Source organism: Leptodactylus fuscus, chromosome 4, assembly GCF_031893055.1.
Source record: "Leptodactylus fuscus isolate aLepFus1 chromosome 4, aLepFus1.hap2, whole genome shotgun sequence".
NCBI classification, from domain to species: Eukaryota; Metazoa; Chordata; class Amphibia; order Anura; family Leptodactylidae; genus Leptodactylus; species Leptodactylus fuscus.
In genome coordinates, this window is record NC_134268.1 from 208,118,788 (window position 1) to 208,666,432 (window position 547,645).

The following is a 547,645-nucleotide window of genomic DNA, read 5'->3' on the forward strand; positions in this document are numbered from 1 at the left end:
ATTGGATATGTTATATGGTTGAATTAATAAACCCATCACCAGTCATGTGTCACTGAATGTGACTGTCATATTGCAGAGCATCTGCCTGAGAAAGCTATCCGTGATACATGTAGATCTCACTGTACCCAGCCACACACACCTAGCCACCCGATTATTGGATGTGAGTGTTATTATTGGACTGTTCTCATTGCTTTCTATGTACAGATCTATCTGCTCTTCACTCAGCTCAGATCTCATTAAGGAAACAAAATCAATATAATATTGCAACATTGTAGCAAAACCCTTGTCAGGCTGCAGTTCACAACACAAGCACTAGGCGGCCACACAAGTCGGCACATATTGCATAGCTCTTTGTCTTGAAAAGCTGGTCATCTTGTGACACAGATAAGATAAGATAATCCTTTATACAGTATTGTCCAAAGGTAGGTAGGTATAGAAAAAATACTGCACAGCAAGAATGCTTCCAGAACTAGAAGGGTTAAAAGTGAATGAAGAAGTAAGCTATATAAATTATAGATACATCATATATCAGATCTATATGTTAGACGTGGATACACATTATATATCAGATCTATATGTGAAACCCGGACATACATTATATATCAGATCTATATGTTAGACCCAGACAAGCTCCATTTAGGATTCCTGCCCAGCTTCTGCTCCGAGTTCTCGGATACCATGCCGCCATTGCTCCGAGGGGACGCCGGGGTTTCTTGACGGATCACAAGCAGTTCTGTAATGTCACATCATTGATTTAAGTGTCAGCAAGTGTTAGGGCCAGAGTCCACTAAATGTAGTGAGCGCGGACACGAATGGGCATGTCGGCTCGCTCTTTGACAAAGATTGACCAGATGGATTTCGGCCTGTGATTGATTTCCCTCATAATTTCCTCTTCATACAAGAGAAATAGACGTTGGAGGGAAGAAGGTTCGAGACGGGAAGCGGTGAAATCCCTCCTGACGTCCGATAGATTAAAGATGTCTGGATTTACTGCACTCAGAGGCCATGGCTGAGCAGAAGTCATCCATTACTACTAATGTCAGTGCTGCTGTGTTTGATGACATCACACAATTCAGCAATGACATCACCTCTATCAAAATGGAGTTTTCTGTTATATGATGAGACATCTCCAATGCAAACCTTCTGCAAGTAACCTAATATGATATAGCAAACCCTGACGGTGACACTGAACACACCAGGGATAGGAACTGTACCTTCATATTTTAATGGCTCTTGTTATTTTTGTAAAAAGATGTCACATAAAAGCTGGTGACCTCAGAGCTGGTGACATCAGAGCTGGTGACCTCAGAGCTGTGACCTCAGAGCTGCGACCTCAGAGCTGGTGACCTCAGAGCTGTGACCTCAGAGCTGCGACCTCAGAGCTGGTGACCTCAGAGCTGTGACCTCAGTGCTGGCGACCTCAGAGCTGTGACCTCAGAGCTGCGACCTCAGAGCTGGTGACCTCAAAGCTGGTGACCTCAGAGCTGGTGACCTCAGAGCTGTGACCTCAGTGCTGGTGACCTCAGAGCTGTTACATCAAAGCTTGTGACCTCAGCGCTGATGACCTCAGAGCTTGTGACCTCAGAGCTGGTGACCTCAGAGCTGGTGACCTCACAGCTGTGACCTCAGAACTGGTGACCTCAGAGCTGGTGACCTCAGAGCTGTGACCTCGGTGCTGGTGACCTCAGTGCTGGTGACCTCAGAGCTGGTGACCTCAGAGCTGGTGACCTCAGAGCTGTGACCTCAGAGCTGGTGACCTCAGAGCTGGTGACCTCAGAGCTGTGACCTTGGAGCTGGTGACCTCAGTGCTGGTGACCTCAGAGCTGGTGACCTCAGAGCTGTGACCTCAGAGCTGGTGACCTCAGAGCTGGTGACCTCAGAGCTGTGACCTCGGAGGCTACTGACCTCAGAGCTGGTGACCTCAGACATACCTCCCAACTTTTGAAGAACCGAAAGAGGGATAAATTTAACCCCGCCCACTTTTGTGTTGACCCCGCCCACTCGTTAATTTTTCATGTGCCCACACACAGTATAATCCTCCTACAGTCACCCGTAAATTATATGTCCCCCCTCTATCTCTCCCCCAGTTTCATATACACCCTTCATCTGCCCCCAGTTTCATGCCCCTCTTCCATCTCTGCCCCCAGATTCATGTCCCCACATCTCTGCCCCCAGATTCATGTCCCACATCTCTGCCTCCAGATTCATGTCCCTCCATCTCTGCCCCCAGATTCATGTCCCCCATCTCTGCCCCCAGATTCATGTCCCTCCATCTCTGCCCCCAGATTCATGTCCCTCCATCTCTGCCCCCAGATTCATGTCCCTCCATCTCTGCCCCCAGATTCATGTCCCTCCATCTCTGCCCCCAGATTCATGTCCCCCATCTCTGCCCCCAGATTCATGTCCCCTCCATCTCTGCCCCCAGATTCATGTCCCCCATCTCTGCCCCCAGATTCATGTCCCTCCATCTCTGCCCCCAGATTCATGTCCCCACATCTCTGCCCCCAGTTTCATGTCCACTCCATCTCTGCCCCCAGATTCATGTCCCTCCATATCTGCCCCCAGATGCATGTCCCCTCCATCTCTGCCCCAGATTCATGTCCCACATCTCTGCCCCCAGATTCCTGTCCCTCCATCTCTGCCCCCAGATTCATGTCCCCCATCTCTGCCCCCACATTCATGTCCTCTCCATCTCTGCCCCGTGTCATGCCGTCCTCTCCTTCATCTGCCCCCAGATTCACGTTCCACCTCTACATTAAACTTATCTTCTCCTCCGCTCCCTCGCCGCTCTCTGCCCGCTTCTCTCCCTGACACATGCGGCTGAAGCTGCTCGCGTGCTCACTTCGCCGCTGCGTCTCTCTCTCGCTGACACATGCGGCTGAAGCGAGGAGCTGACCTGTGTCAGCTCCTCGCTTCGCTGCTGCCGCCGGCTCCTGGCTTGTACATCGCGTCTACAAGCCAGGAGCCGGCGGCAGCGGCTAAGCGAGGCGCTGACACAGGTCAGCGCCTCGCTTCAGCCGCATGTGTCAGCGAGAGAGAGAGACGCAGCGGAGAAGCGAGCACGCGAGCAGCTTCAGCCGCGTGTGTCAGGGAGAGAGGCGGGCAGCGGCGAAGCGAGGAGCTGACCTGTGTCAGCTCCTTGCTTCAGCCGCATATGTGTTCAACTCAGATCTGCGTCCTTTGGACGCAGATCTGAGTTGAAATCGGGACATACCTCCCTCCAACCGGGACCGCGGGACATGTCACCCAAATCGTGACTGTCCCGCGGAAATCGGGACGGTTGGGAGGTATGCCTATCTGACAGCTGGCCCCCGCACCGATCCGCTGTACAGAACTGCTTCTGACACCCTTACTATACACAACATGGGGCTGGGCCCACAGGTTCAGCAGGTACACGATGCCACACAGACGCACACAGTGTTTTAATCCCCAGGACAAAGTTTACTGAATAAGTCACAGAATAGCAATCTGGGAAAACATGTAACACGGTATAAACAGAGAAGAAATACAAACTAATATGAAACGGAATATTACAGCAAACTAACACTATACTCCTAGTCCCCACAGTCAGGGTCGGACTGGGATGTCTAGGGCCCACCAGTGGAATTGTTTCTAGGGGCCCACCGCCAGGACCCTGCAGATCAGCAGTACCGAGACAGGGTGGTTAAAGGTTATAACATGTTGGGAGCCATGCTACTCACGCACTATACCTCTATGGGCCTCATCCTTAATATCTCAATATACTGAGCATCATATTATAAGGCTGAGTTCACACAGAGTTTTCTGGTCAGGAATTTGGTTCTATCCGGAGACTTTTTTGGAGGCTGATTTTGAGGTGGATTCCTGACCAAATAACTCCGTGTGAACTCAGCCTTAGGCTAAAGCCCCATGTAGCAAGACAAAGCAAAAAGCGCTGCGGGAAAAACCCCGGCGGCAACACATCAGTTTTTCCTGCAGCGCTTATTGCAGAAACTCCGCAGAGGTTTCCTCTGAAGACTTTGTTTCCTTTAATTAGGGTAAGTTCACATGGGGTTTTGTGGTCAGGATTTTGAGGCCGTATCCGCCTCAAAATCCTGACCAAAAAGACGGCTCCCATTGAAATCAATGGGAACCAGTCAGTTCTTTTTTCCGGGAGCCGGTTTGTTCCAGCTCCCGGAAAAAGAAGCGAGGTGCTCATTCTTCAGGTCGTTTCGCCTCACGATTCGGCCTGAAGACACTCCCTCCTCCCATCTAGGCCCATTTATTGGGCCTAATCTGGAGCGGAGTGCGTGACTGGAGGCAGTGCACCGGCATTCAGTCGCGGCTACCTGGTTTTTGGTCCGGAACCTGAGGCAGCCTCCGCCTCAGGTTCCGGAGCATAAAACCCCGTGTGAACTTAGACTTATACCTATAGGGAAACTGCAGGTGTTTCTGCAGATATAAGTGACATGCTGCGCTTTCCAAAACCGCAACAGTTTTGGAAATTGCAGTGTGTCCGCCATGTATGTTTTTCTGCCATGTGTGGATGGGATTGCACTCACTATATACCTACACACTTAGGCCTGGTTCACATCTGCGTTCAGTAATCCATTCGGGGAGTCTGCATGGGGACCCTCCCAAACAGACTACGGAACGCATTAGCAGACGGTGTGCAGTGAAAGCACACATAGACTATAATGGGGTCCATGTGCTTTCCGTGCAGTGTCCGCATAGAACATGTGGACAGAAAAGTACTTCACAATCTACTTTCCTGTCCACATGACTCGTGCGGACACCGCGCGATAAGCACACGGACCCTATTATAGTCTATGGGGTCCGCATACTTTCACTGCACACCGCTTGCTAATGCGTTTGATAATCCGTTCGGGGGAGGAGGGGGTTCCAATGCAGACTCCCCAAACAGATCACTGAATGCAGATGTGAACCAGGCCTTATACATACACAATATATACTCACATATATACAATACTATAGCACATATACATTTATATACATTCATATACCATATATGTCATATATATACTTGTATGAATACTATATATACACACATATATACATACACATTATTATAGCATACTATATATACTCACACATACCAGTATAAAAACATACAGTACTCACACAGTATACAGGACACATACTTTACACAAATGTACACATATATACATATTAAACATACAGATTTTACCAAAAGAATTTACTCACCTATTCCAGCAGTAGTAAACTCAGCAGACGACTCCTGTCTTCCCCACACGCTGCGATGTAAGAGGACTCAGTGTGAGGGGGAGGGGGAGGAAGTGCATGCGGGCAGCAGGGGAGACCTCACAGGAGAGCAGCTGCAGGTAAGTGAAGGGAGCGACCGTTAGCTGATGCTGAAGAAGTGAAGATATGTACAGCTTCAGCATCAGCTAATGGGGGCCCCTGTGTGTGGAGACAGATGCATTGGCCAGGTACCCGGTTGGGGGCCCCTGGCCATCCCGATCGGGCCCCGACCAATGCATCTGCATTGGTAAAATGAAAACTTTAAGTCGGGGTCCACCGGGGGATTCCCCGGTTACCCGGCGGGCCAGTCCAACCCTGTGTAGCAATACCCATGGTAGGTATGGAAGAATCATCCAGCAACGAAACCAAGAAATGAAATCTATTCCTTCTTTATTTCATGTTCGCATTAAAATATAACAAAAATAAATAAAATACGCAGTCTACAAGGAAAAGAAAGCTTGCGTCAGACTGACGCGTTTCGGATATCTCTATCCTTTCTCAAAGTCTGAACGTTACTGAGACACAAACCTCCATTTGTAGTTTGCTCAGGTCGGTCCATCACCTGATGTTAATCCGAGCCAAATCAACAAAACTTTGTTTAAATGCAAACCACAAATGGTACAGCAAAAGCAATACAAACACACAAAAATACAAAAATACATAAAGTACAAAACCAATATAAAAACTTTTACTATATCAATATTAAAAACACATGATAAACAACTTGAGATTAAACTATCTATGAGTATAAGCCTGTGTATTACCAATAATAGGATTTGATACTCTACATCGACGATCCGAAATACATACTAGGCAGGACAACCAACTACAATATCTGAATAATTGCTTAAAGTCAATGTGACCATGTGGCCATATGTGCCCATACGGGGTTGATGGATTTTAATATTAAAAGACTGTGCATTACCTGTCTAGAATTACCTATCTAAGATTCCATTACTTGCATTGTTCGCCAAAAGACATTTCGTATGACAGACAAAGAAGAAAAAGACATTACAAGTATTCACATGAATACATGACCCAGTCCTTATGAAATTCACAATAAATTACATTGTAACAACAAAATCATATGTTTTCGTTTATTGCTGTTGATAGGTCCACTGTATGGGTTCTTGCCCTCAATAAAGATGGAACCCCGATCCTCATGTGTTCATCTGCGCATGCTCTAAATTCATGAGGGACTCGGTTTACTGCCCTTAACAAATGTGGAGCTCCAATATTTGAACACTGCTACGCATGCTCCAAAAAAAAAAAAAAAAAAAAGCTTTCACAAGTTGGCAGATCTTTAGCCAGGAGCGCACACATCGTTGTATCAGTTGGAAAGACAAATTCATATGTTTCCTTTCATTGCTGTTGGTTAGTATGCTGTATGGGTTCTTGCCCTCAATAAAGATGATGCTCCGGTTATCATGTATTCATTTGCGCATGCTCTAATGTTCACAAGGGACTCTTCTTCCTGCCCTTGACAAGTGTGGAGCTCCGATAGTTCTAAACTCTACTGCGCATGCTCCAAAAACCTTCACGATTTAGCGGATCATTGGCCAGGAGCGCATATATATCGTTTTGTCACTAAAAGGTAAGTGAAACATACCTGAATCAATATTAAATATGTAAATATATATATGAGAAACAATAATTCACATGTGACATTAAATTCCCTAAAGAACTGTACTCCACGTGATACCCGCAGTGTATATATATATTATAATACATATGACAATTAAAGATGTTCTGAATTGATACATATGCTATTAACTACCCTTTAGTTGTTACAGAATCACCATTATTGTATGTACACTTATATGTGCTGAGAGAGAGACATACCAGAAACCACAGTTTTTATATCAACCAATTCTATGCATACAGCTTATGTACCTTTACGGTGCTGAAAAAATGTGTAACAGACATTGTTGTTGATATCCAACACCTAACGATACTTAAAAGACAAAATATTTTCTGGATAAAGTATATAATTTCTATAGGTACAAGACAGCACCAATAAAACAATATGCCATCAAGATGGACTGATCTGATCTCTGTAATATATGACAGCACGAGTGAAACAACACCAGAAGTATACACCATATTATATGCTTATAGTTGATAGATGTATGATACATCGTTCCTTTGATTAAGGCCTTTAGGGAAACGGGTACCCACCTTCCATATCCAATATACTTCCCTAATCCTTAATTGGTGTTCCCAATTCCCTCCTCTAAGAGGTTTTTTAACTTCCTCTATGCCTCTAAAACTAAAACCTAAGATGTCCCCAGCATGTTTGGTTTTAAAATGCTGGGATACACCTGTACTTCTGAAGTTGCCCTCACTCGTGATGTCCTGCATATGTTCAGAAATTCGTACTTTTAACGTCCTTACAGTACTGCCTATATAATGTAGGCTACATAGCTTGCAAGTAATCATGTAAACTACATGGCTACTCATGCAATTGATGAAAGATTTGATGCTAAATTCTTGAGTCAGCTCTACATTTGTAAAATTGTTGGACTTGCTTGCCCATTTACAAACACCACATCTATTTGAACCACATCTATGAAATCCCACTAAAGGACCCCAAGTTCTAGTTCCAGTTATGTTCTCATTTTTAATCAAACTGGGTGAGATATGATTCCCTATGGTTAAACCTCGCGATGGAGCAAAGTTACAACCTCCTTTGATTACATTTTTCAAAATGGGATCCTGATATAAAATCGGTAAATTGTTTCTTATTATGTCAACAATTTTGTCATACTCCAAACTGTATTTGGTAGTAAAATAAACTCCTCTATTCTCATTTGATTCATTCTTTTTTACTTCATAGAGTAGTTTGTTCCTATCGGTACCCTCCACTATTTTCTGCGCTCTTTTTATGGACCAATTTGGGTAATTCCTTTGTTTTAATCTTTGTGTTACCACTGCCGCTTCTCTATTGTATGCCGCCTCAGTAGTGCAATTCCTTTTTATTCTTAAGTATTCGCCTACTGGCAGAGATTTTTTGGTATGTTTAGAATGCATGCTGTCTGCATGCAATAAAGTATTACCGGCCTGCGGTTTTCTATAGTTTTCACAAAAAACTTTACCTACACTACTGTCTCCTCTCAGGGTGATGTCCAAAAGGTTTATGTTACTGTTACCAATATTGAATGTAAATTTCAAATTGTACTCATTGTTATTAATGTAATCAATAAACTTTTGGACATCGATGACCTCTCCAATCCAAACGAGGAGACAGTCATCTATATATCGACCGTACCAATAAATTCTCTCTCTAAATGGGTTTTCAATGCTATACAGATGTTTTTCTTCCCACCATGCCATGGTGATATTAGCTAATGATGGGGAGAAACATGCCCCCATTGGTGCTCCTTTTACCTGTAGGTAGTAATTGTCTAGGAACATAAAAAAGTTGTGGCTTAATAAGTATTGCACCACCGAAATGACATACTCATTAAAGTCAGGATTGAAATCTGAGTAAGTGTACAGAAAATATGCCAAGGCATTTAATGCCACATCATGGGGGATTGAGGAGTAAAGGGCAGTTACATCGCAACTAACCCAGGAGAAGTCCCCCCTCCACTGAAACCCATCGAAAGTTTTTAGGACTTCTTTAGTGTCTTTAAGGTAGCTTGATGTATTAACTACCATGGGTTGCAAAAGCTGACCCAGATAAACAATCTTTCATTCAATGAGTTAACCCCTGAGATAATGGGTCTCAGTGGAGGGGGAACAACCCCTTTGTGCACCTTCGGCAGTCCGTAAAAAACAGGGACAACTGGATGTTGCACCTTAAGATATTTATATTCTTTTTCAGAAAAAATCCCCTGATTCAAACCCTCAGTCAAAATATCATCTAATTTTTTGGAAAAAACATTAGTAGGGTCTTCCTTTAATAATCTATATGTTTCTGTATCATTTAAGATGGACAGAACAGAATCCACATAATCTTTTTTATCCAGAACCACTACACTCCCACCTTTATCTGCTGATTTTATTATTAGATTTTTGTTCTCCTTTAGTTCTTTTAACATATTTCTTTCTTCTTTGCTTAAATTATCAACAGATCTTTCACAACTATGTGTTTGATGTAACTCTACAATATCATTCTCTACCGCAGTTTGAAATGCATCTATAACCGGAACTCTAGATTTTAATGGGTAAAACTGTGGGTTTTTAATTTTTATTGTGGTGTTTAAGTTCTCTAATTTCAGATCTTCATTATCATTTAAACTTGCTAGTTCTAAAACACTACATTGCTCTCTAAACAAAAAATCTTTGAATTTGTTACATGTTGTAAATGGTTTCTCCTTATCTTCTGTTTGATCCAATACTCTGAACCTGAAAAATGACGTTTCAAAGTCAATGATCGAACAAATTTATTTACGTTTAGCAGTGTATCAAACACATTAAAATGTTCCACTGGGACATAATTTAACCCTCTAGATAGCAATTTTAAACAGGGTTCTGACAGAGTATGGGAAGATAAGTTTATGACACTATAAGAATTAGAAATATTCCCATTACAAGATATGGGACTTTGGTTAATACTAGCCCCATTTAAGTTTGGTTCCGTCGTGATTGATATCTGGTTTGTCGTTTTTCTATGCTTTCATCCCGCTCTCCGGGTTTTTTTTCTTTGTTGCATGTTTCTGTTCTTTTCCCTCAATTTGTATCTGTTTCCACTCGTTTCTCCTAAAAAACTGTTACGTGAAATAGATAAATCTAATTCCAAGCACTCCGAGTCTCTATCTGAGGAGCTAAAGGACACCTTTCTCTTCAGATGCCTACGAGCTCTAAAGCCAGAATTCTTCTTAAGAATGGATTTAGGTGTTGAATGATTATCTGACTGCCACCTATACTCTATGAAGTAAAAAAGAATGAATCAAATGAGAATAGAGGAGTTTATTTTACTACCAAATACAGTTTGGAGTATGACAAAATTGTTGACATAATAAGAAACAATTTACCGATTTTATATCAGGATCCCATTTTGAAAAATGTAATCAAAGGAGGTTGTAACTTTGCTCCATCGCGAGGTTTAACCATAGGGAATCATATCTCACCCAGTCTGATTAAAAATGAGAACATAACTGGAACTAGAACTTGGGGTCCTTTAGTGGGATTTCATAGATGTGGTTCAAATAGATGTGGTGTTTGTAAATGGGCAAGCAAGTCCAACAATTTGACAAATGTAGAGCTGACTCAAGAATTTAGCATCAAATCTTTCATCAATTGCATGAGTAGCCATGTAGTTTACATGATTACTTGCAAGCTATGTAGCCTACATTATATAGGCAGTACTGTAAGGACGTTAAAAGTACGAATTTCTGAACATATGCAGGACATCACGAGTGAGGGCAACTTCAGAAGTACAGGTGTATCCCAGCATTTTAAAACCAAACATGCTGGGGACATCTTAGGTTTTAGTTTTAGAGGCATAGAGGAAGTTAAAAAACCTCTTAGAGGAGGGAATTGGGAACACCAATTAAGGATTAGGGAAGTATATTGGATATGGAAGGTGGGTACCCGTTTCCCTAAAGGCCTTAATCAAAGGAACAATGTATCATACATCTATCAACTATAAGCATATAATATGGTGTATACTTCTGGTGTTGTTTCACTCGTGCTGTCATATATTACAGAGATCAGATCAGTCCATCTTGATGGCATATTGTTTTATTGGTGCTGTCTTGTACCTATAGAAATTATATACTTTATCCAGAAAATATTTTGTCTTTTAAGTATCGTTAGGTGTTGGATATCAACAACAATGTCTGTTACACATTTTTTCAGCACCGTAAAGGTACATAAGCTGTATGCATAGAATTGGTTGATATAAAAACTGTGGTTTCTGGTATGTCTCTCTCTCAGCACATATAAGTGTACATACAATAATGGTGATTCTGTAACAACTAAAGGGTAGTTAATAGCATATGTATCAATTCAGAACATCTTTAATTGTCATATGTATTATAATATATATATACACTGCGGGTATCACGTGGAGTACAGTTCTTTAGGGAATTTAATGTCACATGTGAATTATTGTTTCTCATATATATATTTACATATTTAATATTGATTCAGGTATGTTTCACTTACCTTTTAGTGACAAAACGATATATGCGCTCCTGGCCAATGATCCGCTAAATCGTGAAGGTTTTTGGAGCATGCGCAGTAGAGTTTAGAACTATCGGAGCTCCACACTTGTCAAGGGCAGGAAGAAGAGTCCCTTGTGAACATTAGAGCATGCGCAAATGAATACATGATAACCGGAGCATCATCTTTATTGAGGGCAAGAACCCATACAGCATACTAACCAACAGCAATGAAAGGAAACATATGAATTTGTCTTTCCAACTGATACAACGATGTGTGCGCTCCTGGCTAAAGATCTGCCAACTTGTGAAAGCTTTTTTTTTTTTTTTTTTTTGAGCATGCGTAGCAGTGTTCAAATATTGGAGCTCCACATTTGTTAAGGGCAGTAAACCGAGTCCCTCATGAATTTAGAGCATGCGCAGATGAACACATGAGGATCGGGGTTCCATCTTTATTGAGGGCAAGAACCCATACAGTGGACCTATCAACAGCAATAAACGAAAACATATGATTTTGTTGTTACAATGTAATTTATTGTGAATTTCATAAGGACTGGGTCATGTATTCATGTGAATACTTGTAATGTCTTTTTCTTCTTTGTCTGTCATACGAAATGTCTTTTGGCGAACAATACAAGTAATGGAATCTTAGATTGGTAATTCTAGTCAGGTAATGCACAGTCTTTTAATATTAAAATCCATCAACCCCGTATGGGCACATATGGCCACATGGTCACATTGACTTTAAGCAATTATTCAGATATTGTAGTTGGTTGTCCTGCCTAGTATGTATTTCGGATCGTCGATGTAGAGTATCAAATCCTATTATTGGTAATACACAGGCTTATACTCATAGATAGTTTAATCTCAAGTTGTTTATCATGTGTTTTTAATATTGATATAGTAAAAGTTTTTATATTGGTTTTGTACTTTATGTATTTTTGTATTTTGGTGTGTTTGTATTGCTTTTGCTGTACCATTTGTGGTTTGCATTTAAACAAAGTTTTGTTGATTTGGCTCGGATTAACATCAGGTGATGGGCCGACCTGAGCAAACTACAAATGGAGGTTTGTGTCTCAGTAACGTTCAGACTTTGAGAAAGGATAGAGATATCCGAAAAGCGTCAGTCTGACGCAAGCTTTCTTTTCCTTGTAGACTGCGTATTTTATTTATTTTTGTTATATTTTAATGCGAACATGAAATAAAGAAGGAATAGATTTCATTTCTTGGTTTCGTTGCTGGATGATTCTTCCATACCTACCTTGTTATCCAACTCCGCACCGAGGGAGTTTTTCATCCGGGCAAGTTCGCAGATGTGTGGTGGACATTGGACTCAAAGGAATCACTGAAAGGCTACTGCAGGAGGGCTGAGTATAATTTTCCCATTTTTTCCCTTTTTCCTATTTATGATATAGCAATACCCATGTCTAATACCTGTACCTATATCTAACACTTGCACCAATGTCTAATATTTGTACTCATGTCTATTACTTGCGCCCATATCTACGGTAGTATCTGTACTAATGTCTACTGCCTAACCCATATCTAGTACCTGTACCATTGTCTAGTACCTATACCCATATCTATAGTATCTGTACACATGTGTATTATTTATACCCATATCTATAGTACCTGTAACCAAGTGTAGCACCTGTACCTATGTCTAGTATCTATACCCATATGTAGCACCTGTACCCATGTCTAGTATTCATACCCATATCTATAGTACCTGTAACCAGGTGTAACACCTGTACCCATGTCTAGTATTTATACCCATATGTAGTACCTGTACCCATGTCTAGCAGATGCACCTGTGTCTTTTATCTGTACCCATATCTAGTGGTGGTTCTAGGGCATTGCAGCGACACTCCTGTTACTTGAACAGGACCAGCCTGCATGTACTCCTTCTCCACTGCAGCAGCTTCAGTGCCTGGAGACCTGATGTTCAATTGTATCATTGCTCCTAAAAAAAAATCCAAGTACAGAATACATTAAAAAAGATTACTTTGTTGCCACCACTTCTGCTGTGCTCCAGCTGTTATACTTATGAGGTCTATTGGGTAATATTAGGTATGAAAGTCTCTTCCTCTAGTTGTGTCCTGCACCAGGTGGGAAAGGTAATGTGTAGTGTTTGATAAAAACCTGTTTACTTCATGTCAGGATAGACATTGGTGGTATTACTGTATCTCTAGGAAATGCCCCAATGTCCCAATAACAGGATCCAACTAATGCAAACTAGCACTGCATGGGTTAGTCCAGTAAATGCCTAACAATCAGACAGTGGTGGCATACCCTAGAGACCTGTGCCATCTATCAACCCCAAAATGATCATATGGGTCATCTATATAAGCTGCCTATAAGTCCAAACATATCTATAACCCGCACCCTAGGACATGTAAGTACAGTGTAACTTACCCAGCAGACCAGGCGGCCACATAAGGTATAGAAGTGTGAGTAATATGGAGGCAGTCATTGTATATATCGCATTATTCTGTCCAGATCCTAAGAAAGTCCAACCACAGTTCACTATGAGTGTAATATGACATACAGAAATGTGATCTGTATATAATAAAGGACCTAACAGGACATCCCAGTCCTATGAGCCACATAATCTACAGTAACTTCTCTTCACTATTATTACATAATATCATCAGAAAGCCACAATCCTGCCAGTATAGGATACACCTCATAATTCCTAATTTCTTTAGAATTGGTTTTGAAAATTGATTTCTGGGATACTTTTAAAATGTCAAAAATTGCTAGCTTCACATATTCTTATCTATAGTGCTATAGTAGGGACCTAAATAGGTAGAAATTCAAATTGTGTAGATGCTGTGACCTATGAACTCAAGTGGCTGCAGAAAACGGAGGATCATGGTCACCAAGTTAGGAGGGATTTATCATTTTTTTGTAGAAGTGTAATATACTCTTAGGGCTCCTAGGAACCTATCTATAAACATAGTACTGTATTTGGTGGGGTAACTGGACTCATTGTTGGAAAACTGAAAAAGGCAACTGGTGGAGACAAATCACTTGAACCAAGGAAGTTAGGAATGGCTGAGTAAAACGCCTAATATTTTATTGTTGGGGATCCCGACAACAAGAAGCCCTGTGATCAGATTACCATCCAGGGTCACTTCTACTCATAAAACTGGTTCTCTTGTACCGCCACACAAGGGTGATGTTGCCAAATAAGTATATAATGACGTGCCATGATTCCATGGGTTAGATCTTCTTGTTTAGGACTAGATAGTCCAAGTGACTGCAGTATTGTAATCCTACATATGTGGAATGGCTTTACTTGTCCTGGACAGAATAATGTGAGATCACTAGTAATATTGTACATGGATCAGTTGAAGAGTTTTGCAGTCCTTTATCTGACCTAACATTAGTATGACCTTATAAACACATCTCCGCACTCCTCCTTCTTCTCCATTCTAGATAACCTCTCTACCAGCCACATGGACTCTGTTTCCTTCCAGTTTCTCGGCTTCCCATTTTTTAGACTTCCCTAAACTGACTTTAAAATAGACAGCCCAGCACAGATGTAAATGTAACCTTACTAGAGATGAGCGAACAGTAAAATGTTCGAGGTTCGATAGTCGTTTCAAGTAGCCCCTCAATATTTGACTACTCAAATCGAATATCGAATCCTATTATAGTCTATGGGGGGAAGATGCTCATTTCAGGGGTAGGCCACGTTCGATCAAATTATACTTACCAAGTCCATGAGTGAGGGACGGGTTGGATCCTCCGAGAAGTCTTCTCCGTGCAGCGTCCCCGCGGCATCTTCCGGCTCTGAATTCACTCTGCCAGGCATCGGGTCTGGGCAGAGCCGACTGCGCATGTCTGCACTACAAGCGGGCATGCGCAGTCAGCTCTGCCCAGGCCCGATGCCTGGCAGAGTGAATTCAGAGCCGGAAGATGCCGCGGAGAAGCTGCACGGAGAAGACTTCTAAAGGTAGGAGAAGAACCAGCGTTGATTGGCCGACTGTATAGAAAGTGGTACTCAATCAAATACTACTCGCTCATTTGTAAACCTTACACATTGTCTCATATTTTAAATTGCCATTATTTTAGGAATGAAAATGACATTTTATTCCCATTCCCTAAACCGAGGAGCACAAGCTATAGAGCCTATCAATGTGCTGATGAACCCGAGAATGTGTCCTGTCATTTTAAAGGGAGTGTATTGTATAAAAATAACTTTAAAGTGTTTTCTTATTATGCATATGTGCTGTTTTTGTCCGATGTATAAAAAAGGAAAAATAACTGATTCATCTTTTTTTCTATAAATGCAACATTTTGTGTCCTTTGTAGAACAGACAAATTTCATCATCAGTTTCTGTCACATGAAAGCAATGAGAGGTTTCACAATAGTCAGAAAATACCGTACCATATGTAGTCACTCCCAGTCATGACATGATGATATCTCTGGAAATAAAACAGGTAGATCTGTGATAGTATCACATGAAAGGGGAGAATCACAAAAAGCAATGTTCTATATTTTATAGTGGAAAAGATATAACTGTGTAAAATAAACCCCCAGTTCGAGCTTTCTTACAACATCATGTATTCCAAGGGAATGATGTAAGAACAAGTGACAGAATTAGATTTCAGAGGAAAGGAGGCAAGAATACATTCAGATGACCCCGATCTAACTGATATTGCTGAACAATCAAAGAGCTGTGAGGTTAAAAGGAACTTCACATGAAAATCACATGAAATCCAGATAAGATAAGACATGACACCAACAGAACTTACTTAAGTATTTCAGGTTTACATCAAATCCATAGTAATAGCATGGCAATTGTTATCTACCAACTACAATGTGAAGGAACGACCGGCCATTCACTACGTACAGTATATAATACTGTCAGGACTCCTAGGAACCTATCTATAAAACATAATGTATAACACTGTCAGGGCTCCTAGGAACCTATCTATAAAACATAATGTATAACACTGTCAGGGCTCCTAGGAACCTATCTATAAAACATAGCTTAGAACACTGTCAGGGCTCCTAGGAACCTATCTATAATACATAATGTATAACACTGTCAGGGCTCCTAGGAACCTATCTATAAAACATAGTGTATGACACTGTCAGGACTCCTAGAAACCTATCTATAATACATAGTGTATAACACTGTCAGGGCTCCTAGGAACCTATCTATAAAACATAGTGCATAACACTGTCAGGGCTCCTAGGAACCTATCTATAAAACATAGTGTATGACACTGTCAGGGCCCCTAGGAACCCATCTATACAACATAGTGTATAACACTGTCAGGACTCCTGGGAAACTATCTATAAAACATAGTGTAGAACACTGTCAGGGCTCCTAGGAACCTATCTATAAAACATAGTGTATAACACTGCCAGGGCTCCTAGGAACCTATCTATAAAACATAGTGTATAATACTGTCAGGGCTCCTAGGAACCTATCTATAAAACATAGTGTAGAACACTGTCAGGGCTCCTAGGAACCTATCTATAATACATAGTGTAGAACACTGTCAGGGCTCCTAGGAACCTGTCTATAAAACATAGTGTATAATACTGTCAGGGCTCCTAGGAACCTATCTATAAAACATAGTGTATAACACTGTCAGGGCTCCTAGGAACCTATCTATAATACATAGTGTAGAATACTGTCAGGGCTCCTAGGAACCTATCTATAATACATAGTGTATAACACTGTCAGGGCTCCTAGGAACCTATCTATAAAACATAGTGTATAACACTGCCAGGGCTCCTAGGAACCTATCTATAATACATAGTGTATAACACTGTCAGGGCTCCTAGGAACCTATCTATAAAACATAGTGTATAACACTGTCAGGGCTCCTAGGAACCTATCTATAAAACATAGTGTATAACACTGTCAGGACTCCTAGAAACCTATCTATCCCATGTCTAGCTCTCTAAGGCATACACAGCCAAAGTTATGTCAAATTGAAAGTGACATTAATAGAGCTAGTTCACACGGGGCAAGTTGGCAGCGGATTTTGACATACCTATATTGTGTAGATAATGTTCTATCTGACATACATAGTGAATGGCCAGTCGTTCCTACATATTGTAGGTGGTAGATAACAATTGCCATGCTATTACTATGGATTTGATGTAAACATAGTGTATAACACTGTCAGGGCTCCTAGGAACCTATCTATAAAACATAGTGCATAACACTGTCAGGGCTCCTAGGAACCTATCTATAAAACATAGTGTATGACACTGTCAGGGCTCCTAGGAACCTATCTATAAAACATAGTGTATAACACTGTCAGGGCCCCTAGGAACCCATCTATACAACATAGTGTATAACACTGTCAGGACTCCTGGGAACCTATCTATAAAACATAGTGTAGAACACTGTCAGGGCTCCTAGGAACCTATCTATAAAACATAGTGTATAACACTGCCAGGGCTCCTAGGAACCTATCTATAAAACATAGTGTATAACACTGCCAGGGCTCCTAGGAACCTATCTATAAAACATAGTGTATAACACTGTCAGGGCTCCTAGGAACCTATCTATAAAACATAGTGTAGAACACTGTCAGGGCTCCTAGGAACCTATCTATAAAACATAGTGTAGAACACTGTCAGGGCTCCTAGGAACCTATCTATAAAACATAGTGTATAACACTGTCAGGGCTCCTAGGAACCTATCTATAATACATAGTGTATAACACTGTCAGGGCTCCTAGGAACCTATCTATAAAACATAGTGTATAACACTGCCAGGGCTCCTAGGAACCTATCTATAATACATAGTGTATAACACTGTCAGGGCTCCTAGGAACCTATCTATAAAACATAGTGTATAACACTGCCAGGGCTCCTAGGAACCTATCTATAAAACATAGTGTATAACACTGTCAGGGCTCCTAGGAACCTATCTATAAAACATAGTGTATAACACTGTCAGGGATCCTAGGAACCTATCTATAAAACACAGTGTATAATACTGTCAGGGCTCCTAGGAACCTATCTATAATACATAGTGTAGAACACTGTCAGGGCTCCTAGGAACCTATCTATAAAACATAGTGTATAACACTGTCAGGGCTCCTAGGAACCTATCTATAAAACATAGTGTATAACACTGCCAGGGCTCCTAGGAACCTATCTATAAAACACAGTGTATAATACTGTCAGGGCTCCTAGGAACCTATCTATAATACATAGTGTAGAACACTGTCAGGGCTCCTAGGAACCTATCTATAAAACATAGTGTAGAACACTGTCAGGGCTCCTAGGAACCTATCTATAAAACATAGTGTATAACACTGTCAGGGCTCCTAGGAACCTATCTATAAAACATAGTGTATAACACTGCCAGGGCTCCTAGGAACCTATCTATAAAACACAGTGTATAATACTGTCAGGGCTCCTAGGAACCTATCTATAATACATAGTGTATAATACTGTCAGGGCTCCTAGGAACCTATCTATAAAACATAGTGTATAACACTGCCAGGGCTCCTAGGAACCTATCTATAAAACATAGTGTATAACACTGTCAGGGCTCCTAGGAACCTATCTATAAAACATAGTGTATAACACTGTCAGGGATCCTAGGAACCTATCTATAAAACACAGTGTATAATACTGTCAGGACTCCTAGGAACCTATCTATAATACATAGTGTATAACACTGTCAGGGCTCCTAGGAACCTTTCTATCCCATGTCTAGCTCTCTAAGGCATACACAGCCAAAGTTATGTCAAATTGAAAGTGACATTAATAGAGCTAGTTCACACGGGGCAAGTTGGCAGCAGATTTTGACATACCTATATTGTGTAGATAATGTTCTAGCTGACATACAGTAGGTGCTGCTTCTGGTCACTGGCTTCAGAGTCTGTTATTTCATATTTCATAGAGATGTTGGCCCTGTGGTGATGCCTTTCCCACCTACCACACATGACTGATAAGCCCAATGATTGACTGCAGTTGTCAAATGAGGAGGTCACTGGCCCCCACTAGAACAGATGGATGAGTAACACTACATTGTATCTTACACACCAGTTCCTTCCCATGAATACTATTTTTATTTGGCCTGGAAAAATGCAATGAAATATTACATGGCTGCCATTACACCCAACAGGTTGCACAGAAGTCATAGGTCCTCCAGACCAACTCTTTGTAGCTGCTCTCAAGCTTGGTTAGTAAATAGGGGGTCTTATCATGCGGTATACCCTCCTCTATTATTTTAATATTTTTAATAACATTTGTAATACAATATCAGAAAATAGCTTTTCTACATCAGACAATCCTTGTAATGACGAGATGACTTGGTGCTAGAAGGTCTAACATAGACTGCAAAGAACCTTTCTCCATAATTTTATCCATAGACTGTACAGACAGCTCTTTAAAGTAAGATGGGTGTGGATGCTTACGATTTTTAGCAATGACAATTTGATTCAGATGATCCTAACATTTCGGTCTGTGGGGCTGAGTTGATATGCTGGATTTTGGTGCTACGCTCCTTTAAAGGGGTTCAGATAAACACTTTTCGGAGCTGACAATTGAAGTTTAATGGAATATGTACCATTAAAAGTTGAAGGGGTTAATTTGCAGGATTGTACAGGATAGGCCATAAACATCTGATCAGTGGTGGCCGATAGCTGGCCCCGCACTGATCAGCAGTGCAGGGCCCCTTCCAGCATCCATACTATACACACAATGGCGCACTCCCTGCCACCATCTTCAATGTTGGACCAAACCTCACATGAGCCAGGCTGGAGTCGTGACGCATAATGAAGCTGGCCTGGCCCATGCGCCAAAAATTAAAAATACATGAGATCATATCATATTTATTAATTATTATTTAAAGTTTAATTCAGCAGAGTGTCTGAGACGCAGCCAACATAGAAGACAAATGACACCAGGAGACCAAAAAGATAACAAGTGTAATAAATAGCTCAGAATATATAGAGAAATACACAAAACCAGATAACAATACTAGATGGAACTGGAAACAAAGTAACCCTCAAAAATGACTCAGAATGATGCTAAGTAGGAATATGGATATCTCTCAATAATAAAAAGACCAAAAATCAGCCATAAATAGTGAAAAGTGAGTAATAAATGCTGCACATATAAGCTGAAGGTCCAGACAATGAATCATCATATGTCACATTATTCCTACTAGAGGGGACATCATTATGTGAAAAAAAGACTTTTTCCACAATACCTTTCTTGCAAAAAGTTCCAGGTCTTTGATCATAACAAAACGATCAAAATGTCCTGTGGGTGCAATCTGAGCTGAGGACAAAGAGTATAAGGATAAATTAACTACCTTGAGTATTTCATCTAGCGTTTCCTTCTGTTGTCCCTCGTGCTGTCGTGTAATTTTTCTTTTTGCTGGTGGGGTCCTGGGGTCGTAGGAGGAATCTCCTGTATGATTGGATTCTCCTAGCCCCAACCACCCCCCATCCTAAAAAAGATGCCCCACATTCTGAGTCAGACTGCAGTGAGATAATAGAATTTGACCTGGAAATAGAACGTGAGACGGAGTCCAATCTAGATTCCCTCTGATATTATTAGTGCAGTAATCCTCCAAATCTCTTGAGAATTTCTTAATCTTGACCTCCTGAACTTCCTTTTCACATTTCTCAATGTCAATTTCTAGTTGTTTTTCAAAAGCATCAACTTCAACACTTTACATCCTTCAATATCCTTTTCAAGAGTTTCAATAATCTTGCGATCAGCACCAATCAATAGCTCGATCAGAGTCTCCCATTTATTGACAAATGCGGTGTCTTCACTGTTTAAAGTGGGGAACACTTGGATACGAAGCCCCCTTGGTATGATGTTCTTTTGCAAATAATTTTCAAGAGCAGCTTTGTTCCACCAAATCTTAGTTCTTCTAATCATAAGGTTGCGTATCTTGGATTTTAGTTCCCTAATGTCTTGTGTCTCACATTCACCTGCTGATACATCACCAAAGATCCCAATTGGGAAACTCACTTCTTATCACGTTTTTTGTAATCTATAAACCAGGATATTTCTGAAAATCAGAAAGAATTGTTTAACAAAACAAACACCAAAATTTCTTCGCATGACCGAAGGCCAATAACAATAGAACAAACACCACAACCTGCAACAAAATTGGCCCCAAAAAAGACTCATCTACAGATCTTACTAAAATATTATCATATTTATTAATTATTCATTAAAATTTAATTCGTCAGAGTGGCTGATCAGATCTGCGGCCACTAGCACTGATTTTGAGAGGCTTCAGCCTGTTCCCAAGCATTTTAGGGAGTTTCATAACTGTAACCCCAATGGCCTGAAAGTTCGGGGCATTGATCATGTCCAATTGGGCTCTAGAGGGGGTGATGTTAGGAAAATCTTACTCTTAACACAGTGTCTCCACATGGTCTCAATGAGGCGGTAAATTTTGGACCCTTTTTGTAAGGGATGTCCCTGGTAATTTATTTTAACACTTTCTATTAAATGTTCATTTTATTTCTTTTCAGCCGTGATTCAGTGATTGTTCTGTGTTTTTGTGTATATATATATATATATATATATATATATATATATATATATATATATATATTTGTCTCTGTATACTTTTTCAGCCTTCGAGGGGGATGTATATTTGATAACATGTTGCATTGAAGAATCTAGTGCCTCTTCTTTCGGAGAAAAGCTGGCAAAGAATATTTGTTTTGGAATTTAGCACTTGAGAAATTCTATGTATATAAAAAAAATTATATATTTTTATTTTTGTAACTAAAATCATGGATACTATATTTTTAATGTGTGCACTAGTATTTCACTTCTCATTACAGTTTTATTTTTATTATTAATTATATATTTTTGATGTTATTTTCCTTTTTATTTTTATTATTTACTATTTATTATTTATTTTGTATTTTTTCACTTTCTATTGTTGTCACTTTCACTCATTGTAATTGTCTCATTATTGATGCTTGTTTTATGCAATTATTTATTCTTCTCACTTTTTGATCACTTTTCATTTCTTATTCTTTTTGTCATCGCCTGTCTTAATCAGATTAATATCAGTTTTAATTTCACTGTTTTTTCAATTTGTCTTGGTCACATGTTAATTAGGCTATTTTTATGTATCCATGGTTGTTTGTTATATACTATTTTCTTTTCTGCCACTTGCTCTGTTTACAAAAATCGTCATGCGACTATGGTCGCCATGGCATTCCATACTCACGCGAGAGACTTGCGGCGCTCACGCGCTGCCCTCGCGAGACCCGGTCATGTGCCTCTGCGTTCACATGACCGGCATGTCTATGACGCTGCCGGCTGTGTGCACATGCGCGGGCTGGCTCTCGTGCCGGCATCGCAGAGTTTTGCGCGCTCTATGATGCTGACTCACCAATGTATTAAGTGAGTATATAAGGGTAGTATTGTGTGTGTGTATTTCATGCCTCCTGAGGAAGCCTAATTACCAGCGAAATACATTGAGGCGGCTCCGGGACCCCTGGTTTGTGATTGATCAATCTTGGTTTACATACATCATGGTTACAGGTATAGGATTTAGGCTTGTTATGTGACTGATCTTGTCCCCTCTAGTAGGAATAATGTGACATGTGACGATTCATTGTCTGGACCTTCCGCTTATATGTGCAGCATTTATTACTCACTTTCCAATATTTATGGCTGATTTTTGGTCTTTTTATTATTGAGAGATAGACATATTCCTACTTAGCATCATTCTGAGCCATTCTTGAGAGTTACTTTATTTCCAGTTCCATCTAGTACTGTTATCTGGTTTTGTGTATTTCTCTATATATTCTGAGCTATTTATTACACTTGTTACCTTTTTGTTCTCCTGGTGTCATTTGTCTTCTATGTTGGCTGTGTATCAGCCTCTCTGCTGAATTACATTTTAATAATTAATAAATATGATAATATTTTATTAAGATCTGTATATGAGTCTTTTTTAGGCCAATTTTGTTGTAGGTTTTGGTGTTTGTTCCATCTTATTCATAGCTATAATGTCAGCAGTGTTTGAAGGGTTTGCAGGCCATAGTGAAGACCACTATGAGCATAAGGGAGGATCAGTGAGTAAATACGGCCCGTTATCTGCTGGGGTTACTCCAAAAAATAAAAATCATGGCCCATTGAACCCCTAATGTCCTGGGCCCTGTGGCAGTGGCTGCTGATACCCCGTATTTATACCACTGTATACACAACTGGAGACTGGAAGCAGTTGGCTCCATGCCGTGTATAGTGGCCAGATGCCATTAATGGGTGCTGAGCTACAGTGATGACACCCAGTCATTGTACAGGGCACAGCCCCATGTTGTGTATAGTAAGGGTGTCAGAAGCAGTCCTGTACAGCTGATCGGTGCGGGGGCCAGCTGTCAGATAGGGTAGGCCATAAAATCCAAAACCCTGGAAACCCCTTTATCTCAACTATCTCTGATGTTTATTTAGTAACAGTTGTGAAGTGAAGAGAGGTATAGTGTGGGAGAACCACTATTTTTCCCCAAGACTGTTGCAGTATGCACAGGTGTTTAGCTTGTAGGTCCCGGACTGGAGTAAAGTTCGGGCTAGTCCTGCAGGACAATCCATTCCAGGCTTGGAAACAGACCAGCAGAGCCCTGTATGTAGCACAGGTGTGCTGGTTAGTGAGAGAGAGGAGCGAGACTGAAAGACTGACACAGTCAACCAGCCTGAGAAAGCTCTGCCAAAAAGGACGCTGTTAAAGTGCCGGGTATGTGTACCCCTTGTTTACTTGTAAAAACTGTTTTGTTAGGAGGTCAGCAGTAGGCTGACCCCCTGGTTAGTGAGGGAAGAACTCGTTTAGTAAGCCGCCGGACAGGTGTAGGTCTTTATTTTCATTTGTTTGTTTTGACATGCTGAGCTACTGAGCAGCACTACCTGTACCTGTGAGCTTGTCTGCTGCAATAAAGACTGCTTTTGGGAAAGAAACCAGAGCTTCTGAATCCCCCGTACATCACATAGTGCACCAGTGTTATTTAACCCTTGTAGATGGAAATTGTCCATGATCTTGTTACAGACCAGACATTATTGTACAGATATGGCTGGTTTTATTATAAATCCATCATTTCAGAGATCATTTTGGCCAATGTTGTCCACTAAGATGGCTTCATCATGTGTGATATCTGCACAGCTCCTGTCCATGTATATTCTGTTGGTGACATCACTTTCTGGTTGTGACATGTTCCGTTTTCTCCTATATATGAAGACGACTCCAGCGGCGACTCCAGCAATGACCAGAATACTAAGAACAACTACAGCAGTGGTCAGGCCATGTGAGGACCTTTCTTCTGTAAAGGCAAATATGGATTAGAAAGTCATTACAGTGACAAATCCTACAGACAGAGGTGACAGTAAATGAGTAATAATCACTGTCAGTAGTCGGTCACTTCTGGTCACTTCTGGTCACTACTGTCATCACATCCCTCTATTACATCACATACTGAGGCTACAGTCAGACGACCGAGGTGCAAAACCTTCATTTTCTAAAGTCTTGCACCCAAGGGGCCCCCATACTTATGGATATCTCATACATTGCAGTGTATGAAGGATCTATATTTTGACGTCCTGACTGGCAAAGTAATTTAATTCTGTTGTGTGACATCTTTAAAAAAAAAAAAAAAAAAAAAAAAACAGCCATGAATTACTGTCATGTGATTGTAGCTTTAGGCCATGCTCACATATCTATAGAAAATCCACCATTTATACATTACTGGCTATATGGCAGAATTCCATGGCTTACGCTCTGATTTCTGACATGGATTTGCAGTATTATTATCCCCATTCAATCCAGACCGAGCTAATCTGTAGGTATAAAAATCCCACCGAAGCCCAGAAACCCCTTATAATGTTCTTTATAATATCCCAGATATTAGCGGGGGATAAGTTATACTGTACCTGGGGTCTCTAGTAGCTTCTCTGGGGGCAGCGGAGCTGAAAACACATCAGACAACAGGTTAGAAATCAGATTTTTATGTATTTTATATGTAGAAATGAGATGGTTTTGTATTTCATTGTGTTTCATCATTTGTATGATTGTATGTTAGTGACGGTATCATGGCTCTCAGCAGGGAGGTTGTTCCCTCCGCCATCTTGGAGAACTAAGCACTGGGGTTGAGCCGATCTTGAGATTTCAGGATCGATTTTAAAATCGGATTTCCAATGATTTTCCAGCCGATCCCGATCGTGAAATTTGCTCGCTTGCCGATCGGGATCTGATATTTCCAGATCCCGATTGCTCAACCCAGGGGTGAACCGACCTTTTCTGCCGCCCGAGGCGGACGATAGAAAGCGCCCCCCCTCCCCCCGGAGGAGGGGGCGGAGCGAAGGGGGCGGAGCGAAGGGGGCGTGGCGGAGCGGCGTTAGCAGGCAGAGAGCAGGCATGGAGAAGACCTGCTCTCTGCCTGAGCGTGAGGCGAGGCCGCTGGAGCAGCGCTGCGTCCACGGGGCCTCCCCAATCCACCGCTCGGTGACGCTAAGCCAGTCCAGGACAGCTTGTCCTGGACTGGCTTAGGTAAGCAAAAATGCCGCCCTCCCCGAGGCCCTGGCATAGCGCCGCCTGAAGCGGTTGCTTCAGGTCGCCTCATGGGAGGTGCGGCGCTGGCTCAACCCTAGTCAATGCTTCTCTATTGGAAAAGTCACTTTTAGGGTTGAGACGATCTTGAAATTTCAAAATCCGATTTCCGATAGTTTTCCAGCCAATCCCTATCGCGATCGTGAAATTTGCTCGATCACCTATCGGGATTTGATCTTTTCAGATCCTGATCACTCAACCCTACTAAGCACAAATCTTCTGTGGATGTAGGCTTGCTCCAGTCTGTCTGTCTCTTCATATAACCCTAGACAGACTGGATGATGTTGAGATCAGGGCTATATCTGTGGGGGCCGTATCATCACTTCCAGGTCTCCTCTTCCAGGGACAATGGTCACACCAAATATTGATGGGATTTTGATTGCTCCTTTTTCATTCACTTAATTTTGTCTTATTACAAAACTAGAATATTAACACTGAAATACTATGATACTACTGAATACTACGCATCTCTATGGGTTTACGTCCTGAATATAACTCACAGGGGCAGAGGCTTTATGCAAATGGCAATTTTGTGGAGCCAGACTTAAAATATCTGAAAATGGACATTCAAATGGAGTGAGACTTGTCTATGAATGTGGTATACATATAGCAATACTTGCTAGTAGACGGCGGCATTATTCTCATGGCTGAGTTTACCCCTTCTCTGCCCTGGTACACAGTGGATGGGGTGACACTTGCTGCTTGGTCTGCTGTCTCTTCTTCTGGGGTCTTCAGGTAGCTGTACGCGCTATGTGAGTGATGACATGACACCACACTTACATCTCCTAGAGCCAGAGCACACAAGGAGCACAGACTGGTGAGGCAGCAGATGTCTGCAGATCTCTCCTCCTTCACCAATGTATTCAACTCATCTGCATCCTCCAGAAGCAGATGAGTTGAGACCGGGACATACCTCTCACTGACTGGGACATCAGGACAGGACCCAGAATCCAGGACTGCCCGACTGAATCTGGGATGGTTGGGAGGTATGTACCTTTTTTACCATATCTACATCCTGTTGACCAATAAATAGTTAGACTATGGAAGAACAGTCTGTCTATTTGGAATTCAGAGAAGTTTTATGTTGTATCTCAGACAGCACACTAAGAGAACATGTAAGAGGACAGAACATGTAACTTTAGCCATACTTGTTTGCTTTGCATATATTACTGGAGGATACTAGGGGGGAGATTTTCAGTCAATTTCAGAACTAGAAAGTTGCCATTTGAAGCCTGTTGTTATATCCACACACGTTTGAACTTCTACGCCATCCTCTGTACAGTGAAGGAGGTTTTTCCGCTCATGAATACTGCTCCTGGACTGTGGTCATTTTGTGTTGGCACTGTTAGGGTAACTGTTGTGTGCTTTGTGATTGATAGCCTCTCTCTCTACCAATCAAGTCTATAAACAGGTCCTTAGCCCACACATGTTTGCTGGCTATTGTGACTCTGTCCTTGCTAAGTGTTTCTCTTTGCTATTGTATTATATTGTATTTACTGACTTCTGACCTTTGTCTTTTCCTGTGACTTCTCTTTTGGATTTCGATTTGGTACTGTTTGTCTCTCTGGTTTGACCTCGGCTTGCTGACTCTTTTGTGTTGTATTGTCTTTTCCTGTTCTGTGTACACTTATCTAAAGAAGGGACTGTTGTCCAGTTGTCCCTGACATTAGGACAGTGAGGCAAGTAGTTAAGGACAGGTGCTGAGTCGAGTTTAGGACTCAAAGTCTCTGTCTTTCTCTGCCTCTCAGGTTTCAGCAGTAGCACTGGGGAATTTCTCAACTGGAAATTCCGTAACACCCAATCACAGGCCACAGCAGTGAGGGCCTCCCCGCACCTACGTTGGCCTGGCATCTAATGTAAATGGGCCCAAGTGATCACTAGATCCCTCTCCATTAACAGTAACATATGTATGTATGTCAGGGAACTAGTTTTTCCCCAACCGCTATCCTGGTGGTCCAGGGCCCTAGCCATCTCCATCTGGCCATGGGCCCCATACCCTACACCATAGAAAATAATATTTTTATGTAAAGTCTTATTTAATTTGCATGCACAAAATGAGTTGGTGCATTTCTGCGACTTTGGCATTGCTTTAACACCCACCCATGTAAATATATACATGTGTGGTATGTATGAACTCCTCACATATTGCAGTTTTTTGGGAAGTACATTTTGTTTGCAGAAAGGGATTGCTTGAGCCGGCACTTTGGTGGCAAATTTGAATTTTTGCTTGCAATCTCTGTTTGCTGCAAAGTTGCTTGAAGGTAGTTGTATATATGAAACATTAAGTTGTGTTTTTATATATGGTATGCTGTGCAATATCAAAAAAGTTATTAGTGAATAACAGCAAAATCCTGCCTATCTTCTGTATTAGTGTTTTTGAGAGTCTGAGCTCTTGTTGTAGTTGATGATATATATATATATATATATATATATATATATACACACACACACACACACACACACACACATATACACACACACATTGTCTACACCATAAGCTATTATTTTAAATGTATTTTGTACTAGCTTTTACCCGCGACTTCGTCTGCGGTGAGTTGAGTATTGGGCGGACACAGACGTGTGAAACTGTAAAAGTGCTTTAAAAAGTTTGGTGGGCTAGCAAATGTGATTTGATGTGTTATATTGTGTATGTTGTGATACAGACAATGTGATATGTTATACAGCCTGTGTACAGGAGTATATATGTATCAGGTACTGTATATAGCAGTGATAGGAGATACATGTAATATATAGTATATACAGCCTGTGTACAGGAGTATATATGTATCAGGTACTGTATATAGCAGTGATAGGTGATACATGTAATATATAGTATATACAGCCTGTGTACAGGAGTATATATGTATCAGGCACTGTATATAGCAGTGATAGGTGATACATGTAATATATAGTATATACAGCCTGTGTACAGGAGTATATATGTATCAGGTACTGTATATAGCAGTGATAGGAGATACATGTAATTACAATGTGATGTGTTGTATTGTGTATGTATAGTGGAAAGCTATATGTAAATGTGAGTGAGTAGAGTGAGGGCTACTCCTGAGGTGACAGTAAGGAGTGTGCAGGCAGGTTGAGGCAGGAAATGCCAGGCAGTGTGTGTGAGTCTATAGCTGGGGCTAGGAGTCCTGCTTTTGTGAGTCTCCTGCTAGGAAGCCATGTTGTTTAGTGGCACCAAAAGTAGCCTGTGACTCAATCCTGAGGGAAAACTATGTTTGTGGAAAATTGCACGCAACTCCGTCCAGGCGTTTTAGCGTGATTGAGGAACAAACATCCAAACTCACAAACATCCAAACATCCAAACACACAAACTTTCACATTTATAATATTAGTAGGATATGAATCTGAGATTGAACATGAGTTTTAGGTGAAAATATGTGTTTTAGTGCGTTTTTTCAAAAAATGTTTTGCGTTTGTCACAAAGTTGCATGAAGGTGGATGTGGCTGTTGATGACCCATTAAACATATGTAATCTTCAGGTTGTCTACTTTCAAAAAATATATAGGGTTTAGGGGTTCACTTGCTTTTCACGGTGTGTAATCCCTACATTTTATACTATGATCATTTTTAACATTTCCAGCTTCAAAGCAGATTTTTGTTCCTTCCAGTTCTGGTGATTTTCTGAAGACACGTGCATGCGGGTGTAGGCCATAGTGATATGTATGAACAGTGCACATGTTGAACTCTTATTTTTAGGAGGTTTGGTGCATATAATTTATTGTTTAGTTTCCTCTTTTAACAACTAATATACATTTATTTGCATTTTTTCATAAAACATTCACTTTAAATCAAAATTGCATGAAGGTGCTTGTTTGCATACAGTACCAAGTGGCATTCTGACAATACTGCAGGTGTCTACTTTAAGAAAATATATAAGTATGGGGGGGTTGGATGATTTTTTAATGTTGCAATTTAGGTTTGATTTGTCCATCTCAAAACTGTGAAAATTGCTCTGGCTACTGGAGGTGCAAAATTTCCAGAGACCCTTGACAGTGAAAGGGTTAAAATATCAGCAACCACAACTTTTTAATCAAGTTTTCATCCAGACTGCTTGTAGAAATACAGTTATATCATTAGAGATCATTTTTCCCCACCTCCACCAACCCATCTCTTTGCATCCATTAATTCACTCATTCCAACACATCTGGAATCTTTGCCATTCCAGCTAGGAACCTATTCCCATATCCCAACAATAACAATGATCCAAATGCCGGTGATAATCCTGTGTGATTTTTGATTATTTTTACCTTAACAAATAATAGACACAGGTTTATGATGACTTACTTTTTACGGCCTTACATATGTACCCTCTGCTTACACTGCACAGTACAGTTCTCCACACTCCATTCTTGGCATCCATCGTCACACACTTAGAAGATTCTTCTTCAGAGAATTTGAAAAAGTTCCGTTGTATACGCCTATCCTCATAACTCGTTCTTTCTTCTCTGTCTTCCTTATTGTTCCAGTTTACAAAGTCCACGGGCGTTTTGTCTAACCAAAGCCAATTGTCTACAAACACAAAGATTTCCTTCGTAAGAAAGTAAAATGTTTTGCACAATACGTTATAATATGCAATGTATTGTTAACCGCAGGGATTTTTTTATTTTCATTTTTGTCTTCCCGACTTCCAAAAGCCATAACTCTATGTTTTTTCATGCTCAGAGCTATAGGAGGGCTTAAGGTTTGCTGGACAAATCGTACTTGTAATGGTGCTATTTATTATACTGTACCATTGACTGGGAAGCTGGAAAAAAATTCAAAATGGGGGAATTGGAGAAAAACTGCAACACTGTTACAGATTTATTTTTACAGGGTCATTGTGCAGCCAAAATGACGCGTCACTTCTATTTAGAGATGAGTGAACACTAAAATGTTCGAAGTTCGAAATCCGATTCGAACAGCCGCACACTGTTCGAACGGGTTTCGAACCCCATTATAGTCTATGGGGGGAAATGCTCGTTTCAGGGGTAGGCAACATTCAATCAAATTCTACTTGCCAAGTCCATGAGTGAGGGTCGGGCTGGATTCTTCTCCCTGCGCAGCGTCCCCGCGTCCTCTTCCGGCCTTGAATTCACTCTGCTAGGCATCGGGCCTTACAGTGTAAGCGGCCATTTTCTTGTAGCGCAGACATGTGCAGTCGGCTCTGCCCAGGCCCGATGCCTAAGCAGAGTGAATGAAGAGCCGGAAGACGCCGCGGGGAAGCTGCGCAGGGAGAAGACTTCTAAAGGTAAGAGAAGAACTAGCATTGATTGGCAGAATGTATAGCATTCTGACAATCAACGCTGGTTCTGCATCGAATCTTAACTTCAAACAGCTAGTAGTACTCGATCGAGTACGAGTATTTCGAATATCGTAGTATTCGAGCGAATACCTACTCGATCGAATACTACTCGCTCAGCTCTACTTCTATTCCATGGGTCGGTACAATTAAAAAATAAACATATTCTTGGAGTCGCCGTATTCTCACTCCCATAACTTTTTTATATTTCTGTATATGGGGATACATGAGGCCTCTTCTCTCTTCTTTTGCAAAGCCATTTGTGCTTTTTAGTTATACTATTTGAGATTTGTCTATTTCTTTGATCACTTTACAATCACATTGTTTATGCAGGCAAAACAGCCGAAAAATGGTGGCTCGGTTCTTGAGATAGTTGAGTTGATTTGCAACTAATCGGATTCAAACTTAATATTCCAAATTGTTCAATTTTTAATGAACATAAACATTTGGAATTTAGTTCTCATAATATAATAATTTGACATTCAGGGGAGGTAGCAAAAATAAAAAAAAAACATTTGCACTCACCTTGCATTACTTCATCTGGGCCTCCTCGTGGCATCTGCTATTTTTGTCATTGATATATTATGGTTTTAGGTTTTTTTTTCTGTATGCTTGCAGGATTATTCTAGGTTTATTATTAATTTATTTATTTATTTATATAGCACCATTAATTCCATGGTGCTTTACATTATTATATTAATTCCATGGTGCTTTACACTTGGGGGTTACATACAATACACAGAATATACAAGTAGATATAATACTAACAATGACTGACTGGCACAGTGGGGTAGAGGACCCTGCCCGTGAGGGCTTACAATCTATGAGGGAAGGGGGTAGAGACAGAAGGAGAGGGGGAGACTGTACAGATGGCAGTGCGGTGATAGTGTTATTGGAGGTTGTAGGCCTTCCTGAATAGGGGAGTCTTCAAGGCCTTCTTGAATCCTGTGATTGTGGGGGTCAGTCTTATGTTCACACTAGTGTTGGGGTTTCCGTTCTCAGGTCCGCTTGGGGACATGAAAAACCGAAACCAAATCCGATTAAAAAACAGCTACCCGCAGAAACCCTCGAATGTCATAGATTATAATAAGGTCCGCCTGGTTTCCGCTCAAATGGTCACACAGTTGCTAGCATGACCGTTGCCTTAGTTGCATTTGTCACTGGCACCATTTTGGGTTACATGTAACTTTTTTTTTTATACATTACAAATTTCACACCTCTCATTGCTGAGCAGTATGAAAAGCATGTTAAGCACTTCCCATTGGGTTTTTATTAGAGATGAGCAAACGGTAAAATGTTCGAGGTTCGATATTAGTTTCGAGTAGCCCCTCAATATTAGACTACTCGAATCGAATATCGAACCCTATTATAGTCTATGGGGGGAAAATGCTCGTTTCAGGGGTAGGCAACGTTCGATCAAATTATACTTACCAAGTCCACGAGTGAGGGTCGGGCTGGATCCTCCGAGAAGTCTTCTCCGTGCAGCGTCCCCGTAGCATCTTCCCGCTCTGAATTCACTCTGCCAGACATCGGGCCTGGGCAGAGCCGACTGTGCATGTCCGCACTACAAGCAGACATGCACAGTCAGCTCTGCCCAGGCCCGATGCCTGGCAGAGTGAATGAAGAGCCGGAAGACGCCGCGGGGAAGCTACACAGAGAAGACTTCTAAAGGCAGGAGAAGAACCAGCGTTGATTGGCCGACTGTATAGCATTCGGCCAATCAATGTTGGTTCTGCATCGAACTTTTACATTCGAATAGCGAGTGGTACTCGATCGAGTACGAGTATTTCAAATACCGTAGTATTCGATCGAATAACTACTCGATCGCATACTACTCGCTCATCTCTAGTTTTTATGTCTTCAGAGTGGTTGTCTAGATCTTCAAGGATGTACTGGTATGTCCAATCAACATGGAGCCGGCTGTAACCACCAGAGCTAACCTAGAGAAGGCAGGTAAGGTTTGTTACTGTCCCTGCCTTCCCAATCGCAGTGTACGCAGTGCTGAATGAGTTCTGTATACACAGCTATGGGCGCTGCCATAATGTGGCTGCACTCTGACTCAGTGGTCACATGATCTGCTGAGATCAGAGTCTGTTAGATCTGCTGGGTCTTATACGACCCAGATCAGCTTTGTAGTTATGGGCACAAGGCTGTATTCCTTCTGTAACTGGGGCTAAATGTACCAGCCCCAGTTGCAGGGGAAATCAGCATCCCCCACAAAAAAGTGATCAGATGTCCCCGAAGGTCAACTATGACCTCATGGGGACACAATGACACCATGAAAATTAAAAATTATCGTAACGTAGAGAAAAAATTGTTTTGTAAAGATTTTTAGTAGCACTTTGTGCTATTAAATAAAAAAAAATGAAAAAAGTGAAAAAATGGCATAAAAATAAAGCCCTATGTGTCACCGAAAAAAAAAAAAAGACGCAGAAATTTGTTGAATAACAAAAATGATAACATTGTTATAGCCCTCAAAACTGCACATACAAAAAACCTGAAAATATGTCTGGTCCTGAACCACAAATTGGTCTGGTACTGAAGAGGTTAATTTTATAATATTTTGGCATAGCAGGTAATATTTTATATCATCCACCATGTGGGTTAAATAAGGTGATTCAGGCTAAGGCCCCACGGGACGTCTCGCAGCAATAAAGTGCTGCCGGAATAACCCCAGCAGCAAGTGCAGTTAGTCTCTTCAGGCACAAAGTAAAGATGGCCGACAGAGCATGAGCTATATGCCCGGCCTGATGTGGCCAAAGAAGGGTAATTTATGGAGCCTTTTAAAGTTTTTTATAGTCTGAGTTTGGATTCTCTTCTTCTCATTCATTTTTCCATGGACCTACATGTCACATTCACTTTGATATAACTTTGGCTATGTTTGCCTTAGAGAGTTAGAAATTGTCCGGGCTTCCAGAACCTAACCAATATTATACACTATTTTTTATCAGTTTAAGGTTCATACTGAAATTTTTTGATCCAAAAAATCTGAGCCACCCAACCCCCATACTAAACGAATTAAGAAGTTCTTTCATCTTTACTCATGTTGTGAGAAGACGACAGGCAGAGTGCTGGAGTCCAAATATATCAGCCCCAGGTTTCTGACATATGTGTGGTGCAGGGAGATCTGGAGATCTCCAGGTCTAGATCCTTGGCTCATTGTTGGACCAGAGAAAGGCTGCGGTTCCTGCATTGTGTGCAGTTCCATGAGGTGAAAGGAGGTGTGTGGTTCTGTCCTGCAATCCTGAGTCCGGTGAGACAATATTGCTCCTGTTTTGTTCATGTGGATGGAAGTAAGCCACATGTGTAGTTAGGTTAACCTTCTGTCTAGTTAGTGACTCAGACGAGCAGGTTTTAATTTTTTTTATGTCTGAAGTTAAAGCTGTATTTTGTTTTGTTCATTTTGTGCCTGAAGTCAAGGTTTATTTATTTTCCTGTTTTTTTCTAAATAAATCAGTTTGCTGTATATTTTGTGTCCCCGTCTTTACTGTTTGGGTCCACACCACTGCTGCTACCGAGCTAACTTTCCCACAATGCAAAACGGCGGTGAAAAATATGGACTGTTTATCCATTTTTCACAGCCATGTTTTTCAGTGGTCATGTGAATGTATCCCAGAGTTCTGATACTATACCGTTCTCATTCTTGTAAAGTCCGATCCAAAATGTTTTTTGCTGGTCGCTGAGTAGCTCAGTATGTCGGAGGAGGAAATCCAATTCAGTGGAATCTTCAATGGAAGTTAAACTGCCACCTAGAAAATTGTCATAGTGAATAATTCTGTTAGCTTGGAATTAGGGTTGAGCGATTGGGATCGGATTCTGATCGGCAATCGAGTAAATTTCACGATCGCGATCGGAATTCCAATCCCGATCTTTTTAAGTGAGATCGAGGTTGGAGGTTATTTCCCACAATGCTTTGCTACTGGCCAAGGATTGTGGGAAAAGCTAACAATGTTAGTTACTAGAGATGAGCGAGTACTATTCAAAACTGCCGTTTCGAATAGCACGCTCCCATAGGAATGAATGGATGCAGTCGGCACACAGCCTATGCTGGCGTCCGGCCGCTTAACCTCCTGCGCGCCGACTGCATCCATCCATTCCTATGGCATAGCATGGGAGGAAACAGAAGAGTATACTGGACTCTGCTACATCTGCATTACTGTGCATTGACTTGTTTATCTACTCTTCTGCTTCGTCCCTGCTTTACCATATACTCAGCTCTGCTACATCTGAGATCTACATCTCAGATGTAGATCTCAGATGTAACAGAGCTGTGAATACAGGGACGAAGCAGAAGAGTAGATAGACAAGTCAATGTACAGTAATGCAGATGTAGCAGAGTCCAGTATATGGCACAGCAGAGAGGAAAAAGAATTGTCCACTTACCTACACAGATCAGCTATCACTCCCCGTTCTTCTCAGTCCGTGCGCGCCCCTAGCTCCCAGGTTAGTGTTACAGACCTAGGAAGAAGGCTTGTGACTTAGGAAAGTGTGGGCGGGTACTGGGAGGGGAGACATGAGTGATGCACTCACGTCTCCCCGCCCTGTACCCGCCTACACTCTCCTTAGCCACAACAAGCCCCACCTTCTCCCAGCATCAGTTACACCAGCCTAGGGAGGCGGGGGCGCCTGGAGCCCCGGGAGGGAGTGGCGTACACACCGGGAGAGGAGGCGGCAGTGGTTCTGTGCAGGTAAGTGGGGGGGGCACTAAGTTGTCAGCGGATTTTTTTAATCACCACACAGCGTGGAGTACAACATTTTTGGACTCTACGCTGAGTAGTGAACAGGATCATTTTTTAAAATCTGATTTTCGATCAATAAAAAAATCCCAATGACTTACATTAGGATCGGAATTGGGATTGGGATCGGGTTCGAACGGAAAATGATCAGAAATTGGATTTTAAAATCGATCCTGAAATCTCAAGATCGGCTCAACCCTACTTGAAATCCATTCCTCTAGGTAACGGCACAACATAGTCAATGATCTGATGCTTTTTTATAAACAATAAATGTCTAACCCTTTCAGGGCCAATGCCTTCAGAATGCCCAACACCATAATCCACCTTTGAGAATACTTTATTTTATGGTAGATTATTTAGATAAAAATCAAACCAAAATCATCAATTTTAATTCTTCTCTCTTCATTGATCAAAATGCCCACCATATAGTTATAGTCAGTGCGCCAGTCACAGATCCTAAAAATTAAATTTTTACTATAATGTATTCGTGAAACTTACCATACTCAAGACATCTTAAGGTTGCCTTGTGCCACCAAGTGGAGGAAGATGATTCAAAAATATAACAATGGTTACGGAAGGAAATCCAGGCCTTTGAAGTTACGTTTGGGCAGGTTCCGGGTGTTTCAGGTGGGTCAGTGGGAGGGAGAACTTTAAGACCAAAAGTTAGAAGACAAAATAGCTGTACAGTCAGATATAATAGATTAGGTATAACAGATACCCATATATCCATATGCTTAATCATCCCAACGCATTTAAAATGAAACTGTGAAAATAATTTTCCTATTGTCTATAGATTGTTTATATACAGCTCCTATACAGGCCGATGTGTCTTCGTGGTAACAGACTACAAGTAAATGTGTATAATCTAATCTTGCTATTATACTGTCTATACTAGAGATGAGCAAACAGTGAAATATTCGATATTTGTTGTTCGTTTCTAATAGCCCCTCAATATTCGACTATTCGAAAGAATATCGAACCCATTATAGTCTATGGGGAAAAAACGTTCATTTCAGGGGAACCCAAAATTTGACTCAGGAGGGTCACCAAGTCCACTATGACACCTCAGGAAATGATGACAACACCTCTTCAATGCAACTGGGACAGCAGGGGAAACATGTCTGGGGGCATCTAACATGCCCAAGTCCCTGTATTACCCCACCATCACAGCCTAACAACTACACACTTTCCACACTCAAAAATCCCTATATGAAAGTGGAAAAATACCTGGAAACCTTCTTTCCTCCCCAATTGGATGGACAGAAACCCAAATTTTAAGCTAAAGAAACATTACCAAACACCCCTTTAAATCACGTTGCCCATGACAACCACAGATGGAATAGACAATGGGAAATCCAACAGTCCCCACCCTGAACTGTCATTGTGTGTGTGTGTGTGTGTGTGTGTGTGTGATGTGGTAAGACCTTCAAAAATTCACTTTTCTGGCCCTTAACGTGAGCCCTTCCAAATTACTGTATAGCTATACTACTGAACAGTCTACCGGTTATAGGTTATACCTCTAGCTATGTAGCTGAGCATCCTACTGGATATATCTCTAACTATACAGCAGAGTAGTCTACTGATTATAGCCCTAGCTATACAGCTGAGCATCCTATTGAATATACCTCTAGCTATTCCACCTAGTATCCACCTGGCTATACCTCTAACTATACAGCTGAGTAGCCTACTGATTATAGCCCTAGCTAAACAGTCGAGTATCCTACTGGTTATACTTCTAGCTATACTGTTGAGCATTCTACTGGTTCTAATTCTAGCTATACAGCTGAGCATCCTGCTTGTTTTCTCTGCTGCCTGGCTGCACTGTACAATCATATTATAGAAGTCTGATATCAGAACCCCTAGATCCTTCTTCTGAAGTCTTGGCTAACACATCTTTGTTAGCTAACATATATTAATGTCTTTTGTAGGTGGTGTCTCCAGATCTAGACAAAATTTTTCAGATGTGGTCTCAGTAGGGCTCTATAGCAGAATTACAATTTCTCTCCCTTCTCATAATATCTCTATACAGATGAACATGGTACTGGTTATATCTCTAGCTATACAGCTGAGCATCCTACTGGTTATACCTCTAATAATACTGCTGAGAAGTATACTGGTTATACCTCTGACTTTGCAGTTGAGCATCCTACTGGTTATATCTCTAGCTATACAGTTGAGCACCCTGCTAGTTATACCTCTAGCTATACATCCCAGTATCCTATACCCTTAGCTATAAAGTCGCACATCCTACTGATTATACCTCTAGCTATACTGCTGAGCATCCTACTGGTTATTCCTTTAGCTATACAGCCCTGCATCCTATTGGTTATACCTTTAGCTATACAGCCCTGCATCCTACTGCTTATACTTCTAGTTATACAGCCCTGCATCCTACTGGTTATACCTCTAGCTATACAGCCGATAATCCTACTGGTTATATCTCTAGCTATACAGCTGAGCAACCTACTAATTTTACCACTAGCTATGCAACTGAAAATCCTACTTGCTGTCTCTGCTGCCTGGCTGTACTGTGTATTCAATTAGAGGCTGTAAGATATCAGAAACCCTAGATCCTTTTCTTTTGAAGTCCTAGCTGTCACAGAACTGACAAAAAGGTACTTGGGGAGGATTCCTTTCTTGGCTTTGTCTCAAAAAACCACAGCAATATCTGCAACAAAAAAAAAAAAAAAAACTGTTTCTACAACATTGGGTCTCAGCCTTAAGCAGCACTAGTGGTGGCCGCAGTGAACTAGAATAAAACATAGCTCCAACCTCTATGAAGATATATTGGAAAAATGATCAGGTCAGAATGTTTGACCTATATATGATACATGAAATGATACCTAGACTTCATTTAGACAGTGATCATCTTACCACTTGTGTGTTTGCAGATAGAAGAATACCTCTCATTACAGGACGATGTCTTCCATTTTCCATCCGTATCCACATATATGCAGGAGGTGCCCGTTCTTGGCTCCCCAGCGGCCCATCTATTGTATTGAACTCTCCAGTTATCAATCCACTTGTATGTATTTCCAGTCTGAAAGAATTATAATTTTATACATCCTTTCCAAATCATTACAATGTGTAAAAATTATATCCAGAATACAAAATCACTGTAACTCATTGCAAATCTCATACCAGGAAAATTAGTTCTATCATCTTGTATGTGGCTCAGTCATGGGAATGTGCTGCTTTATTTATAGGGAACCCATCACATTGACAATGTCATCTAATCTGCAGTCAGCATGTTATATAGCAGGAGGAGCCCAATAATTTATGACAAGTTACACTTAATCCTTTCTCACAAAACTACACATTGATCTGCTCAGCTCCTCCTGCTCTATAACATGATGCCTGCCCACCGAAAAGCATTTTCAGCAAGATTCCCTTTAAAGAACTTATTTAGCCATCTAAAACAAAATTAAACATGGCCAAGAGTGACATAAAATGCAATTTTAAGAAAGTCGGGCATGATGTTCAGGGTGCTTCCCATAGAGGGCAGCATAACAGAGGCATTGTCTCCCTGTTTACATCTTGGGAGACAGATTTGCATATTCCTCCCATGTTCCCTTGCAGTGGAGCTGTTGCAGAGTGCAGTCGCAGAAGAAAGCTTCAGAGTAGATTATATGGGTTAATCTTCAGTTTACTTTTCAGAACATGAGGTAACATCATCAGCATGTCTACATAGCAATGCAACAAGGAACACACTGGAAAGAACTAACCATAGAAAGATGCAGCAATGTGACATACAGACAAGTCTCCATAGCATATCATTACATGTATTCAGCACATAACAATAATAACATCGCCATCTAATGTCCGGAAGCTGTAAGTTCCTCCAACACAGTATAACACAATAAGTCTATATCTGTTGCATATATGTATATACCAACAGGAGCAACTATGGCTGTATAAGTCTCCACACACCTAATAGGTTGTCTCTCTTTAAGGAGTGACATTATCCCCATAATCTGGTCTCTCAGCCTCTCACTTCTAACAAATCAGAGAAACTGATTTGGTTATAACCCCGCATTATGCAGTGAAGACTTCTGGGAAAGTCGGGCATGATGTTCAGGGTGCTTCCCATAGAGGGCAGCATAACAGAGGTACTGTCTCCCTGTTTACATCTTGGGAGACAGATTTGCATATTCTTCCAATTTTAAGAAACTGTAATAGTAAACTAGGCCAAACTCCTCTTGCCAATCAGCTGCTTTCAGGGTCATCCTCCAGTCTCTTTATTCTGACCTTCAGTGATCAAGTCCTATCACAGACATGCAGATCACGGCTGCAGCCAATCACTGTCCCCCAAACTCAATGCTGGCTTATACTATGGTGTTTATGGACGCCTGCCCTGAGTCTGACTCTCCTGGGACCCGTGGCTTCTCAAATTTATCACTGGTTTTAACAAGTGTATGCCATAGAGAGGCCTGTGAATCTTATATTTCATTGTAAATATATGCATAGCTGCCGGTAGTTTTAAGCAGGGGGCAACATCATAGTGTGGGTGGTGATTACCTACACCAGGCATACCGAGAGAGAATACTGATCATGCACAGTGAAGTTCTCCGTCCTATACTTGGTGACTTTTGACCATAAAATTATGTTGAGCTACAGTTATCTGATCCCTGGATTCGGCAGTGTTTTGGCGCATGCGCAATGTATAAACCCAACCTAACACTGGGAATTGATTGAGAATGAGAAATCCTATGAATGATCATTCACCTTATAATCAGAACATTCAAAAGTCCCTGAAAACTGCAGTCTGGTGGGGGCCACAATCTTCATACAGGCAGGGGCCCATGGTGTTGACTGGTCACCACTACAGCTAGTGACTGACTGCAGAGGTCATATGTTGACCTGTTGGCACTGGAGGTCAGTATACAGAAATCGGTAAGGGCCCAGGAAACAGAAGCATAGGACCAATGGGGAGTCAGTAAGATATTACATTACGTCTTTAATAATATTATACAATTCTCAGCTATTTTTACATTTTTGAGGAATGGACAACCCCTTTAATGACTAGCTTTGATACCAATTGGCACAATATCTAGTAACAGTGTGCCTTATGTACGAGAGCTAAGAAGAAAATGACAATGGACTCCTGATTATGGGTTAGCTGTATGTATGAGCCTTTCAGATGGGGGTAGCCGGAGTCATCCAGAGCGGGAACCTTCTCTCAGTTATTGTCCTCATATATGGTCTGTAGAGTTTGGCGTTGCGCCATATTGCTTGTTTACACATCTCCACATTTCTAATTCTAATTTTATTAAAAATTGATAGTAAATCAAAAATATTCCCACCTCGTTCCTACTATACAGGCCAATCCAAAATGGCTCCTTATGTTTAGCCAGGTGGAGTTTTAGAAAATAGGTGGTGTACTTGTCCGAGATGCTGGCTAGCTGTGAATTACCCTTCAGACACTCCTGACGGGCCTCATCCCACGTCCTTTTGGTTGTAACAAACTTGTAGGTGGCGTCTCCATATGTATAGTGGTCTGAGGGACTGGTGGGGATAACTGGTAGACTCGGATCTAAAGAAGAAATGACGATAAAAGAGTTACTGTACATGTAGTGGAAGACGACAGACTATTACCTGGAGGGGAGTTTCACACACGGCATTTTTTGGAAAACACCACTGCAGTTTTTTATTCAGTTCCTTGAACCTAAGACAGAGATAGATACCGCAGGAAGGAGAAATGTAAGATCTTCCTCTGCATTTCCCATTCTCTTTTGGCTTTGGCTAAAAAACTGTGATGTCACTTTTGAAAAAATGTGTGAATATGGCGAGGTTCACACCTGCGCTGTTGACCCTACTGCAGATTCCATCTAAAATCAACGGAGAGAAAAATCCAGCAAAGAGTATCAGTACGTTTCAGTATAAAACCACTGCAAACCTGATGGACATCCAGCAGATCCCATTACCGTCTATGGGGTCCACGGGTAACCATTAGGGTTGAGCCGATCTTGAGATTTCAGGACCGATTTGAAAATCTGATTTCCGATCATTTTCCAGCTGATCCCAATCATGAAATTTGCTCTATCGCTGATTGGTATCCAATCTTTCCCGACCCCATTGCTCAACCCTAGTAACCGTTTTTTAAATAGATAAAAGAAATGTCTCCGCCATAACTGATCTTACCCTTATATCTCTGGCAGATGTATCCTCTCTCCAGACTACAATCCAGCACAATCCAGGTACCGGCATTCAGTAAATTTCCACGCAAAGCTACACAATCATCCTTAAAAAAAAAAAATTAAAAAAAATTTTTTTAAAAAAATTATAAAAATGACACAATTTCATGAACAGTGCTGTACTAAAGTTTTAATGAGGACCTTTCATGGTTTGGGGCACAGGCAGTTTTATATACTGCTGGAAAGCCGACAGTGTGCTGAATTCAGCGCACTGTCGGCTTTCCCGATCTGTGCCCCGGGTAAAGAGCCATCGGTCCCGGTACCGTAGATCTTTACAGTTTGTCAGGAACGTCCTTCTCCACAGCAGCGCTTATCGCGCTGTACAGTGTGAGCGGGGAGGAACGCTCCCTCCCCTCCTGATAATATTCGTCTATGGGCGAGCACTGTGAGCAGAGGGAGGAGGCGTTCCTCCCCGCTCACTCTGTACAGCGCGATAGGCGCTGCTGTGGAGAAGGACGTTCCTGACAGACTGTCAGGAACGCTCTTCTGGCTGTAAAGAGCTACGGTACTGGGACCGAAAACTGTTTACCCGGGGAACAGATCGTGAAAGACGACAGTACGCTGAATTCAGCACACTGTCAGCTTTCCAGTAGTATATAGAACTGTCTGTGCCCCAAACCATGAAAAAGGAAGAATGCTTTCAGGAATAAAATCCCAACTATTTGGGGTTATCAGACACATTGATATATTTGGGGTAGTCTAAGACTATCTAGTCCCAGTTTGCACTGTCTATCTTTTACACAGTATTAGTAAACCTGCCCCAGTGTTCAGTGTTGTCACATGTAAAGGTTTCCATTCCGCAGATCCCCTTCCTCCAGTCTATAGGCACAGGCTTACTCTGCCCACAGGTATATTCCACCTGTTCAGCCACAAATAGTCCCCTCCATTGTTAATATATAGTGTTATATATAAAGACAATAAATTACTTACAGATGAACCTCTAGACCACCGTGGATACCCTTGGGCCCAGTTTGAATAATACAATCCAACTTCATCCGTCCAGACAAACCTATGTTGTCTATTCTTGTCGTGTAATCCGATCCAGACATCAACCGTAATGTTGAATAACTGAGACATCACAAAAGCTGTAATGAAACATATGATATGTATGTATTATATATGTATCGCCATGTAGTGAAATGCAATGCAGTTTAGTCGAGCGGCAGAAGGGGCAAAATGGTTGTAATTGATCGCACCCTCTAAAGGAATGTATCGGCGATCTTTTATTTATTCAACCAGATAGTGAAGTCTATCACCATATGATTCAGGCGACCCTAACCCATCTATCTGTGGGACGGGGGTGATATCCTGGGTCTGGCGATGTTCCCTTTACAAAATACAGTTAAAAAAAAAAAGTCTATCCATTACTTACTTTGTAACAAATCATCATTTATAGTGGCCAGATTTCCTCCCAAGGACTGACAGGCACGTCTGGCATTATCCCAGTGAACCCCTTCATCTTCTCCTGTGCCAAATATCCCGTAACACTTAAATAGAGAATATCAGAATACGATTATGGCAAAGACGATGATACTAATAAATATCACAACAAATCCATAAGGTAACATTTCAGAAATAAGTCTTTGGTTATATTGTATGACATATACAAACATTCCCCAGTATACCCATCATCTATCAGACATTCGGAATCATACTGTTTATGGGCTAATATCCTCTGCCCACAACTTCGTCTCCATGTTGTTGGCATTGATGATGCGCCTACATTTAGCAAATTGCTGCCGTCAATGGTTTGCCTGCTCCAGCGTTTCGACAGCTCTCAAGCTGGCCTGCTGCTGAACTTGCTCCTCGCACTGTGCCTGTGATTGTTTTCCGGCATCTCAGCAGCTCTCTGGGATGCCATATAATGAGTGTGTTGTTGGCATCGATAATCCCCCTTCATCTCCACTTGATGAGAAGTCTGTTGACTCCTGGCTACCTTCATAGTCCTTGTTGTTTTAGAATTTTGAAACAAATTAGATTTTGTTTTTCCTGGCATGTTTAAAATTGACAAACTTCCAATTTGGATTAAAGGGGTTTTCCCATTTCAGTGTCTTAGCACTTTAGCAGATGAGATCATATGCAAATGATGCACACAATGGACTCAGTGTTATCTGTGTGTTTACATAGAGAGATAACAGACCAGGCTTTATCAGCAAACTCCAAATAACTGAGATAGTGCTGCTGGCAACAGCAGTGTAATATAGTATATGAACATAAATTCATAACAGTCATGAAGCTATGTCATTTACCGGGATAAAAAGTAGCCTATGTGTTAATTGAGGTTACAAACTATGTGCCAAATTTCATCCAAATCTGCTCAGCCATTTTTGCATGATTAACAAACATCCAAACTTTCACATTTATAATATTAGTAGGATTCCTATTGTGAACATAAATGTCTGATAGTTGGGGATCCCATTCTGAGACCTTCACCTATACCAAGACCTGGTGTTCCCTGGTGTCTCACACTTGTTGTACCTGGAGAGGAGGGTGCACACTTCTATGGGAATTTAGTAAAATAAATGAGAAACATGTTTGGAGGTTTCTGCGTGGTTTCTGCAGGTCTATGTATAGGCTTGAGCATCTCTCCAGTCACAGCAGCCACAAGACGTGGCATTCTCAGTACAGGTGTTCTAGAGGTGGGATCTATCAAGCATGATAGAGTTAATCCTCCATTATATAATCCTTCATTTGGTATCTGTCATCCATTTTGTATCGTACTATATACAATTATGTTATTCTATATGGTAGAGTCTGTTTCCAAGGGTTAAGAAATGTGGACATGGAAATGTTTGTGATTCTTATATCGGAGGCCTCATTGTGAGCCGATGCATCTGGTATTCTGTGTATTTTCTTATCTTTTTGTGTGAATGAATCCTATACCTATTAATCTTGTAATGTCTGGACATGTTGCAAAGCACTATCAGAATTGGAGATATTGGCACAATAAACAGAATTCATTGATACACTAAGCAGTGTGCTTGTCTTCTCCAGGCCTGCGATAAGAACATCAATTAGAAGCCCTACAACATACTTCGAGGGATCCATTTTGTCCTTAACAAGCATCCTGTGGATATGCCATGAGCTTGAAGATGGGAAGACCCTTTAACATTAGCAATTTAATAATAAAAATGAGCAGGTAGAACTACAGGGATAGGCCCACATGACTGGGGTTTGGAGGAAGGGTCATATGGCTACAAGTGAGCAAACGAAGAGAGGACGTTAAAGGACATGTAAGATCTCCTGGGAATAGTCAAGAGTTAAGTGTCACCAATACCACCTAGATACAGGGGCATTGTCATAGGGGGTGCAATGGCTACGGGCTCACCTGTGTCCTTTCAGCTAAGGAGGATAAAAGGTGGGAGGCTTTCCCTTAGGGCTCGGTATTTGGCCTCTGCCTATAATGTTCCATATCTAAGCCAACAGAACAGAGTCCGACCGCACATGACAATTCACTGTAGCTTATATTTAGGGCTGGATATACAAGTTACTATTGTAGTTCTGCATGTTCTATATTCTATATCCTGCAGTAATATTAATATTGATGAAATTACCTTCTGTCCAAATGGCATCCAGTCTTCTGGACATCCACCTTCTGGGGCAGGAAGAGTTGGGGCAAACGTGGCATTAATGGTACTGTTTGTTCTTTCACAGATAAATGCATTATAAACGCCACAATTTAGGTCATTCCAATACCCTATAAAAACAGAGCAATGGAAAGTAACAGCATATTAGTGATGGCCAAGAAAATGGACCCCTGACTACCCCTAACTACAGCGCAGTGCAAAATTATAGAAATGTCATTATAATCTCAATCCATACCCAATGGTGGTCGCATCTCGGTGCAAGACTCATCATTATTGGCAAAATCCGGCTGATTTGACTCCCAGGCGACAAAGTCAACTGGAGAACCGTCCATCCATCTAATAATAAAGACATGGCGTCATCAAAATTAAAATGTAATACACATGCTTAAAGGAGAATGATCAGACTAAATACAAAATGGGTGGGCACCCGGGGCACATGACATCACCAGGAGTCTGACAGATGCTGCGAGGATGTGCGGAAAGATGAGTATAAATGTTTTTGTTTTATTTTTTTTACCTCCCCTGTGTTACTATCTATTATATTCTATGGACTGAAGAGACCTCAGATTATAATAATTTACTACAATGTATGTCATGGGGGTCATTTAAATTTGTTCACGATGAATCCCCAATTGTTCAGTTTCGTTAAAAAAAACCCAAAAACTATTTTGGATATTAGGGTCAAAACCCAACTTGTGACAAAGCGGATCGCCCATCTCTTGTACTGATATGTCAGTAAAAACTGGCCAGTCTAGTCGTTTATTGGTCAGGTGTGGTCTTTTGTGCTTTTGGTTTCAAGTACTTGTAGCCATGACCATATGGGGCTGTAATGTATGGCAAAACATGGCAGCAACACAAAAATTTCCCCACCATTAGACTGGATGCCACTTTGGTCCTCACACTTCTCAATGTACGTCAAGTATACAGACAACAGCTATAATCAGTTTACTGTCACTTTCTCCATCAAGCACCTACTTAAATTCTTTATCCGGTCCCAAACGTAGGCCGATGAAATAAGTTTTCATTGTTCCTATGGAAGATATCTAAAAATGGAAAATAAAAGATTAAAGGGATTAAGACTCTGTTCACATTAGAATCATGGATATTTTTAATTCACCTTTTAATGACTGGCCTATTTTGGACCAAGAAATTATTTATTCTCATTTTCAAAAACACATTCTAAGAGTCACAGTGTTTTTACTTTTACATTTAGTGAGGTGTAGTTTTTATTGGCATCATTTTAGGGTACATATAATTCATTAAGATAAGATAAAGATAATACTTTAATAACCCCACCATAGGGAAATTCAGTGTGTTACAGCAGCATGGATAATACAGTAATATTTTACAATAAATAATACATACAAGTTCATAGCAGATAGAAAAGATACCAGTCATAGCAACTAAAAAGAAAAGAAAGACTTCAGGATCATTTAGTTCTCTGTGTGGAGTGATCTTCGCTTTGCCTGATGTTGATTATACAGCCTGACCATGGTTGGGAGGAAGGATCTTTGATAACACTCCTTTTCACACTTGGGGTGAAGCAGTCGGTCACTGACAGTACTGCCCAGTGCTGACACTGTTTCATACATGAGATGTTCTCACCTCATGAGAACTCACCACAGACAGTGTCCTTCTGTCACCCACCACCTGTAATGTGTCCAGGGGGCTCCCCAGGACAGAGCTGATCCTTCTGATCAGCCTGTCAAGTCTATTTCTGTCTGTGGCTGGTATGCTACTCCCCCAGCAGGCCACTCTGAAGAAGATGGCTGATGTTACCACAGAGTTGAAAAAGCCCCTAAGAAGTGCCCCCTGGGCTCCAAAGCCCCTCAGCCTCCTGAGCAGGTGGAGCCTGCTGTGACCCTTTCTGTGCAGCGCCTCCAGGTGATCAGCCCAGTCCAGATTATTATTGAGGAGCACACTCAGATACTTATAGGTCCTGGCTATCTCAATGCCTATCTCCTGGATGGCCCTCAGATTCGGGGAACTCCTCCAATTACTAAAGTCCACCACCATCTCCTTGGTGTTCCCGACATTAGTCCTGAAATGGTTCCACTGACACCATTCCACAAAGTCCCAGTTTAAGTCTCTGTATTCCAGGTCGTCTCCATCTGTGATGAGGCCTACTACTGCAGAGTCATCGGAGTACTTCTGTAAGTAACAGCTGGATGAGTTGCACCTAAAGTCAGCAGTATATAGTATGAATAGGAAAGGGGCAAGAACTGTACCTAGTGATGCCCCTGTACTACATATCACAGTGTCCGACACACAGCCCCGGGCTCTCACATACTGAGGTCGGTTTGTGAGGTAGTCTATGATCCAGTTGGATACGTGATGTTCCACTCCAACCAGGTCCAGCTTGTCTCTCAGTAGCCCTGGCTGAATGGTGTTAAAATCACTGGTGAAATCAAAGATTATTATTATTATACAGTGTTCCGTGGTTTCTCCAGGTGAGAAAGATTTCTGTGAAGGTGAATGATGGCATCATCTACCCCAATGCCCGGCTACCTGGAGGAGGTCCATAACAGATGTGTCAAGATGTGTCAAGATCAGTCCCTCTAGAACCTTCATCAACTGGGATGTCAGTGCTAAAGGTCTGTAGCCATTGAGGTCCGTCGGATGAGGTGTCTTTGGAACTGGTACCACACAAGATGTTTTCCATAGTTGTGGTACCACTTCCAGCTTCAGGCTCATATTGTACATGTGTGTAACAACACCACAACTCTCGCGCTTATCCCATCGGGTCCTCTGACCTTGCCTGCTTTTATCTTCCTGATTTCCCTACACACTTGAGACTCAGTGAAGATCAGATTGTAACCAGGTGGGCAGTTGAGTAAAAGCAGGTGGCGCTGGGGCCGTGGTGGTGGTGGTGGTGGTGGTGGTGGGGGTTGAATGACATGGGAGGAGGTGGTATGTGAGGTGGTATGTGATCAAATCTGTTGTAGAATAGATTTAGTTCATTAAGCCATTTTGTGTCTCCTGCTGCATGGAGGATGGGGTGTCTGTGACCAGATATTGCCTTAAGACTATTCCAAACTTTACTGACACATCCCTCAGCCATTTGCTGCTCCATCGTCCTCCTGTAATTGGCTTTCCCCTCCCTAATCTGTCGCCTCAGCTCCTTTTGCACAACCCCCAGGCATACATTATCTCCAGACCTGAAGGCTCTATTTTTCTCCTTGAGAAGAGCTTTTATATCAGAGTTGATCCATAGCTTGTTATAAGAGAAACACCTCACTGCTTTTGTGGGTACCGTGTTATCTGCACCGAAATTAATGTACTGTAGTCCGTTATGCAGTATGTAAGCCCCTCAATGTCATTCCGATGGGAATCCTGCAACACTTCCCATGTAGTTGTCTCATAACAATCCCTCAGAGCCCCCACACTCTTCTGACCAGATCCTCACTGTACGAATAACAGCTGGTTCTCTAACGTTCATTAGTTTTGGGGGTGGGGCAGTGCAAAAACACTTCATTTTGTCATTTTCATGATTTTCTTTAAATGTCATGCGGAATAAATAATATAATAATTTTATTGAGTCGGTACCATATTTGTGATACCCATGCTTGACAACAATTTTCTAGGAATGGCATACAAAGTGCACCACCATTTATTTGTTTGAACAGAGTCTAACTCCATATGGGTGCACCCTGACCCCCCATGAACATGGCTATGCTACTTTTGGGCATCACCACTCCCTCTGTTACGTGATATTGGCACAAAATTTGTCGAACATTTCCCCATTTCAGTCATGACCATCATATAAAGTACCTAAAGCCTCGTTGACATCAGCGTTGGTATTCCGTCCGGTGGAGTCTGCATGAAGAACCCCTTCCCCCCGGAATATCGAACACAAATTCAAGCACTGTGCAGTAAAAGCACACGGACCCCATAGACTATAATGGAACTACTTTCCTGTCCGCATGATCCCTGCAGAGATCGGGCGGCAAGCACATGGACTCCATTATAGTCTATGGAGTCCGTGTGCTTTCACTGGCACACCGCTTGTAGTTGCGTTTGGTATTCTGTTCGGTGTGGGGGGGGGGTCCTCATGCAGACTCCCCCAGATAGAATACCAACACAGATGTGAACGAGGCTTAAGTCACAAATAAAAAGATTCCTAACCCGGCAGTTGCTGGTGCATTCTGCAGTGCCAGCTCTTCTGCAAATCCGGGAGATCACTACTTTTTTTTTTGGGAGCCCCCTGGTATTTCTGGGAGAGTTGGAAGTATAGCTACACCTAATTTATATACAGTGTTTATGTACAGTGTAGCCTGTATATTTTATATATAGTATATACATTTCCCCAGACTCTGCTGATACAGTCTACATAGCAAAAGTTCAAGTTAAGCTGCATGAAACACAAGGGGGAAACACTGTGATTTAGATAACCCTAACCTATCTATCTGCAGGACTGGGGTGATATGCTGGGTCTGGTGACAGTAACCTATCTATCTGCAGGGCTGGGGTGATATGCTGGGTCTGGTGACAGTAACCTATCTGCAGGGCTGGGGTGATATGCTGGGTCTGGTGACAGTAACCTATCTATCTGCAGGACTGGGGTGATATGCTGGTTCTGGTGACACTAACCTATCTATCTGCAGGGCTGGGGTGATATGCTGGGTCTGGTGACAGTAACCTATCTATCTGCAGGGCTGGGGTGATATGCTGGGATCTGGTGACAGACTCTCTTTAAAATATTATGCAATTAAAAATTTCTGTGGACCCCGTAGCATAAAATAAGAATAATATTTGTATTCACACTTACGTAGCTCCAGACGTAATTCCTCTCAGATTCACTGTCAATAGTGGCAAGATGAGAAAAACTGTGTTTGCAAAATTCTTGAGCTTTCTCTATCGGTTTTTCCTCCGTGATAATATAGTATTGGCTGTCATTGTAGATCAGCCAGCCGTCACTTGTAACTTCATATTCTATGATATAAATAGGACACAAATATATTATTATAATATACAAGTGGGAAGGATTGACACAAATAACACACAAATGTAACAGGGATCATGGCGGCACAGGGAGCAATGTATTGTGGTACGTGTTGTGTATTCTGCCATTTTTCAATGCATCTTTTTCTTACTAGCCATGGGCAAAGGCCAAAGTGTCAGCCGTAGACAGAAGGACTGATTAAGGGTATAAGAATATTTGCCCCTCAAACATATTGCCCTAACCCAAGGTCAGAAGGAGAAAGATACATTGTGGAATTTCATATAAATCATTGAAGTTTCCATTTTTAATTACTTCTCATGGTCTTGTAGAAACGTCCCCACTGCACTTCCTCTCCTTTTTACAGGGTATCTGGGCTGCTGGGGTCTGCATTTATCTAGGGGGTCAACTATGAGCACTGGCATTTATCATTGGTTCTGTAGAGGGTTTGCACTTACTTAAATGTTATATTTAAATGTATCTGTAATAAATTTAGAGATCTAGTGTTGAAATGAGTTTGGAGGATCTGGGCTGGGATCTGTATTAGTTTAGGAGGTCTAGTCTGGGGTCTGTATTAGTTTAGGAGGTCTAGTCTGGGGTCTGTATTAGTTTAGGAGGTTTAGTCTGGGTCTGTATTAGTTTAGGAGGTCTAGTCTGGGGTCTGTATTAGTTTAGGAGGTCTAGTCTGGAGCCTGTATTAGTTTAGAGGTCTAGTCTGGAGTCTGTATTAGTTTAGGAGGTCTAGTCTGGGGTCTGTATTAGTTTAGAGGTCTAGTCTGGGGTCTGTATTAGTTTAGGAGGTCTAGTCTGGGGTCTGTATTAGTTTAGAGGTCTAGTCTGGGATCTGTATTAGTTTAGGAGGTCTAGTCTGGAGCCTGTATTAGTTTAGAGGTCTAGTCTGGAGTCTGTATTAGTTTAGGAGGTCTAGTCTGGGGTCTGTATTAGTTTAGGAGGTCTAGTCTGGGGTCTGTATTAGTTTAGAGGTCTAGTCTGGGATCTGTATTAGTTTAGGAGGTCTAGTCTGGAGCCTGTATTAGTTTAGGAGGTCTAGTCTGGGGTCTGTATTAGTTTAGGAGGTCTAGTCTGGGATCTGTATTAGTTTAGGAGGTCTAGTCTGGGGTCTGTATTAGTTTAGGAGGTCTAGTCTGGAGCCTGTATTAGTTTAGGAGGTCTAGTCTGGGGTCTGTATTAGTTTAGGAGGTCTAGTCTGGGATCTGTATTAGTTTAGGAGGTCTAGTCTGGGGTCTGTATTAGTTTAGGAGGTCTAGTCTGGGGTCTGTATTAGTTTAGGAGGTCTAGTCTGGGTCTGTATTATTCCAGGGGTCTAGGTTGTTTTTGTGTCTTACACATTGTTGCAGTGATTCGCTGAACAGGTTACGGATCGCTTATACATGACAGTGTTTGGAGGGATTAATGAAAATTGAACAATAGAAAAGAAGACAAAAATAAAACATGGCCTATATTTTGACAGTTCATTACAACAGACCATCAAAATAATGGTCATGTGAATAACCTCCAGTCACTGACATTGCATTTAATGTGAATGGCGCCTTAGTCTGCAGAACTCTAGAAATAAATGCTGCAAAACTCAATGAAGGACAGTGTAGAAAAATGTAATGTGACTTTCAAAATCACAGCTGCAAAATAACGCGGCGTATACGATCCAGGCTCCCATTGAAATCAATGGGAGCTTTTACGGCGCGCAAAGTCTCACACGCCATATACGTGCCAGATCACGCGGCACATTATTCCGTGAGAATGGACCCTTAGGGTTGTTTCACACAACGTCTTTTTTGGAAAACTGACAGTTTTTGTGGAAGTTTGCCATTGGGGATGGGAAATATAGATGAAGAACATACATTTCTCCTTCCTACTGCATCTACTGCTGGCTTTGTTAAAAAAAAAAAAAAAAAAAAAAAAAAAAAAAAACCTGCATCAAAAACAATAGTTGTGTTATCCAAAAAAAATTGCTTTGTGTAAAACTCCCCTTACAGAATGAGAAATAAGTAACTTACCAGGAAGTTTTGGTTCTTCCTTTAATTCTGCTCCTAGAAATAAGAAAATGTAAATTTTAGTACTGGCCCTGTGACTTTCATGTTAGTCTCACAGCTCATTCCCTTGTTGTTTGCTCGTTCTAAGTCAGTCATGAGGAATTTTGTGAATAGATAGATAGATAGAATTATATTTTCCTTCATTTATTGTTTCTTTTTTACGCTTGTATAAAACATGAAGTTCAGGCATTTTTTAAAGTGTAAAAGCAACAAAAATTAACTCTTATTATTAATCAATTAAGGAGGATTATCAGAGGGGTAGATATATTAGAGAAGCTCTATAATAAAAAAAAAAAAGTATCCCTTTGTTTGAAAATAAGCCTGTGTGTAAGGTAATGCTATTGAATATGTACTGACAGCTTCATTATGAAGTTATGTGATCTCCTCTGGTGCACACAATTCCTGTATGAACCGGAAGTCAGACTGTAAATATAATAAGATAAGATAAGATAATCCTTTAATAGTCCCACCTTGGGGAAATTTCAGCGTGTTACAGCAGCATAGTAATACAGATACAGGATAATACAGAGTAATATGTTACAGACGTAGACACAGATAAGCTGAGAAGAGAAGATATACTAGGAGTCCATGGCAGCTAAGGAAAAACAGAAGAGAAAGAGGAAGACCTCATGGTCATCCTCATAATCATTAGTTCTCTGTGCGGAGAGCTCTTCGTTTGGTCTGATGTAGATTATACAGCCTGGTCGCGGTTGGAAGGAAGGACCTGCGATAGCGCTCCTTCTCACACTTGGGGTGAAGCAGACGGTCGCTTACAGTGCTGCCAAGTCCCATCAGGGTCCCATACATGGGGTGGGATTTGTTCCCCCGCATGGAGGTCACCACAGACAGTATCCTTCTGTCACCCACCACCTGTACTGGGTCCAAGGGGCTCCCCAGGACAGAGCTGGCCCTCCTGATCAGCCTGTCAAGTCTATTTCTGTCCCTGGTTGATATACTGCTTCCCCAGCAGGCCACACCGAAAAAGATGGCTGAGGCAACCACAGAGTTGAAGAAGGCCCTAAGAAGTGTCCCCTGGACTCCGAAGGCCCTCAGCCTCCTGAGCAGGTAGAGTCTGCTGTGGCCCTTTCTGTGCAGCGCCTCCAGGTGATCAGCCCAGTCTAGTTTATTATTGAGGAGCACGCCCAGGTACTTATAGGTCCTGACTATCTCAATACATGTTCCTTGGATCTCCACCGGGGTCGGAGCACCTCTCCGTTTACTAAAGTCCACCACCATCTCCTTGGTCTTCCCAGCATTAATCCTGAGCTGGTTCTGCTGGCACCATTCAACAAAATCCCGGTTTAAGTCTCTGTATTCCCTATCATCGCCATCAGTGATAAGGCCGACTATAGCAGAGTCATCGGAGTACTTCTGTAAGTAACAGCTGGATGAGTTGTGCCTGAAGTCAGCAGTGTACAGTGTGAAGAGGAATGGGGCAAGAACTGTACCTTGTGGTGCCCCCGTACTACAGATCACAGTGTCAGACACACAGTCCTGGGCTCTCACATACTGAGGGCGGTTTGTCAGGTAGTCTAGGATCCAGTTGGACAGGTGATGGTCCACACCACCAAGGTTCAGCTTCTCCCTCAGTAGCCCTGGCTGAATGGTGTTGAACGCACTGGAGAAATCAAAGAACATTATTCTCACAGTGTTCCCGGGTTTCTCCAGGTGAGAGAGAGCTCTGTGAAGAAGGTGGATGATGGCGTCATCTACCCCAATGCCTGGCCGGTAAGCAAACTGGAGGGGGTCCAGAGCGGAGCTCACTAGGGGGCGTAGGTGTGTCAGGACCAGTCTCTCTAGGACCTTCATTAGGTGTGATGTCAGTGCTACAGGTCGGTAGTCATTGTAGCCCATCGGGTTGGGTTTCTTTGGGACTGGTACCACGCAAGATGTTTTCCACAGTTGAGGTACCACCCCCAACTTCAGGCTCATATTGTACATGTGCGTTATAATACCACACAGCTGGTCACTGCACATTTTAAGAACTCTTGCGCTTATACCATCAGGTCCCCCCGCTTTGTTCGCTCTAATATTCTTCATTTCCTTACACACCTGAGACTCCTGCAGGATCAGATAGTCAGATTGCAGTTGACCGCAGGTCGGTGGGGGTTGGGTCTTGGTGTGTGAGGGGAGGGCGGTTAGCTGACATGCTGGTGGAGGGAGCATTTGCTTGGAGTCGAATCTATTGAAGAATAGATTAAGCTCGTTAAGCCACTTCCTGTCCCCTACTGTTCGGTGCCTTGTCTTTTCCTTGTGTCCTGAAATTGCCTTAAGGCTGTCCCACACCTCAGAGATTCTACCCTCCCCCATCTGTAGCTCCATCTTCCGTCTGTAGTTGGCTTTCCCTTCCCTGATCAATTGTCTCAGCTGTTTCTGAACCGCCCCCAGGCCATCTTTGTCCCCAGACCTAAAAATTCTCTTTTTTTGCTTGAGGAGAGTTTTAATCTCAGAGTTAATCCATGGTTTGTTATTGGAGAAACACCTCACCTTCCTAGTTGGTACCGTGCTGTCCACACAGAAATTAATGTAGTCCGTTATGCAATGTGTGAGTCCCTCAATGTCCTCTGGAAATGAGTCTTGAAACACTTCCCATAAAGTTATATCAAAGCAGTCCCTTAGAGACTCGACACTTCCCTCTGACCAAATCTTCACGGTACGGGTAACCGCCGGTTCTCTGCGCACCAGTGGAATGTATGTGGGTCGCAGATGTACCAGGTTGTGATCTGATCTGCCTAGGGGTGGTAGGGCAGATGAGTTATATGCATCCCTTACATTGGCAAAGAGCAAGTCCAGCGTCTTGTTGTCTCTTGTATGGCAGGTTACATACTGTGTGAAGCCTGGTAGAGTGGATGCTGAGACATGGTTGAAGTCTCCAGACACTAGGAGCAGGGCATGGGGGTGAGATGATTGCAGCTCACTCACAACAGCATGGAGGACTTCACAGGCAGCGTCAGCTTTAGCAGAGGGGGGGACATAGGCAGCTAGTACAATAACATGTGATAGTTCCCTTGGCAGGTAAAAAGGTCTCATGCCCACGGCTAGCAGTTCAATATCCTTTCCACACAATTGTTTCTTAACCACAATATGTCCTGGATTACACCATCTCTCATTGACAAATATTGCAATTCCTCCGCCTATTCGCTTACCGCTCTCCAGTGTTCTGTCCGCCCGAAGAAGTTTGAAGCCCTCCACGGAGGCAAGTATGTCCGGAGTGATTTCAGTAAGCCAAGTCTCTGTAAACAGCATCATACTGCACTCACGAAACTCCTGTTGATGTCTGGTCAGTGCTGTCAGTTCATCCATCTTATTCACAATTGATCTCACATTCCCCATAATGATGGACGGGATCACATGCTTTTTGCGTTTTCTTCCTTCGCGTCTCAGTATGCCGGCTCGTTTTCCGCGTTTTCTAAGTCTCCTTATTAGTTCGTGGGGGATGGTAAGAGCATGCTTGCCCTGTAGCTTGTCCTGCAGCATGCTTCTAAGGTGTAATAGTGTCTCCTTAGTGTAAACCAGTCTTCCTTGTCTGTGTGGAGGCATGCTTCAGACAAAAAGGCTCAAAAAGGATTTCTTTATAAGAGTTTCTGCATCAAATTCCAGCCCATGGTAAGTTCTTATACTAATACTCCTTATAGTAATAGAAAAAAGTGAACAAAAAAGGACGGGATAGAGAAAGATCAGTTTAGTTTCAGCAGCTGTAAACACATGCAGCCACACACTAGGCAGGCGCAGGGTAATAGCTCTATCACAACCTTGATAGACTTACATTGTGAGTTTTATCTCCTGGTAATAAGGGAATTGTGCACATCAGAGCAGCAGAGAGGAGGTCGGTGCTCCAGAGGGAAGCAAAAAAAAAAAAAAAAAAAAAAAAAAAGTCAACAAGCTATTCAGTAAATGGTACCACAATTCTGTCACTGAGCTCCTTGGGCAGTTCCTTTGACCCCATGATTCTCATTTGCTCTGACATGCACTGTGAGCTGTGAGGTCTTATATAGACAGGTGTGCGCCTTTCCTAATCAAGACCAATAAGTTTAATTAGACACAGCTGGACCCCAATGAAGGAGCAGAAGCATCTCAAGGAGGATCAGAAGGAAATGGACAGCATGTGAGTTAAATATGAGTGTCACAGCAAAGGGTCTGAGTACTTATCACCATGTGATATTTCTTTTTTTTTTAAATAAATTTTCAAAAATATCTACATTTCAGTTTTTTTTCTGTCAAGAGTGTACATTAATGAGAAATAAAATGACCTTTTTTATTTTAGCAAATGGCTGCAATGAAGCAAAGAGTGAAAAATTTAAAGGGGTCTGAATACTTTCCGTACCCACTGTATCTATCGGAGGATATTATCTTTTTTTTTATATATATGTTTGTACCTTTTTTTAGCATACAAATCCAGTCCATTAAACTGTAACAATACGCATCATTCCACCATATTGAACCAAGTATCATCCCACAAGACTCCTCTCCGTTGTAGTTGTCAGGTTGCCCATAGGCCCAGTTTTCATAACTCAACTAATTTAAAAAAAAAAAAGAAAAAAGGAAAATATCAGTAATCGGTTACTTAAAAAATATATATTTTAAAAAATATTTTAAAAATTCGAAATAAACTTACTTCAACTCATCATATGTGAAAATGCCCAAACTGTTAAATTTTAGAAAAAAAAAAAATCCCATACAGCGAATTCCATAATTGGAAGAAATCATCAAAATAGGCAAATCTTAGGTTTTTTCCACTGTTTTGTCTCCCCAAAAAAATTAATAAGAAATGTAATTAAAAGGTCAGATATTCCCCAACATGGTCTTAATCAAAACTATAGTTTGCCCTGCTAAAAAAAATACTAGAAAAAAAAAAAAAAAAAAAACACACCTTACCTTTTCTAAACACAGAAATACACAAGTTAAGGGTGTCACATTATGGCAAGAGACTGGGTTTTTTTCCAAAAAGTTTTAGAACTATATACACCCATGAACAATTATTATACTCTGGGGTATTTCAGACCCCAGAATATAATAATCGGAGACTGAGGGGAGATACAGACATAAAAAAAAAAGTTACTTACCTGTCTCTGGCTCCGCTGCAGTCTTAGGTGGTGTTGGCTATCTTTATTAACGCACGGATGTCACATGACATTTCATGCCCTCCCTCCATCTGCCCCCAGTTTCATGTCCTCCCTCCATCTGTCCCCAGTTTCATGTCCTCCCTCCATCTGTCCCCATTTTCATGTCCTCCCCTCCATCTTTGCCCCCAGGTTACTGTAGCTCCTAAATTTCTCCACACCACACATACACACACACACACACACACACACACACACACACAGAGACAAACACCATACCTCCCAACCGTCCCGATTTCCACGGGACATTCACGATTCCAGTGACGTGTCCCGTGGTCCCGGTTGGAGGGAGGTATGTCCCAATTTCAACTCAGATCTGCGTCCAGAGACGTGTTTTGTTTAATATTGGTCAACTAATGATAATTGTTCCAACAAGACATGAGACATTACTTACAGGTGAGCCATCTGACCATACAAAGCCTTTACCCGGACCACTCCTCACTAGGCCAATCCAGATTTTTCTACTGTACACGCCATAAGATCTAATATAAAAATAAATATACAAATAAAAATTGAATATACTGCAATGTACCTAGATATATCCTGACATTTCTTGGTCTGTACCAACAATTCAAACATATTATATTACTGTTTTAGTTTAAATTTTTACATGTATAACTTTTTATATATAGGTATTTATTTTAGTCCCATTTGGCTGTACAATCCTCTGATCGCTCATATAATACACTACAATACTGATGTAGTTTATTACTCGCCGTCAGTGTTTTATTGACAGGCAACCTATGAGGTCCTGCCTCTGTAAGAATCCGTTCTCACGATGTAACGCGGCGCTGATTCTGACACCTACACTCGTGTCAGAGTCAGTGCTGCAAAACAGAATCTCATTGACTTCAGTGGGTTCCGTTTAGCATGCGTAACACATTGAATTCAATGGGAGCCAATTCAACTCATGGATTTCAATGTGTTACGCGCACTAAACGGAAGCCATTGAAGTCAATGGGATTCTATTTTGCAGCGCTGTCAGCTCTAACAGGGTCTCGCTGCCAGAGCCGACTGCGTATGCGTCACCCATGACGACGAAAGAAGAGGACACAGAAGGGGAGGAGGCAGATCAGGAAGAAGGCGTGGCTGGATTGCCCAGTTCCGGCAGCAGTGGGGACGCCTCCATCGGCGTATGAGCGCTGGGGCCCACCCTCATTGCTGCCGGACACTCATTAGCATACCGGGAAAAAACGGTATTTCTGATGACTGGCGCGGTGGAGACCACATCAAAAGGTAGGAGACGAATAGCCTTTAAGGCTATTCCGACGTGGTCATTAGAAAAAAAAACATGTTTTAATGGTAGAATCCCTTTAAGGAAAGAGGTGATTACAAAGCCCCATACTCCATGCAGTAAGAGGCAGGAATACCTCTCAATACAGAAGCAAAGGGAAGAATAAAGAAGGGTAGGATTTCAAAGAAAGGAGACAAAATGTATTAATAAAGTATATTAAAGAATGTGTTAATGATATAAATAATGCCAGAAAATTAAAAGTTGTCTGAAAGTTTAGTTACACTTTAAAGATTCTCCACAGACGTGATGATGAGATGCTGTAGTAATACTGTATACACACTGACAGACATGGGGAGGTGATCCTATAGTAGTATTGTATATACACTGATATACATGGTAAGGTGATGCTATAGTAGTACTGTATACACAATGACAGTCACGGTGAGGTGATGCTATAGTGATACTGTATATACACTGACAGACATGGTGAGGTGATGCTATAGTGATACTGTATATACACTGACAGACATGGTGAGGTGATGCTATAGTAATGCTGTATTATACTGTACACTGATAGACATGACGAGGTGATGCTATAGTAATACTGTATACTTGACAGACATGGTGAGATGATATAGGAATACTGTATATACAATGACAGACATGGTGAGATAAAGCTATAGTAATACTGTATATATACTGACAGACATGGAGAGAAAGCTATAGTAATACTGTATATATACTGACAGACATGGAGAGAAAGCTATAGTAATACTGTATATATACTGACAGACATGGTGAGATGATGCTATAGTAATACTGTATATATACTGACAGACATGGTAAGATGATGCTATAGTAATACTGTATATACAATGACAGACATGGTGAGATAAAGCTATAGTAATACTGTATATATACTGACAGACATGGTGAGATGATAGTATAGTAATACTGTATATACACTGTCAGACATGATGAGATGATGCTATAGTAATACTGTATATACAGTACACTGACAGACATGGAGAGATAAAGCTAAAGTAATACTGTATATACACTGACAGACATGGTGAGATGATGCTATAGTAATACTGTATATACAATGACAGACATGATGAAATGTTGTATATAAACCATAAAAATGGGAAAAAAATCTAAAGATTTGTTTCATCCTTTGCTCGAACATAGTGAACCTCTGTTTCAGTTCAGACCAAAATTGTTCGGATAGAGCTGGATGTAAAATTATAATCTGGGGTCTCTTCAGACCTTACTCTTCAGACTACTTACCCCTTCATTCTGTTCACTGCGTCTGCTTCATTCTTACTGGTGAGACTGGCTAAGTCACCTCCTATAGCTCTGCAAAAATCTTTTGATTCAAACCAAGTCTTTTTACCAAACTTTTCCATAGAGTAAAACTGTTGGAAAACCAAATAAAGTTTGTAAATTTTTTTGACCGATTCAATTGGCTCATATGGATTTGTTGTAAAATCTACCAAATTAAGCTTGCTTGGTCCCTTGCTGGTTCCTGCATCCTGATTTATATGTTAATACATATGATGGCTGCAGCTTGTCATGTGTAGACAGGACTAGTTTCCATTAGTGTATGTATCTGATTTTGAGATGAATTCCATTGAAAACTACAGGGGGCATCAAAGCAGGCCAATTCATCTTGGTCTCATTAGTTGTGGCATTGTGCCATGGGGAGGGCTCCAAAATGAAGAAGAACCTTTTCATTTTCTGCCATGTGAACAACCCGTTAAAGAGGACCTTGTTTTTCCCACATCAAAAAATGACATGCTGCAGATTAATAATAATGTTTCTGCAGGTCAATTTCTTTGCATTTTGCAAGTTTTTTGCAGTGTTGCATGGAAAGTCTTTGGAGTTTCCATTATTTGCAAACATTCCTTTTGGGTAAAAGCTGTTCCCTCTACACAGCTTTGTATCTTCTGCTCCTTTCTGGGCAGTGTGAAATACACTATTTTCATTGGCACTATCTTCTAGAGATGAGCAAATCGAAGCTGCAGAAGTGGAATTCGATCCAAATTTCAGGAAATCTTCAATTCACCAAGAATCTGGATTTCCTTACACTTCGATGCACTGAATCGCATTTTTTAATATAATGGCTGCTGCACATGTTAGGACAAGGGCTAGAGAACTCTGGGAACGTGGGATCATCCACAATGCCAAGCGTTCAGCTAATCAGCAGCCAGTCGGCCCCGTGATGTCACATCCCTATAAAAACCAGCAGCCTTTTTAGGTACAGTCATTTCACATCGCTCTTACTGCAGGGAAAGACTGCAGCAGGAGCTAGGGATGGTGTAAGAAAACGGATGTTCAGGGATAAAGGATCACAAGTGCAGGGAACGTATAGGGAAAAAAATTAAAGAAAAATTTGGTGTGGCGTCATAAACAGCAAGAATCTTAATATACATTGCAGCGCTCACTGCCGTTATACTGCTGCTCATTACTCATAACTGTGTGTTCAAGGTGGAACACAACAAGCCTTTTACAGTGCAGTACAGCAAAAAAAAAAAAAAAAAAAAAAAAAAAACAACACTGAATTCTCATCCACTAATATCTGAAGTTATCTGTTCTAACACCTTTTTCCAGGTGTTTGTTAGTGGGGAAAGACATAAGGGGCATATTATCCATTCTGTTCGGAGTTTTCGGAGTACTCGCCTGTCCACCCAAAATTTGGAGAGACTGACCTATGTGAAGATAAATCAGGTGTGGATCAGCCAGGATTTCCACCCACCAATGCCTAATGCAGCAGATCAAATGATGCTGCAACCTCTACACTCTGCCACTGGTTGACTTTATGGCCTCCTTACGCTGCTGCCACCTGCTCACGCTGCCACTGGATCGCTGTATGGACTCTTTATGCTGCTGCGGCCTCCACATTTTATCACCTTGCCGCTCTTTGGCTCCTCATGCTGCTGCTACCTCAGCACTATGTCTCTATGTCACTATGACGCTCTCTCGACTCTGTCAAGGGGGCTCTACTTATATAAGCATTTACTACAACAGGTTCTGTAGACATTTGTGTGGAATCAGCAGACGAGTGTAAAAGGAGTGCGCTCTTTCACACAATAGTAGAATCTTAAAGAGATTCTACCACTAAAACACATTTTTTTCTAGTTAACACGTCGGAATAGCCTTTAGAAAGGCTATTCGTCTCCTACCTTTAGAAGTGCTCTCCGCCGCGCCGTTCGTTCAAAATACCGGTTTGTACTGGTATGCTAATGAGTTCTCTCACAGCGATGGGGGGCGTCCCCATAGCAGGAGCAGCGATGGGGGCGTCCCCATTGCAGCTCGAAAACCGACCACAGTGCCGCCTCTATGGTCTTCTGTATCCTCCCCTTGCTTCTTCAGCGTCCTGTCGGAGGCCTGCGCAGTACGCTCTGTTCGGCGAAGATTGCCGAACGTATTGCGCATGCGCGAAATTGCGGTCCCAGCCATAGTGCGGGCACTGCAATTTCGCGCATGTGCAGTATGTTCGGCAATCTTCGCCGAACAGAGCGTACTGCGCAGGCCTCCGACAGGACGCTGAAGAAGCAAGGGGAGGATACAGAAGACCATAGAGGCGGCGCTGCGGTCGGTTTTCGAGCTGCAATGGGGACGCCCCCATCGCTGCTCCTGCTATGGGGACGCCCCCCATCGCTGTGAGAGAACTCATTAGCATACCAGTACAAACCGGTATTTTGAACGAACGGCGCAGCGGAGAGCCCATCCAAAGGTAGGAGACGAATAGCCTTTCTAAAGGCTATTCCGACGTGTTAACTAGAAAAAAAATGTGTTTTAGTGGTAGAATCCCTTTAATCCTCTGCACAGTTGTTTATACCTGGCACTAGCATCGACGTATAAAGCTCAGTTCACACTTCAGTTATTTGGTCAGTTTTGGCCCCGTAAGTGAGGTGCACAGCAGTTCTAAAAACGAAACCTGTCATGTGCGTGTCATACTGACTCACTGTATTGTTTGACTACCACAGCAGAATCCCTATGCATGTTATTTCAAGGCACAGTGTTCTACACCACTATAAAGCCTCACAGCACCCAGGAAATAGCTGTTGTTTTAATGCTGTTTGCCGAGAATTAATTCAAATAGAATCAAATCTTTTTGGGAAATCCAGAGGAGCGGCCAAATCAAATTTTTCAAAACTTTGCTCATATTTACTAATTACCACTAGAAGAAACAAGCTGATTCACACACTTATGAGTCCCTTTGAGCTACCTGGGTACTGCAAGGAACATGTGATTTGGAGCTCCAAATATGTCTGCCATTATTGCCCATTGGGGATTATGGGATCTACTTGACCTGCATTGACTTCCATAGTTAAAGGGGTTGACCAGAAATTACAGTTCTGGTCCAGTAGGCCGAAGATGAGACATAAAAACCCACAAAACATAATCACCTGTCCCTGGCACTTAGATGTGGACTTTATTATGCAATAATCCTCATTGCACGTGAGCGCTAAGGCCAATGAGTGGCCTCTGTAGTCACAGGAAAGGACCCGGGACGTCACTCACATATGCCCAAAAGACTTTTTTTGATGTACAAGGTGGGTAATAAAGTTTATGAGCACATTGTCATGTATGATCAGAAGTCAAATTTTAAAGTATCTCCAACTAAAACTACAACATAGGGTTTTATATTGTAATTGTCACATGGAGAGATTTCTTTACCTTGAAACACGAATGGTCTGATGGAGTCCAACCACTTGGACATGGTATTTCTGGTGTTGTTGTTGGGACGGGCGGCGTTGTCACTCCATGAGCCCACTTCTTGCACACATACTTAGCTTTCTCTTCACAGTTTATAACATCCCATAATCCAGCTTTGTTTCCAGTTGCCATAGCAACACAGCCCTGTGTTCTGCCTTTAAAATGTAATTAAAGGGATTGTCCAGAGGAATAATTTAGTATTTAATACTGAGCAGCATAGCATAAGAAAATAAATAATAGTGATTCCTACCTCACCAATGCCCTGGTGCTCCAGTTCCAATGATGTCTGATCCCCGCTGGTCTCTACTTCCTGGTCCAGTCTTTACAAACAGGAAATGTCCTCTCAGCCAATCAGTGGTCACAGCAGTGAGGAGCATTTCCTGTGTCTCCAGATGGGACCAGGAAGTAGAGACCAGCCGGGAAAATGTGATCCTGTATGCTAAAAATGTAACTAATTCACATAGAAGGTTCCAAGATAAACTAATATCTATTATACGTTTGAATATACCTAAAGTATATGTCCAGATAGTTATTACACAGTCCTATGAAAAAGTTTGGGCACCCCTATTAATCTTAACCATTTTTAGTTCTAAATATTTTGGTGTTTGCAGCAGCCATTTCAGTTTGATACATCTAATAACTGATGGACACAGTAATATTTCAGGATTGAAATGAGGTTTATTGTACTAACAGAAAATGTGCAATATGCATTAAACCAAAATTTGACCGGTGCAAAAGTATGGGCACCTCAACAGAAAAGTGACATTAATATTTAGTAGCAAAAACAAAAAGGGACACCGAGCAAACCGTGGTGTGGTAACTTCTAGATAAATAGATGCTCAAATGAAAAAAAGGCTCACCTTGGAGGGTTGTGGATGGAAGCCACAACACTATTGCACATGCATACGCAAAATTGCTTCTCCTAGGTCGAGGCAGCAAAGTTCCTGACACCTCGCAGGTGTAATGTTGTGGGGTAAAAGGACCAATGACTCAGATTAGTTCTGAATCCGGAAATGAGGAACTGCGCTCTCTTATTTGGTAGTTATAAACACACGGTTTTATTGACTTCAGACAAACTTTCACACAACGCGTTTCGAGCGTTACACTACGCCCTTCCTCAGGTGTATTAGTCTCCGTAACCGCTGGGCTCGGTTACGGAGACTAATACACCTGAGGAAAGGCGTAGTGTAACACCCGAAACGCGTTGTGTGAAAGTTTGTCTGAAGTCAATAAAACCGTGTGTTTATAACTACCAAATAAGAGAGCGCAGTTCCTCATTTCCGGATTCAGAACGAATCTGAGTCATTGGTCCTTTTACCCCACATTAATATTTAGTAGCTCCTCCATTTGCCTCTAGTCGCTTCCTGTAGCTTGTAAATCAGTTCCTGGATCCTGGATGAAGGGATTTTGGACCATTCCTCTTTACAAAACAATTCAAGTTCAGTTAAGTTTGATGGTGGCCGAGCATGGACAGCCCGCTTCCAATCATCCCACAGATGTTCAATGATATTCAGGTCTGGGGACTGGGATGGCCATTCCAGAACATTGTAATTGTTCCTCTGCATGAATGCCTGAGGATTTGGAGCGGTGTTTTGGATCATTGTCTTGCTGAAATATCTATCCCCGGCGTAACTTCAACTTCGTCACTGATTCTTGAACATTATTCTCAAGAATCTGCTGATACTGAGTGGAATCCTTGCGACCCTCAACTTTAACAAGATTCCTGGTGCCAGCATTGGCCACACAGCCCCAAAGAATGATGGAACCTCCACCTAATCTTACAGTGGGTAGCATGTGTTTTTCTTGGAATGCTGTTTTTTTTGGACGCCATGCATAACGCCTTTTTGTATGACCAAACAACTCAATCTTTGTTTCATCAGTCCACATGACCTTCTTCCAAAATGAAGCTGGCTTGTCCAAATGTGCTTTTTCATACCTCAGGCAACTCTATTTGTGGCGTACGTGCAGAAACGGCTTCTTTCTCATCACTCTCCCATACAGCTTCTCCTTGTGCAAAGTGCGCTGTATTGTTGACCGATGCACAGTGACACCATCTGCAGCAAGATGATGCTGCAGCTCTTTGGAGGTGGTCTGTGGATTGTCCTTGACTGTTCTCACCATTCTTCTTCTCTGCCTTTCTGATATTTTTCTTGGCCTGCCACTTCTGGCCTTAACAAGAACTGTCCCTGTGGTCTTCCATTTCCTTACTATGTTCCTCATAGTGGAAACTGACAGGTTAAATCTCTAAAACAATTTTTTGTATCCTTCCCCTGAACAACTATGTTGAACAATCTTTGTTTTCAGATCATTTGAGAGCGGGCTGTCCATGCTCGGCGACCATCAAACTGAACTGAACTTGAATTGTTTTGTAAAGAGGAATGGTCCAAAATCCCTTCATCCAGGATCCAGGAACTGATTAAAAGCTACAGGAAGCGACTAGAGGCAAAAGGAGGATCTACTAAATATTAATGTCACTTTTCTGTTGAGGTGCCCAGACTTTTGCACCGGTCACATTTTGGTTTAATGCATATTGCACATTTTCTGTTAGTATAATAAACCTCATTTCAATCCTGAAATATTACTGTGTCCATCAGTTGTTAGATATATCAGACTGAAATGGCTGCTGCAAACACCAAAATATTTAGAACTAAAAAATGATTAAGATTAATAGGGGGGCACAAACTTTTTCATAGGACTGTACTTCAGTCTACAAAAATAAGATAATACCAGTGGCCTAACTGGCATAGATTGGGCCCCCCAGCAAACTTTTTGCTTGGGGCCACCCCCATGGCATAGCCCCTTTCCTGGCTCACACACAGTGCCCTGTGGCAGCTGCTACTTCTGCTACCCCGGTACTTACACCATTGGATACTACATTGTGGTTAGTGAAATAAGAGCCATCTTGACAATGGTTGTGATCTGTCTCTATTAAGGGAAGAACTTTAATAACCAGCTCAACCACCAATTTACCGGGACCTTTTATATTGACTCAAATATCCCATCTTAGGGTGATCATACACACTAGACTTGTCTGAAATGGATAATTTTGGCCATTTCACCTGGTGATTGTTTAAGAAACTACCTTGACTGGTGATGGTAGACTTTTGTAAACCAAAAATATTAAGGAAATTTTTGGCCGTGGGTCAGCCAAAATAAAGGTGTTTGGATGATTAGTAGCCAATTTGCACAAACAAATATTTTTCTTACTGTCCCTCTGATTGGGTAGTTTAGTTGTCCGTGAACAATCCCACCATCAATCTATTGGTTCCATGCTGGACAGTTTATATCTAATGTGTATGACTTGCTAGTTGAAGTCTCAGCAATCTACTTAGATGGGCGTCTATCTCTACACAGACATTTGTTCTATTTGACTTTCATTTCACTGAAATCTACTTTTGTAATCTAATTACATCCAAAAATTAATTCTGACCCATGAAACCAAGATCCAGATGTACTGGAAACCCATGATTGAGGATTCAACATAAAAAGTATTTTGGTTAACGGTCCTTTGGTTGTCAGAACAGCTATAGAAGTGTCATGCTACATGTGTGTGAAAACTGACCATCATAATGGAGATAAAGTCTGGAGAATGGACTTACCTGGCATGTCTTCATTCCAGTTAGTGTACAATACTTGCTGCCCATTGGCCCACGTAAAAGTGTTCCTGTCCCTGGTATCTGAGAGCCCTGTCCAGAAATATTTCTCTGGTCTAAACCCGATCAAACTTGTTAGAAAGGCCTGTTCAAACCTACAAGAAGTCATCATTACATGTCACATTTACATTTATCACAAAGGACTTATTTATTACAGGATGAGTTACATTGCCACCATTTTGTGGCACATATAATTAACTCACTAGCCTTTATTGCATTTATTTTTTTGGGAGTGACAAGTTTGCGAAAAAAAATTTCTAGAACCAAATGAAGTGAAATTAAAAAAAAAAAAAAATCTAAATCCCAGGAAAATTTGGTGTACGTGCCCTTTGGAGGAGGAGACCTGGAAGTGATGATATGGGCCCCATAGATATAGCCCTGGTCTCTTCATCATCCAGTCTGTCTGGGGTTACATGAAGAGCCTATAAATGTCTTAGGGGACTTGAAGCAATGAATATTTATATTTTCCAAATTTCACGTAGCATTACAAAGCAGTATTACAATGACAAGCAATCTAAATTCATGACCTAATACTGCACCTCCTTATTTACATTCCCCAACCAAGGAATAAATTTCTTATAGCAATATAACTCCCATAACAAGCCCCTGTTAACCACATGGCCATAACTCGCCTGTACTATGTATAAGTAATAATCACCTGTCTTCTACAGTCAGCAGGAAGGCTCCATTATTATTACATGTGCTGCTCGCTTCTGTAAATGTACCAGGAGATTCCCCTATTACATAGCAGTAGTAGCCGTGTCTCTTCCAGCCCTGGTTACAGAGAGATCAATAAGAAATCCATTTAATGCAATTGGATGACATCATTACTTATTTCTATTGACTCCCCCATAAACTTAAATGGCCAATAAATATTCAAGAAACTTAGTACAGGCAATTATAAGAAACTTTGTAGTATATATTATCATAGAAAAATACTTCTTTGTGCTCTTCATTAGACATTTTCCCTCCTTCTCCTCTTCCTCTGCTAAATGAAGTTTCACTCTAAAAATCCCTGCTATATCAGTCATATGAAAGACTGCACTCACATGATCCAGATTACATATGTCTATAGAAGTCTATGGAGCGGGAAGGAGGAGAAGTGAACAGGGAGTACAGGAGATAAGAGTAAAAAAGGAACAGTTTAGTTTGATGCTGAGGCTAAATAGGAGCTTTCTATCGCAACCAAAGCACTTTACACATATCAGTACAGTAAGTACTTCTCTATATATGTCCAGCATCATTTTTGGAATGTTGGTTATGGAACAGATTCTCTTCTACTAACTGTGTGCAGTATATGGCAGCCAGTTTTCACCCACCAGCTCAAGGACAAGTGCAAGTTTAAGCATATTTACAGTGGGGGGAAAAGTATTTAGTCAGCCACCAAGAGGCTCCTCTGTCCTCCCTTCCTCACCTGTAGTAAAGTCTCCTGTTTATAAAAGACCCCTGTCCACAACCTCAAACAGTCAGACTCCAAACTCCACTATGGTAAAGACCAAAGAGCTGGCGAAAGACACCAGAAACAAAAGTGTAGCCCTGCACCAGGCTGGAAAGAACAAATCTGCAATAGGCAAGCACCTTGGTGTGAAGAAATCAACTGTGGGAGCAATAATTAGAAAATGGAAGACATACAAGACCACTGATAATCTCCCTTGATCTGCGGCTCCACGCAAAATCTCACCCCGGGGGGCTCAAAATAATTACAAGAAGATGGAGCAAAAATGCCAGACCTAGTGGGACCTAGTGATTGACCTGCAGAGAGCTGGGACCAATGTAACAAAGCCTACCATCAGTAACACACTACGCCGCCAGGGACTCAGATCCTGCAGTGCCAGACGTGTCCCACTGCTTAAGCCAGTACATGTCCGGGCCCGTCTGAAGTTTGCTAGAGAGCATTTGGATGATCCAGAAGAGTATTGGGAGAATGTCCTATGGTCTGATGAAACCAAACTGGAACTGTTTGGTAGAAACACAACTTTTCGTGTTTGGAGGAAAAAGAATACTGAGTTGCATCCGTCAAACACCATATCTACTGTAAAGCATGGGGGTGGAAACATCATGCTTTGGGGCTGTTTCTCTGCAAAGGGAACGGGACAACTGATCCAGGTACATGAAAGAATGAATGGGGCCATGTATCGTGAGATTTTGAGTGCAAACCTCCTTCCATCAGCAAGGGCATTGAAGATGAAACGTGGCTGGGTCTTTCAACATGACAATGATCCAAAGCACACCGCCAGGGCAATGAAGGAGTGGCTTTGTAAGAAGCATTTCAAGGTCCTGGAGTGGCCTAGCCAGTCTCCAGATCTCAACCCTATAGAAAACCTTTGGAGGGAGTTGAAAGTCCGTGTTGCCAAGCGACAGCCCCAAAACATCACTGCTCTAGAGGAGATCTGCATGGAGGAATGGGCCGACATACCAACAACAGTGTGTGCCAACCTTGTGAAGACTTACAGAAAACGTTTGACCTCTGTCATTGCCAATGAAGGCTATATAACAAAGTATTGAGATGAAATTTTGTTATTGACCAAATACTTATTTTCCATCATAATTTGCAAATAAATTCTTTCCAAATCAGGCAATGTGATTTTCTGGATTTCTTTCTCATTTTGTCTCTCATAGTTGAGGTCTAGCTATGTTGTCAATTACAGGCCGACCTCATCTTTTTAAGTGGAAGAACTTGCACTATTGGTGACTGACTAAATACTTTTTTTTCCCTAGTGTATTTTAATTTTTGCACATTCTGAGATTAGGAGTCCAGTGCAGTCCTACTAAGCAAGCCACAGCTACGTCTTTCAATGTCTTTCTATGTGTATCAATCACTAAGTACTACCCAATGGGCTCCTAAACCCAGAGTGCTGCCTGCATGTTCAGTAAGACCCTTTCAGTATCTATGATTTTTTTTTTTAACCCCTTCGAGACTGCTGAAACCCAGTATTAATAGTTAGTCCTGGTTAATGTTTTTGCTGGAAGAAGTTCCATCAGGTCATATATATATAAAACTAATGAGGGTTGTCTATATAATAAATGAATGGTGCCAAGTCTACCAAGGACAGACATGATCTCTTATGATCCCCCTATACTCTAATAGGCCATATGGATGGGGCAGTCCTGATATTATAACCCCACATATAATGATCTTTACCTTATCACATCCAGGGTTGACATTGATATCTTGCTCTGGACCATTTCGCAATGACTTTCTTTTGCAAATATATGGAAACTTTTTCTCACATATCTGGTCTGACCATTGTCCGTCCTGTGTAAGAATGTATTACAAGGTGAGAACGTTACCATCATCTTCATCTTCATGGTCTCCAGGTGCACAATGTCCTACCTTAGTGGATAAGGCCACACAATCCTCTTGTCTAGCACTGAGGTGAGATGGTTCTCCTCTCTGCCATGTTGTATATGTCACCGGGGATCCATCACTCCACTCAAAATATAGCTGTGTCTTCAAGTCATTCAGTCCAAGCCAAACATACTCTGCATCACCTAGAAGAAATATCATATATGTGTAATAGTTATTTGTGTTCATGTGACCTCCACCAGATGGCCATACTAGTATACAAGGCTGCACTTATAGGGAGTCTGTCACTAGGAGCCAACACATCAACCCAGCCCTGCAGATAGATAGGATAGGGTCACGTTTGATACAGGTAACCCTAACGTATCTGCGGGGCTGGGTTGATATGTCGGGTTCTGTTGACAGACTCCGTTTAAGGCAAAGCCATGGGTTAGGCCTGTATGATGTGTTTGTTTGAGATAGGGTATGCCATAAACATTTGAGATTGACCATCTAATGTGTATGATGGAAGATAACCCACCAGTATAAGTGTACGGCTTCACCTTATTCCCCTATCCCTATGGAAAACACATTTAGGGCCAAGATGAATATGTATGGAGGGTCGGGAGGAATAGCTGTCGGCCAAACATTGCCACCTTTAGATACTCACCAAATGTAAGCTGTGAGGCGATAGCACTCGCTTCTTCAATATTATGCAAACTTGCAAGATCTCCCTCTTCCCTTCTGCAGGATAACATGGCCTCCTCCCAAGTCCTAGCGTCCCTATCCAAGTAATAGCAGTGTCCATTATAAGGAATCCATGATGAAGGACAAAAGATGGGGTCACTGGTGCCTGTAATGGGAGAGAAGAACTTCATGACCATCATATGTAAGTGACATGTTTATTGGAATTCTAGGGTTATTCTGGTCATTACGATTAATCATAAAATTTACCCCATTCAATAAGACTAAAAGACAAATCCTAAATCAGGCTGAGGCCCCATGTTGTAGAAATGCAGCTTTTTTTGTTGCAGATTTTGCTGTGGTTTTTTGAGCCAAAGCCATGAATGGATAAAAAAGAAATGGAAAATATATAAGAAGCATTTATAATTTTCCCATCTCCTCTATCCACTTCTGACTTTGACTAAAAAAAATGTAGTAATATCTGCAACAAAAATAATCTACATTTCCCCAACATAAAGCATAAGTCTAACAGTGTATTGTACAGTACAGTGCAAAAATTTTAGGCATGTGACCTTATTATTATTGCACAATTAACTCCTTTGGGCTTTACAGTATTATATGAATTCCATGGTGCTATTGGTAATATACATTATAATATCAATTTCATGATGCCCTGAACATTATTACATAGTGCTCTCTGCATAATTATATTAATTCCATGTTCTACACATTATTATATGAATTTGATAGTGCTCTACAGTATTGTATTAATTCCATAGTGTTGAACAGTTGTATATTATTTCCATGGTGCTCTGCACATTATATTATTTCCATGGTGCTGTACATTATTATATTAATCCCATGTTGCTGTATAGTATTATATTAATATAAAGGGGTTGTCACATCTCATGGATCCTATCTATACTGGTAGCTTATGTAAATTGGAGATTTTTCCTAAATATATTGCTTCAGAAATGCTGCTTTGTTTGCCTGCTATATGAACTTATTCCTCCTATTGTTTACACATTGTTGCTATAACCATGGATATGTATGACAAGTGACATCACTCACTCACTGCTCTTGCAGGACAATCAGTTCAGCTAATTGCAGTTTGTCTGTTACCTCTCTATGTAAACACACAGATAACACTGAGTCCATTCTCTACAAGCATCTGCATATTATCTGATCTGCATAAGTATGTTATCCTTCTCAGGCCCATTCAGCAAGCTGGGGGGGGGGGGAATTAATTCCATGGTGCTATAGTGTACAGTAATATATTAATTCCCTGTGCTGTATGTTATTATTTTAATTCCATGCTGCTCTGTAGATTATTATATTAATTCTATGTGATGTACATTGTTATATCTGTGTTTTGTTCTCCAAGATGACGTCCATTATTTGCTTCTTTATCACACATATCTCTGTTTCCTACCTGGAGAGGGGACATCTCGGGACTTCTTGTCGCCTTTCTCACAGATATAGCCCAGTTTTTGCTCGCACTCTTTGCTTTCCCACTTTGTGTTTTCTCCAGGATTTACCGCTACACAGTTTACACCGGGGGCATCTGATGGATTTCCTAAAGAAAGAAAAAAAATATTAGATAAAAATGTCTAAAGGCTAAGGTCACATCTGCGCCGGGCTTTCCATTGTTCTGGTCCATTGGAGAACCAGAACAATGGACACACAGACCATTAAAATAGCGGGTGCATTCAGCGCCGCAACAGATCCCATTGACTATAATGGTGTCCTTCATGTGTCCGTTGCTTTTGAACTGAAATAGAGAGTGAAAAAGTTGTTTGTGCAGGAATTCTTTTCATCCACCAATTTCAGGCCGACACTGCAACAGAGACCCCACAGAAATTCTGATGCAGATGTGAACTTGGCCTAAGCTGTTTTGCAGTTACTATTATAATATTACTAATAGTAATACATTTTATTTATATAGCGCCAACATATTCGGCAGAGCTGTACAATTTGTAGGGTTCAAATACAGATCGAAAGATACATTACAAAGAAAGTCACTTCACACACTGGGACTGAGGGCCCTGCTCGCAAGAGCTTACAATCTATGAGGTAGAGGGGGTGACACAAGAGGTAGCAGGGGCAGTATTGCTTATACAGAGGTCAGACAATTTAGTAATAGAGGTGACTGTCATTACACAAACATAAAACTGTATGAGCCGTCACTAGTCGTGTCCTTTAACATGTGGATGGAGCTTGGACATAGAAAGTTATCCTGAGATGGCCTCATATCATGTGGGGTAATGTGGGAGCGGGGACAGAGGAGGGTTTGTTTTAGGGATTCCAATTATGGTACGGAAGGGTTTGCGTTAGAAATTGTGATAGGCCTGTCTGAAAAGATGTGTCTTTAGTTTGCGTTTGAAACTGTAGAAATTGGGAGTTAATCTGATTGTCCGGGGTAGAGCATTCCAGAGAAGTGGTGCAGCTCGGGAGAAGTCTTGTATACGAGCGGGGGAGGTTCTGATTATAGAGGATGCTAGTCTTAGGTCATTATGGTTATTTATTTTCTTCATACACAGCATGTTATAAATTGAGAATATTAGTCCAACATGTTTAAGATAAGATAGTGTGCACATTTTTTTTTTATTACATGGTCAGCAGGTGACTGTTTTTATAAAATTTTATTTTTTTTTTAGATGATATTTTTTAGTTATACTTTATCTTCCGCACTCAAGTTAATTTTACTTTTCATTATAGTCTTCTAATTTTTACCTACCATATTTTTCAGACTATAAGACGCTCCTAGGTTTTAGAGAAGGAAAATACTGAACAAAAATTTTGAAGCAATGTGTTGTTGTTTTTTTAATATACAGAAGTTGTAGTTTTGTAAAAGCTGCAAAGCCCCTTGACAGGTGTCCCTGCAGTTGTACAGGGATACATAGGGCATCTTTTTTGTGGGGCTGGATGTATTTTTTAGTTATAGCATTTTGGGGAATGTCGATCGCTTAGATCACTTTGTATTCAAATCAGAGGCGAAACAGCAAAAAAAAAACAAAAAAACCTGCAGTTCGTCACTATGACGTTCACCCTATGGGAAAAATACTTTTATAAGTAGACAGAGCATTTTCGAGCACAGGAATGTATATGTGTTTCACAGTAGTATTCTACCTTTTATTACTTATTTTTTCATATTTTTTGTATTTACAATTTTATTAGCCCCACCTAGGGGACTTGAACCTGCAATCATTTGATTTCAAGTCACATAGATTGTGATACAAGTGTATTGCAGTCTATGGGATATTCTGTACATTACTACTGAGGCTGGTTATAGACCAGCCACAATAGTAATATCACTATGACAGGCCTGGGAGCCTTCATTAGGCTCCCAGCTGCCACAGAAGTAGGTCGGCTCCTGCGATCTCGCTGCGCAGGAGCCAGCCTACAACTAAAAAGGTAGCCGCAAGACAGGGGGGCAATTTTATTGCATTTGGGGGCTTATAGGTACTAATGTTGCGATCAGAGTGGACTATGATTGAGAGCACCAGTACCGGTTATCTGCAGAGCAGCGCGTCCGCCATCATCTTTAAAGACCTAGCATCCGCCTTAATAGCACAGTGGATGCCAGAATGGGTTCGTACCGCCGACACACTCTCCTCCAAGCTGAGGGCCCGCTGCAGAATGCCGGTGGCGGCAGGAGTGGTGTGATGCTGCGCCCAGGCTCCTCCGCCCCATCATGCCAAAACACCACACATTCGTACTATAAGACGCACCCCCCCATTTTTCTCCCTACATTTGGGGAGGAAAAGTGTGTCTTGTAGTTTGAAAAATACAGTATTCATAATTTTAATATTATATTTTTAACTAAGCACTATCTGTAACCATTCCTAAGAATAGGTCATTAGTGCTGTTTCACATCTGGCACCCCAACCGATCAGCAGCTGATACACAGAGAATGGAGCAGAGAGTACACAGGTCTGTTCTCTAGTAGTGACTGAACTGCAGCTTAGCTCCCATTCCAGTGAATGGAAATTGACCTGCAGTACCTGGTCTGACCACTACACAGAGAACAGCACTGTCTGCTTCCTGCTCCATTCTCTGTGTATCAGCTGCTGAGAACAGGTAATAGATGGAGTGCCAGGTGTCGGGCCCCCACCAGTCTGATATTGATGACCTATGGTAAGGATAGGTCATCAATATTTTTAACCCATTAATCCCCTTTAAGTGCAGGCTATAGACCTCAGCCTCAAAATTTACCTGGAAGCCAGTTGAGATATCTAAAAGGGTCTCCACTGTCCCAACTCCAGCCACCATTGAAGTCCAGACTATTCAGCCCAATCCATATGGCTGTGGTGAGGGTGTTTGTTAATCCTATAAAATATAGATAAATAACATAATGGATTACATACAGTTTAGCCCTAGAAGACAAATTATCAGGAGAGTCACAAATGTGGTGTGAACAGAAGAAGAAACAACGGCTCATGGAAAGCGCTTGTTAGGGAATAGCAGATGATAATTCCCCAGAAGCTGCTGGTGAACCCTGGAGGGAGGGGCACAAGCGACAGTGAGCCCTAAACTGAAGCCCCCCGCTTTCCCTTCCTATTGCCAGACCCTATCCTAGGTGATAGGCGACAACCACGAGGACAAACCCTCCCTGAATACGTGAAACACAAAACGCAGACAAGACGCACAACAACAAAGGGAGGTCAGGTAGCCAGGGTTCGGTAACAAGAGAGCGATGCAGTGCCAAATCGGAGTCAAGAGAATAGTCAGTAGGAAAGCCAGAGGTCAAGGATCAGCATACAAGTAAATAAACGCAAGAGATACCAGAAAGCTAGAGGCAATAACCGGCCCCAGTGTGACTGTGAGCCAAGACTAAATAGGGAAGGAAGAACCCGCCCAGAACCTGACAGGAAGAAAAGCTGTCAATCACAGGCAAGACAGATTAACCACTTAATGAACAGAGGTAACCTTGGCAGAAGACGGGTGTGGTGCAAATCCAATTAAGGACTAGAGCCGTGTTCACACAGTGCAACTAAAAAGCTTAAGCAAATTGTCAAACTGCACACGCCTCCGGCGCCGCAGCATGCGAGCAGAGGGTGGCGCAGAGGCCCGAACAGGCAGAGATGTTACAGCGCTATTCTATCAAAGGGATTCATTACAACAATATATATATATATATATATATATATATATATATATATTTAATTATATAGGAGCCATAAGTGGGCTCTGGTGAGTGGGTATAAGGGTGGTCTGTCACATATGAGAACAGCAGTATTATACATGGCACATGGTAGGTGATGGTCCTGTATAGAATTCACATTAGGTCCAAGAGCCTTAGAAGGAGTCCATGTGTGTAATCGCACAGACTGTAATAAGACGAGGGGACATTTTATCCCAATGGAAAATCAGACAATTGTTGGATGAAAATGAAAAATGTCTCCGGTGTATGGGAATAATGGAAGCTTCTATAGAGAACGGGATTAGATAATCTGTGACTCCACATTCATCATACATATCATACTATTGTCCTAATTCCTGTAGATCTCTGCCGTGTCCCTTCTGTTTCTTCTCTACCTCGGCTCTTACCTGCAATGAATGATTGTTCGTGTAGTTCGGTTATACTCAGCAGTTCTGCGTCTTGTTGCTGGCAGCTTCTTCTGGCTTGGTACCAAGTGAGGGCTGAATCAGAGTTAATCTGATAGTTGTCGCCAGTAACAGGATCTATTGTCCACAAGTCCTTAGATGTAGCTGAGAAGAGAAATGTGTAATGTATTAAAGAGACGATAATGCGAAAATGGAGAATTATAGAAATCTGGTTATTTTTTTCATTACACTTAATTTTCTAGCATCCATAGTAAGATCACCATCATAGGCTGACACTTCCTGATTTCTGCAGCTCAGCTGTCAGTTTTAGGGTAAGTTAAGGTGGCGAACTAGGCTAAGGAGCATATCCGCCTCCGATTCCTCGTCATTCCCTCCTCTTGACTTACAACTTTTGGCTTTCCACCAGCCTCCCACCAATCAGTGCCAGAATCAGGGTAGAATCTGTGGCTGAATTTGGGGTGGAATCTGCCTTAGGCTAAGGCCCCACCGACCGTAAACGCAGTGATAAAGCACTGCGGGAAGAACCACTGCGTGATCGAATTGGCTCTGCAAATCACAGCGTTTCTGCACTGCGTTTTTTTCTGCAAAGAGGGCATGGGATTCACATGAATCCCATCCCCTTTGCTTGCACTGTAAAATGCCGCAATTTTTCCCGCAGCGATTCCACCGTGGGCAAATTGCGGTGTTTACGTCCCATGGGGTCCCGGCCTTAAAGCCAGTGACAGATTCTGCCATGTGAATGAGTCCTTACTGTGCAGGCTGGGAGATATTATAACTGTTCTGCAGGGCCGCCATCAGGAATTTTGGGGCCCCATACAGCCTAAGTGTCTGCCCCCCCCATTTTAAAGCTACTTTATTTTGTGACATACCAATTCTGTATTACATTTCCCTTTATTAAGCAGCATTACAAGTCTTAATCAGATTCTATTTGCAGGTATAATCTGCTACGTGTGACAGCGCCTATAGAGAGCCAACACCATCTATAAGAGCCCTCTTAATAAATCCTCAGGGCTTTTTCACATTGCGTTTTTGGCCTCCCTTGCTCTGTGCGCCACGTCAAATTTAGCCCCGCCCACTTTTATGTTGACTCCGCCCGTTCTCATTAATTTTTCATGTGCCCGCACACAGTATAATCCTCCTACAGTCACCCGCAAATTATATTTCCCCCCTCTATCTCTCCCCCAGCTTCATATACACCCTTCATCTGCCCCCAGTTTCATGTCCCCCCCTCCATCTCTGCCCCCAGATTCATGTCCCCCATCTCTACCCCCAGATTCATGTCCCTCCATCTCTGCCCCCAGATTCATGTCCTCTCCATCTCTTCCCCCAGATTCATGTCCCCTCCATCTCTGCCCCCAGATTCATGTCCCCTCCATCTCTGCCCCCAGATTCATGTCCCCTCCATCTCTGCCCCCAGATTCATGTCCCCTCCATCTCTGCCCCCAGATTCATGTCCCCCCATCTCTGCCCCAGATTCATGTCCCCTCCATCTCTGCCCCCAGATTCATGTCCCCTCCATCTCTGCCCCCAGATTCATGTCCCCTCCATCTCTGCCCCCAGATTCATGTCTCCACATCTCTGCCCCCAGATTCATGTCCCCTCCATCTCTGCCCCCAGATTCATGTCTCCACATCTCTGCCCCCAGATTCATGTCTCCACATCTCTGCCCCCAGATTCATGTCTTCACATCTCTGCCCCCAGATTCATGTCTCCACATCTCTGCCCCCAGATTCATGTCCCCACATCTCTGCCCCCAAATTCATGTCCCCACATCTCTGCCCCCAGTGTCATGCCGTCCTCTCCTTCATCTGCCCCCAGTTTCACGTTCCACCTCAGTGTACACATTAAACTTACGTTCTCCACGTTCCCTCGCTGCTCTTTGTGTGCCTCTCTCTCTCACTCGCGCAGTTGTAGACGCGATGTGACGTCATCACATTGCATCTACACAGCCAGTAGGCGGCGTGCAGCGGCGAAGCAAGGAGCTGAACTGTGACAGCTCCTTGCTGTAGCCACGTATGTGTTCAACTCAGATCTGCGTCCTCTGGATGCAGATCTGAGTTGAAATTGGACATACAATGACTTCTGCGGGTGCCAGTGGGCCGGCACACGATGGCGGGCCAAAACCGCCCCCCCCCCCCATTTTTCAATTTGACGCCAGTAGCAGTAAAACTGGCCTATCGGCGGCCCTGCTGTTCTGTATTGCTGGAGACCTAGATAAGGCAGAATAGTAACTGTGTAGCTCCCAAATCACTTTCTGGGACAAGGGACTGAACTTCATTACTTCTTGGAGACTGTAATAATCTTAGATATTTTACTTTAAATAAATTCTGATTAATTTAATGTCTGCCTCCAATAAAAAAAACAAAAAAAAAAAACAACACCTTTTCATAAATGAATAGTACAGGTGAATATATGTCGTCCGCCACAGGCGGCAAAAAGGCTAGGTTCACCCCTGTGAAGAGATCTCAGGAGCTGAACTCTCTCATCCTAAAGAACATCATCGGAGGACGGCAATCAGTTGCCCTGACAGCCGGAAGCCTATTAAAGGCTCCCAGGCTTGTCAATGCATTAGATCTATTACATGCTGTCAGACACAGCGTGTAATATATGTGTAGGTATTGCTATTCACTGCATTACAGTAGTATTGCAGTGTATAATGATGTAAGTGATGATGTATGAGTGATCAGACCCCCTAGGTTTCAAGGTCCTTAGGGGGTCTGATCATAGAAATAAAAGAAGAAAAAAAGTTTTTTAAAGTATAAAAAAAAAATTAAAAAAAAACCCCACAAAAGTTCAAAACGCTGTGTCATCACTGGGCAGTAAGGAAACCCCCTCACAGTATGGGGCTACGGACAGACTGTCAAGAAGGGCGTTCCCAGCTAGACTGTCAGGAACGCCCTTCTGACAGTGAAGAGCTACGGAAACGGCACCCGGGGGCACATAACGGGAAAGCCGACAGTGCACTGAATTCAGCGCACTATCGGCTTTCTAGCGGTATATAAAACTGCATGGGCCCGAGGACATGAAAGGTCCTCTTTAAGTATAGGTCATCTCAACAATATCACAATCCCCAAATACCCTTTATAGACTACATGTAATTCCCAGTCTTCTCGGGAAGCAAATATTTCACATATAAAGCTAAGGGACAATATAGGGAAGGAGACATCTGTAATAGGCAACTCCATCAACGTAAATGACTATTACACTTACATTTAGATGGACAAAATCCATACAGCTGGTCTGTGTCATAATCTGAGGTTGTAGAGCACCAGGGTCTTCCATCAGATTGTCCATCACTTGTACAGTCTACATAAACCTTGTTATTGAACTTGAAAGGGAACTTGCAGGGCCGACCATTACTATTCCCCCTCAGAGTGTATATTTCTGTGGAAAAGCAAATTATATCATTGTCCTTATGGTAGAATCAACATCTAGTTTAATTGATTGACAATACAAGGGCAGACTAGATTGGCCACATGGTCTTTGTCCATCTTCTTCTTACCTTCATAAGAATTACTACATAAATCCTCCTTTGTAGAATAGATTCTCCATTGGCTCCCGTCTCCTGTGCTATTGGAGATGATGATTTTCTTTCTATCTCTGCGGGTCATGTATAGATCACCATTGGTGACTCCAAACAAAGTCTCATTTTTACATTGCCATTTCTGGAGGTGACTGTTGGCGTCACATGTATGCAGCCCCACTGCTGACCCTTCTGTTATAGACGCTACAGACAGGCAGTGTGATGTCCCTACATTTATAAGCTGCTCCTCAGAAATCCATTGAAATTTCTGCAGAATAGACTTCTCATTACATTCAGCCATGACGAGGGCAGAATCCTCTGCTTGTAGACATCGCTTGTCAGGGACATTGTAGATTAATAATGTTTTGGCGCCTGAAAAATAAGATACATTTTATTAAAGGGGTTTTCCAGCCCCTTATTCAGTTTTTCATGCTGCTGAGATCTGAGTACTGGACCCCACACAGATCAGCTGTTCTAGCAGTCTTTGCGCTGGAAGCTGCTAGTGGATGGGGAGGGCATACAGCATTCCTCCTGTTCAAGTAACAGGTGCGGCGGTGCAATTCCCCCAAACCATCGTTATGATGTGGGCGGGGCTTCTGTGCCACACCCATTACTTGAATAAGAGAAGTGCTGCACCTGCTCACGGTTCACTAACAGGTTCCAGTACACAGAGACTGCTAGCTACAATACACTTATTGGAGCTGTTTCCTGTGACGAGTCCTGCACCTGTATGTCCATCACATGATCAGTAAACTATGAAGGTTCCTACTGAATGGAAGCAAGCAGAGATTTCTAAACCCTGAGGAACTTATACAGAAAGGATGATAGAAAACTGTGTAATATTACATTATGAAAAGACTAACTTTTATTTGTTAAAACTAAAATATTCCTTTAAGGACCCGTGCACACGGAGTTAATGCGCACATTTTAGCATAATACACGTGTATAGAATACACGTGTAAAAATAACACTCCCATAGACTTTAATGAAATTTTTTACATGTGTAAAAAACATGTCAAAAAATGCACCACGTGTAAAAAATTTCATTAAAGTCAATGGGAGTTTTATTTTTACATGTGCATTCTATACACGTGTATTATGCTAAAATGCGCGCACGTTAACTACGTGTGCACGGGCCCTAAAGGTGCTGGAAACTGTTGCAGTGTTCGGGGAGTACACGCAGGCTGCTGCTATTCAAGTAATAGGAGCGGGGCTGCAACCTGTCAGCAGAATAGTAGTGGTATCAGGACTGCAGCAATGCTCCTATTTCGTACATGCGCTCCCTGTCTACTGCAGCCTTTATGGACAATTTTTTTTATTTTTATGTAGATTGTGAGCCCCATATAGGAATTACAATATACTTTTTTTTCCCTATCAGTATGTCTTTGTAGAATGGGAGGAAATCCACGCAAACATGAGGAGAACATACAAACTCCTTGCAGATGTTGTTCCTGATGGGATTTGAACCCAGGACTCCAGCGCTGCAATGCTAACCACTGAGCCACCGTCTTGCCCCTATTTGAGGATATACATTTCAGTTTTTTATGACTCCTAAAAAACATCCTATTGAAAGACACATGAAAAACATAATAAATTTTGGTTCCTTCCTATGTGCCCTCAATCTTTAGGCTGAGGCCCTATGTTGCGGAAATGCAGCTTTTTTGTTGAGTTTTCAGATTTTTTTGCTTTTTTTGAGTCAAAGTCAGGCGTGGATTGAGCAAAAGACAGAAATATAAAGGTCCATTCACACTGAGGAAAATGGTGAGGAATTTGGTGTGGAATTTCAGCGCTGGAATTCCACACCAAATTTCTCACCATTTTCCTTCGTGTGAACGAACCCTCAGGGGGCGGAGTAAACGCGCGAGTATTTTGGCAAAATACACATGTAAAAATAAGACTCCCATTGACTTACACGTGTAAAAAACACGTCAAATTACACGTGTAAAATGTCATTGAAGTCAATGGGGGTTTTATTACACGTGTATTTTGCCAACACAAATAAAATTGTGTTTCCACAACATGGAGCTTCAGGCTGGGGACCCATGTGATGTAAATGTTGCAGTTTGGCTGCAGCAGAAACTCTGTGCCTAAAAACATGTCGTTTTAGGCCAGGGCCCCCTGGGACGTAAACGCCGCGATTTGCCCGCAGTGGAGAAGCTGCAGGAAAAATCGTGGCATTTTACAGTGCAAGCAAAGGGGATGGGATTCATGCGAATCCCATGCCCACTTTGTGAAAAAAAAAGCAGTGCGGACATGCTGCGATATGCAAAGCCGTTGCGGCTTTGCAAATTGCAGCAAGTCAATTATATCTACGGAAACGCCAGTGGCTTTCCCATAGATGTAATTGTAACAGAAAGTCCGCAGAGGAAAACTCCGCGAACTTTCTGTTGAAAGCGCTGCGGGAAGAACCGCAGTGTGATCACGCCTGTGGGACCTTAGCCTTACAGTCTCTGCAAAGTGGATGGGATTCTAGCGAAAAATATTCACAGCGGCTATGCTGTGATTTCCAAAATCATTGCGGTTTTGGAAAACGTAGCATGTCAATTATACCTATGGGAACTTGGTTGGTTTCCCCATAGGTATAATGGAAGCAGAAAGCCCGCAGAGGAAACTTCTAGGGACTTTCTGTTAAATACACTGTGGGAAAAAAAACAAAATGCATTTCTGCCGCGATTTTTCCCAAAGCACTTCTACATGGGGCTTACACTGCATTTTGTCAGGTGCAAAAGTACCTTCCTATAATTGTGTCTTGCACCAGGTGGAAAAGGTAATGTGTAGTTTTTGATAAAGAAAAATAAAAACCCTTTCCTGAATTAGATTGTCTCAGGATAGACATTGGTGGTATTATGGTATCTCCAGGAAATGCCCCAATGTCCCCAATTATAGGAGGGTACCAATATCCCTACAATAGGGGTTTTATTACTGTGAAATATTCAAATATTAAAGTAAAATAGCACATGGCAACTGGTCACCTACCTATCAGGTGGTATACCTTAGTGACCTACACGCCCAATCAACTCCTAAATCATCATATGGATCATATAGATAGACCTATATTCCTAAATATATCCAAATATATAACCACCACCCTATGACATGTAAGTATATTACAACTTACCCAGCAGACCAGGCGGCCACATAAGGTATAGAAGTGTGAGTAATATGGAGGCAGTCATTGTATATATCGCATTATTCTGTCCAGGAACGTCGTGTGGATATCTCTACACCAAGCAAGTCCTATCACAGTGGAAAGATTGTGACATCCAGAAATGTTATCTGTATATAATAAAGGACTATATGGTCACATGGGACCTAACAGGACCTCCCAGTCCTAAGAGCCACATATTCTGCAGTAACTCCCCTTCACTAGTTCATGATTTCTGATTTTTTTGGAATTCACTTACAATTTGATGTCTCAGTCACTTTTCAAAGTTACGATAAAAAATGTCAAAATTGGCTGACTTCACATATTCTTCTATACAGTGGAATTTAGGAGTCTAAATTAGACAGAAATTCAGTTTGACCTGAAGACCCAACTAGCTATGGATATCCCTGAGCTCAAATGCATCTGGTCATCTCTTCTGGGCAAACATGGAGTGACCCCCACTATCGGATGTTTATGACGAGTCCCTTTGGATTCTAATCTGACTATTGTCAATTATATCTATGGAAATGCCGGCGGTTATCCCGTAGATATAATGGGAAGAGAAAGTCTGCAGAGGAAACTCTGTGAACGTTCTCTTCAAAGCGCTGCGGAAAGAACCGCAATGCGATCACACAGCGGTTCTTTCGGCAGCGTTTTAGCGCTGGGATTACGACCCGTGGGGCCTTAGCCTTAATGTCTTGGTGGTCAGGATATAATGATACGTCCTTGCAGAGTGAGCAGCTGTACAAGATCATGGAGGAGTGGGGAGCCAACTGGTAGTGACAGCTGAATTCTCCAAAGAGAGGGCAGGGATTGTTTATTACATAAGCGCTGTGTATACAGCTCTGGACGCCACCATCTTGTGACTACCCCGTGGCAAGATAGTCATATGATTGACAGGTGCTGGTGAACAGCATGAGGTGCTGGGTCCTAGAGGGCCCATGCCAACACTGCAGTGTATACCAGGAGACTGTATTCCTCCTGTAACTGGGATTAATATACCGTATATACTCGAGTATAAGCCGAATTTTTCAGCACAGTTTTTGTGCTGAAAAAGCCCCCCTCGGCTTATACTCGAGTCAAGCAAGGGGGAGGGGGGGGTCTATGACCAGCCGCAAAAGTAATGTATAGAATCTCCCATAAAATAGTGAAAAAAAAAAAGCTTTAAAAAAAATCTAATAAAAAAATAAAGTAAATGCAAGTTGTAAATCCCTCCTTTCCCTAGAATACATATAAATGTAGGAAATGGCTGTGACACACAAACACATTAGGTCTCCCTGTGTCTGACAGTGCCCGGTCTACTGAATATAGGGGATCTGCAGTGCTCCTATTCCATCGGGAAGGGGTTAATAGGAGCACTGCAGATCCCCTATATTCAGCCAGGCTGAGTTCCATGTGAGGGAAGAAAAATCCCAGTCCTCAAGCTCAGGGAAGGGGCAGACAGACAACCAAAACACCCCCTCCCCTGCAGGGGTGAACCTACCCCTTTCGCCGCCCAAGGCGAACTACAGAAAGCCTCCCCCCCCCCCCCGGAGGAGGGAGCGGAGCTAAGGGGCGTGGCTGCGTGAAGGGGGCATGGCGGAGCGAAGGGGCGGGGCTTAGCGCCATTCGCAGGCAGAGAGCAGGCATGGGGAAAACCTGCTCTCTGCCTGAGCTTGAGAGGAAGCTGATGGAGCAGCGCTGCTCCAGTGGCCTCCCCAAACCACCGCTCGGTGCTAAGCTGGCTTAGGTAATCAAAAATGCCGCCCTCCCTGGAGTCCTGACATAGAGCCGCCTGAAGCACTCGCTTCAGGTCGCCTCATGGGAGGTGCGGCGCTGCTCCCCTGTCCCTGCATCTACTGCACCCAAAAACTCCGACCATTTTAATTTTTGACATTTTCCAGTAGCTGCTGCATTTCCCCCCCTCGGCTTATACTCGAGTCAATAAGTTTTCCCAGTTTTTTGTGGTAAAATTAGGGGCCTCGGCTTATATTCGGGTTGGCTTATACTCGAGTATATACAGTATCAGTTATAGGGAAAACCAACAAAAAAAAAAAATAATAATGTTCAACTATTCCATTACTGGGGCACAATATGTAAAAAAAAAAATAAAAAAAAAATAGTTAAGACAAAGAATATAAAACTGAATTGAGAAAAGAAATGTAAAAAACAGACATGGTTTCCTTCCATTATATCTTTCCCCAGATATATAAACAAAAAATGGGTGAAAAATAAAAATGGCAAAATAAAACCCCAAGGTTAAGAATTATTTGAATGATTTCAATGACTAAATATTATAGCCTTCTAAACCTCATATACCCCCCCCCCCCCACACACACACACACACACACACACACACACACACAAAAAAAACCCACAATGTGTCGGGTCATGAGCAGGGCAAATGCCGTAATCATGAAATTTAAAAATACACCAGTTCTCTTTTCTATAAAATGAATGTTGTGTGAACAAACGTTTCCTTAGTCCTTCTGCAGATCTTCTGGGGAACTTGTGCACGACTGCTGATAACAGCTCTGCTCCTGTCAGCACACGGGTCAAGAAAGGATACATGTCTATGGTCTGTGACTGAACAACAACATCCATGCTGCCTCCATACACCCAATATCTTTCAGTGAGCCCAATACGCAAAACACACAGCTGTAGGACCTGTTCTGAGTTTTGCTCCAGGCTCATGTGTTTGTGATAATGACTTGTAGTAGAATTAAAAAAAGCAGAACTTGAGGATATCCAGTAATATGTTGTCAGAGTTCCAGTGGGTGCAGCTGCAGCTATATATATAAGAAAAGTATTATGAAACCTTCCATTCATTTCATATGATAGAATCTGATGATGAAATTGGTCTATTCTACATGGGACACAAAAACGTTCCATCTATAGAAAAAGCTGAATCTATCATTTTTCTTAGGGTTCGACAAAAAAACATCACTACAAAATATTTATTTAAAAAATATGATTTTATATAAAGTTATTTTTGAGCTATACACTCCCTTTAAAATGATAGGACTACCAGGACAATGATTTCCTTTATCTGCAAAGGGATAAGCTAAATAACCTGCGCTTCTTGGTCTAGAAACATGCTTGGGCTCCATCAGTAGAGGGATAGGCTGGTGGTTCTCGATCTAAGGACATATTTGGACCTCATAAGTACAGCGATATTACTGTTGCTTCCCAGTCTAGCAATATCCTTGGACTTCATTTATAGGGGGAAAAGCTGAATAACTTGTGCTACTCAATCTAGAGACATTTATGGGTCTCAAAACTACAGGGACAGGCTGAATTTCTAGTATTTCTCCGTCTAAAGATTTCCTTGAGCTTCATCAGTAGAGGGATAGGCTGCATAACCTGCTTCTTGATTTAGAGACATGCTTGGGTCTCATCAGCATAGGGAAAGACTACCATATATACTCGAGTATAAGACGACCCGAATATAAGCCGAGGCCCCTAATTTTACCACAAAAAACTGGGAAAACTTATTGACTCGAGTATAAGTCGAGGGGGGGGGGGGGGAATGCAGCAGCTACTGGAAAATTTCAAAAATTAAAATGGTCGGAGTTTTTGGGTGCAGTAGTTACTGGGGAAGGGGAGGGGGTGTTTTGGTTGTCTGTCTGCCCCTTCCCTGAGCTTGAGGACTGGGGTTTTTCCCCCCACTTGGAATGGCTGAATATAGGGGTATCTGCAGTGCTCCTATTAACCCCTTCCCGACGGAACAGGAGCACCGCAGATCCCCCTATATTCAGTAGACCGGGCACTGTCAGACACAGGGATACCTAATGTGTTTGTGTCTCACAGTCATTTTTTACTTTTATATGTATTCTAGGGAAAGGAGGGATTTACAATTTTTACTTATTTTATTTTTATAATATTTTTTTTAAAGCTTTTTTTTCACTATTTTATGGGAGATTCTATACATTGCTATTGCGGCTGGTCATAGACCCCCCCCCCCCCTCCCAAAGAAAAAAATAATAATAATAATAATTTTTTTTTTTTTTTTTGCTTGACTCAAGTATAAGCCAAGGGAGGCTTTTTCAGCACAAAAACGGTGCTGAAAAACTAGGCTTATACTCGAGTATATACGGTAACTTGTGCTCCTCAGTCTAGGCACATGCTTGGGTCTCATTATTATAGCAGACAGACTGAATTTCTAGTCTTCCTCATTCTAGATATAGCCTTCATCAATAGAGGGATAGGCTGCATAACACGTCCTTCTCAGTCTAAGAAACATGCTTGGGTTCCATCACTGCAGGGATATACTGAATTACTATTGCTCCTCAGCCTAGAAATATCCTTCATCAGTAGAAATCAGGAAAAAATCTTTACAAAAAAATAAAAAAGTTGTTACAAAAAAAGCCTAAATAAATAAGACAAAATTCCCATATAAGAAAAAATATTCTAATCATTCCAGTAACTTCAACCCATTGAAGTCAATATAAACCATTGACTTCAATGGGTTGCTTTTTGTGTCATGTGAATAATGGGATTCTCCTCTTTCATGTGATACTATCGCAGACCTACCTGTTTTATTTCCAGAGATATCATCATGTCATAACAGGGAGCGACTACATATAAATATGTCATTTATGTTATTACATTTTTCTGACTATTGTGAAACCCGCCATTACTTTCATGGGATAGAAACCGATGATGAAATTTCTCTATTCTACAAAAAAAACACTAAAATTATGTATTTATAGAAAAAGATTAATCAGATGTTTTTTTTCGTATACTGGATGGTTTGATAAAACCAGCAAATATCTACAATAAAATATACACAATAAATTATTACTTTTAAGTAAAGTTATTTTAGTACAATACACTCCCATTATAATGACAGGACTACCGACAAAGTGATTTGTCCATTGAAATATTTGCTATTTATCTTTGAATAAGTATGCTGAGATATTTGACTCTCTAAAGATATTGTTGGGTCTCAGCAGTACCAGGATCGGCTGAATTACTTGTACTCCTCAGTCTAATGATATGCGCGGGTTTCATTACTACAGGGATATACTGAGTCTGGGAATATGCTTGGCTCTCATTATTACAAGACCAGGCTGAATTTCTAGTGTTCCTCAGTCTAGATTTAGTCTTGGGCTTCATCAGTAGAGGGATAAGCTACATCACGTGTCATTACCAGTGAAACATACGTGGGTCTCATCAGCACAGGGATAGGCTTAGATAATGTGCTTCTTGGTCTAAAGACAGTCATGGGTCCCATCAGTACAAGGACCTATACTGATCCTAAGTCTTCATCAGCATAGGATAGGCTAAATTACTTGAACTCTTCATTCTAGACATGCTTGGGCTTCACCAGTATAGGTGGGGTGCAGTATTGATCTCTCAGGGTCACAATTTCATTTTGGTTGTCCAGGTACACATTATATTCCATATTAAGCTGTTTTACTTGTGCGCATTGGTCACTTTATTGATCTTGACTAGAGATGAGCGAACGGCGTTCGATCGAATTGATGTTCGATCGAATATCAGGCCGTTCGAGATGTTCGATTCCAATCTAACACCAGGTGGCAAACTCACTAAAAATTCAATTCCCCTCCCCTGGCGTGTTTCTTGCACCAATAACAGCGCAGGGGAGGTGGGACAAGAAATACGACAATGGAGGCAGTAAAAAAAAATTGAAAAAACCCATTGGCTGCCGAAAACATGTGACCTCCAATTTAGACGAATGGTGAATTCACCATTTGTTTAATTTGGAGGAGTGAACTATATGAATGTGATACAGGGACAGATGTATAGGCAGGGTTAGCTAGGGATTACCTTTATTTAGGGGGGAATGTCACTCACCCAGCTCTTTGGGGCTCTATCTGGTCGGGATCCCTGTCAGCTTGCGATATGCGCAAGCTGACTTTTTCCCATAGAAATGCATTGACCAGCGTTGATTGACTGAATGCCCGTACAGTGGCCAATCAACGCTGGTCAATGCATTCCTATGGCTCGGAACTACTAAAGGAATAGCTGAGCTGAGCGTGTTAGTACTACTAAGGAATAGCAAGCTGAGTGTGCAGTGTGGGAGATTATCCTATTCACTACACAGCATGTACCCCACACTGTGTAGTGATTAACCCCCTCCCCCCACCCTCCTCCGGTGTCCACTTACCTGCAGCTCTTTGCTCTTGGTCCACTTCGGTCCATGGTCCCGGTTTCAGAGCGCCCTGCCCCACTCTCCCCGACTATTATTATAGAGAAGGCGGGGCTTAGGAGAGTGTGGGTGTGTACTGGGCGTCATGATTCCCCACCCACACTCTCCTAAGCCCCGCCTTCTCTATAATAATAGTCGGGGAGAGGGGGGCAGGGCGCTCTGAAACCGGGACCATGGATCGAAGTGGACCAAGAGCAAAGAGCTGCAGGTAAGCAGACACTGGTGGGGGTGGGGGGTTAATCACTACACAGCGTGGGGTACATGCTGTGTAGTGAATAGGATAGTCATTACAATCCCAGCTCTGCTTAATCAATAAACAGTAGTGTCCGATACTACAAACTCAGCTCGGCTATACCGATAAACTGAGCATGTAGTGTCCGATTTTGGTTGATCTGAGTGTGTAGGAGATGTAGATGTAGGAGAGCTGGCAGATATGCAGCAGACTAACACACTCAGCTCTGCTAACATTGGCTAGCTCTGCTACATCTCTTTTGTAGCAGCTCTGCACTACACCCAACCAACCCTCCATCTTCTCCTCCTGTCACACACATCTCGTGTGTAGCAGAGCTCAGCGCACACTCAGCTCTGCTACATCTCTACAACAGAGTGTAGAGATGTAGCAGAGCTGAATGTGTGCTGAGCTATGTTACACCAGTGATGTGTGTGACAGGAGGAATAGCCAAGCTGAGCGCACGGCTGGCTCTGCTTCATTTCGCCATAGGAATGCATTGACCAGCGTTGATTGGCCAGTCTTACAGCATTCGGTCAATTAACGCTGGTTCTGCCGGAGGAGGCGGAGTCTAAAATCAGACCAGAATGGAAACTGCTGTGGTCGGCTCTTAGATTCCGTGTCCTCAGGCAGAACCAGCGTTGATTGGCCGAATATCGTAGACTGGCCAATCAACGCTGGTCAATGCATTCCTATGGGAAAAAGTTAGTTCCGGCATATCGCAAGCTGACGGGGATCCCGACATAATAAAGGTACTTGATGCCCCCAGACATGCTTCCCCTGCTGTCCCAGTTGCTTTCCAGGGTGTTGGCATCATTTCTTGGGGTGTCATAGTGGACTTGGTGACCCCTCCTGAGTTGAATGGTGGCATCCCCTGTAGTGAAGCATTTTCTCCCATAGACTATATTGGGGTTCGATATTCATTAGAATAGTCGAATATTGAGATGCTATTCGTAACGAATATCGAATCTCGAACATTTTACTGTTAGCTCATCTCTAATCTTGGCACTATATTACTCTTTGGTTTACCACTTGGTGCCTGACTTCTATTCTGTTCCATTTGCTTGTATGATGTATGCTATTTTTTGTGGTTATTTTTTCTCCATATATGTGTCAATTTTACTTGACAAAATATTTAAATAGAAATGATAACTTTTTATATCATTCTTTAGGTGTCTATGATTTACGGTAAGTATAAATACTTCACCAGTATAGGGATAAGCTGAATTAGTACTAAGTTCCTCAGTTGTAAAGTATAAATTTGGTATAGTATAACTTCACTATGTAACATCTCTGCCTGTTCGGGTCTCTGCGCCACCCTCTGCTCGCGTGCTGCGGCGCAGGAGGCACGTGCAGTTTGATAATTTGCTTACAGTTTTTAGTTGCACTGTGTGAACATGGCTCTAGTTCTGTAATTGGATTTACACCACACCCGTCTTCTGCCCTTGTTGCCTCTATCCATGAATTAGTTAAATTTGGTCTTGCCCTGTGATTGCGAGCCTGCCTTCCTATCAGGTTCAGGGCGGGTTCATCCTCCCCTATTTAGTCTTGGCTCACATTCACACTGGTGCCTGTTATTGCCTCGTGCTTGCTGGCTTCTCTCACTGTTATTACTTGTATTCTAATCCTTGACCTTTGGCTTTTCCTACTGACTGTTCTTTTGGACTCTGATTTTGCACTGCATTGCTCGACTGTTACCGAACCCTGGCTAGCTGATCTCCTTTGTTGTTGTTCGTCTTGTCTGCGTTTTGTGTATCACATATATAGGAAGGGATCGTCTTTGAGTTGCCGCCTATTACGTAGGATAGGGCCTGGCAATAGGAAGGGACAGTGGGGGGCTTCAGCTTAGGGCTCAATGTCCCTTGTGCCCCTTCCTCCAGGGTTCTCCAGCAACTTCTGGGGAATTGTCATCTAGCAATTCCCTAACACAATATTTATATAATAGCCCTAACCAAGCTCTGTCTATTGCCATATGAGGGGGCCATGTAAGTGTAACGCTGTTTTGTTATGGTGGACAGTGTTACAATAGGGATATCTGGAACACTAAACCACTGGTCCATAAGGATCTGTAGGTGGTTCAGTATCAGACAGACCTGTGCAGTTCCCTATCAATTAAATAATAAAATAAATAAACTTAGTCTCATTTAATAGGCCGTATTATGGGGATAACGTCCATCCTTAGGGAGAGACCACCTTTTCAGGTGTGCGGAGACTTATACAGCCATAGTTGCTCCACTGCACGGGAACATGCACAATTTTCCCATGAATAGGCCGTGTGATTCTGGACCAATGAACTATATTTAAAAATAGAGAAGAACTTACAGAGAAATTTAAAAGTCAATTTAGGGAAGTCTGAAAAATGGAAAGTAGAGAAACTGGAAGGAAACAGAGTCCATGTGGCTGGTAGAGAGGTTATCTAGAATGGAGAAGAAGGGGAAGTGTGGAGATGTGTTTATAAGGTCATACTAATGTTAGGTCAGATAAAGGACTGCAAAATTCTTCAACGGAAATCATGTAGAATATTACTAGAGATCTCACATTATTCTGTCCAGGACAAGTAAAGCCATTCCACATATGTAGGCAGTGGCGTAACTAGGAATGGCGGGCCCCATGGCAAACTTTTGACATGGGCCCCCCCCCCCCCCATCCCAACTGACGCCGAAGACCTCGACCGACCCCCTCCTCCGCACTCTATTATGTCCCTTACTGGCCCCTGCACACAGTATTAACCCCAATAGTGGCCCCTGCACACAGTATTAAACCCAATAGTGTCCCCTGCACACAGTATTAACCCCAATAGTGGCCCCTGCACACAGTATTAACCCCAATAGTGTCCCTCTGTGGACACCCATAAACAATTATTATACTCTGGGGTCTTTTCAGACCCCAGAGTATAATAATCGGAGACCCGGGGAATAAAAACATTTTTTTAAAAAAACCACTGTTGCTTCTTACCTGTTCCCCGGCTCCTGTGCTGTGCTGTCCTCCTGTGCTGACCACCGCTCGCGTCCTTCGTTAATGACGTCGGACGTCACATGACCCGGGAAGCATGCCGGGTTCATGTGACGTCAGAGACGTCAGACAACAGTAGGACGGAGGCCTGGTAGGATCGCGGAGAGGTAAGTAACAGTTTTTTATGTTCCTTACCTCTCCCGATCCGCCGGTCATTATACTCGGGGGTCTGCAAAGACCCCCGAGTATAATGATAGCCCCTGTGGGGCCCACGGTGTCACTTGCCGATCCCGGCCCAGCCAGGATCGGCAAGTGAATAGGGCCCGTAACAGCCTATTTAAAAAAAAAAACGCAGCAGTAGCGGCTGTCACCGGGCCCCCTAATGGCCCGGGCCCTGTGGCAGCTGCTACTGCTGCTACCACGGTAGTTACGCCACTGTATGTAGGATTACAATACTGCAGTCACTTGGACTATCTAGTCCTAAACAAGAAGATCTAACCCATGGAATCATGGCACGTCATTACTTACTTATTTGGCAACATCACCCTTGTGTGGCTGTACAAGAGATCCAGTTTTAGGAGTAGAAGGGTCCCTGGATGGTAATCTGATCACAGGGCTTCTTGTTGTCATGAGTAACACTCCATTTTATCTTATACACCAGTTCTCGCCCATGACTATTATTTGTGTTTGGCCTGGAAACCCAATATAATATTACATGGCTGCCATTACACCCAACAGGTTGCACAGAAGTCATAGGTCCTCCAAAGTAACTCTTTGTAGCTGCTCTCAGCTTAGTCTAGTAAATAGGGGGTCTTATTATGGGGCATACCCTCCTCTATTAATATAACATTTTGTGATATAATATTAGAAAATAGTTTTCTATACCAGACAATCCCTGTAACGGTGAGATGACTTGGTCCTAGAAGGCCTAAAATAGATTACAAAGAAGCTGTATACATTTCTCTGTAATTTTGTCCATAGACTGTACAGACAGATTACATGAGATTATGAGCAGCAGATACACTACTTGTATACCAGGCAGAATTATACACAGAAGAGGTTGTGGGTTTGTGTCCTAGAAAATGTCTCCAATCTGAGACGTAGATCTGCAGCCATTCCCAAGCCATGATCTTCAGAGACTGTACTGACATCCGTGTCTGTATGTCCATGGATAAGCTGTGTTCATAGACAACCAATAAGGAATCAGATTATATATTTCCTATAGATGACTAAATATTGAACCCTGGAATCCAATTGGTCACTAAACACAACTCCCTTGGCCTTCCATAGCACAAGTTTTGATACAGCTCCTTCACTGACATGTAGAAGGACAAGCAAACAAGTCTGAGATCTTGCCTCAGGAACCATGAAAGGTGCATGACAAGGTGGGATGACTATGCGGAACACAATGAAGTATAATCTTCAGACCTTCAAACCTCTCTTAAAGGGAGTGTGTCACTGGAACTCAGTATATAAACCCAGCCCCTCATATAGATAGGTTAGGGTCACTTGAATTAATCGGTGTTTTCTCTTATTTATTTATTTATTATTTATGTCTCTGTTGCTGAGATATTGTTTTTATCAATATGCAAATGAGCTCTTTGGAGCAACAAAGGTGTGGATGCTTATGATTTTGGAGCAATGACAATTTGATTCAGGTGATCCTTACCTTTCTATCCTCGGGGCTTAGTTGATACGCTAGGTACCGGTGCTACACTCCCTTTAACCCCTTCCCGACATTCGCCGTAATAGTACGGCGCTGCTGGGAAGGGCTTCCCGCAAACCGCAGTACTATTACGGCGGATGCATGGTGCGCACACAGAAACTGTGTGCGCACCATGCGCTGTGGGTGACAGCCGTATGTTACGGCTGACATTGCCCTGTAACACCCGCGGTCGGAACCGGGTCCGATCGCGGGTGTTAACCCCTGATATACCGGCGGTCAACATGACCGCTGGCACCTCCGGGGTTTCGTTTGAAAATGGCGGCGATCGGCACCCCCCGCGCCGGTTTCGGGGGGTGCCGGTGTTCGTAGGGGGCAGCCCGGGGTCTGATCAGTGACCCCGGGTCTGCCCCATCACTTACCCCCTTCACTACCTGGTTGATCCTGCCTAAAAAGGAAGCTGTCAGCCTGTGCGTCCACACAGGCTGACAGCTTCCTATACAATGCAATACACGTGTAACACGTGTATTGCAGCGTATATGTAGTGAAGCAGTGATCAGCCGATCACTGCTTCAATCCCCCATGGGGACAGAAAAAAAAAGTTTGAAAAAAGTAAAAATAAAAAAGTTTAAGTTTAAAATAAAATAGAAATAAATAAAGACCCAAAAATCCCTTTTTCCCCATATAAAATGTTTTATTATGTAAAATAAAGAAAAATAGAAAAAAACATTACATATTTGGTATCACTGCGTCCGTAATAACCGGAACAATAAAATTAAAACATTATTTAACCCGAACGGCGTAAAAAAAAAACGTAGAAAACCGCACAAAATAATGATTATTCACCACGTTTCCCTTACAAAATGTTCAATAAAAAGTAATCAAATGGTCAGATGAAAACCAAAATGGTACCAATAAAAAGAAGAGGTCTTCCCGCAAAAAATAAGCCCTCAACCAGCTCTATCTAGTGAAAAATAAAAACGTTATGCCTTTCAGAAGATGGCGATGCAAAAATAATTGATTTTTTTCCCCTAAATTGAATTTTATTCTGCACAAATAGCAACGCATTAAAAAATCATATTAATGAGGTATCGCCGTAATCGCACCAACCCGCAGAATAAAGGCAACATGTTACTTATGCTGTACGCTGCACGGGAAAAAAAAAAAATGCTAAAAAGCAATGTCAGAATTGATGTTTTCTTTTACATCCCACCCAGAAAGAGTTAATAAAATGTAGTCAATAAGTTACAGGCCCCAAAATGGTGGCATTGAGAAGCTCATCTAATACCGCAAACACCAAGCCCTCATATGGCCACATTGCCAGAAGATAAAAATAAAAATCTACCTTGTACAATGTGAAGACAAAACCCCCAAAAGTCGCCAAATCATTAGGACATAAGTGGCTGCTACTAGAAGGATATGTATAAGATGTGCGAGTGTTTTCAAGGGACCCCCCATATTTAGAGCTTATGAGAGATAATACACCAGCGCTGACCCCCCAGAATGCCCCTCTTCCCCGTCCGTGTCATAGGAGCTAGTGGGAAACTATAATGGGATTTGGTGTACCCAATTTACTCCGCACAGCTTACACATTCACGTCGGGGTTACTAATGCTCACTACATCACTTGATAAATTCTTTGAGGGGTGCGGTTTTCAAGACAGGGTCACTTTCTAGAGGTTTCCACTGTTTTGACACCTCAAGGGCTTTGTAAATGCGACATGGTTCCTGAAACTGATCACAGCCAGATCTGCCCTCTAAAAGCTCCTTGGCGCGCCTTCCCTCCTGCGTCTCGCTGAGCGTCCATATATTAGTTTACACCCACAAGTGGGGTACTATGGTAGTCGGGAGAACTTGCCTAACAAATTGTGGGATGCGTTTTCTCCTTTAACCCCTTGTGAATGTGCAAATTCTAGGGCTAAATGAAAATATTAGTAAAATAAAATCAAATTTGAAAATTTCACCTCCATTTTGTATTAATTCCTGTTAAGCACTTATAGGGTTAAATTACTAGGTATATGTTGTTTTGGCTTATTTAAGGGGTGCAGTTTTGAAAATGGGGTGACTTATGGGGGTTTCTAATACAAGGGTCTTTCAAAACCCCTTCATAACTGGATTAGTCCCTTAAAAAATGGGTTTTGGAAATTTCTTGAAAATTTTGAATATTGTTGTTTCACTTGTAAACCTTATAATGTCCGTAAAAATTAAAAGGGCGCCTAAAGTTTGATGCCGACATAAAGCAGAGATCTGGGACATGAGATTTATTATATAATTTTGGCGGTCTGACTATCTGTATGTAATGTACATCATTTCAAACTTTATAAAATGCATATTTTTCAAAATTTCCACCAAATTTCCTATTTTTTCAGAATTAAACACAAAACATATCAACCAAAATTTACCACTAACATGAAGTACAATGTGTTATGAAAAAACAATCTCAAAATCACTTTGGTAAGTTAAAGCGTTCCAAAGTTATTGCCACATAAAGTGACACATGTCGGTTTTGAAAAATCGAGCTTGGTCAGGAAGTCAAAAAGTGCCATCGGCGGGAAGGGGTTAAAGAGGTTCTCATAAACACTTTTCTGGGCTGACCAAATAGGGTTCTTCTCAAAAATTTAAGTTGGGTGGAATATGTATCATTGAAAATTGAAGGGGTTAGGATTGAAAATTGAAGGGGTTAGGGGCACAGGATAGGCCATAAATATCTGATCAGCGGGGCTGAAAGTTGGCCCCAACACCGATTGGCTGTACAAGGTCCCTTCCAGCAACCATACTATACACAACATGAGGCTGGAAGCATTTCTCTCCCTGTCCTGTATAGTGATTGGACGCCGTTAATGGGTGCTGAGCTGCAGTGATGACACCCGTCATTGTACAGGGCACAGCCCCATGTTGTGTATAGTAAGGGTGTCAGAAGCAGTCCTGTACAGCTGATCAGTGCGGGGGCCAGCTGTCAGATAGGGTAGGTGATAAAATCCAATACCCTGTAGACCCCTTTTGACTCCGCTATCTCTTATATTTAGTAACAGTGCACCGGTGTTATTTAACCCTTGTAGATGGAAATTGTCCATGAGCTTGTTACAGACCAGACATTATTGTACAGATGTGGTTGGTTTTATTATAAATCCATCATTTTAGAGATCATTTTGGCCAAAGTTGTCCACTAAGATGGCTTCATCATGTGTGATATCTGCTTGGCTTCTGTCCATGTGTATTCTATTGGAGAAATCACTTTCTGGTTGCGACGTGTTCCGTTTTCTCTTATATAAGAAGACGACTCCAGCGGCGACTCCAGCAACGACCAGAATGACAAAAAGAACTGCACCAGTGGTCAGGCCATGTGAGGACCTTTCTTCTGTAAAGGCAAATATGGATTAGAAAGTTATTACAGTGACAAATCCTACAGACAGAGGTGACAGTAAATGAGTAATAAGCCATCGCTGTCAGTAGTCGGTCACTACTGTCATTACATCCCTCTATTACATCACACACTTAGGCTATGTTCACACTGCAAATCCACCATTTATACATTAATTGGCTATATGGCAGAATTCCATGGCTAACGCTCTGATTTCTGACATGGATTTGCAGTATTATTAGCCCCATTCAAGCTAATCTTTAGGTATAAATATCCCACCGAAGCCCAGAAACCCCTTATAATGTCCTTTATAATATCCCAGATAATAGCGGGAGATAAGTTATACTGTACCTGGGGTCTCTAGTAGCTTCTCTGGGGGCAGCGGAGCTGAAAACACATCAGACAACAGGTTAGAAATCAGATTTTTATGTATTTTATAGGCTTCCAAAAATAGAATGGTCAATAGTTTATTTTCATCAGTTAATAAAATTAAGTGAAAGAAGAAAAGAGGAATGTCAATATTTGATGTTAGTTTTGAACTTTACAATCCACCAATTCTTGCAGACATTTTTTTGCAGAACCCGGCAGGGAGGTTGTTCCCGCCGCCATCTTGGAGAACTAAGCACAGATCTTCTGTGGATGTAGACTTGCTCCAATCCATCTGTCTCTTCATGTACCCCTAGACAGACTGGACGGTGTTGAGATCAGGGCTATACAATATTTAGGTTTGAATTTGGTTCATGACAAAGTGGTTCGCCCACTTCTAGTGATAATCCTATGAGGTTCTTGTTTTTTTTTTTTTTTTTTAATTGAAACACATCTTTATAACAATGCTTCAAAAATAAAAAGATGGTTTATGACAACTTACTTTTTATTGCCTTACATATGTAGCCTCTGTATCTAGCGCACGCTTTGGCGCGCCAAGTTCCTTTTTTGGCATCCATCATTACACACGTTGCAGTTGTATCTGTATCAAATTCCTGAAAGGGCCACAATATAAAATCTCTAAGACTATCGTCTTCATTGGATTCCTCATTGTTCCAGTTTACAAAGTCCGTGGGTGTGTTGTCTAACCAAAGCCAATTGTCTGGAAGTACAAATATTTCCTTTTTAAGAAAGTTGAGAAAACATTTACACAGTATATATAATTTGTAATGTATTGCTAAAGAAACACTCCACCCCAGTATTACCTTATTCAGTTTATTTTTTTTTTAGTTTAGTTATCTACTGTATATACTTCACTTTAATTACAACTCTTGGACAAGCTCTTTAATAATGGACACTTGATTTATGACCAAGGTGCAGCGCTGAACGTTATACTGTATCATGAGACTTTATGAACTATTTGGCTGCCATCACTGCTCCAATACTATCCAATCACTGTCTAATTTGTGAATTTTATGAACATGTTTAAATTTGTAAACTAATGGGGCTACATGGTGGCTCAGTGGTTAGCACTGCAGCCTTGCAGCACTGGAGCCCTGGGTTTGATGCAAAATGGCCATGAAAAAAGACTGTGGACCGTTTGTTTTTTGTTTTTTTTTGATGGTCGTGTGCATATAGCCCAGTGTTCTGATACTATACCTTCCACATTCTTGTAAAGTCCGATCCAACATGTTTCTTCCAGGTCGCTGAGTAACTCAGTATGACGGAGGAGGAAATCCAATTCAGTGGAATCTTCAATGGAAGTTAAACTTCCACCTAGAAAATTGTCATAGTGAGTAATTCTGTTTGCTTGGAATCCTCTAGGGAATGGCACAACATAGTCAATGATCTGATGTTATTTTACAATTTATATTTAACTCTGTCAGGGCCAATCTCTTCACAATGCCCACCACCAAAATTCACCTTTGAGAATACTACATTCAATGGCTGAATATGATTTTAATTTAAAAAAATTTAATATTTCTACAATGTATCAATTAAAATACCCACTATAGTTATATCAGCACTTGTTATAGCTCTTAAAGGGATCCTATCATTGGATACCCTTTTTTTCTGACTAGCATGTAGAAATAGACTAAAGAAAGACTATTCTTCTCCTACCTTTAGATGTCTTCTCCGTGCCGCTGTTCGGTAGAAACCCGGGTTTTCTTTGGTATGCAAATGAATTTTCCCGCAGCACTGGGGGCGTCCCCAATGCTGCAAGAGAAATCTCCAGCGACGCCTCTATCTTCTTCTGGAACACCAACTCCCTGTGTCTTCTTCCGGCCACAGGAAAATGGCCACATACACCAGCTTACTGTGTAAGCGGCCATTTTCTTGTGGCCTGGGCATGCGCCGTTGGCTCTGCCCGAGGCCTAGAAGATTGAAACCCAGGACAGAAGACGACGCAGGGAGAGGCCATTCCAGAAGAAGATGGAGGCGTGGCTGGAGAGTTCTCTCACAGAATTGGGGCAGAATTGAGTGCTGAGGACCGCCCCCAGCTCTGTGTGAGAATTCATTTGCATACCGAAGAAACCCCGGATTTCTACCGAACGGTGGCGCAGAGAAGACATCTAAAGGTAGGAGAAGAATAGCCTTTCTTAAGGCTATTCCTACGTGTTAGGGAGAAAAAAGGTATTCAATGATAGGATCCCTTTAAAAATTCTATAAAAGTTATTTATAGAACTTACCATACTGAAGACATTTTAAGGATGCCTTGTACCATGAAGCAGAGGAAGATGATTCAAAAATATAACAATGGTTACGAAAGGAAATCCAGGCCTTTGAAGTTACATTTGGGCAGGTTCCAGGTGTTTCAGGAGGGTCAGTGGGAGGGATGACTTTAACACAAAAAGTTAGAAGAAGACATCAAACTTGATTGTCTCAATGCATTTAAAATTATAAAAATGTGTCTCCATAATAGATTAGAGGTAACTATTAGAGATGAGCGAGTAGTGTTCGATCGGTTAGGTGTTCGATCGAATACTACGGTATTTAAAATACTCGTACTCGATCGAACACTACTAGCTGTTCGAAGTTTAATGTTCAATGCAGAAACAGCGTTGATTGGCAGAATGCTATACATTCTGCCAATCAACCTTGGTTCTTCTCTTACCTTTCCGAAGTCTTCTCCGCGCTGCATCCCCGCGTCTTCTTCCGGGTGGAATTCACTCTGCCTAGGCATCTGGCCTAGGCAGAGCCGACTGCGCATGCGCGGGCATGCACGCGCATACTCGCGCATGCGCAGTCGGCTCTGCTCAGGCGTCGGGCCTGGGCAGAGCCGCACACGCATGCGCAGTCGGCTCTGCCTAGGCCGAATGCCTAGGCAGAGTGAATTCCACCCGGAAGAGGACGCGGGGCCCTGCGCCGGGAGAAGACTTCAAGCAGAATCCAGCCCGACCGTCACTCGTGGACTTGGTAAGTATGATTTTATCAAATGTTGCCTACCCCTGAAACGAGCATTTCCCCCATAGACTATAATGGGGTTCAAAATCTGTTCGAACAGCCGAACAGTGTGTGGCTGTTCGAATCGGATTTCGAACCTTGGACACTTTAGTGTTCGCTCATCTCTAGTAACTATGTGTAACCTAATCTGGCAGTTATACTCTTATTTCTCTGTTCCCAACATTTTGCCAATAAACTGAATGGAGATTGTCTTGTTGCCCAGGCTAGAGGATGTTTGTAGAGCAAAGGAAGATAACATAGGATTGAGTGGTGTGTTTTCAGGCTTCAATTTTGACTCCCCGTCAATATTTCTGATATCAGGATTCCTTAACCCTTTTCTTCTGAAGAGCTGTCCATGCTATCAATAATTTATGTAGGATATGGAGAAAGATGTCCCTTAATAAAATATAGATAAATGTAAATCTTTTCTTTTGAACAGACTGATCATTCTAACCCTTCTCCACCACTAAAAACCCCACCCCAAACCCGTTCCTCCATCAGGCAACAGGAAAATTGTCTTGCAGGAAAGTGGTCTTTGGTACAAAAATTTTTAGGAACCACTGAGTTAACATTCATCTATGTCTTTTGTAGGTGGATACTGCATAGCTGGACATAATGAGAGAGATTTATCACGTAAAATACTCCAGAATTTTGGTAGAATTTGTGGCAAGAAACTGTTGAACATCTTTAGTGCCACATTCTGAGCTCTGACACTGGCTGCCTTTGATTGGAGCTCGGAGTCACGCCCCCTGTGTGACATTGCTCTTCTGACATTACAGAGCTTATTTAGCACATTGGGCACCAACACTACCTGCACTTATTACTCAAACGGTTGGAGCTAGAGAAAAAGTTCCAAGTGAGGCTACAATTAGTGGAGAAGCAGCTATTAATAGATGCTAAGAACTAGAATCGGTGGAGGTGGTAACATGTCCTCTTTAAGCAGCACTAGTGGTGGACTAAAAAATGTCCAATGTCTATGAAGATGTATTAGGACAAATATCAGATTAGAATTTTTGACCTATATATGCAGGGTCGGACTGGCCCGCCGGGGAACCGGTGAATCCCCCGGTGGGCCCAAGCCTTGACTATCAGTTCGGGGCCCCAGGCTGCGGGCAGCACTGTAATGATTAAAATTGCCCGGCTGCCGGCAGTTTCCCAGGGCCCCGACACTTGCACAGAGGGGCCTCCTGCCAGTGCTATACTTTCCCTATTATTATGGGGAAAGTATACATCTGGAGGACGGAGCACACCAGGGGCAGCAGCTGCATCTATCCCTGCCATCCTAGAAGAGCTCTCTCTGCAGCTCTCTCTGCAGCCCGGACTTCCTTCCCCTCCCCCTCCCAGCAGTAAGCATCTCTTACATCGGACCGTGTGGGAACAGAGGAGTCTGCTGCTGCGATGATCTGCTTCACAAATGTGAGTATATATTTTTCTTTTTTTGGTAAAATGTAATATTTAATATGTATTTGTGTACATTTGTTTAACCCTTAAGTCCTATCATGGTGTCTATCATACACATATCACTATGATAGACACCATGATAGTACTTAAGGGTTAAAGTATGTGTCTTGTATACTGTGTGAGGACTGTATTTTTGTATACAGGTATTTGTGATTGTATACAGTATGCTATAATAATGTGTATATGTATATATAGTATTCATACATTCATATAAGTGTATATATGGTTTATATATGGTATATGAATGTATATCTATGAGTGTGTAGGTATATAGTATGTGCAATCCCATCCACACATTGCAGAAAAATACAAAAAGCGGAAATGCTGCAATTTCCAAAACTGTTGCGGTTTTGGAAATCGCAGCATCTCACTTATACCTACAGAATCACTTACAGTGTCCCTATAGGTATAATGGAAGCAGAAAGTCCTCAGAGGAAACCTCTGTGGAGTTTCTGCAAAAAGCGCTGCAGGAAAAACTGATGTGTTGCCGCTGGGGGTTTTCCTGCAGCGCTTTTTTGCTACGGCTTGCTACATGGGGCCTTAGCCTTATAGTGTAGAACACAATGTATTGAGATAATAAGGATGAGGCCCAACAGCAAAACGCAGCTAAAAAGCACTGCTGAAAAAAATAGCGGTGAAGCACAACGTATTTTTTCCACAGTGTATTTCAATGAGCTTTTGATGCATTTTCCCGGCACTTTCTCCTGATTGTGCAGCTGAAAGTAACCGGCCATGTTTTTAGAAGCGCACGCATTTTAGAGTTTTCAGCATCTTCCACGTCTTTTTTTCCTGCAATGTGTGGATGAGGTAAATTTGATTAAATTTCATTCACTTTGCTTGTTTTGTAAAACACATAATTTTTTTTCTGCCGGAGCCAAAAACGCTGTGTTTCTGCAGTGTGAGGCTTTAGCTTAAAGAGCTTGTCCACAAACTGGAGCGATCGCTGTGGCGGCCGCCAGGTGGGTGTAAAAATTACAAAAAAAAAAAAAAAAACCCTTCTCACCTGTCCCCAGCACCCCATTGTTTCCCGCCTGTGTCTGTTCAGTCTCATGGTAGCGCCTTATTTCTGGAAATCCTGTACCTAATTGTTCTTAGCAGTCACATGAGGTGCAGGACTCCCAGCAAGGAGGCGGCAGCACGAGACTGAGTGGACACTGGCAGCAGACAACGGAGCGCCAAGGACAGATGAGTGTGCGTCTTATTTATTTTTTATTTTACTCCTCCCGCCCGGCACATGGGTTGTTCCAATTCCTGGACAAATCTTTAAAGGACTTATCCACCTTTTGAATATTGATGGCCTGTCCTTAGGATAGACCATCAATATTACATCTGCGGTGATGCAACAGCCAGGACCTCTGCAGATCAGCTCTTCCAGGACAGTGTGGCTGCAGGTAATGGTAACATTTCTAGGAGCCGAGCTGTTCATTTGCCATACAGGGTGTAGCAGTGGGTTTAGGTAGTGAAGTGGTGCACAGTGTATGGCGGGTGAGCAGCAAGTCTCCTGACATGTTATTACCTTTAGCCGACCTGTCTCAGTATCACTGGTCTGCAGGGTCCTGATGGTGGGCCCCTAGAAATAATTCCACTGGTGGGCCCTAGACACCCCAGTCCGACACTGTATATATGATACATAGACTTAATTTAGACAGTGATCATCTTACCACTTGTATGTTTGCAGATGGAGGAATAACTCTCATTACAGGACGACGTCTTCCATTTTCCATCTGTATCCACATATACACAGGAGGTGCCCATTCTTGGCTCTCCAGCAGCCCATCTAGTGTACCGTACTCTCCAGTTATCAACCCACTTGTATGTATTTCCAGTCTAAAAGAATTACCATTTTTTTATTCATATTTTCAAAAGCATCACAAATGGGTTCATGAAAATGTACTGCTCTGGGCTAGGTTCACACTAGCATTCAAACTATGTTCGGGCTTTCCGTCCCCAAATCTGCTTCAAAAATGCGGAGAGAAAAGGCCTGCAAGCAGCACTTCTCTCTCAGCATTTTTCAGGTAGAAACCCATTATACTCTATAGGGTCCTCTGGTAACTGTGTAAGGGTGTGATGTAGTAAACTGTCAGTAACTAACTTTGGTCAGTAGGTGGCAGCAAATTAATAAATGCCCATAGGGAATTAATGCAATTAATTCTTCAGAATGTAAATATTGTTCGAGGTTGCAAACTCTGATTACAGATAATTACTGGGACATTTTGGACTCCTACAAGCCTGGCAGTGTGCTGGGATTGCAGTTTTGATACCTTGCACTGGAGATAGTCATTTGCATCATCCATTACCAGGAAACAGGAAGTAGAGTTCTGTGGAGAGAAGGGTCCTGGCTGGAGGTGATGTGCTGAGGGGACAGTGGAGACCTGACATGCTGGAAGGCAGCCTGTGCTCTGCTGGATGGAAGAACTGCCATGCTGGCTGTGGACTGAGTCTGGAGACACAGAGTCTGTGGTGCTACTTTTGGGACTGAGTCTGGAAAGCTCTGAAGCTCAGAAGGTAAAGGAGACCACATGAGAGGAAGGCCTCAAGGACTTGTAAGTACGGCTTGGCCGCGTCCACGTGTTCCACGTGGTGAAATATAAGGGACTCTTACGCTGACACCTTATCATCTGGGAAATTGGCCTGTCTGTTAAGTGGAGAGCTGGAGCATAGGATATAACTGTACTTTTATGTGAAGACCCCATTTCACTGTGGATTACAAATAGTATTGCGCAATACTTAGGGTGCACCCCAACGAGGGACCGATCCAGGAGAACCGTGTTCTTAAAGGACTTGTATCTGGTACCTGTTAAGTAACTGTGGGAACTAGGAGTATAGTGTTAGTTTGCTGCAATATTCTGTTGCATATTAGTTTGTATTTCTTCTCTGTTTATACCGTGTTACATGTTTTCCCAGATCGCTATTCTGTGACTTATTCAGTAAACTTTGTCTTGGGGATTAAAACACTGTGTGCGTCTGTGTGGCATCGTGTACCTGCTGAACCTGTGGGCCCAGCCCTTGGTTCTCTTTCATTTGGCGCTGCGAGCAGGGTACATTGATCGCCATGCAGAACGCTTCAGAGTCCGGGGAAGCTCCACCTGAGGCCCCAGTCAACCCTCCTGCCATGGCAGCAGCTCCGATTATGTGTCTGCCTGCAGGGGCGATCTTGAGTCAATTAGTACGATATGATGGTCAGAATAGGCCACTAGAAGACTGGGTTGCACATCTTAAAAGCACCCTCCGGTTATATAATTTGGCTCCTGATCTGCAATCAGATGTGGCGCTGAATGCCTTGGAAGGAGATGCCCGACGCACTGTAATGCTGCGCCCTGAGGAAGAAAGGAAGACACTGGAATCTATAATCTCGATCCTCGAGTCCATTTATGGAGAAACATCCAGTACTGGTAGCCTTAGATCCCGCTTCTTCACTCGCTTCCAGCATGAAGATGAGACCATCCCCCAATTTGCCAATGCCCTCCAGGAGATTTGGTCACATGTACGAAAGAGAGAGGCCAGGGGTGCTAATGACCTTGGAAATGGAGATGAAATCCTCCGGGATCAGTTCATCCTCGGTTTGCGAAGCCCTCCTCTGCGCCAGGTGCTCAAGGACCGTATCCGGGTGGATGCTACTTTACAGTTCCAGAGGATACAAGCAGAAGCGGTGGCTCGAGATAAAGAAGAAGAGTATGGAGTGTACAACGTGAGAATGCAGTCTGCAGCAAGTCAGAGAACTCCTTCCAATGAAGAAGATTTGCGAGAGTTGGTGAAGGTACTTAGCACATCGGTGGGAGAAATTCAGAGACAGTTGGAACGGTTACAGGCCCCAGTTCCGCCTGAACACTGGGAAAGGGGTGCTGCTCTGATGGCTACTGCACCATGTCAAGCTCCTCTGGAGGAGGGAACAAGAAACTTCACCATGCATCACCCCAGTCCGTATCCACCTACACCTGGACAGACTTGGGGTTCTGCAAGTTATTCGAGGGCAAGGGGCCCCCAGTGTTGGATATGCCAAGAAAGAGGACATATCGCCCGGCAATGCCCGAGGAACCACGCAAACCCAGAATGTCTTCCGTTAAACGGGAACTCCCTGTGGCAGCGGGGCATGCCGCGGGGGAAGTAAAGTGCCAGGACGCCCCTGAAGACCCTCGGGACCTTGTGGCCGAAAGCCCTTACTTGGAAGTGCTGATTGAAGGACAATGGGTGAGATGTCTTATAGACACAGGATCAGAAGTAACCACGATGCCTTTGAAATTCTTTGAGAGAAACTTCGGCCATCTGATGAAACCTGAGAAGGACACTTTGATTAAGTTGACGGCTGTGAACCAGACTGCTATACCTGTGTTCGGAGTAGCTTGGATGAGAATAGAGCTATGCGGACAAGACGTTGGCAAGAAGGGAGTGGTGCTGGTGGAGAAGCCAGCTCGAGATGAAGCCCCAGTCGTATTGGGAATGAATATCCTGCGAGAACTAGATCAAGTCATGTTTTCAAAAGAGGGCCCTGGTTATTGGAAGAAAGCAACTTCCCATAAGCCCACCCGGAGAGCATTCCAGCGCTTGATCAGAGCATGCGGTATCTGTAAAAGCACCCCTGTGGGTAAACCCATTGGAACAGTATATGCTCCATATGGGACTACTTGCACCGTACCCCCACGTCAGGAGAAGATAATACGTATGCCGATTGGAGGAAACCGGAAGCTGAATGGCATAGATGTGCTAATTGAACCCCTGGGCTTGTCAGAAGCTAGCCGAAGTCCAGTGGTCGCCAGAACAATTGTATCAGTTGCAGATGGACAAGTGCTAGTCCGGTGTATCAACGTACATGATTATGAAGTTACATTTCATGCAGGAGAGAAAGTGGCTGAATTGCATGTGCTCCAAGCAGAGACACTCACAGGTAGACAGTTAGCCCTACGGGTAGTGAAAGGTGATGCTTGGACTTTGGTAGTGGACCAGAATTTTGAAGAGGAGCCCACACCTGAGTGGAATGGCCAGCGAATTTTGGAGCAAATGGAAATTGATGCAAGCCAATTCACCTCTGATCAAATGGAAAGAATTGAAGCCGTACTGTGGGAGTTTCAATCTGCTTTCTCTCGGAGTGAGGAAGACTTTGGGTGCACAACGGCCATTGAGCACGAAATATCCACTGGGGATACTCCCCCAATACGAGAAAGATACCGGCAGATCCCACCTACTCTCTACCAAGAGGTGAAGACCATGCTGTCTCAGATGATAGACAGTGGGATAGTGAAGGAAAGCCAAAGCCCATGGGCTGCGCCGGTGGTTTTGGTGCGGAAAAAAGATGGGTCCTTGAGGTTCTGTGTGGACTATCGAAAATTGAATGCAGCCACAGTAAAGGATGCCTTTCCCCTGCCAAGGATAGAAGAGTCATTGACGGCTTTGCAGCGAGCCAAGTATTTCTCAACCCTAGATCTGGCAAGCGGCTACTGGCAGGTACCTGTTGCAGAAAAGGATAGGCAGAAAACTGCCTTTATTCTACCGATGGGGCTGTATGAATTCAACAGAATGCCATTTGGGCTGACGAATGCTCCGGGTACCTTCCAACGTCTGATGGAACACTGCCTGGGTGAATTGAACTTCGAGTCGATACTGATATACCTGGATGACGTGATAGTCCATGCACCCACATTTGAAGAACATTTGAGGAGATTGCGGCAAGTGCTCAGTAGGCTCCGCGCTCATGGCCTTAAAATCAAACCAAGAAAGTGCCATCTCTTTCAAACCAGCATAGAGTATCTGGGACATGAGGTATCTGCTGAAGGAGTTCGTCCTGCAGATAGTAAGGTGGAGGCCGTGAGCAAGTGGCCTCAGCCCAAGACACTTCGGGAAGTGAGAGCGTTTTTGGGACTGGCCGGTTACTACCGAAGATTTATAAAAGGGTTTGCGAAAATCGCTGGTCCACTACATGAACTCTTGAGAGGGACTTCCCAGGGTCCGAAGACACGCCCTATCTCATGGGGGCCGCCTCAGCAACAAGCATTTGATGAACTAAAGAAGGCCCTGACTAGCGCTCCCATCCTGGCATTTGCTCAATTTGACAGGCCATTCATCCTGTATACCGATGGAAGCCTGCACGGATTAGGAGCAGTGTTAGCTCAAGAACAGGAAGGCCAAGAACGAGTCATCGCATATGCTAGTCGATCCCTACGGGACTCTGAGCGGAATCCGGATAACTACAGCTCCTTCAGGCTCGAGTTGTTGGCGTTGGTTTGGGCGATGACCGAGAAATTCTCAGGGTACCTGACCGGGGCCCATGTACTAGTACGAACAGACAATAATCCATTGGCCCACCTGCAGAATGCAAAGCTTGGTGCTCTAGAACAGAGGTGGATGGCTAGACTAGCGAAGTATAACTATACCATCAAATATCGTGCTGGCAAAGACAATACCAATGCTGATGCACTATCTAGAGTCACCTGGGAGGTGCCAGTCAGAGAGGTCGATGAAGGAACTGAAATACCTGATCTCAGTCGAGTGCCCCGACGGTCACCCTTGGCAAGCTCAAGTGGGGTGGCTACTGGTGGCACGGTGCTATTAGGGAAGACTGAAGAAGAATGGGCACAGGTGCAGGATGATGATTCGGACTTACGGAAAATAAAATACTGGGTTAAAATGGAAACCTGGCCTAATCTTGACATGCGAAGTCATTTGTCTTCAGACGGATGGAAACTGTTACAACAATGGGACCGGCTAATAATTCAAAATGAGGTCATGTATCGGAGAGTGTTCCTGCCGACAGATCTTGAAGAGAGGTGGCAAATAGTGATCCCAGGTGTCTTGGCCCGAAGAGTAGCCCTTGAGGGACATGAGAAGGGTGCCCACTTTGGAGCAGAGAAAACGTACAGGTGGGTGCAGAGATTCGTATACTGTCCCCGGCTGGAGCAAATTGTCAGGGAAGTGTGCCAAAAATGCCGAGTTTGTGAGCTGGCGAAACCTCCAGAGCAGCGGGCCCCCATTCAAGTGATTCATACATCCGCACCACTAGAAATTCTGATGATTGACTACATCTTAATCGGACAATCAGTGAGTGGGCATCAGTATTGCCTTGTGATGACAGATCACTTCACAAAGTTCTCTGTGGCAGTACCAACCCGTGACCAGACGGCAGAGTCAGCCGCCCGTGCAGTGTGCAGACACTTCATCCAGGTGTATGGATGCCCGAAACGAATTCATTCTGACCAAGGAGCTTGCTTTCAAGGGAAACTGATGGAAGAGCTATGTCGACTGTATGGGATGGAGAAGTCAAGAACAACTCCGTACCACCCGCAGGGCAATGGAGCCTGTGAGAGGTTCAACAAAACACTTCTACAGATGCTCCGTACTCTGGAAACAGATCGTAAAAGGCGCTGGCCTGAATATTTGCCCGAGCTGCTCTGGGCATACAATAATCGTGTTCATAACACTACTGGCTATACCCCGTACATGCTGCTGTTTGGTCGTCCTGGACAGGAAATCACGGAAATGAATCTCAACCCACCTTCTGAAGAGATAACTAGAACCGCTGACTCTTGGGTGCAGGAACACCGAGACAAACTGAGAACCATCCAACGGGTGGTCAATGAGAGATTGCAAAAACAAGTCCCTAGAGATCATCAACCGGTGCAAACAGTACCATTGTTACCAGGTGAAAGAGTACTGGTTCGTGAAAAGCGGCCCACTAACAAATTGGATCACCGCTGGGAATCACAGCCCTACATTGTGAAACGACAAGTGTTTTCAGAAGGTCCAGTCTATGATGTCCAAGCAGAAAACTCTGATGGGCCAACTCGGAGGTTACACCGTAACATGCTGAGACCATGTCTTTCTGAGGGACGGTCCTTGCTTGAAAATACTGGAGAAGTTGAGCAAAGACGTCCAGACCCAGTGCGTTCAAGAGACACCGAGTGGTGGCTGGTCACTATGCCGCCTGTACAGACGAATGAAGTGCCTACTCCTGAATGTCCTGTGACAAATGATACCCCAGAAACTGCAGTACTACCCCGAGAGGAGTTGAATACAGTTCCTACACCAGTGACACCAAACCCAGGCATTCGCAGGTCGGAGCGCTCCATGGCAGGTATCCCCCCTCAGCGCTATGCAGCTGATGATTTTATTTGGTAGAGTTGTCGGGACGCCAACATTTTAGTGGGGTGGCATGTAAGGGTGTGATGTAGTAAACTGTCAGTAACTAACTTTGGTCAGTAGGTGGCAGCAAATTAATAAATGCCCATAGGGAATTAATGCAATTAATTCTTCAGAATGTAAATATTGTTCGAGGTTGCAAACTCTGATTACAGATAATTACTGGGACATTTTGGACTCCTACAAGCCTGGCAGTGTGCTGGGATTGCAGTTTTGATACCTTGCACTGGAGATAGTCATTTGCATCATCCATTACCAGGAAACAGGAAGTAGAGTTCTGTGGGGAGAAGGGTCCTGGCTGGAGGTGATGTGCTGAGGGGACAGTGGAGACCTGACATGCTGGAAGGCAGCCTGTGCTCTGCTGGATGGAAGAACTGCCATGCTGGCTGTGGACTGAGTCTGGAGACACAGAGTCTGTGGTGCTACTTTTGGGACTGAGTCTGGAAAGCTCTGAAGCTCAGAAGGTAAAGGAGACCACATGAGAGGAAGGCCTCAAGGACTTGTAAGTACGGCTTGGCCGCGTCCACGTGTTCCACGTGGTGAAATATAAGGGACTCTTACGCTGACACCTTATCATCTGGGAAATTGGCCTGTCTGTTAAGTGGAGAGCTGGAGCATAGGATATAACTGTACTTTTATGTGAAGACCCCATTTCACTGTGGATTACAAATAGTATTGCGCAATACTTAGGGTGCACCCCAACGAGGGACCGATCCAGGAGAACCGTGTTCTTAAAGGACTTGTATCTGGTACCTGTTAAGTAACTGTGGGAACTAGGAGTATAGTGTTAGTTTGCTGCAATATTCTGTTGCATATTAGTTTGTATTTCTTCTCTGTTTATACCGTGTTACATGTTTTCCCAGATCGCTATTCTGTGACTTATTCAGTAAACTTTGTCTTGGGGATTAAAACACTGTGTGCGTCTGTGTGGCATCGTGTACCTGCTGAACCTGTGGGCCCAGCCCTTGGTTCTCTTTCAACTGCTTTTTAAGCTAACTTCATGGCAAACCACCAATCTCTTTATCATGGCCTTCAGTGATCAAGTCGTATCCACAGACATGTAGTTTACCCAACATTGAGGTTTTTGGTTGGCTGCCAGGGAGCTCCTAGGCCCCCAAATCTCTCACCAATTTTAACAAGTATGTGCATTTAGAGATGGCCTGAAGTGGCACTAGAATTTTAGATGTACCTGGAAATATAATCAGGGCTGCAGCTAGTGTTCCCATAAGAAATGGGGCAGCATTATTGTGTATGCAGTGCGTGTCCAATCCTGGAATAATGAGGGAGCCTTCTCTCTGAGGTCCTCCCTCCTGTACCTCATGGCCAATAAATATAAGAATTCAGTTACGGTCATCTGATCCCTGAGTACATGTTGTTCTCAATGTATACATCCAAATTGACTGAGACCGACTTGTAATCTGTCATCATTATGAGTTAGCCATTAAAAAAGGTATCACCTACTGAAGACTCTCAAGTTTTTTGTTTTTTATATTTCCTACCCACTGGCTAACACGGTACAAAAACAAACATTTTCCTTATGGGAATGATCATTCAGCTGATATAATCTGCCCATATTAAAGGCCTTGAAAACTGTAGACTTGTGGAGGCCACAATCTTCATACAGCCTGGGACTCAAGGCGTCGACTGGTCACCATTACAGCTAGTGAGTGACTGCAGAGGTCATATATTGATCACCTGATACATGATCACTGGAGACCAGTATACAGAATTCAATTAGGAGCTCTGAAAGCAGAAGAAGGGCACCAGACGGGAGTCAGTAAGGTTTTCTAGTTCTTCTTTAATCATATTATACAATTCTAAGTGATTTTTTTTTGTGTGTGTCTGGACAACCCCTTTGATAACAAATGGCACAATATCTAGTAACAGAGTAAATTTTTGTAGGAGACTGTCAGGATTCGGGGACGCCATGGCCTTCTTGCTATGCAGTGCATGCCCCTCTGGCTGTGTTTAGTACACTAAGGGGTTAAGTTGCCTCCTTGGTGTCGGTTTGACTGCAGGTCTTCTGACCAGTCATTCCTATCTTTTTTTTTTTTTAATGTAGATTGTGAGCCCCATATAGGGATCACAATGTACTTTTTTTTTTTTTTTTTTTTTTTAATCTTATCAGTATGTCTTTGTAGAATGGGAGGAAATCCACACAATCATGGGGAGAACATACAAACTCCTTGCAGATGTTATTCCTGGCAGGATTCGAACCCAGGACTCCAGGCTGCAGTGCCAACCACTGAGCCACCGTGTTGCCCCCCAGTCATTCCTATCTGTGATGGGTGGGGTTTTATCTCTGTTCCTATTTAGATCCTCTTCTCCACCTTCATTTGCCTGCTATAGTTTCAAAATAGATTGTTACTTCCAGGTTCTATATACTTTATTTGTACACTTGCTACAGCACTTAAGCTTTGTTTTTCCGTCCTGGTCCTTGCCTGTTTAGTTTCCTTGTTTATTTCAGTATTCTATTGCTTACCTATATCTACCACTGGTCTAGCCCTGACTACTCTTCATAGCTATTGCTCTCTGTTACCTGCCACTACTAGTAATACTCTGTTAGTTTCTTTTTCCATGTCAGCCCACTGTTAGGGTAACTATAGGGAATCCATTTTAGCTTTCTGTGAGGGGTGTCCTTGTAAGGATGCTACTCTGAGGTTAGGCAGGTTCAGTCAGGGGTTCTGTTAGGGAAAGTTGCCCAATCTGTTTCCTCCCACGTTCCTGGATTTGCACCCAGCCGTAACCAATCCAGATCCGTGTCTTACAGAGACCCAAGAAGAATATTACAATGGACTCCTGATTATGGGTTAAAGCAGAATCTTCACTCGTTTGTATTGTCCTTATGTATGATCTGTAGACATTAGCATTGCTGAATCTTGCTTGATTACACATCTCCGCATTTCGATCCGTTTAAATAAAAATTAAAAATAAATAATAAAAATATTCCCACCTCATTACCACTATACAGGCCAATCCAAAAAGGCTCCTTATGTGTAGCCAGGTGGAGTTTTAGGAAAGCTGTGGTGTACCCGTCCAAGATGCTGGCTAGGTGTGAATTATCCTTCAGACACTCCTGACCGGCCTCATCCCAGGTCCTTTTGGTTGTGTCAAACTTGTAGGTGGCGTCTCCATATGTATAGTGGTCTGAGGGACTGGTGGGGATAACTGGTAGACTCGGATCTAAAGAAGAATTGAAAATAAATGAGTTACTGTACATGTAGTGGAAGACAGCAGTTTCTGATTCAATTTTCGTAGCTAAAGACAGGAAGGGAGTAGAAACATCAGGGGAACCATGTGTGTGTCATTAGTGAATGGGACTGTGGAAGCGTGGGCCTGAGTTTTTCCCTGATCCATACACTGGACCATGACAATATACGGTTGTGTGTACTGACTATAGAAATAAACGGCTCAGTGTACTAGCCATAAAAAACATGGCTACCACACTAACACCATACACGGTTGTATGAATTCTCTTTTGGTTTTGGCTCAAAAACTTATTTTTGAGGCCCCATGTTAAAGAAAAACCTCCTTTTTTATTGCAGATTTTGCTCCGTTTTTTGAGCCAAAGCCAGGAGTGGATTTAACAGATGAGAAAAGTATAAGAGCTTTCTTTATATTTCTCATTCCTTTTCAAGCCTCTCTTGACTTTGGCTCCAAAAATCACAGCAACATCTGCAGCCTTTTCAATACGTGGGACCTTAAGCCTAAATGCACTTTTCCACTAGATTTTTCATTTTTGCCTATAAGTAAGTCTATGTGGAAAATTCAGAAACTCTGTAAGCAAAATTTGTTTTTGAAATTGTCACTTTTTGCAGCATGTTATTTTCTTGTACTGTACTTGTCTTGTGTTCCCCAGTGTGACCTCCCCTAATAGATGACGTCTCTCTGATGGAATTCCTCACTGCTGATCTCTGACTATGGGGAAAAGTCTCCCGGATTAGAGCCCCAGATAAAAGAAATGTCTCCGCCATAACTGATCTTACCCTTATATCTCTGGCAGATGTATCCTCTTTCTAGACTACAATCCTGTGTAATCCAGGTACCGGCGCTCAGTATAGTCCCACGTTGCAAAGCCACGCAATCAACCTTAAAAAGATTAAATAAAAAAAAATGCATGCAAACACAGGAAGAACATGCAAACTCCATGCAGATGTTGCCATTACACCAGCTTTCTAGCATAGATGGGTGATATTGTAGTACACCTTTGTCACAAGGGTCTTTCTTTACTGCGAGGAGAACCATGATGCGTTGCCGCTGCTGTTTTTCCCGCAGTGCTTTTTACCTGCGAGACACCACGTGGGGCTTTAGCAGGGGTGAACCTAGGGTTTGTGCCGCCTGAGGTGGACGTCATAAAGCCGCGCCCCCGGAGGAGGGGGTGGAGCGAGCATCCTTAGCAGGCAGAGAGCAGGCAGGGAGAGGACCTGCTCCCTGCTAAGCGTGAGGGGCGGGCGCTGGAGCAGCGCTGCGTCCACAGGGCCGCCCCAATCCACTGCTCGCTTCCGGGCTGCCGAGACAGTGACGCTAAGCCAGTCCAGGACAGCTTGTCCTGGACTGGCTTAGGTCAGAAAAAATGCCGCCCTCCCCCGGGGCCCCGGCATAGCGCCGCCTGAAGCGGTCGCTTCAGGTCGCCTTATGGTAGGTGGGGCGCTGGGCTTTAGCCTTAAAATGGACTGAAATCGATTTATCAGACAGCAGTTTGATAAATCTGGGGCAGTGTAAGACTGCCTAGTCTATCTTTTACATAGTATTAGTAAATCTGCCCCAGTGTTGTCATATATAAAGGTTTCCATTCCGCAGATTCCCTTCCCCCAGTCTATAGGCACAGGCTTACTCTGCCCACAGGTATATTCCACCTGTTCAGCCACAAATAGTCCCCTCCATTGTTAATAAATAGTGCTATATATAAAAACAACAAATTACTTACAGATGAACCTCTAGACCACCGTGGATATCCTTTGGCCCAGTTTGAATAATACAATCCACTCTGATCTGTCCAAACAAATTTGTTTTCCTTATTCTTGTCGTGTAATCCGATCCAGACATCGACCGTAATGTTTATTAAATGAGACATCAGAAAAGCTGTAATAAGACATATGATATGTATGTATTATATATGTATCGCCATGTAGTAAATACAATGTACTGTAGTATAGCCACTGCAGAGGGGAAAGAGGTTGTGACTGAGCCACCGACTATTTTCATTCAATCTATGGCGATTGTCATATACTATTTTTGGTAATGGAGGTATGGGGTTATAAATGTTGTGAGAGAGGACTAGGCAGAATGATGGGAAGTGTAGGATCATTATGTGTTTTTGATTTTCTATGCATTCCCACATTATAGACACAATTGATACAGGGTGTGGTTTATGGCTATAGCGTTGGTCCATAGGGTCATTAAGGTACTTGTAGTGTCGCTTGTCCTCATACTCTCCAGTATGTACATTTCATCTGCCCTAATTATCCTAATGATAAACGGAGGAGGCATTCGGCATATCATACATTATTTTCTAATGCTATCTAACCCATACAAGGCGTTTTATCTGTTGCCTCTATATGCTTTGGTTGTTGTGTGTGCCATTAGTGCTGATTTCTATTATGCAGTAACTTGTCTAGCCGGCGAAACACTGTGGTGGGTCTTGGTTACCATAATCACTTGCCTCTCTCTCGTGGACCAATCGTGACAAGGGGGCAGAGTTGATGGACACGCCACCAGTCCAGGTGAAACAAGCGCGCTGCTGTTGGGTGAGTAGCACCCTTGGTCCTGGGTATAATAGGACCCGCTGTGACATTTTTCCTTTGGCTGAAATTTTAGTACCCACGTCCACCATCAGGGTGTGGGGAACGGTGGATTTTACCACCACTATCGTTTTTATCGCTGCTTTATTATTCTAACAAGCACATTGTTCCATTGTGATTTTGAGCATATCGCTGTTCTGTGTATCTGATGACTTATAGGTTATAGTCTCCTGAGGAACTCTCTTTATTGGGAGGGAAATGCGTAGAGACATATAAGATGGAGAGAAAAGATACAACTTTTTTGTTATATAGCATTAGTCAGATAAAGCGTTGCTATCTAGTGGGTAATTACCTTCTGCTAGGATATTAATGAGTTAAAGGGATTCAATCATTTGAATACCATTTTTTATCCTTAACACGTAGGAATAGCCTTAAGAAAGACTATTCTTCTCCTACCTTTAGATGTCTTCTCCGCGCCACCATTCGGTAGAAATCCCGTTTTTTGCTAGTGTGCAAATGAGATCTCTCGCAGCACTGGGGGCGGTCCACAGCGCTCAAACAGCACTGAGGGCGTCCCCAATGCTGCGAGAGAACTCTCCAGCGCCACCTCCATCTTCTTCAGGAACGGGTCTTCTTTGTGTCTTCTTCCGAAAGTTGGCGTCAAACTTGGGCCTAAGGCAAAGTCTACTGTGCATGCCCACCAGCTACAAGAAAATGGCCGGTTACACAGTATTGTAAGCGGCCACTCTCTTGTGGCTGGCAGGCATGCACAAGGCCTAGAAGTTTGAAGCCACCGCTGGAAGAAGATGTGAAGAGAGCCCGTTCCTGATGAAGATGGAGGTGACACTGGAGAGTTCTCTCGCAGCATTGGGGATGCCCCCAGTGCTGTTTGAGCGCTGAGGGGGCGTCCCCAGTGCTGCAAGAAAACTCTCCAGCATCGGCCTCTATCTTCTTCTGGCACGCCTCCCTGCGATGTCTTCTTCTGTCGGCTTCTTCTGAATTTAAAATTCACAGTACACCCGTGTAAGTGGCCACAAGAAAATGGCCGTACACATGCGCAGTCAGCTCTGCCCAATGGCAGCGCCGACTACGCATGTGCGAACTTTTAAATCCAGAAGAAACAGACATTTGATTTAGGTAATCCTAACCTATCTATCTGTAGGACTGAGTTGATATACTAGGTTTTGGTGATAGACTCCCTTTAAGAAAACAGTAGATAAGTACAGAAAAGCAAGTCTGTCCATTACTTACATTGTACCAAATCATCATTTATAGTGGCCAGATTTCCTCCCAAGGACTGACAGGCACGTCTGGCATTATCCCAGTGAACCCCTTCATCTTCTCCTGTGCCAAATATCCCGTAACACTTAAATAGAGAATATCAGAATTTGGTTATGACATAAAAACCATAAAACAAATACATTTTACAACAAAGCCATGAGATTTAAAAATTCACTACTATGCTGTATATCTGTTATCAGACGTTCAGAATTGTTGCCTTTATAACTAGATATGAGCGAACACTAAAATGTTCGGGGTTCAAAATCCGATTCGAACAGCTGCACACTGTTTGAACGGGTTTCGAACCCCATTATAGTCTATGGGGGGAAATGCTCGTTTCAGCGGTAGGCAACATTCGATCAAATTCTACTTACCAAGTCCACGAGTGAGGGTCGGGCTGGATTCTTCTCCCTGCGCAGCGTCCCCGCGTCCTCTTCCGGCCTTGAATTCACTCTGCTAGGCATCGGGCCTGGGCAGAGCCGACTGCGCATGCCCACACTACAAGCAGACATGCGCAGTCGGCTCTGCCCAGGCCCGATGCCTGGCAGAGTGAATTCAAGGCCGGAAGAGGACGCGGGGGTGCTGCACAGGGAGAAGACTTCTAAAGGTAACAGAAGAACCAGCGTTGATTGGCAATGTATAGCATTCTGCCAATCAACGCTGGTTCTGCATCGAATCTTAACTTCGAACAGCTAGTAGTACTCGATCGAGTATGAGTATTTCGAATACTACTCGCTCATTTCTATTTATAAGGTATTCCTATTGTGAACATAAAAGTCTGATAAACTTACAAATACTCAACACTAGGGTTAATGGTTAACAAATACTTCAAAAACACATTGATATTCCTACCTAGTATCAAGGCTAGTAAAATAATGAATAATGTCCACAAAAATATAAGCTGTACAAAAATATACTTTAAAGTATATTTTTGTACAGCTTATATTTTTGTGGACATTATTCATTATTTCACTAGCCTTGATACTAGGTAGGTATATAAATGTCTGATAGTTGGGGATCCTATTTCTGAGACCTTCACCTATACCAAGGCCTGGTGTTCCCTGATGTCTCACGCTTGTTGTGACTGGAGAGGTGGGCGCACACTTCTATGGGAATTTACTAAAATAAATGGGTAAACATGTTTTGCTGTTTTCAGGGGTCCCCACATACAGTATGTTCCAGCAGAGACAAGACAGTCATTGGGAATCTACATTCTCAATACGGCTGTCCTAGAGTTGGGTGCCACATCTATAAAAGTCAAAGATGGGAATACCCCTTTAAGAATAATAGCAGTGTGATAATATAGACAGGCAGATAGAGCTACTGGGATAGGCCGGCATAACTGGGGTTTGGAGGAAAGATCATATGGGTATAGATGGGGAAAATGAAGAGAGATGAAGTTAGAGGACATGTTAGGTTTCCTGGGAAGAGTCAAAAGTTAAGCCTCACTAATACCACCTAGTTACAGGGGTATTGTCATAGGGGGTGTAATGGCTGCGGGCTCACCTATGCCCCTGACACTAAGGATAAAAGGGGGAGGATGTACTAAGTACTGGGGGGGGGGGGGGAAGCACCCCCTTGGACAAATTAAGTAACCGCTATTGTGGTGCTAAGAGTATTACAATATCTGTACATCTTGTTTCAATCAACTCATGGTCCATTCAAATAAACCACTAGGCCATAAAAATAGTGCAGGATATGGTTGAAGGAGGAATCGTCAACCCAAAGGAAGAACAATGAGCACTAATGAGCAGGTAGAGGTATCGATCACACCATATAATGCCTTGATATATAGGAGAGTAAGAGGTCATCTATAAACACCCTGAAGGTAATCCCTTAATGTTAATTACCGCTCCCCCTGGGCAGGCAATTCCACCTTCAGCTGCATCCTGTACTTTTGGTATGACCTAGGGGAGACTGGTTTAGGGGTTTATTTTAATGGTCCATGTGGGCGGGTAGTTTCTTTTCTTTTCTTTTTTTTAATGTAGATTGTAAATGTAAAGCACCATGGAATTAATGGTGCTATATAAATAAATAATAATAATAATAATAATTGTGAGCCCCATATAGGGATCAATTCACAATGTACATTTTATTTCTTCCTATCAGTAAGTCTTTTGAGAATGGGAGGAAATCCACGCAAACACGGGGAGAACATATAGACTCCTTACAGATGAGTTCCTGGCGAGATTCAAACCCAGGACTCCAGCACTGTAAGGCTGCAATGCTAACCACTGAACCACCGTGTAGCCCCCGATCCATGAGGCCAGGTAGTTTCTTTGCTGTGACTTTATTGAGATGAAATGTACAGATATTGTAATACTCTTATCATGGTTGTTATTATGGTTGTGCAATTTGTTCCAGGGGGTTACTACCACCCCTTTTTCACCCCAAGTTTTTTTCACAGATGTATGTGTAGGACTGGCAATCTAACTTTCATTTATGTTTTATTTTTTCCTTTGACTATTTCCTTTCTGATTACTTTTTGTTATGGAAATTGGTTTCAGTCACCCTCTGTGAAATAAGTTACTATTGTAGTCCTGTATGTTCTATATTCTATATCCTGCAGTAATATTAATATTGATGAAATTACCTTTGGTCCAAATGGCATCCAGTCTTCTGGACATCCACCTTCTGGGGCAGGAAGAGTTGGGGCAAATGTGGCATTAATGGAACTATTTGTTCTTTCACAGATAAATCCATAAGGAACACCACAATTTATGTCATTCCATAACCCTAAAAATATGAAGCAATAAAAAGAAATAGCATATTAGTGATGGGCAGCCAATCATTAAGGAGATGCGACCTCTGACTGCTAAGAACAGTTGGGGCATAACAACTAAGGGAATCAGACACCTCTGCAGGTCCTGGAGGCTTATTGTCCAGCACTTTTTGGTAACTACTTTTAATTTTTGTTTTTCATTTTTGACTCCCCCCCCCCCCCCCTTCCCTTCCAAGTTCCATAACTTTTATTAATTTTTCTTCTCTGAGCCACATGAGGACTTAATGTTTGTGGGAAATATTTTCTTCATGATGCCACCATTAATTATTCTATACAATGTACTGGGAAGCTGGAAAAAAATTCTGAATGGGGGGATTTGAAGAAAAAAATGCATTTTCTTACAGGCTTCGTTTTTATGGCGTTCACTGGGCAGCCAAAATGACATGTCACCTGTATTCTATGTTTTGGTACGATTCCGGGGATACCAAATTTATATGGTTTTATTTACATTTTAACCACTTAACAAAAATCCAAAACTGTGCCATTTTTTTTTTTTTTCTAAAAGTTGCCATATTCTGACACCCGTAACTTGCATGCATAGGGCGTCTTTATTTGCGTGGCCAGGTGTACTTTTTAAGTTATACCATTTTGGGGAATTACTATTGCTTTGGTCAGTTTTTATTCAAAAACAGTGAAAAAACGGTGGTTTGGCATTTTTCACCTTTTTTCCCACTACGGCGTTTACCGTACGGGAAAAATATTTTTATAGATATGTAGAGCAGGCATTTTCGGACACAGGGATTTATCTGTGTTCTAGGGAAAGGTTGGGTGATTGGAATTTTTATTATTTTTTATATTTTTTTAACTTTTTTTTTAAATTATGCATTTATTAGACGCCCCTAGGGTTCTTGAACCCCATGGGGGTCTGATCCCTAATGCAATGCACTACAATGTTAATGCATTGCAATGCATTGCAAAATAACGGCACTTCTATTGCTGGCTACATAGATTAGCGCTGGGTGTCTACTGTATAAAACAGTAGACACCCAGCGGATATGGCAGCCGCCCGGCGGATGTCGGGAAGGGGTTAACTAAATGAAATAAATGAAGAAAAGAGAACTGTAAGTCCCATCAATATTTGGTGTGACCTTTGCCATTTGCCTTTCATCAGTTCTTCTTGGCACTTGAAACAGTTTTTGGAAGAACTCGGCAGGGAGGTTGTTCCCGCCGCCATCTTGGAGAACTAAGCACAGATCTTCTGTGGATGTAGGTTTGCTCCAATCCTTCTGTCTCTTTATGTCATCCCAGACAGACTGGAGGATGATGAAGAGACCAGGGCTATATCTGTGGGGGCCGTATCATCACTTCCAGGACTCCGCCTCCAGTGGCAAAGGTCACACCAAATATTGATGGAATTTACATTTCGCTTTTCTTCATTCCCTTCATTTTGCAGCTAGACAAAGAAACTTTAACTTCCTGGGATGCTGTGAGCAGACTTTTTTACAGTAAGTCATTTTTATATACATTTTGGAAAAACATCCCACTTTCTACATCTGTCTAATTTTTAGGTACAGTTCCAGCTAATTCAACTTGTCCTGGCCAGAAAAGGAGATGTGGCATACAAAACCCTGCCCCAAATTGGGCAACCCTGGTTGGTTTAGGCAGGTGTGGCTGGAGCCCAACAAACTTGTCCCTATTTTACAAAGCTACTTTAAATTATATGTTTTGCTGCTGTATTTGGTGTTACATGGTGTAGGGGAAATGAATATGCAAATAGGTTTCCCTTGCTAAGAAGAGGAAAACTTGCTCTAGAGCCACCTTCTAGAAGGTAGCTCTTTATACATCAAGTCTCTGTACATTGAAGGGTGACCTGAAAAAGAAACATATCACCTCTTCTGACCCACATCTATGACCTCTCACTCAGCCAGCTAGTACCCAGCAATCATCCAAAAACTGCTGTATGTATATGGATTCCTCTTCTTTTGGGGGGTAATATAGATAATTGTCTTTAATCAGATCACACAACTAAATTCCTTCCAAACCGTGACAATAGGGCACGGTTTCCTTTTTCATCAAGAAGGATTTATTTGTATATTATTTTCCCAGGATCCAGAATATGCATGGTCATACCCAATCTCACTCCTCATTATTGTCAAAGTCCGGCTGATTTGACTTCCAGGCAACAAAGTTAACTGGAGAACTGTCCTTGTACATCAAAGGGTGAACTGAAATGATGATGTCTTCAAGGAGACATAATATCCCTTCTAGGTTGGAGTGCTAGGGCTAGTTCACACTGGGATTCCGCTTGTGCACATTCCGTCGTGGCTGCACTGCACCGGCATCCCGTCGCGGCTTTCCGCTCTAGATTCGGCCCAAAAGAATGGGCCTAGTCTGGAGGGTGCTGTCACGAGGGCAGCTTGCTCGCTGAAGAAAGGGCAACTCGCTGCTTTTTTTCTGCTAGTGCAAAGAAGAACGCTAGCGGTCTACATAGACTTCTATTGTGAGGGGGCGGATTTTGAGGCTGATTCTGCGCCAAAATCTGCCCCCTCTTGCCCCGTTTGAACTAGCCCTTACACCCTAGCAATGAAATCAGCCCCATAGTGAGATTTAAATTGGGCTCTTTTCTAGTGCTGAATAACACCTCTAACCACTTAAGATATGTGGACTTGATGCTTGTTTTCTCCATCTTCCTTCCATGATCCTTGTGTTCATTTTTTACACACATACATTATTTAAAAGGAATTTTTGGAGGCATAAACAAACTTCCCTTTCTCCCATACCCTACAAAATTTGTACTCATTTCTATACAAATAAATATCATGTCATTATAAGTTTAAGTCATACCAAATGGTGGTCGCATCTCCGTGCAAAACTCATCATTATTGGCAAAGTCCGGCTGATGTGACTCCCAGGCGACAAAGTCAACTGGAGAACCGTCCATCCATCTAATAATAAAGAAATGGCGCCATCAAGATTATAGTGTAATACACATGCTTAAAGGAGAATAATTGGACTAAATACTTAAAGGTGTCTGGCATTAGTATAAAGGGTGTGTTTGTTTTTCAGAAACTGCTCCACATTATCCATGAGCTACTGAACTATGCAAAGGTTTTAGGCAGGTGCTTGAAAAAATACTGCAAAGTAAGAACGCTTTCAGAAATAGAAGGGTTAATAGTTTATTTCCGTAAATTAACAAAATTAAGTGAATAAAAAAAAGAGAAATGGAAATCCCATCAATATTTGGTGCGACCTTTGCCACCAGAGGAGGAGTCCTGGAAGTGATGATATGGCCCCTACAGATAAAGCCCTGATCTCATCATCCTCCAGTCTGGGATGACATGAAGAGACAGAAGGATTGGAGCAAGCAACATCTACAGAAGATCTGTGCTTGTTTCTCCAAGATGGCGGCGGGAACAACCTCCCTGCGAGTTCTGCCAAAAACTGTCTGCAAGTACCGAGAAGAACTGATGGAAGGCAAAGAGCAAAGGTCACACCGAATATTGACAAGTTTCTGGTCAGGTGATGGCCTATTTGGTTTAAAGTACTTGTATAAGCCATGATCATATGATGCTGCAATGTATGGCAAAACCTTAAGACAAAAAACAAATATCTTGCCATTAGATTGGAGGTCACTTTGGTCCTCATGCTTCCCAATGTACGTCAAGTATACAGACAACAGCTATAATTAGGTTACTGTCACTTTCTTCATCGAGCACTTACTTAAATTCTTTATCCAGTCCCAAACGTAGGCCGATATAATAAGATTTAATTGCTCTTTTGGTTGAAATCTAAAAAGAAAAAAAGAAATAGCTATTATTAACTTTTGGGGGGCAAAAACATTGCAATTTTTCCACTTTTATTATTTTTATTTAATACTATGGTGAATAAATAGGTTTACTTTAATGGATCAGTATGATAATCACAATACCCATATTTAACCACCAGGGGTGAACCATGGCTTTCTGCCGCCTGAAGCGGACGTCAGAAAGCCGCCCCCACATCCCGAGGAGGGGGCGGGGCGGGGGCCTAGCGGAAGGGGGCGGGGTGGGCCGAGCGGAGGGGGCAGGGCCAAGCAGAGCGACCATTTTTAGCAGGCAGAGAGCAGGCAGGGAGAGGACCTGCTCTCTGCCTAAGCGTGAGAGGCGGCCGCTGGAGCAGCGCTGCTCCAGCAACCTCCCCAATCCACCGCTCAGTGACGGTGACCCTAAGCCAGTCCGGGACAGCTTGTCCTGGACTGGCTTAGGTCAGCAAAAATGCCGCCCTCCCTGTGGCCCTGGCATAGCACCGCCTGAAGCGGTCTCTTCAGGTCGCCTCATGGGAGGTGCGGCACTGTTAACCACGTTAGGCAAGGAACATGAGGAAGAGCAGTGTGCAAAGTGCACCATGATTTTGAGGAGCGCAGACAGTACCTTTTGGGTGTTTCACGCCCTACCTCTCCATGTGCAGGAATAGGACCTGTCCTGAGTTTTACAGCCCGGACTGTCAGCCCACACATGGGACCGTGTAATCCACGGTCGTGTGTATGGGCCTACAACTGAATGGGTCAGTATGATATCCAGGAAAAACCCGGGAGCCCAGGGTCTTCCAATTCTGAAAAATTTAGCACAACAATTGCAATTCCATCATTTACTTAAAGGGAGTCTGTCACTAGATCCCAGCATATAAACACAGCCCAGCAGATAGATAGGTTAGCGTCACCTGAATCAAACCGCTTTCCCCTTGGGTTACCACTTAATTCTTTAGAGCATTGGAGCTCATTTACATATTGAAATAAACAGTGATATCCCTTATTCAAGTGACCCTAACCTACTGATCTGTTATGCAAGGATGATCTGACAGACTCCCTTTTAAAATGTTCTACGTTGTAATCACACTTACGTATATCCAGAGGAAACTTCTTTCAGATTCACTGTTAATGGTGACAAGATGGGAAAAATTGTGTTTACAAAATCCTTGAGCTTTCTCCATCGGCACTCGATTCTTACTAACATAGTATTGGCTGCCATTGTAGATCAGCCAACCATCACTTGTAAATTCATATTCTATGATATAAAGGGGATACAAAAATATTATTATAATATACAAGTGGGAAGGAATGACACAAATACCTCATATATGTAACAGGGATCATGGTGGCACAGGCATGTATTGTGGTACAATCCTAAATTGTGTATTCTAAATAGTATTTTTCAATGCATCTTTTTCTCTCTGGCAATGAGGAAAGGCCACAGACAGAAGTTTAACAGTATTTTACCTCAAGCATATTACTCAGGTCTAGCCAGGGATCTGAATTAGTTTAGGACAGGGGTGCCCAATACGTCGATCGCGATCTACTGGTAGATCGCAAAGGATGTATGGGTCGATCACGGGATGCAGGGATCCCTGGTGTCTGCTTGTTCACAGCGCAGGCTGAGAGTCATCTACGGACACTGGCAGTCGGGGCTGCCGCAGCCCCAGCCTGCCAGTGTCCAGAGATAACTCTCAGCCTGCGCTGTGAACAAGCAGACACCAGGGATCCCTGGGCAGCCACAGAACGCCGCTGTCTCCTGCTGTCACAATCCGCCTGGCCCCGCTCATATACCTGGCCCCGCCCACAGACATGCCCACCCTGCCCACAAGCATACCCCGGCCCCGCCCATAGGCCCACCCCGGCCCCACCCTCGCCCATAGGCCCGGCCCCGCCCTAGTAGATCTTTTACCTTCGTCAGCTAATAAAGTAGCTCACACGCTGAAAAAGTGTGAGCACCCCTGGTTTAGGAGGTCTAGTCTGGGGTCTGTATTAGATTAGGAGGTCTAGTCTGGGGTCTGTATTAGTTTAGGAGGTCTAGTCTGGGGTCTGTATTAGTTTAGGAGGTCTAGTCTGGGGTCTGTATTAGTTTAGGAGGTCTAGTCTGGGGTCTGTATTAGTTTAGGAGGTCTAGTCTGGGGGTCTGTATTAGTTTAGGAGGTCTAGTCTGGGGTCTGTATTAGTTTAGGAGGTCTAGTCTGGGGTCTGTATTAGTTTAGGAGGTCTAGTCTGGGGTCTGTATTAGTTTAGGAGGTCTAGTCTGGGGTCTGTATTAGTTTAGGAGGTCTAGTCTGGGGTCTGTATTAGTTTAGGAGGTCTAGTCTGGAGTCTGTATTAGTGTAGGAGGTCTAATCTGGGGTCTGTATTAGTGTAGGAGGTCTAGTGTGGGGTCTGTATTAGTTTAGGAGGTCTAGTCTGGGGTCTGTATTAGTTTAGGAGGTCTAGTCTGGGGTCTGTATTAGTGTAGGAGGTCTAGTCTGGTGTCTGTATTAGTTTAGGAGGTCTAGTCTGGGGTCTGTATTAGTTTAGGAGGTCTAGTCTGGGGTCTGTATTAGTTTAGGAGGTCTAGTCTGGGGTCTGTATTAGTTTAGGAGGTCTAGTCTGGGGTCTGTATTAGATTAGGAGGTCTAGTCTGGGGTCTGTATTAGTGTAGGAGGTCTAGTCTGGTGTCTGTATTAGTTTAGGAGGTCTAGTCTGGGGTCTGTATTAGTGTAGGAGGTCTAGTGTGGGGTCTGTATTAGTTTAGGAGGTCTAGTCTGGGGTCTGTATTAGTTTAGGAGGTCTAGTGTGGGGTCTGTATTAGTGTAGGAGGTCTAATCTGGGGTCTGTATTAGTGTAGGAGGTCTAGTGTGGGGTCTGTATTAGTTTAGGAGGTCTAGTCTGGGGTCTGTATTAGTTTAGGAGGTCTAGTCTGGGGTCTGTATTAGTGTAGGAGGTCTAGTCTGGTGTCTGTATTAGTTTAGGAGGTCTAGTCTGGGGTCTGTATTAGTTTAGGAGGTCTAGTCTGGGTTCTGTATTAGTTTAGGAGGTCTAGTCTGGGGTCTGTATTAGTTTAGGAGGTCTAGTCTGGGGTCTGTATTAGTTTAGGAGGTCTAGTCTGGGGTCTGTATTAGTTTAGGAGGTCTAGTCTGGGGTCTGTATTAGTTTAGGAGGTCTAGTCTGGAGTCTGTATTAGTGTAGGAGGTCTAGTCTGGGGTCTGTATTAGTGTAGGAGGTCTAGTGTGGGGTCTGTATTAGTTTAGGAGGTCTAGCCTGGGGTCTGTATTAGTTTAGGAGGTCTAGTCTGGTGTCTGTATTAGTTTAGGAGGTCTAGTCTGGGATCTGCATTAGTTTAGTGTTTAGGCTGGGATGTGTATTAGTTGGTCAGGCCAAAGTGATCAGACTCTTATCCTCTGTCCTGTGGATAAGGAATAAGTGTCCATAACAGAACAACACCTTTAAGAACTTACATCCTTCTTGCTGCACCCATTGCTGCTGGCTTTGGCTCAGAATGCTGAATGAAAAACTAAATAGACTAAAGATAAAAATAAATTACTTGCCAGTAAGTTTTGGTTCTTCCTTTAATTCTGCTCCTAGAAACAAGAAGAAAGAGTAAATTATTAAAGATAAGGTAATTGGTTAGCAACAAACCAGATTTCACCTGATTATTCCAAATAGTTTTTAACAAAACCAAACAATTTTAAATTTGTCACGAACAAACTAAAATGATCAATTCTGGTAAATTATAACAACATTTTCAATATAATAATAATAATAATAATAATAATAATAATTATTATTATTATTATTATTATTATTATTATTATTATTATTATTATTATTATTATAATAGTAGTAGCCAAATGCAAAAGAGGAAAGCAATACGTTATGTTTTTTTTTAATACAAAATGTTTTTATTTTCCATAGAGAAAGACATATACATGTGAAACAAGTAGTACAGTAAAAGGTACAAAAAATAATAGATGCAAACAGCTCACAATTCCAGATAAATGCATTAAATACACAATACAAGGTCAGTCTCCTACTTATGGAGGTACAATCTGTTATTAGTCAAAGGAGAAAAAGCATAAATATGAGTTTTGCAGGAACTCTATAAGTAATGAAAGGGATGATTAGTAAGTGTGAGCCACAGGGATATATTCATCAAACCAGAACAAATCCTCATCAAAGTTCACAATAAACAGCCAACAGTATGATGAGACAAGACAAATACATCACAAGACAATGACAAAACAAAGGGAGGAGTGGGAGGGGGGATGTAATGAGTGTAGGAAGGAAAAAAGAAAGAGAAAGTAAGGAGTAAGAGAAAAATTAGTAGTTTAAGGGCAGTAGTCAACTCTTCTGGAGAGAGAGATATTCAGTTCTCTTTCCCAGGTGGCAAGGAAGTTTGGCTTGACAACTGCTAACTTATCTATGAACTAGCTGTTACCCGCGACTTCGTCTGCGGTGATTGTAGCAGTGGGTATATACAGGCGCGGGTAAGGTTTTCGTACTGTGTATAAGGGATGGGATATGAAATGTAACTTTGTATCTTGTTGTTGCTGTAATTCAGAGAATACGTGAGACTTTTGTGTTGAAATTACTTTGTATTTGAGTTGCTATATATACGGTGTTGTGAGAAACTTTACATAGTGATTTTGGGACAGAAGTATTTGAAGTTAACCCTTTCCCGCCGATGGCATTTTTTTGATTTTCGTTTTTGACTCCCCTCCTTCTAAACCCCATAACTTTTTTTATTTCTCCGCTCCCAGAGCCATATGAGGTCTTAATTTTTCCTGGGTCAAATTTGTCTTCATGATACCACCATTATTTATTCTATATCATGTACTGGGAAGCAGGGAAAAAATTCTGAATGGGGTGGATTTGAAGAAAAAATGCAGTTCTGTGACTTTCTTACGGGCTTTGGTTTTACGGCGTTCACTGTGCAACCAAAATGACATGTCCCCTGTATTCTGTGTTTCGTTACGATGCTGGGGATACCAAATTTATATGGTTTTATTTACATTTTGACCCCTTAAAAAAATCCCAAACTGTGTTAAAAAATTATTTTTTGAAAAGGCGCCATATTCTGACAGCCGTAACTTTTTTATACGTGCGTGTACGGGGATGTATAGGGCGTCTTTTTTTGCGGGACCGGGTGTACTTTGTAGTTCTACCATTTTCGGGAAATGTTATTGCTTTGATCACTTTTTATTCAATTTTTTATCAGAATCAAAACAGTGAAAAAATGGCGGTTTGGCACTTTTGACCATTTTTCCCACTACGGCGTTTACCGAACAGGAAAAATATTTGTATATCTTTGTAGAGCGGGCGATTTCGGACGTGGGGATACCTAACGTGTATGTGTTTCACAGTATATAACTACTTTTATATGTGTTCTAGGGAAAGGGGGGTGATTTGAATTTTTAATCCTTTTTATTTATTTTTTTTATATTTTTTTTACTTTTTGTAAACTTTTTTTTTTTGCAATTATTAGACCTCCTAGGGGTATTGACATGGGTGGGCGGTGTCGCGGATTGTCAGAGTGGTGGGGGTCGGCAAACATGGCTGCTCCGGAGCGTTAAAGAGAGCCTCCTGGAGTATCGGTAAGGTGAGGGGCAAAGTGGTAAAGTATATGTATATGAGATTGTGTGGGGTTAGGGGCGAGGCTGAAGAGGGCAATATGAATTTTGTGGCTTGCTATGGTCCAAAGTGTGTGAGATTGCAGAGATGGTGATGTGAGTTTGGGTTTTGTGGGGGTCCTGGCACAAACGTATGTGTGCTATTGTGACAAAAAGTAGCCTATTGCGCAATCGGGTGTATTAACTATGTTTGTGGAAAATTTCAGCCAAATCGGTCGAGCGGTTTTTGCGTGATTGAGGAACAAACATCCGAACATGCAAACTCACAAACCCACAAACTTTCACATTTATAATATTAATAGGATTGATGTGGGAGGTGGGAGGTCTGGAATAGCAATCTAGGGTTGGCAGTGGACAGATGTTGTTCAAAATCTGGAAGGTTGGTCCTCATAACAGTATTTTTTCCAGAAGGTGATAATACAATGTTTTAGATGCTGAAAGTGCAATGGAGAAGGCTTGAAATTTGGCATAAGTCAAAGAATCTCTTCTACTGACATAGAAGAACCATTGTTACATAAGTCGCTTAACTGCAGTCCCTCCAAGGGGGCCTATAGGAATCTGCTGGGAGGTTGAGAGAGGTTAAAGGGATCCTATCATTCAAACACATTTTTTTCTCACTAATACGTCAGAATAACCTTAAGAAAGACTATTCTTCTCCAACCTTTCTTGTCTTCTCCGCGCTGGCGTTCGCTTGAAATTCCGGTTGTTTTCGGTATGCAAATGAGTTCTCTCGCAGCACTTAGGACGGGCCCCAGCGGTCAAACAGCACCGGGGGCGTCCCCAATGCTGCAAGAGAACTCTCTCCAGTGCCGCCTCAATCTTCTTCAGCAACGTCCTCTTCACGCATCTTCTTCTGGTGCAGGCTTCAGACTTCTAGGCCTCGGGCAAAGCCAACTGCGCATGCCCGCTGGCCACAAGAAAATGTCCGCTTACAATACTGTGTAAGTGGCCATTTTCTTGTGGCCGGTGGGCATGCGCAGTCAGCTTTGCCCTAGGCCTAGAAATCTGAAGCCTGCGCCAGAAGAGCGCTGGGGCCCACCCCCAGTGCTGCGAGAGAACTTATTTGCATACCGACAAAAAAAGGAATTTCAAGCAAATGGCGGCACGGAGAAGACAGCGAAAGGAAGGAGAAGAATAGCCTTAAGAAGGGTATGTTACTGAGAAAAAAATGTGTTTGAATCATAGGATCCTTTAATGAGATGTGGTATGAGGCTCGCGGGCATGAGTGGAAAAGGAATCAAAGCTAGGTCTTCAGAGAGGCTCTTCCATACCTCAGCACAACCTTTCAAAATTGGATCACGTAGTAAAGGCTTGCAGGTAAGTAGGTGGGGCATCCACAGCACAGAGCGAGAGGATGAAGGTAGGAAGTCTGCCGGCCAAGAGCAATTTAGAGTCAGCTTCACCCACCAGCCCAGCTGGACAGCCTTAGGCTGTATTCACACTGAGTAACGCTGGCGTTTTTTGTGCTTATTTTTGCACATAGCGCCGCGTTAACGCCGCGTTAACGCCGGTCAACGCCACCACAAAATAGCGCGGCGTATACGCGGTGTTAACGCGGTGCTACGCGGCGCTATGTGCAAAAATAAGCACAAAAAACGCCAGCGTTACTCAGTGTGAATACAGCCTTAAAGTATTTTTGGATGTCAGGTAAGCAGATACACACTAAGATCTTTGTGTTGTCACAAGTGAAACTTGCAGCAATAATTGATGTACTGTAGGTCTAAAACCTGCAGCACAAGTCCTTGTTTAAGCAGGTATTGGTCACAGTATGTAGATGAGATTTGATCAAATCTTATCCACAATGCTGCTGTTGTACATCATTTTGTAATCCTGCATTCACACAATTGCGTTTTAGCCATGAAACTCAGTGCTTTTGTTAGCTGGATATATTGACCTGAACAGTATGTCGGGAGAGGAACTCCTAGCAGCAATGTTATGTAACGGCGGAGGAGCGGAATAACAGCATCGTTTCTGCCGCTGCTGGCTTCATGCAGGGCAGGAGCATAGCGATGTTGCAGGCATCTGTGCATCTGTGCCGGCGTCTACACTCCCCGGCATCCACCTCTCTATTACAGCGGGTGCCGGGTCTGTATTCACATATGCAAAGCCAAGCGCGAGATGCTGCTGGCCCTGCGTGCACGCTCATAGACCAGTCTAGCCTTCACAATGCGAATACAGACCCGGCATCCCCTGTAACAGAGAGAGGCGGATGCCGAGTCTGTATTCGCATTGTTAAGGCTAGACTGGTCTATGAGCGTGCACGCAGGGCCAGCAGCATCTCGCTTTGCATATGTAACCCCGCCCACCAATGACGCAACAAAGCCGCAAGAAAGAAGAATTTACAGCAATTTACCCCTTTAAGGGTTCTATGTATAAATGGACATTCTCTTTATTTTTGATATGTTTGTACCTTTTTGTAGTTTACAAATCCATTCCATTAAATAATCACAGTGCAGATCATTCCACTGTAATGAGTCCTTATACATCATCCCACAAAACTCTTCTCCTCTGTAGTTGTCAGGTTGTAGATAGGACCAGTTTTCATAACTCAACTAATTTAAAAGAATGAAAAATATCAGTATTCAGTTATTTAAAGACATAAAGAAGACCCTTCATGTCCTACACATGCAGTTTTATATACCGCTAGAAAGCAGACAGTACGTGGGATTCAGCACAATATCGGCTTTCCCGTTATTTGCGCCAGGACTGGAGATAACGGTGCCAATCTCTGCCCACTCTCAGAAGGGAGTTCCTTACAGTCTAGCTGGGCTGTGAAGAGCTCCACGACCCTCCCCCCTACTGATAGTACTTGTCCATAGCCCTGTATGGTCAGAGGGGGCATTCCTTACCACCCAGCGATCACACTAAGCTGTGAGGAATGCCCCCCCCCCCCCCTCCCGACTATATTCATCCATACACTAGTACTTGGGGGGGTGTTCTTCATAGCTTAGTATCATCGCTGGGCAACAAGGAACGTCACCCCTGACCGTACAAGTCCATGGACAAAGTACAGTGTGTGTGTGTGTGGGGGGGGGTCGTTCCTCACAGCCCAGTTTGACTTTCAGTAATGCCCTTCTGCCCTTCTGACAGTGGGCAGAGATCTCCAGCCCCAGAGCACATAACGGGAAAGACGACAGTGCGCTGAATTCACTGTCAAACGGATCCCATTGACTTGAATGGGTGCCGGCATATGTGCGTTCCCCATTGAAATGAATGGGAGGCTTTTTTACCTATTGCATTCAATGTGATACGCGCGTATGCTGGCACCCATAGAAATCAATGGGATCTGTTTTAACGCCGCTCACTCTGAACGAGTTTATGTTCAGAATGAGCAGAGCGTTTACTCCATGTGAAGGCTCCCTTAGTTTGTTATCAGAGTGTAACACAGCCCACACCTGCCATATGACTTGGGCAAAGAATATGAACCTGGGGCAACATGGTGGCTCAGTGGTTAGCACTGCATTCTTGAGTTCTGGGTTCGAATCCTACCAAGGGCAACACGTGCAAGGAATTTGTATGTTCTCCCCATATTTGCATTGCTTTCCTCCCCTACTCCAAAGACATACTGATAGGAAAAAATGTGCATTGTGATCCCTTTATATGTTGCTCACAATCTACATTTAAAAAGCATATGAGCCTGTGCTATAATTTTCCTTCTTCATTCCACCATACATGTACAGCAGATATCAGGGTGTGCTTAAAGAAACTTTCCCAGAATCAAAATTTAACTCCTGTCCACAGCATAGGTGATAAGTATCTGACCGCAAAGGATCTGACCTCTGGTACAACTACCAATCACTAGAATATTCCAGGGTCGGGATAATCGTACACATCAGGGAGAGTGTTTGCCTACATAGGCAGTACGGAGACTTACAAGTCATTCCTGCTCCGCTAGGGATTCTGGGTAAAAAAATATGGAAATCTATTCTCCAGGATGTAATTAGGAGAACAGTGCACTCTGTATGCTGCCCTCTAGAGGGCAGCATCCTTAACACCATGCATGACTCTAGTCATGAAGTCTATTTAATCATGATGCGGATTTAATTGCCAAATTAGTATTGCTATTCCAAAAGGAACAGATTCCCAGCTATGGACAGCGCTGTTTCGGCCTATTGGGCCTCCTCAGCATAGCGCAGGGATACTGATTTGGCAGAGTGTGAGACTATAGACCAGGGTCAGGAGATAATCATACACATTAAGGAGAGTATGTGCCTACATAGGCAGTACGGAGACTTACAAGTCATTCCTGCTCCGCTAGGTCAGAGACATACTGGAGAATAGATTTGCATATTTTTTACCTAGAATATTCCAGAAAGCTCTGCTCAGTGTTCCCAGAAGTATATAGGCATACAGTAGTATATATCTCATGGTGACTATGGCACTGTCAGTCCAGCATTCCCCCTCACCTAACCACAACCTTTAATCTTACCAGATCCACTAATCTGACTATTTCATGGGGAGCAGGTTTTAAAACTGATGCCCGCTGTGTAGCTGAGCTTGTTCCGTAGCTGCCAGATCTTTACTGTTTTACACAGCAGGGACCTGGCAGCAGTGCCTTTTATGAGAGCATTGCACTGGTAGGCACAGACCACCAGTAGAACAATTATTCTTCATGACAGGTTTCTTTTATCGGAAACATGTTATCATTAGTAAGGCAATGGGAAAACACACAAGACATTACTTACAGGTGAGCCATCTGTCCATATGAAGCCTTCACCCAGACCATTCTTCACTAGACCAATCCAGATATGTGTACAGTGGATGAGATTAGATCTGATATAAAAATAAATAGATATATAGATGAATATACTGCAATGTACCTAGCTACATCCTGTATGTTTTTCTAAATTAAAAAAAAAAAAAAAATTACATTTCTTGGTCTGTACCAACTATTCCAATATACTTTAAACTTCTACACATATAAGTTTTAATATCAAGGTATTTATTTTAGTCCTATTTGGCTGTACAATCCTCTGATCGCTCATATAATACACTACAATACTGATGCAGATTATTACCCGCTGTCAGTGTTTTATTGACAGGCAACCTATGAGGTTCTGCCTTTGTAAGGTTCCTGGCTGCCATAACAAGCCATCAACCATATACAGGACCTATTAGACATGGCAGGGGCCTCCTGGGCCGGGACACTGACAGTACCTGGACTGGGTAGTGGGGTAGTGACTGTGAAAAGTCTGTGCATCAGGGGATTGAAGGCAGGGGTTTTTTTTTTTTTTGGTTGGGGGGGCAGGGGAGTAGATTAATATTAGGGGGCAATAACAATATAAGGGGGTATTAGTAATATATGGGGTTATTAGGCCAAACAAGGGGGTTGTCCAGATGTCAGGGAGGAGGATACTTGTCTCCAGGGTCCACTGCTATCCGCCATGTTCTAGTCCAGTGCACATTTTGCCTTTGCCAGGTGGAAGTCTTGTGCTCACATGACTGCTGAGGCCAATCAGCCACAGGAAAGGAACCAGTGATGTCACTCACATATGTCACCTGTTCCTTTCTTGTGGCCACTGATTGCCCTCAGTAGTCACATATGGTGCAAGACTTCTGCCGGCAAAGGCATGGCGCGCTGGAACAGAGCACTGGAGACAGGTGAGTATGTGGGGATATACAGGATAAGCCATTTTTGGAAAGGTGAAAAAAAAAAAATCATACTCCTTGACTTTTGGATATGGGATGTCCCTCACTCCTTAATAAAACCACCCAAACTACAGTAAATATTGACTTTGGAATAAATGTACAAAACACTTTATTTTGGGTGTCAAAATGGCCACAGCTTTACTAAACTCACAGAAGTAAAATAATGACAGAAGGAGTCAGGTGAAGTGCTAGACAATTACGAATACCGTGAGATCCCCAGCTGTCTGACATACAGCAGCCGGCCAGATAGCAATAAAGGGGCGGCTCATAATTCTAGCAGAGCCGGTACACTTTAAGGGCACCAATGACCCTGTGCTTAACCACTGTGCCTGCCCCTGGGTGATGTTACTATTACGACATCCTTCAGGCTGGCCATTCCCAAAGCTCAGCCTATTCACCACCATGAGGTTTAACCTCCTCTATTAGTTAACCACTTCCGGACCGCCCATAGACTATATACGTCCGGGAAGTGGTTGCCTTGTTCTGACAGGATGTACCTGTACGTCCACCAGAACACAGCAGCTGCACGGAGATCGTGTAGCTGCTTTCACTAGGAGCCGGCTGTAACTTCAGCCGAAGCTCCCAGAGAGAAGACAGGGCAGATTTATTACCTCCCCTGCCTTCTCGATCGCTGTGTATACAGAGACAGAGACGACAGAGACGCTGAAGAAGCAAGGGGAGGATACAGAAGACCATAGAGGCGGCGCTGCGGTGGGTTTTCGAGCAGCAATGGGGACGCCCCCATCGCTGCTCCTGCGATGGGGACGCCCCCATCGCTGCGAGAGAACTAATTAGCATACCAGTACAAACCGGTATTTTGAACGAACGGCGCGGCGGAGAGCACTTCCACAGGTAGGAGACGAATAGCCTTTTTAAAGGCTATTCCGACGTGTTAACTAGAAAAAAATGTGTTTTAGTGGTAGAATCCCTTTAAATGTACCAGCCCCAGTTATAGGAGAAATCAGCCTCAAGTACAAAAAAAAAAAGTAATCAGATGTCCCCAAAGGTCTCTTATCACCTTATGGGGACACAATCTGGAAAAAAAATAAAATAAAAATATAATAAAAAAAGTTTTTAAAAAAATGTAAATAAAATAAAAAATAAATAAATAATACGCTAATAAAACGCCGTTATTAAAGGTTATAGCCCCACCCCCGACGACATCATACAAAATAAAAATTACCGTAACGGAGAGGAAAAACTATTTTATAAAGTTTTTCAGTGACACTTTGTGTTATTAAATAAAAAAAAAATTATAAATTGAAAACCAGACACAATTTCCCTCCTATTTTGTTTATATTTTCCTGGATATAAAACAAATTAAAACACATTTGAAAATAAAAATAACATAAAAATAAAGCCCTATGTGTCCCCGAAAAAAGACGCAAAAATTTGTTGACTAAGATATACGAGAAAAATTTTACAGACCTCAAAACCGCACATACATAATAAACCTAAAATGTGTCTGGTCCTGGACCACAAATTGGCCCGGTACTGAAGTGGTTAAAATAAGTCCACAATAACTTGCCTGCAACTTCCACCTGACTCCTCAGCCGCAAAAGTAAAGCTGTGACAGTTTATCAATGGACCGTGTGACACGTAACACTATTACACACGATTGACTAAATAATGGCAAACCCCCGACTCACAAAGAGTCATCCTACAGCACTCAGGAGAGGAAAAAACCCCTGTGGAGGAAACCTCTAGGGAACCATGGCTGGAGGACTGCCCTTCCCTTGGGCTTAGAAGGATAATGCCCAACAATAACTCATCAAAGTCATCTCAGAATTGTATATATAGAGCCAAATACACAATTACAGTAACAAAGCAATGATACAATAATACATTAGATAGGAAAATGTGATAAAGGCAATTGTAACATAGTGATGAAAAGAGGGCAAGCGGGCGGGAGGTAAATGCTTCATCCAGGTCTTGTGATGAGAAAGAGGATGAAGATGGAGGAGACAGGAAGTGACATCTATTCCTAAACTCCTCCCTCCCTACAGTAACACACTAAGCACTATACACTCCTAATATACACACATATATACTCCTAAAGCTGAATATACACACATATATACTCCTAAAGCAGAATACACACAGATATATACTCCTAAAGCTGAATACACACAGATATACACTCCTAAAGCTGAATATACACAGATATACACTCCTAAAGCTGAATATACACAGATATATACTCCTAAAGCTGAATACACACAGATATATACTCCTAAAGCTGAATATACACAGATATACACTCCTAAAGCTGAATATACACAGATATATACTCCTAAAGCTGAATACACACAGATATATACTCCTAAAGCAGAATATACACTGATACATACTCCTAAAGCTGTGTATACGCGTATATACTCTTAAAGCTGAACCAGTCTGTATAAATACACACAACTACTGCACAAAGAAGAAACTGCAGGAGTTATTGGTTCCCCCATCCCAAAGCCATGTCCCCCTTTGCTGATGGCTCCGGGGGTGTCTGGACGAGACCACTGAAGTTAATCGGTGGTCTCTCCCTCCAAAATAATTAGCAGCTGTCAGTGGGCACAATATTATACTATTATAGGACACCAATGAAAAATAACCCAACCCATAGTATATGTCATAGTCAGAGATGGGAACAGTTGCATTATATGATGTCATAGTAACATATAATAATAGTAATTAATAGTAATCCATATATTTATCCAGATAGACTATAAATGCTCCTAAGTCACAAGCTACACATGAACATGCAATCATCCCGTGTAGTATTTGTCTGGTACAGCTATCTACATGTAGTGGAGACTCAGAGGTCAGAATACAACATGGTGGTCAACCTACAACATGGCAGACCGTATATCACTGCATATACATGGATATAAAATTATTCAACCTATGTATCCTACAGAGCAAGGTGCACCTTGGCCACCCACCTCCCCGCCCGCCATGAACACCTTTCAGAGCTATAAGTAGATATAATAAATTCTTCCAGAAGACCGTGGAAATACATCTAGATAAGGCTCCATGTAATCTATACTGTCTTATACCATCCGCCATTTTAGGGTCAATGCACATGGAGTTTTTTGGCGAGGATTTTGACGCTAAATGTACGTCAGAATCCACCTCCAAAAAAACGCCTCACCATAGAGTTCTATGTATTCCACTATCTTTTTTTTCCACTAGCAGATTTTTTCTACTAGTGGAAACAAAAAGCAGTATGTCCTTTCTTCAGCCTGAAAAAACCAACTGGAATCAATGAGAGACGGAGCAGTTTTTTTAAAGGTCCATACACTTTGCTGAAGGGAAAAAAAAAACATAAAATGCATCAAAAAATGCACCAAAAACCGCTTCAAAAAAACCATTTCCTAATTCCTGAAGCAGGTGTTTTCCTTTCCAAAATCCTCACCAAAAACTCCATGTGCCAGGTGGAAGTCTTGTGGTGTTTTCCTTTCCAAAATCCTCATCAAAAACTCCATGTGCATTGACCCTTAAAGGGGTATTCCCATCTCGCCTGTTCACCAACCTAAAGGCTGTATGCTCTCTTCACTTCCTGGTTTTCTCGGCACATTGGTGGGCGGGGTTTAACTTGCTTTGCTATCTATGTTTGCAGTCAGTAATGAGGGATTTGTTGTAAATGAATTACCACAGTATGAAGCTGATGTAGAAACTGATGTAGCAGAGCTGGATTTGAGTCAGTTTGTAATACATACAGAGGTACCGGACTCCCTATCTCAGCCCTTATCAGCCAAATTCAATTAAACCGACTGATAAGTGGAAGAGCCGAGTTCAGAAATCCGGGAGCTCTCACCTCCCCCCTCCCCTATCTGAGAAGCTCCCTTACTTGTTAGACATACACAGCTCAGAGCTGCTCCCAGCACTCAGACCCTCCCTCCCCCCCTGAGAGCAGGCAGCTACATCACTTGGGGACTGAGCAGATAAATGGCCATAGAAACACAGTGTAAACAATGAAGTGAATAAATTAAGATAGTGGCAAAACAAACCAGTTTTGATAAAGCAATGTATTTAGAAAAAGTCTTATATCCACATAAACTAGCAGTATAGATAGGATCCTTGTTATGGGACAACCCCTTTAAAGGGGCTCTATCATCAAAATTACGCCCTATGAGCCCCACATATGCCTGAATAGCCTCTAAAAAGGTTATTCAGGCACCCCCGTTTTAAACTAATACCCTAAAAAACAACATGCAAATCATACTTACCGTGCACCAGATCTCCCTCCAGAGGGAGCGCTACTGCGCATGCACGGGATTTAAACACAACCCGCTGGAAGAAAAGAAGATGAAGGCGTGAAAGAAAGAGCCCAGGTGGACGTCTCTGGAAGACGACACCAGAGGAAGGTGGGACCGAAAATTACATGCACCAGTGCACACACCGCCCACCGTGCACAGTAAGTATGATTTGCATATTGGTTTTTAAGGTATTAGTTTAAAACGGGGGGTGCGCGGCTTTTAAAATACCATTAGCGATGCCTGAAGAGCCATTTTTTATATGTAGATTGTGAGCCCCATATAGGGATCTCAATGTACATTTTTTTTCCTCCTATCAGTATGTCTTTGTAGAATGGGAGGAATTCCAAAAACGGGGAGAACATACAAACTCCGTGCAGATGTTGTTCCTGGCGGGATGCAAACCCAGGACTCCAGCGCTGCAGTGCTAACCACTGAGCCACCGTGTAGCCCCCCTTTTCAAAGGCTATTCAGGCATATGTGGGGCTCATAGGGCATAATTTTGATGATAGAGCCCCTTTAAGTAATGATGAATTTCCTGGTAAAAGATGAAATAATTACATGAGGTAAGGAGGGATGTTTTATAAGAAGCAACAGCATTAGGAGTGCATGTATAAAGTTACTGAAGGCTGTCATGTATCCTCATAGTATACAGCCCTGATATAGAGGACATATACAGATCATTACACTGGAGGACCTACAGAGAGCACTGGACTCCCTATATAGTGAGAGACCTGTATACAGCAGGGTCAATATACACAGCAGGTCCAGTACATGGAACCAAGATGGAGGGTGTATACAGGTCACTAGACCCCATATACAGGGACGGGTAATTAATAACCTGTATACAGTATGGCCAGTATATACAGTATGACCAGTATACAGCCCTGAGAAGGAGGACACATAGATATTATCAGCCATAACCTACCTCCAGCATAATCAGTATAAGCACAGAGATGAGGACATATACAGGGATTATCAGTGTGGCCGCCATACTGTATCACCAGTAACATCACCTCACTGTATATCTGACCCCCGGCCTCCAGTCCAGGCTGCTCCTCTCTCACCAGGGTCTCAATTACATGTGACCCCCCCAGCTCCACCAGAGAGCCCCTCAGTCCCCAGAACCATCTGCATTATACAGCAGTAATCTATGAGAGATCAACCATGTCAGTGTGTGAGGTAAGTGGGGCCAAATACATGAGGAGACTCTGTGACTGTATATATCCTGAGGTAATACTGCAGTATATATGATATATCAGCCATTTCTGTGGTATATACATGAGGAGACTCTGTGACTGTATATATCCTGAGGTAATACTGCAGTATATATGATATACCAGCCATGTGTGAGGTAAATACTAGAGATGAGCGAACACTAAAATGTTCGAGGTTCGAAATTCGATTCGAACAGCCGCTCACTGTTCGAGTGTTCGAACGGGTTTCGAACCCCATTATAGTCTATGGGGAACATATACTCATTAAGGGGGAAACCCAAATCCGTGTCTGGAGGGTCACCAAGTCCACTATGACACCACAGGAAATGATACCAACACCCTGGAATGACACTGGGACAGCAGGGGAAGCATGTCTGGGGGCATAAAAGTCACTTTATTTCATGGAAATCCCTGTCAGCTTGCGATTTTCGCAAGCTAACTTTTTCCCATAGGAATGCATTGGACAGTGCTGATTGGCCAGAGTATGGAATTCGACCAATCAGCGCTGGCTCTGCTGGAGGAGGCGGAGTCTAAGATCGCTCCACAGCAGTCTCCATTCAGGTCCGACCTTAGACTCCGCCTCCTCTGGCAGAGCCAGCGCTGATTGGCCGAAGGCTGGCCAATGCATTCCTATGGGTATGCAGAGACTCAGCAGTGTTGAGCCAGTTCCGCTCAACTACACCGTGTGCCGGTCAGCCCATCAGATGTAGCAGAGCCGAGGGTGCACTAGAACCCTTGTGCACACTCGGCTCTGCTACATCAGAGCCGAGGGTGCACTGGAACCCTTGTGCACACTCGGCTCTGCTACATCAGATGTAGCAGAGCCGAGTGTGCACAAGGGTTCTAGTGCACCCTCGGCTCTGCTACATCTGATGGGCTGACCGTGGAGTTTGCCACGTGATGTTCGAATCGAACACATCGAACAGCCTGATATCCGATCGAACATGTGTTCGATAGAACACTGTTCGCTCATCTCTAGTAAATACATGAGGGGACTCTGTGACTGTATATATCCTGAGGTAATACTGCAGTATATATGATATATCAGCCATGTGTGAGGTAAATACATGAGGAGACCCTGTGACTGTATATATCCTTAGGTAATACAGCAGTATATATGATATACCAGCCATGTCAGTGTGTGAGATAAGTGGGGCCAAATATATGTGGGGTTTCTGTCACAGTATATATCCTGAGGTAATACTGCAGTATATATGCTATACCAGCCATGTCAGTGTGTGAGATAATTGGGGCCAAATACATGAGGAGACTCTGTCTGTATATATCCTGAGGTAATACTGCAGTATATACAATAGATCAGCCATGTCTGCAGTGTGTCAGGTAAATACATGAGGGGACTCTGTGGATGTATATATCCTGAGGTAATACAGCAGTATATATGATATATCAGCCATGTCTGCAGTGTCTGTGGTATATACATGAGGGGACTCTGTGATTGTATATATCCTGAGGTAATACTGTAGTATATATAATGTAGAATGAAAATACTAAACTAGTAGTGCTGTGTAATGTGAATGTGGTCACATCAATGCTGTGTGAGGTGGTAAACCCCAGTATTATACTCTGATACTGCAGACATGTTACCTCCAGTCCTTGAGGAGAGAGAAAGAGGAAAAGATGAAGAAGACATCAATGACATCTATTCCTAAACTTCTGTCTCCCTATAGTAATACACTAAGTATATATACTCCTAAAGCTGAATATACACACATATATACTCCTAAAGCTGAATATACACGCATATATACTCTTAAAGCTAAATATAAACACATATATACTCCTAAAGCTAAGTATACACAGATATATACTCCTAAAACTAAATATACACACACATATATATACTCCTAAAGCTGAATATACACACATATATACTCCTAAAGCTAAATATACACACATATATACTCCTAAAGCTGAGTATACACAGATATATACTCCTAAAGCTAAATATACACACATATATATACACTTAAAGCTGAATGCACACACATATAAATCCCATTGTGTGAAATGACTATTTCTTTGTAATCTATCTTTTTGTCTGTATTTGAACCCTACAAATTTTACAGTGCTGCGCAATATGTTGACTCTATATAGATAAAATTTATATTATTATTACTACATATGTACTCCTAAAGCTGAATATACACATATATACGCCTAAAACTGAGTATACACACGTATATACACCTAAAGCTGAATATACACATACAGTCCTATGAAAAAGTTTGGGCACCCCTATTAATCTTAATCATTTTTAGTTCTAAATATTTTGGTATTTGCAACAGCCATTTCAGTTTGATATATCTAATAACTGATGGACACAGTAATATTTCAGGATTGAAATGAGGTTTATTGTACTAACAGAAAATGCGCAATATGCATTAAACCAAAATTTGACCGGTGCAAAAGTATGGGCACCTCAACAGAAAAGTGACATTAATATTTAGTAGATCCTCCTTTTGCAAAGATAACAGCCTCTAGTCGCTTCCTGTAGCTTTTAATCAGTTCCTGGATCCTGGATAAAGGTATTTTGGACAAACAATTCAAGTTCAGTTAAGTTAGATGGTCGCCGAGCATGGACAGCCCGCTTCAAATCATCCCACAGATGTTCAATGATATTCAGGTCTGGGGACTGGGATGGCCATTCCAGAACATTGTAATTGTTCCTCTGCATGAATGCCTGAGGATTTGGAGCGGTGTTTTGGATCATTGTCTTGCTGAAATATCCATCCCCGGCGTAACTTCAACTTCGTCACTGATTCTTGAACATTATTCTCAAGAATCTGCTGATACTGAGTGGAATCCATGCGACTCTCAACTTTAACAAGATTCCTGGTGATGGCATTGGCCACACAGCCCCAAAGCATGATGGAACCTCCACCAAATTTTACAGTGGGTAGCATGTGTTTTTCTTGGAATGCTGTTTCTTTTTGGACGCCATGCATAACGCCTTTTTTTATAACCAAACAACTCAATTTTTGTTTCCAAAATGAAGCTGCCTTGTCCAAATGTGCTTTTTCATACCTCAGGCAACTCTATTTGTGGCGTACGTGCAGAAACGGCTTCTTTCTCATCACTCTCCCATACAGCTTCTATTTGTGCAAAGTGCGCTGTATAGTTGACCGATGCACAGTGACACCATCTGCAGCAAGATGATGCTGCAGCTCTTTGGAGGTGGTCTGTGGATTGTCCTTGACTGTTCTCACCATTCTTCTTCTCTGCCTTTCTGATATTTTTCTTGGCCTGCCACTTCTGGGCTTAACAAGAACTGTCCCTGTGGTCTTCCATTTCCTTACTATGTTCCTCACAGTGGAAACTGACAGGTTAAATCTCTGAGACAACTTTTTGTATCCTTCCGCTGAACAACTATGTTGAACAATCTTTGTTTTCAGATCATTTGAGAGTTGTTTTGAGTAGCCCATGATGCCACTCTTCAGAGGAGATTCAAATAGGAGATCAACTTGCAATTGGCCACCTTAAATACCTTTTCTTATGATTGGATACATCTGGCTATGAAGTTCAAAGCTCACTGAGGTTACAAAACCAATTTTGTGCTTCAGTAAGTCAGTAAAAAGTAGTTAGGGGAATTCAAATCAATAAAATGATAAGGGTGCCCATACTTTTGCACCGGTCAAATTTTGGTTTAATGCATATTGCACATTTTCTGTTAGTACAATAAACCTCATTTCAATCCTGAAATATTACTGTGTCCATCAGTTAATAGATATATCAAACAGAAATGGCTGTTGCAAACACCAAAATATTTAGAACAAAAAATGATTAAGATTAATAGGGGTGCCCAAACTTTTTCATAGGACTGTATACTCCTATAGCTGAACCAGCCTATATAGAGCTACACAACTACTACACAAAAGCTAAACATGAGGAGTTGTTGACTCCCCCATCCCAAAATCATGTCCCCGTGGCTAATGGTTTTGAGGTGTCTTTTGTGCAAATCTGTGTTGATATTATGTATTAGTAATTCATTATCTGACACATAAAGATATGTGTGTTACTCTATATTCTCATTTGATGACCCAAGTATATTGGGGTTGGTACATGTTCCATAATAATGTAACAGATCCAAGGTTAACACCAAGTTGGCCACGTTATTGATAAACAGAGAAATCTAATGCAACTATTCAATATATATGCCAAGCTCCAAAAGAGGCAGCACTATACATTCATGGCTTTCTGTTCAGAAGATACATGTTCAGAGTAGATGAAACAACCGAATCGTCCACTGCATGATGTAGTGATGCATGGAAGACACCAGCTAAGCATATTTAAAAATGTGGGGTTTAAATACCCCTAAATCCACCCCTATGCAGGGGCAAGCCCCAATGGAACCCTAGCTACACCATCACCTGATCAGAGCATATGTGAAGACAATCAGACTGGAATAAACTCACAAAATAGCCGTCTAGAATGCGCATGCGCAAAAAGTGTCATACAGATATGACATGATGATGAGATGATGCTATAGTAATACTGTACATATACTGGCAGACATGATGAGATAATATAGTAATACTGTTTATATACTGACATACTGAGATACTATAGTAATAATGTATATACACTGACAGATATGTTGAGGTGATGTTATAATACTGTATATTTCACTGATAGAATTTTGTCCCAAACAGCTATATATGAAACTTCTTATATTCTACTGCTATAACATACTGTCTAGAGATAATAACAGTTCTTGTTGTCTATAATGGCCCATAAATTGTGTGATAAAATATTTGGTGGTGGCCACGCCTCCTTTTGGCAAACCAAGCACTCCTTTTTTGTGACATGGGCATAAAAATGTGCCAACCACATACATTTTTTTGATGTGAGGCAGATAATATGCCCACATCACGTATAGAGTGACAGAGAGTCTGGTGTGTGGAGTTCACAGCACCTCTGGGAGGTCACCCTTTATTTTGGGAGCCTGATGGATGTTTTGGAAAATGTTACTTATATCAAGATCTGGGCATACCTCTTCACTCTTTCCACTGCCTTCTCCTCGTTCTCATTGATGATACTGGCTAAGTCACCTCCTATAGTTCTGCAAAAATCTCTTGCTGCAAACCAGGTCTTTTCAGTATACTTTTCTGCAGGGTAAAACTTTTAGAAAAACAAACAAAGTTTGTAAAATATGTTTTCAAACTGGTTACATTGGCTTAGGTTTCATTCACACGGAGTAATGTGCCGCGTGACCTGGCACGTATACGGCGTGTGAGATTTTGAGCGTCGTAAAAGTTCCCATTGATTTCAATGGGAGCCTGGATCGTATACGCCGCAAAATCACGGACGCAAAATAACGCGGCGTATACGATCCAGGCTCCCATTGAAATCAATGGGAACTTTTACGACGCTCAAAATCTCACACGCCATATACGTGCCAGGTCACGCGGCATGTTACTCTTTGTGAATGGACCCTAGCATGAATTTTATGCAAAAAATACACTCACCTTGGTAATCCTCTGGTGCTCCTATTGGGATACTTGCTTGGTCCCCTGCTGGTCCCTGAATATCTAGCGATGATGTGTCAATACATATAACCACTGGAGCTTGTGCTTTGGTTCACATAGATACCATCTCAAAATCAGTTCAGAATATACCCCCTACTGTTTGAAATGGAGCCCCAGACACATCTTTTTTCAGAATCTTAAAAAAGAAACATCTTGCTCAATCGTGCTGCGGATTCCGCCAGAATCAAGCTCATTGGGCAAAGCTGCAGCGGAAAGCCAAAGCTCCAGATTCTGCTGCAGGATCCAGAGGCCTAGACGTTAGATAGGAACCTGAGACGGAAGATCATCTCATATTCCGTTTTATGAACCTAGCCTTAGAGTCTAGTATACAGGGGAACTAGGCATCATTATCATGGGAGCAGCAAAGGAATGCCAAAATGAGTATAATGGTTTTTTTTGCTGTTAATACGTATTCACACTTGTAGATTTTGCTTTGAATCTGTAGATGACCTACAGCAAAAGGTGCAACACTAAGATTCAGTAGCAGATTTCTTCTTCTTGACTTAATTCTGTAAGAAAAATCTGCAACAAATCCTCTCTCTTTCCATATCAAATGGCATGCAGCAGATTAAAAACTCAACACAGGCCAATTGTGGAATTTGTATTCTGCTTCAGGTTTTATTTCAATCACGCTTGGATGTTCTTTTAGAGTAAAAGCTCAGTTTCCCAGCTACAGTTCTGTATCTCCTGCTCCACCCTGGCTGTTTATAAAGTGAATTACAAAAATGTCATTGGTGTTAGCCACCACTAGAGGGAGCAAACAGACATCCCAGATTTATATGGTTCCCAGTATATAACCCACTGACTGGGAGGATAAGCCTTGGTGCTCCAACCATGTCAGCCATTGACTCCCATTGGCTTAGGTGGGATGTACCTGTCTTGAAGAACATAGTCAATTGCAATCTTCTAAGCAGTTACATCTTTTGATGTAGATAGTGGGTATTAAAGTCTATGAACCCAATGTCATGTATGTTGGGAAGTCAAACCTTATAGTGTAATTCCAACTGAAACCACAACATAAGGTTATATAATGTAATTCTCACATGGAGAGATTTTTTTTTACCTTGAAACACGCTTGGTCTGATGGAGTCCAACCACTTGGACATGTTGGTTCTGGAATTGTTGTTGGGACGGGCGGCGTTGTCACTCCATGAGCCCACTTCTTGCACACATACTTAGCTTTCTCATCACAGTTTATTACATCCCATAATCCAGCTTTGTTTCCAGTTGCTATACCAACACAGCCCTGTCTTCTGCCTTTGAAATGTGATTAAAGGGATTGTCTATAGGATTAATTTTGACTTTAATACTGAACAGCAAAGGCATAAGAAAAAAAAAAAAATCTCACCTCCCGATCCTCTGGTACTTCCATTTCAATGATGTCTGGTCCCAATCGGTCTCTACTTCCTGGTTCAGTCTCTTTATACAGGAAGTGTTCTCTCAGCCAATCAGTGGTCACAGTAGTGAAGAGCATTTCCTGTGTGTCCAGATGGGACCAGGAAGTAGAGACCAGCAGGGACCTCAACAGCATCAAGCAAGAAATGATGGTGAATTGGTTAGGTGAGTTTAAACTTATTTCAACTCCTAACCCACTCTGAGCCCACTACAACATTATTCCCCACTGGAAAACGTCTTTAGGAATTTAATGCCAAACTTTAACCAAGAAACTAATCTACGAGATGAACCAAGATTTCCAAAAGGAATTTGCATATACCTAAAGTATCTGTTCACATAGTCATTATGCTGCCTTGTGACTTATTAGGTGAGGGCCATCTTGTCAATGGATGTGATCTGTCCCCATTTGGAGAAGCACTTACCAGCCCCAATGACCCATTTAAAAGGACCTTTTATATTCACTCAAATATCCCCTCTTAGGGTGGTCATACACATTGGACAACAAAGGCTTAAGAAAATACTGTGACGACTTAGGGCTCGTTCACATCAGCGTTCTCCTCTCCGTAGTTCAGGTTTCCGTTTCCTGCCTAAAACAGAGGCAGGAGACGGAAACCTGCAGGAGACTTTCTCACCCATTCATTTGAATGGGTGAGAAAGCTGTCCGGCCGTGAGCGGCGGTGAGCGTTTTGCGCTCTCCGCCGCGAAACCGGGTTTTTTAATCCGGACACAGAGACGGACATGCAGTACTTTGTGTCCGGATTAAAAAATCCGGTTTCGCGGCGGAGAGCATAAAACCCTCACCGCCGCTCACGGCCAGACCCGGTCTGAGCTTTCCGACTTCTGGCATGCAGAAGACGGAAAGCTCAGAACGGACAGGTGAACGCAGGTGTGAACCTAGCATAATGGCAGACTTTTGTATACCAAAAATATTTGGTGTGTTGGAAATTCTTGGCTGTCAGTCAGCCACAATAAAGGTGTTTGACATGATTGCCAAATTTAGATTTGGCAATTTCCAGAAATTTGCCAATTTTTGTTTCTAAACTGTTCCTCTGGTCAGGCAGTTTAGTTGTCTATGTTCATGGTGACATGGCTCAAATGAAAAATCCCACCATCTAACCACCGGTTGCATCACAGACTATTTTTGTCTATTGTGTAAGGCTAGCCTTAGAGTCTCAGTATTGTGATTGATACCTATCACTCTCTCTACAGAGCGCAGGGTGCTGTATATCACTTTTGCTGTAATTTAATAATGGTCAAGATCCTTAAATACATTTTTGTCAAACAACTAACCCAAGATCCATCCTATAGATTTACTGGAAACCAATGGGGTTTTAGATATGACAAAAAAGTACATGTACAATACAGATTGGTTAGCAACATCTTGGTTTGGCAGAACAGCAGATGGAGGTGACATATGTTATATCTCCATGAGCATTGACCATGATAAGAGTGGACCATGGACTTACCTGGCATGTCTGCGTTCCAGTGCGTGTATAAAACGTCTTGCCCATTGGCCCATGTGAAAGTGTTATTATCCTTGGTATCTGAGAGCCCTGTCCAGAAATATTTCTCTGGTCTAAACCCGATCAGACTTGTTATATAGGCCTGTTCAACCCTGCAAGAAGCCGATATTATGCCATGTTTACGTTTAGCTGCAAACATAGGATATGGCAAGTTCTTTGTGGAATACAAATCAGGGTTTTCAGGATCTCTGCTTGTTGTCATTCCATAGGAGCTTTCATTGTTACTGGTCATGTGGTGGACACAGAGGTGTATGGTGAGTTACAATGCAGTTATCAGAGTTGTGTTTTGTATCAGGCCGTGCACCCTTGTGTCCATCATATTGCCAGGACAGATTTTTATCCTCTGATAGTGGATCAACATTTAGGGACTGACTTTCAATAGGGTTAAAGGGTTCCTATGATTTTCAAAAACATTTGATATGTCAAAAGTTTAGAGCAGTGGTTCTTCTAAAACGATGGGGCTCAATCACCCAGACTTCATTTCATGCCGACTCTGTCAAAGTTTTTTGAAAATGATAGGTACCCTTTAAGGCCTTGTATGCTGAGCCACATTATAGATCTTCTATTGAGGTCTTTTTTTGGATGTGTATAAATATGGTATGTTCCATTAGTTTCTTTATGTACATTACTTCTTTTCCCTCAAACCATTACTTGTAGGAGCATGTACAGCAGGGTGGCATGTGGATTGTCAAATAGCTTGTAATAGTACTCTACATAGTTTTGACAAAGGTTAGGGGCAACAAAATATTTCAGTAACTTGTAGAATATATTCAACGCCTTAATTCCACAAGTTGTATTTCCCTTTCCCCTATCAGTATGTCTTTTGGAGTGTGGGAAGAAACCCTTGCAAACATGGGGAGAACATACAAACTCCTTGCAGATGTTGCCCTTGGTTGGATTCGAAACCAGGACTCCAGCGCTGCAAGTCTACAGTGCTAACCACTTATTCGCTGTGCTGCCTACCACATGTGTTTGGGATCTTAAGGATCAATCACATTTTCTTTTGCTTTTCAATAGTGCCATGTCAAGAGCCAAAACATTTTTCATCCATCAGAGATGAGCGAGTACTATTCAGAACGGCACTTCCAAAAAGCACGCTCCCATAGGGATGAATGGACGCAGCCTGGGCCGGCCCTCTTGCCACTTAATCCCCTGCGCGCCGCTTCCATTCATTCCTATGGGTGCGTGCTATTCAAAACTGCCGTTTCGAATAGTACTCGCTCAACTCTGGGACTAACATGTTGTAGTTGTGTTTTTCAATGGCACCAATTTGGAGTACATACAATTAACTGACTTCCTTTTATAATTTTTTTTTTTTTTTTTTTTAATGGGGGATACAAAAAATATTGCTATAGCCATTTATAGCCATTTCACCAATTTTATTTTTACAGTTTATCGAATGGTAAAAATATTTATAAATTATAAATTACTTTTATTAGCAACGATATTCCTTGCTAAAGAGTCTCATAGTCCAAAATCAAGCAGGGTTTAGCAGTGCCACTATGAAAGATACATTATAGTTGGGGGCCAGTATAGACTTTGCATCAGGGTCTATGAGATTCATGTCACACCTCTTATTGTAATAGCAAGAAAAAATAATCACCTGTCTTCTACAGTCAGCAGGAAGGCTCCATTATTATTACATGTGCTGCTCGCTTCTGTAAATGTACCAGGAGATTCCCCTATTAAATAGCAGTAGTAGCCGTGTCTCTTCCAGCCCTGCTTAAACAGAAATCCATAATAAATCATTATTTCTATTGAATCCCCCAATATACATAAAGACAGGTCTTTGAAGTCAACTCCGAAATTGACTCCGATCTCGGCTCTGACTTCATCTTCATCAGTCATGGTCAGATAGAAGCAGCAAAGATCCTTTAATTCATGAAAAAACTAGCAATTCATTCCTATAAAAGTAAATGTATTTAATAATCTATACATCTACTTAATTATAATTCTAGTTGGAAAAAAATTTCATTACTCCATCTCTGGCTCCATGACTTTGAATCCAATCTCTGATATAGAATAAAATAAAATATACATACTGTATATATGTGATTTTACACAATATTTATTATATATTCACTATATTTTATATTATTTAATAGAATTCAATATGTATCATATATATATATATATATATATATATATATAATTTTATTTATATAGCGCCAACATATTCCGCAGCGCTGTACAATTTGTAGGGTTCAGATACAGACAGATACAAAACAAAGAACGTCATTTCACACAATGGGACTGAGGGCCCTGCTCACAAGAGCTTACAATCTATGAGGTAGAGGGGGTGACACAAGAGGTAGGAGGGTCGGCATTGCTTATACAGGGAGTCAGACAATTTTGTAATAGAGGTTGCAGCCATTACACAAACAAAGCTTTATGAGCCGTCACTAGTAGTGTCCTTTAACATGTGGATAGAGCATGGACAAATATGTTAGGCTGAAAAGGCATTAAGAAGGGTTTGCATTAGGAATTGTGATAGGCCTGTCTGAAAAAATGCGTCTTTAGTTTGCGTTTGAAACTGTAGAAATTGGGAGTTAATCTGATTGTCCGGGGTAGAGCATTCCAGAGAAGTGGTGCAGCTCGGGAGAAGTCTTGTATACGAGCGTGGGAGGTTCTGATAATAGAGGATGTAAGTGTTAGGTCATTGAGTGAGCGGAGAACACGGGTTGGGCGGTAGACAGAGATGAGGGAGGAAATGTATGGAGGTGCGGCATTATGGAGAGCCTTGTGGATGAGGGTGATAACTTTATATTTTATTCTATAATGAATAGGCAGCCAATGTAGCGACTGGCACAGACCAGAGGCATCGCTGTAGCGTCTAGCCTGATAGATGAGCCTGGCCGCTGCATTCAGAATAGATTGTACAGGGGAGAGTTTAGTGAGGGGAAGACCGATTAGTAAGGAGTTACAGTAGTCAAGGCGAGAATGAATCAGAGAGACAATAAGTGTCTTTAGTGTATCTCTGGTAAGGAAAGGGCGTATTCTGGAGATGCTTTTGAGGTGGAGGTGACATGAACGTGCAAGTGATTCAATATGAGGGGTGAAGGAAAGGTCTGCGTCAAATATGACCCCGAGGCAGCGGGCCTGCTGCCTAGGAGTTATAGTAAGGCCTGAGACTGCAATGGATATATCAGGGACAGATCTATTAGATGGTGAAAACAGTAGTAGTTCAGTCTTAGAGAGATTTAGTTTCAGATAGAGTGAGGACATGATATTTGAGACAGCAGAAAGACAGTCACTGGTGTTCTGTATGAGTGCAGGGGTGATATCATTGGAAGATGTGTATAATTGGGTGTCGTCAGCATAAAGATGGTACCTGAAGCCAAATCTGGCGATGGTTTGTCCAATGGGGGCTGTGTAGAAAGAAAAGAGCAGGGGGCCTAGGACCGAGCCCTGAGGAACCCCAACAGCAAGGGAAAGAGGGGAGGAAACAGAGCCCGCGAATGATACACTGAAAGTGCGGTCTGAGAGATAAGAGGAGAACCAGGAGAGCGCAGTGTCATTGAGGCCGACTGAGCGGAGCATAGTGAGGAGGAGATGATGGTCAACAGTGTCAAAAGCTGCAGAGAGGTCCAGAAGAATAAGAAGAGAGAAATCGCCATTGGATTTAGCCGTCAGGAGATCATTGGAGACTTTTGTGAGAGCCGTTTCAGTAGAGTGCAGAGCGCGGAAACCAGATTGTAAGGGGTCAAGCAGAGAGTTAGCAGAGAGATAGCGGATTAAACGAGAATAGACCAGGCGTTCCAAGAGTTTAGAGATGAAGGGGAGGTTAGAGACGGGTCGATAGTTAGCAGCGCAGGACGGGTCCAGGGAGGGTTTTTTCAATAGCGGAGTTATAACAGCATGCTTGAAGGAGGATGGGAAGATTCCAGAAGAGAGAGAGGTTAAATATTTTAGTAAGGTGAGTGGTGACAGCAGGCAACAGATTGGAGAAGATGTGAGGGGAAGGGGTCACTACTGCAGGTTGTAGGGCGAGATGAAGAAAGTAGCTATATATATATATATATATATATATATATATATATGCCATTTTACTTGATTTCTTCGAGATCCAGTGTTAATGATCAGAAATCCTGTTTAATATTATTACCAGTGGAAGCTCCATCTAGTCATATGATTTAATGGATGGTCCATGTAATAGATGAATGGGCCAAGTCTACTAAAGACACACTTGATCAATTACCCTAATAGGACATATGGATGGGGCAGTCCTGATATTATAACCCCACATATAATGTTCTTTACCTTATCACATCCAGGGTTGACATTGATATCTTGCTCTGGACCATTTGGCAATGGGTTTCTTTTACAAATATATGGAAACTTTTTCTCACATATCTGGTCTGACCATTGTCCGTCCTGTGTAAGAATGTATTACAAGGTGAGAACGTTCCCATCATCTTCATCTTCATGGTCTCCAGGTTCACAATGTCCTACCTTAGTGGATAAGGCCACACAATCCTCTTGTCTATCACTGAGGTGAGATGGTTCTCCTCTCTGCCATGTTGTATATGTCACCGGGGATCCATCACTCCACTCAAAATATAGCTGTGTGTTCAAGTCATTCAACCCAAGCCAAACATACTCTGCACCTCCTAGAAGAAAATATCATATATGTGTAATATTTACATGTGGTCATGTGTTCTGTGTGGTGATAATAATATAGTAAGGCTGTACTTAACCACTTCCGGACCGCCCATAGACTATAAACGTCCGGGAAGTGGTTGCCTAGTTCTGACAGGACGTACCGGTACGTCCCATCAGAACACAGCAGCTGCATGGAGATCGTGCAGCTGCTGAAGCTGGGAGCCGGCTGTAACTTCAGCCGGAGCTCCCAGAGAGAAAGCAGGGAAGGTTTATTCCCGTCCCTGCCTTCTCGATCACTGTGCTGTATACACGGCTATAGGCGCCGCCATGATGCGGCCACCGTCTGACCTGGCGGTCACGTGATCCGCCGAACTCAGTGTCTTACAAGAGCTGCTGGGTCCTACAGGACCCAGATCAGCTCTGTAAGTGTAAAGGACAGTGTGCACGAGGCTGGATTCCTCCTGCAACTGAGGCTAAAAGTACCAGCCCCAATTATAGGAGAAATCAGCCTCCCTAACAAAAAAAGTGATCAGATGATCCCAAAGGTCTCTTACGACCTTATAGGGACACAATCTGAAAAAAATAAAAAATAAAATATAATAATTAAAAAAAATAATAATAATACGCTAATAAAACACCATTATTAAAGGTTATAGCCCCACCCACGACAACACCATACAAAATATATTTTACAAAGTTTTTCAGTAGCACTTTGTGTTATTAAATAAAAAATAATAAATTGAAAACCTGACACAATTTCCCTCCTATTTTGTTTATATTTTCCCGGATACAAAAAAAAAATTAAAACACATTCAAAAATAAAAACAACATTAAAATAAAGCCCTATGTGTCCCCGAAAACAGAAGCAAAAATTAGTTGAATGGGTCATACAAGAAAAATGTTACAGCCCTCAAAACCACACATACAAAAAAACCTGAAAATCTGTTGGTAGGGTTGAGCCGATCTTAACTTTTCAGGATCGATTTTAAAATCCGATTTCCGATCATTTTTCATTTGAACCCGATCTCGATCCCAATTCCGATCCCAATACAAGTCAATGGGATTTTTTTATTAATTGGAGATCGGATTTTAAAAGCAATCCTATTCACTATACAGCATGGAATCTAACAATTGAACGCTTTAAGCTTATTGTCCTCCCTCATTGAAAACACCCATCCAAGTTGAATATGTATGAGGGGTTAGGAGGAATAACATTGGCCAAGTGTGGCCATGTTTAGATACTCACCAAATGTAAGCTGTGAGGTAACAGCACTTGCTTCTTCAATATTATGTAAACTTGCAAGATCTCCCTCTTCCCTTCTGCAGGATAACATGGCCTCCTTCCAAGTCCTAGCATCCCTATCTAAGTAATAGCAGTGTCCATTATAAGGAATCCATGATGAAGGGCAAAAGATGGGGTCACTGGTGCCTGTAACAGGACAGAAGAACTTCATGACCATCATATGTAAGTGACATGTTTATTGGATTTCTAGGGTTATTCTGGTAATTACTAGAGATGAGCGAACACTAAAATGTTCGAGGTTCGAAATTCGATTCGAACAGCCGCTCAATGTTCGTGTGTTCGAACGGGTTTCGAACCCCATTATAGTCTATGGGGAACAGATACTCGTTAAGGGGGAAACCCAAATCCGTGTCTGGAGGGTCACCAAGTCCACTATGACACCCCAGGAAATGATACCAACACCTCTGGAATGACACTGGGACAGCAGGGGAAGCATGTCTGGGGGCATCTAACACACCAAAGACCCTCTATTACCCCAACATCACAGCCTAACAACTACACACTTTACACACTCAAAAAAACCTCTATCAAAGTGGGAAAATACCTGGAAACCTTCTTTACTCCCAAAATGGATGGACACAAACCCCAATTTAAGCTCAACAAACAGTAACAACCACCCCTTTAAATCACGTTCCCCATGACAACCACAAATGGAATAGGCAATGGGAATTCCAAAAGCCATCACCCTTAACTGTCATTTTGAGTGTGTGTGTGTGTGTGTGTGTGTGTGTGTGTGTGTGTGTGTGTGTGTGTGTGTGTTTGTGTGTGAGATGTGGTAAGACCTTCCAAAATTCACTTTTCTAGCCCTTAACATGAGCCCTTCCAAACAAAGTTACAGGACCTTAAGCTGAGCTACCAGCAGAGATTGAGGCCCTTGGCATGAGTAGAGCCTTGCACCAGCAGTGTTTTTGGCACTTAGGGTGAGTTGAGCCTTGTACCAGCGTGTGTCCCTTAACATCAGGCGGGCCCTAAGTTCTGCGCTTTGCACAAAAGTTCCACATTAACTAGGCTGAATGGTACAAAGATTAGTAGGCCCGAGAACCAGGAACAGGTCTTGCAATGGCTGTCGGATAACGCTTAAAGCACATTGTCCACCAGCCAGTCAGCCTCTATCTCCTCTTACCCAACAGTCTTGTCCTCCTTCCACCCAAAATTCCCAATCTTCCCAGAACAATAACCCCAACTGTCCCTGCTCCCCAGAGCTGTTCTCCCTTCCTTTGACTGTATCGCAACCTGCCCCTCCATTTCGCGATTCCACGGACCTAACAGACGAGTATCTGTGTCCAGATGCTCAAACACTAGAGTCTCCTCCATTCCATCTCCGGTCGATTTGGTGGTGGATGACCAGCAACCCACCCTCATCGTCGACGATGAGACGCAGTTGCTGTCAGGGCAGCCAGTTGACATGCGAATTGTGCAGCAGGAGGAGGCGAGACAGGAGTTGGAAGAGGAGGTGGTGGACGACGAGGACACCGACCCCACCTGGACAAGGCGGATGTCAAGCTGGGAAAGTAGTGTGGATGTTGAGGCAGGTGCAGCACCAAAAAGGGTAGCTAGAGGCAGAGACATGTCCAGAGGCAGAGGTCAGCTGCTTTGCCGAAGCCAGGCCAGACCCGGAATGTCCGAAGATGTTCCCTTTTGTACCCAGCCCAGAAAAACTCCCCCATCGAGGGCACGTTTCTTGAAGGTGTAGAGTTTTTTCAAGGAATGTGCCGAGGACAGATATAGTGTCGTCTACACAATTTGCCTCTCGAAATCGAGTAGGGGCCCTGAGAAGAGCAACCTGTCCACCACTTCAATGCACCGTCATTTGGAATCCAAGCAATGGAATCAGTGGCAGGCAGCAACGGCAGGACAAACGTTGCCCGCCGTTCATGCCACTGCCTCTGCTCACAGTGCTGGCGATGCACTCCAGAGGACGAGCCAGGACATCACTTCATCTGCCTCCGCCACTTTGTTGACTTCTCCCTCATCCTCCCCTGTTTCTGTCTTATCTCCTTCTCCTGCACCATCAAAGGCACCATCAGGCGCTTCTTTACAACAACCCACCATCTCTCAGACATTGGAGCGCCGGCAGAAATACACCGCTAACCACCCACCCACGCAAGCCTAGAACGCCAACATCGCTAAACTGCTGGCCCAGGAGAGGTTGGCGTTCCGGCTTGTTGAAACTCCCGCCTTCCCGGACCTGATGGCAACTGTGGCACCTCACTATGCCGTCCCTAGCCGTCACAACTTCTCCCGGTGTGGCGTCCCCGCCTTGCACCAGCACGTGTCACTCAACATCAGGTGGGCCCTTAGTTCCGCGCTTTGCTGCAAGGTCCACTTGACCACCGACACTTGGACAAGCGCCTGTGGTCAGGGATGCTGCTTATCTTTAAGGACAGGCAGGGTGAATGTGGTGGAGTCTGGTCCCGGGGTGAAAACTGAGGTACCCTATCTCCTCTCCCAGTCCAAAATTCATGGCAGGAGTAGACTGAAACCCTACGACGCTGCAACCTCCACCCCAGCTACTAGCGGCAAACGCTAAAACACTGGTGTGGGGAGACGTCAGAAGGCGGTGCTGAAGCTCATCGGCTTGGGGGACAGACAGCACAGTGCCTCCGAGGTCAGGGATGCCATCCTGGCTGAGATGGCTTTTTTTTTTTCCCTGCTACACCTGGGGCCTGGCATTTTTACGCCTGTGATAATGGCTGGAACCTGGTAGCGGCTCTGGAGCTTGCCAGCCTCCAACACGTTCAATGTTTGGCCCACGTCTAACCTAGTGGTGCAAAGTTTTTTGAAAACATACCCAAATGTACCGAAGCTACTGTTGAAAATGCGGCGCTTGTGCGCCCACTTTTGCAAGTGCACAGGAGTCGCTGCTAGCCTAAAAACACTCTAGCAAGGCCTACATCTGTCCAAACACAGGCTGTTGTCCGTCATTCACACACGCTGAAACCCTACAATACCATATCTTGAGCAGGGTGTGTGAGCTGCACAGACCTTTGATGGAGTTCCATCTACAAAACCCAAGGGTTCCTCAAAGTCAGCTCCCAAAGTTTCTGCACCATAAGTTTCCAGGGGTGGCAGAGTTATGGCTAGGGGCAGAGGCATGGATAGGGATGATGTCTAGGGGCAAAAGCAGTGTGGATGTGGAGGCAAGCTAAGCAGGAAAAACTGGGGGTACAAGCTAAGGCATGGACTGGGGTGATGTCTAGGGGCAAAAGCAGTGTGGATGTGGAGGCAAGCTAAGCAGGAAAAACTGGGGGTACAAGCTAAGGCATGGACTGGGGTGATGTCTAGGGGCAAAAGCAGTGTGGATGTGGAGGCAAGCTAAGCAGGAAAAACTGGGGGTACAAGCTAAGGCATGGACTGGGGTGATGTCTAGGGGCAAAAGCAGTGTGGATGTGGAGGCAAGCTAAGCAGCAAAAACTGGGGTTACAAGCTAAGGCATGGACTGGGGTGATGTCTAGGGGCAAAAGCAGTGTGGATGTGGAGGCAAGCTAAGCAGGGAAAAAGGTGGCTAGAGGCAAAGGGATGTCCAGAGGCAGAAGACAGCTGCATGACAGAAGCTAGACCTGAGCCAGCAAGGCCCAAGATGCCCTCTTTTCTAGCTTCCTTAGAAAAATTCCCCCATCGAGGCCACGTTCCTCGCTGGGGGAGATCATTTCTAAATGTATAGGTCGAGGACAAACTGAGTGTGGTTTACACACTTTGCAATGCGACTCCCCATCTCCCAGGTCTTTCATTCCAGGCTAAAGTACAGCACAACCGACCCACATGCCCAAGGCTTCAACGGCCTCATCTCAAAAATTCTGGCCCAGGAGATGTTGGAGTCCCAGCTTGTGGACACTCTGCCCTTTTTGGGCCTGCTGGCTACTGCGCCACCTCACTGTGCCAGCACTTTTCCCCAAACATGAGGCGGTCCCTAAGTTCAGCGCTTTGCCCAAAAGATCCACGTGACCAGCTACGAATGGACAAGTGCATGCGGACAGGGACGCTACCTTTCAATCTTGGCACAGTGGTTGAATGTACTTGAGGCACGGACCGGGTCGCAAAATGTGGTGGACTGACTTGTCTCCCCACACAACATTCCTGGGAGTAGGGCTGAAACACCACCCTCCTCCGCTGTTAAATTGACCCCAGCTACGAGCTGGAAACGCTGCAACACTGGTGTGGGGAGACGTCAGCGGGCCGTGCTGAAGCTCATCAGCTTGGGGGCCAGACAGCACACTGCCTACAAAGTGAGTCATGCCATCCTCGATGAGACGGCAATGTGGTTTTTGCCACTGCACCTGGGCCCAGGCATGTTGTCATGTGTGATAATGGCCGTAACCTGGGATCGGCTCTGTAGCTTGGCAGCCTGCAACATATTCCATGCCTGGGCCACGTTTTTAACTCATTGCTGCTAATCTTTTGAAAAAGGTACCCCAATGTTCCTGAGCTACTGGTGAAAGTGTGGCGCTTGTGCGGATAGTTTTTAAAGTCTATAGTTGCCGCTGCTAACCTCTATGCACTCCTACAACGCCTGTACCTGCTGGAACAACGGCTGTTGTGCGACGTCTCCACACTGCTGGCACTAAACATATCATGTGTTGAGCAGAGTGTGTGAGCAGCACAGACCTTTGATGTAGTTCCAACTCCAAAACCCTCGGGTTCGTCAAAGTCAACTCCCTCAGTTGCTCAACCATGAGTGGCAGACTTATGTGAAATCCCATCCCATCCATTGCACTGGACACGAAACATTAGCATGCGCTCAGCACAACTTCGGATATGGCAGCTGCGTTAAGCAGGGTGCAGGGTACAACACAGACCAGGCCCGAACACCAGGAACAGGTGTTAGAAATACTACAGCATCCGCCATTTCCTTCCAATTTTGGGGTTTTGGACCCGCCACCGACTTGTCTGGACCTAAGTGGGGATCATGAGACACAGTTGCCATCAAGGCAAGCTGTGGTCATGTGCGGTTTGCAGTAAGGGGGCAGTGCGCAATTGGAAGAGGAGTTGGTGGATGACGAGGCCACCGACCCCACATGGACAGGGGTGATGTCTAGGGGCTAAAGCAGTGTAGATGTAGAGGGAAGCTAAATCAACAAAAAACCTGGGTAGAAGCAAAGGCATAAACTGGGGTGATGTTTAGGGGCTAAAGCAGTGTAGATGTGGAGGGAAGCTAATTCAACAAAAAAAAAAGGGTAGAAGCAAAGGCATAAACTGGGGTGATGTTTAGGGGCTAAAGCAGTGTAGATGTGGAGGGAAGCTAATTCAACAAAAAAAACAGGGTAGAAACAAAGGCATAAACTGGGGTGATGTTTAGGGGTGAAAGCAGTGTAGATGTGGAGGGAAGCTAAGCAGCAAAAACAGTGGGTAGAAGCAAAGGCATGCAAAACTCTACCCTGTTGGAAGACTTATTCCTAGGTCTGGAACACGTTAATGGCCCCCCTGGACAAATTACTGCCACTCAGGGGCCTAGTGTCACCAGGAGGGACAAGTATAGGCACATGTTGTGGGAATACCTGGCCGACACCAGCTCTGTCCTCTCCGATCCCTCTGTGCTCTACAGCCTACACTTATTTTCTCATCTTTTTTTCTGCACTGCACATCTCTTGCCTGCTTCCTTTGGGATCTTACAAGTGGTGGTCCACTTCCAAAGATGGTAATTTCACTAAACAGTGTAACGGGAGTAGCTGAGGGATCGCTGTCTTAACCACTTTTTGGCACAAAATTAACTTTCAAAGCCAAATATGGTGCAAGTATATGATGCAAGGACACCTACACACCTATCTCTGACACAATGGGGAGTTCACCCTCATGCGCCCTTTTGGCCTGCACCATCATGCGCCTCTTCCCAGCCACTCCACATTTCCCAAGCTTTTCATTGCAGGCAGAAGTACAACACAACCCACCCCCATGCCCAAGCCTTTAACAGCCTCATTGATAAACTGCTGGCCCTGGAGATGTTGGTGTTTGTTTATGCTTCTGGAGACCCAGGCCTTCCGTCAGCAGATGGCAGCTGGGGCACCTCCCTATGCTGGGCCTAGCCGTTACTACTTCTCTTGGTGTGCTGTCCCTGCCTTGCCCCTGCATGTGTCCCATAACATCAGTCAGGCCCAGAGCTCTGCGCTTTGCTGCAAGGTCCACTTGACCACCGACACATGGACAAGCGCCTGTGGTCAGGGATGCTGCAGTGCTTATCTTTAATGACAGGCAGGGTGAATGTGGTGGAGTCTGGTCCCCGGTGCAAACTGGGGTGGCCTATCTCCTCTCCCAGGCCAAAATTCATGGCAGGAGTAGACTGAAACCCTACGATGCTGCAACCTCCACCCCAGCTACTAGCGGAAAACACTGTAACACTGGCGTGGGGAGATGTCAGCAGGCCGTGCTGAAACTGATCAGCTTGGGGGACAGACAGCACAGTGCCTCCGAGGTCAGGGATGCCATCCTGGCTGAGATGGCATTTTTTTTTCCCTGCTACACCTGGGGCCTGGCATTTTTGCGCCTGTGATAATGGCTGGAACCTGGTAGCAGATCTGGAGCTTGCCAGACTCAAACACGGTCCACGCATGGCCCACGTTTTCCAACTTGTTGGTGCCATGTTTCTTTGAAACCTACACCATTGTGCCTGATATACAGGTCAAAGTGGGGCCATTTTCGTAAGTGAGAACTAGCCTCTGCTAGGCAGAAAACATTCAGAGCACACTCCTCTCATCTTCGAACCGTTGGCTGGCGGAGGAAGACGAGGGGGTTGGAGTGGCATCTGATGTCCCTGTCCCACACGAGGCTAGAGGGTGCACTTCAGTGCATCCCATTGCTTCACCACAAATGGTGTGAAGGGGAGTGGAAAATGGAGGAAATGGAGAGTGACCCTTACAGTTGGGGCCAGCAAAGGCATGCCAAGTAACACACTGGCACACATGGCTGACTTCATCTTGGGTTGCTTTTCAACACATATTTCACATCATGAAGAACAAATAATACTGAATTTTTACAAGCCTCGAACCCCGGTCTAGGTCTAATGTCTGTTCCTTTCTTATATTAGGGGAGAGGGAAAAAAATTACTTCAGTGATACGTTTAGCGTACATAGACTGACTATTAATGTGTATCCCACTTAGTGTTGTTAGGGTTACACACCGTCACAACCTGGCTAAAGCTTCTATAGCTGTTAATAAAGTCAAAATAACTTTACGGTATCCAAAAAGACAGCTGGTACCGACAGAGAGCAAGACAAATGTCAACCAAAGCTGTGAGCTCTGAACACCCACAGTGACTTTGGCGTCATCATCATTATAAGGGAGCGGGTGGTAATAAATAACTTGGCAGTGCCTAAAACCCAAAAAGCTTATACAACTATATTTACATTAAGATACACAAATGACACTTTTCAGTAGCATGTCATGAGACAAGCTGATAAGATCTTCCTTTGTGCAGTGCTATTTGAAAGTTAAACGCTGCCTTTATTTTAATTCTGGAGAAGGTGCAGACATTAGATTTAGAACATGTTGTCTTCATTGTCCAAATCCTCTATATAGGTAACGTGTTTTTCGGGCTGAGCTGTCTGGGAACGAGCTGGTGCAGCACTGACAACCTGGGTGAATATGGCAAGAGCCTGAGATGTAGGGTGAATGAATCCCCAAATTATTTGGGGAATTTCCACTCAGAAACTGGCACTATATACCAGTAGCAAAAATTGTGGGTGCACGTAACCCCAATATATTCTTTGAATTCCCAGTGAGACAATGGCACTATATACCAGTAGCAATAATTGTGGGTGCACATAACCCCAATATATTCTTTGAATTCCCAGTCAGACAATGGCACTATATACCAGTAGCAAAAATTGTGGGTGCACATAACCCCAATATATTCTTTGAATTCCCAGTGAGACAATGGCACTATATACCAGTAGCAAAAATTGTGGGTGCACATAACCCCAATATATTCTTTGAATTCCCAGTCAGACAATGGCACTATATACCAGTAGCAAAAATTGTGGGTGCACATAACCCCAATATATTCTTTGAATTCCCAGTGAGACAATGGCACTATATACCAGTAGCAAAAATTGTGGGTGCACGTAACCCCCATATATTCTTTGAATTCCCAGTCAGACAATGGCACTATATACCAGTAGCAAAAATTGTGGGTGCACATAACCCCAATATATTCTTTGAATTCCCAGTCAGACAATGGCACTATATACCAGTAGCAAAAATTGTGGGTGCACGTAACCCCAATATATTCTTTGAATTACCAGTCAGAAACTGGCACTATATAGCAGTAGCAAAAATTGTGGGTGCACATAACCCCAATATATTCTTTGAATTCCCAGTGAGACAATGGCACTATATACCAGTAGCAAAAATTGTGGGTGCACATAACCCCCATATATTCTTTGAATTCCCAGTCAGACAATGGCACTATATACCAGTAGCAAAAATTGTGGGTGCACATAACCCCAATATATTCTTTGAATTCCCAGTCAGACAATGGCACTATATACCAGTAGCAAAAATTGTGGGTGCACATAACCCCCATATATTCTTTGAATTCCCAGTCAGACAATGGCACTATATACCAGTAGCAAAAATTGTGGGTGCACGTAACCCCAATATATTCTTTGAATTACCAGTCAGAAACTGGCACTATATAGCAGTAGCAAAAATTGTGGGTGCACATAACCCCAATATATTCTTTGAATTCCCAGTCAGACAATGGCACTATATACCAGTAGCAAAAATTGTGGGTGCACGTAACCCCCATATATTCTTTGAATTACCAGTCAGAAACTGGCACTATATAGCAGTAGCAAAAATTGTGGGTGCACATAACCCCAATATATTCTTTGAATTCCCAGTCAGACAATGGCACTATATACCAGTAGCAAAAATTGTAGGTGCACATAACCCCAATATATTCTTTGAATTCCCAGTCAGACAATGGCACTATATACCAGTAGCAAAAATTGTGGGTGCACATAACCCCAATATATTCTTTGAATTCCCAGTGAGACAATGGCACTATATACCAGTAGCAAAAATTGTGGGTGCACGTAACCCCCATATATTCTTTGAATTCCCAGTGAGACAATGGCACTATATACCAGTAGCAAAAATTGTGGGTGCACATAACCCCAATATATTCTTTGAATTCCCAGTCAGACAATGGCACTATATACCAGTAGCAAAAATTGTGGGTGCACGTAACCCCAATATATTCTTTGAATTACCAGTCAGAAACTGGCACTATATAGCAGTAGCAAAAATTGTGGGTGCACATAACCCCAATATATTCTTTGAATTCCCAGTCAGACAATGGCACTATATACCAGTAGCAAAAATTGTGGGTGCACGTAACCCCCATATATTCTTTGAATTACCAGTCAGAAACTGGCACTATATAGCAGTAGCAAAAATTGTGGGTGCACATAACCCCAATATATTCTTTGAATTCCCAGTCAGACAATGGCACTATATACCAGTAGCAAAAATTGTGGGTGCACATAACCCCAATATATTCTTTGAATTCCCAGTGAGACAATGGCACTATATACCAGTAGCAAAAATTGTGGGTGCACGTAACCCCCATATATTCTTTGAATTCCCAGTGAGACAATGGCACTATATAGCAGTAGCAAAAATTGTGGGTGCACATAACCCCAATATATTCTTTGAATTCCCAGTCAGAAACTGGCACTATATACCAGTAGCAAAAATTGTGGGTGCACGTAACCCCCATATATTCTTTGAATTCCCAGTCAGACAATGGCACTATATACCAGTAGCAAAAATTGTGGGTGCACATAACCCCAATATATTCTTTGAATTCCCAGTGAGACAATGGCACTATATACCAGTAGCAAAAATTGTGGGTGCACGTAACCCCCATATATTCTTTGAATTCCCAGTGAGACAATGGCACTATATACCAGTAGCAAAAATTGTGGGTGCACATAACCCCAATATATTCTTTGAATTCCCAGTGAGACAATGGCACTATATACCAGTAGCAAAAATTGTGGGTGCACGTAACCCCAATATATTCTTTGAATTACCAGTCAGACAATGGCACTATATACCAGTAGCAAAAATTGTGGGTGCACGTAACCCCAATATATTCTTTGAATTCCCAGTCAGACAATGGCACTATATACCAGTAGCAAAAATTGTGGGTGCACGTAACCCCAATATATTCTTTGAATTCCCAGTCAGAAACTGGCACTATATACCAGTAGCAAAAATTGTGGGTGCACGTAACCCCCATATATTCTTTGAATTCCCAGTGAGACAATGGCACTATATACCAGTAGCAAAAATTGTGGGTGCACATAACCCCAATATATTCTTTGAATTCCCAGTGAGACAATGGCACTATATACCAGTAGCAAAAATTGTGGGTGCACGTAACCCCAATATATTCTTTGAATTACCAGTCAGACAATGGCACTATATACCAGTAGCAAAAATTGTGGGTGCACATAACCCCAATATATTCTTTGAATTCCCAGTCAGACAATGGCACTATATACCAGTAGCAAAAATTGTGGGTGCACGTAACCCCAATATATTCTTTGAATTACCAGTCAGAAACTGGCACTATATAGCAGTAGCAAAAATTGTGGGTGCACATAACCCCAATATATTCTTTGAATTCCCAGTGAGACAATGGCACTATATACCAGTAGCAAAAATTGTGGGTGCACGTAACCCCAATATATTGTTTGAATTCCCAGTGAGACAATGGCACTATATACCAGTAGCAAAAATTGTGGGTGCATGTAACCCCAATATATTCTTTGAATTCCCAGTGAGACAATGGCACTATATACCAGTAGCAAAAATTGTGGGTGCATGTAACCCCAATATATTCTTTGAATTCCCAGTCAGACAATGGCACTATATAGCAGTAGCAAAAATTGTGGGTGCACGTAACCCCAATATATTCTTTGAATTCCCAGTCAGAAACTGGCACTATATACCAGTAGCAAAAATTGTGGGTGCACGTAACCCCAATATATTCTTTGAATTCCCAGTCAGACAATGGCACTATATACCAGTAGCAAAAATTGTGGGTGTATATAGCCCCAATTCTATTGCTAGGGGACTTGCAGGGTATTTCTGAGGTGAAGGTGGGGGGGCACACCGTTGGAACGGGGATTTGGGGAGTATATATGGGGTATACGGGAATACACTGTCAGTGTGTTCCATTCAGGATCCTGGGAAAGCTGGGTTGCGGCGATTGAGCCCGTCAGTGCCACGTTACACTGACAAGCTTCTCCCTGGAATTGAAGTTATATGTAACCCCAATATATTCTTTGAATTCCCAGTCAGACAATGGCACTATATGGCAGTAGCAAAAATAGTGGGTGTATATAGCCCCAATTCTATTGCTAGGGGACTTGCAGGGTATTTCTGAGGTGAAGGTGGGGGGGCACACCGTTGGAACGGGGATTTGGGGTGTATATATGGGGTATACGGGAATACACTGTCAGTGTATTCCATTCAGGATCCTGGGAAAGCTGGGTTGCGGCGATTGAGCCCGTCAGTGCCACGTTACACTGACAAGCTTCTCCCTGGAATTTAGCTCTTATAAGAGCTGTTGGTTGTCTTCTCCTTCCTATCCTAGCCTGTCCCTGCCTACCCAGAATCTAAGCCCTAGCTAGCTGGACGGAAACCTCCGTCCCCGGTGAATTGCAAGCTCAGAATGACGCGAACCTGGGCGGCGCTGTTCTTTTAAATTAGAGGTCACATGTTTTCGGCAGCCAATGGGTTTTGCCTACATTTTTCAACGTCACCAGTGTTGTAGTTCCTGTACCCTGCGCTGTTATTGGAGCAAAAAAGGCGCCAGGGAAGGTGGGAGGGGAATCGAGTAATGGCGCACTTTACCACGCGGTGTTCGATTTGATTCGAACATGCCAAACAGCCTAATATCCGATCGAACATGAGTTCGATAGAACACTGTTCGCTCATCTCTAGTAATTACGATTAATCACCTACCGGCACCGATCACAAGACTGGCAGTCTCTGGTTCCCCCATATAAACAAAGCCGCAGGTTACACATGTGCATTAATGCTCCATTGAAGCCTATGGGATTGTCTAACATAACATTTCGCTGTGTCATAGAGATGAATGAAGTAGCAGTGTGTATGGGCTCCATTCTCATGATATGTTGGGGTCCCAGGGCTCATACTCCCACCAATCAGTCAAGTCCATCAAGACAGGAGCTGCTTTTGCAAAGTGGCTTCCCACTGTAGAGATCCAAGAGGAGTTTTTACCCCATTTAAAAAGATTGAACGACGAGGAATATAAAGTATTAGTATATTGCACAGTATTGTGCAAGAGTTTTAGGCAGGTGTGGGAAAATTGCTGCAACATAAGAATGCTTTCAAAATAAACATATGTTCACAAACCTGAATCTGGCACTGATTTTGATACAGATTCTGCTATAAAATCAGTGTCAGATTGCACTTCTCATTTTTTTAATGGGAGGCAGAGACTGAAGCAGGATGATGGAAAAATAATCATCCAGCTTGAGCTTGCCACAAAGTCCATAGATGCATAGTCATTCATAGGCTCTGTATTAGCTTTCTGTCATGGGGAGCCTCAGGGTTGAAAAATGAATGAATATGCGGCAGCCCACCTCAAATTCCTCTTCATTTTCTGCTATAGCCTGGTATAGAAGTAATAATAGTTTTATTATCATTGAAGTGACGATGCGAAATCCTGGAAGTGATGATACGGCCCCCACAGATATAGCCCTGATCTCAACATCAACCAGTCTGTCTGGGATGACAAGAAGAAAACAGACGGATTGGAGCAAGCAACATCCACAGAAGATTAGTTCTCCAAGATGGCGGCAGGAACAACCTCCCTGCCAAAAACTGTCTGCAAGTACCGAGAAGAACTGATGGAAGGCAAAGGGCAAAGGTCACACCGAATATTGATGGGATTTGCATTTCTCTTTTCTTCATTCACTTCATTTGGTTAATTTATACCAAATAATCTAGTTTAGCCCTTCTAACCCCAACATTCTTACTTTGCAGCATTTCTACATGCCAACTTAGAACTTTTGCACAGTTCTTTATATCTATTTGCTGTGCAGTTATATCTGTTGTATTCTGTAAGGAACCGTCTGAGCCAGTAGAGAGTCGCTGTTCTTCCCTCCCTCTCTATCTCCCCCATGACGTCCATTATTTGCTTCTTTATCACACATATCTCTGTTTCCTACCTGGAGAGGGGACATCTCGGGACTTCTTGTCGCCTTTCTCACAGATATAGCCCAGTTTTTGCTCGCACTCTTTGCTTTCCCACTTTGTGTTTCTTCCAGGATTTACCGATACACAGTTTACACCGGGGACATCGGATGGATTTCCTAAAGAAAGCAACAAATTTAGATTAAAAAAAAGTCTAGGCTGTGTTACGGTTATGACTATTTACTCACACACATCATGTTATAAGATAATAATGCCAGTCCAATATTTTTAAGATACATTACAGCAATGGCCGCCTCCATTGACATGGGGGTGGAGGACCAACAACTCAGATTCGGTGAGAATCCAGGAGTAAGGAACTGCGCTCTCTTGTTTGGTAAAATCGCAGATTTGATTTTATTAACTTCAAAAAACTCACACAACGCGTTTCAAGCGCTATACTACACCCTTCTTCAGGTGTATTGGTTTCTCTCGCTGCTGGGCTGGTTACATCGAGAGAGCGAGAGAAACCAATACACCTGAAGAAGGGCGTAGTATAGCGCCCGAAACGCGTTGTGTGAAAGTTTTTTGAAGTTAATAAAATCGAATCTGCTATTTTACCAAACAAGAGAGCGCAGTTCCTTACTCCTGGATTCTTACCAAATCTGAATTGTTGGTCCTCCACCCCTATCATTCACACCTACGAGGTGTCAGGAACATTGCTGCCTCGACCTAGGAGAAGCATTTTGTGGCCTAACATTTGCAAACAGTGTTGTGGCTTACAACCCTCCAAGGTGAGCTCCTTTTCTTAATTAAGAACACACCATAGTCCAAGAAATACTACACTACGGTTTGCTCGGTGTTTTGTCATTTTTTATTTTTGAGCCTCCATTGACATGTCCATGTATCTGATAATCTATAATTTCATAATAAATATTTTATGATTTTTATGAACTGTATTTTATCTACGCACTGATCTGAGTCACTGCAGCTTACCTCCCATTCAAGTGAATGGAAGCTAAAGGGGTTGTCCAGGATAAAGTCATAATTAACCCCTAAATTAAACTCCCACCTCCACCTAACTTCTAATTTACATTAATTAAAAAAATGTATAATTACCCATATCCCTGTAGCGATCATGTGACCGCTCCAGGGACACTTTCTGATAATCCAGTGACATTCCATTTTACCGCTTCCCAAATGGAACATCTCCATTACACTTCCCCCTCCCCTATCCCCATCGATACTTGAAGCTTTCCTGTGTCCGGTGAATGGGCCCTCTCCCTCTTCTTGTCTTCTACAGTGGGCAGAATAGGGTGGCTAGGAACACAGGGAGAGTGGGAGAAGCTAGTAATGGGTGGGACTGGGAGGGGCTAGGCTTAGTGAGTGAGCGAGGTTGGGAGGGTCTAGACAAGTGAGAAAGCAGGGTTCTGTAACTGAGTGGGAGAGGAGGGGGCTGAGTGAGAGGGAGTTAGTGCAGCAAAGACACAGGAAGCTGCACAGCAGGAAGCTAACACCATGTAAACAAACACAAGTGGATGCAGCAGCAACCAGAGACACCAAGAAATCATTCCAAACCCTGCTAAAGGTATATGGATGTATTTAATAACCCATCACTAGCACTAACAGACCTTTATAAAAAAAATTTAAAAAAAGATTTTCTGCCTGGAAAACCCCTTTAATAAGTAGTACCTGGTCTAACCAGTATAAAAAGAACAGCCCTGTCTGCTTCCTGCTCCATTCTCTGTGAATCATATGTAGAGAACAGGTGACCAATGGAGTGCCAGACATCAGACCCCACTGATCTGACATTTATGATCTATGATAAGGATAGCTGATAACGGTAAAATAGCATCACATGATCAAACTCAATAGTTACCTGGAAGCCAGTTGAGATATCTAAATGGATCTCCACCGTCCCATCTCCAGCCAGCATTGAAGTCCAGACTATTGAGCCCGATCCATAAGGGTGTGGTGAGGGGGGTTGTTATCCCTACAGGATACAGGGAGGAATTGATTTAAAATATATATATATACTGTAACTGATCATGAAATCATCAAGACGTGTGTGGTGCACCATAGGGTTAAAGTGACAATTGATGACAATTGATTTAGAATTTCGACATAAAGTTTTTAGTGCATTTGTTTATACCCCAAATCAGGAATGAATCCAAAAAAGGGAAGAGAAGAACAAAAGATTTCAGGTTCAAGTGTCCTTGTGGGACAGGAAAAGATTTTTTAAAAAGTAAAAAATTAAGTCTAAAAAGAAATAGAATTTAAAATATCCACCTTTTAATTAAAAAAACCCATATAAAGTAAACAAAATAAAGTAAACAAACATGTTTGATATCATCACTTGTCCGCACTATCCAAAAAGAGCATTATTTATCCCTCACAGTAGACGCTATAGAAAAAAAAAATACTGCAATGTGAAAATTAGTGTATTTTGGTCACCTCACTTCTCCCCAAAAATAGTAATTAATAGTTTACCAATAATTAGCACCTTTAAAAACTACAATTTGCCCTGTAAATAAACAGCCCTTACACGTCTCCATCACCAAAATAGTAAAGTTATAGGCGTCAGAATACGGTGACCCCAATTTCAGACAATGACAATAATGTTAGTAAAGGTGGTAAAACCTAATAAAACCAATATAAATATAGTATCACCATAATTGTAACGACCTGCTGAACAAAGCTGCCATGTCAAGTTATGGGAAGAATATGCAAATCTGTCTTCCATGATGTAATTAGGAAGTCAGGGAAGACAGACTTGCACATTCCAGTGAGCGCCCTCTATTGGTTTGCAACACTGAGGCACCTGACTTCCTAATTACATCATGGAAGATCATGGACAGATTTGCATATTCTTCCCATGGTCCCTTGCAAAGCGGAGTGCTAAAGGCTTAATAAGTCTCCACACACCTATATGGTGGTCTCTCCCCAAGAAGTGACAATATCCCCCTAACCATGTCAACTTATGTCAATGTAATTGCCATAGGAACAAAATGTCAAAATGATAGATTTGTAGTTTGTTTTTGTTTTTTTTGTCATAAACCCCCAAAACATTAATAAAAGCTCATCAAAACATTATATGTACCCCAAAATGGTGCCAAATGAAAAGTACAACTTGTCACGCAAAGAATAAGCCCTCACATAGCGATGTCAACAGTAAAATAAAAAAGTTATGAAATTTGAAAGTCAGGAAAGGAAAATATGAAAAAAGTTGGCATGCTACCCTGTATCCTACCCTGTATCCTAAAAGGGTTAAAACACCTAGTATATCACAATTTCAGGTGATGTCATAAAAAAGTTTGGGAAATCTACAACACAACTGAATTGATGCGGTTGGCAATGGATTGGATCTGCCACATGGAGGTATTTCGCGACAGGGCCGACTGCATTGATGCGGTTGGCAACTGGACATGGAGGTATTTTCTGACAATCTTTCATTCCATCCATATGCATTTATCCCAGAACTGTGTAGGGAAAACCCCTACGCACCACCCACTTGACCCTCTTAGTATATAGGCGGTTGCATTGCATTTCTCTATGCTCTATATGTCTTATAAGGGGTTCGCTGCTACCTCATTCCTTATGTTTTTTTATTGTTTTGTTGTTGATGTTAAAAACATTTCAACATAAAAAAAAGTTTGGGAAATATTACTAAATATTTGTAGTTTATAACCCTCAGTGTTACATATGACAACCATTTCTTTATAAATATACCATTACCGTACCTGAATATATTAGACACCATTATGTCCATGTATCTATAGGGCATGTGTCTGCATGTGGTCTGTCACATATGGAAAAAGCAGTGTTATAAAGGGCACATGGTAGGTGACGGCTCTGTTGTAGACTTTTGATGACACTGGAAACTTAAACAATTGTTTGGATAACGGCAAAAAAATGTCTCCAGTGTATGAAGATAATACAATCTTCTATAGAGAATGGGTCTAGATAATCTGTGACTCCGCGTCGTTGACTCCACATTCATCATACATATCATACTATTGTCCTAATTCCTGTAGATCTCTGCCGTGTCCCTTCTGATTCTTCTCTACCTCGGTTCTTACCTGCAATGAATGATTGTTCTTGTAGTTCGGTTATACTCAGCAGTTCTGCGTCTTGTTGCTGGCAGCTTCTTCTGGCTTGGTACCACGTGAGGGCTGAATCAGAGTTAATCTGATAGTTGTCGCCAGTAACAGGATCTGCTGTCCACAAGTCCTTAGATGTAGCTGAGAAGAAAAATGTCTTATATAAGAGATGATAATCCGAAAATGGTGAATTATATAAAACAGGTTTGTTTTTTGTTTTTTTTTTAATTATGTTCGGTGATCTTACTATCACTTTAGACACCAATCTTGTAATATTCCATTTTCCACAATGCCTGTTAGAGTAGGCACTTCCTAATATCTTCAGCTCACCTGTCAGCTTTACTGTGGAGACTGAGACAGAAAAGCAGGGACAGGAGATCAAGGCCAGGGCCCCACGGGACGTAAACGCCGCGATTTGCCCGTGGCGGAGACGCTGTGGGAAAAATCGTGGCGTTGTACAGTGCAGGCAAAGTGGATGGGATTCATGCGAATCCCATCCCCACTTTATATAAAAGATTACAGCGCGGACACGCTGTAATCGCAGCACAGATATGTGTGCAAATCGCAGCATGTCAATTATATCTGCGGAAACGTCGGCGGCTTTCCTGTAGATAGAATGGGAAGAGAAAGTCCGCGGAGGAAAACTCTGTGAACTTTCTCTTAAAAGCGCTGCGGAAATAACTGAAATGCGTTCACGCAGCGGTTCTTCCCGCAGCGCTTTAATGCTGCGGATACGGCCCGTGGGGTCTTAGCCTTAATGACAGGTCTAATGTACTTCTGAAGCCCTGGATAATGCAGGATAGTAACACTGTGCACTCCCACACCGCTCCCTGGGACAGGGGACTGAACTTCATTACTGCTTAGAGACTAATAATCTTTGATATTTTTCTTGCCATTAATTCTGATTAATTTAAAGTGTACCTCCAATTTTAAAATACATTTTCACAAATGAATATTACATGTGATTATTAGAAATTTTGTAATTTATCTTAATAAGGAAATATGTTTCCTTCTCCACTTATCAGGCTACCTTTTACATAGAAACATAGAGAGACAGGAAAGGGGAGAAGGCAACTGGAAAAAAACAGCACCAATAGCTTCAGCTGCTAAACTCTGAATCGGGGAGCTCTTGTAACACTGCCATGATTCAAGACACTGAACAGAAAGCGTCAATAGATAAATTAACATTCCTCAATCCTCTTCTCTTCATAGATTTCTATGAGTCAGACTCTATATAAATAAACAGCCTGAGTGGAGATGAGGATTACAGTCTAATACATTTTCCTTAAAGGGGTATTCCTCCGAACATAACCATATTTAAAATTCTAGAAATGAAGCGACTTCAGACTATAATCATTTCCCTTCTGGTTCTATCTGAACAGGGTCGGATGGAACCGAACTGGGGTTCGCTTCGTCAGAACATAGGACATAACAAATCTTCTGGGGTTCATCCATATTTCGTCACAAATAAGATGAATAAAGAATCTTCAACTCTGCAAAATTTGTACTTATTAGAGATGAGCGAGTACTGTTGGGATCAGCCGATCCGAACAGCACGCTCGCATAGAAATGAATGGACGTAGCCAGCACACGGGGGGTTAAGCGGCCGGCCGCCGTCAAAGCGGAAGTACCAGGTGCTTCCATTCATTTCTATGGAGCGTGCTGTTCGGATCGGCTGATCAAACAGTATTCGCTCATCTCTACTTATTAATATTTTCAAAAATGTTTAACTTTTAATTGTCCACACTTTTAAATATGGTTATTTGTTCGTGGGAAATCACCTTTAAATAAGATATATTCCAATATTTCTTATAGTCATTTGTACTATCCATTTCTGACATTTTATACAAGGAGGCCCCCAGGGAAGTTTTTTTTATTAAAAAAAAAAAAAAAAAACACATACAATACCTTAAAAAAAAAATTAAGACATTAAGACTAAAAATGTTAAAAATTTAATTTAAAGTGATTTTCTGGGCATTAATACTGATGAGCTATCCTTAAGATAGATCAAAAATCTGATTGATCGAGGTCCAATACCGGGGAACCCCAGAGATTGATTGCTGGAAGTGCTAGCAGTACTCGGGTGAGTGCCACTTCTGCTTCAGAAGCCAATGACAACCATGAAAGCCTTAAATACAGCCTTAACTTCAGGCAAAAACAGTGTGAAGCAAAATCCTGCTCATCTGAGCACTAACAGCAAATACTAACTGTATGTGGTGCTTGCTACCAGCCACACGAATCAACAGGCTGCAAGTCACATCAGAACCGCTGTGTGGCTCAATATAGACATTTAAAGTACAGACGTCTTGTGAGTTTCACCAAAGCATGTTGTTTTGAAAAACTGATCATCTTGTAAAGCAAATATTTGACATATACAGCCAAGAGGAAAGACAAGAAAGGATACACCTGTAATAGACAACTCCATCAGTGTAGATCTTTATTAAACTTACATTTAGATGGACAAAATCCATACAGCTGGTCGGTGTCATAATCTGAGGTTGTAGAGCACCAGGGTCTTCCATCAGATCGTCCATCACTTGTACAGTCTACATAAACCTTGTTGTTGAGCTTGAAAGGGAACTTGCAGGGCCGACCATTACTATTCCCCCTCAGAGTGTATATTTCTGTGGAAAAGCAAATTATATCATTGTCCTCATGGTAGAATCAATATCTAGTTTACTTCATTATGAAATATACAAGATGTTGTAGGCCAACTAGAGATTTGTTTCTGGTATAATGGTAAACCCCAAAATCTTAGAGAAAGATGGAGCTACAAGTGAAAGCAGAAGGATGAAATAAAATGAAAATTGAAAACTGGTAGCAGACTGAGCTCTGTGTTATATAGGTTTATATGATCGAAGAGAGAAGCTGAGCTCTGTGTTATATAGGTTATATGATAGAGGAGAGAAGCTGAGCTCTGTGATATATAGGATTATATGATAGAGGAGAGAAGCTGTGCTCTGTGATATATAGGGTTATATGATAGAGGAGAGAAGCTGAGCTATGTGATATATAGGGTTATATGATCGAAGAGAGAAGCTGAGCTCTGTTTTATATAGGTTATATGATAGAGGAGAGAAGCTGAGCTCTGTGATATATAGGATTATATGATAGAGGAGAGAAGCTGAGCTCTGTGATATATAGGATTATATGATGGAGGAGAGAAGCTGAGCTCTGTGATATATAGGATTATATGATAGAGGAGAGAAGCTGAGCTCTGTGATATATAGGGTTATATTATAGAGGGAGAGAAGCTGTGCTCTGTGATATATAGGATTATATGATAGAGGAGAGAAGCTGAGCTCTGTGATATATAGGTTTATATGATCGAAGAGAGAAGCTGAGCTCTGTGTTATATAGGATTATATGATAGAGGAGAGAAGCTGAGCTCTGTGATATATAGGGTTATATTATAGAGGGAGAGAAGCTGTGCTCTGTGATATATAGGGTTATATGATAGAGGAGAGAAGCTGAGCTCTATGATATATAGGTTACTAGCTGGTACCCGCAACTTGGTCTGCAGTGATTGTAGCAGTGGGTATATACAGGTGTGGGTAAGGTTTTCGTACTGTGTATAAGGTATGGGATATGACATGTAACTTTGCATCTTGTTTTTGCTGTAATTCAGACAATACGTGAGACTTTTGTGTTGCAGTTACTTTGTATTTGAGCCGCTATATATACGGTGTTGGTATAAACTTTACATAGTGACTTTGGGACAGAAGTATTTGAAGTTAACCCTTTCCCGCTGATGGCATTTTTTGCTTTTCGTTTTTGACTCCCCTCCTTCTAAACCCCATAACTTTTTTATTTCTCCGCTCCCAGAGCCATATGAGGTCTTAATTTTTCTGGGACAAATTTTTCTTCATGATGCCGCCATTATTTATTCTATATAATGTACTGGGAAGCAGGGAAAAAATTCAGAATGGGGTGGATTTGAAGAAAAAATGCATTTCTGCGACATTCTTACGGGCTTTGGTTTTACGGCGTTCACTGTGCAACCAAAATGACATGTCCCCTGTATTCTGTGTTTCGTTACGATGCTGGGGATACCAAATTTATATGGTTGTATTTACATTTTGACCCCTTAAAAAAAATCCAAAACTGTGTTAAAAAATTTTTTTTGAAAAGTCGCCATATTCTGACAGCCGTAACTTTTTTATACATGCGTGTACGGGGATGTATAGGGCGTCTTTTTTTGAGGGAACGGGTGTACTTTGTAGTTCTACCATTTTCGGGAAATGTTATTGCTTTGATCACTTTTTATTCAAATTTTTATCAGAATCAAAACAGTGAAAAAACGGCGGTTTGGCACTTTTGACCATTTTTCCCGCTACGGAGTTTACCGAACAGGAAAAATATTTGTATAGCTTTGTAGAGCGGGCGATTTCGGACACAGGGATACCTAACATGTACACTCACCGGCCACTTTATTAGGTACACCTGTCCAACTGCTCGTTAACGCTTAATTTCTAATCAGCCAATCACATGGCAGCAACTCAGTGCATTTAGGCATGTAGACATGGTCAAGACAATCTCCTGCAGTTCAAACCGAGCATCAGTATGGGGAAGAAAGGTGATTTGAGTGCCTTTGAACGTGGCATGGTTGTTGGTGCCAGAAGGGCTGGTCTGAGTATTTCAGAAACTGCTGATCTACTGGGATTTTCACGCACAACCATCTCTAGGGTTTACAGAGAATGGTCCGAAAAAGAAAAAACATCCAGTGAGCGGCAGTTCTGTGGGCGGAAATGCGTTGTTGATGCCAGAGGTCAGAGGAGAATGGCCAGACTGGTTCCAGCTGATAGAAAGGCAACAGTGACTCAAATAGCCACCCGTTACAACCAAGGTAGCCAGAAGAGCATCTCTGAACGCCGCACAGTACGTCCAACTTTGAGGCAGATGGGCTACAGCAGCAGAAGACCACACCGGGTGCCACTCCTTTCAGCTAAGAACAGGAAACTGAGGCTACAATTTGCACAAGCTCATCGAAATTGGACAATTGAAGATTGGAAAAACGTTGCCTGGTCTGATGAGTCTCGATTTCTGCTGCGACATTCGGATGGTAGGGTCAGAATTTGGCGTCAACAACATGAAAGCATGGATCCATCCTGCCTTGTATCAACGGTTCAGGCTGGTGTTGGTGGTGTCATGGTGTGGGGAATATTTTCTTGGCACTCTTTGGGCCCCTTGGTACCAATTGAGCATCGTTGCAACGCCAAAGCCTACCTGAGTATTGTTGCTGACCATGTCCATCCCTTTATGACCACAATGTACCCAACATCTGATGGCTACTTTCAGCAGGATAATGCAATGCCATGTCATAAAGCTGGAATCATCTCAGACTGGTTTCTTGAACATGACAATGAGTTCACTGTACTCCAATGGCCTCCACAGTCACCAGATCTCAATCCAATAGAGCATCTTTGGGATGTGGTGGAACGGGAGATTCGCATCATGGATGTGCAGCCGACAAATCTGCGGCAACTGTGTGATGCCATCATGTCAATATGGACCAAAATCTCTGAGGAATGCTTCCAGCACCTTGTTGAATCTATGCCATGAAGAATTGAGGCAGTTCTGAAGGCAAAAGGGGGTCCAACCCGTTACTAGCATGGTGTACCTAATAAAGTGGCCGGTGAGTGTATGTGTTTCACAGTTTTTAACTACTTTTATATGTGTTCTAGGGAAAAAGGGGTGATTTGAATTTTTAATCCTTTTTATTTATTTTTTTATATTTTTTTTACTTTTATTAAACTTTTTTTTTGCATTTATTAGACCGCCTAGGGGTATTGACATGGGTGGGCGGTGTCGCGGATTGTCAGAGCGGTGGGGGTCGGCAAACATGGCTGCTCCGGAGCGTTATAGAGCGCCTCCTGGAGTATCGGTAAGGTGAGGGGCAAAGTGGTAAAGTATATGTATATGTGATTGTGTGGGGTTAGGGGCGAGGCTGTAGAGGGCAATAGGAATTTTGTGGCTTGCTATGGTCCAAAGTGTGTGAGATTGCAGAGATGGTGGTGTGAGTTTGGGTTTTGTGGGGGTCCTGGCACAAACATATGTGCGCTATTGTGACGAAAAGTAGCCTATTGCGCAATCGGGTGTATTAACTATGTTTGTGGAAAATTTCAGCCAAATCGGTCGAGCGGGTTTTGCGTGATTAAGGAACAAACATCCGAACATCCAAACTCACAAACCCACAAACTTTCACATTTATAATATTAATAGGATATGATAGAGGAGAGAAGCTGAGCTCTGTGATATGTAACCCTATAAACCTATACACAGAGCACAGATTCTCTTTATGATATTCTGAGCTCAGATATATCAAGTCACAGTTAAAATACCTGAATCTGTATAACCTACATGAGAGAAGGGAATGGGACTAAAGTATATAAATTTCTAATATGTTGAAAGGAATTTAAGATTCATGACAAACGTGTTTTTAATATAAAACTAAACACAAGAACAAAGAGAGAGTAGTAGATACTTGGCACAAACTTCCAGCAGATATGGATGGAAAATCCACAGTAAGTGACTGTAAACCTGGATATACTGTAGACATATCTATACTAAGATATGAATATGAAGACACTAATACAAGGGCAGACTAGATTGACCACATGGTCTTTGTCCATCTTCTCCTTACCTTCATAAGAATTACTACATAAATCCTCCTTTGTGGAATAGATTCTCCATTGGCTCCCGTCTCCTGTGCTATTGGAGATGATGATTTTCTTTCTATCTCTGCAGGTCATGTATAGATCACCATTGGTGACTCCAAACAAAGTCTCATTATTACATTGCCATTTCTGTAGGTCAGTGTTGGCGTCACATGTATGCAGCCCCACTGCTGACCCTTCTGTTATAGACGCTACAGACAGGCAGTGTGATGTCCCTACATTTATAAGCTGCTCCTCAGAAATCCATTGAAATTTCTGCCTAATAGAATTCTCATTACATTCAGCCATGACGAGGGAAGAATCCTCTGCTTGTAGACATCGCTTGTCGGGGGCATTGTAGATTAATAATGTTTTGGCACCTGAAAAGAGAGATGAATTTTATTGAAGAGGTTTTCCGGCCCCAAATTAATTATTCCTACTGATGACCTATCCAGAGGATAAGTTACCAGTATGTTATCTGACAAAGTCTAACCCCACACAGATCAGTTGTTGTAACAGCCTTCATGTGCTGGATGCTGCTAGTGGACGGGGAACTTGTGCAGCATCGCTCCTGTTCAAGTAATAGGGGTGTCACTACAATTCTCTGGCTGCACCACTATGCAGTGGGTGGGGCTACTGTGCTGCTCCAATTTCTTCAATAGGTGCTGCTGGCGCTCCCTGTATTCTGGCACACAGTGCCTGCTAAAACAGATGATCTGTACAGAGTCTGGGTGTTGGACCCCAACAGCTCACATACTGATGTCCTGTCTTCCGGATAGGTCATTAGTATAAAAAATAAATTTGGGGCCCAAAATCCCCTTTAATAAATTTTGCTGCAAAAGTGGTAGCTGTATCATAGCATTATAAATTTCTGCAGTAGCGATGGTGTGTGTTATGATGTTCTGCAGCATCTGAGGTATGTATAATGATTTATTATTTAATAGGAACTTACTTCTAGTGAAGTCCTGTCATGTGATGGACACACAGGCGCTCGGCTTGTTACACTTGTTGGAGCTGTTCCTTGTGATGAGTCTTGCACCTGTATGTCCATCACATGATCTGTATACAATGAATATAAGCAACTATGTAAGTAGGTTGAGATTTGGAAAACCCTGAGGAATTTATACACAAAAGTATTTTATAAAACGGTAACATTTTATTTCATTTTGTTAATTATTTGCTGAAACCAGAATTTTCTTTTTTTGGCTGAAGCCCCACAACGTGGAACTGCAGAGACAAAAATAAAATAAAAAAAAAATTATGAATTTTACAGTACCTGCAAACTGGATGGGTTTCTGGCTTATACCATACAAATATTGCAGAAAAAAAATCTGCAGTGTAATTGCCTGCGGTTTAGAAAAATTGCAACTTGACAATTCCAGGGTCCAGTGCAAACTTTTTGAAAGTGAAGTGGGCCACCAAATGCTCTCCTCCCATGATTTTATTTCCCCATTCAATCTGGGACTGTGGAGGGCGCTCCCGCAACCATAGGGCCTGGTCAATTCTCCCTGTAGAAATGCTGGCCTTTACTATATAGGGGTTATTTATATAACCCCTATATAGTAGAAAGTCGCAGTGGAAAACTCAGCAAAAATGCAATGTGGAAAAAAATGCAATGCGCTTCTGCCATGGTTTTTCTACAGCGTTTTTTTTTGTTTTTTTTTGCTGAAGTGTGCTACATGGGGCCTTAGTAGGGTTGAGCGATCGTGTTCAGAAATGATCGGATTCCGATCGGCGATCGAGGAAATTTCACGATCGGAATTCCGAACACAATCTTTTTAGGTGGGATCAGAGATCGGTGATTATTTCCCACAATGCTTTGCTACTGGCCAAGCCTTGTGGGAAAAGCTAACAATGTTAGCCTTCACACTGAGTATACGCTCCGCTCATTCTGAGCGGAGTGTATACTCAGTGTGAAGGCTTGCTGCAGTTCCATAGGAATGAATGGAGCAGCCGGCATACAGCCTTAACCCCCTGCGCGCTGGCTGCGTCCATTCATTCTAATGGGAGACTAGCTAACATCTCTAGTAGCGACTTGCCTGCAGAGATGGCTGGTCCGGTGCCTGGTGTTCTCGGTCTTCTTCACCTCGCTGCCCCCGCCCACCAGGTTAGTGTTAAAGAGCTAGGAAGAAGGCGGGGCTTGTGGCTTAGGAGAGTGTGGGCGGGTACAGGGTGGGGAGACGTGACGTCTGGCCTCCCAGTACCCGCCCACACTCTCCTAACCTGGGAGGCGGGGGCAGCGAGGCGAAGAAGAACGAGAACACCGGGCACCGGACCAGCCATCTCTGCAGGTAAGTGGACACCAGGGGGGACTAAGTAACCAGAGGATTAAAGAAAAAATCCTCTGGCTACTTAGTGATTAAAAAAAAAATCACTACACAGCGTGGATTCTAACAATTAAAGCGTTCGATTGTTAGATTCCATGCTGTATAGTGAATAGGATTGTTTTTAAAATCCGATCTCTGATTAGTAAAAAAATCCCATTGACTTGCATTGGGATCGAGATCGGGTTCGAATGAAAAATGATCGGAAATCGGATTTCAAAATTGATCCTGAAAAGTCAAGATCGGCTCAACCCTAGGCCTTAGCCTAAAGGGGTTTTCTGGCCAAAAATGGATTTTTCATACTGATGACCTATCTACAAGTTATTTTTGAAACCTGGACCCTGCACAGATCAGCTGTTCGAGCAGCCTTTAGGTACTGGAAGCTGCTGCAGTGGATGAAGATCACGTGCCGTCGGCTCCTATTATAGTATTAGGATCGGTGGTGCAATTCTGTCCTCTGTATATCCAACAGTTTATCTGTGTGGGGTCCAGCTATCAGAACTCCATTGCTGCCTTCCTGAAGTAGAAGTTTTTTGCCTTCTAAAAAACATTCTATTAAAACTTGTCACTCTGGTATTGATAGGGGTCCAATTTACCAGACGAAGGGGAATTGACGCAAATTTAACTAACATCAAACAGTGCATGATGAGACTCCCAGGGTGCAGGAAGAAGGCTAATTAGCATATGAAAAAAAACAGACTTATTCAAACACTTCTGAGGTCATTTACATACAGAAGGTAGGTGTGAAATAGCCTTTCTGAAGGCTATGCAAGGATGTGAAAAATATTTAGTTAAAAACTAAAACTTTTCCCAATGATCGAGCCCCTTTAAGCAGTGTTAAACTAGTCTTGTTTTAATAAATCTTATGAAGCATAACCATTAGAGATGAGCGAACAGTGTTCTATCGAACACATGTTCGATCGGATATCAGGGTGTTCGCCATGTTCGAATCGAATCGAACACCGCGTGGTAAAGTGTGCCAAAATTCGATTCCCCTCCCACCTTCCCTGGCGCCTTTTTTGCACCAATAACAGCGCAGGGTAGGTGGGACAGGAACTACGACACCGGGGGCATTGGAAAAAATTGGAAAAAGTCATTGGCTGCCGAAATCAGGTGACCTCCATTTTAGACGAATCGTGGATTTCAAATCCGGGTCATATGAGAATGTGAACTTTGTGACTATGAGACAGGGATAGCTGTACAGGCAGGGATAGCTAGGGATAACCTTTATTTAGGGGGGAATGTTATTAAAAATAACTTTTTGGGGCTCTATCGGGTGTGTAATTGTGATTTTTGTGAGATAAACTTTTTCCCATAGGGATTAGAGATGAGCGAGTACTGTTCGGATCAGCCGATCCGAACAGCACGCACGCATTGAAATGAATGGAAGCACCTGGTACTTCCGCTTTGACGCCGGCCGGCCGCTTAACCCCTCGCGTGCCGGCTACGTCCATTCATTTCAATGCGTGCGTGCTGTTCGGATCGGCTGAGCCGAACAGTACTCGCTCATCTCTAATAGGGATGCATTGGCCAGCGCTGATTGGCCGAATTCCGTACTCTGGCCAATCAGTGCTGGCCAATGCATTCTATTAGCTTGATGAAGCAGAGTGTGCACAAGGGTTCAAGCGCACCCTCGGCTCTGATGTAGCAGAGCCGAGGCTGCACAAGGGTTCAAGCGCACCCTCGGCTCTGATGTAGGAGAGACGAGGGTGCACTTGAACCCTTGTGCACTTGAACCCTTGTGCACCCTCGGCTCTGCTACATCAGAGCCGAGGGTGCGCTTGAACCCTTGTGCACACTCTGCTTCATCAAGCTAATAGAATGCATTGGCCAGCGCTGATTGGCCAATGCATTCTATTAGCCCGATGAAGTAGAGCTGAATGTGTGTGCTAAGCACACACATTCAGCTCTACTTCATCGGGCTAATAGAATGCATTGGCCAGCGCTGATTGGCCAGAGTACGGAATTCGGCCAATCAGCGCTGGCTCTGCTGGAGGAGGCGGAGTCTAAGATCGCTCCACACCAGTCTCCATTCAGGTCCGACCTTAGACTCCGCCTCCTCCGGCAGAGCCAGCGCTGATTGGCCGAAGGCTGGCCAATGCATTCCTAATCGAATGCAGAGACTTAGCAGTGCTGAGCCAGTTCTGCTCAACTACACATCTGATGCACACTCGGCACTGCTACATCAGATGTAGCAATCTGATGTAGCAGAGCCGAGGGTGCACTAGAACCCCTGTGCAAACTCAGTTCACGCTAATAGAATGCATTGGCCAGCGCTGATTGGCCAGAGTACGGAACTCGACCAATCAGCGCTGGCTCTGCTGGAGGAGGCGGAGTCTAAGATCACTCCACACCAGTCTCCATTCAGGTCCGACCTTAGACTCCGCCTCCTCCAGCAGAGCCAGCGCTGATTGGCCGAATTCTGTACTCTGGCCAATCAGCACTGGCTAATGCATTGTATTGGCGTGATGAAGCAGTGCTGAATGTGTGTGCTTAGCACACTCATTCAGCTCTACTTCATCGGGCTAATAGAATGCATTGGCCAATCAGCGCTGGCCAATGCATTCTATTAGCGTGAACTGAGTTTGCACAGGGGTTCTAGTGCACCCTCGGCTCTGCTACATCAGATTTCTACATCTGATGTAGCAGTGCCGAGTGTGCATCAGATGTGTAGTTGAGCAAAACTGACTCAGCACTGCTAAGTCTCTGCATTCGCATAGGAATGCATTGGCTAGCCTTTGGCCAATCAGCGCTGGCTCTGCCGGAGGAGGCGGAGTCTAAGGTCGGACCTGAATGGAGACTGGTGTGGAGCGATCTTAGACTCCGCCTCCTCCAGCAGAGCCAGCGCTGATTGGTCGAGTTCCGTACTCTGGCCAATCAGCACTGGCCAATGCATTTCTATGGGGAAAAGTTAGCTTGCGAAAATCGCAAACTGACAGGGATTTCCATGAAATAAAGTGACTTTTATGCCCCCAGACATGCTTCCCCTGCTGTCCCAGTGTCATTCCAGGGTGTTGGTATCATTTCCTGGAGTGTCATAGTGGACTTGGTGACCCTCCAGACACGAATTTGGGTTTCCCCCTTAACGAGTTTATGTTCCCCATAGACTATAATGGGGTTCGAAACCCATTCGAACACTCGAACAGTGAGCGGCTGTTTGAATCGAATTTCGAACCTCGAACATTTTAGTGTTCGCTCATCTCTAATAACCATTACTGGGTGCCATTCTCCATTTTGGTCTAGTTATGTCCTGCACCAGGTGGGAAAGGTAATGTGTATATTTTTCATTTTTTTGTGAAACCCTGTTTCCTGTATTAGATTGTCTCAGGATAGATATAGGTGGCATACTGTATCTCTAGGAAATGTGCAATTTCCCAATCCTGGGGGCCACCAATCTGCTGTAAACTACTCAGAATATTAGAGCAAAGTAGCTCTGCATGGGGGGGTCCATCAAACAGCAGTCGGTCACCTACCTATCAGATGGTGGTGGTATACCCTAGTGACCTACACCCCCAATCACCCCATAATGATCATATGAGTCATATATATATAGGCTGCCTATATCTCCAGACATATCTATAACCACCACCCTAGCACATGTAAGTACAGTGTAACTTACCCAGCAGACCAGGCGGCCACATAAGGTATAGAAGTGTGAGTAATATGGAGGCAGTCATTGTATATATCGCATTATTCTGTCCAGGTTCCACATGAATATCTCTGCACCAAGCAAGTCCTATTACAGGTCACTGTAGGAAGATTGTGACATCCAGAAATGTGATCTGTATATAATAAAGGACTATATGGTCACATGGGACCTAACAGGACCTCCCAGTCCTAAGAGCCACGTAATCTGCAGTAACTTCCCTTTACTATTGTTACATAATATCATCAGAAAGCCACAATCCTGCCAGTTTGGTATTCACCTATTAGTCAGTTCATGATTTTGGTTTCTTTGGATTTATGAGTCATTATTAGAATTTCTTGCAAAAGGTCAAAACTGTTGACATCACATATTTGTATCTTTGTAACTTATATTACTGAAACCTGGCCTCACACTTTAAGCTACAATACTAAATAACTACCTTTTCAAAGATGATATCCATTGAAAATCCCGCGAGTATTAAACAGACAGTCAGATGCAAATGTCAATGTAGCCTTAGGCCAGGGCCCCACGGATCAGAAATGCCACGATTTGCCTGCAGAGGAGATGCTGCGGGAAAAATCGCGGCATTGTACAGTGCGGGCAAAGTGGATGGGATTCATGCGAATCCCATTCCCACTTTGTGGAAAAGATCGCAGCGCGGACACGCTGCGATTTGCAAAGCCGTTGCGGCTTTGCAAATCGCAGCATGTCAGTTATATCTACAGAAACGCCGGCGGCTTTCTCGTACATATAATGTTAAGAGAAAATCCGCGGAGGAAAACTCTGTGAACTTTCTCTTAAAAGCGCTGCAGAAAGAACCGCAATGCGTTCACACAGCGGTACTTCCCGCAGCGCTTTAGTGATGCGGATACAGCCCGTGGGGCCTTAGCCTTACAGAGTGTTCACACATAGGAATTTGATGCTGAATTAGTCATGTAAAAAAAAAAATTCAGCTTCTTCTGCTTGATATAAGCTGATGCAGATTTTGATGCTGAATTTGAATTTGGAGAAGAGTGCCCCTGTGCAGCCATGGCCATAAGTGTTGGCACCCCTGAATTTTTTCCAGAAAATAAAATATTTCTCCCACAGAATTATTTCAATTACACATGTGTTGTTATATACATGTTTATTTCCTTTGTGTGTATCGGAACAACACAAAAAAAATGAACAAAAAAATGGCAAAAATGATATAATTTCACACAAAACTCCAAAAATGGGCTGAACAAAATTACTACCATCCTCAACTTAATATATGGTTGCACATCCTTTGGAAAAAAATAACTGATATCAATCACTTCCTATATCCATCAAAAAGCTTCTTACACCTCTCAACTGGAATTTTGGACTCTTTTTGCAAACTTCACCAGGTCTCTCTTTGGAGAATCAGTTTTAAGATCTCTCCACAGGTGTTTAGTGAAATTCAGTCTCATTGCTGGCCACTTCAGAATTCTCCAGCACTTTGTTTCCATCCATTTCTGGGGGCTTTTTGAAGTAGGTTTGGGATCATTGTCCTGCTGGAAGACTTATGTCCTAGGGCACAAACCCAGCGTTTTGACAATGGGCCCTACATGGCTACATAAAATCCTTTAGTAATCTTAAGATTTCGTGAAGCCTTGCGCACAGTCAAGGCACCCAGTGCCAGAGGCAGCAAATTAACCCCGAAACATCTTTGATCCACCATATTTGACTCTTGGTACTGTGTTCTATTCTTTGTAGGCCTCATTCCGTTTTCTGTAAACAGTTGAATGATGGGCTTTACCAAAAAACTCTTGGTCTTTCCTTTCCACAAGACGTTTTCCCAGAAGGATTTGGCTTACTCAGGTATATTTTGGCTGTAAACTGCTGTCTAGCTTTTTAATGTTTTTGTGTTAGCAGTGGGTTTCTCCTGGGTCGATTGTAGCTGGATAGTTGTCGCTGACACTGACTCACCCTGAGCCTACAGGACAACTTAAATTTTTTTGGAACTTGATTGGGGCTGCTTATCCACCATCTGGACTATCCTGCGTTGCAGCCTTTCATAATTTTTTCTCTTCTGTCCACATCCACAGAGATTAGCTACAGTGCCATTGGTTGTAAACTTCTTGATTATTTTGGGCACAGTGGACAAAGGAACATCAAGCACTTTGGAGATGGACTGGTAACCTTGAGATTGTTAATTTCTAGAGATGAGCGAGTAGTGTTCAATCGAGTAGATGTTCGATCGAATACTATGGTATTCGAAATACTCGTACTCGATCGAAGTTTAATGTTCGATGCAGAACCAGCGTTGATTGGCAGAATGCCTGGCAGAGTGAATGAAGAGCCGGAAGACGCCGCGGGGAAGCTGCACGGAGAAGACTTCTCAGAGGATCCAGCCCGACCCTCACTCGTGGACTTGGTAAGTATAATTTGATTGAACGTTGCCTACCCCTGAAACGAGCATTTTCCCCTCATAGACTATAATAGGGTTTGATATTCGATTCCAGTAGTTGAATATTGAGGGGCTACTCGAAACGAATATCGAACCTCGAACATTTTACTGTTCTCTCATCTCTAATATTTACCAATCACTAAGCTCACACACATACGTGCATTATACATTTCTCCATAGGCCCAAATCTGCCACCCCTCCTGACCATTCACAATGGCACCCATCAAGGTTTATGTACACATACAACAGACGATTGTTTACATGTTAGTACATTTTTCTTTGTATAACTTTATCAACAAGATTTACTCGTCTTTGTGTAATATACATATTGTCCTTATTGTTCTGTATGTTTTATTGATATGGCGTATTAACAGTGATGGCTCATAGATTATAGTCAGGGACAATATACTGTATATATAAGATGTAATTATAATCTTTATTGAGGAGTAACAATATAGAATAGATACAATTTAGTATATTTCTCTTAGGGGTTAAAATTTTTAAGTGTGGAGACACTAATTAAGGGTGTTTTTAAGGAAGCCTAGCACAATCTGTCAGTATGCCATGAGGAAGGAACGATGTTCTGAAATGTGTAGCCTTGCAATACATTGTATCCACTCCAATCCATCGTATATATGACGGATTGTATATATCGTATATATGATGGATTCTTACGGATGAAGAATAAAGGTTAAATTTTATCAAACTCCCACCTGGTGAATGCTGGATGTATATCTTCTTCATTCAAGAACCCGTCAAGGTTGCTCTCTCTCCCCAATCCTATGTGCCCTAGAAATGGAGCCTCTCCCAGTTGCCATCCAGCATAATGGAGACATACAGGGGCTGCGCTCCAGAGACCTGCAATTCAAAATCTCAACATATGCAGAAAACGTCTTGCTTTTCATCAACCAGCCTATAATGGCACTCCCCTCCCTCCTCTGTGAAATTGCCAATTATAGTTTTTCTCAGCGACTACAAAATTCACCTTTCTAAAAGTGCCACAATCAACTTCTCCTTGGCCGACTTTAGTTTTCTCCGACTTTCCCTTCACCTGGTCATCCAAAGCCATCAAATACTTAGGGGAGCAACTCCACAGTTCCCTTTAAGACACCTTCCAACTTCCTACCAGTCTTATGTACCCTCCAGTTTGACCTCACTCACTGGGACACTAAAGGACTTTCTTGGCTAGACCGCATTAACCTTTTAAAAATGAACATCCTCCCTAGACTCCTCTACCTTTTCCAGACAGTCCCTGTCACCCTCCCCATAGAGTTTTTCTCCATCATCCAGAGAACACTCTCCAAATTTATCTGATCTTTGTTCCGTCTTCTTCTTACATCTCTTCTATGGCTCCATTGGTTGGACAAAGATCTGATCTCCCACTTCTGATCTCTCGCATGTCCTAGGTGAGTGACATCTCCACCTCACCGTTTAGCCACTTTTCACAAACAATGGTCCACTGACTCCCATCTTGGGTAACCCAGACTTTCCTGTGGCCCTTTGTCCCACCTTTCTTCCCACCTCACTGGCCACGAGCCTCTCACATTCTCCCAGGTGCTGTCCCCATCTTCTCTCCTCCCTTATTCTGATCTGGTTCATCAGGAAACCCAAAACCTAGCCTCTCAATGGCAATATCTACAACTGCACAATTTCTACACCACTTCAAAAAAGACACAAAACCTCCCAAGGTAGCTGTATCCATGTGAACTTTTTTGCATATCCTCCACCATGCCAGGGGCGGGGGTCCTATCTCAGTTATATACAGTCTGTTTTCCAAAAAGGATGATCTGCTGCCATCATTTAGTGTGGACTATGAGAGGGAGCTTAGGGACTCCTTTCCACCAGATTTGTATCTCTCCACCTTCCAGTAAATTTTCTATCTCATATAAAGCTGAGGAGATTAACTATAAACTTCTCTCCAACTGGTACAGAGTACTTTCTTCCTTCCATGAGATCTTCGCCACAGCACTGGATCTTTAGGGAGATGTGCCACCTCCAGACTGCCCCATATTGCAGCCTTCATAGATTCATTATACAGTCATCAAGAAAGATACTGACATTGCACTGAAGGATAACCCAGTCCCTCTCATTCTCTCTATTTTTCCCTGTAAACTTCAAAAGCACGTTCATAAACTGATTGGCTTCTTGCTTGCGGCAGCCAGATCCATCATACCCAGATTGTGGAAGTCCACTTCATCTCCTTCCATGTCAGATAGGCTGCAAGAGATTCCTACACATCTGGCTTATGGAGCATCTGGTTGCACAACTCAGGCCAGATGATAGTGCTCACCAAAAAGTGTGGCTCCTGTGGAACACTTTTTATTACTCCACTGCCTTCCAAGACATCCATTCGCACCCCTTCATCCTAAGCCCACCTTTCCTACCATACAAACCTGCATCCTTCCAACCACACTCTGATTCCTTTCCTACTACCTCCCCCACGCATGTCTCTGCTTCCCCACCAGACCTCTGTTTGTACTGTTCTGTCTGATGGGAGACAAGGTCTTCTCCCTGTTATTTTCTGCCCTGAGATTAGTTATTTACTGTATTGAAATTTATGTGTATTTGCGATGTGAACAGAGCCCAATACTCTTTTATTCTACTTTTGGTTTTTGTCCTTGAGCTCTGTGATATACAGGTTTATATGATTTGGAGCAGGATTCCTGAGAAAGCCCTGACAGGACTCCTAAGAGAGACAGTAAGAGTCCTGATGACCCGCCCACACACAGTGATTGAGAGCTCTCCCTCTATCAATGTATACACAGAAGCTGTAAGTCCTAACTCTCTACATACATGTAGAACATAACTTAAAGGGGTTTTCCAGGCAGAAAATATTTTTTTTTAGAAAGGTGTGTTAGTGATGTAACAGCCATATACCTTTAGCAGTGTTTGGAGTGATTTTTGGGTGTCTCTGGTTGCTGCTTCTTCCTTTGTGTTTGTTTACCTGCTGTTAGCTTCCTGTGTAGCTGCTGCACTAACTCCCTCTCACTCAGCCTCCCCTTCTCTCTCACTCCATTACAAAACCCTCCATCTCACTAAACCTAGCCCCTCCCACCCTGCCTGTCTCCCTATGCCTAGCCCCTCCCATTCTCACTGACTAGCGATCCCGCCCCTCCCAGTCTTACTATGACTAGCGATCCCTCCCATTACTAGCCCCTCCTACTCTCCCCATCTCCCTAGCTAAGCTATTATGCCCACTACTAGAAGACAGGAAGAGGGGGAGGAGCTGTTCCCCAGACACAGGAAGGCTTGGTAAGTATCGATGGGAGGGGGAAGAACAATGGTGGCATTCTGTTTTGGAAGTGATGAAACGGAAAGTCGCTGGGTTATCATAAAGTATGGGTAATTATAGATTTTTTTAAATTGATGTAAATTAGAAGTTAGTTGGAGGGATGTAGTTTAGTTTAGGGGTTAATTATTAGTTTATCCTAACCAACCCCTTCCCCCCGCTTCTTTCTTATTCCAATCTTGACATGTAGGCATCTGTCAACCAGAGATTTGTTAAAATCCATTAAAAAATTTTTTAAAAAAGTGTACTTATACTGTTCTTATTTTGGATGCTTCTGTATAGAATAGTGCAGCTAAATATTCTATTCAGAAAATAAAAAGTGAACTGACATATACTGGAGGCAAAAGGAAAGCTGTTCAATACGGTGAACCAGAACTATAGACATTTCTGATGTAAAGATTGTGAGCCTTCCCGGTTATACTTCAAATATAGTATGAAATCTACTTTACTCGTCTTAGCTGGTGACAGAAGGGTCCAAAAATAGAGGAGAAGAACTTACAGGGGAATTTTATATTCAGTTTAGAGAAGTCTGAAAAATGGGAAGCCGAGAAACTGGAAGGAAACAGAGTCCATGTGGCTGGTAGAGAGGCTAAAGAGATAGGATTTCTTTCTTGGCCATGCTCCACTCAGTTATTATCTAGAATTGAGAAGAAGAAGAAAAAGAAGGTGGGGGATCTGGGCATGGAGATGTATTTACAAGGTCATAGAACTGCAAAACTACTGAACTGAACCATGATTAGGGTTGAGCCGATCTTGACTTTTCAGGATCGATTTTAAAATCCGATTTCCGATCATTTTTCATTCGAACCCGATCTCGATCCCAAATCCGATCCCAATGCAAGTCAATGGGATTTTTTTATTAATTGGAGATCGGATTTTAAAAGCAATCCTATTCACTATACAGCATGGAATCTAACAATTGTTAGAATCCACGCTGTGTAATGAATCACTGAAGTAGCCAGAGGATTTTTTTTTTAATCCTCTGGCTACTTAGTCCCCCCTGGTGTCCACTTATCTCCAGAGATGGCTGGCCCTGTGCCCCGTGCCTTCATTCTTCGCCTCGCTGCTGCTCCACGCTGCTTTTCTTCCTTCACTGCCCCCTCCCTGCCAGGTTAGGAGAGTGTGGGCGGGTACTGGGAGGGGAGATGTCACATCTCCCCGCCCTGTACCCGCCCACACTCTAAGCCACAAGCCCCACCTACCTAGCGCTTTAAACACTAACCTGGGAGGCGAGGCAAGAAGAAAGAGGGCACCGGAGCAGCCATCTCTAGAGGTAAGTAGCTGCTAGAGATTTAGTTTAGCCTTCCATTCTAATGAATGGAGGCAGCCGGCGCGCAGGGAATTAAGGCTGTGTGTCGGCTGCTTCCATTCATTCCTATGGAACTGCAGTGAAGCCTTCACACTGAATATACAGCGTATACTCAGTGTGAAGGCTAAGCAAAGCATTGTGGGAAAAATCACCGATCTCGATCCCACATAAAAAGATCGTGTTCGGAATTCTGATGGCGATCGTGAAAGCTTCTTGATCGCCGATCGGAATCCGATCTTTTCCGAACACGATCGCTCAACCCTAACCATGATATTACTAGTGATCTCACATTATTCTGTCCTTTTCATCTACAAACAGGACAAGTAAAGCCATTCCACATATGTAGGGTTGCAATAAACTGCAGTCACTTACATTCTTATTTGGCAAAACCACCCTTGTGTGGCTGAGCAAGAGAACCTATTTTATAAGTAGAAGGTTCTGGACTTTAAAGGAGCCTTCACACGGAGTTACGCTCCGCTCATTCTGAACGTAAAACTCATTCAGAATGAGCGCGTAAAAACCAGATCCCATTGACTTGAATGGGTGTCGGCATAAGCGCGTATCACATTGAAAGCAATAGGTAAAAAAAAAAAGCCTCCCATTGATTTCAATGTGATACGCACATATGCCAGCACCCATTCAAGTCAATGGGATCTGGTTTTTACGCCGCTCATTCTGAATGAGTTTTACGTTCAGAATGAGCGGAGCGTAACTTCGTGTGAAGGCTCCCTAAGCTGATCACAGGGCTTCTTTTTGAGATCCCCAACAATACGTTGTTTTTTAAAAAAAATAAAAATGAGGACTGTTACTCCCCCCTTTTTCCTTTACGGTAGTTTTATTTACATTTTAACCCCTTAACAAAAATCCAAAACGTTGCAAAATATGCAAAGTTTCTGGATTTGCAAAATCCAAAAATATTTTCTTAAAGTCGCCATATTCTGACATCCTTCATTGTCTTATATTTTCGTGTACAGGATGAATAGGGCATCTTTTTCACAGGACCAGATGTTTTCTTTAGTTATATCATTCTGGGGAATGTCTATTGCTTTTATCACTTTTTATTCAAGTTTTTATCAGAAGCAAAACAATGAAAAAACAGCAGTTTGTAAAAAAAAATTTTACCATAAGTGAAAAATAATTTTATAATTTTGTAGACCAGGCATTTTCGGACACAAGGATACCTAATGCATATGTGATTCATAGTAATTTTCTACATTCATATGTATTTTAGGGAGAGGGGAGGGGATGATTTGAATTTTTTTTTTTTTTTTTTAAATGCTGTATTTGTTACTTACACCCTTTAGGAGTTTTGAACCCTAAGGGGTCTGATCACTAATACAATGCATATTAGGTTATGGTCACCTGAATTAAATGGTGTTTTGTGAAATTGTGTCACTGTTGCTGAGATATCATTGTGTTTGCCAATATGCAAATGAGCTCTCTGGAGGTTGTCGCCGCTTACTGCTATGGTGGAATTAGATTCAGGTGACTCTAACCTATCTGTCTGAGGGGCTGAGTTGATATGCTGGAATCTGTTGACAGCCCAGAAAAGTATTTATAAGAACTTCTTTAACCCCTCCCCGCCACGGGCATTTTTTGATTTTCATTTTTGACTCCCCTCCTGCCAAACCCAGAGCCATATGAGGTCTTAATGTTTGTGGGCCAAATTTCTTCATGGTGCTTATTTATTCTGTACAATGTACTGGGAAGCTGGAAAAAAATTCAGAATGGGGTGGATTTGAATAAAAAGTGCATTTCTGCGATTTTCTTACAGGCTTCGTTTTTACGGCGTTCACTGTGCAGCCAAAATGACATGTCCCCTGTATTCTATGTTCCGGTACGATTCTGAGGATACCAAATTAAAATAATTTTATTTACATTTTAACCCCTTAATAGAGATGAGCGAGTACTGTTCGGATCAGCCGATCCAAACAGCACGCACGCATTGAAATGAATGGATGCACCTGGTACTTCCACTTTGACGCCGGTCGCTTAACCCCCCGCGTGCCGGCTACGTCCATTCATTTCTATGTGAGCGTGCTGTTCAGATCGGCTGATCCGAACAGTACTCGCTCATCTCTACCCCTTAACAAAAACTAAGTCACCACCCATAACTTTTTTATACTTCTGTGTATGGGGAAGTATAGGGCGTCTGATTTTGCGGGAACAGGTATGATTTTTTAGTTCTTCCATTTTGGGGAATTGCTATTGCTTTGATCACTTTTTATTCAAATTTTTATCAGAGGCAAAACAATGAAAAAACGGCGGTTTGGCACTTTTGATTGAAAATGGCTGCAGACATGCGAAGTCAGCTCTGTCCGAAGGTCAATGGCAGAGCCGACTGCTCATGCCTAGGATTTTCCAGACCAGCGCCGGAAGAAGACATGGGGAGAGGTGTTCCTGAAGAAGAAGAAGCCAGCGCTGGAGATTTTCCAAGCAGCATTGGGGATGCCCCCAGTGCTGTTTGAGTGCAGGGGAATATACCCCCAGTGCTGTGAGACAACTCATTTGCATACAGAAGAAATACAGGAATATCACTAGAATGGTACAGCGGAGAAGACATCTAAAGGTAGGAGAAGAATAGCATTTCTTAAGGCTATTCTGATGTATTAATGTTAAACAATGGGAGTCAAATGACTGAATCCCTTTAAAGGGAGTCTGACAAATTAGGATTAGGCGCCGTTACTGCTGCTCAGCTCCCAATGAAATCAGTAGGTGCTGAGCTACAGTGATGACACCCAGTCATTGCACAGGGCACAGCCCCATGTAATGTATAGTAAGGGTGTCAAAAGCAGTCCTGTACAGCTGATCGGTGCGGGGGCCAGCTGTCAGATAGGGTAGGCCATATGTAACACTCAGGAGGGCCAGGGCTGGTAGCATGGGTAATATATCAGATGTGGCCGGCTTTTAGGGAGTCCCTGGGTCCCAAATGTGCACAAAATCTCCTTTTTGATGTTCCCGACTACCCACCCCCACGTGGTACCTCACAATGACAACAGACAACCAGGTCTCGGGGGTGGTCATTGCTCTTCTACTAGCAGGACAAGGTAATACAAATGTACATATGGAGTAATTCTTCACATACAATACAGTGATGCCTGTAGGAGTGTCCAGGCAAGCAGGTGATAGAGCTTGGAGCAGGAATGCTTTGGATAGTTTAATTAGTAGTTGCTTGGGTAGTTAAACTTGTATATACTTGTAAAGATGGCCTGTATCCAGGGGGTTAGTCCTCAACAAACTGGGTACACTTATGTAGGAGAGGAAATAGAGTTGTCGACAGTGGGAGACCCTCAAATTCTGTCAGACTAGCTATGGGTTTCTTAAATATAGATTTGTCCCAAAGACTTACTTGAATAGAGAGATACGTGTGGAGGTCCCAGATGAGATGGATAAGCAGGTCCGTAAACTTTAGTGATTGTAGACTTTCAATTCAGAGGAAAATGCTCTCTGAGAAGGATCTTGAGGACAGAGGAAAAGACATCTCTGTTTGAAGTCCCCTGGGACTTGGCTGCCATTTTCAGCTCCACATGTGTGTTCTTCACCCAAAAGACCAAGACAAAGGGTTCCCAACTCCCCTAGAGGGGGCTGTAACTCCTCCTCCACCAGGCCAGTCAAGGGAGCTTGATGGATCCTGAAGGTCACCTGATCATACTGGACACTCCTTTACATTGGCAACTCAAATTACAATGGCAAGTATAGGCAAGTGTAGTTCACAAAACATCCACAAGATGGTGCATTAATAGACGTCCCTGTGTGCTGGCTCTGGTGAAGTAGAAATACTGTTAATATAGAAGGAATGGGGGAGGAACCTCTTTACCTTATATGCAAATGTCCATACCATCTCGGTCTGCAAGGACTATTAAAGGGAATGGGCACGAGCAGTACCGGGACATTACACATACAATCCAAAACCCTGTAGACCCCTTTATCTCAGCTATCTCTCATGTTTATTTAGTAACAGTGCACCGATGTTATTTAACCCTTGTAGATGGAAATTGTCCATGAGCTTGTTACAGACCAGACATTATTGTACAGATATGGTTGGTTTTATCATAAAGCCATCATTTCAGAGATCATTTTCGCCAACATTATCCAATAAGATGGCTTCATCATGTGTGGTATCTGCATGGCTGCTGTCCATGTTGGAGAAATCATTTTGTGGTTGTGACGTGTTCCGTTTTCTTCTATATATGAAAACGACTGCAGCGGCGACTCCAGCAATGACCAGAATGCTAAGAAGAACTACAGCAGTGGTCAGGCCATGTGAGGACCTTTCTTCTGTAAAGACAAATATAGTTATTACAGTGACAAATCCTACAGACAGAGGTGACAGTAAATGAGTAATAATCCATCACTGTCAGTAGTCGTCACTTCTGGTCACTACTGTCATTACATCCCTCTATTACATCACACACTGAGGCTATGTTCACACTGCAAATCCACCATTTATACATTACTGGCTATATGGCAGAATTCCACGGCTTATGCTCTGATTTCTGACATGGATTTGCAGTATTATTAGCCCCATTCAATCCAGACCGAGCTAATCTGTAGGTATAAAAATTCCACCGAAGCCCAGAAACCCCTTATAATGTCCTTTATAATATCCCAGATACTAGTGGGGGATAAGTTATACTGTACCTGGGGTCTCTAGTAGCTTCTCTGGGGGCAGCGGAGCTGAAAACACATCAGACAACAGGTTAGAAATCAGATTTTTATGTATTTTATATGTAGAAATGAGATGGTTTTGTATTTCATTGTGTTTCATCATTTGTATGATTGTATGGTAGTGACGGTATTATGGCTCTCTGGTATTTCATTGCAAAACATGACATTACTTCTTATCTGTGGGCAGCTTACTGCTACATATACAGTACTGTGCAAAAGTTTTAGACCTTTGCCCTTTGCCTTCCACTAGTTCTTCTCAGCACTTGCAGACAATTTTTGGCAGAACTCAGCAGGGAGGTTGTTCCCACCGCCATCTTGCAGAACTAAGCACAGATCTTCTGTGGATGTCGGTTTGCTCCAATCTGTCTGTCTCTTCATGTCACCCCAGACAGACTGGGTGATGATGAGATCAGGGCCATATATGTGGGGGCCGGATCATCACTTCCAGGACTCCTCCTCCAAAAGGCAAAGAAATATTAATGGGATTTTGGTCTCTCTTTTTTTCGCATTTACAAAACTAGACCATTAATCCTTCTATTTCTGAGATAAAACATTTGCACAGTATTGTATATGTACATGCAGTTACTTGTATCAGGACCCGTCTTGAATTATTGTTCGGTATCTCTCGAGCTGTGTATTATGTCATGTGATGGAATACTATGCACCTCTATAGGTTTACTTCCTGATCATAACTCACAGGGGTAGAGGCTTTATGGAAATGGGACCCAAAGTGCTTTTTTTCTGGCAAACTATGCGGGGCGAAGTGTAAAATATCTGCAAATGGACATTCAAACGTTGGGAGACTTGTCTATGAATGTGGTGCACATATACAGCGCCGCACCTCCCATGAGGCGACCTGAAGCGACCGCTTCAGGTGGCGCTATGCCAAGGCCCACGGGAAGGGCGGAATTTTTGCTGACCTAAGCCAGTCCAAGACAAGCCATCCTGGACTGGCTTAATGTCACCGTTACTGAGCAGTGGATTGGGGAGGCCGCTGGAGCAGCCGTCCCTCATGCTCAGGCAGAGAGCATGTCCTCTTCCTGCCTGCTCTCTGCCTGCTAAAGACGCTTTCTCTGCTCGGCCCCGCCCCCTCCACTCGGCCCCGCCCCTCCACTCCGCCCCCCTCCTCCGGGGGCGGCGGCTTTATGACCTCCGCCTCAGGCAGCAGAAACCCATGGTTCACCCCTGCACATATAGCAACACTTGACAGTAGCCTCAGCATTATTCTCACCAGAATCCATCATGGCTGAGCTTACCCCTTCTCTGCTCCAGTACACAGAGATTGGGGTGACATCTGGCTATACTGTCCCCCAGCAGACATTGTGTGTGGTCGCTCTCCAGATGGAATAGGGGCAGATTTATCATGGCTTGTGAGCGACAACACGGGTATGCCAGCCAGAAATCTCCTAATTATATTGTACATGTCAGAAATGATGTGCAAAAACTGTCACTTTCTAACTTATTAACCCTCCCTATGCGCTGTTTATCTCAAAGGGGGTCTTGTCTGGGGAAGGGTCATTGATCCCATCAAATTTATCTTCATGTACACCAATTTATTTTTTTTTCTGTAAATGATGCCAAAAATCCAAGCCAGCTCTACCTGGCAATACTACTACAACTCCTCCTCATGCTCAGTAAGTGACCGCTATATGCAGCTTTAGACCTACTTGTTCACTTTGCATGTGTTATCGGCAATGAACGAAAAGCCGCCGTTCTATAGAATACCTAGGCATTGTATATAATGCCCGGAATTTTTAGGCAATGTATGAAATGTGAGAATCATGACATACTTTCCCTAGGCTTTTCCCTAGGCTTTTTTCTATTTGTATATAATACCTAGGCATTCTATAGAATGACAAAGGCAAAGTATGAAAAACAATATTAGAATGAGATTACCTTTCTGCTGGTGTCTTTCTGGCAAGAAGGTTCACAAAGGTGGAAGCACAGTTCAATATGATGACGTGTAACGGTGTTTTGTATTTGCTTGAAAGTTCTTTCATCGTTCTATCACGTCCTCTGTGTCCATTAGCCCAATGAGAGCTTAGACCAGGGGTGCCCAATACGTTGATCGCGATCTACTGGTAGATCGCAAAGGACCTATGGGTCGATTGCGGGATGCAGGGATCCCCGGTGTCTGTCCGTTCACTGGCGCAGCCCCAGCCTGCCAGTGTCCGGAGATAACTCTCAGCCTGTGCTGTGAACAAACAGACACCGGGGATCCCTGGGCGACCACAGAACGCCGCTGTCTCCTACTCTCACGATCTGCCTGGCCCCGCCCTGCCCACAGACACGCCCGCTCCACCAATAAGCCCGCCCGGTCCCACCCCGTCCTAGTAGATCTTTTGCCTTTATCAGCTAATAAAGTAGCTCACACGCTGAAAAAGTGTGAGCACCCCTGGCTTAGAGCTTGTTCGGCCAAACAGCATCGTTAGGATACGGCTATGGCATTGACAGCCGACAAACCCCCTGGATAGCTCTCTGATGCTACATATAGGTGTGACCTATTGGAAGCTGCCGCGACATGGGTGGGTGTCCCAGGGGGGCGTGGCTATACACGTATAAGTCAGAAAGACGCCGCACCCAGCGGCATTACTACTGAGCACCATGCCCTACCATTAGCGGCATGGGAAATCCAGTTGTAACTGCACCTATCATCCTTCTTTAGGCATAAATTCCTCATCACACCTCCTGATAAGCTGCTGAGAGGGGTACTTTATTAGGCGTAGGAAGCTACAGGGGATTGTCTTAGCGGACGAACATCTAACTATAGGAAAACCTTCCTATCCCCCAAACAATTGATGTAGACCGAATCCTTATACTGTCCTTACGCTCTTTATATTGAATTGTTGAATTGAAGGAAGCTTATCTTTTATCAGTTTGGGAATGTGGTTTATGGCAAGTTGAGGAGCATTGTTTCCAAATGAAGTATAAGCCAAATATTGCCACCCTCCAGATTAAAGATTGGGCTAGTTATTTTGTATATGTGAATTTTTAAACGTTATTTATTAAAAGTTATATTTTATGTTTATTACGGCCTCAGTGAGATGTACTTACATGAGTAACAATCCCCCTCAGTGATATACATCAGCCAAATGAGCTTCATCAAGTACGTGAAATAACTCGGAGACCGTCACGTAATACTGGATAGTACGGACGCCTTCTTTAACAGGATAAAGGAGTTTACTTTTGTTTTTTATAATCATCACATCATAGCGATTCAGTAACTAATAGTCCCTGGGTTCCTTCTTAGTAGTCATTTTGGCTTTTTGGACATCATTGATTAACTTCTGGTAAGTAGTTTTGCTTAAGAAATTACTGTTTTTGGCAGTATTCCATTGAATTTTGGACAGTTTATCGTCGAATCGTTACTTAATGTCCTTCTCCAACAATACAGCTTGCTCCTCCGTCCCCATTTTTATGGACACTCATGAACAACCAACTAATTCTAAGCCTGACGTAGCATGCGCAGGTTCAAAGTCTAAGACTTTCTCCAAGCCTGAGGCAGCAGCGACCATTGTGTATGGCGCGAGGGTGGCGGGTTCAAGGTCACATGCCTTGCTTGGTGGAACTAAGCACAATCGGAGATGCTAATGCCTTGTCAGAACACACGACACGATCCTCGGAGATGTCACCGATTTCATACTTTGCCGCTTTCCTATTTGGCATTCTATACAATGTCTAGGTAATGGGTGAAATGATGAATCATCTCATACATTGCCGGCTAGTTTTTGGCATTCTATAGAATGCTGGATTTCATACATTGCCGGTAACACATATATATTACTGGAGGATACTAAGGAGGAGAATGTCAGCCAATTCCAGAAAAAGGAAGTCACCATCTGAAGCCTGTGTTCACACAATGTTTTTTCTGCTGTTTTCATTGCTGTAATACTTCGGTTGGATTCACACGTGCGCTCAGTTTCTGATCAGGGATTCTGTCCCCCTTTCCGCTTGAAAAATGCGGAGAGAAAAGTTTTTTGGGCAGAAACCTGGTGGACCCTATTATAGTCTATGCGGACCACTGTTAAAGCAAACTGGGTTTCTATTTTTTGGGTCCCCAAGTGAAACCGAAGAACAGAAACGCAAGCGCAGGTGTGAACCTAATGTTAGCCCATTTTACAATATAATATTTTCACAAAAAAAAGGATAATTTTTGATTTTTATTTTTTTTTTAAGAAAAGCCAATTCCTAATCAGTTTTAACCCCTTCCCGCCGATGGCATTTTTTGATTTTCTTTTTTCGTTTTTGACTCCCCTCCTTCTAAACCCCATAACTTTTTTATTTCTCCGCTCCCAGAGTCATATGAGATCTTAATTTTTGCGGGACAATTTTTTCTTCATGATGCCACTAGTAATTATTCTATATAATGTACTGGGAAGCAGGAAAAAAATTCAGAATGGGGTGGATTTGAAGAAAAAATGCATTTCTGCGACTTTCTTACGGGCTTTGGTTTTACGGCGTTCACTGTGCAGCCAAAATGACATGTCCCCTGTATTCTGTGTTTCGGTACGGTTCCAGGGATACCAAATTTATATGGTTTTATTTACATTTTGACCCCTAAAAAAAATTCCAAAACGGTGTTAAAAAATTTTTTTTCTAAAAGTCGCCATATTCCGACGGCCGTAACTTTTTTATACATAGGTGTACGGGGATGCATAGGGCGTCTTTTTTTGCGGGGCTGGGTGTACTTTTTAGTTCTACCATTTTCGGGAAATGTTATTGCTTTGATCACTTTTTATTCAAATTTTTAGCAGAATTAAAACAGTGAAAAAACGGCGGTTTGGCACTTTTGACTATTTTTCCTGCTACGGCGTTTACCGAACAGGAAAAATATTTGTATAGATTTGTAGAGCGGGCGATTTCGGACGTGGGGATACCTAACATGTATATGTTTCACAGTTTTTAACTACTTTTATATCTGTTCTAGGGAAAGGGGGTGATTTGAACTTTTAATACTTTTTATATTTTTTTATATTTTTTTTTACTTTTTTTTTTTTTTTTTTTTTTTGCATTTATTAGACCCCCTAGGGGTGTTGAACCCCAGGGGGTCTGATCACTAATGCAATGCATTACAATGCTAATGCATTGCAATGCATTGCAAAAAAGCATCATCTCTTTTGCAGGCTGTATACACCAGCCTGCAAAAGAGAGAATTTGCAGACTGGCTGGGAGCCCTTAACAAGGCTCCCGGCTGTCATGGCAACGGGGGGTCGGCCCTGGAGCATGCTCCAGGAGCCGGCGATCCCTGCCAAAATGGCGGCACCCATGTGCCGCCAGGAAGATGGCGCCTCCGGCGCCTTTGACAGCAGTGCCGGAGGGGTTAATGCCTCCGATCGGTCCGGGGACCGATCGGAGGCATTAGTGCCGGTTGTCTACTGCTTGAAGCAGTAGACACCCGGCGACTATGACGGCTGCCCGGCTCCCGGGCGGTCGCCATAGTTACAGACCCGACACGCGCCGTACTATTACGGCGCATGTCGGGAAGGGGTTAAACTTAACTCACAGTCAGAAGATTTGTTTCTGAAGGATAAATAAGTCATTAGCACTTACAAGCCATCAATTGGGATAATTTTTCTAAAGAAAAAAAATAGCTTTTTGCAATACAACCAACACGTGTGTCTAACCAAAAACAATGGACAAGCAGATTTTCCCTTAAAAAAAAAAAAAAAAAAAAAAAAAAGTAATCTGAGGAGCGCTTTAAATGGTAAAATGCGGAAAAGTGAGTGTCAGTTTGTATTTGCTTATCATCCATTTTTTCCATAGACTTACATGACATGTTCACTTTGACATATCTTCAGCTGTGTTTTCTGTACAAAGCTAGACATTAGATAGATAGGAGCCCTGACAGTGTTATACACTATGTTTTATAGATAAGTTCCTAGGAGCCCTGACAGTGTTATACACTATGTATTATAGATAGGTTCCTAGGAGTCCTGACAGTGTTATACACTATGTTTTATAGATAGGTTACTAGGAGCGCTGACAGTGTTATACACTATGTTTTATATATAGTCCTAGGAGCCCTGACAGCGTTCTACACTATGTATTATAGATAGGTTCCTAGGAGCCCTGACAGTGTTATACACTATGTTTTATAGATAGGTTCCTAGGAGCCCTGACAGTGTTATACACTATGTTTTATAGAAAGGTTCCTAGGAGCCCTGACAGTGTTATACACTATGTTTTATAGATACCTAGTAGCCCTGACAGTGTTATACACTATGTTTTATAGATAGGTTCCTAGGAGCCCTGACAGCGTTATACACTATGTTTTGTAGAGAGGAGTCTTACAAAAAGCCCTTTTAGCTCCACTGGGGGGATTATGGGAAAAATCTTGGGAAACAGATTTGCATATTTTTCCCATAATCCCCCCCAGTGGAGCTAAAAGGACTTTTTTGTAACACTCCACACACCTGAGTAGGTGGTCTTTCTTTCGGGAGTGACATTATCCCCATAACCTGATCTAGAAGTCTCTCACCTTTGCCAAGTCAGTTTTCCCTAGGCTGTGCTGAAGAGATCCAACCAGATCGAAACAGCGCTGTCCAAAGCTGGGATACTGACTTGGCAAAATCCTGCGTCATTGCAGTAAAGGCTTGTTGGAAAATCGGGCATGATGTTCAAGGAAGCTACCCCTAGAGAGCAGCAAACAGAGGCACTGTTTCCCTATTTACATGTTGGGGAACAGATTTGCATATTTTTCCCATAATCCCCCAGTGGATCTAAAAGGGCTTTTTATAAGACTCCACATACCTGAGTAGGTGGTCTCTCCTTAGGGAGTAACATTATCCCCATAACCAGTGTTATACACTATGTTTTAAGCCAATATAAGGTGTGTGTTGGTGTGTTGTAGTGAACTTGATGAACAAAATCTGGAACCCAAGCCAGCCAAACTCAAAAAATTGTGGGAGCACTATTAAAAAAACAAAAACAAAAAAAACAGGCATTTCAATAGAAAGGCCATTGGTGTACAGCTAAAATGCAATGTAAAATGTGTTGAGTATTACGGAAATAAAAATCTTGCAGTTCCTGATTTGAAAAGCACTGTGTGTACACCGATCACGAGGCTAAACAGCAGCTGAACAATGCACATTACAATAGCAGCAAACAACTTTTCATTCAAGCATTCATCCAAACTGCTTGTAGAAAGACAGCTATATCATTAGAGATCGTTTTTTATCACCTCCACCAACCCATCTCTTTGCATCCATTAATCCACTCATTGATAGTGATAGTCTAGGACCACCCACCTGACAGTAGAGAACCTAATTAACATATTGGGTGCTGGAAATAGTAGCACTGATTACTCAGGAATGGTGGGAGCTAGAGAGAAAATTCCAACTGTAATTCAGTGGAGCATTGGAGATGGTGGATGTTTATGATGACTTCTTACTTTTTACGGCCTTACATATGTACCCTCTGCTTACACTGCAGAGTACGGTGGCCCATATTCCATTCTTGGCATCCATCGTCACACACTTTGCAGATGCATCTTCATAGGATTTGAAAAGGCGCCGGTAAGAGTCTTGTTTATCCCATTCTTCATAAGTCAAATCTTCTTCACTGCGATCCCCCTTTCTATTTTTCCAGTGTACAAAGTCCACGGGGGTGTTGTCTGACCAAAGCCAATTGTCTACAAACACAAAGATTTCCTTCATAAAAAAGTCAGCCATATTCAGTTATAACATGCAATGTATTGTTAACCCCTTCCTGCAGCAGGATTTTTTCAATTTTCATTTTTGATTCCCTGCTTTCCAAATGCCATAACGTTTCTGTTTTTCCGTGGAAACACAACTACATGAGGGCTTATTGTTTGCTGGATAAATTGTACTTGTAGAGGTACCATTTAATATTCTGTACAATTTGCTGGAAAGCCGCACAAAAAAATTCAGTATGCAACTTTCCTTTGGGCTTTCTTTATACAGGGTTCACTGTGAAGCCAAAATGACATGTCCCTTCTATTCTGTGGGTTGGGTACGATTAAAAAACATACTGTATGTACTCGATTATAAGCTGAATTTTTCAGCACAGACTTTGTGCTGAAAAAGCCCCCTTTGGCTTATACTCGAGTCAGCAATTTTTTTTATTTATTTTTTTTAGGAGGGGGGGGGGGTCTATGACCAGCCAAAATATCGATCTAAAGAATCTCCCATAAAATTGTGCAAAAAAAAAAAAAAGGTTAAAAAAAAATAAATTAAAAAATAAAATCTCTAAATCGCTCCTTTCCCTAGAATACATATAAGAGTAGAAAATGACTGTGACACACATACACATTAGGTATCCCTGTGTCTGACAGTGCCCGGTCTACTGAATATAGGGGGTCTGCAGTGCTCCTGTTCTGTCGAGAAGGGGTTAATAGGAGCACTGCAGATCCCCTATATTCAACCGGGCTGAATTCCAAGTGGGGGAAAAAAAAACAGCCCTCAAGCTCAGGGAAGGGGCAGACAGACAACCAAAACACCCCCTCCCCTTCCCCAGCAACTACTGCACCCAAAAACTCCGACCATTTTAATTTTTGAAATTTTCCAGTAGCTGCTGCATTTCCCCCCTCGGCTTATACTCGAGTCAATAAATTTTCCCAGTTTTTTGTGGTAAAATTAGGAGCTTCGGCTTATATTCGGGTCGGCTTATACTCGAGTATATACGGTATATATTCTTGGAGTCGCCATATTCTGACACTCATAACTTTTTATATTTCTGTGTATGGGAATGCATAAGGCCTCTTCTTTCTTCCTTTGCAAAGCCAGATGTACTTTTAGTTTTTTTATTAATTATTATTATTATTATTATTATTATTATTATTATTATTATTTTGGGAAATGTTTATTGCTTTGATCACTTTTTATTAAAATTTTTATGGGAGGAGAAACAACCAAAAAAACGTTGGACCTGCTCTTTAGGTGGTCAATCGGTTTGCAGCTTAATTGGATTCAACCTGAATATTGAAAATTTGGTTTTTAATGGAACTGAACAATTTTGAATTCATCTCAGATGAACTAACATGGCCGCTACCAGTACATTATTAGAAGCTAGGGTCTCTTCAGACCTCAGAGTATAATAATTAGAGGCCCACTTGATAGCTTCTCAGCTAATAGTCAGTGGTAGGTGGACATCTTACAATGCTGATGTCATACACATATATAAAGTGCTGTAAACATGATCACCAGGCTTTGCAGTAATGGTGGAGATAGGGAAGGGTCTGTGATTCATCTCACTGCATCTTACAGAGCACTCAGCTCTTAAAAGCTTACAAATTACAAGCAACAGAGATAGAGAATCTTAAGAATAGAAACATTTAATCAGCTCTAATCAATTACATGCAGATTAATGATAGAACTAATAGATATTAGGAGAGAGGGAGAATATCTGTGTTTGTGAGCCTGACAGCACATAAGTCTACACTAACACACACACAAAGGACAGTTAAACGTTTCATTGCCATTAACCTAATTGTCAATAGATTAGTTTCATCTGCCTACAGAGTGCTTAAAGGGATTCTACCATTAACCTACTTTTTTTTCTAATTACCACGTCGGAATAGCCTTAAGAAAGGCTATTCGTCTCCTACCTTTAGACGTGGTCTCCGCCGTGCCGTTCCGTAGAAATACCGGTTTTAACCGGTATGCAAATGAGCTCTCCGCAGCAATGAGGGCGGGCCCCAGCGCTGAAAGGCCGATGAGCGCATCCCCATTGCTGCCCGACAGCTCTTTCCTGCGCCGCCTCCTTCTTCTGTAGCAACTCCGCCTCTTCTGGCTTCTCTTGCTCTTGTAGTTCTATACAGGAGCATAGAGAGGCCACCCCAAAATGGCCGCCGGCTCCTGTATTGAACTGCAAGAGCGGCTATTTTTGGGTAGCCGCTCTTGCAGTTCAATACAGGAGCCAGCGGCCATTTTGGGGTAGCCGCTCTTGCAGTTCAATACAGGAGCCGGCCGGCGGCCATTTTGGGGTAGCCGCTCTTGCAGTTCAATACAGGAGCTGGCCGGTGGCCATTTTGGGGTGGCCTCTCTATGCTCCTGTATAGAATTACAAGAGCAAGAGAAGCCAGAAGAGGCGGAGTGGTAATTAGAAAAAAAAGGTAGTTTAATGGTAGAATCCCTTTAAACACTCAGTTACTCCTTTTAGTGAAACATTTTTTGTTAGGGGTTTTTGGGGCAAGAGTTTAAATTATTAAAACTATTTTCATGAAATTCATAGAATCCACTGTCCTAACAGCAAAATGCTGATTCTGACTATGCTGATCTGAAAAAAAAAAAAAAAAACCTTACGTTCACTAAGCATTTTTTGGTATTCACCCAATAGGTCGGGGCTCCATGAGCTGGAATCGCTGCGATTTGCCCTCAGTGGAAATGCCATGGCAAAAATCCCAGCATTTTAAAATACAGGCAAAGTGGATGGGATTCAAGCTCACTTTGCAGGAAAAAACATAGAGTGGACACGCCGCGATTCCCAAAACTGGGAATCTACGGAAACGCTGGCAGTTTTCCCCATAAATATAATTGTGACAGAGAGTCCACAGAGGAAAACTCTGCAAACTTTCTGTTTAAAGCCCTGTGGGAAGAACCGCGATGCGTTACCGCCGTGATTTTTCCCACAGCGCTTTTTGGTTGCGGGCCATCCCATGGGGCCTTAGCCATATACAGTTTTGCAGCTTTTGCGAATCTGGAAAAAAAAAATGTTAGTCTGAAGCCCCACGTTGTGGAAGTGCAGCTTTTTGTTGTTGCAGATTTTGCTATGTTTTTATGAGCCAAAGCCAGGAGTGGATTGAACAGAAGGGAGAAGTATAAGAACTTCCTATAGATTTCCCATTGTGGCTATTCTTGACTTTGGCTCAAAAAAACGCAGCAAAATCTGTAATAAAAGAAGCTGCAATTTCTCAGTGTTGTCACACTTCCTGAGAATAAACACATTTTTGAAAGCAGTGAAGCACAAATGTTGAGTCAGGATTCTGTGTGTGTGTTCCTCCTCTGTTGTAACATGTAATTTACCATGCTGTCTTTCTGTACTGTCAACCATGTCTTCTACACTGACAGCTCCAATTCTCTAATAGTCATGTGGCATCTGCTAAGATAGATATTCCTCATAGCCTATGACTTCCTCTTCTTCCCCTTCTTAATGAGTTGGATGAGAACTGCCAGTGTTTTTTTTTTTTTTTTTGGATATAGAGGAGGAGAAGATGGAAGACATGAGTATTGGTTGAGGTAATAGTGACAGTGGGTGTGCTGCTGATGGTAAAACTGGTAGGAGAAACCTGGTAAATTTGGGGAAATCTGTTAGGAATTGTGAGAACATAGAAAAATCCCATTGCCATGATGTGTCACAAAAAATGGGGGAGATTACTGACATTACCGAATCTGATGATGGCTCTATTACAGATAAGACGTGGCGACTAGGACAGGGTGATAGCACAGGAAGAGAGAGGCTGTAGCTGCAATAGTAAGAATTCCACCCAATGTGCAACCCTAACGCCCTAAGACTAAAGGCCCACAGGCCGGAAATGCCGTGCTAAAGCGCTGCGGGAACAACCGCGGTGGGAACGCATCATGGTTCTTCCCGCAGCGCTTTGAACAGGAAGTTCACAGAGTTTTCCTCCACAGACTTTCTGTTAACATTACATCTACGGGAATGTTTCTTGTGTTTCCGTAGATATAATTGACATGCTGCGATTTCCAAAACCGCGCCGTTTTTGAAAAATCGCAGCATGTCCGCACTGCAGTTGAAATGCAAAGTGGGCATGGGATTCACAAAAATCCCATCCACTTTGCCTGTACTGTATAACGCTGTGGGAAAAATCGTGGCATTTCTGTGGGGCACCGGCCTAAAAGATCTGCCTGGGGTAGATCTAAGGCAAATGTGGCTGGTAGTGGCACTGGCTGACACATTGACACTGCTGCTGGTTTTGATGGGTTCATCTCCCACATGGGAATTTTCTTTTGCACAATACCATATGACAAATCGATTGCAAGGACAAGATCTGCAAGCAGATAATAAGCCATGAGTGTAAAGGCACATATAAGAACTCCTAGAACCTATCTAACCAGTCTTATACACTATTTTATAGCAGTTTAAAGGGGTTGTCCCATCACAAGGATCCTATCTATACTGCTTGTTAATGTGGATGTAAGACTTTTCCTAAATACACTGCTTCAGCAAAACTGCTTTGTTTGTCCACTATCTTACTTTATTCAATTCTTTGTGGCCACAGCCCTGACTTATCTGCTCAAAAGTCAAGTGATGTGTCTGCTGCTCTCAGGGGGGAGGGGCTAAGTGCATGTGAGTGAGCCTGTGTATCTAGCTATTCCTGTGTCTACACCACGTCACCTTGCTTCCTGCTCTCAGATAGGGGAGAGGAGCTGCTTTCATTTCTTCTGTTCTCCCAGTTATCAGGCTAGCTAATTCAATTGTGTTCATTATGGCAGAGACAGGCAGTCTCTGTATGTAACACAGAATGGAGTTGCTGCTGCCTGTACTTCATAGTCCAATATGGGTGGGCGGAGCTACATGCTAATTTGGGGGGTGGAGCTAAACGGTAGGTTGCATGTGAAACCCCGCCCACCAAATGATGCAAGAAACCAGGAAGAAAGAAGATTCTACAGCTGTGAAGACTGATGAGTATGTGAGGTGGGAATACCCCTTTAAGGTTCATACTAAATTTGTTCAACCCAAAACTAATCTGGGATCCGAGTCATCCAAACCTAAACGAATCTTGAGAAGTTCGCTCATCTTTACTCATGGATGTTTTTGGTCGTGTGCATATAGCCCAGTGTTCTGATACTATACCGCTCTCATTCTTGTAAAGGCCGATCCAAAATGTATCTTGTTGGTCGCTGAGTAACTGAGTATGACGGAGGAGGAAATCCAATTCAGTAGAATCTTCAATGGAAGTTAAACTGCCACCTAGAAAATTGTCATAGTGAATAATTCTGTTTGCTTGGCATCCATTCCTCTGGGCAATGGCACAACATAGTCAATGATCTGATGCTTCCTTACATATAATTTGTCTAACCCTTTCAGGGCCAATGCCTCAGACTACCCACCACCAAAATTCACCTTTATATAATAATAATACCTAATTCTATGGTGGAATATGATTTTATTTTGATTTATAACTAAATAACCAATTTGAATTCTTATTTCTTCAACAATCAAAATGTCCACGATATACTTATATTAGCGCCAGTCACAGATCCGAAATATTTTTTTTTCTATAAAGTAGGACTTACCATACTGAAGACATTGTAAGGTTGCCTTGTACCACCAAGTGGTGGATGATGATTCAAAAATATAACAATGGTTACGGAAGGAAATCCAGGCCTTTGAAGCTACGTTTGGGCAGGTTCCAGGTGTTTCAGGTGGGTCAGTGGGAAGGAGAACTTTAAGACCAAAATTTAGAAGACAAAATTGCTGTACAGTCAGATATAATAGATTAGGTATAATAGATATACATATACCATATATACTCGAGTATAAGCCGACTTTTTCAGCACAGTTTTGAGGGGAGTTTTCGGCTTATACTCGAGTCAGGGTCCACAGAGCACAGAAAGCTGCAAGGACCTGCATAAATTAAACAAAGGGGAAGGTACTTTAGTGCTACTGCTCTGTGGTTGGCTTGTCATGTAGGTCACATGACTGGGATGCCATCAAAGGTCCTGTAGCCACTAGAATGTAACATCTGCAGTATTGTGCATATTGTGTCTTATAGAAGATGTCTGTCCTATCAAGGAGAGGAAGCTACAGTAAAGTGAAAGTAAAACACACAGGTACCTGCCGGAATTACTATTCCTAGTAATGTCAGGCATTTGGGGTTATTAATTTAGTTTCAGTAACTCCATGTGCCTCACATTAATAGCAGTTAACCCCATCATGTCCCTCATATTAACCTCTGTGTGCCCTATATAAGGGTTACTAATATGTGAGACACATGGGGGTACTAATAAAGGACCTAAATTATGAAGATACCTATTACCTCCATATGTCCCACATATCAGTAACTCATGTGAAGCACACAGGGGGTTAATGTGAGGGACATCATGGGGTTAACTGCTATTACTATGAGGCACATGGAGTTACTAAGCTGTAATGCACATGAACAGACTTTTTTATCTGCAATGGTAGATTTTCCCCCCTAGGCTTATATTCGAGTCAAAAAGTTTTCCTAGTTTTTTGTGGTAAAATTAGCGTCCTCGGCTTATATTCGGGTCGGCACTTAATCATCCCAATGCATATAAAATTGAACTGTGAAAATAATTTTCCTATTTTCTATAGATTGTTTATATGCAGCTGCTATACAGACCTATGTGACTCCATGGTAAACTATAAGTAACTGTATATAATGTAATCTTGCAATTATACTCTATTTCCCCATCATTTTGCTAATAATAATAAACTGAATGGAGATTGTCTTGTATCCTGTGCTAGAGGGTATTTGTGGAGGAGAGGGATAGGACTGAGCCATGTGCTTCAGATCTAGCTGCTCCAGTCTGATATCAGGACTCCTTGATCTTTTCCTTTTGAAATCTTGGCTAACATACAGCTGAATACACTACTGGTTATATCTCTAGCTATACAGCCCAGCATCCTACTGGATATATCACTAGCTATTCAACTAAGAATCCTATTCCTGTCCCTGCTGCCTGGCTGTACTGTGCACTCAATTTCAGGCTGTAAGATATCAGAACCCCTAGATCCTTCACTTTTGAAGTTCTGGATATCACAGAACAGACATGATACCTGGGGAGGATTTCTTCTCCTCAAGTGGATTTTTCCATCTTACAAACCCCTACCGTAGTAGTAAGCCTATTACCCACTTTTGTGTTATATGATTCTTTGTTTCTATGATATGCCATAAATGTCCTATATGGGAAAAACCCTTTAAGCCGCTCTAGTGGTGACCACAGTGAACTAATAACAAAAAAAATAACATAGCTCCAACCTCTATGAAGACGTTTTGGGAAAATGATGAGGTCAGAATGTTTGACCTATATGTGATACATAAAATGATACATAGACTTCATTTAGACAGTGATCATCTTACCACTTGTATGTTTGCAGATAGAAGGATACCTCTCATTACAAGACGACGTCTTCCATTTTCCATCCGTATCCACATATATGCAGGAGGTGCCCATTCTTGGCTCCCCAGGGGCCCATCTAGTGTAGTCAATTCTCCCTTTATCAACCCACTTGTATGCATTTCCAGTCTGAAAGAATTATCATTTTTACACATTGTAATGATTTTGAAAGGATGTATAAAATTATATCCAGAATACAAATCACTGTAACACATTGCAAATCTCAAACCTTGAAAATTAAGATTCCCTTTAACCCCTTCATGCATTCTCACGCACAAGTATGTGGAAGAATGCAGTTACTTACTACATGTACGTGAGGGAGATCGCACGGGCTCAGATCAACATGGGAGCCCGGCTGTATCCGACCACCAAGCTCCAATAGAGATTGCACATTTTAGGGGTTTGCCAGTGTAACAGAATGCCTCAGGCGGCATCAGAAGCCGTTGTTAGCTGTATCTGATAGCTGTATCTGACAGTCTCTACAAACATGATATGGCATTCAGATACCAAACTTCTAAATCTGCAGTCCAAAAGCCACATAGCACTCCTTCCCTTCTGCACCCTGCTGTGCCCAAACTGCAGTTTATCCCACATGTATGAAACTGGTGTACCCAGGATAACGTACGTAATGCCATATGGGGTATATATACATTGGGCATACACTACCATTTGGGCACATAGCAGGGCGCAGATGTTAAGGACCACTATGTGCTTTTGGACCACAGATTTTGTTGGTTTTCGGATGTGTGGAGGATGTCCGCTTGTGTAACCTCCTTTTTCTGTATTTGAGACTTATGCTGACGGCTGCCATTTTGTTAGACCATGCGGTCATCATGCGGCCATGTGCTGTGGACTCCATTTTCTTTAGTAAACTCACAACCCCCACTTAGCCCTCAGGGGTGTGTGACCTCTCTCCAGTTTCTTATCCAATAGACATGCATCAGGACTATTGTTACAACTTCTCCACCAATCATGTTATGCTAATTATCCTAGCCAAACCTGTTCTGTCTCTGCAATGTGTTATATACTGCTGTATTGTTACCATTAAAGACAGAACACACTTTACACACACTTCTCTGAGCCTGGCATATGAAAAGGAAAAGACAACTTTATTAATTTGGACTTCAATACGGTGATACTTAGAGCGAATTGCGCTCACAGGATGCCATGGCACATTTGCAGATACCCTAAAATTTCCTCTACAAAATGGAGTTACTTCTTGGGCAATTCCAATTTATAGGGACTTGCACAAACTACATAGTGTCCAGAAAGTCCCTCTATATCTACATCCAAAAACTAAAAAGCGCAGTGCTCCTTCCCTTCTGAGCCCTACTTTGTACCCAAACAGCAGTTTACACCCACATATATAACTTTTTTGTACCCGGGATAGTCCACTTAATAGTTTTATAAGTGCAGGTCTCTGATTAGACAAAGTGGGGACAACGTTTTGGGCACGGATATCACATTTCTTTAAAAAAAAAAAAAAAAAAAAAGAAGTACATTTTCACTTTGTATATTAATTTTTGAGAAGGACTCTTAGGCTCAAAATGATAAATTTCCTTGCGGAGTGTAGTTTCAAAAGTGGGGTCATTTTTGAGGGGTTTCCATTGTCCTGATAATTTAGGGGCTCTGCAAATGCGACATGGCACCAGAAAACTATTCCAGCAAAATCTGCCTGACAAAAGTCAAATAGCGCTCTTACCATTCTGAGCCCCACCATGTCCCCATACAACAGAGTATGACTACATATAGGGTATCGCCGCGTTCATGAGCAATTGTTTAACTGTGGGGGGCTTTTATTCCTTTAACCCCTTGTGAAAATAAAGTGACATTTCAGTAATTTTTCGCTTACACATCCCAATGATAGTAAAATCTGTGAAACGGCTGTAGGGTCAAAATGCTCACTATAACCTTCTGATGAATTCTGTGAGGGGTGTAGTTTCCAAAATGGGGTCACTTTTGGGGGATTCCCATTGCTTTGGTCCTCTAGGAGCTCAGCAAAAGAGACATGGCACCTGAAAACGATTCCAGCAAAATCTGCTTTTCAAACGTCCAGTGTCGCTCCTTCCCTTCCATGCACTGCCGTGTGCCCAAACATCAGTTTACATCCACATGCGGGGTATTTCTGTACCCGGGAGAAACTGTATAACAAACTATGAGATGCATTTTCTCCTTTAACCCTTTGTGAATGTGTTAATTTTAGGGCTAAATGAATATATTACTGAAAAAAAAATTAAATATCTAAATTTCATCTTCAATTTTTTTTTTTAAATTCCTGTGAAATGCTTAAAGGGTTAATAAACTTCTCAAATACAGTTTTGAATTATATGAGGGGTTTGGTTTTGAAAATGTGGTGATTTATGGGGGGTTTCTAATATACAGGCCTTTGTAATCTCCGTCAGAACTGAAGGGGTCCCTAAAAAATTAGGGGAATTTTCTTGCAAATCTGGAAAAATTGCTGTTACACTTGTAAGCCTTGTAACATCCAAAATAAATTAAAGAACGGTTAAAAGATGATGCCGATATAAAGCAGAGATATGGCCCCTAATTTTACCCAAAAAAACTGGGAAAACTTATTGTCTCGAGTATAAGCCGAGGGGGGGAAATGCAGCAGCTACTGGAAAATTTCAAAAATTAAAATGGTCGGAGTTTTTGGGTGCAGTAGTTGCTGGGGAAGGGGAGGGGGTGTTTTGGTTGTCTGTCTGCCCCTTCCCTGAGCTTCAGGACTGTTTTTTTTCCCCCACTTGGAATTCAGCCTGGCTGACTATAGGGGATCTGCAGTGCTCCTATTAACCCCTTCCCGACAGAACAGGAGCACTGCAGATCCCCTATATTCAGTAGACCGAGTACTGTCAGACACAGGGAGACCTAATGTGTTTGTGTGTCACAGTCATTTTCTACTTTTATATGTATTCTAGGGAAAGGAGGGATTTACAACTTTTATTTACCGTACTTTATTTTTTTATTATATTTTGTTTAAAGCTTCTTTTTTTCACTATTTTATGGGAGATTCTATACATTACTTTTGCGGCTGGTCATAGACCCCCCCTCCCAAAAAAAAATAATATATTATTTTTTTTTTTTTTTTTTTGCTTGACTCGAGTATAGGCCGAGGGGGGCTTTTTCAGCACAAAAACTGTGCTGAAAAATTCGGCTTATACTCGAGTATATACGGTATTTGCTGGATTGACTGCACTTCACATTTATGACACGAGATGTCTCTGTTACCAAATGTGTATCTGTAGTCACTCTATACCAGGAGTGTGTTAGGATTGTGCAGTAACTGCGGCCATGATATGGGCATCGCTGTCTGTTCCTCTGCACAATCCAGGGTTGCAAGGGTTAACCTGCCTTGCAGCAGCTGGGCGTGGTCGACTGTTTGATCGACATGTGTGTCGACCCATGGATGCTCGGATTGGGCAGCTGGGCTATTTGCTGGTGACCGCCCCTTGCCTATATAAGGGGGCTGGTCTGGACGCCTGGCGCTCTATGATCACATTCCAAAACCTGAATTGATGTGTGCGTGCGTGCGTGCGTGCGCGGGCGGGTTCCTGCCAGAAATATTATTAGTTTGCCCTAGCTAGTAAATGACCCCTGAGCTAGCAATGCCACTGTTAGTCAGGCAGCATGCTGCCTTGTATGTGTGGTAAAAGTCAGTAGGGTAGCTAGCATTCCTTCCCAGACAGGGTGACTGGGAGTGGGCTTGGCAGTAGTTGCCTGTAGAGATGAGCGAACACTAAAATGTTCGAGGTTCGAAATTCGATTCGAACAGCCGCTCACTGTTCGAGTGTTCGAATGGGTTTCGAACCCCATTATAGTCTATGGGGAACATAAACTCGTTAAGGGGGAAACCCAAATTCGTGTCTGGAGGGTCACCAAGTCCACTATGACACCCCAGGAAATGATACCAACACCCTGGAATGACACTGGGACAGCAGGGGAAGCATGTCTGGGGGCATAAAAGTCACTTTATTTCATGGAAATCCCTGTCAGTTTGCGATTTTCGCAAGCTAACTTTTCCCCATAGAAATGCATTGGCCAGTGCTGATTGGCCAGAGTACGGAACTCGACCAATCAGCGCTGGCTCTGCTGGAGGAGGCGGAGTCTAAGATCGCTCCACACCAGTCTCCATTCAGGTCCGACCTTAGACTCCGCCTCCTCCGGCAGAGCCAGCGTTGATTGGCCGAAGGCTGGCCAATGCATTCCTATGCGAATGCAGACTTAGCAGTGCTGAGTCAGTTTTGCTCAACTACACATCTGATGCACACTCGGCACTGCTACATCAGATGTAGCAATCTGATGTAGCAGAGCCGAGGGTGCACTAGAACCCCTGTGCAAACTCAGTTCACGCTAATAGAATGCATTGGCCAGCGCTGATTGGCCAATGCATTCTATTAGCCCGATGAAGTAGAGCTGAATGTGTGTGCTAAGCACACTCATTCAGCACTGCTTCATCACGCCAATACAATGCATTAGCCAGTGCTGATTGGCCAGAGTACGGAATTCGGCCAATCAGCGCTGGCTCTGCTGGAGGAGGCGGAGTCTAAGATCGCTCCACACCAGTCTCCATTCAGGTCCGACCTTAGACTCCGCCTCCTCCGGCAGAGCCAGCGCTGATTGGCCGAAGGCTGGCCAATGCATTCCTATGCGAATGCAGACTTAGCAGTGCTGAGTCAGTTTTGCTCAACTACACATCTGATGCACACTCGGCACTGCTACATCAGATGTAGCAATCTGATGTAGCAGAGCCGAGGGTGCACTAGAACCCCTGTGCAAACTCAGTTCACGCTAATAGAATGCATTGGCCAGCGCTGATTGGCCAATGCATTCTATTAGCCCGATGAAGTAGAGCTGAATGTGTGTGCTTCATCAAGCTAATAGAATGCATTGGCCAGCGCTGATTGGCCAGAGTACGGAATTCGGCCAATCAGCGCTGGCTCTGCTGGAGGAGGCGGAGTCTAAGATCGCTCCACACCAGTCTCCATTCAGGTCCGACCTTAGACTCCGCCTCCTCCGGCAGAGCCAGCGCTGATTGGCCGAAGGCTGGCCAATGCATTCCTATGCGAATGCAGACTTAGCAGTGCTGAGTCAGTTTTGCTCAACTACACATCTGATGCACACTCGGCACTGCTACATCAGATGTAGCAATCTGATGTAGCAGAGCCGAGGGTGCACTAGAACCCCTGTGCAAACTCAGTTCACGCTAATAGAATGCATTGGCCAGTGCTGATTGGCCAATGCATTCTATTAGCCCGATGAAGTAGAGCTGAATGTGTGTGCTAAGCACACACATTCAGCACTGCTTCATCACGCCAATACAATGCATTAGCCAGTGCTGATTGGCCAGAGTACGGAATTCGGCCAATCAGCGCTGGCTCTGCTGGAGGAGGCGGAGTCTAAGGTCGGACCTGAATGGAGACTGGTGTGGAGCGATCTTAGACTCCGCCTCCTCCAGCAGAGCCAGCGCTGATTGGCCGAATTCCGTACTCTGGCCAATCAGCGCTGGCCAATGCATTCTATTAGCTTGATGAAGCAGAGTGTGCACAAGGGTTCAAGCGCACCCTCGGCTCTGATGTAGCAGAGCTGAGGCTGCACAAGGGTTCAAGCGCACCCTCGGCTCTGATGTAGGAGAGCCGAGGGTGCACTTGAACCCTTGTGCACCCTCAGCTCTGCTACATCAGAGCCGAGGGTGCGCTTGAACCCTTGTGCACACTCTGCTTCATCAAGCTAATAGAATGCATTGGCCAGCGCTGATTGGCCAATGTATTCTATTAGCCTGATGAAGTAGAGCTGAATGTGTGTGCTAAGCACACACATTCAGCTCTACTTCATCGGGCTAATAGAATGCATTGGCCAGCGCTGATTGGCCAGAGTACGGAACTCGACCAATCAGCACTGGCTCTGCTGGAGGAGGCGGAGTCTAAGATCGCTCCACACCAGTCTCCATTCAGGTCCGACATTAGACTCCGCCTCCTCCAGCAGAGCCAGCGCTGATTGGCCGAATTCCGTACTCTGGCCAATCAGCACTGGCTAATGCATTGTATTGGCGTGATGAAGCAGACAAGCACACACATTCAGCTCTACTTCATCGGGCTAATAGAATGCATTGGCCAATCAGCGCTGGCCAATGCATTCTATTAGCGTGAACTGAGTTTGCACAGGGGTTCTAGTGCACCCTCGGCTCTGCTACATCAGATTGCTACATCTGATGTAGCAGTGCCGAGTGTGCATCAGATGTGTAGTTGAGCAAAACTGACTCAGCACTGCTAAGTCTGCATTCGCATAGGAATGCATTGGCCAGCCTTCGGCCAATCAGCGCTGGCTCTGCCGGAGGAGGCGGAGTCTAAGGTCGGACCTGAATGGAGACTGGTGTGGAGCGATCTTAGACTCCGCCTCCTCCAGCAGAGCCAGCGCTGATTGGTCGAGTTCCGTACTCTGGCCAATCAGCGCTGGCCAATGCATTCTATTAGCCCGATGAAGTAGAGCTGAATGTGTGTGCTTAGCACACACATTCAGCTCTACTTCATCAGGCTAATAGAATACATTGGCCAATCAGCGCTGGCCAATGCATTCTATTAGCTTGATGAAGCAGAGTGTGCACAAGGGTTCAAGCGCACCCTCGGCTCTGATGTAGCAGAGCTGAGGGTGCACAAGGGTTCAAGTGCACCCTCGGCTCTCCTACATCAGAGCCGAGGGTGCGCTTGAACCCTTGTGCAGCCTCGGCTCTGCTACATCAGAGCCGAGGGTGCGCTTGAACCCTTGTGCACACTCTGCTTCATCAAGCTAATAGAATGCATTGGCCAGCACTGATTGGCCAGAGTACGGAATTCGGCCAATCAGCGCTGGCCAATGCATCCCTATGGGAAAAAGTTTATCTCACAAAAATCACAATTACACACCCGATAGAGCCCCAAAAAGTTATTTTTAATAACATTCCCCCCTAAATAAAGGTTATCCCTAGCTATCCCTGCCTGTACAGCTATCCCTGTCTCATAGTCACAAAGTTCACATTCTCATATGACCCGGATTTGAAATCCACTATTCGTCTAAAATGGAGGTCACCTGATTTCGGCAGCCAATGACTTTTTCCAATTTTTTTCAATGCCCCCGGAATCGAATTTTGGCGCACTTTACCACGTGGTGTTCGATTCGATTCGAACATGGCGAACACCCTGATATCCGATCGAACATGTGTTCGATAGAACACTGTTCGCTCATCTCTAGTTGCCTGAGTGGTTGGGTAGAACAACTACACACAGGGTTTACTTGGTCTCTGGCTAGTCCTGGAGTTCAGGCTAGCCAGTTTGTTTATTTGTGCGGCTGCTCTGACTGCATGCCTCTGTGAATGTTAACAGAGCGCACCTGGTCCTTCATTTTAGCTGGCAGTGACAGGAACTGTTAGTCTGTATTCACACCAGGTTGGTTAGCAGTTAGTGGCCCAGAGGGCTCCGTAGGGTTTAATTTGTTTATTTTTCTAATAAACCCTGCTGACCATAACAGGGTGCTGACACTTTTTCAGCGTGTGAGCTAATTTATTAGCTGACCAAGGCAAAAGATCTACTAGGGCGGGGGCGGGGTGGGACCGGCGGGCATATCTGTGGGTGAGGCCAGGCATGTGGGCGGGGCCAGGTGGATCGTGACAGCAGGAGATAGCGGCGTTCTCTGGCTGCCCAGGGATCCCCGCTGTCTGCTTCTTCACAGCGCAGGCTGAGAGTTATCTCTGGACACTGGCAGGCTGGGGCTGCTTGCACTTCCTGAGAATTGTGCTGTACTACAGACATGTTATTCACCAAGTGAGGGGATTATTCTCTTATTAAACTCTTGTTCCAGTAAAGTCAGTTCCTGCTTTATCACAATTGTCTATCTGGATTTGACTCTGCCACATCCAGCACTTACACTCTGCAACAGTTTTTTGGATGACTGCCCTGGGTCTGAGTCTCCTGGGGATCTATAGTCCTCAAATATATCATCAGTTTTAACAAGTGTATATCACTTACAGGGGCCTGTGACTTTTACATGTTACTTGTAAGTACTAGCATGGCTGCAGCTAGTCTTCCTGTAAGCAGGGGAAGAATAGCCTTTCTTAAGGCTATTCCGACGTGGTAGTATTTAAAAAAGGGATTCTAATGATAGAATTGTATAATATTATTAAAGGGATTCTAAGTTATTTTTATATGTTTGAGGGGACGGACAACCCCTTTAATGACTAGCTTTGATATCAATTGGCACAATATCTAGTAATGGTGTGCTTTTTGTACGAGAGCCAAGAAGAAAATGACAATGGACTCCTGATTATGGGTTAGCTGTATGTATGAGCCTATCAGATGGGGGTAGTGGAGTCATCCGGAGCGGGAACCTTCTCTCCTAGTTATTGTCCTTATGTATGGTCTGTAGACTTTAGCGTTGCGGCATCTTGCTTGTTTACACATCTCCACATTTCTGTTCTAATTTTATTAAAAATTAATAATAAATAATAAACATTTTCTCACCTCTTTTCCACTATAAAGGCCAATCCAAAAAGGCTCCTTATGTTTAGCCAGGTGCAGTTTTAGGAAAGCTGTGGTGTACCCGTCCGAGATGCTGGCTAGCTGTGAATTATCCTTCAGACACTCCTGACCGGCCTCATCCCAGGTCCTTTTGGTTGTGTCAAACTTGTAGGTGGCGTCTCCATATTTATAGTAGTCTGAGGGACTGGTGGGGTTAACTGATAGACTCGGATCTAAAGAAGAAATGACAACAGACCTTGAGGGTAGTTTCACTCACACACTGCATTTTTTTTTTTCTTAGAAAAACACTGGAGTTTTTTTTATTTAGTTCTTTGAAACCAAGGCAGAGATAGATACCGCAGGAAGGTGAAATGTAAGATCTTCCTCTGTATTTCCCATTTCTTTTGAATTCTCTTTTGGCTTTGGCTCATAAACTCTGATGTGATTTTCCAAAAAAATCAGTGTGTGAATAAGGTGAGGTTCACATCTGTTTTGGAGACTCCACTGCAGATTCCACCTAAAGCTGGTGGAGAGAAAAGTCCTGCAAGGAGTATCAGTATATTTCAGTATACTGATGGACACCAGGTGGACCCTATTATTGTCTATAAGGTCCGCAGGTAACCACTTTTTTAGTGGATGAGCTCTGTTAACCGGGTCCCCATGCTGACCCAAACAATGTAGAGACCATCGCAGCATTTCTACTGCGCTTATTTTTCCGCAGTGTGTGGATAGTAATCGCGAGAATCCCTTCCACTTTGCAAAGACTGTAAACCATCTGCGTGTTTGCATTTCCACCGTGGCCAAACCATGACATTTACGCCATGTGGGGCTTGTATTTTCACTGCTTTTCACTCCATTTTTCTAAATCTCATTCATTTTACTTGGACTGTAGATGGCAGCATTTTTTTCTGTTGGCTTACTAACAGCCATAAAAGCTGCATTTACGCAAAGTTTGGTGGCAGTTATGAAGTGACAGGAGCCACAGTTGGTCTATGACTGTTTTGTGTAGATTCTGATTTACCAGTTCCATAACCAATAAGTTTGGAAAATTCTCTGTACTCTCATAAACACCTTTACTATGATAGGGATCCATAAGAGTGGGCCACTGGGGGCAGCACTGAGGTAGGTCCCACCTGCAAAACCACCATAGTACTTGTATTGTGTCCCCCAGTGTGACCTCCCCTAATAGATGACGTCTATCTGATGGAATTCCGCACTGCTGATCTCTGACTATGGAGAAAAGTCTCCCCGATTAGAGCCGCAGATAAAACAAACGTCTCCGCCGTAACTGGTCTTACCCTTAGATTTCTGGCATATGTATCCTCTGTCCAGACTACAATCCTGCGCAATCCAGGTACCGGCGCTCAGTATAGTCCCACATTCCAAAGCCACACACTCATACTAAAAAAGATGAAATTAGTAAAAAAAAAGATGAAATTAGAAAAATTACACAATCTCATGAACAGTGCTGTGCTAAAGTTTTAGTCAGGTTTAGAAAAACCCTGCAGAGTTAGAATACTTTCAGAAATAGAAGGCTTAATAGTAAAGACTGGATTAGCTCCTATGGCTATATATTTGTTAAGTCTTCATTAAAAATCCATCAAAAACTTCAGTACAATGCATATGATTTAGAAATCTATAGGTGAACATGGTGGGTGCCCAGGTAACCCCTCCCCTGCCTCCTGCTTGTAAGATCAAACAGGAAGAAAACTATCACAAGCGCAAACTGCAGTGTAAGATATGGGACAGCAGTAAAATGCAGTGTGATGTACAGGGTCGACTCCAGCATTATATGGGTTCTTCGGCAATAGAGTTGCAGTAAGCCCCCTTATGCCTGAGCTTTAGCCATCCAGTACAGAAGTAGTTCTTATGCTATGTTAGGATAATAGGATTTAGGCCGCTGCATAAAAAATCTGAGTATTGATTATTTTTTGTTGCGACAGAGTTGTGTCCACAACAGGTCTCACTGCTAAATGACTGTAGCCTCAGCTTAATAGGCACCAATAACCAATAAAGGCACCATTTTTGTAACAATTTTTGCACAAAAAAAAGAGAGATGGCTGTCGAGAAAGACAACACCGAGCAGCAAAAATGGCACCAAATTTGGGCAAATATTTTTTATATAAGCCAACTAATTGTAGATGTAACGTTAGACTAGAAGGTCTAATAAAGCAACAAAGAGCATCAGACACTTTGATATATTTGGGGCAGTGTAAGACTGTCTAGTCCCAGTTTGCACTGTCTATGTTTTACACAGTATTAGTAAACCTGCCCCATTGTTCAGTGTTGTCACATGTAAAGGTTTCCATTCCGCAGATTCCCTTCCTCCAGTCTATAGGCACAGGCTTACTCTGCCCACAGGTATATTCCACCTGTTCAGCCACAAATAGTCCCCTCCATTGTTAATAAATAGTGTTATATATAAAGACAATAAATTACTTACAGGTGAATATCTAGACCATTTTGGATGCCCTTTGGCCCAGTTTGTATAATACAATCCACTCTGATCTGTCCAGACAAACTTGTATTGCTTGTTCTTGTCGTGTAATCCAATCCAGACATCGACCGTAATGTTTTTTAAATGAGACATCAGAAAAGCTGTAATAAAACATATGATATGTATGTCATATATGTATCCCGTATCAAAACATTTCTGCAATGAGGATCATAATATCGACGATCACATGAAAATTTGGGTTTTAAGAGGGAATTTCAAATCAAAGAAAGAACGATGGATTTATGAGTGTAAATTTATGAACCTGCTCCAAACACTGGAGAAGGGGCTAAATCTGTCACATGGATTTATGGCATCTTACAGAAATCACTGACCTGAGACCCTGAGAACTGATAGGTTCACATCTGCTTACGGAGTACAAGTGCAGATGTGAACTGAACCTTACACTCATGGCCACAGGCACCAATAGACCAAAGACTCCTTGAGGTCTATGGGAGAATTTCTAGACATTCTCTGTGCAGGGAGAGTAATGGCAGTAATGATGGGATAATGGTGTTATCTATAGAGGTGATGTCTTCTATTGTAACGCTGTTTGTAATGTCAATGAGGTGACTGCTGCAAAGAACTGGCTGCTTCATCGTATTATTAGACATGGTGACCAAAGTGAAAATTGTAGGATATAGCGACATAAAAGAAATGCAAATATACAGGGCCTTGCGAAAGTATTCGGCCCCCTTGAACTTTTCAACTTTTTGCCACATTTCAGGCTTCAAACATAAAGATATTAAATTTAATTTTTTTGGGGAAAAATCAACAGCAACTGGGACACAATTGTGAAGTGGAATGAAATCTATTGGATATTTTAAACTTTTTTAACAAATAAAAAACTGAAAAGTGGGGCGGCGTGCAATATTATTTGGCCCCTTTACTTTCAGTGCAGCAAACTCACTCGGTTCAGTTCAGTTCAGATCTCTGAATGATCCAATGTTGTCCTAAATGACTGATGATAAATAGAATCCACATGTGTGTAATAAGTCTCCGTATAAATGCACCTGCTCTGTGATAGGCTCAGGGTTCTGTTTAAAGCGCAGAGAGCATCATGAAGACCAAGGAACACACCAGGCAGGTCCCAGATGCTGTTGTGGAAAAGTTTAAAGCCGGATTTGGATACAAAAAGATTTCACAAGCTTTAAATATCTCAAGGAGCACTGTGCAAGCAATCATATTGAAATGGAAGGAGTATCAGAGCACTGCAAATCTACCAAGACCAGGCCGTCCCTCTAAACTTTCATCTCAAACAAGGAGAAGACTGATCAGAGATGCAGCCAAGAAGAGCATGATCACTCTGGATGAACTACAGAGATCTACAGCTGAGGTGGGAAAGTCTGTCCATAGGACAACCATCAGTCGTGCACTGCACAAATCTGGCCTTTATGGAAGAGTGGCAAGAAGAAAGCCATTTCTCAAAGATATCCATAAAAAGTCTCATTTAAAGTTTGCCACAAGCCACCTTGGAGACACCAAACATGTGGAAGAAGGTGCTCTACTCAGATGAAACCAAAATCCAACTTTTTGGTCACAATGCAAAATGATATGTCTGGCGTAAAAGCAACACAGCTCATCCCCCTGAACACACCCTGATCCCCACTGTCACACATGGTGGGGGCAGCATCATGGTTTGGGCCTGCTTTTCTTCAGCAGGGACAGGGAAGATGGTTAAAATCGATGGGAAGATGGATGGAGCCAAATACAGGACCATTCTGGAAGAAAACCTGTTGGAGTCTGCAAAAGACCTGAGACTGGGACAGAGATTTATCTTCCAACAAGACAATGATCCCAAACATACAGCAAAATCTACAATGGAATAGTCCACAAATAAATGTATCCGGGTGTTGGAATGGCCGAGTCACAGTCCAGACCTGAATCCAATCGAGAATCTGTGGAAAGAGCTGATGCTGCTGCTCACAAACGCTCTCCATCCAATCTCACTGAGCTCCAAGTGTTCTGCAAGGAAGAATTTCAGTCCATGTGCAAAACTGATAGAGACAAACCCCAAGTGACTTGTAGCTGTAATCGCAGCAAAAGGTGGCGCTACAAAGTATTAACGCAAGGGGGCCAAATCATTTTGCACGACCCACTTTTCAGTTTATTCTTTGTTAAAAATAAAGTTTAAAATATTCAATAAATTTCGTTCCACTTCACCATTGTGTCCCACTTGTTGTTGATTCTTACCCCCCCCCCCCCCCAAATTAAAATTTTATACCTTTATGTTTGAAGCCTGAAATGTGGCAAAAGCTCAAGGGGGGGTCATTATACTGTCGCAAGGCACTGTATACAAATTAAAATGGGTCATTTTCTGGTGACCCATTACTTGATTTATTTTTTTTAAAACCTTAAATTAAAAGGATCTTGCCGAAGTCCGAAGATGTGCAAACTATTAAAATATAAAAACATTAATCCCATATGGTAAACACAGGGGGAAAAAAATTACAGATTTGGTGGTGTGTTTTTTTTTCCATTTTGCCCCCCTAAAAAAAATGGAATAAAAAGTTAAGAAAACAGCATATAGTCCCCAACATGGTATCAATAAAAACTACATATTGTCCCACATAAAAGACACCTTACATAGCTCCGTACACTGAAATATAAAAAAGTTACAGGTGTCAGAATATGGTGAATTTTTTTTTTCTTCAAAATGTAGAATTTTTGTAAAATTATTAAAACATGAAAAAAATCTATATAAATTTGGTATCACTGCGCTTGTACTGACCTGTAGAATAAAGCTCACATAACATACAGTAAATAAAACTCTGTCCATTACTTACATTGTAGCAAATCATCATTTATAGTGGCCAGATTCCCCCCCAAGGACTGACAGGCACGTCTGGCATTATCCCAGTGAACCCCTTCATCTTCTTCTGTGCCAAATATCCCGTAACACTTAGAGAATATCAGAATATGGTTATGACATAAAGATGATAATACAAATAAATATCACAATAAAGCAATAAGGTAACAGAAATAAGTCTTTGGTTACATTGTATGACCGTGTAATGAGCGTGTTGTTGGCGTAGATGTGCATGCTCTAGCATTTCAGCAGCTCTCAAGCTGGCCTGCCGCTGAACTTGTTCCTCACACCGTGCCTGTGATTGTTCCAGCATCTCAGCAGCTCGCTGGGATGCCATATAATGAGCGTGTTGTTGGCGTTGATGATCCGCTTGCTCCACTTAAGAACTCTGTGACTTCTGGCTACCTTCATAGCTCTCGTTGTTTTTGAATTTTGCGACAAATTTAGATATGCTTTTTCTGGGCATGTTTAAAATTGGCAAACTGCCAATTTGGATTAAAGGTGTTTTCCCATCCAGTGTGTCAGCACTGCCTGGTGCAGATCAGATAATATGCAAATGCATGCACACAATGGACTTTTATGCTCTTCACTGCGAAACCGTTTTTTTTAAACCGGACACAGAGTACTGCATGTCCGACTCTGTGTCTGATTAAAAAAAAAAAAAAAAAACGTTTTTGCGGCGGAGAGCATAAAATGCTCACCGGCGCTCACGGCCGGACATCTTTCAAACCCATTCAAATGAAGGGGTATGAAGAGTCCTGCAGCTTTCTGTCTCCTGCTCAGTTTTGTGCAGGAAACGGAAACCTGCATGAACGGAGACCGGGCGCAGATGTGAACGAGCCCTTACAGGGATATTGTCATAGGAGGTGCAATGGCTGCGGTCTCACAAGTGCCTCTGCCGCTAAGGAGGATAAAAGGTGGGAGGCTTTCCCTTAGGGCACAGTATTTGGCCTCTGCCTAGAATGTTCCATATCTAAGCCAACAGAACAGAGTCCGACCGCACATCATTACTCACTGTAGCTTATATTCAGGGCTGGATATACAAGTTACTATTGTAGTTCTGTATCTTCTATATTCTATATATTCAATATATCCTGAATATTGATGAAATTACCTTCTGTCCAAATGGCATCCAGTCCTCTGGACATCCACCTTCTGGGGCAGGAAGAGTTGGGGCAAATGTGGCATTAATGGTATTGTTTGTCCTTTCACAGATAAATCTATTTTTAAAGCCACAATTTCTGTCATTCCATAATCCTATAAAATGGAGCAATGGAAAGTAACAGCATGTCAGTGATGGGCAGGAAAGAGGACCTCTGACTGCTGGGGGTGGTGGGAGAACAACAACTAAGGGAATCAGATGGTCCTGGGGGCTTATTGCCCGGCCCTTTATTTGGTAACTATAGTGCAGTGCAAAAGGTTTAGGCAGGTGTGGTCGAAATTGTTGCAAAGTCATATCCTAATGCTTTTGTCAATTAAAAAATAAGTGAATGATGAAAGAAGAAAACTAAAACACAAAAGGCTTTCATGGCTAGAACCCTGGCCCATTCATCTTTATAGCCACATACACTTGCCAGTATTATCACAGCCAATATACACACACCGGCCACTTTATTAGGTACACCATGCTAGTAACGGGTTGGACCCCCTTTTGCCTTCAGAACTGCCTCAATTCTTCGTGGCATAGATACAACAAGGTGCTGGAAGCATTCCTCAGAGATTTTGGTCCATATTGACATGATGGCATCACACAGTTGCCGCAGATTTGTCGGCTGCACATCCATGATGCGAATCTCCCGTTCCACCACATCCCAAAGATGCTCCTCTATTGGATTGAGATCTGGTGACTGTGGAGGCCATTGGAGTACAGTGAACTCATTGTCATGTTCAAGAAACCAGTCTGAGATGATTCCAGCTTTATGACATGGCATTGCATTATCCTGCTGAAAGTAGCCATCAGATGTTGGGTACATTGTGGTCATAAAGGGATGGACATGGTCAGCAACAATACTCAGGTAGGCTTTGGCGTTGCAACGATGCTCAATTGGTACCAAGGGGCCCAAAGAGTGCCAAGAAAATATTCCCCACACCATGACACCACCACCACCAGCCTGAACCGTTGATACAAGGCAGGATGGATCCATGCTTTCATGTTGTTGACGCCAAATTCTGACCCTACCATCCAAATGTCGCAGCAGAAATCGAGACTCATCAGACCAGGCAACGTTTTTCCAATCTTCAATTGTCCAATTTCGATGAGCTTGTGCAAATTGTAGCCTCAGTATCCTGTTCTTAGCTGAAAGGAGTGGCACCCGGTGTGGTCTTCTGCTGCTGTAGCCCATCTGCCTAAGTTCGACGTACTGTGCGGCGTTCAGAGATGCTCTTCTGGCTACCTTGGTTGTAACGGGTGGCTATTTGAGTCACTGTTGCCTTTCTATCACCTCGAACCAGTCTGGCCATTCTCCTCTGACCTCTGGCATCAACAACGCATTTCCGCCCACAGAACTGCCGCTCACTGGATGTTTTTTCTTTTTCGGACCATTCTCTGTAAACCCTAGAGATGGTTGTGCGTGAAAATCCCAGTAGATCAGCAGTTTCTGAAATACTCAGACCAGCCCTTCTGGCACCAACAACCATGCCACGTTCAAAGGCACTCAAATCACCTTTCTTCCCCATACTGATGCTCGGTTTGAACTGCAGGAGATTGTCTTGACCATGTCTACATGCCTAAATGCACTGAGTTGCCGCAATGTGATTGGCTGATTAGAAATTAAGTGTTAACGAGCAGTTGGACAGGTGTACCTAATAAAGTGGCCGGTGAGTGTATGTGGCAGTGAGCCCAGGGAAACGTAAGGCATGTCCTATATCGATTCAGGTTTGCTTGCATCAAAGAAAGATACAAAACAGAAGATGAGCAAAAGAGAGAAGAGTTACTCAGCCTATGAGAGATGGTGGAGTGGAAGGTGAGAGAGTAGTAGAAATTATCCTATAATATCCGCACTTTCTTATGGAAACTGTCATTCTGTCTCAGTTCCGCGATCAGGTCCTTCATTTGCCGAATAGGCAAAATCTCCTGAAGCCTGGCAGTCAGTGACGATAAGGGAGGTAGACTTCCAGAGGTGGGGAATGACGGACTTGGCCACTATCAGCATAAAGCCAACCAACCTACGAATGTGCTTTTGCGTCTTAAATGGAAAAATGGCGACTAGAGACGAGTGGAGACTAGAGATGAGTGAGTACTGTTCGGATCAGCCGATCCGAACAGCACGCACGCATTGAAATGAATGGACGTAGCCGGCACGCAGGGGCTTAAGCGGCCGGCCGGCCGGCGTCAAAGCGGAAGTACCAGGTGCTTCCATTCATTTCAATGCGTGCGTGGTGTTCGGATCGGCTGATCCGAACAGTACTCGCTCATCTCTAGTGGAGACAAGTTCAATTCCACCAAGTGTGTAAAATTGCGCCCCAACCAGCAGACCAGTGCCAGCAGTTGGCAGAGGTTGGAGGAAATATCTCATGGAGGAAAGAGGGGACTCTGTACCAGTGTGAGAGGATTTTATAGTTTTATAGGAGATCGAAAACTTGTGACAGAAGCAGAAGGCAGGCTGAAAAGTAAGTTCTTGCTCCCAGCTGATCACAAAAATCTGTAATGGGCCATCTTTATCAGCGAAGAGGACGTAGATGATGGAGATTGGGTGTGATGGCATTGCGGGACCTACTCATAGGTGTACAAATGGGAGCAGGGGCCTGTTTAGGTTATGTGTCTTTTTTAGGGAAGAATAAAACTAGTGCAGTTGAAGGTATTGGCAATGTGATCCTTGGCCTCTATGTTCTTGAGTTACTAGCTCAGTATAGGGTAGGGGAAAGGTTGGGGACAGAACTTTGAGAAATGTTAGGGATGGTTGGGTAGTGGGACTGGAGAGTGAGGGAGAGGGAGAGTTCCCAGAGAAGTTTGGGTTACCCGAAATAGGAGTCAGTGAACCATCATTAATAAAGAGGGGGGAAATGGTGCAATATGATCGACACACGCCGGATCCTTGTCGAGCAACATATAGGAGCTCCAAAGCAGTTCTACCCGACTAGTGGAATCGATGGAGCCACGCAAGGGCCGTGAAAGGTATCAGGCTCAAAGAACTTTCTAGGGCAAGAGTTTAGAATTCGCAGAGTGATGCCAGTCTAAGATTTGAGCAGTGACAGCTGCCAGATAGTATTTGGTGCAATCTGGAATTGTGAGGCCACCTAGGCGTTTGATTTTGGTGATAGTACATCTAGCTATTCTCTGTGCCTTAGAGGATCAGATTATTTTAGTGAATGCTTTCTGGACAGAGGAAAATAACTCCTTGGGGAGGCGGAGGGAGATTGTGTGGAAGAGGTAGAGTAGCCTGGAAAGAACATTCATTTTTAAAATGTTAATCCAGCCTAAACAGGAGAGTCCCTTGGTATCCCACCTAAATAGATCAGCCTGAAGTGTGCATAGGAGTGGGAGGAAGTTCAAGCCGTAGGTGTCAGATGGGGAATTTGAGAAGTGCACTCCCAAGGATATTTGTATATTTTAGTGTCTTGACCGTAACAGAGATCTTGAGGCGTAAATGCCCCTCTCTTAGTCGGATTGTGTCAGATGGCCATGAGTAAATGTTCCATGACCTGTGCATAGAGTAGTGGGGAGAGAGGGCATCCCTGGTGAGTGCCGTTGTGGATGGTCAAGGGTGATGAGAGGGTACCAGTGACTTGGATTAGGGCCTGCAGGAATTATATAGGACACGTATACGGACAGCATAACAGACCCAGCCTAGACTTATTTGTTGGAGAGTAGAATCGAGGAAGTTCCAGTCAACCCTGTTGAGGGCCTTCTCTGCATCAAGGGAGAGAAGTATCAGGGGTGTTTGAGACCTACGGGCATGATGGATGGCAGAAAAGGCCTTTAGGGTGTTATCCCAGGCCTTCAGGTTTCTGGTTGGAGGAGTGCCGGGGGAGGGGAAGGTTGTAGAGAGGATTGCAATAGTTGTTGAATGTGGAGGCAATGTCCACAGTGAGATGAGAGGTCCGGCCTGCAGCAGTTTTGGACATGATATGAGAAACTGAATACTGATCTTTGACTGCAAGTGCCAGAAGGTATCCGGCCTAATTGCCCCATTCATAAAGTTGACAAAGTCGCTGCTGCTTGTGGTCAAGGAGAGTCCTAATTTCATGGAGTGTCACCGTCAAGACAGTAAGAGTAGAACATTGAAGATTTGTTTATGTTGTGTCTTGAGTGAACTCGGGGATTGGAGGAGAGACTTAAGTTTCGCTCCAGCTTCACTTTTAAGTCTAGCCCCATGTTTCATCAAGGACTTATTTTAAAGCCTCCTAATGGGTAGGAGGTGAAGTATCGTCCTGGAAATGCTCTTGTTCAAAGTCAAGGGTGGATTATTAAAGATCAGCTAGGCAATGAGCAACCCACTGCAGCGACTCGTTGAGCCACCAGGAATTAGTTCATTGGGCAGGGGTAAGAGTTTAAGGGAGCAGGCGACAGTAGTCCAGTAGTGTATTACCAAAAGTGGCCGTCATCACCTAGAGTAGAGACGAACGGGGGAGGAATATGTAGTCCAGTCTGCTGTATGAGTCCTATATATGGGAGTAGAAGGAATAGTTCTTTAGTCAGCCCCTTTAATGGAGCAGTGCTGCCCTGTGGCTCGCAGGGGTAAGTTGACCGATATGTGGAGGGTGCTGTGCAGAGGATCATTAGCACCCTAACATCCTGGAGATGTTAGAGGCGGAAGGTGACAGTGCAGGTGACTTCAATAAAGCCCGTGGTGAAGCCTGCAGTTGCCTGGGAGGAATGAGATCTGAGGTCTGCAGAGATAGACCTGCAGTGCGCGGAGACACAGTGGTAACATCTGAGCTGGCCTGTTCAAGGTTGGCCAGGAGTCTCCCTGGTGAGTACAAAAGTTAGATATAGGCACATCAGGTGGTTGGAACATCAGAGGTCCCCCCGGTGCTTTTCAGGTGCCTAATTTGCCCGTATCGCTGGAGGAATCTGCTCGTTGTAGGACGCTGGGACCAGATCTCAGGCTAGATACTTCTAGTATGCTGCCATGCTAGGACATGCTCCCCCTACCCCCTGAACATTTTTACTATAAAATCTGCCCAACTAGTGTACAGAAAGTGAGGGATAAGCCAACTCCCCTTTCAACCATATCATGATAATCTGTACTCATGATATAATTTCATACATAAATGTCATTATAAATTTAATCCATACCCAATGGTGGTTGCATCTCCGTGCAAGACTCGTCATTATTAGCAAAGTCCGGCTGATTTGACTCCCAGGCGACAAAGTCAACTGGAGAACCGTCCATCCATCTAATAATAAAATCATAAAGAAATGGCGCCATCATGATTAAAGGGTAATACACATGCTTAAAGGAGAATGATCGGACAAAATACTTAAAAATAACTTGTGACTTGGAGACTGCCAGACACTGCGAGAAGGCTCAAAAGAGGTGAGGGAAGGTGAGTATAAATGCTTTTTATTTATTTTTACTTTCTCCATCAAGCACCTATTAAATTCTTTATCCGGTCCCGAACGTTGTAGGCCGATGTAATAACTTCTCTTCATTCTCTTGTCCATAATCTAAAAAAGGAAAATAAGAGATCACATTTTTTAACTCACCTTTTAAAGACTGGCCTATTTTGGACCCCGTGGACCAAGGAATTTTCTTTTTCATTTTCAATAACACATTCTAAGAGTCATAACTTTTTTACTTTTACATTTAATGAGGTGCAGTTTTTATTGGTATCTTCTTAGGGTACATCTAATTCATAACTTAACTTTCTTTAATTTTTTTTTTTTTTGGGGGGGGCAGTGCAAAAACACTTAATTTTGTCACCTTTATGATTTTCTCTTTTTGAAATGTCATTTGGAATAAATGACATATTTGCAAATTTTGGCATGGAATGGTATGCAAAGTGAACCACAATTTATTTTTTTTAACAAGTCTAACTCCATATGGGTGTGCCCCCATGGACATGCCCCTTTTAAGCATCACCACACCCTTTCTTGCAATCAAACCCTCTTTTTGTATCAGTGCAAAATTTGTCATGCCCCCATTATAGATATGACCATCACATAACGTGTCCAAGTCCCAAATAAAAAGACTCCTAACCCAGCGGCTGCAGGAACATTCTGCAGGGCCCAGAAGAATTGTCTATTCATCTTGGAATTCGGGAGGTCACTCTTTTGTTTGGGAACCCACTGGAGTTTCTGAGAGAGTTAGCTGTTAGATCCAAGGCCACAATCAAAGCAATAGCAAGCAATTGGCTGATAACTGTGAGCAGTAGAGGCAGCACATCTCTTCAAGCCAAGACAGACCCTCAAATGCCTTTACTAGAGCTCATCGAGAGACAAGATGAACTTTGCTAAAACTTACAAAGTGGCGTGAACAAAAGAGAAGTCATACAGCAAGGTCAAGATCAGGAGAGACAAATAAGCAGAGATGGGAGACAAAAGCAATATCCTAGAGACTAGCCAATGGTCTAGAATCCAGCTGGGAACATCACAACAGAATCAGAGTCAAAAGGGGAATCCAAGGAACAAGCCAGAGTTCACAAGTCATACAGGTACACAATGGAAGCCAAACTAGAAGTAGGAAGCTAATAATCCGCATATGTGCAGGAGGGCATGGTCTTATATAGGCCTCCTCAGCTGCTAACTAGACGAACTTCTCCGCGCCTACAATCCCGATTCTTGTCGGTATGTAAATGAGTTCTTTCGCAGCACTGGGGGCGGGCCCAAAGCTGAGAGAGAACTCTCTCCACTGCCGCCTCCTCTTCTTCAACAGCGTCATCTTCAGCTTCTTCTTTCGGCCATGGCTTGTAACTTCTAAAGCCTCGGGCCTTGGGCAGAGCAGACTGTGCATACCCACAGGCCACGAGAAAATGGCCGCTTGCGCATTATTGGAAGCGGCCATTTTCTCGTGGCCTGTAGGCATGCACAGTCTGCTAGGCCCGAGGCCTTAGAAGTTACAAGCCACGGCTGGAAGAAGAGGCTGAAGATGACGCTGCTGAAGAAGAGGAGGCGGCACTGAAGAGAGTTCTTTTGCAGCATTGAGGCCACCCCCAGTGCTGTCTGAGCGCTGGGGCCCGCCCAAAGTGCTTCAAAAGAACTCATTTACATACCGACAAGAACCAGGATTGTAGGCAAACAGCGGTGTGGAGAAGACGACGAAAGGTAGGAGACGAATAGCCTTTCTAAAGGCTATTCCGACGTGGTACCTACAAAAAATTGTGTTTGACTGATAGGATCCCTTTAAAGAACTTTATGAAGGGTGAAAACAAAAACATGAATCACACTTACGTATTTCCAGAGGAATCTCCGCTCAGATTCACTGTTAATGGTGACAAGATGGGAAAAATTGTGTTTGCAAAATTCTTGAGCTTTCTCCATCGGCACTTCATCCCTGCTAACATAGTATTGGCTGTCATTGTAGATCAGCCAACCGTCACTTGTAACTTCATATTCTATTATATAAATAGGACACAAATATATTATTATAATATACAAGTTGGAAGGAATGACCCTAATAACACACAAATGTAACAGGGATCATGGCAGCACAGGGAGCAATGTATTGTGGTACGTGTTGTGTATTCTGCCATTTTTCAATGCATCTTTTTCTTACTAGCCATGGGTAAAGGCCAAAATGTCAGCCGTAGACAGAAGGACTGATTAAGGGTATAAGGGTATTTGCCCCTCAAACATATTGCCCTAACCCAAGGTCAGAAAGAAAAAGATGCATTGTGGAATTTCATATAACTCATTGAAGTTTCCACTTTAATTTTCCTTCCATGGTCTTGTAGATACGTCCCAACTGCACACATCTACCACTCCTTGTTTTTGCAGGGTATCTGGGCTGGGGTCTGCATTTATCTAGGGGTCAACTATAAAAATTAGAAACCCATTGACTTCAATGACATTTTACAGGCGTATTTTTACACGTGTAAAAAATATCATTGAAGTCAATGGGAGTCTTATTTTTACACTTGTATTTTTACATGTGTATTTTACAAAAATACATGCGCATTTACTTACCCCTTAGGGAGCCTTCACACGGAGTAAACGTGCATGTATTTTTGCAAAATACACGAGTAAAAATAAGACTCCCATTGACTTCAATGATATTTTTTACACGTGTAAAAATACGCCTGTAAAATGTCATTGAAGTCAATGAGAGTCTTATTTTTACACGTGTATTTTTACACGTGTAGTTTGCAAAAATACATGTGCATTTACTCCGTGTGAAGGCTCCCTTAGGTTGTTTCACACAATGTGTTCTGAAGGCATCAACACTATGAATTATCACATGTGGAATTATATACTTAACAAAAAAGTGTGAAACAACTGAAAATATGTCTTATGTTGTAGGTTCTTCAAAGTAGCCACTTTTTGCTTTAATTACTGCTTTGCATACTCTTGGCATTCTCTTGATGAGCTTCAAGAGGTAGTCACTGGAAATGGTCTTCCAAGAGTCTTGTTCAGGTCTGGTGATTGTGGAGGCCAGGTCATCTGGTGTAGCCCCCCATCACTCTCCTTCTTGGTCAAATAGCCCTTACACAGCCTGGAGGTGTTTGGGGTCATTGTCCTGTTAAAAAATAAATGATGGTCCGACTAATCGCAAACTGAATGGAATAGCATGCCGCTGCAAGATGCTGTGGTAGCCATGCTGGTTCAGTATGCCTTCAATTTTCAAATAAATCCCCAACAGTGTCACCAGCAAAGCCCCCCCCACACCATCACACCTCCTCCTCCATGCTTCACAGTGGGAACCAGACATGTAGACTCCATCCGTTCACCTCTTCTGCATCGCACAAAACACGGTGGTTGGAACCAAAGATCTCAAATTTGGACTCATCAGACCAAAGCACAGATTTCCTCTGGTCTAATGTCCATTCCTGTTCTTTAGCCCAAACAAGTCTCTTCTGCTTGTTGCCTGTCCTTAGCAGTGGTTTTCTAGCATCTATTTTACCATGAAGGCCGGCGGCTGCACAAAGTTTTCTCTTACCAGTTGTTGTAGAGATGTGTCTGCTGCGAGAACTCTGTGTGGCATTGACCTGGTCTCTAATCTGAGCTGCTGTTAACCTGCGATTTCTGAGGCTGGTGACTCGGATGAACTTCTCCTCCGCAGCAGAGGTGACTCTTGGTCTTCCTTTCCTGGGGTGGTCTTCATATGAGCCAGTTTCTTTGTTGCGCTTGATGGTTTTGGCAACTGCACTTGGGGACACTTTCAAAGTTTTCACAATTTTTTGGACTTACTGACCTTCATTTCTTAAAGTAATGATGGCCACTCATTTTTCTTTACTTAGCTGCTTTTTTTCTTGCCATAATACAAATTCTAACAGTCTATTCAGTAGGACTATCAGCTGTGTATCCACCTGACTTCTGCACAAAACAACTGATGGTCCCAACCCCATTTATAAGGCAAGAAATCCCACTTATTAAACCTGACAGGACACACATGTGAAGTGAAGACCATTTCCGGTGACTACCTCTTGGAGCTCATCAAGAGAATGCCAAGAGTGTGCAAAGCAGGAATCAAAGCAAAAGTAACCGAGACTATAAGACATATTTTCAGTTGTTTCACACTTTTTGTTAAGTATATAATTCCACATGTGTTACTTCATAGTTTTGATGTCTTCAGTGTGAATCTACAATTGTCATAGTCATGAAAATACACAAAACTCTTTGAATGAGAAGGTGCGTCCAAACTTTTGGTCTGTACTGTACATTTCGCCCTCCTACTGTGTCCATTGCTGTTCAAAAAACTGCATCAAAAACTGTAGTTGTGTTTTATGAATAAAATTGCTGTGTGTGTGAAACCCTTACAAAATGAAAAATAAGTAACTTACCAAAGGGTTTTGGTTCTTCTTTTAACTCTGCTCCTAGAAACAAGAAGAAAGACAAATGCTGTTTACTTGCTTTGCATTTTTACTTTCCTTGACTCCGAAGGCAGCACAGAATGTTTTTTTATTCCCAACTTTAACTTCTCCTAGGACCGGCCCACCTACATAGCAATGAGACAGCTAATTAGCATAATAACTTGCATAAGATCCTCCCCCTTTCCACTATCTTTTTGTGTTTTAATGGGCAAGTCTTTTTAGTTGACATAAATTGGGTGGGTATGCTGTGCTGCCATCAGACTCAAGGAAAGTAAAATTCCAGGTGAACCCAATTTTGCCTTTCCTATTTATCCTGCGGCAGCACAGAAGGGGCCTAACTAGCTACCTAAGGGTCCATTCACACAGAGGAAAATGGTGAGGAATTTAGTGCGGAATTTCAGCGCTGAAAAAAAGCCTCCCATTGACTTCAGCCTAAGGCTAAGTTCACACAAGAGGGGGAGTTCAGCCTAAGGCTGAGTTCACACAGGGTATTTTGGTCAGGATTTTGAGACGGAATCCGCCTCAAAATCCTGACCAAAAAAACGGCTCCCATTGAAATCAATGGGAGACGGTCATTTCTTTTTTCCATGAGTGGTTTGTTCCGGCTCCCGGAAAAAAGAAGCAACATGCTCATTCTTCAGGTAGATGCTGCGGCTGGTTAAGCGGTGGTTGTCCGCCTGAAGACACTCCCTCCCGACTAGTCCCATTCATTTGGAATGCTGTGACTGTCGGAATTTGCGACAGTCGCAACTGGCCGCGGGAGGCGCTTTTTGGACCGGATTCTGAGGTGGCTTCCTGCCTCAGAATCCGGTCGAAACAACTCCGTCTGAACCCGGCCTAACAGAAAGAAAAAAATCAACTACTTTGAAATGAATGGGAGACAGATTTCAAGATTTTGATGTGAATTCTGCATAAATTTCCTACGCGTGAACCCTCTTACTGATACATTTTGCTATTGTACCACATTGAAACCTCTGTGGGGGGTTTTGCCTCAGCATGCCATGTAGTTACATTAGTGGTTGTATCTATAGGAGGACGTTCTCTTTACTTTGGATAGGTTTGTACCTTTTTTTAGTTTACAAATGAATTCCAAGAAATAATCACAGTATAAATCATGCCACTCTAAAGAACCCTTAGTCATCATCCCACAAAACTCCTCTCCGTTGTGGTTGTCAGGCTGCCAATAAGACCAGTTTTTATATCTCAACTAAATATAAAAAAAAAGAAGAAAATATCATTAATCGGTTAATTAAAATTTTTTATTTCATAACATTAACCCTTCCCAGAAAATGGAAAGAAATTATCTGAGAGGTAGAATAGGAAAAATAAAATTCTACAAATTAAATGTTCATTTTATTTTTAGGGTTACTCAGCACAATTACTACAATATCACAAGTATGTTTCCCAGGATGTAAATAGGAAAACCCTGCCTCTGTATGCTGCCCTCTATGGGAAGCTCCCTTAAACATCATGCCCGACTTTCCAACAAACCTTTATTGCAATGATGTGGGATTTTGCCAAGTCAATATCATCCCAACTGTGGACGGCGCTGTTTCGCTCTAATTGGATCTCATCAGCACAGTCTAGGGAGAACTGACTTGGCGGAGGTGAGAGACTTCTAGACCAGATTATGGGAATATTGTCACTCCTTAGGGAGAGACCACCATGTAGGTGTGTGGAGTCTTACAAAGCCCTTTTCTGTGGTCTCTCTCTAAGGAGTGACAATATCCCCATAATCTGGTCTAGAAGTCTGTCAACTCTGCCAAGTCAGTTCTCCCTAGACTGTGCCAATGAGATCCAATCAGATCAAAACGGCGCCGTCCACCGCTATCCACGGTGCCATGGGATGATACTGACATGGCAAAATCCCGCATCATTGTAATAAAGGCTTGTTGGAAAGTCGGGCATGATGTTCAAGGGGGCTTCCCATAGAGGGTGGCATACAGAGGCAGTGTTTCCCTATTTACATCCTGGAAAACATATTTGCATATTCTTCCCATAATCCCCCACAGTGGAGTGAAAAGACTCCACACACCTACATGGTGGTCTCTCCTCAAGGAGTGACAATATCCCCATAATACAATATCCCATTGATACAGTTTTTTTTATTAGAGATGAGCGAACACCGTTCGATTGAATAGGTATTCGATTGAATATCAGACCATTTGAGGTATTTGATTTGTTAGGGGGCAACTGCCTCCGGATATGTTGTCATATCCAAATTGATGACATAATCACGAGTACTCATAGTACAGACAGACACTCAAGTATTGTAATCAGAATGTTCCAAAGTTTATTACATATTACTTAGCTTTTATAGAGAAATAATGGCTGTATGCTAATTTAGGCATAACAAACTACATCATATAGAAATATGAAATATCATTGGTCAAAGTACAAAATGGGCGTTTACAAACGATGAATACATGTATAAACAATACATGAGTTAACACATGGTTGTCCGTGTCATCCATTTTAGTGTGTAATTATGTTAGCACAGTCTGATGAAATGGATGCCATGACCTTCCAGGTTTCATGCTAATGGATGACAGACAAAACAAGAGATTAGAACTGACTTCATATCATGGGAACTTTATGCGTCTTGTTATGGCCATCATGTGTTGTGATGTAAAAATATGGTAACTTACATCCGCCAGCATGTATCATGGAGGGACAGCAAAAAAACTGGTTGTAGCTAGATATATTCTAATACGCACGTAGACGCAAAGATCAGCACATTTAGTCAAAATATAAGCCTCAGGGTTACTGGGGAAGCCTCTTATCTGTTACTTCTGGCTATACGCTTAGGGTTAGTGGTTATGTTATTTTTCTCTATTTTTCTAAATTACAGTTTTGGAACTGGAATACCACGCGGCAAACGCAGTAAAAATTCTTATCCCCTCCCACCTTCACTGGCATGTTTTTTTGCACCAATAACTGTGCAGGGTAGGTGGGACAGGAACTACGACAACATAGGCATTGAAAAAAATTGAAAAAACCCATTGGCTGCCGAAAACATGTGACCTCCGATTTATAAGAATAGCCGGGGCGCCATCTTCGTTTCATTTTGCGGCTTGTAGACGTAGGGACAGACGTGCTGCTGAGGGCTAGAGAGGATTAGTGTTACGGATCTGTCTATATATATGAAAATAATCATTTTAAACGAGACAGAACCGCTAGACTGCAAGACACTGCAGTGAGGTCCACAGGCCCCCTGAGCGGCAGCCGTGTGCCTGAAAGGCTAACCACCAGTTAACTGCACTGGCAGTAGTGTTAGTGCGGTTACAATGTGAACAGACTGCAAACAAACTCTCACCAGTTAACCTCACTGGGAAAGTGCACCTGTGTAAAGCTGCTGGGTGAAGCTGAATGAAGCCTTGCAACAGACCTCTGCTAAATCACAACAGAGGAATAGGCACTAGTAAAAGCTTCAGCCTGCTACACAGGAAAGGCTGCCAGGGGTTAAGCATCATCCCTGGTCAGCAACAGAAAGGAGCTATAGAGTATTCCCACTGGCAGAGCCAAGGAATCCTAACTAGATACCTACACTGCTCCTGCCTTTCACTGGAACCTAGTCCTGCCCTCCCGTCTCAAAGTATTATAGTCAAAGTGTGAGCACCGGGCGGCCATCGGCTGACACTATATAAAGGTAAGTCCCCGCCCACAGGGGCGGTGGCATAACTTCCCCGGACATGCTCAGTATGGCCAGAATGGGACTTAGCCTCTGAGCGTCTCCAAAAGGTCTGGGCACGCTCAGTAGGAGAAGGCGCAGGCTCACTCGCGAACTGCCATTAAGTAAAATGGCGAGTGAGCCTGCGCAGTAGCGCTTCGGAGGGCGCAGGATTTGAAGAGAAGAAGCCGGAAGACACGGAACCAGAGGGCGTTATTCCAAGAAGACAGAAGAGGCAGGCATGCCCGAAGTTGACGTCACATCATTTATCCCCGCCCATGGTGCACGTTCCGTAAGTTTTGCATATATGTTTTTATGCTTTTATTTAAAACCGGGAAGGGAGTTAATATAACATTTACGGTGCCTGAATAGCCTTTTTAAAGGCTATTCACGCATATGTGGGGCTCTATTAGCATGATTTTGCTGATAGAGCCCCTTTAATTTTGAAGGGCTCACGTTAAGGGCCAGAAAAGTGAAACGTGAAACGAATATCGAATATTTCACTGTTCGCTCATCTCTATTTTTTATTCTTCACTACATTCTTAATACATTTACATTGTGTTGACTTATTCTGACCCCTATAACTTTTGCATATGTTTGGGTCTATGCAGCTCAGTAAGGTCTTGCCTTTTTGTGGGGCAAGCTGTAGTTTTAATTGATCCCATACATATTTTTGCCTCCCTACAATTGTGATAAAAAAAAAATGTCTGACCTTTTAATGACATTCCCTGAACTGGTATAACTAAATACTATAGCTATGCACAGATATACAACAAGTTATAGGTGTCACATTATAACAACAGACTGATTTTTTTTTTTTCAATGTTTTACAATGATATAAAAACCTACGCAGGTAACCTGTCAATTTTATCATACAGTGGATGCAGTAAAAAAACCAAACCTATAAGAAAATGGTGACAGCCAATGGGGAAAATCAGACTGAATCTCACACCGCAGATTCTCTGGCTCAATCAAGCAGAACATTTCTTTTTTCAGCATCCTAGAATCCGTCACAGCCTGCCGTTGAAAGCAATAAAAAGCAGATTCCAGATTTGGAGCTGATTTGAAGAGGAATCCACCTAAAAATCAGCTCCATGTTCTTCCCTGGGAACGCCCCAATGAGGATAATTCAAACAAAAAGTCAATGCCAAAATAGTGTTCCTGCAGATAGCACAGGACTAATTGTCAGGAACCAGCTGAGGTCAGACACAGGTATCAAAAGAGTAAATGGCAGAGGAGACAAGGGTGTCATTACATAGAAGCAGAACATCATGCAGAGAAACACCTAGGCAGGTCACTAGCTAGCTAGGAACCTTTGCTCAGGCAGGGGTGGCTGGTGAAGCAAAGTTTTATTAGAGATTAGTTTTGGTTTCGAGGCCAAGATTTGTTTCAAGTTGCACAAGTTCAGTATGAATCACACCGTAAATCTGCTTAAAACATAATGTAGAACACCCTAAGGGATAGTTCACACGTAGTTTTTCAACCAGTTTTTGTCAGAATGCAAATGAGTTCTCCTGCAGCACTGGGGGTGGTCCTCAGCACTCAAACAGCACTGTGGGAATCCCCAATGCTGCGAGAGAACTCTCCAGCACCGCCTCCATCTTCTTCAGGAACAGGCTCTCTTCGCGTCTTCTTCCAGCTGTGGCTTCAAACTTCTAGGCCTAGGGCAAAGCTGACTGAACATGCCCACCAGCCACAAGAAAACGGCTGCTTACACAGTATTGTAAGCGGCCAATTTCTTGTGGCCAGCAGGCATGCGCAGTCAGCTGCCCAAGGCCTAGAAGTTTGATGCCAGTGCTGGAAGAAGACGTGAAGAGAGCCCATTCCTGAAGATGGAGGCGGTGCTGGAGAGTTCTCTCGCAGCATTGGGGACACCCCCAGTGCTGCGAGAGAACTCATTTGCATACCGACGAAAACCAGACAGCAGCCCGGAGAAGACATCTAAAGGCAGGAGAAGAATAGCCTTTCTTAAGATGATAATTGTTCCAACAACACACAAGACATTACTTACAGGTGAGCCATCTGACCATACAAAGCCTTTACCCGCACCATTCTTCACTAGGCCAATCCAGATTTTTTCATCATAGACGTAAACATGTCTAATATAAAAATAAATAGACAGATATATAGATGAGTATAATACAATGTACCTCGATATATCCTGTATGTGTATCTAATTTAAAAAAAATAATAATAAAAAAATCAACTGACATTTCTTAGTCTGTACCAACAATCCCAGTATATTATTGCTGGTTTACATGGATAACTTTTTATATTTACGTATTTTCTTTAGTCCCATTTGTCTGTACAATCCTCGGATCACTCATATAATATACAGTCCCTGACAAAAGTTCTGTCGCTTCTCCATGTTGTGGAATCAAAAACTTATAACCTGACCTTAAATTCATCCATTGGTTTTAGAAATGACTCCTATGAAAGCTGGAACCCTCCCAAATGTGTTTTTCGTGAATAAAATAAATTGTCTTCACTGCTGTAATATTGATCATTTATTGAACACAGAAAGGTCAGATTTTGGCAAGACAAAAGTTTTGTCGCCCACATAAAGTAATGTGAAAATCAAACCAATAATTCAGTTCAAATACAAAGATATGTTTCCTAACATTGGTGAATGAGGTTGTGGTGCTATAAGAGCCAGATTTTATATTTTGTGTGACTTCCATGAGCTTGAAGGACGGCATCCATGTGTTTCAACAATGATTCATACAACTTCTTGAATAGCACAGAATGCCGTCTTACAGCCTCCCAGAGTTGTCTGCCAAGCTTCCTCTTTCATCCTACCCCAAACCTGCTCAATGAAGTTCATGTCTGGTGACTGGGCTGGCCAGTCCTGGAGGACCTTCATCTTCATGTAGAGATGGATCTATAAAATGGAGCACCATCCTGTCGCAAAATGTGACCCCTTTTATGATTTGGAATGTAAGAGGAAGATACTACTTCTTGATATTTTAGGCTATTGATATTTCCTTCCACCTTGCAAATGTTTCGCACCCCCCCCCCCCCATACTGAATGTAACCCCAGACCATGATCTTCCCACCACCATACTGTTTTCTGGGTGTATCTTGGATCCATACGGGCTCCAGTAGGTCTTCTGCAGTATTTTCGGCGGCTGTGGTGTAATTCAACTGGAGATTCATCTGAGAAATCCACCTTCTGCCACTTTTCCAGTGTCCATCCGTTTAGCATGCTGTGGGCCTTTAATTGCCTTTTGTTTAGTGATGGCTTCTGGGCACTGATTCCACCATGGAGGACATTTGGAGACAGAATCCTACAAACTGTTCTAGTTGACACAGGGACTTGAGGTGACCAGGCCTGTTGGAGCTCTGCTGCAGTGGAAGAGGGGCTGGTTTTGATTTTCTAACCATCGAACGTTCCTCCTGAGCCATTGTCTTGCAGGGTCTGCCGGACCTGGGCTTGTCAAAAACATCTCCAGTCTGTTCAAATCTTTTGTTAATTCTTTGTACTTGACGCTGAGACACATTAAAGGTGTGGCCACCTCTGCTGTGGATCTGGTCTTGATAATAAAGGCTTTGTTCGCAGGGTTGATTTTTGGCATGTTGTCAGAGGTGAAGTTGCAGTTGAAGTGAAGGTCTGGGGTGCTGGAGTTCTTCTTATACACACCCACTAATTAACCGATCAATTAGTGAGCACCGGCGAGGCTGTACACTAGGATTGGGGGCATCACATGACAAGGCAACAAAACTTTTGTCTTGCCAAAATCTGACCTTTCTGTTTTCATTAAATGATCAATATTTTGTCAGTGAAGCCAAATTATTTTCTTAATAAAAGACACATTTGGGAGGTTCCAGCTTTCATAGGAGTCATTTCTTAAACCAATAGATGAACTTAAAGTCAGGTTATAAGCTTTTGATTCCACAACATGGACAAGCGACAGAACTTTTGTCAGGGACTGTAATGCAGTACTGATGCAATTTATTATCTGCTGTCAGCAGAGCCACTTTAACCATAGGGTCACTTGCATCGGGCCCTATGGTAGTGGGGGCCCCTTTTGGACAGCAGGTCATACTGCATTTGCTGTCCAGCTGTCCAGGGCAGTGGGGCCCTGTTGCATCAACACATCAGCAGCCTGAGGTTTAAGGGGACATAATACTGTGAGGACAACCTGAGGGGTAGGGGGACATGATACTGTGGGGGCAACCTTGGGGATCGGGGGACATGATTATGAAGGAGGGGTAACCTGGAGGGGGACATAAAAATGTGGGGGCAACCTATGTGGGGGGGAACATGACCCTGAGGGAGCAACTTGATGGGGACATGACGCTATGGGGGCAACCTGGGAGGTTGGACATGACACTGTGGGAGCAACCTGAGGGGAACATGGCAATGTGGGAGCACATGATAATAGAGGGGCAACCTTGGGATTGGACCATTTTACTATTTTCATTTTTCGTTTTTGACATTCCACCTTTCAAACCCATTAACTTATTATATTTTAAATCATCAAGCCAAAGTTTAGTTTGAAACTAACACTTTGAAATGTTATACTAATGTTGTATATACATTAACAGACATGATGAGATGCTGTACCACTACTGTATATTCACTGACAGACATGATTAGATGCTTTAGTAATACTGTATATACACTAACAGACATGATGAGATGATGCTATAGAAATACTGTATATAACCTGATAGACGATGAAATTATGTTGCAGTAATACTGTATATCTACTGACAGAGTTAATGAGGTACTATAGTAATATTGCGTATGCACTGACAGACATGATGAGATTCTGTAGTAACACTGTATATACTGTGAGAAAGTGAATGTGTGGTTTGGGAGGACAGGTATGTTCCAGCCAGGCAGCTAAAGGGTGTTTGGTAAAGACCCACACCAGGGAGGTCAGCTGTCTAATATAGACTATGTGTCCGGACTAGGAAGTGTGGCACCACACTAACAAAGCTGAGAGAGTTCCTGTGTGAACTGATCCAACAAACTAGGTATTATGCCACTCATTTGATGTTACCAGAGCGAGATTCTGGCAGCCAGGCTCCTGTATAGTCAGGGAACGGCTTCTTATGTTCTAGTTAGTTTGCAGCCGAAAAGGCTTTTGTTTTGTTAGTCTGTGCCTTTTCAAAGGCAATTTATGCACCGCAAGTGAAATAAAAGCTGAACTGGTGTGCAACCCAATCTCTGTGCCTGTTTCCTGCACTGCTACCAAGCATCTACCTGAGCAATTTTCCCACAATACACTGACAGACATGATGAGATTCTGTAGCAATACTGATTATACACTGACAGACATGAGATGCTGTAGTAATTCAGTATATACACTAACAGACATGCTGAAATGCTGCAGTGATACTGTGTATACACTAAAAGACATGATGAGATGCTGTAGTAATACTGTATATGTGACAGAGATGGTAAGTTGATGCAATAGTAATACTATATATACACTGACATTAAAGGGGTCTCCCATGTACATAATTATTTTTAAATCTATAGATAATCAAAAGTTAAACATTTTTGCAAATATAAGTAATTAAACATTTTGCAGAGTTTTAAAGATTTTCTCTAAATATCTTGTGGTCACAGTCTGTTGTCTTGATCGGTTGTGAGTAGATACGACCACGAATGCAGGAACTTTCTAAATGTCAGAAAATCAGCTATGATCGTGGCCGGGATATCTTCTCATACATGTAGTGTCCCTGCATGATAACCCAGCTACAATAAGAAAATCATGGCGAGGTTCCTGACACGACCCAGACTATAGAAAGTTTCTGCATTACTGGTCATATCCATTGGCAACTGATCAAGATAACAGACTGTCACCACTAAGAAAGTTAGAGAAAATCTTTAAAACTTTGCAGAATTTTTAATTACTTATATTTGCAAAAATGTTTAACTTTTAATTATTTACAAATATGATATGATTATGTACATGGGAATACCCCTTTAAGAGATGATGCTATAGTAATACTGATGCATAGGGCATCTCTTTTTGGCAGGAACAGGTGTACTTTTTAGTTCTACCAATGTTAGTGCAATGCATTCTTGGCTTGAAAAAGCGTCAGTATAGACGCGAAACGGCTGTTGCCATTTTTTTGCCGATAATGTTTTTTCTCCCTCCCTGTATAATTATTTTTATCCGCACTTAATAAAGGACTTTGTTTTTACCAACGAGAAGTGTCATCTACCGACTTTCGAATGGTGAGTGCCCACCCCAACTTTTTTCTATTTTTTCTTTGAAAAATATTTATATAGATTTGTAGACTGGGCACTCTCAGACACAGGGATGCCTAATGTGTATGTGTTTGTAAGGAAAGGGGGGTGATTTGAATTTTTAGTATTTTATATATATATATATATATATATATATATATATATATACAGTCCTATGAAAAAGTTTGGGCACCCCTATTAATCTTAATCATTTTTAGTTCTAAATATTTTGGTGTTTATAACAGCCATTTCAGTTTGATATATCTAATAACTGATGGACACAGTAATATTTCAGGATTGAAATGAGGTTTATTGTACTAACAGAAAATGTGCAATATGCATTAAACCAAAATTTGACCGGTGCAAAAGTATAGGCACCTCAACAGAAAAGTGACATTAATATTTAGTAGATCCTCCTTTTGCAAAGATAACAGCCTCTAGTCGCTTCCTGTAGCTTTTAATCAGTTCCTGGATCCTGGATAAAGGTATTTTGGACAAACAATTCAAGTTCAGTTAAGTTAGATGGTCGCCGAGCATGGACAGCCCGCTTCAAATCATCCCACAGATGTTCAATGATATTCAGGTCTGGGGACTGGGATGGCCATTCCAGAACATTGTAATTGTTCCTCTGCATGAATGCCTGAGGATTTGGAGCGGTGTTTTGGATCATTGTCTTGCTGAAATATCCATCCCCGGCGTAACTTCAACTTCGTCACTGATTCTTGAACATTATTCTCAAGAATCTGCTGACACTGAGTGGAATCCATGCGACTCTCAACTTTAACAAGATTCCCGATGCCGGCATTGGCCACACAGCCCCAAAGCATGATGGAACCTCCACCAAATTTTACAGTGGGTAGCATGTGTTTTTCTTGGAATGCTGTTTCTTTTTGGACGCCATGCATAACGCCTTTTTTTATAACCAAACAACTCAATTTTTGTTTCCAAAATGAAGCTGCCTTGTCCAAATGTGCTTTTTCATACCTCAGGCAACTCTATTTGTGGCGTACGTGCAGAAACGGCTTCTTTCTCATCACTCTCCCATACAGCTTCTATTTGTGCAAAGTGCGCTGTATAGTTGACCGATGCACAGTGACACCATCTGCAGCAAGATGATGCTGCAGCTCTTTGGAGGTGGTCTGTGGATTGTCCTTGACTGTTCTCACCATTCTTCTTCTCTGCCTTTCTGATATTTTTCTTGGCCTGCCACTTCTGGGCTTAACAAGAACTGTCCCTGTGGTCTTCCATTTCCTTACTATGTTCCTCACAGTGGAAACTGACAGGTTAAATCTCTGAGACAGCTTTTTGTATCCTTCCGCTGAACAACTATGTTGAACAATCTTTGTTTTCAGATCATTTGAGAGTTGTTTTGAGTAGCCCATGATGCCACTCTTCAGAGGAGATTCAAATAGGAGATCAACTTGCAATTGGCCACCTTAAATACCTTTTCTTATGATTGGATACATCTGGCTATGAAGTTCAAAGCTCACTGAGGTTACAAAACCAATTTTGTGCTTCAGTAAGTCAGTAAAAAGTAGTTAGGGGAATTCAAATCAATAAAATGATAAGGATGCCCATACTTTTGCACCGGTCAAATTTTGGTTTAATGCATATTGCACATTTTCTGTTAGTACAATAAACCTCATTTCAATCTGAAATGGCTGTTGCAAACACCAAAATATTTAGAACAAAAAATGATTAAGATTAATAGGGGTGCCCAAACTTTTTCATAGGACTGTATATATATATATCCTACTGATATTATAAATGTGAAAGTTTGTGTGTTTGTTAGTCAATCACGCAAAAACGGCTGAACAGATTTGAATGAAATTCAGCACATAGATAGATTGTAACCTCGATTAACACATCGGCTACTTTTTATCCCGGTAAATGACATGGCTTCACGACTGTTATTATGTTAATACTGTAATTTATGTTCACATACTATATTAAACTGCTCTTATCTCAGCTTAGAAAGCCAGGTTTGTAATCCTCAGTGCTTTCTGTTCATGCATTTGCATATTATCTGATCTGCTCCAGGTAGTGCTAACACACTGGATGGGAAAACACCCTTAATCCAAATTGGCAGTTTGCCAATTTTCAACATGCCTGGAAAAAGAAAATCTAATTTGTCGCAAACAACGAGAGCTATGAAGGTAGCCAGAAGTCACAGAGTTTTCCTCAAGCAGAGCTGAGGGGGATCATCAACTACAACAACACACTCATTATATGGCGTTCCAACAAGCTGCTGAGATGCTGGCACTTGGTTCTAAGGCTGTTGCTGGACACTACCTGCTTGGCCTGAAGAAGACACCCGCCCGGTGTCGAAACGCGTAGCCGTTTTAAGCTGTTGCTCATGTCCTTGGAGCAATAAAACAGAACCAATTCATCTTAATCTTGCATATTGTCATTTTTATTTTTCAAGTTTATTACGGATTTTGCTGCCTTTAGCGATCTGCCAGTTCCCGGTTTTTCTATATATCCGGAACAATCATGGGCACAGTGCAAGGAATGAGTTCAGCAGCAGGCCAGTTTCACAGCTGCTGAAACGCCGGAACAAGCGGGTCATCAACGCCAACAACACGCTCATTATATGACGTTCCAGTGAGGTCCTGAGATGCCAGAACAATCACAGGCACAGTGCAAGAAACAAGTTCAGCGACAGGCTAGCTTGTGAGCTGCCAAAATGCTGGAGCATGTGGATCATCAACGCCAACAACACGCTCATTATATAGCGGCCCAGTGAGCTGCTGAAATACCGGAACAATCACAGGCACAGCGCGAGGAACGAGTTAAGCGGCAGGCCAGCTTCACAGCTGTCGAAACGCCAAAGCAGGTATATATAAAATTTTCTTTACTTTTATTTTTTTGGTTGCACTTATTAGACTCTTTAAGGGTCTTGAACCCCAGGAGGTCTGATCGTTAATGCAATGCATTGCAAAATATTGGTACTACTATTGCAGGCTTAAATAGAAACTAATGACAGACAGGCCTGGAAGCCTTCAAAAGGTTCCATGCTGTCATAGTAATGGGACGCCGAGCCTAGAGCTCACTCCAGGTTCTGGCAATCCTTAGCAAAATGGCGGCGCCCCTGTGCCACTGGTAAAATTGCATCACCCTCAGTTTTGACTGAAGTGCCAGGTGGGTTAATGCCCACGATCAGTGTGGGCACTGATCATGTGAATTAGCGCTGGGTCTCTGCTGTATAGTATTCCTGAGCAGCCGCCATATTTAAATAACCAACATCTGCCGTACTACTGCAACAGATGTCGGGAAGGGGTTAATATTTAGTAAAAGTTAAAGGGATTCTACCACTAAAACACTTTTTTTTCTAGTTACCACGTCGGAATAGCCTTTAAAAAGGCTATTCGTCTCTTACCTGTGGAAGTGCTCTCCGCCGCGCCGTTCGTTCATAATACCGGTTTGTACCGGTATGCTAATGAGTTCTCTCGCAGCGATGGGGGCGTCCCCATTGCAGCTCGAAAACTCACCGCAGTGCTGCCTCTCTGGTCTTCGGTGTCCTCCCCTTGCTTCTTCAGCGTACTGTCGGACGCCTGCGCAGTACGCTCTGTTCGACGAAGATTGCCGAACGTACCGGTATTTTGAATGAACGGCGCGGCGGAGATCACTTCCACAGGTAAGAGACGAATAGCCTTTTTAAAGGCTATTCCGACGTGGTAACTAGAAAAAAAAGTGTTTTAGTGGTAGAATCCCTTTAAGTTTTAGATCTTCACTTTATTATTCTGTCTCAAACTTTTTGGAACAATCAACCTTCTATTGTTTCACTATTTTTGATCTTTTACTCTTCAGACTGCTTACCTAGATCCTATTCTCACTTCTTCCACTTCCTCCTTGCTGGTGAAACTGGCCAAGTCACCTCCTATAGCTCTGCAAAAATCTCTTGCGTCAAACCAGGTCTTTTCTCGATAGTAAAACTGTTGGAAAACCAAATAAAGATTGCAAAATATTATTGTGTCTGGTTAAATTGGTTCACGTGGATTTGTTGCAGAAATAGACTGTACTCACCTCAGCTTGTTCGGTCCCTTGCTGGTTTCTGCATCCTGATTTATATGTTAATACTAGAGATGAGCGAACACTGTTTGGATCAGCCGATCCGAACAGCATGCTCCCATAGAAATGAATGGAAGCACCTGTGACGCTGACTTTGCCGGCGGCCGGCCGGCGTCACAGGTGCTTCCATTCATTTCTATGGGAGCGTGCTGTTCGGATCGGCTGATCCGAACAGTGTTCGCCCATCTCTAGTTAATACATATATGCAGCCACAAGCTGCAGCAGGCATGTGCAGAAAGGACTAGTGATCATTACTGCATGTTCACTCAACAGACTCCGGCGCTGATTTTGAGGTGGATTCCATTGACAATTCTATATACGCAGAAGATTTGAAACCAGGTCATTCATCCCACCAACCTGGAGAGCGGTAAAGGACCCAGAGTCCGGGACTGTGCCGCTAAATCGGGAACGGTTGTGAGGTATGTCTTAAGGAGGACCTTTCACCACCCCCAACAATTCCAACTGTTTGCAACATTTAATAGGCTTTCTTCCATTGATTCCAGCACAGAATGATTTTTTTTCTCTTGCCCCCACTGTTCTGGAACAATCAATACTGTTAGTTTTGGTGCCGGATATACTATTTAGGCTCTGTACTTTCAGGAAGGCGGTGTCAGGCAGGATGCGATTCTGAGCTATGGAAATGGCTGCCTCTGATTGGAGCTCTGAATCACACACCCCCTGTCTGACACCGCCCACCTGACATTACAGATATTATATGTGAACATTCCTTCTGAGTAAAATCTCAGGTTCAGATTACTCACATCTGCGATCACAAGAAAGGACCAAAAGACTATTTTGATGTACAAAGTGGGTATTAAAGTCTATGAGCACATTGTCATGTATGTTCAGAAATCAAGTATCTCCAGCTAAAACTACAACATACGGTTTTATAATGTAATTGTCACATGGAGAGATTTCTTTACCTTGAAACACGAATGTTCTGATGAAATCCAATATTTAGGACATGTTGGTTCTGGTGTTGTTGTAGGGACGGGCGGTGTTGTCACTCCATGAGCCCACTTCTTGCACACATACTTAGCTTCCTCTTCACAGTTTATAACATCCCATAATCCAGCTTTGTTTCCAGTTGTCATAGCAACACAGCCCTGTCTTCTGCCTTTAAAATATAATTAAAGGGATTGTCCAGAGGAATAATTTTGTTATTACTACTGACCAGCATGGCATAAAACATAAATAATAGTGATTCTTACCTCACCAATACCCTGGCGCTCCAGTTCCAATGATGTCTGATCCCCGCTGGTCTCTACTTCCTGGTCCAGTCTTTACAAACAGGAAATGTCCTCTCAGCCAATCAGTGGTCACAGCAGTGAGGAGCATTTCCTGTGTCTCCAGATGGTACCAGGAAGTAGAGACCAGCCGGGAAATGGGATACTGTATACCAAACACGTAAGTAATTCACAAAGAACTTTTCCAAGATGAACTTAATATCTACAATAAGTATATGTCCAAATGCAGCATCCCAGAGTGTCACTGCTTAAAATGCATTGTGTTTAAACCCAAGATCCAGATGTTTGAGGGTTCAATATAAAGTATTTTGGTTAACAGTCCTTTGGTTATCAAAACAGCTATAGAAGTGTCATGCTACATGTGTGTGAAAACTGCCCATGATAATACAAACAAAGTCTGGAGAATGGACTTACCTGGCATGTCTTGATTCCAGTTAGTGTACAATACTTGCTGCCCATTGGCCCACGTAAAAGTGTTCCTGTCCCTGGTATCTGAGAGCCCTGTCCAGAAATATTTCTCCGGTCTAAACCCGATCAAGCTCGTTACAAAGGCCTGTTCAAACCTGAATCAAGAAAATAACATTACATATGTCACATTTACACCAAGGACTTACTGTATTTATTACTGGATGATTTGCATTTTCCAATGGAACCAATTTGGGGCACATTTAATGAATTCACTAGGTGTGCAAAAACCTCCACAGCCAAATGAAGTGAATGAAAAAAAGAGAATTGAAATCCCAGCAATATAACTCCCATAACATGCCCCTGCTAACCACATGACCATAACTAGCCCGTACTATGTATAAGTAATAATCACCTGTCTTCTACAGTCAGCAGGAAGGCTCCATTATTATTACATGTGCTGCTCGCTTCTGTAAATGTACCAGGAGATTCCCCTATTACATAGCAGTAGATGCCGTGTCTCTTCCAGCCCTGGTTACAGAGAGATCAGTAATAAATCCATTTAATGCAATTGGATGACATCATTATTTATTTCTATTGACTCCCCCATAAATGTAATTGGTCACTAAATATTCAGGAAACTTTATAAAAATTAATAGTATAAGTGATTATAAAAAACTACCTGATCGGCCCAGGTACTTTCCCTCCTCCTTCTGCTCTGTAAAATGGAGTTTCACTCTGAAAATCCCTGCTATATCAGTCATACGAAGGACTGCACTCACATGATACATATTACATATGTCTATAGAAGTCTATTGAGAGGGAAGGAGGAGAAGTGAACAGGGAGTACAGGAGGTAAGAGAAAAAAAAGAGGTTTAGTCTGATGCTGAAGCTAAATAGGAGCTTTCTATCCGTATCAAAACACTTTACTCATATCAGTACAGTCAGTATTCTCTATATATGTCCAGCATCATTTTTGGACTGTTTCTGAGTGAGAGATGGTTATGGAGGAGATTCTCCTCTACTAAATGTGTGCAGTCTATGGCAGCCAGTCTTCACCCACCAGTTCAAAGAGAAGCGCAAGTTACAGATTTGTTTTAACTTCTGCACATTCTGAGATTAATAGTCCAGTGGGCGGTCCTACTCAGTATGACAGCTATATCTCTATGCACTTAAACAAGGACGTGTATCAGTCACTAAGTAGGACTACCCATTGTGCTCCTAAACCCAGAATAAGCAGGAATTAATACAAAAAATACAGATTATACTGAATATTTACCCACATCATTATGTATCAATCTGCTCAGCTCCTCCTGTTCTGTAGCATGCTGCCTTCATGTGCAATTCGACCCTTTAAGTATCTAAGATTTTTAACCCCTTCGAGACTGCTCAAACTCGGTATTAATAATTAGAAGTCCTAGTTAATGTTTGTGCTGGGAGAAGTTCCATCAGGTCATAAACTGTATGTAAATCAATGAGTCAAGTCTACCAAGGATAGACATGATCTCTTATGATCCCCCTATACTCTAATAGGTCATATGGATGGGGCAGTCCTGATATTATAACCCCACATATAATGTTCTTTACCTTATCACATCCAGGGTTGACATTGATATCTTGCTCTGGACCATTTGATAATGACTTTCTTTTGCAAATATATGGAAACTTTTTCTCACATATCTGGTCTGACCATTGTCCGTCCTGTGTAAGAATGTATTACAAGGTGAGAACGTTCCCATCATCTTCATCTTCATGGTCTCCAGGTTCACAATGTCCTACCTTAGTGGATAAGGCCACACAATCCTCTTGTCTATTATTGAGGTGAGATGGTTCTCCTCTCTGCCATGTTGTATATGTCACCGGGGATCCATCACTCCACTCAAAATATAGCTGTGTCTTCAAGTCATTCAACCCAAGCCAAACATACTCGGCATCACCTAGAAGAAAATATCATGTATGTGTAATATTTACATGTGTCATGTGACCTCCACCAGATGGCCATACTAGTATACAAGGCTGCACTTATAGGGAGTCTGTCACTAGGAGCCAACACATCAACCCAGCCCTGCAGATAGATAGGATAAGGACACTGATACAGGTAATCCTAACCTATCTATCTGCGGGGCTGGGTTGATATGTTAGGTTTTGGTGACAGACTCCTGAGGTGGAGGTTGGCAGGGAGATAATGATGTAAATGCTATTGATGTTCGGAGCTGCAATCCGCTGCATTTCTTAACTAGCCAAGTCTTGGTCACCAAAATGGGATTTATAGGACAAGTTTGACAATTGGAGTCAGTGCAAATTGACCTGAGCTCAGATCTTGCAGCGCTCCCTGCTGGCTCAATGTCTTCTTGCTCTAGAGTTTGCATTCTGGGAAACACAGTCTTTACACCAGAGACTGTACAGTAATGTGATGTGTTCATAGACTAAACCTTTCCATTCATCGGAGCCAAAAGAACAGAGTAAGGGAACCTCTAGTCTCCAGATATGTGTGATCTACAGAGATAGGGTATGCTATAAATATATGGGATTGACCATATAATGTGTATGGTGGTGTTGGGTAGATAACCCACCGGTAGAGGTGTCCGGTAGCAGCTTATTCCCCTATCCCTATGGAAAATACATGTACACTCAAGTTGAATATGTATGGAGGGTCGGGAGGAATAGCTGTCAGCCAAACATTGCCACCTTTAGATACTCACCAAATGTAAGCTGTGAGGTGATAGCACTCGCTTCTTCAATATTATGCAAACTTGCAAGATCTCCCTTTTCCCTTCTACAAGATAACATGGCCTCCTTCCAAGTCCTAGCATCCCTATCCAAGTAATAGCAGTGTCCATTATAAGGAATCCATGATGAAGGACAAAAGATGGAGTCACTGGTGCCTGTAACAGGACAAAAGAACATAAAGGGGTTTTCTTCGGAAAAAAAAAAAAATGTTTTGTTTTGAAAAATATCTGTTAGTGCTATTAATGGGTTAATAAATGCACCCATATACCTTTAGCAGTGTTCTGAGTGTCCGTGGCAGCTCCTGGTATCTCCTGCTTTTGTTTACAAGGTTCTCTGCTTCTCCTTCCTGCTTCCTTCTCACCTCTCTTGTCCCTTCTACCACACTCCCTCACTCCAATACATCCAATCCCGCTCTTCCCTAAATACTCATCCCAACTCATCTTATATTCATACTCTCCACATTTCCTCCTGTGAGACAGTCTCTTCTCCTGTACTGATTCTGTCTGTGTCTCCTCCAGCGATGATCCACCTCTATTGTGTATGCGTGGATGTGCAGTAGAGGTGAATTACCAGCAGTAGTGCACACAGTGCCTGGAGGAGGAGAGCGCGCACCCTGCAGAATCCTTACAAAGGGAGGGTAAGTATAATGGAGTGGATTGGGGGGGAGTAGTAGTGATAATCCATTTCCGGAAATGGGGAAACTAATTGTCACCAAATAATCAGAATATGGGTAAATATAGATATTTGATGAATAATGTTATTTAGAAAGCAGGAGACTGTTTAGATTAGTGTAGGGATGTCAAGTTATCCCGGATAACTCCTTTAATGACCATCATATGTAAGTGACATGTTTATTGGAATTCTAGGGTTATTCTGGTAATTACGATTAATCACCGACCCGCACCGATCACGAGATTGGCAGTCCCCGGTGCCCCCATATAAATAAAGCAGCAGGTTGTACATGGGGGTTGATGCTCCATTAAATTCTATGTAATTCTTGGCTTCTCTTTAGCAAGTCCATAGAAGTTAATGAAGCAGCTCCTGCCATTCTTATAGGCTACACAGGATCCCCATTCTCATGATAGGTTGGAGCCCATTCTAGATCATAGAAAGAAATGTAGATGTGAACAAGTCTTTTGTGTTTATTCAAGATTTACCACATTCAATAAGACTAAAAGACAAATCCAAAATTTTGCTGAGGCCCCACATTGTGGAAATATAGTTCCCTGTCGTCCGTACCAGCGGCACAATGTGGGGTATTTCTGCCCCTGTGTGCTGGTAGGACAGGCGGATTTTTAATTAGCCAATCAAAAAGCGTGGCTGGCCCTATAAGAGGGCACAAGAACCTCCCCTCTGCGTGTTTTTTTCTGTCCTGTGTGGTCAAGGACAGGTGGGGAGGACTTGTGTCCTCTTATTTTGGGCTCTATGGGTTACTTACCTTTGGAGCATAATTCTTCTTTCTTTCAGTTTCAGACCTTCTTGATTGAAGGTTCCCTTCCCCTGTCTGGGGAAAAAAGTTTGTTAGCCTGCGTGGCTCCTTTCCTTCCCTCCCTCCCTCCCTCCCTCCTCCCTCCCCTCCCTCCTCCCTCCCCTCCCTCCTCCCTCCCCTCCTCTTTCTCCCTCTGGCTCACCTGTCAGCGTGTCGCATACCGAGCTGGTGAGTTGGCCCGGCACTCTGCTTATCGCGGGGCGCCGCTCGCTGTGCACTCACGGACGTGCTCTGCCGGAACTAAGTTCCCGGCGGAGAGTCGCAGCGTCCGCATTTGCCGGGCGCACACTTCCGGTTGTGTCCGGAAGTATAGCAGCGCCATTGAAAGTCCTGGCGCCGGCGGGAGGTGTTTACTCCGGCACTCTGCTTATTGCAGAATCTATGCACAGCACGCAGGTTCGGGCCGGGAATTGAAGGGGTAGGCGCCCCTGCTGGGGCTGTTTGGAGAGGGGGGGGGGGTAACCTTTTTTCCTTTTCCTGGAGGGTGCATGTGATCATGGCCCCTCCCATTTCCGGCCGGCCGGTTTAAAGGTCAGGCCGGCCGGTTATTAGTTACCTTCTCCTTTTCTAAGGCGGAAGGCTGTGCATCAGAGGTTGTTGCCTAGCTTCAAGTCTCCTTTTGCCTCCAAACCAAACCTTCAGTTTCTTGTCACCTTGCTGTCCGGTCTAGGACACGGTAAGATCTACCCCTTCTTTTGATACTTGGTAGGATATGTTGGTGACAATTTTGCATGGTCTATGGTCTCTCTGTAGGATATGTCTTCCTCTACTACCCCCCCTGGGGATTATAGGAGGAAATCTACTGCCAAAAGGAAGCACCTTTCCTGTTTTGACTGTGACACTCCGCTCCCTGATGGTAGGTAGTGGCTTAAGGAGTTATCCCCTCCGGGGTACTACCGGTCCTATAACCCGCCTATTATTTTTAGGCTATGAATGGGCCCGTTGTCGCGGTTGCAGAGGCCCCCCACCTGAGGAGCCTTCTCCTAGAGATATGATGGCCTGGGTCAAGGAGATGGTGAGTTGGGCATCGCTTGGGTAAAGATAATTCCCTTGCTTGTACTCTCTCTTTATTTTGCAGGATGATTCCCTTAAAGGCATACAGTCTACCTTGTCTCAGCTCGCCAAGAGACCATGCACTGAGCATCGTTCCTCGTCCCTCCCTCCCCTGGAACATCTACGGGTGGCAGAGGATGTTTCCTCCGAGGACGACTCTGTAGTTTCCAGCAGACCTGTGTTCCACTATGAACAAACAGGCAGGCTGCTGAAGTCCATCCGGTCTACAGTGGGCCGAGATGTTGACGGGGAAGCCTCCACGTCTGCCTCTGGGGGACATATTGCCTTCCATGCGGACGCCACGCTGACCGACCTCATGGTGCAGCAGTGGAAGCAGCCAGAGAAAGGACATTCATTATCCAGGATCTTTAAGCACCTGTTCCCTATGGATTCGGCTCAGTGGGATTCCTGGGGGCCTCCCCCGAAGGTGGATCTAGCCGTGGCGAAGTTGTCTCGTAGAACCCTGGTGCCCCTTGAAGATGGATCAAATCTTCAGGATCCTTTGGATCGCAGGGCTGACGCCACTTTAAAGAAGGTTTATTCTGCTTCCTCTGCCCAAGCTTCAGTAGCCATAGCCTCTACCACTGGGCGATTTTCTTCGTAACCGCCTAGCCACCTTGGAGCGGGATATTGATTCCGGTGTGGACAGGGATGACATCTTGGCTTCCATGAAGAATATTCATAGGGCTGCAGATTTTTTGGCAGAGTCTTCTCGCCATCAGTTGAGAATTTCAGCCAAGTCGATGGCGTTGTCCACTGCGGCCCGTAGACCCCTGTGGCTAAAGCCTTGGCGTGCAGACTTTGCATCCAAGGCTGCTCTTTGCGCGCTCCCTTTTGAGCCAGGAAGAGTATTTGGGCAAGGCTTGGATACTATCATAGAGGGATTAGCTGAAGGTAAGGGGAAGTCCTTACCTCAAGCTGCCAGGGCAGACGTGCCCCCTCTAGAGGCAGAGGTTCTGCCTCTAATTATAGACGCCCAGCCCAGCAAAGGCGTCCCAGATATCGTCCTAGAGGATCTGGACGAGGTGCTTCTAGGGAGGACACCAAGAGGAAGCCGGAATTTTGACGCGGGGCAGCTCCCTGTGGCCCCCCTTCCTGTGGGAGGACGTCTTTCGGCTTTCTTCAGAACTTGGGTCACCCATATTCAAGATCCATGGGTGTTAAGAATTATACAGCACGGTTATCTTATCAAATTCCACCTTCCACCTCCAGATTGGTTTGTTGTCACCAGAACCCTTCCACCTTCTCAACAGGCCAGTCTAGAGGCCTTGGTCGCCGAGTATGTTATCAAAGGCGCCCTGGAGAAGGTCCCAGCCTCAGATCTCGGTCAGGGAGTTTACTCCCCCGTCTTTCTGGTCCCCAAAGTCACCGGGGGCTGGAGAATGATAATAGACCTGAGGTACCTCAATCGCTTTATCAGGAAGAGGTCATTCCGTACGGAAACCGTGGATTCCGTGTCTGCTTTTCTCCAGCCAGGAGACGTGATGGTTACCCTCGACCTGAAGGACGCCTACCTTCATGTCCCTATTGCTCACTCCCACAGGAAATTCCTCAGGATTGCCGTTTCTATGGCCGGCCACAGGGAGCACTTTCAATTTACAGCTCTGCCGTTCGGCATCACATCCGCCCCCCTGGTATTTACCAAGGTGATCGCTCCGGTCGCTGCGGCCCTCAGACTGCAGGGCCTCTTCATCGTTCCTTACCTAGACGACTGGCTTCTGAAAGCTCAGTCTCCTGCTGCTCTCCTCCAGCAGCTCAACCTTGCCATCAGTTTCCTACAAGAGTTAGGATGGATCATCAACTGGGAGAAGTCCGAAATCGTTCCTTCCACACGGAGGAAGTTCCTCGGGTTCATAGTGGATTCAGAAACGATGCAGATCTTCCTCTCCAGCCCAAGGAAGGAAAGGATCCAGGCCGGTGCACGGTTTCTATTACACACCCGGCGGGTAACTATCCGCACCGCCATGAGGGTCCTCGGCCTAATGTCATCCTCGGCCAGGGCGGTCCCTTGGGCTTTATGGCATTTGCGTCCCCTGCAGATGGAAGTGTTGACAACCTGGAACAGGTCTCCACGGGGACTGCACAAGAAGATCTGCCTTTCTCCCGCTACCCGTCTTTCCCTCAGATGGTGGATACACCTGAAAGACGGAAGGTCCACGGTCCCGACATTGTGGACCCTGTTGACAACAGATGCATCCCAGTGGGGATGGGGAGCCCATTGCCAGGACAGGACTGTACAAGGACGATGGAGACGTCCGGAGCTGGGATCTTCCAATCTCAAGGAACTCAGAGCTGTGTACTTGGCCCTAGTGCACTTTGCCCCGGAGTTGAAAGGCAAGTCTGTCAAGATCAGGTCAGACAACATGACGGTGGTAGTCTACATAAACAAACAAGGGGGCACCAGGTCACCAACCTTACTGAGAGAGACGAATCTTATATTCGCCTGGGCAGAGAAGAACCTAGCCCAGTTATCCGCTGTTCACATAAAGGGCTCCCTGAACATAGTAGCGGATCATCTGAGTCGGGGTATTACCGTATCAGGAGAATGGTCTCTCAATCCAGACGTATTTCAACAGATCGTCCAGAGATGGGGTCTCCCGGAGGTCGATCTAATGGCTACCCGACTCAATGCCAAGGTAGGGACCTTCTGCTCCCTATACCAGGAGGACAATCCCTTGGCAGTGGATGCCCTGTCCATCCCATGGAGGTTCAGGCTGTTTTACATATTCCCTCCAATTCCAATCATACCGAAGGTATTGATCAAAATAAGACAGGACCAAGCCTCGGGAATAGCCATAATCCCGTTCTGGCCAAAAAGGGCTTGGTTTGCTCAGCTCATACAAATGAGTCAGGGCATATATTGGAGGCTTCCCCCTCTCCCAGATCTGGTAACCCAAGGAGAGCTGAGATGCCAGGATCTGAGGAGACTCAACCTGACAGCCTGGAGGTTGACCAGTCCCTATTGAGGAATAGAGGACTGTCACAAGCCGTCTTGAAGACCCTATCCAGCGCCAGAGCGGATTCGACTAACAGGAATTACCGTCGAATTAGTAACATCTTTAATGCCTGGTGTCTGCAGCATCAAGTGGACTCCACTGGTCCCCCGACTGAGGCGATCCTGGACTTCCTTCAAGACGGACTAGACAGAGGTCTTGCTGCGGCCACACTCAAAGTACACGTAGCGGCCCTGTCCGCCTATCTGGGGAGGCATTTGTCTCAGGATCCTTTAGTGAGCACCTTTATTAAAGGAGCAACTAGGCTGAGACCGGTGGTGAACACCCCTGTCCACCAATGGGACCTTATTCCGGTCCTGAACGCTCTTTGTGACCAACCATTCGAACCCCTGGAAGAAGTCTCACTTAAGTTACTGACCGGCAAAATGGCACTGCTATTGGCAGTTACAACTGCCAAAAGAGTTAGTGAGCTACAAGCCTTATCTGCCGAGGAGCCATATACTATATTTTTTTCGGACCATGTGCAGCTTAGGTTCCTCCCAGGATTTCGTCCCAAGATTCCATCCGCTGCAAATAGGAACCAAACTATTTCTCTTCCAGCATTTTTTCCCTTCCCCTCTTCACCTGAAGAGGAGAGATGGCACAGGCTGGATGTAGTCAGATGTCTGCAAATTTATCTGCAGCGCACTCGCCCTTTTAGGCAGGCCGAAAACCTGTTAATCAGCTATACGGGGAAGAATAAGGGCGCCAAGGCCGCCAAGGCCACGATATCCCGCTGGGTCTCCGAAACCATAAAGGTCGCCTACACCGCCCAAGGGCGTCCGGTCCCATCTTTTCTTCATGCCCACTCGACCAGGGCAGTGTCCACCTCTCGGGCTGAGAGGAGTGCGTTGTCCTTGGATCAGATTTGTGCAGCTGCCTCCTGGGCATCTGAGTCCACGTTCATTCGGCATTACCGCCTGAGGGACCGGGTGACCGATTCCTCCGCCTTTGCCCAAACCATTTTGAGCTCTGTCATGGAATAATCCCGCCCATCTTTGGGCCTACTTGCTATATCCCCACATTGTGCCGCTGGTACGGACGACAGGGAACAAGTGATTATGAAGATAATCTTGTTTCCCTTAGTCCTAACAGCGGCACAAGATTTCCCACCCTGGGAATCATATCTTATGTATAAAACTGTGTATAAATATGGAGGTACTTTTGTATTAACACGCAGAGGGGAGGTTCTTGTGCCCTCTTATAGGGCCAGCCACGCTTTTTGATTGGCTAATTAAAAATCCGCCTGTCCTACCAGCACACAGGGGCAGAAATACCCCACATTGTGCCGCTGTTAGGACTAAGGGAAACAAGATTATCTTCATAATCACTTGTTTTATGTTGTTTCAGATTTTGCTGCGGTTTTTGATCCAAAGCCAAGAATGTCTACAAAAGGAATAGGAAATATATAGGAAGTTCTTATACTTCTCCCATCTGCTCAATCCAATCCTGACTTTGGCTAAAGAAAAACGCAACAAAATCTGCAACAAAAAAGGCAGCGCAACAGTATAATGTACAATAATGTGCAAAAGATTTATACAGGTGACTTTGCCCCTTGAAGGAGGAATCCTGCAAATGCAATAATAATAATAATTAATAAGTATTATTATTACCCCACGGTGTGACACATTATTATATATTATTATAGATTATTATACAATCTATGAGAGCACAGAACAGTGATTGAGGGATATACCCCCAAAAAACACCAAAAGCGCGCTCCCTTCAGTAAAGATAAGTTCTGGTACGCTGATGTATCAAAATAAAAAGGATTTATTTAAGATGACACGTTTCGGAGTTCTCTGGTACCTCACACATACCACCCCTTCATCAGATCTCTCGGAGTTCTAGAATGTTTGCACCTAGAACTCTAGAACTCCGAGAGATCTGATGAAGGGGTGGTACGTGTGAGGTACCAGAGAACCCCGAAACGCGTCATCTTAACCCCTTAAGGACCAGGCCATTTTTTGGTTTTGCATTTTCGTTTTTCCCTCCTCACATTTCAAGAGCCATAACTTTTTCATTTTTCAGTTCACAGAGTCACATGATGGCTTATTGTTTGCGGGACAAACTGTACTTTGTAATGGCACCATTCAATATGCTGTGCAATGTACTGGGAAGCTGGAAATAAATTCAGAATGAGGTGCAATTGGAGAAAAAATGCATTTGCGCCATTTTCTTATGGGTTTAATTTTTACAGCGTTCACTGTTTGGTACAAATGACATGTTACCTGTGTTCTACGTGTCAGTACGAACGCGGTGATACCAAATTTATATAGTATTTGAAATGTTTTGATACTTTTAAAAAAATGATAAACTTTGCAAAATAGAAAAAAAAAATTGTGTCATCATGTTCTAACACCTGTAACTTTTTCATATTTCCATGTATGGAGCTGGTTGTGGTGTCTTTTTATGCGGGACAAGATGACGTTTCTATTGATACCATTTGGGGAAAGATCTGATGGTTTGATCACTTTTTATTCAATTTTTTATAGGAGGCAAAGTGTTGAAAAAAACGCTATTTGGCTATTTTTATTTTTTTTGCCGCTACGCCGTTCGCAGTACGGGATAAATGTTTTAATATTCTAATAGTTCGGGAATTTTGGAGCGCGGGGATACCTAATATGTTTATGTTTAATGTTTTTTAATTACTTTTATAACTAATCTAGGGAAAGGGGGGTGATTTGAACTTTTATATTTTTTTAATTTTTTCAATACTTTTAAAAACTTTTTTTTTTCTTGTTATACATTTATGATCAGACCCCTTAGGTACCTTGAAACCTAGGGGGTCTGATCGCTCATACTATTCACTGCAATACTACAGTATTGCAGTGAATAGGAAAATCGCAGCACTTTTATTAGAGGCTGCCTCTGGCATCGTCTAATAGATCTCATGCAGAGACAAGCCTGGAAGCCTTCAATAGGCTGCCGGCTGTCAGAGCAACCGATCACCGCCCTCATGTGACGTTCAGGAGGGCGGCGATCGGCGAAACATGGCGGCGCCCGTGCCGCCTGCGCCGTTTACACACTGCGGTCACGTTTGACCGCAGTGTGTAAAAGGTTAACAGCAGCGATCGGCTCGGGCACCGACCGCTGCTGTTATTGGCAGGTCCTGGCTGTATTATACAGCCAGCATCTGCCGTGTATGGAGCGAGCTCAGCGTGTGAGCTCGCTCCATACATCCCCATGCGACCCATGACATACAGTTACGTCAAGGGTCGCTAAGGGGTTAAATAAATCCTTTTTATTTTGATACATCAGCGTACCAGAACTCATCTTTACTGAAGGGAGCGCGCTTTTGGTGTTTTTTGGGGGTATATCCCTCAATCACTGTCCTGTGATTTCTTTCGACCTTTGAGTCGTAAGCCATAGACACAGCCCCATGTTTTTTAGCATACATAGCTTGATTACATACCAAAAAGCGTGATACAAGTTGACCTATTTCTGGAGACACAAGGACTTATATGTATTCTCATATGTACCTAATTTTTAATTAGTGCGGCCACGCTTGGTAATTCTATATATTTCAGTTTACAATCTATGAGAGAAAAGGGATAGAAACAGTAGGTGAGGGTAGAAACTGTTCTGATAGTAGTGTGGCAGTAGTAGGGTTATTGAAGGGTGTAGGCCTTCCTGAATAGGTGAGTCTTCAAGGTCTTCCTAAAGATTGGGCTTGTGGGGGACAGTCTTATGTGTCATGGTAGTGAGTTTTTGAGTATGGGGAAAGCACAGAAGAAGTCTTGGAGATGGTTGTGTGAAGAGCAGGAAAAAGCAGATTTGAGTAGAAGATCTTTAGAGGACCAGAGGTAATGTGTGGGCAGGTAGTAAGAGAGGTGGATCAAGAAAGCGGTAGAGTACAGGGTGGACTGGAAGGGGGCAAAAACATTGGGAGGCCGGGGAAAAGGGTGCTAAGACCCCCCCCCCCCCCCCCCAGATATAGCCCTGATATCTACATCATCCAGTCTGCCTGGAATTACATGAAGATACAGAAGGATTGGAGCAAGCCTACATCCACAGAAGATCTGTGCTTAGTTCTTTAAGATGGTGGAAAGAACTTCCCTGTCAAGTGGGTGTTCTGACTCTTAATTTATTATTTATTAGGACTACTGATGGGGCCTTAAACATCAAAAAACTTTACTCAGCTTTCCCTTGACTTCCATTTTCAGTGGTGGCCGGTCCCTTGTATAATAAGGAGTTTGGCTGATGTCACCAGTGATGACCCTATTGCAGGGGTGGGCAATTAATTTTCCCATTGGGCCACATAAGAAATTGAAACTATGCTAGAGGGTCGAGCCGTGGCAAATTTAGCCCCATCCACTTCTACGTTGACTCCATCCATTCTCAATCATCTTTCCATGTGCCCCCACAAAATATAATCCTCCTACAGTCACCCGTACACTATATGTCCCCACATTATGTTCCCTTCCAACTGCCCCACAGTATTAAGTCCCTCTCCTGGTGCCCCAGTTTAAACATGAAACTGGAGCAGCTGGAGGGGGACATTAGCAATGGGGGTAGTTGAAGGGGGATAATAACTTAATGGCAGCTGGAGCGGGACATGAAACTGGGGGCAACTAGAGGAGGACATGAAACTGGACCAGCTGGAGGGGGATGTTAGCAGTAGGGGTAGTTGGAGGGGAACAATAATTTAATGGCAGTTAAAGTGGGACATTAAACTGGGGGCAACTAGAGGGGGACATTAAAATCGGGCAGCTGGAAGCATACATTAAACCGTAGGGGTAGCTGGAGGGTGACATTAAACTGGGGGCAACTAGAGGCAGACAGGTCTCCCCCCAGCTACCTCCATGGTTTAATGCCCTCTCCAGTTGTCCCTAGTTTAAGTGCCCCCTTCATCTTCCCCCAGTTTCATGTCCCCCCTCCATTTCTCCCCCAGTTTCATATCCCCCTTCATCTGCAACATTTCATGTCCCCCCTCCATCTGCCATCTCTGCCCCAGTATAACATTCCCCTTCCATCTCTGCCCCTAGGTTACTGAAACACACAGACACACACATACAGTCAGACAGACATATACACACAGACACACACACTCTCCACCCTGCATCTCACATCCCCCCTCCCTCACCTCTCACTACCTTAGGACACACACCACACGTGTCTCCATCTTCTTGCACTGTCCTGTCGGCACTAAGACACGCCTCCCTAGACAAGATATGCGGGCCGGACTGAATCAGTCAGGGGACCGGATATGGCCCGCGGGCCGTACATTGCCCAGCTCTGCCCTATTGTGTTATACGAGTGCTGCAGCCAATCAGAGGCCTCAGCAGTGACCTCTTCACCAATGGCACGTGACTGCTGTGATGTGCTCAATGTGAACAGGTAACTGCTGAGGCCTGTGCTTGGCTGCAGAGGTCACCTGGCACCTGTAAGCTGAAGACAGGACCTGCCAACACTAGAAATGGAGGCTTGGGGATTGTGGCCCCATTAGTAGCTCTATTAAGCAATAAAAAGAGTCAGAGATAACCTATATATACAGAAATCCCCGAGATCTTCTATCCCTTTATCACCACTTTCTATCTCCCCCATGACGTCCATTATTTGCTTCTTTATCACACATATCTCTGTTTCCTACCTGGAGAGGGGACATCTCGGGACTTCTTGTCGCCTTTCTCACAGATATAGCCCAGTTTTTGCTCGCACTCTTTACTTTCCCACTTTGTGTTTTCTCCAGGATTTACCACTACACAGTTTACATCGGGGACATCTGATGGATTTCCTAAAGCAACAAAGATAGATAAAAATGTCTAAAGGCTAAGCTCACATCTGCACCGGCTTATCCGTTGTTCTGGTCCGACCAGAACAATGGACAAGCAGACTGCTGAAATAGTGAATGTATACAGCCCCCCATATATTTATTTTTATTTGAGATATTTATAATCGTATTATTATTTTATCTAATTACTATCTATGGCCCATCCTAAGTACAGGTCATTAGTGGTGTTAGACATCTGGCACCCCCACCGATCAGCAGCTAATACACAGTGAATGGGGCAGAGAGAAGACAGCTCTGTTCTCTATGTACTGAACTGAGTCACTGCAGCTTAGCTCCCATTCCAATGGAAACTGACCCGCAGTACCTGGTCTGACCATTACTCAGAGAACAGCGCTGTCTGCTTCCTGCTCCATTCTCTGTGTATCAGCTTCTTAGAACAGGTGATAGATGGAGTGCCAGGTGTCGGGCCCCCACCTGTCTGATATTGATGACCTATGGTAAGGATAGGTCATCAATATTTTTAACCCATAAAACCCCTTTAAGTGCAGGCTATAGAACTTATACTTAGATTTTACCTGGAAGCCAGTTGAGATATCTAAAAGGGTCTCCACTGTCCCAACTCCAGCCACCATTGAAGTCCAGACCATTAAGCCCAATCCATAAGGGTGTGGTGAGGGTGTTTGTTAACCCTATAAAATATAGATAAATAACATAATGGATTACATACAGTTTAGCCCCAGAAAACCAATTATCAGGAGAGTCACAAATGTGGTGTGAGCAGAAGAAGAAACAAAGGTTCATGGAAAGCTCTATTCTATCAAAGGGATCCATTACAATACTATATATATATTTATATTTGATTATATAGGAGCCATAAGTGGGCTCTGGTGAGTGGGTATAAGGGTGGTCTGTCACATATGAGAACAGCAGTATTATACATGGCACATGGTAGGTGATGATCCTGTTATAGAATTCACATTAGGGTCCAAGAGCCTTAGAAGAGTCCATGTGTGTAATCGTACAGACTGTAATAAGACCAGGAGACATTTTATCCCAATGGAAAATCAGACAATTGTTGGATGATAATGAAAAATGTCTCCGGTGTGTGGGAATAATGGAAGCTTCTATAGAGAACGGGATTAGATAATCTGTGACTCCACATTCATCATACATATAATACTATTGTCCTAATTCCTGTAGATCTCTGACGTGTCCCTTCTGATTCTTCTCTACCTTGGTTCTTACCTGCAATGAATGATTGTTCGTGTAGTTCGGTTATACTCAGCAGTTCTGCGTCTTGTTGCTGGCAGCTTCTTCTGGCTTGGTACCAAGTGAGGGCTGAATCAGAGTTAATCTGATAGTTGTCGCCAGTAACAGGATCTATTGTCCACAAGTCCTTAGATGTAGCTGAGAAGAGAAATGTGTATTAAAGAGACGATAATCCGAAAATGGCGAATTATATAAATCAGGTTATTTTTCTTAATCAGACTACGATGGACGTTAGAAAACTATCATAGGTTGACACTTCCTGATTTCTGCAGCTCAGCTGTCAGCTTTAGGGTATGGCTATGTTCACATCTGCACTTGTTTCACGTTTGGGGTTTCCGTTCCCGAATCCACTTCAGATGCCGACAGTCCTGTAAGCAGGCTGCTTATTTTTTCAGTGTCCTGCTCTGATTTTTGCCTCCCATTGAACAAAAATAGTTCCAGAATCAGGGTAGAATCTGTGTCTGAATCCACCTCAAAATCAGTGGCAGATTCTACCATGTGAATTCGTCCTTATTGTGCAGTCTGGGACAGGAGATATAATAACTGTTCTGTACTGCTGGAGACTTAGATAAGACAGAATAGTAACATTATGCACACAGATAAGGTCTTCTGTACCAGACCATATCACTGCCTGGGACAGGGGACTGAACTTCATTACTTCTTGGAGATTGTAATAATCTTTCAGATTTTGCTTTCACTAAATTCTGATTATTTTAATGTGTGCCTCCGATCAGAAAAACTCAAACAAAAAAAAATGTACGTAAGTGAATAGTACAGGTGAATAAGAAACGTTGAAATATATCTTACTAATGAAATAGGTGTTATTCTCCCCTTATCAGACAGAGCTATGTTTTACATAGAAATCTACGGAAAGGGGAAGGGGGAGAAGGAGAAAGACACACCAATAGCTGCAGCCGCTACCCTGCTATTTCTAGATAAGACTCTACCACTGCACAGAATGAAGTAATAAATCATTTGGTAGGCTCCTCCTCTCACTTCCCTCTCCATAGACTTCTATAAATGAGGTGAATACAGAGAAGGACTCTATATGAATAAAGAACAAGAGTGAAGTGGAGGAGGAGGACACGCCTCATAAGGGAAACGAAATCGACCAATCTGGCAATTCCCCAAAACGTGGAAAAAGAGCCAAATAAAACACTGCGCTAGCTTTGTTTTCTTGAAGGGAAAGGGATTACCTGCTAAGGGGGCAAACTATTATTTATAGGGGGCTAATATTTATAGTGGGGAAACTATCAAATATAAGGGGGCGGGTATTTATAATGGAGGAAGTATTATACATACAGTAAGGGGCACTATTATAAGAGAGGAATTATTATATATAATGGGAGCTATTATAATGTGGAGACTGTAATATATAAGGGGCGACTATAGGAGAGGGGCTATTATATATAAAAAAAACTCAATTATAAGAGAGAAATTATATACAAGAGGGACTATTATAAAGCAGGACACTTATATAATGGGGGCTATTATATATGAGGGGAGACTGTTATGTATAAGGGGCTATTATGTATAAATATGGAACTGTTATTTATAATTTATAATGGAACGTCACACAATAGAATGTGCCATAAATTCTTAGTGTTTTATTCAGTGTTCAAGTAGAGTTAAAGTGAAACGTTTTTCGGTACAATGGAGCACCTTCATCAGACGCTACATACAGAAAAAGAAAAATACATTCATATGAATACAGTGATGTGCACATAATTTACACAATATATACAAAATATATACATATAAAGGTATATTTTGTATATAGTCTGTATATATTGTGTAAATTATGTGCACATCACTGTATTCATATGAATGTATTTTTCTTTTTCTGTATGTAGAGTCTGATGAAGGTGCTCCATTGTACCGAAAAACGTTTCACTTTAACTCTACTTGAACACTGAATAAAACACTAAGAACTTATGGCACATTCTACTGTGTGACGTTCCATTATTGATGATTAGCAGGGTTGGGACCCTACGATCACACTAAACCTCATCTCCTACTGCAACCCTCTTACCGTTATTTATAATTTGAGACTATTATATATAAGGGGGGCTATTATAGGAGAGGAACTATTATATATAAGGATGATTGTTATAAGGGGGAAACTGTTACATATAAGGGGCTATTATGTATAAGGAAATAACTATTTATAAGGGGGCTATTAGTTATAAGGGAGGAAACTATTAAATATAAGTAGGCTATTATAAGAGGAAATTATATATAAAGGGAACTATTATAAGGGGGAAACATATCAGGCAGGCTGCTATTTATAAAGGAAGAACTATTTATAAAAGTCCTATAATAAGTGGGGATATTATATACTGTGGGGAATCGCTCAGGTAGATAATCGGTAGCAGTGCAGGAAACAGGGACACAGGGACTGGATTACACACAAGTTCAGGCTTTATTCACTTGAGATGCATAAACTGCCTTTGCAAAGGCACAAATAACCAAAACAAAAGCCTTCTCGGCTGAGAACTAACTAAACATAAGGAAACATTGCCCTGACTATACAGGGGCCTGGCTATCAGACTCCTGCCTTGGCAACAACAATGGGTGGCACAGTACCTGCTCTGCAGGTTTGGTCTGGACAGGTGAGATCTGTCAGTGTGGTGCCACCCTGCTAGTCTCCACACACAGACTATTATCAAGCCTTAATAACACAGCTGACCTCCCTGGTGTGAGTCTTTACCATACACCCTTTAGCTGCCTGGCTGGAATATACCTGTCCTCCCACACCACACCCTTCACTCTCTCACAATACATAGAGAGAGAGGTGACTATTATAATATGGTCACTTTTATTTATACGATGGAAACTTTATAAGGAGGGTATGGTTAAAGGGGCTCATATTTATAAGAGGGCTAATATTGATAATGTGGACTATTATTTTATGAGAGGGGGGCTATTACTGATAAGGGGGCAGTATTAAAGGGGCTGCCACTGGAAATATGATGGCATTGTTGGTATATCAGCATTTGGGACCTCGCTTTTAATTTTGCCCAGGGCCACAGTTTGTCTAATACTGGCCCTGGGCATACGTTAATACTTTTCTGGCCTTCTAGGGTCTGGCGTCTCATACTAAGCATTAACTTGTAGGTTGTTTGTAATAAACGTAACATGATACGAGTGCAGTGCAGCTATATTCTACTCCATAGCAGGTTGTGGCATTTATGGCTAAAATATGGACCTTCAAGAGAGTCTACCGCCTCCCCCAAATATATTAAACTCATTTGCAGTGATAAATAATGTATCCTTCTTATGTAGTCACGTTTATAGATTTGGAGAAAAATTACTTTGAATTTTTATGCAAATGAGGTAGTTGGTGCACTGAGTCAGTGTCAGTGCTCAAGTAGAATGGTTGATGTTAAAGTAATGGGAGGACCAACTCTTACTGCACAGGTTGGCACAGTCAGGCAATATTAGGGGACTGAGTGGCAAGAGCAAGTCCCGCCCCCAGTGCACCAACCGCCACATTTGCACAATACATCAAAGTTATTTCTCTCCAAATCTATAAAAGTGACATTAAAAAAAACCTAAATTTATCACTGTAAAGTGCTCTGTGACATGGTGGTGACAGATGAATATTGTTTGGGGAGGCGGAAGAACTTTAAATTGCCTTTGTGATAGGGATATAAGAGATTACTGTCTGTGTACAGTGCTGTGTACTAGCAAATCTTTAAAAAGAAAAAAAAAAAATTGCGGACAGATAAGGTTTCTCAAAGACTGGCCTAGCTTGGGTTTAATGGGAGGCAAACTGGTCATGTGCCCATTGAGATTCTGATTCCTCAATTCATCCCCTTCTGAACAGGACAGGCTGTAACCCACATCACAACCACTGGGTGGCCAAAGGTATTAAACACATAAAGGATAGACATCATGTGACAGTGTATCTCAGAAGCATGTTGTTTTGAAAAGTTGGTTGTCTTGGGAAGCAAACATTTGACATATACAGCCCAGAGGAAAGGTAAGGAAGGAGACATCTGTAATAGGCAACTCCATCAGTGTAAATGACTATTACACTTACATTTAGATGGACAAAATCCATACAGCTGGTCGGTGTCATAATCTGAGGTTGTAGAGCACCAGAGGAATCCATCAGATCGTCCATCACTTGTACAGTCTACATAAACCTTGTTGTTGTACTTGAAAGGGAATTTGCAGGGCCGACCATTACTATTCCCCCTCAGAGTGTATATTTCTGTGGAAAACCAAATTACATCATTGTCCTTATGGTAGAATCAATATCTAGTTTACTTCATTATGGAATATACAAGGTGTTGTAGGCCAACTAGAGATTCAGATAAACTGGAGATTAGTGAACTGTTATAGATACAACCGGATTCAACACACATTTTCCAAAAGTTTTGAGTTTGAACCCAAAAGCTTTTGGAATTCACCACCCAGGAAAAAAATATACTCTGGGGTCTCCTTATAATACATGGAGCCCCAGGTAATGTGAGGGGAAAAAAATTATATTCACTTTGCCTCACTTCTCTTGGGTTTCCTCTTCTGGTCCTTAGCTGATGTCATGTAACCCAGGGTCTCCCCTATATATCACAGAGCTCAGCTTCTCTCCTCTATCATATAACCCTATATATCATAGAGCTCAGCTTCTCTCCTCTATCATATAACCTATATATCACAGAGCTCAGCTTCTCTCCTCTATCATATAACCCTATATATCACAGTGCTAAGCTTCTCTCCTCTATCATATAACCCTATATATCACAGAGCTCAGCTTCTCTCCTCTGTCATATAACCTATATATCACAGAGCTCAGCTTCTCTCCTCCATCATATAACCTATATATCACAGAGCTCAGCTTCTCTCCTCCATCATATAACCTATATATCACAGAGCTCAGCTTCTCTCCTCTATCATATAACCTATATATCACAGAGCTCAGCTTCTCTCCTCCATCATATAACCTATATATCACAGAGCTCAGCTTCTCTCCAGGTCATATAACCCTATATATCACAGAGCTCAGCTTCTCTCCTCTATGATATAGCCTATATATCACAGAGCTCAGCTTCTCTCCTCTATCATATAACCTTATATATCACAGAGCTCAGCTTCTCTCCTCTATCATATAACCCTATATATCACAGAGCTCAGCTTCTCTCCTCTATCATATAACCCTATATATGACATAGCTCAGCTTCTCTCCTCTATGATATAGCCTATATATCACAGAGCTCAGCTTCTCTCCTCTATCATATAACCCTACAGTATATATTACAGAGCTCAGCTTCTCTCCTCTATCATATAACCCTATATATCACAGAGCTCAGCTTCTCTCCTCTATCATATAACCCTACAGTATATATCACACAGCTCAGCTTCTCTCCCTCTATCATATAAACTATACACTCACCGGCCACTTTATTAGGTACACCTGTCCAACTGCTCGTTAACACTTAATTTCTAATCAGCCAATCACATGGCGGCAACTCAGTGCATTTCGGCATGTAGACATGGTCAAGACCATCTCCTGCAGTTCAAACCGAGCATCAGTATGGGGAAGAAAGGTGATTTGAGTGCCTTTGAACGTGGCATGGTTGTTGGTGCCAGAAGGGCTGGTCTGAGTATTTCAGAAACTGCTGATCTACTGGGATTTTCACGCACAACCATCTCTAGGGTTTACAGAGAATGGTCCGAAAAAGAAAAAACATCCAGTGAGCGGCAGTTCTGTGGGCGGAAATGCGTTGTTGATGCCAGAGGTCAGAGGAGAATGGCCAGACTGGTTCGAGCTGATAGAAAGGCAACAGTGACTGAAATAGCCACCCGTTACAACCAAGGTAGCCAGAAGAGCATCTCTGAACGCCGCACAGTACGTCGAACTTTGAGGCAGATGGGCTACAGCAGCAGAAGACCACACCGGCTGCCACTCCTTTCAGCTAAGAACAGGAAACTGAGGCTACAATTTGCACAAGCTCATCGAAATTGGACAATTGAAGATTGGAAAAACTTTGCCTGGTCTGATGAGTCTCGATTTCTGCTGCGACATTCGGATGGTAGGGTCAGAATTTGGCGTCAACAACATGAAAGCATGGATCCATCCTGCCTTGTATCGGTAACGGTTCAGGCTGGTGGTGGTGGTGTCATGGTGTGGGGAATATTTTCTTGGAACTCTTTGGGCCCCTTGGTACCAATTGAGCATCGTTGCAACGCCAAAGCCTACCTGAGTATTGTTGCTGACCATGTCCATCCCTTTATGACCACAATGTACCCAACATCTGATGGCTACTTTCAGCAGGATAATGCAATGCCATGTCATAAAGCTGGAATCATCTCAGACTGGTTTCTTGAACATGACAATGAGTTCACTGTACTCCAATGGCCTCCACAGTCACCAGATCTCAATCCAATAGAGGAGCATCTTTGGGATGTGGTGGAACGGGAGATTCGCATCATGGATGTGCAGCCGACAAATCTGCGACTGCAACTGTGTGATGCCATCATGTCAATATGGACCAAAATCTCTGAGGAATGCTTCCAGCACCTTGTTGTATCTATGCCACGAAGAATTGAGGCAGTTCTGAAGGCAAAAGGGGGTCCAACCCGTTACTAGCATGGTGTACCTAATAAAGTGGCCGGTGAGTGTATATCACATAGCTCAGCTTCTCTCCTCTATCATATAACCCTATATATCACAGAGCTCAGCTTCTCTCCAGGTCATATAACCCTATATATCACAGAGCTCAGCTTCTCTCCTCTATGATATAGCCTATATATCACAGAGCTCAGCTTCTCTCCTCTATCATATAACCTTATATATCACAGAGCTCCGCTTCTCTCCTCTATCATATACCCCTATATATTACAGAGCTCAGCTTCTCTCCTCTATCATATAACCCTATATATCACAGAGCTCAACTTCTCTCCTCTATCATATAACCCTATATATCACAGAGATCAGCTTCTCTCCTCTATCATATAACCCTATATATCACAGAGCTCAGCTTCTCTCCTCTATCATATAACCCTATATATCACAGAGCTCAGCTTCTCTCCTCTATCATATAATCCTATATATCACAGAGATCAGCTTCTCTCCTCTATCATATAACTTACATATCACAGAGCTCAGCTTCTCTCCTCTATCATATAACCCTATATATCACAGAGCTCAGCTTCTCTCCTCTATCATATAACCCTATATATCACAGAGCTCAGCTTCTCTCCTCTATCATATAACCCTATATATCACAGAGCTCAGCTTCTCTCCTCTATCATATAATCCTATATATCACAGAGATCAGCTTCTCTCCTCTATCATATAACTTACATATCACAGAGCTCAGCTTCTCTCCTCTATCATATAACCCTATATATCACAGAGCTCAGCTTCTCTCCTCTATCATATAATCCTATATATCACAGAGCTCAGCTTCTCTCCCTTTATGATATCCTGATCTCAGATATAACAAGTATAGGGAATGGGAGTCCATGATATAAACTTTGTAATATGTAAAAAGGAATATAAAGTTTATTACAAAAGACTAAACACAAGAACAAGGTGGCACAATGTGAGTGCCAGATTCAACTCCTAAATTTTTCTCTCTTTCTTGGATTTGAAGTGTCCCCTTAAAACCACAGAGCAAAGAATGGACCTCCCCATGCCAAAACACTTTTGCAATCAAGATCATAATATCATCAATGACATGAAAATGTTGGTTTTAAGGGGAAAAGTCAAATCCGAGAAAGAGAGAAAAATTTATGAATACAAGTTGATGACCTTTGTTAACACACTCCAGAAGGGGTTGAATCTGTCACACGGGTTTATGACCTTCTACAGGAATCACTGATCAAAAGCAGCCATAAAGACCACTCGTTGAACTGATAAGGGCCTTGTAAACTGATGAATTGTTTACTTGTATGTACCAATTACCATCTACTCTCCCACCAAACATTCTATTCCAATGTGTCTCTTTTGGCATAAATATGCATCTTCAGAAATTGTTTTTTAAACTATACCTGAGGAAGAGGCCTAGATCCTCGAAAGCTTGTAACCTGTCATCATTATTAGTTAGCCATTAAAAAAGGTATCAATTACTGAAGACTCTCAAGTTTTTGTTTTATATTTCATAGTAGATGCTTGGCAATACAAGGGCAGACTAGATTGGCCACATGGTCTTTGTCCATCTTCTTCTTACCTTCATAAGAATTACTACATAAATCCTCCTTTGTAGAATAGATTCTCCATTGGCTCCCGTCTCCTGTGCTATTGGAGATGATGATTTTCTTTCTATCTCTGCAGGTCATATATAGATCACCTTTGGTGACTCCAAACAAAGTCTCATTATTACATTGCCATTTCTGGAGGTCAGTGTTGGCGTCACATGTATGCAGCCCCACTGCTGACCCTTCTGTTATAGACGCTACAGACAGGCAGTGTGATGTCCCTACATTTATAAGCTGCTCCTCAGAAATCCATTGAAATTTCTGCAGAATAGAATTCTCATTACATTCAGCCATGACGAGGACAGAATCCTCTGCTTGTAGACATCGCTTGTCGGGGGCATTGTAGATAAATAATGTTTTGGCACCTGAAAAATAAGATACATTTATTAAAGGGGTTTTCTGGATTTAAATTCAGTTTTTGATGCTGATGAGATCTGAGTGCCAGACCCCACGCAGATCAGCTGTTCTAGCAGTCTTTGTGTGCCCGAAGCTGCTAGTGGATGGGGATCACATATATCACTCCTCCTGTTCAAGTAATAGGAGCGGTGGTGCAATTCCCCCAAACCATCACGCTCCAGCGTCATTTTTGTGCAGTGAAATGTGTGACTGTACTGTGTATGCGCGGGATTTTGCTGAAACCCGCCGGAATAAAGGAAGATGGAGGCGGAACATTGCAAGGGTAGGAGGATGTCTCACCAAGAAGAAACGAGAGGAGGGCATCAACGAAGAATAACATGGAGGGGTGCATGCAGCACCCACCATGCATGGTAAGTATCATTGACATATACATTTTTACAGTGATACTTTACAATGAGGTGATCTTTTATAAAATGATTAGCGGGACCTAGATAGTCTTTTTAAAGGCTATTGTTTGTATATGTTGTCATGTTCATTCTATATTCATTTTTAAAATGTTTTCAAGCTGTTGTTCTTGGGTATCACTTGACCTGGTGAGTTGTGGTCTCTATGGGGTTAATCATAATACCACACAGTATAGGGGGCAGATTTGTAGCTGGAACAGGAAATAGTCAGAGCAGAGAGAAGAAGTAGTATCCTGTAAGCAGCCAGGGAAGAAGAAGCAAGTAGTAGTCTGGCAGTAGCTATTTTGTGTGTCAGACACTGTGTGCTGTGAGGAATTGCCGCAGCAGCGGGGCAGAGAATCTACGACAGCGCCCTCCATCACTATCAGTAAGAGGACAGGATTATATCAGTCTTCACCTACCTCTACAAGCTAACTGAACTCCTGCAGTAGACCAGAAACTGGATCTGCAGACATCTTAGACTCTCTGCTAATACATGGGAAGGTGTCAGCCAGCTACAAGCCACTGTGCCACAGCTCACTGCTACAGGACAAGTGAACCAGCAGATGCCTGTTACAATAAAGCAGTGAGTACTTCAAATGATCCTGGGCTGGACATTGCCTTCCTTGCAGCTAAGGCCTGACCACAAGCTCCTAGTTGGAGAGGAGCACTGGCACCCACATCACCATCTCAGCCCAAGGACCTGCGGGTGTCTCATTACTCCAACTGGCGTCACATCAAACTGACTCTTCCTATTACCTTGTGCACCTCTTCCCCAGGAGTTCTGGTGTCTATAGGGTCACCATGACAGTTCAGTTTCCTGCACGGTTCTCTCGGGGTTGTTGCATAAGCCCTACTCCAAACTAAGCCCTAGCTAGAGTTGGGGTTAACCCCTCCCTTACATTTTCCATTTGATTATGGCAGATACCGGGTCCTTAAAGCTCTGCAACAGAGAGGCCACCATAGTTACCTTAACCCCTTAAGGCTCTGGTCAGTAATAGTATGTCCTCACAAGTAGCATGTTCGCGCTCAGCTCAGTACTATTACTGACCTGTAATGGCACGGGCACAGAAGCTGTGTCCGCGCCATTACACCCGGCACTCGGCTGCATTACACAGCCGAGAGCCAGGATGAGCTGCCCTGCTGAATTGCCGGTCGGAGCTCTGTTCTGATCGGCTGTATTAAACCTTTCGATGCTGCGGACACATGTCGGTGACATCGAGAGAGTTGCGGACCCCCCTTGATCTGGGGGTGCCCTGATGCATTTTATGCAGCCCGGGATCTGGCTAGTGACCCTGGGCTGCTAGGACCCCCACTTACCTGGTTGATCCTGCATTGCTCCTCTATAGTCTGCAATACAAGTGTATTGCAGGATATAGTACTGGACCAGCAGTACTGCATCAGAGTATTGCTGGTCCAAGTATAGTTATAGAACAAATAAAAAATGTAAAAAAAATTGTAAAAATAAATTAATAAAGTGTGTGAAATAATTAAATAAATAAATAAATGAATGAATTAATAAAGCTCCAAAATTCCCCTTTTCTATATTAAATGAGTTATATAAAATTAAACCCTAAATATTAATAAAAACTATGCATATTTTGTATTGCCGCATCCGTAACAACCTTTACAATAAAACTAAAACATTACTTTACCTATACAGTAAATGTCAGAAGAAAAAAATGGAAAAAAAAAACGCCAGAAATGATAATTTTTTGCCATCTCACCTTACAAAATATGCTGTAAAAAGTGATCAAAAAGTCATATCTAACCCACAACAGTACCAATAAAAAGCACAGGTTGTCCCACAAAAAATAATCCCTCAACCAACTCTGTCAACCAAAAAATAAAAATGTTACGCATCTCTGAAGATGACGATGCAAAAATCATTGCTTTATGTCTCCCTATGGGTTTTTGTTCTACAAAATTACGAACGTATAAAAAAAATATATAAATCGCCGTAAGGTATCGCCGTAACCGTACCAACCCGCAGAATAACATGTTACTTATGCTGTACGCCGTGCGGAAAAACATTTAAAATGTAAAATGCAATGCCAGAATTGATGTTTTTTTTTTTTATCCACCAAAAAAGAGTTAATAAAAAATAGTCAATAAGTTATAGGCACCCAAACATGGTGTCCTTACAAAATGCATCATATCCCGGAAAATACAAGCACTCATATGGCCACATCAACACAAAAATAAAAAAAAATATAGCTTGAATAATGTGAAGACAAAAAACCCCTAAAAATCGCCAAATCATTAGAACAAATGTGGTTGCGTCAGGAGGGGAATATATAAGCGGTGCGAGCGGGATATTTCTACAAACTGCAGAAACAGAGTAATAACTATTATGGTATGTTTTGCTGTTAACCCCTTCTTTGTTACAAAAAATGTGGTTTAAAATGGATAATAAGTATAAAAAAGTGACATTTGGAAATTTCACCTCCATTTTGCATTATTTCCTGAGGAACACCTAAAGGGTTAATAAAGTTCCTGTATACAATTTTGAATAGCTTGAAGACTACAGTTTCTAAAATGGGGTCATTTATGGGTGTTTTCTATTATATAGGCCCCTCAAAGTCACTTCACAACTACCCTGTTTCCCCGAAAATAAGACAGTGTCTTATGTTAAATTATCTTCCAAAATATATGACCTGTCTTATTTTTGGGGGATGTCTTACGCAGCGGCTGGAGTGAGGGACAATCGGCAGTCATGCCGGCGCTTCCTTAGCGGAGCGCTGGCATGACTGCTGGTTGTAGGTGGTCCAGGAGGTGAAGGGGGATGTCTTATTTTCGGGGAAACAGGGTAAATAGGTCCCTAGAATACAAAATCTTGAAATTTTCTTGAAACTCTGACAATTTGCTACTAAAGTTATAAGCCCTCTAACATCCTAGGAAAGTAATAGGACATTGAAGAAACAATGCCAATAGAAAGTAGACATATGGGAAATGTTCATTAGGAAGAATCTTGTGTGTTATGACTGTCTGTGTTTTTACAAGAATAACAGAAACTTTCAAAATTGATAATTTTATGTAATTTTCAGTACATTGTCCTTTTTTTAACAAACAAACGCAAAGTATAATGACCAAAATTTACCACCAACATAAAGTACAATGTGTCACGAAAAAACAATCTTGGAATCACCTGGATAGGTAAATGCATTATGAAGCTATCCTCACATAAAGTAAAAGACGTCATATTTGAAAAACAGGATCTGAGCCTTAAGGCCCAAAGTACCCTGCGTCCTTAAGGGGTTAATGGATCTCCACTGTAATGTACTGATATCAGAGTCTATCCTGATCGTAGGCATTGCGCACTACAAGAAGACATGCGCAGTCGGCTCTGCCCAGGCCCAATGCCTGGCAGAGTAAATGAAGAGCCGGAAGACGCCGCGGGGAAGCTGCACGGAGAAGACTTCTAAAGGTAAGAGAAGAACCAGCGTTGATTGGCCGACTGTATAGCATTCGGCCAATCAATGCTGGTTCTGCATCGAACTTTTACATTCGAACAGCGAGTGGTACTCGATCGAGTACGAGTATTTCGAATACCGTAGTATTCAATCGAATACCTACTCGATCGAGTACTACTCGCTCATCTCTAATTGCAAGATCAAGTCTGCACCACTTTCACTAAAATACATATGTGTGAAACATGTATACATTAAGTATCCTTATGCCCGCTCTACAAACTTCTAAAAATATGTTTCCCATACACTGAATGCCGTAGCAGGAGAAAAAAAATCAAAAATACCAAACTGATGTTTTTTCGTTGTTTCCCCCATGATAAAGATTGGAATAAAAAGTGATGAAATGTATGATTGCTATTCATGGAAAAAAGTAAGACCTACTCCGAAAATAAGCTCTAGACGTTTTTTCGGAGAAAGGAACAATATAAGTCCCTGTCTTATTTTCGGAGAAACACTGCAAAAAGACTGCCTATATGTCCAGACATAGCTATAACCCGCACCCTAGGACATGTAAGTACAGTGTAACTTACCCAGCAGACCAGGCGGCCACATAAGGTATAGAAGTGTGAGTAATATGGAGGCAGTCATTGTATATATCGCATTATTCTGCCCCAGTCCCACATGAATATCTCTGCACCAAGCAAGTCCTGTTACAGGTCACTGTAGGACGATTGTGACATCCAGAAATGTGATCTGTATATAATGAAGGACTATATGGTCACATGATACCTAACAGGACCTCCCAGTCCTAAGAGCCACATAATCTACAGTAACTTCCCTTCTTGTTATGTGGTTGGAGTAAGCTATTTCTTACTTGCTGCATCTTCAATTTTCTTCTACAAGTGTAGAAGAAATTTAGTATTATATTGTCATTCTTGTTTCGTGGAAAATTCTGTAGAATTTTGAACAATATATGTGGAGAATAACAAGATAAGGAAACTTGTCTACGTGTCATGTCCTGGAAGACGTCTTATCAATGGAGGAAGAATGAATGGAAGGACTTGCAGTTACTGATGTAGTTACTAAGATCAGAGTCCTGTGTTATTATGTCTGATCTGTCATCTATATACTTGTTATAATATGGCTGAATATTTCCACATCATATAAGTAATGTAACTGGGGGTGAGGTTAGAACTGTCAGTAGGCAGCAGAAGTTTAGGGATAAAGATGAATCCATGACATGTATGTATAAGAAGTGCAGAAGTCTCACTAACACGATGGAGGAACTAGAAGTGATAACACAGATATTTCTTCTATATATGCCTCATCATTAGAGATGAGCGAGTAGTATACGATCGAGTAGGTATTCGATCGAATACTACGGTATTCGAAATACTCGTACTCGATCGAGTACCACTCACTATTCGAATGGAAAAATTCGATGCAGAACAAGCGTTGATTGGCCAAATGCTATACAGTCGGCCAATCAACACTGGTTCTTCTCCTACCTTTAAAAGTCTTCTCCTCGCTGCGTCCCTGCGGCGTCTTCCGGTTCTGAATTCACTCTGCCAGGCATCGGGCCTGGGCAGAGCCGACTCACTCGTGGACTTGGTAAGTTCAGTTTGATCGAATGTTGCCTACCCCTGAAACAAGCATTTTCCCCCATAGAGTATAATAGGGTTCGATATTCGATTTAAGTAGTCGAATATTGCGGGGCTACTTGAAACGAATATTGAATTTCGAGTATTTAACTCAGATCTGGGCAAAGCACGGCCCGCGGGCCATATCCGGCCCTCTGACTGATTCAGACCGGACTAGGGAGGAGTGTCTAGGGGGCGTATCTTAATGCCGGCAGGAAGATGGAGACATGTGGTGTGTGTCATAAGGTACTGGGGAATGTGAGATGCAGAGGGGAGTGTGTGTGTCTATATGTGTCTGTATGTGTGTGTGTCTGTCTGTATGTGTGTGTGTCTATATGTGTCTGTATGTGTGTGTTTGTGTGTGTCTATATGTGTCTTTATGTGTATCTGTCTGTCTTTATGTGTGAGTGTCTGTCTGTCTGTATGTGTGTGTGTGTCTATATGTGTCTGCCTATATGTGTCTGTCTATATGTGTCTGTATGTGTGTGTGTGTGTGTCTCAGTAACCTAGAGGCAGAGATGGAAGGGGAATGTTATACTAGGGCAGAGATGGCAGATGGAGGGGGGACATGAAACTGGGGAGAGATGGAGGGAATGAAGGGGGGATATGAAACTGAGGGAGACATGGAGGGGGGACATGAAACTGGGGAGAGATGGAGGGAATGAAGGGGGGATATGAAACTGAGGGAGACATGGAGGGGGGACATGAAACTGGGGAGAGATGGAGGGAATGAAGGGGGGATATGAAACTGAGGGAGACATGGAGGGGGGACATGAAACTGGGGATAGATGAAGATGGCACTTAAACTGGGGGGACATTAAAATGGGTACAACTGGAGGGGGCATTAAACCATGGAGGTAGGTGGAGGGGGACCTGTCTGCCTCTAGTTTCCCCCAGTTTAATGTCTGCTTCCAGCTTCCCGATTTTAATGTCCTCCTCTAGTTGCCCCCAGTTTCATGTCCCGCTCCAGCTGTCAATTTATTGCCCCCCTCCAACTACCCCCACTGTTTAATGTCCCCCTCCAGCTGCTCCAGTTTTGTGTCCCCTCTAGTTTCCACCAGTTTATACTGGGGCACCAGGAGAGGGACCTAATACTGTGGGGCAGTTGGAAGGGAACATTACAATGTGGGGACATATAATGTACGGGTGACTGTAGGAGGATTATACTTTGTGGGGGCACATGGAAAGATGATTGGGAATGGGCGGAGTCAACATAGAAGTGGGTGGAGCTAAATTTGCCATGGCGCGGCCCTCTAGCATAGTTTCAATTTCTTATGCAGCTCCATGGGAAAATTAATTGCCCACCCCTGATTTAACTACTCGCTCATCTCTACTCATCATCATCATCATCTATCCCGGGGGAAAAACGTAATCAGAGATGGGAGAGAAACCATACCGGTTCAAAAAACGCATACGGAGAGCGGGGAGGAGACATCAATCGACAACGAAAGTATTTAACCCGCTCAAACCGGAGACTATAACGCAGAGGAGTGATGATGTGTCCAATAATATAGTGAATGTGTCCTCATATGAATTATCATGGAAAGAAATGTGTATATTGTCTAGAGGAATGGGGTTTGTGCCTTGTAAAAACTTTGATTCTTTCCATACAATTTTGGATATAAACAGATTCATTAGACGACTCACTATAAAGAGACATTTCTTTAAGGATGATGATGGTTATAAGGTCAATGCCGTATGTGAAATGGATTCTACAGTAGATATGGGGATGGCAGTTTGATACAGAGGAGTCTGGTGTAAATATATTTTCCTATTTGGCATTTCAGGAACAGAATGCGTTACTCAATCTTGTCCAGTTACAGGAAGATAATGAATCTTTAATTGATCAGTCAGTGCATATGGTGGGTGCTAGAGGTGCTAATCCAACCCTTGGGGTTGCGGGCTCCCGCCTATGCTTTATTTCAACAAGCTATGGAGAGGGATTTCGGGACCCTCATTAACCATTATGCCGGTAATCGCCGGCTCCTGGAGGATGCTCCAGGGCCGACGTCACGTTACCATGACAGCCTGGAGCCTTTACAAGGCTCCCTGGCCGGTCTGTAATCTCTATCTTTTGCAGGCTGGTCTATGCAGCTTGCAAAAGAAATGATGATTTTTAGCATTATAATGCATTGCATTACTGATCAGACACCCCTAGGGAGTCTAATAAATGCACAAAAAAAAAAAAAAAATTAAAAAACAGTAAAAAAAAATATAAAATAATATAAAAAGTATTAAAAATTCAAATCACCCCCCTTTCCCTAGAACAGATATAAAAGTAGTTAAAAACTGTGAAACAGATACATGTTAGGTATCCCTGTGTCCAAAATCGCCCACCCTACAAATCTATAAAAATATTTTTTCTGTTCGGTAAACGCCGTAGCGGGAAAAATAGTCAAAAGTGCCAAACTGCCGTTTTTTCACTGTTTTGATTCTCATAAAAATTTGAATAAAAAGTGATCGAAGTAATAGCATTTCCTGAAAATGGTAGAACTAAAAATTACACTCGGCCCCGCAAAAAAAGACGCCCTATGCATCCCCGTACATGGACGTATAAAAAAGTTGCGGCTGTCAGAATATGGCGACTTTTCGAAAAAAAAAATTTAACACAGTTTTGGAATTTTTTTAAGGGGTCAAAATGTAAATAAAACCATATAAATTTGGTATCCCCAGCATCGTAACGAAACACAGAATACAGGGGACAGGTCATTTTGGCTGCACAGTGAACGCCGTAAAACCAAAGCCCATTAGAAAGTCGCAGAAATGCATTTTTTCTTCAAATCCACCCCATTCAGAATTTTTTTCCAGCTTCCCAGTACATTATACAGTATAATTAATGGTGGCATCATGAAGAATAATTTGTCCCGCAAAGATTAAGACCTCATATGACTCTGGGAGCGGAGAAATAAAAAAGTTATGGGGTTTAGAAGGAGGGGAGTCAAAAACGAAAATCAAAAAATGCCATCGGCGGGAAGGAGTTAATGAACTCTGGTAACCCGTATCCCTGGATATATCCGAGACACCAAGATGTTACTTAATATGTTTAAAGAATTTGTTTGGGAAAAATATTTTGTATGGGTTACTAGTGACATTCAGGCCCTGTATTCCGATGTCCCACATTATTTGGCGATTCAAGCATTAGCCTATCACATGTCAAAATATAATAATTTTTCAGGCGTTCTGTTTGAGTATATTTCGGAGGTGACCTCTTTTTTGTTAAGTCAGAATTTTTTTCTTTTTGATGATTTTTATCTTCAGATTAATGGTACCCCTATGGGGGCTCCTTTCTCACCATCATTGGCTAACGTGACATTAGCCTGGTAGGAAGAATTAAATATTTTTTCTGAAAAAAATCCTTTTTTTAGGGAGTTGGTCTGGTACGGGTGCTACATTGATGACGTGCTTATCATCCGGCGTGGGTCTGTAGCGTTCATATCAGATCTCGCTCAGGTAGATGCTCAGTAGCAGTGCAGGAAACAGAGACACAGAGACTGGGTTGCACACAAGTTCAGGATTTATTCACTTGCAGTGCATTCAAAGCCTGTGCAAAGGCACACATAACAAAAACAAAAGCCTTCTCGGCTGAGAACTAGCTAACATAAGAAGACTTTTCCCTGACAATACAGGAGCCTGGCCACCAGACTCCCGCCTTGGCAACAACAACGGGTGGCACAGTACCTGCTTTGTAGGTTCGGTCTGGACAGGTCAGCTCTGTCAGTGTGGTGCCACCCTTCCTAGTCCTCACACACAGACTATATCAGGCCTTGATTACACAGCTGACCTCCCTGGTGTGGGTCTTTCCATACACCCTTTAGCTGCCTGGCTGGGACATACCTGTCTTCACAAACCACACCCTTCACTTTCTCACAGTAGATAAAAGCAGAATGAAGAAGCTTTTTTCTGCCAGAGCAACTGCTGACATACCATTACAAAGTAGCCAACAGTATCCTTCAGAGGTTTGCAGTTGTGCATAAATCTACTATTCGGCCACCCCTTAATAATGCTTACAAGCAGAAACGGTTGCACTGGGCCCAGACATACATGAAAATTAGTTTTTAAACAGTCTTGTTAATGGTGAGTGCAATCCAACCCTGGATGGTCCAGATGGATGGAGAAATGGGTGGCCGGTGAATGACAACCATGTCCCAACAAGGCTGCAATGTCAGCAAGAAGGTGGAGTAGTCAAGTTTTATGTTGGAATTATGGAGAGAGAGAGATAGTAGACCTCTTTAGGGTCTCTGAAGGTGTGAAAATTACCTCTGCAAATAATTATGAGTTTCTGACTGACCATTTCCTTTCATGGTATATAAAAAAGATCTGTGCCTTTTGTTAGCCATGTCATCTTCATGCTCCACAATGCACCATCTCATGCAGCAGAGCATACCTCAGAGTCATTTGTTTCGTGTTTGGCGGATCAAGTCTCAGAATCATTTTGGTAATAGCAAATTTGTTATGAACTACAACTTAAATTGGCTTAAAACATAGTGTAGGACACTCTTAGGGTGCCAAGTTGCAAAGAGGAGCCACAGAAGGAACATCTAAAGGGTTAACAAAGTTTTAAATAATTTGAGGAGTACGGTTTCTAAAATGGGAGTTTTCTATCATATAAGTTCCTCAAAGTCTCTTCACAACCAAATAGATCCCTAGAGAACAGAATCTTGAAAATCTGAGAATTTGCTAATAAATTTATAAGCCTAGAAAAGTAAAAGGACAGTGAAGAAACAATGCCAATATAAAGTAGACAAATAGTAAATGTTAATTATTAAGAATTTTGTGAGACTATCTGTGTTGACCTTAGTAACAGAAACTTTCAAATTTGAAAATTTTATCCTTTTTTTTTTTCAACAAAGAAACACAAAGTAAAATGACCAAAATCTACCAAAATCTACCACTAACATAAAATACAATGTGTCACGAAAAAACAGTCTTGGAATCACCTGGATAGGTCAATGCATTGTGAAGCTATCCTCACATAAAGTAAAAGAAGTCACAATTGAAAAATGGGGTCTGAGCGTTAAAGCCCAAACCAACCTGCATTCTTAAGGGGTTAAATTCCCTGCAAAACTGACTTTCACTCTAAAATTTTTGCTATATTTGCCTGTAGACAGGCTGCAGGTCAATTGTAACAAATTACGCATCTATAGAAAACTATTAGAGTTGATTCGAATAGTATTTGAAACATAGTTTCAAATACGTCACTCCCATAGGAATGAATGGAAGCGGCCGAACAGAAAGGGGTCAAGCGCCAGCCATGCGCCGGCTGCTTCCATTTATTCCTATGGAGCAAGGTATTCGAAACTATAGTCCTGAATACTATTTGCTCATCTCTAAAAACTATGAAAGGTAGTGGGGGAGATGTGAGCAGCAGCTGATGCAAAGCCAGAGGTTTAGGCTGCTACTAAAGCTAAATAAGAAGATTCTTTTACAGCCCAATGACTTTATTCTTAGCATGTTGCCTTGCAGTGTTAGGTTCCTGGGTTTCCGATCAACATTAAAACCCCCATGTTTGCGTGGGTTTTCTCCATGTAATCTAGTTTCCCACATTCCAAAAATATGCTGATAAGTAAATTATTTTCCCATAAAACAAAAGACCATTGTTGGTATTGGGGAGGAGCACACGTATGGCAGTAACTAACCCTCCTACTCCACAACTCTCTGTGCACTTTGAGCTCCTTACGTAAGAAATCTTCTCTCTATATGTCCTGCATGATCTGGGGACTGTTTATGAGAAGAGAATATTAGGGAGGGATTCTCTCTTACTTACTGTGCGCAGTGTATGGCAGCTAGTCTCCACCCATCAGATCAGAGAGAAACAGCTTATACTGAAATAACAAGTGCAATTTAACCTTTTCCTAGGACAACAGATAAAAATAGTTTTGCTAGGTATAGAACAGTCATTGTCTATACAGGTTAATAAAGGAAGAATACACGCTATATATCACTGAAGGGAAATATATTTGCATTACTAAAGTCTTATATAAATGGACATGAGAACAGTCGAGTTCATTCCAACTATAACATTGTACATTCATTTGTATTCCTTCAGATCAGGCAGTCTTATGTAACCCTTGTAGATGGGGAGGGTCCATGAGCTTGTTACAGGCCGGATATTATTGTACAGTCATGGTTGGGTTTTTATTTAAAATCTGCATTCACGTCACTCAGTGTTGTCCACCAAGATGCTTTTGTCATGTGCGGTATCTGCACGGCTGCTGTCCATGTATAATGTATTGGAGGAACCATTTTCTGGTTGCGACGTGTTCTGTTTTCTCTTATATATGAAGACGACCACAGCGGCGACTCCAGCAATGACCAGAATGATAAGAACAACTACAGCAGTGGTCAGGCCATGTGAGGACCTTTCTTCTGTAACGGCAAATATGGATTAGAAAGCTATTACAGTCACAAATCCTACAGACAGATTTGTACTTAGGATAGGACATCAATATCAGATCAGTGAGGTCTGACACCCAGGACCTGCAAGTTATTCTCGGCTGATCTGGACAATCAACATCAAAGACTCACCAAAGTCTATAAAAGCCCTTATAATTTCCCTTTATAATATTAAACATAATAGCGGTGGATAAGTTATACTGTACCTGGGGTCTCTCGTGGATTTTCTGTGGACAGGGGAACTGAAAACACATCAGACAACAGGTTAGAGATTTGATTCATGTGTATTTTATATGTAGAAATTAGATGGATTTTTGTATTTCATTGTGTTTCAGTGACCGCTCTCACCATGGCCAATGACATCACTTACATACTGAATATATATGTATATACACATGTGAGGACTTGTCTTAGTATTATCCTTCAATATCTATCCAACAACCAATCTCTGTGCATTATGTCATGTGATGGTATACGGAGCACGTCTATGGGCTTACTGTAGTGTGCCACTGGGATTACAAAATGTATATAATGTTTGCACTGTAATATGCATACAATGTACAGTATAGTTATTCCTTTAATTGGGCTGAACCACTGTGGTGTGGGAGCTGAGAGTTGGTACAAACCTCCATAGTGTATAACACTGTCAGGGCTCCTAGGAACCTATCTATAATACATAGTGTATAACACTGTCAGGGCTTCTAGGAACCTATCTATAAAACATAGTGTATAACACTGTCAGGGCTCCTAGGAACCTATCTATAAAACATAGTGTATGACACTGTCAGGGCTACTAGGAACCGATCTATAAAACATAGTGTATAACACTGTCAGGGCTCCTAGGAACTGATCTATAAAACATAGTGTATAACACTGTCAGGGCTCCTAGGAACCGATCTATAAAACATAGTGTATGACACTGTCAGGGCTCCTAGGAACTGATCTATAAAACATAGTGTATAACACTGTCAGGGCTCCTAGGAACCTATCTATAATACATAGTGGAGACCTATTGTACTTTGGGGTTGAAGAAACCCCAGAATATAATACAGCAGACATTTTAGTTGACTGGAGATACATTCATAATTGATTATCTATATTTATAACAGGTCATCAATTAAAGTTCAGAAAGGGTCCAACATCAGGGCCTCCAGTTCATCAGCTGTTTGAAGAGGCTGCAGAGTTCGGGTGAGTGCTGCACCATCTTCAGTACTTACCAAGCACTGAATAGTGACTGTGCTTGGTATTGCAACTCAGTTTATGCACTTGAATGAGACTGAGCTCTGATAAAGCCATGTGCCCAATGTAAAATGGAAGCAGTGCTCAGGGAGAGTCACTGCTTAAATCAAGTAATCCACAGGGAACCCATTGTCAGACCTCCTCGCATCTTCATTTGATGACCTATCAATTGAAGTCCCAGAAAATCCCTTTAATTTACATAAACAAAAAATAAGCTTTATGATGACTTACTTTTTAAGGCCTTACATATGTAACCTTTCTGCATGTAGCACATTAGAAAGTACCATGTTCCTTTTTTGGCATCTATTGCCACACACTTTGAAGATTTAAGACCATAGTAATCATATTCCCGGTATGAATATTCGTCTTCTACATCATCTTCACTGGATTTCTCTTTGTTCCAATTTACAAAGTCCATAGGTGTGTTGTCTAACCAAAGCCAGTTGCCTAGAAAGATAGATTTCCTACTTAGAATAGTTATCCATTTTCAGGAAACTTTTTCTACTATCATGTAACATGCAGCGTATTGCTTCTTTGAGAGCTCGTATATTGGAAAAACTGCAGTAATAAATAATGGATAACGCGATTCACAAGGGGAAAACACTATTTGATTCAGGTGACTCTAATCTGCATATCTGCAGGGATGGGGTAATATATTGGATCCTGCTGAGACACTCCCTTTAAGGGCACTGTCCACTGATATTTAGGAGGACCCTCCATATGTACATTGACATGATGTGTAATTGTGCTGGGAAATATGTCTCTCCCCAGAAATTCCCTTTATAAATCAGATGTTAGAGGACACAAGTCCATTGTGCAGAATAGAAGAGGAAAGGAGGGATGAGCTAGAAATACTGTATGGGAAGGAATAAATGAGGCCTAATAAATCGGATATTGTTCTGATACTATACCTTCCAAATTCTGGTAAAGTCCGATCCAAAATGTTTGTACCTGGTCGCTGAGTAACTCAGTATGGCGGCGGAAGAAATCCAATTCTGTAGAATCGGCAATTGAAGCCAAACTGGCACCTAGAAAATTGTCATAGTGAATAATGGTGTTTGCTTGGAATATCTGTTCCTCTAGGACAAGCATTACACAGCATAGTCAATGATCTGATGAATCTTTACATTTACAGTCCTATGAAAAAGTTTGGGCACCCCTATTAATCTTAATCATTTTTAGTTCTAAATATTTTGGTGTTTATAACAGCCATTTCAGTTTGATATATCTAATAACTGATGGACACAGTAATATTTCAGGATTGAAATGAGGTTTATTGTACTAACAGAAAATGTGCAATATGCATTAAACCAAAATTTGACCGGTGCAAAAGTATGGGCACCTCAACAGAAAAGTGACATTAATATTTAGTAGATCCTCCTTTTGCAAAGATAACAGCCTCTAGTCGCTTCCTGTAGCTTTTAATCAGTTCCTGGATCCTGGATAAAGGTATTTTGGACAAACAATTCAAGTTCAGTTAAGTTAGATGGTCGCCGAGCATGGACAGCCCGCTTCCAATCATCCCACAGATGTTCAATGATATTCAGGTCTGGGGACTGGGATGGCCATTCCAGAACATTGTAATTGTTCCTCTGCATGAATGCCTGAGGATTTGGAGCGGTGTTTTGGATCATTGTCTTGCTGAAATATCCATCCCCGGCGTAACTTCAACTTCGTCACTGATTCTTGAACATTATTCTCAAGAATCTGCTGATACTGAGTGGAATCCATGCGACTCTCAACTTTAACAAGATTCCCGATGCCGGCATTGGCCACACAGCCCCAAAGCATGATGGAACCTCCACCAAATTTTACAGTGGGTAGCATGTGTTTTTCTTGGAGTGCTGTTTCTTTTTGGACGCCATGCATAACGCCTTTTTTTATAACCAAACAACTCAATTTTTGTTTCCAAAATGAAGCTGCCTTGTCCAAATGTGCTTTTTCATACCTCAGGCAACTCTATTTGCGGCGTACGTGCAGAAACGGCTTCTTTCTCATCACTCTCCCTGACAGCTTCTATTTGTGCAAAGTGCGCTGTATAGTTGACCGATGCACAGTGACACCATCTGCAGCAAGATGATGCTGCAGCTCTTTGGAGGTGGTCTGTGGATTGTCCTTGACTGTTCTCACCATTCTTCTTCTCTGCCTTTCTGATATTTTTCTTGGCCTGCCACTTCTGGGCTTAACAAGAACTGTCCCTGTGGTCTTCCATTTCCTTACTATGTTCCTCACAGTGGAAACTGACAGGTTAAATCTCTGAGACAACTTTTTGTATCCTTCACCTGAACAACTATGTTGAACAATCTTTGTTTTCAGATCATTTGAGAGTTGTTTTGAGTAGCCCATGATGCCACTGTTCAGAGGAGATTCAAATAGGAGATCAACTTGCAATTGGCCACCTTAAATACCTTTTCTTATGATTGGATACATCTGGCTATGAAGTTCAAAGCTCACTGAGGTTACAAAACCAATTTTGTGCTTCAGTAAGTCAGTAAAAAGTAGTTAGGGGAATTCAAATCAATAAAATGATAAGGGTGCCCATACTTTTGCACCGGTCAAATTTTGGTTTAATGCATATTGCACATTTTCTGTTAGTACAATAAACCTCATTTCAATCCTGAAATATTACTGTGTCCATCAGTTATTAGAGATATCAAACTGAAATGGCTGTTGCAAACACCAAAATATTTAGAACAAAAAATGATTAAGATTAATAGGGGTGCCCAAACTTTTTCATAGGACTGTATGTGTAAACCTTTCAGGGCCAATGGTTTCAGAAAGAAGGAGCTGGAGCAAACAGCCTTAACAGAGGAAGAACTCCTCTCTCACCCCCACTCCCTGTTTCCTTACCTAGGCTGTGGACTACTAGCCGTACCTACCTACATAAGTTTCTCAGCTCCCCCACCCCATCAGCGCCGCACCTCCCATGAGGCAACCTGAAGCGACCGCTTCAGGCGGCGCTATGCCGGGGCCCCGGGGGAGGGCGGCATTTTTGCTGACCTAAGCCAGTCCAGGACAAGCCAGGCTTAGCGTCACCGTCTCGGCAGCCCGGCATGGGAAGCGAGCGGTGGATTGGGGCGGCCCTGTGAATGCAGCGCTGCTCCAGCGGCCGCCCCTCATGCTTAGCAGAAAGCAGGTCCTCTCCCTGCCTGCTCTCTGCCTGCTAATGCCGCCCGCTCCACTCCGCCCCCTCCTCTGGGAGGGGGGCGGCTTTCTGACGTCCACCTCAGTCGGCAGAAACCCTAGGTTCACCCCTGCACCCCATCATACTTACCTGTCCTTTGTGTCCTGAAGATCAGGGTTTTTTTGGTCCCTCAGGCTCCTTCTTTTGTGATCTTCTGCAGTGCCTGTGCAATAGAGCCAGCAGAGCCCTTCTCTTCACGTCTGATGGCGATTGTTCAATTGCTCAGGCACATGCAGGAAAGAAGGAAGTGATGCTTTGTGCTCAGATGAATGAAGACAGGTAAGAGTGATGGGGTGGGGTTGGGTAGTATTGGTGACGCTCCATTTCCGGAGACGGGGAAACCAAACTTCACCGGGATATCAGAAAGTGTGCCTGGGATGGTCACATGACTGCCCCGTCGAGGATGGGTAAATATAGATTTATTTATTTTTTTAAAGTAAGTCGGTAAGAAGTTAAGCGGGGGAGGAGGATTAGTTTAGGGTTACATTTTTATTTTATCCCGGACAACCCCTTAAACTATTTGTTATGTTGCTCTCACCTCCTCTGAGTGTCCATTTATTATACTCGGGGGTCTTATGAGAGTCTAGATTATAATAAAAGCAACTTCCAGTTTGTGCTGAACAAGTTCAGTCTGAAACGAATCGGAGGGACGAACCTCTTAAATTTTGATTGAATCAAATCTGATGAAGTGCGCCTGTATCTAGTGGAGGTATTGTTGAGTCCCACCTGGCAGGGGGTCCCTTGACGTTGTATGGTTGAATAGTTTCCAGGATATATTTATCAATCGCCGAAGCTGTTTGTAAGGTGCGTCGCAACACTTGTAGTGGACACTGAAGTCCTTATGTCCTATTTAGTGCATGTAATGTCTTTTATAAAATTTCAGATCGCATTGCGTTAATTTATTCTATTAATCTTTAATTAAAGAAGTAGCCTCCCCCGACCTATTACACATCACACAGTGTCTCATCCAAGGGTTAGAAAGGTAAGGGGGAGTTGGTCAGTGGTCAGGTCACATATTTCATAGGTTGGGTTATTTAGTGGACCATTTTACTGATACTTTGGTTATGTCCACTGCATAAAATCAACTTTCACAATTCCTCATTTTACAGTTGAATATGTTTTTGTGTTATTTTTCTTTTTGAGTTCAATATTGGGGAAAATGAAGAAAAAGAAATGTCTTCTACATAGAATAGTCTTCTGAGCCCAAAATCCAATGTGGCTACTCTACAGTCATGGCCAAAAGTTTTGAGAATGACACAAATCTTCTATTGTCACATGATCTGCCGCCCTCTGGTTTTTCTGTGTGTTTGTCAGATGTTTTTATCACATACAGAAATAGAATTGCAATCATATTATGAGTAACAAAAGCTTATATTGACAGTTAGAATGAGTTACTGCAGCGTTGCAGTGTTGCAGTGTTGACCCTTCTTCTTCAGGACCTCTGTAATTCTCCCTGGCAGCTCTCAATCAACTTCTGGACCAAATCCTGACTGATAGCAGCCCATTCTTGCACAATCAATGCTTGCATTTTGTCAGAATTTGTAGGTTTTTGTTTGTCCACCTGTCTCTTGATGATTGACCACAAGTTCTCAATGGGATTAAGATCTGGGCAGTTTCCAGGCCATGGACCCAAAATCTCTATGTTTTGTTCCCTGAGCCATTTAGTTATCACTTTGCTTTATGGCAAGGTGCTCCATCATGCTGGAAAAGGCATTGTTGATGGCCAAACTGCTCTTGGACAGTTGGGAGAAGTTGATCTTGGAGGACATTCTGGTACCAGTCTTTATTCATGGCTGTGTTTTTAGGCAAGACTGTGAGAGAGCCGATTCCCTTGGCTGAGAAGCAACCCCACACATGAATGGTTTCAGGATGCTTTACAGTTGGCATGAGACAAGGCTGGTGGTAGCGCTCACCTCGTCTTCTCCGAATAAGCTGTTTTCCAGATGTCCCAAACAATCGAAAAGGGGATTCATCAGAGAAAATGACTTTACCCCAGTCCTCAGCAGTCCACTCCCTGTACCTTTTGCAGAATATCAGTCTGTCCCTGATGTTTTTTCTGGAGAGAAGTGGCTTCTTTGCTGCCCTCCTAGAGACCAGGCCTTGCTCCAAGAGTCTTGCGTGCAGATGCACTCACACCTGCCTGCTGCCATTCCTGAGCAAGCTCTGCACTGCTGGTAGCCCAATCCCGCAGCTGAAACACTTTTAAGAGACGGTCCTGGCGCTTGCTGGTCTTTCTTGGGCGCCCTGGAGCCTTTTTGCCAACAATGGAACCTCTCTCCTTGAAGTTCTTGATGATGCAATAGATTGTTGACTGAGGTGCAATCTTTCTAGCTGCGATACTCTTCCCTGTTAGGCCATTTTTGTGCAGTGCAATGATGACTACACGTGTTTCTTTAGAGATAACCATGGTTAACAGAAGAGAAACAATGATGCCAAGCACCAGCCTCCTTTTAAAGTGTCCAGTGGTGTCATTCTTACTTAATCATGACAGATTGATCTCCAGCCCTGTCCTCATCAACACCCACACCTGTATTAATGGAGCAATTGCTGAAACGATGTTAGCTGGTCCTTTTAAGGCAGGGCTGCAATGATGTTGAAATGTGTTTTGGGGGATAAAGTTCATTTTCTAAGCAAATATTGACTTTGCAAGTAATTTCTGTTAAGCTGATCACTCTTTATAACGTTCTGGAGTATATACAAATTGCCATTAGAAAAACTGAAGCAGAAGACTTTGTAACAATTAATATTTGTATCATTCTCAAAACTTTTGGCCATGACTGTACATGCTAGAATGCTCAAGAACAAAAGTTCTTCACGGTATTTCTAGGAAGTCTTTTACCCTAAACTGGTAGATGAAATCTGAAAATGGGTACAAAGTATTTGTGTACAAAAATTTTATTGAGAATGAAAGAGCATAGTGTAACATTCCTTCCTGTTCGGGTCTCTATGCCACTCCCCGCTCGCACGCTGTGGTGCAGGAGGCCTGTTCAGTTTGATTCCTTGCTTATGGTTCTTGTTGCTCTGTCTGAACACTGCTCTATTACCTCTCTTCTGTAATTGTATTTCCACCACACCTATCTGATTCACCTTGGTTTCCCTCTGATCCTCTAATAGTTAATTGCAGTGTCACCTGTGTGATTGACAGTCTGTCTGGGGCAGTTCTAGACTTCCTATAAACAGGTCATCAGCCCACACAGGGTTGCTGGCTATTGTGATTCTGACCTGTGACTTTGTTCTTGCTAATCTTTCTATGTTCTCTTACTGTATTGTATTACTGACTTCTGACTATTAGCTACCCTTGTGGCTTCTCTTTTGGATTGCGATTTGGTACTGCTTTGTCTCTCTGGATTTGACCCTTGGCTTGCTGACTCCTCTTCTGTGTTGTGTTGTATTGTCCGAGTTTAGTGTTTTCACTTATTTAGAGAAGGGATGGTCGCCAAGTTGTCCCTGTCATTAGGAAAGTTGTGTCAAGTAGGTAGGGACAGGGGCTGGGTTGAGTTTAGGACACACTGTTTCCACACACAATTCCCTTACACACATACAGGTTTTGAAAACAAAATATGTGTTATCCCTGTACTCCTGTGTGTGCCAGTACACATGATAGCGATCCAATAGTTGCTGGTCACCAGATCACAATGAGCACTGCTGTGCACATAGAGGAATGTTGCGAGGATGAGGGTTACATTCTCTCAACATTCCCTTCACCAATACAGTGAGAGTTCTAAGAAAAGGGGAAAACAGGTATTTACTAAAACAGATTTATCAGGAGAGCCGCCATGTTCTTTTTATATACATATTATAATAAAATTAGCACTTGTTACAAATGTTATAAAGTCCGTTCTTCTAGAAATTATTTATAGAACTTACCATACCGAACACATTGCAAGGATGCCTCGTGCCATGAAGTGGAGGAAGATGATTCAAAGATGTAACAATGGCTACGGAAGGTAATCCAGGACTTTGAAGTTACGTTTGGGCAGGTTCCAGGTGTTTCAGGTGGGTCAGTGGGAGGGATGACTTTAAGACGAAAAATTAGAAGAAGACATCAGAGGTGATGTATAATATCATAGTGTACAGTTTATTTATAAAACATAGTGTATAACACTGTCAGGGCTCCTAGGAACCTATCTATAAAACATAGTGTAGAACACTGTCAGGGCTCCTAGGAACCTATCTATAAAACATAGTGTAGAACACTGTCAGGGCTCCTAGGAACCTATCTATAAAACATAGTGTATAACACTGTCAGGGCTCCTAGGAACCTATCTATAAAACATAGTGTATAACACTGTCAGGGCACCTGGGAACCTATCTATAAACATAGTGTATAACACAGTCAGGGCTCTTAGGAACCTATCTATAAAACATAGTATATAACACTGTCAGGGCTCCTAGGAACCTATCTATAAAACATAGTGTATAACACTGTCAGGGATCCTAGGAACCTATCTATAAAACATAGTGTATAACACTGTCAGGGCACCTGGGAACCTATCTATAAACATAGTGTATAACACGGTCAGGGCTCCTAGGAACCTATCTATAAAACATAATGTATATCACTGTCAGGACTCCTAGGAACCTATCTATAAAACATAGTATAGAACACTGTCAGGGCTCCTAGGAACCTATCTATAAAACATAGTGTATAACACTGTCAGGGCTCCTAGAAACCTATCTATAAAACATAGTGTATAACACTGTCAGGGCTCCTAGGAACCTATCTATAAAACATAGTGTATAACACTGTCAGGGCTCCTAGGAACCTATCTATAAAACATAGTGTATAACACTGTCAGGGCTCCTAGGAACCTATCTATAAAACATAGTGTATATCACTGTCAGGACTCCTAGGAACCTATCTATAAAACATAGTGTAGAACACTGTCAGGGCTCCTAGGAACCTATCTATAAAACATAGTGTATAACACTGTCAGGGCTCCTAGGAACCTATCTATAAAACATAGTGTATAACACTGTCAGGGCTCCTATGAACCTATATATAAAACATAGTGTATGACACTGTAAATGCTCCTAGGAACTCTAGGAGTAGAAAATTACTGTGAAACACATACACATTAGGTATCCCTGTGTCTGACAGTGCCCAGTCTACTGAATATAGGGGATCTGCAGTGCTCCTGTTCTGTCGTGAAGGGGTTAATAGAAGCACTGCAGATACCCTATAGTCAGCCAGGCTGAATGAAAGGAAAAAAAAAAACAGTCCTCAAGCTCAGGGAAGGGGCAGACAGACAACCAAAACACCCCCTCCCCTTCCCCAGCATCTACTGCACCCAAAACTCCGACCATTTTAATTTTTGAAATTTTCCAGTAGCTGCTGCATTCCCCCCCCCCCCCCTCGGCTTATACTCGAGTCAATACGTTTTTCCCAATTTTTTTGGTAAAATTAGGGGCCTCTCTTATATTCGGGTCGGCTTATACTCGAGTATATACAGTAAATTTGGTATGCCCTGAATCATAACAAAAAATAGTATACAGCTGACATGTTATTTTGGCTACACGGTGAACGCTATAAAACTAAAGCCCATAAGAAAGTCGCATAAATATACTTTTTCTCCAATTGGCTTCACACTGATTTTTTTTCCAGCTTCTAAGTACAGAATAATAAATTATACCATTATGAAGAAAGGACTAAGCGGTGCCCATCAGTCAGAGGAAGGAGTCTGATGCAAATCAATTAAATTATACATTTTTAGAAGGAATAAGAGAAGAACCACTAGCGCGGGCTTAAGAGACCTAAAAATGTAGCTCCAACCTCTGTGTGTTTGGGGATCAGCTCAGAAATTTAGGCCTATATTAGATTAAAAATTATTATATACTGTCACATTTTCTGATACAAGATTTCTGGCAGTGATCATCTTACCACTTGTATGTTTGCAGATAGAGGGATAACTCGCATTACAAGATGACGTCTTCCATTTTCCATCCGTATCCACGTATACACAGGACTTGCCCATTCTTAGCTCCTCAGTGGCCCATTTAGTGTATCGAACTCTCCAGTTATCAACCCACTTGTATGTATTTTTAGTCTGAAAGAATTAGAGTTTTATACATGGAATTATATATAAATAAAATCACCTTATCGATCCTGCGTCACTCCGTTCTATAGCTTCCTGGGCAATCCACCTGTCTCTTTATCCTGGGATTCAATGATGACATGCCGTCACAGATGGCAATCACAGTCCATGGCAAGTCACCACTACAGCCAGTGCCATGTTGGGTCATCATCAAGGGATCCAGGAAACAGAAGCATGGGAGTGACGAGGAATCGGTGAGGTATTACTATTTTATACAGTTATAAGCAATTTTGAAATTTTTTAGTGGCTGAACAATCTCTTTTATGACTAATTGTGATACCTAATGGTGCAATATCCAGTCTATTCTGCTGCTTGTATGAAAGCCTAGAAGAAAAATATTCTCACCTCTTCCCTACTATACAGGCCAATCCAAAATGGCTCCTTATGTTTAGCCAGGTGGAGTTTTAGGAAAGATGCGGTGTACTCGTCCAAGATGCTGGCTAGCTGTGAATTATCCTTCAGACACTCCTGACGGGCCTTATCCCAGGTCCTTTTGGTTGTGTCAAACTTGTAGATGGCATCTCCATATGTATAGTGATCTGAGGGACTGGTGGGGATAACTGGTAGACCTGGATCTAAAGAAGAAATGAAAATAAATGAGTTACTGTACATGTAGTATAAGACAATAGACTATTACCTATGTTGCAGCAGTCACGTAAGCCTCATGGTTTCCCGAAGTGGCACGCAACAGGAAAGGGACCAGAAGATGATGGATCAACTCCGGTGTCAGTACCAAAGGATGCTCCTGGGGGCCCCCATTTATAATAGTGGATATTGATATCTATTAAGGGTACTAAGAGTTATCTCCTATGGATTGTTGGAGAGTGGGTCCCAGAGTCATTTTATCTGGTCAGTCCAAGGAACCGAACCCTGCCAGTGAGTGGCGGAGACAGGTGTAGATGCCTATTTTTTCCTTTTAATCCCTTATCTGGCCACATCAAAAAAAATGTAACTATAGTGAAACTTAAACTCACTAGAGAGGATATTGAAGGGCTAGTTCACACGGGGCCAAAGGGGCAGATTTTGACAGCGGAATCCACGTCATAATCCGCCCTTTTACAATGGTGGTCTATGGAGACCACTAGCGTTCTTTTTTCCGCTATCGAGCTGTCCTTTCTTCAGGCGGATACCGCGGCTCTCTGAGCCGTGGCTTCCGCCTGGCAGCCGCGGCTCTCTGAGCCGTGGCTTCCGCCTGGCAGCCGCAACCTCCGGCATCGGCCCATTTATTTGAGCCAACTCCGCGGTGGGGGAAGCCGCGACCATGACATCATGGCAGGCGGGTTTTGACCATATTTTGACTTGGCTCCCCGAGTCAAAATATGGTCAAAATCCACCCCACTGCCCCCCCCCCCCTAAAAACTAGATTTTATTGGAACCATTAAAATACTATACTCATAACACTAAAGCCACACTTGGTCATATAAAAAACGAGTCCCTTCTCTGGCTGCCTCACATGTTGCTCCAGGTCACAGGCAACTCCGACGGGCATCTTTTTTGTGTCCTTTAAATACCACTGCGATTTTTTATTCAGTATTTGAACCAAAGCCATAAGTAGATACCGCAGGAAGAACGCTCTCTCTCTGTATTTCCCATTCCTTTTAAATCATCATCTGGCCTTGGCTCAAAAACAGTGACGTTCTATCAAATACCCAATAGGTCACATTTATTAAGCAACTTAGGGGCCACACGGTGGCTCAGTGGTTAGCACTGCAGCCTTACAGCACTGGGGTCCTGGTGTTCAAATCCCACCAAGGGCAAAAAAACATCTGCAAGGAGTTTGTATGCTCTCCCCGTGTTTGCATGTATTTGCATCCCATATTCCAAAGACATACTGATAGGGGAAAAAAAATGGAACACCAGGATCCAGCGCTGCAAGGCTGCAGTGCTAACCACTGAGCCACCATGTGGCCCCCTTTGAGGTCTTTTTCTGTCCTACACTTTATTTATGAATAGAGATGAGCGAACACTAAAATGTTCGAGGTTCGAAATTCGATTCGAACAGCCGCTCACTGTTCGAGTGTTCGAATGGGTTTCGAACCCCATTATAGTCTATGGGGAACATAAACTCGTTAAGGGGGAAACCCAAATTCGTGTCTGGAGGGTCACCAAGTCCACTATGACACCCCAGGAAATGATACCAACACCCTGGAATGACACTGGGACAGCAGGGGAAGCATGTCTGGGGGCATAAAAGTCACTTTATTTCATGGAAATCCCTGTCAGTTTGCGATTTTCGCAAGCTAACTTTTCCCCATAGAAATGCATTGGCCAGTGCTGATTGGCCAGAGTACGGAACTCGACCAATCAGCGCTGGCTCTGCTGGAGGAGGCGGAGTCTAAGATCGCTCCACACCAGTCTCCATTCAGGTCCGACCTTAGACTCCGCCTCCTCCGGCAGAGCCAGCGCTGATTGGCCGAAGGCTGGCCAATGCATTCCTATGCGAATGCAGAGACTTAGCAGTGCTGAGTCAGTTTTGCTCAACTACACATCTGATGCACACTCGGCACTGCTACATCAGATGTAGCAATCTGATGTAGCAGAGCCGAGGGTGCACTAGAACCCCTGTGCAAACTCAGTTCACGCTAATAGAATGCATTGGCCAGCGCTGATTGGCCAATGCATTCTATTAGCCCGATGAAGTAGAGCTGAATGTGTGTGCTAAGCACACTCATTCAGCACTGCTTCATCACGCCAATACAATGCATTAGCCAGTGCTGATTGGCCAGAGTACGGAATTCGGCCAATCAGCGCTGGCTCTGCTGGAGGAGGCGGAGTCTAAGATCGCTCCACACCAGTCTCCATTCAGGTCCGACCTTAGACTCCGCCTCCTCCAGCAGAGCCAGCGCTGATTGGCCGAATTCCGTACTCTGGCCAATCAGCACTGGCTAATGCATTGTATTGGCGTGATGAAGCAGTGCTGAATGTGTGTGCTTAGCACACACATTCAGCTCTACTTCATCGGGCTAATAGAATGCATTGGCCAGCGCTGATTGGCCGAATTCCGTACTCTGGCCAATCAGCACTGGCTAATGCATTGTATTGGCGTGATGAAGCAGTGCTGAATGTGTGTGCTTAGCACACACATTCAGCTCTACTTCATCGGGCTAATAGAATGCATTGGCCAATCAGCGCTGGCCAATGCATTCTATTAGCGTGAACTGAGTTTGCACAGGGGTTCTAGTGCACCCTCGGCTCTGCTACATCAGATTGCTACATCTGATGTAGCAGTGCCGAGTGTGCATCAGATGTGTAGTTGAGCAAAACTGACTCAGCACTGCTAAGTCTCTGCATTCGCATAGGAATGCATTGGCCAGCCTTCGGCCAATCAGCGCTGGCTCTGCCGGAGGAGGCGGAGTCTAAGGTCGGACCTGAATGGAGACTGGTGTGGAGCGATCTTAGACTCCGCCTCCTCCAGCAGAGCCAGCGCTGATTGGTCGAGTTCCGTACTCTGGCCAATCAGCGCTGGCCAATGCATTCTATTAGCTTGATGAAGCAGAGTGTGCACAAGGGTTCAAGCGCACCCTCGGCTCTGACGTAGCAGAGCTGAGGGTGCACAAGGGTTCAAGTGCACCCTCGGCTCTCCTACATCAGAGCCGAGGGTGCGCTTGAACCCTTGTGCAGCCTCGGCTCTGCTACATCAGAGCCGAGGGTGCGCTTGAACCCTTGTGCACACTCTGCTTCATCAAGCTAATAGAGTGCATTGGCCAGCACTGATTGGCCAGAGTACGGAATTCGGCCAATCAGCGCTGGCCAATGCATCCCTATGGGAAAAAGTTTATCTCACAAAAATCACAATTACACACCCGATAGAGCCCCAAAAAGTTATTTTTAATAACATTCCCCCCTAAATAAAGGTTATCCCTAGCTATCCCTGCCTGTACAGCTATCCCTGTCTCATAGTCACAAAGTTCACATTCTCATATGACCCGGATTTGAAATCCACTATTTGTCTAAAATGGAGGTCACCTGATTTCGGCAGCCAATGACTTTTTCCAATTTTTTTCAATGCCCCCGGTGTCGTAGTTCCTGTCCCACCTCCCCTGCGCTGTTATTGGTGCAAAAAAGGCGCCAGGGAAGGTGGGAGGGGAATCGAATTTTGGCACACTTTACCACGCGGTGTTCGATTCGATTCGAACATGGCGAACACCCTGATATCCGATCGAACATGTGTTCGATAGAACACTGTTCGCTCATCTCTATTTATGAAGAATTTGCTCCTTTTTTTCCAGATGTTATGCTGCCACTTTTGCATTTTGGCAAAAAAAAAAATGGGAGAGGCCTAAACGAAGATCATTTTCCCGCTGTATTTATGACTTGTAACTCTTTAAAAACACACAAGTGCCATCCAGTTCCTGGGCAACGTGAAAGAGCCCATCAGGTTAGAAAGCAATAAAAAGGGAAATTGTGCAATTTTTTTAACCATGAGCACTTTGACCAAAAGGTGCATCTAAACTAACTAGTGCACAACATTTCACAAGGTGGCTGAATCTATGATACGACCAGGAGCCATGATTGGATTGTGACCTGTCTTGTGTATCTCCTGACGTACCAAAGTCAACAAGTTCATATCTGTACCCTCATCAATACAGTTGCCTTGATAGAAGGGATCCATGACAGTACAACAACAGGGGGCAGCACTGAGCTGGGTGCTACCTCCAAAGCCACCAATGTACTTGCATTGTGTTCGCCAGTGTGACCTACCCTAATAGATGGAATTCCTCACTGCTGATCTCTGACTATGGAGAAAAGTCTCCCCGATTAGAGCCCCAGGTAAAAGAAATGTCTCCGCCATAACTGATCTTACCCTTATATCTCTGGCAGATGTATCCTCTCTCCAGACTACAATCCTGTGTAATCCAGGTACCGGCGCTCAGTATATCCCCACGTTGCAAAGCGGCACAGTCACCCTTAAAGGTAAGAAATTAGAAAAACATTTTCATGTACGGTACATGTTAGACAGGTGAGGAAAATATGCTGCGCAGTAACAAAGCTTTCAGGAATAGAAGGGTTAATAGTTTATTTTTTTTATCAATTAACAAAATGAAGAAAAGAGAAATGTAAATCCCATCAATATTTGGTGTGTCATGATGTGCAGTGACTAGTGGTGAAAAGAGGTGATCTGGCAGATGTGACCACACCCCTAGTGCACCAACCAGTTTTATTCACATAAGGACATTTATATAGGGGTGTAACTAACAAAGACTGGACCCCATAGTAAACTCTTGACTTGATACACCCCCCAAGCATAGTGCCCACTTTCCAGGCCTCTGCCCACACACAGTACAATGCCCCATTTACACATACTCCCAAAAGTGGCCTCCATACAGTAGAATATCTCTTAGTAGCCCCTCAACACAGTATAATTCATATTTGTCATATTTGTTATTATGTCATGTTTCATAAATAGGTTCCTAGGAGTCCTGACAGTGTTATACACTATGTTTTATAGATAGGTTCCTAGGAGCCCTGACAGTGTTATACACTATGTTTTATAGATAGGTTCCTAGGAGCCCTGACAGTGTTATACACTATGTTTTATAGATAGTTTCCTAGGAGCCCTCACAGTGTTATACACTATGTTTTATAGATAGGTTCCTAGGAGCCCTGACAGTATTATACACTATGTTTTATAGATAGTTTCCTAGGAGCCCTGACAGTGTTATACACTATGTTTTATAGATAGGTTCCTAGGAGTCCTCACAGTGTTATACACTATGTTTTATAGATAGGTTCCTAGGAGCCCTGACAGTGTTATACACTATGTTTTATAGATAGGTTCCTAGGAGCCCTGACAGTGTTACACACTATGTTTTATAGATAGGTTCCTAGGAGCCCTGACAGTGTTATACACTATGTTTTAAAGATAGGTTCCTAGGAGTCCTGACAGTGTTATACACTATGTTTTATAGATAGGTTCCTAGGAGCCCTGACAGTGTTATACACTATGTTTTATAGATAGGTTCCTAGGAGCCCTGACAGTGTTATACACTATGTTTTATAGATAGGTTCCTAGGAGCCCTGACAGTGTTATACACTATGTTTTAAAGATAGGTTCCTAGGAGTCCTGACAGTGTTATACACTATGTATTATAGATAGGTTCCTAGGAGCCCTGACAGTGTTATACACTATGTTTTATAGATAGGTTCCTAGGAGTCCTCACAGTGTTATACACTATGTTTTATAGATAGGTTCCTAGGAGCCCTGACAGTGTTATACACTATGTTTTATAGATAGGTTCCTAGGAGCCCTGACAGTGTTACACACTATGTTTTATAGATAGGTTCCTAGGAGCCCTGACAGTGTTATACACTATGTTTTAAAGATAGGTTCCTAGGAGTCCTGACAGTGTTATACACTATGTTTTATAGATAGGTTCCTAGGAGCCCTGACAGTGTTATACACTATGTTTTATAGATAGGTTCCTAGGAGCCCTGACAGTGTTATACACTATGTTTTATAGATAGGTTCCTAGGAGCCCTGACAGTGTTATACACTATGTTTTAAAGATAGGTTCCTAGGAGTCCTGACAGTGTTATACACTATGTATTATAGATAGGTTCCTAGGAGCCCTGACAGTGTTATACACTATGTTTTATAGATAGGTTCCTAGGGGTCCTGACAGTGTTATACACTATGTTTTATAGATAGGTTCCTAGGAGCCCTGACAGTATTCTACACTATGTTTTATAGATAGGTTCCTTGAAATTCTGACAGTGTTATACACTATGTTTAAAGGGATTCTACCATTAAAAATCTTTTTTTCTGTGGATAATAGCCTTTTAGAAAGGCTATTCATCTCCTACCTTTAGATGGGATCTCCGCTTTAGATGGGATCTCCGTTTTTTACCGGTATGTAAATTAGTTCTCTGGCAGCAATGGAGGCGGGCTGCAGCACTGAAAATGCGATGAGGGCGCCCCCACCGCTGCCCGAGAGCAGGATCCTGCGCCGCCTCTGTTTTCTGCTGGATCCTCCCCTTCTTTCTTCAGCAGCGTCACCTTCACCTCTGTCGGCCTTACACTAGTAGAGGCCCTAGTTCCGAGGCCGCAATTGCGAGCATGCGCAGTCGGCTCTACTAGTGTAAGAGTCGACAGAGGTGACGCTGCTGAAGAAAGAAGGGGAGGATCCAGCAGAAGACAGAGGCGGCGCATGATCCTGTTCTCGGGCAGCGGTGGGGACACCCTCATCGCATTTTCAGTGCTGGGGCCCATCCCCATCGCTGCCAGAGAACTAATTTACATACCGGTAAAAAACTGTATTACTAAGGAATGGCGCGGCGGAGATCCCATCTAAAGGTAGGAGATGAATAGCCTTTCTAAAGGCTATTCCGACGTGTTAGCCACAGAAAAAAGATTTTAATGGTAGAATCCCTTTAATCTTTAGTCCAAATAAACTGTGACTTGGCTTAAGGTTTCCATTCCGCAGATTCCCTTCCTCCAGTCTATAGGCACAGGCTTACTCTGCCCACAGGTATATTCCACCTGTTCGGTCACAAATCGTCCCCTCCATTGTTAATAAATAGTGTTATATATAAAGACAATACATTACTTACAGATGAACCTCTATACCACCGTGGATGTCCTTTAGCCCAGTTTGTATAATACAATCCACTCTGATCTATCCAGACAAACTTGCGTTGATTATACCTATCATGTAATCCAATCCAGACTTCAACCGTAATGTTTATTAAATGAGACATTACAAAAGCTGTAATAAAACATATGATATGTATGTATTATATATGTATCACCATGTAATAAAATCTAATGAAGTTTAGCCACTGCAGAGGGGAAGGAGGGAGAAATTAAAACTTAAATAAGAGCGTACAAAAAGGCAAAAAAAAAACAAACATTTTTTGCAAAAGAACCATGAATGAGTCCTCACCGGAATTATACAGGAAATGAAAAGTTTAGCAATGCATTCCCTTCACGGAAAAGCTTACAGACTGATATATATGCGAGCCCACCGTCCTCCATGTCTTCTTCGTTGGCCAAAAAAGTAGCCTAACTTTTTGTCCAACGATTGAAGTTTGAAAGAATACAGACACAGAATACAGACACACAACAGCCGACAGATCCCGATATAGTCAATTGGGTTCCTCGGCTCTGTTTGTGTCTGTCATACAATGGATACGGTTCTGTCTGTTATATAATGCTCCTGTTCCTCCAGTGGACCAGAAAACGGAAAGAAATACACAGGTGTAAACCTAGTCTAAAGAGATCATTCCCCGACACATACTTTCATTGCCTCACCTCTCCTGCTCGTAATTTCCAGTGGTCCCTCAACGTTCTCATCCGGCCTTTGGTAGACATCATGTGCTGCGGGGTCACTGACAAATGACCCCAGCGTCATGACCCCAGCTAGAGACTGGAAGAGGTCGGAAGAGAATTTCAGGAGACCACTGGAATCTGCAAGGATGCCCAGGTAAGGTGAGGCAAGTTGAGCATAAGCAAAGAAGAAAAATTTGTCTCAGCCCGTATTACAAAAATGATAAATGTCTCTTACTGTTAATGCAGGAGTAGTAGGTGCTTGTAGTCATCCGGATGCCCGGGACGTCATGTCCGGCACAGACACAATAGAAGCAACAAATTGAAGTAGTCTCAGCACGCCGGATGATACGTTTTCTTAAAAAAAAAAATTCCAAATTTTATTGTGGAGACATGCTCCAAGTTAAAAATATATATATATTGTTCTTGGAAAAGCAGTCGATGGATATGTCCTTGTGCAGACGGGACAGAAGGACGAATAAGCCTACGCGGGGGTCATATCCCCGAAACGCGTAGGCTTATTCGTCCTTCTGTCCCGTCTGCACAAGGACATATCCATCGACTGCTTTTCCAAGAACAATATATATATATTTTTAACTTGGAGCATGTCTCCACAATAAAATTTGGAAAAAATTTTTTTAAGAAAACGTATCATCCGGCGTGCTGAGACTACTTCAAGTTGAGCATAACTCTTGGCTATGTTGCTTCATAACATGAAAACAGTAGTACATACATACATAAAAAAAATAATAGTTTATTAGGGATGAGCCAATCTTGAGATTTCAAAATTAGATTTCCGATCATTTTCCAGCCAATCCCAATCGTGAAATTTGCTTGATCGCCGATCGGCATCCGATCCCGATCACTCAACCCTATAGTTTATCCATTACTTACATTGCACCAAATCATCATTTATAATGACTAAACTTCCTCCTGAGGACTGACAGGCGCGTTTGGCATTATCCCAGTGAACTCCTTCATCTTCTCCTGTGCCAAATATCCCGTAACACTTAAATTGAGAATATCAGAATATTATTACGATAACAAATCCAGAAGTAGAATTTCATATATAAGTCTACCTTATGGTTACTTTGTATAATGACATTATATACTATATAAAACAATTCACCAATATATTGTACATCTGTTATCAGAAATTCTGAATTATTCCCTATGAAGGGAGAGTTACCAGAGTCAGACTACACATGGTTTGTTTATGGTCTCTTACCATGGAGACACATAGGTTTGCACAAAAATTTTAACATAAAATATCATGAGGTTTTTAACTCTAATTTTTCGATTTTCATTTTTGACTCCCCGCCTTCCAAAACCCCATAATTTTTTTAATTTTTCCATTTACAGATCCACATGAGAACTCAACTTTTGTGGGACAAATTGTTCCTCATGATGCTACCATATATTGTACATGCTACCATATACTATTGTAGTTCTGTATGTTCTATATTCTATATTCAGTGCCGCACCTCCCATGAGGCGACCTGAAGCGAGCGCTTCGGGTGGCGTTATGCCAGGGCCTCAGGGAGGGCAGCATTTTTGCTTCCCTAAGCCAGTCCAGAACAAGCTGTCCTGGACTGGCTTATCACCGAGCGGTGGTTTGGGGAGGCCACTGGAGCAGCGCTGCTCCAGCAGCCTCCCCTCACGCTCAGGCAGAGAGCAGGCAGTCTCCGGGCCTACTCTCTGCCGGTGAACGGCGCTAAGCCCCGCCCCCTTCACTCGGCCACGCCCCTGACCCGCCCGGCCACGCCCCCACTCCGCCCCTCCTCTGGCGGGGGGGGGGGCGGCTTTCTGCAGTTAGCCTCGGGCGGCGATAGGAGCAGGCTCACCCCTGTCTATATTCAATAGTAATATTAATATTGATGAAATTACCTTCTGTCCAAATGGCATCCAGTCTTCTGGACATCCACCTTCTGGGGCAGGAAGAGTTGGGGCAAATGTGGCATTAATGGTACTGTTTGTCCTTTCACAGATAAACGAATGAGGAAAACCACAGTGTCTGTTCCTCCAATTCCCTATAAAATAATAATAGAAAGAAATGGCAAATTAGTGATGGGTAGCCAAATATTAAGGAAAGGAGACCCCAGATTGCTAGGTATAGGTTTAGGGGTGGGCTTCAAATTTACCCCAAATGACCCTTTTTAGCAAGAACATGCCCACAGGTCCGCCAGTCACCCTGAGTGTTATTAAATGGGTTATCCACCTAATACTCATGGCGTATCATTATGCTCACTGTCAATAACCTTTCCAGTCCTTGTGGCTAGAAGTCTTGTGCCTCATGTGACCAGTTAGTGGCCTCAGCAGTTGCTGGTAAGGAATTGGTGATGTATGTGCATGATGTCATCAGTCCCTCTCCAGTGACCCCTAAGACCAATGATTAGCATCAGTGGTCATGTGAGGTGCAGGACCTCCAGAAACGAGATGCTGGTATGAGACTGAACAGAAACTGAGGTGCAGGAGTTGGGATTCTTTTTTTTTTGACCAGTTCCTGGACTATCTATTTAACCCCTTCCACAGTGGATGTCGGATGTTTAAATATGGCGGCCGCTCCGAAACTCAACAGCCAACATTAACCGCCTGATCTCTGCTGTAATATACAGCAGAGACCCGGTGCTAATGCCCGCAATCAGTGCATGTACTGATCACAGGGCTCAAGTCCTCAGTAAAAGCTGAACCATTGGTAAGGATCACAAGTCCCTGGAGTGAAATCTGAGACAGGTGTTCCATTGCCATAACAGGCTCCTAGGCTCCTAGCCATGACAGGCTCCCCGGCTTGTCTGGTACCAGTAAAGCAGCCTGTGATACAAATGCCAATATTTTTCAATGCTTTGTAATGCATTGCATTAGTGATCAGACACCCTGATCAATAAAAAGAACAAAAAGTTCAAATCACCCCCCTCTTCTCTAGATTATATATGAAAGTTAAAAAATGACTGTAAAAACACATGCACATTAGGTCTCCCTTTGTCTGAAATAGCTCGGTCTACAAACTTATCAAAGGATTTTTCTCATATGGAGAATATCATAGCAGGAAAAAGTCAAGTGCCGAACCTTTGATTAAAATTTTAATTAAAAGTGACCAATGCAGTAGAAATTCCCTATAATGTTATAACTAAAAAGTACACTTGGCCCTGCAAAGAAATACGCCCTATGCATCCCCGTACTCATAAGTATAAAAAAATTATGGGTGTCACCATATGGCGATTTTTAGAAAAAAAAAATTTTTTTTCAAAGTTTTTGATTTTTGTTAAGGGATTAAAATGTAAATAAAAGTACGGTATATAAATTGTATATCCCCAGAATCGTATCAAAACATAGAATACAGGTAACATGTAATTTTGGTTGCAGAGTGAACGCTGTTAGAAAAAGCCCCTAAGAAAATTGCACAAATACATTTTCTCCAATTCCACCCAATTCAGATTTTTTTTCCATCTTCCCAGTATGTTGTACAGAATAATAAATGGAGCCATTATGAAGAACAATTTGTCCAACAAACATTAAGCTCTCATATAGCTAAACGCCATAAAAAACTTGATAGATTAATTCAATGGGTCATTGCAATTAAATTGATACCATTGAATTGTTTGTTTGTTTTTTTAAGTTTTACTACCTTTGCAAATTTTATTCACAAGATAAGGGATAAGTGTCCAATTGCTGGAGGATCCAACCACTGGATCCCGAGCAATCAGGGGAATGGGAGACCAAAAGACCCCTAAATCCTCCTTGAGAATAGAACGCCAGTGTGCAATCTCTAGCAGTCCGATATCAGTGAATGGAAGGTCATTGTATTGTAGGTTACAGCCTTACCCAAGTGTGTATTCATCGCTGTGCAAAACTCATCATTACTGAAAAAGTCCGGTTGATTGTTTCCCCAGGCAACAAAGTCAACTGGAGAACCGTCCATCCACCTAATAATAAAGACATGGCGTCATCAAGGTTATAGTGTAATACACAGGCTTAAAGGAGAATGATCAGACAACATATAGTACCCACCCACCACTGCCATTTTTTTTTTTCATTTTTTACACTCCACGTTCCAACCCCCCCCCCCTTTTTTTTTTTCCTCTCTTCATAGACCTGTATGAGGGCTTATTTTTTGCTAGATTTTGGTACTTAATACTGGTGCCATTTAATATTCTTTACAATGTATTGGGAAGCTACATTAAAAATTAGAATGACATGAAAAGAGAATACAGCGGAGACCCGGCAACTAGGGCGACCATTTGGCTCCTGAGAGGGGTCCCGAAATCAGACATCATAGTAGGGTGGATGTCGGGAAGCGGTTAAAGAAGTTATAGAGAAATGGCGCTGTTCTTATCTAGGAGCTATGTCTGGTATTACAACTCAATCTCATTTTGCATTGACCAAAAATATGAAGATGGTTTCTTGCTTTTTACTAGTGGGTCTTAAGTAAAATTGTATCATTTTTGTAATGTTCTATGGAAAAACTGTTACCAGCTTTGAAAAGTCCAATGACCTACATCATCTGATCGGCGCTGTCATCCTAAGGATTTTGATATTTTGTTTATGAAAACTATTCAGCCGTTCTAAAGATATAAGCCATTTTAGTATTAGGGTCTTCTAGCCAACTGGGCGGTACCACTGCATGACATACAGCGCACAGAGACCACGCCCCCAGAGACACCCCAGTGTTACTTACTAAGCACCTACTTAAATTCTTTATCCAGTCCCATCTTAAGGCCAATGTAATATTCTAAATCTGTTCTTTTGGTTAAAATCTAAGAATGGAAAAGGAGAAAAAGGGCAGTAAGTCTATGTTCACACCAGTGCCATGGCTTCTATGATCAATCTCTTAATAACCAAGTAATTTTTTTTCCTTTTTTTTATAACTACTAGAGATGAGCGAACAGTAAAATGTTCGAGGTTCGATATTGGTTTCGAGTAGCCCCTCAATATTCGACTACTTGAATCGAATATCGAACCCTATTATAGTCTATGGGGGGAAAATGCTCGTTTCAGGGGTAGGGAACGTTCGATCAAATTATACTTACCAAGTCCACGAGTGAGGGTCGGGCTGGATCCTCCGAGAAGTCTTCTCCTTGCAGCGTCCCCGCGGCATCTTCCAGCTGTTCGTTCACTCTGCCAGGCATCGGGCCTGGTCAGAGCCGACTGTGCATGCCCGCACTACAAGCAGACATGCGCAGTCGGCTCTGCCCAGGCCTGATGCCTGGCAGAGTGAATTCAGAGCCGGAAGACGCCGCGGGGAAGCTGCACGGAGAAGACTTCTAAAGGTAGGAGAAGAACCAGTGTTGATTGGCCGACTGTATAGCATTCAGCCAATCAATTCTGGTTCTGCATCGAACTTTTACATTCGAACAGTGAGTGGTACTTGATCGAGTACGAGTATTTCGAATACCGTAGTATTCTATCGAATACCTACTCGATCAAGTACTACTCGCTCATCTCTAATAACTACACATTCCAAGTGTCAAAATTGTCAAAATCCTACTAATATTATAAATGTGAACGTTTGTGTGTTTGGATGTTTGTTTCTTAATCACACCACAACAGCTTAACGGATTAGCAAGAAATACAAAAATATACTTTTATAAATAATTTTTTTTCCAAAGTTTTAGTTGTGAAACATAGAATACAGGTGACGTCATTTTTGCTGCAGAGTGAAAGCCGTAAAAAAGAAACCTACATTAACTTTTTCTCCAATTGTTGTTTCAGGGCTGAGAAAGGAGCAGATTTGATGGATGTTCCTGGAGGCGGCAGGAGATGTTGAGGATTGGGATGTGTGGCCTGAAGGATAGGTCAAAGGATATCCCACAACGGCTGGTCTATCGGGTTGGGGTTCTCATGGTCCTGTTAACGTTGATATATGGGTCAGGTAGGAGGTCCATGCAAGGAGGGGCGAAGATGATTAACTCGGTTTTCTCTTTTTTTGTTTTTTTTTATGTAGATTGTGAGCTCCAGACTCTCTGGAAGTCTGGACAACAGAGTAGTAATGTCTGGTCCAGAGGGATATATTTGAGTGTAAGATTTTATGAGTTGGCCAAGGCTGAGGTGGTAGATGGAGAACAAAAGGGGTCCTTAGACAGAGTGTTGGGCAACATCTACCGAAAGAGGGCATGGTGGGGGGGGGGGTGTATGAGTGGGAAATGCTGTATGTGCAGCTGGTGACGTATGAGGAGATCTAAGTCTGTGATGCCAAGTGATAAGAGAGTTTGTAATAAGAGTAAGTGGTTGACTGTGTTGAAGGCGGAGGAAACGTCAAGGAAGAGGAGAACAGAGTGGTGATGCTTGGCTTTGATAGTTAGTAGGTTGTTTATAACTTTGGTTAGTGAAGTTTCTGTGTAGTGATGGGGTCTGAAGAGTACGTTGGACAAGAGATAGGAGGATAGTTCAGAGTGGACGTGTTGTTCAAGCAATTTTGAGGCATACAGGAGCAATGAGATTTCTCTCTGCTGTCTCAAATATCATGTCCTCACTCTATCTGAAACTAAATCTCTCTAAGACTGAACTACTACTGTTTCCACCATCTAACAGATCTGTCCCTGATATATCCATTGTAGTCTCAGGCCTTACTATAACTCCTAGGCAGCAGGCCCGCTGCCTCGGGGTCATGTTTGACGCAGACCTTTCCTTCACCCCTCATGTTGAATCACTCGCACGTTCATGTCACCTCCACCTCAAAAACATCTCCAGAATATGCCCTTTCCTTACCAGAGATACACTAAAGACACTTATTGTCTCTCTGATTCATTCTCGCCTTGACTACTGTAACTCCTTACTAATCGGTCTTCCCCTCACTAAACTCTCCCCTCTACAATCTATTCTGAATGCAGCGGCCAGGCTCATCTATCAGGCTAGACGCTACAGCGATGCCTCTGGTCTTTGTCAGTCGCTACATTGGCTGCCTATTCATTATAGAATAAAATATAAAGTTATCCCCCTCATCCACAAGGCTCTCCATAATGCTGCACCTCCATACATTTCCTCCCTCATCTCTGTCTACCGCCCAACCCGTGCTCTCCGCTCACTCAATGACCTAACACTTACATCCTCTATTATCAGAACCTCCCACGCTCGTATACAAGACTTCTCCCGAGTTGCACCACTTCTCTGGAATGCTCTACCCCGGACAATCAGATTAACTCCCAATTTCTACAGTTTCAAGTGCAAACTAAAGACACATCTTATCAGACAGGCCTATCACAATGTCTAACGTAAACCCTTAACCCTCCTCTGTCCCCACTCCCACATTTCCCCACATTATATGATGCCATTTCAGGATAACTTTATAGGTCCAAGCTCCATCCACATGTTAAAGGACATGACTGTTGACGGCTCATAAAGTCTTAGGTTTATGTAATGACAGTCACCTCTATTACAACATTATCTGACCTCTGCATAAGCAATACTGCCCCTGCTACCTCTTGTGTCACTCCCTCTACCTCATAGATTGTAAGCTCTTGCGGGCAGGGCCCTCAGTCCCATTGTGTGAAATTACTTTCTTTGTAATGTATCTTACTGTCTGTATTTGAACCCTACAAATTGAACAGCGCTGCAGAATATGTTGGCGCTATATAAATAAAATTTATTATTTATTATTATTATTAATAAGATTGGGCGATTGTTGGCTGAAGAGGATGGGTCAAGGGATATTTTCTTAAGGAGCAATGAGATTGGGCAATTTTTGGCTGAAGAGGATGGGTCAAGGGATATTTTCTTAAGGATAGGTGTGAAAGTAGCGTGTTTGAGGTTGGAAAGGTAGGAACCTCTGGTTAGATGGAGGTTGAAGAGATGGGCAGGACAGGAGTAAAGACTCCAGTGAGGTTGGGGATGAGATGTGACTGGATTGGATCAAGCGCTCAGATGGTGAGGTCGGATTTTGAAATTAGACTTTCATTGGTGATGGTGAAGAAATAGGTTAAGGATGAAGAGCACCAAACAGTTGGGCAGAGTGGTTGTGAGGGATGTAGGGTGAGACTTTCTCTGATGGTGTCAATTTTGTTTTTGAAGTAAGAGGCAAGGTCTAAGATCGACCTGTATAAGAGACCAGTGTGAAACCTGGAATAATTCAGGAGATCAGAGATGATCACATAAAAATACCATGTTTAGAGCACGTAAATAATGTCATTTTGATGCCAAACATGTTGTTCTGGTATACAGGGACTCCGTCATTCCCTTCTGAGAGCGGTGTAGTGGAGTTTATCTAACCAAGCTTTAGTGTCCCAGCTACAATATAATATCCAAACTAAAGAGACCTTATAGCTCAAAAAGTTTGCTCAACAAGCGTAACGCCATCATGGCCACCATTTTAATACAAATGTTATGTGACTAATAGTCACTGTGGACCGTATAGCCTAGAAGGAGAAGAATATTCATACTCAGAACTTACATATTTCCAGAGGAATCTCCTCTCAGATTCACTGTTAATGGTGACAAGATGGGAAAAATTGCGTTTACAAAATCCTTGAGCTTTCTCCATCGGCTCTTCATCATCACTGACATAGTATTGGCTGTCATTGTAGATGAGCCAACCGTCACTTGTAACTTCATATTCTGTGATATAAAGGAGATACAAATATCATGTTATAATGTACAAAATAGAAGGATTGTCACAAATAATGCACAAATGTAAGTTAAAGCAGCATGGCGGCACAGGGAGCATATATACTAAGTGTCGTCTACCATATTCAGTGCATCTTTATGTCTCATTATGAAAAAAAGTCAACACATTTGGAGAAATCACTTACTACTAGATACCCCTTTGGAGTGGTAGTTGATCTCCACAAAGGAAATCTGTTACGAGAGCACAGCATAAGATCCCTGAGATATCGCTGTTTTTCTTAATAAAGAAATGAACTCATGGAGCAACAAGGGCATTATCACTGCTCCAAAGAGCTCATTTAAATATTGATACAACAGTGATATCTCAGCAACAGGGGAAACAACTAGGGAAAAAACTGATTCGGGGTTGGTTTGATATGCTGGTTCTGGTGACACTAACCTATCTATCTGCAGGGCTGGGGTGATATACTGGGTCTGGTGACAATAACCTATCTATCTGCAGGGCTGGGGTGATATGCTGGTTCTGGTGACAGTAACCTATCTATCTGCAGGGCTGGGGTGATATACTGGGTCTGGTGACAATAACCTATCTATCTGCAGGGCTGGGGTGATATGCTGGTTCTGGTGACAGTAACCTATCTATCTGCAGGGCTGGGGTGATATGCTGGTTCTGGTGACAGTAACCTATCTATCTGCAGAGCTGGGGTGATATGCTGGGTCTGGTGACACTAACCTATCTATCTGCAGGGCTGGGGTGATATGCTGGGTCTGGTGACAGTAACCTATCTATCTGCAGGACTGGGGTGATATGCTGGGTCTGGTGACACTAACCTATCTATCTGCAGCACTGGGGTGATATGCTGGGTCTGGTGACAGTAACCTATCTATCTGCAGGGCTGGGGTGATATGCTGGGTCTGGTGACAGTAACCTATCTATCTGCAGGGCTGGGGTGATATGCTGGGTCTGGTGACAGTAACCTATCTATCTGCAGGGCTGGGGTGATATACTGGGTCTGGTGACAGTAACCTATCTATCTGCAGGGCTGGGGTGATATACTGGGTCTGGTGACAATAACCTATCTATCTGCAGGGCTGGGGTGATATGCTGGGTCTGGTGACACTAACCTATCTATCTGCAGGGCTGGGGTGATATGCTGGGTCTGGTGACAGTAACCTATCTATCTGCAGGACTGGGGTGATATGCTGGGTCTGGTGACACTAACCTATCTATCTGCAGCACTGGGGTGATATGCTGGGTCTGGTGACAGTAACCTATCTATCTGCAGGGCTGGGGTGATATGCTGGTTCTGGTGACACTAACCTATCTATCTGCAGGGCTGGGGTGATATGCTGGTTCTGGTGACAGTAACCTATCTATCTGCAGGGCTGGGGTGATATGCTGGGTCTGGTGACAGTAACCTATCTATCTGCAGGGCTGGGGTGATATGCTAGGTCTGGTGACTATTACCTATCTATCTGCAGGGCTGGGGTGATATGCTGGGTCTCTTGACACTAACCTATCTATCTGCAGGGCTGGGGTGATATGCTGGGTCTGTTGACACTAACCTATCTATCTGCAGGGCTGGGGTGATATGCTGGGTCTGGTGACAGTAACCTATCTATCTGCAGGGCTGGGGTGATATGCTGGTTCTGGTGACACTAACCTATCTATCTGCAGGGCTGGGGTGATATGCTGGGTCTGGTGATACTAACCTATCTATCTGCAGGGCTGGGGTGATATGCTGGTTCTGGTGACAGTAACCTATCTATCTGCAGGGCTGGGGTGATATGCTGTTTTGGTGACAGTAACCTATCTATCTGCAGGGCTGGGGTGATATGCTGGGTCTGGTGACAGTAACCTATCTATCTGCAGGACTGGGGTGATATGCTGGTTCTGGTGACACTAACCTATCTATCTGCAGGGCTGGGGTGATATGCTGGTTCTGGTGACAGTAACCTATCTATCTGCAGGGCTGGGGTGATATGCTAGGTCTGGTGACTATTACCTATCTATCTGCAGGGCTGGGGTGATATGATGGGTCTGTTGACACTAACCTATCTGCAGGGCTGGGGTGATATGCTGGGTCTGTTGACACTAACCTATCTATCTGCAGGGCTGGGGTGATATGCTGGTTCTGGTGACACTAACCTATCTATCTGCAGGGCTGGGGTGATATGCTGGGTCTGGTGACACTAACCTATCTATCTGCAGGGCTGGGGTGATATGCTGGTTCTGGTGACAGTAACCTATCTATCTGCAGGGCTGGGGTGATATGCTGTTTTGGTGACAGTAACCTATCTATCTGCAGGGCTGGGGTGATATGCTGGGTCTGGTGACACTAACCTATCTATCTGCAGGGCTGGGGTGATATGCTGGGTTTGGTGACACTAACCTATCTATCTGCAGGGCTGGGGTGATATGCTGGGTCTGGTGACAGTAACCTATCTATCTGCAGGGCTGGGGTGATATGCTGGTTCTGGTGACACTAACCTATCTATCTGCAGGGCTGGGGTGATATGCTGGGTCTGGTGACACTAACCTATCTATCTGCAGGGCTGGGGTGATATGCTGGGTCTGGTGATACTAACCTATCTATCTGCAGGGCTGGGGTGATATGCTGTTTTGGTGACAGTAACCTATCTATCTGCAGGGCTGGGGTGATATGCTGGGTCTGGTGACAGTAACCTATCTATCTGCAGGACTGGGGTGATATGCTGGTTCTGGTGACACTAACCTATCTATCTGCAGGGCTGGGGTGATATGCTGGTTCTGGTGACAGTAACCTATCTATCTGCAGGGCTGGGGTGATATGCTAGGTCTGGTGACTATTACCTATCTATCTGCAGGGCTGGGGTGATATGCTGGGTCTGTTGACACTAACCTATCTATCTGCAGGGCTGGGGTGATATGCTGGGTCTGTTGACACTAACCTATCTATCTGCAGAGCTGGGGTGATATGCTGGGTCTGGTGACACTAACCTATCTATCTGCGGGGCTGGGGTGATTTGCTGTTTTGTTGACACTCCCTTTAACAGTTCTGTATCCAGGAGCCCTTGTGGTCCTTATTAGTTTTCTGGATCTGGTCTGGAATTCGCAATAATTTAGGGGTCTAGCCTGTTTTTGTGTTGTATATTTTGGATGACCAGGTTAGTCTACACTTAGTGACTGTTCACATGGCAGGAAATGAAGTTGAATTGGAGAATGCCATCCTCCTGAAATTCCTCTTCATTTTTGCCCCTCCGGTCTCCCACACCGGAAATCCAAACCAGAGCGTTGTCATTCCTCCATGACTTTCCACTACTGAATAGGTCCAGATGAGTCTGGTGAGATGGAGCAGGAGGCTTATACTTTCTGTGTCCTGCTTTGATCTCTCTTCCATTGGAGACAATGACAGGAAGAATCTGCTGCTGATTTTGAGGTGAAATCCGTGAAAATACCCTCAAAAAGAATAAGAAATATATTACTTACTGGTAGGTTCTGGTTCTTCCTTTAATTCTGCTCCTAGATACAAGAAGAAAGAGTGAATGTGTGAGAATCTGTATCAGTTTGTATAGTGGCGCTATATGGGGTGAGTCTCCACTCAGTACTATAGACTATTACTTTCCTGCCTACCTGCTCTAAGCCAGTGGTCCTCACCATGTGGTACAGACACCCCACGGGGGATACTCCACAGTCTTCCTAGGAAAACTCCACGTTGTCCCGCCCAGAACAGATACCTGTGCACAGTTGCCATCTTTACTTCAGTACCGGCCAATTTCCCTGGTTCAGGACCAGACACATTTTTGTGTTTTTCGTATATATGCAGTTTTATTACTCGGGTAATTCAACTCATTTTTTTTTCTTCTTTTTCGGTGACATATTGGGCTTTATTTTGATGTTGTTTTTATTTTCGCATCTCTTTTATTTTTTTTTATATGTGGGAAAATGTAAACAAATGAGGAGGGAAAACCTGTCTGTTTTTCATGTTTCACATTTTTTTAATAGCACAAACTTCTACTAAAAAAAACTTTCAAAATAGTTTTCCCTATAACAGTAATTTTTATTTTGCATTGTGTCCTCGGGGGTGGGACTAGAACCTGTAATGTGAGCATGTAGTGGGGTATTAGTTATTTATTTTAACCCCTTCCCGCTGATGGCATTTTTTGATTTTCGTTTTTCGTTTTTGACTCCCCTCCTTCTAAACCCCATAACTCTTTTATTTCTCCGCTCCCAGAGCCATATGAGGTCTTAATTTTTGCGGGACAAATTTTTCTTCATGATGCCACCATTAATTATTCTATATAACATACTGGGAAGCAGGAAAAAAATTCAGAATGGGGTGGATTTGAAGAAAAAATGCATTTCTGCGACTTTCTTAGGGGCTTTGGTTTTACGGTGTTCACTGTGCAGCCAAAATGACATGTCCCCTGTATTCTGTGTTTCGGTACGGTTCCAGGGATACCAAATTTATATGATTTTATTTACATTTTGACCCCTTAAAAAAAATCCAAAACTTTGTTAAAAAATTTTTTTTCTAAAAGTCGCCATACGGCGTTTACCGAACAGGAAAAATATTTTTTATAGATTTGTAGAGCGGGCGATTTCGGATGCGGGGATACCTACCATGTATGTGTTTCACAGTTTTTAACTAGTTTTATATGTGTTCTAGGGAAAGAGGGGGTGATTTGAATTTTTAATACTTTTTATATTTTTTTATATATATATATATATATATATATATTTTACTTTTTTTAAATTTTTTTTTTTTGCATTTATTAGCCCCCTAGGGGTGTTGAACCCCAGGGGGTCTGATCACTAATGCAATGCATTACAATGCTAATGCATTGCAATGCACTGCAAAAAATCATCTTTTCTTTTGCAGGCTGCATAGACCAGCCTGCAAAAGAGAGAATTTGCAGACAAGCCTGGGAGCCTTGTAATGACGTCGGCCCTGGAGCATGCTCCAGGAGCTGGCAATCACCGGCAAAATGGCGGCGTCCATGCGCCGTCGGGAAAATGACACCTCCGGCGCCTTTGACTGTGGCGCCGGAGGGGTTAATGCCTCCGATCGGTCTGGGGACCGATCGGAGGCATTAGAGCCGGTTGTCTACTGCTTAAAGCAGTAGACACCCGGCGGTCGCCATAGTTACAGACCCGACATGCGCTGTACTATTACGGCGCATATCGGGAAGGGGTTAATCATTTTACTTTAATTTTATTTATTTTTTTAGATTGTTGCCCCATAAGGTCATAATGGACTTTTGGAGGCATCTGAACACTATTTTTATGGTGGGGGCCGATTTCCCCTGTATCTGGGACTCAAATACATTCAGCCGCCTCCTGACCAAAACTGCAGAGCTGATCTGGGCCCTCTAGGACCCAGCAGCTCTGAGGGTAAGTTCACACAGAATATTTTGGTCAGGATTTTGAGGTCATATTCACCTCAAAATCCAGACCAAAAACACGGCTCCCATTGTGCCGGCTCCCGTAAAAAAGAAGCAAGATGCTAATTCTTCAGGCCGTTTCGACTCGCGATTCGGTCTGAAGACACTCCCTCCTCCCGACTAGGCCCATTCATTGGGCCTAATCCGGAGCGGAGCGGGCGACTGGATGCCGTTGTAGAGCACCACCATTCAGTCGTGGCTACCCGTCTTTTGAACTGGAACCTGAGGCGGCCTCCGCTTCTGGTTCAGGTAAAAAAAAAAACGTCTGAACTTACCCTACAGTCTCCCATACTCGGCAGATAATGTGACCGCCTGGTCAGAGCTGAGCCACATAGCTGTGTATACAGCTTCTCTAGAGAAGTAGTAACAGCCGGCACCCCGCTTCTGCAGCTACATGATTTTGTACAGCTGCTCAGGACAACAGAGGGAACACCTGGATGTATAAAGTCTAGAGATGAGCGAACAGTGTTCTATCGAACACATGTTCGATCGGATATCAGGGTGTTCGCCATGTTCGAATCGAATCGAACACCACGTGGTAAAGTGCGCCAAAATTCGATTCCCCTCCCACCTTCCCTGGCGCCTTTTTTGCACCAATAACAGCGCAGGGGAGGTGGGACAGGAACTACGACACCGGGGGCATTGAAAAAAATTGGAAAAAGTCATTGGCTGCCGAAATCAGGTGACCTCCATTTTAGACGAATAGTGGATTTCAAATCCGGGTCATATGAGAATGTGAACTTTGTGACTATGAGACAGGGATAGCTGTACAGGCAGGGATAGCTAGGGATAACCTTTATTTAGGGGGGAATGTTATTAAAAATAACTTTTTGGGGCTCTATCGGGTGTGTAATTGTGATTTTTGTGAGATAAACTTTTTCCCATAGGGATGCATTGGCCAGCGCTGATTGGCCGAATTCCGTACTCTGGCCAATCAGTGCTGGCCAATGCATTCTATTAGCTTGATGAAGCAGAGTGTGCACAAGGGTTCAAGCGCACCCTTGGCTCTGATGTAGCAGAGCCGAGGCTGCACAAGGGTTCAAGCGCACCCTCGGCTCTGATGTAGGAGAGCCGAGGGTGCACTTGAACCCTTGTGCAGCCTCGGCTCTGCTACATCAGAGCCGAGGGTGCGCTTGAACCCTTGTGCACACTCTGCTTCATCAAGCTAATAGAATGCATTGGCCAGCGCTGATTGGCCAATGTATTCTATTAGCCTGATGAAGTAGAGCTGAATGTGTGTGCTAAGCACACACATTCAGCTCTACTTCATCGGGCTAATAGAATGCATTGGCCAGCGCTGATTGGCCAGAGTACGGAACTCGACCAATCAGCGCTGGCTCTGCTGGAGGAGGCGGAGTCTAAGATCGCTCCACACCAGTCTCCATTCAGGTCCGACCTTAGACTCCGCCTCCTCCGGCAGAGCCAGCGCTGATTGGCCGAAGGCTGGCCAATGCATTCCTATGCGAATGCAGAGACTTAGCAGTGCTGAGTCAGTTTTGCTCAACTACACATCTGATGCACACTCGGCACTGCTACATCAGATGTAGCAATCTGATGTAGCAGAGCCGAGGGTGCACTAGAACCCCTGTGCAAACTCAGTTCACGCTAATAGAATGCATTGGCCAGCGCTGATTGGCCAATGCATTCTATTAGCCCGATGAAGTAGAGCTGAATGTGTGTGCTAAGCACACACATTCAGCACTGCTTCATCACGCCAATACAATGCATTAGCCAGTGCTGATTGGCCAGAGTACGGAATTCGGCCAATCAGCGCTGGCCAATGCATTCTATTAGCCCGATGAAGTAGAGCTGAATGTGTGTGCTAAGCACACACATTCAGCACTGCTTCATCACGCCAATACAATGCATTAGCCAGTGCTGATTGGCCAGAGTACGGAATTCGGCCAATCAGCGCTGGCTCTGCTGGAGGAGGCGGAGTCTAAGGTCGGACCTGAATGGAGACTGGTGTGGAGCGATCTTAGACTCCGCCTCCTCCAGCAGAGCCAGCGCTGATTGGCCGAATTCCGTACTCTGGCCAATCAGCACTGGCTAATGCATTGTATTGGCGTGATGAAGCAGTGCTGAATGAGTGTGCTTAGCACACACATTCAGCTCTACTTCATCGGGCTAATAGAATGCATTGGCCAATCAGCGCTGGCCAATGAATTCTATTAGCTTGATGAAGCAGAGTGTGCACAAGGGTTCAAGCGCACCCTCGGCTCTGATGTAGCAGAGCCGAGGGTGCACAAGGGTTCAAGTGCACAAGGGTTCAAGTGCACCCTCGTCTCTCCTACATCAGAGCCGAGGGTGCGCTTGAACCCTTGTGCAGCCTCGGCTCTGCTACATCAGAGCCGAGGGTGCGCTTGAACCCTTGTGCACACTCTGCTTCATCAAGCTAATAGAATGCATTGGCCAGCACTGATTGGCCAGAGTACGGAATTCGGCCAATCAGCGCTGGCCAATGCATTCTATTAGCCCGATGAAGTAGAGCTGAATGTGTGTGCTAAGCACACACATTCAGCACTGCTTCATCACGCCAATACAATGCATTAGCCAGTGCTGATTGGCCAGAGTACGGAATTCGGCCAATCAGCGCTGGCTCTGCTGGAGGAGGCGGAGTCTAAGATCGCTCCACACCAGTCTCCATTCAGGTCCGACCTTAGACTCCGCCTCCTCCAGCAGAGCCAGCGCTGATTGGCCGAATTCCGTACTCTGGCCAATCAGCACTGGCTAATGCATTGTATTGGCTTGATGAAGCAGTGCTGAATGTGTGTGCTTAGCACACACATTCAGCTCTACTTCATCGGGCTAATAGAATGCATTGGCCAATCAGCGCTGGCCAATGCATTCTATTAGCGTGAACTGAGTTTGCACAGGGGTTCTAGTGCACCCTCGGCTCTGCTACATCAGATTGCTACATCTGATGTAGCAGTGCCGAGTGTGCATCAGATGTGTAGTTGAGCAAAACTGACTCAGCACTGCTAAGTCTGCATTCGCATAGGAATGCATTGGCCAGCCTTCGGCCAATCAGCGCTGGCTCTGCCGGAGGAGGCGGAGTCTAAGGTCGGACCTGAATGGAGACTGGTGTGGAGCTATCTTAGACTCCGCCTCCTCCAGCAGAGCCAGCGCTGATTGGTCGAGTTCCGTACTCTGGCCAATCAGCACTGGCCAATGCATTTCTATGGGGAAAAGTTAGCTTGCGAAAATCGCAAACTGACAGGGATTTCCATGAAATAAAGTGACTTTTATGCCCCCAGACATGCTTCCCCTGCTGTCCCAGTGTCATTCCAGGGTGTTGGTATCATTTCCTGGGGTGTCATAGTGGACTTGGTGACCCTCCAGACACGAATTTGGGTTTCCCCCTTAACGAGTTTATGTTCCCCATAGACTATAATGGGGTTCGAAACCCATTCGAACACTCGAACAGTGAGCGGCTGTTCGAATCGAATTTCAAACCTCGAACATTTTAGTGTTCGCTCATCTCTAATAAAGTCTATTGGTGGTCCAGAAGTGGTTAAGTACTGATGGAGGCGTTCACTGCAATTGGTGGTGCCCCATAGCAGAGAGCGAAATGTCCATAAAGCCCTTTTCTTCTAATTTTCATAAAATGAAATCTTGATTTTCATAAAAATGGAGCTACAATGCAGAATAAGAAAGGCATCTTTGGAAAGTGTAGAAACCGACCTACAAGATACTATTATTAGTCTGATACCGCTTTTTCTGCTGACAGACTCCCTTTAATAATGCATTGTGTTGCCACATTGGAACCTCAGCATGCCACGTAGTTACACTAGGGGTTGTATCTATAGGTGGACGTTCTCTTTACTCTCGATATGTTTGTACCTTTTTTTAGCTCACAAATCCATTCCAATTTAGTACCACAGTGCAGATCTTTCCACAGTAACAGATAGCCAAATATCAACCCACAAAACTCCTCTCCATTGTGGTTGTCCGGTTGCCCACTGGCCCAGTTGTCGTAACTCAACTAATGAAAAGAACGAAAAATATCATTAAGTGGCTAAAAATAAATTACATTTCACAACATTAACCCTTCCCTTTTCTACTTTTTGTTTTTATTTTTTCATACTCACCTTTCTCAAGCCATAACTTTTTTCTGTGTTACCATTTATATAGCTGAGTGAGGTCTCGTTTTTTGCAGGACAAGTTATGCTTTATAAATCAGCTTTTAGTCTATGGAGCTCTGTGAGGGTCTTGTTTCTTGTGGGGCTATCTTTAGTTTGTTAGTATCATATTGGGGTACATACCAATTTTTATTTTCTTATGGTGAACAATACATCCATTCAGGAATTGTGCATTTGTTTTGTTACCATTTTCACAGGTGGGATACTGTTAGGACTTCAGAAAATTTTTAATTTTTTTGATAACACACAAGACGTAACTTACAGGTGAGCCATTTGACCACGTGAAGCCTTCATCAGGATTACCCTTGACTAGACCAATCCAGGTTTTCTGACGGTAACTAAAATGCGATCTTATGTAAAAAAAATAAATAAATAAATCAATGAATACACAGCAATGATATGTCTTGTGCATGTTTCTAAATAACAGCAAACATTTTGTGGTCTGTACTTGAGATGGACGAATCAGTTCATAGCCAGTTGGTTCATCCTAAATATTCAAAATGGTGAATCGATTCAGATAAACAAAAATGGTCACACTATGAGAAAATGGCCATGTGTTAGTCCAGGAAATACAGAGCAGAAAATGTCATGTTTCCAGTGACTCACATATCCCGTGACAGCAACATCTGACATTCTCAGACAATAGAGAGCGGTAGGTGGACATTACAGTGCTGTTGAATCCACCTGCCAGATCCTTACTTGCCCTAATATCTGCCTCCTCAGATTGCAAACGTCTCTATCACAGTAGCTCAACTTTAGTCTCTACTAGAGATGAGCGAGTAGTGTTCGATCAAGTAGGTGTTCGATCGAATACTACGGTATTCGAAATATTCGTACTCGATCGGACACTACTAGCTGTTCGAGGTTTAAGGTTTGATGCAGAACCAGCGTTGATTAGCAGAATGCTATACATTCTGCCAATCAACGCTGGTTCTTCTCTTACCTTTAGAAGTCTTCTCCGTGTAGCGTCCCCGCGGCGTCTTCCGGCTGGAATTCACTCTGCCTAGGCATCCGGCCTAGGCAGAGCCGACTGAGCATGCACAGTCGGCTCTGCTCAGGCGTCGGGCCGGGCAACGAGTGATTATGAAGATAATCTTGTTTCCCTTAGTCCTAACAGCGGCACAATGTGGGGTATTTCTGCCCCTGTGTGCTGGTAGGACAGGCGGATATTTAATTAGCCAATCAAATGCGTGGCAGGCCCTATAAGAGGGCACAAGAACCTCCCCTCTGCGTGTAAATACAAAAGTACCTCCATTACATTTATATACAGTTTTATACATAAGATATGATTCCCAGGGTGGGAAATCTTGTGCCGCTGTTAGGACTAAGGGAAACAAGATTATCTTCATAATCACTCGTTCCCTGTCGTCCTCAACAGCGGCACAATGTGGGGATATAGCAAGCAGGTCCCCAAGATGGGTGGGACAAACCCATGACCGAACTTAAACTGGTCTGGGCAAAGGCAGTGGAATCTGCCACTTGGTCCTTCAGGCGGTAATGCCGAATGAAGGTGGATTCAGATGCCCAAGAGGCAGCTGCATATATTTGGTCCACAGACAAAGCACTTCTTTCTGCCTGTGAAGTGGACACTGCCCTGGTTGAATGGGCATGAAGGAAAGATGGAGCCGACAGCCCTTGGGCGGTATAGGCGACTCTAATAGTCTCGGTAACCCACCGGGATATTGTAGCTTTGGCGGCTTTGGCGCCCTTGTTTTTCCCCGTGTAGCTGACCAACAGGTTTTCAGTCCACCTAAAGGGGCGAGTGCGCTGCAAGTAGATCTGCAGGCATCTAACCACATCCAGCTTGTGCCATCTTTCTTCTTCAGCAGAAGAAGGGAACGGAAAAAATACTGGAAGGGAAATCAGTTGGTTCCTGTTTACAGCAGATGGCACCTTGGGACGAAACCCAGGGAGGAACCTAAGCTGTACATGGTCAGAGAAAAAGGTGGTATATGGCTCCTCAGCGGACAAAGCTTGTAGTTCACTAACGCGTTTGGCAGGTGTGACTGCCAATAGCAGCGCCATTTTGCCGGTTAGCGACTTGAGGGAGACCTCTTCCAGAGGTTCAAATGGCTGGCCACATAGGGCGTTCAGGACCGGAATAAGGTCCCATTGGTGGACAGGGGTGTTTACCACCGGTCTCAGCCTAGTTGCCCCTTTAATAAAGGTGCTCACTAAAGGATCCTGAGACAAACGCCTCCCCAGATAGGCGGACAGGGCCGCTACGTGTACCTTGAGTGTGGCCGCAGCAAGACCTCTGTCTAGTCCGTCTTGAAGGAAGTCCAGGATCGCCTCCATAGGGGGATCGGTGGAGTCCACTTGATGCTGCAGACACCAGGCATTAAAGATGTTACCTATTCGACGGTAGTTCCTGTTAGTCGAATCTGCTCTGGCGCTGGATAGGGTCTTCAAGACGGCTTGTGACAGTCCTCTATTTCTCAATAGGGACTGGTCAACCTCCAGGCTGTCAGGTTGAGTCTCCTCAGATCCTGGCATCTCAGCTCTCCTTGGGTTACCAGGTCTGGGAGTGGGGGAAGCCTCCAATATATGCCCTGACTCATTTGTATGAGCTGAGCAAACCAAGCCCTTTTTGGCCAGAACGGGATTATGGCTATTCCCGAGGCTTGGTCCTGTCTTATTTTTATCAATACCTTCGGTATGATTGGAATTGGAGGGAATATGTAAAACAGCCTGAACCTCCATGGGATGGACAGGGCATCCACCGCCAAGGGATTGTCCTCCTGGTACAGAGAGCAGAAGGTCCCCACCTTGGCGTTGAGTCGGGTAGCCATAAGATCGACCTCCGGGAGACCCCATCTCTGGACGATCTGTTGAAATACGTGTGGATTGAGAGACCATTCTCCTGATACGGTAATACCCTGACTCAGCTGATCCGCTACTATGTTCAGGGAGCCCTTTATGTGAACAGCGGATAACTGGACCAGATTCTTCTCCGCCTAGGCAAATATGAGATTCGTCTCTCTCAGCAAGGTTGGTGACCTGGTGCCCCCTTGTTTGTTTATATAGACTACCACTGTCATATTGTCTGACACAATCGCACGCCTTCAGCAGATACTGTAGGAAGGTCTCTGACACCAGGCCAGCCAGCCTCTTAATTCTGGCCGGCTGGAAGTGGGCGGAGCCACAATCAAAGCAGGTGAGGCAACCTGCCCAGACAACTAACCCTGTAATCAGGGGTCTGCAAAGATATACATTCCCCCCCACCAAGAGGCCCTTAACACGGGCACTTACCCCCACATCTCCCCATCTTTTCCGGCCTTTAATAAGGCCTGAATCTTCCCTGAGTGAGCGGCCGCCAGCGCCAGGCCGTTGCCATGGCGCTATGATACTTCCGGCGAAACCGGAAGTGCGCGCTTACAGCGGCCGGCGGGGAACAGGATACACAACAGTGTGGTTCCACCCGCCGGCAGTCCGCGCGGCCACCAGAGGCGGCATGCGGAGTCCCCGGACTCTCACCAAAATGTCAGGTAAGTCACAAGGAGCAGGGGAAGCGGAGGAGAGGGGGGGCAGGGGGGATAGAGGGGGGTAGCCACACATGGCTAACAAGCACCTTCTCCCCGCAGGGCACAGAAGGTGACAAGAAGAAAACAACCGCTCAGGAGGTGAGTGATCCTGCTGAGCTTCTCAAAGAGGACACAAGTCCTCCCACCTGTCCTCTGTCCACACAGGACAGAAACAAACACGCAGAGGGGAGGTTCTTGTGCCCTCTTATAGGGCCTGCCACGCATTTGATTGGCTAATTAAATATCCGCCTGTCCTACCAGCACACAGGGGCAGAAATACCCCACATTGTGCCGCTGTTGAGGACGACAGGGAAAGTGAATTCCAGCCGGAAGAAGACACGGTTACGCTGCGCCGGGAGAAGACTTCAAGGAGAATCACTCCGTCACTCGTGGACTTGATAAGTATAATTTTATCGAATTTTGCGAACCCTGAAACGAGCATTTCCCCCCATAGACTATAATGGGGTTCGAAATCCGTTCAAACAGTCGAACAGTGAGCGGCTGTTCGAATCAGATTTCAAACCTCGGACATTTTAGTGTTCGCTCATCTCTAGTCTCTACTAATGATGGCCACAACAACCATCATCTTGCTGTCACCTATACTTGGCAGCAATGCTCTAGTAGAAACTGGTCTGGTCACAACTATAATTTCTTGCAGTTTTAGGCACTTCATGGTCTACCTAACTCCATCACCATAGGGCAGAACTGTGCAACATGCTACTCCCCATTATACCCAGACATCAGTTTCCAGACTCCTCGGGTGTGACTTTTATTCTATGGCAGATGCACTGTACATCCTGCAACAGGTGTCTGATGGCGGGGTCACTGTGACAGGGTATGTACACTGTATACACTCCTTAACATTAAAATTGCAACACCAAGAAAGAAAAGTAAGCAATCATGCAAATAAAAACCGCTGCATCTAGCTCCAATGTGGATTTGTATGGTTTGCACAGGACAAGCCCGAGACTGTATAGGGCCAATAATATCCAAATTCACAAAAAGTGTGTCCAGCAAACCAATGTATATAAAATATAACTTTTACTTCATATTCCAATAAAACAGAAACATCTTACATGTTCCAGGAGCAAGACAAAAAGAAGATACCACAGCTTGCTCCTGGAACATGTAAGATGTTTCTGTTTTATTGGAATATGAAGTAAAAGTTATATTTTATATACATTGGTTTGCTGGACACACTTTTTGCGAATAAGAAAGAAAAGTGTTGGAATTCTGGAAATCATAGGATGGATAGACATGTTAATTGTATGCAAATGCTAAAAAAAATGAAAACAAAATATGCAAAACCTCTCGATTTGAGTATGAGCACCACATACTAAAATCTCCACACTTACACACCATGGCATGCCACCAGTGAAGATATAAGTGGTTATACCACACTAAATGCACATGGGCACCCAAGTCATCAAGAATGGCCACTGGCAGATTCCTATGCAATTGCCGACCGATGATGTCCCAGTTGTGTTTGATGTAAGAGAAGCCCAGACGTCATGGTAGCAGGTTTAGGGCATGCAGGCTGTTCACGGTAACACAGGTGACCTGTTCAAAAAAGGCTCCTGGGGCATTTTTCAGAAATGGCCGTACCCAAGGGGCAACAGGGTGGCTCAGTAGTTAGCATTAGGAGTCCTGGGTTTGAATCCCACCAGGAACAACATCTGCAAGGAGTTTGTATGTTCTCCCCATGTTTGCGTGCATTTCCTCCCATTCTACAAAGACATACTGATAGGAAAAAAAAATGTATATTGTGATCCCTTTATGGGGCTCACAATCTACAGTACATTTTAAAAAAAGAAATGGCCGTACCACAACCAATTTAGTGTAACACCGAGCTGTTAGTGTACCTGAAATGAAAACTGGAGGGGCCAGCCATCACACATTTTGCCATCCCACATTATAATCTTGAGAGTAGAACTGATGTGACGTTCCCTTGTAAAATCCTCTTCATGGTGTTGTCCACTTGTTCTCCAGACCAATCTCCGCCTATCATTGCATCCAAGGCAAAGCGGGACACATCGTTGAAGAGGATAGACCACCCTTCCAGCCTCCATTAAAGTCTTGCTGTGCACCATGATAGCCTTTGAGATCAGTAGTCCAATGTCAATGGAACATCTCCACCAGGATGTCTGGCTCCTATCCCAATGTTGGGCAAACTCCTGATGGCTTGTGTAGACATCGTTTGCTGCCCTAGGCTTGGGATGTGATGTCCAATTTCACTTGCAGTGCCGAATGGATCACTACACACCATTCTTACAATCAGACAACCCGTCAGTACAGAGCGTCTCTACCGCGCACCTATTTCTGTCATTCCAGATTATCATTATTCTTCCAACCACCAGGACGTGTGTGGTGTGTAGTCATCTCCATGAGTCTGCAGAGGTCTCTGAGTTCAGGGATTCTTTTAACAAATGGCGATAACTTTCATGTCATCATACTGGAGACATCACACAATACTTGATCCAATTTTTAAGGTTTCATGTCGCTTACAAAAATTTGCTTTCAAACTGTGTTTTATGGCCCTGGCACATGTCACAGATTGGAGCTCGGGGCTTATAAATGTCATCATTTGCAGATCTTAGCAACATCTGATACTTCCTCAATTTGCAGAACCTTGTGGCTTTTCCTTCTTGAGGTTGCAATTTCAATATTAAGAATTGTATATCTTGACATGACACAATAACATGCAGACCAGACCCCACTGATCAGGAGAAAGGGGGATTTTTATCCCCTGTTTTGAATGGAGTGATGGTTGAGCACATAGGACCCTATGGTCAGTGTGACAGGTTCACTGTAACAAATATAACGCGCATATATATATATATATATATATATATTTTTTTTTTTTTTAAATGTAGATTGTGAGCCCCATATACGGATCACAATGTACATTTTTTTTTCCTATCAGTATGTCTTTTCTAGAAAGGGAGGAAATCCACGCAAACACGGGGAGAACATACAAACTCCTTGCAGATGTTCCTGATGGGATTCGAACCCAGGACCCCAGCGCTGCAGAGCTAACCACTGAGCCACCGTGTTGCCCCTCAAATATAACACATATTGTCTATGGTATAACACTTGTAGCAAGATCACGTCTTACCTCATCAGTGTTTCCAATACCTTCCCCTCGTCCTCGCTAGTGATACTAGGTAAGTCACCTCCAATGGCCCTGCAAAAATCTCTTGCTTCAAACCAGGACCTTGTATCATAATTTTCAGAAGAGTAAAACTGTTGAAAAAAACCCAAAAAGAGCTTATATAAATATTAAAAAAAAATGTTAAATTGGGTCACACTTGAGATGGACGAACCTTCTAAGATTCCTTTTAAGTTAATCAAGTTTGGATAGAACCAGAAGTCAAATTATTATACTCGGGTCTCCGAGTCAGTCTCCTCAGTGACGTCATGATGATGCTCAGGGTGACCGTGTGACTGCTGTGGCCCAATCATGATCCTCAGTGGTGACCCCGGGCACATGACTTCCCCCCAGAGAATAATGGACACCGGGGAGAGGCCCAACAGAGATGAGTGAAGATGAGTATATTTTTTTTTACACCTCCCCTGTTCCTCTACCTATTATACTCCAGGATCCTCTGACACTGCTTGACTGGTTCCCATATCCAAGTCTCCACCACTTACGTATCAACAGGACAAGTAATCCTTAGAAGCCGGAATACAGAGACTGGAGGAGAACCTGGCAAGTCATCATAGAAGTAAGTGCTAATATGCATTTTGCAAAAGCCCCTATTTGTTAACAGATTTCTTTTTCCCCAGTGAATTCAATGAGGAGAACCTGAAACAAATCCTTTATAAATTGGAATCGCTGAGAATTTGCTAGGACTAAGTAGTCCTGGTGTAGGCAATGACTAGCCCAAATGGGTCAAGAGACATTGATCTACAACACTAAGATATCAGGAAATACAAGAGTTTGGATACAGGTTGAGGTCAGGGCTGGCAGAGTTTGTGTGTAGTCAGAGTTCAGGAATAGGTGAGGACAGGTAGCACAGGTTCAAAGGTCATGAACAGACCAAGGTCAGATACAGTTATGCAGCAGAGTATACGACAGAGATGAGATGAGATATCAAGCTTGGGGTCAAACACGGGTGAAGGAATAGCCCACAAAATGTCACCTTGACAGGACACTAACAAGCTAGTAACCTATGGAGAGAAGAGGAAGGACAATCAAGGTAGCAGGGAGGAATTGTGGAATCTGTAAGTGATCTGATGTGACCACTGGGAGGAATGGGATGCCGGTGACCATGAGCCACCATCACCACACTTACCATGAAACATGAATGGTTTGATGAAGTCCAATTACTTGGACATGGTATTTCTGGTGTTGTTGTCGGGATGGGTGGCGGTGTCACTCCTTGTGCCCACTTCTTGCACACATACTTTGTTTTCTCATCACAGTTTATAACATCCCATAATCCAGCTTTGTTTCCAGTTGCCAAAGCAACACAGCCCTGTCTTCTGCCTATGAAATGTAATTAAAGGGGTTGTCCACAGGGATAATTTTGTCTTTAATAAAAAAAATCAGCAAAGCATAAAAAAAACTATTGAAACATCTCTTCTATTCCCCACTGGCTTCATTTCAAGGCTGATCAAGTCTCTGCCGAAACCTGAAAATGGCTCCATAGCATGATAGAAGAAGAATCGGTGTGGAAACTCATCTGTATGGCAGTGGTAAGGTATATCAAAAGAGGTTCTCCAGATAGGACAACTCTTCAAAAAACGCAACAAAATCTGCAACAAAAAAAAGTTGTGTTTCGGCAACCTGGGGCTTTAGCCTCAGGAATGTAATGATGACACCAAAAATGTAACTAATTTACATAAAAGATTATCCAGATGAGCTAATAGTTCCTCGTTGAGTTTGGTTAAAACCTAAAGTATAAGTCATTACGCTGCATGGTCCACAAAAACAAAGGCACTGCATTGTGACGTGTGAAGTGAGGGCCATCTTGGTCTTGATGGATGTCATCTGTCTCCATTAGGGGAAAAACTTATCAGCCCCTGAACCACCCTTTTATTAGGAAATATCCCATCTTAGGGTGGCTGTAAACGTTAAACTTTACCAATTTTGGTAATTTTGGCAGATAATTATTTATTAAAAATTCTGACGGCAGAATTTGTCTACCAAAAATATTTGGTGTGTTGAAAATGTTTAGCTGTTGATTTGCCAAACCAAACGTATTTGGTATATTTGCCAACTATAGCAATTTTTGTTTCTAAACTGCCCCTCTGGATGGTGAAGTTTAGTAGTTCCTATTGATAGTTGGATCGGTCATATGGACAATTCCCCATTGAGCCATTGGTCACATTACAGATGAGTTGTATCTGATGTGTATGGCTGGCCTTAGTCACTGGTATTCTGACTGATCGGTACCAATCGCTATCCCTACAGACTGCACTGTACAAAGATCTATGAACCACTTCATTTACTTTCTCTGTAATGTAATTTTTGTCACGATCTCATGTAGCCTGAGATCCAAAAAAGGACACATACAGTACAATTTGGTTAACACCATCTTGGGTGGCAGAACAGCAGATGGAGGTGACATATGTTATATCTCCATGAGCATTGACCATGATAAGAGTGGACAATGGACTTACCTGGCATGTCTGCGTTCCAGTGCGTGTATAAGACGTCTTGCCCATTGGCCCATGTGAAAGTGTTATTATCCTTGGTATCTGAGAGCCCTGTCCAGAAATATTTCTCTGGTCTGAACCCGATCAGACTTGTGATATAGGCCTGTTCAACCCTGCAAGAAGCCAATATTATGTCACATTTATGTTTAGGTTCACATCGAAAAGATTTAGGAAGTTCCTTGTAGTTTGTGGTATAAAAATCAGGATTTTCAGGATCTCTGCTTGTTGTCATTCCATAGGAGGTTTCATTGTTACATATTGGACACAGAGGTGTATTGCCAGCTACACTGCAGATATCAGAGTTGTGTATCGGGCCGTACACCCTTGTGTCCATCATATGATCAGATTTATATATAGTGATTAAACGGGTTCCTATGATTTTCCAAAAACATTTGTCATTCTTTACTGACATGTCAAAAGTTTAGATTGTGCGGCTAAAAAGAAGCGGCTCAATCACTAAGCCTTCATTTCTAATTGTCTTTGTAAACGTTTTGAAAATTACATCCTTTTTATAGGGAACCTTTTAACCCCTTCATTTTTACAGCATTCACTCGCCCGTACTATGTATAAGTAATAATCACCTGTCTTCTACAGTCAGCAGGAAGGCTCCATTATTATTACATGTGCGGCTCGCTTCTGTAAATGTACCAGGAGATTCCCCTATTACATAGCAGTAGTAGCCGTGTCTCTTCCAGCCCTGGTGACAGAGAGATCAATAAGAAATCATTATTTACTTCTAATGACTCCCCAAATACTTAAAGGGAATTTTCCAAACCCTGATATAATATAAAATACTATAAAATATAATATACATCTATGTGTCATTTTATTTAACCCCTTTTAAACCAGTATTAGTGAATAGAAATCCTTGTTTTTAGTGGATGGTTGTCCATGTAATTGATGACTGGGCCAAGTCCACCAAGGACAGACATGATCTCTTATGATCCCCCTATACTCTAATAGGACATATGGATGGGGCAGTCCTGATATTATAACCCCACATATAATGTTCTTTACCTTATCACATCCAGGGTTGACATTGATATCTTGCTCTGGATCATTTGACAATGAGTTTCTTTTGCAAATATATGGAAACTTTTTCTCACATATCTGGTCTGACCATTGTCCGTCCTGTGTAAGAATGTATTACAAGGTGAGAACGTTACCATCATCTTCATCTTCATGATCTCCAGGTTCACAATGTCCTACCTTAGTGGATAAGGCCACACAATCCTCTTGTCTATCACTGAGGTGAGATGGTTCTCCTCTCTGCCATGTTGTATATGTCACCGGGGATCCATCACTCCACTCAAAATATAGCTGTGTCTTCAAGTCATTCAACCCAAGCCAAACATACTCTGCATCTCCTAGAAGACATATCATGTATCTATCATCTCCTGGAGCACTGACTGATGCCATACCCATGGGAGGATCAACTGTCATTGTAAAGGGTGGCACAGGCAGGACATGGTAGAGGTCTGAGCAGTGAAAGCCGAATGCCCAACCCCAGTGCACCAATTGCCCCATTGGCACAAGACTTTTGGTTTTCTCCAAAAAGTGACTTACATAACAGAGGTCTGATATACTGTAATGTGCTCTGTAACATTGTGGTGACAATTGAATAAGCTTGGAGGAGGTGGTAGACTAAAGATGATACCAATATAAAGCAGAGATATGTTAGATAATAGTTATTAGTGTACTTGGGTGGTATGACTGTCTGAAAAGCAGACTGTCGGGATCCTGTATTTTGCTAATCGACCACTAGTGGCCGCTATATCTCTTACTCTGATATTTTGGCTTCTCACCACTGGAGGCTGCTGTGTTCATTTTAGGAATTGCTTTAACAACATGACCTCCTTTAGATACTCACCAAATGTAAGCTGTGAGGTAATAGCACTCGCTTCTTCAATATTATGTAAACTAGCAAGATCTCCCTCCTCCCTTCTGCAAGATAACATGGCCTCCTTCCAAGTCCTAGTGTCCTTGACAAAGTAATAGCAGTGTCCATTATAAGGAATCCATGATGAAGGACAAAAGATGGAGTCACTGGTGCCTGTAACAATGTAGAAGAGCTATGATATTGTTATTGTGTCTGGGTTATCTTCTCATACGTGTAGTGTCCCTGCCTCATAACCTGGCCACAATAAGGATATCACGGCTGTTTTGTGCCAGTCCAAGACCATAGAAAGTTCCTGCATTCATGGTCATATCTAGAGATGATTGAATTGATTCTGCAGAAATGGAATTTGATCCAAATTTCATGAAATCCTCCATTCTCCAAGAATCTGGATTTCCTCATGCTTCAATGCATCGAATCATATTTTTTAATAAATGGCTGCTGCACATGTTAGGACAAGGGGCAGGGAACTCTGGGAACTCGAGACCACCCACAATGTCAAGCGTGCAACAAATCAGCAGCCAGTCAGCCCTGTGATGTCACAGTCGTATAAAAAGCAGCAGCCATTTTCGGTACAGTTAGTTCACAACGCTCTTACTGCAGGGACAGACTGCAGCAGGTGCTAGGAACAGTGATAGACAATGGAAAGACGTTCGGGGAAAGAGGATTACAAGTGTAGGGAAAGTATAGGGAGGAAATCAAAGAAGAATTTGGGGTGGTTGCAGCATCATTAACAGAAAGAAACTTAATACACATTACAGCGCTCACTGCCGTTATACTGCTGCTATTACTCATATCTGTGTGGTCAAGGTGAAACACAACAAGCCTTTTACAGCCCAAACCAGTGAATTATCATCCAAAAATATCAGCACTTATCTGTTCCCACGCCTCTTTCAAGGCATTTACTATATGGGGCTTATTCACCCTTCATTCAAAGCATAACATTACAGGCCTTTAGTACTAATGTGCCAAAGAAAACGGAATCCTTATCCAGTTATATCTGCTGTTATCTTTTCTTATACTTATTTAAAGGTGTTTATCAGTGGGGAAACAAGGGACATAATCACATTGTGTTTCAAGTACAGGCCATTTTGCAGTGCAGTACTGCCAAAATATCATAATTCTTATCGAGTGTTCTTCCTTTTCCACGCTTTTTTAAGTGTTCATTAGTGGGGGAAGAAATAAAGGGCTTATTTGCCGATCTCTTCAAAGTAGAAAATTACAAGCCTTTTTGCCCTGTATTAATTTCTTTTGCAATTACATTAAATTAGCAGTATGTCAGACAGAGGCGACAGGCGATGCTCAGAGGAGGGCCACAGGCCTAAATGTTTCTGGCGCAGGAACAGGTTGCAGCAGAGTAAGGAGGCCTGAGCGCCAAGTGTCAAGTAGTGGTCGTGTCTTGAGGAAAACACACTGCAGGAAAAAGCATGATGCATTTCCACCGCAACCTTTTCCACAACATTTTTCGCTGCGCTTTGCTAGCCTTAGCCTAAATCTGTTGTTCTCTGTAGACAATCATCTGAGCCAGTAGAGTTTCTGTTCTTCCCTTCCTTTCTATCTCCCCCATGAAGTCCATTATTTGCTTCTTTATCACACATATCTCTGTCTCCTACCTGGAGAGGGGACATCTCGGGACTTCTTGTCGCCTTTCTCACAGATATAGCCCAGTTTTTGCTCGCACACTTTGCTTTCCCACTTTTTGTTTTTCCTAGGATTTACCACTACACAGTTTATGTCGGGGGCTTCTGATGGATTTCCTGAAGAAAGCGACAAAGTTAGGTAAGAAAATGCTTTATGATGATTTATTTTCCTTATACACACCATGTTATCAGATGAGCGTATCAGAGCAATGTGTTTTAACCCCTTCCTGAAATCCGTCGTAGTAGTACGGCGCATGCCGGGTGTTTAACTATGGCGGCCGCCCGGGGCCGGGCAGCCGCCATAGCTGCCAGGTGTCTACTGTTTTACACAGTAGACAAACGGCGCTAATGTCATTAACCGGTAATAACCTTTCCGGCGCCTCAGTCAAAACTGACCGTGGCACCATTTTCCCGGCAGCGCATGGGCACCGCTATTTTCTTTGTGATTGCCAGCACCCGAAGTAAGCTCCGGGACCGGCGTCACATTGCTATGACAGCCGGGAGCCTTGTGAAGGCTCCCTGAGCTGTCATTCTATTGATTCTATTGCAGGCTATGCTAGATAGCCTACAATAGAAGCGCCGGTATTTTGCAATGCATTAGCATTGTAATGCATTGCATTAGTGATCAGACTCCCTGGGTCTGATCACTAAAAAATAAAAAATATTAAAAGTTCAAATCACCCCCCTTTCCCTAGAACACATATAAAAGTACTGAAATACTGTGAAACACATACATGTTAGATATCCCTGTGTCTGAAATCGCCCGCTCTGCAAATCTCTAAAAATATTTTTCCTGTACGGTAAATGCCGTTGCAGGAAAAAGAGTCAAAATTGCCAAACCACAAAGTGAACACCGGAAAACCGAAGCCTGTAAGAATGTCGCACAAATGCATTTTTTCTTCAAATCCACCCCATTCTGATTTTTTTTTCAGCTTCCCAGTACATTATATAGAATAATTAATGGTGGCATCATGAAGAAAAATTTGTCCTGGAAAGATTAAGACCTCATACGGCTCTGGGAGCCGAGAAATAAAAAAGTTATGGGGTTTAGAAGGAGGGGAGTCAAAAACGAAAATCACATTTGAATGGGACTGATGGACCAATGGATGTGATGTCACTTCCTGAGAAGAAGAATACATCCATGTTTTCTAATCCTGAATATCCCTTTTAAGTGAAGGCTATATACACTCAGTGGCAGTGGTGAACCTGCCCCTTTCGCCGCCCGAAGCAAATGATAGAAAGCCCCCCCACGGGAGGAGGGGGCGTGATGGAGGGGTGGGGCTTAGCGAAGGGGCGGGGCTTAGTGCCGTTCGCAGGCAGAGAGCAGGCACGGAGAAGACCTGCTCTCTGCCTGAACGTGAGGGAAGGCTGCTGGAGCAGCGCTGCTCCAGTGGCCTCCTCAATCCACCGCTCGGTGCTAAGCCAGTCCAGGACAGCTTGTCCTGGACTGGCTTAGGTAAGAAAAAATGCCGTCCTCCCTGGGGCCCTGGCATAGCGCCGCCTGAAGCTGTCGCTTCAGGTCGCCTCATGGGAGGTGCGGCGTTGCTCAGTGGCCAAAAGTCATTGGAAGGTTACGGATGCTCCATTAATAGCGGGTCGCCCCTCCGTGAGCCCTGATAATTGCAGCAAGATGATGAGGCATGAATTCCACGAGGTGTTGTAAGAGTTCTGGAGGGATACTGATCCACATAGTCTGCACTGCAGCCCACAATTGGGCCTGTGTAGTTGGCGCTGGATCCATGGAGCGGACACTGTTATCCACAGCATCCCATAGATGCTCTATAGAATTGAGGTCGGGCGAGCGGGCAGGCCAATCGAGGGTTGTGAGGTCACTGGTGTGTTTATTAAGCCAGTCCCATGCCACCAACGAGTGATGACATGTTGTATTGTCCTACTGGGACACAGCATCCCCATCAGGGAACTCCAACACCAGAAAAGGGTGCAGATAGTCTGCCATAAGTTGCACATATCGAGCTTTGGTCATTGATCCCTGCAATCGGACAATGGGGCCCAATTGTGACCATGTGAACATGGCCCAGACCATGACGGAGCCATCTCCCACCTGGACACATCCTTGTTGGCATGCAGCATCCATGGCTTCATGGGGCATACGCCACACTCTCACAGGGCCATCAGCTCTGTACAACTGGAACCGTGATTCATCAGACCATGCCACATGCCGCCACTGTTCCATGGTCCAATGATGATGGTCGCGGGCCCATGACAGTCCTTGAGCTCTGTGTTGTGGTGTCAGAAAAGGGACATGGATCGGGTGTTGAATGTTGAAGTCTATGCAGTGCAGTTCTTGGTGTACAGTCCTGGTGGAAATGGGGTCCTGGCGCCCCACAGCCAAATCAGTGGCGATTTGACCCACAGTAGACCGTCAAGAGCCCCATGTGACTCTTTAGAGATGACGTGACATCTGTTCATCGAACACTCGTGGTCGGGTGGTGCACTGGTTTATACAGCTGCCAACATTGTCTCTGCGATATTACAGGTTCTCCTGAGATACTGCTGACCTCAGAAACCCAAATTCCTGGGTAATTTCCAAAATGCTATGCCCCATGCGTTTTGTACTGATTATCATCCCATGTTCAAAGTCACTTAACTCATGATGTGCTGCCATGTTCAAGAAACACCTATCTGCATCAGACTGCTCAGATCTCCTGGCGCCATAGGTCGCATCACGTCATACTGTTTGAGCGTCATGTCCGACACAACCGGCACTAGGACACGCCTTCCCATAACTTTTGGCCACTGAGTGTATAAGTGATATAAGCAGTAAACTACAATCCCAAGATCCTCCTCAGTGTTTACCTGGAAGCCAATAGAGAAATCTAAAAGGGTCTCCACCGTCCCATCTCCAGCCAGCATTGAAGTCCAGACTATTGAGTCCAATCCACAAGGGTGTGGTGAGGGGGTTTGTTAACCCTACGAGATATAGACAAATAACATGATGAATTGCATACAGTTTAGCGCCGAAAAACATAAATTGTCAGACATGGATGTTAATCTTTTATATTTTATCTGGTGAATACAAAGTAAGTGAAGCTGAATGCTTTCTAGCTAATATATGCGGGAGGATCATCTGAACATATGCTGTAAACCACTGACTATGTACCACAGCAGGGGGTAGGGAGGGGAATACTGGATGGTTGTATATCATTTGTGTAAGGTGATGTGATGCATCTGAAGGTGCAAACAGGGCTGATCCTAGCTTTTCTGCTGCCTGAGGCGAAAACTGAAATAGCTCCCCTCCATACCATGGGTACATGGCCATATCTACCATGACTAAGAGCCGGTTCACATCTGTGTTTGGTATTTCGTTCGGGGAGTCTGCTTGGGAACCCCTCGAAAGGAATACCGATCGAATTAAAAAGCAGTTAGCAAAGAAACCACACAGAGTCCATAGACTATGATGGGGTCTGTGTGTTTTCCGCACAATGTCCGCATGAATCATGTGGGGAGAAAAGTGGTGCTTGCAGTTTTCCACGGACACCACGTGGAAAACGCACGGACCCCATTATAGTCTTTGGGGTCCATGTGGTTTCTTTGCTGACTGCTTTTTAATGCAGTAGTATGTAAATTTCCAGCTCACCCTGCTATGATAACCAGTTTTCGTCCTGTGTTGCACGGATAGAGGATGGACTATGTCCCCAAAAAAACAACCGATTCCAAACTGAAGAAAATCCAGCATCCAGCAGTTTGGAATCGGTTGCTTTTTATTGCGTTCGGTATTCTTTTCGAGGGGTTCCCAAGCAGACTCCCCGAACAGAATACCAAGCACAGATGTGAACCGGGGATCAGACGGAAGATTATAGAATCTGTGCGCAGGTGGTGCTGGTGACTCCACTTTCCCTGGCTGCGAGTAGGATTAGAACAAGAAGGAGAGGCTCCCTCCACCTCCCGCCCCCTATCACCTCTACAGCCAGATAATGTTGTGCTTAATAGACCACCCTAATATCCACCCCGGACATAGTTACATGGCAGATGGATAGAACTATACGCAGACATTCCTAACCTGATGAGTGAAGAGAACATATCTTGATATTCCTCTCATAAATTACGCGTATATACTCGAGTATAAGCCGACCCCCCTAATTTTACCACAAAAAACTGGGAAAACTTATTGACTCGAGTATAAGCCGAGGGGGGAAATGCAGCAGCTACTGGAAAATTTCAAAAATTAAAATGGTCGAAGTGTTTGGGTGCAGTAGTTGCTGGGGAAGGGGAGGGGGTGTTTTGGTTGTCTGTCTGCCCCTTCCCTGAGCTTGAGGACTGTTTCCCCCCCACACACACACTTGGAATTCAGCCTGGCTGACTATAGGGGATCTGCAGTGCTCCTATTAACCCCTTCCAGACAGAACAGGAGCACTGCAGATCCCCTACATTCAGTAGACCGGGCATTCTCAGTCACAGGGAGACCTAATGTGTTTGTGTTTCATAGTAATTTTCTACTTTTGAATGTATTCTAGGGAAAGGAGGGATTTACAACTTTTTAAAAAAAAAAAAATTAAAGCTTCTTTTTTTCCCACTATTTTATGGGAGATTCTATACATTGATATCGCGGCTGGTCATAGACCTCCCCCCCTCCTAAACAAATTTTTTTTTTTTTTTTTTTTTTTTGCTGACTCCAGTATAAGCCGAGGGGGGCTTTTTCAGCACAAAAACTGTGCAGAAAAATTCTGCTTATGCTCGAGTATATATGGTAGATACATGTGTTAGGCTCCTTTTCTTTCCTAATTCCTGTAGATCTGACGTGTCCCTTCTGATTCTTCTCTACCTCGGTTCTTACCTGCAATGAATGATTGTTCGTGTAGTTCGGTTATACTCAGCAGTTCTGCGTCTTGTTGCTGGCAGCTTCTTCTGGCTTGGTACCAAGTGAGGGCTGAATCAGAGTTAATCTGATAGTTGGCGCCAGTAAAAGAATCTATTGTCCACAAACCATCAGAGGTGGCTGAGAAGAAAAATGTGTGATATTAAAGAGACGATAATCCGAAAGTCATTTATAATCAAGTGATTTTTTTTTTTATTACATTTGATTACTATTGGTGTTAGGAAACAATTTTGTAATATTCCAGTTTTTACAATGCCTGCTAGACCACTCAGCATAGGTGGACACTTCTGACTTCACACCTGTCAGCTTTACTGTGTAGACTAAGACAGAATGGGCAGAGAACAGGCCATATGTAGAGACATAAAAGACAGACGTCTTGTGACAGAATATCACAAAAGCATGTTGTTTGAGAATGTTGTCATTTTGTGAAGCAAATATCTGGACATATGCAACTCAGAGGAAAGGTAAGGAAAGATATATCTTTTATAGGGAAATTTATCACTATAATTGACCATTACACTTACACGTAGATGGACAAAATCCAAACAATTTGTCTGTGTCATAATCTGAGGTTGTAGAGCACCAGGGTCTTCCATCAGATCGTCCATCACTTGTACAGTCTACATAAACCTTGTTGTTGAACTTGAAAGGGAACTTGCAGGGCCGACCATTACTATTCCCCCTCAGAGTGTATATTTCTGTGGAAAACCAAATTACATCATTGTCCTAATGGTAGTATCAATATCTAATGTAATATTATTCATTGTGAATATACAACACATTGTGGCCTTAGCACATAATTGTTTCTGGTCTTATTGTAAAACCTCAAAATCTTAGCAAGAGTAAGATGGAGCGACAAGTCAAAGCAAAACTAATATAAAAAATGGATGCAGTGACTGGGTATCAAAATAAGGGCGAGAAGCTGAGCTCTGTGATATATAGGTTATATGATACAGGAGAGAAGCTGAGCTCTGTGATATATAGGGTTATATGATAGAGGAGAGAAGCTGAGCTCTGTGATATATAGGGTTATATGATAGAGGAGAGAAGCTGAGCTCTGTGATATATAGGGTTATATGATAGAGGAGAGAAGCTGAGCTCTGTGATATATAGGGTTATATGATAGAGGAGAGAAGCTGAGCTCTGTGATATATAGGTTATATAATAGAGGGGAGAAGCTGAGCTCTGTGATATATAGGGTTATATGATAGAGGAGAGAAGCTGAGCTCTGTGATATATAGGTTATATAATAGAGGGGAGAAGCTGAGCTCTGTGATATATAGGGTTATATGATAGAGGAGAGAAGCTGAGCTCTGTGATATATAGGGTTATATGATAGAGGAGAGAAGCTGAGCTCTGTGTTATATAGGGTTATATGATAGAGGAGAGAAGCTGAGCTCTGTGATATATAGGGTTATGTGATAGAGGAGAGAAGCTGAGCTCTGTGATATATAGGGTTATGTGATAGAGGAGAGAAGCTGAGCTCGGTGATATACAGGGTTATATGATAGAGGAGAGAAGCTGAGCTCTGTGATATACAGGGTTATGTGATAGAGGAGAGAAGCTGAGCTCTGTGATATATAGGGTTATATGATAGAGGAGAGAAGCTGAGCTCGGTGATATATAGGGTTATATGATAGAGGAGAGAAGCTGAGCTCTGTGATATATAGGTTATATGATAGAGGAGAGAAGCTGAGCTCTGTGATATATAGGGTTATATGATAGAGGAGAGAAGCTGAGCTCTGTGATATATAAGGTTATATGATAGAGGAGAGAAGCTGAGCTCTGTGATATATAGGGTTATATGATAGAGGAGAGAAGCTGAGCTCCTGTGATATATAGGTTATATAATAGAGGGGAGAAGCTGAGCTCTGTGATATATAGGGTTATATGATAGAGGAGAGAAGCTGAGCTCTGTGATATATAGGGTTATATGATAGAGGAGAGAAGCTGAGCTCTGTGATATATAGGGTTATGTGATAGAGGAGAGAAGCTGAGCTCTGTGATATATAGGGTTATATGATAGAGGAGAGAAGCTGAGCTCTGTGATATATAGGGTTATATGATAGAGGAGAGAAGCTGAGCTCTGTGATATATAGGGTTATATGATAGAGGAGAGAAGCTGAGCTCTGTGATATATAGGGTTATATGATAGAGGAGAGAAGCTTAGCTCTGTGATATATAGGGTTATATGATAGAGTAGAGAAGCTGAGCTCTGTGATATATAGGTTATATAATAGAGGGGAGAAGCTGAGCTCTGTGATATATAGGGTTATATGATAGAGGAGAGAAGCTGAGCTCTGTGATATATAGGTTATATAATAGAGGGGAGAAGCTGAGCTCTGTGATATATAGGGTTATATGATAGAGGAGAGAAGCTGAGCTCTGTGATATATAGGGTTATATGATAGAGGAGAGAAGCTGAGCTCTGTGTTATATAGGGTTATATGATAGAGGAGAGAAGCTGAGCTCTGTGATATATAGGGTTATGTGATAGAGGAGAGAAGCTGAGCTCTGTGATATATAGGGTTATATGATAGAGGAGAGAAGCTGAGCTCGGTGATATACAGGGTTATATGATAGAGGAGAGAAGCTGAGCTCTGTGATATATAGGGTTATGTGATAGAGGAGAGAAGCTGAGCTCTGTGATATATAGGGTTATATGATAGAGGAGAGAAGCTGAGCTCGGTGATATATAGGGTTATATGATAGAGGAGAGAAGCTGAGCTCTGTGATATATAGGTTATATGATAGAGGAGAGAAGCTGAGCTCTGTGATATATAGGGTTATATGATAGAGGAGAGAAGCTGAGCTCTGTGATATATAGGGTTATATGATAGAGGAGAGAAGCTGAGCTCTGTGATATATAGGGTTATATGATAGAGGAGAGAAGCTGAGCTCCTGTGATATATAGGTTATATAATAGAGGGGAGAAGCTGAGCTCTGTGATATATATAGGGTTATATGATAATAAAGACACTAATACAAGGGCAGACTAGATTGACCACATGGTCTTTGTCCATCTTCTCCTTACCTTCATAAGAATTACTACATAAATCCTCCTTTGTAGAATAGATTCTCCATTGGCTCCCGTCTCCTGTGCTATTGGAGATGATGATTTTCTTTCTATCTCTGCAGGTCATGTATAGATCACCATTGGTGACTCCAAACAAAGTCTCATTTTTACATTGCCATTTCTGGAGGTGACTGTTTCGGTCACATGTATGCAGCCCCACTGCTGACCCTTCTGTTATAGACGCTACAGACAGACAGTGTGATGTCCCTACATTTATAAGCTGCTCCTCAGAAATCCATTGAAATTTCTGCAGAATAGAATTCTCATTACATTCAGCCATGACGAGGGCAGAATCCTTTGCTTGTAGACATCGCTTGTCGGGGACATTGTAGATTAATAATGTTTTGGCTCCTAAAAAATAACATGAATTTTATTAATACATTTTAATGCAAAAGTGTCAACTGTAGGCAGACAGAATTTTATTAGGTTATTACAGTGACACTCCTATATGCTCTTGCTGATCCTGTCAGCCATGTCCAGTCCTTATACCCTGGGCACCCTGGACCTTATTGTATATACCACAGCTGCTGCAGAACTTGGAGTGAGGAGAGATTCATGCCCATCATAGGTTCGTGTGAAACTCTCTCATCATTTGGAAAAAATTGGGTCTGTTGCAGATCAGGAGTGTGTAATGAGGTTCCGCAGCAGCTGGGGTGCCTAAGATTCTACAGCATCTTAGGTAGGTGACCTATACCCCCAACCAAGCCCATCATGGTCATATCAGACATATATATAGACTGCCTATATGTCCAGACATATCTATAACCCCCACTCTAGCACATGTAAGTACAGTGTAACTTACCCAGCAGACCAGGCGGCCACATAAGGTATAGAAGTGTGAGTAATATGGAGGCAGTCATTGTATATATCGCATTATTCTGTCCAGGTCCCACATGAATATCTCTGCACCAAGCAAGTCCTGTTACAGGTCCCAGTAGGAAGATTGTGACATCCCAAAACGTGACCTATGTATAATAACGGACTATATGGTCACATGGGACCTAACAGGACCTCCCAGTCCTAAGAGCCACATAATCTGCAGTAACTTCCCTTCACCATTATTACATAATATCATCAAAAAACCTCAACCAGCCGGGGCACACCTGTTACTCAGTTCATTATTTCAGATTTCTTTGGAATTATTTTGTAATTTGATTTAGGTCACTGATAAAAAAAAGTTAAAAATTGTTGGTATTTAGTAGAGATGGGCGAATTTTCCAAAACTATTTGATTCGATCCGAATTAATTCATGGCATATCACATTAACCCCTTCCAGACATCCGCCCTAACAGTACAGCGCTGCCAGTAAAGGATTTCCTGCAAACCACACGGAAGCATGGTGCGCACACAGAAACTGCCATATGTAACAACTGATACTGTCTTCTAACACCTCTGGTCGGAGCTGTCGACGCCTGAGAAGCCAGCGGTTTTATTATATATATTGGGGTCCCAACAGCGCCGCACTTCCCATGAGGCGACCTGAAGCGACCGCTTCAGGCGGCACTATGCCGGGCCCCCAGGGGGGCAGCATTTTTGCTGACCTAAGCCAGTCCAGGACAAGCTGTCCTGAACTGGCTTAGCGTCACCGTCTCGGCAGCCCAGCACGGGAAGCGAGCGGTGGATTGGGGAGGTCCTGTGGACGCAGCGCTGCTCCACCAGCCCCCCCTCACGCTCAGGCAGAGAGTAGGTCCTCTCCCTGCCTGCTCACGCCCCGCCCCCTTCACCCCCCCCCCCCCCATTCGCTCCGCCCCCTCCGCTCCGCCCCCTCGGGGGGGGGGGGACTTTCTGTCATCCAACTCAGGCGGCATAAAAGCTAGGTTCACCCCTGGGTCCCAATCGGTCCCCCGCAACTTTTTTTAGGGAGTGCTGTCATAATTAAAAATAAAAAATACTGATACCCACCTGTCCTGGGCTCTGCATCCACTCCAGAGCTCTTCTGGTCGGTGACTGAGGTCCTGCTCCCCAGACATTAGTCTTGGGGCCTGTGATTGGGCCTCAGTGGTCACATGGGGTGCGCTGATGACATAACACCAGCACGCTCCACATGACTGCAGGAGCCCCATCACAGGCTCCATCAGTGAGGTCTGGGGAGCAGGACCTCAGTCACCGGCCAGAAGAGCTTCGGAGTGGATGCGGAGCCCAGGACAGGTGAGTATCAGTATTTTTTTTAAATTTTGAATCACAATGGCACCCCCAAATTCTCCTACGGGGGAGTCCAAGGGGGACATGTAGCATGGAAGAAACCCTTGGATTCTGTGGTCATGTTTGGATGCTGCGGTTATATTTGTTGGAAATCCTAAAACATTCCATGTCCAACTAAATCATTCATCAAATTCTTAGAGAATAAAATTAGGTAGAGAGTTATGAATAAGTCAATGACGTAACTTTATATGAACCCCGATCTGTTTTTTTTGTCCTTATTTTGCTCCTCGGGGGAGGGGTTTATCCATTTATAGGTCATTTGGCTCTAATATGACCAAAAATAGCTTTTGTGCAATAACTATCTACACACCCCTACCCTACATAACCAGAACATGCTTAGTAGAGATGAGGTAACTGGTTTGTATAGTTTGAGGCTCATTATGAATTTTTTAGCTAATTTTGCAGTTTGATTCATACTGAACAACTAAAATGACAGGTGCCATGCGAAAAAGAAAGGGGAAGGGGCTCTTATGACCAGGAATCGCCAAACATTAGACCTAAAGTTACTAGTGACTCATAAGCAGTATAAAAACTCCAAGATGACAGAGAAGGTGTCCATTTTGTGGGGAGAGATTAGACAGATAGGAACTCAGATAGTCAGAATGAGACATGATGTTGGTAGTGGGATCGGCTGTACATGATTGATACACAATTAATGATTTATTAGGAGATTTGGAGCAAATCCACCGGATTCTATTTCCTCAGTTCTGCTGCTGGAGAGGACATGTTATATAGAAGGAGCCAGAAAGGAAATGAAACTGAACATTGCTGAGGCGTGACACGCCTCGTACCCCAGTGAGATGAATAAGAACTGCATTGTTGTGCTAAAAGTCAATTCTGATCATTCATGAGAATAAAAACCTGAATTATATATTCATAGATTAAAAATAAAGCAATTGTACATCACACAAAGACCACACTGTCTCCAATCTCCTCATATGTTATATAGAAACTCAACTGGGGTGAAGCCTCTCAATCTGTATGAATGTTCTAAAAAAAAAAAAAAATTTTAAGCAGCTCCACATTTTTTTGGACTTGTTCACACTACTGTAGGAGATGCTTTCTCTGGGAGAACATGTAGTGGAAATCATAATGGAACCTTAAAAGGGAGTCTCAATATTTGGTGTGACCTTTGCCCCTAGAGGAAGAGTCCTGGAAGTGATGATCCGGCCCCCGCAGAGCCCTGATCTCATCATCCTCCAGTCTGTCTGGGATGACAAGAAGAAAACAGACAGATTGGAGCAAGGCAACATCCACAGAAGATTAGTTCTCCAAGATGGCGGCAGGAACAACCTCCCTGCCAAAAACTGTCTGCAAGTACCGAGAAGAACTGATGGAAGGCAAAGGGCAAAGGTCACGCCGAATATTGTTAGGATTTACATTTCTCTTTTCTTTATTCACTTCACAAAAATGAACTATTAACCTTTCTATTTCCTCAAACTCCTTCAGTGCAGTAATTTTTTGCACGCCTGCCAAAAACTTTTGCACATCACTGGAACTTACATATTTTTTTACCTTTCCTCCCCACTTCTCTCTTACTCCTGATTTATAGGATTACAGTGGTGCCCGTCGCCCCTAGCCTCGCCCCATGTATACGTGTGAATTTGCACTTACTGTCGTGAACTTTTTGAATATATTTTTGTTTTTGGATTCGCTTTAGTTGCGCAGAAGGAGCTGAAAATAGGGAACTTTATATTCTGTTTAGGGAAGTCTGAAAAATGGGAAGCAACTGGGGAAAGGGGGGTAAGTAGCAGGAAACCAAGTACATCTGTCAGAAGCTAAAGGGCTGCGGAGATGGGGGGTTTCGTCATACTAATGTTGGGCCAAAGCCAAAGGAGTGCAATATTCCTGGACTGATCCACACACGATATTACTATCTGACTTTTTAGAAAAAAAAAAAGTTTTGCAAAATTTTCGATTTTCGTTAAGGAGTTAAAAAGTAAATAACCATATAAATGTGGTATTTCCTGAATCGTACATAGATTACAGGTTCTACTCAATACTAGTCGGCCATTAAATTTTACAAGTCCTTCTACAAGTTCCCCCCCCCAAAACATAAAAAGGTATAAAGAAAATCCAATATTCCCACTAAACATCCTAAAGGTGAACATTAGAGATGAGCGAACACTAAAATGTTCGAGGTTCGAAATTCGATTCGAACAGCCGCTCAATGTTCGTGTGTTCGAACGGGTTTCGAACCCCATTATAGTCTATGGGGAACAGATACTTGTTAAGGGGGAAACCCAAATCCGTGTCTGGAGGGTCACCAAGTCCACTATGACACCCCAGGAAATGATGCCAACACCTCTGGAATGACACTGGGACAGCAGGGGAAGCATGTCTGGGGGCATCTAACACACCAAAGACCCTCTATTACCCCAACATCACAGCCTAACAACTACACACTTTACACACTCAATACCACCTCTCTGACAGTAGGAAAACACCTTGAAACATGTGTATTTGGCACTTGCAGTGAGGAGAGCTTGTCACCAGCAGTGAATTTGGCCCTTGTAGTAAGTTGAGGTTGGCACCAACATTTGTTTTGAAAATCAGGGTGGATTGAGCCTCTAACCAGCAGAGTTTGGGCAAATTCATGGTGGAGGGAGCCTCTAAACACCCCAGTTTGGACCAATTCATGGTGGAGGGAGCCTCTAACCAGCCCAGTTTGGGCAAATTCATGGTGGAGGGAGCCTCTAACCAGCCCAGTTTGGGCAAATTCATGGTGGAGGGAGCCTCTAAAAAACCCAGTTTGGACCAATTCATGGTGGAGGGAGTCTCTAACCAGCCCAGTTTGGGCAAATTCATGGTGGAGGGAGCCTCTAACCAGCCCAGTTTGGACCAATTAATGGTGGAGGGAGCCTCTAACCAGCCCAGTTTGGACCAATTAATGGTGTAGGGAGCCTCTAACCAGCCCAGTTTGGACCAATTAATGGTGGAGGGAGCCTCTAACCAGCCCAGTTTGGACCAATTAATGGTGGAGGGAGCCTCTAAACAGCCAAGTTTGGACCAATTCATGGTGGAGGGAGCCTCTAAAAACCCCAGTTTGGACCAATTCATGGTGGAAGGAGCCTCTAACCAGCCCAGTTTGGGCAAATTCATGGTGGAGGGAGCCTCTAAACAGCCCAGTTTGGGCAAATTCATGGTGGAGGGAGCCTCTAACCAGCCCAGTTTGGACCAATTAATGGTGGAGGGAGCCTCTAACCAGCCCAGTTTGGACCAATTCATGGTGGAGGGAGCCTCTAAACAGCCAAGTTTGGACCAATTCATGGTGGAGGGAGCCTCTAAAAACCCCAGTTTGGACCAATTCATGGTGGAGGGAGCCTCTAACCAGCCCAGTTTGGGCAAATTCATGGTGGAGGGAGCCTCTAAACAGGCCAGTTTGGGCAAATTCATGGTGGAGGGAGCCTCTAACCAGCCCAGTTTGGACCAATTAATGGTGGAGGGAGCCTCTAAACAGCCAAGTTTTGGGAAATTCATGGTGGAGGGAGCCTCTAACCAGCCCAGTTTGGACCAATTCATGGTGGAGGGAGCCTCTAAACAGCCCAGTTTGGGCAAATTCATGGTGGAGGGAGCCTCTAAAAAACCCAGTTTGGACCAATTCATGGTGGAGGGAGCCTCTAACCAGCCCAGTTTGGACCAATTAATGGTGGAGGGAGCCTCTAAACAGCCAAGTTTGGACCAATTCATGGTGGAGGGAGCCTCTAAAAACCCCAGCTTGGACCAATTCATGGTGGAGGGAGCCTCTAACCAGCCCAGTTTGGGCAAATTCATGGTGGAGGGAGCCTCTAAACAGCCCAGTTTGGGCAAATTCATGGTGGAGGGAGCCTCTAACCAGCCCAGTTTGGACCAATTAATGGTGGAGGGAGCCTCTAACCAGCCCAGTTTGGACCAATTAATGGTGGAGGGAGCCTCTAACCAGCCCAGTTTGGACCAATTAATGGTGGAGGGAGCCTCTAAACAGCCAAGTTTTGGGAAATTCATGGTGGAGGGAGCCTCTAACCAGCCCAGTTTGGACCAATTCATGGTGGAGGGAGCCTCTAAACAGCCCAGTTTGGGCAAATTCATGGTGGAGGGAGCCTCTAAAAAACCCAGTTTGGACCAATTCATGGTGGAGGGAGCCTCTAACCAGCCCAGTTTGGACCAATTAATGGTGGAGGGAGCCTCTAAACAGCCAAGTTTTGGGAAATTCATGGTGGAGGGAGCCTCTAACCAGCCCAGTTTGGACCAATTCATGGTGGAGGGAGCCTCTAAACAGCCCAGTTTGGGCAAATTCATGGTGGAGGGAGCCTCTAAAAAACCCAGTTTGGACCAATTCATGGTGGAGGGAGCCTCTAACCAGCCCAGTTTGGACCAATTAATGGTGGAGGGAGCCTCTAAACAGCCAAGTTTTGGGAAATTCATGGTGGAGGGAGCCTCTAACCAGCCCAGTTTGGACCAATTCATGGTGGAGGGAGCCTCTAAACAGCCCAGTTTGGGCAAATTCATGGTGGAGGGAGCCTCTAAAAAACCCAGTTTGGACCAATTCATGGTGGAGGGAGCCTCTAACCAGCCCAGTTTGGACCAATTAATGGTGGAGGGAGCCTCTAAACAGCCAAGTTTTGGGAAATTCATGGTGGAGGGAGCCTCTAACCAGCCCAGTTTGGACCAATTCATGGTGGAGGGAGCCTCTAAACAGCCCAGTTTGGGCAAATTCATGGTGGAGGGAGCCTCTAAAAAACCCAGTTTGGACCAATTCATGGTGGAGGGAGCCTCTAACCAGCCCAGTTTGGACCAATTAATGGTGGAGGGAGCCTCTAAACAGCCAAGTTTGGACCAATTCATGGTGGAGGGAGCCTCTAAAAACCCCAGTTTGGACCAATTCATGGTGGAGGGAGCCTCTAACCAGCCCAGTTTGGGCAAATTCATGGTGGAGGGAGCCTCTAAACAGCCCAGTTTGGGCAAATTCATGGTGGAGGGAGCCTCTAACCAGCCCAGTTTGGACCAATTAATGGTGGAGGGAGCCTCTAACCAGCCCAGTTTGGACCAATTAATGGTGGAGGGAGCCTCTAACCAGCCCAGTTTGGACCAATTAATGGTGGAGGGAGCCTCTAAACAGCCAAGTTTTGGGAAATTCATGGTGGAGGGAGCCTCTAACCAGCCCAGTTTGGACCAATTCATGGTGGAGGGAGCCTCTAAACAGCCCAGTTTGGGCAAATTCATGGTGGAGGGAGCCTCTAAAAAACCCAGTTTGGACCAATTCATGGTGGAGGGAGCCTCTAACCAGCCCAGTTTGGACCAATTAATGGTGGAGGGAGCCTCTAAACAGCCAAGTTTGGACCAATTCATGGTGGAGGGAGCCTCTAAAAACCCCAGTTTGGACCAATTCATGGTGGAGGGAGCCTCTAACCAGCCCAGTTTGGGCAAATTCATGGTGGAGGGAGCCTCTAAACAACCCAGTTTGGGCAAATTCATGGTGGAGGGAGCCTCTAACCAGCCCAGTTTGGACCAATTAATGGTGGAGGGAGCCTCTAACCAGCCCAGTTTGGACCAATTCATGGTGGAGGGAGCCTCTAACCAGCCCAGTTTGGACCAATTAATGGTGGAGGGAGCCTCTAAACAGCCAAGTTTTGGGAAATTCATGGTGGAGGGAGCCTCTAACCAGCCCACTTTGGACCAATTCATGGTGGAGGGAGCCTCTAACCAGCCCAGTTTGGACCAATTCATGGTGGAGGGAGACTCTAAACAGCCCAGTTTGGGCAAATTCATGGTGGAGGGAGCCTCTAAAAAACCCAGTTTGGACCAATTCATGGTGGAGGGAGCCTCTAACCAGCCCAGTTTGGACCAATTAATGGTGGAGGGAGCCTCTAACCAGCCCAGTTTGGACCAATTCATGGTGGAGGGAGCCTCTAAACAGCCAAGTTTGGACCAATTCATGGTGGAGGGAGCCTCTAAAAACCCCAGTTTGGACCAATTCATGGTGGAGGGAGCCTCTAACCAGCCCAGTTTGGGCAAATTCATGGTGGAGGGAGCCTCTAAACAGGCCAGTTTGGGCAAATTCATGGTGGAGGGAGCCTCTAACCAGCCCAGTTTGGACCAATTAATGGTGGAGGGAGCCTCTAAACAGCCCAGTTTGGGCAAATTCATGGTGGAGGGAGCCTCTAAACAGCCCAGCTTGGGCAAATTCATGGTGGAGGGAGCCTCTAACCAGCCCAGTTTGGACCAATTAATGGTGGAGGGAGCCTCTAACCAGCCCAGTTTGGACCAATTAATGGTGGAGGGAGCCTCTAACCAGCCCAGTTTGGACCAATTAATGGTGGAGGGAGCCTCTAAACAGCCAAGTTTTGGGAAATTCATGGTGGAGGGAGCCTCTAACCAGCCCAGTTTGGACCAATTCATGGTGGAGGGAGCCTCTAAACAGCCCAGTTTGGGCAAATTCATGGTGGAGGGAGCCTCTAAAAAACCCAGTTTGGACCAATTCATGGTGGAGGGAGCCTCTAACCAGCCCAGTTTGGACCAATTAATGGTGGAGGGAGCCTCTAAACAGCCAAGTTTAGACCAATTCATGGTGGAGGGAGCCTCTAAAAACCCCAGTTTGGACCAATTCATGGTGGAGGGAGCCTCTAACCAGCCCAGTTTGGGAAAATTCATGGTGGAGGGAGCCTCTAAACAGCCCAGTTTGGGCAAATTCATGGTGGAGGGAGCCTCTAACCAGCCCAGTTTGGACCAATTAATGGTGGAGGGAGCCACTAACCAGCCCAGTTTGGACCAATTCATGGTGGAGGGAGCCTCTAACCAGCCCAGTTTGGACCAATTAATGGTGGAGGGAGCCTCTAAACAGCCAAGTTTGGACCAATTCATGGTGGAGGGAGCCTCTAAAAACCCCAGTTTGGACCAATTCATGGTGGAGGGAGCCTCTAACCAGCCCAGTTTGGGCAAATTCATGGTGGAGGGAGCCTCTAAACAGCCCAGTTTGGGCAAATTCATGGTGGAGGGAGCCTCTAACCAGCCCAGTTTGGACCAATTAATGGTGGAGGGAGCCTCTAAACAGCCAAGTTTTGGGAAATTCATGGTGGAGGGAGCCTCTAACCAGCCCAGTTTGGACCAATTCATGGTGGAGGGAGCCTCTAAACAGCCCAGTTTGGGCAAATTCATGGTGGAGGGAGCCTCTAAAAAACCCAGTTTGGACCAATTCATGGTGGAGGGAGCCTCTAACCAGCCCAGTTTGGACCAATTAATGGTGGAGGGAGCCTCTAAACAGCCAAGTTTGGACCAATTCATGGTGGAGGGAGCCTCTAAAAACCCCAGTTTGGACCAATTCATGGTGGAGGGAGCCTCTAACCAGCCCAGTTTGGGCAAATTCATGGTGGAGGGAGCCTCTAAACAGCCCAGTTTGGGCAAATTCATGGTGGAGGGAGCCTCTAACCAGCCCAGTTTGGACCAATTAATGGTGGAGGGAGCCTCTAACCAGCCCAGTTTGGACCAATTAATGGTGGAGGGAGCCTCTAACCAGCCCAGTTTGGACCAATTAATGGTGGAGGGAGCCTCTAAACAGCCAAGTTTTGGGAAATTCATGGTGGAGGGAGCCTCTAACCAGCCCAGTTTGGACCAATTCATGGTGGAGGGAGCCTCTAAACAGCCCAGTTTGGGCAAATTCATGGTGGAGGGAGCCTCTAAAAAACCCAGTTTGGACCAATTCATGGTGGAGGGAGCCTCTAACCAGCCCAGTTTGGACCAATTAATGGTGGAGGGAGCCTCTAAACAGCCAAGTTTTGGGAAATTCATGGTGGAGGGAGCCTCTAACCAGCCCAGTTTGGACCAATTCATGGTGGAGGGAGCCTCTAAACAGCCCAGTTTGGGCAAATTCATGGTGGAGGGAGCCTCTAAAAAACCCAGTTTGGACCAATTCATGGTGGAGGGAGCCTCTAACCAGCCCAGTTTGGACCAATTAATGGTGGAGGGAGCCTCTAAACAGCCAAGTTTTGGGAAATTCATGGTGGAGGGAGCCTCTAACCAGCCCAGTTTGGACCAATTCATGGTGGAGGGAGCCTCTAAACAGCCCAGTTTGGGCAAATTCATGGTGGAGGGAGCCTCTAAAAAACCCAGTTTGGACCAATTCATGGTGGAGGGAGCCTCTAACCAGCCCAGTTTGGACCAATTAATGGTGGAGGGAGCCTCTAAACAGCCAAGTTTTGGGAAATTCATGGTGGAGGGAGCCTCTAACCAGCCCAGTTTGGACCAATTCATGGTGGAGGGAGCCTCTAAACAGCCCAGTTTGGGCAAATTCATGGTGGAGGGAGCCTCTAAAAAACCCAGTTTGGACCAATTCATGGTGGAGGGAGCCTCTAACCAGCCCAGTTTGGACCAATTAATGGTGGAGGGAGCCTCTAAACAGCCAAGTTTGGACCAATTCATGGTGGAGGGAGCCTCTAAAAACCCCAGTTTGGACCAATTCATGGTGGAGGGAGCCTCTAACCAGCCCAGTTTGGGCAAATTCATGGTGGAGGGAGCCTCTAAACAGCCCAGTTTGGGCAAATTCATGGTGGAGGGAGCCTCTAACCAGCCCAGTTTGGACCAATTAATGGTGGAGGGAGCCTCTAACCAGCCCAGTTTGGACCAATTAATGGTGGAGGGAGCCTCTAACCAGCCCAGTTTGGACCAATTAATGGTGGAGGGAGCCTCTAAACAGCCAAGTTTTGGGAAATTCATGGTGGAGGGAGCCTCTAACCAGCCCAGTTTGGACCAATTCATGGTGGAGGGAGCCTCTAAACAGCCCAGTTTGGGCAAATTCATGGTGGAGGGAGCCTCTAAAAAACCCAGTTTGGACCAATTCATGGTGGAGGGAGCCTCTAACCAGCCCAGTTTGGACCAATTAATGGTGGAGGGAGCCTCTAAACAGCCAAGTTTGGACCAATTCATGGTGGAGGGAGCCTCTAAAAACCCCAGTTTGGACCAATTCATGGTGGAGGGAGCCTCTAACCAGCCCAGTTTGGGCAAATTCATGGTGGAGGGAGCCTCTAAACAGCCCAGTTTGGGCAAATTCATGGTGGAGGGAGCCTCTAACCAGCCCAGTTTGGACCAATTAATGGTGGAGGGAGCCTCTAACCAGCCCAGTTTGGACCAATTCATGGTGGAGGGAGCCTCTAACCAGCCCAGTTTGGACCAATTAATGGTGGAGGGAGCCTCTAAACAGCCAAGTTTTGGGAAATTCATGGTGGAGGGAGCCTCTAACCAGCCCAGTTTGGACCAATTCATGGTGGAGGGAGCCTCTAACCAGCCCAGTTTGGACCAATTCATGGTGGAGGGAGCCTCTAAACAGCCCAGTTTGGGCAAATTCATGGTGGAGGGAGCCTCTAAAAAACCCAGTTTGGACCAATTCATGGTGGAGGGAGCCTCTAACCAGCCCAGTTTGGACCAATTCATGGTGGAGGGAGCCTCTAAACAGCCAAGTTTTGGGAAATTCATGGTGGAGGGAGCCTCTAAACAGCCCAGTTTGGGCAAATTCATGGTGGAGGGAGCCTCTAAAAAACCCAGTTTGGACCAATTCATGGTGGAGGGAGCCTCTAACCAGCCCAGTTTGGACCAATTAATGGTGGAGGGAGCCTCTAAACAGCCAAGTTTGGACCAATTCATGGTGGAGGGAGCCTCTAAAAACCCCAGTTTGGACCAATTCATGGTGGAGGGAGCCTCTAAAAACCCCAGTTTGGACCAATTCATGGTGGAGGGAGCCTCTAACCAGCCCAGTTTGGGCAAATTCATGGTGGAGGGAGCCTCTAAACAGCCCAGCTTGGGCAAATTCATGGTGGAGGGAGCCTCTAACCAGCCCAGTTTGGACCAATTAATGGTGGAGGGAGCCTCTAACCAGCCCAGTTTGGACCAATTAATGGTGGAGGGAGCCTCTAACCAGCCCAGTTTGGACCAATTAATGGTGGAGGGAGCCTCTAAACAGCCAAGTTTTGGGAAATTCATGGTGGAGGGAGCCTCTAACCAGCCCAGTTTGGACCAATTCATGGTGGAGGGAGCCTCTAAACAGCCCAGTTTGGGCAAATTCATGGTGGAGGGAGCCTCTAAAAAACCCAGTTTGGACCAATTCATGGTGGAGGGAGCCTCTAACCAGCCCAGTTTGGACCAATTAATGGTGGAGGGAGCCTCTAAACAGCCAAGTTTGGACCAATTCATGGTGGAGGGAGCCTCTAAAAACCCCAGTTTGGACCAATTCATGGTGGAGGGAGCCTCTAACCAGCCCAGTTTGGGAAAATTCATGGTGGAGGGAGCCTCTAAACAGCCCAGTTTGGGCAAATTCATGGTGGAGGGAGCCTCTAACCAGCCCAGTTTGGACCAATTAATGGTGGAGGGAGCCTCTAACCAGCCCAGTTTGGACCAATTCATGGTGGAGGGAGCCTCTAACCAGCCCAGTTTGGACCAATTAATGGTGGAGGGAGCCTCTAAACAGCCAAGTTTTGGGAAATTCATGGTGGAGGGAGCCTCTAACCAGCCCAGTTTGGACCAATTCATGGTGGAGGGAGCCTCTAACCAGCCCAGTTTGGACCAATTCATGGTGGAGGGAGCCTCTAAACAGCCCAGTTTGGGCAAATTCATGGTGGAGGGAGCCTCTAAAAAACCCAGTTTGGACCAATTCATGGTGGAGGGAGCCTCTAACCAGCCCAGTTTGGACCAATTCATGGTGGAGGGAGCCTCTAAACAGCCAAGTTTTGGGAAATTCATGGTGGAGGGAGCCTCTAAACAGCCCAGTTTGGGCAAATTCATGGTGGAGGGAGCCTCTAAAAAACCCAGTTTGGACCAATTCATGGTGGAGGGAGCCTCTAACCAGCCCAGTTTGGACCAATTAATGGTGGAGGGAGCCTCTAAACAGCCAAGTTTGGACCAATTCATGGTGGAGGGAGCCTCTAAAAACCCCAGTTTGGACCAATTCATGGTGGAGGGAGCCTCTAACCAGCCCAGTTTGGGCAAATTCATGGTGGAGGGAGCCTCTAAACAGCCCAGCTTGGGCAAATTCATGGTGGAGGGAGCCTCTAACCAGCCCAGTTTGGACCAATTAATGGTGGAGGGAGCCTCTAACCAGCCCAGTTTGGACCAATTAATGGTGGAGGGAGCCTCTAACCAGCCCAGTTTGGACCAATTAATGGTGGAGGGAGCCTCTAAACAGCCAAGTTTTGGGAAATTCATGGTGGAGGGAGCCTCTAACCAGCCCAGTTTGGACCAATTCATGGTGAAGGGAGCCTCTAAACAGCCCAGTTTGGGCAAATTCATGGTGGAGGGAGCCTCTAAAAAACCCAGTTTGGACCAATTCATGGTGGAGGGAGCCTCTAACCAGCCCAGTTTGGACCAATTAATGGTGGAGGGAGCCTCTAAACAGCCAAGTTTGGACCAATTCATGGTGGAGGGAGCCTCTAAAAACCCCAGTTTGGACCAATTCATGGTGGAGGGAGCCTCTAACCAGCCCAGTTTGGGAAAATTCATGGTGGAGGGAGCCTCTAAACAGCCCAGTTTGGGCAAATTCATGGTGGAGGGAGCCTCTAACCAGCCCAGTTTGGACCAATTAATGGTGGAGGGAGCCTCTAACCAGCCCAGTTTGGACCAATTCATGGTGGAGGGAGCCTCTAACCAGCCCAGTTTGGACCAATTAATGGTGGAGGGAGCCTCTAAACAGCCAAGTTTGGACCAATTCATGGTGGAGGGAGCCTCTAAAAACCCCAGTTTGGACCAATTCATGGTGGAGGGAGCCTCTAAACAGCCAAGTTTTGGGAAATTCATGGTGGAGGGAGCCTCTAACCAGCCCAGTTTGGACCAATTAATGGTGGAGGGAGCCGCTAAACAGCCCAGTTTGGGCAAATTCATGGTGGAGGGAGCCTCTAAACAGCCCAGTTTGGACCAATTGATGGTGGAGGGAGCCTCTAAAAAACCCAGTTTGGACCGATTCATGGTGGAGGGAGCCTCTAAACAGCCCAGTTTGGGCAAATTCATGGTGGAGGGAGCCTCTAACCAGCAGAGTTGTGGGAAAGCAGGGTGGAGGGAGCCTCTAACCAGCAGAGTTGGTGGAAATCAGGGTGGAGGGAGCCTCTAACCAGCAGAGTTGGGGGAAATCATGTTGGAGGGAGCCTAGTATTAGCAGAATTGTGCAACGCTTATGGTGGATGAGTATGAGGATGCGGAGGAATTGGAGAGGTTGAGTACAGACATGGAGTTTCATGTTGGGGTGCTTTACACAGGTGGGCACAAAAATGAAGGCTCTATCCAGTGGTGGTTTATTTTTATTAAAGTGAGCCGGTCGGCACTCTCAGCTGACAGACGGGTGCGCTTGTCAGTGATGATGCCACCGGCTGCACTGAACACCCTCTCAGATAGGACGCTGGCGGCAGGACAGGACAGCACCTCCAAGGCATATAGGGCAAGTTCAAGCCACAGGTCCAACTTCGACACCCAATACGTGTAGGGCGCAGAGGGGTCGGAGAGGACAGGGCTGTGGTCGGAAAGGTATTCCCGCAACATGCGCCTATACTTCTCACGCCTGGTGACACTAGGACCCTCCGTGGCGGCACTTTGGCGAGGGGGTGCCATCAAGGTGTCCCAGACCTTAGACAGTGTGCCCCTCGTTTGTGTGGACCGGTGAGAACTTGGTTGCCTACTGGAGGAACTGCCCTCCCTGCCGCCAACGTCACATGCTGGAAACATCTCCATCATATTCTGCACCAATTGCCTGTGGCAAGCATTGATGCGATTGGCCCTCCCCTCTACCGGAATAAAAGACGAGATGTTGTTTTTATACCGGGGGTCAAGGATAGCAAAGATCCAGTACTGGTTGTCCTCCATGATTTTGACAATACGCTTGTCGGTTGTAAAGCACCCCAACATGAACTCAGCCATGTCTGCCACAGTGTTAGTTGGCATGACTCCTCTGGCCCCACCGGAAAGTTCAATCTCCATTTCCTCCTCATCCTCCATGTCTACCCATCCGCGCTGCAACAATGGGACGATTCGAAGTTGCCCGGAAGCCTCCTGTATCACCATCACATCATCGGACAACTCTTCTTCCTCCTCCTCCTCCTCCTCCTCCTCCATTAAACGCAGTGAAGCGGACAGATGTGTGGACCTACTCTCCAGCTGTGACGGATCGGATGCTATCCCTAACTCCTCTGTGTGATCTGAGTTATCCCTGATGTCAATCAGGGATTCTCTCAGAACACACAAGAGCGGGATTGTAAGGCTCACCATCGCATCCTCAGAGCTCACCCTCCTTGTGGACTCCTCAAAGACCCGTAGGATGTCACAAAGGTCTCTCATCCATGGCCACTCATGGATGTGAAACTGAGGCAGCTGACTTTGTGGCACCCTAGGGTTTTGTAGCTGGTATTCCATCAAAGGTCTCTGCTGCTCAACCACTCTATTCAACAACTGAAACGTTGAGTTCCAGCGTGTGGGGACGTCGCACAAAAGCCGGTGTTGTGGCACATGCAGGCGTTGCTGGAGAGATTTTAAGCTAGCAGCGGCTACTGTCGACTTGCGAAAGTGGGCGCACATGCGCCGCACTTTCACCAGTAGCTCTGGAACATTGGGGTAGCTCTTTAGGAAACGTTGCACCACTAGGTTGAAGACGTGGGCCAGGCATGGAACATGTTGGAGTCCGGCAAGCTCCAGAGCTGCTACCAGGTTCCGGCCGTTATCACAAACGACCATGCCTGGGCCCAGGTGCAGCGGCTCAAACCATATTGCCGTCTCATCGAGGAGGGCATCCCTCACCTCGGAGGCAGTGTGCTGTCTGTCCCCCAAGCTGATCAGCTTCAGCACAGCCTGCTGACGTCTACCAACGCCAGTGCTGCAACGTTTCCAACTCGTAGCTGGGGTCAATCTAACAGCGGAGGAGGAGGCGGTGGCGGAGGAGGAGGCGGTGGCGGAGGAGGAGGCGGTAGAGGAGGAGGAGGAGGGGGGTGTTCTTCTCATGTCCCTGCCAGGAATGTTAGGCGGGGAGACGAGGTACACCGGGCCAGTTTGGGAAGCAGTCCCAGCCTCAACTACATTCACCCAGTGTGCCGTCAGTGAAATGTAGCGTCCCTGTCCGCATGCACTTGTCCACGCGTCGGTGGTCAAGTGGACCTTTGTGCAAAGCGCGGAACTAAGGGCCCGCCTGATGTTGAGTGACACGTGCTGGTGCAAGGCGGGGACGGCACACCGGGAGAAGTAGTGACGGCTAGGGACGGCATAGCGAGGTGCCGCAGTTGCCATCAGGTCCAGGAAGGCGGGAGTTTCAACAAGCCGGAACGCCAACATCTCCTGGGCCAGCAGTTTAGCGATGTTGGCGTTCAAGGCTTGCGCGTGTGGGTGGTTAGCAGTGTATTTCTGCCGCCGCTCCAATGTCTGAGAGATGGTGGGTTGTTGTAAAGAAACGCCTGATGGTGCCTTTGATGGTGCAGGAGAAGGAGATAAGACAGGACCAGGGGAGGATGAGGTAGAAGTCAACAAAGTGGCGGAGGCAGATGAAGTGGTGTCCTGGCTCGTCCTCTGGAGTGCATCGCCAGCACAGTCAGCAGTGGCAGTGGCAGACGCAGAGGCAGTGGCAGAGGCAGTGGCAGTGGCGTGAACGGCAGGCGGCCTTTGTCCTGCCGTTGCTGCCTGCCACTGATTCCAGTGCTTGGATTCCAAATGACGGCGCATTGAAGTGGTGGACAGGTTGCTCTTCTCAGAGCCCCTAATCAATTTCGAGAGGCAAATTGTGCAGACAACACTATATCTGTCCTCGGCGCATTCCTTGAAAAAACTCCACACCTTCGAGAAACGTGCCCTCGAGGTGGGAGTTTTTCGGGGCTGGGTACGAACTGGAACATCTTGGGAGATTCCGGGTGTGGCCTGGCTTCGCCTAAGCTGCTGACCTCTGCCTCTGCCTCTAGCTACCCTTTTTGGTGCTGCACCTGCCTCAACATCCACACTACTTTCCCCGCTTGACATCCCCCCTGTCCAGGTCGGGTCAGTGTCCTCATCATCCACCACTTCCTCTTCCAACTCCTGTCTCATCTCCTCCTCCCGCACAATGCGCCGGTCAACTGGATGCCCTGACGGCAACTGCGTCACATCATCGTCGATGAGGGTGGGTTGCTGGTCATCCACCACCAAATCGAACGGAGATGGAGGAGACTCTAGTGTTTGAGCATCTGGACACAGATGCTCCTCTGTTAGGTTCGTGGAATCGTGACGTGGAGAGGCAGGTTGAGGGACAATGAAAGGAGCGGAGAACAGCTCTGGGGAGCAGGGACAGTTTGGGTTATTGTTCTGTAAAGCTTCGGAATTTTGGGAGGAAGGAAGACAAGACTGTTGGGTAATAGGAGGAGAGGAGGCAGAGTCTGACTGGCTGCTGGACAATGTGCTGTAAGCGTTCTCTGACAGCCATTGCAAGACCTGTTCCTGGTTCTCGGGCCTACTAAGGTTTGTACCCTGCAGTTTAGTTAATGTGGCAAGCAACCCTGGCACTGTGGAGTGGCGCAATGCTTGCTGCCCCACAGGAGTAGGCACGGGACGCCCTGTGGCTTCACTGCTACCTTGCTCCCCAGAACCATTCCCCCGACCTCGCCCACGGCCTCGTCCACGTCCCTTTCCGGGAGCCTTGCGCATTTTGAATTCCTAGTTAGAAATTGGCACTGTATACCAGTAGTAAAAATTGTGGGTGCACGTAACCCCAATATATTCTTTGAATTCCCAGTCAGAAACTGGCACTATATGGCAGTAGCAAGAAATGAGGGTATTTATAACCCCAATATATTCTTTGAATTCCCAGTCAGACAATGGCACTGTATACCAGTAGTAAAAATTGTGGGTGCACGTAACCCCAATATATTCTTTGAATTCCCAGTCAGAAACTGGCACTATATGGCAGTAGCAAGAAATGAGGGTATTTGTATTCCCAATATACTCTTTGAATTCCCAGTCAGACAATGGCACTGTATACCAGTAGTAAAAATTGTGGGTGCACGTAACCCCAATATATTCTTTGAATTCCCAGTCAGACACTGGCACTATATGGCAGTAGCAAGAAATGAGGGTATTTGTATTCCCAATATACTCTTTGAATTCCCAGTCAGACAATGGCACTGTATACCAGTAGTAAAAATTGTGGGTGCACGTAACCCCAATATATTCTTTGAATTCCCAGTCAGAAACTGGCACTATATGGCAGTAGCAAGAAATGAGGGTATTTGTATTCCCAATATACTCTTTGAATTCCCAGTCAGACAATGGCACTGTATACCAGTAGTAAAAATTGTGGGTGCACGTAACCCCAATATATTCTTTGAATTCCCAGTCAGAAACTGGCACTATATGGCAGTAGCAAGAAATGAGGGTATTTGTATTCCCAATATACTCTTTGAATTCCCAGTCAGACAATGGCACTGTATACCAGTAGTAAAAATTGTGGGTGCACGTAACCCCAATATATTCTTTGAATTCCCAGTCAGACACTGGCACTATATGGCAGTAGCAAGAAATGAGGGTATTTGTATTCCCAATATATTCTTTGAATTCCCAGTCAGACAATGGCACTATATGGCAGTAGTAAAAATTGTGGGTGTATATAGCCCCAATTCTATTGCTAGGGGACTTGCAGGGTATTTCTGGGGTGAAGGTGGGGGGGCACACCGTTGGAACGGGTATCGGGGTATATATCGGGTATACGGGAATACACTGTCAGTGTATTCCATTCAGTATCCGCGGAAAGCTGGGTTGCGGCGATTGAGCCCGTCAGTGCCACGTTACACTGACAAGCTTCTCCCTGGAATTTAGCTCTTACAAGAGCTGTTGGTTGTCTTCTCCTTCCTATCCTAGCCTGTCCCTGCCTACCCAGAATCTAAGCCCTAGCTAGCTGGACGGAAACCTCCGTCCTCGGTGAATTGCAAGCTCAGAATGACGCGAACCTGGGCGGCGCTGTTCTTTTAAATTAGAGGTCACATGTTTTCGGCAGCCAATGGGTTTTGCCTACTTTTTTCAACGTCACCGGTGTCGTAGTTCCTGTCCCACCTACCCTGCGCTGTTATTGGAGCAAAAAAGGCGCCAGGGAAGGTGGGAGGGGAATCGAGTAATGGCGCACTTTACCACGCGGTGTTCGATTCGATTCGAACATGCCGAACAGCCTAATATCCGATCGAACATGAGTTCGATAGAACACTGTTCACTCATCTCTAGTGAACATGACTACTAAAGCTATGATGTCACTACAATCACTAGCAATGACATCATCATGAATTTCGTTCACACATTCCTTGTAATATATGAGTCTGATCCACTTGGACCCCAGAGACTGTACGGAGGTCTGTGCCTTATGCCCATGTGTTCATAGACTTTACATTAGACCAGGCTTCCAAACATTTTTCACCAATCATGGTGTCCTGGTCATGGCCTTTCTATAGATTGGAGTATTATACAAGATGTTTGTACTCCAATACTTTCGAATTTGTGGTTTCCTCACTATGCCCATATGCAGAATACTTAAAGAGGTTTTACATATTTAGAAAAAAAAAAAAAAAAAAATTCTGCAAACAGTGCCACTCTTGTCAACAGGCTGTATCTGGTATTGCAGATTAGCTATTCTCTCCTAAGGCTAGGGCTACACAGGAAGAGGGGCCCAGAAGAGGGGCCCTTGGGGAGGAGCTAGGTGGTTTGGGGTAGTTCTTGCTTACTCACCTTATCTGCCATCTACAGGCACCACAAGGTCTCCCCTTCTGTGGACCTCGGACATGGTGTGGCAGCCACCAACCTACCAACCGATGATGTGGCAAGTAGGGACTAGGTGACCAGCAAGGCGCTCTTTTACAGAGCGCTGCACCCACAGGGGGTTTCAACTAGTATGGCGCACATGTTGAAGACCTTCCTGCACCTGAAAGAAAAAGAAAAACAATGAAAGGCAGAAAGGCCTGAGTCAGGTCAAGTCTGCATCCTACAGACACTAGGTTAAAACTGGTTAGCAATGTGTCCGTGGAGAAGGTATTGTCCAGAGACGGAGCCAACATGTTTTTTAATTCCTAGAGTCAGGCTCCTAGTGGCCAGGGCTATACCCATGGTGCGGTGTCCCCCAATGAAATAAGCAAGAACAAGTTGTGTGTGCAGCATCCCAGAGCATGCTGCTAAACGTTTTTGTGTTTGTCATTGGTACCTGCAGGTTGTCTTGATCGTCTTGTCTTCTGTATGTCTATGGTAAATGCAATATGTCTGCCATTTCTCTGTGTATATACGATTACTACCTCATGACCAGTCACAGGCCAGTGGGCAGAGTTGAAGAAAGGGTTTATATTTTCATGTAGCTGTAGCAAAGTTAGTCCAGAGGTCCAGAGGCCTAGAAGTCCAAGTCTAGTCTTCAGTTGCAGAGTTCAGAGTCCAGCAGCCATCTTGCATACGCCCTGCTGAGTGGCACAGTAGGAGAACTCATCCTAGCAACTAAAGAACCAAGCCATCTTATTCCAGGTATATCCGGAGACAGTCTCCAAGTTAGTAAGAGAACTTGTGTCACCGAGCGACATCTGTGTCCGTGCCATTAGGAGCTACAGAGGTACCCGACAGGAGTCTTGAATACGGGCCTACCTTCCAGGTACCCGGGTTTTCCCTATCTGGAATCATAGCCCCGCTATGTCCCCTATCTGCTGAGTTAAGGAGTGGTATGAGAGGAGGAGAGCAGAAAAGTACATCCAGTACTGCAGAGTCTAAAGAACCCTTGGCAAGTCTCTAAAGTCTACGACACTGTCTATTGAACTGTATGCTGTATCCATCTTGCAAGGCTGCTGGTGAATCTGTTGGCGTATTAAAAAAAAAAAAAAAAAAAGGATGTTTGGTTTACCCTACGACCCTGGACTCCTGAGTCGTAGCCTGCATCACCATCAAGGCAGCTCCTGTACAACACCGCACCGGCTCAGTATTGAGAGGTCCCGTCTCCAACAAGGAGCACCTGGTGGTAAAACAAGGTCCCTGGTGCCTTGGTCAAACCTCATTGAGGTACCATTTTGCCTGGCCATTTTTCGTCGGCACCCAGAGTGAGATCAGGGGCCGGGGTCCCATTGCCATGATAGCCTATTGAAGGCTCCCAGGGTCTTCTGACATTAGTTTGTATGACCTCTTTGGGGACAGGGCCTCTAGACAACTGCCTACAGTAGACGTCCCCTCTGTACACCAGCCCTGTTTTACAGCGAAAGGCTTTGGATACTTGATTAGGAGGATCAACGGTGGTCTCAATGCTGTTGTATGTGAAGATCCCGCAAAACAAGTTACTTCATACACTCGAGGACTATGGGTATGAAAAGGGCGATAGTATATATGTGGGTATATAAAGGGCGATATACTGCCCCAGCAGGCACTGACCGTAAAGAGTATCAGAGTACAGGGGGCTGAAGACTTATTCATGTCACACTTTTCAGATTTTTATTGGATTAACATTTGGAAGGCCATTTATCATTTTCCTTCCACTTGACAATTATCTGCTACTTTGTGTTGGTTATCACTGAAAATCTCAAGGAAATACATTTAAAGGGATTCTACGGTTAAAACCTTTTTTTGTGGATAAGACGTCGGAATAGCCTTTAGAAAGGCTATTCGTCTCTTACCTTTAAACGTGGTCTCCGCTGCGCCGCTTCTTAGAAATATCGGTTTTTACCGGTATGCAAATGAGTTCTCTTGCAGCGATGGGGGCGGGCCTCAGCGCTCAAACAGCCATGGGGCCATCCCCACCGCTGCCAGAGAAGTGTCTCCAGCGCCGCCTCCTTCTTCGTCTGCAGCGTCATATTCAATGTCTTCTTCCGGCGCAGGCTCGTAACTTCTAGCAGAGCAGACTGCGCAGGCGCACAGGCCATGGGAAAATGGCCGCTAACAATACTGTGTAAGCAGCCATTTTCCCATGACCTGTGCGCCTGCGCAGTCTACTCTGCCTAAGGCCCGAGGCCTAGAATTTACGAGCCTGCGCCGGAAGAAGACATTGAAGATGACGCTGTGGACGAAGAAGGAGGCGGCGCTTGGAGACACTTCTGACAGCGGTGGGGACGCCCCCATCGCTGCAAGAGAGCTCATTTGCATACTGGTAAAAAACTGTATTTCTAAGGAACGGTGCAGCAGAGACCACGTCTAAAGGTGAGAGACGAATAGCCTTTCTAAAGTCTATTCCGACGTCTTATCCACAAAAAAAAGGTTATAATGGTAGAATCCCTTTAAGTTTGTGGTTATAAGGTGACAAAATGTTCAAGGGGTAGGAATACTTTTGCAAGCCACTGCACAGTATATGTAATACAAAGGTCATATGTAAATGATCATGAGAACAGTCAAGTTCATTCTATATATATCATTTGACATTTACTCAGTTTTCTCTCCTTTTCATTCCTTCAGATCATTCAGTCTTATGTAACCCTTGTAGATGGGGAGGGTCCATGAGCTTGTTACAGGCCGGATATTATTGTACAGTCATGGTTGGGTTTTTATTAAGAATCTGTATATTCACTTCACTCAGTGTCATCCACCGTCATCTGTGGCATCTGCAAGGCTCCTGTCCATTTACATTCTAGTGGTGACATCACTTTCTGGTTGCGACGTGTTCCGTTTTCTCCTATATATGAAGACGACTCCAGCGGCGACTCCAGCAACGACCAGAATACTAAGAACAACTACAGCAGTGGTCAGGCCATGTGAGGACCTTTCTTCTGTAAAGGCAAATATGAAGACAGATTATCATTGGCATGTAAACAAATTGAAGAGACTCCATTAACATGCATGGGACATGGTCATCAGATCTGACATGGAATTTGGTTCAGAATCTGCAGTGAAATCCATATGAGATCCAACAATTGCACACGGACCCTACAGACCCAACGTTGTGTGAACACATTGTCTATTCACATATCTGTTTTATTGATATATGTATACAGAAATCTATGGATCCATTTTTAATGGATGCAAAACGTATTGATGTCCAAGTTGGGTCAAAAAACAAGAGTATTGCAGTGCTGGTGTATCAGATGTGTTTTCTGGGCCTCATCAGGTTTGTGATATTGATGATCTGTTCTTAGGATAGGTCATCAATACCAGATCAGTGGGGTCTGACACCCAGGACCTGCACTGATAAGTTACTCTTGACTAATCTCGACAATCAATATCAAAAACCACCAAAGTCTATTAAACCCCTTATAAATTTCCCATTATAATATTAAACATGATAAGTTATACTGTACCTGGGGTCTGCAGTGGATTTTCTGTTGGCAGCGGAACTGAAAACATCAGACAACGGGTTAGAAATCAGATTTTTGTGTATTTTTTAGGTTAAAAAAATTGATTTTTTTTGTGTTTCATTGACTGCTCTCATCATGGCCAATGACATCACTTACACATCGTACAACAAGAAGATGGAGATTTCCCAAGAAAAACACTACCAGCAACATCAGCAGGCCACCTCAGCACTGCACCAGCTCAGGAGGAGAGCAAACTAGATGGGGTTGATGCTAGGTTCACTCCTACATTGGGTTTGCTGTTCTTCAGGTCCACTTGGGGACCCGAAAGATGGAAACCCAATCCGCTTATAAAGAGGTTACCCGCAGAAATTCGTGGACCCCATAGACTATAATGGGGTCTCTGCCCGAAAAATGTAGAGCGAAAAGTCCGGCTTACGAGACTTTTGTCTCTGCTTTTTTCAGATGGAATGGGGGACGGAATCCCAGAAAGGCAATCAAACACAGATATGAATCCAGCCTTACTCGCGGCTACACGGACTGTTGTATGTGAGTGCACCACGAATACAGCAGAGTCTGGAAGCCAGGGAACCTGTGTAACTCACATCAGTTACTTCTTACAGAGACACAGCGGTGCAATGATGTGATGATTTTCATAGTTCTCAGTATATGGCTGATACTGAGACTGTGTTCACATTGTTGCTACATTTCTGCTATATTTGGTCGCCTGAATTTTGTGAAAAAAGATTTAATTTCATATGTAAATTTGATAAAAGTGGCAAATCACAGCTGAGCATCATCATCTTGTTGCAATACTCTGCTCAGCAACAGTGATGTCAGCACCATCTTCTGAGTCCCAGCGATTGGCCTTGTGAGGTGCACTGTACTGCGCATGCGCGCCTCACAAAGATCTCAGAAAAAGGCAGGGCAGAAGTTTTTACATCACTACTGCTAGGCAAAGGACAGTAACAAGTAAAAGATCTTCCAATGCTCAGCAGAAAATAAAGAGGAATCTGAGGCAGATACCTGTCTAAAATTCCTCTTTACTTTCTGATGTCTGAACAGGTTGTATCTACTTGTATGGAATGGACTGTATTACATTCCACTCCAGTAGGTCCGCCTCAGCAAAAAAAAACACCCAATTGCACATCGGTTTCTCCAAAAGGGGCCCACTGAGCCTCTGTCGCCCAAGAGCCCACAAAATCCTAGATTTTATAGATAGGTTTCTAGGAGCCCTGACAGTGTTAAATATTTCACATGTTATACAAAACTGTAATAGGGTACTTATATGCTAACCCAGAAAAGTGGTATGGAAAGCTAATACGGCTGTCTATAAAATGATGGTACTCTCGTGTTCAAAGCTGTAGTGGATGGTGAGATAAGGAGCCTGAAAGTCACAAGTTCAGAACATTGTTACCTTTTTGCTCATCAGTGTATAAAATATAGTATATAACACTGTCAGGGCTCCTAGGAACCTATCTATAAAACATAGTGTATAACACTGTCAGGGCTCCTAAGAACCTATCTATAAAACATAGTGTATAACACTGTCAGGGCTCCTAGGAACCTATCTATAAAACATAGTGTATAACACTGTCAGGACTCCTAGGAACCTATCTATAAAACATAGTGTATAACACTGTCAGGGCTCCTAGGAACCTATCTATAAAACGTAGTGTATAGCACTGTCAGGGCTCCTAGGAACCTATCTATAAAACATAGTATAGAGCACTGCCAGGGCTCCTAAGAACCTATCTATAAAACATAGTATATGACACTGTCAGGGCTCCTAGGAACCTATCTATAAAACATAGTGTATATCACTGTCAGGGCTCCTAGGAACCTATCTATAAAACGTAGTGTATAGCACTGTCAGGGCTCCTAGGAACCTATCTATAAAACATAGTATAGAGCACTGCCAGGGCTCCTAAGAACCTATCTATAAAACATAGTATAGAGCACTGCCAGGGCTCCTAAGAACCTATCTATAAAACATAGTGTATAACACTGTCAGGGCTCCTAAGAACCTATCTATAAAACATAGTGTATAACACTGTCAGGGCTCCTAGGAACCTATCTATAAAACGTAGTGTATAGCACTGTCAGGGCTCCTAGGAACCTATCTATAAAACATAGTGTATAACACTGTCAGGACTCCTAGGAACCTATCTATAAAACATAGTGTATAACACTGTCAGGGCTCCTAGGAACCTATCTATAAAACATAGTGTATATCACTGTCAGGGCTCCTAGGAACCTATCTATAAAACATAGTGTAGAACACTGTCAGGGTGTTATGGTCTGGGGATCCTTGACCACGGACTGGCCCCTGACTGATAACTTCTCAGTACAGTACAGGAAAAACACACCAAAAGAAAACAAAATCGGAAGTATGAGCAGTTTGGACTTCTAGTGTGGATCCTCCTACACCCTGCCTCGCACAACTAGAAGTAGCCGTGGGCCCGACTAACTTGCCTGAATGGGCACAAGCACAGCCGGAGAAGTAACTAACCTACCAAGGGAAATAGAGCCCCTGTCTAGCTTCACGTTTACGAATGAGAGGCAGATACAGAACAAGCCCCCCACGGATGTCCAGACGCGGACTAACGGTGAACATGAGAACACAAAAAGCATAGGAAGAGAATAAACGTGAAACACAGAATGACTGAACTAAGCAAGGGATAGGGAAAAACAGAACTTAGGATCGCACACAAAAAACCCCTACCAAAATTTCAAACTTCCAAACAGAAAAATACCTAGGGCTCGCTGCGCCCGGAACACTATGTCTGGATAGGAGCTCAATACTTAACGAACTGTGTGACCAGGAGCAAGAAACTGGATGGGCCGGGATGCAGATGGTAGCAGCTTCAGAGAACAGACCATACTGGAGAACAAGTACAGAAATTTAAGACCGGCATCAGATAGCATGTGCAACAACCTTATATAGCAAGGAGAAGACCTCGCCCATGGCCTGTAAAGTATTCAGCACTGCAGAGAACTTAACCCCTTCAGAGGCCAAGACACACCAGGCACTGATCCCTCAGGCCACTCACCACGTGATCCACGCCCGAGTGCCAGAGCAGAAACTGCATGTCTGGTGTGAACATTCCCCTGCCGTGCATCAGGTGGTTCACGCGCTGAATGCCGTCCAGACACTCTGCGCCTGAACCTAACAGGCCGAGACTGCTGAGACTGGGTCATAACACAGGGTTCCTAGGAACCTATCTATAAAACATAGTGTAGAATACTGTCAGGACTCCTAGGAACCTATCTATAAAACATATGGTGTATAACACTGTAAGGGCTCCTAGGAACCTATCCATAAAACAGAGTATAACACTGTCAGGACTCCTAGCAACCTATCTATAAAACATAGTGTATAATACTGTCAGGACTCCTAGCAACCTATCTATAAAACATAGTATATGACACTGTCAGGGCTCCTAGGAACCTATCTATAAAACATAGTGTAGAACACTGTCAGGACTCCTAGGAACCTATCTATAAAACATAGTGTATAACACTGTCAGGGCTCCTAGGAACCTATCTATAAAACATAGTGTATAACACTGTCAGGGTTCCTAGGAACCCATCTATAAAACATAGTGTAGAATACTGTCAGGACTCCTAGGAACCTATCTATAAAACATATTGTATAACACTGTCAGGGCTCCTAGGAACCTATCTATAAAACATAGTGTATGACACTGTCAGGGCTCCTAGGAACCTATCTATAAAACATGGTGTATATACTGTCAGGGTTCCTAGGAACCTATCTATAAAACATAGTGTAGAATACTATCAGGACTCCTAGGAAACTATCTATAAAACGTAGTGTATAACACTGTCAGGGCTCCTAGGAACCTATCTATAAAACATGGTGTATATACTGTCAGGGTTCCTAGGAACCTATCTATAAAACATAGTGTATAACACTGTCAGGGCTCCTAGGAAACTATCTATAAAACATAGTGTAGAACACTGTCAGGGCTCCTAGGAACCTATCTATAAAACATTGTGTATAACACTGTCAGGGCTCCTAGGAACCTATCTATAAAACATGGTGTATATACTGTCAGGGTTCCTAGGAACCTATCTATAAAACATAGTGTAGAATACTATCAGGACTCCTAGGAAACTATCTATAAAACGTAGTGTATAACACTGTCAGGGCTCCTAGGAACCTATCTATAAAACATAGTGTATAACACTGTCAGGGCTCCTAGGAACCTATCTATAAAACATAGTGTATAACACTGTCAGGGCTCCTAGGCTCCTATCTATAAAACATTGTGTATAACACTGTCAGGGCTCCTAGGAACCTATCTATAAAACATAGTGTATAACACTGTCAGGGCTCCTAGGAACCTATCTATAAAACATGGTGTATATACTGTCAGGGCTCCTAGGAACCTATCTATAAAACATAGTATGTAACACTGTCAGGGCTCCTAGGAACCTATATACCCAATTTCTAGCTGTATGAGGCAAACAGTCGAAGTTATGTCAAAGTGAAAAGTGACATTATTATTCTCTGTGGTCAGGGAAGATGTAAAAAATAAAAAACATTCACACTTTTCTGTGATTGAGCCTCAGCAGTGACATGAGAGCATCATGACATCATGGCGCTTGGGTGCCCATGTGACTGACGGTGGCCCAATCACAGGCCCAAAAGAGGCAAATGAAAGAGAGTATGAATGGTTTTTTTCACCTCCCCTGAGCCTTCACCTATTATATTCTGGGGCTAAAGAGATCCCAGAGTATAATGCAGTGGACATTTTAGTTGACCCATGATGGAGTCTTGGTACAAGTCATTTTGCTTATCTCTAATAACAATGCAGAAGAAAATAAGGATCCCAGATGTTGCACATTGTGACTTCAATTGATATACAACCAGCCCAACTGGTGCTGATAGTTGTGCTTATAAGGGTTTTCTGGGACTCAATAACAGATGATCTATAGTTACATTAGGTCATCCATTAAAGATCGGAAAGGGTCCGGCATCAGGGCCCCTGGGACATCAGCTGTTTGAAAAGGCTTCAGAGTTCATGTAAGTGCTGCAACGTCTTCAGTACTTACCAAGCACAGCGCTGTACACTGTATAGTGGCTGTGCTTGGTATTGTAGCTCGGTCAATCAGGCCATGTGGCTGATGTGAATTAGAAGCAGTGCTCAGGTAAAGCCACTGCTTCAACCAAGTAAAGCACACGGGTTCCATTGTCAGACCTACTTGGATCTTCAATTGATGTCCTTTCCATTGAAGTCCCAGAAAATCCCTTAAATTTACTTAAACCTTACAGTAATGTTACAAAGATAACAAAAAAGATGAAGAATTGTGAGGACTTACTTTTTAAGGCCTTACATATGTATCCATTCTTTCTATTGCACATTAGGGGGCTCCATGTTCCTTTCTTGGCATCCATCGCCACACACTTTGAAGATGTGTATCCAAAGTAATCATATAAGAGGTCCAAATGTTCTTCTTGTCTTATCTTCATTGGATTCTTCATTTTTCCAGTTTACAAAGTCCATAGGTGTGTTGTCTAACCAAAGTCAATTGTCTAGAAACAAAGATTTCCCACTTAAGACTGAGGCCACACGTTGCAGAAGCAGATTGTTTTTGTTGCAGATTGTTCTGTGTTTTATTGAGCCAAAGTCAGGAGTGGATTGAGCGGAAGGGAGAAGTATAAGAACTTCCTATATATTTCTGGTTCCTCTAGTAGCCATTCTTGGCTTTGGTTCAAAAAAATTGCAACAAAATCGGCAACAAAAAAGCAGCATTTCCTCAATGTGGGGCCTCAGCCTAAACTAGTTTTTTAGAAAACATTTTATATAACATGATGTAACATGCAGCGTAGTGTTATAGGTATCGTCACCTAACTCTTTCCCTTACACTCAAAGTCACTCTGCCAAATCAGTATCACTACTCTATGCTGAGGAGGCCCAATAGGCAGAAACAGCGCTGTCCATAACTGGGAATCCGTTCCTTTTGGCATAGAAATACTAATTTGGCAAATAAATCAACATCATGATTAAATAGACTTTTTAACTGAGTCAAGCATGATGTTAAGGATGCTACCCTCTAGAAGGCGGCATACAGAGTGCACTGTTCTCCTAATTACATCCTGGAGAATAGATTTGCATATTTTTTACTCAAAGTTATAGACAACCATTCTACGATATTTAAAGGGGTTGTCCAAGACTGATAATAAATGACCCATCCTTAGGATAGGTTATTAAAATGATATCTGTGGTTTTCCAATACCCGGGCCCCCACCTATTAGCTATTTTTAGCATAATGATTGGAGCTGGAAGTAGACGGCTGAGTGCCACTTATTCATTTAGATAGAAGTCACAATATTACAGCCAGGCCACTATACAGTGTACAGAGCCACCTGTCTCTAGCTACCTATACTGTGCTAAATACAATTGTATGTATTATTGTTTCCACATAATGTGTAATTGTCCTGGGTAATATGGTTCTCCCCAGAAATTCTTTTTATAAATCAGATGTAAGAGGACACAAGTCCATTGTGCAGATGAACTAGAAATACTGTATGGGAAGGAATAAATGTTCTCTGATCATTTGGATATGGTTCTGACACTATACCTTCCAAATTCTGGTAAAGTCCAATCCAAAATGCTTTTTGTCGGTTACTGAGTAACTCAGTATGATGGGGGAGGAAATCCAATTCCGTAGAATCCTCAATTGAAGCCAAACTGGCACCTAGAAAATTGTCATAGTGACTAATTCTGTTTGCTTGGAATATATGTTCCTCTAAGGCATGCATTACACAAAATATTCAATGATCTGATGCATCTTTATATATAATTTATGTGTAACTCTTTCAGGGCCAATTCTTTCGGAAGGCAGCAGCTGGAGTGCACAACAATATGCTCCACAGTGACCCCTACACAGGATAATATGCTCCCTAGGGACCCATACACAGTATAATATGCTCCACAGTGGCCCCACACAGAATAATATGCTCCACAGTGGCCCCACATAGTATAATATGCTCCACTGCAACCCTCACACAGTATAAAATATTCCACAGTGACCCCACACAATATAATATGCTCCACAGTGACACCCCCCCACACACACAGTATAATATGCTCCTCAGGTGCCCTCAAACAGTATAATATGCTCCCCAGTGGCCCTACATAGTATAATATGCTCCAAAATGAACCAACACAATATAATATACTCTACAATGAACAACACGGTATAATTTGCTCCACAGTGGCCCCCATATAGTATAACTAGCTGGTACCCGCGACTTCGTCTGCGGTGATTGTAGAAGTGGGTATATACAGGCGCGGGTAAGGTTTTCGTACTGTGTATAAGGTATGGGATATAAAATGTAACTGTGTATCTTGTTTTTGTTGTAATTCTGAGAGCACATGAGACTTTTGTGTTGAATGTAATTTGTATTTCAGCCGCTATACGGTGTTGGTATAAACTGTACATAGTGTCTTTGGGACAGAAGTATTTCAGGTTAATATACTTTGATATACGACATTGTATGAGTTGTTATTTTGCGCCAGTACATGTAAGTTTTGGGCACAGGATACTCTTGAGCAAGCAACATAAAGTCTGGCCCTGTGCATGACAGTTTAGTAACTCCATGCGCCTCTTATTAATAGCAATTAACCCCATCATGTCCTTCACATTAACCCCAGTGTAAGAGTTACTGATAGAGATGAGCGAGTACTGTTGGGATCAGCTGATCCGAACAGCACGCTCGCATAGAAATGAATGGACGTAGCCGGCACGCGGGGGGTTAAGCGCGCTGGCTACGTCCAAGCGGAAGTACCAGGTGCATCCATTCATTTCTATGGAGCGTGCTGTTCGGATCGGCTGATCCCAACAGTACTCGCTCATCTCTAGTTACTGATATGTGAGAGACTTGGAGGTAATAATTAAGTATCTTCATTACTGAGGTCTTTTATTAGTCCCTCCATATGTCTCACATATTAGTAACCTTAATATGGGGCACACAGGGGTTAATATGAGGGACATGATGGGGTTTATTCCTATTAATGTGAGGTACATGGAGTTACTAAGACTAAACTAATAACCCCATGCCTGACATTAATGAGAATAGGAAGTAAAGGAAGGGAGCTGTGTGTTTCTTACTTTCACTTTGCTAGGAGCTTCGGCAGGAGCTATCACTATAGCAGGCAGAGACCTGAGCGACTAAGCTCCACCCCCTGGGTTTCCTGCACATCTCGCAAAGGGGAGTGTCCTTATGCCTCAGCTCTAGCAGAGACTTCATTTAACTCTTGCAGGTCCTGTGCTGCTGGCATGCCAGTGAAATATGGCAGGAGTGCCACTCTTGGCACGTGTGCCAGAGGTTGCTGACCTCTGCTGTAGGGGGTAATATGAATTTTGTGGCTTGCTATGGTCCAAAGTGTGTGAGATTGCAGAGATAGTGATGTGAGTTTGGGTTTTGTGGGGGTCCTGGGAAAAACGTATGTGCGCTATTGTGATGAAAAGTAGCCTATTGCGCAATCGAGTGTAGGGACTATGTTTGTGGAAAATTTCAGCCAAATCGGTGGAGCGGTTTTTGCGTGACTGACCGCCAAACATCCGAACATCCAAAGGGTCCTGGGAAAAACGTATGTGCGCTATTGTGACGAAAAGTAGCCTATTGCGCAATCGAGTGTAGGGACTATGTTTGTGGAAAATTTCAGCCAAATCGGTGGAGCGGTTTTTGCGTGACTGATCGCCAAACATCCGAACATCCAAAGGGTCCTGGGAAAAACGTATGTGCGCTATTGTGACGAAAAGTAGCCTATTGCGCAATCGAGTGTAGTGACTATATTTGTGGAAAATTTCAGCCAAATCGGTGGAGCGGTTTTTGCGTGATTGACCGCCAAACATCCGAACATCCAAAGTCACAAACCCACAAACATTTCACATTTATAATATTAATAGGATATTCTCTACAGTGGCCTCTACACAGTATAATATGATCCCAAGTGACCACACATAGTATAATATGCACCACAGTAGCCCCCACACAGTATAATATGCTTCACAGTGATCCCCACATAGTATAATATGCTTCACAGTGACCTTCACACAGTAAAATATGCTCTACAGTGTCCCCCACACAGTATGATATTTCCCACAGTGGCCCCACACAGTATTATATGCCCCACAAGGACCCCACCACTGTATAATATTCTTGTTAAATTTTCACCATGGGGCCCCACCACTCCTAGTTATGCCACTGGTGCCGATACAAATGATAGCGATCCAATAGTTGCTGGCTACCAGATCCCCATCAGCAGTGCTCTGCACATAGAGGAATGCTGGGAGGACAGAGGTTTCATTCTCTCAGCATTCCCCTCACCACTACATGACAGTGAGAGATCTAAGAAAAGGAGAATACGGGTACTTATGAAAACAGATAAGTCAAGAGAGCCGCCATGTTCTTTTCATATACATCTTATATTGTTCTTCTAGAAAGTACTTGTAGAACTTACCATACTGAACACAGTTTAATGATGCCTTGTACCATGAAGTGGAGGAAGATGTTTCAAAAATATAACAATGGCTACGGAAGGAAATCCAGGACTTTGAAGTTACGTTTGGGCAGGTTCCAGGTGTTTCAGGTGGGTCAGTGGGAGGGATGACTTTAAGACCAAAAGTTAGAAGAAGACATCAGAGGTGATGTACAGTATACAGCTTGTTACATAGATCTATTGTACTTGATCATCCCAATGCATTTAAAATCAAAATATAACCCACAGTTTCTGCAGCTTATTTCTTTATTTCTACTTCAGGTGGTTTATTCCGAAGATTTATTTAGGTTGAGGTCCCACATTGTGGAAAAGCTTCTTTTGTTGCAGATTTTGCTGTGGTAAAGTACAAGTAGGTTGAGCAGAATGGAGAAGCGTAAGAGCTTCTTATGTATTTCACATTCCCATTCCTTTTGAAACCACTCCTGACTCAAAAAATGGTAGCAAACTTGGCAACATAAAAATCAGCTTTTCCACAACACTGTCAGGACTCCTCGGAACCTATCTATAAAACATAATGTATAACACTGTCAGGGCTCCTAGGAACCTATCTATAAAACATAGTGTATAACACTGTCAGGGCTCCTAGGAACCTATCTATAAAACATAGTGTATAACACTGTCAGGGCTCCTAGGAACCTATCTATAAAACATAGTGTATAACACTGTCAGGGCTCCTAGGAACCTATCTATAAAACATAGTGTATAACACTGTCAGGACTCCTAGCAACCTATCTATAAAACATAGTGTATAACACTGTCAGGGCTCCTAGGAACCTATCTATAAAACATAGTGTATAACACTGTCAAGACTCCTAGCAACCTATCTATAAAACATAGTGTATAACACTGTCAGGGCTCCTAGGAACCTATCTATAAAACATAGTGTATAATACTGTCAGGGCTCCTAGGAATCTATCTATAAAACATAGTGTATAACACTGTCAGGGCTCCTAGGAATCTATCTATAATACATAGTGTATAACACTGTCAGGGCTCCTAGGAACCCATCTATAATACATAGTGTATAACACTGTCAGGGCTCCTATCTATAAAACATAGTGTATAACACTGTCAGGGCTCCTAGGCTCCTATCTATAAAACATAGTGTATGACACTGTCAGGGCTCCTAGGAACCTATCTATAAAACATAGTGTATAACACTGTCAGGACTCCTAGGAACCTATCTATAATACATAGTGTATAACACTGTCAGGGCTCCTAGGAACCTATCTATAAAACATAGTGTATAACACTGTCAGGGCTCCTAGGAACCTATCTATAATACATAGTGTATAACACTGTCAGGGCTCCTAGGAACCTATCTATAAAACATAGTGTATAACACTGTCAGGGCTCCTAGGAACCTATCTATAATACATAGTGTATAACACTGTCAGGGCTCCTAGGAACCTATCTATAAAACATAGTGTATAACACTGTCAGGACTCCTAGGAACCTATCTATAAAACATAGTGTAGAACACTGTCAGGGCTCCTAGGAACCTATCTATAATACATAGTGTATAACACTGTCAGGGCTCCTAGGAACCTATCTATAAAACATAGTGTAGAACACTGTCAGGGCTCCTAGGAACCTATCTATAATACATAGTGTATAACACTGTCAGGGCTCCTAGGAACCTATCTATAAAACATAGTGTATGACACTGTCAGGGCTCCTAGGAACCTATCTATAATACATAGTGTATAACACTGTCAGGGCTCCTAGGAACCTATCTATAATACATAGTGTATAACACTGTCAGGGCTCCTAGGAACCTATCTATAATACATAGTGTATAACACTGTCAGGACTCCTAGGAACCTATCTATAATACATAGTGTATAACACTGTCAGGGCTCCTAGGCTCCTATCTATAAAACATAGTGTATGACACTGTCAGGGCTCCTAGGAACCTATCTATAATACATAGTGTATAACACTGTCAGGGCTCCTAGGAACCTATCTATAAAACATAGTGTAGAACACTGTCAGGGCTCCTAGGAACCTATCTATAATACTTAGTGTATAACACTGTCAGGGCTCCTAGGAACCTATCTATAAAACATAGTGTATAACACTGTCAGGGCTCCTAGGCTCCTATCTATAAAACATAGTGTATGACACTGTCAGGGCTCCTAGGAACCTATCTATAATACATAGTGTATAACACTGTCAGGGCTCCTAGGAACCTATCTATAAAACATAGTGTAGAACACTGTCAGGGCTCCTAGGAACCTATCTATAAAACATAGTGTATGACACTGTCAGGGCTCCTAGGAACCTATCTATAATACATAGTGTATAACACTGTCAGGGCTCCTAGGAACCTATCTATAATACATAGTGTATAACACTGTCAGGGCTCCTAGGAACCTATCTATAATACATAGTGTATAACACTGTCAGGACTCCTAGGAACCTATCTATAATACATAGTGTATAACACTGTCAGGGCTCCTAGGCTCCTATCTATAAAACATAGTGTATGACACTGTCAGGGCTCCTAGGAACCTATCTATAATACATAGTGTATAACACTGTCAGGGCTCCTAGGAACCTATCTTTAAAACATAGTGTATAACACTGTCAGGGCTCCTAGGAACCTATCTATAATACATAGTGTATAACACTGTCAGGACTCCTAGGAACCTATCTATAATACATAGTGTATAACACTGTCAGGGCTCCTAGTAACCTATCTTTAAAACATAGTGTATAACACTGTCAGGGCTCCTAGGAACCTATCTATAATACATAGTGTATGACACTGTCAGGACTCCTAGGAACCTATCTTTAAAACATAGTGTATAACACTGTCAGGGCTCCTAGGAACCTATCTATAAAACATAGTGTATGACACTGTCAGGGCTCCTAGGAACCTATCTATAAAACATAGTGTATAACACTGTCAGGGCTCTCAGGAACCTATCTTTAAAACATAGTGTATAACACTGTCAGGACTCCTAGGAACCGATCTTCCATTAAAATGCAGAAAGATAAATCACAGATCCATCTATATATCCCCCATTACTGCAACACTTCCTGTTCATATTTACAGTACTTTAAACAGTACAGACCAAAAGTTTGGACACACCTTCTCATTCAAATAGTTTTGTGTATTTTCATGACTACGAAAATTGTAGATTCACACTGAAGGCATCAAAACTATGAATTATCACATGTGGAATTATATACTTAACAAAAAAGTGTGAAACAACTGAAAATCTGTCTTATATTCTCAGTTCTTCAGAGTAGCCACCTTTTGCTTTGATTACTGCTTTGCACTTGCTCTTGGCATTCTCTTGATGCGCTTCATGAGGTAGTCACCGGAAATGGTTTTCACTTCACAGTTGTGCCCTGTCAGGTTTAATAAGTGGGATTTCTTGCCTTATAAATGGGGTTGGGACCATCAGTTGTGTTGTACAGAAGTCAAAGCAGCTAAGTGAAGAGAATAGATAGGAGCCTAGGAGCCCTGACAGTGTTATACACTATGTTTTATAGATAGGAGCCCTGACAGTGTTATACACTATGTATTATAGATGGGTTCCTAGGAGCCCTGACAGTGTTATACACTATGTATTATAGATAGATTCCTAGGAGCCCTGACAGTGTTATACACTATGTTTTATAGATAGATTCCTAGGAGCCCTGACAGTATTATACACTATGTTTTATAGATAGGTTCCTAGGAGCCCTGACAGTGTTATACACTATGTTTTATAGATAGGTTGCTAGGAGTCTTGACAGTGTTATCAAGATGAGGACCGCCCCACGAAAGGAAGACCAAGAGTCACCTCTGCTGCGGAGGATAAGTTCATCCGAGTCACCAGCCTCAGAAATCGCAGATTAGAGAGCAGGTCAATGCCACACAGAGTTCTAGCAGCAGACACATCTCTACAACAACTGGTAAGAGGAGACTTTGTGCAGTCGCCGGCCTTCATGGTAAAATAGCTGCTAGAAAACCACTGCTAAGGACCAGCAACAAGCAGAAGAGACTTGTTTGGGCTAAGTAAAGAACAGAAGGAATGGACATTAAACCAGTGGAAATCTGTGCTTTGGTCTGAAGAGTCCAAATTTGAGATCTTTGGTTCCAACCACAATGTCTTTGCGCGATGCAGAAAAGGTGAATGGGTGGACTTACTCACTCACTCACTCACACTGAAGCATGGAGGTGGAGGTGTGATGGTGTGGGGGTGCTTTGCTGGTGACACTGTTGGGGATTTGTTCAAAATTGAAGGCATACTGAACCAGCATGGCTACCACAGCATCTTGCAGCGGCATGCTATTCCATCCGGTTTGTGTTTAGTTGGACCATCATTTATTTTTCAACAGGACAATGACCCCAAACACCTCCAGGCTGTGTAAGGGCTATTTGACCAAGAAGGAGAGTAATGGGGGGCTACACCAGATAACCTGGCCTCCACAGTCACCAGACCTGAACCCAATCGAGATTGTTTGGGGTGAGCTGGACCGCAGAGTGAAGGCAAAAGGGCCAACGAGTGCTAAGAATCTCTGGGAACTCCTTCAAGACTGTTGGAAGACCATTTCAGGTGACTACCTCTTAAAGCTCATCAAGAGAATGCCAACTGTGTGCAAAGCAGTAATCAAAGCAAAAGGTGGCTACTTTGAAGAAACTACAACATAAGACAGATTTTCAGTTGTTTCACACTTTTCGTTAAGTATATAATTCCACATGTGTTACTTCAAAGTTTTGATCCCTTCAGTGTGAATCTACAATTGTCATAGTCATGAAAATATAGAAAACTCTTTGAATGAGAAGGTGTGGCCATGTATATGACATCAGCACTATAAGGTGTTCACCTACCACTGACTATTAGGTGAGAGGCTGCAATTTGACGTCACGTGTCGCTAGAATGTCACTGTGACTCACAAGTCACCTGTGTATTCTGTATTTGTCCTGTACAATACATGCTGTGGTCATTTTAGTTTGTCTATGGCAAATCACCCATTGTTTGGTTTGGTTAATAACCTCACAGATCCAGGCTTGACTAATTTTGACAAAAGTCATTTTGGATAGTTTCATCCTTTTAGACTTTAAACCCCACCGGCAGCACTGAATAGCCTCTTGGCCATAACACTTGAGGCCAGACATGATAAAACTCCCATGGCAAACTTGGCCAGCTCCTACCACTGCTCTAACCTGTCTGGTAACAGATTACAAGTAACTGTATAATATAATCTTGTCCCATTTTCTTTTTGTTAATCTACTGAATGATGATTGTCTTGTAGCCTGCAGTACAGCGTGTTTGTGGAGGAGAGGGATAGGACTAAGTGGTGTCCATCAGGCAAAGAAAAGAATTTGACACAAATCTTCTAGAAGGGAAAAGAATTACCATCTGATTCACTTCACACAGCCATAGCGTCAATGGATAAAATTATGAATGCCTCCTGCCGCCACTAGGGGGAGATAACTCCTGGTTGATTCATTATGGAAGTATTTTTATGTCAGAGGACACATATCTTGCAGCTGTTGTGAGTGGAGAGGTGGTTACACAGATGTGGCTTTCTCCTTAAAGTTCTATGTAGCTCCAACCTCTGTGTGTTTGGAGATCAGCTAAGAAATTTTGGCCTACAGTAGATCCAAAATTATTATGTACTGTCACTTCTTCTGATACAAGATTCCTGGCAGTGATCATCTTACCACTTGTTTGTTTGCAGATAGAAGAATAACTCTCATTACAGGACGACGTCTTCCATTCTCCATCCGTATCCACGTATACACAGGACTTGTCCATTCTTGGCTCCTTAGTGGCCCATCTAGTGTAGCGAACTCTCCAGTGATCCACCCATTTGTATGAATTTTTAGTCTGAAAGAATTATCATTTTATATATGGAATTATATGTAAATAAAATCACTTTACCAATACCAATGTAGGGACAACCTCTTTATGGCCACTTTACTGGTCCCTCCATACAGTAGACTCCTCATTGCTCTCCCATACTGTATGAAGAACTGGGATGTAACCATTATATTGTGTGGAGGAAGTGATGGGGGAATAACATCCTATGGGGGGACATTAAACTGGCAGGGCCTATTAAAGGGTTCCCCGGGCTTAATTTATTTTATGGCCTATCATTCGTTAGGGGGCTCACACACGGCCCAATCAGCTGTATGGAACCACTTCTAGCCTCACTGCAGCTCCGTTTCCACTGGCCTTGCTTTGATAAGTGCTGAGATGCAGTGAAGGTGCCCGACCCCTATACCGTGACCCCTATAGAGTGGACAGCACTTTCTGCTTCTGGGCCTGTATTGTGTGGAGGACAGGAGCCGGAAGTGGTTACACAGAGCTGATTGGTCTGGGGGCCAGGTGTCGTTACCCCCTACCAATCTGGCATCTTTGGCCTATCCAGTGATAGACCATAAAAAAATTAAGCCCGGACAACCCCTTTAATATGCACCACACGTTAATGTCCCTCACAGGATATTAGCCCCCATCACTGCCTCCACACAATATAAAGGCCCCATCACTGGCCTCCATACAGTATGGGGGACTCGTGAAGGGACCACTCTCTCTATTGGGGGGGGAACAGTGAAGGGGCCACTGTTCAATTACCACTCATGATCGCGGCCTCCTCTTCCCTCTTCAGCAGAGGTGTAGCTAGGCATTCAGTAGTGGGGGGGGGAACATGTCCAAATGAGTCCCCAAGTCAGGTATACGGATATTATCACCATGCAGTGACAATATAGGTCTGTGAAGACCATTTAGGTAAATACAGTACAGAAACTATGCTGTGACTTACAGGTGACATCTCTGACTGTAATTGGTCACAATCCTCGTCGCTTTCATCTGGATCATCACGATCACTTCTTCCAGCTGTGACTTGTCTCTGTAAAATTTGCAACACAGACATCTTTGGCTCCTGACTTTTCCAGGCACCCAAACACATTGTGCTCACCTACACAAAATCCCCATCCTGTTAGTGGAACCCCCCATCAAAATAAATCATACAACCATGTGCATAATACCCTATGTGTTTCTTAATTAAAGGGGTTTTCCAGGTCAATAATAAAAAAGGGACTGTTTGAAGGGACTGTGGTACTTGTGTAGACGCTGTGACCCCTTCTCTTCAGAGGGGCAAAAGGGGTCCCTGATCTCCTCCTGATAATCTATCGTGAAGATAGATCATCAATAAAAAAGGACCTGGAAAACCCCTTTAATAAAGCCCAGGTGCCACCTTAATTATATTAATTGCCCCCTTATATTATGACCCCCTGACATAAGTACAACCACCCTCCTAATGACCCCTTATATAAATGATGCCTCCTTCTATTCACAATGTCCCCAATGAGTTCTTATAAAAATGTTCCTCCCCTTTATACCCATAATGCCCCATAATTACCCTTTAATTAAAGGGGTTGTCCAGCACAACCTTTTTTTATATTAGGAAGTTGAATTTTTTTTATTTATATTTTTTTAAAACCATATTCACCTATCCTAGAGGAAATCCACGCAAACACGGGGAAAACATACAAAGTCCTTGCAGATTATGTTCTTGACAGGATTCAAACCCAGGACTCCAGCGCTGCAAGGCTACAGTGCTAACCACTGAGCCACCCTGTTGCCCCCATTCCAGTGTTTTTTTGTGGCGGACTGTGGCATCCCACATCCCTTTCCTTAGCTATAATGCCCCATAATTACCCCCTACTCTTAAAAAGACCAAAAATAAAAGTTGTGCTCACCTGCCTGCGATTCTTTGAAGAAAGGGAATGGAGCAGCTTTCCGGGCAAAAACTGAATTTAAAAAAAAAAGATGTTAGTGCTATTAATAGGATATTAAGTGCACCCAAATACCTTTAAATAGGTTCAGAGTGAGGTTTTTGCAGGTGGATTTTGACACAGAATCTGCCTCAAAATCTGCCTGCAAAAACATCTCCTATTCATTTCAATGGGAGTCATTTGCTTATTTTTCAGCTAGCGGGCATGCCCTATCTTCACACGGATTCCATGGCTGAATCAAAAGTTAAAGTTAAAGGGTTAAGGGGTGAACAACTACAGAGTCCCCCTGCCCCCACTAGTTATGCCTCTGCTATTCAGCCTTCAATGATCCTATAATGTGTGGTGAACAGGGGCCCCCTGGAGGCTGTACTGTAGAGAAGAGGCTGTGAAAAGGAGTAGGGAGAGGTAAGTGAATGGCGACATTATCAGACCTCCACTGGAGTATTATAAAAGCATTTAAGGTCTGGTAGCCCCCCCTAAAGGACCAGGGACACGGGGGATTCACTGGTACCCTGGTGAGCTAGTTCAGCCCTGACTATAGTCAATCACAGTCCATGACATCATACACATAAGACTTGTCCACATTTCTAGAACATTTTTAATAATAAATAATAATAAAAATATCCCCACCTCGTTCCTACTATACAGGCCAATCCAAAAAGGCTCCTCATATGTAGCCAGGTGGAGTCTTAGGAAAGCTGTGGTGTACTCGTCCAAGATGCTGGCTAGCTGTGAATTATCCTTCAGACACTCCTGACCGGCCTCATCCCAGGTCCTTTTGGTTGTGTCAAACTTGTAGGTGGCGTCTCCATATTTATAGTGATCTGAGGGACTGGTGGGGATAACTGGTAGACTCGGATCTAAAGAAGAAATGAAACTAAATGAGTTACTGTACATGTAGTGGAAGACGACAGACTATTACCTTAAAGGGGATGTCCACAATTTGAAGCACCCCATATAGCGGATGGGGAGTACTTCATTGTCCACACCTGCTCCCTCTTCCGTCAGGCGCCGCTGAGGCCTTAACAGTCACGTGAGCCTCAGGACTTGCAGCAGTGTGAGCCCTGATATGCAATGGATAGGGGGTCGGAAGGAGACAGTGGAGTGAGAGCAGTGTCAGACTGGCCCACCAGAGTACCAGAAAATCCTTCCAGGGGCTTAAGCTTTAACACAATAGTGAGTACTAAGGTCTATTCCCCATGGATTGTTGGACGGTGGGCCCCAGAATCATCTGGAGGGGGTCCAAAGAATCAAAGTCTGACAATGAGCGACCGAAACGGGCGAGTATGACTATTCTTTCCTTCTGCACCGTCCTGAATAACACACAGTCATGTACATTCTTCCTCTGTATTTCACATTTCATGTCGCCTTGGCTCAAAAACACAATGTGTGAGATCGCCCATAGGCTGAGGCTTCACATTTTTTTGTTGTATATTGTCCTGCGTTTTTTGAGTCAAGAGTAGATTGGACAGAAGGGAGAAGTATAAGAACTTTCTATATTTTTCCTATTTCCACTAGTGTACTTGTCTTGTGTTCCCCAGTGTGACCTGCCCTAATAGATACGAGAAGAAAACAAAATCCCCGGCACCGAGCCGTTCTTTGTGTGATACCTTTGGTATATGAAACAGATATATAAAGCAATACAGGTGTCCGCTCACCTGGCCTGGTTGTGTTGAACACAACAACCAATAGACGTGATATAAAGAAAACCGGTAGAACCGGAAGGCAGCTGCTGATAAACGTCTTCGGGGACGTCAGACCAAAGTAGGGGAAGGGACCAGCCTCGCGGAGGACAGGCAGAAAATCAGCGCTCACCCAGTTTTTTTGGAAAATGGAAGGCAACTTTATTTGGCACCACGCGTTCCGGGCAAACAGCCCTTTTTCAAGTGCAATAACAATCCCGCCACTGTGGACAGTTTGCTGTCCACAGTGGCGGGATTGTTATTGCACTTGAAAAAGGGCTGTTTGCCCGGAACGCGTGGTGCCAAATAAAGTTGCCTTCCATTTTCCAAAAAAACTGGGTGAGCGCTGATTTTCTGCCTGTCCTCCGCGAGGCTGGTCCCTTCCCCTACTCTGCCCTAATAGATGACGTCTCTCTGATGGAATTCCTCACTGCTGATCTCTGACTATGGGGAAAAGTCTCCCCGATTAGAGCACCAGATAAAAGAAATGTCTCCGCCATAACTGATCTTACCCTTATATTTCTGGCAGATGTATCCTCTCTCCAGGCTACAATCCTGATCAATCCAGGTACCGACACTCAGTATAGTCCCACGTTGCAAAGCCACACAACTTTCCTTAAAAAGATGAAATTAGAAAAATGACACAATTTCATGTACAGCAGGTCTTAGGCAGGTGTGGAAAAAATGTTGCAGAGTAAGAATGCGTTCAGGAATAGAAGGGTTAATAGTATAAATCCCATCAATATTTAATGTGACCATAACAAGATTGCCCGCTCCTGAGGTGCGGTGAGCACAGGTGAAAAGAGGTGATCTTTCAGATATGACCACACCCCTAGTGCACCAATCAGCTTATTTGAATATAGATTAAATTTAAGGTCCCACAGTGTGGAAATGCAACAGAACAAAAAACTCTGACTTTTACAGTACTGGGAAAGTGACTTTGATTTTATTAAAGGGGTTGTCCCATGTCAAGGATCCTATCTATATTGGTAGCTTATGTAAGTTGAAAACTTTCCCTAAATATATTGCTTTACAAACGCTGCTTTGTTTGCCTGCTAAGTGAACTTATTCCTCCCACGGACCTGAAGGACAAGTGATGTCACTTACTGGCTTTGCTGCAGAGTCTGTTATCTCTCTATGTAAACACACAGATAACACTCAGTCCATTCTCTACAAGCATCTGAGTATTATCTTATCTGCATAAGTATTGTGATAGCAAGAGACAGCAAGAGAGAAGATGGAGAAATACAGGAAGTGAGAAGAGGAGACTGCAGGCAAACTGCTGACAGAGTGAGATGGGAAAACCCCTTTAATATCATCCACATATTGCTGGAAAAAAAAAGGCCTGCAGAAAAGATGAATTAAAAAAAAATAAAGTGTGTTCTTGAAAATTGCAGCGTGTTAATTTTAGCTGGGGGTTGGCAACACATTTTATAGACAGGTCCTTAGGAGCCCTGACAGTGTTCTACACTGTTTTATAGATAGGTTCCTAGGAGTCCTGACAGTGTTATACACTATGTTTTATAGATAGGTTCCTAGGAGCCCTGACAGTGTTATACACTATGTTTTATAGATCGGTTCCTAGGAGCCCTGACAGTATTGTACACTATGTATTATAGATAGGTTCCTAGGAGCCCTGACAGTGTTCTACACTATGTTTTATAGATAGGTTCCTAGGAGCCCTGACAGTGTTATACACTATGTATTATAGATAGGTTCCTAGGAGCCCTGACAGTGTTATACACTATGTATTATAGATAGGTTCCTAGGAGCCCTGACAGTGTTATACACTATGTTTTATAGATAGGTTCCTAGGAGCCCTGATAGTGTTATACACTATGTTTTATAGATAGGTTCCTAGGAGCCCTGACAGTGTTCTACACTATGTTTTATAGATAGTTTCCTAGGAGCCCTGACAGTGTTATACACTATGTTTTATAGATAGGTTCCTAGGAGCCCTGACAGTGTTCTACACTATGTTTTATAGATAGTTTCCTAGGAGCCCTGACAGTGTTATACACTATGTTTTATAGATAGGTTCCTAGGAGTCCTGACAGTATTATACACTATGTTTTATAGATAGGTTCCTAGGAGCCCTGACAGTATTATACAATATGTTTTATAGATAGGTTCCTAGGAGCCCTGACAGTGTTATACACTATGTTTTATAGATAGGTTCCTAGGAGCCCTGACAGTATTATACACTACGTTTTATAGATAGGTTCCTAGGAGCCCTCGACTGACCCTCTCCTCCGCATTCCTGCGCGCTCTATTATGTCCCTTAGTGGCCCCTGCACACAGTATTATGTCCCATAGTTGCCCCTGCACACAGTATTATCCTCCATAGTGGCCCCTGCACACAGCATTATCTCCCTTAGTGGCCCCTGCACACAGTATTATCCCCCATAGTGGCCCCTGCACACAGTATTATCCCCCATAGTGGCCCCTGCACACAGTATTATCCCCCATAGTGGCCCCTGCACACAGTATTATGTCCCATAGTGGCCCCTGCACACAGTATTATCCCCCATAGTGGCCCCTGCACACAGTATTATGCCCCATAGTGGCCCCTGCACACAGTATTATCTCCCTTAGTGGCCCCTGCACACAGTATTATCCCCCATAGTGGCCCCTGCACACAGTATTATGTCCCATAGTGGCCCCTGCACACAGTATTATCCCCCATAGTAGCCCCTGCACACAGTATTATGCCCCATAGTGGCCCCTGCACACAGTATTATACCCCACTGTGGACACCCATAAATTATTATATTCTGGGGTCTTTTCAGACCTCAGTGTATAATAATCGGAGACCCGGGGGAATAAAAACATAAAAAACTACTTTTTCTTACCTGTCCCCAGGCTCCTATGCTGTAGGCCTCTGCCGTTGTCCTTCTTCAATGGCGTCGGACTTCACATGACCCGGGACGCAGGCTGGGGTTATGGGATGTCAGAGACATCAGACAACTAGGCCTGAGGCCTGCCCGGATCGTGGAGAGGTAAGTAACAGTGTTTTTTATGTTTCTTACCTCTCCTGGACCTCCGATCATTATACTCAGGGGTCTGCAAAGACCCCCGAGTATAATAATAGTCTTTGCGGGGCCCGATGTCACTTTCCGATCCCGGCCCAGCCAGGATCGGTAAGTAAATAGGGCCCGTTGCCAGCTGGAGCAATGTCAGCCGGTAACGACCTATTAAAAAAAAAAAAAGCAGCGGTAGCGGCTGTTACCGGGCCCCCTAATGTCCCGGGCCCTGTGGCAGCCACTTCCACTGCTACCACGGTAGTTATGCCCCTGCTCCTGAGGTTTTCCTATCTATAAATAGTATTAGTAACCCCCCATTGTTCAGCATTGTCACATGTAAAGGTTTCCATTCCGCAGATTCCCTTCCCCCAGTCTATAGGCATAGGCTTACTCTGCCCACAGGTATATTCCACCTGTGCAGCCACAAATAGTCCCCTCCATTGTTAATATTGTGATATATAAAGACAATAAATTACTTACAGATGAACCTCTAGACCACTGTGGATGTCCTTTGGCCCAGTTTGTATAATACAATCCACTCTGATCAGCCCAGAGAAACGTGAGCCGGTCATGCTTGTCGTGTAATCCAATCCAGACATCGACCGTAATGTTTATTAAATGAGACATCAGAAAAGCTGTAATGAGACATATGGTATGTATGTATTATATATGTATGTATTATATATGTATCACCGTGTATATTATTTTTACAAAAGAGACATGAGCTGTGCTTCTTATGCTGCCGCTCCCACTACAGTGATGTCACCGACTCTGCTTTACTCCTCTGAAAATTTTGGAAAATTCGGGTTGAATCCAGTTCAATCCAAATCAGTTTGCTCATCTCTAATACCGAGTTATGTCAGAGGGTTTGTGAAAGTCAGCCATTCACTTATAGGGAGCCGCCATCCGAAAGCGGGCACAGGAGGAATGGATTTACTTTTTTCACACGACAGCCCCAGGGATATGGTAAATATTCATTTTTAGAAAGTAGGAGGGGGAGGGTGTTAAGATTAGTGTAGGGATTTATAGTTATCCCAGACAACCCCTTTAACCACTTCAGTACCGGGCCAATTTGTGGTCCAGGACCAGACACATTTTAGGGGTTTTTTGTATGTGCGGTTTTGAGGGCTGTAACATTATTCTCATACGTCTCATTCAGCTAATTTTTGTGACACATAGGGCTTTATTTTTATGTTGTTTTTATTTTCGAATGGGAAAATATAAACAAAATAGGAGGGAAATTGTGTCTGGTTTTCACTTGTCTTTTTTTTATTATTTAATAACACAAAGTGTCACTGAAAAACTTTATAAAATAGTTTTTCCTCTCCGTTATGGTAATTTTTATTTTGTATGGTGTTGCCGGGGGTGGGGTTGTAACCTATAATAATGGCATTTTATTGGGTATTATTTTACTTAATATTTTACTTATTTTTTTTAATTATTTTATTTACATTTTTTTTTACTTTTTTATTAATTTTTTTTAATATTTTTTTTCAGATGTGTCCCCATAAGGTCATAAGAAACCTTTGGGGACATCTGATCACTTTTTTTTTTTGTACTGGAGGCTGATTTCTCCTATAACTGGGGCTGGTACATTTAGCCCCAGTTGCAGGAGGAATCCAGCCTCCTGCACGCTGTATACACAGTATACAGAGCTGATCTGGGTTCTGTAGGACCCAGCAGCTCTTGTAAGACACTGAGCCCGGCGGATCACGTAACTGCCGGGTCAGAGGGCGGCCCCATCATGGCGCGCCCATAGCAGTGTATACAGCGCTCATTGAGTGCTGTATACACAGCAATTGAGAAGGCAGGAACGGAAGTAAACCTTTCCTGCCATCTCGCTGAAGTTACAACCGGCTCCCAGTATCAGCAGCTGCACGATATTGTGCAGCTGCTGTGATCTGATTGGACGTACCGGCACATCCTGTCAGAACAAGGCAACCGCTTCCCGGACGTATATAGTCTATGGGCGGTCCGGAAGTGGTTAAGCAATGGATTGGTCACAATACCATTCAATTGATGACCATATCGGAACAAGAAGAAACAGTAGAACATATAGTAAGATATATAAGTCTATCTATTACTTACATTGTACCAAATCATCATTTATGGTGACTAAATCTCCTCCTAGGGACTGACATATATGACTGGCATTATCCCAGGGAACCCCTTCATCTTCTCCTGTGCCAAATATACCATAACACTGAAATATAATATCAGAATATTATTACAAAGCCATGATGTAGAATTTCAAATATAAGTCTACCTTATGGTTACATTGTAATGAACAAAACAATTTACCCTTATACCGAACATCTATTATCAGAAATACTGAATCGTTCCCTTTAAAGGGAGAGACATCAGAGTCAGACTACACTTGGTTTGTTTGTAGTCTGTTACTATGTATGTGAACCCCCAAATGTAAAGCACCATGGAATTAATGGCGCTATATAAATAAACAATAATAATAATAATAATAATAATAATAATAATAATATGGAGACACAGAGTTTTGCACAGGAATATAGACATAAAATTGCATAAGGTTTTTAAAGGGAGTGTGCCACCAGAAGCCAGCCCTGCAGATAGATAAGTTAGGGTCACCCGAATCAGGCCGTATTCCCATTCCAAACATAAATGTCTGATAGTGCAGTTCCCATTTCTAGGTCCCCTGACATTTGGAGAGGTGGGCACTAGAGATGAGCGAGTAGTATTCGATTGAGTAGGTCTTCGAATATTGAGGTCTACTCGAATCGAATTTCCAATTTTTGAATATTTCACTACTCGCTCATCTCTACTGTATACGTTTTTTTTTAATGCCTACGTTGTCCTAGTTTCGGTCCCTCCTCACCTGCATAGTTATTGGTGTAGAAGAAAAGCGCCAGGGAAGGTGGGAGGGGAATCGAATTTTACTGCGTGGTATTCGACCGAGTACGAGTATTTCAAATACCATAATATTCGATCGAATACTACTAGCTCATCTCTAGTGGGCGCATATTCTCAATACAGGTGTCCTAGAAGTGCATTCTACATCTATCCAATATTGTGGATATGCCATAATGTTTTAGATGGGAATATCCCTTTAAGAACGATACCAATTTGATAATAAAGGCAGGAAGGTAGAACTACAGGGATAGGCCCACATGACTGGGGTTTGGAGGAAGGGTCACATGGCTACAGGTGGACGAATGAAGGAAAATTGAGTTATAGGACATGTAAGGTTTCCTGGGAAGAGTCAAGAGTTAAGCATCGCCAATACCACCTAGTTACAGGGGCATTGTCATAGAGGGTGCAATGACTGCGGGCTCACCTGTGACCCTACTGCTAACGCTGGGCTCACACCAGCGTCTGGACTCCATTATCAGGTTTCCGTCTTCTGCATGCAGAACCGGACACAGAGTCAAACATGCAGTACTCTGTGTCCGGTTTAAAAAAAAACGGTTTCGCCGCGGAGAGCTCAAAACGCTCACAGCCAGACTCGGCATGACAGGTTTCCGTCTCCTGTCCAGTTTTGTGCAGGAAACAGAAACCTGCAGAACGGAGACTGGGCGCAGATGTGAACGAGCCCTAAGGAAGATAAAAGGTGGGAGGCTTTCCCTTAGGGCTCAGTATTTCGCCTCTGCCTAGAATGTTCCATATCTTAGCCAACAGAACAGAGTCCGACCGCACATCACTACTCACTGTAGCTTATATTTAGGGCTGGATATACAAGTTACTATTGTAGTTCTGTATGTTCTATATTCTATATCCTGCAGTAATATTAATATCGATGAAATTACCTTCTGTCCAAATGGCACCCAGTCTTCTGGACATCCACCTTCTGGGGCAGGAAGAGTTGGGGCAAATGTGGCATTAATGGTACTGTTTGATCTTTCACAGATAAACGCATGAGGAAAACCACAATGTACGTCCCGCCAATCCCCTATAAAAATAATAAAGAAAGAAATGCCGTATTAGTAATGAACAGACAAACATTTAGAATAAGCGATCCCAAGGGAGTGAATAAAAAAAAAAAAAAAAAAAAAAAAAAAAAGGTCACTAATGGGTTATAGGGGTTTCTAAATTGGGACTTCTGGGACTTCTAAATTGATTACCCATACTATGCACAGGAAGTGTCCAATGGCTATGGGTCTAACCACTGGGTCCACAGCAATCAGGAGATCACAAGACCACTAAATCCTTCTTGTGAATGGAGCGCCAATCTCTGTCAGCATCTGCAGCCCCATAGCAGTGAACGGAGAGCTAGCAAGGAAAGTCATTGTATTGTAGGATTAAGTCTTACCTAAGAGTGCATGCATGACTGCGCAAAACTCTTCATTGTGAGCAAAGTCCGGCTGATTTGGTGCCCAAGCGACAAAGTCCACTGGAGAACCGTCCATCCATCTAATAATAAAGAAATGGCGCTGTCAACTTGGAAGTGTAATACACATGCATCATGCAATATACAACAGAGACAGCCCATCAACAGGAGCGTGGTTGTCTTAAAAAGAAGACTCCCCCTTTTTCTAATCCTGCACAGCCTCTTTACAAAAACAGCCCCTGATATGTTTTATATGAAACTGATGTCCTCTTTAAATAGGGGCTGTAGTTAGACTTTCCACACCAACTATGCAAACAAATGCTATATCCTGTATATAGTCCTGTATATAATGCATAAGCAATAGGGTTGAGCGATCGGGATCGGAAATGTTCGGATTCCGATCGGCAATCGAGTAAATTTCACGATCGCGATCGGAATTCCGATCTTTTCGGCTGGGATTGAGATCGGGGCTTATTTCCCACAATGCTTGGCGACTGGCCAATCATTGTGGGAAAAGCTTAGCACCCATAGGAATGAATGGAAGCGGCCAGCCGCTAAACCACCTGCGTGCCGACTGCGTCCATTCATTCCTATGGATTTACCACAGCCTGCCACTCTTCTGCTTCATCCCTGTTTTACCGTGTACTCAGCTGAATATACTGTGTGCTGCTGCTGTGAAGACGACGAGGCAAATTCACAATTAGATAGATACTACTGTACATTGAAGAATCCGAAAGTTAAATAATGCCAGCTGGCATTATTTAACTTTCGGATTCTTTTATGGATGGCGGGTTGAAGGTCACCTGCATGCCGGGCTCCCTAGAGATTCTTTGTCATATGGAAATACGGTGAGCTGATTTTCTATTGGACATTGTTACTGTACATTGACTTGTCTATCTACTAGACAAGTCAATGTACAGTAATATCTATCTAGTCGTGAACTTCGCTCAACTTACCTGCTTAGAAGTGCTGCCGCTGCTGCTGCCCTCTGCTGGTCCGGTCCTCTCTCCTTCATGTGGCTTCAGAGCACCCCGCCCCCGCCTCTGCCTCCCTCTCCCTAGACTAGTATTATAGAGAAGGTGGTGCTTAGGAGAGTGTGGACAGTTACTGGGAGGGGAGACGTGAGTGATGCACTCACGTCTCCCCGCCCACACTCTCCAGCCGCACCAAGCCCCGCCTACTCCCTGCATCTCTACAATACTAGTCTAGGGAGGCGGGGGAAGGCACAGGGCGCTCTGAAGACATGTGAAGGAGAGAGGACCGGACCGGACTAAAAAGAACTGGGAGCTGCAGCTGTGCAGGTAAGCGGACACTGGGGGGTTGGGGTTTAATCACTACACAGCGTGCACCTACTTAAACTCTTTATCCAGTCCCAAGCGTAGGCCAATGTAATATTCTCTTTCAAATATTTGGTTTGAAATCTAAAAATAAGAAAGGGAAAATTAAGACCAGTAAGTCTATGTTCAAACCAGCATCATGGCTTTTATTATAATAATTATTAATAATGAGATTACTCTGATTGTGTTCTGGTCTACACAGCAAAGCTCTATCTATAGAAAACATTAGCCTACTCTACTTGCTTTAGTGACGACTGTAAAACCTGGAATATATCCAGACAGCATGGAGGATCACATGACATGGGGATGACGAATATACCCCACACACTAAGGGCTAGTTCACACGGGGGTAGATGGGGCGGATTTTGGCACCGGGAGTGACGCGGGGAGCCGCATCACTCTCGGGTCAAAACCCGCCTGCCACGACCGTCGTGGTTGGCGGCTTCCCCCTCCGGAGTCGGCTCAAATGAATGGGCCGATACCAGAGGTTGTTGCCCCCAGGCGGAAGCCGCGGCTCGGTGAGCCGCAGTTTCCAGCTGAAGAAAGGGCAATTTGCCTCTTTTTTCCGCTATCGGCAACATGCCTCCATAGACCACCATTGTATGGAGGTAGATTTTGAGGCAAAATACACTGTCAAAATCCGCCTCCTTGCCCCCTGTGAAGTAGCCCTAAGTCTGCCTTCCCCAATAATGGCCAGGAGACAATATCGGCATATAAGGCCAATTTATTTGACAAACCTAGTTATATAACACTATAACATTCACATAACATACCACCAGAACAATTTATATAAATACTGTAAACAATAAGTTACATTATAACCTTCCTGAACTATAAAATTGCACCCAACTGTCTCTGCAAGAGTAAGAGGCGTCCAATTATTCAGACTCCAAAATCCCACCTGGGGTAACCTTCGACCTTTACCATCTTTACCCTGAATCCACATTAGGGACCCAACCAGGGAACCTTTCAGGCCTTATGACTGCAACACCAGATTTTCATACCTCGGATGAGATCCTACCAACACCACAACTCAGCCTCTTACCCATACCTTCCCCTCCCCCCCTTCCCACCACAGACTTTCTGGCATGACACCTTATGCTCGTGAGGCCACTCTAACACGCATCCCTCAGACCCAGCATCCACAAATCCGCCCCAATGGCATTCAAATGCACCTTATGATGCCGCAAATGCTCCAATGATGCCAAACCACAATCCCCCACTACTTACCACATGGCACACTACCGCTTTATTAACCTTGATCCTCGTTTTTTCCAAACGTGATGCGGACTGTGTATGAAATGGTCAGATCGATGCCGTCATTAACAGACGACCCCGCCAGAAAGGATAGTTGAAGAATGAGGCAGAACTTATTGGGTTTCCACTTAAACACCACCCCCAAGGGAGACACATGCAAATGAGGCCACGGCAGCTCTGAAAAGGGGTCCTCCATCCTACTCAGTTCCACCTTGTTCATCAACTTAACACCCTCCACTTCCAAGTGCTCCCGAGCAGACTTCAGATTACAAACCGAAACGCAGGTGCCTCCACATCAAACAGGTTGCAAATACCCTCCTGTAAACCCTCAGCCAACAATGCAGCTGCCTGCCAGTCCGGATATTTACTTAGAAATGTACACATAGCCTCGACCCCCACCGGCGTCCTCCCTTTTCTCAACAACATCTCCCTGCTTACCCTTACCCCGCATAAAACTCTTTTTAAGTCCGTGGGAGCCCCCACACCCCGAACACTCATGTTTGAAGTGGCTGGTTGCACCAAACTTGCACTGTCCTTCGTTGAATTTCCAGCAGAAACCCTTACCCAGGGATTCCAAGGTTCCGGTCCCTGGGCTTGATCCCCCGTCAAAGGACGTTGCAGTTGGTGCTGACATAAGCCGCATCCACAATGCAATGTCCTTATGATTGCAACGCAAACCCGGCTGCACTGTCTTCCGCTGCCTAAACTGCTTGTCGTACTGAAGCCACACGAGCCCAACATAAACATGATGTGCCTCCCCCATTGCATCCATATACCTGAACAAAGCCGACCAGTGCTCCAGCTCCTACTCACCAATGACACTCACCAAAATGGCAAACGCCTGCAGCCAACTGGAGAACATCCACTGGATCAACTAATACTGACACTTCTCCTCGTCTTCCTTCTTACTATCGCTCAGTTTCACCTTATTCAGCTTCAATTTGTCCAAGGGGAGCAAGGAGAAAATCTCCACATACTCCCCCTTCCACATTTTGCCCAGAACATCCTGCTTCAAGTGCGTCTCCAGCAGACCCTTGAAGCAAGCATATACCTCTCCCTTAGCCCTGTCATCCAACCATACCACAGACTTCTCCTTCTCCTTAGCTGCTGAACCAGACCTACTAGGGTAAGCATCCCCCACCACCGGGATCTCAACCATGCACTCACCACAGCCGCGGGCAGCCAACCAGACGCCACTTCTGCTACTGGCACCGATGCAGGGCCCACCTGCCCCGGCTGCTCACCCACAAGGTGCTGCAACAGACCCACAATCTGACCCAGCACAGGAGACCCCTCTAATCCCAGCCCCCTTGACCCTCCACTAACGTCCAAACCAACCCCAGCGGCCAGACCCTCCACAGTCCTGATGCTCCCGTACTTTGTTTTCCAGCTGAAGTCCCTGCCTCAAATGACCTCACAAGACTTGAGACACCAGAGCAATGAGGACAGGCGAAAATGTTCTTGTTTTGTTTTTTCACCTTCTCCGGCCTAATCCTCAACAATCTCTTTAAGGGTTGGGTTGACATGCTGGGTTCTGGTGACAAACTCTGTATATGCTTTATTTAGTAGAAACTAGAGAATCCGTGAAGACTTCTGAGGTATCTCAGTACAATTATTGGTTATGGTTGTGTGACCTCAAAGTCTGCTCAACAAGTGTAACTCCATCATGGCCACCATCTTACTACAAATGTTATGTGAGTAAAAGTCACTGTGGACGACTGAGCCTAAAACAACAAGAATATTTGTATTCGCACTTACGTATTTCCAGAGGAATCTCCTCTCAGATTCACTGTTAATGGTGACAAGATGGGAAAAATTTTGTTTACAAAATTCTAGTGCATCCTCCATCGGCTCTTCATCCTCACTAACATAGTATTGGTTGCCATTGTAGATCAGCCAACCATCACTTGTAACTTCATATTCTGTGATATAAAGGAGATACAAATATCATGTTATAATGTACAAGATAGATTGTCACAAATAATGCACAAATGTAAATTAAAGCAGTATGGCGGCACATGGAGAAATGGATTGTGGTACATACTAAGTGTCTTCTAACATTTTTAGGTCTCACTGTGTACAAAGACAACATGTTTGGAGAAACCACTTATTGCCAGATATCCCTTTGGGGTGGTAGTTCTCCATAACGGGAATCTGTTACTAGAGCAAAGCATAACATCCCTGAGACATCACTCTTTTTATCAATATGCAAATGAACTCTTGGAGCAACAAGGGAGTTACCGCTGCTCCAAAGAGCTCATTTGTATATTGATATAATAGTGATATCTCGGCAACAGGGGCAAAAACTAGGGAAAAACTGTTTGATTCAGGGGACCCTAACCTATCTATCTGCAGGGCTGGGGTGATATGCTGGTTCTGGTGACACTAACCTATCTATCTGCAGGACTGGGGTGATATGCTGGGTCTGGTGACACTAGCCTATCTATCTGCAGGGCTGGGGTGATATGCTGGGTCTGGTGACCCTAACCTATCTATCTGCAGGGCTGGGGTGATATGCTGGTTCTGGTGACACTAACCTATCTATCTGCAGGGCTGGGGTGATATGCTGGTTCTGGTGACCCTAACCTATCTATCTGCAGGGCTGGGGTGATATGCTGGTTCTGGTGACACTAACCTATCTATCTGCAGGGCTGGGGTGATATGCTGGTTCTGGTGACCCTAACCTATCTATCTGCAGGGCTGGGGTGATATGCTGGTTCTGGTGACACTAACCTATCTATCTGCAGGGCTGGGGTGATATGCTGGTTCTGGTGACACTAACCTATCTATCTGCAGGGCTGGGGTGATATGCTGGGTCTGGTGACACTAACCTATCTATCTGCAGGACTGGGGTGATATGCTGGGTCTGGTGACACTAGCCTATCTATCTGCAGGGCTGGGGTGATATGCTGGGTCTGGTGACCCTAACCTATCTATCTGCAGGGCTGGGGTGATATGCTGGTTCTGGTGACACTAACCTATCTATCTGCAGGGCTGGGGTGATATGCTGGTTCTGGTGACCCTAACCTATCTATCTGCAGGGCTGGGGTGATATGCTGGTTCTGGTGACACTAACCTATCTATCTGCAGGGCTGGGGTGATATGCTGGTTCTGGTGACACTAACCTATCTATCTGCAGGGCTGGGGTGATATGCTGGTTCTGGTGACACTAACCTATCTATCTGCAGGGCTGGGGTGATATGCTGGGTCTGGTGACACTAGCCTATCTATCTGCAGGGCTGGGGTGATATGCTGGTTCTGGTGACACTAACCTATCTATCTGCAGGACTGGGGTGATATAGTGGGGTCTGGTGACAGTAACCTATCTATCTGCAGGGCTGGGGTGATATGCTGGGGTCTGGTGACACTAACCTATCTATCTGCAGGGCTGGGGTGATATGCTGGGTCTGGTGACAGTAACCTATCTATCTGCAGGGCTGGGGTGATATGCTGGTTCTGGTGACACTAACCTATCTATCTGCAGGGCTGGGGTGATATGCTGGTTCTGGTGACACTAACCTATCTATCTGCAGGGCTGGGGTGATATGCTGGGTCTGGTGACAGTAACCTATCTATCTGCAGGGCTGGGGTGATATGCTGGGGTCTGGTGACACTAACCTATCTATCTGCAGGGCTGGGGTGATATGCTGTTTTAGTGACACTCCCTTTAACAGTTCTGTATCCAGGAGCCCTTGTGGTCCTTATTAGTTTTCTGGATCCGGTCTGGAATTCGCAATAATTTAGGGGTCTAGCCTGTTTTTGTGTTGTATATTTTGGTTGACCAGGTTAGTCTACACTTAGTGACTGTTCACATGGCAGGAAATGAAGTTGAATTGGAGACGGCCATCCTCCTGAAATTTCTCTTCATTTTTGCTCCTCCGTTCTCCCACACCAGAAATCCAAACCAGAGCGTTGTCATTCCTCCATGACTTTCCACTACTGAATAGGTCCAGATGAGTCTGGTGAGATGGAGCAGGAGGCTTATACTTTCTGTGTCCTGCTTTGATCTCTCTCCCATTGGAGACAATGACAGGAAGAATCTGCTGCTGATTTTGAGGTGAAATCCGTGAAAATACCCTCAAAAAGAATAAGAAATATATTACTTACTGGTAGGTTCTGGTTCTTCCTTTAATTCTGCTCCTAGATACAAGAAGAAAGAGTGAATGTGTGAGAATCTGTATCAGTTTGTATAGTGGCGCTATATGGGGTGAGTCTCCACTCAGTACTATAGACTATTACTTTCCTGCCTACCTGCTCTAAGCCAGTGGTCCTCACCATGTGGTACAGACACCCCACGGGGGACCCCCCCACAGTCTGTATAGATAAGTGCCACAACTAAGTGCCACTAGTCTGTATTATATGCTGTACCACATGCAAGTCGCCCTGTCCAGGACAGATACCTGTGCACGGATGCCATCCAGTGCAGAATAAGAAAGACATCTTTGGAAAGTGTAGAAACAGCTCTGAAAGATACTGTCATTAGTCTGATACTGCGTTGTGTGCTGACAGACTCCCTTTAATAATGCATTGTGTTTCCACACTGAAACCTCAGCTTGCCACGTAGTTACACTAGCCATTGTATCTGTAGGTGGATGTTTTCCTTACTTTTAATATGTTTGTACCTTTTTTTAGTTCAAAAATCCATTCCAATGAAATATCGCAATGTAGACCAATCCACATCATTTCGGGATAACCTCCCAGTGTCCAACAAGTCTCCTCTCTAGTGTCGTTCTCAGGTCGCCCATCGGCCCAGTTTTCGTAACTCAACTAACGAAGAGAAAGAAAAATATCATGAAATGGCTAATAATAAATTTCTCTTTTCTACTCTTTTGTTTTTTTATAACACACAAGACATTACTTACAGATGAGCCGTCTGACCACGTGAAGCCTTCATCAGGATTACCCTTCACTAGACCAATCCAGGTTTCCATACGGTAGATGCCACGTGATCTTATGTAAAAAATATGAATAAATGAATACACGGCGATGATCTATCCTGTATGTGATTCTAACTAAAATCAGACATTTCTTGGTCTGTATTAGAGATGGGGGAATCGGTTCCTGACATGCCAAGTTTGTCCAAAATTTTGCAAATTGTTTGTTCTTTAGCAAAAACAAAGAAATGCCAATTCTCTTAAGATGAACAAAATGGCTACACTGTAAGAAAATGGCTACCTCCATGTGTTAGACTAAGGAATACAGTGGTAGGTGGACCTTAGAGTGGTGATGTCATATAGGACTATATAAGAACACCAACCATGGCAGACCCCTGGGACCGCTCATACACTGGCACACATGGTAGGCTGTATGTGCCGCCGCTTACACAGCATCAAACAGAGGGATGAGTAGTGGATGGCAGTGGTGCTTAGTGCCTACCACCACTAAAGTAGACATATATCCTGCGGCCTGGTCCATCATATTAGTTCTACTGCACTGCCACTCATATTGCCACAGCTAATATCATTTGGGCAGACATGTGCTGCGGTCTAGTGCGTAATCACATTCCACTACAGCACATTGATGGAACAACAGTGATGATATTAAAAAAAAAATATATATATTGATTTCACATCCCATCACAGGATTATTTTTGTTGTTTGTTTTTGTTTTTGACAAGCCAATTCCTCATCACTTTTCATGTAGCTGACAGCAACAAGTATACACAGTATTCTATAATATGTTTTATAGATAGGAGCCCTGACAGTGTTATACACTGTTTTATAGATCGGTTCCTAGGAGCCCTGACAGTGTTATACACTGTTTTATAGATAGGTTCCTAGGAGCCCTGACAGTGTTATACACTATGTATTATAGATAGGTTCCTAGGAGCCCTGACAGTGTTATACACTATGTTTTATAGAGAGGTTACTAGGAGCCCTGACAGTGTTATACACTATGTTTTATAGATAGGTTCCTAGGAGCCCTGACAGTGTTATACACGATGTATTATAGATAGGTTCCTAGGAGCCCTGACAGTGTTATACATTATGTGTTATAGATAGGTTCCTAGGAGCCCTGACAGTGTTATACACGATGTATTATAGATAGGTTCCTAGGAGCCCTGACAGTGTTATACATTATGTGTTATAGATAGGTTCCTAGGAGCCCTGACAGTGTTATACATTATGTGTTATAGATAGGTTCCTAGGAGTCCTGACAGTGTTATACACTATGTTTTATAGATAGGTTCCTAGGAGCCCTGACAGTGTTATACACGATGTATTATAGATAGGTTCCTAGGAGCCCTGACAGTGTTATACATTATGTGTTATAGATAGGTTCCTAGGAGCCCTGACAGTGTTATACATTATGTGTTATAGATAGGTTCCTAGGAGTCCTGACAGTGTTATACACTATGTTTTATAGATAGGTTCCTAGGAGTCCTGACAGTGTTATACACTATGTTTTATAGAGAGGTTCCTAGGAGCCCTGACAGTGTTATACACTATGTATTATAGATAGGTTCCTAGGAGTCCTGACAGTGTTATACACTATGTTTTATAGATAGGTTCCTAGGAACCCTGACAGTTTTCTACACTTTTATACTGTTATACACTGTGCTTGAGAAGTGTGTGAGCTTCTCCATTCATCTCTATGGAAGTGCTGGAGATAACTGAGCGAAGTACAGTGCTTGGCTATCACTGAGATTAATGGAACGGTGCACACCACCCAACCACCGTTGCATTCTCATCTTTGGCTATGGTATAACACGTAGCAAGATATCTTACCTTATCAGTGTTTCCAATACCTGCTCCTTGTTCTTGCTGGTGACACTAGGTAAGTCACCTCCAATGGCCCTGCAAAAATCTCTTGCTTCCAACCAGGTTTTTTTATCATAATTTTCAGATGAGTAAAACTGTTCAAAAAAGCAAAACAGAACCATCTGCAAGGAGTTTGTATGTTCTCCCCGTGTTTGCATGGATTTCCATCCCATATTCCAAAAAAGACATACTGATAGGGAAAAATGTACATTGTGAGCTCTACGTGGGACTCACAATCGACATTAAAAAAAAAAAAAAAAAAGCAAAACAGATTTTATATAAAAAAAATTGTTAAACTGGTTCACACTAGAAATGGCCAAACCTTCCAAGATTCATTTCAGGATAAACAAGTTTGGATAGAACCAGAAGGGACATTATTATGATCGGGGTCTCTTCATACACCAGAGTATAATAGGCGCAGGCTCACCTTCATACTCACCTTCCCTTAACCACTTCAGTACCGGGACAATTTGTGGTCCAGGACCAGACACATTTTAGGTTTATTATGTATGTGCGGTTTTGAGGGCTGTAACATTTTTCCCGTATGTCTCAGTCAACTAATTTTTGCGTCTTTTTTCGGGGACACATAGGGCTTTATTTTTATGTTATCTTTATTTCAGAATGTGTTTTAATTTTTTTTATATCTGGGAAAATATAAACAAAATAGGAGGGAAATTGTGTCTGGTTTTCAATTTTATTTTTTTTTAAATTTAATAACACAAAGTGTCACTGAAAAACTTTATAACATAGTTTTTCCTCTCCGTTACGGTAATTTTTATTTTGTATGGTGTCGTCGGGGGTGTGGCTATAACCTTTAATAACGGCGTTTTATTAGCGTAATATTTATTTATTTTTTATTATTATTTTATTTACATTTTTTAAAAACTTTTTTATTATATTTTTATTTGATTTTTTTTCCAGATTGTGTCCCCATAAGGTGATAAGAGACCTTTGGGGACATCTGATGACTTATTTTTTTTGTACTGGAGGCTGATTTCTCCTATAACTGGGGCTGCTACATTTAATCTCAGTTACAGGAGGAATTCAGCCTCCTGCACACTGTATACACAGTATGCAGAGCTGATCTGAGTCCTGTAGGACCCAGCAGCTCTGGTAAGACTCTGCTCCCCGTGGATCACGTGTCCGCCGGGTCAGAGGGCAGCTGAATTATGGCTGCGTCCATAGCTGTGTATACAGCGCTCATTGAGCGCTGTATACACAGCGATCGAGAAGGCAGGGGAGGTAATAAATCTGCCCTATCTTCTCTCTGGGAGCTCCGGCTGAAGTTACAGCCGGCTCCTATTGAAAGCAGCTGCACGATCTCCATGCAGCTGCTGTGTTCTGACTTGGACGTACAGGTACGTCCTGTCAGAACTAGGCAACCACTTCTCGGACGTATATAGTCTATGGGCGGTCCGGAAGTGGTTAACTCTTTTGGGCCTCCTTGTGCTTTCCAAAAATATCTCTCAATCTGATTGTGACGCTCAGTGAATGAAGGTGAGTATAATAGACCCCAGAGTATAATAATTTACTACAGTTAAACATGTTACACCAGCCAAGCATATGCCCAAAGGGCTGTTTTGAAATGTTGGGTAGTCAAATCACTGGTTTAGTTTTGAGGATGTTGTCAATGTGGTTGCCCAGTTTTCACCACGTCACTACGGAGAACCACCAAGATTTTAGGTCTAGTCCTGGTGTAAGTAATGGCTAACCCAAATGGGTCAACAGACATTGATGAACAACACTAAGAGTTCAGGAAAGACAATAGTTTCAGTACAGGTTGAGGTCAGGGCTGGCAGAGTTAGTGAGTAGTCAGAGGTCAGGAATAGGTGGGGGCAGGTAGAACAGGTTCGAAGGTCAAGAACAGACCAAGGTCAGATACAGTTATGCAGCTATACAACATCAGACAGAGATGAGATCAGATAACAAGCTGGGGTCCAACACAGGTAAAGGAATAGCCCAAAAATGACACTAACAAGCTAGTAACCTATGGAGAGAAGAGGAAGGACAATCAAGGTAGCAGGGATGAGGAGGAGCATTGTGGAACCTGTAAGTGATCTCATGTATGTGACCGCTGGGAAGAATGGGATGCTGGCGACCATGAGCCTCCATCCTCACACTTACCATGAAACAGGAATGGTCTGATGGAGTCCAATCACTTGGACATGTTGGTTCTGGTGTTTTTATCGGGAGGGGTGGTGGTATCACTCCTTGAGCCCACTTCTTGCACAAATACTTTGCTTTTTCTTCACAGTTTATAACTTCCCATAATCCAGCTTTGTTTCCACTTGTCATAGCAACACAGCCCTGTCTTCTGCCTTTGAAATATAATTAAAGGGATTGTCCAGAGGAATAATTTTGTCTTTAATAATGATCAGTATGGCATAAAAAATAACCAATAGTAATATCTCTCTGAACCCTCACCGGCTGCTCAGGTCTCTGCACCACAGCATGACAGAAGAAGAATCTCCGGAAACTCATCTACAGTGTTGGCCAAAAGTATTGGCACCCCTGCAGTTCTGTCAGATAATACTTGTTTTCTTCCAGAAAATGATTACAATCACAAATTCTTTCGTATTATCTTCATTTAATTTGTCTTCAATGGAAAACCACAAAAAGAATTGTCAAAAAGCCAAATTGGATATAATTCCACAGCAAACATAAAAAAGGGGGTGGACAAAAGTATTGGCACTGTTTGGAAAATCATGTGATGCTTCTCTAATTTGTGTAATTAACAGCACCTGTTACTTACCTGAGACACCTAACAGGTGGTGGCAATAACTAAATCACACTTGCAGCCAGTTGAAATGAATTAAAGTTGACTCAACCTCTGTCCTGTGTCCTTGTGTGTACCACATTGAGCATGGAGAAAAGAAAGACCAAAGAAGTGTCTGAGGACTTGAGAAGCAAAATTGTGAGGAAGCATGAGCAATCTCAAGTCTACAAGTCCATCTCCAAAGACCTGAATGTTCCTGTGTCTACCGTGCGCAGTGTCATCAAGAAGTGTAAAGCCCATGGCACTGTGGCTAACCTCCCTAGATGTGGACGGAAAAGAAAAATGACGAGAGATTTCAACGCAAGATTGTGCGGATGGTGGATAAAGAACCTCGACTAACATCCAAACAAGTTCAAGCTGCCCTGCAGTCCGAGGGTACAACAGTGTCACCCCGTACTATCCAGTGTCAGCGTCTGAATGAGAAGGGACTGTATAGTAGGAGACCCAGGAAGACCCCACTTCTTACCCAGAGACATAAGCCAGGCTGGAGTTTGCCAAAACTTACCTGAAAAAGCCAAAAACCTTTTGGAAGAATGTTCTCTGGTCAGATGAGACAAAAGTAGGAAAAGGCCTCAACATAGAGTTTACAGGAAAAAAAGAGGCCTTCAAAGAGAAGAAGACGCCCCCTACAGTCAGACATGGCGGAGGGTCCCTGATGGTTTGGGGTTGCTTTGCTGCCTCTGGCTCTGGACTGCTTGACCGTGTGCATGGCATTATGAAGTCTGAAGACGACCAACACATTGTGCAGCATAATGTAGGGCCCAGTGTGAGAAAGCTGGGTCTCCCTCAGAGGTCAGGGGTCTTCCAGCAGGACAAGGACCCAAAACACACTTCAGGTCAGCACTAGAAAATGGTTTGAGAGAAAGCCCTGGAGACTTGTAGAGTGGCAGCAATGAGTCCAAACCTGAATCCCATAGAACACCTGTGGGGGAGGAGAGATCTCTTGATGGCAGTTTGGAGAAGGCCCCCTTCACATCTCAGGGGGGACCTGGAGCAGTTTGCCAAAGAAGAATGGTCTAAGATTCCAGCAGAGCCTTGTAAGAAACTCATTGCTGGTTACTGGAAGCGGTTGTGCGCAGTTATTGTGTCTAAAGGTTGTGCTACCAAGTATTAGGCTGAGGGCGCCAATACTTCTGTCCGCACCATTTTTGGAGTTTTGTGTAAAATGATCAATGATTTGACTTTTTTTTTCATTCTCTTTTGTGTTTTTTCATTGCAAGCAAAATAAATGAAGATATTAATACCAAAGAGTTTGTGCTTGTAATCATTTTCTGGAAAAACACGAGTATTATCTGACAGAACTGCAGGGGAGGTCAATACTTTTGGCCACCACTGTATGTGACAATGGTAATGTATAGCCAAAGAGATTGTCCAGATAGAACAACTCTTTAAAAGGTTTTTCCAGAAGGAAAGAAATTGGTCAAAGTGTGCCCAGAATAGGCTTAAAAATTAAAAAAAAAAAAAGACTGTTCACCTCAACAATCTCTCCCGACCCCATTGCAGCAATGCCTAGGCCCTCTCTAGTCTGTACTTCTTGGACCAGCTTCAACACACAGGAAATATCCACCAGTCACTGGTATTCTGACTGATCGGTACCAATCGCTATCCCTACAGACTACAGGTTGTACAAAGATCTATGATCTACTTCATTTACTTTCACTGTAATGTAATTTTGGCCAAAATCCCATGTAGTCTGAGATCTGGTTCACACCATTTTGGTTGGTAGAACAGCAGATGGAGGTGACATATGTTATATCTCCATGAGCAGAGACCATGATAAGAATGGACAATGGACTTACCTGGCATGTCTGCGTTCCAGTGCGTGTATAAAACTTCTTCCTCGTTGGCCCATGTGAAAGTGTTCCTATCCTCAGTATCTGAGAGCCCTGTCCAGAAATATTTCTCTGGTCTAAACCCGATCAGACTTGTTATATAGGCCTGTTCAGATCTGCAGAAAGCCAATATCATGTCACATTTATATTTAGCTTCAGACAAAAAATTTAGTAAGTTTCTTGTAGATTTTGGTATAAAAATCAGGGTTTTCAGGATCTCTGCTTGTTGTCATTCCATAGGAGATTTCATTGCTACTGGTCATGTGGTGGACACAGAGGTGTATTGCCAGTTACAATGCAGTTATCAGAGTTGTGTTTTGTATCAGGCTGTTGTGAGAGAGTGAAGGGTGTGGTCTGGGAAGACAGGTATGTCCCAGCCAGGCAGCTAAAGGGTCTTTGGTAAAGACTCACACCAGGGAGGTCAGCTGACTAATCAGGCCCTAATAACAGTCTGAGTGTGAGGATTATAACAAACAACACTTAGCATAAAACATAACTTTTAATGTCAAATATGGTCAGCTAAAATCTTTCAACGGTATAGCTAGGGCTAAAATTAGAATACATAACTCAATAAGAAAAGTAGGGAACACTATAGAGATATAGCTTTTTTGCAATGTTCCTAGATACTGCAGGGTAGTTCAGCTTAGGGGAGTGATAATCACAACTTGACAGGTGACGGTTAGCACTAAATAGGTGCCTAGATGATGATAATCTCACTGATACTGTAGCTGATAACAATGTTGTATAGAATAAATACCTTCTTCCCTCCTACTGTTTTGATGCTGTTCACACTGCCCTAAAGCGTCCACTCAATAGCAAAGTTAACCTGACACCTAAACATATAACTAGTGTCCCTGTCCACTTGATAAATATGCCATTCTATAGGGTTCACACTAGATATGCTGTAAATAATTAATCTCTCTACACGTTTCGATTACATATTCTCATCAGGAGAGGATAAGGAAAAATAATAAAGAAGATGTTGCAGTAAAAACCGCATTTCCCGGTTCCCCGATGGTGGGAGCCAGTACTCAGTGTCTCCTGTATAGTCAGGGAATAGTTTCCTTACGTTTAAGTTAGTTTTCTCAGCTGAGAAGGAGTTTGTTTTTGCTTTTTGTTTATCCTGTGGCTTTGCAAAAGCAGTGTATGCGTTACATGTGAATAAAGCCTGAACTTGTGTGCAATCCAGTGTCTGTGTCCCTGTTTCCTGCACTGCTACAAGCATCTACCTGGGTGGTTCCCCACATATGGTGCTTCGGATGCGGTCATAAGTGCAGTGAGATATACACAAGCTGAGATAGAAAGCCACAGCTATGGAGGAGATTGTGAAACAGCTGATACTGGCTAATCATCAGCAGAGACATGAAGAGGCTAATGCAGCGCAACAGGAGACCAACCGTCTTTTGGCCAAGCAGATGTTCATGTTGTCGGCTGCTCAGCATAAGGCCGACCCAGCAAAGCCAGAGCGGGATGCCAGAAAAGAGGTCTGTAAAGTGCTGACCAAGATGACGTCAGAGGACGACATAGAGGCCTATCTGACTGGGTTTGAAAGAGTGGCCACCCGAGACAGGCTTTCACCACAGCTCTGGACAGAGGTGTTGGCTCCTTTCTTAATTGCTGAGCCCCATCAAGCTTATTTTGACCTGAGTGAACAGGATGCATGTGATTACCAGCACGTGAAGGCAGAGATCCTGGCCCGACTGGGTGTGGACCAGAATGTCAGGGCTTAAAGAGTCCATGATTGGGAATACCAGGAGGCGTTACCACCAAGGACACAAATGCACCACCTTGTACAACTTGTCCGAAAGTGGCTCTAGCCAGAGACATTGACCCCAGCGCAGAGTGTGGAGTGGGTTGTCATAGACCGGTACCTGAGGTCTTTACCGGGTAAGATCCAGAGGTGGGTGGGGCATGGTGACTCAAGAAACACCAATGCATTCATGGGGTTGGTGGAGCGATACTGTGCTACACAGTCCCTTGGGAAGGGGCGCCCTCAAATCCCACAAACTCCCAAGGCCCAGAGGGCCAATTTATCTCAGGATCCCCAGGAAAAGGTAGTGACCCAGGGGAGAAGGACTGTCATCTGCTGGCAGTGCCAGGAGCCGGGCCATATTGCGGCTAATTGTCCCCGTGCCTCTGAGCTCATGGACTGAAGCCTGTGCCAGAGGGTGTCCCTCTATGCTGTCCCTGTCTACACTGCCGCCACCCCAGACATTGCTGATGAGCGCCACCTGTGCCAAGTGACCATGGCTGGGTGCTTAGTGGTGGCACTACTGGATTCTGGCAGTCAGGTGACCCTTGTTAATGGGAGCTATGTTGACCACGGGACTGTCACCGGACGCACAGTTGGGGTACTATGTATACATGGAGAAATAAGGGACTACCCAACTATGATTATCTCCATCCAGACCCCCTGTGGAGAAAGCCGACATTAGGTAGGGGTTGCTAAGAACTTGCCCCATGACCTCATTCTGGGACGGGACTTTCCCCTATTTTGGACTATTGTGGCGGGGAAAGCAAAGGTCAGAGCATACAGCCCCAAGAATACCACAAGTGTTGTCTGGTCAGGTCCTTGAGCATGAACCTAGTGACCAGGACTCTAGGGTTCCTGCCGTAGGGGTGACCATGGTAAAAGAGGATTGTGGCTCTATGTCTCCCCTAGGGGTAATGGCAGGTGAAGCCGAGGAGGCTGGTACTTAACTTCAGATGTCAGATTTGAAAGTGTCTCATGATAACTTTGGTACTGCACAACACCAGGATCCCACTCTGCAAAGGGCCTGGGAAAATGTTATTGTTATCAATGGTGTGTTTCAGCGCCCAGGCACTGATGAGGTGTTCCCCCGCATGGTTGTCAACCAGGAGTTGTTATACCGAGTTGACAGGGTGCGAGGTGAGACCTTAAAGCAATTACTGGTACCCTAGCCTTATCGCCAGACGGTGCTGGAGTTGGCACATAAACATGTGCTAGGGGGTCACCTAGGTGCCACAAAAACGCTGGACTGCATATTGCAGCATTTTTATTGGCCAGGGGTGTATCATGAGGTTAAAGTGTTTTGTGAAACGTGCCCGGAGTATCAGTTGCATGCCCCCATGTAGGGCCGGTGTTGGGGGGGGGGGGGACTGTGTAATTGCCCAGGGCCCCAGCCCTTGCAGGTTTAACAAAACCTTAAAAAATATGCTGAAAAAGGTGGTCAGCAAGGATGGAAAAGACTGGGATGTCTTGTTGCCGTATTTGATGTTTTCCATCTGTGAGGTACCGCAGGCTTCCACTGGGTTTTCCCCTTTCAAGTTGGTTTTAAGGCAGACATCCTAGGGGTCTCTTGGACATCGCCAAAGAGATGTGGGAGCAAGAACCCACCCCCCACAAAAGTGTTATTGAACATATTGCTGGTATGCAGGACAGGATAGCGGCAGTCATGCAGGAGGCCCAAAAGGGTTGTCTCATCATAATGATCCTGTCTATACCTGTAAGACTTTTCCTAAATACAATGCTTCAGCAAAACTGCTTTGTTTGTCCATTATCTTACTTTATTCAATTCATTGTTGACACAGCCCTGACTTATCTGCTCAAAAGTCAAGTGATGTATCTGCTGCTCTCAGGGGGGAGGGAGGAGGGGCTAAGTGCAGGGGAGCTGCTTTCCTTTCTGAACTTCTGTTCTCCCATTTATCAGGCTTGCTAATTCAATTGTGTTCATTATGACAATGACAGGCAGTCTCTGTATGTCACACAGAATGGAGTTGCTCCTGCCTGTACTTCATAGTCCAATATTGTGCATATAGTGTTGTTTGAGAACCTTTGATGACATCACAGGCCCTTCAGCCGCCCCATAGGATCACACTATGCAGTGGGCGGAGCTACACACTAATTTGGGGGCGGAGCTAAACGGCAGGTTGCATATTAAACCATGCCCACCAAATGTCCCAAGAAACCAGGAAGAAAGAAGATTTTACAGCAGTGAAGACTGGTGAGTATGCGACGTGGGAATACCCCTTTAATATCTAATAAACTTTTTGAAAACGATACCCTTATTATAGGGAACCTTTTAACTCCTTACTCTGCAGCCATTTTTTTTTTCTATTTTTATTTTTTTACTCTGTACCATCTACTATTCTGTAAGATATACAGCGAAGCTGGAAAAAAAATTCAGAATGGGGTGGAATTAGGAAAAAACTGCATTTGCACAACTTTCTAATGGGCTTAAATAAAAATGTTTTAATCAAATAATGAAAATATGGTGTGTAATTTTTGGAGGAGGTGATATGAAAGCCTTAGGGGACTTGTAGTCGTGATCTTTTGTATTTCAAATTTGCCATGGAATTTCAAAGTATTATGGTTGTCCCATCTTACAGCGATATAATTAACATAACAAGCCCCTGCTAACCACATGACCATAACTAGCCCGTACTATGTATAAGTAATAATCACCTGTCTTCTACAGTCAGCAGGAAGGCTCCATTATTATTACATGTGCTGCTCGCTTCTGTAAATGTACCAGGAGATTCCCCTATTACATAGCAGTATTCGCTGTGTCTCCTCCAGCCCTGGTGACAGAGAGATCAATAAGAAATCCATTTAATGCAATTGGGTGACATCATTATTTATTTCTATTGACTCCCCAAATTCTTAAAGGGAATTTTCTAACCTCTAATGGTTGTCTGTATAATAAATGAATGGACTAAGTCTACCAAGGACAGACATGATCTCTTATGATGCCCAATTACCCTAATAGGCCATATGGATAGGGGCAGTCCTGATATTATAACCCCACATATCATGTTCTTTACCTTATCACATCCAGGGTTGACATTGATATCTTGCTCTGGACCATTTGGCAATGATTTTCTTTTACAAATATATGGAAACTTTTTCTCACATATCTGGTCTGACCATTGTCCGTCCTGTGTAAGAATGTATTACAAGGTGAGAACGTTCCCATCATCTTCATCTTCATGGTCTCCAGGTTCACAATGTCCTACCTTAGTGGATAAGGCCACACAATCCTCTTGTCTATTATTGAGGTGAGATGGTTCTCCTCTCTGCCATGTTGTATATGTCACCGGGGATCCATCACTCCACTCAAAATATAGCGGTGTCTTCAAGTCATTCAACCCAAGCCAAACATACTCTGCATCACTTAGAAGAAAATACCATGTACAGTGACATGGAAAAGTTTGTATACCCCTGGTGTAAATGACTGGTATTGCGAACTTTTAAGCAAGTTGAAGATGAAATGATCTTTAAAAGGCATAAAGTTAAAGATTAAACAAACTGTTGTATAATGTTAAGCAATATCAGAGTATTATTATGTTTGAGTACATTTTTAGAGTGAAAAAGGGAAAGGAGAACCTGGCAAAAATTTGGGAACCCTTGTAGATTTGTGTGCTCGGATAACTTTGACCAATGTCTCAAACCTTCATTAGCCAGTTATGGTTATGGTTTGTTCACTATCATCGTAAGGAAAGGACAAGTGATGCAAAGTTTACAGCTTTATAACTATGCAGCCTCCTCTAACCTTGTGCCAAAATACAGCAGCCATGGGTTCTTCTAAGCAGCTGCCTAACACTCTGAAAATGGTGGAGGCCACAAAGCAGAAGAAGGCTATAAGAAGATAGCAAATCGTTCTCAAGTTTCCCTTTCCTCAGTTCCAAATGTAATTAAATAATGGCAGCACTAGGAAGAGCGGAGGTCAAGATAAGGGCTGGAAAACCAAGAAAAATATCAGGGACTGCTGCTTGTAGGATTGAACCTGCTTGAACACAAAAGACCTTCAGGAAGATTTATCAGACTCAGGAGTCTGTTCAGCAATACCCACAGAAATATGGCCTTCATGGAACAGTCATCAGAAGAAGACCTCTCCTGTGTCCTCACCATAAAAATTCAGCATCACATGTTTGCAAAAGAACATCTAAACAAGCCTGATGGATTCTGGAAACAAATCCTGTGGATCGATGAGGTTGAAATAGAAGTCGCTGGCCACAATGATCGAAGGTATTTTTGGAGAGAAAAGGGCACAGAACTTCAGTACAAGAACATCTCTCCAACCATTAAGCAAAGAGTGGATCAATCATGCTTTATGGTTGTGTTGCAGCCAATGGCACAGGGAACATTTCACGGGTAGAGAGAAGAATGGATTCAATGACATTTCAGCAAATTCTAAAAAGCAAACATAACACCATGTATAAAAAAAAAGCTGAAATTGAAAAGAGGAGAGGAAGGAGGAGGAGGAGGAGGAGGATGGCTTCTACAAATGGATAATGATCCTAAACTACTACCTCCCCCAAGTATATTCAACTCCCACCATGGCATTATAGAGACCTTTAACCCCTTCTTGACAGTGACATTTTTTGATTATCGTTTTTGACTCCTCGCCTTCCAAGCCCCATAAATTTTTTTATTTTTCCGTTCACAAAGCCATGTGAGGACTGAATGTTCACGGGTCAAATTTTTCTTCATATTGGTACCATTTATTGTTCTACTCAGTGTACTGGTAAGCTGGAACTAAATTCTAAATTGGGTGGAATTGAAGAAAAACTGCCTTTGTACAACTTTCTTGTGGGCTTTATTTTTACGGCATTCACTGTGCAGCCAAAATGACGTCCTGTGTATTCTACATTTTGGTATGATTTTGGGGATACCACATTTATATAGTCTTATTTACATTTTAACTCCTTACCAAAAATCTTAAACTTTTCAAAAACTCAGCCAAGTTGAATATATATGGAGGGTCGGGAGGAATAGCTGTTCACTTTTATATACTCACCAAATGTAAGCTGTGAGGTAATAGCACTCGCTTCTTCAATATTATGCAAACTTGCAAGATCTCCCTCCTCGCTTCTACAAGATAACATGGCCTCCTTCCAAGTCCTAGTGTACCTATCCAAGTAATAGCAGTGTCCATTATAAGGAATCCATGATGAAGGACAATAGGTGGGGTCAGTGGTGCCTGTAACAGGGCAGAAGAACTTCATGACCATCATATGTAAGTGACATGTTTATTGGAATTCTAGGGTTATTCTGACCATTACGATTAATCACCTACCCGCACCGATCGTGGGATTGGCAGTCCCCGGTTCCCCCATATAAATAAAGCAGTAGGTCGTGCATATGGGTTGATGCTCTGTTCAATTCTATGGGATTGTCACTTGGCTTCTTTTCAGCAGTCCCATAGAGATGAATGAAGCAGCAGTGTGTATGGGCCCCATTCTTATAGGCTACACAGGATCCCCATTCTTATGATATCTGGGGGTCCCACGGGCCAGTCAAGTCCATAAAGTCAGGAGCAGTTCCCCAATCTACAGAATTGTTTCAACGTTTTAGGCAGGAGAACACTACATGTGTGAGAAGATAACCCGGACACAATAAGGACATCATGGCTGGTTATCAGGAGGACACTACATGTATGAGAAGATAACCTGACCACAATAAGGACATCATGGCTGGTTATCAGGAGGACACTACATGTATGAGAAGATGACCGGACCACAATAAGGACATTATGGCTGGTTATCAGGAGGACACTACATGTATGAGAAGATGACCGGACCACAATAAGGACATTATGGCTGGTTATCAGGAGGACACTACATGTATGAGAAGATAACCTGACCACAATAAGGACATCATGGCTGGTTATCAGGAGGACACTACATGTATGAGAAGATGACCGGACCACAATAAGGACATTATGGCTGGTTATCAGGAGGACACTACATGTATGAGAAGATGACCGGACCACAATAAGGACATTATGGCTGGTTATCAGGAGGACACTACATGTATGAGAAGATAACCTGACCACAATAAGGACATCATGGCTGGTTATCAGGAGGACACTACATGTATGAGAAGATGACCGGACCACAATAAGGACATTATGGCTGAGTATCAGGAGGACACTACGTGTATGAGAAGATAACCTGACCACAATAAGGACATCATGGCTGGTTATCAGGAGGACACTACGTGTATGAGAAGATAACCCGGACACAATAAGGACATCATGGCTGGTTATCAGGAGGGGATAAACAGAGTTAATCTGATGTCGCCAGCAACAGGATCTTCTGTCCAAAAGCCATTAGATGTAACTGAGAAGAAAAATGTGTTATATATTAAAGAGACGATAATCTTAAAACAGTGAATTATTATTAAAAATCAAGTTGTTTATTTATTACGTTTAGTGATGATCATATGGGTCATATGGGTCATATACAGTATATATATATATATATATATATATATATATATATATATATATATATATATATATATATATATATAGGCTGTGTATATGTCCAAATACATCCTAAACCACAACACAAAGAAATATAAATTCATCCCAACTTACCCAGCAGACCAGGCGGCCACATAAGGTATAGAAGTGTGAGTAATATGGAGGCAGTCATTGTATATATCGCATTATTCTGTCCAGGTCCCACATGAATATCTCTGCACCAAGCAAGTCCTGTTACAGTTCCCAGTAGGAAGATTGTGACATCCAGAAATGTGATCTGTATATAATAAAGGACTATATGGTCACATGGGACCTAACAGGACCTCCCAGTCCTAAGAGCCACATAATCTACAGTAACTACGAATTCTGTCGCACTGAGCTCTGGTTCGCCATCACTGGTATAGAATGTGCAGAGAAACTACATATGTTGTGTTGCAGAATCAGAAGGCGCACAGCAGCCATACAATGCTGAGCACAGGCTATGGCCATAAATATATGTGAATGTCCCTATTGATTCTTACAGGCTCTCTAGTCAGCGGCCACAACAATATATGAATTGTGGTTACAGTGACAGCTGCCATAGGACATCTGCTACATGTAGTCCCATCGTAGCTGCTAAGTGTAGTCTAATTGCCGATCTAAAGGTTTCATTAAATGCAGTATATAAAATTGCCTAATATATATCTTGTTGGTAAAAAAATATGCAAATCTATTCTCCAGGATGTAATTATCAGAACAGTGAACTCTGTACGCCGCCCTATAGAGGGCAGCATCCTTAACATCATGCATGACTCAGTTAAAAAGTCTAATTAATCATGATGCGGATTTAAATGCCAAATTAGTATTTCTATTCCAAAAGGAACAGATTCCCAGCTACGGACAGCGCTGTTTAATACCTCCCTTGGGCCTCCGCCTAGTATCTTCTGGACTCTGAAGAGGCCCCCCGAGTACAATATTTTCACTTCTGGTTCTATCCAAACTTGTTTAATTGGAATCGAATCAGGGACGTAAGCTACCCGAACACAAAGCGAATCTTGGGAGGTTCGTCCATCTCTAGTGTGAACCAGAATAACATTTTTTTAAAATGTAAGTTCTGTTTGGTTTTTCCAACAGTTTTACTCAGCTCAAAATTATAATAGAATGACCTAGTTTGGAGAATCGGCGCAGTTGCCCATTTTCCTATGGCCGAACGGGAGAGGAACATGGCCGATGGACATGCGCAGTTGGCACTTTAGGACGAAGAGAAGAGGACAAAGGCAGAGAAGAAGACAGAGGCCATCGCTGGAGTGTTTTCATACAGTACAGGGAACGCCCCCAGTGCTGCGAGAAAACTCATTTACATAAGGAAGAAAGAAGATATTTCTCAGGAACGTCGGGGCAGATCAGAATAATAAAGGTAAGAGAAGAATAGCCTTTCTTAAGGCTATTCCTACGTGTATTTAGTTTAAAAAGGGTATTCTAAGGATAGAATCCCTTTAAGGGGCTGTCCAGGATTTGGGGTTAGTGTTAAAGAAAAACACCATACCTGTTTCCTGCACATATGCATCAGTGCTAGAAGCCGCGAGGCTCACGTGGCCGCTGAGACCAATCAGTAACCTCTAGATTTTAAGGACACGTTGATCCAGGGTTTTTATACAGACTGCCAGATTTGGAGTCGGGAAGGAATTTTTTCCCCTGAAATAGGGCAATTGGCATGAGCCTCATGGGGTTTTTTGCCTTCCCCTGGATCAACACTGTAGGGGTTGTAGGGTTATAGGTTGGACTTGATGGACTAATGTCTTTATCCAACCTCATCGACTATGTAATAGAGATGAGTGAACTATGTAACAGTGTTTACTGGAGGAACTGGTGAAACATACACTGATGAGCAAAAGGGTAACAATGTAACTGTTTCCCTCTTAAAAATCTAAATTTAAATTCTTATTAATCCACATTTGGCTTTTAATACTGGCTGAATCCTTCTGGGCATACTCTCAATCAGATTCAAGCATGTCTCGACCGAAATCTGACCCCGGGTCTCTTCTATATGTTCCCAATGTTGGTGCGTACTGGTCAACTCACTTGGGTATGAATATAGCTTTTACTTCAACTCTACCCACAAGTGTTGGATTGGGTTGAGGTCTGGAGACTGTGGGGGCAAATCCAGCTCCTCTACTTCATTGTCACTGAACCATTTCTCTGCTAATCTTGACATACACTTCAGGTCGTTGTCCTGCTGGAACATGATGTCGTTCTTTTCATACCCATAGTACTCGAGTGTACAAAGTAACTTTTCTTGTGTGATACTCACATTTAACTCAGCACTGAGACTACCATCGACCCTCTCAGTCAGGTATTCAATGCCTTTCGCTGTGAAGCAACCCCAGGGACAGTCTAAGGTGGGGCAGGCTAGGCAGTCGCACAGGGCCCTCCTACAAAGGGGCCTCCCAGCCTCCAGAACCCAGAGTCAGACCCGGCCAAATCCACAATGGAAAAGGGCATGGTGTCATGTGCCGCAGGGCCCTTTTCCGATGGAAACCTACCCAGTGGAGGTCTGTAGAAATAACAAACATTTTACTTGCCTGCCCTGGGCTTCTGTTGAGACAGCGGAGAAATGCGAGGAGGTCCAGGAGAGGTGAGGCAAGATGAGTATAACTGTATGCTGCTTTCCCTCACCTGCCTGGGCCTTTGATGATTATACTCTGGGGTCTGAAGAGAGTCATAGCGCTATAGTAATAGCACTGAAATGATCGGGAAAATCTCATGAATATTCATCAAAATTAATTTCAAGGGGCTTGCCTGAAGCAACTAAAGGTTCTGGGGAGTATTTTATACTGTGTGGGGCCGCTATTATACTGGGGGGGGGGGGGTCTCTAGAGATCATATTATATTGTTTGGGGCCATTGTGGAGCATTATACTGGTGAGGCTCTGGGGAGCATATGTTATTGTGTGTTATTGTGTGGGGCCACCGTGGAACATTATCCTGGGGGGGACACTCTGGGGAGCATATTAAACTGTGTGGGGCCACCGTGGAGCATTATCCTGGGGGGGGGACACTCTGGGGAGCATATTATACTGGGTGGGGCCATCGTGGAGCATTATCCTGGGGGGGACACTCTGGGGAGCATATTATACTGTGTGGGGCCATCGTGGAGCATTATCCTGGGGGGGACACTCTGGGGAGCATATTATACTGTGTGGGGCCACCGTGGAGCATTATCCTGGGGGGGACACTCTGGGGAGCATATTATACTGTGTGGGGCTACTGTGGATCATTATACTGGAGAGGAAGAGTATTATGCTAGTATAAAATTGTATATTGTTTGGGGCCTCTGTAGGGACATATTATATTGGGGGGGGACTCTGGGTAGCATATTATATGGGTGTGGGGTCACTGTGGATCATTATATGGTGGGGAGGCACTGTAAAGGAAACATATATTCACTTTATATAGGCATCATTCTTATAGCTTAGTATGGCCCTGTCCCCTTCCCCAGACACACTGTTTCGGGCTGCGCCAAGTTCATCTCATCAATGTCCTTAGGACGTGGATGTGTTGTATACAAGGATAAAGAAGAGAACCGTCCGCTCCCTTCTTCACCATTCAGCCGCTTTCTTCCCTGGAGCTGCAGGTGCGATGTGATGACATCACTTACATCACGCCTGAAACTCTCTGAAGACTCCAGACAGCAGGGGAGCAAGGAGAGGCGAGTTTTAGTGTTTATTTCATTTTTTCTTGTGTGTGTGGTAGGAGAGGGACATTAAACTGCAGGGACAACTGTAGGGGGACTTTAACTCTTTCCCTGCCCTTCGGCTTACCTATAGATAGATCTATGCTGTGACAGCCTGTGTGTCAAACTTAGCTCAGGTAGTCCAAAGTGACTGGTGACTTGTGGCCACTTGGGACACCCTATAGATATTGGACTCTTTTATATATTGCATTTAGTGAAACCTTAGGTTCTGTAATTCAGCTACGATGACGCTAGCAGATGTCCAATGACAGCTGTGACTGTGACCACAGTTCATATAGAGAGCCTGTAATGATCAATAGGGGCATTGACATTATGACAATAGACTGGGCATAGGATGGTATGGTGGAGAGCGCCTTGCGATTCTACAACACAACATATGTCATTACCCTGCACACTATATACTATATATACCCAATAAACAAAATATACAAAAGAGAACCACAGAAAAATGACAACATGGAAGGTCAGATATGGATAATAGCATATCAAATATCAAAAACGGAATGCCCTTAGTGTCCTACCATAATAAGGAGACTGCAACGTCACCAACAGGTATACATATAGAGTAGTAAATTGGAATGTACGAAAGGGACCGACCCAAAATACATCAATCCTTACAAATTATAATGAATGCACCATATAGGGACTTACTCTTATTTGCTGCAAATCCTAAACCATTCCAAACACAACTGAGGCATTCACCAGATTCTTAGAGAATACAAATAGGTAGAGAATTATGAATAAGACAATGATGTGACCTTATATGCAGCGCCAGCTCTTTTCTTGTCCTTTTTTGCTCCTCGGGGGAGGGGTTTATCCGTTTGTAGGTCATTTGGCTCTAATATGACCAAACATAGCAAGAAATCACGGCCGCAAAATAACGCGGCGTATATGATCCTAACTCCCATTGAAATTAATGGGAGCTTTTACGGGGCGCAAAGTCTCACACGCCGTATACGTGCCAGATCACGCGGAACGTTACATCGTGTGAATGCACCCTATAGGTGTAATATATATTTATATACAGTATAATACGTACAATAATCTGAAAAAATATTCGATAATTTATATAAGAAAAACCAAACACTAGTTCGAATCTTTTCGATCTTCTGGTTTATTTTAGAACATAAAAAATGACAATTTTCAGAAAGTAATTTAGAACATATAATACAGAGGTGGGAATAAAACATCTTCCGGCATAAAATTAAGGGCGATATAAAATACGAGACGACGTGTGTATTGGTATCATGCGATATCTATTAACCGGATATTGTTCTGATTTATTATCAGTTTTTTCTAATTCCGAACCTCGATTTATAGTCCATGATCGATACACAATTAATAATCCACCGAATTCTATTTCTTCAGTCCTGGTGCTGGAGAGGACATGTTATATAGAAGGTATTCAGTAGTTCTGTTTCCGCATCAGACAGTATCTAACCTATCCAATATTGCTGAGGTGTGATGTGCCTCGTACCTCAGTGAGATGACCAAGAGCCACATGGTTGTAGATATTGTGCTAAAAGCCATTTCTGTTCATTCATGAGAATATACATCGGATATCAATAGCTTAAAAATAAATCAATTATACTTCATACAAAGTCCAAAACCCTTTGATGCAATTTGGTGCATTGTCCTTTCTTGCACCACATCCCTTGTTCTGCGTCTTGCTTGCCAATTTGTGAGAAAGTGGGTGGAAAAGGACGGTCCGGGGACGCCCCAGCCTGACGTATTTCTTATAATGCGCACCAGTCATACAAGAAATCCAAGAAAATTCCAACTGTGTAGATTTCCAGGCTGACATTCGGCAGTGGGTCTTATTTATTAAAGGGCTTGTCCCATCTCAAGGATCCTATCTATACTGGTGGCTTATGTATTGAAGACTTTTCCTAAATATATTGCTATAGAAATTCTGCTTTGTTTGCCTGCAATGTGACCTTGTTTCTTTCATTGTTTACACAACATTACTATAACCACGGACCTGGGAGATAGGACAAGTGACGTCACTTACTCAATGGTTAAGCTAATTATACTTTGCTGATAAAGCAGAGTCTCTTTTCTCTCTATGTAAACACACAGATAACATTGAGTCCATTATGTACAAGCATCTGCATATTATCTCATCTGCAGAAGGATTGTACGTCCATTCAGCAGGCAGAAAAATACAGGAGGTGAGAAGCAGACGCTGCAGGCAGCATGGCTGAAACACTGAGATGGGAAACCCCTTTAAGAAGCCCAAACCTTTAAGTAATTCAGGTCGCCTCGAACCAACTGGGACATTTATTAAGACTGGCATAAGAAACGTCAGTTTTTATGAGAAGGGTCCATGGACGGTGAACTGATCACAGGGTGTCTTGGGGTTGGGAATCCCAACAGTTAGCTGTAAAGAAGGAGCGTTACTTATCACTTGCCCAACCCTCCATTGAGCAGTGACTTTGCTCATCAACCCAGATTCCTTTTCCGGTACCCTAGGGATGAGGTCAATATTTTTTGCCTGGAAAACCCCTTTAAGTATTACGTGGCTGACATAAAAACCAACAAGTTGCACAGATGTCACAGATCCTCCAGTCACTCTAAGCTCTGGTTAGTAGATGGAGACTCTAAATCCTTCTATATTAAAGGGGTTTTCAGGCTAGAAACATCTTAAACATAGATCATCAATACCAGATCAGTGGGGGTCTGACATCTGACACCCCCACCAGTCAGCTCAGCTGTTGATGCACATGGAATGAAGCAGGAAGCAGACAGCTCCGTTCTCAGTGTAGTGGCCCGACCCGGTACTGCAGATCAGCTCGCTTTCATTAGAATGGGAGATAACCTGCAGTGCCTCGGTTCCACCACTACACAGATAACAGCTAATCTAGGGGGGTCCTATGTGTCAGACCCCCCAGATATGACAATAGTGGCCTAGGTTTAGGATAGGTCATCAATATTTTTAACTCAGAAAACCCTTTTGATTAAAATTTTCTAACAGGACATTAGAAATTTGGTCTTCTACACCAGACAATCCCTGTAATGGTGAGATGACTTGGTCCTAGAAAGTCTAAATATGTAACAAGCTATACATCTAGTTGTACAATATCAAAAATTCCATAATTTAATGAAAAACAATTCATTTTATTTTGAAGTCCACAGTTCTGGGGTGGAAATAGTAGAGGACGTAGAAGTTCATCTCAAAGTCCTCTTGCATTTCGGTCATGTGAACATATAAGTTTGCTCATAAGAATAATTTCAAGGTAATTTTCTGTATTTCTAACATTGAAAACACAATTTTTTAAAATTATTTTTGAATATCATGCTAATAGATGTTATTGGGGACGGGATCTAAGCTGAATCAGTCTCCTTCTCCCTCTTGCAAAAGACAACTAAACTGTGGGGAGTGACTGAGCATGTGCGTCCACCAGCACTCAGCTGATCAGGTGGACATGCACATTGCTTTACACTTTAAACACCAGGTGGCGCCATTCTATGTAAGTAAATGTCATAAATCACTGGATCAGTTCTTTTTAATAGCATATAAAGGTCAAATGTCGTTCATTGTATAAATCATAAAAAATTAACATGATATTTAACGGCGGGACAACCCCTTTAAATAAGAAAAAAAAACAAATACAAAGTAGATCAAACTATTCAGGAAACGGATGTAATACTTTTATAATGCACAGACATTTTTTAATGAATCGAGACGATCAAAACGGAACAAAAACATGAAACAAAACGGATGTTGGCAAAAGACGGAAAATCAGCAAAATTTACCCAAGTAAAGAAATAACTTATTTACTAAATTAAACAATTCTATACAAGTGTATTATATTTATGTACAAGTAGCCATAAAAAAAACAATTCACTGAGAAAATTAAACTAATTAGAGTTATTGTTCTTTGAGATTTTTTTAATTTTTTTTTACATTTAAAAGAGTTAAAAACATCCACATCATCGCCGACTGTACTGACCCCAAAGGATTTCCGTTACCTTAAAGGGGTTGTCCAAGGAGTCTTATTCTACTGACTTCCTCTGGGGTTTTTTTGATACGGGACCTGACGGTTTCCCGGGTTGGTTCTGACCCCAGGTCACATGATCGAAGACCACACCCGATCCCAGATGGCTCCGCCTACTCCTTTATTTTACAGGTTACTTGTGTTATGGGGGCTGACAGACTATAGGAAAGCCCGCCCCATAGCACAGGTATATAGTGTTGAAAACGGGAGAGAAGGGACAAGGCAGAGCAATATGGAGACCAGATATAGCATATTAAATAAGAACCCCAAGCAAAGTAAGACTTCCCGGACAACCCCTTTAATCCCTCTTTGGTGTAAAACGTATCTAGGTCCCCAGGATCAGTTCTGTTTTATTTGTAAAGTCATATTTTATCTTTTCAAGACATGGTACCCATAGTATTGAGGATATACTTAAAGGGGTTGTCCATGATTAGAATCTTTTTTTTCGTGAAACAGTGCCACTCAAGTCTATAGGCTGTGTCTGGTATTGCAGGTTACCCATGCTCCTCAACATGGCAACTTTGGGCATGACTCTCATTGCCAAACCGTGTCACTCATTGCCATCACCGTGTCGCGCAGCGGCTCCTTCTCTAATATAAGACAATGGAGTCGCCTTGTGACCCTGAGGGTGCTGCGAATAGGACTTTTAGATGCAAAAGTTCGAGCACTGCTGGATTTTTTGGTGACTATAAGTAGCAGCACCCTTGGGATCACAGTGTTCCTTTATTCACTTACATTAGTGAAGACGTGGCAGAACAAGTGAATGGAGTTGCACTTTGATCCTGAGGGTGCTGCGACTACAACTTCTATATGCAAAAGAATTGCTGGATTTTTAGAAGTCAAAGTCACAATAGCCTGGGGATCACAATGTGACAATTTAATATATTAGTAAAGGAATAGCAAGACAACAAGGTGATCTTTGTTTAAACAATGGATGTCATTGTGCAGCTCTAATCTACAAGAGGAAAGGTTGCAGTAGCAAACACAGTCCAATGATTGGGGTGGCGCTGTGTATTTGGGAAAACAGGAGGAGCATCTATGTTTTAACCTCAGACAACGACTTTATAGCGGTTTTTGCATAATCCAAATTAATTGTTTATCCACAAGGTAAGTGTAGGGTCCTCTGCCCCCTTTCTACAGGACAAGTGATCAGTGTAGGGTCCTCTGCCCCCTTTCTACAGGACGAGTGATCAGTGTAGGGTCCTCTGCCCCCTTTCTACAGGACAAGTGATCAGTGTAGGGTCCTCTGCCCCTTCTCTACAGGTCAAGTGATCAGTGTAGGGTCCTCTGCCCCCTTTCTATAGGACGAGAGATCAGTGTAGGGTCCTCTGTCCCCTTTCTACAGGACAAGTGATCAGTGTAGGGTCCTCTGCCCCTTCTCTACAGGACAAGTGATCAGTGTAGGGTCCTCTGCCCCCTTTCTACAGGACGAGTGATCAGTGTAGGGTCCTCTGTCCCCTTTCTACAAGATGAGTGATCAGTGCAGGGTCCTTTGTCCCCCCATTTGAATGGAGCAGTGGTCAAACATACTAATGCTCCATCAAGACTGTTGGCAATAGAGAGCTGTACCCAACTCTATGTCCTACATACTTTGGCAGAGAGCAATGAATGCTCAAGGTAAATGCCCTTTAAGGTGCTTGTGCCAGATTTCCAACTTATCACATATCCACAGGAAGGATGAGCATCTGTGTGGTGGGTTTCCATTGGCTGGGATCTTCACTGATCAAGAGAACAGGGGCCTCTTCTACCTCTGGAAGCAACCTGCTGCTTCATGTATCTTTATGGGATCACCGAGTACAGCATTATGGCATTTCCAGCATGCCCAAAAAATTGAACAAAGTGGACCAAGCTTGCATGACCGCTGCTTCATTCACATGGGGTACAAGGAACCGGTTCTTGTGATGGGTGGAGATCCTAACCATTGAAAGTATGGATAAGTGATAAGTGGTAAACTTGACAAAATCCCTTTAAAAACAACCAACAGCACCAAACGGTTCAGACATATCACCGCCCCCTAGTGGACATAAGGCCTCGATCTTCACCGCCATACTGTATCCACTAACTATTACATGTTCCAAGATGTAGAACTTAGAACAAAGGCAAAAGTAATTCATCATCCGATGGGTCGATCGGATGTCAAATTCTCACACAGAAGACAGAAAGGTAAGAAGAGCGGGACGTCGGCTGCTACACATGGTCCTATAGGTTATCATGTACAAGACAAAGTCGTTCTCTTGGAAGGACCATACCATTATGTGCACTATATGGTCACCATGAATAAAACACCATGACGTCACTATTTACCCACCACGTATATGCAACGAGAACCGAGCCGCGGCGTCTACTAGATTCTCTCTGTATAGTGTATTATACAAGGGTTAAACGGGATGGCGATCGGTGGAACCTAAACCTCGGCTTAAGAAACGGTTGGCTAATCGTGAAATTAAAAGGCAAGGTTTAATGATGGGAGTGGTCACATTACAGGTATTATATAGGTGCTACAGCTAAGATATAGAGTCCAGGTTTCGGGGACTTATAGAAGAGCCTTCTGGGAGTAGCTCTGTGGTTGTTCTTGGCTGGCGGAGGACGGAGAGAGGGTTGTAGAGGGTAGTGTATAGTTCGGGACTTGGGACATGTTCGTACCAGTCTGATAAATAGAGAGGTCTATGGCAGCGGGAGGATTTGGCGTGTATCCTGGAGCTGGGCCGACGTAGGCGCTTCCTGCTGCGGGTCCAACGGCTGCGGGCCTGAAAGGGAAAAGCGAGGGCCGTCAATGTATTATGTCAGATCCGCTCCCAACATGCAAATAACCGCCCTATAGGTGAACGTTTCACAACTTGTATGGAGGGTGTAGGCGCCATTTCCTGTATATAGCACTAAGGTATTCTGCAGCATTGTACAGTGAGCCACAACTATCCTGTGTGTCCTATACATGTAAACATACAAGTACATGCGCCAGTATCTCTGGTATTGCCATGTCTTGTGTGTGGACTGTGTAAAAAACTTGTGTGTATAGCTGTGCTGCATCGCCTCACCGTACACACACCACTATAGACGGTAGTAAGAGTAACGCCAGTACAATCTGCCTGTCCAAGACACACAGGATAGTTGTAGAGGCATATACATTATACTGTAACTGGCTTTGGAGTTTTATAGACATTTCTATCATTTCTAGAGCATCCAGAATATTTGCTAATCTGCCACCTATCAGGCCTGAATGACACCAGATTATAGTACTATGTAGGGTTTAAATCACACGTGCAGTTTTTTTTCAGTTTACATAATACTGTGTGCAGGGGCCACTATGGGGCATAATACTGTGTACTGGGACCACTATGGGGCATAATACTGTGTGCAGGGGCCACTATGGGGGATAATACTGTGTACTGGGACCACTATGGGGCATAATACTGTGTGTAGGGGCCACTATGGGGCATAATACTGTGTACAGGGGCCACTATGGGGGATAATACTGTGTGCAGGGGCCACTATTGGGGATAATACTGTGTACAGGGGACACTATGGGGGATAATACTGTGTGCAGGGGCCACTATGGGGGATAATACTGTGTGCAGGGGCCACTATGGGGCATAATACTGTGTGCAGGGGCCACTATGGGGGATAATACTGTGTGCAGGGGCCACTATGGGGCATAATACTGTGTGCAGGGGCCACTATGGGGCATAATACTGTGTGCAGGAGCCACTATGGGACATAATACTGTCTGCAGGGGCCACTATGGGACATAATACTGTCTGCAGGGGCCACTATGGGACATAATACTGTGTGCAGGGGCCACTATGGGGGATAATACTGTGTGCAGGGGCCACTATGGGGCATAATACTGTGTGCAGGGGCCACTATGGGGCATAATACTGTGTGCAGGGCTACTATGGGGTATAATACTGTGTGCAGGGGCCACTATGGGGGATAATACTGTGTGCAGGGGCCACTATGGGGGATAATACTGTGTGCAGGGGCCACTATGGGACATAATACTGTCTGCAGGGGCCACTATGGGACATAATACTGTGTGCAGGGGCCACTATGGGGGATAATACTGTGTGCAGGGGCCACTATGGGGGATAATACTGTGTGCAGGGCCACTATGGGCTATAATACTGTGTGCAGGGGCCACTATGGGGCATAATACTGTGTGCAGGGGCCACTATGGGGGATAATACTGTGTGCAGGGGCCACTATGGGGGATAATACTGTGTGCAGGGGCCACTATGGGGCATAATACTGTGTGCAGGGGCTACTATGGGGTATAATACTGTGTGCAGGGGCCACTATGGGGGATAATACTGTGTGCAGGGGCCACTATGGGGTATAATACTGTGTGCAGGGGCCACTATGGGGGATAATACTGTGTGCAGGGGCCACTATGGAGCATAATACTGTGTGCAGGGGCCACTATGGGGGATAATACTGTGTGCAGGGGTCACTATGGGGCATAATACTGTGTACAGGGGCCACTATGGGACATAATACTGTGTGCAGGGGCCACTATGGGGCATAATACTGTGTGCAGGGGCCACTATGGGGCATAATACTGTGTGCAGGGGCCACTATGGGGCATAATACTGTGTGCAGGGCTACTATGGGGTATAATACTGTGTGCAGGGGCCACTATGGGGTATAATACTGTGTGCAGGGGCCACTATGGGGTATAATACTGTGTGCAGGGCCACTATGGGCTATAATACTGTGTGCAGGGGCCACTATGGGGGATAATACTGTGTGCAGGGGCCACTATGGGGTATAATACTGTGTGCAGGGGCCACTATGGAGCATAATACTGTGTGCAGGGCCACTATGGGCTATAATACTGTGTGCAGGGGCCACTATGGGGGATAATACTGTGTGCAGGGGCCACTATGGGGGATAATACTGTGTGCAGGAGCCACTATGGGGCATAATACTGTGTGCAGGGGCCACTATGGGGTATAATACTGTGTGCAGGGTCCAGTATGGGGGATAATACTGTGTGCAGGAGCCACTATGGGGCATAATACTGTGTGCAGGGGCCACTATGGGGCATAATACTGTGTGCAGGGTCCAGTATGGGGGATAATACTGTGTGCAGGAGCCACTATGGGGCATAATACTGTGTGCAGGGGCCACTATGGGGGATAATACTGTGTGCAGGGGCCACTATGGGGTATAATACTGTGTGCAGGGGCCACTATGGAGCATAATACTGTGTGCAGGGCCACTATGGGCTATAATACTGTGTGCAGGGGCCACTATGGGGGATAATACTGTGTGCAGGGGCCACTATGGGGGATAATACTGTGTGCAGGGGACACTATGGGGGATAATACTGTGTGCAGGAGCCACTATGGGACATAATACTGTGTGCAGGGGCCACTATGGGGCATAATACTGTGTGCAGGGGTCACTATGGGGGATAATACTGTGTGCAGGAGCCACTATGGGACATAATACTGTGTGCAGGGGCCACTATGGGGCATAATACTGTGTGCAGGGTCCAGTATGGGGGATAATACTGTGTGCAGGGGCCACTATGGGGCATAATAGTGCTTGCAGGTATACGCGCGGAGGGGGGGGGTATTATGGCTCTCACGGAATTACATTTTAAAACATGTGGCGTTCATGGCTCTCTCGACCCTGCATTAGACTTTTCTTTCCTTTTTCCCTCTCTTCACTGTCTTATACGTATGTATTGCTCATCTTGAGGAGGTAAGATTGTTTACACGACCAGATCCTCTATGCTACAGGGGATAAGGACAACGCTCTGCGACTACAGGATCTGTATCTACAATCACTCGCTTGCCCTTCATAGTACATAAATATATTCACATTACTTATAGGAAGCTTGAGGTGACTGGCTGTGAAGGTCGGAGGCTGGAGGAAGGGCTGCAGCGGTCTGACTTAGAGATGGAAGCTGTTCTGGAGGAACTGGGTATGTCTGTATGGGCCCCATCTGCGTATTCCCGCTGACAACATACGTGGCGTTTGGATGTGGTCCTTGATATGTCTAAAACGGAGACAGGGAAAGAAAATCCATGAAAAGCAAAGCATTACAAGAAGTCTACAAGTTCCTTCGTACAGGATAACACAAGATATTGCCTGTCCATATGATACACTACCTGCTGTGGAGGGCCCCCTGCTGGGGGCATGTAGTACTGCTGGTTTTGCATCTTTGCATACATGGAATACATGGGGTCCTCGTTCATTAGCTTGGTGTATAATGACAGCGCCTCCATGACTTTGACGTTTAGTTCTGACAGTTCAGAGTGTTTCCTGCAAGACAGAGAAGGTCGGTCACGATATTGTATTGATTTGTGTAGGAATATGGCGGCATTTCTATAGTTCAATGAGAGCTAGTAAAACAGTAAGGCAGGAGGGGAGCACTGCCAACTATTCTGCTATAGGACGGGGTGGTCTCATATACTACCGCCATACCCAACTAGGCTAAGCAAGCACATGGATGAAACCAGGGCGAGTATGGGGGCAGGTACACGGACATGACACAATCCCCAGAGAACTCCTGTAGGCACAAAGGAATACTATAGGGTTTACTATGACGCCTGGTTTTAGCGCGGCACAGCTACATGTTAAGCCATAAGGGCGGGAGGGGCGGGGGGGGGACCCCCTCCAATGAGGAATTTATCTTCTATCCCATCAGGTTTAATAATGGTTGTTAAAAGCACAAGGACCCCTTTATGGTCCTTATATCAACCATTATTATACCTAAGGGGCTTCATTTATATAGGACTCCGTTATCGCTCTCCTTGCCATAGATCCTTGTGGAGGCAACACCAACCTGTCGATATCTTCCAGCTTTTCATCAATCATCGGCCCCATCTGGTGACAGGCCGCTGCCAAATACACAGAGAGAGGAAAAACATTAGTATAGAGATCAGGTGTCAGCCAGTAGGGGGGCAGTACTGCAGTGGTTAGAGAAGACTCCTACATCAATGGCTGACATGGACGGATGGAAGATGTAAAGATCCTCTGATTCACCTAAAAAGACTTTTTCTGCGGCTTTAAGGTAGCTCTGTATATAAGAAAATCAGCGAACACTGTTGTATAGAGAGTTCCTGTTCCTTGCAATGTATTATTACTAGAGATGAGCGAGTAGTATTCGATCAATTAGGTATTCAATCAAATGCTACGGTATTCGAATTATTCGTGCTCGATCGAATACTACTAGCTATTCGCAGTAAAGATTTGATTCAGAACCAGCGTTGATTGGCCAAATGCTATACAGTGTACAGCATTCGGCCAATCAACGCCGTTTCTGCCGGAGGCTCATCTGAGGAGGCGGAGTCAAAGATCAGACTACAGCAGTCTCCATTGTGGTCCGATCTTAGACTCCGCCTCCTCACAGACGAGCCTCCGGCAGAACCAGCGTTGATTGGCTGAATGCTGTACACTGACCAATCAACGCTGGTAAATGCATTCCTATAACAAAAAAGTAAGCTCCCTCGTAACAGCAAGCTGCCAGCTCTCCCGACTAGCAAGGACGAACCTGCTGCAGAACCAGTGTTGATTGGCCGCAGGCTCGTCTTTGCTAGTCGGGAGAGCTGGCAGCTTGCGGTTACAAGGGAGCTTACTTTTTATCAGCGCAACTGCAAACACTGTGCAGTTAAAGCGCACGGACCCCATAGACTATAACAGGGTCCGTGTGCTTTAACTGCACTGCGCTCCTCCTAAACACTCTCCTCCTGCTACTCGTGGACTTGGTGACTCTCCTTTAGTCGAATAGTGGTTTCCCTTGAAACGAGCATTTTTTCCATAGACTATAATGGGATTCGATATTCAATCGAGTAGTTGAATATTGAGGCTCTACTCGAAATGAATATCGAATCTCAAATATTTCACTGTTCGCTCATCTCTAATTATTACTGTATATAGACACCTCTTCATATAGAGATCTCCTTCCTTACCATTGCATTATTGTGTCTGTATGGGGCCACCTGGTGGTTAAGTGGTGCAGTGCAGCCTGTTATATTGGGATATTGTAGGATATTTTGATTCACCTTCTTATTTCTGTATTAAGGTGCAAATTTCCCATTAATATGTTTGTGTCATGCACATAACAGACATGACAAATGAGCGCCGCGCGCTTTAACCAAAGTGTGAATGTGCCGGAGCTTTGACAAATGGCCGTAGTTCTGTCCTGTCCAGGTAGCGGAGCAGCCAGTAAGTCACTTCTCACCTGACGGCACATCAATGATGGAGGTTACATCGTATGACGCCAGACTGTGCACCATGTATAGCTGGGGTCACACTAGACGTTCCTGCACATCGGCTTACTTTTCAGGAGGGTTGCGTTCTCAAGTGTTTTAGGGAAAATGAGTGGCCAGAAGAATCCCCCCCCCCCCGCCACACAATAATAATGGCTGATCTCTATACTGTGTTATGGCGAGACAATCCCCTATAACATTCCCACCACGCCACATTACCAGTAGTGACCATTAGAAGACGAGTCTCGCTCCCTCTCACCTTCCAGATGAATGAGATCTGCAGGATCTGGTAAACCATCAGTGGGATCTGCGCTCTGTAGCATCTGCAGTAACTGATCCATTTTATCCTGTGACATGAAAATATAGGAATCAGCAAATGGGGACCATATACGTATGCCGAGAGCATGGGGTTGTATATATTGAGAGTCCCCCTAACACCTCCTTGTGAATGGAGCATCAATGTACTTGTGCAACTGATGCTCCATTTACTTCTATAGAAGATTACAGTCCTGACAGCCCCGTAGAAGTGAAGGGGGCGCTGTCACATAAGTGCATTCACAAGGAGGCCTTAGGGGGCTTTGGATCACTGATCATGGCATCCCCCAGACTATTATCCCTCGTTCTGTGGATATATCGGGACAACCCCTTTAAGTGTCTCTTTTTGTAACCCCATGTTCAGAATATCCCACTGCGCCCCGTATAGTACAGCCGGCTTTACCTCATCGATATACACCGGTTCTGGCTCCGGCTCTATGGTTTCCACCTGGACTTCATCACTAAACTGCACCGTTTTCTTCTCCGTTTTCACTGCAGAAAAAAAATATATATATATTATCAAGACAATGCTCTACAAAAAAGTGGCACGCTCACATGTGTATGTAGGAAATCTTTCCTGGGCGCTGTACCCAATAATACCTAAAGTATATCACAGATTTTTTTAAGAATTTGTCCACGCCACTGCCTCGATAAAAAAATACTAAATCTGCAAGGTGACTAATAGACTGACGCTTAACAATTCTGTAGGAGTTTCTTTGTAGCAGCCATCTCATTTACAACACACACATGACTGCAATAAAGATAACACCTCTATAGATAACACCACTGAGCCATCATTACAACACTACTGGCAATAGATGAGGTCACAGTTTATCTCCTCGCCCTCCCTGCACAGAGCATGTATAGAAAACTCTACCATAGACAGCAATGAGTCAGCTCTTCTGCTTTTCATCGGTATGCAAATGGATTATCTTGCAGCACTGGGGGCGGGCCCCAGCGTCCAAACAGCACTGGGGGCGTCCCGAATGCTGTGAGAGAACTCTCCAGCGCCGCCTCCATCTTCTTCAGGAATGGCCTCTTCACGCATCTTCTTCTGGCGCTGGCTGTCAAACTTCTAGGCCGATTGCGCATGCCCATGGCCACAAGAAAAATGGCTGCATACACAGTCAGGGCTCGTTCACATCTGCGCCCGGTCTCCGTTTATACAGGTTTTCGTTTCCTGCCTGAAACTGAGCGTTTTATGCTCTCCGTGGCGAAACCGTTTTTTTTAAACTGGACACAGAGTCCTGCATGTCCGACTTTGTGTCCGGTTCCCTCAGCTGATTCAGCCGTGGAATCCATGGCAAGATAGGGCATGTCCATTGAAATCAATGAGAGCCGTTTTTGGCAACGGATTTTGAGTAGAATTCCACACTGCCAAAAAACTCTGTGTGAACTAGCCCTAAGAGTTTATACATGGCAGCCTTGTTACACATTTCAGTGACGGTCCTGTCTGAATGGTCACCTACTACAGAAACAATCTCATCCAGATAGAACCAGTTCTCAGTTGCCAAAACTTCCATAACAAATCTGCTGCGTCTACACCCATCGGATGCGGAATAAACGTAAAAACGACTTACTCATCTCCGGCTCCGCCGTCAGGTCTGCGGTAACGAAATTTGATGGAAACAATCCAACGCCTTCGCTCGTCTCTCCTTTCCACCAGTTTGGATCACTGTAAGAAACGTGCATAGGTTATTCGCCATCTGGCTGGGGCTTGTAGTTCTGTCACATGGCTGAGCACAGGGGATGTATCTATGGATGGAATAACTTGTACGCTGTGACGCCGCACCAGCAGCCCCTTCCACCCCTGTACCCTCGATGATTTATGGCCCCCTTTATAAAGGGATAGTATGTGGCATGACTTTACGATTGGTAGTGATCTAACCTTCGGGACCCCAACTGATACTAAGAAGTTTAGAACTGTGTTTGTTCATTATATTAAAGGGGTTGTCCAGGACATACAGAACTGGGGCAGGAGACCAGGAAAGGTGCAAAATTAGAAAAAGAAACAAACCCATATTGGGCAGTCTTGGGCACTCCGGTGTCCCCCAATGTTGTCCGCTCCAGCAGCGACCAGAAGTTCTTGCTGCATGTGATCAATGAGTCAAATCAGTGGCCTCAGTGGTCACAGCACAGGATCCGGGACGTCACCGGTGACACGTGAGCGATGCCAGGGTCCTTTCCACTGAGGCCACTGAACCACCGGCGGGAATCATCAAAGCGCCAGGTACAAGTGAGTATGTTTTTTTTGTTTTTTGTTATGTTTCACTGCATGCCAACCTCCTGCCCCAGTTCTATATTACTTGGACAACCCCTTTCGCTGGAGAGAAATACGCCTGTTTTGATAGATTCCCCCCCCCATTGACTACTTTCATTTAAGAAGGAAATGCACACCTTAAGGAATGTCTGTATACTACTGAGTTCCTGAATAGCAAACCCCCGTCTGCCTGACTAGTAAGACAATAGGAAACAATAGGAAATAGCACGCTCCTCTACAATGGCTGCCGCAATGTCAAAAGTTCACTGTCGCTGAATTTGTTTATGTCCAGATACAGTATGGATGTCAGAAAATAAAACTAACAGCAGATGACAAAGAAAAAAAAAAAATACCGCACCCAGATAGAAATGTCAGACTGCTGCAAAACTGGGCGCGAAGTTGTATGTCGTGTGGAAATGTAAGTGATTGCACGTGTGGTCTGACCAGACAATGGGTCTTGCCACAAGAGGGCGTAAAAGTGGTCCTACAAAAATGTATTCAGAGGCTACTTTTGGGTAGTGTACTTTTTTCCTGAGACACCGTTGACTGTTAAACAGGCCTCAATGACGCACTTGAAAACATTCTGTCCAGTCGAAAGGAAGCGCATTGTTGTACAGAGAAAATCAGGATGGTCTTGAAAAATTGCCTGTCATCTAAGCCATTGTGACCTAGCTGTTAGGAGGTATTGGGGGCAGTAGTTACATGAGGGCACCACCATGTGGCGAACAGGCTCAGGACAGCCCAGACCGACCACCAGTAGAGAATATTGACTGATACACCAACAAGCAGGAGCAGCTACCCCGTTTTCCTTGTCCGCCACAAGTGGCGCCTTCACTACACAACCAATATCTCTGCCCAGACCATTTGCAGGCACTTAGAAGGACGAAATTTGAAGTCATGGGGGTCATTACGTGTCCTGCCACTGACAGCCAGCCGCCATTGCCTGAGTATGTCTCCACCAGATTACAACACTTCCTTGGCATGCCCGGTCACCAGATTTATCACCAAGTGAACATATATGGGACTAGTTAGGATGCAGGCTTGGTCAACTAACGTGTTCAGGATCTATAGGACCAGGTATAACATAGGATAGGATACCTTACACAACCTGTATACCTCCATACCCAACTGTATCTCATCTTGTATCCATATAACACACAGCCCCACCTGTCATCCAGAACTGTGACTATTTCTCCGGCTTTGAACGTCAGTTCATTATCCTCAGCGGCTTCAAAGTCGTAGATAGCCTGCACCTTCCGGCCCTCGGGCTTGTGATTGGACAGGAAGCTGGTGCTCGGGTACAAACCGGACACTGCGCCGGGCTGTTTCTGCTCCTTTAGTGATAATTCAATGGCTATAATATAATAGAAGAGATATAATAAGAAACCTGAGCCCGCTTGTGCAATAAACAATCCCTCCCAACTACCCCATAGAGACTTATCCTCATCTCCAGGCTTATTAAGTGATGGCCTATCCTTGAACTGAAGGTCAGTGGGGGTGACCCGCATCCCCCTCTTGAAGAAGTGTTTGAAGAGACTAGATCGTCCAGATGAGTGTTGCGGCCTCTTCATTTGAATGGGACCGAACTTCTAACCATTGAACGTGACGTCACATGGCCTATAAAGTGCTGATCTGCAGGGGTCCCAGGTTCTGGACCCCCACTCATGTTTCTTCAATTGATGGCCTACCCTAGGAATAAGTCATCAATTGCTAAAGCCACAAAAATACCTTTAACCCCCTACAGTTTTGAACGAGCGGGACTCGGGGCTTGAGCAAAGTGCGTTACTGTTCACCCCAAGTACAGCACGTTCATTGACACTAACTTTAAACGGCCGTAACTCTGGAGGCGTGGGGGATGGAGTCGCAATCTTGGCTTTCAAATAAGACAAGATCATGTCTGTAGCCCCCATAGATTTCGAGGTATCACTGGTTAAAAAGTTATAAGTTTGGGAATGCAGAGAGGGATAAAATGTTAGATCGCTAAAGGGTTAAAATGAACATAAGGCAGCGAAGATTCGAGGGGGTAGGATGGCTATTAGGGGGTTAAAGCTACCACCAAGTCATCAAATGGCCAAGCTAAGTAGATTACAGGGCTATGAACATAGAAGACCCCCCCTCCCCTGAGCCATGATGACATGTAGGAATACACGGCGGCCATCCTAAAACAACAAGGGTTTACTGCAAAATGTGGTCACTTTGTGGTTAAAAATAAAGCATAGGAAAAACCGTATGTTTTGCAATGTGGTAACTGGCCGTGTGGTTTGTATAAACAGTTACCACATACCACTACCACATATGCCAAGGATGGGCCGCAATCCCAGATTTCACTTGCCTTTAGCAAGATCTTCCTCCTCCTTCTTGGTGGCCACGGTCCCAGGGTCTTTAGTGACTAATGCCGGGCTGGCTTTAGCTTGTTCAGCCGCCTGCGACCCGACGGCAGGGAAGGTCACTCCTTGTTCCTTCAGGTTCTTTATCATGGCTGAAATGAGGCTAAGCTGTGGGTCGTTCTTGAATTCGTCAGCCCATTCTACCATCAGCGCTTTTAACTTCTCGCAGACTTTGGGGTGTCCCTGTAAAAAGAGCCACATTCGTCTTTATTATCAAAAAACAAGGCCTCACATTTGCGTCCACTCAGGGGTTATCCAGGTTCTAAGATGGATGGTCTCTCTTTAGGATTAGCCCATCCATATTAGATCTGCGGGGGCCAAGAGCCAGGGTAAGCTGGCAGTCTAACGTGGATGGCGGTGTCCGGAGACTTCGCTGTCAGGCCCATGATAATAACTCATTAGAGATGAGTGAATACTATTCGAAACGGCCATTTTGAATAGCATGCTCCCATAGGAATGAATGGACGCAGCCGGCGCGCAGGTGGTTAGGCGGCTGGATGCCGGCTGCATCCATTCATTCCTATGGGAGTGTGCTCTTCAAAACGGCTGTTTCGAATAGCACGCTCCCATAGGAATGAATGGATGCAGCCGGCGCGCAGGTGGTTAGGCGTCTGAACGCCGGCTGCATCCATTCATTCCTATGGGAGCGTGCCGTTTCGAATAGTATTCCCTCATCTGTAATGCCTACCTGTCAGAAATAACAGCCTTCTGACTGACCGATTCCTCCAGGGTGGGGTCAACTCTACTTGTCATGTGCAGCACTTCAACCAATCAGTAACAGGATTACAAATCTTTCATGTAATTGGCTAGAAAGCTGCACATGCCCAGTACGGAGGACTCCTGTATGTATATTCTGAGTAGGCAGGAAGGAAATAAAGGGGCTGCCATTACACCCCATACCAAACTGTCTACACTTAAATGGGTTTTCCAAGACATATCTATTGATGACCTATCTTTAGGATGGGGGTGTGATCAATGGGGGTCAATCGGTTGATTGAAGAGGCTGGAGAGCTCACCTGAGACCCCCACGGATCAGCCCCCTTAAATTGTAGGTAAAATCAAGTTTATCCTACTAATATTATAAGTGTGAAAGTTTGTGTGTTTGGATGTTTGTGAGTTTGGATGTTTGTTCCTCAATCACGCTAAAACGCCTGGACGGATTTGCGTGCAATTTTCCACAAACATAGTTTTCCCTTAGGATTGAGTCACAGGCTACTTTTGGTGCCACTAAACAACATGGCTTCCTAGCAGGAGACTCACAAAAGCAGGACTCCTAGCCCCAGCTATAGACTCACACACACTGCCTGGCATTTCCTGCCTCAACCTGCCTGCACACTCCTTACTGTCACCTCAGGAGTCGCCCTCACTCTACTCACTCACATTTACATATAGCTTTCCACTATATAACACATCACAGTGTCTGACACAATACAACACATCACATTGTCTGACGCAATACAACACATCACATTGTCTGTATCACGACATACACAATACAACACATCACATTGTCTGTATCACGACATACACAATACAACACATCACATTGTGTGTATCACGACATACACAATACATCACATCACATTGTCTGTATCACGACATACACAATACAACACATCACATTGTCTGTATCACAACATACACAATACAACACATCACATTGTCTGTATCATGACAATACAACACATCACATTGTCTGTATCACGACATACACAATACAACACATCGCATTGTCTGTATCACGACATACACAATACAACACATCACATTGTCTGTATCACAACATACACAATACAACACATCACATTGTCTGTATCATGACAATACAACACATCACATTGTCTGTATCACGACATACACAATACAACACATCACATTGTCTGTATCATGACATAAACAATATAACACATCACATCACATTTGCTAGCCCATAAAACGTTTTAAAGCACTTTTACAGTTTCACACGTCTGTGTCCGCCCAATTCTCAAATCACCGCAGACGAAGTCGCGGGTAAAAGCTAGTGTAAAATAATTTTAAACAATTTACAAAAAAATAAAATAAAAAATTTGAATTCTAGACATGTGACACATATCTGATGTAACCACAGACCACCCACAGTGTAAGGAGGTAAGTCAGGGATCACAGTCTTGTCCTGCAGCAAATAACAGTATGATATCAGAGTAGGGATGTGATTATCTTCAGGTATGTAGACTGTGGCCTGCGCAGGTCTCACACTGATCCCATACACAATACTGACACGTGACTGGAGGAACAAAGTTCAACCACAAAGAAATCGGAGACCGCGGCCAGACTCACCTTATTTAAGACACTGCTGACCTCACTTGCAAAGTCTCTTGAGCAAACTTCTAAGTGAAATATCTTCCCGCAGTTTGACACACAAGCCCCGAGCAACTAAAATACAGAAAGATAAAATCATTAGAATAACGGTGATATACAGAGAGCAGGCATCGAAGTATCAGTACTATTTATATACTGTTTATATACCGGGTAGGGGGAAATGATTCAGGGAATTTATCAAAGGGAAATATATCCTCAGGCCGGGCGGGCGCTTACACTGAGAGATACAACAGGGCTGAGCCAGTGTAGATATCAGGTATCAGTAACAACACAAAGAAGCTAAATTATAAATCAGCGTTATACACCCCATATACAGATGATGTAAGTAACAAAGGTGCGCTACTTTATACTACAAATGTGTACTGTGACATCACTGTGTGTATTATCTCTGTACTGTGACATCACTGTGTGTATTATCTCTGTACTGTGACATCACTGTGTGTATTATCCCTGTACTGTGACATCACTGTGTGTATTATCCCTGTACTGTGACATCACTGTGTGTATTATCTCTGTACTGTGACATCACTGTGTGTATTATCCCTGTACTGTGACATCACTGTGTGTATTATCCTGTACTGTGACATCACTGTGTGTATTATCCTGTACTGTGACATCACTGTGTGTATTATCCTGTACTGTGACATCACTGTGTGTATTATCCTGTACTGTGACATCACTGTGTGTATTATCCCTGTACTGTGACATCACTGTGTGTATTATCTCTGTACTGTGACATCACTGTGTGTATTATCCCTGTACTGTGACATCACTGTGTGTATTATCTCTGTACTGTGACATCACTGTGTGTATTATCCCTGTACTGTGACATCACTGTGTGTATTATCTCTGTCCTGTGACATCACTGTGTGTATTATCCCTGTACTGTGACATCACTGTGTGTATTATCCCTGTACTGTGACATCACTGTGTGTATTATCCCTGTACTGTGACATCACTGTGTGTATTATCCCTGTACTGTGACATCACTGTGTGTATTATCTCTGTACTGTGACATCACTGTGTGTATTATCCTGTACTGTGACATCACTGTGTGTATTATCTCTGTACTGTGACATCACTGTGTGTATTATCCTGTACTGTGACATCACTGTGTGTATTATCCCTGTAGTGTGACATCACTGTGTGTATTATCCTGTACTGTGACATCACTGTGTGTATTATCCCTGTAGTGTGACATCACTGTGTGTATTATCTCTGTACTGTGACATCACTGTGTGTATTATCCTGTACTGTGACATCACTGTGTGTATTATCCTGTACTGTGACATCACTGTGTGTATTATCCTGTACTGTGACATCACTGTGTGTATTATCCCTGTAGTGTGACATCACTGTGTGTATTTTCCCTGTACTGTGACATCACTGTGTGTATTATCCTGTACTGTGACATCACTGTGTGTATTATCTCTGTACTGTGACATCACTGTGTGTATTATCCCTGTACTATGACATCACTGTGTGTATTATCCCTGTACTGTGACATCACTGTGTGTATTATCCTGTACTGTGACATCACTGTGTGTATTATCCTGTACTGTGACATCACTGTGTGTATTATCCCTGTACTGTGACATCACTGTGTGTATTATCTCTGTACTGTGACATCACTGTGTGTGTATTCCCCATGTGACTGTAAGTCTTGGTTACAGACTCGGTCGGGGTCCAGGCACTTACAGTATGGCCTCTGGTATTTATCCACCTTTGGGCAGTGTAGCTATATGTGCGCTTCCTGCTGCTTATGGGGATTATTCATTACTATAGGGCGGCCATAGTACACTGCTCTTCCCTTCCTCTATTACGCAGTTAGCTAATGGGGTAAGATTGCGGCAGCCACTTACTGTAAGTGCTTGCATGGCCACGTGGGGGTCTTTATGGTTCACTCGCTTCATAACGGAGCGCAGACAGTCTTTAGGTCTGAAAGAGAAATTATTTCAGTTACTGCATTACATCCATTTTTTTTTTTTTTCCAAATCCATTTCTTCTTACAAAACAGAGATGTTAGTCTGTAGGTTCTCGGCATTTGTATCATCTGTATTTCCTCCCATGGTCCACCCACCCGCTATAAGGATGAATGACAATCACATGACCTATCGCCATATTGTTTCAGACTCACACAAGTACGCCAGTCTGGTCGGACCCTTTACATTCGCCGCGAGTCATCTGCAACCTTATGCACCATGGGAAGGAAACAGTACTAGCCTAAGATTTCGACATTTATTGGGTGGGACCCACCTCTGAACCTCCCAGACAGACAAGATGGCCGCAGCATGCAATAAGGAGCTGGCCAGAGACATGGCTGGAGGGGTCTCTGGACCGGCCTGGGAGTTAAAGGGGTTATCCAGTTTCTGCCATTGATGACCTGTCCAATATTAGATCTGCGAGGGTCCAACATCCAGGACCCCTGCACATAGGACACAGCACTTACCCCGTACGGGACTGCCCAACTTTATCACATAGGTCGAGGATAAGCCCCCAGTCCTCGGCCGTGTTGAGCTCACTTGTTGCTTTCTCTGCAATGAAGAACAGAAATAAAAGTTATGGCCATTATAACGTGTCCTTGTTACAGAGGTGGAGTAATAGTAGGCAAAGGTCACAGGTCACTAAACCCATGATCACAGCACCGTTCCTAAAAAGATGGACATTGCGGTATTCAATAGTGTCCAATGGGTGATGGTGAAGTCTGTCATACGATGGATCAAACACATATTACATGTGATAAAACAGAATATGGACACAAGTGAGGGGGATAATCCGGTCATTATTAATAGAGCCCAATAGTGGTCACCACAATATGGAGGAGACTATTACTAGAATGTGCATGAGAGAAGAGACAAGGAAATATGGGCTGAAGAATTACCCCACAAGAGCTCTCTACTGCGACTTATATCCGCACAGCACCACACTCTCATTATATGGCGTCCCAGCGAGCTGCTGAAATGCCAGGACAATCACAGGCACAGTGTGAGGAACAAGTTCAGCAGCAGGACAGCCTGAGAGTTACCAAAATGCCGGAGCAGGCAGCAACTTGCTGAATAGAGGCGGATCATCAATGCCAACAACCCGCAGACGAAGTCGCGGGCAGAGGCTAGTAACCTATATATCACAGAGCTCAGCTTCTCTCCTCTATCATATAACCCTATATATCACAGAGCTCAGCTTCTCTCCTCTATCATATAATCCTATATATCACAGAGCTCAGCTTCTCTCCTCTATCATATAACCCTATATATCACAGATCTCAGCTTCTCTCCTATGTCATATAACCCTATATATCACAGAGCTCAGCTTCTCTCCTTTATCATATAACCCTATATATCACAGAGCTCAGCTTCTCTCCTCTATCATATAACCTTATATATCACAGAGCTCAGCTTCTCTCCTCTATCATATAACCCTATATATCACAGAGCTCAGCTTCTCTCATCTATCCTATAACCCTATATATATCACAGAGCTCAGCTTCTCTCCTCTATCATATAACCCTATATATCACAGAGCTCAGCTTCTCTCCTCTATCATATAACCCTATATATCACAGAGCTCAGCTTCTCTCCTCTATCATATAACCCTATATATCACAGAGCTCAGCTTCTCTCCTCTATCATATAACCCTATATATCATAGTCAGCTTCTCTCCTCTATCATATAACCCTATATATTTCAGAATTCACAGGTTCCCTTTAAGACTTTGAGCACGGCACTGACTAAGATGTTTATAGATCCTTGAGAGTCAGAGTAAACCACACAGAGTAAATAACCTAAGGCAGGTAGAATAATGATGATAATGGAATATCCTGAATATGCAGTTATAATGATAAATGCCTTGTCAAGTGCGGGCGGCCTAATCTACACGACCTCCAAGAAAATCACGACAATAGCACTTAATATTCCTCGGCAGCTGTCAGACTCTTAGACCCGCCTGCAGCGCTCAGTGAGGGCGCCGCTATACCCACCATCAGTGACGCTCATCTCCCTATACTTGTACATATATCCTGCTGGGAATATTCATGGGAACCTCACTAGTACTGTATACGTGTGGCAGATCAGCTCTAGCGTTACCCTATAGGGGGAATATATATATATATATATATATATATATATATATATATATATATATATATATATACATATATATATATCGGCCAGTTGGCTCTGTTTTCCCAAACTCAAAACACTTACTGAAATGGAGGACAATGAAAAATGGGACGAAGAACTGGCCTAAGATAGGTCATCAGTAACAGGCCGGTGGGGGGCCTATTCCACACACCCCCTGGGTATCAACTGACCTTTGTTTTTTGGCTATGCTTAAAGGTTTTCCTGGGACTTAAAGGGGTTTTCGAGGCAAAAATTATAATTTTTTTTAAAAAATGAAGGTTATTAATGGGTCAATAAGTGCGCCCGTATAACTTTAGCAGTGTTTTGAGTGAATTCTGGGTTTCTCTGGGAAGACCCAGCAACTTCTGCATTTGTTTACTTGGCGTAGCTCCTTCTGCACTGCATTCTGGTAGTTGTAGGCCCTCACACTATCTCCAGCTCACTCCCCCCCCCCCCAACAGTTCGCCCTGTCTCCCTAGCTATTCCTCTCACTGCTAGCCCTTCCCAACTCACTCACCCCGACTCCCCCCCCACACACACACAGCACTGTGCCATAGCCTTCAATACTTCTCTATTGCACAGGCAGATAGATGTATTGTCAGCTTCAGCACTCTGGCTCTTTTGCGCATGCGCGGACTTACATCAAGGAAAGAGATGGAGCCATTCCCCACAGAAGGAAGCCCAGACAGGAAGAAGGTAGGTACGTATGGAGTGGACGGGGGAGGGGGCAATTGGCGTGGGGTAGTAGTGACGTTCCGTTTCTGGGAACGGGCAAATGGATCGTCATCGAATAATAATAATCTTAAGTGTCCCTGGGGCGGTCACATGATATATACATTTTTGATTAAATTTGTAATTTATAAAGTAGCCGGGTGTTTGTGTAGGGATTTATAGTTATTCCTGACAACCCCTTTAAATTTACCTTGGGGATTCTTTATCATGGACCTGGAGGTCCCGGATCATATAACTGGAACCGGCTCCCGACCACCGGGACCGGCAAGATAGCTAGTGGAAAAAAGAAGACAGCGACTCCCATTGAAGTCAATTGGAGCCGGATTTTAAGACGAATTTCACGTCAAAATCCGCTCCAAAAAACTCTGTGTGAAAATACCCTAAAGAGTGACAGGAATAGAGCTCCATGTGGTTCCGTCCTATGAATGGGTCCATATTATGCTGCCCCTTACTGGATGAACCTGTATGGTAGGTCCAGTCACGTGAAATAACTTATAACAGCGCATTTCCTTACTTCAATAGAACAGACAAGGCGAGGGGAGCGGTCAGCTTGGACATGGTGGACTTGCGTATACAATTTGCGGACTATAAAACTACTGGTCTTTCCTTAGGACAGGTCTTCAGTATCAGATTGGTTGGGGGCAAAAGTCCTGGAATCACCATTGACCAGGTGACGGACAGTGCCCTTGTAAGCACCTTTGTTTACCATGGGACAGCGCTGTAAATTTAGTGGAGGCTTTGGATGGCACAGCAGGCCTCAAAGGGGTTGTCCAGAGACTTGACGCTATTCAGTCCAGGTGTTTGTTTCAGATGGACCGGGGTGTTCGAGGCAGTTTCCATGTCAGGGGATCAGATCCATCTCTCAGGTCAGTCCACCTCCTCCCTCCACAAACTTTACAATAGTCAGACGCCCCCCAAAGCCCAGGTAATACCTACGCAAACCAGTAGAGGAGATGGAGCGACCCTGGGGCTGGTTCAGATCATATAATCTGGGGTCAGAACCAGCCAGGGAACCCCCAACTCCAACAAACACTCAGACCGGGGAAGTAAATTTGTATTAAGTCCTTGGGCAACCCCTTTAAGAAATTGCCTACTTCCTTCCTTCAAGGGTCTTTTGATGCTGTGTCTACGGATTCTGGGCTAGTTCCGACCCCGGGTCATGTGACTGGAACCAGCGCCCGGCCACATGGTTGTAGTCAGTCAGGCCCATAACACAGGTAACTACTTGTTAGGACAGGAACTCACTGGACAACCCCTTTAAATGAGGTAATTATTGGGAGTCACACCCTCGCCCCAATCAGACTCTTATCTCCTGTTCAGAGGGGAGGGGGACGCTGCGGCTGTCAGGCACGCCAACAGTTGTAGTTCTGCAACAGCTGGAGGCCATTCTATTACAGAGTCCGCACAATCCCATAGGAAGGATTCCTTGGCCCCGCTGTTTTGCTTAGGCATGCACTGACACACTGCTCGGCAGCCAAGAGGAAGGACAGCCATTTCCTTTAAGAGTCTGACATTCCTCGGTGAGGAGTGACCACCCATCGATCGGGGTCAAGACCTACAGAGAGCACGTCTGCCATGTAATATGTATACTGATGTGACAGATGGTGACATATGGACACCTCGCCCATCATTATATATGTAATATGGACTGAAACGGTGCAGAAATAGGTCCAACAATAATCCAGTACCTGTCTGACCCCGGCCCACAGTCACTGTGACATTTACCTCCGGCCTACAGGTAACAATGGGGCAGACGTACTAATTCTGATGCAAGTTACCCCAAATTTAGTAAGAGTCTTAGATGCCTTGTGCATCTTATCCGAAAAGTTGTCAGGACAGCCAAGGCAGGAAGCCTGTGATCTGCTTATTGCCAATGGGCATTTAACAAACCCCTTTAAGAAAACGACAATCCTTGGCAGTAAATCTAAGTGTTGTGATCTGCTGCATTGACTGCTCGCTGACTCTCCGTGTAACATATGGCATAGGATTATAATGTGCGCTATTACCCAGCAGCACAATCTGTTCCTGACACATAAGCTCACCTAATACAGGTGCGGAGCTGGAGATCAATACCTGCAGGGGGGTAATGCTTCACAGCCAGACTCTCCAAGGTAAAGGAGTCCTCAAACATGGCCAAAGGGACAACCAGGAGGACCCGGGCAATGCTGATCAGTGGTGGGGGCATTGTTAGAGGGGAAAGGGACACTACTGAAGTGAGGCAGGGGCTTCAATGGGATTAAAGGGGAGAGGCTGGAGGCTAAAGGGGGATGGGGAAGGGTCAGGCAGGGCTCTACTGCAGGGGGAGGGGACAGGCTGGGGAGGTCCTCTATGTTATGTACAGAGGTATTGTGCAGGGCCCTGGTTGTCCAGAGGTATGGCTGCTGTACAGGCGATGTGACAGTGTGCAGGAGTTCTCTACTGTACATACAGAGATATGGCTGCTGTACAGTGAATATACCAGTATACAGGATCAGTATATACCAGTATACAGTATAACTGTTGTACAGGTGACGTGCCAGTGTATTAGGTCCCTCTACTGTATATATGGAGATATGGCTGCTGTACAGGTGACGTGCCAGTATACAGGATCCCTCTACTGTATATACAGAGATATGGCTGATGTACAGGTGACATGCCAGTATACAGGATCCCTCTACTGTATATACAGAGATATGGCTGCTGTACAGGTGACGTGCCAGTATACAGGATCCCTCTACTGTATATACAGAGATATGGCTGCTGTACAGGTGACGTGCCAGTATACAGGATCCCTCTACTGTATATACAGAGATATGGCTGCTGTACAGGTGACGTGCCAGTATACAGGATCCCTCTACTGTATATACGGAGATATGGCTGCTGTAAAGGATTTGTTCCAGTGCACAGGATCTCTGTACTACATGTACATGTAAGTGTGCATGAGACTTCTACTATATATAAATGGATATATGATTGCTATACAGGTGATGTGCCAATATACAAGGTCCCTCTACTGTATATATGGCAGCTGTATAAGTGACGTGCCAGTGTATAAGGTCCCTCTATTGTATATATGGAGATATGGCTGCTGTACAGGTGACGTGCCAGTATACAGGATCAGTATATACCAGTATACAGTATATCTGCTGTACAGGTGACGTGCCAGTGTATAAGGTCCCTCTACTGTATATATGGAGATATGGCTGCTGTACAGGTGACGTGCCAGTGTATAAGGTCCCTCTATTGTATATATGGAGATATGGCTGCTGTACAGGTGACGTGCCAGTGTATAAGGTCCCTCTATTGTATATACGGAGATATGGCTGCTGTACAGGTGACGTGCCAGTGTATAAGGTCCCTCTATTGTATATACGGAGATATGGCTGCTGTACAGGTGACGTGCCAGTATATAAGGTCCCTCTATTGTATATACAGAGATATGGCTGCTGTACAGGTGACGTGCCAGTGTATAAGGTCCCTCTATTGTATATACGGAGATATGGCTGCTGTACAGGTGACGTGCCAGTATATAAGGTCCCTCTATTGTATATACAGAGATATGGCTGCTGTACAGGTGACGTGCCAGTGTATAAGGTCCCTCTATTGTATATACGGAGATATGGCTGCTGTATAGGTGACGTGCCAGTATATAAGGTCCCTCTATTGTATATACAGAGATATGGCTGCTGTACAGGTGACGTGCCAGTATATAAGGTCCCTCTATTGTATATACGGAGATATGGCTGCTGTACAGGTGACGTGCCAGTATATAAGGTCCCTCTATTGTATATACGGAGATATGGCTGCTGTACAGGTGACGTGCCAGTATATAAGGTATCTCTATTGTAAATACAGAGATATGGCTGCTGTACAGGTGACGTGCCAATGTATAAGGTCCCTCTATTGTATATACAGAGATATGGCTGCTGTACAGGTGACGTGCCAGTATATAAGGTCCCTCTATTGCATATACGGAGATATGGCTGCTGTACAGGTGACGTGCCAGTGTATAAGGTCCCTCTACGGTATATACAGAGATATGGCTGCTGTACAGGTGACGTGCCAGTGTATAAGGTCCCTCTACTGTATATACAGAGATATGGCTGCTGTACATGTGACGTGCCAGTGTATAAGGTCCCTCTACTGTATATATGGAGATATGGCTGCTGTACAGGTGACGTGCCAGTGTATAAGGCCCCTCTACTGTATATACAGAGATATGGCTGCTGTATAAGTGACGTGCCAGTGTATAAGGCCCCTCTACTGTATATACAGAGATATGGCTGCTGTACAGTGAATATACCAGTATACAGGATCAGTATATACCAGTATACAGTATACCTGCTGTACAGGTGACGTGCCAGTGTATAAGGTCCCTCTACTGTATATACAGAGATATGGCTGCTGTACATGTGACGTGCCAGTGTATAAGGTCCCTCTACTGTATATATGGAGATATGGCTGCTGTACAGGTGACGTGCCAGTGTATAAGGTCCCTCTATTGTATATATGGAGATATGGCTGCTGTACAGGTGACGTGCCAGTGTATAAGGTCCCTCTATTGTATATACGGAGATATGGCTGCTGTACAGGTGACGTGCCAGTGTATAAGGTCCCTCTATTGTATATACGGAGATATGGCTGCTGTACAGGTGACGTGCCAGTATATAAGGTCCCTCTATTGTATATACAGAGATATGGCTGCTGTACAGGTGACGTGCCAGTGTATAAGGTCCCTCTATTGTATATACGGAGATATGGCTGCTGTACAGGTGACGTGCCAGTATATAAGGTCCCTCTATTGTATATACAGAGATATGGCTGCTGTACAGGTGACGTGCCAGTGTATAAGGTCCCTCTATTGTATATACGGAGATATGGCTGCTGTACAGGTGACGTGCCAGTATATAAGGTCCCTCTATTGTATATACAGAGATATGGCTGCTGTACAGGTGACGTGCCAGTATATAAGGTCCCTCTATTGTATATACGGAGATATGGCTGCTGTACAGGTGACGTGCCAGTATATAAGGTCCCTCTATTGTATATACGGAGATATGGCTGCTGTACAGGTGACGTGCCAGTATATAAGGTATCTCTATTGTAAATACAGAGATATGGCTGCTGTACAGGTGACGTGCCAATGTATAAGGTCCCTCTATTGTATATACAGAGATATGGCTGCTGTACAGGTGACGTGCCAGTATATAAGGTCCCTCTATTGTATATACGGAGATATGGCTGCTGTACAGGTGACGTGCCAGTGTATAAGGTCCCTCTACGGTATATACAGAGATATGGCTGCTGTACAGGTGACGTGCCAGTGTATAAGGTCCCTCTACTGTATATACAGAGATATGGCTGCTGTACATGTGACGTGCCAGTGTATAAGGTCCCTCTACTGTATATATGGAGATATGGCTGCTGTACAGGTGACGTGCCAGTGTATAAGGCCCCTCTACTGTATATACAGAGATATGGCTGCTGTACAGTGAATATACCAGTATACAGGATCAGTATATACCAGTATACAGTATACCTGCTGTACAGGTGACGTGCCAGTGTATAAGGTCCCTCTACTGTATATACAGAGATATGGCTGCTGTACATGTGACGTGCCAGTGTATAAGGTCCCTCTACTGTATATATGCAGATATGGCTGCTGTATAAGTGACGTGCCAGTGTATAAGGCCCCTCTACTGTATATACAGAGATATGGCTGCTGTATAAGTGACGTGCCAGTGTATAAGGCCCCTCTACTGTATATACAGAGATATGGCTGCTGTACATGTGACGTGCCAGTGTATAAGGTCCCTCTACTGTATATATGCAGATATGGCTGCTGTATAAGTGACGTGCCAGTGTATAAGGTCCCTCTACTGTATATACAGAGATATGGCTGCTGTACAGGTGACGTGCCAGTGTATAAGGTCCCTCTACTGTATATACAGAGATATGGCTGCTGTACAGTGAATATACCAGTATACAGGATCAGTATATACCAGTATACAGTATACCTGCTATACAGGTGACGTGCCAATGTATAAGGTCCCTCTATTGTATATATGGAGATATGGCTGCTGTACAGGTGACGTGCCAGTGTATAAGGCCCCTCTACTGTATATACGGAGATATGGCTGCTGTATAAGCATTGGCCCTAAACCTGGCCATGCATATAAGATTGCGATTGGCCAGACTGTGGTTGACTGATCACCCGTGAGCTGGCTGTGACCCCTTTAGGATAGTCACTGACTATTTGCCGTATTCTCTCCTTAGTAGCCGTACTATTAGTCTCAGCCAGCAGTGAGATATAAATCTCTGCCGCGCTCTGTGACTCCCATTCATGTATCAATGGCGGGGTCTGTCTGAGGAGATAAGCTGAAGCTAAATGCGGATCTTCACCAACAATCGCTGTCCTGACTTATTTATGGGCGGCCATTGTGTCTGCTGGAGACACTGGAGTCTTATGTGAAGCCTGGAAAGGACACCCAGCTCGGCCATGTACAGAGCGGGGGCTGCCCAGAATACACCACACATAGCAGTGCAATGGGGCCCTAATATCTGGATTCTCTGCAGATTGTAGAACCAGGGGCTACGGGGGCAAGTCCACTAAAAGTACTGCTTGTCTTGTGAGGCGCTGGGCATCAGATGGATCAAGAAGTCACCCCGTTGTAATGATAGGAAGGATAGTCCTGAAGGCAGGCTGGGGTTCCAATAGGGGATAGGGCAGGCGGGCAGACTGGGGGTCATCACAGCTTTATAAGGGGAGGTGAAGAGGGGGCAGGAGGGCAAGAAGCTGATGCTGCGAAGGTAAAGGTTGTGGTAAAGCAGGAAAACCAAAAAAGTTGAGACTCCCCTAGAAAGAGAAGGGGACAGAGTTGGGATTCACTGGGGTAAAGGGAGAGTAGAGACAGAGCGGACTGAAGGGGTGGGTGGGAGGACAGAGGGGTCTCCACAGGAGTAAGAGTCAGGCACTGCGGGGGTAGATAGGAACAAGCTGGAGCTCAGTGTATCCAGGGGTGACACTAGGTTCACACTAGTGCCCGGAATCCGTTCTCAGGTTTCCGTCTTCTGCATGAACGAAGACCGGGTGCAGATGTGAAGGAGCCCTGAGGGTGATGGAAGGGGGGGGGGTTGGGTTGTACCAAATTCTGGAATTTGCAGGGAAAAGCTGGGGCGCCATTGGTTTGCAGGAGGGCAAGAACAGACTGGAGATGGAGGGGAGCTAGGGATTGCTAGGGAGGTAGGCTGCCAAGCACAGACAGACCCTGAGCCGGTACAGACTGAGCACCCACAACCTAGAGATAGAGACGGGGCGACACAGGCAGACGTACAAGCCACGAGAGAACAGACTGTGCCAGCACTGTGACCAGGGGGCCCTAGAAGACGAGGCCCACTTCCTGCTACACTGCACCAAATACTCAGCTGTGAGGGCCGTCTACTACCAAAGACTCTCTGCCCACATCCCAGACTTCATATCTGCAGACGAGAAGAGGAAACTCTACATCCTACTGGGAGAAGAAGAGGCCACTGTGGAGATCGCTGCCCAATACGTGTCCAGCTGTCACCAAATAAGAGGAAGATGAGACTCCACGGACTGTTATACCCCAAATCACCCACCTCACCCCCCCCCCCCACCTCCCCATATAACGGTCACCAACGAAGAGGAAGATGAGACTCCACGGACTGTTATATTTATCCCAATACACCCGCCCCACCCCACCCCCACCTCCCCATATAACGGTCACCAACGAAGAGGAAGATGAGACTCCATGGACTGTTATACCCCAAACCATCCACCCCACCCCCACCACTCACCCACCCGAGTCCAACTCCCCCCACCCCACCCCACTTTACTAGCTTTAGCAATGCCAAATATCTATTCGGACGTGCCAATAAAGCTTTTTTGATTTGATTTGCTGAAGGGGATGGAGCGAGGAGTCAGGCTAGGGACTGCTGGGGGGGGGGGAGGGAGGAGTCAGGCTAGGCTCTGCTGGGGGGGAGGGAGGAGTCAGGCTAGGCACTGCTGGGGGGGGGGGAGGGAGGAGTCAGGCTAGGCTCTGCTGGGGGGAGGGAGGAGTCAGGCTAGGCACTGCTGGGGGGAGGGAGGAGTCAGGCTAGGCACTGCTGGGGGGGGAGGGAGGAGTCAGGCTAGGCTCTGCTGGGGGGGAGGGAGGAGTCAGGCTAGGCACTGCTGGGGGGAGGGAGGAGTCAGGCTAGGCACTGCTGGGGGGGGAGGAGTCAGGCTAGGCTCTGCTGGGGGGAGGGAGGAGTCAGGCTAGGCACTGCTGGGGGGAGGGAGGAGTCAGGCTAGGCACTGCTGGGGGGGGGAGGAGTCAGGCTAGGCTCTGCTGGGGGGAGGGAGGAGTCAGGCTAGGCACTGCTGGGGGGAGGGAGGAGTCAGGCTAGGCACTGCTGGGGAGGAGTCAGGCTAGGCACTGCTGGGGGAGGGAGGAGTCAGGCTAGGCACTGCTGGGGGGGAGGAGTCAGGCTAGGCACTGCTGGGGGAGGGAGGAGTCAGGCTAGGCACTGCTGGGGAGGAAGGAGGAGTCAGGCTAAGCACTGCTGGGGGAGGAGTCAGGCTAGGCACTGCTGGGGGAGGGAGGAGTCAGGCTAGGCACTGCTGGGGGGGAGGAGTCAGGCTAGGCACTGCTGGGGGAGGGAGGAGTCAGGCTAGGCACTGCTGGGGAGGAAGGAGGAGTCAGGCTAAGCACTGCTGGGGGAGGAGTCAGGCTAAGCACTGCTGGGGGGGAGGGAGGAGTCAGGCTAAGCACTGCTGGGGGGAGGGAGGAGTCAGGCTAGGCACTGCTGGGGGAGGAGTCAGGCTAGGCACTGCTGGGGGGAGGGAGGAGTCAGGCTAGGCACTGCTGGGGGAGGAGTCAGGCTAGGCACTGCTGGGGGGAGGGAGGAGTCAGGCTAGGCACTGCTGGGGGAGGAGTCAGGCTAAGCACTGCTGGGGGGAGGGAGGAGTCAGGCTAAGCACTGCTGGGGGGGAGGAGTCAGGCTAGGCACTGCTGGGGGGGAGGAGTCAGGCTAGGCACTGCTGGGGGAGGGAGGAGTCAGGCTAAGCACTGCTGGGGGAGGGAGGAGTCAGGCTAGGCACTGCTGGGGGAGGGAGGAGTCAGGCTAGGCACTGCTGGGGGGGAGGAGTCAGGCTAGGCACTGCTGGGGAGGAGTCAGGCTAAGCACTGCTGGGGGAGGAGTCAGGCTAGGCACTGCTGGGGGGGAGGAGTCAGGCTAGTCACTGCTGGGGGAGGAGTCAGGCTAGGCACTGCTGGGGGAGGAGTCAGGCTAGTCACTGCTGGGGGGGGGAGGGAGGAGTCAGGCTAGGCACTGCTGGGGGAGGAGTCAGGCTAGGCACTGCTGGGGGGGAGGAGTCAGGCTAGGCACTGCTGGGGGAGGAGTCAGGCTAGGCACTGCTGGGGGGGAGGAGTCAGGCTGGGTTATGGCTTCTGCCGGGGCGCACTGATCGGGGAGGGGTCAGGCTGGGGGAGGGGCAGGCTCCTCTGGGGGGTGCACACAGGCGGTATCACACAATGGCTCCGGCCGGCTGATGATGATGATTTCTTACCTACATCAGGATCAAAGGGATTGGATGTGAAGAGCGGCATGGCTCCTGTGCACACGGTGCGGCTCCTGCGGTATGTGTGTCCTGCTTCTCCCCACTACAACATGAAAGCCCCGGAGAGGCCGCAGCGCTGCAGCCGCTGGATGCTGAGCACAGAGAGCTGAAGGACCTGCCGTGACGTCACGGTCATGTGATGAGTCACATGGATGGGCGGGGCTGGAGGAGGGGGCGGGAGCGGTGACTACTATAGTGCACAGGCCGGAGGGGAGGGGCTGCTCCAATGTAATGTGCAGAGCGGAGAGTGTCATGTATGCAGTAGAGCTGTGTGTGTGATATAATGTAGCAGAGCTGTGTGTATAGTGTATGTGCAGCAGAGCTGTGTGTCATATAATGTAGCAGAGCTGTGTGTGTAATATAATGTAGCAGAGTAGTGTATGTGCAGCAGAGCTGAGTGTATAGTGTATGTGCAGCAGAGCTGAGTGTGTAATATAATGTAGCAGAGCACAGCTGAGTGTATGTACAGATGTCCCCCCATCTCTGCCCCCAGTTTCATGTCCCCCCATCTCTGCCCAGTGTCATGCCGTTCTCCCCACCCCCCCTTCATCTGCCCCCAGTTTCATGGACCCCCTACATTATTTTCCCCTCAATCTTTAACACAAACAAACACTTACACTCACCTTCCCTCGCTCCCCCGCCACTCTCTCCGCAGTCTCACTCACTCACATAGTTGTAGGCGCGATGTGACGTCATCACATCGCGCCTACACATGCCGGAGCGCAGTAGCTGAGCTGTGACAGCCCCTGCTTTAATCGCCTATGTATTCAACTGGAACATGCCGACCGGGACCGCAGGACAGGACACCGAATCCGTGAATGTCCCGCGGAGTCCTGGACGGTTGGGAGGTATGCTTTAACATATCAGAGCATTTAGAAGTAGGAAGCCACGATGGAGATGTGAACAGAGCCTGAGCCACAGCCCAGGCAAGAAGTGACTCAGTGTGGGGGTCCAGCTAGCTGGAAGGGGCTCATGTACATCAGTAAAGTCACAGTTTCCATTTGGGGACCCTCTGAACGGAAACCTATATGCATAGAAAAGCAGTTACCTGGAAAACACGCGGACCTCATAGACTATAATGGGATCCGTGCGGTTTCCACATGAAACATGTAGAGAGAAAAGTCCTGCAAGTGTCTCCCCGAAGACAGAGGTGAACCGGGCCTTTTGCAAATATAAAAAATAAAATTGCAACGTTTTAAAGATTTCCTCTAACCATCTTAGTGGTGACGTGTTCAATTTCCAATAGATAGGACCATGAATGCAGGTCAGATTTCCAAGGTCCAGACTGTAAAAGGTAATACCCCTGACAATTTCATTGTGCCCCTTGGGAATGGTTGTTGTGCAGCCCTGCGCTGGAGGAATTGATATCTTTCGATCCCTGGAAATTCCTGATGGGACCACCCATTACATTGTTTGGTTTACATTGGAGCAACCCAAGCTACAACAGACTGCAGAGCGGGCAGTGCAGGGAAGAACAGCTGTGAGGGAGCGTCGGAGGCCTGCGGGCCGGGCTGGAAGAGTGGCCGAGTATTGTTCTGCCCTCCGTTACTTACAGCTGAGTCACGGCGGCGAGGATCATGTGCTCCAGTCATGCACTTTCTATTTATCACCCTGGTTAATGACATAATGACACAGATTTCCTCCTGAACATGACGGGTCGGGCCCATTAGGTAACTGCAGGAATATCTCAAGGCCACAGACAGAAACCTAGAAATCAGTACTAGCCCTCACCTTTACCCCGTGACTGGCACCGAAACATCTGACTTTAGTTATCAGTAGAATATATAACGTGCTGCAATCTGCAGAAACATAAATCTAGTTCTGTATTTCCTTAGTTCCCTCTTGTACACATAGAAACATACCGCACACTCAGATGGAAAGGTTGGATGGCTGCAAAACCGGGCCCTCACTTATGTCTTAGGGAGCCTTCACACGGAGTAAACGCGCGTGTATTTTTGCAAAATACACATGTAAAAATAAGACTCCCATTGACTTCAATGATATTTTTTACGGGAGCCTTCACATCGTAAAAACACGTTCAGAATGAGCGTGTAAAAAGCAGTTCCCATTGACTTGAATGGGAGCCGGCATACGTGTGCTCCCCTTTGAAATCAATGGGAGACTTTTTTCCCTATGCTTTCAATGTATTACGCGCGTTTACTCCGTGTGAAGGCTCCCCTTAGAGAGATATGTAAGGGATTACAGGTGTGGTCTGATGTGATATTGGGCCTTGCCTCAAGAGGGCATAGAAGTGCCTCCCCCGCTGTCCTATAAAAAGGCTCTCATACAGGGGCGTAATTATTGTGGTAGCAGCTGCCACAGGGCCCGGGACATTAGGGGGCCCGGTGACAGCCGCTACCGCTGCGTTTTTTTTTTGTTTTTTTTAATAGTCCGTTACCGCTGGAGTCACTCCAGCTGGTAACGGGCCCTATTTACTTACCGATCCTGGCTGGATCGGTAAGGCCCAACAAAGACTATTATTATACTCGGGGGTCTTTGCAGACCTCAGCTCAGGCCTAGTTGTCTGGCGTCTCTGAAGTCCCATGACCCTGGCCTGCGTTCCGGGTCATGTGATGTCCGACGTCATTGAATAAGGCCGACAGCGGATGCCGACAGCATAGGAGCCGGGGGACAGGTAAGAAACAGTATTTTTTTATGTTTTTATTCCCCCGAGTCTCCGAAGAGACCCCAGAGTATAATAATTGTTCATGGGTGTCCACAGTGGGGCATAATACTGTGTGCAGGGGCCACTATGGGACATAATACTGTGTGCAGGGGCCACTGAGGGACATTATACTGTGTACAGGGGCCACTAAGGGACATAATATTGTGTGCAGGGGCCACTAAGGGACATAATATTGTGTGCAGGGGACACTGAGGGACACAATATTGTGTGCAGGGGCCACTAAGGGACATAATACTGTGTGCAGGGGCCACTAAGGGACATAATACTGTGTGCAGGGGCCACTATGGGGCATAATACTGTGTGCAGGGGCCACTATGGGGCATAATACTGTGTGCAGGGGCCACTATGGGGCATAATACTGTGTGCAGGGGCCACTATGGGGCATAATACTGTGTGCAGGGGCCACTGAGGGACATTATACTGTGTACAGGGGACACTGAGGGACATTATACTGTGTACAGGGGCCACTAAGGGATATAATACTGTGTGCAGGGGCCACTATGGGGGATAATACTGTGCAGGGGCCACTGAGGGACATTATACTGTGTACAGGGGACACTAAGGGACATAATAGAGCGTGCAGGAATGCGGAGGAGGGGGTCGGTCGAGGTCTTCGGCGTCGGTCGGGGGGGCCATGTCAAAAGTTCGCCACGGGGCCCCGCCATTCCTAGTTACGCCACTGCTCTCATAGGCTACTTTTGGGTAGTGTACCTATTGGTGAGAGATCGGTGACTGCTAGATATGCCTCCACCATGCACTTCACACATTTTCTCCAGGTGAGAGGGGGCGCATCATTGGACTGGGAGAAGTAGGATGGTTGTTTTGACAAATTTGCTGCATCTAAGCTGTTCTGACCTAGGCGTTGTGAGGGCAACAACTACTCTACTACCGATCATTGGATCCCCTTTTTTTTCTGACTAACACGTAGGAATAGCGTTAAGAAAGACTATTCTTCTCCTACCTTTAGATGTCTTCTCTGCGCCCCCATTCAGTAGAAATCCGGGTTTTCTTCGGTACGCAAATGAGTTCTCTTACTGTGTAAGCAGCCATTTTCTTGTGGCCAGCGGGCATGCACAGTACTGGGGGCATGTCCAGTGCTGCGAGAGAACTCTTCAGCTCCATCTTCTTCTGGAACGGCCTCTCCCTGTGTCTTCTTCCGTCCTGGGTTTCAATCTTCTAGGCCTCGGGCAGAGGCGACTGCGCATGCCCGGGCCACAAGAAAATGGCTACTTACACAATAAGCTGGTGTAAGCGGCCATTTTCTTGTGGCCTGGGCATGCGCAGTCGGCGAGGCCCGATGCCTAAAAGATTGAAACCCAGGACGGAAGAAGACGCGTGAAGAGAACGTTCTTGAAGAAGATGGAGGCGGAGCTGGAGAGTTCTCTCACAGCATTGGGGACACACACGTCCACAGGGCCTCCCCAATCCACACGCTTCCCGTGCCAGGCTGCCGAGACGGTGACACTAAGCCAGTCCAGGACAGCTTGTCCTGGTCTGACTTAGGTCAGCAAAAATGAGGGTTTGAGCATGCAATGTGATGATAGGTTCACACTAGTGTTGGGGTTTCCATTCTTCAGGTCCGCATGGGGACCCGAAAGACAGAGACCCGATCCACTTAAGCGGTTACACGTGGAAACCCATGGACCCAATAGACTATAATAGGGTCCGACAGGTTTCAAGCAAAATTGAACTTGTGCTGGCCATGTCTGTTCTTAGCCACTAGAGGTCACTATAGATGTCTTATCACACAGGTGCAGGATTTCTATACTTAGCTCCCAGGTGGCTTATGGCTCCTCTACTTGGTAGTACTGGCTACTGCAGGCCTCATCTTAGAAGACAATGTCATCTCTTGACTAGGTCCAGTTCTGCCGAACTCTGACCATCTCCTAAAAATGACTTGAAAGTCGCCTGTAGTTCTGCACACTGATAAATCTCATACTCGCTCTGCTGCGCCGAGTCTCACCTGGTCTGCATCGGAACCACTATTTTAAGATAAAATTCTGCCTGCTGTTAATATGTGGCATATTATATATCTACATATGTGTAGGATAGGTCATCAGTATGTGATCTGTCAGGGTCCAACACCCGGACCCCACACAGATCATCTGTTATAGTGGATGAGCAGATCATCTCCTAGTCAGGTCATAGGATCATTGCTGCAGTTTATCGGAACCAATGATGACCCGTCCTGTGGAGAATTCGTTTTGGGGCTTGAAGTGATGTATCCTCTATTCCTAGGATACAGGATACATTGCTGATCAGCGGGGATCACAATGTATCCTGGAGATCAGCTTTCCTCTAAAGTTCCTTTAAACTCATAACTATATTTTATCAGTTCCATCAATTTCCCGACAATCCTTGTATAATTGTCCTAACGCAACCTTGTCTTTCTTTCTTTCACTGCGATACATTGTTACACTTTGTGTCATTTTTTAAACTTTTATTGTTTGAAAAAAGAACAAAAATCTCCAATAATTGCTATTGTTTAAAGCCGATCCCGAGTGAGAAAGCGCCATAATACGCGCGGTATCCGCCCCATTTTGCTCCGTGTGAATGACCCCTCAGAATTAGGTAAATGTAACCTCAGAGGAACAACATCAGAGTCCACCATGTCATTATTCATTTACCAAAAATGAAGCCAAAATGGCAAATCCATGTAAGTGCCCTCCATGAGTCAATCACTCGGACAAGTAATGGTTTTCTGGATGACTCTATCAGTCTCTCATATCGTTCTGGAGGAATTTTTGGCCACTCTTCTCTACCACATTGCTTCAGGTCAATGAGGTCTATGGGCATTCACTCATGGACACCCTTCTTAAGGTCCCACCACAGTGTTTCAGTTGGGTTGAGGTCTGGGCTGTGACTGGGTCACTACAACACAAGCCTTCTCTTTGTTGTGGATTTGCTGGGGCACTTGGGATCATTCTCCTGGTCTATGACCCAGTTTCAGCCAAGCTTTAGCTGTTGTATAGATGGCCTCACATTTGACTCTAGAGTACTTGGTTGACTGCAAAGTGTACAGGTCCAGTGGCTGCAGAACAAGCCCAAATCATCGCCCCCTTGACCACCATTCTTGACAGATGGTATGAGGTGCTTGTGCTGGGCCAAACATCTCGTCTTTGGTCTCACCTTTCCAAAGGACATTGTTTCAGAGGTTTTATGGTTTACTTAGCTTCATCCATACCGCCATGTTCTTTTCAGCAGTACCCTGCTCTGTACTGAGGAGAGGCAGTAACCTCAGCACGGCTGTCTGTGGATTGGGACCTTCTTCCTTTGGGGAGGAGATATTCTGGCTTTTCTATTATACCCAGATTATGCAGTTAGGTTTATGAAAAACCAGGCATTAATATATAGGGAGCTACCTTCCAAAGGGTGGCGCTAGAGTAGGTTTTCTATTTTCCATCAAAAAGAACTTATTTGCATATTCCTTTCCTAGAATTCCTGGTAGATAGTTTATGGTAGGTAAGACTCTACAAAACTGCAAGGTGGCCTGCCAAGGTATTGTTTATCTCCCTAATGAGGCGAGGTGAGGCGACAGCCTCAGGCGGCGCTTGGGGGGGGGGGGGGGCGGCAGCCACGGCAATTTTTTTTTCTTTTTTACTTTTTCCTAAACTAACGCAGGAGAAGGCCGTTCTAAAAACAGCCCGAACAACTTTCTACTGCGCTGGTGTAGACATCTGCGTCTCAGCTCAGGCAGCGCCATCACGCCACCTGTGCTGATTCGCAGACGTCGTATTGCCAGAGGAAGAGGAAGAGATGGCAGTAGCGAGGTCGGTAAGTATCAGACCTTTTTTTATTTGTTTGCTTTATAATCGGCCGCTACCTGCTGAACCCCCCCTCCCCCGGACTAAATACCTTCGGGGGCGTCTTTTGATCGTCTTCTTCTTACCATTCTATAACCACTCACCTAGCCAAACCAGTCATCTGCTTTGCAGCAATGTGAAATAATAACCCTAAGACATATGTCTGTATATGGGGCTCTTTTACCTTTTGAAGGGAAGTTCTTGTTTGAGGTTTCTTAGAAAACCCAACGTTCCAGACTTCCCAATGTCCGGAGTTCATACAGCTCTTTCTTGACTTCAGCCGCTCACTGAGTTGCACTGTACCTACCAAACTGGTGCCATTGAATATACCAGTCACAATAATGAGCGTATAACAAGGCCATGAAGTCTATGATAGTAATGGACAGATCGGTCAGTGGAATGATGTTCTGTGACCAATAGATGATGCAGGAGATCTGGAAGAAACGGCTCGATACAAGAAATAACATGATGCTTATTCTTCTACAGCTGAGTGAACGTGTCTGATGCCACATAAGTGTGTGTGGGGGGGGGGGGGGGCTTGGTTTTGCATTTGGCTATATTAAGGCATGTAAGGCATGGACTGTGTAAATATGTAGGACTGCCAAGGATAGTCACTCCAGTGTTAGCTAGTTCATGTCCTACCACCTGTAAAGTGGGTGCTTTGATAACTCCTCCTTGATCACCAAGTTGTAGGCGCCTGCCAACTGAAAGGCCGAGATGTTCATCATCACCTTTTCTGTCACCCCTTACACCCTGCCCATCTTCTGTATTTTTTCTGTATACTTTCTTGCACTTCTTAAAATCTCTACTTGCTCTCATGGGATAGGAGTCTTCATTTTTTGCCTCCATAACCTGGTCATGTGATGGACACATGGGTGCACAGCTCTGAAACAGATACCCTTTATAAGTCTTGTACCTGGGTCTATTAGAATTTACCCTGGGAGTAAAGCTCCTCACCGGGGGCATAGATATAGGGGGTGCAGAGGTAGCAAACGCTACTGGTCCCTGAGCCTGAAGGAGTCACAAAGGACCGTCTACAACATATGAAGACATAAGCGGGGCCCATTAGATTTTACATTGGAGCACAGAAGCTTCAGGCTACGTCTCTGCTACCCAGACACTTCATATAATTGTCGACTGAGTCTAGTGAATTGGAAGGTTTGGCCAATATCTAGGTTGAATTTATGCTGCGTCCAATGTCCCAAAGTGGTTTGTCCTCACCATTACATAAGGGTAACTTAAAAGGGTTGTCCAGTAAAGGAACCTGGGACATCGCTCACATAAGGTCAAAGACGTGTTTATGACCAATTGACCAATAATCCCGGGTAACTGTCGCCGTCCTAATTAATTAGGCTGAGTGCCAGCAGTAAGGAAGTGACACCAAACACACAATGTTGGAATTAGTTCCTCTCTCAACCAAGAAGGAAATACTGACGCACTTTTATTAAAACAATGTGGGGTTAAATAGTAGCAGAGAAAGGAAGTGATATCACAAGAACGTAAGTGTTCATATTCATTCCTGATTGGTATGATACATTTCAATCAAACAGAAAAAGTTTAAGCAGTGCCCTATATAGCCGGCTACTCCCGGTCCTGCGTGGTAACCTTGGGGAGCTGTCAAGCATTTGTTTTTCTTGCACCCATCCTGAATGCAGGCGCTATCTTATGATATAACATTATACCAGCTTCAAGAATAAGCAACTATATCTAGCATTCACCTTTTAAGGATAACAATGTTTTTCATACATTACATGATTGTAACCTTCACTTAAGGCACCTTTCACATTCCCTCTATTTTCCTTAGGTCTCTGAGGTCACGTACAGCAAGGACTTCCACCAAAACCCGGGAGCAGAAGAACTGAACTGCAGTTGGACAGAGTATTGGGTTTTTTTTCACATTCCCCAGCCTCCTTACGAAAAACGCGTTGATCCTGGACAATTCCATTCAAAGGTTTTGCACACTACAGTAGCTTGTGGAGGTCTGATCCCACCGATCACAGGAAAGGAGGTGTGTGTGGTATGGGACTGCCATGGATAGCCAAGTGCTGTACTTGGCAATCCCCAGAAGACCATCGTTTCATTCAGATGGGGAGTACAAGCAGCCCTCACTACCATGATTGTTGAGGCCATCGGTTGTCTTAACTTTATCGACCTACAATGTATCTGCTATCTTGCAGATCATTCCGGTCACTGGAAACCCCACCAGTCTTGAGCACGTGCCCTCACACTCACTTCACGCCCTGGATTCTCCCAAGTACTGAGCTCATGACTAGGGTTGAGCCGATCTTTAGATTTCAGGATGGATTTTAAAATCCGATTTCCAATTATTTTCCATCTGATCACGATCGTGAAATTTACTTGATCGCCAATTGGAATCCGATCTTTTCCGATCCCGATCGTTCAACCCTATTCATGACCTTATTCATACCTCCCAACCGTCACGATTTCCACGGGACATTCACGATTTGGGTGACATGTCCCGCGGTCACGGTTGGAGGGAGGTATGTCCCGATTTCCTCTGGACGCAGATCTGAGTTGAACACATATGCGGCTGAAGCAAGGAGCTGTGTCAGCTCCTCGCTTCGCCGCTGCCGCCGGCTACTGGCTTGTAGACACGATCATCACATCGCGATCATCACATCGCATCTACAAGCCAGTAGCCGGCGGCAGCGGCGAAGCGAGGAGCTGACACAGGTCAGCTCCTCGCTTCAGCCGCATATGTGTTTCCGCAGAGAGAGATGCGCGCAGAGAGCGGCGAGGGAGCGGAGGAGAAGGTAAGTGTAATGTGGAGGTAGAACGTGAAACTGGGGGCAGATGAAGGAGAGGACGACATGACACTGGGGGCGGAGATGGAGAGGACGGCATGACACTGGGGGTAGTGATGTGGGGACATGAATCTGGGGGCAGAGATGTGGAGACATGAATCTGGGGGCAGAGATGGAGGGGATATGAATCTGGGGGCAGAGATGGGGGACATGATTCTGTGGGCAGAGATGGGGGGACATGAATCTGGGGGCAGAGATGGAGAGGACATGAATCTGGGGGCAGAGATGTGGAGACATGAATCTGGGGGCAGAGATGGAGGGGATATGAATCTGGGGGCAGAGATGGGGGACATGATTCTGTGGGCAGAGATGGGGGGGACATGAATCTGGGGGCAGAGATGGAGAGGACATGAATCTGGGGGCAGAGATGTGGAGACATGAATCTGGGGGCAGAGATGGAGGGGATATGAATCTGGGGGCAGAGATGGGGGACATGATTCTGTGGGCAGAGATGGGGGGGACATGAATCTGGGGGCAGAGATGTGGAGACATGAATCTGGGGGCAGAGATGGAGTGGATATGAATCTGGGGGCAGAGATGGGGGACATGATTCTGTGGGCAGAGATGGGGGGACATGAATCTGGGGGCAGAGATGGAGGGGATCATGAATCTGGGGGCAGAGATGGAGGGGATCATGAATCTGGGGGCAGAGACGGAGGGGACATGAATCTGGGGGCAGAGATGGAGGGGGTCATGAAACTGGGGGCAGATGAAGGGTGTATATGAAACTGGGGGAGAGATAGAGGGGGGACATATAATTTACGGGTGACTGTAGGAGGATTATACTGTGTGCGGGCACATGAAAAATTAACGAGTGGGCGGAGTCAATACAAAAGTGGGCGCGTCGCACATTTTGTCCCTCTTTCGGTTCTTCAAAAGTTGGGAGGTATGCCTTATTCCCTTATCCTGTCTATACGGGATAACTTCAAAACTTGTTACAACCCCTTTAGGACACCCAGCTATACTGAATACACCTTCACCTACCTAGATCTGTATCTGCATCTTAATTGGTGGTCTCCCAATTTTCGGAGAAATAACCAAAACTAAAATAGAAACCGAGCTTAAGAACTTTTGTAAGTTAGTAAGAATTCCGAGAATGAAAAGGAAATTTGAACAAAAAATAATAATCGGCCTGTATACAATTACAAGACTAAACGTAGAGAAGGGAGCAGAGAGAACCGATTTGGAGATGACATCTAAGGACCTTATTATAGACAGGGACTGTTTGGTGTGAATGGTGACAGTCTGTACAGCGCTGCGGAATATGTTGCATCGGAAATAAACATATACATGTATATTAGCACTCATTGACTGCTAGGACAAAGCTATTGAATGGCTCCTCCCTTGTGCTCTATTATTGGAGGGTCCATGTGCCACTGAATGTGAGATTTGTCAGCCCCAGCTGTCAGCCTTGCTTCACACTGCAGCCTGTCCCGCAGCCCGTGCCTGTGAAGCCATGGCATCAAGTGAGGACGAGGGCTCTGTAGAGGAGAAGGAAAATGCCAAGAAAAAACCCATCGGAGCTGTGGCGACAGCATGGCTCACCTTTTACAACATTGCCATGACTGCGGGGTATGTACCACCTCCTATTAATGGACCCTATTCCTGCCCGTAGGTCGTAATTCATAGTAACTATAGGGTCGTATGGACACTGTGGGATGTGTAAAAATATTACAAAATTAAAAAAGTTGCATACATTTTTTTGCGTGTGTTAATTTTGCTTATGGACTATATAAGGAAGGGCAATGAAGTGTCCTAGGGATAGATATGACCAGGCCATGTGTTCAATCATTTCTATGGGTGATACAAGGGACAGGTAGAAGCATGCACTTCCAAAAACTTTGTGTCTGACTCGTCCAAATTTTTGGAACGGGAAAGAAAAAGAAAGTCTCGGTGAATGGAGAGCAGTTTGTTTGCTGCTCACCCGAGTTGCATTTCCTAATACGGTTCATTACAGCAGCTGCGTCAACCTACTGCCGGTCTCCGAGGTTAAGTATAGCCTGAGAAGCCAGTAGGCGGGGAAAGTGCTTCCCTCGGCACATTTTACTGTAATAGAAGCATGTATCCCTCAACTTAACATAGTTGTACGTTCACAGCGTATTAAAGCTAAAATAAGAGGCGGCTTTACATTCTGCTCGCTGCAGTCAAGTCCGGCGGGGCGCTCGCTTTTGCCTTTTATTTATATCGTAATAGGCTATATTGATGCAGATTTTATTTATGGCCTAGACGTTGCAAGGGGAGACCTGGCCCGTGTCGGTTTCCGTAGTAAGCATGAAGGGTTCTCTGGGCATTTTGTTGGGTACTGGTGTCCGTCTCATGGGGGGGGGGAGTTGCCTTAATTTGGATCAAGTTGGAAGTTGATGGACTTGTCTCTTTATACAACTGTGTTACAATGTCCATTGATGGCCTCAGCTCCAGATACATGGGAAGAATATGCAAATCTGACTTCCATGATGTAATTAGGATGTCAGTGCCTCAAGTGTGCACACCAATAGAGGGCGCTGACTAAGAATGTGCAATGTAATGTAATTAGGAAGACAGAGTCTCAGTCAAGACATCCAATAACATCATGCCGACCTTCTCAGAGGCCTTTGTTTGCAATGATGTTGGGATTTTACCAGATACAGTCTCTAAACCAAGGACAGCTGTTTCGATGTTTTTGCATCTCATCAGCTTGGTGCAGAGAAGACTGATCTGGCAGAGGTGAGAGGTTTAGACAGGGTTGAGGGGATATCGTCACTCCATAGGGAGAGACCACCATTTAGGTGTGTGGAGTCTTATTAAGCCATGAGCGCTCCTTTGCACAGTGGCGCGCTCATGGCTTAATAAGACTCCACACACCTAAATGGTGGTCTCTCCCTGTGCTCCAGATAGGCATTGGTATCTGATTGGTGGAATATAATACTCGGCACCCCTATACAAATGAATGGGAGCTGAGTTATACAGTGGACAGGGCCATCTGCTTCCAGCTCTTTCCACTGTAGAGTTCTGGTTCCCATCAATCAGACCAGCATCAATAAGATATTGTTGGGCTAGGTCATCAATATGAAATTCCTAGAAAACACCTTTAAAATATAGTGAAACCTTTCCTGAAGACCACCTCTTTGAGAAGACCACCTCCATCCTCAGACCATATCTTTTGCGAAAGATAGTTTTCCATTACCAACCTACTCCTGAGAAGGTCACCTCTCTAGAAGACCACTTTTTATGCAATTTTGGGGGATCGTCTGGTTTCACTGTATACAACGTACATCCTTTAATCTGGAATCTAGTAATGCCGTAGATCTTATTTTTGAGCAACCCATCTCAAGATTCTCTGGTGGACCGATATTCGGTAAGCCACAACGGTCCAGCAGAAGACAACCATGTTTGGAGATGACTTTAAAGCCCAACACTTAGCTTATGGGATGGGGAGCCAATATCCTATTAGACTTTACTGATGGTATATCATACTTACCGAGATTCTCCAGGGGAAACCTAGGAGAAAGTTCCGCCAAGCATGATGTGGACATTTTCTAGGAGGCCATGCCTCTTTTTGTGGAGCTACGTCCCTTGTTTTGTAAAGAGGTCATACTAATGTGTGAACCACATCCCATAGGATATGACAAAGAGACCAGCAGATGCAGGAGCATTCCTCTAAATCCAGGAGATTTGCCAACATTTCCCGGACTCCAGGAGGTCGCACCTTTATTTGGGAACCTCTTGGACGTTCTATGATAACTGGCAAGAATGTGATATATCCTTTGTGTACAATGATAACAACAAGGATTATGATGCATTTAAAAGTGGATGTGCACATAATCTGTATACTGTAGATAGAGCATGGACCTTGTCTCGTCTGGTGGGCCCAAGGAACCCATAAAAAAAATCCAATCTATACTATTATGTAGTGCTATAACCAATTACCCAATGGTAGGTTCATTTATTTGCAAGACGTCCTATTCTCTGATGAACCGTAACGGCTGAAGGCCAGGACAGATGACTAGTATTGACCTGGATGGCCATGATCTTCTGCTTTGGATCTTGTAGACACAGATGTCTAAGAGCAAGTCCATATAGATGTAGGACTTGTATGTGCTGGACTTCAGTGATGGATGGCCAAAGTTTTAAATGTGTTTTCCACAATGTACATTTATCACTGATAGGACTCTCACCGATCTCTAGACCTGAGGTTCTGAATCCTCTATTTCTCCTCTCCTGAAGACCACGGTGAGGACTTTGAATGAAGCAGCTTCTATGAGACTGATGGATCCAGCTTGGGACTCTCGCTCTAATGATCACAATAACAATCTCAAATTTATCACCAAACCTATGGTTCTTTGTATCACACACCCTATAATGCATTTTTCCTTATTACGGGTTAGTGGGGGTAGCTTCGGAGGGCTACAGATTGTCTCAGCAGCAGCTACTGTAGAGGAACTGCAGTATTATGACCACTGAATAAATGAATGGGCTACCAATGAATTCATGTATGAGCTGGATCCGATGAATAGACAGAGCTGCAAAAACAGCCAGAATAGGTCCTGATCTATGTTTTGAGGCTCTTTGCTATGGACCAGGCACGCACCAAAATAGATCATAGTAATGATGTCACGGGGTGGATCGTATATCTGATAGGCAGCCATGTCCGTAAGCGGGGTGTGGACAGTTCTTATCATCGCTATGGTCTATACATAATCTAAGGTAACCTATTCATGCTTAGTCTTGATACTCTTTGTTCTGTAAGTGTTACAAGTCTGTCACTCCTTCCCAATAGTGAAGGGGGGGACGTTCACATCTGGCGTTTTTGGTGCCATTTTTGTGCTTTAAATACATTTCTGGTGACACTAACCTATTATCTGTTGGGCTGGGGTGATATGCTGGATCTGGTTATAATAACCTATCTATCTGCAGGGCTGGGGTGATATGCTGGATCTGGTGATAATAACCTATCTATCTGCAGGGCTGGGGTGATATGCTGGTTCTGGTGATAGTAACCTATCTATCTGCAGGGCTGGGGTGATATACTGGGTCTGGTGATACTAACCTATCTATCCTCAGGGCTGGGGTGATATGCTGGGTCTGGTGACAGTAACCTATCTATCTGCAGGGCTGGGATGATATACTGGGTCTGGTGACAGTAACCTATCTATCTGCAGGGCTGGGGTGATATGCTGGGTCTGGTGACACTAACCTATCTATCTGCAGGGCTGGGGTGATATGCTGGTTCTGGTGACAGTAACCTATCTATCTGCAGGGCTGGGGTGATATGCTGGGTCTGGTGACACTAACCTATCTATCTGCAGGACTGGGGTGATATGCTGGTTCTGGTGACAGTAACCTATCTATCTGCAGGACTGGGGTGATATGCTGGTTCTGGTGACACTAACCTATCTATCTGCAGGGCTGGGGTGATATGCTGGGTCTGGTGACACTAACCTATCTATCTGCAGGACTGGGGTGATATGCTGGTTCTGGTGACACTAACCTATCTATCTGCAGGGCTGGGGTGATATGCTGGTTCTGGTGACAGTAACCTATCTATCTGCAGGGCTGGGGTGATATGCTGGTTCTGGTGACACTAACCTATCTATATGCAGGGCAGGGGTGATATGCTGGTTCTGGTGACACTAACCTATCTATCTGCAGGGCTGGGGCGATATGCTGGGTCTGGTGATAATAACCTATCTATCTGCAGGGCTGGGGTGATATGCTGGTTCTGGTGATACTAACCTATCTATCTGCAGGACTGGGGTGATATGCTGGGTCTGGTGACAGTAACCTATCTATCTGCAGGCCTGGGGTGATATTCTGGGTCTGGTGACAGTAACCTATCTATCTGCAGGGCTGGGGTGATATGCTGGTTCTGGTGACACTAACCTATCTATCTGCAGGGCTGGGGTGATATGCTGGGTCTGGTGACAGTAACCTATCTATCTGCAGGGCTGGGGTGATATGCTGGGTCTGGTGACAGTAACCTATCTATCTGCAGGGCTGGGGTGATATGCTGGTTCTGGTGACACTAACCTATCTGCAGGGCTGGGGTGATATGCTGGGTCTGGTGACACTAACCTATCTGCAGGGCTGGGGTGATATTCTGGGTCTGGTGACACTAACCTATCTATCTGCAGGACTGTGGGACATCACAGGGGGCCTTAGCCTACAAAAGCACTCCAGTAAAATAACATATATGTACTGGAGTGCTTCTATAAGATTTATGCCACAAGGAGGGATTGACATGTTGATTCTTATGGAGAACAGTGTTTGATCTTATGAGTGATCCAATATGTAAGCAAATAGGGCCATTGTACAGGGGCAAAAGGCCCTGACAGAGATGGAACTGATGCTCAGTGAGGGGGTAACTGGCTATGTATTGAAGGGGCAGATTTATTAAACTATAATAGAAATGTGATTGGTTGCCCCAGCCCCCCACAGAGGTGATTTTCTGGATTTGTTTTCTCACTTTGTCTCTCCTAGTTGAGATCTACCTATGATGTCTTTTACAGGCCCGTCCTCATCTTTGTAAGTGGGAGAACTTGTACAATTGGTGGCTGACTAAATACTCTTTCCCCACTAGAAGAGTGATGGCCAAAGTTGTCATGTAGTCCTAGTCTTACTTGGCTTAAAGGGATTCTACCATTAAAATCACATTTTTCTCGATCACACATAGGAATAGCCTTAAGAAAGACTCTTCTTCTCCTACCTTTAGATGTCTTCTCCGCGTCGTTCAGTAGAAATCCCGATTTTCGTCTGTATGCAAATGAGTTCTCTCGCAGCACTGGGGGTGTCCCAATGCTGTGAGAGAAATCTCCAGCGCCGCCTCCATCTTCTTCAGGAACGGCCTTTCTGCGCGTCTTCTTCCGGAGCTGGGTTCATACTTCAAGGTCTCAAACATAGCCCGGGGCCTAGAAGTTTGAACCCAGCTCCGGAAGAAGACGCGCTGAAAGGCCGTTCCTGAAGAAGATGGAGGCGGCGCTGGAGATTTCTCTCACAGCATTGGGGACGCCCCCAGTGCTGTGAGAGAACTCATTAGCATACAGACAAAAATCGTGATTTCTACTGAACGGTGACGCGAAGAAGACATCTAAAGGTAGGAGAAGAATAGCTCCCTATATCTCAGCAGCTTCCTCAGCCAGTATAAAGAGTCTAAAGTAGTATAGAGAGGTTTGCTGAGTTTACCTGCAGTCACACCTGAATTGTCTGCATGTATGTTGGTGTAAGATGCACCTTGAAGATTTTGGTTTGTTGCATGGGAAGGGTTAAACGTTTTGACTACGGTTGTTATCAGCAGAGTTAGCGTGCCACATCTTGGCTCAGTATGATGTCATTTGTTATATGACGTGTTGTAATACTCGCACTATGTTGTATACTTGTGTCTCTTTACTTGGTCTAGGTCATTGCTCAGTCGGTATTCTAGTACTAAGTTGTATCCTTAGGGTCAGAATGGAGTGGCACCTGTGAGTTGCACCGTTACCTTAGAAGCAATATATCTAATATGGTGCCATATGGAGATGCAATACATCATCGCACGGAGTAACTGAGGTTTCATAGTATCAAGTTGCTGGTAGTTCTTCTGCAAGTATACAGACTGTTCTGTGCAGGCCATGTTCACGTCCACATCGGTCTATACACCAGGTATCTCTAGCCTATAATGTATGTCAAAAAAGTGTCCTTTTGGCATCTGTTCATACCCTGCAAATGAGATCATCAATACTGTGTATTTCCAGTGGTTGCAGCTTCTTGTAATGGTGGGGGTGCAGGTGTCAGATCCTCATATATCTGATGTTAGTGACCTAATAGGAAAAATAGAAAAAAACATGGAAACCAATACAAGGGCACATTTGTGTTCCACATAGTATAGGGGTATGGGATACTATATGGCATTAGTTGCATTTGATCCAGGTGCTCCTAACCTATCTATCTGCAGGGCTGGGGTGATATGCTGGGTCTGGTGACAGTAACCTATCTATCTGCAGGACTGGGGTGATATACTGGGTCTGGTGACACTAACCTATCTATCTGCAGGGCTGGGGTGATATGCTGGGTCTGGTGACACTAACCTATCTATCTGCAGGACTGGGGTGATATACTGGGTCTGGTGACACTAACCTATCTATCTGCAGGGCTGGGGGGATATGCTGAGTCTGGTGACACTAACCTATCTATCTGCAGGACTGGGGTGATATGCTGGTTCTGGTGACACTAACCTATCTATCTGCAGGGCTGGGGGGATATGCTGGGTCTGGTGACACTAACCTATCTATCTGCAGGGCTGGGGTGATATGCTGGTTCTGGTGACACTAACCTATCTATCTGCAGGGCTGGGGGGATATGCTGGGTCTGGTGACACTAACCTATCTATCTGCAGGGCTGGGGGGATATGCTGGGTCTGGTGACACTAACCTATCTATCTGCAGGGCTGGGGTGATATGCTGGCTCTGGTGACAGTAACCTATCTATCTGCAGGGCTGGGGTGATATGCTGGGTCTGGTGACAGTAACCTATCTATCTGCAGGACTGGGGTGATATGCTGGGTCTGGTGACACTAACCTATCTATCTGCAGGGCTGGGGTGATATGCTGGTTCTGGTGACAGTAACCTATCTATCTGCAGGGCTGGGTGATATGATGGGTTTGGGGACACTAACCTATCTATCTGCAGGGCTGGGGTGATATGCTGGGTCTGGTGACACTAACCTCTCTATCTGCAGGGCTGGGGTGATATACTGGGTCTGGTGACACTAACCTCTCTATCTGCAGGACTGGGGTGATATACTGGTTCTGGTGACACTAACCTATCTATCTGCAGGGCTGGGGTGATATGCTGGTTCTGGTGACAGTAACCTATCTATCTGCAGGGCTGGGGTGATATGCTGAGTCTGGTGACAGTAACCTATCTATCTGCAGGACTGGGGTGATATACTGGGTCTGGTGACACTAACCTATCTATCTGCAGGGCTGGGGTGATATGCTGGTTCTAGTGACAGTAACCTATCTATCTGCAGGGCTGGGGTGATATGCTGGTTCTGGTGACAGTAACCTATCTATCTGCAGGGCTGGGGTGATATGCTGGTTCTGGTGACAGTAACCTATCTATCTGCAGGGCTGGGGTGATATGCTGGTTCTGGTGACAGTAACCTATCTATCTGCAGGGCTGGGGTGATATACTGGTTCTGGTGACACTAACCTATCTATCTGCAGGGCTGGGGTGATATGCTGGTTCTGGTGACAGTAACCTATCTATCTGCAGGGCTGGGGTGATATGCTGGGTCTGGTGACAGTAACCTATCTATCTGCAGGACTGGGGTGATATACTGGGTCTGGTGACACTAACCTATCTATCTGCAGGGCTGGGGTGATATGCTGGGTCTGGTGACAGTAACCTATCTATCTGCAGGGCTGGGGTGATATGCTGGTTCTGGTGACACTAACCTATCTATCTGCAGGGCTGGGGTGATATGCTGGTTCTGGTGACAGTAACCTATCTATCTGCAGGGCTGGGGTGATATGCTGGGTCTGGTGACAGTAACCTATCTATCTGCAGGACTGGGGTGATATACTGGGTCTGGTGACACTAACCTATCTATCTGCAGGGCTGGGGTGATATGCTGGTTCTGGTGACAGTAACCTATCTATCTGCAGGGCTGGGGTGATATGCTGGGTCTGGTGACAGTAACCTATCTATCTGCAGGACTGGGGTGATATACTGGGTCTGGTGACACTAACCTATCTATCTGCAGGGCTGGGGTGATATGCTGGGTCTGGTGACAGTAACCTATCAATCTGCAGGGCTGGGGTGATATACTGGGTCTGGTGACACTAACCTATCTATCTGCAGGGCTGGGGTGATATGCTGGTTCTGGTGACAGTAACCTATCTATCTGCAGGGCTGGGGTGATATGCTGGGTCTGGTGACAGTAACCTATCTATCTGCAGGGCTGGGGTGATATGCTGGGTCTGGTGACACTAACCTATCTATCTGCTGGGCTGGGGTGATATGCTGGGTCTGGTGACACTAACCTATCTATCTGCAGGGCTGGGGGGATATGCTGGGTCTGGTGACACTAACCTATCTATCTGCAGGGCTGGGGTGATATGCTGGCTCTGGTGACAGTAACCTATCTATCTGCAGGGCTGGGGTGATATGCTGGGTCTGGTGACAGTAACCTATCTATCTGCAGGACTGGGGTGATATACTGGTTCTGGTGACACTAACCTATCTATCTGCAGGGCTGGGGTGATATGCTGGTTCTGGTGACAGTAACCTATCTATCTGCAGGGCTGGGTGATATGATGGGTTTGGGGACACTAACCTATCTATCTGCAGGGCTGGGGTGATATGCTGGGTCTGGTGACACTAACCTCTCTATCTGCAGGGCTGGGGTGATATACTGGGTCTGGTGACACTAACCTCTCTATCTGCAGGACTGGGGTGATATACTGGTTCTGGTGACACTAACCTATCTATCTGCAGGGCTGGGGTGATATGCTGGTTCTGGTGACAGTAACCTATCTATCTGCAGGGCTGGGGTGATATGCTGAGTCTGGTGACAGTAACCTATCTATCTGCAGGACTGGGGTGATATACTGGGTCTGGTGACACTAACCTATCTATCTGCAGGGCTGGGGTGATATGCTGGTTCTAGTGACAGTAACCTATCTATCTGCAGGGCTGGGGTGATATGCTGGTTCTGGTGACAGTAACCTATCTATCTGCAGGGCTGGGGTGATATGCTGGTTCTGGTGACAGTAACCTATCTATCTGCAGGGCTGGGGTGATATGCTGGTTCTGGTGACAGTAACCTATCTATCTGCAGGACTGGGGTGATATGCTGGTTCTGGTGACACTAACCTATCTATCTGCAGGGCTGGGGTGATATGCTGGTTCTGGTGACAGTAACCTATCTATCTGCAGGGCTGGGGTGATATGCTGGGTCTGGTGACAGTAACCTATCTATCTGCAGGACTGGGGTGATATACTGGGTCTGGTGACACTAACCTATCTATCTGCAGGGCTGGGGTGATATGCTGGGTCTGGTGACAGTAACCTATCTATCTGCAGGGCTGGGGTGATATGCTGGTTCTGGTGACACTAACCTATCTATCTGCAGGGCTGGGGTGACCTCCTGGTTTTGTTGACACTCCCCTTAGCAGAATATACAATACGTTCCCAGTATACTCCGGATTATTACTCTAATACCATTCTTACAGCATAGCCGAGACGTTGCACAAAGTAAACAGCACAGACGGACCGGCCAAAGGTTTATTTTGAGTTTGAGGTCCTTGAAGGTGAACAAGAGGAATCCGAGGCTGGGGCAGGAATTTCTCTGGTAGGCAGCGCAGGATGGTGCGGTCATATAGACAAGTATCAGTGGAATCTGCGGATGAAAGGCCAGAAGGAGTTCGGCTCCTCCATAAAAAAAATGTCTAATTACTGGGAATTTCTTACACAAACATCTCGTCTAAGTGGCGCGGCCATCAAAGGGGATATATTTAGCAGGTGTCACATTTTAGTTTCTGCTTGCTCCATTCTAGGATTGAGAAGTCATGTCACCTTCATAGCGTTGATAGTGTCAGTAAGTTCACACCCATTGGAGACTTCGCCGAAGAAACCGCCAAAAAGAGAAAAGTCCTGCACGGAGAACTTGTCTCTCCACCGGTTTCAGTATAAAAATGGCGGACCCATTATAGATTCTGGGGTCTGCCAGTGTCTATAGGTAACAACCGTTTTGGCAGTCAGGCTCTCCGTTGTTCAGGTCTCCCCAATAGACCCCAACTTTGAAGAGCCAAGGACAAATGTGAACCTAGTCTTAGGTAATTGTGTATACTGTATGGAAACCGTACAGAGTGGATTCAGGACATCCCTTTAAAGAGGACCTTTCATGTCCTCTGACACCGGCGGTATTACATAGCAATACAAGTGCATTGAATTCAGTGGCAGTATGCGCCCCAGTGCCGTTAGTTTCAGCACCGATATCCCTCCACTGTCAGAAAGGCAAGCCTTACAGCCTAGAGTCACCCTGACAATACATTTCCATAGCCTTCTGCTGTCAAGCAGGCATTTCTCCAGTGATGCCGCTGAGCAGTAAGGTCTGCCCGACAGTGGAGGGATATCAGTGCCGAAACTAGTGGCACCAATATCTCTGGCACCAGGGCACACGCTCAATACTGCCGATGACCCAGGACATGGAAGGTCGTCTTTAAGACTGGCATAGGAGACGCCATAGTGTTTATAACGTATAAGTCAGGACAAGCTTCTGGTGTATTCATCTTGAAGTTACATCGATGATTTATAACAAGTACACAATGTCCGCCAGTCAGCGCCGGATGTTCGGAGAAGTTTGTCATGTGCTAGAAAAATTCTGTGTAAAATGAAAAGTTGTCACCAGTCGCTGCATGGACGTTACTGTAGTTGTCAGCGCTCCAAGAGACTTCTGCGTAATGTCATATAATCTCAGGGGAAGCTCAAGACAAACATTATGTCCATTCCTTCGTATCCTTAAGAACACTCTGACCAGCATCTTGGACTCTGGCCCGGACCCTCTGCCCTTCTTCTTCTTTCATTTTTTTCTCTTTGTTGTCAACACATGAAATTCCGGTTTTAGATGGCACAACCTGATGAAGAAGATTCATGGAATCCTATATGTGTATTCCACAGAGAAAAAATATGGAACCATGCACTAATTTTTACCATTTTTTGGACAGAACACATTTATTAGAATCACTGGGCATGCCCGCTACACAGTGTGCAGAACTGTCCGCTCTTGAGCCTTATACACTGTGCAGATATCAGCTGATCCTGGTGGTGCCCGGTGTCCGACCTCCACTGGAGATGAGGGAACCTCCTAAGATTTGTTTCACTGGACATTCTTGGGTTTGCTCGCCCATTTCATTTCAGGCTGTAATTGATGGGCACAACTCGGAAGTGTTATTGTTATACTGTGAGGTGTCGGCCTAGGGAAGGTAATAAACATGTCTCCTGGTCTCCCATCTGATATCCATAGCCTCCTGGGCGGCATCGTTTGGACTCTTTCAGCCTCTTGGCCCATATCATACATTCTGATGGACCTCTGAGGCCTATCGAGGCCTCAGAGGTCCATCAGAGCATCCCACATGACCGCTGAGAATCCATCACAACCCTGGTGTGTGACATCAGCCAGAACACCAGAAGAGGGCGCCAAATGTCACTATATAGTGTGGGACCCTGGGATATACTGTGTGGAGGCATTTAGGGGACAATATACTGTGGGGGCCACTATTATACTGCATAAGGGGCATTATACTGTATGGGGGGGATAATATACCCCACCCCCTGCGATACTGCACCACCCTCTAGAAAACCCTGCTGATCCCCCTGACTTTATATATACATTGATGTAGCAGAATTATCCTGAACTTCTGCCATTGGTAAACTGCTGCAACGTTATAACAAAAGGCAACTAAATACAACGAAAAGTCATTCAAAAACTTTATGTTGTTTTTTATTGTCTTCTGTGACATCACACCGCAGCAGTTTAACTTATTGCATAAGTTTGGGTCACTTCTATTACATAAGGGTATATATATATATATATATATATATATATATATATATATAGTATATGGGGCATAAGCAGTTTGTAGTTTACACATATTCAGTATTATCTTGTGTTAAGTCCATTGACAGCGCACTTTGCGGTGTGACAGGTGTCAGGTATTGGCTGTCAGGTGGCTGGCAGCATTGGCACGTCTGACTAATTCAGATTACAGGTGTCCGGAAGTCTATAGGGCTCGGATTTTACATATAAAAGTAGAAAATGACTGTGAAACACAAACACATTAGGTTTCCCTGTGTCTGACAGTGCCCGGTCTACTGAATATAGGGGATCTGCAGGGCTCCTGTTCCGTCAGGAAGGGGTTAATAGCAGCACTGCAGATCCCCTATAGTCAGCCAGGCTGAATTCCAAGTGGGGGAAAAAACCCAGTCCTCAAGCTCAGGGAAGGGGCAGACAGACAACCAAAACACCCCCTCCCCTTCCCCAGAAACTACTGCACCCAAAAACTCTGACCATTTTAATTTTTGAAATTTTCCAGTATCTGCTGCATTTCCCCCCCTCGGCTTATACTCGAGTCAATAAGTTTTCCCAGTTTTTTGTGGTAAAATTAGTGTGCTCGGCTTATATTCGGGTCGGCTTATACTCGAGTATATACGGTATGTCAAATAGAAAAAAAAAATCCACTTCCCTTTAAATTTAATCTCCCCTTTAATAACCATCAAGTCTATAGGTCCATCATAGTAGGATGTTTTACTTCTTAACCCTTTAAGGATGCAGGGTAGTTTTTTACCCTGCCCTCCAAAATGTATACATTTTTTATTTTTCTGTGGACATAGCTACTGTGAGGACTTATTTTTTGCGGGATGGGTTGTACTTTTATTCTGCACCCTCTTGGGGTACATATAATGTTTGGATTAGCTTTTAATAATTTTTTTTTTTTTTTTTTTTTTAATTCCAACTTATTTTTGTATACTTTATTTTTAACAGGTTTTTTTTTTTTTTTAGCTGTCTCACAAGTGGACTTGAACCCGGGATCTCTGATCCCCAATACAATGTACTACAATACAAAGCATTTCGGCACATCACACGTTGTCTCCCTGTGTCTTATAAGGAGCAGCGGTCAGGAGTCCATCATTGTTCCTGGACCCCTTGGATGCCATGATCGCTGTTGATCATGACATCCGAGGGGTTAATCAGAGTATGTGTCAATTCCGGCGGCTAGTCCCGGTGCTGTTTAATAGTAGGCCACAACAAAGGAAGGGATTAGCCCAGATTTTTGTAATTGCTTCAAAGTTGGGGACCTGATCAAATTTAAAAAAATGAACAATTCCCGCAGCTTCAACCTCTCTTGCAGGAATGACATGTTGTACAGTCATGTGATCTGTGTAGCCAATCGCTGATCTCACTAGTCACATGTTGTACATACAGGTATCTGAGGCCAGTGATTGGCTGCAGCAGAGATCAGAGCTCTGTTTTCACAATACAGCTCCTAAGCTCCCTCTAGTGGCAACTGCAAAAAAAAACTAAATTGTATCATTTAAAGGGATTGTCCAGCAATTTTTATTTATGCCTGTCCTTAGGATAGTCCACAGCAATCATAGAAGAAGATACTTAAAGAGGACCTTTCACCATATCCGGGCACAGGCAGTGTTATATACTGCCGGAAAGCTGACAGTGCGCTGAGTTCAGCGCACTGTCGGCTTTCCCGATCTGTGCCCGGTGTGAAGAGCTTGCGGTGCCGGTACCGTAGCTCTTCTATGGTCAGAAGGGCGTTTCTGACCATTAGCCAGAGACGTCCTTCTGCCTCGCGGCGCCAATCGCGCTGTGCTGTGGAGCGGGGAGGAACGCCCCCTCCCTCTGCTCACAGCGCTCGTCCATAGACGAGTATTATCAGGAGGGGAGGGGGGAGTTCCTCCCGGCTCCACAGTACAGCATGATAGGCACCGCGAGGCAGAAGGACGTCTCTGGCTAATGGTCAGAAACGCCCTTCTGACCATAGAGCACTACAGTACCGAACCGTAAGCTCTTCACACCGGGCACAGATCGGGAAAGCTGACAGTGCGCTGAATTCAGCGCACTGTCAGCTTTCCGGCAGTATATAACACTGCATGTGCCCAGATATGGTGAAAGGTCCTCTTTAAAAGGGTTGTCCAGGATATTTTAGTGGGACACCAGAGAAGCAGGGGGTACCAATTTCTCCCACTGCAATACTAAAACATCATGAACAATCCGTTTAAAGTGATATTTCGTTTCAGAAATTCAAACTGACAACAATTGTAGAAAGTGCAGTGTATTGTACAGTGCGGTATATTGTACAGGGCAGTATGTTGTACAGTGCTTTATGTTATACAGTGCAGTATATTGTACAGGGCAGTATCGCAGAGTTCACACCAGCGTTCCGCACTCCGTTCTCAGGTTTCCATCTTCTGCATGCAGAAGACGGAAACCTGTCATGCCGAGTCTGGCCATGAGCGCCGGTGATTGTTTTGTGCTCTTTGCGGCGAAGACAGGTTTTTTAAACCGGACACAGAGTACTGCATGTCCGACTCTGTGTCCGGTTAAAAAAAAAACGGTTTCGCCACAGAGAGCATAAAACGCTCACCGGTGCTCACAGCCGGACACTTTTCAAACCCATTCAAATGAATGGATATGAATGAGTCCTGCAGGTTTCCGTCTCCTGTCCAGTTTTGTGCAGGAAACGGAAACCTGCAGAACGAAGACCAGGCGCAGATGTGAACGAGCCCTAAGTTGTATAGTGCAGTATGTTGTACAGTACTTTATGTTGTACAGAGCAGTATGTTGTATAAGGCATTATGTTGTACAGTGCAGTATGTTGTACAGGGCAGTATGTTGTACAGTGCAGTATGTTGTACATGGCAGTATGTTGTACAGTGCATTATGTTGTACATGGCAGTATGTTGTACAGTGCAGTATGTTGTACAGGGCAGTATGTTGTACAGTGCAGTATGTTGTACATGGCAGTATGTTGTACAGTGCAGTATGTTGTACATGGCAGTATGTTGTACAGTGCAGTATGTTGTACATGGCAGTATGTTGTACATGGCAGTATGTTGTACAGTGCAGTATGTTGTATAAGGCAGTATGTTGTACAGTGCAGTATGTTGTACAGGGCAGTATGTTGTACAGTGCAGTATGTTGTACATGGCAGTATGTTGTACAGTGCAGTATGTTGTACATGGCAGTATGTTGTACAGTGCAGTATGTTGTACATGGCAGTATGTTGTACATGGCAGTATGTTGTACAGTGCAGTATGTTGTACAGTGCAGTATGTTGTACATGGCAGTATGTTGTACAGTGCAGTATGTTGTACATGGCAGTATGTTGTACAGTGCAGTATGTTGTACATGGCAGTATGTTGTACATGGCAGTATGTTGTACAGTGCAGTATGTTGTATAAGGCAGTATGTTGTACAGTGCAGTATGTTGTACAGGGCAGTATGTTGTATAAGGCAGTATGTTGTACATGGCAGTATGTTGTACATGGCAGTATGTTGTACAGTGCAGTATGTTGTACATGGCAGTATGTTGTACATGGCAGTATGTTGTACATGGCAGTATGTTGTACAGTGCAGTATGTTGTACAGTGCAGTATGTTGTACATGGCAGTATGTTGTACATGGCAGTATATTGTACAGTGCAGTATGTTGTACAGTGCAGTATGTTGTATAAGGCAGTATGTTGTACAGTGCAGTATGTTGTACAGTGCAGTATGTTGTACAGTGCAGTATGTTGTATAAGGCAGTATGTTGTACAGTGCAGTATGTTGTACATGGCAGTATGTTGTACAGTGCAGTATGTTGTACAGGGCAGTATGTTGTATAAGGCAGTATGTTGTACAGTGCAGTATGTTGTACATGGCAGTATGTTGTACAGTGCAGTATGTTGTACATGGCAGTATGTTGTACATGGCAGTATGTTGTACAGTGCAGTATGTTGTACAGGGCAATATGTTGTACAGGGCAGTATGTTGTACAGTGCAGTATGTTGTACAGGGCAGTATGTTGTACTTGTACAGTGCAGTATGTTGTGCAACCATAGACACTCTAATCAGAACCATCCACAGCTTTATCCCTGTATGGATACCTTGTAATAGTGATATATGTCCCTGGAGTTCTTAAATTGGGGTTCAGTTTCTATTACGGTGCCTGGCCCACTATACCGGGCAAGGAACCATCTGCTTCTGACTCCATGCAGTGTATAATATGGGTGTGGGAAGTGGCACCAAACAACTGATCCATGGGTGGGCTGTCTGTTGGACCCCCATCGATCAGATATTCATTGTCTATTCTATGGATAGGCCTTCAATAAAAAAAAATCCTGGTCCAACCCTTTGTCCATGTAGATGTGGACCTGCTCTGTATTGTAAGAATAAAGTTATGACCCCTCCATAATAAAACAATATAAGGCAGTGATAAAACAGTGCGATCTCCACTAGAGGGCACTAAGGAGACAACTTTTCCTGTCCTGGATGACAGCTAATCTGCATACCCTTTTTCCCATGAAGCATTGCCTGGCCGTCTCCCCAAGGAGAAACAGTAGCCCGAGACAGAAAATATGAGCATTGTGTGTCTTTGTATTCTCCTTGATCCTCGTGACCGTTCGCCCCTCTCTGTAGCTCTGAAGGACAATTCATGCAAAACCTTACAAAAATATAACTTCATTTTATGTCATTTTTAACTTTTTGTAAACCTTCTTGCAGGTGGTTGGTTCTTGCCATTGCTATGTGTCGCTTCTACCTGGAAAAAGGAACACACAAAGGGCTGTACAAGACGATTCAGAAGACACTGAAATTTTTCCAGACATTTGCTTTACTTGAGGTAAATGGCTGACTGTTCTTGTAAGGTGTGTATGTCGTAAAGGGAGACCGTCAGCAAGGTGAAGCAAATTAAACCAGCAAAATGTGTACACCGGTCAGGTTTACCTGAATGTAACGCTCCCCCCCCCCCCCCATGAATATTTATTGAATAATTTATTTCACAATATGCAAATGAGGAGTTTGGAGCACCAAGGGCGTCTCTGTTGCTCCAAACTGCTACACCCCCACTACTCTAATACACCCTCCTTCTATTCTTTGAGTGACAGGGCCAGGGAGCGATGCTTCCCAAATCCCGTAGATGCCGCCTTTGCTATTGACCACGGGATCTAAGGAGTTAGACATCCTAAAACAGTGATTTGCTGATCCTGGTCGTTAGGAATAAGCGCTTGTCTGAGTGCATAGCTGGATACCGACGCCTGAGTGTGTGACCCCGTATTATTCCACTGCAAGTGATGTAGAAAGTCAACGTCGGCGAATACGGCTCATTAGCGACTGATGTAGAAAGTCTATATGATGGTCATTAATGGGTTACATAGTAACTTCTTGGTACTGGAATATCCTGTAGGTCAGGGCCCCATGTGGCGTAAACAAAAAACGCGGCATTTTACAGTCAAATGCAGTGTGGATATGGGAGTCTAAAGAATCTGATCCCCAATTTGCAGAAAAAACGTGCTATAGATATGTGGCAATTTCCAAAATCGTAGCATAACGATGAAAACCGGGATATCTACCAAACGGCAACGCAGAGAAGAATTCTAAAGGTAGCGGAACAATAGTCTTTTTTAAGGCTATTCGACATGGGCTTAGTTAAAAACTGGATCCTAATGATAGAATTCCTTTAATAATGGATGACCTATCCTTAGATCTCCGAATGTGCCAAATATCACTACACAAAATTCTAAAACCAGATACTTTTTTTTCTTAGAACTTTGCTTTGTTCTTCTCCTTTGAAATGTAAATCGATAGCTGGGTGTCGAGATGTCTAACCAGTTCAATTCATGGCTGGAGCCCCACGATGCGGCTTTTTTTGTTGCAGTTTTTCAGTAGTGGATTCAGCCATAGGTAGAAGTATAAGAACTTTCTATATAGTTCCCATTCCTTTTGTAGCCATTCTTGGCTTTGGCCCAAAAACTACAGCAAAATCTGCAACAAAATAACCCTAGCAGTATTTGTACCAAATAGTCGAAAGGAGAGAACAAGTGTTTGCTTATATGTTGATTGTAATGGTATTTTGACTATTTTATCTAATCTGTTATTATCTTATTCTCTTTCAGTTGGTTCACTGCGCACTTGGTAAGTTTTTACATTTATTAGATTATAACATATCTATCTATTAGACGTAATTTGCATATTGCCAAAAACAGCGACATCTCAGTAATGAAGACAGTGATCCACATGGGGATCTCGCACGTATGGCCAGTCTATAGGAATTTATAAAGCGACATTCATGATCCGAACGTCGCCCAGACTCGTGGGACTCCCCATATCCCCGACGTGTTACCCCGGCCAAGGTCCACTTAAAGAACCTCCATAATGTCTTCTTTCTCTTTAAGGAATAGTGCGTACTTCGGTGCTAGTAACTGGGGTCCAAGTCAGTTCCAGAATCTTCATGGTCTGGTTGATTACCAACAGCATTAAGCAGGTGGGTGTGAGACTGCATTCTTAAAGTGATAGCGCACAATTAGGAGGAAAGTGGCGCTGATTCTGGCACCATAACTCGCGTAACAATCGGCGCTGAAAAAAAAACTCCCATTGACTTCAATGGGTTGCGTTTTCCGCACGGAACCCATTGAAATCAATGGGAGGAATTTTTTTCCCATTGATTTCAGTGGGTTCTGCGCCACTTTACTCCGTGTGAATGGACCCTTTAAGGGAGTTTGGTTTCATTAAAAATCTCTGGTCGTTGTACATGCATAAGCAGAAATTTACTCTCCTATAGACATGACGTCACAATATGTTTAATAATAAAAAAATAGATGAATAAAAAATCCATATCGGTACAAAAAAAATTAAAAAAAAATCTGCATAAAAAAAAAAAACCCTCAAAGAAATAAATTGAATTGAATCCACATTTTTCTAATCGGTTTTTATTTTCTGACTCTAGATTTTTTTTGTTCTATTTTCCATCCATAATTATGGGGGGGGGCATCTTGTCTGAGCTTCTCCTCTGCTCAGTTAGCAGCATTTAGTGATCTGCTTTACAGCAGTCTCATGGGTATAGGAAGCACTAGACTGGAGTCGACTTATAGACTGTGCATAGGAAAGTGCAAGGAGAGGGGAGGAGATAAGCTGTATTATTATCTATTGTCAGGAGTGATGTAATGATGGCTCAGTGGTGTTATCCATAGAGGTGTTATCTCCTATTATAAACCTTTTTATCGTATTCAGGATCCAAATGAAGTGACGGTGGCAAAAGAAAGCCCCTACAGAATTGGCAATTGTCAGTCTATTAATTAGGCTTAGTGGCCAGACTGAAAATTGCAGGATTTAATACTTATTTTTAAAGGCATCCTATCATTCATTACCATGTTGGAATAGCCTTAAGAAAGGCTATTCGTCTCCTACCTTTCGTCGTCTTCTCCGCGCCGCCGTTCACCTACAATCCCGGTTCTCATCGGTATGCAAATTAGCTCTCTTGCAGTACTGTGGGCGGGCCCCAGCACTCAGACAACACTGGGGGCGGCCCCAATGCTGCGAGATAACTTTCTCCAGCGCCGCCTCAATCTTCGTCAGGAACGGCCACTTCATTCTCTTCTTCCAGTGGTGTCTTCTTACTTCTAGGCCTTGGGCAGAGCAGACTGTGCATGCTCACAGGCCCCGAGAAAATGGCCTCTTACAATACAATGCAAGCGGCCATTTTCTCGTGGCCTGTGGGCATGCGCAGTCTGCTCTGCCCAAGGCCGGAGTCCTTAGAAGTTACAAGCCACCGCTGGAAGAAGAGGCTGAAGATGATGCTGCTGAAGAAGAGGAGGCGGCGCTAGAGAGAGTTCTCTCGCAGCATTAGGGACGCCCCCAGTGCTGCGAGAGAGCTAATTTACATACCGACAAGAACCGGGATTGTAGGCGAACGTCGGCATGGAGAAGACAACGAAAGGTAGGAGACGAATAGCCTTTCTTAAGGCTATTCCGATGTGGTACTTAGAAAAAATGTTGTCTGAAGGATACAATCCCTTTAAATATAGAGTGACATGGAAATTAAAAAAATAAATAATAAATCACCAAAAATTCCTAAAAATATGTTTAACGTATAAAATTGGCTTACGAAATCAGTGACATTTACGTCTACCTGGCTTGACCAGGGCAGTAAATGTTACCTCGTATGATTCATGGTTTCTAAATAAACACATCCCTGATCAATGCTTTGGCTGGCGCTGAGGCCGGCGCGGGGCTCGGGTTACTTTTTGATTTTTTTGAAGCCTGTGGTTCTTGAAGCTGCTCCTGGCGGGCCAGCAGATATGTGCAGACGAGGCTGCTGCTTCATTCCCTGAGCTCCTGGGCTCGGGTCCATGTGTCTCTGTGGCTACTGCACAAAGCTTCCAGCAGGTTGAAAGTAAATCTAGTGAAATAGATCTAGTCTGTGCTCACCATTCATTTATATGAGGCCGGGCTGGAGTTAGATATCACCGAGACCTAAACCTACCGGACTGACCCTCGGACTAATACTGGACAGTGGATATAATAACCCGTATCTGAAATGAATATGTGTAAGACAGTATCGTTGGGTTTACGGATGACTTGTTACCTCTCCTGACGGGTCTCACCCCATTAGTGTCAGACTGAGGTTCCTTAGGCCCACCAGATGATGTGATTCTGTGGCGGCGCCATCCAACAGACCCTAAGTTATAGACCACAGAATTCAGGAGTGACCCCGGCCTCTCTGCACCACCCCCACAAAGAAATAAAGTTCCCCTAAAAAGGAAATCAATAAAACTATTTTATTTTGGTTAAAATATGGAACAACAGGGTAACACCGGACATGGGATGGCCTGTACAGAGAGATAATTCGTGTTATAATCTGTATCACACCCTGTGCCACCAAAAGGGGTAAACTCATAGATTATAAAATGGTAGAAGGGTCAGACACTGCCTAGAAGGAGCAAAAAACATAATGTTATTGGTAATCAATTAATATTGTCTAACAAGATACATGTAAAATACTCATACATGGATGATAGATAGATAATAGATAGATAGATAGATAGATAGATAGATAGATAGATAGGAGATAGATAGATAGATAGATAGATAGTTGGCCAAAAGTATTGGCACCCCTGCAATTCTGTCAGATAATACTCCTTTTCTTCCAGAAAATGATTGCAATCACAAATTCTTTGGTATTATCTTCATATAATTTGTCTGCAATGGAAAACCACAAAAAGATTTGTCAAACAGCCAAATTGGATATAATTCCACAGCAAACATAAAGGGGGGTGGACAAAAGTATTGACACTGTTTGAAAAATCATGTGATGCTTCTCTAATTTGTGTAATTAACAGCACCTGTTACTTACCTGAGGCACCTAACAGGTGGTGGCAATAACTAAATCACACTTGCAGCCAGTTGAAATGGATTAAAGTTGACTCCACCTCTGTCTTGTGTCCTTGTGTGACCACATTGAGCATGGAGAAAAGAAAGAAGACCAAAGAACTGTCTGAGGACTTGAGAAGCAAAATTGTGAGGAAGCATGAGCAATCTCAAGCTACAAGTCCATCTCCAAAGACCTGAATGTTCCTGTGTCTACCGTGCGCAGTGTCATCAAGAAGTGTAAAGCCCATGGCCCTGTGGCTAACCTCCCTAGATGTGGACGCAAAAGAAAAATTGACGAGAGATTTCAACGCAAGATTGTGCGGATGGTGGATAAAGAACCTCGACTAACATCCAAACAAGTGCAAGCTGCCCTGCAGTCCGAGGGTACAACAGTGTCACCCCGTACTATCCAGTGTCAGCGTCTGAATGAGAAGGGACTGTATGGTAGGAGACCCAGGAAGACCCCACTTCTTACCCAGAGACATAAGCCAGGCTGGAGTTTGCCAAAACTTACCTGAGAAAGCCAAAACCGTTCTGGAAGAATGTTCTCTGGTCAGATGAGACAAAAGTAGGAAAAGGCCTCAACATAGAGTTTACAGGAAAAAAAGAGGCCTTCAAATCAAAGAAGACGCCCCCTACAGTCAGACATGGCGGAGGTCCCTGATGGTTTGGGGTTGCTTTGCTGCCTCTGGCACTGGACTGCTTGACCGTGTGCATGGCATTATGAAGTCTGAAGACGACCAACACATTGTGCAGCATAATGTAGGGCCCAGTGTGAGAAAGCTGGGTCTCCCTCAGAGGTCAGGGGTCTTCCAGCAGGACAATGACCCAAAACACACTTCAGGTCAGCACTAGAAAATGGTTTGAGAGAAAGCCCTGGAGACTTGTAAAGTGGCAGCAATGAGTCCAAACCTGAGTCCCATAGAACACCTGTGGGGGAGGGGGAGAGATCTCTTGGTGGCAGTTTGGAGAAGGCCCCCTTCACATCTCAGGGGGGACCTGGAGCAGTTTGCCAAAGAAGAATGGTCTAAGATTCCAGCAGAGCCTTGTAAGAAACTCATTGCTGGTTACCGGAAGCGGTTGTGCGCAGTTATTGTGTCTAAAGGTTGTGCTACCAAGTATTAGGCTGAGGGCGCCAATACTTCTGTCCGCACCATTTTTGGAGTTTTGTGTAAAACGATCAATGATTTGACTTTTTTTTCATTCTCTTTTGTGTTTTTTCATTGCAAGCAAAATAAATGAAGATATTACCACAGAGTTTGTGCTTGTAATCATTTTCTGGAAGACACCGAGGATCATCTGACAGAATTGCAGGGGGACAATACTTTTGGCCAACACTGTAGCTAGCTAGCTAGATAGTTAGATATTAGACAGTCAGACTCATAGACAGGCTGATAAATCTATCATGTATAATCTATGTGTTTACATTGTATTTTTATCAGTTTGTTAAACCAGTAGGTTATACAGTCACCTCCACCAATCCTGCAAAAAATCCCACAGAATTTTCTTCCATCTCCATACCCCCTCCCCCAAAAAAGTTTTTAAGTCACATCTGCACATTGCAGTCAGATCTTGTGTTTGCTGGTATTTTTAGGTGCAAAGGAGGTAATTTAAGTACAAAATACAAACTAGTAAAATGTACACAAATAGTGTGCAGTGCTGTAATGTCAGCAGGAGAGGGCAGTATAACCATATAAACCACTAGATAATCCATTATAGTGTCATAGTGTTAGTGTAACTCAGATATCTATCTATTTATCTATCTATCTATCTATCTCCTATCTATCTATCTATCTATCTATCTATCTATCTCCTATCTATCTATCTATCTCCTATCTATCTATCTATCTATCTATCTATCTATCTCCTATCTATCTATCTATCTATCTATCTATCTATCTATCTCCTATCTATCTATCTATCTATCTATCTATCTATCTATCTATCTATCTATCTATCTATCTATCTATCTATCTCTGGGCCTGAGCCTCTCCTCTGCTCTTTTAACAGCATTTAGAGATATGCTTTACAGCACCGTCATGGCCATAGGCAGCTATAGCCATTTGGAGCCAACTCATTGAAGTTTATGTGATAGTTTTCTAGACATGTTCTGGACAGGGAGGGGGAGGGAGATTCTGTGGATGTAGTGATGGGTCAGTGGTGTTATCTATAGAGGTGTTTATAGTTTAGTGTAACAATGATTTGATGTAAGTGAGTTAATTGCTGCAAAAAACCCTACAGAAATGGCAATACACTGTCTATTATTAGTCTTTGTGGCCAGAGTGAAAATTGCATATATGATATATGGGATGTATATACTGGGTATAATATATGGGATGTATATACTGGGTATGATATATGGGATGTATATACTGGGTACAATATATGGGATGTATATATGATATATGGGATGTATATATGATATATGGGATGTATATACTGGGTATAATATATGGGATGTATATATGATTTATCTGTGACATATTACACTTGTATACGGTCGCTGATTTTGTTTCTCCACTTTCCTCTCTCTCAGATCCAGAACGAGGAGAGCGTCCTTCTCTTCTTGGTGGTGTGGACGGTGACGGAGATCACTCGATATTCCTACTACACATTTAATCTCCTCAATCACTTGCCGTACTTCATTAAATGGGCCAGGTGGGCAGTGTGTGTGCGGCGCTGACGTTTCGCCTCGGCCTGGCATCTTCTTAGAACAGATTGGAGCCTTCTCAGCGCAGAGTTTTGCTGTCATTGTATTAGCACAGGACAGATTGAAGAAATCTCGGCGTCCTGTCCTGACATATTGCGCTGTCTTCTCCTCTGCACCAGATTGCCTCTCTGTGTTCTGGAATCTATTAGGCCTCAATCTCACGAGCACTTCCATCTTGTGCAAAATATGACCCAACTGGATGTAGTTCACATGTCAATGACGGGAGGTTTATCGTGTAGAGATGGAGAAAGTTACAAGATCATCTGCCTGTTAGGTTTTGGGCACAAGGGCTATTATTATACTCCAGGGTCTCCTCAGACCCCAAAGTGTAAGAAGCAGAGGCCCAGGGAGGTGCGGAAAGATATTATACTCTGATACTCACCTTCCCTTACCTCTCCTGGGCTCCCCTGTGGAGTCCGCTGCTTTCTCAGATCCTTTCAGTCGTCTTCTGACCTTCTGGGTGATGTCACGGTTGAGACCGCTGAGGCCTGTCATTAGGTTTTGGGGATCACATGGAGTGCGCTGATATTGGTGTACCTCATGATACTGCTGCAGCCCATTCACAGACATCTTGATTCATTCACTTTTATGGAACTGCTGGGACCAGTGGCCTAACTAGGAATGGCAGGTGCCCATGGCAAACTTTTCACATGGGGCCCCCCTGACCGATTCCTGCCAAAGACGCCGACCGACCCCACCCCCCGCCCTCCCTGCATTCCTGAACTCTCTATTATCCCCCATAGTGGCCCCTACACACAGTATTATGTCCCATAGTGGCCCCTGCACACAGTATTATGCCCCATAGTGGCCCTGCACACAGTATTATGCCCCATAGTGGCCCCTGCACACAGTATTATGTCCCATAGTGGCCCCTACACACAGTATTATGTCCCATAGTGGCCCCTGCACACAGTATTATGCCCCATAGTGGCCCCTGCACACAGTATTATGCCCCATAGTGGCCCCTGCACACAGTATTATGTCCCATAGTGGCCCCTACACACAGTATTATGTCCCATAGTGTCCCCTGCACACAGTATTATCCCCCATAGTGGCCCCTACACACAGTATTATGTCCCATAGTGGCCCCTGCACACAGTATTATGCCCCATAGTGGCCCTGCACACAGTATTATGCCCCATAGTGGCCCCTGCACACAGTATTATGTCCCATAGTGGCCCCTGCACACAGTATTATGTCCCATAGTGGCCCCTGCACACAGTATTATGCCCCATAGTGGCCCCTGCACACAGTATTATGCCACATAGTGGCCCCTGCACACAGTATTATCCCCCATAGTGGCCCCTTAGCACAGTATTATACCCCTTTGTGGCCCCTGCACACAGTATTATGTCCCATAGTGGCCCCTGCACACAGTATTATGCCCCATAGTGGCCCCTGCACACAGTATTATGCCCCATAGTGGCCCCTGCACACAGTATTATACCCCATAGTGGCCCCTGCACACAGTATTATGCCCCATAGTGGTCCCTGCACACAGTATTATCCCCTATAGTGGTCCCTGCACACAGTATTATGCTCCATAGTGGCCCCTGCACACAGTATTATGCTCCATAGTGGCCCTGCACACAGTATTATCCCCCATAGTGGCCCCTGCACACAGTATTATGTCCCATAGTGGCCCCTGCACACAGTATTATGCCCCATAGTGGCCCCTACACACAGTATTATGTCCCATAGTGGCCCCTGCACACAGTATTATGCCCCATAGTGGCCCGGCACACAGTATTATGCCCCATAGTGGCCCCTGCACACAGTATTATGTCCCATAGTGGCCCCTGCACACAGTATTATGTCCCATAGTGGCCCCTGCACACAGTATTATGCCCCATAGTGGCCCCTGCACACAGTATTATGCCACATAGTGGCCCCTGCACACAGTATTATCCCCCATAGTGGCCCCTTAGCACAGTATTATACCCCTTAGTGGCCCCTGCACACAGTATTATGTCCCATAGTGGCCCCTGCACACAGTATTATGCCCCATAGTGGCCCCTGCACACAGTATTATGCCCCATAGTGGCCCCTGCACACAGTATTATCCCCCATAGTGGCCCCTGCACACAGTATTATCCCCCATAGTGGCCCCTGCACACAGTATTATGTCCCATAGTGACCCCTGCACACAGTATTATTCCCCCATCGTAGCCCCTGCACACAGTATTATCCCCCATAGTGGCCCCTGCACACAGTATTATGCCCCATAGTGGCCCCTGCACACAGTATTATGTCCCATAGTGGTCCCTGCACACAGTATTTTGCCCCATAGTGGCCCCTGCACACAGTATTATGCCCCATAGTGGCCCCTGCACACAGTATTATGCCCCATAGTGGCCCCTGCACACAGTATTATGCCCCATTAGTCCATAATGGGACAACTCCTTTAGCTAGATTTTGTATACTAAGGGCTGTGATCTTGGTGACATGTGAAAGCTGAGAATCTTACCTTTCATATGGACCTTGTCTGCTAAGCAAAAAAAAAAAAAAACTTAAAAAAATTGCTTTGGTAAGCCCGTTCTAAAAATGCATTAAAAAAAAAGTCAAAAAATAACAAAAAAGATTTTTGACAAAAACCTGTGTGTGAGCATAGTCTAAGTGAGGACAGACAGTGAGGCTTCTGAGACTTCTGCCTTTCTTCACTTACACAATGCAAGCTGAGAAATGTTGACCTATATTCTAAATCTGTTCTATTATTCACTGTGAGGTAAAGCGGAGTCCACCAGGGGGCCGGGGAATGGCGGCATAATGACTCTGCAGGAAAAATGAAATGTTTTCACCTCGCTCTGCTACAATTGGACTTGACATGATTATAGATTTTATGTGAGAAATGCCGTCTTTTCCAGAGCTTAGGGCACTGCAGATTCTTGTCTCTTGCTCCCTTGCGGTTGAGTCCTCTTAAAGAGAATGTCCACCATGAACTTCAGCTATGTATCATTCATCTAAAAGAGTTGTAAAAGATTTAAAGGGGTTTGGTGCTTGGATTTTTATAATGGCCAACTGCAAATCCTCTGAGTAGACAAAGAGTTAGAGTGAACATGTCAGATCATTTATCCTACTAATATTATAAATGTGAAAGTTTGTGTGTTTGGATGTTTGGATGTTTGTGAGTTTTGATGTTTGTTCCTAAATCACGCTAAAACGCCTGGACGGATTTGCGTGCAATTTTCCACAAACATAGTTTTCCCTCAGGATTGAGTCACAGGCTACTTTTGGTGCCACTAAACAACATGGCTTCCTAGCAGGAGACTCTCAAAAGCAGGACTCCTAGCCCCAGCTATAGACTCACACACACTGCCTGGCATTTCCTGCCTCAACCTGCCTGCACACTCCTTACTGTCACCTCAGGAGTAGCCCTCACTCTACTCACTCACATCTACATACACAATACAACACATCACATTGTAATTACATGTATCTCCTATCACTGCTATATACAGTGCCTGATACATATATACTCCTGTACACAGGCTGTATATACTATATAATTACATGTATCTCCTATCACTGCTATATACAGTGCCTGATACATATATACTCCTGTACACAGGCTGTATATACTATATAATTACATGTATTACCTATCACTGCTATATACAGTGCCTGATACATATATACTCCTGTACACAGGCTGTATATACTATATAATTACATGTATTACCTATCACTGCTATATACAGTGCCTGATACATATATACTCCTGTACACAGGCTGTATATACTATATAATTACATGTGTCTCCTATCACTGCTATATACAGTACCTGATACATATATACTCCTGTACACAGGCTGTATATAATATATATTACATGTATTACCTATCACTGCTATATACAGTGCCTGATACATATATACTCCTGTACACAGGCTGTATATACTATATAATTACATGTGTCTCCTATCACTGCTATATACAGTACCTGATACATATATACTCCTGTACACAGGCTGTATATAATATATATTACATGTATTACCTATCACTGCTATATACAGTGCCTGATACATATATACTCCTGTACACAGGCTGTATATATTATATAATTACATGTATTACCTATCACTGCTATATACAGTGCCTGATACATATATACTCCTGTACACAGGCTGTATATACTATATAATTACATGTGTCTCCTATCACTGCTATATACAGTACCTGATACATATATACTCCTGTACACAGGCTGTATATACTATATATTACATGTATTACCTATCACTGCTATATACAGTGCCTGATACATATATACTCCTGTACACAGGCTGTATATACTATATATTACATGTATCTCCTATCACTGCTATATACAGTACCTGATACATATATACTCCTGTACACAGGCTGTATAACACATCACATTCTCTGTATCACAACATACACAATATAACACATCAAATCACATTTGCTAGCCCACCAAACTTTTTAAAGCACTTTTACAGTTTCACACGTCTGTGTCCGCCCAATTCTCAACTCAACGCAGACGAAGTCGCGGGTAAAAGCTAGTATCTATATATAGGGTGATATGATAGAGGAGAGAAGCTGAGCTCTGTGATATATAGGGTTATATGATAGAGGAGAGAAGCTGAGCTCTGTGATATATAGGTTATATGATAGAAGAGAGAAGCTGAGCTCTGTGATATATAGGGTTATATGATAGAGGAGAGAAGCTGAGCTCTGTGATATATAGGGTTATATAATAGAGGAGAGAAGCTGAGCTCTGTGATATATAGGTTATATGATAGAGGAGAGAAGCTGAGCTCTGTGATATACAGGGTTATATAATAGAGGAGAGAAGCTGAGCTCTGTGATATATAGGGTTATATGATAGAGGAGAGAAGCTGAGCTCTGTGATATATAGGATAGAGGAGAGAAGCTGAGCTCTGTGATATATAGGGTTATAGGATAGAGGAGAGAAGCTGAGCTCTGTGATATATAAGGTTATATGATAGAGGAGAGAAGCTGAGCTCTGTGATATATAGGTTATATGATAGAGGAGAGAAGCTGAGCTCTGTGATATATAGGGTTATATGATAGAGGAGAGAAGCTGAGCTCTGTGATATATAGGGTTATATGATAGAGGAGAGAAGCTGAGCTCTGTGATATATAGGTTATATGATAGAGGAGAGAAGCTGAGATCTGTGATATATAGGTTATATGATAGAGGAGAAAAGCTGAGCTCTGTGATATATAGGGTTATATGATAGAGGAGAGAAGCTGAGCTCTGTGATATATACGGTTATATGATAGAGGAGAGAAGCTGAGCTCTGTAATATATAGGTTATATGATAGAGGAGAGAAGCTGAGCTCTGTGATATATAGGGTTATATGATAGAGGAGAGAAGCTGAGCTCTGTGATATATAGGGTTATATGATAGAGGAGAGAAGCTGAGCTCTGTGATTTATAGCGTTATATGATAGAGGAGAGAAGCTGAGCTCTGTGATATATAGGGTTATTTGATGGAGGAGAGAAGCTGAGCTCTGTGATATATAGGTTATGTGATAGAGGAGAGAAGCTGAGCTCTGTGATATATAGGGTTATATGATAGAGGAGAGAAGCTGAGCTCTGTGATATATAGGGTTATATGATAGAGGAGAGAAGCTGAGCTCTGTGATATATAGGGTTATATGATAGAGGAGAGAAGCTGAGCTCTGTGATATATACGGTTATATGATAGAGGAGAGAAGCTGAGCTCTGTGATATATAGGGTTATAGGATAGAGGAGAGAAGCTGAGCTCTGTGATATATAGAGTTATATGATAGAGGAGAGAAGCTGAGCTCTGTGATATATAAGGTTATATGATAGAGGAGAGAAGCTGAGCTCTGTGATATATAGGATTATATGATAGAGGAGAGAAGCTGAGCTCTGTGATATATAGGGTTATATGATAGAGGAAAGAAGCTGAGCTCTGTGATATATAGGGTTATATGATAGAGGAGAGAAGCTGAGCTCTGTGATTTATAGCGTTATATGATAGAGGAGAGAAGCTGAGCTCTGTGATATATAGGGTTATATGATGGAGGAGAGAAGCTGAGCTCTGTGATATATAGGGTTATATGATAGAGGAGAGAAGCTGAGCTCTGTGATATATTGGATTATATGATAGAGGAGAGAAGCTGAGCTCTGTGATATATAGGGTTATATGATAGAGGAGAGAAGCTGAGCTCTTTGATATATACGGTTATATGATAGAGGAGAGAAGCTGAGCACTGTGATATATAGGGTTATATGATAGAGGAGAGAAGCTGAGCTCTTTGATATATACGGTTATATGATAGAGGAGAGAAGCTGAGCTCTTTGATATATAGGGTTATATGATAGAGGGAGAGAAGCTGAGCTCTGTGATATATAGGGTTATATGATGAATATTTAATACTCTTCTCCATTTTATTTCCCCACCACAGGTATAATTTATTTATTGTATTGTATCCTCTCGGCGTTGCTGGTGAACTCTTAACAATTTATGCTGCTTTACCGTATGTGCGGAAGACTGGGATGTACTCGCTGAGGCTTCCAAACAAATACAACGTGTCATTTGACTACTACTACTTTCTCATCGCTGTCATGTGTTTTTATGTACCACGTAAGTCATTCCAGAATATGTATCACAGATTGATCTATAATGAAAAAAAAATGTTCAGTTTGTCGGGGTTTTTTCGAGCCTTAAAGGGGCTCTATCATTGGGAAAAGTCATTTTTAACTAAGCACATCCTTGCATAGTCTTTAGAAAGTCTATTCGACACTTACCTTTAGTATGTAAATTACCTCAGCGGTTTTTGAATAAGTCCGTTTTTATTCATATGCTAATTAGACTGGGTGCACGATGCATCGTGCACCCTCTTTCTATTGTTTCCTATGGCTGTATACAGCACAGGCTGCTGCTGCTGATGACTCGGCTTCCTGTTTGCACACACACATAGGAGATAGTAGCAGAGACGAGTGCTGCTGGGAACTTCCTGTGCTGGCTGGAAGCTCATTAGCATAAGTATAAAAACGGACTAATTCAAAAACCACTGAGACAATTTACATACTAAAGGTAGGTGTGGAATAGCATTTCTAAAGCCTATGCAAGGATGTGATTAGTTAAAAATGACTTTTCCCAATGATAGAGCCCCTTTAAAATAATTTTTTATACAGATGGCCTGTTCACATTAGTATGTGATCTGCGTGCATCCGACACCCAGATCCCAAACAGATCAGCTTATCTTAGCTGTCAAACCCACACAGATCACATACTAATGTGAACAGGTCATAGGATAGTATGCAATATGACTAAGAACACTGACGGTGTTCGAAACGCGTCAGCTGCTGCTCCATCGATTGCATGTATTTAGTGTGTTTTATCACACAAACGAATATGATTTTATGAATCTTGTCTTCAATCAATAAATGCTAAGTTTTAATCAAGGAGCTATGATTTTGCTGGAATTTTACTTCTGAACGTGTGCGCTACTTACCTTATGCCATTTAGAGTAGCGCTTATGTGGCATTGGGGCCCGTTCAGCATCCAGGGCCTGGTTGTGACTCCTACCACCGCACCCCCTATAGCTACGCCCTTGATTGTATTCCCTCTTAAAGGGATCCTATAATTGGATACCCTTTTTTTCTCAATAACTCGTCGGAATAGCCTTAAGAAAGGCTATTCTTCTCCTACCTTTCGTTGTCTTCTCCGCTTACAGTGTAAGCGGCCATTTTCTTATGGCCCGGGCATGCGCAGTTGGCCTCTGCCCGAGGCCTAGAAAATTGAAAACCCAAGACGGAAGAAGACACACAGAGAGGCGGGTTCCTGAAGAAGATGGAGGGGTCTCTGGAGAGTTCTCTCGCAGCATTGGGGATGCCTCCAGTGCTGTTTGAGTGCTGGGGCCCGCCTCTAGTGCTGCGGGAGAACTTATTTGCATATCGGAGAAAACCCGTTTTTCTACCAAACGGCGGAGCGGAGAAAACATCTAAAGGTAGGAGACGAATAGCCTTTCTTAAGGCTATTTCGACGTGTTATCGAGAAAAAAAGGATATCCAATGATAGGATCCCTTTAATTCCAATTTGCGGAATACATAATAGCATACAAGGGATCTTAACTACAGTATCAGACTACATCAGGTTTGTTTGTAGTCTCTTACCATGGAGCTATACATAGGCCTTAGGTTATTTGTAATCACAGCCAATTGTAGTGTTGGTGTATTTTTCCAAAAAGCCTCCATTTTTTAATTGTTTTTTTTCCTTTCAGTGTTCCCCCAGCTGTATTTCCACATGCTGCGTCAAAGAAGAAAAGTTCTGCACGGAGAAGTCTTTGTTGAAAAGGACGATTAACCCTTAAGAACAATATCTACAGGACTCTCTTCTTACGACCAGCCTTTGACTACCAGAGTCATCGTGAAGGGCCTGTTGGTTCACTATCCTGGATAACCTCACACCACTGCCGCCTTCCAATCCCACTTTTTGTCCTGTACCTTCCTTTTTTATAGGTTCAAGTCAAAACCGACACCGACTCAAGCTTCCTTGAGTACCCAGGGTGCATTGTGATCTTTTTATAGAAAGAAAACACAAAAAAAGTGAAGCGACAAAGATTTGGAGCGTATCTTTATTTTTGTACTGTATATCTATATTGACCACATCTCATCGTATATATAAAAGGTGACATTGTGGGCCTCGATATAAAATCTATACCATCTACCGTTTATAGTACTTGTGTCTTCTCAAGGTCCCCCTAGGACACCAGGGTTGGGTGCACCTACTGTCTCCGCACCTGTAATAGCTACAATACTGTATCCGTCATTAGAGATGAGCGAGTAGTATTCGATCGAGTAGGTATTCGATCTAATACTACGGTATTCAAAATACTCGTACTCGATCGAGTACCACTCGCTATTCGAATGGAAAAGTTCGATGCAGAACCAGCATTGATTGGCCGAATGCTATACAGTCGGCCAATCAACGCTGGTTCCTCTCCTACCTTTAGAAGTCTTCTCCGTGCAGCTTCCCCGCGGCGTCTTCCGGCTCTGAATTCACTCTGCCAGGCATCAGGCCTGGGCAGAGCCGACTGCGCATGTCCGCTTGTAGTGCGCGCATGCGCAGTCGGCTCTGCCCAGGCCCGATGCCTGGCAGAGTGAATTCAGAGCGGGAAGATGCCGCGGGGACGCTGCACGGAGAAGAATCCAGCCCGACCCTCACTCGTGGACTTGGCAAGTATAATTTGATCGAACGTTGCCTACCCCTGAAACGAGCATTTTCCCTCCATAGACTATTCGATTCAAGTAGTCGAATATTGAGGGGCTACTCGAAACGAATATCGAACCTCGAACATTTTACTGTTTGCTCATCTCTATCCATCATACATGGAATATATAAAACAATGTTAATACCATACGATAAATTTTTCAAGATGGCTGCTATCTTGCCCGTGAATGACTGAGAAAATTGGCACCACTGAGATCTCACACAACTGGGCCAATGTATCATTGAATTCTTTGTATGATCTTGTCAAAAGTCAGGGAATGTCAGAAATGTGTTGCAAAAAGTGCAGCTCTTTTTGATAAAATGGCAATAAATTTACCGATGCAACCGTGTCATCGGATCGAGAAATTTGTACAATTGGTGCAAATTATTGGGAAGATATTGGCCGGAAAATATACGGACTTATATTATGGAAATTTGCACAGTAACTCTAGAAGAAAATAGAACAGGTCATTATAAGCAGAGATGAGTGGCTGGATTTGTTATAAATTTTACAAAATTTTCAGTTTCTATCAGCCATGCATTGGGATCGTAGACTTAGGAAAGTGCAGATAAATAAAGATTAGCCATACTTACTTTTTCCCACCTTTCCGGGCTTCCAACACGGCATTCTGTCTTCCTTCTTGGTCTTCCGTTCTTCTTTATAACATCAGTAGCCCAGGATCACCGCAGAGGACACATGGGGTTGTCACCGACTTGATGCTTTGACACTCCCACGCGATGGGGCCCAATTACAGGCCTCAGTGGTGGTTCAGGGTTGTTGATTTCACCGAGAAGGCTGTAAGACGTCAGGGAAACCTGGGAAAGAAGACTGGATGCCGCAGTGGAGCACTGGAAATATATGATCTTTTTGTATTTTTCCACACCTTTCCTGGGCCTTGGAATATCATACTCTTGGTTCTGAAGAGACCCGAGTATATAATAGTAATAACACTGCTGGAACTGCACTTCAGGCGAACCATGTGAATATTTATGAAATGAACCTAGAAAGCTTTGAATGCTAAACTGAGTTTCACTCTGAAAATCACTGTTCTAATGGTCTGCAGATCACATGAGTCAGAATACTCACGTTTACAGAAGTCTATGGAGAGGAGAAGGGGGAGAAGTGAGCAGGAAGTGAAGAGGATCAGAAAAATACAGTTGAATAGAAGCTTTTTATACAAGCAGATTCTCCTGTACTTACTGTGTGCAGTGTATGGCAGCTAGAGAGGATGGGAAACTATAGCTAGAGCCTGCAGAGGGGAACTTCTAAAAATTTTATAATATACATCATATAACGGTTAGAAATAGTGGTACAGACACATAGACTTGATCCTGAAAAGTTACCAAAAGTGACAGATACATTTTATTCTATTAAGATTATTCCAATACTAATATTTTTAATCATACAATTAAACAATGGAATTAGTATAATATCAAAAAGTGTTCCCAACAATTAAAGGGGGTTTCCCACGAACAACTATTGTTAAGTTTTAAAGATTTCCTCTAGTGTATCCATCTTAGTGGTGACATCTTTTGTCTTTATTGGTTACCAGTGGACATGACAACGAATGCAGGAACTTTCTATGGTCTAGGACTTGTCAGATACCTAGCCATGATGTCCTTATTGTGGACAGGTTATCAGGAGGACACTATATGTATGAAAAGATAACCTGACCACAATAAGGACATCATGGCTGATTATCAGGAGGACACTACATGTATGAAAAGATAACCCGGACACAATAAGGACATCATGGCTGGTTATCAGGAGGACACTACATGTATGAGAAGATAACCCGACCACAATAAGGACATCATGGCTGGTTATCAGGAGGGGACACTACATGTATGAGAAGATAACCTGACCACAATAAGGACATCATGGCTGGTTATCAGGAGGACACTACATGTATGAGAAGATAACCTGACCACAATAAGGACATCATGGCTGGTTATCAGGAGGACACTACATGTATGAGAAGATAACCTGACCACAATAAGGACATCATGGCTGGTTATCAGGAGGACACTACATGTATGAGAAGATAACCTGACCACAATAAGGACATCATGGCTGGTTATCAGGAGGACACTACATGTATGAGAAGATAACCTGACCACAATAAGGACATCATGGCTGGTTATCAGGAGGACACTACATGTATGAGAAGATAACCTGACCACAATAAGGACATCATGGATGGTTATCAGGAGGACACTACATGTATGAGAAGATAACCCGGCCACAATAAGGACATCATGGCTGGTTATCAGGAGGACACTACATGTATGAGAAGATAACCTGACCACAATAAGGACATCATGGCTGGTTATCAGGAGGACACTACATGTATGAGAAGATAACCTGACCACAATAAGGACATCATGGCTGGGCTTCTGACAAGTCCCAGACCATAGAAAGTTCCTGCATTCATGGTCAGATCCATTGACAATCAATAAAAGATGTCACCACTAAGATGATTAGTGACAATGAAGCAGGGGGAAACCCCTTTTAAGTTACATTTATTTTTAAGAATAAAAATAACAATTTTCATAGTCATAATATTTACTAAAATTAGAATATTAATAAGAGTCGGAGTACCACCATAAAGGCTCCAGTTCACAATGTGCACAAATTCATATTTTTAAGAATTCAGATCATTTCAGCACTTACATTATAAAACCGTAATAAGAAAAATTTATTGACTTTTGATTTTTTTAATTATTTTTTTATTTCTTTTACCGGAATGAATAGTGTGAGATCCTTCATTCCATCGGCCCTGGGAATTGGAGGAACCATCACGTTCTCACATCCATTGATTTATAGTCAGTAATCTTGCAACATCCAGACTCCTATCTGGCAGGGGAATTGCTATTCTATGAAGAAAAATGACAAATGACTTTCAATCTAAGGACTCGTGCACATGGGCGTATTATGGCGCCATGCAACCTCCAATATGGCAGTAATAGGCTTCCACTCTATAATCCTATAAAGCCAGTTCTATAGGACTTTCCTGTAGGAGTCCCAGCCATGTTTAGGTCTTTTTTCCTATACCTATATTGCGGATGTTTTTCCCTTTTTGTAGGACTTTTTGTTTAGGTACAACTGAGATCAGATCCCGAGCGGGAACTTTTATAATTCTTGCCTCGTTCCTCTGCTCCGAGTTTCCTCTAAAAGATAAGTGAAAACCACAATTAAACCAGATCTAAACTGTCCTAGGGCTAGGTGTAGATATTTTTGGCCACAAACGTATTCTATTTTAATGGGGTTCCACGGTGGGAAGGGCAGAACCTAAAAATAGATCCCGTCAATCTAAGTTTTTTGTATGTATCATGTGTATCATGGGATCCTGGCCAACAGTTTACAAAGGACTGTCCCAAGCAGGGGTGAACCTAGCCTTTTTGCCGCCTGAGGCGGACGACAAAAAGCCGCCCCCCCCAATCTTAACCCTTCACCAACCGCCGCCCCCCCAATCCCCGCCACACCTACAGCAAAAAGGATAGGTTCACCCCTGACTACACAGCATGTAGTCCAAAAATAGTTTCAATTTTTGGACCCCACGCTGTGTAGTGATTAACCCCCTCCCCCCCACCGGTGTCCGCTTACCTGCAGCTCCCTGTTCTTCTTGGTCCAGTCATCTGTCCGGTCTTCAGAGCTCCCCAATCCCCCCCCCCCCCCCCCGCGCGCGTAGGATGCAGGCACACGTCGGGTACGGGCCCGATTACATGGCCACGTCACCTGACGTGTGGAAAGGAGGGGGCGGAGCGGAGGGGGCGGCGTTAGTTTGCAGAGAGCAGGCAGCGAGAGGACCTGCTCTCTGCAAAGTGTAAAGGGCGGCCGATGGATCAGCGCTGTAATAGGTGAGTTAAAGCAGCTCTGCGTCCACAGGGCCGCCCCAAACAACCGCTCGCTTCCCCTGCCGGGCTGGCGAGACAGTCATGCTAAGCCAGTCCAGGACAGCTTGTCCTGGATTGTCTTAGGTCAGTAAAAATGCAGACCCCCCTTCCCCCTTCCCCCCCGGGGCCCCGGCATAGCGCCGCCTGAAGCGGTCACTTCAGGTCACCTCATGAGAAGTGCGGCACTGGTCCCAAGACCCAAACCTCAAAGTTTTGTGGTTATGTGGTGGGTATTCTCTTGAGGGGGAATAGGCCAAGGGCTTAAAATGTTCCACAATTGGGACCCCCGTGTTGATCAGTTCAGTAGGTAGTAGACTAAAGTATACAAGATTCCACCATTATAGACAACAAGAAGAATGTTTGATGACCAGATTTATGTCCTTTATCGTTAAGGGGGTTTCTGGATTTAAGCTGTTTATGGCCTTTCCTCAGGGCAGGTCATAAACTCCTGACCACTGGGGGGCGATAGTCAGCTTCTGGACTGATTCGCTGTACGGAGCACCTGTTCTATACACTATACAGGGATGGAAGCAGAACTCTCCATCCTCAGAATAGTGTCTGGTCGCCATCATTACAGCTCAGCTCAACGAGAGCTGAGCCACAGTGAAAAACCTTGTAATATAGTTTATCAAAGAAAAATGCTTTTTTCGCCACTTTTCAGACAACTTTTCTCCTGCTAAGCTGACTTTCACTCTGAAATGTTTGCTATATCAACCTCAAGACAGACTGCAGATTATATGTATCAGATTACACATGTCTATAGAAGTCTTTGGAGATGGGCAAGTGGGTAGCGAGCAGGAGGAGAAAAAGCCAAATAGGAAGTTTCTATTGCAGCCCAAGTACTTTATTTATATCAGTAGATCTATAGTAGGTTACTACAAATCTATGAGCAAAAGAAAGACAGCAGCATATCAGTGTATAGCAGCAAGTCTCCACCCATCAGCGCAAAGGTGGAGCCTGCAGAGGGGAAATCTAAACATGCAGAATACAAGTGTAGGGAAAGAAGGTTTGGCATGTTGAATTTTACTGGGCTAGATAAGGCTCAGCTCACATCTGTGTCGGAGCCTCCACTTGGAGACGCCATTGCAGTGTCCTACAAACCCGACCTTTCCATCCGGCAATTTCAGTTAAAAAGAATGGACCTCCAACAGACCCCATTATAGCCAATGGAGTCCCTTGGGTTCCATTGAGATCTGACCATGGGATATCCTCCATATTTGCAGCTCAAGTCCATTCACTTCAATGAAGCTGACGAAACCCATGTTGGTGCTGTTTCTGGAACGAAGCGGCCATGTTCTTCTAATCCCGTACATGTCTTTTAATAACTTGCTTTGGGTTACTTTTGTACTGCAGAGGAAGTTTGCCTTTATTTTCTTTTTATATCTGGCGTCTCAGCAGGAATCTTCCATTCTATGTAATGAGACTTCCCGGGTCTTGTATTTTCCATTGTGAAGAAACAGGACATGAAACAGTTCAATTGAAAATCTTAATTTTCTTTTCAAGCCTACATGTTTACACGGATCTTTGTGTCTTAAGACAGCTGCACTACTTGAAGGTGGTTTTTCTTGGTTTTCCAAAAACATCAAGTACCACGGCCTGTCAGTATAATAAAATATCATCCAGACGCTCTTTATCATTTTTTCGCCTGCTGCCAAGATAAATCTATCAGTAAATTCATTAAATATTCTAGATTTTTGGCCGACATTTATCTAGATCACATTGCATAAAACCATGTGAGAACATTAGGGATGGCGTTCCATCACCATTCGGGGATTTTGTTCCCCGTTGCACTCAATAAATGCAAGCAGGACTTTTCTCTTTGCATTTTTCGGGTGGAAATCGGGCAGACCCCATTATAGTCTAAGGGGTCCACAGGTTTTTGCGGTTAACTGGATTGGGTTTCCGTTTTTTGGGTCCACAAGTAGATCTGGAGAACGGAAGCCCCTATGCAGGTGAGGACCGAGCATAAGTGGGCCATCTCAAGAAGTCAACTCACGTCCAAGTGCCCCATTAGACCATATGGACATCATTGAGTTAAAGAGATTCTACCATTAAAATTTAATTTTTTCTCACTAACACGTCGGAATAGCGTTAAGAAAGGCTATTCGTCTCCTACCTTTAGATGTCTTCTCCGCGCCGCTATTCCGTAGAAATTCCGGTTTTCGACGGAGTTCTCTTAATGTGTAAGCAGCCATTTTCTTGTGGCCGGTGGGCATGCGCAGTCGGCCTTGCCCTAGACCTAGAAGTTTGAAGCCAACCTCCAGAAAAAGACGCGTGAAGAGGCCGTTCCTGAAGAAGATGGAGGTGGGGCTAGAGAGTGCTCTCGCAGCATTGTGGACGCCCCCAGTGCTGCAAGAGAACTCATTTGCATACTGGTGAAAACTGGGATTTCTACAGAATGGCGATGCAAGAGAAGACATCTAAAGGTAGGAGACAAATAGCCTTACTTAAGGCTATTCCAACATGTTAGGGAGAAAAAAATAGATTTTAATGGTAGAATCCCTTTAAATCCACTCTTGGCGAGGTCTGTCCTCTAGGGGTCAGTACAAAGAGTGGCCCTGTAAGGGTATGTTCACACAATGTAATTACGAAGCACACAAACAAAGTCGACCATGGCAGGTGAAGGTCAATTTTAGTGTTTATTCTGTTTCCATACCTATCCTGGGCCTTCGATTCTTATACTTTGGTGTTTCAGAGTATAATAGTGATTCATTTTAAATATAATTTTTATTGAAAAGAAGAAAACTTTTACAATACAATAAAAAAGCAATTACAAACATAAGAAGAATCGGCATAAGTCCAATCAGTAGAATAGGAATTGCAAACTGGAACTTCGAGCTGCAACCCAAATACATGGATGACACAAACGTGACCAAACAAACAAAGACCAAAGGACCAGATATACAAACGCTACAAAGACACCAATTCTACGAGAAGGCAGGAAAGGAATGAAAAGGGGAACACAACCAGAGAGGAACAGAAAAGGAAAAAGAAAAATAGGGGAGACGGAATAGGAACAGAAAAGAACAAGAAAACCAAACAATGACATAAACAACATAAGCACATACCTGAATACAATACCAAAGAAACACAAAATACATCCAAGAAATAAAATAAGAAAATAAAATAAAATAAAGCCACCTGAGATAACAACATAGTAGGCAGATAGTGATCAAGGGGTCCCCATGGGAGCAGCCTGAGGCCGAGGAGAAAGAACACCCTTATTAGACTCCACATACGAAATCCAGAGAGACCACTGGGATCGAAACTTGGAGTAAGTATGGTTTTGTTAGACAACAGACGTTCCAGGGTACACGCCAAGTTCACATGGTGAAATAATTCAGCTAAGGTCAAACAAAGAGCGGACTTCCACTGACGGGCAATCATGGCCCGAGCTGCGAGCACGATCTGACCCAGAACGACCTGCATCTCTGGGGGAAAACTACCAATATCTAAGAAACAAAGGGCGAGACCAGGAGAAGGACTAATATCAAAACCAGCTATGGCGGACATGAAATACCGCTATCCAGAAGGCTCGAACCGGTGGGCAGTCTCACCACAAGTGCAAGAATGAACCTACTTGGCCGCACCCCCTCCAGCAGAGTCTGGAACAAGAAGGATCAATATGCGCCATTTGGGTCGGGGTCCTATACCACCTCAGCATAATTTTCAAAGCCGTTTCCCAATGTGCCGCCCCTTTAGATACGCGCTTAACAAACCCAGCTGCCGTATACCAATCCGACAGAGGGATGGTTCTGGCAAGATCCGCCTCCCAACGGAGCAGGTGAAGAGGCTTGACCCGCTCCGGGGGAACCGAGAAAAAGCCATAAAACACAGATAACCCACCTCTAACAGGCGAGGACCTATTCCACAGTTTTAAGGCTAGCCTAGGAAAGGTCAATCTAGAGGGCTCGTAGGATTGAAAGAAATGACGCAACTGCAAATATTTAAAGAAATCCGTTTTAGGGAGCTGGAACTCTTCCTGTAACATGGAGAACGACTTAAGCCCGTCATCAGTATACAGATGAGCAACTTTGTAGAGACCCCTAGAGACCTATCCACGGAGTCGCAGCTGGGGGAGGAAAGAGGTCAAATATGATATGGGTAGCTTTGACAAAGGGACCAGGTCTTCCCTGGAGGTGTATGACAAAAAGTAACGCCAAGCAGACACTGAGGCCCTAATACTCAGTAAGGGGGGGGAAGTAATAGGTGGGCTCAAATCCTTAGGGCGTAAAATACTCATAAGCGGGGCATCTAGAAGGCTTTCCTCGATTTCGGCCCAACGCCATTTAGAAGTCTCATCCCACCCGACCTTAAGTTGATCAAGGATAGACGCCATATAATATTTTCTAACATCCGGGACACCCGCACCCCCATGGGACCAAGGGCGTGTCATCACCTTAAGTCGGACCCTGGATCTCTTACCCTCCCAAATGTAGTTGGAAAGAATAGACTGAAGCTTAGTAAAATACGAGTCAGGGAGGGGGATGGCGACTGTACGAAACATATACAAAATTAAGGGTAACACCATCATTTTGACAATGGCAATTCTGCTAGCCCAAGACAACATCGGTTGTGAGAAGGAGGCAAGGAGAGAAGTGATTTTGGTCAGAAGGGGGATATAATTAGCAGAGAACAGATCAGAACTAGGGGCCGTCAGGGAGATGCCAAGATAAGCTATACGGGAATCATTCCATTGGTAAGGGAATTGAGAACTGAGATCCCGTCTCAACGAGGGAGAGATGAGAACAGGCAATATCTGTGATTTGGAGGAATTTACCTTATAATAAGAAACTTCACCAAATCTCTTTAGAACCTCCGTAAGCACTCAAGGAAGAACCAGGGGAAGTCAGGGCAAGTATAACATCGTATAATAGTGATTCAAAGGTGGCAAACCCCAAAAAATTCAGGTTTGGCCAACCCAAAATTTTTGTAAAATTCATAATGAACTCTGTTGTTATGAGCCATCACTACTCAAATCCCCTACAGCACCCCCACAGGAGAAATGGAGTATTACACAGTTCACATTAAAAACAAATTGATGGATGGATGCTGAACCTGACAATTTTTGCGGGTTCAGGTGACCATCTAATGTGCCCACTGTGGCTATTAGTTCAGGGCCCTGGAGAGGACATCCCATCTATTATCTCAGAATCCATGCATAGGGTTTTAGAGGTCTGTAAACCAGACAGTCCCTTTAAGTTGGCAGACTCGGAATTAACTCTTTCCTAGCTCCATATAAATTATTAATAGTCCTTTCGAGTCAACCTCAAAGGGCGGTAATAAGAATTTAATGAGCGAGTCGGCAGATCGGTGAAATAGTGATGTCGTACAAATGGGGAGATAGTGATTAGATGTAAAAGCTGTGACATCTGCCGCTAATGCTCCTGTACAGGAGGAAGGGACAGGAAGTAAATCCCAGGCTCATTACCCATTATTAGAAAGAGTCTCACCAAATATCCATGCTGGGGCATCAGAAGAGGCCGGCGGGAGAATGTAATCCCTTAATGCATCCTAATTGTCGCTACAGTGTGGAGATAATGCATAATAATATCACAGGCTTTTCCACTGTCTTGGAGACCATTCATCCGGACCCTGAGACGTTCTATCAGCGGGATGGCAGAGAAGCCATTATGTCCTACAAGTCATATACTACTTATACATAACACAAGGAACGGCATCCGACTAGTCCAGACCAATAAAGGAGCATCATATACTCTATCTATCTATCTATCTATCTATCTATCTATCTATCTATCTATCTATCTATCTCCTATCTATCATCTATCTATCTATCTATCTATCTATCTATCTATCTATCTCCTATCTATCTATCTCCTATCTATCTATCTATCTATCTATCTATCTATCTATCTATCATCTATCTATCTCATATCTATCTATCTATCTGTATCCTATCTATCTATCTATCTATTATCTATCTATCTATCTATCTATCTATCTATTTCCTATCTATCTATCTATCTATCTATCTATCTATCTATCTATCATCTATCTATCTATCTCATATCTATCTATCTATCTATCTATCTATCTATCTATCTATCTCCTATCTATCTATCTATCTATCTATCTATCTATTTCCTATCTATCTATCTATCTATCTATCTCCTATCTATCTATCTATCTATCTATCTATCTATCTATCTATCCATCTATCTCCTATCTATTTATCTATCTATCTATCTATCTATCTATCTATCTATCTATCTATCTCATATCTATCTATCTATGGTCTTGTTCACATCTGCACATCTACATCCATGTCATAAATGCACAATGACGAATCCAACACATGATGGACACTGGTGATATCAACAATCCCCACTGACCACAGTGTCAACCAATTTGACAAGGAGAACAACACGGCCTGACGGAGCCACCAATGGGGATGTGACCAGATATTATAACATATTATATTCCCACACCTCTCATGGGCCTCTGACTATTATACTACAATTTGTTACTCATGAACCCAAAAAGTTCTGCTAAACCAAAAAGTAATTGGGAAAATTTCTGAACCTAGTTCTTTAGAAAAAACTGGTTTGCTCATCCATAGTTACCTTCCTGCTTTATCAAAGTGTTCAGCAGTATAACAGAGCAGTCATATGTCATGACGTGACTCTGCTCATCTGTCCTATTCTATACAGTAAAGCCAACACATGAGCTGGAGGAAGAAGCATCAGCATCTGCTTTAGTGACCAGTATGAGAATGGAAAAAAAATCAATGTTTTCATAATGAAATTCTGATTTACACAATATGTCCTTTCCTGATGATACATTCCCTATAAGATATGTTAGTCACCTTTAATGGATCTCTAACTATAAAAAATTGTTCTTCTCATCATATTATAAAGGATATCTCCAATTTCCGCTTATTTTGACACATTGGTAGGTTGAATGCTAGCTAAGCAGAATTTTCTCTTATGAAATATCTATGTCTACATTTACCCTTTGGAAGGTTGCCAGGTTCATAAAATTTCCCGATCTGTCCTGCTGTGTTTTTATCACTTTCTCAATAATTAAATTTTTCTTAAGTTTGATTTTTATTAATTATTAATAAAATGTGAAATTAGCATTTAGGGTAAGAACTCGCTTAGTTGTCCTTAGACTTTTGAGGTGTGACATGTTGAAAACCAAGCAAAGCGGTAAAATGGGGTCAAATTTTTGTAATTGAGGGTTGGTATTTTTTTCAGCCACACCTTGCCCCATGTTGGCGTGTACTCTGTCACATGTTAGACATTACGTGAGCCCGAAACCTTAGGGAACAGGAAACTCTCGATTCCAACTCTTCAGAACACATAACTGGAGGCTAGAGGCTGAAACCAGACTAAATTTAGCAAAAAAAAAGTCATAAATGTTTGTGCAAAAAACTTTTTATGCCCCATTTTCTGGGATTAACGCTAAACCAGAACATCTCCTCCCATAGGAAGAAAGACCCATCTACAGACTGTAGAAGGGTCTCTTCCTTTTGGAGGAGAGGTTCTGGTTTTCTAGTAAATGTGACTAGGTTTACTAACCCGGCATTGATCTATAGGGAACGACCTTCCAAAAAGTGGCACTAGAGCAAGTTTTTGTTTTACCATCAAGGAGAACTTATTAGATATTCCCGTTCATAGATTTCCTGGTTAGAAGTGGGAAGGGGTTTCTTCTGTCACTGTATTACCCCCATCCACAGGGTATTGATGGGTTACCGTGACAGCTTGAGGTCAAGGCTGCCAAATTAGTATACCAATTAGGCCCCACCAGATATAATACACTACGACAAAAAATCACTGCAGTGTATTATATGAGTGATATAATTCACAGAAGTCCCCAAATTTGACTATTGTAAAAAAAAAAAAGAAATATGTTTTAAAGAGGAAAAAATCTAAAAAAAAATAATTCTACAATAAAATAAAAATTTCACTGGTATTGCCACATTGCTTATAAATTGTCATATTTTTAAACCTCCACGGTAAATTAAATTGAAAAACAATACAAATAAAACATTCCAGATTTTCTTTTTCCCTTCGTATTGCCTCGCTAAAAAATAATGTACGAAAAAGATATCAAGAATACCTCAAACTGGATGAATGGAAATGTCAACTCTTCAGAAAAATGAGCCCTTAAATAACTTAGTGAATGGGAAAATACAAATGTAATGGCTCCCAGTACTGTATACAGCGGCACAACAAGTATAGTAGTCAAACACAAAAAGATTGTTTATGTCGGGTTCACACAGAGTTTTTTGTTCCGGAATTTGATGCGGGATGCCACCTCAGATTCCAGACCAAAAAAGGCTATCCACGACTGGATGCCAGTGCAGTGCAGTGCCGCCTCAGGTTCCGGTCCAAAAGCCGGGTAGCCACGATTGAAAGCCAGTGCATTGCATCGGCATCCAACCGCGTACTCTGCTCCGGATTAGGCCCAATGAATGGGCCTAGTCCGGAGGAGGATGTGTCTTCAGGCCGAATCGCGAGGCGACTCGGCCTGAAGAATGAGCATCTCACTTCTTTTTTCCGGGAGCCGGCTCCCAGAAAGAACTCCTGAGTGGCTCCCATTGATTTCAATGGGATCCGTCTTTTTGGACAGGATTTTGAGGCGGATATGGCCTCAAAATCCTGACCAAAAAACTATGTGTGAACTTAGTCCAAATTTAGCCCAATTACAAAATCCAACAAATTCTGCAAAAAATGTTAGGGCTCTTAGAATATAGCAAGACAAGCTAATTTTTTTAAAGTTAAAGTATAGTAGTAAAGCAAACAAAAACTATTAAATATTAATGAAAGATTTTCAATGCATTATACGTAACCAGTAGAGATGAGCGAGTAAAATACTACGGTATTCGAAATATTTGTACTCGATTGAATACTACTAGCTATTCGCAGTAAATATTCGATTCAGAACCAGCGTTGATTGGCCAAATGCTATACAGTGTATAGCATTCGGCAAATCAACGCTGGTTCTGCAGTAGGCTTGTCCTTGCTAGTCGGGAGAGCTGGCAGCTTGCTGTTATGAGGGAGCTGACTTTCTCATAGGAATACATTGACCAGCGTTGATTGGCTAGTGTACAGCATTCGGCCAATCAACGCTGGTTCTGCCGGAGGCTCGTCTGTGAGGAGGTGGAGTCTAAGATCGGACCACAGCAGTTTCCATTGTGGTCTGATCTTAGACTCCGCCTCCTCACAAACAAGCCTCCGGCAGAACCAGCGTTGATTAGCTGAATGCTGTACACTGGCCAATCAACACTGGTCAATGCATTCCTATGACAAAAAAGTCAGCTGCCTCGTAACAGCAAGTTTCCAGCTCTCCTAACTAGCAAGGACGAGCCTGCTACAGAACCAGCGTTGATTTGCTGCAGGCTCGTCTTTGCTAATCGGGAGAGCTGGCATCTTGCTGTTATGAGGGAGCTTACTTTTTATCAGCGCAACTGCAAGCGCTGTGGAGTTAAAGCACACAGACCCCATAGACTATAATGGGGTCCGTGCACTTTAACTGCACAGCACTCCTCCTAAACACTCTCCTCCTGTTGTTCATGGACTTGGTGACTCTCCTTTAGTCGAATAGTGGTTTCCCCTGAAACGAGCATTTTTTCCCGTAGACTATAATGGGATTCAATATTCCATCGAGTAGTCGAATATTGAGGCTCTACTCGAAACAAATATCGAATCTCGAATATTTCACTGTTCGCTCATCTCTAGTAACCAGTAATAAAACTGGTAGTGAGTACAATAGTAAAACATAAAAATAGGTAAAATATTAATAAAAGTTTCTTAAAACTTAAAAGGGTAGATTAAAAAATGCACCCTGTTCTGCAAAAAAAAAAAAAAAGCCTTTATAAGGCCATGTCAATGGAAAATTAAAAATAGTAAATTTAGTACAGTAGTAAAACAAACAAAAACTATGAAATATTAATAAAAGGTTTTAAATACATTATACAGAACCAAAATAGTGTCATTAAAAAATACAACCTGTTCTGCAAAAAAAAATAAAAATGTTATGGAATATGGTGACACAAGCTATATTTTTACACTAATACACTAGTAAAATATAATAAAATCTATAAAATATTGCTAAAGTTTTTTCAATAGATTTTTATAGCCACAATGGTGCCAAGTGCAACCTGTTCTGCAAAAAATAAGCCCTTAAAAGGCTACATCAATGGAGAGATATAGTGTCTCTGGCTTCTGCTTTTGGTTGTTGAGCTCACAGAGCATTGTCTAGACTGGATACAGCTGAGTCCAGTGGAGAAGGCTCCACCCATGAGGAACGTCTCTGAGATGTTGGCAAGGTTGGATTCAGTAGGGTGAAGCCGAGATGGGTCTACTCCGGGGTCAACCTGCTTTGTGGTGGTTGTTGTTTTGCAATGAGTGCATTTATAGCTATATACAGGGTCACCGTCTGCAAATGAAACCATCAGTCTTCTCATTTACAAGCTATAGAAGTAGAACATGACGAAGAATAGAAAAAACCAAGTATCTTGGAAAGTTGCAGAGTTTTTCATTTGTATGAAAACCAGACCATCCTGATGAGTTGTAGACAGTGGTGTAACACTATGGAGTCTGTCCCCGGTCTCCGCAGTCTGGATCATGTCATAGAAGAAACCACATTAAAGTAGCCATGACAGACAATAGTAATCATCCCGGGCCTTACAGGAATCAGATAGTTAAGACGTCTTCCTCGGAGCTGTAATTCACAGAACGTCCTATTATAACCACTTAAAGCCAAAAGACAGGCTTGATTTATATCTGTGTTTTATCTCCTTCAGAACTAAAATTCCTCTTGTCATCGGATGTAATCTATCCGTCTTCTGTCTTCTGTTAAGTCTGAACATTGAGCCGATTCTGTAAATATCCTATATATGAGAAAGTTTCAATATTTAAAGGAATTGTCGACAATGGGTAGTTATCACCACACCGGATAGGTGACTACCTCTGTGTTCAGGATCAATCACAAGTATGGGGGTCTTCAGCTCCTGGTCCCCCTCACTGTACAAATGCAGCGAGTAGGAGTTTGAATTTGGTGGTGGTCGGGCATGCTCAGTGCTGCTCCATTCAATGTCTAGGGATCCGATGTATACATGTTTGGCGAAGGGAGCAGCAGGGTGCTTTAAACTCACTGTAGGGTATTCTAGGGATCAGCGGTGGCCCCAGTGGTCAGACGTTTATCCTGGGGATAGTCATGGTGAGGTTATCTCCTTAGAAAAATAAGACCAAAACAATGTTACAACTGAGTCCACAGGTTCGATCCCTGTATGTTACCAACATAATGGACATAGAAAACTGTTCTACAAAAAAATTTAGTAGCACTTTGTGCTATAAAAAAAAAAATCTGAAAAAATGTGAAAAACAGACACTTTCCTACCTTCTTTTACCACATTTATGTAGATATCATGGCGCTTCTGGTCGGTCGTGGATTAAAGGCACGTAGATGAGTGTCGTGAAATGAGTCACAGAAGCAGGGGCACAAAATAGGACAGGTACAGGATATGTTCTATATTCTGGGGCCCAAATTGTCGGCCCGCCCACATGACCATGTAATTCACCGTCATATGTATGGGCCCATAGGAATCAGTGGGTCAGTGTGCTATCTGGGAAATACACAGATAGTACACTGATCTTGGCCACGGTCGTCTTCAAGAGCCCTTACTCAGGAGAGACGACAGATCCTCTTTAAAGGGATCCTATCATTAAAACTCAATTTTATGTCCCTAACACGTCCCTAAGGCTATTCTTCTCTTTCCTTTAGATGTCTTCTCCGGGCTGCGATTTGGTATAAATCCTGGTTTTCGTATGTAAATGCGTTCTCTCGCAGCACTGGGGGCGGCCCCCAGCCCTCAAACAACCCTGGGGGCGTCCCCAATGCTGCAAGAGAACTCTCCAGCACCGCCTCCGTCTTCTTCTGGAATGGCCTTTCTTCGCGTCTTCTTCCGGAGCTGGTTTCAAACTTACTGTGTAAGCGGCCATTTTCTTGTGGCCAGCGGGTATGTGCAGTCGGCTTTGCCCGAGGCCCGAGGCCTAGAAGCCTCGTTTGAAGCCAGCCTCCTTACCCACAGGAGCCCCAGATCAAAGGAAGTAGCTGGGAGAAGTGTGATTGCCATTGGATCAGATAAGAGCACATACCTCAGTCCTTCTGTTACTCCCAAGGAGCCATTTAACGTGTGCTATAATAGAGGACTGTGACCATCATGAGAAAATGTCAAGAGTTATATGCTCTCATATTGAATTGAGACATAGTAAGTAAACGGCCATTTTCTTGTGGCCTGTAGGCATGCGCAGTCAGCTCTTCCCGAGGCCTAGAAGTCTGACCACCTGCGCAGGAAGAAGACACGTGAAGAGGACGTTCCTGAAGAAGATGGAGGCAGCGCTGGAGAATTCTCTTGCAGCATTTGGGACGCCCCCAGTGCTGTTTGAGCGCTGGGGACCGCCCCCAGTGCTGCAAGATAACTCATTTGCATAACAAAGAAAACGACGATTTATACCAAACGGCGGCCCGGAGAAGACATCTAAAGGTAGGAGAAGAATAGCCTTCCTTAAGGCTATACCAACGTGTTAGGGACAAAAAAAATTGAGCTTTAATGATAGGATCCCTTTAATTTAATCCCATTCCCCAGATTAATAAATCCATGGAATATAAATGTTTTCCGGCAGTTCTTACCATTCTCTGCTGTCAGTTCACTGTAAATAATTTTTGTTCTCTGCCAACACATGGCAGGTAGCGCCGGCTTCCATTTGTGTTTGCTCTGCAGACTTTAACAAGTGCGTGTGGGATTTTAAGACGTTGGCACTTTCCCACACGTTTTATAACACCCATATGTTGTTCCAAAGTGTTTTATGAATATCTAACTTTAGATAAAGTCTTTCGGAAGAAACCCGGCAGAACGCTGAAAACGCCGAAGAGCGGAGCCGTCTATTACTGACGACCAGATCAGCGGTAACGGTCACTATGAAGGATCACACCAAGACCCTGGAGGGGCCACATAAGACGACACCAGTGTTATTAATGGACACACAATCCAATCGTGACTGAGACAAATTTTGATTTTCGCCGCTTGAGTGTTTTTCATTCTTTTAGTCAGATGTTTCTATGGTTACTGGAGTACAATTATATACATTTCAGAAGTTTTTACGCTTTTATGGACAAATACATCAAATTACGTAAAGACTCCATATTTCCAGTGTTGAGTATTATTTTGTAGGACTTGCCCCATATAGGGATCCCAATGTATAAAGTTTTTCCTATCAGTATGTCTTTTGTAGAATGGGAGGAAATCCACGCAAACACGGGGAGAACATACAAACTCCTTGCAGATGTTATTCCTGGCAGGATTCGAACCCAGGACTCCAGCGCTGCAATGCTAACCACTGAGCCACCGTGTTGCCCCTTATTTTGTAGGATCCTGGATATCAACTTCTGGGCCAAATCCTGATTGATGACAGCGCATACCTACCTAACCATTGCTTGGAGTTTATCATGATTTATGTGGTTTTGTTTGTCCATTCGCTTTTTGAGGATTGACCACAGGTTCTCAATGGGATTGAAGACTGGGAATGGACATGGACATGGACCCAACATTTCAAAGCCTCGTTGACCAAGCCATTTAGTGACCACTCTTGTCTTGTGACATGGGTTCCATCGGGCTGGAAAAAGTGTTGTCTCTCACCAGATGTCTCCTGGATGGTTGGGAGAGGTTACTCTTGGTGGATGTCTAGAGGCCATTCTTTAAACATGGCAAAATTGTAAGTGAGACCACTCCCATGGATAAGAGTAAGTGATCCATGACTGATCTCAGGACACAGATCTCTTGGTAGCATTCATTGTTCTTCTCCAGAGAATCAAGACTTAGTAATAGAGATGGTTGAACCTCAGAAGATTCGTTTCATTTCCAGTTGGGATGGACCGGCCCAAAGATTAGTTTCGTGTAGAAGAAGTTTGTCACGAAATGGAACTCGTCAGACCCAAGAGTATAATAAGTGGAGGCTCATGGGAGGTTCGGTAACATACTACACACTTATACTCACCTTCCCTCACCTCTGCAACCACTATAACTAATAAGAAGTTGGTTGACATATAATTCGGGACCTAAAAAGCAACAATTTTTCAGATGCAGGTTATTTCATGTAAGGAATTAAAAAGAATGCATAACCCAAGATCTCACTAATCCTACTGCTCAGAAACTGAGCAATGTTCTAGGAAAAGTTGGTGTGTACCTGTGAAATACTAGAATAACTGTGTTCTTTACGAGAAGCCATTTTATCCATGATTCAGAGATGTCCTAGCGGAGGAGTTGTCCCAGTAGAGATGGGAGAACCTCCCAAGATTCCTTTAGATTCAGCTTCGGGAGACTCAGGTCCTTGATTCGTTTTGGTTCGAACAAGTTTGGATATAACGAAGTGAAATTATTATACTCGGGGTCTCTTCAGTCCTCAGAGTATAATAGGTGGAGGCCCAAGGGGAGGTGTAAAAATTAACAAACATTTCTACTCACCTTCCCTCATCTCTTTTTTGGGTCTCCTTGAGGTGACTGGTGCTCTCTCCCGATCTCCCCAGTGAAGTTATGGTTTATGATTGGGCTTCAGTGGTGACATGGGCACGCTGAGTTCATAACATGATGCCCAACTTGGCCATGTGACCCTATCACAGGCCTCAACCATGACTCTGGGCACGTGATATCACCCGAACAGCCTCAGATGCCCAGCCTAAAAGAAGTGAAGAAAGGTGAGTAGGAATATTTTTGTGATGTTCCCTGGGCCTCTACCTATTATACACTGGGGTCTGAAGAGACCCCAGAGTATAATGATTTCACAAGTCATGTTGCGGTGACCATTTTAGTTCATCGTGCCGAATACCCAATTGATCAGTTTCGTTAAAAACTGATAAATTTACGATATTCGGGTGAAGCACAACTCATCACAAAGTCATTTGCCCATTTACATTTTTTTGGCCAGTTTTTGTAACCTTGGTAGACGACCTGCGTCATCCATCACCTAAAGTACTACAAACTTTCTTGATCCTGAACTTCCAGGCCATGAAACAGAACAACTCCCACCAGCGCCCCCTTCCACCTGACTGGTCGCAGAACATACGAGTTATTTTTATAGAATACAATTTTCAGCTGACTTCACTTGTGAAGTGACTTTTACAGAACTTCTGGTCTATGTTATTTTCATAAAATCACTACTTTTAACTTAATTGTAACTGTGGTGTCAAAAATACCAGCTTTTATTTCTACAGATTCAGACCTTCCCCCTCGCTGAATCACCGATGAAATGTCTGCTCGTAAAGAACACGGAGACTCTAGAATTTCACAAGTTTCCACCAACTTTTACTAGAACAGTCTTCATTTTCTGATCGGTGGGATTTTCTGGGGTCTTGAAGAACAATTGAGTAAAGTTTTCGCTTTAATTCCCCATATCAAATTAACCTCTGTCTGGAAAATTGTTAAAACAAATCACTTTTTAGGATTAAAATTCTCTACTGACCAACCTCCTAATATATAGTTCTGTTCTCATGATATCGCGCTCCACGTCCTTGCATAGATATGGGTATGAAACACAATTTATTTACTATCTGCAGTCACCAATATAGTTACATAGTAGATGAGGTTGGATGAAGACACAGGTCCATCAAGTTCAACCCATAAACCTACAGTCCACTACAGTGTTGATCCAGGGGAAGGCAAAAACCCCATGAGGCTCATGCCAATTGCCCCATTACAGGGGGAAAATTCCTTCCCGATTCCAATCTGGCAGTCAGTATAAAACCTTAGATCAAATTGTCCTTACCAAAATCTTGAACCCATAACCCGTAATATTGTTCTGTTCGAGAAAGACATCCAGACCTTCTTTGAACTTGTTCAATGAATCCACCATCACCACTTCCTGGGGCAGAGAGCTCCATAGCCGCGTTGTTCTTACCGTAAAGAATCCTCTTCTATGTTGCTGGTGAAACTTTCTCTCCTCCAGATGTAGAGGATGTCCCCTTGTCACTGTCCTAGATGTAGAGGACGTCCCATTGTTGCTGTCACCAGTCTAGGTGTAGAGGATGTCCCCTTGTCACTGTCATTGTCCTAGATGTAGAGGATGTCCCCTTGTCATTGGCCTAGGTGTAGAGGATGTCCCCTTGTCACTGTCCTAGATGTAGAGGATGTCCCCTCGTCATTGGCCTAGGTGTAGAGGATGTCCCCTTGTCACTGTCCTAGATGTAGAGGATGTCCCCTCGTCATTGGCCTAGGTGTAGAGGATGTCCCCTCGTCATTGGCCTAGGTGTAGAGGATGTCCCCTCGTCATTGGCCTAGGTGTAGAGGATGTCCCCTTGTCACTGTCCTAGATGTAGAGGATGTCCCCTCGTCATTGGCCTAGGTGTAGCGGATGTCCCCTTGTCACTGTCCTAGATGTAGAGGATGTCCCCTCGTCATTGGCCTAGGTGTAGAGGATGTCCCCTCGTCATTGGCCTAGGTGTAGAGGATGTTCCCTCGTCATTGGCCTAGGTGTAGAGGATGTCCCCTTGTCACTGTCCTAGATGTAGAGGATGTCCCCTCGTCATTGGCCTAGGTGTAGAGGATGTCCCCTTGTCACGTTCACTGGCCTAGGCGTAGAGGGTGTCCCCTTATCACTGTCACTGACCTAGGTGTTGAGGATGTCTCCTTGTCACGTTTACTGGTCTAGGTGTAGAGGATGTCTACTTGTCACTGTCACTGGCCTAGGTATTGAGGATGTCCCCTTGTTAGTGTTCAAGGTGTAGAGGATGTCTCCTTGTCACTGTCACTGGCCTAGATGTTGAGGATGTCCCCTTGTCAATGTCACTGGCCCAGGTGTAGAGGATGTCCCCTTGTCACTGTCACCAGTCTAGGTATAGAGGATGTCCCCTTGTCTCTGTCACCGGCCTAGTAGTAAAAAGATCATTAGAAAGTTATTTGTGTTGTCCCTTCATGCATTCGTACATTATCTCCCCCTGTAGATGTCTTTTTTCTACACCCCAAATTTATCAATCTCTCGTCGTCCTCCAGTCCATCCATTCTCCTAATAATTTTGGTTGCCCTTCTCTGCGCTCTCTCTAGTTCCGTTATGTTCTTCCTGGATATTGGGGCCCAAACGCTTTAATGTTTCCTATACACGGTCTTATTGAGCTGTATAACAATACGAGGTCCTAAGTTCTAGTGATGGTGAGCCTCGTGGGATATGTTTTGGGAATATTCATGAGGTTTGCTGGGAAAATTAGCTTTGGACCAAACTTGTTCAGTCTGAACCAGAAGGACAAGAAAAAGTTGAATTTTCCATTTTGGGGTCATTCCAGGCCTCAGAGTCCGATAATTAGAGACAAAAGAAAATGAACTTATTCACCTTTCCTGAGCTCTTCCGTGGCTTCCTCTAATATTCTGGTCTTCTCCATGGGCCATCCATTATGTCTTTCGACCTTTAGACCACCATGACGCCGCACCCCGATTCATTGAGTCACGGCCCATGCACTGACCATACTGTTCAATCATGGCCCGCGTCTTATATAAGGTTGTGGACAAGGGGCCTTAGACTGTCTTGGCTTTTCCACCGCACTGTCTATGGTAGCCGCGCTACAAGTGTAGAGTTTTTGCGCTGCCATTGATCGCGGTTGGCATAGTCCACCACCTCGGGAGGCCAATATTCCCGACTAATCCTGCCTATATTTTCACCAAGTTAAACAGCACAATTATGCAAAATGCAATAACAAATGCAGCCGTAAAACTGCCCGAGTAAATAGATTCTCCTGGAAAGTACATAAAGCAGCATGTAATGTGCCGAGAAGAGAGGAACGGAAACCGCGCAATAAATAGACAATGGAAACAACAGCTCTGAGCAAGCTTTCATCTTATTAAGACTCCAGCCGGAATGGCGGCGCTCGCTCCTGGCTACGGCTCCTTTGTTGTGTTCATACTGCGACTGTAATTGTGGAGGGACGGCAGATCGGCGGATTTCATTGTCCAGATCTGCGGTCATTGTACTATATAATGTAATAGTTATGCAGTAATGGAGCTGGGCCCTGTGTAGCGTGAATTATTACATTACCGGTTCTATTATGTGATATTTCCTGTGTAAATAAGTGAAGAATACGATTATGTCATGGAACATGGAATTCAAAGGAACGTGTTGCTAATATTTATTTATTAAAGGGATCCTATCATTGGATACCCTTTTTTAATAACTAACACGTAGGAATAGCCTAAGAAAGGCTATTCTTCTCCTACCTTTAGATGTCTTCTCCGCGCCGCCATTACGTAGAAATCTGGGTTTTCTTCGGCATGCAAATAAGTTCTCTTGCAGCTCTTGAGGTGGGACCCAGCACTCAAACAGCACTGAGGGCGCCCCCAATGCTGCAAGAGAACTCTCCAGCGCCGCCTCCATCTTCTTCTGAAAAGGCCTCTCTGCGCGTCTTCTTCCATCCTGGCTTTCAATCTTCTAGGCCTCGGGCCTCAGGCAGAGCCGACTATGCATGTTCGGGCCACAAGAAAATGCTTACACCAGCTTACTGTGTAAGCGGCCATTTTCTTGTGGCCCGAGCATGCACAGTTGGCTCTGCCCAAGTCCTAGAAGATTGAAAGCCAGGACAGAAGAAGACTCAGGGAGAGGGTGTTCCAGAAGAAGATGAAGGCGTCGCCGGAGAGATCTCTCGCAGCATTGGGGACACCATCAGTGCTGTTTGAGTGCTGAGGACCACCCCTAGTGCTGCGAGAGAACTCATTTGCATACCAAAGAAAACCCAGATTTCTACCGAATGGCGGCGCAGAGAAGACATCTAAAGGTAGGAGAAGAATAGCCTTTCTTAGGCTATTCCTACGTGTTAGTTAGAAAAAAAGGGGATCCAATGATAGGATCCCTTTAAATCCAGATATATATAACATTTTACTTATGTGTTTTTATTTTAGGATTTTTATTCTATTTCCTGTACATGGTTGTGGGGGCGGCCATCTGGCCTGAGCTTCTCCTCTGCTGTGGTAACAGCAGTTAGTGACCTGCTTTACAGCAGTCTCTTGGTCATAGGCCTCAGGTGTATAACCACGTTGTTGTTGCTATCTGCTGGGCAGTATGGTGCATTGTGGGAGAGAATTCAGATATGTTCCTTACTTTACGAGTCTCCTCATTTGGGACACAGGAATCTGCAAGGCCCACTTAGGCTCCAAGGGCCCGGTGAAACGGCAACCTCTACACCTCTACACTCCCGTTTTATCGATGAACACACGGGGAGCCGATATATAGAATAACTGGAGTGTAAGATACTGACCCATTGTGTTATATTAGGAAGTTTCGCTATAATCTGCCATATAGTTGCGCGGATGTAGCCCAGCTGCGCCGGCATGAATTGTGAGCCCTCCTACCGCACTTTTCACTCGCTAGAACCAGATGTTCCTTGTAAATAAAAGAAGGATGAGAGAGATTCGCGGTTAGTGGCTTTGTACATCATGCATGATTTATGGCAGAGAATGCAGCAGCCGCCATAAATAATACGTATGATCAGTGTCATCCTCACACACACGGACGCGGCTGTCAGGAGATCACCATCTAAGAATGTACAGGTCCATCACTAAAAAGAAATACATGGGCAGATATAATCTAACATATTGACCACAGTGCCTTCAAAAAGTAAGTGAACCCTTAAATTTACAATCCTCAACATTGACATTGCAATACCAAGAAGGGAGAGTCTTGGAATTCTGGAACGGAAACGAAATATCCAAACATCTGGATTTATTCAATATCAGATATGAGCCCCATGTGCAGAACTCCCCGCACTTATACACCTTGACATGGGGTCTGGTATCGTCTTGTTGAAAATGGGTACACGTTGGAGAAACGGCCGTACTACTGGTTCCATGAGTAGCTCAGTGTATTGTAGGATGTTAGTATGCCGAAAAGGAAGACTAGAGGGTCCGGCTATCGTATATTAGACTACCCCGCTCCATAATCCGGGGAGTAGGACTAGTGTGATGTTCCCATATGAAGGTCTCATGTGGTCTCCAGACCAATCTCCAGCTACATTACATCCAAGACGAGACATCGTGGACAAGGATAGACCGCCATTGTCATCTTGCACTGTGCCGTGAGGTCAATGGAATATCTGTAGTTGGACGTCTGGCTCGTGGCCCGATCTTTTCCAAACTCCTTCTGATGGTCTGTTTACCATCCTAGACTGGGAATGTGACGCCCAATTTCACTTGAAGAACAGAATGGATCACTATGCGCCATTCTTCCAATCAGACGATCCCTCCATGCAGGGGTCACCTCCGCACACCTCTTGCTGTCATTCAAATTTGTTGATATTCTTGCAACCACAGGAATATGTAACATCAAACAGCGCTCACATCTCAGCCTAGGTTTGTAGTCATCTGCAGGTTCCATCGAAAACTCAGGTAGCCATTAACAGTTCAGAATTATCCCCATTTGTAGATAACCTATCTATCTGTGCATTGTTCTACATCAAAATCTTTAGCAATGCTTTTATGGCTTTTTCAGCGCATGTGTCTCTATCAGTGGCGTAACTACCGCGGAGGCTGTAGCCACAGGGCCCGGGACATTAGGGGGCCGGTGATAGCCGCTACCGCTGCGTTTTTTTCTTTTTTCTTAATAGGCCGTTACCGGCTGGAGTTATTCCAGCCAGTAACGGGCCCTATTTACTTACTGATCCTGGCTAGACCGGGATCGGTAACTCACATTGCGGGCTCCACAAAGACTATTATTATACTCGGGGGTCTTTGCAGACCCCCGAGTATAATGATCGGAGGCCCGGGAGAGGCAAGAAACATAAAAAACTGTGTTACTTACCTCTCCAGGCTCCGGGCAGGCTTCGGCCTAGTTGTCTGACATCACATGAACCCGGCCTGTGTCCCGGGTCATGTGACGTCTGACGTCATTGAAGAGGGCCGACAGCGGAGGACTGCAGTGGAGGCGGGGGACAGGTAACAGTGTTTTTTTATGTTTTTATTCCCCTGGGTCTTCGATTATTATACTCTGGGGTCTATCTGTCATATAGCTACATATCTGCCTCATATCTATCTATCTATCTATCTATCTCCTATCTTATATCTATCTTTCTGTCTGCCCTCTATCTGTCATATAGCTATAGCTACATATTTGCCTCATATCCATTTATCTATTTATTTATCTATCTATGTATCTATCCATCTCCTATCTATCTATCTATCTATCTATCTATCTATCTATCATCTATCTCCTATCTATCTATCTATCTATCTATCTATCTATCTATCTATCTCCTATCTATCTATCTATTTGTCATATAGCTACATATCTGCCTCATATCTATTTATCTATCTATCTATCTATCTATCTATCTATCTATCTATCTATCTCCTATCTCATATCTATCTTTCTGTCTGCCCTCTATCTGTCATATAGCTATAGCTACATATTTGCCTCATATCTATCTATCTATCTATCTATCTATCTATCTATCTATCTATCTATCTCCTATCTATCTATTTATTTATCTATCTATCTTCAGGTTTCGCCTCTAGGCGTATTGATCAGTTCCTCGCTTTAGGGGAATGCTCTTGTGCAGCTCTACTTATTATATTTGACTAATCCATCAGTACTGCCCCCCATGGACACTGGAATTATTGGCCTTTGTCAGTCAGCGGATATCAGCATTGGCTGGATACAGCTGAATATAAATGAAGTATTTAGTAATGGCTTCTTAAAGAAAGTCACTTATGTCGAGAAGCTTTCTGAGCGCTCATCATCACTTCATCAAGTCTAAGGCGCGTTCCACATGGGAGGAGTTATAGCCTCAGGAACGGCGTCCGTATAAGACACATCTCAGTGACTAGCGCAGCCTTCATTTACTGGCTCTCACGCAGAGGGAAGGCTTCAGCTTCATTTAGATGCACAGGAGTGTTCTCTCTGCATATGGAGTATACATCTTAGTGAAAAACAGCGAGGGAAAAAGCCAAACAAACATGTATTACAGAGCCGCAGTGAAGCGTCGAGCATCCGTGGGCATCCTGGAGACTGACGGCCGCAGGAAAGAATATTAAAGACCTTCTTATCACATGCTGCCCGCCGTGGCATCTATTACTAATATCTGCAATATCCCAGAATTCCTTTCTATTTGGAATTTCGGAGTGATTTACATAATTTGTTTTTCAATGGCATCTGTAGGACTCAGTTCACATCTGCATCGAAGTCTCGTTTCTTCTGGTCTGTAGGATCCTGAAGGACCCCGTTGTCTATAATGGAGTCCGTTGGGTGTCCGATCAAAGAAGCCATGCTTGATATCTTTGCATTCGATGCTCATATTGCCCTAGTGCTCAATTCTGATACAGTGCTCGAATATCTCTGCACAGACAAAAAAGAAAGCTCCCTTCAGCCACCACTAGAGGGAGCTCAGGAGCTTACCGCATACTATTTCATTAGTATATATTCACAATTGCAAGTGGCATCAAGTTGGTGCTCAGTATAAAAAAGCCACTTGGGAACATGGAGTCAGGGGTGTCACACGGATGGTAGTGGGTGGACTTTCAACCACAGCAGGTAACGTATCACAATAGAGCCCTATAGCCAAGGCCCCGTTCCCTAATCTCCAGTCTTCGTCCACATCACCCCACTCCTGTTCCCTGTGTACACAATGCACAATTTCAATACATTTCCAGAATTGTAAACTGTTTTACGAGAAACCTTCTGTAGTATCTGGATTTTGTTTAGAACTTGTAACGCCCGGGGGGGGGAAATATCTTACATTGTAACTCTGCCCTCCGCTCCAAACAAAATTTGGATTTTCAAAGCAGAAAAAAATAATAAATGCAAAATTGGAACAAAGTCAGAGAAACAAATTGCAATAAAAGACTAATGAAGAGTCCCGAGGCGGAAAGTGAATGAAAAACTCCTGGGCAAATTGGTTATAAAAGGTGCAGGAATTTTACTACACAATGGGACTTCCTTAATGGTGACTGTAAGGGGCCCCGGCTGCTGCTTTCTCCTATGTCAGATTTACAGGCGTGGGCACATCTGGATACATTATACAGGGCTGATTTGTCACTCCCAATCCTGGCTGTTGACATATTAGATTTTGACAATACTTTTTGGAAATTCTTAAGAGTTTTTGGGACTATATTGACCTAATAGGTCATAATTAAAGGAATCTGGCAACTAGGCCCCTGGCCATTCGTATGAGTGCTGCAGCCTCTTCACTTCTTACCAAGCACAGTGTTGTACACTGTCCAATGCCTTGCTTGGAGTCGCAGCTTAGCCCCTTCACTTGAATGGGGCTGAGCTGTGATCAGGCCATGTGACCAATGGACACATCGGTGCCTAGCTGATCCACAGGGGTCCTGGGTTTCAGATCCCACAGACCTTAAATTGATCTTAAGTTGAATTGATTCAAACTCATTTAAAAATGGGTACGCCTGATTCTGTCTTGGTCGTATGACGAACACACGGCTTTATAGCAAGTTAGAGTTACAAGACGCATCAAAGTACAGACAAATGATGTGGTACACTTGCAAAATGACTTGGCCCATACTAAGCCAACAGTAAATGCTATAATTCCCCCCAAATAATTAATATATGGAAAAATTCACTTCTGTCATTTAAAAATAAAGCTTGTAATGCAAAAAAAAAACAAGTCAACAAGTAATAATGAATAAATGTAATTGTAAAGAGCAGCGGCACACACCCGCACTGCAGACAGCCATTTTCCATTGTTCATTTTATCCTTCCGGCCTTATGAGTGCCGTAACTTTTTTACTACTCCATTGGAAGGCTTGTTTTTTTTTTTATGGCAGGACAAGCTGTATTTTTAAATGGCACCACTGAATATTTCAATATACTTGAAAAAATAATTGTGGGGCATTCTGTAATACCTCCACTGCAGAAATTGGCAGAAGGGAATGTCCTGCATGGAGGAAATTTCTCTCCTCTGCTTTCTGTACGACAAAAGTGGACCCTATTATAGTCAATGGGGTCCGCGGGTAACTGCGGTTTTGGGTCCACGAAGATGTGAGCCCAGCCTTACTTTACTACGACTTTGAAACCAAAAAATTTACTTTGTGTCCTCAGATTCTGACACCGTTTTTATATTTCCGTCTATGGAGCCAGGGCTTTTTTCTTGTGGGGCGAGCTTTAGTTTCTACAGGCACCATTGGAGCACATAAAACTTTTTGATCATTTCCATTATATATTGTAGTGAGGAGCTTACAGTACCTTCTCTGGTCAGTGGCGTAACTAGGAATGGCGGGGCCCCGTGACAAACTTTTGATATGGGGCCCTCCCGAGCAACGCCAAAGACCTTGACCAACCGATCACTCCCCCGCATTCCTGCGTGCACTGTTATGCCCCATAGCGACCCCTGCACACAGTATTATGCCCCATAGTAGCCCCTGCACACAGTATTATGCCCCATAGTGGCCCTGTCACACAGTATTATGCCCCATAGTAGCCCCTTCACACAGTATTATGCCCCATAGTGGCCCCTGCACACAGTATTATGCCCCATAGTAGCCCCTGCACACAGTATTATGCCCCATAGTGGCCCTGTCACACAGTATTATGCCCCATAGTAGCCCCTTCACACAGTATTATGCCCCATAGTGGCCCCTGCACACAGTATTATACCCCATAGTGACCCCTGCACACAGTATTATGCTTCATTGTGGACACCCATGTACAATTATTATATTCTGAGGTCTTTTCAGACCCCAGAGTATAATAATCGGAGACCCAGGGGGGTATAAAAAACATAAAAAACACTGTTACTTACCTCTCCCTGGCTCTGCTGCACTCTCTGCTGCTGTCGGCCAGCTTCAATGACGTCCGGAACATCGTGTGACCGTGGAGCCTGCATCGTGACGCATATGGACGCAGGCCCGGTCAAGTGACATCTGGGTCAACACGCAAATAGGCCCAAAATCTGCCCAGAGAGGTAAGTAACACTGTTTTTTTTTTAATTTTCCCTCACCTCTACTGGGCCTCCAATAATTATACTCGGGGGTCCGAAAAGACCCCCAAGTATAATAGAGCTTGTGGGGCCCATGGAGTCACTTACCGATCCCGATCCCTGCCAGGATTGGTAAGTAAGAAGGGCCCGTTACCAGCTGGAGTAACTAAAAAAAAACAAAAAACACAGCGCTGGGCTCCCTAATGTACCGGGCCCTGTGGTAGCCGCTACCGCTGCGTTTGTTTTTTTTTTAAGTTACTCCAGCCGGTAACGGGCCCTTCTTACTTACCGATCCTGGCAGGGTAGTTACCCCGGTAGTTATGCCCCTGGGTCTTATAGATCAGACCGGTGGGAATCCAGGAAGGTCAGCCTTGAGGGGGTCTATATCTGCCTGCACTTTTGTGCACCATGGCACGCAGACAGTCCGAGGGCTGGACATAGCATGGAGGTTGGGAATGCAAACAGAGCGGACGAGAGGTCTTAGTTTTTAGGGGTGTCCATCAGCGCTTGGTACCCAGGTGGTGAACAGCAGCAAGCGTGAAGCAGAGTTAGTCCCAGCAGCAGCACCACATGCTCAATTTTCTCTAAAAGCGACTCTTAAAACCAGGAAAGTATGAAATAACTGCACAATATGGCTTCATTTCTCCTCCTTCCATCTCTTCCACTATGTCATTCACTATAGGCTTTTATCAAGAGACTAACGTCCTACTTAACCGAAGCAGATGTCCTCCTCGACAGCCCCGGCTAGATCTCTGTATTACTTATGTACTTTGTGTTTCCTTTGCTCTCGACGCTTCATCTTGACAGCTGTATAACACAAGGGCACTTCCGCTCACTTCCAATGTACGGAAATCAAAGCTGAACTTATCATTCCTGGCATGTGTCTGATCCACAAAATTTACTATTTCGTTTTGAAGTCTGACTTGCTGTAAAAATCAATTAATTCCATGAGATCGCAACTTAACCCAGCCCTGGGGTCTCCAATGGACCTGCCCAAGTTAAAGACTAATATATCCCACTAATTCCGCTCCCTTAGAGCATCGATCTAAGGAAAATGGAAAATGTGTTAGAGACTAATGAAGGAACTGCAGGCAGTGATCACAAATTCAAGGAAATGCAAGACAACCACAGTGTCTGAAGAAGGAGATTATTCCAGATTGATTTAGTATGATGAGAGATGCAAATGTATACAGAGACATTAGTGTAAGCATTAAAGGAAGGGCCCTCAATGGTCACGACCCTCTGACCGCAGGGATACTCTTAAAGGGACACAACAACTGGATAAATACATTAAGGATTGGGTTATTTTTGGCCTTCAAGGAAACCTCTCAGATGATTTCTCCTATGACAGAGGAGAGAAGTTGAGCACTGTGATATATATAGGTTATAAGATAAAGGAGAGAAGCTGAGCTCTGTGATATATAGGTTATATGATAGAGGAGAGAAGCTGAGCTGTGTGATATATAGGGTTATACGATAGAGGAGAGAAGCTGAGCTCTGTGATATATAGGGTTATACGATAGAGGAGAGAAGCTGAGCTCTGTGATATATAAGGTTATATGATAGAGGAGAGAAGCTGAGCTCTGTGATATATAGGTTATATGATAGAGGAGAGAAGCTGAGCTGTGTGATATATAGGTTATATGATAGAGGAGAGAAGCTGAGCTGTGTGATATATAGGTTATATGATAGAGGAGAGAAGCTGAGCTCTGTGATATATAGGGTTATATGATAAAGGAGAGAAGCTGAGCTGTGTGATATATAGGTTATATGATAGAAGAGAGAAGCTGAGCTCTGTGATATATAGGGTATATGATAGAGGGAGAGAAGCTGAGCTCTGTGATATATAGGGTTATATGATAGAGGAGAGAAGCTGAGCTCTGTGATATATAGGTTATATGATAGAGGAGAGAAGCTGAGCTCTGTGATATATAGGGTTATATGATAGAGGAGAGAAGCTGAGCTCTGTGATATATAGGGCTATATGATGGAGGAGAGAAGCTGAGCTCTGTGATATATAGGGCTATATGATAGAGGAGAGAAGCTGAGCTCTGTTATATATAGGGTTATATGATAGAGGAGAGAAGCTGAACTCTGTGATATATAGGTTATATGATAGAGGAGAGAAGCTGAGCTCTGTGATATATATGCGATTATATGATAGAGGAGAGAAGCTGAGCTCTGTGATATATAGGGTTATAGGATAGAGGAGAGAAGCTGAGCTCTATGATATATATGCGATTATATGATACAGGAGAGAAGCTGAGCTCTGTGATATATATGGTTGATGTCACACATATTCTCTGCCATCCCCCACCTACCTAAGATTATAAACAGTAGACGTGAACCCTACACCGGAGTTAGTTGTTTCATGCCATTCAGGAGCCTAGAAAAGCTGTAATAATAACATATCCAACTTTTCCAATAGCGGATATACAGTAGTATAAGTACCAACTTGACAGAGGAGGACATCTCAGGGGGGAGGTGATATTTAGCATCTGGCAGTAATCTCAAGCAATGGTTCCTCCTGGGGGATGTCACTTAGGTGCCATTCCCCTTCCCCCGCCCTTCCTTCCTCTCTATCCCCCCCATTACTATATAAGACCCCCCAGGAGCAGTTTTATGATGTCAGGGCAGTAGCAGATACTTACCAAGTTGCAAAACTCCCACTCCCACCAGTAGTATAGTGGTGTTCTCTGAGACGTATTATGTACTTTGCAGATACCCCCAAGAAGCGCAGGCTGTAATTTTCCATTCAGGGTAATGATATATTGTGGAGCCGCGAAAAGCACAAAAAAAAAATCTCTTCTGTATTTTGTGATAGGAAGATAATATAGAGAGAGGGGAGATACTTGTATAGTCACATAGTACAGCTGTACACGGGTGGGGAGGAGGCACTGACTGGTGTCCAAAGGGTTAATTAACTGCAATGTGATTTGGCCGTTTTTAAGGATACTTGTATGTAGATGTAGAGTGTGAACTGCGCCAAAGAAAATGCCAATAAACTCATGCCCCGCACCCAAATACAGACTGTACCCCATAATGAATGCCCGCGAGAGGATAGATAGACAGACAGATAGATAGATAGATAGATAGATAGATAGATAGATAGATAGATAGGAGATAGATAGATAGATAGATAGATAGATAGGAGATAGATAGATAGATAGATAGATAGAGCTATGAGTTGACATAGATAGAAAGATAGATATAGGTAGATAGATGGATGGATGGATAGATAGGAGTTAGATAGATATAGGTATATATGAAAAAAAAAGAAAGAAAGAAAGAAAGAAAGAAAGAAAGAAAGAAAGAAAGAAAGAAAGAAAGAAAGAAAGAAAGAAAGAAAGAAAGAAAGAAAGAAAGAGGAAGAAAAGAAGGAAGATAAATTTGGTATAGTTGTAATTACTCTGGCCCACCAAAAAAAACCTAACATGCCATTAAACAAGTTTTTAATGGGAATATAATATGGATCACCTATCCTTAGGCTATACCACCTGCATCCTTAGGCTATACCATTTGTATCCTTAGGCTATACCATTTGTATCCTTAGGCTATACCATCTGTATCCTTAGGCTATACCATCTGTATCCTTAGGCTATACCATCTGTATCCTTAGGCTATACCATCTGTATCCTTAGGCTATACCATCTGTATCCTTAGGCTATAACTCCTGCATCCTTAGGCTATACCATTTGTATCCTTAGGCTATACCATCTGTATCCTTAGGCTATACCATCTGTATCCTTAGGCTATACCATCTGTATCCTTAGGCTATACCATCTGTATCCTTAGGCTATACCATCTGTATCCTTAGGCTATACCATCTGTATCCTTAGGCTATACCATCTGTATCCTTAGGCTATACCATCTGTATCCTTAGGCTATACCATCTGTATCCTTAGGCTATAACTCCTGCATCCTTAGGCTATACCATCTGTATCCTTAGGCTATACCATCTGTATCCTTAGGCTATACCATCTGTATCCTTAGGCTATACCATCTGTATCCTTAGGCTATACCATCTGTATCCTTAGGCTATACCACCTGTATCGGATTGGTGGGAGGCTCCTTCACTTGTATAGTGGCTGGGTTTGGTATTACAGCTCAGCCCTTTTCACTTGAATGGGACTGACCTACAAACAGGCCACATGACAAATGAATTTGCCATTTCAAGCAGTTGATCTGCAGGGGTCGTCACGGATCAGGGATCGCCCTGAGGATTGGTCATCAATATTTAATTCCAAAAAATAAAGAACATTGTAAACACAACTCACAAACCAACACCCGATATTTCCAGAATTGCTGTTTGTTTTTACTTTTTCTCCTCCAAGAATTAACCAAAGTGGTTGAGAACATTCTGTGTACGGCGAATAGAAAATGACTACCTCGGCGTGTTACTGTGGATTAGATGTCTCCATGGGTGGCAGCCATTTGCAGATGCGTATCTGTAGGAGGATCAGACAGCGCCGGAGCGGAGAGCCCCTGACTTACCATTCATCTGAATGGCTGCCATCTACTACTACGTTTTCCCGGCAGCGGCCGCCTGCAGCTTCCCCCGGCGATATCAACTGATCGCCAGCTGCTCGGCGCGCAGAAGAGAGGTTTCAATAATGACAACAATTAAAATGATTACTATAATAAAGGGATGTGTTTGGTGATCTGACAAGTCAGAGATGATGATTTATGTTGCGGCTCAATGAACATCAGAATCACAGACAATTCCGCAGATGACTGAAGCTTTCTAAGGCCCAGGAAGATTTGTATCATCGTTTACACTTTTCTAGAAAATTCCGTCCCCGCACTCACATTTCGGCGAGGATATCAGTGTATATTGGTTTCACACTGTGCATGAGTTAGGGAGATGTCTGGCAATGCTTCATGGGAAAAATATGCAAATAGGTAGCACATGGGGGAGCAGAGAGGAGGAAGAGAGCAGATAACTTACCAGAAATCTCCAAAGATCCGTCCAACCAAGGGCGTAACTACCGGAGTAGCAGCTGCCACAGGGCCCGGGACATTAGGGGCCCAGCAACAGGCGCTACCGCTGTGCTTTTTGTTTATTCTTACTAGGTAACTCCAGCCGGTAACGGGCCCTATTTACTTACCGATCCTGATAGGGGCCGTGATCGGTAAGTGATGCCGCGGGCCCCATAAACACTATTATTATACTCGGGGGTCTTTTCATAGCTCCAAGTATAATGATCAGAGGCCCAGGAGAGGCAAGGGAACATAAAAAACACTGTTACTTACCTCTCCGGGCACCAGATGGGTTTCAGGGCTACTTCTGTGATGTCCCTGACGTCACATGACCGAAGCCGGTGTCCCGGATGTCATTGAAGATAGCTAATACCAGCAGGGAGTGCAACGGAGCCAGGGAGAGGTAAGCAACAGTGGTTTTTATGTTGGTATCCCCCCTCAGTCTCCGATTATTATACTTTGGGGTCTGAAAAGACCCCAGAGTATAATAATTGTTTATGGGTGTCCACAGTGCGGCATAATAGTGTGTGCAGGGGCCACTATGGGGCATAATACTGTGTGCGGGGGCCACTATGGAGCATAATACTGTGTGCGGGGGCCACTATGGGGCATAATACTGTGTGCGGGGGCCACTATGGAGCATAATACTGTGTGCAGGGGCCACTATGGGGCATAATACTGTGTGCAGGAGACACTATGGGGCATAATACTGTGTGCGGGGGCCACTATGGGGCATAATACTGTGTGCAGGGGCCACTATGGGGCATAATACGGTGTGCAGGGGCCACTATGGGGCATAATACTGTGTGCAGGAGACACTATGGGGCATAATACTGTGTGCAGGAGACACTATGGGGCATAATACTGTGTGCGGGGGCCACTATGGGGCATAATACTGTGTGCAGGGGCCACTATGGGGCATAATACTGTGTGCAGGGGCCACTATGGGGCATAATACTGTGTGCAGGAGACACTACGGGGCATAATACTGTGTGCAGGGGCCACTGTGGGGTATAATACTGTGTGCAGGGGCCACTATGGGGCATAATACTGTGTGCAGGGGCCACTATGGGGGATAATACTGTGTGCAGGGGCCACTATGGGGCATAATACTGTGTGCAGGGGCCACTATGGGACATAATACTGTGTGCAGGGGCCACTATGGGGCATAATACTGTGTGCAGGGGCCACTATGGGGTATAATACTGTGTGCAGGGGCCACTATTGGGGATAATACTGTGTACAGGGGACACTATGGGGGATAATACTGTGTGCAGGGGCCACTATGGGGCATAATACTGTGTGCAGGGGCCACTATGGGACATAATACTGTGTGAAGGGGACACTATGGGGCATAATACTGTGTGCAGGGGCCACTATGGGACATAATACTGTGTGCAGGGGCCACTATGGGGCATAATACTGTGTGCAGGGGCCACTATGGGGTATAATACTGTGTGCAGGGGCCATTATGGGACATAATACTGTGTGCAGGGGCCACTATGGGGCATAATACTGTGTGCAGGGGCCACTATGGGGGATAATACTGTGTGCAGGGGCCATTATGGGACATAATACTGTGTGCAGGGGCCACTATGGGGCATAATATTGTGTGCAGGGGCCACTATGGGGGATAATACTGTGTGCAGGGGCCACTAAGGGACAAAATACTGTGTGCGGGGCCACTATGGGGCATAATACTGTGTGCGGGGGCCACTATGGGGTATAATACTGTGTGCAGGGGCCATTATGGGACATAATACTGTGTGCAGGGGCCACTATGGGGCATAATACTGTGTGCAGGGGCCACTATGGGGGATAATACTGTGTGCAGGGGCCATTATGGGACATAATACTGTGTGCAGGGGCCACTATGGGGCATAATATTGTGTGCAGGGGCCACTATGGGGGATAATACTGTGTGCAGGGGCCACTAAGGGACAAAATACTGTGTGCGGGGCCACTATGGGGCATAATACTGTGTGCGGGGGCCACTATGGAGCATAATACTGTGTGCGGGGGCCACTATGGAGCATAATACTGTGTGCAGGGGCCACTATGGGGGATAATACTGTGTGCAGGGGCCACTATGGGGCATAATACTGTGTGCAGGGCTACTATGGGGGATAATACTGTGTGCAGGGGCCATTATGGGGGATAATACTGTGTGCAGGGGTCACTATGGGACATAATACTGTGTGCAGGGGCCACTATGGGGGATAATACTGTGTGCAGGGGCCATTATGGGACATAATACTGTGTGCAGGGGCCACTATGGGACATAATACTGTGTGCAGGGGCCACTATGGGGGATAATACTGTGTGCAGGGGCCATTATGGGACATAATACTGTGTGCAGGGGCCACTATGGGGCATAATATTGTGTGCAGGGGCCACTATGGGGGATAATACTGTGTGCAGGGGCCACTAAGGGACAAAATACTGTGTGCGGGGCCACTATGGGGCATAATACTGTGTGCGGGGGCCACTATGGAGCATAATACTGTGTGCAGGGGCCACTATGGAGCATAATACTGTGTGCAGGGGCCACTATGGGGCATAATACTGTGTGCAGGGGCCACTATGGAGCATAATACTGTGCGCAGGGGCCACTATGGGACAAAATACTGTGTGCGGGGCCACTATGGGGCATAATACTGTGTGCGGGGGCCACTATGGAGCATAATACTGTGTGCAGGGGCCACTATGGAGCATAATACTGTGTGCAGGGGCCACTATGGAGCATAATACTGTGCGCAGGGGCCACTATGGGACAAAATACTGTGTGCGGGGCCACTATGGGGCATAATACTGTGTGTGGGGGCCACTATGGGGCATAATACAGCACGCAGAAATGCGGGAGGGAGAGGGGGGTCAGTCGGTCAGGATTTTTTTTGGGGGGGGCAATGTCAAAAGCCAATGGCCCCACCATTCCTAGCTACGCCACTGCATCCACCAACAAATATATACACTCCTATTCCCACAAGGATAATCCACAGCTAATAAATGTTGGATCACTGGGACCTCACCTATCACTGGTTTGGGGGTTCTGGGAAACTGAAGAACGAGTCACTCAAGCCCCCAATTCTGAGAGACTCGTGTGACCACTGTGGCTAATCACAGTTGGGTACCAGTGACATCAATGCTGATCACCAGTGGACAAATTCGGCATGGGGGCCCCTGTGTAGGGACAGTATAGGGGCCCACAGTCTATCTAATAATATATTAGAGAGACTGTTAAAGGGAGCGCCCTCTATTGGTTTGCTTGACTGAGGCTCTGTCTTCCTAGTTACATCATGGAAGATAGACTTGCACATTCTCAGTGAGCGCCCTCTATTGGTGTGCATGCCTGAGGCACTGGCTTCCTAATTACATCATGGAAGTCAGATTTGCATATTCTTCCCATGTTCCTTTGCACAGTGGAGCGCTCATGGCTTAATAAGACTCCACTCACCTAATTGGTGGTCTCTCCCTATGGAGTGACGATATCCCCCCAACCCTAATAATATATTAGTAATGGCTACCCATGAATTTCAATAGCTTAGGCACAGAGCTGGTACTGGAAGCTCCTGGGTCCCAGTGCTACATCTGTCATGGGGCCCCTGCCTATCTAGTGCCTTTTAGAGAGACCTTTGGGGACCCCTCAGAGTCCAGAGCCTAGTAGTAACTGCAAACATTGCACCCCCTATAGCTATACCACTGTTTAGACATTTGGGTGCAATGCAATAGACAGAAGTTGCATTAGGGTGCTCCCCTGCTGGGATAAATCCCTCTCAATCTGTAGTGTACAGATGATGCATCACATACTGGCAGCTGCTCATGGATGTATACACCATCATCTACTGTATACTCATCACATATACCATATATATACACCATCATCTACTGTATACTCATCACATATATTATATATACATACACCATCATCTACTGTATACTCATCACATATATTATATATACATACACCATCATCTACTGTATACTCATCACATATATTATATATACATACACCATCATCTACTATATACTTATCACATATACCATATACATACACCATCATCTACTGTACATATACAGTACCATATATATACACCATCATCTACTGTATACTCATCACATATATCATATACTAGCGTCCTGCCCAAGGTGTTCTTGATATTGCTGACCTATGACCTGTGTAGTGACCCCGGCGTGTTATTTGACCTCTCACCTACTCCCTATTTTGGCTCTATTGCCTAGGTTGGGTTCCTACTAGCCCCATGGTTTCAGTCGTTCAGGCCTGCCGGGGGACCCAAATGACGAAGAGTCGGACGGCTAAAACAAGAGTTACACGCAGACCCCGCCTCAGCCATGTTGATATTAGCTTGTTTTCTGACCTATGCACTTGTGCCGCCTGATCTTCCACTTGCACAACTTCTGCAAATCCTGACCCCTGGTATTTAGCACCAGTGTCTCTTCACCTGCTTGGCCCAAAAGGGTGAATAGCGGAGGAGGGGCTACTTATATAAAACCCCTAGGAGGAGCCAGAAGTCAAACCGGGGTAGCCTAAGGAAGGTGCATGTGAGTCGGGTTAGCTGATCCGTCATTGCAGTGTTATATATTAATTGATAACAGTCGTGAAGCCGTGTCATTACCCGGGATAAAAAAGTAGCCGATGTGTTATTCCCGGCTACAATCTATCTGTGCGCCAAATTTCATCCAAATGGGTTCAGTCGTTTTTGTGTGAAAGAGTAACAAACATCCAAACTAGGATAGGATAGGATAGGATAGGGTACATACCTGTACATCATCCTCTACTGTATAACAAGTCGCCATATCTGACAGCATAAATGATCAAACAACACTTAGCATAAAACATAACTTTTAATGTCAAATATGGTCAGCTAAAATCTTTCAACGGTATAGCTAGGGCTAAAATTAGAATACATAACTCAATAAGAAAAGTAGGGAACACTATAGAGATATAGCTTTTTTGCAATGTTCCTAGATACTGCAGGGTAGTTCAGCTTAGGGGAGTGATAATCACAACTTGACAGGTGACGGTTAGCACTAAATAGGTGCCTAGATGATGATAATCTCACTGATACTGTAGCTGATAACAATGTTGTATAGAATAAATACCTTCTTCCCTCCTACTGTTTTGATGCTGTTCACACTGCCCTAAAGCGTCCACTCAATAGCAAAGTTAACCTGACACCTAAACATATAATTAGTGTCCCTGTCCATTTGATAAATATGCCATTCTATAGGGTTCACACTAGATATGCTGTAAATAATTAATCTCTCTACACGTTTCGATTACATATTCTCATCAGGAGAGGATAAGGAAAAATAATAAAGAAGATGTTGCAGTAAAAACCGCATTTCCCGGTTCCCCGATGGTGGGAGCCAGTACTCAGACACTGATATAATACAGACCTCAGCTGCTGCAGAACATCATAATACACACCTCAGCTGCTGCAGAACATCATAATACACACCTCAGCTGCTGCAGAACATCATAATACACCTCAGCTGCTGCAGAACATCATAATACACACCTCAGCTGCTGCAGAACATCATAATACACCTCAGCTGCTGCAGAACCTCATAATATACACCTCAGCTGCTGCAGAACATCATAATACACCTCAGCTGCTGCAGAACCTCATAATACACACCTCAGCTGCTGCAGAACCTCATAATGCATACCTCAGCTGCTGCAGAACCTCATAATACACACCTCAGCTGCTGCAGAACATCATAATACACACCTCAGCTGCTGCAGAACCTCATAATACATACCTCAGATGCTGCAGAACATCATAATACACACCTCAGCTGCTGCAGAACCTCATAATACACACCTCAGCTGCTGCAGAACCTCATAATATACACCTCAGCTGCTGCAGAACATCATAATACACCTCAGCTGCTGCAGAACCTCATAATACACACCTCAGCTGCCGCAGAACCTCATAATGCATACCTCAGCTGCTGCAGAACCTCATAATACACACCTCAGCTGCTGCAGAACATCATAATACACACCTCAGCTGCTGCAGAACCTCATAATACAGACCTCAGCTACTGCAGAACATCATAATACACACCTCAGCTGCTGCAGAACATCATAATAGACCTCAGCTGCTGCAGAACCTCATAATACAGACCTCAGCTGCTGCAGAACCTCATAATACAGACCTCAGCTGCTGCAGAACCTCATAATACACACCTCAGCTGCTGCAGAACCTCATAATACACACCTCAGCTGCTGCAGAACATCATAATACAGACCTCAGTTGCTGCAGAACATCATAATACACCTCAGCTGCTGCAGAACATCATAATACACCTCAGCTGCTGCAGAACCTCATAATACACACCTCAGCTGCTGCAGAACATCATAATACAGACCTCAGTTGCTGCAGAACATCATAATACACCTCAGCTGCTGCAGAACCTCATAATACACGCCTCAGCTGCTGCAGAACCTCATAATACACACCTCAGATGCTGCAGAACCTCATAATATACACCTCAGCTGCTGCAGAACATTATAATACACAGCTCAGCTGCCGCAGAACCTCATAATGCATACCTCAGCTGCTGCAGAACCTCTTAATACACACCTCAGCTGCTGCAGAACATCATAATACACACCTCAGCTGCTGCAGAACATTATAATACACAGCTCAGCTGCCGCAGAACCTCATAATACACACCTCAGCTGCTGCAGAACCTCATAATACACACCTCAGCTGCTGCAGAACATCATAATACACACCTCAGCTGCTGCAGAACATCATAATACACACCTCAGCTGCTGCAGAACCTCATAATACACACCTCAGCTGCCGCAGAACATCATAATACACACCTCAGCTGCTGCAGAACCTCATAATACACACCTCAGCTGCTGCAGAACATCAAAATACACCTCAGCTGCTGCAGAACCTCATAATACACACCTCAGCTGCTGCAGAACCTCATAATACACACCTCAGCTGCTGCAGAACCTCATAATACACACCTCAGCTGCCGCAGAACATCATAATACACACCTCAGCTGCTGCAGAACCTCATAATACACCTCAGCTGCTGCAGAACCTCATAATACACACCTCAGCTGCTGCAGAACATCATAATACACACCTCAGCTGCTGCAGAACCTCATAATACAGACCTCAGATGCTGCAGAACCTCATAATACACACCTCAGCTGCTGCAGAACATCATAATACACACCTCAGCTGCTGCAGAACCTCATAATACACACCTCAGCTGCTGCAGAACCTCATAATACAGACCTCAGATGCTGCAAAACCTCATAATACACACCTCAGCTGCTGCAGAACCTCATAATACACACCTCAGTTGCTGCAGATCATCATAATACACGCCTCAGCTGCTGCAGAACATCATAATACACACCTCAGCTGCTGCAGAACATCATAATACACGCCTCAGCTGCTGCAGAACATCATAATACACGCCTCAGCTGCTGCAGAACATCATAATACACACCTCAGCTGCTGCAGAACATCATAATACAGACCTCAGCTGCTGCAGAACATCATAATACACACCTCAGCTGCTGCAGAACATCATAATACACACCTCAGCTGCTGCAGAACATCATAATACAGACCTCAGATGCTGCAGAACATCATAATACACACCTCAGCTGCTGCAGAACATCATAATACAGACCTCAGATGCTGCAGAACATCATAATACAGACCTCAGATGCTGCAGAACCTCATAATACACACCTCAGCTGCTGCAGAACCTCATAATACACACCTCAGCTGCTGCAGAACATCATAATACACACCTCAGCTGCTACAGAACATCATAATACACACCTCAGCTGCTGCAGAACATCATAATACAGACCTCAGATGCTGCAGAACATCATAATACAGACCTCAGATGCTGCAGAACCTCATAATACACACCTCAGCTGCTGCAGAACCTCATAATACACACCTCAGCTGCTGCAGAACATCATAATACACACCTCAGCTGCTACAGAACATCATAATACACACCTCAGATGCTGCAGAACATCATAATACAGACCTCAGCTGCTGCAGAACATCATAATACACACCTCAGCTGCTGCAGAACATCATAATACACACCTCAGCTGCTGCAGAACATCATAATACACGCCTCAGCTGCTGCAGAACATCATAATACAGACCTCAGCTGCTGCAGAACCTCATAATACAGACCTCAGCTGCTGCAGAACCTCATAATACACACCTCAGCTGCTGCAGAACATCATAATACACACCTCAGCTGCTGCAGAACATCATAATACAGACCTCAGCTGCTACAGAACATCATAATACACACCTCAGCTGCTGCAGAACCTCATAATACAGACCTCAGCTGCTGCAGAACCTCATAATACAGACCTCAGATGCTGCAGAACCTCATAATACACATAATACACACCTCAGCTGCTGCAGAACCTCATAATACACACCTCAGCTGCTGCAGAACATCATAATACACACCTCAGCTGCTGCAGAACATCATAATACACCTCAGCTGCTGCAGAACCTCATAATACACACCTCAGCTGCTGCAGAACCTCATAATACACACCTCAGCTGCTGCAGAACATCATAATACAGACCTCAGCTGCTGCAGAACATCATAATACACACCTCAGATGCTGCAGAACATCATAATACACACCTCAGCTGCTGCAGAACCTCATAATACACACCTCAGCTGCTGCAGAACCTCATAATACACACCTCAGCTGCTGCAGAACCTCATAATACACACCTCAGCTGCTGCAGAACCTCATAATACACACCTCAGCTGCTGCAGAACATCATAATACAGACCTCAGATGCTGCAGAACATCATAATACACACCTCAGCTGCTGCAGAACATCATAATACAGACCTCAGATGCTGCAGAACATCATAATACAGACCTCAGATGCTGCAGAACCTCATAATACACACCTCAGCTGCTGCAGAACCTCATAATACACACCTCAGCTGCTGCAGAACATCATAATACATACCTCAGATGCTGCAGAACATCATAATACACACCTCAGCTGCTGCAGAACATCATAATACAGACCTCAGCTGCTGCAGAACCTCATAATACACACCTCAGCTGCTGCAGAACCTCATAATACACACCTCAGCTGCTGCAGAACATCATAATACACACCTCAGCTGCTGCAGAACATCATAATACAGACCTCAGCTGCTGCAGAACCTCATAATACAGACCTCAGCTGCTGCAGAACCTCATAATACACTCCTCAGCTGCTGCAGAACCTCATAATACACACCTCAGCTGCTGCAGAACCTCATAGTACACACCTCAGCTGCTGCAGAACCTCATAATACACGCCTCAGCTGCTGCAGAACCTCATAATACACGCCTCAGCTGCTGCAGAACCTCATAATACACACCTCAGCTGCTGCAGAACCTCATAGTACACACCTCAGCTGCTGCAGAACCTCATAATACACACCTCACCTGCTGCAGAACCTCATAGTACACACCTCAGCTGCTGCAGAACATCATAATACACACCTCAGCTGCTGCAGAACATCATAATACAGACCTCAGCTGCTGCAGAACATCATAATACACACCTCAGCTGCTGCAGAACATCATAATACACACCTCAGCTGCTGCAGAACCTCATAATACACACCTCAGCTGCTGCAGAACCTCATAATACAGACCTCAGATGCTGCAGAACATCATAATACACACCTCAGCTGCTGCAGAACATCATAATACATGCCTCAGCTGCTGCAGAACATCATAATACACACCTCAGCTGCTGCAGAACATCATAATACACACCTCAGCTGCTGCAGAACATCATAATACACACTCCTGTATAGGACCAAAAAATACAGGTATTGATATTATAGTATCGCCATCATAAAGTGGTCGTCATTTATCCCATATGGTGAGAGGTCCAAAAAAAATGAACCCCCAAAAAACAATGGCGGAAATGTTTTTATCTGGTGTGGATTATCAGATAAAGGAAGTTCATTCTATATTCTAGTCCAGTTCCTTATAAACTGCTATATGATGTATATGTGCAGTGATGACTGCATATGGCTGGTATATGATGTATATGGCTGGTATATGATGTGTATGGCTGGTATATGATGTATATGGCTGGTATATGATGTATATAGTGTATATGGCTGGTATATGATGTATATGGCTGGTATATGATGTATATAGTGTATATGGCTGGTATATGATGTATATGGCTGGTATTTGATGTATATAGTGTATATGGCTGGTATATGATGTATATGGCTGGTATATGATGTGTATGGCTGGTATATGATGTATATGGCTAGTATATGATGTATATGGCTGGTATATGATGTACAGTATATGGCTGATATATGATGTATACGGCTGGTATATGATGTATATCGCTGGTATATGATGTATACGGCTGGTATATGATGTATATGGCTGGTATATGATGTACAGTATATGACTGGTATATGATGTGTATGGCTGGTATATGATGTATAAGGCTGGTATATGATGTATATGGCTGGTATATGATGTATATGACTGGTATATGATGTATAAGGCTGGTATATGATGTATATGACTGGGGTCTGAATCGCTTCATTGATGATATCCTAATCATTTGGACCGGGTCTGAGGAACAGCTGAAAACCTTCCATGAACAGTTCAACCAGTTCCATCCCACCATTAACCTGACGCTCAATCACTCCTCCGAAATAAACTTCCTGGATGCAGTCATCAAGATACAGGACAACAAAATTGAGACATCGCTGTATCGGAAACCAATTGACCGCCCTACATACCTAAGATGGGATAGTTTTCATCCTAAACACATAAAGAACTCCATTGTATACAGCCAGGCCATCAGATACCATCGCATATGTTCAAACCCTGCAGATAGGGACGAATACCTTGGGGGCCTCAAAAACACATTCTTGAGGCAGGGTTACCATCCAAGAACAGTTGATAACCAAATCACCAGAGCCACCAGGATACCAAGATCGGAGTTATTAAAATACAATACCAAACAGGAGAACACTCGGGTACCCCTGGTTGTCACATACAACCCCCACCTGGAGACGCTGAGAGGAATCACACGCAAATTACATCCACTACTGCAAAAAGACAACCGTCTAAAATCCATATTTTCTGACCCCCCTCTCCTGTGCTACAGACAGCCACCAAACCTCAGGAATATGATTATTAGCAGCTCACTATCACCTCCAACTAACACAGGAACATTCCCATGTGGAGAGAAGAGGTGCAAAACCTGCCCCCACATACTGACCACTGACAAGATAGAGATACCAAACTCTAACAGGGAATATAAAATCCCAGGTACGTTCACCTGTAACACACCTAATGTGGTGTATTTGATCATTTGCACCAAATGTTCCACTGAAAATCTGTATGTTGGAGAGACTGGTCAGAAACTCCGAATGAGAATTAATTCACATCGCCATACAATCAAACAACAGAGAACTGATCTTCCCGTGCCAAATCATTTTTGCCAGGAAGATCATAATATCACCAATGACATGAAAATCTTGATCTTAAAAGGGAACTTTAAATCAAGGAAACAGCGACTGATTTATGAGTACAAGGCCATGACCCTATTCCAGACGTTGGACAATGGGATGAACATCTCACGTGGGTTTATGTCTTTTTATACACATCATTAAGACAGCCATTAAGATAAGAACTGGGGGATCTGGCAATTGATTGTTTGTTGTTATAAGTATATAGTAATAAGCCTCTTCCCCCCTCCCTCCTGTAATTCTAGCCCTGTGTCCAGTTATAAATATGCAGCCTCTAGAAAGTGTTTTTTAGTTATATCTGAAGAAGAAACTCAGAGGAAAGCTTCGAAACGTCATATTCTGTCATCATTATGAGTTAGCCATTAAAAAAGGTATCACCTACTGAGGACTTGCAAAGTTTTTTTTGTTTTTTATATTTTATAACCACTGGCTAACACGGTACCAAAACAAACATTGATTTCAATGGGAGCCATCTTTTTGGTCAGGATTTTGAGGCAGATACGGCCTCAAAATCCTGACCAAAAATCCCTGCGTGAACTTACCCTAAAGGAAACAAAGTCCTCAGAGGAAACCTCTGCGGAGTTTCTGCAATAAGCGCTGCAGGAAAAACTGATGTGTTGCCGCCGGGGTTTTTCCCGCAGCGCTTTTTGCTTTGTCTTGCTACATGGGGCTTTAGGCTGACGCTAGGTTCACACTAGTGTTCGGCAGTCCGTTCTCAGCTTTCCGTCTTCTGCATGTAGAAGACAGAAAGCTGTCAGACCGGGTGCGGCGGTGTGCGTTTTATGCTCTCCGCCGCAAAACCGTTTAACCGCTAAGGACAGGTGAGTATTCTTTTTTTATTTATTTGTTTTTTTATTTTACACCTCCCTCCCACCACATGAGTTGCTCCAATTCCTGGCTGGACACCACTTTAAAGGATGTATCCATCTTTCTAATATTGATGGTCTGTCCTTAGGATAGGCCATCAATATTACATCTGCAATGATACATCAGCCTGGACCTCTGCAGATCAGCTTTTCCAGGACACTTCAGCTACGGGTAATGGTAACATTTCTAGGAGCCATGCTGTTCACTTGCCATACAGGCTGTAGCAGTAGGTATATGTAGTGCGCATGGTATAGTGCGTGAGTAGCATGACTCCCAACATGTTATTACCTTTAACCGCCCTGTCTCGGTACCGCTGATCTGCAGGGTCCTGGCGGTGGGCCCCTAGAAACAATTCCACTGGTGGGCCCTAGACATCCCAGTCCGACCCTGGCTGAGCACACGGCACCAGGCTGAGGTGATGTATATGGCTGGTATACAATGTATATGGCTGGTATATGGCAGGGCTGAGCACACGGCACCAGGCTGAGGTGATGTATATGGCTGGTATATGATGTATATAGTGTATATAGCTGGTATATAGTGTATATGGCTGGTATACAGTGTATATGGCTGGTGTATGGCAGGGCTGAGCACACGGCACCAGGCTGAGGTGATGTATATGGCTGGTATATGATGTATATAGTGTATATAGCTGGTATATAGTGTATATGGCTGGTATACGGCAGGGCTGAGCACACGGCACCAGGCTGAGGTGATGTATATGGCTGGTATATGATGTATATAGTGTATATAGCTGGTATACAGTGTATATGGCTGGTGTACGGCAGGACTGAGCACACGGCACCAGGCTGAGGTGATGTATATGGCTAGTATATGATGTATATAGTGTATATAGCTGGTATATAGTGTATATGGCTGGTATACGGCAGGGCTGAGCACACGGCACCAGGCTGAGGTGATGTATATGGCTGGTATATGATGTATATAGTGTATATAGCTGGTATATAGTGTATATGGCTGGTATACGGCAGGGCTGAGCACACGGCACCAGGCTGAGGTGATGTATATGGCTGGTATATGATGTATATAGTGTATATAGCTGGTATATAGTGTATATGGCTGGTATACGGCAGGGCTGAGCACACGGCACCAGGCTGAGGTGATGTATATGGCTGGTATATAGTGTATATGGCTGGTATACAGTGTATATGGCTGGTGTATGGCAGGGCTGAGCACACGGCACCAGGCTGAGGTGATGTATATGGCTGGTATATGATGTATATAGTGTATATAGCTGGTATATAGTGTATATGGCTGGTATACGGCAGGGCTGAGCACACGGCACCAGGCTGAGGTGATGTATATGGCTGGTATATGATGTATATAGTGTATATAGCTGGTATACAGTGTATATGGCTGGTGTACGGCAGGACTGAGCACACGGCACCAGGCTGAGGTGATGTATATGGCTAGTATATGATGTATATAGTGTATATAGCTGGTATATAGTGTATATGGCTGGTATACGGCAGGGCTGAGCACACGGCACCAGGCTGAGGTGATGTATATGGCTGGTATATGATGTATATAGTGTATATAGCTGGTATATAGTGTATATGGCTGGTATACGGCAGGGCTGAGCACACGGCACCAGGCTGAGGTGATGTATATGGCTGGTATATGATGTATATAGTGTATATAGCTGGTATATAGTGTATATGGCTGGTATACGGCAGGGCTGAGCACACGGCACCAGGCTGAGGTGATGTATATGGCTGGTATATGATGTATATAGTGTATATAGCTGGTATACAGTGTATATGGCTGGTATACGGCAGGGCTGAGCACACGGCACCAGGCTGAGGTGATGTATATGGCTGGTATATGATGTATATAGTGTATATAGCTGGTAT

At 43.8% G+C, this 547,645-nt stretch overlaps 5 protein-coding genes and 1 pseudogene across 6 annotated transcripts; 1 reads left to right on the forward strand and 5 right to left on the reverse strand.

Moving 5' to 3' along the window:
- Nucleotides 1–24,423: 24,423 nt before the first annotated feature.
- LOC142201186 (macrophage mannose receptor 1-like) lies at nt 24,424–83,699 on the reverse strand. Its single transcript, XM_075272014.1, has 30 exons — nt 83,642–83,699; nt 80,503–80,895; nt 80,211–80,384; nt 76,983–77,144; nt 75,648–75,761; nt 72,865–73,008; nt 71,419–71,601; nt 70,800–70,957; nt 70,608–70,721; nt 68,124–68,239; nt 67,412–67,560; nt 63,774–63,967; nt 60,378–60,505; nt 58,248–58,335; nt 57,110–57,248; nt 52,698–52,730; nt 50,512–50,675; nt 46,719–46,786; nt 45,979–46,079; nt 45,711–45,853; nt 43,529–43,643; nt 43,087–43,241; nt 42,104–42,203; nt 41,266–41,495; nt 38,837–39,002; nt 36,461–36,610; nt 34,859–34,975; nt 30,233–30,457; nt 25,252–25,287; nt 24,424–24,644 (listed from the first exon to the last, which is right to left on the reverse strand). Exons 1-30 carry the CDS (start codon nt 83,697–83,699, stop codon nt 24,424–24,426), a joined length of 4,338 nt encoding a protein of 1,445 aa, XP_075128115.1.
- Nucleotides 83,700–97,802: 14,103 nt separating this feature from the next.
- Nucleotides 97,803–280,889, reverse strand: LOC142201187 (macrophage mannose receptor 1-like). Its single transcript, XM_075272015.1, has 56 exons — nt 280,832–280,889; nt 276,004–276,396; nt 271,869–272,042; nt 267,800–267,961; nt 267,130–267,243; nt 266,414–266,557; nt 255,258–255,440; nt 254,335–254,492; nt 254,143–254,256; nt 252,971–253,086; nt 252,565–252,713; nt 251,827–252,020; nt 250,669–250,767; nt 244,123–244,139; nt 242,636–242,723; nt 238,003–238,161; nt 236,205–236,224; nt 236,130–236,134; nt 234,376–234,539; nt 232,580–232,653; nt 232,282–232,382; nt 227,158–227,300; nt 226,021–226,135; nt 223,184–223,338; nt 222,039–222,141; nt 220,744–220,973; nt 212,218–212,383; nt 179,531–179,923; nt 175,338–175,511; nt 172,867–173,028; nt 170,667–170,780; nt 168,826–168,969; nt 155,564–155,746; nt 154,168–154,325; nt 153,976–154,089; nt 151,319–151,434; nt 149,659–149,807; nt 147,861–148,054; nt 146,263–146,390; nt 134,821–134,908; nt 132,546–132,687; nt 128,054–128,086; nt 125,606–125,769; nt 124,448–124,515; nt 123,572–123,672; nt 120,599–120,741; nt 117,976–118,090; nt 115,911–116,065; nt 114,970–115,072; nt 113,937–114,166; nt 104,518–104,683; nt 100,642–100,791; nt 99,611–99,727; nt 98,895–99,113; nt 98,378–98,413; nt 97,803–98,023 (listed from the first exon to the last, which is right to left on the reverse strand). Exons 1-56 carry the CDS (start codon nt 280,887–280,889, stop codon nt 97,803–97,805), a joined length of 7,878 nt encoding a protein of 2,625 aa, XP_075128116.1.
- A 7,117-nt stretch (nt 280,890–288,006) lies between these two features.
- Nucleotides 288,007–346,734, reverse strand: LOC142200938 (macrophage mannose receptor 1-like). Its single transcript, XM_075271685.1, has 30 exons — nt 346,618–346,734; nt 345,774–346,166; nt 343,264–343,437; nt 342,698–342,859; nt 340,720–340,833; nt 337,876–338,019; nt 336,236–336,418; nt 335,575–335,732; nt 335,383–335,496; nt 334,947–335,062; nt 334,330–334,478; nt 333,000–333,193; nt 331,820–331,947; nt 325,443–325,530; nt 324,882–325,023; nt 319,084–319,116; nt 315,442–315,605; nt 311,745–311,812; nt 310,881–310,981; nt 308,946–309,088; nt 307,953–308,067; nt 306,344–306,498; nt 303,597–303,699; nt 299,138–299,367; nt 298,579–298,744; nt 296,565–296,714; nt 290,425–290,541; nt 289,745–289,960; nt 288,481–288,516; nt 288,007–288,247 (listed from the first exon to the last, which is right to left on the reverse strand). The coding sequence occupies exons 1-30, from the start codon at nt 346,673–346,675 to the stop codon at nt 288,039–288,041; spliced, it is 4,323 nt and encodes a 1,440-aa protein (XP_075127786.1). The 5' UTR covers nt 346,676–346,734; the 3' UTR covers nt 288,007–288,038.
- A 19,073-nt stretch (nt 346,735–365,807) lies between these two features.
- Nucleotides 365,808–416,413, reverse strand: LOC142201102 (macrophage mannose receptor 1-like; annotated as a pseudogene).
- A 7,908-nt stretch (nt 416,414–424,321) lies between these two features.
- STAM (signal transducing adaptor molecule) lies at nt 424,322–455,494 on the reverse strand. Of its 2 annotated transcripts, none has more exons than XM_075271639.1 (13): nt 455,340–455,494; nt 443,388–443,472; nt 442,801–442,876; nt 440,897–440,992; nt 438,526–438,763; nt 437,361–437,547; nt 435,514–435,608; nt 434,337–434,425; nt 433,878–433,965; nt 432,193–432,247; nt 431,516–431,669; nt 431,231–431,403; nt 424,322–428,146 (listed from the first exon to the last, which is right to left on the reverse strand). In XM_075271639.1, the coding sequence occupies exons 1-13, from the start codon at nt 455,377–455,379 to the stop codon at nt 427,933–427,935; spliced, it is 1,590 nt and encodes a 529-aa protein (XP_075127740.1). In that variant the 5' UTR covers nt 455,380–455,494; the 3' UTR covers nt 424,322–427,932. The 2 variants fall into 2 exon arrangements, with proteins under 2 accessions (XP_075127740.1, XP_075127741.1); XM_075271640.1 differs by having other exon boundaries at nt 428,012–428,146; nt 431,226–431,403.
- Nucleotides 455,495–466,106: 10,612 nt separating this feature from the next.
- HACD1 (3-hydroxyacyl-CoA dehydratase 1) lies at nt 466,107–499,895 on the forward strand. Its single transcript, XM_075271641.1, has 7 exons — nt 466,107–466,276; nt 482,939–483,056; nt 484,330–484,348; nt 484,609–484,697; nt 490,119–490,240; nt 496,720–496,898; nt 498,541–499,895. The coding sequence occupies exons 1-7, from the start codon at nt 466,161–466,163 to the stop codon at nt 498,621–498,623; spliced, it is 726 nt and encodes a 241-aa protein (XP_075127742.1). The 5' UTR covers nt 466,107–466,160; the 3' UTR covers nt 498,624–499,895.
- Nucleotides 499,896–547,645: the final 47,750 nt, after the last annotated feature.

What these genes read in the sequence shown, in the direction of transcription:
- LOC142201186 (XM_075272014.1), bottom strand. Translation starts at nt 83,699, where the DNA reads ATGACTGCCTCCATATTACTCACACTTCTATACCTTATGTGGCCGCCT. An exon ending in ATATCTCAACTGGCTTCCAG is followed by an intron (nt 73,009 to 75,647) that starts GTAAATTTTGAG and finishes TTCTTTCTTTAG; the next exon opens with GAAATCCATCAGATGCCCCC. An exon ending in GGATGCCATTTGGACAGAAG is followed by an intron (nt 43,644 to 45,710) that starts GTAATTTCATCA and finishes TCTCTATTTAAG; the next exon opens with TGTTACGGGATATTTGGCAC.
- LOC142201187 (XM_075272015.1), bottom strand. Translation starts at nt 280,889, where the DNA reads ATGACTGCCTCCATATTACTCACACTTCTATACCTTATGTGGCCGCCT. An exon ending in GCAGTGGAAAGAGTGAAGAG is followed by an intron (nt 134,909 to 146,262) that starts GTATGCCCAGAT and finishes TTTTTATATCAG; the next exon opens with ATCTAATCTCATCCACTGTA. An exon ending in GAAGTTTCCTCTGGATATAC is followed by an intron (nt 124,516 to 125,605) that starts GTAAGTGTGATT and finishes TTTTCTTTTTAG; the next exon opens with ATTTCAACCAAAAGAGCAAT.
- LOC142200938 (XM_075271685.1), bottom strand. Translation starts at nt 346,675, where the DNA reads ATGACTGCCTCCATATTACTCACACTTCTATACCTTATGTGGCCGCCT. An exon ending in CCGAGATGTCCCCTCTCCAG is followed by an intron (nt 336,419 to 337,875) that starts GTAGGAGACAGA and finishes ACATTGTTACAG; the next exon opens with GCACCAGTGACTCCATCTTT. An exon ending in AAATCCACGAGAGACCCCAG is followed by an intron (nt 288,248 to 288,480) that starts GTACAGTATAAC and finishes TTGCCGTTACAG; the next exon opens with AAGAAAGGTCCTCACATGGC.
- STAM (XM_075271639.1), bottom strand. Translation starts at nt 455,379, where the DNA reads ATGCCGCTCTTCACATCCAATCCCTTTGATCCTGATGTAG. An exon ending in GTTGGGCAGTCCCGTACGGG is followed by an intron (nt 442,877 to 443,387) that starts GTAAGTGCTGTG and finishes TTTCTCTTTCAG; the next exon opens with ACCTAAAGACTGTCTGCGCT. An exon ending in AACCGGTGTATATCGATGAG is followed by an intron (nt 433,966 to 434,336) that starts GTAAAGCCGGCT and finishes TTCATGTCACAG; the next exon opens with GATAAAATGGATCAGTTACT.
- HACD1 (XM_075271641.1), top strand. Translation starts at nt 466,161, where the DNA reads ATGGCATCAAGTGAGGACGAGGGCTCTGTAGAGGAGAAGGAAAATGCC. An exon ending in AACATTGCCATGACTGCGGG is followed by an intron (nt 466,277 to 482,938) that starts GTATGTACCACC and finishes ACCTTCTTGCAG; the next exon opens with GTGGTTGGTTCTTGCCATTG. An exon ending in TTACCAACAGCATTAAGCAG is followed by an intron (nt 484,698 to 490,118) that starts GTGGGTGTGAGA and finishes CCTCTCTCTCAG; the next exon opens with ATCCAGAACGAGGAGAGCGT.